Raw genomic sequence first — 576,716 nt, forward strand, 5'->3', positions numbered from 1 at the left:
CCCTTAAAACAAACGTGGTAAAGTTTCCAAGCTACAGATCTTTACTCCTGCTAACTGACACCAAGCAGAGAGGCAGGAGGGATTTGATTCTTGTCATCTTTGTTGTGACTCTCTCAGTTGTTTCTTTATCTCCTTGCAAATTTTGGCTCATAGTTAATCCACAATTATGAATTTCAACATGTTGAATGGATATTCTTTGTGTCTCCTTATGGAGGCTGCAGGAAAATCTAGAAGGTGTGCTGGAAAGACAAATTCTTAGTTAATGAAACTCTTCCTCCCTTTCCACTGCATTCATAGATTATCCCTCCTAATTTTCTCCTTCTATTGTGGAAAGTAACCAGAAATGATGATATCACATGATATGCCTGAACCTAAACAAGTTTTCTTAGGCTAATTATTATGGATTATAAGCCTGTTTGCATCTTCATGGGCCATTAAACAATATTAGAGAGTCGTCATTCAAAAGGAATCAGACTGAGCTTGAATTGTGGCTGTTAGATTTTTCTTTATGGCTACAGCAATAATAAAGATTTCACATATAAACATGCCACTAATATTTTGAGATCTGTGATTTTTTTCACAGTATTTTCTCAATAACAAAAAACAAACAAAAAAAAAACAGATAAATATATTTTGATTGCATTTGTTCTATTTATCATATTCCATGTGTGTTCTTCATGAAAACAGCAACTGCTAGGGGCAGTCTGAAAGAACAATCATAGACTGAGTTGCATTTACATTTTTAGCAATCACCAAAAGAAATGTTAAAGAAGCCTACTCATAATATGATGACAATAATTGATTCCCACCTACAGAAATATATTTTTCAATTGTCTGTTTTATAAAGGAACCCTTCTGGAACTGAAACTTTTGTAATCTCTTTCTTTTCCTTACACCAAAATCATATTTTTCAGGGCATTTTTTTCTTCCCCATCTTTGCTTTAAATAATCAGTCCTGAAACTCAAACTGTAAAGCTTAATTCTATTGTTTCTCACTAATATATGAACTCTAACTGTACATACCTCATAGTAATGCAGAAAGCACTTAGCATAGAACAAAGGGAATTCTTAGTGCAAGTTTTACCAAAAGAAAAGAAGGTAGATTAAAGTAGAACTTTCAACATTTTTGTGTAAAAGGTTTTAAAATTGAGTTCTCCTACATACTCCTGAAAATTACATTAAAGCTTTAGAGCATTTTATTAAGGCAAATAAAGAAGAGGCATGAGAGGTTTTTTAGATCTAGTAAGCATATTTTAAGCATCTCTTTACCATTATAGATGCTGATAGACAGAAGAATAAACTCAAAACACTATTGATAATGTAAAAAAACATATATTTCAAAACTTTTTGGAAGAACTAGCAGTTGTACTATGAAGAATGATGCCTGGATCAAACTTCTCGCTTCCAAGCATAACCCAGTTAGATGCAGCTGGCTTTAACAAATTCTGATAAATGTTTTAATTTCAGTAAGAAAATGAATGCAGTAATGTGCAAAGTGAGTATATGAGTATCTATAAGACTTTTACATACTAAGGGTTGTTTTTTTATTTATTTATTTTTTCCTGAAGTGTGTCAAACACAACAGGCAAGAGCCTGTTGGGGAGTACATAAGTTAGGCGCAATTGGGCCAGAGACAAAGTCAGGTACTAGAGTAGACTGTGAGAAGGAAGAAGGTGGGATAAATGTTGACTTGAAAACAACAAGGCATCTTTATGTATGTTTGCTTCTGGAAATGGTAGCTTCATCTTGGACTAGTTGATGAGAGGCAATGATGTTAATAGGCTTGTGGAAGGACTTGAGTGGGGAAAATTGCTGTTGGACTGAAGTAGTTTGAAATACAGTCCTAGAGACCTTGCTGATGTGGCCTGGGCTATTCTGGGAGAAATGGCAAGATTTAGGTCTGATATGGATGGATGAGTCCAGAGATTATTCATAGATCCTGTTTAAAATAGAATCGAAATGTGCACTCTAGTTTTTTCTGTAACATATCACAAAGTGTGAAGGTAATATGCATTTGCAGAGCAACTAGAGCCAAAATCCTACTTGATTTCCCTCTTGGTTATGCAGATTATGTTGAATATTGAATCATTTTTGTATTTAATGTTATTTCACTTGGTTCATTGTGGTTAAGTACACAACTTTTTTTTTTTTTAAATAATTAGTATAATAATTGTAGTTAAAAAACACACACACACACATTTCTAATGCTTTTGTTTTACTTATAAAGAACTAGATCTTCATGCAGGTAATCCTTTTCACATGGATTCAGATTTGTATTCTATTTTTTAATGGTTTATGCAACACATTTTAGAGTGGAGTAAAATAAAGTTATTAAGGTTGGAAAAGACCTCCAGGATCATCCAGTCCAAACATCCCCCTACCACCGATGTCACACACTAATCTGTGTCCCAGAGCACCATGTTCAACCTTTCCTAAAACACCCCAAAGACAGTGATGCCACCACCTCCCTTGGCAACCCATTCCAGTGCTTGACAACTTTTTCTGAGAAGAAATGTCTCCTAATTTCTAACTTAAACCTCAACCTGGCACAACTTCAGGCCATTCCCTCTAGTCCTATTGCTAGTTATCTGTGAGAAGAGGCCAACCCCCAGCTTTCCACACCTTCCTTTCAGGGATCTGTAGAGAGCAACAAGGTCTCCCGTGAGCCTCCTCTTCTCCCTCAGCTGCTCCTCATGTGACTTACTTCTTTTCCAGACCCTTCACCAGCTTCGTAGTCCTTTTCTGGACAAGCTCCAGGGCCTCAATGTCTTTATTGTACTGAGGGGCCCAAAACTGAACAAAGTACTCAAGGTGTGGCCTCACTAGAGCAGAGTACAGGGGGCAATCACTTCCTTGATGGAAACGCTATTCCTGATACAAGCCAGGATGCTTGTACACAGGCCTTTGTATTTTGACATAGACATGATTAATTCTTTGTAATGTCTTGTAAGAAAATTCACATTCTAAATTACCTGGAGCCTCTCATCTTACACATAAAATAGGAAGTGATTAAATTAGAGGACAGTTTTATGGAATCTGAATACAATACACAATCTCCAACCCCCTTCTGAGGGCTCAAGCTACAGATCAATAGACCTTTTGTTAAATTTTAAGTGTTTTTAGACAATTTTTCTATTAATCTTCACAATATATATTCAGTTAAATACATATATATATTTGTTTAATACGTGGAATAGTCTGTAAAGTATGCAAATGAGACACACATTCATTTACCGTGATCTTTACTTAAATGTTCCTCTCCTAAGATAACTACTAAAATAGGTCACAGTATAAAAATAGTATAGAGGCATCCTAAGGACTAGATTCTGTTTGCAAACTGGGTGGTATAAATCTCACATAACTCCATTGATTTCAGTGTTTTAACTTAGATTAGACTGTGCTATTACTGATGAACATGCATGTACTGCAGATGAGATATTAATTCCTCTGAAATCCTAACACCAAGGAGTAGGCTTTAACTGGAGGGGGGGGGAAGTAGAAGAATACGTCTACCTTCTTGTATTCCATCTGCAAATTCCAGCCTGAATTCTTTACTGTAGGAGTGACTGACTGTTGAGGCCAATGGATGCCAAGTCTCATAAGAAGGTAGACAAGAGACGTACTTCAGGCTTCCTCTGCCAGTTAACAAAAAGTATGACCCTCTTACAGCCAGAGCCCTCACTATCCCATGACTGATATACAGCCTCCATGTTCTGTTTCAGCACACGTACTCTCAGCTATATGAGGGCATGGGCACTTACGACATCATGGGGAGGCCCACACTTACATGTAATACTGTATGACATAGAAGTCTGCACATGTGGCAGGGAGAGGGGTTGATGAGCCCTTGGGAAATTAGTGCATGCTAGAACAGTTTAAATTACTTACACCTTTTTGATAATGCCTCAGGAGTTGCTTGAATGTGGCAAGGACTAGGCCGTGTAATATATGAAATAACTGTGCAAAATGGATCAAATTTATGATCCACGGTAGAAGGTAAAAAATCTCCAGTCTAAAAAGAGACTGGTACTCCGTGTCCACACTAGGCGGCTGTGTTCTCAGGCATAACCCTTCAGAAACTCTTATTTGTTAATGAAAATCTACTTCTTACTTAGTAGGTCAGTATTACAGTGAAAAACAAAACAAACAACAACAACAATAGCAACACATGGCTTTTACTGTCATTTTATGTGCAGCTAATACCTTCTTCCAGGTTCAGTGCAAGTTTGATTACTTCTTAAACCATTTATTAACACAAGGAGCAAAAACTAAGCCAAAGATTTTGGGTCTAGTGGTATTTGACAGCTGGAGCAGTGCCAAAGCTAGCAACTGCCAAGCAGAGGTAGTTTGGAGTAGAAGTTTAAAACAAAAAATTGATTTTTGTCAGAAGAATCTTTCATAATTCATTTAGTTTGGGGCAGCTGAAGCAAAATATTTTTCTCCCATCAGCTTTGCCAAAGTATTATCTATCTTATCTTTTCTATCTTAGAAATATTTTCTCCTTAGAAAATCCAGATATTCAAGACTTTTTACATTTAGTTTGCCTTGGAAGTAGGAAAACAAGTCCTCTGTCTAATTGATCTAATTTCCTCAAAAATCTGCCTGGCTACAGAACCTTATGAGACACGTTGGAGACAGCATTTGTTTTGCTTCCAGCAAAGATGCATACTGTCTGCTGCAGAGCGCAGTTACCCAGTTTGTCAAGGTATTCATAATGATACAGTTTTCAATCTTAGTTTTATGCAACATCACAGAATTTGATGCAGCTGTATTAATACACTGCAGTTAAGAGTCAAATCCATCACACATCTCTCTCACTGTAAAATAAGTATTGCTGAGGAATCGCTGTTGGCAGTAGCATTAATGCAAGTGGGTGACTTTGAATGAATGACCAAACCTACCTGCTGCTAATTCCAGAGTTCATGAGGAGGTGGTTAAAGCAGATAAGGATTCATGTCAGACTTCTGGATATGCCTAAGCAGAAAAGCAAAATAATAATTACACAAGAAATACTCAGATGAGAGATTTTTATGATGGGGAGGAATAAGGAAGAATGTGATTCTTCAGATAAGCTTCTTTTTTTTTCTTTTTTTTTCTTTTTTTTCTTATAAAAAGAACCTCCCTGGTGTCTGCCTTCATTTATTCCTTTATTCTCTTAGTGCATGTTTTTAATGGTCTCTTTGTTGCTGCAACGCTGCTTGATTGAAATTCTCAATTTGTAGGCCTTCTTGAACATGTTTATTCAGGGGATGGGACTTGCACAAAACAATACACTTGTATGAGGCAATCCCATCACATCAGCTTTCATTATCATTTTTGGATCGTATAACTGGGATACATGTCAGTGATTGCTGTAGTTCCTCCACTCTGACAAAAGGGCTTGATTGTTGTGCACTGATCTTTGATACTGCATTGGCCTTAGCTTTACCATGATGTCTGAATTAGATGAGCATCTGAAGTACTGCAATGGAAATTTTTCTCTACTAATAAAAAGGGGTATTCTGAGTGCAGGAGCTGAGATCTTTCTTCATATGAGTATGAGATAAAACTGTTCATATCTTTTCCCCAAATTTATTAAAAAAAAAAAAAGTTAAAAAGAATTACCATTTTGATTTTCCACTTCAAGTTTCTAACTTAATGCATGTGACACAGCTTACTCTACTAGTCTCCAAAGGAGGTTGCAGTGTCCAATTTAGAGTTACCTATTTTCAACAGCTGGATTATGTGTGATGTGTCTATCTATTCTTCTCTGTGGCACATTGTGTGTCTTTAAATCTATCCTGAGTAATTTTTCTAATGCGGAAATTAATTAGCATCTTGGAAACAGATTGCCTGCATTGTCTTGATATTTTCTGAAGTAACCAGATGCTGTAATTACTGCGTATATTGTTCTTTTTTTTTTTTGCCTCTAGGTTGTAACATAGTACACCTACCCCCCACACCCATCACTTTAATTAACAGTGTAAAGTTCATTTAAATAGTAAAAGATGAGACAAATTTGTTTAAGAGTCTTTGAATGTAATAGGAAGAAGGATCTACCCTGAGGGTAAACACAACAACAAAAAAAATTAATTCAAATAATTAGTGCTAGAATACCTATTCATTTCCTTTTCAGTGTTATCACTTTATTAGAAGTTCTCCTATCTTTCCTTTTGTTTAATTTTTATTATGTTCATACTATTACTCTGTGTTGGTTTACTGCAAAATTGGTCTAGATCTTCAATAATTAAATTCCCAATGAATCCTGTATTTATTGGTCCTTGCTCTCTATACCACTATCTACTTTGATTAGATTGTTACTGGTGACTCATTTCTTCTGATTTTTCCCAAGAAGCTGAACAAAGTGGATTGCTGTTAAGAAAGAAATAAGATAGCTTATTGTTAATTGCTTTTTAGGTGACAAGAGGTAATAAACGTTCTTTCAGATCGACTTTAAAAAGATCACTATAGAGAAATGAAGGGGAAAAGGGTCAAAGCATCAAAACTTGAAGCCATTTACAAGGAATCAATTAAATCACTAGGCTGTTCTCCTAGCTAATGCTGGTCATTTTTTCAGAGGTAGACTTACTTGTGAATAGTGTCAGTCTGGCGGTATTTTGATTGGTACTGTAATCTGCGTCCTCTGTAGTGCAACACCTGTTGGACAAGAGAGACTTGTTAAATGAGACTTTTATCAAAGGTTTTCTGAAATCCATACTCATTGTGTCATAGAATCATCTGTGTTGGAAAAGGCCTTCAAGACCATCATGTTTTAATCATCAGTGTTGGTTATAGCGTGTTCCAAACAGCTAAGGGCAGATTTTCTCACGGGAGTAATTAAAGAAAGATAAGTAAGAGAGAATTCAATGGAACGTGTCATCAGTTAAAATGTAGACACATGCACATCAAGCATATCAGTGCTTAATTTGAAGATGGCACTCATTTCAAATCCAAAAATAAGATTGCAGTCTTATTATCTCATGTAAATTCAATGTTTAATTTGTAATGTTTGGTTACATTCCTCCCCCCCCCCTCCCCCCCCCGCCCCCATTATAATCTGTTACTCTTCAAAATACCTTTTTCCTGTACCCATTTAAGTTCTATTCAATCATACAATAATAGTAAGCTTCTATCTGAACTTTCAGCTCAGTATGCGGTACATTATACAGCCATGACAGAAGTTATAAAATGACAAAAAACTATTATCTCTTCAAAATGTCTCAATTTTTTTTCTCTACTCTTTTACTACTCATGGTAGATCAGTGATAAATAACAACAATATCAGTGACCTTTGAAGTCTAAGTGAAATATCCATTAGTGTCAAGGGAACATCGTGAAACGGATGTTTACAATAGAAAATCCTTTTTTACATCCTCCCTCCAAAATTGGAAAGAAGTGTAACATTATTGTAACACAGAAAACAGAAAAAAGAGACAGATTAGCAAGCAGAGTCAGTCTTGGGAGTCATTAGCCGTCCAGTTGGGATTAACAAGACTGTGCCAGCCAAAGAAAAGACGATCTTATGTCTTGTTTTGTGTCCTTCTTTTTTTTTTTTTTTCTGTGTTTCAGAAACCTGCTAAATGCTGGAGCTAAAAACATATTTGTTCCCCTCATATATTCTCCTTTTATAGATTGTTTTGTTTTTTTTTTCAGGAGAGTAACGTCAATCCCCATGATGCACTGGCATTGTTAAAGGAACAAAGGGCTATGGGAAGGCAGTTCCAGGAGCAGCCTCTAACTTGATCAGCTAACTAAAGATGGTTAAAGGAATGTGTCACTTTTTCTTTTGATTGTTGATGAACTTTGTTCACACCATAAGTTCCCAAACTGGGGTTGCCAGACCATATTAGGGACATTCGTGGTCTGTGAGTTAAACAGCAATACTACTTGATGCTTGGAGTGTCAGTTGCTATGTTAGATAAGATGCTAATGTGAAGTTTGAGATATATTAATAGCTGGCAGTGGGCAAAACAAACTTCATATTGCTATATGTAGGGAAAAAAAGCTGGGCAGGGCAATAATGTATCAGAAAATCATAGTCAAGGACAGAACAGCCCAAGGAAGCAGCTGGAATGAAGAAGCAACTGGGAAATGTGGAAGAGCACCAGGAAGCAGGGCTCAAAGCTGGGGAGGCAGAAACAATCCAGAATAGGTGCAGGTGTTTTTGGCAAAGGAAGAAATCCAGTAAACACAGGAATGATGAGAGAAGCCAGAGGCAAAGATCATCAATGGTTTGAGTGGGCTGTGTTGCCAAGATGCTGGTTGTCAGGTCTCAGTACAGTTGTACAAAGTGGGAATTAGAAAGAAAAGGACTTTCATCCCAGCTACAGTCTCATCTATTGCTTATTCATGCTGAGTCATCACTCTGCTTATTTTACCTCCTGAACTAGCATAGGCTTAACAGTAACTAGAAGGCTGGATGGGTTTAATTTTATAGTATCTTGTGATACCAGTAAGCAGAAACACAACTCTCTCTAAAGAGCATTTTTATGAGCTTTAGTTTCGTTAAAATTTTGCTTTTTTTCCACAAAAGAGGCAGCTGCTTTGGCTGCAGGACATGCCACCTGGAAAGTTGCCAGCTGGAGGCCCTGAGTTTCCCCAAATCCAAGGCACTCTGACCTGCTGCTAAAGAACTGGACAGGCAAGATGAGGGCAAAGAGAAGGTGTTTGAAATTTGCCTTGGCTCTGAGTGGGTTTAATAGGAATCCTTCTGTCTTTGTAAAGTTGACAAAATTTTGTTGAGTTGTCAGCCTCCAAACAATAAACAGTGCCCTACCCCCTCAAACCACACACCAAATTTAAAAGCAATTCTACATCTGTGCAGTTTCTACTGGGCTGAAGCTGGTATCAGTCAAAATGCTGCCACACTTCAATTAATTAGTGCCACTGCTGGCAGCCGGTACTGACTGAAGTGAAAACCCAAACTACTGTAATGCATTGCTGGAGTGTGTTCTGAGGATGATGAGATTATTTATCTTCAGCTAACCTCTGACAATTTAGTTGAGTGCAATTTGATCAATTTGGATGGTGCCTCACTCACCATCAAAAAACAGCCCTTTTTATAAAACACAGTGCTCTGGGTGATGACTGCCTGGTGTCTTATTCACAGTAGTGTATGTAATTCAGAGGTTGAAATGACTGTTTTGGACCAACAGAATAAAAATGCTCTTATCTAATATTTGTAATATGAAGGGCAGATGAATGTCAATCTTGGATCACAGCTTACTTCTCTGTTGGTAAAGCTGACTAATGTGGAAAATCTTGTATTGCATTGTTTTTTCCCATATTGTTCTCTTGGGTTGCAGTCTTCTCTTTTATGGTCAGTGAGGTTCAGTAATAACTTCAATTAAATGATTATATATATGTGCATAACTGTGTGTGTGCACATAAGTATATATGCATTCATAAAGAGTGACATGTCTTGGTAGAAATGATGGCTGAATTACAAAGAAATGTTTTATAAAGTAATTAATCTTTCTGATGGTTTAGAAATTGAAAACTGAAAAGGGATTAAGGAAAGCAGATAGAACATATTTCTGTACTTCTTAGAATTATAATTCTCAGAAGGTAGTAGCTAGAAATACTAATTTGCTGGATTTTTTGCATTTTAAGTAGAGGTAAAAGATATATATATACATTTTTAATTTCCTGAATGTGTGAAGAAAACTGCTGTGATGTGCACACAGTCACAAGAATTTATTGATCCAAATGGCACCAGAAGAAGCAAGGTTACCCAATGTGCTTTTTCCCCCAAATGATTTTGCTCTGTTCTCCAAGTGTGCCACAGCTAATAGTCACATAGATATACACATAGATTCCCATTATGTTTTCAACGGGTTTTGGAAAAAGCCTACAAACTGTTGGAACAGGAATGTACACTTTGAAATTCCTGACCTGCATCGGTTTGGTATTACCTCAGTAACAACTGATGGTGAATTTCCCTCTGCATTTCCACTGAACATAATATATATTCCTCTTTTTCTTGGTCTGAAATTGTCACTTTTGCTAGACAGTTGTAAACAACTGCTTTGGTACTTGAATGGTGGGTAAAAGGTTTGCTATATAAAAAAAGTTTCATTCCGGTGATGTTGAAGAACCTCAGTGTTTGTTGAATTAAGGTCTGAAATCTCAAAAATGACAAGAAATTGTCTGTATTGATTTCAATATTGTTGTATTTCAATATTTCAATACTGCTGTATTGAAATAGTGCAGACCTCCAGGTGATAAACTGCCACTGACTCAGTGGTCTTCAGTGGGCTTTAGGACTGGATTTCAGGTTGCCAGCTGTTATGTAGTCTAAAACAGTGACCTTTTAACCTGTGGACCTCCACCACCCGTCTCTACTCTGTGCTGTGCATGTTCTGTGTTTTAAAATGGACAGTGGAAAAGTTAATGTACCTGTCGTCTTACCCCCAGTGAGATTTGTGTCTAGTCTTTCAACATTCTCTTCAGTAATGCAGCTCACATTTAATGGTTTTGATTCCCTCATCTTGTAGATTTATTTATTTTTTTTCTTTAGATTTTCCCTCGAGCCAAAACAGAAGGAACAGGAAATCTTTGCTGTAAAAGTCTTATATTTATGAGGCTTATGATGACAGGGAGGGGGAAGATCCTTTAAAAAAAAAAAAAAAAATAGCTCCAGTTGTTTTTAAGCCTTTGTTCATGTTTTAAAATGATATGTGGAACGTGGTTTTGCATCTATAAAACAAATAAAAAAAATCTTGTGATCTTATTAATAAAGCAAGTGGCTCATCTTTCAAAATCCCATTTTAGCAAGGCAGTGATTTTCAATGAAACCTGACATGTTCATTTTTGCCAGACTTAGCAGCCCCCAAGGCCTGTTGAAAGTCATCTGAAAAAAGCCTTCTTAATAGATAAGTTTTCTTTGCTGAAGCTGTAGCATCTCCTGTATTTATAAAGATTTGGTTCTTTTACGTCTGTATTAGTCAAGCAGTAAGCTAACTCCAGTGACATATGTTAACAAAGTAGGCTAGTTATACAACATTGAAGAACCATATATCCTGGAAAACATTTGGTGAGCACCTTTATATAGTGACAACTAAATTTTCATTTTCCAATTTATTGTGGAGAATTAATCCTCAGGAATCTATTGACATAATTGATGTCAGCTGGGGAATTGGAGCCAGCCTTGCAAATATGTTAATTATCAGTGCAAACGATAGGACGCACTGGGACAAATCCAGTTCTAGTTTGAATCCATTGACTTCTCTAAGCTCATGGAGGATTTTGCATGTTAATCACATGAATTTTGTTCAAAAATGCCTCCCAGCATCTTGTTTCACATTTTATTAAAAAAGCCAGTCTGCTAGCTGCTCATAAAGATACTCTGCATAACAGAACGGATGAGCAGTCATACTTTTTGAACAAGTGGGGCTATTTACTTGTAATTTTGTGAGCAGAATAACAATGACTTAAGAAATTCTGATCAGAGACATTGCTTTTGAGATCGTTTCCAGCACAGACTGAGAAAAGGAAAGGCTTTGGTTGAGCCCAGATGTGGTTTTTATACTCAGAAATATGGATGGATCTCTCCTTGCTCTTACTTGTCCTAATCTCATTTTAGCAAGTTTAACTTTTTAAGAACTATATACTAACTCATGGTATACCCATCTCACCCCTGACTTCTGTGAAACTCAGTGACATCAGGCTTTACCCAGCAAACAAACTGGAACTTGCATCTTTTCTGTACGTGCTGCTCAAACAGATGTTATGTGGGTTGAACACAGCACTGGTGTCAGCTGGTGGGCCTTGAACTTTTCCCCTGCATCATTTCAGGTTTGGGGGTTAGAAGCATGGTTTGTAGGGCAAAGAAGAGAGGCAGGATGCACGTCCTTAGCTCTGTACAGCATGACAGCTCCAGCTCTCATGTTAGATGTGGTGCATGGGGTTCTCAAAACCTTGCTACTCCCAAAGTGAGCTTTTTTATGTATCATAGGTAGTGAGTGGGAGATGGAAATTTGCTGAAGCTCTCCCAGTCAACCTGTTACTTGTAGGAGATGCTTACCAAGCCACAGGATGAATATTGATTGATCTTGTCAATAGCTTCCTCAGTAAGAATTGGTCTCAATAAAAGCTAGTCAGGTGTTTGAAATTTCATATATTTTCCACAGAGAGAAAATAATGTTCCTTTTTCAGCTGTAAAATCAATGTCTGAGCTTTGCATAGCGGGAGAAGACTGAGATAAATTCCTGAGGGATCAAGTAAAGGACTTTCCACTTACATGACTCATGCTACTTCATCAAGAATAGATCCAGAAAATTGCAAAGGTGCCTATTATCTGAATTTAAACATCCCTAAATAGATCAAACAGCACTGAAGTAGCTGTTATCTTCAGGTGTATGAGATAAGGAGAGAATGCAACATGAGGAACTAGAAAAAGTCTGGTTAACTATATTCTGAAGGAGAAATGAGACTTTGTGTGACATCCTGCTTGAATTTACAAGTCACTTGTGTATCCAATATAGAAAAAAATCTTCAAAGTGGCACTCTTTCTGCATCTGGCGTTCCTCATTTCATATCTAAAACTGGGCAGACAGTGCATTGTGCTTTGAAAATTTTCTTGCATGTTTGTTAGAAGAATCATAATCAGTTCAGTAACTCCCTCTTAAAAAATTTATCGTGACTATTATTCTTTCCTGACTTTAACAGGAAATTAAAAGTTAATTTGAGATGAATTCTTTTTGGTATGTTTGCATTGTGTGACAGGGTCCATCTAAGGATGCGTTGTCACACAACTCATGATTTGGGGAATTTTGCCACAAACAGATAATAAATGATGAAGCTAATGTGCTAAGGTTGAGGATGGAACTACTTTTTTGTAAGATGGCAGTATAATACAAAATAATTTGCTCTTGTGTAAACAGACATTCTCCAATATATGAATAAGAAGATATCCATAAATCCTATTACTAATTACTATCCATATCGTAAAAATATGGAAAATAATATGGGAGTGAGCCAAAATGTGCACATACATAATGATTATTACTGGAAAAACTTCACTGTGAGGGTGACAGAGTTGGAACTGGCTGCTCAGAGAGGTGGTGGAGTCTCCTTCTCTGGATATATTAAAAATCTGCCTGGACGAGATCCTGTGTACGAGATCCTGTGTAACATGTTCTAGGTGGCCCTGGTTGAGCAGGGGCATTGGACTGGATGATCTCCAGAGGTCTATTCCTAACCTCAACCGTTCTGTAACGGTGAGTCTGTGAAATTAAGACAAAGATATCTCGATATGGTCCTGGGCAAGGTGGATTTAGGTGGCCCTACTTGAGAAAGGGGATTGGACCAGATGACTTCCAGGGGTCCCTTCCAACCTCAACCATTCTGTGGTTTTGTGATTTCAAGTTAAGAAATTACTGACTTCATGATGTTGGATTGTGGGATGAATATGCTTTATATTTCTATCCAAAGTCCTGAGCAGATGCTGATTTGCATTTGCTTAAGTGCAGTTCAGTCAGCTGGACCTGACACAACAGCTTTTGGGTGTGTCTTTTGAGAAAAGAATTAGCATTCACAACCTGACTAGCAAGCAATCACAATGCTTGTCCTAGAGTACAGGAAAAAGAATACTTTCTTCCACTTCTCTAGTGTCTGCCTCTTTTGTAACCGGTGCCTACCTGTGTATTTGTTAGTAAGGTTGGGTGGGTAGCCTCATGCTTTGACCTTTCCAAGTCACGGGGCTTGATCAGTAATACCTATCTGTGATAGAGGGTTTTAGTAGGTCAGGCATCTGCTATGAAATTACTTCAGGTTATAGATGTCTTAATTCAGTCCTCAAATATAGATATCTGCCTTTAATTGATATAATTGACAATGTCCCCGTCTTCCAGCTTCTTCTCCGAGGAGTGTGGGCTATCATTAGCCTTGGGTTATCTTTGCCATTACTGTTCAGATGTCTTTGATATCAGAAGACGTCTCAAGTGGCGTTAGATGCTTATGTGCAGGCAACTCAATAGATGCAAAAATCTCTTGTTTGGACATGCAGCCACACTGATCATCTAGTGAGTTTAACATCACTGGAACCTTATAGGCTTTTAGCTTTTCTGCTACCCTCCATTCCTCCATTTTCTCAGGGTATGTATATCTTTCTGATACAAAATTGTTGTGTTTTGAGGAGCTTTCTTTATATTATTGATGATCAGTCCAAGAGGATATTTTCTTTTGCTGTTCTTCATGCAAATTAGTGTAGAGCATAATAAAGACAAAGGATTCTTGGAGGTAGATGTGGATTTACTGGAAGGTGAAGAGGCTACAACCTTCCATCTCCTTAGGTGGCATTTGATACAGCACATCTTGCCCTTTATATGGAGTTTCTCTGCAGCCTTCACAACCAAACTTCAGTTTAATCGACATCTTTACTTACATTTACCTATCTTAGACCTTCTGATCCCCAGAGTGCTGTCAGGCACCTACGGCTTGCTATTTCTTTATTTATTTTGTTTTACACTAATTGCGCAAGCAAATGCAGTTCTCATGTTGGGTCCTTAGCTGATTACAAGTCCTGTTTACTCACAGAAAGGTAATTTACTGCCTGCAGGGCACAATACCCAGGCTTCCTGGGTAGCTAAATGGATCATTCCATTCCAGTGCTCATTCACTTACTGGCCTCTCTCAGACTGCTTGCAAAAGCACTTATCCTGCAAATGCTTACTCATGTAAGTAATAATACTCTAATTAGAAAGTAAGTGGAGTTTGGAGACATTAGTATTTTTTAAGTGAGTAAGCACTTGCAGGGCAAAACCCAAGGGCACCAGAAAAGATGATAATTTTCTGCATAGTACATTTTCTATTTTTATCTTGAAGTCTGGATCTTTACATAACTTTCTATTAAACTGTTTGAGATCTTCCCTTCCTAGACCAGCCAGGAAGCCCATTGGGCAGACATTCTTATGCTTCAAAGCATTTTCTAATGACTCCCTTTTAAAATGAAATGAAACATTAGCCTGAATTATAGCTGTGATCTGCTTCTTAGTTCCTTTTTAAGCACTAAATTATATCCTTCTTGTGACTGTGTCCTTTCTTCTGTCTCTCTGAATCTTAGTTCAAGATTATCAAATAACTACTTTAACAGAACTTGGGATTCAGGTTAATTACTTGTCCTTTTAAAATTAGATTGTTTACAAATTTCTTCCCAATACCTAACAAGTCACGTGAAAGCATGTTTTTTTCATCTGAAAAGATGAAGTAGGGAATGGAGATGTGCCTATGCAGGGGCAGCTTTGCCACAAAGACTGATAAATAGCCATTAAAGCAAAACATTCAGTAACTGTGAGTGGATGACTGTGAGCTACTCAGGCAGGCATTAACTGGTATGCATATGCTTGAATTGCTGCTGCTTCTGTTACCACTCTTTTTATTAGTACTCTGACTGCCTTTAAAAACACATCCCTTGTAAGAATGCTTTCATATCTCTAACTGTTCTTGTGATTTTAATCTTCAATGATATTCTTCCTTCAACAGTTTATAAAGACTGCTTAACTCAAACTCCAGAAACACTAAAGGGAAGGATGATGTTTTGCCAAGCCATATGTTCTTAAATGGTGTATTTTATGCAGCTGATAATGAATACTTTAATGCACAGTGGCTAAAAAAAAAAAAAAAAAAAAAAAGCAGGCACACTTCCAGTGATTTCAGCACTTAGATTAGAGGTGAATTCAACTGTCTGTTTGCACTCAGGATTGCGCATAGTGTCCTAGTGTCCAAATTTTGTAGGTGACGTTGACATTAGGCCATTGGGTGACACTGGGCTAATATCTGGATTAAAATTGATTTTGTTTAATCTACTTATATTCAGAATCACTTCACTCTATCTCCAGCTTTATTGCTTTCCAGAAGTATTAAAACACTGATATAAAATGTTTACTAAGGTGTAAATGTCTTGCCTGATATTTGATGATTTTCCTGTAAAAACAGCTTTCTAAAGACATAATTCACCCACACGTATTTTAGTCTTCTGAATAAAGAAATGTAAACCTCTACTACACGCACTATTCTCCATAAAAATACTAATGGTAGGCCATAAAATGTCTGTCCCATTAAATCATAATGCGTAATGCAAGAGTTAATCTACAAGTGGGCAAAGCTTTTAGTCCTGCCTACTTAGTATGCTAGGGAAACGTGATTTATGGATTACCTCAAATAGTAAAAGCAGCAATGTTTCCATTATATTTGTAGAAATACACTGCACAGGAGTTGCTTATCTAAGGCTTGGTGAGAAGAGAAGAGAGAGCTTGGAGTTCTAGGCTGGCGGCTGGGCTTACTGTGCTGACACTTGCTTTTCCTCCTTCTAGAAAGGCTCATCTTCCGTGGGATCCTTCTGCTTTCTCTTTTCTTATATGTGAAACCACTATGATTTTAGTATTGATAGAGTCTACGTTTTTCAAAACAATCTTTTGTTCTTATTCCTTTATTGCATTTCCTTTATCTAATACCCAGATTCTATTCTGCCTTGTGCTCTGTTGCTTCAAATAGACATCAGAGGTGGTAATGTGGGGGCATGAGCATCCTTGCCTAAATAAACACTGGTTTCACATTATTTGAAAGTTATTAAATCAGAACTACAATAAAAATATATTTTAAAAGTGTGGAAACTATAATCTCACCATAGCACTCAAAACTGAGAGGGTATCATGGCACCTTTCTGACTTTGCTTTTGTCTTCACATAACCAACCATGTATTTCTAGTCAAATTGTAATATTTCTGAAAATGTTCTACAATTTTGTAATTCCTGTTCTTCCTACATAAGTGTCAATGTGAAACAAGGAAACTGTAAGGAAATGGCTATTACTGTCATTTTGTTCTTTAAAATAATGCTGTGTTAAAAGGAGTAATGTGTTAAAATGTTGTAAGCAGACAAACCTAACTCATTCATCAAAGGACATATGTAATGAATGGAGAATAACTTACAGCATATCTGTCATTTCAACAGCATAAGAGAAGTTAAGGGAACACAAAATCTTTAAGTGATTTCTTAAAAAAATAAAACAACAACAACAACAAAAAAGCTCCAGATTTCTCCAGATTCTTAAAAAAAGAGAGATGAACATGCAACAAAACTACTAATGAATCATCACACATTAGGCACTGATCATCCTCCCTTATCTATATAATGTCTTGGTTTCTTGTCTTGCAGAATTTACTTCTAGATGTTAGTCTATGTCAAGTTGATTTTGTGATAACAGGGATTTTAATAGTGGAATTATGATAGGTTTTTGTAGAAGCAGAGATTGGCCTCAATATTACAGCTGTATTTTTGTTCTTCTCTACCACCTATATCCTTAGAAACAGTTTTGGTCTTGCTTTGCCATTGATGGAGAAATGAACAAGATATTAAGGAAATAACCTTCTGATATCTGCAGACAGAAAGCACTTCCAGAGAAGCTAAAAAATATGAATATTGCTTTTAACAGTAGCTAACTATTACTTCCTTACTATTCAAAGGCATTGGTGAATTTTCATAACATTGTGAGGTATTTAAACATTATCATAATTTGGTTAATTGAAAAATGAAATACAGAGAATTTTTCCTGAAGTCATTCAGTTTCTTAAAGTTCTTCAGTTTTTACCTGTGTTCCCTGTGTGCCTCCAGAATCACACTGCTTGGAGCCTGAGGCTGAGAAGATAAGTTGTGCTTGAAAAGGGACAAGAAGTCATTTAGAAAGAAAAATAAACACTTGATATCTAAGTAAAAATGAGTTGCAATAACACTCGTAAATAGCAAAATTTTTAAGAGTAAGAAAAAAAATCTAAAACATGTTGGTTGCAATCAGTGCCAGCAATATCAGACCAGTAGGAAAGAGAGATAGTAATTACTTAGCTTTAGTTTGGCAGACTTAAGAAATAAAATCTTCGTCCTTGTTTGATGAGTCGCAGAAATGCTATTGATGATGATAGGGGCATCATTAAATGTTTTTCTGATGCAACTCTGATATAAAAAACAACCAAATCACATTGTACCCAGTAGGAGTTTTACCACTGACTTCACTGGCAACAATGCTGGACCTTTTGCCTTTGGGCAATGAGATTGAAATCAATGAGATTTCTGCTTTAAATTAGGTCATGTATTCTGAACTCAGTCCTGCAGCGGATTTGCTGTTTTATACTTTTTTGTTGTTGTTGTTTTTCTTTTATGACTATAACAGGGCCAGATCCATAACCTGACACAGAAGTAGAACAATCAGCTTGCAGTGTGCACATTAAGGTGTGCATAGATATTATGTTGTATTACAGATTCGATCAGTCTGAGCTCAGTTTGGCTGTGACGTAATTCACTTAGGTCTCAGAGAAACACAAGTAGAAATAAACCTGGCCCATTTTTTACTACATCAGAGCTAAAGTAAGATTTGGTAAGTTACAAAAACAAAACAAAACAAAACAAAAAAGATATTTGCTTGATGCTGCTTTTCAAATTTTCTTTGAAAGTTTTTAACTAATGTAGATTACTAATCTGTAGCCAAAATTGGTGTTAATAAAATTGAATATCTTGTTTGCTGTCTAAAATACTGAAATAAAAATGCTAGATGCTAGTGACCATCTTTTAACAGACACACAGTTTATCTGAGCATATCAGTCTTGTTGTTAAGTGAAAACTTGGATTTAATTGAACTTTTTTTTTCAAATTAATATATAGCTTAAAGGGTATGCATCACACTTCTTTTCAAAAGCTGAAGGAGAAATTCTCTTTGAGATCCTTACAAATTATTATTATTATTATTATTGTTGTTGTTGTGGTTGTTATTATTAGAATGCATCAGTGGAAAAGTATGTAAAGGTTGGCATGTATGGAAATTGCTAGCATTTCTAATTGCTATTCTGTGCATATATGTATGTATATGTGGACATATAGATTCCATGATATTCAACAGCTTATTTTCATATGATGATATAATGTAAATTTTATGTATATTTGTTTGTGTAATTTTAAGTTTAGCATTCTTTATCAAAGTAGGTAGTATTTTAGTATTTCTGCATTACTCTAATGTACTAATTATCATTGCCATGTTATTTGAAGATACATGGTATAAATTATCAAGTACTTAAGTGGTGTACTCTGACATTGTACGTGAAAAAGGTAACATGTTATTCTAAGATGGCAATTTATAAAAAAAAAAAAAAAAGAAACCATTGAATAGCAAATATCTAAGTTGAAGGACCCACATTGAAAGATAGATATAGATAGATATGGATTTTCACATCAAACTTTAAAAAAAATTGCTTATCAAATGTATTTAGTTTGATTAAGCTGTTTATTTATTTTGATTAATCAATCAGTGCTTGTAGACTGTTCTCCATTAGCAGGTGTAATTTCCATTTTTCTCTGCCTTCTCATCTCATTTTGCTCTAGTCCTATGTTTTGTACTGTTTGCTTAGGACCACTTTTTCTTGTATGTTACAAGCAGTGGGAGAGCAAGTCAAATTGTCTCTGTGTTCTCTTAGGATATGTTAGCTCTGAACAGTGGAGCCCGGTGCAGATCTTCTTAAGTCAATGTGAATTTTAATGGGTACAGATGTATACTGCAGAATTTTACCAGTATACTTATTGGCCCAAAAACCATTTGCACAGCCCTTCTGTATGCTCCCAGCCTTGATCCAGCTCGTGTGCTGCTAGACTAGTTTTTGTGTTCCTTACTGCTGCTAGTTAGTGTGTGTCAAGCCAGCTCAGCTTAGCTGTAGCTTGTCTGCCTACACAGGATATTTGTAAAAAGTAGGAAACTATCAAAACCATGTAAAATCTCGTTTTCTGTTGAAAGAAGCCATCTCCAATATATACCTTTCGTATTCTACAGCAAAATTGTTCTTTGTGGAAGAGTACTGGTACTGACTTCGCTAGTATAGTATATTTAAAAGCACATTCATGACAAATAGGCCTTACATAAGCCTATAAACACTTTACATTAGTAAGATTGCACTAAATTGATTCACAGAAGGATTCTTTACTCTGCTGAAGAGCAGGCTTTTCTTTGCTGAAAAATATCCCTTAGCTTAAAAAGAATAACAAAGTTAGCTGAGTCAAGTCTAATCAGAACTGCCTTTTCAACAGAAAAATTAACGTATTGGCTTATTTAGGCCAAGGTTGGTTACACATTTTAGGAATGTTACAAAAGAGCTGAGCTGCTGTTCAGGTGGAGGTGACTATACGCATTGCTCAGCTACACAAATATTTTTCATATGGTATCCACCAAGGAGTTTGGATGGCAATGTCACAACTTACTGAGGGCTTCTTGAATGCCTGAGATGGAAGAGACCTGTCCTGGGATCTTGCACAAAAGTTACGTGGGTGATTAACTCTGTGAAATTAGCCTCAATTCCACTTGAATATACTCTTCAGTGGAACAAAAGGATACAGGATTTCTGAAAATTAGAAATAGTAGAGGGGAATTTATAAATTATAATTTTTTTCTAGATACTTTCATGAGCTACCTGGAAATGCTACTGCAGAAATTGCAAGTGATGTGGCAGGCAAAGTAAATACAGGCTTTGGGGACTGAAAGTGCTACTAAAAGTCCACAGTCATGAGCTGCTATGACTATATAGCAAAGCTTCAGAAGCAACCCTACCTTGCTAGCTGATATTTAAATGTGCGCTCCTGGGTGTCTTTGCATGACCTATGCAAATGTATAAGGTGCAAGGACATTATATAGGTTTTGACCATGCATGGACATGGCAGAATGCAGTAGCAGACTGTATTTGTACCACACAGCTGAAACGATGAAGCAATCATGTATTTGATTAAGATTAGGGCTTTTTTCTTCAAAGTCATGTGTGAAAGGATATTAATTTCTGCAATGACATTAGGACATGTCAATGGACAGTAGACAATGAAGGGAAACTTTCTTTATCTAAGAGGAAGCTGTGGGCATTGCTATTTCCCTGGCTGGAAAGTGTACAGTTAATGACAGATTGGGTCGAAGACAGCAAATGCAGTAAAAAATGCCTCATGTGCCCAAAGGAAATTTATAGGGAAATGTGTTAATGTACTAATGAGATTCATCTGTAGTTGACATATCAAAGATAAATGTCAACTTATCTATTTGTTAATGGATCTATTAAAAGCTATGTTTGTACATTGTCTTTTTTTTATTATTATTATTTTTCTAGAGCACTTACACACAGATGGATTGTGCAAACAAATACTTCATTAAATGTAGGACTGGGAGCCAAGTGAACACTTTGAGTCCAAAATCATGTCAATTAACACAGCTTAATTGCTTTCTTGATCCACTTTTATTTTATTTTATTTTATTTTATTTTATTTTATTTTATTTTATTTTATTTTATTTTATTTTATTTTATTTTTATTTTTTAACATTCCTTTTTAGGTTTTTGGATGAGACTGAAGGGGCAATAAGTAATTTTATATGACTGAATGGCTTTACGGATCCTATTTTCTTAACAAAAATACAAGATATGATCACAAAATAGCTCAGTATTATGGAACGTACAAACAACACAAACACCAAAATGTAAAAGGGCTAGTTAGAATGAGTCACTGAGGCAAAATTGGCAGGAAGAGCCTAAGGTTTCCAAACTCAAGTGAGCTGCTGAAGGGAGAAATATTTCAAAAAATCTTATTTATTACTTTTTTGTTTTGTTCTGTTTAAAGATCCCTGAAGTATTTTTCCTACTTCTAAACAACTATGCTTTCATTATTAATAGTATGAAGACACTTGGCTTTTCATGAACTAATGATTCATTATATGTCTAGTTGCAATATATATACACCTGGTATAGCCATTTGAACACAGAAAATTTTTTGATTGGAGAGGATTCTAAAGTAGATAAGCTAAGTTTTATCTAAAGCTAGCTCTGTAACACAGCAAGGATTATTTTGTAATTAAATATAACATACGCAGTACAAATTATCAGCTTGTTTTTTGGGGAAACAGAATTTTATTTCATTTGACCAAATGAAATAAATCTTCATTTTTAATGAATAAATAATAAATATAATAATACCAAATACATAATAATAATAAATAAATGAATAAACATTCATTTAACATTAACGTTAAAAAAATAATCTTCTGAAACCTGACACCATCCACACTTAGGTAAATAGGTAAATTAGGTAATTAGGTAAATAAGTTACCTAATTTCAGCATGAATCTATGAAAATTTTAGTACCACAAATATTTTTGTCTATCCTCTCAGTTCAGGTTCTCCCAAATAACAAAGAGGATTTTAGCTGCCAAAAATGGAATGCAAAGTTGTTTATATGTCAACACATAGATATGTTGTGTTTTTTTTTTTTTTTTAATTCAACTTCATCAGACCTTCAGCAGTTTCCTATAAAACCATGTCATTTGAGCAATTCCAGTATCTGTGAAGATACAGATTTTTTCATAAAGCAAATAGAAACCTCCTCTGCTGAAAAAAAAAAAAAAAAGTGATTTAACACACTATCTTAAATGTGTCTCCCTAAAGAAACATTTAATTGTTCAGTGTTTCTGAACTATCTTAAAATAACAGCTTAAAGAAACAAACCCTCATTTGGTTTTCTCATGCTCACTGAAGTTAATGGGACTACATGCATGCTTAAGCATATACTCTAGAGCTTTCTTTATAGGTTGTAGGTCAGAATGGCAGGGGGATAATATTTAATAAAGGAAGTGAGTTTTATTTCAAACTTCCACTGCACTGTTATGTCTAATAGTGAAGGAAATTATTTAAAAACTGCTGGCACTGTCTGTATTCAGCATGACTTCAAAACCACAGAATGGTCTATTAATTTTTTCTGGCATGTTAAACTTGGAACATTAAAACTTAAGGGACTATTCCCACAAATCCCTTGGTTGCAAGAATAAGTATTTACAGGGCTGAACTGAAAATCCTGAAGTTCTTCCTGAGTTTTCACTGGAAGCCAGGCAAAATAAAGGACTTAGAGTGCAGGCACCCAGCTTGGCACCTGGCTCATACCTAAACTCAGGCCAGATCCAGATCCAGTTAGTATCTCTGCTTAAAAACCCCTATTACAAAACAATTTAGCAGGAACACTTAGGAGGATGCCTAATGAGCTGTAAAGAAGTGGCTGCCTCACAAATGTAGCTTGGGTCACTATTTTAAGTTTAATTTCAAATTAAAATTTGGCTGAGAAGGTAAATCGCCATTTTAGATGATTGCCTAGTGGTTAGAGTACTTGTTTAGAAAGTGACAAAATCTAATTCAAATCCCTTTTCTGCTGTTTCAGAATTAAATCTACATTTCTTTCAGGAGTGGCCATTAGCCATTGCCCCTGTAGACTCCTCTGAGGAAGGAGTGTGTTTTCAGTGTTTCAGCTGGTTGTGGATCATAAGTATTGTAAGATACATAATTGACATAATTATGTCATAGAAGGAACAAGAGACAGCATCACTTCTTTAAAAAGACCTCTGCAAATTTTTACTTCTGCTCCTTGCAGTATTTCTGTATTTGACTTTTGTTAGTCTCTTCATAGCTTTGTGGACTGCCAGTTTACTAATTCTCTATAGAGTTCTCTTTGAATTCACCTCTGAGACTGGTCTTCCCATAGACACATAATATCACATTACTGGTTCTCTTCCAGGAATGAAATATTTATAATTTAGACATTTTATTTCCTAGTTTTAGGTGATTGTGCTGTTAGATATATGCAGTGTATTAGATTTCATCCTTTGTCTTTACTGAGGTAAGTTTCTTATTGACAGACACAGGAATGGAAATCAAATAAGGTAAGGTGAGCTTTGATCCAAACTAAGTTTCTCTGTCTTCCTTTGATGTTTGGGTATAGAAAATAATAACCCACTACAAAGCATCAGAACAATACCTAATATTTCACGTGCTTTGGGTTTAGCATATTCTTACAAGGCTTTTTATAGTACCTAAATTTTCAACCAGGTGTGATTTAGAAAATATAATTATAGTTTAAATGATAGGAAAGTTCTATTATCTGAAACATAATGGTAGTCATCATTAAATTTAATTCTAGTGTTTCTAGATCAGTTTGGTGAGCTTCCATCTTACCCGAACAAATAATACTTCTAGCTATGCATTAATCAGCACGTGCATATTCTCAATCCTGCAGTTCACACAAGAGCATTTATTACAATCAGTATCAACATATCAGATGTAAAGTTTACAGAATCAGACCAGTATTTTTGAGACTTTTATCTAATGTTGACCTAACCTTAATACTGTATGTCTAATAGAATACAATATGTATGATTGTGAAAATTCTGGATCCCAGAAGTCCCAAACCTGTTGAAGTCCATTGACTTTATCAGCTGCAGAAGCTCACATATCTTCTAAACTATTTTCCATTGCAAATGAGGTAATTGTAGAGTAAAATAAGAAGATAATTTTTATAAAATGCTTCTTTTGTGTGAATAAATACTTAACAGTGCTGGTTAAGTATGAGTGGAAGGCTTGACTGTAGCACCAGATGCACCTGAGTCTGACAAGGTTGTTGCATTGTTCTATTGAACTGCTGCAGTTTTTAATATTCAAGCCTTTTGTCTCTGTCTCCTACAGCAGCACTGTACAGAGTGCTTTGAGAAGTGAAGAGGGACTCTAGGTATGTAGACTTGAATATCAATATTTATTTCCCTTTTATTGTGCAGCTGTGCCTAAAAATGTATTAAATTTGAGTTCAGAAAACAAATGTATAGCCTTTGTATTCAGAAATAAAATCTACTGTGTGTGCTTTACATCTTTGGATTGGGCATTTTTTTACCAAAATCATTACCTAGCTTTTTATTCCTCTGTTGTATTTTGAAGTCTGGAGTAAACTACCATTATCTTTTCTGCCACTAAATCAGACTAATGTCCCAGGTATCCTGTGGGATAGCACCACAGCAAGAACAACTGTCTTACAAGTTTTAATTCCCTGATTATTGATGGGAATCAATGCTTATTTTATATTAGCATGAGCCAATGAATGATTGAAAGGGAGAAGAAATACCAACTTTTTTAAAAATAAATGAGTTACACATGATATATATAACTTTTACCCATGCAGAGAATGCTTCTGAGAGGTATAAAATCCTGAAAAATCCAATATATTCATGTTGAAAAACAAGAGGTGGAAATAGAAATATCAGAGGTAGATTTGGAGCAGCCATAGGTGTACATTGCTTTTTAGTTTTACTGTAGCTAGGGCAGAAAAAAATAGAAAGGTGTGCATCATTATTAACAACTCTGCGTTTTGTCAGGTTTTAGAAGTTGTAGTTCCAGGGTGTGTGTCTCATACACTGCATGCATTTCCACATCCCCTAGACCTGTGAGTACTAAAACTCAGCTTGAAAAAATGTATTGGGAGCTCAAGAGGTGTCAAACATTAAACTGTATTTTTATCTCTAGTCTATAGAAAAGGCAGAGTCTGGTTCTGACAGTCTGAAGCAACCCTGGAGACGCGTGCTGCTTCCCTATGGTCAGCACATTGGCTTCTGGGAGCGGTGTGTTACGTAACTCAGCTGTGTATCGGGCAGAAGGGAAGCTGCTGCTTGTCTTCTATCCTTGTTTCCCTCACAGGACACAGCCCCTCTTTTCTTTTTCCCTATTCCTGCAGTACTGTGGAAATGCTTGTTTTGACCAAGTCTGGAAGATCACATGTATAAGGCCAAATTATGTAATTTTGAGACATATAATTAAAAATTACAAATCTGTCTTACTCCATGTGGCTTCACACTAGTGTGTTCTTTACCAAAAACATTTTAAGCAATAGTTCTTGACTAAAAGCCAGGGAAGAGCTACATAATGCAGTCATAGTGGATTTAATGGGTGATTAGACCTCTGTAAATGTATGAGTTTACCTACATTACTCTGCTTCTCAGTAAGGATGTGCATTGTCTGCGTCTGATATGCTTTTAGTGGCTACAGTTAGGGCCCAATCCTATGTGCCACCTTCAAGCATAACTCCAGTGAAATAAAGAGGTAAACCCTGAATTATGGTTACAGAAATAAAAGGCAAACAAAACATTCACAGTCACTAGTACCATAAATTCTACATGAGGTTTTCAGCAAGCTGCTGCAACCCACCTTATGCCAGAGGGACACTACAGATGTAGCAGCTGTTGGCAGGGAAATGCACAGCCAGGGGAAGTAATGGTTCATTCACAACACTTCTCTTGCAGCCCCTAGCAATACGTTTTCTGCAGCTTCCTACAGAGCTGCAAATAGAAACTAAGGCTGTGCCTGACTTGCTGAACCCTGAAGAAGGTGACAGGTGAAAAAAAGCTCACTTTTTTTTTTTTTTAATTTTTTTCCAGGGTGAGTTCCCTCTGCAGCATGTTATTCTAGTTAGGATATGAAATTTACATTTCCGTTTATATCTTTAATAACTGAATTCTTGGTCTAGACCATGTACTATGTACTGTGTACACACTTGTACTATATTAAATTGATAATGATTACTACTTTTTTATAAATAATTTATTAATGATTTATATTACTTTTTTTTTTTTTTTCTTTCTTCTAAATCCCAGCAAATGCATCTCTGACACATTTACAGGGAAACATATTTATAAGAGACCAACTTGAACACTGAGAAAGACTGATACCCAACACAGAAAATAATTGGTTAGGTTTGCAGATCATACAAAACGTGGGTCAAAAAGGAAGAACTGGGAGTTTTCTCTCACATTGCTAAATTTATTTGCTAAGACATTCAGAAATCTCAGGGAAAATCTATTTAATTTTTGAAAGAAGTCAAAAAGAAGATCTGTTTAAGCCTTCTTATCACGGTTATTTTTTCCTTATATCCTGTGGCTGGGGTAATTACAAGCTGAATTTAGCTGAATTTTTATAGCTGACCTTGTGATTATTTTCTCAGAAACTCCTGGGCATGCATTTGCTCTATATTTATCTAAACTCCCATTCCTCAGAGGTATCCAAAGCAGAAGTACTAGTAAATACCCAAGAGCAGTGTGCCCTCTTGGGATCCTCTCTCTTGCACTTCCTAAAGACTGTATCTTCTGATCCAGCTCTTGAGAAACATTTCCATTTCATCAGGAACTATGAGGCACCCCTGTAATAACTTTAGAGCTTTGAAACCAGAAATTTCTTTGAAAACAGAAATTTCATTCACATTAATTTTGTATTTCAGTCATGAAAACTTACCTGACCTGAAAGAATAGTAAATACTCTTTATACCATTTTTTTCTTTCAGAAGACTCCCAGTTTATCTCTGAGCTGCTAAATGGTGGTATGTGAAAATACAAGCTTCTCTCTTTCTAAATGCTCACCAGGTTAGTGATGCACTTGCACTTACAGTTCCCCCAGCCTGCTCTAAGTTATGTAGTGAAATATTGAAGTGTCTTAAACATCAATACTGGGATAAATGAACCTGAGATTTCAAATCTTGTAGTTGTTCATTATATTGGATGGAAAGACAGAAACATGCAGCCGCCTTTGACCCACAGTAATATCTTAGGACCAGGACTGTGATTCAAGTAACTCCCTCTGGTCAGATTTTGAGTAGAAGTTTGAGTAAAATGGACTTTTGGCTGGACATTCAACCTGCAATACATGTAGGATCATTTCAAATATGAGCTTCCAGAACAGTAACTGAAATGCTCTAAGGTCAAGGCTGTCTCCTGTGGACTTTCAAAATCTCCATATTTGAAGTATCAATTCTGCCTAACTGCGCATCCAACCAGCACCCCAGATTCTTGGGGCAGACCATCAATCACTTTTCAAACTCTGTGTGGTATGAAAAGAGTAGGCACAACTTATAAATAGTATCTTCTGTCCTATCCATTGGGAATGCATCTCTTCACTTCCGCTTGCTGGAAAACAAGTTTTCTGCTCTTGGGCATAATAACTGAAGGAACAGAGGTGTATTGAAAGAAACATAGACAAAGGCATTGAGAACAGAAATATTTCTTTCCAGTGCATCATTATTTCCCAGCTACATTCTCTTTCCCCTAGTTTCTAGGAGTAGGACAAAAGACATTGCATCTAAAAGAAGGATTCTGGGAGCCAATGATATGTTGAATTTTGGGAATACATTTCTGCTTTTTTGAAAATTAGAATTATAGAGGCTGTCTTTTTAGTCAGACTTCAGTACTAAGTCCTGACTTCATTGGACATTCCTCTTTAATGATGTGTATCTAGTGCTCTAAACCCGTTCTCAGCTCCATGAAACAGGTATGAGCACAGGAAGCACAGGATATGACTTGGTTCAGGTTGGGCTTGAAGCTGTCCTCAGCCTCAGCCACCAATGGCTCTCACACTTTTGAGCTGGTGAGGATCATGGCTGCCCACCGTGCAGGCACTGTACGTCCACTGGACTTGGTGCTAGCATGTGCACAACTGCTCTCGGTGCATGCAAGAAGATTCAGAAGGATTATACTGAGGATCACAAAGCTGTGGTGGGGGTGCACACTGATGTCCTCGAGGCAACCTAACCCCTGCTCTGCATCTTTCCTTGCGGCTGGTACCATTTCTTTTCTGATTCCTCTAGCACAAGACAGAAGAAGAGGAGTGCACACAGGCTGACCCAAAGCACGGCATGAATGCAAGTGCATTCTTTGCAGTGAAGGAGCAAACTTTGTCTCAGGTGTTTTCTCACAGCACTGGTACAAAGCAGAGGAGGGCAGCTGCAGGCACGTAGGCTAGCCCAGAAAAATGTTGCCTGTGGTTATTCTGCTTTTTGTCTGGTTTGTACAAAATCACGAGTGTATTCATATTCACAGTGCATTATAACCTGGAGGCATCTCCTGGAAGTGCACAGATTCCCCAGTGGAACATGAAGTGGTGCTTTGCAAGGAATTGGTATCATTTTGTGAATTGCTTTTCTACTCCATCTAGCTTTTCTGTTTGTCTGGGTTAGAAGAACATACATATATCTTCAGTACCAAAAGGCAGCGAGAGGAAATTCTTGTCAATGGTAAATTACAAGCACATTGCCAGCAAGTTGTGGACTGGAAGATGAGCAGGGGCAGAGCTGCCTTGGGGCTTCCATATTAGAGCTGGATTGCTAATGTGGACTGAGCTGAATTTGACTGCTTACAAATCTGAGATGTCATCCTCAGGTGGACTGTGAATGCAAAAGCTACTCTGTATTCTTCTCTGCAAAGGAAACAAGAACAATCCTATCAGAAACTCTTCCATATTATTCTTAGGTAAAACAACAGATGCCTAAGCAGAAATGCTTATGTTAATGCTCCTGTCTGTGAAGGTCTGTATAAGTCAGTTCAGTGTAAGCAAAATTTAGAACATGTATTCAAATCACCAGTCTGTTTAATGCATCTATGCAAATATTATATTTAACAGAGGGATATGACATCCAAATACTCCTTCACCAGTGGAAAAACAGCCCCAAGTTAATACAAGAAAATGGTTGTACATCTTCATCATTAGATGAGCAGGAAACATAAACAAGGATAAACAAAAATTAGCTTGCAACTTATGATGCTACACTAAGGGAATGAAATTATGAGCCATAGTGGTATCATACAACATTTCAGTATTATCATTTTATGATATCTGTACCTTTCCTTTTCAACAGAGGCTGCTCATATTCTCCATTACACCTTTTGTTGCATACGATGAATAAGCAAGGTGGTCCTTTAAATCACAGGTATTACACTCTACAATGATATTTAAGAATGCTCTTGTGTCTTCATTCCTTTGTAAAAACAAAAATGAAAGTCATTAAATGTTGATCATAGAAAAATCAATCTTTCAGGAAGGGGTTGTGAATACTTTTTTTTTTTTTTTTTTTTTTTTTTCCCAGCTCTGGAAGTTTCTGCAAAAATACCTCTTTGCACAAAAAAACAAAAATTGGGTGATCTTTAAGGTCCCTTTCAACACAAATCATTATATGATTCTAAATTTAAGAGGTAAGTTTTTTTCTTTTTTCCTATTTATTAAACCTGTTCTGGAATATTAATTCTGCGTATAACTACTACAGACTTTTCCTTCTCCACACTAATTCTTTGTTTTATATAAAACAAATTCTTTGCTATATATTTTTATATCACTTAAAAATACTGTTCTATACAAAACATTTTTATACCCTATTCTTAATTTGCATTCCAACTAATTGCTGTAGAAGTTTCATATTCTTTGTGTTTGGAGAGTGGGCTCTTCTACAGCTATATTTTCTTTTGTTTTTCTCTCCCCCTCCTCCCCTGTGTAAATGTAATTATAAAAGTACATTTAACAAAAGACTATTCACTATAAAAAACATCCTAATGTGGAGCAGCAGTGAGATGATACACCACACATCCACATGTGTAGTCATTATCAACAATAACAGAAACAGGATCAAGTGATAGAAATATATTTGATTTAAATCAATCATTTGGGGAGTGTATTTATTCGAGAGCCTTCAAGCAGTGATGAATAGCAGGTTTCTAAATGTGCTATGAGGGTAAGCAAATGAGTCATTATTTGTGTTACAATGCAATAGAATTGGGCAAGAACAGCCCTACAAGAGGGGATATGCAGTCATATCTAACTGTTTATTCTATTACATTCATCACCACAGGGTGTATCTGTACGTGTCAGGTCAAGGTCAGTAATCCTGGTTCGCATGAATCATTCTCAGCGCTAATGAAAACCACCCCAGCTTCAGCAGGCAGCAGCAACGGGCTGCCAGCACTAGGGGCTCAGGGGCTTAGGACAACCAGGGTGTGGGCACAGGAGGGAGGCCTGATCATCAGAGCCTGGGGTATGAGATGACCACATAAGAGAGGCAGATAAATTCTGTGGAGGACAAAGCTTTGCTCTTCCATCACAGATTACGGCTTCTTTACACCTTGTCTGTTGGAGCTACAAACCCAAGAGGAGCTCTCCCTCTCTCCCTGCCTCTCTCTTTTAAATTAGGTACTCAGTCCAATCGAGTCTTCAGTGAATAAGTTTTAAAGTTATGACAACGAAGAACCCTACTTATTTTTCTCCATAAGCTTCTTGAAGTCAGGGTAGCAGAGGTGGGATACAGGGATATGGATATGGGACATAGGGAGAGGCTTTCTTTTCCTTTTCTTTCAATGGGAGAATCAATGCAAGTTCTGCATACAGTTTCTCTGCGTTTCAAAGTGTGCAGATAGAAAGAATGATATGCTCGGTGGAGGTGCCGGTGGCATATAGATATATATGTGCATGAAAAATTAAAAAGCAACTGTGGAATACCTTTCCAGAGCTGCTGCAGTGACCGCTGTAATTTGACATACAAGTGGAGTCATTACCACGGTTACAAACAAAAGTTACACACACCATTTGTACTTATGCAACACCCCGCTCCGCCAAATCTTCGGGACTACAGCGGCATTTTAAACTATTGTTTGTTGTTGTTGTTGTTTGGTCTCGCCTGAAAATTTGCTAATATTCATCCCCGAGCCTGTAACTTTTTAAGTATTAGGTCCGGTGTTAAGCTGACCGCACGTTTCAGAGGACGGGGTGCTTCTTGCATGGCAGGCACCCCTTGGTGGGACCGCCGGGCGATCGAGGGCACTTCCCGAGTCCCGGGGGCACGGAGAGGGGCTGCAGCTGCCTCCCCGCACAGGGGCTCTCGGTAAGCAGCACCCCCCGGCCGAGTGACACCGCGATGGAGGCAGGAGTGCGCGGCACCGGCGCTGGGGATGGCAGGAGGTAACCTACACATGGCTCCCGGCGAAGCTCCGTGGGAGGAGGGCTCCCGGCGGGGATGGGGACGGGGTCTCGCTGCGCCCCCCCTCCTTGTCCCCGGGAGCCCGCCGCCCCCCAAACCCCCTCCCAGCTCCCAGGAGCGGGGCGGGGGGCGCGGCGCTGCCTGACGCCGGCTTGGTCGGGGGCGGGACCGCCGGGACCGCGCTGCTCCCTCCCGCCCGCCCCCGTCCCCATCGCCGTCCCCGTCCCCGCCGCCGGGTCCCGGGCCCCATCTCCGCCCCCGCGCTGTCCCCGCCGGGCCCGGCGCTGCGGGGGCCGCCCCGGCCGCGGCATGGCCGGCGCGCTGGGCAGGGGGGCGGCGGGCTGGCGGCTGCGGAGCGCGGCGGGCGGCAGGAAGGAGAAGCCGCCGGGCGGCAAGCCCCAGCCGCCACCGCACGGTAAGGGGCCGGGCGGGACGGGGGCTCGGGCTGTGTGTGGGGGGGTGTCCGCTGGGGTCGCTCCGGGCGGGGGCTGATGGTGTTCCTCTCCCGCCCGTGGGTGCGAGGGGAGGGGGGTCCCCGCGCCCCAACTCCGCCGGAGCTGCGCCTCTCGCCTGCTGGCTGCCGGGCGCCGGGGACAGGAGCATCTCGCTGCGATCGCGGCGTCCTTAATCGTGGCGGAAAGCGATTGCAGCCGGTGAACCCGGGGACAGTCCTCGGAGTCTTTTTTGGCTTGCCTGCGGCTGCCCTCAGTGCTGGGGAAGCACCGCTACCAACCCCCGCCGGGGCTCCCCCGGCTCCCGACGCCCCTCCCGAGGTGTTTGCGAGGTCCCAGCCCGAGCCCGGGGGGGCCGAGCCGGGTGCGGGCTCCGCTCCGTGCTTGCTGAGGGGCTCGGCAGCACCAGGGGGAACTTCGTGTTGCGGGGCGGCTGTCACCGCTGTCACCCGCCTGCCGCCCGCTCGCCGCCGCCGGGCAGCCTCCCTGCCGCCTTTGCCAGTGGGCGAGGAGGAAGCGGACCCAAAGTCCGAGCAAAGCCTTAGTGGGTATCAAAAAACTCCGAGAGAAATGACCACGCAAGGGAGGAATGCTGGCCAGTTAGAGAATACAAATGGCTGGCTGGAGCTGCAAGTACTTAGGCTCCCCTCTCTGACTGTGATGCTAGCAGTGGGGTTAACTCGCAAGGAGAGCGCGCAGCCAAGCCGGGGGGGTTCACCCCTGCCCCCGTTAGAGCCGGTGTTTGCACACAGACCGGCTGGTGCGAGGGGTTAGGCCGGGCTGAAAGCCTTCTTTGACCGCCAGAAAGTTTGCCGTAATTGTGTAGTTGCGATGCTGCAGTATGCTGCCAAGATTAAGATGTTATCAGTGTCTCTATACTGTAAATTAGTTACTATGGGGAGATATTTTATAACTTGGCTCTACTTAAGGGTAGCAGAAAGGTGTGGTGTGCTTCAGTCTGTCTGTTGCTTCTTAGAAGTGTTTTGTAAAGTATCATGCGATGCTAAGTTCTGGTTTAAGTAATTACTGTATCAACACGGAACACTAAATTACACTGCAGCACAGATATTTCGCATCCCAGTTAATTTTCAATTGTGCTTTAAGGGTAATCACTCTTTCTATGGTACTGTCTTTGCAAGGTGCACTGGGCTTATTTACAATGTCATTTACTAGCCATTAACAGCAACAAATGTAATGAAAAACAAAATTAGAGCTAATTTCTCTGTCCCTACTGCTGACTGTATGCTACAGTGAGCTTTTTTTTTTTTTAATTTTATTTTTTTATTTTAAATATATATGTATATTTATTTATTGTATTTTTTTTTTTTTTATGTGGGAAGGGAAAATGCAGTATGACTTCAATATGCTTCTCAAAATTTCAAAGTTTTAGAAACACTTTGTTTTCCAAGAATGGACTTAAGTAATATAATACTGACCACCTTGCATTGGAGAGGAAAACGTACTTAAAATATTCAGGCTAAAGAGTTTTAGGAATTATCACGATTTTACTTTTTGGTGTGTCTTACTTATAAGTGAGCTGTCAGCAGTTTTTAACAAGGTCGACTCATTCATACATGCATGCATGCAATCATCAAAATGAAATAAGAACTATTCATTTTTTACAACAAAACTGGGAGGTGGAAGGAACAGGAAAGAATTTAAATTTTAGCAAATAATGCTGTTCTTTCCTACTCTACTTGCTGCAAAAACTGTTCCAGTTGGCCACCTACCTGTGTCGGCAAAAAAAATGGCACAGCTCCATGTATCTCAGTGGCACTGTTATGATTGACACCAGCTGAAGACCACGCATGACATTTGTGTGTGTGTTTGGATTAAGATACATTTACCCAATCATCACTTAAGGCTGGCTGGGTGCTGCAGGCACACTGAGCTGTGAACATGTGAGCAAGCCTGCCTTTTGACTGCATCAACTTACAAGTATTTGCCAGCTTTGATGTTCTTCTTGCCTTTTGTGTGAGTAAATATAGCTGTCAATTTATTTTGACATGGAGCTATTTGATATGATTCTATATCAAGTATGCTTATTCAGTACTTTATTAATCAACAACTTTATGTTATCAATTGCAAGTAAAAAAAAATGCTTTTTCATGATTGAACTGTGCACTTAGGGCATCGTGACCTCAGATTTTTCTGTGTTTTTCAAATGCTTCAAAACACAAATACAAACATGACATTTTCTGTAATCTCGTGGACAGAAGTTTATGTTCTGCATGGAATGAAACTTTGAAAAATGCAAAGTGATGAAAAGTAGGACTAACATTTCCACCTGCTGTGGTCTAGACAGTAAACAAAGTGTTTGTCAAGACAAGAAGTTCAAGATCCTGATAAGGTGATAAATATTAATGATCTTATAAAAAGCTTGTTTTTATAGCACTTTACCTGTAAAATCTCTCAAGAGCTTGAAAACCAGATGGATAGCTACAGCCAGAATTCTTCTACAGGCTTTCTAAGCAGATGTTAAGGAGTAGCATAATGGAAACCACAATGTAAATCAAGTAGTGTTTTGCTGTACTACTTAACAAAACTTTGAGATGCCTGTATGCATTGAAGAAACCTCCTCCCTTGGGGAGTAGGTATAGAAAGTTTGTGACTAGAAGCTATGAGAGATAAAAATGTTTACATTATCTGATGCTGAGGAGAAAGCAATATTTTTATATACATTTTTAAAGGTATATAAAACTTTTGTAGTAAACTAGTAGTTCTGCATCATTAGTATTAAAACTGCAGAGAGAAAAATGTAACTAAATAGTGTTGGATGTATGTGTAGGAGTGTGTACACACCAGTGATGTATTAGAACATGATTACTTCAAATATTTATTTTTTAATTTCTCACAAAAATGTGCCAAGTTTAGGCTAGGAAATGTAAGTCTTCTGTGCTTCAGCCAGCACAATGAAATCAGTCAGTATCATGCCAATATGTTGGATCACACCCAGGCAGGCTGAATAAATAAGTGTGAGCTAAAGCAACACAGATTTTTTTTTTTTTTTCCACCTGGGCCAGCTGACTAGTTTTAGTCTTAGCCTATCTAGAGTTGTCACAAAACAGGACAAAATCTGTTGTCTCCCCTTCATTAGGTAAGGATAGAAGTCAGCATGTTGTAGATCCAGAGAACTGGAATTCTCTATGTTGAACTAGGGAAAGGATGGGATGGAGGAAAAAACCTACAAGCCTGACCATGGTTTTCCTGGTGCACATGCTTTGATGTATGTACACATGCTAACAACTTCTGGTTGCGACTGGATTGGACTAATTCTACAGTTGATAGTAGAAAAATGAAGAGTCCTACAAACTTTCCAATTTCAGATGGTATAATCTTCACACATTTCTTTCTGAAATATTCACAATGTGTTTCAGTATTTTCTGTCAGCTTCTTCCTTTTTTCTTTCTCTCTCTCCTGGGAAATAATGTTCTTGGTTGTATTCAGGCAGTCATAACCAAATCTTCTGTTGTGCTGGAGGCGTAGTTCTCTACACCTCACTTTTTACCTGTGGCTTATTGTGGTATTTGTAAAAGTGAATGTCTGAAATTCATGTAGGCGTTATATATGTCTGCTTAATATAACAGAATATAAGTTCTCAAAGCAAGTAAGCCTTTCTCAGCTTACTTGCATTAGTTGGGGAGACATCTCAGCTGGAATAATCTGCAGGTAAACTTTGAAACTTAAAACACTTTCTAGCCTATGTGTTCATCAAGTATGAACATTGATGTTGTTTCTCTTTGGATCTACTAACACTTAGATGCCTCAGCTGCTCCTGTGGTCTTGTTACATCAGCCAGGGAGCATGTTTGCCATGTGTAATGCAGACCTTGCTGTGAAGACATGGCATTCAAAGGAAATGGATGGATAAAGGATTTGACATGAAGAGCAAGAAGGATTGGTTTACTAAGTGAGTTTTAACTCTCTTAGCCTTTCCATTGATGTGAACACAAGCTGATACCACTTAATTGTACTACTATATGTATACTAGGTACAACTTCTTAGAGAACTTGTGTGACTCAAGAGTCAAGTTCTGTTGTGGTTTTTATTTTTATTGATTTTTATTTTTATTTTTATTTTTATTTTTATTTTTATTTTTATTTTTATTTTTATTTTTATTTTTATTTTTATTTTTTTTCCTATTCTACAGTGAGGCTTGGGGTTCTCAGTAACTCAAAGCCATGGTAGCAGTCATTGGTAGTCTCTGATTTTATTATTATTATTATTATTATCATTATTATTATTATTATTATTATTAAAATTTGTAAAATGTTTTCCTTCTGTAGTATTTTTCAAATAAGTTCACATTGGTGTTACTGGGGTGAGTGAGGAAAACCATACTCTTCTTGGCCAGAAATGCATATGATAAAATTAGCAAATACCTGTAACATGGTTGTATATGACATTTTCCCCCTAGTTCATGGAAGAGTTTATTTATGACAATAATAAAACCTTAACATTACAACTTGTACAATTATAAATAAGTAACCAGAGCTACAAAGCCATAGATTATTCTAAATCTGAGTTTACAATGGAATGACAAACACAGCATCTAGAATTTAGAGGCTGACTGCAAATACAGTTTTATGATGTTCATTTAAATTCAATTTCTGCAGAGAAATATAGATTAGAAACCAAAGACGACTTCTCCAACCCATATCCAGACTTTTTTTTTTTTTTTCTTTTTAAAGAAGATTTGGAGAGTTTTAATCAGACAGAGGTCACAAATCACTTTGCTGGGAAATGCAAGGTGTGCTTTAAAAGGGGAAAAAATTACTTTGATAATTTGGCTCTTGCAGTTTAAATTGCGAAGCTAGGTGAAGTAGTTACTCTGACAGAAGTATAGAAACTATCTCATTTTAGTACATTCTGAAGTATTTTATATTTCTGAATAACCCTGGCTCAGGGGCATTTTATACTCACATCTGGAAGTTTCCAGTCTCAGCGCTCAGTCTAGTGTCTCTGCCTTTGTCTTTCCATTTAGTCTTGCCATGTTATAACAATGAATCATCTTGTCCATTAACTAAAGTTGGAATGTCTGTTTATGCACTGAATTTGTTTCATCACATTGCCATAATGATTGGAACTGTGGCAACTCCCGACTGCTTTCCCATATGTATTTGGGCTGGACTTGACCCAGTGCTGTTCTAAGCAGCAGCAGGATAAGCCATCACAAAACCTGGAATATCTTTATCCTCCTAGGATTCGATTTCTTTCTCATGAAACTCCAGGGTAGCATTTTTGTATTCTGCCTCCATGTATATGAAATCGGGTGGAGGCTGTAGGATTTCTAATCATACAAATCACAGCACAGCCGTAATACACATACATGTACAACAGTTAAACCAGGAATGTTGTTACTGTAGGTTCTCTTTGATATGCTCTGATTTTGTTGATCATTTTTAAATTTGTGCTAATTAAAATATTGAAGAATTAAATAGAAAATTAAAAAAAAAAACAATAGTGGGCTTCTTTGATATTTAGTAATTCTACTACAACAGGCAAGTGGCATGGTGTAAACAAAGGTGCCAAGTGGCAGGGAGCCTGTGCCAGCAGGTGCAAATTCACACCTCTTGCCGTGTGAATGCAGATAGCCATGGGCCTGCAGATGGTGTTCTGGTTGCTACTTTAGCAGAGTATTTTGCAATTCAGTGTCCTTTTATTAAAAAGGTATTAAACGGGCTGTACCTTGACTCATTTAATGGCACATAGCCTTAAGACTGTGGTGATGTTATTGAAATTATTCTCATTATTTCCATGAAAAATAATAATAATAATTGTTGTGTTTAGAAGGATTAGTAAATGCTGAAGGATCTGTTTTGCAAACAAAAGCTACATGTTTTGTAAAATATATGGATTTTTTTGTTGTTGTTGTGGTGGTTTTGTGATCTTGTCTTGCGTGCTATGATGTCTAAGAATATTTTTGTGTGCTCTCTATGGCCAATTTTCATAAAGAGTTGTTGATGCTGTACTCCTATATAAAGTATTTAAAAGCATAAAAGAGGAGTAGGAATTAGTGGGGAGAACCTTCTCCTGGGGGTGGATTAAAGTAGAGCTGTTAGTTTGTGATAACAAAACCAAGAGCCTGTTGAAAGAAGTGAGAAAAAGGACTTGTTATTGTCAATGACTGCATTGAGCTTTGCTATATAAACCATTCCAGTATTTAGCTCAATACTTACTACTCTGAAACTCTGAAACTAGAGCTGTCTAAACTGCTGGCATTTATAGTGAGGGGGTGGAATGGGAAGTTGAGAAGTGATTCTTTTTTCTCCAGAAGCTGGGTTGAGGAAATTCACATATAGTATAACCAGGTGTCCCCACCAGTTTCTTCTTTTTGGCTGATAGTCACTGTTGTTTCATGTGGGAGGTCATGGTTGTTGCTAGACAAGAAATGGGTGTACAAATCATTTTTATTTTTTAGAGGTAAGTGAGAGGAGGTTCTATAATCAGAAGCTATATGTGGAAAGATCAAGGCACCCTTGTGATGCATTCACATCAGCCAGGATCACAGAACAGATGAGTTGCTGTGCTGGGCAGAATGTTTCCAGACTTCTGCATCATTTCTAAACATAAGGCATCCTTATATTCTAAACTTGACTTGATTAATGTATAGCTTACAGTGTTCTAGCATGAGTTAGAGGGAGTGAGGGAATGGGAATGCAATCTTTTTTCATAACTTTTTTTTTTTTCTTCTTAAGCTAGAGCTAAATTTTTGGCCTTCTATCTATTTGTGATTTTAAGAGATACTTTCAACTGTCTTTAAAATGGATTTTCCAAGTGATCTTTAGAACATAAGAAATGCTTTAGGGAAACATGGTCTTTCCCTTTTCCAGTATGGATCATGTTGGACTTTGTTGGCTCTCTCTGGCTGGCTGCTCTGAGTCCACGCATTGATTTCAGTTAACATGAAGTAGCCTGAGGGGTTGGTCACTTGTTTATGTTGATGGTGCAGCCGCGGTTGCTCCAAACCTTTGGCTTACCGAAGTAATTTCTAACAAAGCAAAGAAGAATTTATCAATGTTTTTATTCATTGTGTAACAGGAGAAAGTCTGGTTATTCTTCACTGAGGGCTGGTAATAGTCTGATTGTAAAAGGAACATGTTTTGTGTTTTCTTTTGTGCAGAATTTTTTTCCTAATCTCTAGGCTGAGAAACCAGTCCAAATCAATTTCTTTGCTTCTTGGGAGGGTGCTATATTACAATTGTAAAGGCACGTAAAGGATCACTCTGTAGAAACTGTAGTGACTGGGATGAGATTCTGATCTTTGAAAGATTTGAGCTTGTGGGACGTAGCCACTTGCTTTATGCACAATAGCAGTTGGTGAGCTTATTTTCTAGGCTTTTTGAGTTTGTTTGTTTTGCAGCTTGTTCTGGGGGCTGACACAGACAGATGATCATACAGAAGTAGTGATTAAGTGACACCTGAGGGACTTGCAGAGTTCTTAATAACTTCCAGCAATTCTTCTGTTGCACGAAGGGATCAATCTGAAGATGCGCCCTGGATTGTGGCCAGCTTTTTGCTGTATTTTATTCCTGTAGCACCATAATGCCATTTTGATGTTAGACATACAAACTTAAGACAATGTTGTTTAAAAGACGAAGGTTGCAAAATTCTCTATCAGTATGGTGTCACAAAGCTGTATGGCTCTTTTTAAAATCAAGTTAAAATATTTCCATCCATCATACTCTGTTTGGTACATCTGGAGGAAACTGAGGATAATTCAGGTCAGAAGGAGCCTAAGGAAGTCTCTAGTTCAATCTCCTGCTCAGGGTCAGCTGTGACATCAGAACACATTGCACAGGTTTTTCTCAGGTCCACTGCTGAAAATATCCAAGGAAGGAGAAAGCACAAAATGTGACAAACATTTTTATTTTTTCCCAAGTCCAAATTCAAAATCAAGCCTAAAAACTCCGTGGAAGTGGGAGTTCTACCTGATGGCCATGTCTGTGTAGAAATTGGGCCAAGAGGAAGTGGTGCTGAAATGGTTCCTCAGATGATCTGAAGTATCATTAGTAAAACATAACACAAATTGCCTTGTTCCAGAAAAAAATACCACATAAGACTAAGAACTTGCTTGTATGTATGACTTTCTGAATAAGAGTAAAAGCAGCCATTCTTAAGCTTGCAATCCCACATAACAGTGCACTGAGAAACATGGTAACTTTTTGAGAAATACAGTGTGCCAGGTATGTAGCCTTGAGGCTGTCCGCTGCATAAATAAGAAGTGCAGGCAAGATTTTGTGGTAAGAAGAGTCTTGACAACTTGAGTAATTGGAATATCCCAATGTAATTATAGAACAGAGGTCCCTGGTCATTATGGAAAGAGCCTGAAAGGTTCAACAGCTCTGCTGTTTTTGTTTGTTTGTTTGTTTGTTTGTTTTTGATAGGGGTGAGGGCTTCAGTCTCTAGACTGCTCTATTTTGCTTCATTTCTTCCTTAAATTTGTTGAAGTTTGCTCCTGAATGTATCTGCCTTGCTTTAGAGGTCCAGCCTCAATGTTCATTTTAACCTTTTATTCTCTTCTAGAGTAAGATCATCGATCTCTGGTACATGCACCTTTATTCAGCAATGTTAACGGAAGAGAACTAGTGTAGGATCTATTTAAGTGTTATCTACCTGGATTTCCACACCATGCTCTGTAATCAAGGCCATTTCCTGTGAATCATCAACTCCTCTGGTTCAAATCAGATTAGAAATGAATAAATATAAATAAATAAATAAATTGTCTGTGAACCAAACATCCCACATTTCAGTGAAATCTAACTTCACTTCTTGAGCTTTGCAACCAAGAGCAAAGAAGCCATGGCCTTATAGCAGCAGACATGGAGCTACAGGCCCAGTACTCACTGAACGCCTCTGTGAACATCAGGAGCCTTTCACAGATTTTTCTGGGATCTGTCTCTGGTTTCTTTTGTTAGGAGTCAGGAAACTTGATAGTCCTATTTGATCTAGGTTGCTAGTGCTCTCTGGGTCCCAGCTTTGGGGATGCCGGCCGGCACTGAGGCTCTACATGCCACCCCACCAGCAGTATGAGGTGGGTTTCTCTGGGTGTGCCTTGTGTCTGGCTCAATGAACCCGCTGAAAATGTTGCAGCTCTGTTTCATCTGTATGTCCTGATATCTTCTTTCACCTGCCAGTGAATTTCAGTGCTTCCCAATGGCACTTCCAGTTAGGAGACTGTTGGGCAATACAATCTGTGTGCAGTAGTGAGACCTTGCTGGTAATATGTTTTCTAGGAATATAAGAGTATTGTTTTTCTTTCCAAGGAAGCACTTAATATTTTTTGGTGTTAGCAGCCATTGTCTTGCTTATCTAAATAGCTGTATTTAGAAGGCTAATATAATTAATTTGTTAACACTCCTGCAATTGTGTATAGGATATTTTGGGCCACAGGCACAACTGCCTCATAAGGCACTTGTGTTGAAAGATTGTTTAGAGAATCACTTTCAATGCTTAATAATATTTTAATGTGATATGATTGAGTTCTGTCACCATTAACATTTCTCTGTTTTTTTTTTTTTTTTTTTTTTTTTTTCTCCCTCTTACTTTCATTATCCTCAACTGTTTATCTGGTATCTCTTTTTGCCTTTGTCTCACTGCTCTTTGCAGATTTTTGTTTTTAACAAGTACATGAGTAAACATTTCTATCAGTACAGCTCTGATTCAGAAATTGTCATGGTTTTCCTCGGACCTTGGCATCCAATCTAACTTGGAACCACTTCTTGTCTTGTGTAAAACTGTATGCCATGAAAAAAATTACCAAACATAAAGGGTATATGTGGCTTTCTGGTTTCTCTAATTTGTCATCTACTCTAATGTTCTTCACAAGGGGATATTGAAAGTACAAAGATTTATAACCTGTGCACTCCTGGTAATACTTCAGGTGTCAATGTTAGGGGCAACACCTGGTTTGGAAACTAATTTGTTTAATTTAACTAATTTATATTTTTCCTGATGCAGGGAAAAATTAAGGACTCTTTCTGCCACCAAGGGTGTGAAAATTTGGCATTGGCTGACTCTGTGATGCAAATGGCAAGGCAGATTTCTCCCATTTGTAATATTTAACATATTTCTTGGGAATTAGCACCTGCCCTTGAACGGTTGTATTTTTAAATGTGTGTATGTGTGAGAAGGTGTGTGTGAAACTAATCCTTGTAGCAGAAGGAATTAGAGTGAACTAATAGTTTTTTCAGGAATCTGTGTTCTCTGGTCATAACTCATTCTGAGTCTGGAATCTGGTGTAGAGAAATGTGCTGTATGAAGGGTGACATTAAGTACTTTCATTGTCAGAGCAGCACTGCATAGTGCATATCTGTGTTACCACAATTTGTTGTCTGTATGTTTCTGCTACAGAAGAAGATAGCAGTCACAGCAGGCACTACTGAAGAGCGTGGTTAGGACTCTGCTGCCATCTGTGTTAGCACTGTCTGCTCATGTTATTTGCTTGTTTCCATATGTGTAGTTTAGCACTTAGCCTCTACAGCCATTATAGCAACGTATCTGAAAACAGTTGTGATAATGAAAGCTGATCGGAAACAGTCATTAAAAAGTTAATTTGCTTGTTTTCAATGTACACGGTCTGCTTTTTTTTAGTATCTGCTACTACTTTAGGCAAGTTTAGCAAGATACCGCTGCACATTCCAAGTTTGAACTCATCGTTTTTGGCTTTGTACATCATAATCACCTCCACAGCAACCACTGTGATGCCATAAACAGAAGGTTTGACTTCAGGTGAAGAATTTAGGCCATAAAAGTAGAAATATTCCTAAAGGAAAATGTGGGAGGATAAGGAGGATGTGGAAAGTGCTTACTTATTCTGACTTTCTGTGTAGTGTTTTTTTTTTTTTTTTTCCAAAACTTTTCTTTCAGCTATCGCTAAAGATTTAAAAAAAAAAAAAAAAAGAACTTTCAAAATGTCAAAGTGAATCATCTATTTTAGATAGTATAATTGAAAAAAAAAAAGTATGAGCAGCAGAGTTTTATTCTGCATTGGATTTCTTTCTGTCTCTTCTCCATTCATTAAAAAAATAAAACAATTTTAGTAAATCCACAGTGGGAGGATAGTTTTTCTTCTGTACTTTTCCCAGGGTGCGGCAGGAGAAATTGCATTTGCAGTTCATGGAGAATGAAATTAAATTTACTCTGTCCGCTACTCCTACACTCAACACATTTGTGGGAGAGACGCTTGTGTGCTATAGGAAGCAGTGCCCTGAATGCACTTGCATCTGCTCTTGTGCTTGAAGGAACAGGCACAGATTTGGGCCCACGTTAACTCCCAAATTAGCATTAGGTACTGTATGGAGTGCTTGTGTGTGTCTGCCTCTTCTCTAAGGTGTTGCTCTTGGAAGGGGAGACTTAGAATGTGTCACTTTGTTTGCTTCTAGTGGCTGAGATGACTTTCTGTTCTGTGGTACATTTGTATATCAGAAAGGTCATGGTTTTACACCGTATCAGAAAATTGAAGGATACCCATTTTTAACTTGCATCATTTCATGCTCAAAACATACGAGGGTGATAAGCTGTAAAGTCAGTAAAAAAGTATTTGGTAAATGTAAATTACATTGTGGCAACTGAAAAAGAGCAGAATGCCATTTATTTGTTTAGTGGTTGTGGGAAAGGCAACTTTGAGGAGAGAGAAAAAAAAAGGCAAACAAAAAAACAAACACATACCACTTTCTTCTTAAGTAGTGAGATCTATCTCTTTAACTCTTTGATCATCCTTCTGATAGGGATAATGTATACAAACATCTATTTCTAGGGCTTGCTGCCCTTAGAGCTGGCCTGGCTACTTCCTTTTGGGCTGTGGCTTCTCTAAAGCAGGTAGATAAGTACTCAAATGACTTTTTTTTGATGCAGCACCTGAAGTACATAACAGCAGATGCAGCAATAAGTACTTCCTTTTCTTCCAGCATAGAAATTGAATGCATATAATACACATGAAGAAAAATTCTCCAATAACAGAAAAAAAAAAGGAAAAAGAAAAAAGAAAAAGAAAAGGATCAGCAAGGATATCTGTTTAATATAATGCTGATCCTGTGTTCCATAAAACTTGTTAACAGGAGAAGACTCTCACTATTTATAAAAAGGTTAGCACTTGCTGTTCTACAACTCCAGCAGTTTTCATTTGCATTTCAAAGCCAGAGAGAGAATAAGAAAGCTCATATTTTTAATTCCAATAGTATGTCACTCCGGCTGACTGTGTCTGTAAAACTGGCGCACTATGGGCAATTCTCATCAATTTCATTTGTTGCATCTACTCAGATGAGCTTTTAATCTCCTGCCTGCTGATCCCTGGTTTATAATCAGATTTGACAGAGATAGGATGGCTGTAAATATCTTGATGTGAAAGTCATGTGAAAGATAGAACTGTCATTTCTCTCCTTTCTCCTCTGGTGAGGTAAAATTTTATTTGCAAAGAGTGAATAACTAAAACTTAAAACTGCCTAGTTTCATACTGTTTCAGGTGCATCTGTTCACAACTAAGCCTTTTTTTCTAGAAAAGGCAGGAACCTTCCTTGCTTATTTATTGACTTGCTTCTAAATTTTTTGGAAATAAATTTTATGTCAACTTGAATAATTATTCCCAGAACTTGATAACATACTGATTTCAGTTAAGACCTGAAATAATAGATATTTGTGGTGTAGATACTCATTTTGATTCCTGAATAAAGCCATTCAGGAATGGTTTTAATGCTGTCAATAAAAACCTCACAGTTAAATGAATGAAAATGTGTAATAGCTATGTTTACGGAAAGTCTGTTCATACTTTTTTTTTTCTACTGTTTTGTATACGTGATGTTAGCTGTGTAACTTCTGCATCTCTTTTGCTTCCCATCAAAATGGAAAAATACCTCTTCGCTTTTTTAAGACTCAAATTTTGCCACAAATATATCAAGATATATCAAGAATATATCAAATATATCAAGAATATTCAAAATACAGAAAGTTAGGAACATGCACAAATTTAAGTGTATATCCTGATTTCATTAAGTGTAATCTGAGCACATAGAATTAAAACAATTATGTTCAATTAAAATAATTGTGATAATATATTATCAGTCCTTTTCCATTCAATAAAGATTTGTTTGTGATGCTTGAATATTTTTAGCTTGTCATGTCTCCTCATTCATTTTTGTAGTCTTATTTAGTATTCTGATATTATCCCACTGTAACCTCTCTGCCACAAATCCTTCTGTTACCAGTCATGGGAGGAAAAAGACTCTAAATATACTACTGTTTTTTTTTTCCCTCTTACTCATCTTTTCATGATATACTCATTTCCATGTCTTTTCTGTTCCAAAAGTTCTTCAGCTTTTGTTTAGTCCCCATGATCTCAGTTAAATCCAAGATTTACTGTCAAAGGCAAGAATTTCAGTGTGGTGCCCCCTCCTGCATAACCTCTTGCTTCTTTCTAGGATGTGATGTTCCTGTCAGTTGCCTACTCAAATTTTATCTGGTACACTAACAACTCCTCTACTTATATAAATTATCTTCTGTTTAAATATAGTCCTAAATTTGATTTTCATAAAGATATTAATGTTTTGTCTTGTGTGTGAACATTGCATACATGCAATTGTAATAGGAGTCCATACTGTCAGCTTGGTGAACCACAAAATCCATAGCTCCACAGGTTTATCTACATCACAACACCATAAACTTTATATTTTTTACTTGCTTTCTGCTGAGTTTATGCCAATAGCTCCAGGAAGATAACTCCTATTGATTTTACAAACACTGTAAACATTATTGGTATAATTACAGATAGAATAGAAAAATAATTCTGAGTAATCCACCTCCCCAGCTTTGCAAATCAAAACCAAACTCAATTCACACAACATGAAGACAAGTGCTAGTAATGACTGTAGTCTTTTGAAGCTGCTGTTTTCCCTGATGTGCCAGTGGGTAGATGTCTTTTTTTATTAAGTACATGTGACTTAGAGAACTCTATGGAAATCACTGATAGAAAGGGAGAATCTGATGTGTGAGGTGACTGCAGACTGTCTATGGGCAGTGACAGACCGCGTGTCACTGATCACTTCTAGCATGGGAAGTTGGTGCTGGTGAACCAGTAGTTGTGGCAGGAACTCAACCCTTGGAATTCTTGTCCTGAGTGAGAAGATGATGCAGCCCCAATATTGGGCTTCATATACTAGCAGAAAAAATCATTTTGTGCTGGGTCAGTGTCCCTGACTATTGCTACCTCCTTTCCTTTGGGTTATCACCAGATATGTTACTTAAATTCAGAAAGATAATGAAAAGTTCCCTGCCGTAAATAAGCATTGTAATGTCATTATTAATACTACATTTCCCTTTGGCAAGCTTTTCAACTTGAAAGCATATTTCTTCTCCTGCACTTATAATTACTTTTATATGCCTTGACAGCCAAGTTGCATGAAGTAGGAGGAGAACAATACAGATGGCACTGATTGAAGGTGCATATTTGGACTGAGCTGGTCCTACCAGTGTACAGTCATGTCCAACTGACAATGAGCCAAAAGAGAACCTTCCAGTAGGAGGCATCTGCAATGTATCTGGCCAGAAGACAAAGCTGAAATGGATTTCAACAAATGGGAATGAGCTGTGAATAATTCAACTTAGGCAAAAGCGATAAGCATCATTCGGTGTGTGTTGGCCCTTAATTGGCTTTGAATTAGAAATTTTGCAACTTCAGGTGAAAGATGGCAAAGACTGTTTCAACTAAATTGAATTGCTTGAGATTTTTGGAGGGAAAACAAAACAATTCCTGTCAAAATATGAAAAGCACTTATATATATAAATGTATTATATGATATGTATAAATGTCATATATCAATAGATAAAAATAGAGTGCCTGGTGTGGAAGAGAATATGCAGAACTCTGTTAGAGGACACAGCACTGCCTAACTCTTTCAAACAGTCATAGGTGGCTTCCTGTGAGTGAGTCAGAAGTTGGATTTTATGGCTTGAACATACGGAAATGTATAGCTAATTTCTGCATAGGGGCTATTTGCATTTTGGAAAATGGATCTGTTACCAAGAAATTTACTAAGGCAAATTTGTAGGTTTTTGAGGGTAGAGAGCTATGTGTATTTTGGGGAAAGGTAGCATTTGGCCAAGTATGCACGCATAAAGCTTGAGTATTATTGTCACTTTACGAAATTGCTTATCAGTAGTTTCTTGAGTAAACAATCTAATTTTATGAATGTGGAATATTTTTTGAAATGCAAAAAGCAAAATATTGTAGCTCATCGAAGGAGGGCAATAGCAAAGAATGTGACTGAGAGGGAGACAAAACAGTAGAAGAAGGTTTTTGATTCAGATGAAGGGCATTCTACAGCTGAGTCTGTATGAAGGTGAGCACAGTGAATTTAAAAGACGTGGAGAAGATAAAGTATTTAAGTATTGAAAGAAAGCAGTGGAGGCGTATGATTTGTGGTGGTCAACAATAATGATCAGTCCAGTTCAAGAGCTGAAAACATTATTTGACAGATGTGCTAATCACACAGTAAAACAGTAAAGAGATACTGTTTTAATTTATCTAATTTATATTTGGAGGAAAACAGTGAGGACGTTTCCCAGGTAAAGATCAAATCATTAGATGAGCTATTAAAATAAGCTACCTGCTTTAGTAGGATCTATTAGGGGACAAAAAATTTGTAAAAGATCTGCAGATTTCAATAAACTGGTTATCACAGATCTAATAGTGAGTGGACAGCAAGTCCCTTCTCTTATCAAAGATAAGAATATAATGATATAGCAATTGATCAGCCCAGGCTGTGAATCCAAGAATATGATTTCAGCACACAGATAGTTGAGTGGAGCTGAGAACTTTTTGTTATTCCTTAGAAGATATCAGTAAATAAGAATGACTTTGGAGTTAGCCTGGCTTTTGGGATGTTTCAGAGGAAATTGAAACAGGCACTAAGGGAGCTCTTAGATGTTGAATTGTTGCTGGTAATGTTCTTGTTACAAGGAAAAGGAATCTCAGGGAAGAGGCAGTAAAGCTCTGTGCAATCAGACAGTATTAACTCTTTGGGGAATGCCAGGCAGTGTGTGTGTGTGTCTACATTAAAGATAGAAAGGGAAGGTAGCATTTGTGGAAGTGAAACGACAGCGAAGCACAGGGATGTCTGGGAAACTGAATAGAGCTCAAAGAGAATCCTTAGGGAGTCAGGGGTTCTAAAACTTTGTGGAAACTAAGCCATATTAGCTGCACTGTGCACTCCTGCACTTCAGGAGACTCCCCAAAACAAGCACTGGTGTGAAGACTGCACACTGTGATGTTTGCTAGCAGAGTCTTCAGAGATGCAGGCAAAATTGGTTGCAGAGCTACTTGAGACCAATGGCCAGTGCTAAAATATCAGATCCCTAGCTGACAGTGTGACTACTCGCATTGCTTGAAAGCTGTGTATTAGTACAGTACAGGGAAAAGCAGTGGATTAGAGGAACTGAATCCTTTACTGCCCACATTCACCTTTTGCAGCCCATGCCACTACTATACAACTGGCAACACATGGAAGTGATTAAGGGGAGTTAAGATAAACAGCTGCTTGAAACAGGGACTTGTAGGCAGTCCTCACACAAAAGTGAGCAGATCTGGCTGATCAACTAGTACGTAGCCACGCGGTTTCACTGAGGACAGCTTCTGCATTTGTACAATGTAGATCTAGATCTGGGAAAGCAGTGAGGAGAGAAGAGGTGGCATACAGCAGGCAGGAGAAGGATATGGTAATAAGCCTTCCAGTTTCTCCATGTGCATGACCCTTCTAGAAACATGTCTGTAACCTGTTTCTCATTTAATTTTGGCTCCTGTCTGCCTACTTAACCCAAATTCTTGAGCCTTTTCTTGATCATGTTAATCTCAGTCACTCCTCTGTCTATAGTGTATGTGATATGCCTTTCTTAACCATGCTAACTTTAGCTGTTCATTTAAAACAAAGAACAAACAAAAAACTCTGACTCCTCATTCCAGTTTTTTAATGCCTACATCCTAGCCCTTAGTTCTGCTTTTCCTGGTTCCAAATCTGAATTTCCTTCTCAGGCAGACTCCTCAAAACTTTACTTTTCAGTTGCCCACTGTATTTTCTTATCCCTCTCTGTCTGCTGAGCCATTCACATCCAGTAATTTTTTCTATATTCATTGGCAAACAATATATTTCCCTAGCATAATTGTCCTAAAGGGCTTTTGCCTTGTTTCAAGATTATTATTATTATTATTATTATTAATCTGAGACAGATATTGAACCTTATAAAGTGACATTGCAATTAAAGTTTGGCAAAGTTCTGAACAAATGAGAATTTTCTGAAAATGAGGTCTTCCTGATAGCAAATGGCAGCAATGGTTATGTACAGTGCTGTCAGTTCTCCCTATAATTGCAACTTTTCACGCATATATTGACTGAACAAATTGCCTAGAGTTTGAAGGAACAAATTATGCCTAGCACTCACACCTCAGGAAAAATAATAGTAGGCATTTGAAAGAAAGGGACTTAAAGTGATAGAGGGAAATTAAAAATGCACTTGTGTCTGACACTATTGCCTAATGCTCTTAGATGCATCAGTCAATGATACTATGACTAAAAGAAGAAATGCATTATTTTTGTCTCTAATGTGCTGTGTGTTTGATAGGCCTTTGGGATCTTCTACAGTACTTCTTTTTAAAAACCGAATTACCACATTGTGTAATTTAGAAAAAGAATGCAGACTCAACACATAATCATGCATTAAATTGCCTTTTTGACCCTAAGTAAATTTAATTGCAGAGAAATTCAGCAGTGAATTGAAGAAGGCATATTTTATTGGCTTATCTGGACCTCTGTCTTTAATTGAATAGGCTAAACTTTCTTATGACTTTCTTTACGCAACAGGGTTTTCTCTGAATAACTTTGTTTAATGGACAAGCTATTCCAAGTCTAGATACAATATTTGCATGTGTATATATATATATATATATATATATATATAAACAATCACATATAACTTTCAATAGATTTATTACATTTGCTCTTTTATTTCAAGCTAGTCCACCCTGAGAGTGAAATAACTGTCTTCTGGAAACAGTTTCTACTTTCAGTTGAAGGTTTGCATCCAGGACAACTCTCCCATTTCAGGCAGTCTTCTTGCTCTTCTCCCACTCTGAGATAACTTAATGCCTGATATAATCTGTCTGTGTGCCCTTTATTTTTCCTGATGTCATTTCACCATTTCAGTGCTGGTACACAGCCAGTTTTGCCCCTGTGTTCTTATAATTGTTTGTTGTTAATACAGCCAGAACCACACAATTATTGAAGCACCATACTTTGTTACTTCTGTGTTAACCATGTTGGCACCTATCATAGTCCAGGTTCCTGGACTCCTTTCAGAGTGGGGAAATGTATCCAGGCAATGTGAATGCTGAAATGCAAAATTCTGGGCATATCTGGCAGCATGAATGCAGAAACACAAATAAAGGACCAAGGCTGCTTCAAAACAGACAAGTGAACAAGGAAGTGAGCAAAGAAAAAAGGCTTGGGAGGGCTATAGGACTACAAGAATCGAGGAGGAGACTTCTGCTGATGCTGTCCCAGCTGCCTCAGGGACCATGCCTGTGTTGTTTGAACAAGGGCTAGGAGCAGGCTGATGTGATGAATGTGTCATGCCCCCATATTGTCTTGAAACATCTGTGTCTCAGATGCAGTGAGTTAATTGTGTTCTGAAGGGAGGTTTGGGTTAAGTGTCTTCTTTTCCCATTGTCTGGTGCTGGATGTGGAAGGAGCTTAAATGTAACAGCAATGTATTGTCTCTGACACTGTTGCAAGGCATTCCAGTGAAGGTAATGGGGGGAGTGGGCATCACTAGGCCACAGGCATAGAGGAGTGCAAACTGAGAATTTGTTCATTGTTCTATGCTGGAGTTTATCTAAGGTTCAGACTGAAGAGTAGGCTTGCTTGGAAAGCATTTGGGGGCTATGTGATTTTGATGGGCTCAGGTTCACTATACAGTTTTGATGTACTCGCATTCACAAAGTGTAGCAACGTTTTCTAAGGATGACTAAAACAATAGGCTGGGCTGGGATTATTCGCAAAGCTTGGAGCAAGTGGAAGTAAAACTGAAAATGCTCAAGGTGAGCCTGGCCAGCATTGTAACTGTGCTGGTATTAGATATTTCTCAGAGGGGCTGAGTGGACAATTGCTGAAATTGCAGATGAAGGCACTCTTAGGAAGTAAAATGTCCCGTTTTTCTGCTAGTCTGGCAGGGTGTGTGTGTTGGAGAGGGGATGGGAATGAGTGGCTGAGAAGAAAATGCAAGCCTGGCAGCCAGCAGTTCGGCTCATTTGGGCTGCTTCAGATATACATGTACAGCATTGGGTGACAAATGACTCTTCTGTAGCTGCAAACAGGGCAACAGCACTAGGCAGTGGTTATGTCTTGTTTTCCTTTCCCAGTCTTTTTTTGCAGTCCTTTGCAATTTAAGCCTCTTGAAGGCACGCCTCAGGGTACTCTACCTCTGTGGAGCTGTGCATTGTGTTACTAACTCCATTACCTAGTTCCACTATCTAGAACGTCAGTTATTGTACAAGGGCTCTAAGAAAAGGCTTTATGATCATCCATGTGCTAGTAAGTTGAGATATGAATGTCATTCAGGTACCAAAAAAGAGAAGGAAAACCTTCACAATTTATTGATGTTTGCATGGAGACTTGTATTGAAAAAATAGTTTTGTATACGGTGCCTTTAAAAAGTTCAGGATGGTAAGGCCATAATGGAGAAAAGTCTTAAATAGCTGCAGGGGACCTGTGACACCTCTAAAAGGAAGGAAAGAGGGCATAGAAGATGTGGATTTGGTCTCTACAGTAAATGGCAAAGAAAGAAGTTTAGTTAGAGGCAGGTACCTGGAAAAAGCAAGATCATGAAGGAGGGACTACTGGACAAACACAAAAATAAATATATCTTTAGGATATTGTTCTGTTGATAATTTCCCTAGAAAAGCAAACAACGTGCTTTGTGATGAGGGCAGGGGGACAATTAGAGACCACTGAACTCTCAAAGCTGTCCTGCAGCATTTTATCACCTGGGAAATGGGGAATGTTTTCTGTCCTTTAACTCAATGATTTATTAATGTATTGATACTAGCATATGAGAAGTCACAACGTCATCTCTGTTGTGGCTTTAAGTTTTGTTGTTTATATTCGATTAATAAACATTTTTACTGTGCTAAAATCATCTCTCTGAAATTCCTCTTAATAACATCAGTTCCTAGTAACTTCCTCATGCAATGAATTCATTTCCTTACTTAGAGTAAGAAATAATTTTTCCTGCCGTCTACCCTCCAGCTTCCAACTGGGAACATATGATGCAACACTGACCCAGATTCACCTGCCATATGGACCACCTTTTAGAAACATCCTTTTTGGTTGTTTGTAGCATCCATAAAAGCTATTCAGCTTTCCCCCCTCTCCATTAAAGGGGTTCTCAGGTGTAACTGCACAGACAATGAGCAGAACACAGCAGGCGTGAATGACAGAAACAGCTATTGTTCACAGCATCTGGCATTGTCATCTCCGGTTTACTTTTAGTCTCACGAATAACTAGTTACTTCAGTCTTGCAAGTAACTATTCTCCAGCAAGTAACTAGAGTAAGTGAAACTGAAGTTTTCAGTGACTGGCCTAGATGACCACAGTGCTCTCTCTTCCTTTGTGTTAGTGGTATTTAGCCAGGCTGTGAAGTGGTGAAGACCAACTTGTCCTCAGAAGCTTACAGAGCAGGCTCATGAATGCTGTTAGTGTTCAAATAAAATTGCAAAACTTAGTCAGGTGCCTATTGCCTCTGAGAGATCAGCTCTAGGAAGTGATGTTTTCAGAACAATTCCATTTAGCAGTATATCAATAGGAATCGAAGCAGTGAATTTCCAAATGGCAATGACCACTCTTAGAACAAAGTTAAGAAACAGCTCTCATGTTGATGGACTGGCACTGAAAATCATTTTGAATGAAGGCGTTTTCCCCAGGAGGTTTTTTTTTTTTAAGGTTTGCTACCACTAATGGTCACAAGTTTAGAATGTTAATTTAGTGAATTTAGTAAATTAGTGAACCCCTTCCTCAAAGCCTTAAAGTATTGATGACTGATGAAGTTGGTCTAGGAAACTTTTGGCAAATAAACTTTTTGATTCTTAACTCCAATGGAGTTCATCTCCTTGTTGTTCTTATAAATGTTACCTAGCTCATAAAACAATAAAATTGTTTAACAGTGAAGAACACAAACTATTTGACTGCAATAATGATGGTTAACATTGGGATGCACATTAGAATGACACTGCTTTGCAAGAAATTGATATTACTAGTTGAGTGCCATGCTAAAGTCTTCAGATTCATCTCAAGTCTTAACATTTGAGCACCACAGTGCTTGGTGGAAAAGCTTTCTCATTGCTGTGGGCTGTCTTAAAAGTTGTTGTATATTAATCTGTATTTGAAGAAGTCTGTGTTGTAAGCACCCTTCCCTCCCTCCCCCCTCATTTTTGTGTGTGTGTGTGTATTTGTGTATGGCCTGTGTTCCTGGCTGTCTAATACAAATTATGACAAATTATTTTATGCTATTTTTGCATTTTTTTTTGCCCTGCACCTGACATACATATGTATGTACATAACTTTTCAAGTAGAATTATCCTTCTAATTTCATATGAATACGTGGTAATCATCTGTTTGCTTCTTAGAACTGCTAGTATGTAGATATACTGTTACAAATTGTCAGAAAATGATCACGTTTTCATAAAAATTAGAGAACATCTAAAAAAAAATGTCAAAACAGTAACCTCAAATTTGTGCATTACAGCTGGTTTTGCTAGTTACAATCCTTCAGTTAATGAATTAATGTATTTCATGTGTCTGATTAAGACCAACATGGCTGGGGTTTTGAATTCAAGAAAAAATTTTTTCTCTAAAGAGACCATAATGCAAGAATTGTTGGCTTTTTTTATTATGTTTGTTTATTTTTTTTGCTATCCTTCAAAATAGCAAACAAAAAAACATAGTACATCTCCTACTAGGAAAACTTAAAAATATAAAAAAGCTATATGCATTAAACTATTTCAGATTTTTTTTTTTTGCCCTATTTAGGAAATTAAGAACTACAACCTTATGGACTTAGTTTTGTCAGTATTTTTCAGCTACCAAGGAGTGTGCCAATTATTGCTGATAAATATCTATGAGTTAGAAGGAGGTCATTGAACAGAAAGAGAGGAGTTACAGATACAGTTCACTGCTGCCTGAAATTTGATTTTATTTTTAAAGTATATATTCCACCCTTAGCAATTGTCAGGGGTTTTTAGGCTCATAATGTAGGAATCACTGTTATTTGCTTTCTTGTTTTAAATGGTGTGATTCATGGATTTATCACACAATCTAACTGAGAGGAAAACACAGTTAATATTGGAGAGCATCTGAAATGAAGTAACAATGATGTGAGTTATGCCAGGTGAGTGCCTGAAGTAATTACAATGCCCATGCTTCCTGAGTAGGGCAGCAATACAGACCTAATTCTGGTCAGTATGGAGAAATGTATTTTGATGAACTTTCTGTCAGTGCTACTTAGCTCAGACATACATTGAAAGATAACCTAAGTGGATGTTACTGCAATCTGTTTGTATTTCCCTAGGCTATTGAATACACTACTGCCATAGTTACACCAGTGGTGTTTTGTATAAGTACTGAGACAAAAAGTCTGAAGCCTATTATTTTTCTGCTTAGTATGAAGTTTTAAGGAACAATCTAAGTCACCTTGGTACTGCATCATGTTGTAGGCAAAACAGCCTGGACTTGAGAATCTTAGCTGAATTTAACTTTTTACAAAATCACAGGCACTTCTGTGTCAGCACCGTCTGGAACTGGCTATGACTGGCTGCAGGCTACTTCCCGCGCCAGGCGGGACTGCAGCCCCATGCTACCAAAAACCTGCCATTTGTGCCTTTATGCAGCTATAGCTTTATGCAGCTATTTTAAAAATTTTCCTTTGCTAAACCTGTGCACAGACAGGCTTGAATTTGCAGTACTGAATTTGTAAGGTTTGCCTCTCTTGTGCATATGTGTACAGCTCTGGTGCTTGACAATAATTTCACAGTGGCTGCAATGTGGGATTTCAGCAAGGGTGCACATCCAGTTTGCAGATATGCAGCTCTTCTGAGTTTTGCCCCTAAATCTTGACAGGCATTGCAGTAAAGAGGTTGGGCCTGAGCTAGCTAATGCCAGTAGCTGTAGTGTTTCAGTGTGAGCTCAGTTATGCCAAGTACGTTTGCCTCCAAGTTCAGATGTGGAAAGCTGTGTTGGTTAACACCTCATGCATGTTTGAAAAGCTTTCGTAGCTGGGTTTGTAAGTGGTCATATTCTATAATTTATTTTCACTGTAAAGAGGAAGACTCACATTTTCTGGGATTTGGATGTCTGTTTAGATCCCATGTATTCAGTTGATGATGACAGGTCTCCTGATAGACATACCACATTGATCTGAATGGAGCCCTCTATTATCGAAATTGTCCAAGGCCTATTTTATTCAAAATGGTCTATCTTTCTGGCTTTACATAAGCTCAAGAAAATATCTTTTTGCAAAGCTTACTGAAAATCAGTAGACCGAATTGTATAAAAAGAGTTTTGTATTTCAATTTAAAATTATATTGAGGATGGAGGAGAAAAGGAGAGGCCCTTTCAGGCTGAAAGTTATGATTAGGACAAAAATAATTCTGGCACAATGGTCTCCCTTTGAAAAATGGTGTTTCATTAAAATCAGCATTCAGCTGAGTCTACCAGAGCTGTCAATCACAAGAATAGACCATTAGGCATGAAACTCTGAGGAAAGATTGTAGTTGCATGCCTGTATGTTTATAACTTCCATTCAATAAACACCACACTTTTTGATTTGAGAATAGAAAAATATTTTATTTAGTTTGACATACTGAAGCAAGGAATTTCTGAGTTAAAATTATTGTGAAGGGGGGTTATAACTTTATTCTACATTCTGTGAAGAAGGGGAGTTGTATCTTTATTCTACATTCTGTGAAGAGCCTGGATCTTCTATTTTTTTTTGTTTTGTATCTCATCTGTAGTGTTGTTTAGTTGTTTTCAGGAATGATGTACACATGTTACATTGAACTTTGCATATTATGTAATGTGTTGTGGAGAATCTGTGACTTGGCATATTTGCTCCAATGAGGTTGAGGTTAGCTGTATGTTTTTACTGCAAGAGTTTCTCAACAATAAACATTACGGTCACCACTGTGAAAATAAGTATAAATAACTGCCAACACATCTGTATCTGGTATTAAAGTAGTAAAGTGTATATTTTAGGGTGATATTTTAAGAAAGAGAAGCATCTGTCATATCAGTATTATTTTCTGTATTAATTAAATAGAAGAACCTTCTACCACTAAAGGATGCCTGAAATCTAAATGAGTAATGTACAAAAATTCTTTTTATTGTTTTACTATTTTTTTTAATTGCTGGTTATAATCATATTTCTCTGAATGAAGGTTATTGAAATTCTAATTCATATAGAGAGGGGGAAAAATATAAACTCAGAATATTTTTGTTGTTTGTGATGGACGTTTTATATCTAGCGTTTCTGATGTATAAAAAATATATGGCAATTACCACTTATCCACATAATTTTATGTGCTATGCTACGCAACTTGTTTTATCTGCACGTAGTATAATTTAGATGTAATGTAACAATACATTTTGGATTTAGCTTTGAGAGGTTTTTAGCAGTTGCATTTTTTTTTTTGGTCTTATTTTATTGCATATTCTCAGGCCAGTAGAAAACAAAGGCTTTCAAATTCATCTGAATGTGATCTGATAAGACATAACATCTACATCATGAGTCCAAGGGTGACCCTCATGAAACAAAGGCTGAGTCTTCAAAAGAATAACCTGACCAGTATATATGTTGTGGTGGCAAGAAAGAAACTATTGGGCATGTTGTTGTTTTTTGTTTGTATGGTGTTGCATGCTGTTTACACACATGATGGCTACTCGATCTTCTCCTGAAACAGATTATTCCTTCAAAGAAGTTTCTCAGCTTCCTTTCCTTACTTTTATTGATGAAAATATCTTAAGACTGATGAAAGTCTTAAGTCAGTGTCCTATTCCCTAACTTCTACAAACTCATCCTAAGATGAAAACTTTTTCGGACTAACAGTGGTAAAATGTTTCTGCACCTGCAGTCATATTTGTACTCTTACAATAGACTCATTGTTTATTGACAATTATATACATGCAGATGTCAGCAGATGGTATGCTTTATCCAGTGCATTGAGTGCTATTGGTGTGGGAGAAATCAAATAGAGTTAGTAGTATATACCAGAATAAACTTGACAGGCAATTAATAATGGACAAAATAACTGAGAAAGGGAATGTTTTGTTTAAACAAACAAACAAAAAACTTCCTGATTTCATAGTCTTGATCTTCAGGAGAAACTGCAAAAATACTTTAAAACATGAATGTAGGAGCCAAAAGTAAAATCCTGTTAGATACTAAGTGCTATGGAGACATTGGTGTTACAGGAGATTATCATTTTTCCTGAGTAACATGTCCTCACAACTCGCAACTCCTCTAGGTGCTAAATATTTATTTCTCTTGCTTGAGAAATATATTATGATTTCCTGATTCTTGTCCCTCCAAAGGCTTCTCTGTCTCTAAAGATAGTTAGCTCCCCTTTTCTTAAGATAGTCTAATTATTCTGGAACCAAGGTAATTATATTCACCGATTGTTTTCAGATTCTTACTTAGCTAGATGTTTGCTCTATTTTTTCAAGTCTGATAGAGGCTCTTAGTGTCAAATAGTTTTAGTTTCCCTCAGTATCTCTCTATCTGCTGACTTCAGAAAAGATAGTATCTCCGCAAGTGCTACTTCAGCTGTTCTTAGCGTACTCTTATTGCTTGTCCTTGTCTCACCTGTTCAGTAGTTGGAGGTTGTAAAGGTTTCTGAAGGTTATAATGACATAAGTTAGGGAGAAGTAAGTTTCATGCACCCTTCTTGCAGTTAAAAAGTTCAGCATATGGGTCAAACCATTCCTTTGTAGGGTAGGGAAGTAGGCAAGAGGTAAAGGTTCTTACCTTTTCTTACCCTATTGTGTTCTTACCCTATTGTAGGAAAACAGGAAGAAAATGGGTAAAGAAAAAACAAGCTTTAACCCTGTCAAAATTCATCTAATTTATTTTTCTGCTTTCCCCCCTGAAAATGACTGATTCTGGAACAGTGTTTATTCCTCTGGGATGCAGTCAGGGCCTGAGGGCTTACCAAAAACAAAGTTGGGAAAGGTCCCCTCATTTCTGTGATACAGTTCAGGTGAGTAAATTTAAGTATAAGAAGGAGGTGGCTAGACAGCTAGTTATTTTCAGGGATTCAGGACTGGGACACTTCTATTTGACAACATGTATGCAGAACAAAATGGCATTAGAAATAAGCGGTTTTACTGTCTGAATTAGTCGCACTTTGTATCTGACTTTAATATCCTATTATGGTGGACTTCACATTAACAATATTGTTTGCTTTATGTGGTTGACGTATAATTTGGAGTGAAAAACAGTGCACTTAACCTCCTGTTATTAATCTTTTGAAACTTTTGTATGCTTTCCAAAACGGAATTACATTTTAATTTCTGTAGTGGAGTCTTTTAACTAACCTCTTCTTGGTCTGACATTTAAATGTGACATCTCTCATTTTTCCTTCTATTTTATGAACTTTTGATAGTAACATTAAAATGAAGTTCAAAGAACTTTTATGCAGCTTGGAATATAGACAGATTTTTATGCAACTGGGAAGACAAATTTTTTTTTTGTCAGTTGTAACACTCTAGGGTACCTCTAATTTCTGGACTCACTTAAGTGTACTACAGCTCTGTTTTGATAGGTTTCAAAGAGAGACCTGTTCAGTTCTTTTTGTGTATGATGTTTTTACCTGGAGCCTCACAAAGACACATGTAGGGATCAAAATTAGGATACATTAATTTTCAAAGGGAAAGAAATAATATATTAAAATATATCAGATGTATTAAGTTTTACTAATGTTTGCTGTATTTTCTGTACTGTGAGATGCTGTGTATTTAAGCGGTGAGTTTTTTTGAAAAAAGTGTGCTTGTTTTCCTGGTTATGTTTAGAATGCATGTTCATGTCATACCAAACCTAAAACTAAAGATGTGGTAGGCTATCACAGGAAAAGAGAAAGACAAGTAACAAATCAAGCTAAATATGCTATTGTACCATATTAAGATCTTTAAATACTGGAGAAGCAAGTAGAAAAATTACTGTAGAGGTCTTTTTGAAGTTTTTGATTAATAAAGGTGGTCTGGCAGTTTTTGTTTGTTTGTTAGTTTTACATATAGACGCTTAAAAAGACTAAAATGTCTAAATGTCTGAATAGGTTTTATATCAAATGTATATGTTGTAAACTATAGTTTCAGTCCTGTTTAAATAGAGCTGTAAAATAGCTTTTTTTTTTTTTTTTTTTTTTAGTGAGATCAGATTATATATACCAACATAAATGGGTGCTAACAAACCTTTAATGCCATGAAGTTGTATGTACTTTGTGTTGTGTATGTTCCAGATAAAAAAGCTTTTTGGAAATGCTGTTAGAGATTCAATATATGTTAGTAATAAATCATTCTATTGTAGGCTTGCAACCCTAAAGATGCAAGTTCATCCATAAAGTCACCGAAATCAGAGGCAGAAGAAATCATAAGTATTTAAAGTAAATTACCATTAGAAATTCTAAGAGTGACATATTAAAGATATTACATATATTTTGAAAAAAATATATCTGAATATATACTTACAAAATTGTTTTGAATATCTAAAGATATTCAAGATATAAAGAGTATAAAGATATCCTCTTTTCAAGTATAGAAATTAAAATGTGTTGGTCTCCAAACATACCTAGTATAGACCTGAGAACTCTTTCAGGTTGATCTGAAAATTTAATCCCAAATAGAAACCTGTGTAATTTAAAGAAATTCCATTTATTTATTTATTTATGTATTTTTTATCCTTGGTAAGGGATGTGAAATATTTAACTGATAAGTTTGTCTATATGCTTTTAACTGGTAACTTTTCAGAAACTTCTGAGATTTTAATCTGCTAGAGCTAGTGTTCTTAAAGTTGATGGAAAAGAGATAAAAAAATGTATTTCCTACAAGTGATATTCTAGAAATTGTAGAAAATTCTATATTCTACAATTTACTATTGAGTCGTTAAAACTGTGTTCAGCACTTTTTTTTCTAATTTACAGTGATGCATTGTTATGTACTTACATATTTGCTTTGCAAACTTCTTGTTTTGTTTCATATCTGATTTGGGAGATGGAAAATCTTGTCACAAAAATCTCTGTTTATCCAGTTTACTTATATACCATTTTAATAGGTTATAGTTTGAATTACTGTTATTTTGTAAAAATTATTGAGAGTGAGGAGTTTTAAAATCTTAAGGTCTCATTCACTCTTTCATAGAGATAAAAAGTAAATGGTTTAGATAGTCTATTATTAGTCATAACATGTAGCTTGACTGAACTTGAAAATAATCATGTTTGAGAAAGAGTGTCCAGAGACAGCATAGGATGTGAATCTTTAAAACTATCCTTCCATTTGTGTTTTTTATTTATTCACCTCTCCTAGGAAGGTCAAGCAAGATGAGCTTATATCTTGGTCAGTAAACAATAGTGGAATGGTGTTAGTTCACTGACAGTCTCCCTATGCAACATAGCTGACTTTAAATCTATTAATATACCACAATGCTTAAAAACATTTCATGTTAACTGGAGAATTGACCATACATTTGTTTGGAAATGTAATTGTGCAGTTACTAAGGATACACTCAAAGATCTGCAGCTAAAATTTTGTATGCATGTTCCTTGGCAATTGGTTATCAGAATGAAGATAACTTAGTCCACTGGGACAACCTCAATGCCCATGAAACTCACTGTTAAATCCAAAGTTCTTTGTGAGCAAGGGTTTTGTTCATTACATTTGTAGTTTTGTCTCCCTCAGTCCTCTAAAAAAAAAATTGCAAGTAGCTGTATAATGATAGGGTACTAATAAATGATTAGAGAAGTGATGTTTTGATTGATTGATTGCAGAAAATTAATCAAAGATAATTTGTTGGCACTCAGAAGTTAAGTGACCTCTGTAGCCTTTTGACTGTGTGTGAATGAGTAGGGGAAAGTAACCAGATCACTAACTCAGAAGGAAAATTCCCTCAGTGTAATGGGCTTTGGATGAGCACTAACGAGTATTTGCTCAGCTTTCCCAAAAATATTTCAAGTCAGTCAGCTGGGCAACTTGTACTGCCCCATGCTTCCAGTTGCATGTGATGTTCTGTTGTGCTCTTCTTTCTGTTTGCATTCTATCAGCATTTGTGTAAGACATAACAATGGAAACATGATTTAGATAAGCACTCAAATCTATTGTCACAGTTTAGATTAATTATGGTTAGTTATATAATGTGACCTTGAGTTAATAGCCAGGCTTTATTTAGTTTATTAAATCAGTGGTTTCTTACAAAACACTTGAAAGTTTTAGAAGTGTTTTAAATGACATGCAAGCTGGATGACTAATTAAGGTTACTAATGTCCCTGTGGCAATAATATGGACTGGAGAAGAAGACCAGGGAAGAGGAGAGAGAGAGATTTGCCTTTCATGTCCATGCAAAGAGAAAATTGAGTGTACACCAATTTTCAGTTCTAGGTCATTGTTGACCAAATATTTCTTGTTTCTACTCTGCTTGCACCTCTCCCCTGGCCCCCAGTGCACACAGTGTTGCCTCTGTGTGGCACATACCCCACTGGGAATGTGTGATGTGAGCATCTCGCTGCTTATTTTCTCTTGGCAAAGCACTGCTGTAATCTCACCACATGCAACCCATGATATTTCAGAGGCCTGAAGAGGTTTGCCTGGTGCTGTTGCATATCTAACAGATCATTTAATTTCTTCATTTTTCTTTGGGAACAGTGAACATTTTTTCCCAATTTTATCTCTATATTTATCCTTTACAAGGATTTCCAAGCACGTTCTCCTTTATCTTCTGTATTTTGTTATTGTCTCCCATCTCAGACTGGTTTTACTGACAGTCTGCTGCTGGATAGTGAGTTTGCACTATGAGTTTCCAGCTGATTCTAGCTGAAATCATTGTAAAGTTTCAGCTTTCAGTGGCTGTCACATGGCTATTTGTGCTGCTTCGTCCTGTAGGTTTTTGCTTCTGGATGAGATCCCTATGCACGTTGCTGCCAGAGGGCACATTCTCTGCTACTCAGTGTTAGTGTGTGAGAGCTTACTTTACCAGAAGGTTTTGGCAGTACCATTGCTAGTCAGATTGTGAACCCTTTGGGCACGACAGTTACTTACGGAAAAAGAAACTAATAATATATTTCCTTCTCAAATGCTCTTTTTAATTTGTTATCTTGAAAACAACCAAACAAAGTTGATTAATGTAGTGAGGCAGGTAAACAATGAAACCTAACCATCTTCTTGGGTAATGCAAGTTGAGCCCTGTGATCTTCATTTCAAGCTCAAGATCTGTGTACAAGGCTACACTTGTAATCACAGCCAGATGACCTAGGAATCTAATTTGCCTAAGAACTGCAGATTTCAGTGTTCTTGAGACAACAGTTAAAGGAAAAGTAGGTTTTAAATAAATATTAAATATTGCATAACTTGTGTTGGAGTTAGGTAGGAATTTCATAATTCTCAGGAGATTTTTTCCTCTAGATGTACAGAATGATGTTAATGGTATCTTTGAGTGCAGTGTTCTTTGTTGTTGTTGTTTTGTTTTACTGTGTTTTTTGTTTGTTTATTTGTTTTTAGTTTGAATTAACTGTATACATTCAATGCATTGAATACATTCAGTGTAATTCTTTATGATTTATTTTTAGACAGATTTTACTAATTTTGAGCCCCATTTGCTGGGGCTCTTAGCATTGTTAAAGTGCATTGGTTTACTGTCAAGTTTAAACCTGAAATAAAGCTGGTAGCTGAACAGGGGATAGCTGGAGTTGATTTTCCCACTGAAGCCACCTGAGCCTTTCTTCTTCCTTACTGACTATTCTTTCATCCTGTCGGGCTCTGGCATAAATGATCACTTCACTGAGCAACAGTCAGGGGCTAATCACATGAAAAGAACACTTGAGCTTTCTCTGTCTGTCTTGAGCATTGTGCTTTCAAGCTGAGTGTCACTTAAGACACAGTCTGAAGTTCTTTCAGTGCCAGAAAGTGGTGGGTATATACATTTATAATTATTGTGATAAGCAAGGCTGTATGGGCATGGAGAAACACTGCTGTAAATTCTCTTGGGAGGCGTAGGAAACAGAAGTATATAGTCTTAGACAGATTTTATAGTATGAGAAAATGCTGATAAAACCTTAAGTAGGTGTGGAGTCAGCTGTTACTCCCATAAACACACAAATAAAGCCACATTTCCATTCTGTAGTGTCACTCTGATGATAACATATGGCCTCCAAGATTTTAAGATTTTTTTTCTGGAAACATTTATGCATCATTAATACTTAGCCCTTCTGGTAGGGAATAAAATAACATTGAGAAGCATTCCCTTATCTGTTGCCTTTGGTAGCAGTCTCAGCAAATAGACATATTGCTGGTCCAAGCAGCATGAAAAGCAAGCCAGAACTATTTAAAACACCAGTTCCAAATACTGTGCATCCATTCTATTATGCATTTTTCCTAATACAAAATGTCACTTGCAATCAGAGGATTGTATGATATGCTGATACACAGTAAATATCCAGAAGATTGCAAATTACCCAGACTTTTCCCAGTGCAGTAATCTTGATGTATCAGTATGGTTCTTTAGTAGGGTCTGCATTTTGAAATCCTGATGCATCTAAACACGTGTGTCTGTACATACCTAAATGAAAAGGTATATCACAGTTGCAAAGTGCTAGTATTTGTATGTGACTACTTGTATATCTTACACTTGCACGTAATAATACTTTAGAAAAAATACATTTGTTAGAAATTCTTTGCTTGCACGGGTAATTAAAGGGAAAAAAAAAGTTACACTTTCTACATCTTATTTTTAGTCTAAACAAGTTTCTTTTCTATTTGATTTTATGACTTCAGAGGTTGGGAAAGAATTTACCTATCTTCTCAGATATTTTTCTGCACTTGAGAGCCTTATTTGCTAGGCTTACTTCATCCTGAGAAAGGGATGTGTGTTGGGGGGTGGGTGGAGGGAGTAAGTGAAGATACCAGCTGAGGCTGTTCATGCCATTTGCTGCCCATATGGTTACCCCTGGGGTCAGCCACACCAAAGCAGAAAATGACAAATCTGTTTGCAACCTTTCAATCAATGGGGACTCCAGTTAGATTTTTTCTTCAATCCAGCTATTAATTTTCTTATCATTTTATAATAAAAACACAACATAGACTTGATTTTTATCCTTTGATACTTCAGTGCTTTTGGTGTAGCTGAAATCTCTTGAAGGTGAACAATCTGGATCAAGGTTATGTGGCAAAATTTGGTTGTGCAGCTGGTTCTTTGGCAGAGTGAAAATTCTATTGCAGCAGCTTTATTTATTTATGTTAGTTGTATACTTTTAATTAAGTAAGGGAAAATGAGAATAAAACCAGACATTAATGCTGTTACCTATTCTTATACTGAAGTCTATTTTATGCTCCCTATTCATTCAGGCTTTCACTTATTGAAGGGTTTTCTATTAACAGTACCTAAGTGTATCATAGGCACTGACAGGAATAAACCTGGAGCTTTTGAAAGAAAACAGTTGGGGCTTCTGGCACCTAGGGAGTTTTGGAAACACTTAGGGAGTGTTGGAATAAGCTTATTAGCTAGATGTTACTGCAGAAATGATAGGCAGTTAAAGTTAACTGTGCTGACATTTACATTGTTATCTCTAGATTTTTGACTTCCTAAGATACTGAAAAAACTGAAGCAATTCATAGGGTGTTTATAGCAGGCTGAGTGCCTAGAAGACTGCATTGCACTGGTTTAGTTCTAAACATGGGAGCTGTCAGCCTGCCTCTATTTTTCTTGAAATGAATGAATGAATAAAAAGGCAGCAGTGCAATGAGGACTGGGTAGCGATACAAATTCCAGGTCTCAAGGAATAGTAGAGAATGGTTATGGGAATAATGCCCACTTGTGTTTCTCTTAATGAAATGAATTTCCAAGGTCAGATTGTGCAAAGAATTAATGATGCTTTAATCAACTTTTTTTTTTCTTCCCTTCATGTCACCTGCATCTCTAGGATGATGAGATGAGGTTATGTTGGCCCATCAGTAGTCTTCCTTGGGTCTTGTAGGGATGATTTCAGTAAGCTCCAGCAAGTATCTGGACTGGCTAGCTGCTACAAGTTTCCTGTTTGAAAATCTAAAATCTTGTTTATTAGAGGAGAAAAATGAAAAAATAGGAGGCAACTTTTTCTCCCCAAAGGTATGTCACTCTCTGTATTGGGAATGGGGGGAAAATGAATTTTACTCAAAAAATACAGTGTTCAAAATTAAAAAATAAAAAAATAAAAAAAAATTAAAAAACAACTCTGTAAAGTTCAAATTGCTGTCAGGAGGCATTCTAATTGTCTTCTCTTTTCTTACTGAAATGTTCTTACAGTAGCTTGAAATAACGTAAACCAATGCTCTTGTAATATTTTAAAATGTGTAGTAGTAATTGTTTTTTACTTTTTTTTTTTTTTTTTCTCGAGTTCAGCAAAAACCTGCTTGCTTTTTATATCACAGCTGGATACCAAGACTTTGCTCTTATAAGTCTGTTCTGGTCTGTTTCCACCTGGAGTTGAGGTACATGCACAGCTGTGAAATAATTTTGAGGTGTATTTATTTAAAACCTTCTCTAAGGAGTAGCCTCCTGAAGTGGAAGACTTGTTTTCCTGAGAGTCCCAGTGGGATGCCAGTCAACCAGTGTTCCTAGTGCATCCTTCATCTCAACACGGTGCAGACTATATAATACCCTGAAGTCTATTCAACAGCAAAACCAAAAAAAAAAAAGACCAAATTTTCAATGGGAACCACATATGGGCTACTTTACACAGCAGGAGCAGCTGGTTTAAGGATGCAGAAGTTCACAGTTTTAACAGGACATCTGGGAGGCATTTCATCAAAGCCAGGCCAAATACATTAAATGTTTGGGGGAAGTATCAGTAAGTGCATAACCTGCTGTGGACCCTCTTAGAGAGTGCAACATGTTCACTGCTCTGTGGCACTAAGTGGAGATGCCCTTGTGTTTTATGAGTGCAGATACGGAAATTCCATTTGACTGTTGTGTAATAGAAGAAGATAGTGGAGAAATCTTGCATTTGCTTCTCCCCACGAGCTTTTTTATGCCTCCAGTCAATTTGAATTGCAGTATCTCACCAACTGTTCCAGTTTGCTTCAGAATTCCTATGTGCAGCACACCCACAGCACTTTGCTTTAGGAATAAATTTTGCAGATTTCAGAAAGCAAAATGCAAAAGTTGTTACCATATATTATGTTACCATAAGAATATTTCCAGTATGTATGTGAAAATAACTATATTTTAAGAGTTCCATATTTGTATCTTTATATAATTAGTGTATTTTCTATGATAAATACATGAATGGCAAGCATGCGTTCTTTTTCATCACCAGTGGATGATGTGCTATTTTTTTCTGTCCTAGCAGTAAGGACTTCTGTATTTTGGTACTGAAAATTGCAGAGTCTATCCTTGAGTCACTGCACAGGCTGTATAGCTACAGAGTTTGATACTGCACATGTAACATATTTAAAAAGTGGTAGACACCATTTGGATGTCCCTGTATTTATTTTTTATTTTTCCCCAACAGGCTTTCAAACATCTGTTATTTTGTTTGTTTGTCTGTTTGTTTTCAAAAGGAAAAAGTAAAAATTTGGTACCTAGAGAAATACCCAAACACCTAAAGACTATGTAGAAGTTTTCTATTCTGATAATTTTTCAGTGATTTTGACTAAAATTTTTCACATTTTTCGCATATAAAATTTTGTGTTAAGTCCTCAAGACTATTGCTTTGTCCCCAAGAGTATTATTTAGAAGTCAACAGATTTGTGTTGAATTGTTTATATTTTTGTCAAAGTTGAATACAAATGCAGTTATTTCTGTTACCGTGTTCCTAGTGAATCCTCTGTTTTTATCATCTAAAACAGAAAGCTTCTACTGCCCCAAGTTAAGAGCCTACTCAAGAAATATTTTATAAAGATTCTCACAGTAATACTTTGAACCATACAGAAACAAACATACAAATATGCATATGCCAGTATTCCAGAAAAGTAATGGGTGTTCACATGTTAATGTGTTAAGGTTTTCCTAGCATAAAGGGGAATGAAAGAACAGAGAGCAATTGGAGAAGAAAATAGTGCAATGGTGCAGGTTTCAATCTTGATGATAACTACAGGACAAGTTTGAGGAGCAACGTTTGTTTTCTTGGATAGTTCAGCTAATTAAGTGGGATCTAAACGGATTCCTTTGTATGTCTTTGGCAGGAGAGATACAGCAGTTGGGCAATGGCTAATATGTTTTATCCAGTAGCTGATGCAGGAAATTGTAAAAATGGTTAAAATACATTGGCTGGATGTAGACAAAGAAGAATTTCATTTTTTAATTCTCATCTGAGTATGAATTTATAGCATGGTACCATTTGTGCCAAATTAAGTATAATTTTCTTTGAAAAAAATCATATGAAAAACAAGAAACAATTACAGTATTCTTACTTGGAAGCACTCAAAAAAATTTAAAAACAAAATCCTTTGCTTATAGTCTTTATAACACTGATAGAATAAAAATATTGTAGAAAAAAAAAGATTTAAAAGTAGGCAGATACTGGCTTGTCAAATTTAAATGAAAACAACAACAAAAACTAAACTACAGAATTAAGTTTACACAATCTAGACCTGCATTGGGATCACTCTGAGTAGAATGTATTTTAAATTCGTTACTGATGAATCTAACTTGTAAAACAGCTTGAAGTAATTCCCATCACTGTGACGACTCTTTAATTATGAGGGCACAGCTAATCAGCTGAAAGCTGTCCTCTTGCTGAGTTCTGCCAAGAATTTGTCTTGACTTGAGCAAATACTTTTTTTTTTTTTTTTTTTCCCTTTTCTTTTTAAAATATTTTTAAGTCACTGAAAACCTTTTGAACCATCTTCTTCAGTCTATGGAACGAACCCAGAGCTGGTAAGATAGCACAAGTGAGTTGATGATGCCAAAATCAGCAAGGCAGTTGGCAGCTGTTGGAATAGAATTTTGCAGTAGTAGATCATCTTACGGAATAAGATACTAGCTGGCTGGAGGAGTGGTGAGGAAGCAGTCTATTGAGCACAAATATATTAGGCCTGCTTTGTTAAATACAGCATACATGTTTGAAGATTTATTGTATAATTACCTTGATTAGATGAGAAAAAAAGTGCCTGGAACTAATCAAAGAGCTCCAGTTCATTGGTTTCAATAATCATTATTTTTCCCCTTGTGAAATGCAGGTGCTTAGTTTGAGTGTGAGAATGGTGGTGCTTATCTTCTTACAAGCTTTGATTAATATCTAATTCTTTGCATCATGGAAGGAGCTAATCAGATATTCAATTTGCTAATCAGCTTCTCAATTTGATTAGTAATATACTAATCACTTAAGAAAATCAAATGTGACTTATATTTAAGATTTTTCAGTTGAAGCTGTAACCTATTTGAGGGTGGGGAGGTAGGAGGATCTGCTTACTACTAGCAGTTTGATGCAGCATTAAGTATGAGGGTGCTGCAGCCTCTTCAAGAGTACCAGAGGAGAGAAAATGTTGAGAAGCAGATGTTACAGGCTGCAGTTAAACTTGTATCCCTGGTCTCCAATGAATTCCTTTACCTAATCAGGAGTGAAGGAGAGAAGGCAACGTCCCTACTGCTCATCTGATTACTTCTGTTCTCACTCTTGGTATTTTAGTGAGATTTCCCTTTTGTGAAGTCTTGTCAATGGTGGCATAGGACTTTTTCTTTGCATTGTTGGTTGACTTTGCTACATGAGCCAAGGGGGCTTTTCGCCTTATGCTCACAAAGAACACTTTGCTGGCTGTCTTACGTTTCATCTTTCTGTTGATTTTGAAATGTTTTCTCCTAATCAAGTTGTCAAAACATTCCTTTTTTTTTTTTTTTTTTTCTTTTCCCTCTTTAGTATTTTTGCCTGGTGATAGCTGGACAGTGCTTTGTCACTGCTTTCATTGTACGTAAATTTCAGTTACGCTTGTTCATTTGCTGAATGAAGCTCAAGGCCTGGTCTCTATTAAAATGAATGGCAAGAGGAGATGTACTTCAGTGCTTTTATACATATTAAGAATTAGTGAGGTTTTAGTGCTTATATGCAGCTTTATTCATTAGCAATGCTTGCTGCATGTCACAAATCTGTAGGGATATCTCTGCTAGGCCTCAATGGTTCTGTTTAAATACAGGCAGGGAAAAAAGCTATGCTGTCTACATACTTTCTTTTGATAATGTTCTGTGCATTAATGAAATGAAAGTCAGATGAGCCATCTACTCAGGACATAAGGGACCAAACTATGCCTTTGTCACAGAACTTGGTAAATTAGATAATAGAATAAACTTAATTACATTAATTGTTTTTGGCTTAACTTAAACAAACAAACAAACAAAAAAACTTAAAATAGTATTTTGATTATTGTTTGATCAATATTTAATTTCCACTTAAACAATTCAGTGAATTCAGCTCTTATATGGCTCCTTCTCTTTATTTGTCCATTGCCTGGCGATGTTTTCAGTGGTGAGTGGCTGAATGCTGGTCCAAATAGGAATAGGGAATTTGTAGTTGGAGGCATAATCAGGATGGCAATGTGTTTCCTTTGTTTACCTTTACACAATGATTAGGGGAATAGATGTATTCCCATCTGCTTCAAGTACATTCAATAGCAGCAGTAGCAAAAATGTGCATTTGATGAAAACCCAACAAATGCTGTGTACTTACCAAAACTGTAAAAAGTCTGGTAGCTGAATGCTAAATATTGAGACTTTTGACTTTCTTCTAGCAGCCAGTATGATTCTGGCTTGGGGATGTCAGTGAAAAAAAAAAACAAAACAAACAACACAAAAACAAACCAAAACAAACCAAAACATCATTTGAAACAAAGAAACTTAAATTCTGAAGTAGTGGTAGTTAGGCCCTTGCCTCTGACTGAAGTAGTCTGTGACATATGCTACTATTCACAGGGCTTTTCTAGGGAAAGGGCATGCAGAAAACAAGCATGCATTGTAATATTTTATTAGCTTTGAATGGCCTTCTCACGCTCTATCTTTTTTTTTTTTTTTTTTTTTTTTTTTGCCATTTTTTGATACTATATCACCGTAGACAGAAGAGTGACCCTAACTTTTATTTTGAACTGAGTTTCGCAATGTCTGGGAGCGTGTGTATTTCACCGTCTAGTTGAGAGTCAAGTGATCTGAGTAAGCTGAATAGGATGAATAAACTTCATGACTTTCCAGAAGAAACCTGTTCTTTTTCTGCTCAGTAGCTGATGAAGCTTTTAGCTGAGGTCATATTTGGATTCATGAACTTTGATCATTTTTCGTCTCAATGTCCATAAAGGGTTACATTCTTACATTAGGGCAAAGTTTGGCTGTTTTAGTTTTATGGCAGAATTAAGCCAAAGAGGATCAGCCTGAGTAAAGGTAAACCTAGGGAAAATGGGGATGGAGATTGCAGCCTAAACCAAGGCTGCATCAAGGACTGTCCAAGAAGTGTTTTGCTTGTGGAAGTATACTGGCAGGCACTGAAAGCAAACCTCCCTTTGCTATGTATCTACAAGAGGATATTCCTCAGGGAGTATTTGTTTGACTTCATGAATATTTGGATTGCAATGTGTTTTGAATGAATTGTTAAACTATTTCCATCTTAAATACTGCCTTTAAGAGAGATGGAAAAAGGAGGATATCATCAGTAAGTATGTCTTTATAGATACTCAATTAGCCTTGGAAACTACTAATTTAGAGCCAGATTGTGGTGCTAATACTTACAGATGGAATAGGATATTGTGGAAAGATTCTGCCAAAAAGGCTGAGGCTGCGGGCCCTCTCTCCTTGGAAGGAAACACACGACAAGGATATTCCCAGTATGATTCGGTAGTGCCCACAGTGTGGCAAGTTCTGTACATTTTAACTTCAGTGTCACTAACCGTGAAAAGCAAACAATCCTGTGGTTCAGTCCTCATATTTCTTCAGCGTCTTCTGCCTGTTAGCAAAAGTGTGTAGGGTGCTGACACTTCTGGTATCAGTCCAAAGAGTGTAACAGCTGGGATTCAGACTTCTCTGGCTCTTGTTTCATTAGCATTTGTGAAAAAAAAAAAAAAAAAGAGAATTAAAGAAAAACAAAACAACATAACCCCAAATCTGGGCATGTGTCACATGGCTCTTTGGCAAGCACTCAAAAGAGCATTCTGCTTCCTCATGTACTTTTTGCAGTAAATATCCATTGGTACTCAAATGTATGCAATAATGAATTTTCCCATAGAAAGGGGGATGTCATTATCAGACCCCTTAGTAAGGGGTTCAATATTCTAGATAACCTGTAGCATATTAGCATTATACAACATATTAACTATTTTGTCACGCCCAAGGAAATGTGAGACTTTCATCAGGTTGTAAATAAATTCTTCCAAAGAAAAAGGTCCAGCTATAAGCTTCCTGCAAAGACTGTGGCAGTCAAAATGATGCTGACATAAGTCACCACTGAATGGTGGTTCTTGCCACCACTGAAAGAGAAAATAGTTACTATTTAATTCCAATGCAGCAAGATAGTGTGGAGCTAGATAAAACTTTTTATTATTATTATTATATTTTTTGGTAATTATTTACCAAAATCCCAAACTACAAAATAAATTTAGATTTACTTTTCTCTTGTAGAATGCCTTTCTTAGCAGGTATATGGGGACACAGGAAGGAAAATGACTGCAAGAAGATGGTCTGTTTGCATTGTTCAAACTGTTAGCAGTATCAGAAGACTTTAAATAAAAATGACATATAAATAAGTTACAGGTTTTAAACATTAAGAAGTCCTGCATGTAGTATTTAACAATATTCCAGCAGAGATATTACCCTTTTATGTGAAAAAGAATGTATGAATATGAAAATATTTCTCTCAGTCCTTAGAGTTTTATTTTTTTTTTTGGTTCACTGTCTGTATACGTTCAATTGTTTGAACATATGTAAAAAGAACTTGGCCAGAAATACAGTGGATGAAACTAGTTTTGGTGTAACTTCATCAGTTTCAGTTTGAATGTCTGTGATTAAACAGAACTGTTGCTGGTGATGATTTCGTCTCCTTCTCTTTCACTCAGTAAATTAAGGGAAAAAAAAGTCTATCAGTTAGAAACCTTTGTGGATTGATCTTACATAGTTTTAAAATGCAGCCTTGGTTGTGTTGATGCAAAGGTAAGATACTCTGGAGGCTCATAGGTGGTGATGTGATCTGCGTCGTTTGTGCTGAACTATGGTTGGAAATGGTGTCTTCTGGATGAGTGGGACACCACTGGGAGGGTTCTAGACTGCTGTCAGGCACCTGCTCCTGGTCGGTCACCCTCCTTCCTTGTGTGTCCGTTGGTAGGTTGATGGAAGTGTTCTAGCCACTTTATGGCCAAATGGCAACAAAATGAAGAGCTGAATGCAGTATGGCACCGGCAAATCCTGAAAATGATTGTACTGGCAAGCAAAGAGTAGTATCTGTAGAATCTGGAGAAGCTGTTCAGGTTAAATCTCAAGTCAGGTTTGCTACATATCTTAAAACATGGGAGTGGAACACAGTGTTTCTTTCATATAATTTTATCTTAAACCAAACTCCCTCAGTGGAAATGGCTCTTTTTGTTTTAGTATATTGCTGTTTTTTACTTTATTCTTACAACTCTCTAGCTTGGTTCCTCCAAGCCAGCACTGTGTTATGACATCTACTGGTCATGTCGGAGTTACGATACTGCTTCTGTCCCAGCATACCCATCCTATGTTGTCAAACCTTTGATCCCACAGTATATATTAAACAGACTAGAACAAGGTTGCTTTCTTCAGGCATCCTTCTCTGACATGGACTTTTTCACTGTCTGATAAGCAACTCCCCAACCTGATGTGTTTTTTCCTTACAGTAATTTTGTGCTTTTGCTTGTAGTGATTTTTCATTTGCATTTGGCTTTCAGGCAAATAAGAAAAAAGCAGCATTAAAACAAACATAGCAGGGTTTGTTTAAACAGATGGATTGAGAGAGAAGGGAAGTACAGTCCTCTGGGTTAGCTGGAGCTGTAGATCTTAGTCCTCTGCTAAATCCACTACTCCCAAATCAGCTTATGGCCTTGTTTGTCTGACCTAAGAATACCCTGCTGTCATTTGTTGGTACTGGAGAGTCTGCACAAGAAGGCAAAGTGGGAATATGTAATGCCTTGACTGGTATCGAGAGATGTTGAAACCACCGTGGATGCTTACAGCCCTTCCTCAGCACATGCTGGGCTGCCTTCACATGCGTCCACTGCCTTACCCATCCACAATAAGAGTCAGCCCAGAGACTGTTCCCGTGTTCCAAGGGCCAGCTGTGAAGCAGCTTCGGGTGACTTTTGCTGTCTATTGGCATGCTGCTGAGGTATACACCTACTGTTTCAGCAGTAGGATTTGCCTTTCTGGTGCAGACTAGTGATCTCCAGGTACAGGGCAGTGCTCTCATCTCAGCAGGCTCGAGGGAGGGCGGTTGTCTTATTGCAGCTCTTTCACTCAGCGGCAAGTGGAGAAGGGTCTCTCATTCCCACTGGCTTTCATTGTCTCCACAGAGAGCTGAGAGAACCCATTAGAATGACTGTAGATAAATGGGGGGCTCATTGTGTTTTTGTGGAGAAGGAAAAGGTGAAAAGCCTGAGACAGTTCATCATCAGAGAATGAGATATATGGAAAAATCTGCTGAAAATGCCCATTTCTTTCTGATAATTCAGATTTTAGTGATTACTGGTGTTCACAGGCTGGTGTAGAAGAAGCAGGATGCGATGAGCTCAAATAGGTCCTCTTAGACTAATAGGTAGGTAGCTGGGGCATCTATTGATTTGTAAAGTGCATCTTGACAGAGCTACTTGAAACTCCGGGAGTTTATTACACAGCCCAGCCTAAAGCTGCAGGGATTTGTGCCTGAAGCAGCTGCCTGTGATAATTTTGCTCCAAATCAAGTCCCTTCTGTTTAAACAGAAATTAGATTGATAGCGGCTTTTCTGAGACAAATGACAGTGGTTTTTATGGCAGCGCTCTGTAGGCTACTCTCTATTCATTCAGAGTGCATGCTCTAGATCCTACCACCTCTGTCCTCATCTGCTGTCAGGCTGCCTGTTGTGGCTGAGCAGATGGTTCTTGAATTTGAAGCAAGGTCTACGTGAATGTTTTGTATGCTGCTTAGTTCTGGTGTAAATTAAGCTTTCTAAGAGACTTTTTTTTTTCTTTTTTGTTCTTGGGTGCCTTAATATTGGCTGCTCTGTTCTCCTTTGGAAGAGGTGTTGACAATGCTTTTATTTACAACCTACTGTAAAACAGATAAGGACAAGAATGACAGCCATTACAAACACTTCCCTTTATAACCACAGTTTTTATTGGTAATGCTTAAAATTTACATATGTGAAATTATGTTTTAGTGATTTTGGTGTTTAAAACTTTTAAAGTTAAGTTTCATTCTCAGGAGTTTTATATTTGGGGGAACAGCTTTTATTGTGCATTTTCTAATTTTTAACAAAGTGAAGAGCAGCATTAAAATATTCTGTTTACAGTGACAGATGAGTGCAAACAAAGTGCTAAAGGTTGCCAAGCTGAATGTTTTGTTTTTAAATATTAATTTGGAGTGTGTATGAGGGAGATGGTAGATTCAGCCACAAATTGAATGTAGCCCTGAACTGTGAATTAATGTAATTAGAATACTAACATTTACTAATAAAATAGTTATCATTGTATTCAACTGCACTGAGGCTTGAGATGGCCCATTAGCAAGCAGGCAGACCTCAGAAAGCTCTTGGGGGGGTTCTGAAAAGAGATGACATTTTATTGTAACACAGAGGAAAGTGGAAGCACAGCACAGTTCAGGCACCTATATCATTGTGGTAATAAAGGAATTTTTTTAATTGTCTAGCCTAGGATTGACTTGCCTTTTCAAGAGGGTCCTAGATGAGGAGTAAGGGAGCTTGACCGTCCTCAGACTGTGACCCTCAGCATAGACGGAGCTGTTCTCCACTTCATGGCAGCCACATGGCAGCCCAGGGAAATACTGGGAGAGCCTGAAGTTTGACTGACTGATGAAGCAATGATGACACACAATAATACTTGCTAGGTGTGGGGCAAAGGAATTATTATTTTTTTTTCATTAGAAACACCAGACATTTTGCCCAGAAACACCAGACAAATTTTCCCACCAAATAAAGATGAGAAACAATTCACTCAAGTTTTGTCCTCTGTAGTGAGGCTGCATGCTGTCACTGACTTGGAAATGTGGACTTGCTGATTCTGTGCAATCACAAGATAAAAATATTTTGGTCATTGATCTGATCATTACTAAAAACCAGGAAGATTTGAAAAATGCCTGCTCCTTATCTAAATTACGCTAAATTATACATTGATAAAGGCTTCCTTGCATGGAATATGTGGAATTTATTGATTTATATGTTTTGATTGATTCTTGAATCATTTAATATCCTGAATCAGTGTTGTATTTATTTATTTATTTTTTCCCCTGAGTGACGTGTTACTGAGTTACCATCTAAGGAATACTTCTAAACTACATTAGGGAGAAGTGTAGTTTTTCTAATCAATTCTGTGCCTTTTAGCATGCTATAATGACTTCATAATTAAAGCAAATAAATTGCATCAGATTTCAACATGTAACAAATAATAGTGCTATAACATTAAGGTTAACTTTGTACAAAAGCGTTAAATTCCTCTAAGGTAGTAGAACGAAGAGCTAAATTACAGAGATCTTGAGTGAGTTATAGTAACTTGAAAAACAGAACTCTCGAAATAGACCTGAGTGGCAGACAACTGTGGGTTTTATGTTACTCAGCTATAAGCCAAGGGCCCACCAAAAAAACAGTTGGCTTCTTCATACTGGGCTTCTTCCAAGCTTTTCCTTTGAAAAAAACAAACAAACAAAAAAAAAACAAACACACAAAAAAAAAAAAAAAAAAAAACAAAAACCTAACCAAAGCCTTTGGGTTACCTTTTTGCACTTAGGCTGAATGGAGACTAGCTGAATGTAAGCGCTCAGAAGTCAATACATGCCACTGGAGGTATAGAAAGATGATATCACTTATGACAGGCTGTACTTAATCTGTTAGGCTGCTCAGTGAAAATTAAGCTCACTTGTATTGATGCTCCTTGTTTTTTGATGAAAATATAGGTTTTCATTCATCACCTCTTGATTTTGTACCTTAAATAGAGTTGTGAGGTTTTGCTATTCTCTGTTTCTGCACTGTCATTTTTTTTTTGAAGCCTAGTGCTAAAATGTAAGGCAATGAAATTATTTCTTAGGCTTTTTCTTAAACTCCTCTCCATCCCTCAATCCCCAGATCTACATAATGTTTCAGCTATGGGTGTTGTAAGAATTCAAACAAAACCAGGTCAAGTCTGCATTTTAACGTGCATCTCTTATCCCTCTGCAGAAGAAAGATATGAATCCTTCAAACTTAAGTCTAGAGCTTAGTTTCAGATGCAGGGCTTCCTCAGCCTGTGTCAGAGTGGGTGGTTTTCCCTTTCATCGGATGTAAGGGCATGGAAATCCTGTAACAGAGCTGTCTAGTTATGTCCATGTGGTGGGGTTTGAATGCTTCTCATTGGCTGGGCACTGCTGCATCCCCTCTGTCTGACCTGGGCTTTGGCATCATGTATTGACGTGAGAAGAGGCAGAGGGAGCTGTTTGCCTGCTGAAGGCTTGCTTCAAGCTGCTCCTGACTTCCATGGCCATTTACCTAGCAGTTCTTGCATCTACCGTCAGCTTGCAGTGCTGCCAAGCAGGACTTTATTTCAAGAGATAAATTTAAGAGATCTGTTGGAAACTGGAGACTGAGAATGAGAGCTGACAGACAGTGTCTTCCATAGTCACCTCTCTGCTCATTACTTTGGAGAAGGGAGGGTGTTGCTCAAATAACTTATCTCCTCTTGTCTGCTCAAGGAATGCCTAAAATGGAAAGTTTGCAAATGTTCTTGAGCTATGTCTTGAATCATGATTGTTGTGGTAAAGATTTACTCTTTAAATATTTGAGCTGTTTCGTGCTACAACACCAGCTCTAGGCAATTGATATTTCAGTCATTTTTAAATATATTTCATCAAAATGCCTTTGGGATGCCTCCTGAGATTTACTGGCAATTTCATTAAATAACTCTGCTGTTAGTTATCCCCAAATTTCATTTTGATTAACTTTATGAAATGGCCATTGCCTTTTTTGATATTTGAGATGGAAAATCTTCACTGGTATTTGTAAATCTTCATTATTAATATTTTTAAGTTTGTAGTTGAGTTTATTGTATAGACTTACAGTTGTTCCTGTGCTATGTGAGTACATATGTGCCTGGAATGTCTATCAACATTTTTCTTCTTACCTCCATAATTCTCAATTTTGTGCTGGAAATTCTTCGAGAGTTTTATCAAACATCTAGAATACTGCTGTTGGTTCATTTGGTAAAATTGATGGAATTGTTCTTAAAGTGTGGGTATGGGTTTGCATAACCAGCTCTCTGGAAGGTGTCTAATTTTCATGAGTAGTACCTTATACAACTTCACTTTCAATTCTGATTTGGGGCTTTTAGACAAACAATTTAAACCTCAGATTGACAGTTCTTGATTGTGAAAGCTAAGGATTCTTAATTGTGAAAGCTAAGGAAGTATAAATGTTGTGCCTGATAACAAACCTGAAGTTTTTGAATTCCATGTTCTCAGTAAATCCAAAAATTAATGAGCAGTTTTGGTGAAAGTGACAAGCTATTTCTAATTAAATTACAAAAAAAAAAAAGTCTGTGTGCTTCAGGTAAGCTGATTATGTGGGCTATTTTAATGGCTGTTTGACAGTGGGTCCACGCTTTTTTTTTTTCCCTGCCAAAAGATTTCACTTAATGTAGCTTCAAGGGTCTTTGTCTTTCAAAAATAAAAAGAAGCGAGGTAAGTATGTCTTTTTTTTTTTCTTCTTTTTTTTTTTTTTTATAAAAAATTGAGAGATTCTAGAAAGAAAAAAAATACAAAAATGAGGTAGTGATTAATAAAATATTGTAAATACTGGCAGAGTGTATTGTGAAAGGAAACTGGAGGAAGGAAGGTATGTTGGAGAGAGACGGTGACTTTTTTCCCTCAATGCTAGATGGAATACTATCATACTATCATAATACTATGCTATCATAATACTAGCATACTATCATAATAAGATGGAAAATGCATATGGGGGAAATAAGGAACAAACTGCAAGTCATTGTTGTATTATTGAAAGCACCTGGCTACAGTAAGATCTGATTCTGGGAAAATTCAGAGAAACTGAGAACCATATCATAATCAGAGTTAATGTGATGTGAAGAATAGTGGACTGCATCTAGTTTAATAAAATGAGAGGAGAGAGGGAAATTCTTTTGTTCTTGTTGCATAAATGAGTTTGGGACAATCTCAATGCTTACAGAGTGTTATACAAAAGACTTGATGGGAAAACAATAAAAATGGTATTCTGTGGAATGATTTTTTTTTTTTTAATAAAGTATAGATTTATATTTATATATTTTGACTACCTTCTGACCATTGACTCATTCTGGACAATATAACTCCCAAAACACTGAAGAAGACTGATATTTAACATTACATCCCAGGAAAATGTGAGTTTGTCTTGAAAATTTTCCATTTTGTTATTATAATTTGTTATGGTTATTTTATTGGAAAATTCAAAATATTCCTCTGTTCTTTAAAAGCAAACTCTTGCAAAAGTCCATACAGAATTATTTAGGTCTTCCAGAGGGGAAATACTCATATTTTTTTTTAAAAAAAAAAAAACAACTCATGTCTATTCATGTCATGTCTTCCTTTTTTTTGTTTTAAACTCATGTCATGTCATGTAATTTAGTTTCCGAACTGTTCTGATCCCTGGATCCCTGGATCTGTAGAATAGTAGTTTACAAGGACAGACCCTCTTCAAAGACTTGGCCTATGTACACAAACAGCGGGGTCATGTGAGAACAATTCCAGACCTTTCTTATCTTTCTGTATTTATATTTTATATTATTTTATATGTAGGATAGAATTTTATCTGTAGGATGTAGTATAGGATATATGTAGGTATATCCTGCATATATCTTATACTACATATAAAATACACACAAACTGTGTATATATCCTACATATACAATCTCTGAAATTATATATGTACTCAGTTGTTGTTATATATATAAATATAAGACTTCTATACTTAGAAAACAAGGTAAACTTTTAATTATTTTGACAGAATATCAAGTAGTGGGGGAAATGTTTTTTGAAATGAATCTAATGGTTACCACCCAAGTCTTTTCATCTTGAGACATATATCTTGTTTGGTCAACAAGCAAAAATTATTTTTTTCTCTCTTCTCTTAGCTATGACAATATGACCTGCTTTCCTCAGAACTGATCCTATTCTGTATTTTATTTTAATTCTATATACAGGGAAAATACTAAATATTAAATCAGGTGTGAGGTGAGTCAGTACTTTTGTCGTTTTGTATTCATTAAATATAAATATTTTAATTCCATGAATAAAAGCTAGAGTTGAGAAAAATGCAAAAAATGTAGAGAAGAAAGGATAGCAATGATGAGAAAAACACCCTATAGGCTAGAAATAAAATTAGATTTAGGAAACAGGTTTGACTGTCCAAAACATATAGCTGAACCTCTATGGATTATAGGAGTCTCAGTTGGAACTGGACATTTTGAGGTTCCTGAATGACCTGATGCCATACTGGTGACCCTCACTTGTCTACGCATTGTTTTGAAGTGCTGTCATTGTGTTCAAAACCCTGGTCTGCTTACCCCATTTTTCTATTCTTCACCCTTCTGCTGAAAGCTTCTCGCTTTACATTACTAATTTAAGCGTTGAGAATACAGGTAGAGTAACTTACAGTGCTATTAGTATTTAGTATTTCAATAGTATATTACCTAGACATCAGTATCATAAGTAGTGTAGGAAACTTCCTTCTTGATGGCTACACAACAGCATCCACTTTATTCTTACACTTGTACTGCCAAGATAGTACATGTTCAGGTGGAGTTATTAGGTGTTAAATTGGAGAGAGGTTATGTTGCAATACATTGTCCCTGTGTATTTAAGCTTCACATGTTTCTTTATTTCCTGCATATGCCCCCATTACCTATTTTTTGGGGGGGGATGGAAATTCAGTAGCTGTTAAACACCTGTTAGACTTTTCAAGAAGGTGTCTGGGTTATTCTTGTATTGTCTTCACAAAATGTCTCCTCTAAACTGTATGTTAATGGGTTTTACTGCATTATTATGTGAAATTCAGCAAATAAAAAGAAATTCTACATATCTTGTTTGCAAGACATTGCATCATAAAATTAATCAAGATAATTCATATGAATTAGAAAAGGGAATATTTAACGTGTGACCTACACAAGATGGTGACAGAGAGTCAGCTGTCAAATTTTTAGTATCTTCCTCCAGAACCATGAAGGTACGTTCTTCTGATGTTCTTTACAGCTTCAGTAGTAGTATCTCATCCTTTTGGAGGTGAATGCTCAATGTTGTTTTCAAACTTCCTCCCCCTCCCCCTCTCACCTCCATCCCCAAGCCAGTGCAGCATCAGAAATTAGTAAGAAAGAGCTAGAACACAACAGAATATCATCATGACATGAATGATTCCCCTGCGTGCCTGCTTGTTCAGGATTCAAACCAATTTTGGTGTCCATCTCTCTACTACATAGTAGACATGGAGTAAGTTTGAAAAAGGGCAACACGTATTATTAACGGTGTGCAATGATGACTTCTGTGCAAAGAAGATCTAAATTGGTTACAATTTTGTAGCCCTCCCCCCCCCCCCCCCCCCCCCCCCCCGTGTATTCTAGGTACTTTGTTTCAAAACTCTTCCATACCTCCAATCAGCTGTTTTTCTTGTAGACTTTCTAGATGGACTTGCATTGTTTCTCATATCTTGTAGTCTACCAGCACAACAGTAGATAAAACGTATTGAATAAAATAACTTTTATTTTAAAATACTACTTCATTTGTGAAGTGTTTGTGTTTATAGGTATTTAAGATGTCTAAAAATATGTCCATCGCAGCCAGTAAAAATTCAGTGTGGTTGAATTTAAAGTAGTTAGCCAGGATAGAAAGCTAGTTTGCCATATTATGCCCTCATAGCAGTGGAAAAAAACCCTGCTACTCATGTGAAGAAATAAGTTTGGGGTTTTATGACTTTTGTGTTTTAAAGATGTATGGTTTAATTTTATATTTTTAGTGTCAAAACCATACATTTGATGATAAATAAGAAAAGCATTTCAAAGAATATGTTTTTTGGGGGGGAACACAGGTGGTTCCATCTCTTCCATTTCTACAACCTCTGCTTTTAAGTAATACTTGGTGGAAGAGTGTAATTGTTTGTTTGTTTGTTTGTTTTTTCTCTCCCCTGCCATGCTCTGCCCATGCAGTTATATTGCTGCTGGGATTAAGAAAGCCTCGTTCTTTAGTTTCCCCTCACAAAGTTATACAAGCATGTTGGAAGGAAAGCCTAAAGATCTCATGGATGCCTTCCTAAGGGAGATGCTTAGAAATCCATTCTGACTGCTGCAAATGTGGAGGTATGAGCAACACAGTGCCTGGGGCTGTTGACACTGACCTCTTTGCAGAGATCCAGAGCAAGGACTATTTATCAGGCAGGCAGCCCAGCAGATTGTGCAAAAGACACAGTCACCCAGACACATTCTAACGATAATAAAAAGACATAAAGGCATCGAGGACTTTGCCTGAGAAGCATTAACATCCCGTATGATTTATTGAAACAGTTTTATCTAAGTAATCATTTATTTATTTAAAAAGAACAGTATTTCCTTTCATTTTAAAGATGAAAATTTGTCAATGACTCCTGCTTTTGCTTTTTGGTTATTTATAGATTTCCACTGAGTGTCTTGAGCTATACACAGAGAAATCATCTTTGCTATAAAGAGAACCAACCAATTCCTTCCCAAAAGACTTGTGATTGGTACAAAGCAAAAAATGTTTTAGTGTATAGTGCACATCTGTGATATTGTGCAACTTAAATCTTTCCTGCTGTTTGACATTTACTTACCCAGAGTGTCTCTCAGAGAATGGTTTGTCATTGTGTTGACATTTTTTGTAAATACGAGTGTGTTAAATGCAGAGAACTACATTAATGTGACATTGTTGCTGAAATTTACACACATAAAAGTCACAAAAATCAGAATAATGATTCCCACAACTATCGTAACTTGCCCCCTTTCTTCTGTGAGGTGTGCTATTTTCTGTTACCCTGTATAAGTGGTTGTCTTATTAGACATTGAATGTTTTCTCTGGACCACAGACCACTGCTTGTCTCATATAGAGCTTTGAATTTTGCAAAGCTTATAATTGTGTTATAATTTTCCCAGCAGTAGTTAAATGTAATGTCAGTAAAATAAATATGGTGAGGGACAAACACCCTTTAGTCAGAAATCCTTCTCCTTTCTCAAATAATGCTTTAACCAGAAGGGAAAAATTGTCAGCGACTTAAATTTTACAGGAATTCTGGCTCAGGGAGGACCAATCATCAAGTTTTCAATGCAAACCAGGCAGAATGAAGCTTTTTTTTTTTTTTTTCTTTTTTTTTTTTTGTTTTCTTTTCCCCAGGGCATATTTTCTTTTGTTATGTTCACCTGTGTATAATTATAAAATATCCATTACAGGTATTCTGCAGCTCCACTGAGGGGGTAGTGTTTTTCATGTTTATGTAGTGGCATTATTTTCTTAGGTGAGAATAAATAAGAGAACACACACAAATGCCTTATAGTTAATTTAATTGAATCTAAATCAGTAGTTATGCCTGATTATCTATGTTGGCAGGAACATATGAATCTTTTCCCTGGAAAATCTACGTTGAAAATATGTTCAGCCAGTATTACTGCAAAAAACATGGAAATACAGTTTGAGTCTATTCTTGGCTTCCCTGAGAGAATACTGCAGTTCAGGAAGATGGGTATCTGCAAATCCAAAACTTTTCTCAGAATAATGTAAATTATAACACAAATTCCTTGGACATGCAATATAATGAGCACCAGGTGAGGGACTGCAGGAACGACAGCTTCTTTTGTTCATGTTTAATTGTCATCTGTGTTTTCACTTAGTCAGGCAAAGTAGAACAAATACATTAAATGCAAGAAACATGGTGTGTTTGCACGCTCAGAGGCTTTGTTTGTTTTATTTAATAAATAAACATCCTGTTAATAGGCAAAGGACACACTATGGCTTCAGAACACAAATGTCCTTCTAAGGACAGACTGTGTATACAAAAAGTCCTTTAGTGCTATTATTAACAAGTCTTGGAGCCAGCACCAGAAGGAAGGACTGCCAGGCAGTTGGTAAGGGTCCACAGATGAATTGTTGTTACAAGGGATACTCATAAACCTGGCATGAATTGTTTAGTTTAGTGCTGTATCCTGCAGTATTTAGGTTGGTCTTCCCCTTCAAGATGGTATCTCCACAGGCTTCTCTGCAGGCCAGCTGGCAAGGAAATACTTTTATTTCTTACTTGAAATTAGGCATTTTTCATTATTCTGTTTGCTGCATTTTTTGGAACTTGTATGTATAGACACTGTAGGTTAACGTGTATGCAGTTGAAGTCAAAGTTTGTTCAATTGACCTCTGTTTTGTAAGTCCACCTGATATTTAGTCTGGTTGTGACTTAGCCAAAACTGATATCTTTGTTTCACAGCGTATGTTTAGAGTTACTAATGTACAGAAGTTTGTAAAAGTATATGGTGACTACTGTAATGCATTTCACATACATTGAAACCAAACAAAAATGGGCTTTATCAAACATCCTCCAAGTAAATTCATTCTGGAGCTAAGACACTTTATCCTAAGGGTAATTTCTTTTAATAATTTACAGAAGTGACTCATTTGGAAGTTCTTTCACCTTAATGACTTCAGCTGGTGGCACAAAGCTCTATTGTCATCAGCATTCTGTGCATAAAGCTGCTGTGTGCTGAGGAGCTGCCAGGTACATTAACTCTTGTCAACTTAAGGGAGATTTGTTATAAGTGAAGCTGACTCCTTCGTAAGAAGTTCAGGCCGAGCCTTGACACTTAATCTAAATACTGAAGCTGAGGAGATTTTACTGGAGGTAATTTTGAGTGATTATTAGTTGATTAAAGTCATTCTCTGTGTCAGTTTCAATCATGAATTGGCCTTATATGTGTCAGAGTCAGAGTTTATCATTCTGATTGATACTGGTGTACAACTGAATGTTTTCCATGTAAATTAGAATAGTTTGGTAATCCCCTTTTACAAGCTCTAAAAAAATCCTCGAGAAGAGATCTGCAAACATGTCCATCTAATGCAGTAGCATGAAGCAGCTAAAAGTTAAATATGTTTTCTACCTTCTGTTTTCATAAGCTAGACTCTCAAGTCTAGTGTGTGCTATGTGCTACACAAGCTCATCTGAATATAAATAGGCATTCTCTGATAGTGAAATTTTAAGTGACAAAAATGTAATATGACTGAGTTGGATATTCATCTGTTGACTGTAAACGGAGCTGATTATAGCAAATACCAAGTTGATATAAATTTGCAGCACTGAAATTAGAAATATGTTTCATTTTTAAAGCTATAATCACATCTGTAATGAGTTCCTGTTTCACGCTGGAAGTACGTTGTGCTTAATTTTGTAGGAGAAGACAGGTCTGATGGTGGCTTTCTGCTTGCTTTGTCTATACTTGCTGTAATGGTGGCTTTCTGCTTGCTTTGTCTATACTTGCTGTAAGCTCTTCCTCTAGATCATCTCTATGATTTGACCTGAAAGGTCAGGGTTCAACCTCGTGCTAAATTTAAGTCTCTTAACTGTTTTTTTTCTGAAAAGGTAATTTATTTTCTTGGGGTCAAAGTAGGTATTTTTGCAATTTTAATACAAAAACAGAAAAGATGTTACTCGTTTGAGTGTAGAAAAGTGCATGTAGTTCAGCAGTAAATAAAAATGAGGTTTTGGTCCTCATATACTTTCATAAAACTAAGAATATCATGATGAAGGAACTGTTTTAAATGAAAGAAGAATCTGATTTGCCAATCATTTATGAAAATGGTTTTTAAATTGGAGAACTTGGCCCAAAATTGGAGAAGAGGAGTCTCAGGGGCGACCTTATTGCTCTCTACAGATACCTTATAGGAGGCTGTAGTGAGGCGGGGGTTGGCCTGTTCTCCCACGTGACTGGTGACAGGACGAGGGGGAATGGGCTTAAGTTGCGCCAGGGGAGTTTTAGGTTAGATGTTAGGAAGAACTTCTTTACTGAAAGGGTTGTTAGACACTGGAACAGGCTGCCCAGGGAGGTGGTGGAGTCACCATCCCTGGAAGTCTTTAAAAGATGTTTAGATGTAGAGCTTAGGGATATGGTTTAGTGGGGACTGTTAGTGTTAGGTCAGAGGTTGGACTCGATGATCTTGAGGTCTCTTCCAACCTAGAAATTCTGTGATTCTGTGAACTTAACTAGAAATTATAATTCCTATTTTATGCTGTTACTCTCTTATTTTGTGAGCAGTTGATTCATAATCCAAAAAAATGATGGTGTAGTAATTTCTATCCACATTAACTTTGTCAGCACAGTTATCTGCCAGTTCTTGTATGGATCTGTTGAGAAATTCGTATAGTATGGTGTGGTTTAGCTTACGTAATTTGGATCACTTGCAGACTTGCCTGCTTTTAATGTTGAAATGCTGGTAAGCTGAAGGGCATCGCTGGAAAGCTCCAGGCAGTTACATACTGAAGAAAACTATGATTCACTTAATTCTGACACTGTATTTGTTTTGTTATAACTTCTTGTCAATTTATTTTGAAAATTATTGAATATAACTTATTGAATATATTTTGGAAGTTACTGATGATTGATCAGTAGCTTTTGAACGTCTTCATACCAGGAATCCCCACGTGAAGGAGGAGAAGAGTTGGCTTGTAGGACCAACTGTCTGACATGTTGACTTGAGCTCCAGTGTGCTTCCCATCCCAAGGTGCAAAGATGATAATTTCTGGAAAACCATAGTTGGCTACTGCCTCTTCTGGGAATTTCCTGTTTGTGTGTAAGTTCTGATGTGCAGCTTGTAGAATCAGGAAAGGTGTTCATCCATGCTATGAAGTCCGTGCTATGCATGGTTTTCTTGTTTTTAGCTTTCTCTAAAGTCCAGTTTACCACTGTTTCTCAAGGCTTCTGTAAATTCCAGGTAACTGTTTTCATAACTCCAGACATAAACTATTAAGATTCTACTTATATAATAAGAATGGAAAATAAAATTATTCAGTTCTTCCACTTGATTAAGGAGGTATTGGGGAGGCATTGGGGAGGCAAGGACAATCCCCAGACATGGACTGTATATCTCGAAACAAGACACTGAAACTCATGATAAGGAAGCGGCAGACGGACAGAGAAACAAATGTAAGGACTATAAATCTCAAAATTGGACATTGGAATTCATTATAAAGATACAACAAACGGAAGAATTGGCAACAACCAGCTCTCGCAATTAAGAAACGTGCCAATTCAGCAGATTCCTGACCAAAGGTGAAAAGTACACTGTGAGGAAGACTCGGGGTCTTCCTCCCAAAGACCCCTGCCCACGTCCCAAAGACCCCTGCCCACAATTCTTGGGAGGCTCTACGCAGGCGCAAGGTGCCAAAAGGCTAATTAGCATGAGAAGCGAGGGAAGGCGGGGATAGGTAATGCATATGTATAGGCGCTTGTAGAATATTGATAGATTGATTGTATAAATTCAAGACTGCTTTCCGCTTTGGGTATGCACGATAGGTGGAGAGATCCCCCGTGCATCCAGCGCTGCAATAAAGAATATACCACTTAAAGGAATTTCGGCTTCGATCTTTGAATCAATCTGGCACCCCAGATGGGACTACCTCTCTGCCGGTCCGCAGGACCCGCTGGGGACAGGACTCCCTAGGGTACCCCCGGGATTTCCCGGAGGGACTCCTCGACTCACCGGATCACTGCGGAGGCAGACAAGGACCCCATCATTGTAAGTGAGTATATTCTTTATTCTGGTTTGGTTTTCTGGTAGACCGGTCGTCTGGGACTGTCCAGTAAGTCGGAAGGTGACTTCTGCAGGACAGTGTTTGGTATATACTTTGTGGTTAGTACCACAAGTATATTTGGGGACCTTGAGGTCCATCTGTATCTGGAACTGTCTGTAAGTCAGAAGGTGATCTTCTGCGAGGCAGTGTTTGGTATATACTTTGTGGTAAGCACCATAAGTATATTTGGGGACCTTAAGGAAAGAGCTCGCTTTAAGGTCCATCTGGAATTGTGTTGTTTATTTCGGTTTTCTGACTCATGGAGTATGGTATTTAACTCTGGTTATTGTTACTGTGATTTTGGCTATTTTTCTGGTGGTAATAGTAGGTTCGTGGCATTGTTATAAGAAAGATATCGTTACGGTGTTACACAGTTCGGTTTTCTGACTTATCGCATGTGGAATTTGACTCTGACTATTGTTATTGTGATTTTAGCAATATTGCTGGTAATAGTAGCTTTGTGACATCGCTACTGAAAGATATTGCGTGCCTGTAATTTTGTGAGTGATACGTTTTTGTGATACGCTTTTGTAAGTAACACGTGTATTCTGAAAGTGTAAACTGGAAAATGGGGGGGCGAGTAAGCAGTGAAATTCCTAAGAAAAGTGCGTTAGGATGTGTTTTGAGTCACTGGAAGGATATTGGAGGATCTGCCGGTGGAAGTGTGAACAGGAAAATATTGATAAAATATTGTAAACAATGGTGGCCGCTTTATAAGCTGGAATGTGGAGAAAAGTGGCCCCTAAATGGAACTTTAAACTCTAATGTTTTGCTACAGTTAATGTTGGTTTTGAGAAGGAAAACAGGATGAAATGTTGTGTACTGATGTTGTTTCAGCATCTTGGTGGGAAAAGGTACCCCTGACTGAGCCTTTGATGTTGGCATTAGAGAAGTACAGGCTGGAGAAAGATAAAGGAAGTGTTAAAAGGGTTGTTGAAAGTGTTAAAGGTGTTTGAAGTTGAATGAGCAGGGAAAGAGGATGTAGGAATGTTAATAGTTCTGCCTCTGCTCTAGGCAGAGATCTTAAAATCATGGGTGTTAGCCCTTTGGGGCAAATGGATCATGATGGGTCCGAGAGAGAGTTGTTATGGAAACAGAAAAACAGTTAACTCTTAAAACAACCTGAGTTCATGTGCGAGCTCAGATTACCGATGGGACCGCTCAGGGAACTGTGGACAACTGCATTCCCCTGACCGACCCCACTGAGACCCTAATCATCCCGAAAATTATGAACGGCTAAGTAAATACTAAAATCTGGATGAATTGGGAATTGAGAATATGCTTCCAACAAGGTCTAAAAGAAACCCCTATGGAATTTTTGGACCAACTCTGAAATGTAATGAAAATAAATAAATAAATAAAACAAAACGGTTTGGACCTGGCTTCGGAGGACAAATTGACTAGCCTTTTTCTAGGGTAATCATTGGTCCCTGATTTCAACAGGAATAACGGGGACCTGGGGAATCTACCCTAGTGGATCCTCCACTGATTATAATGAAGCTAGGGGAGGAATGGAAGTGAAATTTCTTATTGATATGGGGCAACGTATTCAGTTCTAAATCAAGCATTAATGCCTTCACAGAATTATTATGTTAGGGTAAAAGGTGTGTTGTGGTTTAACCCGGCTGGCAGCTAAACACCACGCAGCCGTTCGCTCACCCTCCCCCTCCCTCTCTGAGACGGGGGAGAGAAATGGAAAGTGAAGCCCGTGAGTTGAGATAAAGACAGTTTAATAAGACATAATAATAATACCAGCTACTAGGAAGAAAATTAACTCTATTCTAACTGAAACCAGGACAAGGTGTAACCGAAAAGGCTTATTTTTGTGAACCTTTGAAGTACAAGTTAGGGAAACAATGGGGCATACACAGACTTTTATATACGCCTAACTCCTCATGGGCACTCTTAGGTAGAGATTTATTAGAGCAATTAGGAGCAGAAATTGTCATTGAAAAAGGGAAAATGAAATTAAGAATAGGAGGAGAACAACTAATAAATGTGTTAAGCTTGGCACTAATACAAACTGACCCTAAAAGTGAAATACCTTTAGAGATCACAGATCAATATGTCCAGGAGTTTGGGCTACCGAAGTCCCTGGAAGAGCAAAAATGTGACCTTAATAATTATTAAATTAAAGCCAGGAGAGAAACCCGTTAAGGTTAAGTAATATCCTTTGAGGATAGAAGATAGGAAAGGAATTAAAGAGATAATTGATAGATTTATACAGTATGGATTATTGATTGAATGCGAATCAGAATACAATACACCCATATTGCCAATTAAAAAGGCAGATGGGAAAAGATATAGGCTAGTTCAGGATCTGAGGGCCATAAATAAGATCACTGAGGATATACATCCAGTAGTGGCAAACCCTTATACTTTGCCGACTAAATTAAAGAATAGTCAAGTCTGGTTTACCGTACTGGATTTAAAAGACGCCTTCTGCCTAGGCTTAGCCACAGAAAGCCAAAACCTATTTGCCTTTGAATGGGAAAATCCCAATTCAGGCAGAAAAGACGCAGCTTACGTGGACATTACTACCTCAAGGATTTCAAGAATAGCCCCACTATTTTTGGAAACCAATTAGCAAGGGAACTCGAAACATGGATGCCTCCGGACACTGAAGGTGCTTTGTTACAATATGTAGATGATCTCTTAATAGCTACCGAGACTAAAGGGAGCTGTATTCAATGGACTATAAGTTTTCTTAATTTTCTGGGTTTAAAATGGATATCAAGTCTCTTGACAGAAAGTCCAGCTGGCTCAACAAAGTGTGACCTATCTGGGATTTGAAATTTCGGGAGGACAACGAGAACTAGGAACTGAACATAAGGAAGTCATTTGCCGGACTCCAGAACCTCAAACGGTAAAGGAGCTACAAACCTTTTTAGGAATGACAGGTTGGTGTCGCCTTTGGATTTATAATTATGGACGATTGGTAAAGCCTCTATGTGAATTGATAAAGATTAACCAGTCAAAGTTAGTCTGGACTGGAGAAGCACAAAAAGTCTTTAAACAAGAATTGATGATTTTAAAATATCAAGCAATATTAGTAGAACTAGATGATGTGGAAATTGTGGTCACTAACGTCGTAAATCCAGCTTCTTTCCTTAGCGGAACTCTGGATGAACCTATAACTCATGATTGTATAGAAACAATAGAGACTGTGTATTCTAGTCGACCCAATCTTAAGGAAGAACCTTTAGAAGATGCTGACGAATCTTGGTATACTGATGGGAGCAGCTTTGTAAAACAAGGACAACGTAAGGCAGGATATGCTGTTACAACTGCTCAACAGGTAATCGAGTCTAAACCATTACCCCCTGGGACATCCGCCCAGAAAGCAGAGATAATTGCTCTTACACGAGCACTGGAACTAGCAGCAGGAAGGAAAATAAGTATTTGGACAGACTCTAAATATGCATTCGGCGTGGTACATGCTCATGGAGCGATATGGAAAGAACGTGGATTGCTGACTGCTCAGGGAAAACAAAAAGAAAACATGCTGAAGAAATTTTAAAATTGTTACAGGCTGTAAAACAATCAGAAAAGGTAGCTATGATGCATTGCCAAGGACACCAAAAGGGAAACTCTGATTTTGAAATTGGAAATCGATTGGCAGATCAGGAGGCTAAACAGGCAGCTGAAATAACTGAGGTGAAGGCATTGTCTTTAATACCAGACGGTAAAATCCAAACTATATATATGAACCAAAAAGCCAAATTATACAAAAGAAGACTTAAAATTAATTGAAGATTTGAAAGGTAAAATGAAACCAGATAGATGAGTATATTTAAAAGATAACTGTGTAATAATACCCTCTAATTTGATATGGCCCATAGTTCTTACAGAACACAATAAAACACATCGGGGAGCTGACACATTGCATAAGAGCCTGAGTCAGACATTAGTGGAACAAAATTTATATACAACAATAAAACAAGTAACTCAACAATGTAGCATTTGCTTACACAATAACCCCAATACCAAGAATAGAATAAAATTTGGAATAATCAGTAAAGGAAATTATTTGGGGCAACTGTGGCAAATTGATTTTTCAGAACTCCCTAGAAAAGGGGGGTATTGTTATTTACTGGTTCTGACTGACATGATTTCAGGAAGGCCTGAAGCCTTTCCCTGTTGAACAAACAAAGCAAGAAGAAGTGGTTAAAGTCTTGTTAAATGAAATAATACCATGCTTTGGGATTCTAGTAGCAATGTCTTCTGATAGAGTTTCACATTTTTGTGTGCAAGTGGTACAACAGATAAGTAAGATTCTAAAGATATTCTAAAGACAACTGCATACTCTTTATAGACCGCAGGCAAGTGGACAGGTAGAAAAAAATGAAACATTTAATTAAACAACAAATAGCTAAAATCGGACAAGAATCTAATTTGTCATGACCTCAATCCCTCCCTTTAGCATTACTTAGAATTTGAGTTAAACCTAGAATAAAAGGGAATTTGAGTCCCTTTGAAATCTTATATGGAAGGCCGTATCCATTTCTATTTAGTGCAGAGGATCGAACGCAGTTAGGATTAGAATATTTATATGCATATATAACTGAACTTCAGAAATAATTAAATAAAGTACATAAATTAGTTCTCAGGACCTGGGCTAGACGGTTGGATCAACCAATCCACCCTTTTAAGCTCAGGGATTATATATATAAAGACTTTTTCAGGACAACCCCTAGAGGAAAAACGGAAGGAAAGTGGACGGGACCATACCAGGTATTACTGACAACACACACCGCCATTAAGATTAAGGAGCAAGCAGCTTGGATCCACGATTCGAGGGTGAAGAAGGCCCTGGCGAGGATATGGACCACCACTCCAATTGGACCAACAAAATTATGGTTTTCCAGATCCTAATGATTGCAGGGGTGTGGTTCTCATATTCGGGGTGGGCAGTTTGGGATGAGAACTTACACCTGTCCCTGATACAAACAATTTCTCAAGTAATTAATAAGACGAACTGTTGGGTATGCACCCATCTGCCACAGCATGGGAATAAGGGTGTATCGTTAATCAGGATTCCCTTGCCTGCAAACTTACCTTGGACTAATTTGTGGGAAAACACATCTTGGGGTCAAAAATATGAAGAAGTTTTGGAACTAGAAGTTAGTAGCTTCGTGCCATTGGAATCTTACTATGTATGTGTACAAAGGTGTAACCCGCCTAAGGGTATGGGAAAACAGGATTGTATAAATACGGGTACTACTTATGTGGGAAATCAGACATCTTGTAATCAAACAATTGATATTAGTGGAACTTGCACTCTTGGAGCAGTAGTCCCCAGTATGACAGTACATGATGTAGTGCCTCGAGGTTACTTGAGAAATCATATCTGGAGAATTAGACGAAAAATTAACAATCCATTGATAGAGAGACACACCGCTTTTCATAGTTTTGTTCGATGGTTTATCCCATGGTTAGGAGTGAGTGAATTGGAAAAGGCGATAGTTAATATTTCTGCAATTATAGAGAAGTTAGAAAACAAAACTCTGGATGCTATAAAGGCTCAACAAGAAGAGATATCTAGTTTATCACAGGTAGTATTACAAAATCGGATGGCCCTAGACTTGTTACTGGCCGCTCAAGGGGGAGTCTGTACAGTAATAAATACAAGTTGCTGTATATATGTAGATCAGAGTGGAAGGATCTCTACCGACCTGGAAGAAATATGGAAGCAGACAAGGGTCCTACATGAGATCAGTAAAGATGATCTTTCATGGAGTTTTAGTGAAATATGGAATAAGTTAACCTCCTGGTTGCCCAATTTCCAATGTTTGAAACAAGTGTTCATTGCTCTATAACATTAGTAGTGTTAGGAATATTTGTGTACATGTTGTTTAGATGCCTGCTTTGTTTTGTTACTGTAAATAATGAAAGTATCTGATGCAAAAGAATTTGCATGGGAAAAGAAAAGGGGGGATTGATTAAGGAGGTATTGGGGAGGCATTGGGGAGGCAAGGACAATCCCCAGACATGGACTGTATATCTCGAAACAAGACACTGAAACTCATGATAAGGAAGCGGCAGACGGACAGAGAAACAAATGTAAGGACTATAAATCTCAAAATTGGACATTGGAATTCATTATAAAGATACAACAAACGGAAGAATTGGCAACAACCAGCTCTCGCAATTAAGAAACGTGCCAATTCAGCAGATTCCTGACCAAAGGTGAAAAGTACACTGTGAGGAAGACTCGGGGTCTTCCTCCCAAAGACCCCTGCCCACGTCCCAAAGACCCCTGCCCACAATTCTTGGGAGGCTCTACGCAGGCGCAAGGTGCCAAAAGGCTAATTAGCATGAGAAGCGAGGGAAGGCGGGGATAGGTAATGCATATGTATAGGCGCTTGTAGAATATTGATAGATTGATTGTATAAATTCAAGACTGCTTTCCGCTTTGGGTATGCACGATAGGTGGAGAGATCCCCCGTGCATCCAGCGCTGCAATAAAGAATATACCACTTAAAGGAATTTCGGCTTCGATCTTTGAATCACACTGTACTTACAGAGTAATGCATAATTCTGTATTTCTGTATTGTATTAAAGATCACACTGATTCTTTTCCCCCACCACCACTCTTCTGTATACATTTTGTCATTTGTAATGCCTTTAGCTCTTACAAATCATTTATCCTGACGTTTCTGTGGGAGTGAGTGGCAGGTAGGCTATTCAGGTTTTTACACTAGAATCATCTAAGTATTGGATATTCAGTAAAATTTGCTTTTCCATTTCTGTATTTTACATTTTATTTGTTTACACATGAATGATCTTCCCCAATTTTGATAGAGGGGGAAGGGAAGGCTTCTCTGCTGAGTTTCAGAAGTAACACTCTTGATTTTGTTTACATTTACATAAGAGATTTAAAGATTTAAAGCTCTTTATGAGCTATTATCATGAAGCAATACATAAGAATTTGACAGTGGAGAAAGGAAGATTCTAAGGAAGGTATAGCGACTTTAATCTGACACATATTTGACATAATTTGGTACATTGCTTAAGAACTGACAAAGCAGATTCATGGCACTACACATGGTTCTCTGTAGTTTGTGTTTCCTCCAGCTTGTATTTTAGAGCTGAATACTCTACTAATTAAAATTTTTAATAACTGTATCTTTTTCAGTGAATATTGGGGAAAAATGAGATTTCAGGGTGCATAGATTTCTAGATATCCACACAATGAATCTCCAAAGATTAATTTCCTTTAAAGGAGAGTTAAATATTCAGTCCTCTCATGTAGCAATACCACCTACACTAGATTTTTTTCTTCTTCTCTGTGTAATGGACGATACATAGCTTAGACAAAGGAAGAAACTGTAAGGCACAGAGACATGTTTACATACATTATATTATGTATTCTAACCTGTATATAATAAAATAAAATAATTTAAACTTATTTTTTTTCATGTATACCCACTTATTTTCCTCTCTTTCACCTACTATCCTTTGCACAATCTCTGCAGTAAGAGAAGGAAGTGCTGTGGAGTAATACTGTTTCTTCTGTTTTTGCTCGTATGTTTATTTTATGAATAGTGTTAATATATGAAAAATATGCTATATATTCTTCTGAAAGTGTTGGCTGCCTTTATTGGAAAATTTTGATGCAGAAAAATGAGGTTCTTTTGAAGGACCTGTACTTTATATCTGTGCTGGTTCCACGGTATGCCACGGTATACCACTGAAGAATGATATTATCATTCTAAATTTTTGAAATTATGATTATTTGAAATAGGATTAGGAAGAGGAAGAGAAGTGCCAAATTAGAAATCACATCAATTTCTGTAGCTAGGTTCTTAAAATAAGAAAATGAATTCACATTGTATAAGGGAGTAATATTTATCTCTTTCAACTCTTCTTTTCTGGTGAGGTTGATTTTGCCTCAGAGCAGTAATTTGTGGCTGTTGCATGACTGAACTTGGCAGCTTCTTGTTGAGAAGAGAACTGGATAAAACATTCTGCTTGGGCATAAAGGGCATTTTAAAACTGGATTGAAAATTCAACCAAATTGAATATGTTACTGTGTTGCTTAGACAGGTAGTGTAGCTGCTTTAATAAATTGGCTCTATTTTATTTTCTGCTTCCCTTATCTCCCCAGTGTGTTTTGGGATAAACAGCTTGTTCAGTCAATATGGCAGTAGGCTACTTTGAGATGTACGTTACCAAGGTGCATCACACAAGTTGTGTGTAAGTGAAGGGGGATAAAATGCTTTTAGGAAGGATGCACTTTCAAATACAGATATATATTTTTGTAATTAATAAATGGAAAAGGAAATTAGTTTTATTTCCTATTTTAGCATTCTCTTTGGCATAGTAAGCTTACTTTTCGGTATGCTTTATTTCTGAGTTTGCAGGTTTTATTTTTATTATTTTTTTTCAGAAAAAAATGTATTGGGAAGATAATCAATCTAGAGGACCATTAGAAAATAATTTCAATAATGTTCAATAATTTATCCTAGAATTAAATTTTAATGATTTTTCACCAAGGTGTGATGTGATTCAGTTTTTATTTACTAGACCTAAATTTAGATCTTCCGATTTTTTGCATACTAAAAGTATGGTAGCTTACCCCAAAGTTCTGTTTTGGTGTTCTCAATGCAAGGTAATCCTTCCAGTTGTTCTCCTGTACATAGTCTGAAAATGTTTGCATATAGAATATTGATATTTTGTGGGTTAGAAAGTTTGAGCTGTTGGACAAAAAAAAGGGAAAAAGATTCATAGTCTGCCTTACATACGGTATTCTTGGAAGCTGTTGCAGCCACCTTGCTGTACTCCTCCCCCACCTTCCCCAAACCCTTAAGAGAAGTGCAGAAACAATTAGAGTGAGTCTTGAAAAATTGTGTCTGATTCTTGGATATATTCATTGTTAGAATTTAATTAGTTTGGTTTTGTGTGAACATAATACTAGAGCAGTGTACCATGAGCGTATTAATGGACAAATCTCTTGCAGAGTGTCAATGACTTTTGTCTACCAAATTGACAGGATTTGCTTAATAATTTATCTTGAAAAGGGGAAGGGGGGAAAAAACAAAATCCAAATACATAGACTTCTTGTCTGTTTTCACATAATACTTTTACCGATGGATCTCAGGGAATTCATAAATAATTTGTCTTTTTCAAAACTTTTTTCAACTGAAAATACACAAAATGGGATGATAACTTGTCTTTAATGTAAATCTCTGAGGATGAAGTAACAGTTGCTTCCAGGCTCTTTTGCAATTCTGATTATTGTGATGTTATCCAAAACCAATTATTTGCTTCTTTCCCTAATGCTAGAGGGGTGTGACCAACGTTGGCTCTTTTAATGTTGTATTCAGTGCTTTATATAAAATAAAGATACTTGGAACAGTTTTTGATGCTTATCTCCTGTAAGAAATCCTTTAGGTCAACTGTTCAGACTGAATATGTTGTTCAGTAAGTAGAGATGAATATTCTATGCAGAAATAGGAAATAACATACTAGTGAACATTTGGAGAGTTTCCATTTACTTATCTTGCAGGTACTTTATTATTATTATCATTTTGCCTCTAAGATAATATGGGAAATTTTAGAAATAGGTCGTGGTTTAACCCAGCCGGCAGCTAAACACCACGCAGCCATTTACTCACCCTCCCCCCTCCCTCTCTGGGACGGGGGAGAGAAGTGGAAAGTGAAGCCTGTGAATTGAGATAAAGACAGTTTAATAAGACAGGAAAATAATAATAACAATAATAATAATAATAATACAATGGAGATAATAGTACTACTACTACTAATATGTACAAACAAGTGATGCACAATGCAATTGCTCACCACCTGCTGACCGATGCCCAGCCTAACCCCGAGCAGTCCGGCCCCCTCCCCCCGGCTAGCCACCCCTATCTATTGTTTAGCATGATGTCAGAGGGTATGGAATACCCCTTTGGCTAGTTTGGGTCACCTGTCCTGGGTCTGTCCCCTCCCAGCTCTTACTGCACCCCCAGCCTGCCGTTGGCAGGACAGAGCAAGAAGCTGAGATGTCCTTGGCTTAGTATAAGCACTGCTCTGCAACAATTAAAGCATCGGGGTGTTATCAGCACTCTTCTCATCCTAAGCCAAAACATAGCATTCTACCAGCTACTAGGAAGAAAATTAACTCTGTTCTAACTGAAACCAGGACAAATATATTGCATATAACAATTCTTTTGTAATCAATGAAGAAAAAAGATATATATATATATATATATATATATATATATATGTATTCTGTATACAATATATATATACATACAATATATATATAATACAATACAATATATATATATATTCTGTATTGGTCTGTTTTGTTGTACTTGTGAGTGGAAGTAGCAGATCCAAACAATGAATTTGGGCACTTTGGCTGCCTCTGGTAGTCAGCAAATGACTAATGATGTTAATAATGACTACTGATTTCTAATCAAAACATGACAGAAAGAAACCTAAAGTAGGATTAGTATTATTTTTGAAAATGGACAGAAATATCAAGAAGTTGTGTGTTTTGAAGAATTAGGAGTTATGGGAAGAACAGCTTTGTATATTTGGATAAAAAACATTTAACTTCTGGACCTATATTTATGCAATCTGTAAGAGTTAGTTTGTGTAGAGATCTTAGTAAGAACAAAATTACTGGTTCTTCTTCTTTTTCCTGATCTTGGCTTTGTACATTTCTGAGGAAATGATGGTCAGACACCAGATACTTCAGTGTATGAACAACAATGAGAAAGTAAAAAGCAGATTTTCAAAATATAAATGGACTTTTAAATTAAGCTAGTTAAGGATTATGAAAGCTTCTATTCAACTATATAGTTGTTAACTAGTAACTAACTTTTTTGCAGTCACCGCCCAAGCAAAGCCAGGAAACTGTTAAAAACACCGAGTTAGCTTGGTGATAGTCAGTTGGGTGGTTGTGTTGGAGAGCTCGTTTTCTTCTATTCCATTTATTCAGCTACTTCTGTTCATGATTTGTTGTGCTCAAACTTTTTCTTCTTCTTCTTCTTCTTTATTTATTTATTTATTTATTTATTTATTTATTTTAAAGTGCCCCTTTAGGAGTTGGGAAAAGAAAGGCATAGATATGTTTGAAGATCAATTTCACCAGATCTTGAAGGTCATAGAACTGATTACCTTTAGCCATCAAATCTATTTTTACTTAATGCTAAATAAGCCTGTTTTGTTTGTCTATTGCATTTAAAGTTATTGAATAAAGTTAATTATTTTCTATATTTTGCCATTAAATTTACTTACCATAGAAATGGTGGGTGACAGCAGTCATATTATTCCTCTAATGAGAAAATTGCAATATTCAGTATTTTGTAATATAATACTTTCAAACCGAGAATCTAACTGGGTATAGAATATTATATTATTTCTGAGGAAAAAGGATAGATATATTGCATGCTCATAACAAAAAAGAAATTCTAGATTTAATATAATAGCTTTATTTAGCTGCAAGCCAATATTTTGGTCAATACAAACCAATCAATATTAGCTTTTATTTAAGAAAACAAATATAAAGCGCAAATGTAAAATAAGGCCAAATTAAATATTTTCAGTTAACACTTTTGTTTGAGTAATCTGATGAGGATTAATACTTCAAGCGTTTTAATTTAAACTGATCTAGCTGGTCAGAGAAACATTTTGACAGGAATTGCACTCCACAGTTGTTTGTCATTCACATTGAAAAATATCTGTCTACCTAAAACTTACTCAACTTTCCAACAAAAATGTCATTGCAAGTGGATTCTTTTTAATGGCCAGGATACTTAGAATTACTGTATCTATCTGTAAAATAAGCACTTTTTGTATTCCATAGGTCTTCTGCAAAGTAATGTGATTTATTAAAATGTACCAGTGTCTAAAAGCAGGTTTGAAAGTACATTTTGTTCCAGCTCCAAAATAGCTTACTTCTTATTTTTTTTGAATTTCTTAGTTTTGAAGTTTGAAGGTCTGCATAGAGTCCTTTCTCTGTGCAGACCCTTCATAAAAAGAGTGGGAGAGAAACACATTGATTTGAAACACCATACACATTTCAGTTTCATTGATTTGAGTCCTGATAATCATAATCACACTTGCAAAATGGTCTGCAACTCACATAATCATGGGAAGCCTAAGTTCAAAAGGGCTTCTCCCCTTTCACCCATTTATACACGTTGATTAGCTCTCCCTGAGCTTTCTCTTCTAGGTTTGCTTTGTGCTCCCCTATTTATTCACCTGTTTCCACTTACCTTGCTCTTACATTTCACTTCTATTTATTTTATTTATTTATTTATTTATTTTCCTCAGCTTTGCTGTGCCTTGCAGTGGAAATAAGTTTTTTTTTTTTTTTTTTTTTTTTCTTGTAAGATGCCTGCCCCTCTTGATACACCATTCATAAACTTGGTTCCCACTATACTTTGTAGCTCTGTCTCAGGTTATTTTGCTAGATTGTCGGTTAACCAACTGACTTCTACTTTGTTTTTTGTTTCAAAGTGTTTTGTGTGTGTGTTGGAACAGCATTGTTTAACAGTATTATTAAGAATTTATTGAAAAATGTGCAAACTTTCTGCATTATTACAGTTATGCATAAAGAAGCCTAGATTAAAGAAGTGTAGAAAAATGCTTGACATCACAAATTATAACGTTTGTACATATTTTGATACCTTACAGTGTATTGTGAAGATCTCAAGGGATATTTGACAAAATTTCTTATGGGATGTATCATATAAATCTAAATCTGGAATTGACAGGTAACAAGAAAATCAGATTTTGTTAAGCATAGATCAATGAATAGTGATGACATGTGGGTAAAAAGGCCGAAATTGTTCTAAGAAGAATAAAATTTGAAGGAGCTGTCTAGCTGTCAGAGGTTGAGCTTTAATCCTTTAAGTCATTTTGGGAACACTGTGTTTCTGTTGTATTTATATGAATGATGCTGAATGAGCTGTATGATGGGCTCCCTTTAAATTACCAGATCAATGATAGCTCTGTCCACTTCCCATAGAGAATGATCTAATGGACCTCAAAGTGAGCTAAAAAGATTGAAGCAAAAAGTATGATCAATGTGCAAGAGAGATAGTTCTTACCAATTATTTTTGAGATAATCAAAAGCAATTCAGGTTTGTACTACCTCTTCATCAGAAGCCTATTCTTCCAGACTTAGTACTGTTCCATACAGGAAGCAAAAGCAGTAACAAAGTGGGCTTTTTTTTCTTACATGCAAAAGTTGCATATCTGCCTCCATTACCAGGAGTAGTTTCAAGGTATCATCTTTCAAATTATGGACAAATGTTGGAGAGTAAGAAGGTAAAAAGAAAGGGTGTGGTATGACAGTCATTAAAAAAGGAATAACAAAAAGCTGATGGGTGTCAACTCTGTAGTACCCCAGAGTTGTTATTCTTGCTTCTGCTTTGGATCCATTGGAGCTTCATTGGGACAGACTTTAACTTTTAAATACAGCACTCAAACATGATTAAATTCAAGCATATTCACATGCTCACACTTTCATGTCCTTTTGTATAATTCAAACCTGGTGCTTCTCACCTGAATAGTGTGGTACCACTTATTCTTTAGGTCAACATACAGCAGATAAAAGGAATCGTCTATGGCTGATACACAGCAGCCCACAGTACATATCACTCTCACATTTTGCATTTTTTTTTCTTCCCCTACTGCTTTTTATCCCATCCTGCTGCTGGATTTGGAAAGTGTGAAGCCTCAGCATGAAAATATCTTTATCAGTGCTGACTGTCTGTGTATAATTTTTATACCCAGCTGTGGAGAAAGCATAGGCTATTAAGATACAGAATGATGGTGAGGCTTTCTTGCTGGGGCAAACCCTTGAAAAAAAAAAAGAATAATTTAAGAAATACCTCTTCTGCAGTTATCAGCAATATCCTATGGTTTTGTTGTAGCATTTTAAATATATAAATAAAACCATCAGTGTCAGATTTATTTAGGAATTTATTTCATTCTTACACTTTTAAGTTGAATACGAGAGATAAGAGATTTTGCTTTCATGCACTCTGTAAATGCATAATGTTTTTCCAGATTCTGTTTTTGGTGCAATGGTAGGTGTACTGCTTACAAAAATGTAATTTTTGTAAATTACTTATAAAAAAGAAGGATATTTTGATTGAAAATATACATCTGTTGAGTGACTGAACACCAAGATAAAAGGGAGATAAATTTGTGAGGCAGTTCAAGAGAATGAAAGCACTGTTCTAATAGTATGGCTGGAAGTATTTGTAAGTGCCTGTGCATTCAGGATATAGATATAGATACAATCTAGTTCTAGTTATATTTGACAGAAATATGAAGAAAGGAGACCTAAGTAACCCTCAGCTGGAACAGAAATAGAAGGAAAATATCATCCTGGAGATATATTCACTGACCAGAGAAGGGGAAAACACTCTTTTGTAACAAGCAAAAAATAAAAAATAAAAAATACAAACCTTACTTGACTATAGTTTAGTCTGTCATCTTAGAATGATCATCTTTCAGACAATACCATTCATTTATTGTGCTAGTTATGTGTTTATTTTGTGATCTATTCTAGCGTTCATGTCCTTTACTCTAAAACTGCAGTCTCACCTGTTTTTCCCATTTTGTATTTGTGTAGGTGATTATTTCTATTCCTGTCTTATGGGATCTTCTTAACAAGGCTTTTCTCCACCTTGACAATTTAATTTTGAATTTAATCTTGGCCTCTGATGTGCTTTCTATCTCTTCCTGCTTGATATCATCTGCCAGTTTAATATGTATTTACTACATTCTATCATCTAGTTCTTAATGAAACTCATGAATATTATTGGGCAGAGAACACATCCCAACAGGGCCTGCCAAAACATCTTTGGTAAAATCATTGGAAGTTACAACTTAGTTACTGTATTCTCATAATCTGAACATTTATTTCATAGATATTTCATTGAAATTCCTTTTTTTATTTTATTTTTTTTTTCCTACAAACTTCCCTGGGGAAAATAAAGGAAAACAGTGTCAAAAAACTTCTTGAACTCAAGAGTTAGAGTCTGTAAGGCATTTTACACTGCCAAAAGAGGAATTAAGGTTGTTTTGACATGATGTTTTTTGACACTTTAATGTTGGCTATTTCTCAATTCCCTTAGGTGCAAAGTTTAATTTCTTGCTCCAGTATTTTTATGCAAATTGAAATTAAACTAGCTCATTTGTAGCTCTTTAGTTTTTCTTCTCTTTCAGCCTTCTAGATTTTATAAGCAGGCTGTATTTGCCTTTTTCTAGGTTTCTGACATGTTTGTTTTTATTTTTTACTGCTCTAGAACTTCATTACAAACAGACAATTGTCTTTAATACTACTACCCTAATATTATATATTATTTGACTGAATATATGTCATGAATATATATCATGAATCAAAATATTTTTTCTCCAGTGTTAGTGGATGTAATAGAAGAGAAATTAAATGGAATCACAGTTTATTTCCTTGTATTTTTATTTTAATTGTTAAAGGAACTGGTATTGGTGATAGAGTTAATTTAGATTTTTATTGTAAGAGCTCAGCCTTTAAAAATGCTTTTGTAATCAATGAGTGAAGAAACATTTTTTGTGCTCTTGTTAACAAGGAGTTCTCAAATCAAGACACAGACACTAGACTGTTGTAGTGTTATGAGCTTTACTAATTTTGTTTTCACTGTATAAGTACAGACTGAGGCTGATTTAAACTTAATTGTGCCTCCTATGTGATAGCAATGCTTATCACTATGGATAACTACCCACAGGTCTATTTATTCCCTTTCTCTTCCTTGTTTGTTGGTGCAGGGATGTGGCCAAGGTCCTCCATGGAAAAATGGTAGCTTGGCTCATCTCCACATCTGAACACTGAATCTACTAGGAATTGTATTAAGTGATAGAAGTGCTATAAACAGTCTAGTATCAGTATGTAAGCTGGTCTGGGCACTTCTGCACTGCGTACCTGCAAATTTTTTTTGCTATGTTTGGACTGGCTGCTTTAGGCAGCTAGAAGTGATTGCATGCTTCAGACCTGTTTTACAAAGCCCTGTCCCATCATAGATTTCATAGTCTGCTGACAAAATGGTCTTCGGCCAAGCTCTGTTCACAAAGTCTGTCTTCAGAATATCATGCTGTAGGAAGGGCATTTGAAATTCCTCTTGCAAAGCATGTTAGGTTATTCCCAGGTTTCCCCCTGTTGTTCTTCCATGCAAATTAGGTCAATTATTGAAAAGTGGCATGTGTGAGAGTGAGTATATGAACAATATCTGTTTTATGTAAAGAAGTGGACATAACTTTTTTCCTTTTTGCATCTTAAACCCTGCAAAGATTAAAAAAGGCTTGAGATATTCCATTTTTTTGGAAGTTCTTATTTGTTTGGGGATTTAGAATTTTAAAAGGGCCTGTAAGTCACAATTAGTAGTTTTCTTTACTTCATTGCTATTTGGAATCAGTATGAAATTCAATGTATAAACTGCTTTGATTATAACATATATTGAAGTGTAGAAAGCTATTCTCAGTATTTTTAATACAGGCAACCACTTTTTGCTCACATTGTCCTCTTGCAGTTTTGATTTAGAGACTCTCCATTTTTCTTATCTATATGTGTAAGTTCTTGTCTTTCTTTTTCACATCTTAATGGATGTGAACATTTCTCAGTGAGCTGCATTGGAACTATGATGGGACTGCACTCTGGTCATTAAGAAATCCTTCTGTACAAATTGAAATGAATGAAACTAGGAAATTGTAATAAATTATAATCACTTTACAATTAAGAATAGGGATGAAAAGGAAGTTTCTTTTTCTGATAGAGGATCAAATAACTACCCCTTAGAAAGACCAAGTTATTAACATGATAATGACTTTTTTTTATTATTCTGACCAAGTTGTAGCCAGCAAAAAATTGCCAATAGTTGGCATTCAAAAGAGTTTTTGAATTACTAAGTGGAAAATTGAAGACAAATTGCTGTTTTACAGTAGAGTGGGTCTTTCATTGAATGTTATATACAATCACTGATTTTTCCAAAAAGGTATGTAGTGCAATATACTGCAGAAAATATTGTGCTAATATAAACATTATACCCCTTATTTGAATGTGTTTTATGGCAGGATGACTAATATTGTACTCTATGGGTCATTTTAATATCACTTCAAATCCACACAAAAAGAGGAAGAGCAGTAAGAAGGATGAACAAAGCAACCCAGACCTCTGTCTCAGCTGACCCTTATTTTCTACTGAAAGAATAAAAAGGAATCTGAGGAATGGGAGCAACCAACCAAACTCTTGGTTGCAAGGCAACAGGGAAACTCATATCACATTTATGTTTCCAAGATTGGTAACATACGGTTGAATTATTAGTGGTAAACGTCCTCTTAGAGTTTGCAATATTTAGATCTGTAATGCCAAGGCAGAGGATTAAATGTCTGTCATTGGAACTTCCTGTTAGAACACTCTTTGTTCAGTAAGATGCATAGGAGTGTTGTGATTGCTAAGTGATGATGTTGAAGAACGGTTGTTTACTTGGATATATTGGTTGTCTATAAAATTTGAATAATATGACTTAAATTTCTTTTGATCCTTTTTTTTGAGCCTCTTATAGAGTTAATACATTTTAATGAAATTTCTTGATTCATTCAGAGCAAAATCATTTAAGACTTCTGTAATGAAATGGTAAAGCAAGACAGTTGTTTCAATATGAAACAAGTACATCCAAAGTTCACTAAGGTTTGTGAACCTGAACTAATATTCTTATGCGTTCCCTGTTGTCTTTTTTGTTTGTTTGATTGATTCTTTGTTTGTTTTTTAATTTGGAAAGAATTTATAAATCAAATCAAAACTTTGAAGATATGAACCCATAGAAATTAAAGCTAGATGTATACTGGAGCCACGTAAATCCAACTCTCCTGAGTTTGAACTTCTGAAGATGGTTGGTGTTCTGATGTTTTCCCCAAAATTTGGAGACATTCACATATCCAGTAAAATTTGATTGCTGAATTCTAGATGAAGAACTAAAAAAACTTGGAGAGAGGGTGAGCTTTTCGAAGAGCACCCTGCATCTCAGTCCTTGTTTCTGACCTGTATTTCTGTTTAAAAATAAGTAAATAAATCTGATACATCAGCTTCCTAGTCAGTGTTGATATAAATCCATCTTTCTCTGTCTTTTTCCCTCTCCTCTCACCCTTCCCCAAGAGATTTTGACTTCATGCCAGTTCTGGGAAACCAGCTCCCTATCCTCTACTGTAAAGTAACCGTGTTTGAAACAGTATCTCTAGAAGCAAAAATTTCTATTTCTGTAGAAGATGGTGCTAAGCATAATGGTGGTGTTGATTTATGAATAGTTCAGACAACACATGCTGGAAATGCTGCATACCAATACAATTAAGATAAGCCTAATTAAAATTCTTCATTATAGAAGAAACAATAAGCAATCATTTATAAAAATAACTTTATATTGACTGCCAAAATTAAATGAACATGTTAGGGGAAACTCCTGATTGTGTAGTTATTACTAGGAAGAGGGGTTGTACATTGGGGATGGTGTTGGCTTGTTTTCTGGAAAACGATAGTGACAAAATTTTAAGCTGACTTTAGTGTAGCATGGAAATGATTGAGAGGAGGTAAGGGAATATTAATCTTCAAATCCATTTGCTCTTAGCTGTGTGCCCTGGGGTGGAACGGTGCATGGCGGGTAAGTGCATGGGCATAACACATTGCTAGTCCTTTTACATGGCTAGCCACCTCTTTGTTCCGGTAGCACTTTCAGTTTTTTGATGGTAGGAGCACGACCTTCTTTGTTAGCATTACCTGAGCCAATGAAATCCTGATCTTAGCTCTGGTGCCTGTGAAATTCTTCATATATATATATTTTTTTTTTTTCTGCAATTGCACAGGAAAGGGACAGTAGTCCCTCAGCTCGATTCAGAGGCAGGTGGTAAGAATTCAGAATAGGGTCAAGTGCATTCAAAACAGAAGATACAATACTTTCCTGTGTTTATTCACTGTAACAAAAAAAAAACGGAAAGGTGGTGTAAAAGCAATAAACAGATGAGTAAAGAATAACTATATAACTTTTGTCCATATTTCTCATGGAAAAATATTTCCTCTGAAATAACTATACTCTCTCTGTTGTTCATCTACAAATAGTCTCTCAGTTGTGTGAAGCATCTTTTGAGGCATTTAAAAAATATCTACCTGCAGGCTACAACAGTCTGTCCCACACTATTCTGGTAACAGTACTCATCTGTTCTGGAGAATGTTACATGTTCAAAGAATGAGTATTAGCTAATACATCAATAAAATTAAAGAATAAAATACTATTCCAGCAATACTTAGCACATGGTAGAGTATCAATAAATGTATTCCAAGTCTCTTTAACATATTTAGAAGAGATGCTGTATTGTTATCTGGTGAATATATTTGAATAAGTGTCTTAATCTAATAATTTCACATTTATGATGCCTCAAAATTTTACACCACAAAATGGCCAAATACAATGTAATATTTCAAAAAGTCCATATAACATAAGGGAAACATGCAAATGTAAAATGTTTTTATGATTTTTTTTATTTATATAGTGAATGCTTTTTAAGAAATTAAGAGTAATACCCATGCAAGTTAGACTAAAACAATAAAAGAGAACTTACAAATTGCAGTCTCTGTTTGTGTTTTTAGACTCAATTTAGGCAACATTTTGAAAATCTTATCCCTTTAGAAACAAATAGTACAAAAACTACAACTATTCTGTCAAAACTTAAATAATGGCCTCAAGAATCCATTTCAGCATATATACACACCATGCTAAATAATGCTAGTCATAGCAATTATCCAGCAGTTTCTTGGGGATGACTACTGAAACTGAAGGGTAAGTCATCTTTTCAGACAGAAGAATTTTCTGCTGTTGCTTAGTCAGTTACTAAAATACGTTATATAAAATTAAGACCCTATCTAAACATATATCTTTTGTGTTTGGGGACATTTCTAGGATGTGTTGCCCTTCGTGGATACAAAACACTTGCCGTAATGATGGGTTTACTTGTCATTTGTCTGGTATACTCATGGCATCTTTTACTTATGAATTCCCAAGTGATGGAAAATACTTAATACATACCCTTTAAATAGCAAACAAAAAGGGAACAGAAAGCTATGAAATATACCGTTGAGCTTCTTTTCTTGCTAGGCATAGTATCATGATAACAAAAATACTCTGTCATTCAAATGAAAAAAAAAGTTATTTGTCTTTTTTTCTTAAAAATACAGTAATCTCTGAAAAATAAAGTTGGGTAGAAGGAAGAGAAGCACAGCTGAAGGTGGCTGGAAGGGAAGGAGAGAAATTGTCTGTTAGTCTTGGGAGCTGTGCAAAGTTAGGTGCCTAGAAAGCATGAATTCAAGTTCAACCTCCTACTGCACTTGACAATTGCATGATTAACTAAAGTGTTTTTGTCCAGATGCAGACAGGAACTGTACAAGATTTGTAGATAAAGTAAAAGGATTTTGCCAAGATCACCCCTGACAGCACTGAGGATTGTTTTGTAAGGTATTTTCCTCCAGGTACAAGTAATCAAGCAAATATAATAATATACGTATTTATCTTTCTCAACTTCGCTGTCATCTCCAGTGCTAAAATACTTTGATTATTTATAATATGTTACACATCTAAACTTATATTATAAAAATGAATTTAATTTGAAGAGACTCCTGCCATATTTGTGGGTTCAGAAAGGTTTTGTTTATGTTGTGTCTCTGTAGGTGCTCTCTCCAGCTCTCTCTCTGAGGTACATTTCCTTCAGTATACTCTGGGAAAAAAGCTTTTTGTAATGGCAATGAGAGATCTTCAGGCTTCATGATAATATAATTCTAGATTCAATGTTCTTTTTTTGTTTCTAAACTTTGCCTTTTATGCTGATACAATATTTAACAAGTTATGAATATTTCTCAATAAGATTATTCCTCTTTAAAGAAAATATTTGTTCTGTGGGATGATTCAACTCTGCACAGGGGGGTTGTATCTTACTGCATGGAAGCAGTTTGGGCTGTTGGAGTAATTTGGGAGCACAAGGGGACGGAACCAATCTGAATCTTAATGTAAGTGGTCAGCTCCACATGTGTCTGTTTGATACAAGAAACTAAGAGGAGAGGTCTTTTCAGATGGAATATAAGTGCTCCAGGAATTAAGCTATCTTTGTGATATTTTGAGGAAGTTTATACAAGTGATTAGCAACACTGTGTTAGAACAAACAAATCAGTTCAGTGGAAACTAATATAAAAGTAGATTGTAAAAAAAAAAAAAACAAAAACAAAAACAAAAAAAAAAAAAACAAACGGAAAGCGAATGTGGAAAGAGACATGAGAAACTAGTGAGCTTTGGTGTGCTGCATAGCCAAAGATGTTATGCTTGTAATGTATGTTCTGGCTGAGTTTAATGCAGAGTCACTCATAAAGAAGAACTTTGAGATAAACTGAGTATCTGTAGGGAGAAAGCCCATAAGTCTGAAAAGAAAACAAGGTTTGACTTAAAGAGTTCCCTAAAAGTCAGTTTTATCATGCTCTTCTTTCCATTTTTCATTGCTGTAATCCTGAAGTGTAGTTAGTTCTAGGATGTGAATATCCCACAATTTAAAGTTATTATAATTAAAATGTACACTTAACCTTATCAAGCTAACATCTGTAATAGCAAGAGGGGTTTTCTCAATTTGCTGTTATTTTTTTCTTTGCATTGATGAAACATTTGTAGAGTGGGTTCTTGTTGCATGTGGTCAAGACTGAAAGGCCTTGTCTGCTGGCTTAGAAAGAAATGTGAGTAGTTATGGAGGTAGGTAATATTATTAAGTGGCTGCCTCCAAGATCCTCTACTTCTTTCCTTACTTCTGCAAATTAGCTGAGGCTAAATGTTCAGATTTGAAGGAGCAACTCTACAAAGTCATTGTAAGATGAAGGCTCACAGATAGAGTAGCTTGGTTTTGTGCTGTTGTCTTCTGCATCATGTATGATCATTAATTTTGTCAAGGTTGCTGAGTTATTGATGTGTATTATTACTATTATTATTATTTTTAATTTCTTGTGTGAGGGAAAGACACCTGCAGGTAGGACAAAATGATCTTGGGTCATCACTTCTCATTACTAATGCATGTCTTGACAAAATGCTCTATCGGGGAAGAAATACCTATTAATGGGTGTGACAATACTGTAGCACTGTGAAACTTCTATCTAGGCTTCCGGTTGCTTTCCTTTGCTTCATACATTGCCAGTGGGAGGGTGGGAGCGGTACTCATGCTTCTGGTAGGTTTATTGTCAGAAAATCCACCAGCCTTCTGATGTCTCTTTTGATGGCTGGAAGGGTGATGTGGCAGTGGGAATGAGTTGTAGCTGCTTTGTCTTAAACCCGTGACAATGTTGAACTTAAACTGTTGTTAGGTAATTGTGATATTGTTGTATATGTGCTAGCTGTACTTATGAGCTGTAATGTGAACACATTCTTGTACGGTATAAAATTTGAAAAGTGACTTAGTGTTGCTTGTGCTAGAGGACACAGAGGTCTTCACTCTTCTTATTAAATTTCAATTGGGGTGAGAAAAGCTGAAAACATATTGCTGCTTTGCTTGTGAAAAATGTCATTTTTTGCTTTGCAGGAAAATTTCCAGTGTTTTTAACGCAAAATGATATGTCTCAAATGACCCTATTGATAACTCATTTAAGAAAGCTAAAATATATTTACATATTTGTATGTATATATTGTTTATATATACATAAATACATATATTGAATTGAACTTTCCTGTCATTTTTGAAATTTATCATATGCAAGGGTTGAAGTTAGTTGGAAGGATGGAACCAAGTGTCTTTTTCTGTAGACGGCATTACAAAGAAAGTCCTTGTATTTTTGCTAGTGGTTGGTAGTCAATTTTTTTCCTAAAGAAAACAATTGCCTTCTCAATGGTTAGTTATTTATGTTTCATAGATCTTTGAATTCTTCAGGTCTGAAAAAAAGTGCCCATTTTAAAATAGCAGAGATAGAAGTCATACTGCAGTACAAGGAGAAAAACAACCCTCCTTGTTACCTGTTCCTGGGTAAAGAGTTTGAAACTAGAATACATGTAGGCCGACGATTTTGTTGTTGATGTTGTTATTTTTCTTTAATAAATGCAGATCACTTCAAAAAGTTCAATATAGCAAGAAATAACCAGTCTAAAGGATCACTGCCTTGGTTTATGTGTGAATTCTCATTGCAATAGAAGGCTGAGAATTTGCTGAAGCAGCAGGAGAGCAGTACTGTGAAATGAGGTTCAGTCAATGAAGAGCGATAAGTGTAGTGATCAATAAACAAGTGATTTGTGAACAGCAGCTGATGACTGTGAGTGTGCATTGGTTCCAGATGTGTACTGTAGGAGCAAGGCATGCTGAAGTGGATGATACTGTTATACTGCAAGGTAAGCCATTTACATTTGCCTCCTGACAGTGAGTGTTGATTGCAAATGACATTATTGGGCCTGATTTAAATAATGACAAGTAAAAGAATGATGATTTTGTCTCAACTAGGGAAATGAGAGGTAGGATGGAGTAGTCTCTTATGTGCAGTGGCTTAGGGGAAGGTCACTTGTTCAGTTGATGCTTTGCTTACGTGCAGTGTTTACTTTTCACATGCTTCTGTGACAAACAAAATGAAAATGTGTCAGATTTCAAATTAGAATGAGATGCAAGTAAATCCATATGTATTCAGAAGTATATATTTTTTGTCCTGGTTGCCCATAGCTTGGCAATTTTCCTTATATTAAAGATTTTTCAGGGAAAAACCAAACTCGACAATATCAAAATTCACAATAGTAGACAATAGTAGTAGTAACTTAGCATGGTTTCTTTTGTTTTGTTTTGTTTCTATACAGAGTTTCCCAGGAAAGTAAAACCAAACCGATTGGTCAGATATTCATTAAAGTACTAGTAAATATATTGCAGCCTTGTGAATCATACAGTCAACACTGAAGTTTTAACTGTTGTAGTCTACACAGTTTTTAATTATTTATTGTTTCCCTTTTCTGATTAGAACCCAGTCCTTCAAAGTATCTGTCATATAAGAAGTTCTTACTAATACAGGTAATTCCAGGAAAATTCCCTGAGACTACTAGTTTGAAAAGTAGTGTAGGTCTAAATTAATAATGGAGACTCATTTCTATTCTTCTAGAGTAAAGCTATATCAAACATTGAAAGGTGCTTTAAGTGTTCTTTAACCCAAGCTGTAAAAGATACCATAAATATAAAAAGTGACAGTTTCTATAATGCATAGCAAGAACAGCAGAAATTATGGTGACTGCCGAGATGCTGAAGTCACTGTATGAATTCCTAGGTAGGAGGAAAGTGGTGATCTGATTCTGCTTGCAGCATTTTTATGCCAATGTAATGCCGCTGCCTTCAGAGGTTGTCATCCCGACCTGCACTTGTGTAGGAGTGTGTTTATCCTGCTGTTTTTTAATGGAAGAATCACCATATTGCAAAGTTCTATTAGCTAAAGGTCACTACTACCTTTATATTTACCACTTCTCTACTTCTCTTAAAGAGCTCATTTAAACTGAAATCTAGTGCATGTCCAGGGAGATGTAATTTATTAGATTATGAAGTTAATTAGAGAGAACAATTCTGAAATAAAAAGTATTAAAAATTGAGACAAATATTTTGCAAAGTGTCTAACCTTTTTTCATAAAATAATGCTTCAAAATAAGGTAATTCTGGAAATTTCACATTTCAGTAGTCTTAAATGACCTCCAAAGTAAAATAATATTTTATTGAAAACTTGAACTACTATTTGAAAAAAAAATAAAGTTGAACAAGTCCCAGGGATTTTATAAACTTGTACTGATGTTTAATTGAGTTTATAAGCTTCTTCATTTGAATCAGTGTGGCTGAAGGAAGAAACTTCTTTTTAAGTCTTATAGAGCTTTAAATTCTGCCATGCATGACTTCTCAGAGGTTTCCAGCAGCCTCAGCCTACCCAGACAGGTCAAGAGAGATTGCAGATGGCCAGCAGAGCCAGAGGAGACAGAAATAATTTACGGACTCAGCAGCAGTAGCTTTTGCAGATCACAGTGGCTGAGCAAAGTGCTCAGGCTTCCCAAGCTCAGCGGTTCTGGATCTGCTATGAGCATCTGCTGCAGAGTGCAAGAGGAGAAATATTGCTGTGAAGGTCTCCCAGAGAAGGCTGGAAAACACCAAGTAGCCTGCTTTCTTGCTTTCTGACTGTGTGTGGTTATGCCCATGCTTATCATGATTCTTTCTCAAAATCACGTTTTAGAATAAAAAATAAAAATTAATCCAATTTGGTGGGGGTGTTATAGAGGTACTTAATTATGCTTTTTAATTAGCAACCCATAACATGTGAGAAAAAAAAAAAAACGAATCCTGACAGTTTTGCACATGAAGTACTTATAAGCATATATATATTTTCTGAAACTGAAAAATATTTCATATTTTTGACTTTTGTTTCCTATTTTAGCAACAATAAGGCACTATCACTAATTAATGTGTTCAGTGAGCTTGTGGACCTCTCTGGTAATTTTCTGCGTTTTGAAAGACATTGCTGAATATCTTGTAAAATCAGCAATTTTATACTGGGGATGATTTTTGCAAACAAAGTGAAACAACTGTCCCTACACTTCAGGGGAGGTGTTGGCTTTAAGTTTCTAGTTTGTCCATGTTTTCCTGTACTTTCATATTTTTATTATCGAGCTGTATGTGTCTAAATTGTAAATAGGTAACATATTTCCGAGATCTTGGATCAATAAAAACTTACAGAAATTTCAAACCTTCCTCTTATATTTGCCTTAAAATGTATTTTTAGGTATGTAACTCATAAAATATATATAAACAAATCCTCCCTATAGTATCCTACTCTCATTTTCTACACATGATTCAACAAAGGAGGGAATTATAATCATAGGAGAGTAATACAAGGAAAAAGCAGCATTTCCTTGCTCAGTAGGTCCTGGTGTTTTATGATACATGTTCCTGGACATGCGACATCTATCCAACCTGTGGAATTATATCAGTCATACCTTGAAAACGCATTTTTATTCACTAATAGCGAGTCATCTAAACTTATCCTTCCCCTGCCCCCCCCCCCCCCAAAAAAAAAAAAAAAAAAATAATCCACATCTCTCTTTTCCGTAATTAGATTCCTTTTCCAGGTTTTTATTTCTGATGCATAAGCATTTCTATAAATGCATTACATCTGGGTACTGTGATTAAAAGTTCATTAGAAATGTGACACAGACAGATAGGCTTTGTGTAAAAATAATTCCCCAGCTGCGTGTGTGATGCCCTATGTTGGCCTTGTGTGGCTATAACCTTAGCTGCTTCTGTAGGGCACTCCGTATCATCTTATGGAAATGTAAAAAGGTCCAGATCTCCCAGTTTGTCTTCAGATATTTTCCCAATACACATACATCAAGGTTAGTCTAGTTTCCTAGATGTTTACCTCTGTCCCTAATATTGATGAAGATCTTAAGGTAAATGTGTAGCTCACATGAAAGAACTTTATATCAGCTAATACTTTACAGATGATATTGGCTTTCAAGACACTACAAAGAGAATATACTTTTAAAGACAGAAACTCTACTTCTACACTTCTCAGATAAATAGCACAAAAATCTACCTCAAAAAATGCATCCTGTAAATGAGCAGAGTTTCTGTCCCTGTTGCCATGAATACTGTACTATAGGCATGTACTAAATGCAATGAATAAAATAAAAATACTGCAAAAGCATCAGCTAATCTTTCCAAACAAAGCAGATGTTCACCTTGATCTGTTTGCATTGCTTGGAAAATGATCTGCTCTCCATTAAATTCAACATTAAATGGCCCAGTGGGTGTAATGAAGCAATAAAAATAAATAAATAAATAAAGTACCTACACTTGAAAATGCTGCCAGAGCTACCTGAATGCTTTATAACATACAGATAATCTGGAAAAGCAATTACTTTTGTGAAAATATAAATGATAATCTTCAAATATAAGCCTGAATCCTTAGCCTTTATTAACACTGATGTTTTTAAAAGTGCATTTACAGAGAGACAAATTGTATATATAATATTTTGTTTAATCTAGAGTTCTCTTCCGAAGTGTGACTGACTGAAGTACTAAAATTTCTCTTGCTCTTTGATTTTCTTTGATGCCCTTTAATTCTTTTGGTTTAAAGGCCTCTAATTTAAAAAATACCCACACAACAGCTCCCTAAAACAAAAGTATAACAAAAAGGTAGATATGTTTCTCACTTTTGCCTGTTCTTATATGGGGTAAGCATTCAGATTTCCGAAGGGTCTTCGAGTTGAAACCAAAGAACTCTGGCAATCTTAAGAAGTTATTTTGCAAACAAAAAGGATTTTTGAAGTTACTTGTGTGTGTGTGTGTGTGTGTCTATATATATATATATATATATCTGTACAAAACACAAACCTCTGACATTACTCTTAACTTAAAAAACTAAAAAAAAAAAAAAACAAAAACCACAAAACATTCTCAATTTAAAAAATCTTTTGCTTGTGACCTTTAATTTCCTGTTTCCCAACATGACTAAATTTATTACCAGTTTATTCATTGTCTGACAGCTGCATCTTATATGCATAAGGAGGATTGTAGGGAATGAAATGTTTCTATTAAGATGATCATTCTTTATTTGGAAATGTGTTGGGGGAGCTGTTTTTTTATTTTTATAGCAAAATATCTGGAGCTAATTCATGTCTGATTTGCATTTTATTTAGTTAGTTTTATTTTTAAAGATGCACTTTTATCAGTACATCGTTGACATATTTAGAAAAGAAAAACAAAATATTTCTAAAGGGTTGTTTCTATCAACAAAATAAAAACAAACACTAACTGAAACTTAAGGATGTTTTCAAAATTACCTACTTGTTTACAAAGATAGTTAGCGTCTGTAATGTGTTCTTGAGAATAGAATTTACTTATATTCAAAAGTGAGTTGCTCATTATGCTAAAACATATGTGCATATTCTCTCTTTCTGCTGAGGTATAAATATTTGACTGGACGTTTAGGTACTAGAAAAATTTAAGATCTTTGAAGTAGAATCTAGCGCTTACAGTATTATGTCATTCATGTGTCCAGTATGATTTCACATCAGAGAAATCATCCTGAGAGACTGAAAGAGGTAATCTTATCTATTAAATTAAAAAACAATCCCAATACCTACAAAATTTCTGTAGTTCTGTAGACAGAGGTTCATTGTCTTCTTTTCCTTTTGCACATATTTTATTTTTCACAACTGTCTCTGTACTCTGCCAAATTGTCTAATTTATGTGTTGTTCAGAGTTAATAACCTGAAAAATCTGCATTTCCCCCCACAAACTTTAAAATCTATTCTGAATATGTATCCTGTCAGAAATAATGCGAAAATTAATGTTTTGTCCAGCAGAGGTTTGAGTTGCAGATCATTCCAGTTTAAGCTGCAGTCAGACTTTTCTCTCCTTTCTTTTTGATCCCATCCAACTCAGAGTGCTGTTGACACGAGTTTTGCAGCTGGAAGTTGAATTCAAAAATGTGGAAAACAGGAATATGGGGAAAAAAAAAAGAGAGAGAGAGAGAAAAAAAAAAAAGTGCACCCTACTCTCCAGGATACATTAGCAATAAAAGATTATTTGGTAGGCAGAACCTTTGTAGCTTTACTAGATATGCCTTTGAGCATTTTAACTACTACCTTTCACACAGAGCCCACATGTGAGATGATGCTGCTGGAGAGGGAGGTGAGGCAGCACAAACAGCTTACTTTACCTGCATGGGAAGAGACTCCCTGCAGTGCCTGGGTTCCAGATGCATCGCTGAACCTGGGTCTTCATTTGTCCCTATTTTAGGCAGAAGTCTTTGTCTTCACAAGGATCGTCTCTGAAAAAAAAAGATTGAATATAAAACAAATGAGGGAATTTCATGGCTTGGCTCTGGCTGTAGAGATGTAAGTCACCACAGTAGCACTTCTCAGCTTTTTAGAAGCTGATGTTTGCAAATTAATTACTTGGCCTTTAAATAGTTCCAAACCACCCAAAGTGCTCCATTATGTTAGCACAGGCTTGAGAAATAGATATGTATTACTAGCTAATTGAATAACATATGGTGTTGATTAGTGCTTAGCTCTTTTTATAGAACTCAATTAAAAAAATGACTGCAGTATATTTTGAGACTATGAGATGTCTGTTGGTTGCTTCTGGCATGAGGGAACTGCTGAACCAAAAAATGATGAACTTTTTCTGTTTAGTTCATCTATAAGTTCCTCTTGGAACTCGTAGTGCACATGGCTATGACTGGAGATAGGCTGCAGTCTGTTAATTTGCTGCAGTATTGAAATGCAGCCTTTCCTGAAAGATTTAAGTGCTCTCCCGGCAAAACAAAACAAAAGCCTAGGCTTTTATTTTTTGCGCTATTGCTCCAGATATTTCAGATGGATAAAAATCTACTCTTCCAGGGTTCAGTTTTCAGAGATGCATTCCTTGGGAGGAGTCCCAGGACATAGACATTAAGGTATAAAGCCCTTCAAGCCCCAAATAACCTCTGTCTCCTTCCACCTCATCTTCCTCCCTGCCACAAGCAATAAATGTACAGTGGAAAAACCTGCCTTTATCTCTTTCACTTGATGCAGCTTTTGCCCAAGAGATTCTTTTCCTCTTAAACTTTGCAAAAATCACCTGAGATGATGATGATTATGAATTTGTTATTACTCACAGAGATAATTGAAGTGGTATAACAGCTAGCAACAGTAATCAGGTTGGGAGGAGCAGGATGGTTAAGGAGAAATAGCAAATGAGAAAACAAGGTGTTTCTGTCCCTGATGCATTTTTTTATTCTCTTAAACTACCTACACTACTTTATTTTGTGTGAAATTTTTAAAGAGAAAATTTGGTAAATTGAGAATTCAAATGTGATGAGAACAATATTAGACAGGGAGCAATGACAAATACTGATTTCTATCCCCAGGTTTATCACCAACTGGTAATTTAGGTCTTGGGTGACAAACTTGGATGACCTGACAAACTCCTCCTCCTTTTTTAAAAGGTGGTGATGGTTGTTTTTGTAGTCTTAAAACTTAGTAGAAAAGTCTACCAACAGTGTCAAATTACTTAATTCATGTTTTCCATATTTTCATATCATCTTTTAATGTATCGTATTCTATTTTATATTTAATTTTCATCTGGAAGACAACAAAATCTGAAAAACTCAGAACAAAGGAAGTCCTGAAAAATCAATTATTTTAGAGAAGTCTTTCCAATCCCAGTAAATTCCCATTCCCCAGTAACTCCTCCACTGAGATTATTCATCCATCCAGAGAAAACAGATGAGTTCTGCAGCATATTATGAAGGTTACTTGGGTCATCTGGGAGGGAGCTGTGTTTTAGATGGGCTGTGCTTTCACCGTGAGTGCCCTTTCACCATTTTCCCATTGCTCATCCTTCTCATTATATGTTTGTAACTGCCACAGCAGCGATGTGTAGAATAGACTGTTCATGTCCTAAATCACGCTGGGCCCACAACCAGGAGCAGGTGCGGCCTTGATCTGAATCAGAAGATTGTAATGTCAGGACCACATCCTTCAGTGATAATGAGGATGCAAGAAACAAAAGCTACTTTATGTTCCTGTTCCTGTGCCTTCCCCCAGCCCGTATACCTTTGTATAGAATAGGTGACAATATGTTAATTCTTAACTTCTCCCAAGAACAAGTCTCTAGAGCAAATTTTAGCATTTTGTTCAATGAGCTTGACCTAGAGGTTGCAAAGGCATTAGCTTCTTGATGAAGGGCTCTTGGTCACCAGACGCAACAGTCATTTTTGAATAACTGGTAAATAGGAAGACTATGGCTCGAGTTTTGGGAAGGGTCACAGAATGTATATTGACTCCTAGTGTGGAAGACCTTCTTAAAATCTAAGAATTAAACTTAAAATGACAGTATCTGACACAAAGGTCACCCTGCTACCGTGGCTGTCATCAGACAGTAACATCCTGTCCTCTAAAAGATCTAGCATCAAATGTATGATGTTTGAAAAGATGTGGAGACTGTAGATATTACCGGGGGGAAGGGAGAGGAGGTGTTCTGTAGTGTGCTGGTAACATTCCCCCAGAACTTGAAAACTGACAAAGTGATAGTTAGAAAGAGGATCTTGATGAGCAATCTCCTTCCCCCTCTCTCTCCCCAACAGGTTCTTTAAAAGCTGTTATTCTTTGTTGTTAATCTTTGGCAGAGGACTTACTGTTTCTCAAAAAGTAAAGAGAAATCAGGATGACCTGTAAATGGTATAAGGGTTAAAAACATATATCTTTTGGTTTATCCATGAATTCAACAAATACCACTAACATGCATTTCAGTAGAGAAAGCTTCTTATAGGCTGTTTTCCTGAGAATCAGTAGTACAGCCAAAGAAGTAGATCTGTTTTCAAAGAAGCAGCTCCCATTGGTAATTTGGCTTAATTACCCAGGGTTTCTTATTACCTGCAGAAGTCCAGTCCTTTTAAAGTCTTGAAGAGGCTATTATGGCAGCTGTTGGGAAGAAGCCAAGGAGAGATTCTTTAGGATATGTCGTGTTGTTAATCAGTGGCAAGTGGTCAGCACTGAGGTAACTGCCTTACCTGCACAGCAGTCTTCTAATAACATTTTTGCCCTGGGATCCATATACTCCATTGACCTCTTAAATGAACCCAATGTATTTGACTATTATGTACATAGTCTGTCATAGTGATTTTGATAATTCTACACTGACAAGGCAGTCCAGAAATGAAACAATCATTTATAATACAAGTGGAAAAGTTTCCTTTCCATATCCTTGAATAGAAAGTGTTTTCGTATTGCAGTTAAGAAGGTAAGGATAGTTTAATGGGAAAGACATGATTTCTAATCCCTTACATCCAAGCACATTTCAGAAATCTCCAGGCAGTAGCTATGTTAGCTAAACCAGCAATCACCACAAATTGTAGTTGTGTTGGTTTTCCACAAGGGACAGTTTTCTACTTCACAAAGCTATAATGTCATGCAAAGTTCATTTTACTGGTAAGCATCATTGAGCCAAAATTGAGTTCAGAGCTCCAGGGAAAATAAATGTAAGCATTTATCTGCAGTGCTATTTAAATTGGTTTGAAATTTTGAGTTCTTGGTTACCTTGCTCATTCATTCTAGTTCACTGCTCTCCCCTGTAGGGCTCCTAAAGGTTGAGAAGTTAGCTTTATGTTAGGAGTGGTAGAAGGGCCAGAAGTTATCTGCAAAACTTAGGACTGGTTATATATTATGCAACCAGTACAGTCAAGATAAACTCTATACTGTAATGGCAGGGAAAGAGGGTTTTAACTTAACCCCTATCAATTTCTATGTAAGATCAGCATTCAAACCAATAAGAGATGGATAGCAATTAAAAACAGTTTTGTACAGTTAAGATTTTAATGTTTTCTTCTAACTATAGTCCATATAACTTCTCAACACAATAACTAAGCATCCTTTTCCTCACTCTTCCAATCAAAATTTATCCCTAAACATTTCATTCCATGAAATAAAGTATATAATGATAAACATGCAGGCATGAAGCGAAAGTCTATGTGCTGCTTTGCAAGAATTGGTCTGCATTTATGGAAATTCTGGTGAATCAACTTTTTTTTTTTTTTTTTTCCCAAATATTGGTTTGAGTGTCAAGTTGTATTTTAAAAGTATATCAGCAAATTATACTCAGTTTCTATCTTGTTCTCTATCCTTTTCTATCTGTATTTCAGGAGTCCTTTCAGGAATACGGCATAAGAAGGAATCAGAATATTTTAATTTTAAACTGCTTACGGTTTGTTTGTTTGTTTGTTTTCCAGATTTTCTAGTCTTCATGTGTTTGGAAATGTTTTGCTCAAACCATTGTGTCCAATCAACGTCCCAAATACTGCTATGTTGTGCTGGCTTACACCATCAGCTCGAGTCATTTGCACACGTATAATATTTCTCCTTAGTTCTTTAGTAGTGCTATTACCTATGCAGCAACCACTGTATTAATGAAATAGTGGTAAAATGTAGCATAATGCGTATTCCTGAAACTCTTGTTTCCTAATTGTCATCTTCTAGTCTGTGGTTATAAATCTTTCCCTTCCTCCAGATTTAAGAGGGAGATGGCAGTGTGAAAACATATTACAGCTGTAGTGCCATCATGGGTTTTTAATGAAAGCACAAATCAAATGGTAGATGTTTGAATCGTTTATTTCAAAGGTGTATTTTCCCTTGTTATTTAGTTGTGCCTTAATCTAGTGTGCGTTTTATAATTTCTTGTTCTGGAATGAGATTATATTGTTAGGCAGAAGTATTCTATATTTTAAAAATAAGGCTCTCATAGATTAACCTGTGTTGATTGGAATATTAAAGTGAAGTTATAACATGCTAATACGATTTACTAGGCTGCCTGCTAACTTATGTTAGTGTTTTAAAAGGAGTTAGATATATGTACAAATAGCGTACAATGTTTGTTTAATGTGCTACATTATATTTATTTAGAGTTTTACGTTTTGGTTAGAAGATCTGTTTTATCGTAGTAATCTCATACTTATATGACAAACACCGTAAGACTAGAGATATATTGTAATTTTAAATTCACACTGCTCTCTAGTGGGGGATGCTTTCAATGCAAAAAGATGATGTATATTAATGTACAGCATGTATATAAACTGGGATTTCTGGAAAGTTATTTAGAACAATTCTTTAAAATTAGTGCTCTCACGTCAGTATTTTAATCCTCGTGACACTTTGAAAAAAATAATGAGTTTCTTAATTTAAAAATATTTTAAAGGGGTAAATTCTTCACTCTTCTTGGACTGAAGAATATCTCCAGAAGGGTGAAAGGTTGATGGATTATTGCTGCTTCCTCAGGAGAAATCTCCTCCTTCCATTAGGAGAAATATGTTGTAGATGCTGTAGGAAAATCTCAGGTTTTCTCCTAAGCTTTCATAGCCTCATAAATTCTTAAGTGATGGTTGTGGTTTGTCTATGACAGTTAATATCATCACTGTTGATATAATAGGCTTGATTTAATAAATTAGTACTACTTTGCTGTTTTTCACTTTAATTTTTCTTTGGAATTTATTGTTTAGCCTGCTTTTTCATCTCTTGTTTTAGGCAGCTAAAATTCCAGATAACAGAGCCAGTTATGCACAAAAGCAGAAATAATAATACTGACTGAGCTGTTTTTAAATTACAGCAGATGCAGAGCTCTTCTCAGAACTTGGTCAATATTATTTATAACCCTATCGTCTTGTTAAATGAAATTGAGTTTAGTTAGCAAAAAAAAAAAAAAAAAAAAAAAAAAAAAAAACACAAAAAACCATACTAATTAAATTTTAATAAAATCTGAAAAATCAGATTTAAACTGTTTTTGATATTACTAGCTTTTAGTCATGTATCTTTAGATAGGTTTGTATCTGTGATTTGATGCCAGTGCAGTAAGTGTGTTTTAATCTTTCAGAGGACCAACAAAATGTTTAACTGGTTGCTAATCACATGAAATTTTCAATACTTGAAGTTCTCTCAAGAATGGCTTGCAGCATTATGGTGCAATCAGACAGATTCAAAGATTTTTTTAGGCTTATTTTTTAGATGCTGAACTTTATCTTGATCTGGTTTTAAAGGCATCTGTCTGTAGACCGTTTTCTTGTGTTGCTGCAATGAAGTTTTTTGATCTCTAGGTTGACTAATTTGTCAGTTAAAGACCAAATAGTAGTGTATTTAGGACTGCAGTAATTTTGTCATTCAAAATACAGATTAGATTATTTGGCTAGATCTTCATTTATTCATTGAGTCTGGGAGAACAAAGCAGTTTAAAGATTTATGTGCTGTATAAAGGTCTCATCAAGATGCTAAGTTGGTATAGCATTTTGTACTCCTTTAATAGTAAATAAGGTTTGCAGTGCACAGAGCACTTCTTTACATGTATAATTTCTGCTCACCTTTAATCATAGAAGTTCATGTTTATGTTGGCTTCACTTTAAGTTCTGCAGGTGAGATTTTCTTCTCATTTCTGTAGTTACAGTTTGGGATTAGCTGAATCTAAATTCTCCAGTTAATCCTTAATTTGTAATGCTAGAAAGTTAATAATCACGCTGTATTACTTTCTTATTTGCCTTTAAATTCTTTTTGAAGCAGACAAGTCAAAATGTTATAAGAGCTTGGCTTGAAAACATCACAGGGAGTGGAGAAGGAATGACTAGGGCTTGCTAAATACCTAAGCTAATTAATAAATTCAAGGACAAGGTATGTGCAATTATTTAACCAAAATGTAGGGCTTTTATTTTTTTATTCTATTAATTATGACATTATTAATATATATATATATATGGGGACCCTTCCATTACTCTCACAGGCAAAATAAACTTGACTTGGTGAAAATTAGATTAATTTATTACTGATTTAAGTTGAATAGGATGGTGAGAAATTAAGACAAAAAAATAAAACACCTTCTCCTCTTCCCCTCTTTTCCCACTGCTTCAATCCTCCATTCCCACCTCTTCTACTTCCTCCCCACTGCCCCCTGGCACTGAGCAGCACAAGGGGCTAGGAAATGGGGGTTGTGGTCATTTAGATACTAACGCTTTCCCTCTGGTGCTACTTGTTCCTTTCACTCTTTTACCTCTCTAGTCTGGGGTCTCTCCCATGGGGTACAGTCCTTCATGAACTGATCCAACATGGGTCCTTCTCATGAGCTGCAGATCTTCAAGAACTGCTCCAGCATGGGCCTATGCCATGTGTTTTATCCTTCAGGGGCAGACTGCTCAAGCATGGGTCCCTCATTGATCTGCAGCTGCAGATCACCAAATCACCTGCTCCTGTGAGGGCTCTTCTCCACAGGCCACCTTTCCTATAGGAGCCTTCTCCTTAATGGGTTCTCCACAGGTTGCAGCTTCCTTCAGATCACATACACATGCTGTGATTTGGGGTCCTCCATGGGCTGCAGTGTGGAGATCTGCTCTGACTTAGCAGCAGGGGGACACTTTGTTTCATGATGGTTTTCTCCACAGGCAAATCTCTGCTCCAGTGCTTGAAACACCTCTTCCCTCTTCTTCTTCACTGACCTTGGTGTCTGCAAGACCATTTAATACATTTTTCTTACTGTTCTCTCTTACAGGTGCTGAATAGTGTATTTGCCCTGTCTTAAATATGTTTTCCCAGAGGTATCACACCTTTTGACTGGTGGGATGAGCTTTGGCCAGCATTGGGTCTGTTTTGGAGCCCATCAGAACTGGCTCAGTGTGACATGGGGAAGCCCTCATTCTCTGCACAGAGGCCATCCCTGCAGTGCCCACTACCAAAACCCTGCAGTGTAAAACCAATGCAATTTCCCACCAAAGATGACAGCTAAGATGTGAGCTTCACCTAGACTTTGCTGGGGAAATTTCTAACAATCTATATTAGGTCAACTTTTCATAAGATAATTCTCAATTCAACAAACTATTTTAGGGTTAAGATAAAAATAACTAAAAACCTCTGGGAGAGTTTGATTCCAGTGGCTGATGTAATAGTACCCCTAAATGTCTAAAGACATTCATCTGAATAGCTGTGAAGTTACTCAAGTTACATAGCAGAACTAAAAAACATCTACAAAAAACAAAATATGTGAATGGTAATTTAGTAGTAAAATAAGAAAATACGAAGAATAATTTTCAGCATTTTACTAGTCTACAGATGTAGAATTCCTGTGTATATTACTTTGCATTACTCATCAATTTTCTCTGTTCTGTTCTTTCTACCCAGAAAATATGAAGAAGCCCTGGAGCCCTGACTTACCAGCTGATAACCACTTGTATAATTCAGATTTCACATCCATCCCAGGCAGAGAAAGTGAGAAAGAATTAGCACCTGATGGCACTGAAGAAAAGAAGGAGAGAGAAAAGAAACAGACCAATTTCACTTTGTGCAATGTTTGTAACATTCAGCTGAACTCTGCTGCTCAGGCACAAATCCACTACAATGGCAAATCCCATCAGAAGAGGTTAAAACAGCTCAGCAATGGAAATCTCAAAAGTGATAATGGTGAGCATTAATGCATATTTGTGTAACTTTTGCCTTGTGTAAGCTGTATGGCTTTGACTATTTAGTACATATGGAACTGTATGTGGACAGTTAAATATGCTTTTTGCAAGATTAACTTTGTACTTACAAATACCAAATTTAAATATCCATGATCTCATTATTCTTCAGTTTTATATATTCTTCTATTGCATTCTTGGGGCAGGAAGAATTAGATTAGATGCAAGAAAGAATCAGGTATGCAGTCCTAAGTTTTAAATATTAAATTTTTAGTGGATTGAATACATCTCTTAATAAACTTTCATAGATTTATTTTTATTTTTCTTTAAACAGGTCTCAATCAAAACTTTAAGGACTACTTTTAGCAAAATGGCTTTAGTTATGCCCTTGTGATCTTGTACTACAGAGAACCTTGGCTCATTGTGTATAGAATTGTCAGTAAACACTGCTATTGGTGTTGAGCTGAGAAATGCAGCAATGTGCATAATGTCAATATATAAGAGCAAACATTTATTTTGTTCAGCCAAATCCTTTGATGTTAATGCAGAGACTCTCTGTGGCTTCAGAGTACTTGGTGTCATCCCTAACATGAATGCCTGGCAAATAGCTAAAGGGTATACTGTCTGTGTTGTTTCAAGTGTTTTGATTTTATATTTTGTTTACGTGATGGTGTTGGTTCAGATTCTTTGTCATTCCATTTACATTTTGATGGTTTTCAGCATAATCCATGATATTTCACATTTCACAGTCTGTTAGAAAGGTTGCACTTGATAGGGGTGTTTTTGCTTTTAATTGATTTAAGGCAGTTACAAAATAAATTGGAAAAAATACATTACACAAAACAAATACATTCTCTAAGGCATTTCACTTTAGTTTTGTCATTCAGGTTTCAACCTATAGTTAGCATAAATCTGTTCAACCCATGTCTAGCATAAATCTGTTTAAAGATCAGAGTTGAAGCCCAAAGGAGGTGGAACAAAGATTGGTTTTGTTTTAATCTGTTTCATTGATGGCTTTGTGAAAAATATGTTGTGGTAGGTGGCATGTTTTCCTATCATCGGAGTGAGTTGCGTGCCTCAAAAAAAAAAAAAAAATCATGCCTGGGGCTTTATGTACAGAAATAGATCAGATTACGTGGTCCCTGACAAGAAAAAACAGATTACTATGTTATAATTTTGGTTCTCAATTTCATAACTTGTAATGCTTAACTTTGCTGTAGTAGGGGTAGATTTAAACTGTTTTGGTCTGTTTCTACGTACCATGTCATAGAAATGAGGGCTTTAATAGGAGGCACTTAGACCTTTTCTTCAGACCTACAGAAGCATTCTTTAATATCGTGTTCCATGAATTACTTCCTGCCCATTTGTAGAAGCATATGCTTAGCACTAATCCTCAATAGGGTTTAAGAGGTATTTTAATATTGTCTCTGCTTTGTCCTGGTTTTAGGAGTATGAGAGCTTGCTGGGAATAATATATGGATATGTTCATGAAGTATACTGGATGTGGGTGCTTTGCTGTGAGGATAAGTTCATTTCATTAAAACAAACCAATAAAAAAACAAACAAACAAACAAAAACATCACACTGAATAACACAAATAATTTTACCTTTAAGTGGCAGAGTACAACTTTTAGCACTGTTCATAGTTCAGGCTTAGAAAGAATACCACTAACATTAATAGGAGCTGTGTGAGTGCTTAAAGATTGGTTTCCTAGATGATTAAAAGCAGAATGTGGTTATCCACAAATGCATTCTTTCTAAAAACAAATAAATACATCCTAATGCTATTACTGTCTTCAGTTAAGGTAAAATTGTGTTGGCTTTGTTATTAGAACAACAATTTTGGTAGTGACAAAGTGTTGTTTTTCTGCAGTTCATTTTTCTGCTTTATTCCATGGCAACAAAATCATTAGTAATTAAGCTATACTGAAATTAGTGTCAAAGTGTTTCAGTCATGCATCAACATTTATATTCTAGGGAGTATCAAAGCAGTAGCATATCAGTATGTTTCTTACTTCCTCCTTAAAATGTATCTTTATCTCATGCTTCCATTTGTAATCAGAACATAACTAACTGTCTAGCTCTTTGTTTCAAAATGAAGTAATTTCTGGAGGGTTGCTGAAAAGATGACTCTCCAAATCTGGCAGATCTTTGAGTATCACCAAAAGTAGCACTGCACTGGGAGAAGAACATAGTGAAGAGCATAAGGAAGCGATTTTCCCATATCACCACACTTTGACATTTCATATTCTTCAAACTGAAAATTACAAGTGAAATAGAGACCAATATTGTATATTTCTTTCTAAAACTGAGTGTATGAACTGAAAAATTAGAACTGAATATTTGACCTGAACAGCATGTAATTTTAACAGAGATGCACTGCTTGAGATCCCTTTTCTAAATCAAGTAGAAATCAGGACCTGACAGGCCGTCTGCAATAACAGCCTTTGTCAAAACTGGTATACTTAAAATATGAGCAATATTTTTCAGATGAATTATTGTTTTGTTGATGAGACCCCAGCAAGCTCGAGTGACACAACCGTGGCTGAAAAAAATATTACTTGACCCTTTCAGTTTATCATGTGTACACAAATGAAGATTTTTGAAGGTCACTGATGTAACTAAAGTAACTGTTAAAAGATGCACAATAATACTGTTTATTCAATATGTGTCAATAGGTTGCTTTATTTATGAGAATGGTGTTTCTCGTGCAGAAATGTTATTGTCACAGAAGACAGCTGTTATGCTCAGTGTTCAGGTTGCTGGTCTAATCAATTGAGACTAAATTCTGGTGTAAATTGAAACTTTTGCTTCATGAGATTGTTGTCTAAAACTTCATCAGCAATGATTTCTCAGTGTATATATACTGTGATTAGCTCTGGGGCCCCCAGCACAATAAGGACACGGTTGTATCCCAGAGGAGGGCCACGGGGATGATCAAAGGGCTGGAGTACCTCTCTGAAGACAGGCTGAGGGAGCTGGGATTGTTCAGCCTGAAGGATCCGGGGAGACCTTATAGCATCCTTCCAGTACTTCTTTATATGAAAAGGCTAGAAAAAAGTGTTGAAATGTGATTGTTCCATGTTTTTTTTTCATCTCTAAATTATTCCCTGAAAGATGGGTTTACATGTTTTTATATCATGAGGGGTAATAGAAATGGAGGATTAATTTATATGAAGCAACAGCCCATGTATTGTTCCTGAACACTTTGCAATGGACTGAAAGAAGGTAGGATTCAACTGTATAAGTGTTTGACTGTAATTAAAGCTATCATGCTATAATCATCATCTTCAAACTGTGAGGAGTAGCTTTTATCTGTTGGACATAAATGACAGAACATGTTAACAATGCACTTGAATATCTCTGTGTAATTTCATAAGGTAAATTGCTTAAGCAAAAGTCTATTAACCTCTGCAAATATACAATTAATAAATAATGTGCATCATGGGGATAAAAGCAGCATCACTTTGCTGCTATACTAGTATTGGTACTGAATTTGAAAAACTCACCAGATATACTCTAAAAACTTTGCTAGTGGTTTATTTGTCAGCTTGGCACATTTGCTATATGAGACCCACTTATTGTCTTCCTGCAGCAATGCAGCCTCAGAACGGCACATTGTGAAGTCACAAAAATGATGTGGTGTAGTTGTGGAGACACAATGTTTCTTGTGCCATTACCTGGTACAGTGATCTGAGATGGCTTAAACGGGTATGGTGAGATCTCAGCACTTCTGTTCCTTAACTCTGCGTATTTGGGAGTAATACTTTGGGAGTAAATTTTGTGTGTTCCTTCCTCTTAATAATTGCCTTTCATGTCACTTAAAAATACTTCTCACACTTTCTTCATTACACTCTGTAATATATTCCTTTTTCCTGATTTTTTTTTTTTTTGCCTGTCAGTTCTTGTGCATGCAGTGACAAGGTGGCAAGCAATTTGGTGGAAATTTTGAGTAAATTTTGGGATTAAAAAGGGGTAAAATGATTTTCCAGCCCGGTCCACTGAAATTGCATCACTTCTTACAAAGCCAGCCTTGACATTGTGGAAGAAGGTGAGCTTTTTGTGAAATAGTTTATCCTCACCAGGAGTAAGAATCAGGGTCCTGCTGATAGGATGGAAAATTAACTGTTGATGCAAGTGTATAGCAGTACCAATGAGAAAGATGATATTAGCAATAAATAAATAAATAATGTAAACTGTAATTTTCTCTGTGCTTTCTGTACTGTAAATTGCTGAATCATAATGAGTGAATGGGGCATGGTTAGGACAAAAACTGAAACTCCTCTACAATACTTTACTTTAAATAACAAATGGAAAAATAATGAAAAAGATGAGAAATGCTACAAAATTCATAGAACTCCCTTCACTTTTAAAATTGATTTCTGAAACATTATTCTTTTGAAATACAGTCATTTAGTAAAGTGGGATATTTGGTGGTAGTTTCTTTACCTATCTCTGTGGTTATTTACTCTCTGAATTCATAACCTGGACACGTGACTATCCAGTTTAGCAAGTTTTATTTAATTTTTCTTAAACTAAAGCTGCCTTCACCTTTTATTTCAGTGAAATTTCATCTTAGCAGAATTTCCTTTTACTGTGAGCAAGAACAGTGAGTGCATGAAAGAAATGGAAAAGTTCAGATTAAATAAAAAATAAATATTTTTTATCTTTTACTTTACATGTACATGTATGCTATATTTTACTTTACAAAAATCAAATATCTTAATTCAGCACTAAATATTACTTAGGAACGAATAACAATTTGATTGTTATAGTTGTGCTATTATATACCCTGAGAGTAAAATATTTTTCTCATACTTTTTTTTTTCAACCACATTCAGTATAGTTTTAATGTAGTTTCAACAGAGCAGCTTCTGAGATGATAATTCCATAATATCTACTCAGTAAATATTTACATAATGGTTAAAGAAAATTACTAATATTTTTTTTTCCTTTGTCCAAATCCTGAGATTTTACAGTCCTGAGGTAGGAAATCCAGAAGATTCATCTGAACCACTTGCAGATCTATTCTCTAACATTTCTCTATTTCTTTGTTAGATCTTTTCTCGGTCTCTGTTGCTGCTACCCTTTTCATCTTTTCTGTCACTTTTTTGATCATGAAAACTGGCAAGTTCAGGGAAGACATAATCTTACTTTATTTAAGATGTTAAGCTACCAAGCTACAGCTTTCAGGCAAATGATGTTGCCTCTGCTTTTCATTGCCTTTGTCTTCCATTCAGAGAATAGGGTTGGGTAGAGCAGTAGTGAGGAATGGAGGAAATAATCAGATAAATTGTATTGTCCTTCAGAGGAGGCAACTTTCTGCTAACTTCCTGGGAAACAAGTATTGTCAGATGAATTTGGGATGTCACTGGAAATCATGTCTCTAGCGATGACAAGTTCTTAAGGTAAAGCAAGAAGCTGTACCATAACCAACTATTTTAGTGTTCTGTGTATTTTACTGTTGTTTTGTTTTGTTTTGTTTTTTACTGTTACAAACTATTTCTTTATATTATGTTCTGATGCAGGGTCTCATGGCCAGTTATCCAATATGAGTTGACCTCTAGTTTTTAGCCTCTAGTCTGTGGGTCACAGATGCCAGTATTCTGTAAAGAAGCACAGGAAGCTCGTCCTGGGTATTATTTAACACCTCCCAGTTGTCAAAGCTAGAAATCTCTGGACAAGTAGGACTAGTTGAGGGCAGTGCAAAGTAACACCCACTGCTCCCAGATGCAAATCTTTCTACTTATGCTGATGCACTTCTCTGCTTTCATCATATTTATGTTCCAGTTAATGAAATATTAATATAGTCTTCTTCTTTAAAAGTACTTTTGCAAATAAGATATGCTTTTATAGCACTACCTGTGTTTGCAGATTTTTTTGTTTGTTTTTTTAATTCTGAAATGCAATATCTCACCAGGTATGACATCATAGTTCATTACAACAGTTACCATGTGATAAAATGTTGTATCGTTGAACAAATTCAGTTTAAGGAAGAGTCAGCTCACACCCACCACAAGTGCGATGTTTGTTTTTCCCTTGATAAGCAGAGAAGGATTCACTTGGCTTTGTGAGTATCCAGAAAATGGTGGATGGCAATTATAGAAAAACTGCTTGTGTATGTGCAAATAGCCATAGGTAGCAGTCAGCTGTTTCCATTAAATACAGAGAGATATTACTAAATTGTAATATAGACTGATCATAAGTAGACTCTAGCATTGTCTCGAGTTGTGGGCAGACTGTGGAGAGTTTCATCACTGCACTTGGAATTGCTTCAGTAATGTCAAATGCAAATTTTAGCAATCCCTCAAACATTTTTTTTGGACTGTGGAGGAGAAATTCTTGGCAATTAAAGAATTCCTCATTTACATGGCTAGTGCATCTGGTAATTGTTCCACTGAATATCACGACAAAATACAATATCTATATTTCATATATATATAAAGGAGACCTCAAAACAACAAAACTGACATTATTAACGATGAGTAACTATGCTTACCTAAAAATTCTTCAGAGAAGTAGAAATTTATTGCTAAATGTTTAAAGTATTTCTGAGGTTTCTTGTTCTTCAAGTACACTGAAGAATGTGTTTATGTCCTTTGTTGAAGTATGATCTCAACTGATAAATTCCTTTCTTTTCTACCATCCAAGGTTACAACTGAATAAAACCTGCTGTGACAGTTTGTTATGAATCAATCCATTTAAGGTATACAAAGATTCTCAACTGATGAGAATGTCTGCCCATGGTCTAAACAATTTCATAACTACAGATTTGAAAAAGTTACAAACTGGGGTTGTTTCTGGTTTTCTGTGTGGATATAAGACTGCACAGGATCTCTTTTAATATCTCCACATGTATAGCATGCCCTGTTCTTGGGTAACATCTCCAAAGCAAGATGCTTAGCAAGTTGTCTCTGTCCATAGGACTGTTTATTGGATTGTCCAATTGTCAGACAGCTGACACAAGTCCTTTTGTAGCCCCTTACTTTTCTGGCTGCTAGCAGTCAGAAACCCTATCCAGATTTGCTATGATAAAACACTGAGAGTTGAAGTACTTTAAAATTGTTTTCAACAGCACAAAAAGATTGCTGCTATATGAAGGTTATGGGATGAAAATCATGGAAACCATTCTTCATCGCTTGTGCATCTACTTGCTACATTCTACCATACTGTGTTCTAACTCTGTATGTTTCCAACATTGTTCTCTCACTGTTGGTTCATTCTTTTTAGACATTCACAACCCCACATTCTCAGGACTTTATGTTACTCATAGCTGTACAACACCTTTTCTTCTATGTTGTAAAATAACTGCCATTTTAGTTCTAAAATCTGTGCTTAAAATTTGTTTGCCAAAAGCTGGAAAGCAACTGTCATCTTGTTTTCTTTGCACAGACACGTAAGGTCAACATAGCCTCTTTTAAATCTTTTTTCTTCAATTTATTTATTTATTTTGCTATATAGTTTCATGCTAGACCCTGCCATACACATTTTTTGTTTGAACTGCTTTGTCTGTCCTTTTTAAAGTCAGTGCTGTTTTAGGTAAGTGTTGTATTAATTTGTTTTGTGCTGTAGCAGGAATACCAATAAACAATAATCAGCTGTAAAAGGCTCAGTTCATCCAGGAACAATCTTTCTAGTCCATTTGTGCTGTTTCTCAACTGTGCTGAGACACTGGTCTGCCATTCTTTAGTTCTTCCTGAGTGTGGCACCAGTCTCACTTCTGAGAATACTGGCATTTGATCTCCACTTGCTTGAACAGCTAACAAACTGTTAAAACCTGTTTTGCAGGATCTCCATTTAGTTCTGCTTATATCACTAGGTCCAATATAGATTATGATGACCATGGCTTTCTTCCAGACCTTCTCAGTAACTTGTCTTCTTTTAATATGATTTTTTTTTTTCCTGCAATGGCATCTGGTAGGCAACAAATCTTCTATGAGTCATGACAACACACTAAACTTATCAACGTTTCCCAGTATTAGAACTCAGAACTAGCTTTTCCCATATTCATTTTTCTCTATACAAATGTAAGTATATATTCATCACTGAGACTGTAGAAGTATAATTTTGTACTTCTCATGTGTCCCTCATTTTGTAAATTTTTTAGGCTATAGCATAGTTTAAGCAGTATTTTGGAGCTTTCTTTGGAGCATTTCACCAATGTTGACTTTTTCTTATTTATGACCTTTCATTCCTCTAATTCAAAATACACTGTCTTCTTGATAGTCAGTCGTGTCCTTTTTTTTTTTTTTTAATCCTCTGACATGCTTCACAGTAGAAGAAAATACATCTCAAGATCAGAATTTTAAAGCCAGTTCCAAGTACAACAATTAAAAACTCCCGTTAAGTTCAAGAGAATGAAGCCAGTTCCTCACTGTGTTGAGGAACTTAGTGTTAGCACATATTTATGGCATTTCAGTTTACGTCATGAAGAAAACACTAATTCTAATCTACAGTTCACCCTGCTACTGTGGGAGTTAATCTGTATAATGTGAGAAACATAGAAAAGATAATGCTTATAAGTAAGCCTGGCTGGAGTGCCAATATTGCAGATATATAAACATTGTCAAGATTTTTCCTTCCTTTTTTTCATACATGAAATCAGAGAGCTGGGAAGATAAACTTCTTGTAAACAACAGAAAATAGCAGAAAACTTCATAAATTAATTCTTTGTTCTGTAATCAAAATTAAAATTCATACAGTTCTTCTCTAGGTAGTTTGTTTCAGAGTAGGATGCCTTTAAATGGAAGTCTTGCTAATAGGGATAGTATATGATTTGTTGTATGGAATATAATGTGCGAGTGTTTTGTTTTTTTTTGTAGAGTGTTGTTTTTTGCATGCTTTAGCAGCATAATTTTTATTAGACTAGAAGCTAAAATAAGACAGTCTCCCTTTGCACTGGATAAGATGGTGTTGTAGAAGGAAAAAGAACAACAGTAATTTTGTGATCAAACATTCTGCAAGCTTCAAATAATTTCATTGGACAGGTAAAGCTAGGTAACAGGAAAGTAAATTTGGAAATGTCAAAATCACTCACCTGCCATTTCTGAGTGCAGCTGGTTAACAATTTTGTCAAAGATTATTCAGAAATGGAATACTATTCATTTTCTTTTGTTAAGCCCATTCCACGTGTAATTATTCTCAGGAATGATTAACAACTCATCTGTCCTTTTTGCCAGAAGTCCTATCCCCAAACCCTAGATATTCTCATCCTGTCCCAATAGAAATACCAATATCAAAAAAAGGAGAAGAAAATTCTACCTTATACTTCTGTTCCTGTCCTCAAATTAAAGACAGGCTTGAACCTTGGGAGCTCACATCATATTTAGAAGTCTTTTCTACTGGACAAAGGTAATAGAATAGTGGAATTTTGTCTACTTGTTCCTTAGTTTTATTTATTTTGCTAAAATTTCCTCTTTTTTTTTTTTTTTTTTTTTTTGCTAGATTTTTATTTGTTTGTTTGTTGTGTTTTTATGCTTATTACAGTTTACAATTTGATCATCAAACTAAAGAAAACCAATGATTATATGGTATGGTCTGATGGTCCTTAACTCTAGTCTCCTTGCTTTTGATTCAGTGATGTTACTACTCATAAAGCTTTTGTATAGTAGTTCATGGATGGATGCATATGCATAGCTGATGATTTTTAGTAAACTTCCAATTTGAATGCTGTGATTTTTTTCCTCTTGCCATTAAAAAAAAAATAATAAAAAATAATAGTATCTTTACTGTTTCATTTTTTTTTTTTCCCTAGGGGGAAACAAACAAACAAGCAAAAACTTATATGATAAAATGACAGCATTCTTTTTACCAATGGTAGATTAGACAAGGACCATAGACAAATGTAGTCAAGTTCAAATAGAAATATTACCAGAAATATCCCCCAGCTCAGTAATGATATCTGATACTCTGAAGTAACTTTGCTATGTGTTGTATTAAAAATTAGAAGTTTTAAAAAGAAACAGTTCAACTTTTTGGAGTAGTCTCTGACTTCACACCCATTGGGCAATATGGTCAAGCCTTCAGGACAGTTGTATGTTGGGAAAGCTTCAGTGCCAAGCTGAGTAGTACATTTTGAAGGGATTGATATGGAAGAACTATAAAACAGTGATGCCTGGAAAGAAGCTAATTGTGCTCCCATCTTCATAAAAGGTAAGAATCAGAAGCTGGTCAGTCAGTTATCAGTTGCTAGGAAGTTTATGGAGCAAGTCTTTGAGAAAGCTATTTATACGAACATGGAGGTGGTTGGAAACAGCCATCATGTAGACTTTTTTCACAGAACTAGTCATTTCATCATAGAAGGTAATTAGGCTGGTCTTAGAAGGAGATATCACTTTACTTGACTTTAGAAAGGTTTTCAACATTGTCTGCCTTCCATAGGAGACTGCTTATTGTAGCTAAATTGGTGAGCTCTCCACTCTGGATGGGTGGAGTACAAAGTAGATTAGAAACTGATCAAACCATCAGGGTCCAAGGGCAATTATCAACCTTTCACATTCTAGTAGGCAGGTGATTAGTTTTGGCATGCCCCAAGGATTGGTAGTGTTGACAATGCTGTTTAGCATCCTCATCAGCTTTTGTGACGATAGGAAGGGACGTATTTCCTTACTAACCCTGCAGATGACACTGTACATAGCAAAATCTTTGGTCTGATGAAATACAACTCTGCTATTGAGAGGAACCTCAGCAAGCTGGAGATGTGGTCCAGCAGGAACCTAATGAAGCTGAACAAATGCAAAAATGTTAAATACATCACCTGGAATAGGACAACCTCATGCACCATTCCAGCTGAATGGCTAGAAAGCAACCTTGCAAAAAATGACCTGGGGTCTTGGTAGGCAACAAGTTGAACATGAGTCATCTGTGTGCTTTTGTAGAGGTGAATGCACACCGAGCTGCGTTTGCAAAAAGATGAGCAATATGTTGAGCCAGGTGGCAAAAAGATAAGCAATATGTTAAGGGAGGTGATGACTATCTGTCCCGCACTTTTGAGATTGTATTTGGAGTAGCATGTCCAGTTTGGGTCCCACAGTAAAAGAGAGACATCAAAACAGAGTGAGTCATGAGGAGCATCATCACTAAGATGGCCAGAGTGCTGGAGCACATGACTCATAAAGAAAAGGGCTAATGGGGTATCCTGATGTGGTCTTCAACTTCTTAGAGGGACAGAATGGATATGTACACCAAAAAAGGTAAGAGGTAAAAGTCACAAGTTGCAGCAAGGGAAATTTTGATTATATTTATGGAAAAAAAGCATTTGAACTTCATAATAAAAATGAGTAAGCACTAGAATAAGTTGCCCAGAGTGGTTGTGGAAATTACTGTCTGAACACCTTAAAAATTCAGCCTGATCTGAGGTTGTAGTAGGTTCTGTTTTGAGTAGGAGGCTAGAGAAAATTAGAGAGATTCCTTTCCTTCTGTATTGTTTGAAGACTCTTTAGAAAATACACCAGGAAAGCTTCACTTTTAAAGACTGAGGGACTACTTACTTAATTTACATCAGAAGGAAGGTCTATACAGCCAGTCTTGGATGTTTCTACATAAAAGTGTGTTTAAAAAGAAAAAATGCCAAGAAAATTTGTCTCTGAATGTCAAGTCACTGATACTATTTGACAGAAGCATAACAAATAAGGTAAAATCTGGATCCTTAGAAAGGCTTTGAGATGTAAAACAAACTGTTGAAGCCTTTTCTAGTATTTTTATTTTTCATCAGATTTCCTCTCACATAGTCAGAACTGCTGTTGACTCATGTTATAGTCTATCTAGTTTAAAAATATCTAAATAAAATTCTTGTCTGTTTCAAGATGAAAACTAGGAACAAAGCTGCTAGTTATAGAGATCTTGTTTTTTAAAACATTCTTCTGCCTTTTGTGGTAATACAGCAAAGAACAGGTGCTGCAAGGTGCAGCAAATAACAACAGATACCACATTGATATAGGAAGAAAGACTTGGTCTTTGTGACAAGCCCACTTTTATTAGCCATTCAAACTTATTTCTCTTATACAACTTTTAATGCAAATCACTGAAGATAGGAACAATAGACTCTGATATGTGATCACTGGAGTGATCAAAAAGCTCATTTAAAAATAATTTAAAAAGGATTTATTTTATTTATTTATTAATTTATTCTCACAAGTAGCATCTCAACATGAAATGATGATAAGTTTTGTATGTTTAGGAAAGTACATAGTTCTCTATTTAGAATTGTCATTGTAATCTAGTGAAAAAAGTACCAAACATCAGTAACAGTGTATTCCCAATATCTCAATGTTTTGAAATGTTAAGAGAAAAAAAAACACATTTACTGCATTTATTTGATTTTTATCCCTGACTCTTGATGTCAGTGATCCGTGTCGTAAACAGATGAAATATGATTGAGAAAGGCAAAGAAAAGATCCTGGAACTGCTAAGCTTTGAAAAATATACATCATTCAGGCTTACAGCATTGGCATTTAAGGTCCTGCTACTCTGAAATAAATTGTTTCAAAAACAGTGGCAATTGAAATTGTTTTAGAAACATTGCTAATTAAAGATTTGTGTACTTTTACCTTGGAAAAAGCAGCAATGCTATGGGTTGAACAAAGAAAAGTGTATTTTTATCTGGCATAGTAGTTTCGGTACTATTCAACAAGAATATATTTTAGTTTTATTAACACTATTTATTGCAATCCGGAAGAGTTTATTTCAATAAAATTTGCTCAATTATATCTCTGAGAGATTGGTTGTATGCATAAATAGCTATAATCCTTTAATATAGGTTGGACTAATACTGGTTTGGACTATAGGATAATCAAAGTTTTACTCTGATGTGTAGTTGTAAATCTTTTTTGGTGGAAATTGTTGTGATTTCTCTTATACAGCATGGAAACCATCTACAAAATACACTGACCATGCTAATAAAGTACTAAAGGGCTCAGAAACACACATTCAGTTATAACCTGAAAACTACAGTTCCATAGTCATACACATATATATGCACATGTTTATATCAGTCTGTGCAGAAATATCAGGCTAGTTTGAAAGAAAAATCCAATGCACTTGTGCACCATATTCATATTTGCTTAAAGATGGTCCTGGATGTTAGCAATGGGTAATTAGTTTCTACTCTTTAAAAACTGCAGTAGGTTTTTTTTTTTTTTTTTTTTTTTTTTTTTTTTTTTCTGAAGAGCTCCCATAGTTTAGTTTTGAAATTAAGTTTTCCAAACTGCATGTGTTTGTTTTCTGAAACCCGAAGTCATATTGATGATGTTTTCAAGTGAACATCAATAGCAATATGGCTTCCCAGTACTTAATGACTCTGGAAAGCTGAGTTGTATTTCTTCTAATACGGTTTTATTTACTGATGCTGCAAATTTCATAATCCAGAGAACCTGCTTTTACACAATGCAGTGTAAATTTGTTTCCTTTATGTCTTTAAATCTTTCTATTTGATACACTCAAGAAATCTTCTTGCAATTCAGTATTCATATTACATTACGACTGATATAAACCTATAATTGAGAAGTGGTATTACTTTTAACAGTTCTCTATGAGTATTTTGGTTGTTGACAGGATTAGTAAAACAAGGTAGCCATATGCAAGAATATTTTTTAAGTGTGAATATGGTGTAGTGCTATTATATTGGTTAGTGCTATTAGAATATTTCTAGTGTATTTTAGTAAAAACATCTTCCACTCCCTCCCTCTTCCCCCCCCCCCCCCCCTCCCCTTTTAAAATTACTTTGGAGAACAATCTACATACCATTGTTCCCCACACATACTTCTCCCTCTTCCCTTCCCCCCCCCCCAAAAAAAAAAAAAAAAGTGGGCATTTTGTTTAGATTCATCATAGAGATCTTGAGGAATCATAGAGATTGAGGAATCCAGCTTAGCTGCCCCCCAAAGTTCCCCATAAAGAGAATTGTCACCATGACTTACTATTTCTGGATACACAAAAGATTTCTATTTAATTTGTTCTGACAGAGCATTCCGTGCTCTGTAGTTCGCCTGCGATAGATGAGATGCCATTAAAACACTGTGGCTGAGGCAGCATCTGCAAACATATAAGGGCAAGAGTGGTAAGCTTATAATGCAGTTTCTGAAAACAAGAAAAAAAAAAATCTGCTTCATAAAATATTTTACAACGTTCTCAAGACTAAAGCAGATGGGAATATATGCATAAAGTACGGGATAGGTCTTGAAATGTGCTCAATTTGTTTATTTTGTGTACAAAGTGCGGTGCCTAAGGCTCCTTCTCCCTTGACATTGTGCAAGGTCAAAAGCCACCCACTGTGACCCAAAGAAACCCTAAGGGAAATCCAGGATATTACCCATACTGAGGGCAGTAATCAGGCCAACAGCAGCTTCCTACAAGACTATTTTACAGTAACAGTATGTGAGGTTATACTCATACTGTTTAATCTCATGGAAAACTTCAGAAGGCCTTGGTTCCCACGGAGAAGCTCTCTCTTTGGTAGTAAAATGCCCTTCACAACCCCCTGCGAACAGTGGCATGAACCCCTGAACAAGTTTTCTTTTATGCAGGATAAAAGGGGATCAATGCAGAGGCAAGAGGAGACTAACAAGGCAGTAGTAGGATTGAGATAGGCCTAGTTTGGTGCTTTTCCCTGTTTTGCTGGGAAAAATCAGGCATGAAAATTAATTTCTTTATATGATAGGATTAACTAGCAGAGGTAAACAGAAATGTAGGAAATGATTAGAATGAGTAAGTGAACAACTATGAGGAAGGTTACAGGAGATGTGAGGGAATTGTTGGTATTTTATGTCAAAGTAATCAAAAACCTGGAAGAATATAAAATATTTTTTTTTTTGATTCTTGATCATCTTGAAGTTATTAGACAAATTACCATACATTTTCATAGAATTAATATTTTGCATTTACTTGAATGCCTGGTTGCATATATTTCTTACTCGGAGAGTGGGCTCCTGTCAGGAGTCACCAGGCTGGTGTAAACTACACAGCAAAATTTAGAATTTTCTTTTGATTCAAGGTAACAAAGTAAAAGTGTAACACTTCTATACCACCCTCTCATTTCTCTTCCTCCTTCTCAAAGGAAACACAGGAAAATAACTTGAAGGAAATCTGGTGAGATGCTTATCTGAGAACTGCTTAATTTTGTGGAGGGAAAAGACTTCAGAGTTATACTGTGGCACTTCTCAATGTTTTGAATCTACGTCTTGTTGTTTATTTTTAATTCAAAGTTTAAAAATAATGTTTCCACGCTACACAACTTAAAAACAAAAATAAAGCAAGCTCTTAATATCTAGAAGTACGTTTCAAGAAACTCTACTTCATTAAAACTTTTAATCCAAATGGAAGGTGTCATATGGAGAGTTTTAAAAAATAATAATAATGGGGGGGGTGTGGTAATGGTGGAGGAGGGTGTGGTGGAGTGCAGGGAGACAAGGTAAATAATAATTATTTTTGTAGAAGTTAATACTTCATTGGAATGACTGTGGCTTTCTCTCCCTCCTTGTTTTTGAACACTGCTGTGTTGAATTTCTTCTGCTGTTACTATCTTTACCATGGAGCTTTACCATGGAAGTGCCTGTACTTTAACAGTGCTGTGCATGTCTTTGGCATTAGTAAAAACTGGGCAGGTGCCTGGTGTCTGTTTTGTCTTCCAAAACCATTAACTGAACTGTGAGGTACACTTATAACTTTTGGGGGATTTTAACCAACATCTCTAATATATCTTACTGTTTTAAGCCCAAATATTAAATAGTTGCCCTGGAATGAAGAAAGTATATCAAACAGTTTCCTTTTTTTTTTTTTTTTTTTTTTTTTTTCTGGTATGCAACAGTTGCTTCAAGTGAAAGTGTTTAAGCTCTAACTCTGTGCTTCTATAAATATATAACAATACTAGTAACTTCAGTGTGTGCCAAAACAATGTTATAAGGGAATAAAAAATGCTTGCTGTGTGTGGTATGCAGCCATTTTTTTTTTTCTCCTTCCTTTTCTTTATTGGTGATCCTTGCCATGGAGACATTATTTTCTAAAGAATTGAATTGAAAAGAAATAATTTTCTCAGAAGCTCCCTTTCAGCTACATTTCTAACCACCCTATTAATACTGAAAGTGTTTGCAGCCACCTTTTCATGTTTAAAGAATTACTGAGAAGTTTATTGCTTCTTTAAAAGGTTTTTTTGTTTGCTTGTTTTTTAATTGTTCAATAGCTGTTAATGCATACAACCTCATATTCCTACATGCATATTAGATTCTAAAATCATTGTCTTTTTATAACTGGGAAAAAAAAAAAAAAGGTTAAAAGGTGGATCTTTCCAGTTGCCACTTCCATGGCTACTGATTGGTGTATGAAGCTGTTACTGCCAAACTCAGGAAGAGTTTTTCCTAAGTAAATGCTTTGGGACTTGATCTGTGATTTTTGAAATGCCTTTGAGTGGTGAGATCAGATGTGTAAGAATGTAATTGTGTTTATTTTTTTACATGAACCCCACTGGTAGAATCCTTAGGGATTTGCTGTAACAAAGATATTTATGAGAATATTGCCCTTGGCTACAGTTTGAAAGAGAGCAATGTGACACAAGGACAGATGAAGGGTAGGCAAAGTGGTGACTCTTGTAGGAGAGAATGGCAAGAGTCTCATAGTTCTGGATAACCTTTCTGATCTGTAGCACTCAAGCAAGTTAGATAACGGAAAGGTGCAAAAATCAGTCAGATTTCTACTTCGAAGGTCTGCTTGTGGAGTAGATCTTAAATGATCACAATGATCATGATTAGTTCATTCAATGGGTGAACCCGGTATATGCTGTTGTCTGTATGCAGAATGGGTTTATTTGGAGAACAGGATTATTGTGCACATGACTATTATATTTGGCCTTTGGTATGAGGCAGATATTGGTACACAAAAATACTTCTGTGTTCTTTCAAACTTCTTGCCTTAAAGGGATGAACTGGGCAAGAAGATGGTAAGTAGAATCTAGTGGGTTTGTCATAGAAGTTCCTTAACATGTCTAGGTTTACATTTCCCACATGTCATACGTAGTTAAAATGACAGAGCAAACAGGAAACGAGGAGAGTTACAAAATCAAGTTGTATATGAAGTCTCCTTTACTGATGATGTATAGTTCTAGCAAAAAGTGGGAGCTCTTTACCCTAAGTTCAGTAAAAGATCTGAAACAATACAGAGAACTAGCAAAAGATCCTTTTCAAAGGAATGCATCTTAAGTTTCTTTTCATTTAGATGAAGAAATTAAATAGCTGCATAATCTATTAAGAATACATACCTGATGATTTATAAATATATATATATATATATACACACATGAGCACATACAGAAGTCTTTTAATTAATTGCTGAGGTAATGTATAAACTTCTGCCCCTTTAAATTTGCTGATTGAAAAATGAAGAATTCCTGCCCTTTAAATGTTCAGCTTTCACAGAGGTTACAGTAAATCTCTTAATCTCCCAAGCACTTATTCTCCTCTAGGTTTTTCACAGGCATTTATCCACAGGACATTCATTTCCAATCTGTATTTAAATCCAGGAATAACTATGTGGGCTTTGAGCTATCTGCTTTCATGCACTCCTAATGGGCTCTACCACAGGAACTCTGGATGAGCTAGAAAAAAATAGATTCAAGCCCAGTCATATTTGGCTTCCATTTCAGCTTGAGCTGAGTCTATTTATTCTTGTTGAAGAGAGCATTAAGGAAAGTAATTATTTGGGGGCGAGGAAAAGGCAGGAAGGATCTACAATAAAGGATTTATTCTGACTTTATAGAGAACACCAACATGTATCAGATTTTTCAAGCTTATAACGGGTCATGGTGGAATATATCTATGGCATGGAGGGGGATGGAAGCTGAGGATTTGAAATATATCCTGGATTTTTTTTCAAGTGCTCACAGCACTTTTTTTTCTGTTCCTTACAGAGCTTGTAGACCAGATTCTTAGATGTAAACGGTAATAGCTTCCCATTGTCCTGTAAATACACAATAAGACAAAGTAGCATGTTTCCACATTGCTTAGATGCTGTGCAGTTAATATGCTAAATGCTTTGATTTCATTTTTTATTTTATTTATTTTATTTTATTTTATTTATTTATTTGTAAGAGAAATATAATGTTAAATTAATAACATGATGTGAAAAAGCACACACACAGTATTCTTTTAAGTGGTCACAATGAAGCTGCATCTTGACCTTCTGGCATTTTTCTCCCCTGTTCATCTTGGAATGAGTTTCAGTTTCCTTAAGAGAGTGAGGGAGATTAAAAGAAACTGTGGTGAGGAGACTTTTAGTTTTGTATTCCATTCTATGTAAAACAACCTGAATTTGAAAATTGTGTTAAATTTCATTCAATAAAATATGTGGTATTACCAATAGACCTGAACCCTTTAAATAATAATTTATTAATCTTCTCCAGATCTTTCTTTGCTGATTTGAACTCTTTTGGTCTTGTAAACATACTAGATCAAACATCAAAGATAACTCAATAGCCTTCTGTCAGTAATGCCAAGATTCGAATCTTCTTTTCCATATTAGGTATGCTTTAAATATTAATAGAATAAAAATTTAGAACAATGGTCTTTTTTTTTTGTTTTTTGTTTTTTGTTTTTTTTTTTTTTTTTCTGGTAGAATGTGCTTAACTTTAGATATTACCTTTGAAAATACTCTTAAGAGTGGGCACACAGACCAATGATGAAGTGTTCAGTAGAAGAATTTTTAATTGCACATCTTTGTCAAGTGGAATGTACTGTCGCGTTAAAGGGGTGTAGCTGATTAACCGTTACGGGCCCTGTTGGATTCAGAGTACTGAACCAGTCGGACATTCACCAAAACTGGGGGTCCGTTCGGACATTCACCAAAAACGTAATAACCACCTGGGGGTCCGCTCAGACATTCACCAAAAACGTATTAACCACCTGGGGGTCCGTTCAGACATTCACCAACAATGCATTAACCGTCTGGGGGTCTGGTTAGATTCAGAACACTGAACTATCACGGATAACCACCCTCACCCTAGTTGCATTAATGAGAGCTATCACAATGCAATCAAGTATGGTTTATTACAGCAACAGATAATCAGGTTCTTTTGGATTGCCGGTGATAGTGACTATCTGCAAAAGCAAGCTAGTATGCATGAAATACACAGGTGTTACAGGTGTTCTAGGTGTGGGTTCTAGGTGTGGGTTCTAGGTGTGTGTTCTAGGTGTGTGTTCTAGGTGTGGGTTCTAGGTATGGGTTCTAGGTGTGGGTTCTAGGTGTGGGTTCTAGGTGTGGGTTCTAGGTGTGGGTTCTAGGTGTGGGTTCTAGGTGTGGGTTCTAGGTGTGGGTTCTAGGTGTGGGTTCTAGGTGTTATAGGTGTTATAGGTGTTATAGGTGCGCAGCCTAGAAATAAACGCGTTAAAAGGATCAAAGACTCTATAGAGATTTATAAGCAAATATTCAGATCTCACCCAAAGGCGTCCCAATGGGGGGGGAAGAGAGGCTCAGCCCGTCGACTGATCCCAGGAGTCAGGAGGTCCTAAGGATGTTGTATGTCCTTGGGATGGTATCTCCCCTGACGATGGTATCTTCCCTAATATCCCCTCTCTCTTGGGCCAATTTATATTATTTTCTATCTTTTAGGTGGAGCTTGAGTGGCTCTAGTCAAGCATATCTTAGTTATGATTGGTGTAAAGTTTTCCCGTTTCCGTTTAAAGTAATAGGCTCCGAGAAATTCAGAGCGCATGCTCAGTGAGGGGTGGTCGCACCTTGGAGGCGGGTAGCTTTTGGGATGGAGGTGTGTTTTGGTATTATAATGATATTATAATGAGCAAAAAGTACACTAGGGTACAGCATTTGTCAAAACATGACAGGTCTTTGGCTTAGGGTGGCAAAAAGTGCAGCTTTGTGCACAAGAACAATCGAGGCCCCACCTGATTACAGAGCCTAGCCGTGGTGTCTCCACTCCACTCTACGCTCCGTGGTGTTCCTTAGAGCTAGCACACCAAGTTTCCCCAGCGCGATAGCATCTAAGGTTGGGAGCCTAGGGAATGCTCAGATAATGCAGTTATGCCCTACCCTGAAAGCCTCTTCAATGCTGTACCTTTTCCTTAAAAGTGTGAATGTTAGTTTTATTTTCCTAGTTACTTCAGGCATTTTACACATAATCCACCCCGTGACTATAGTCACTCAAGCTTCACGACAGTTGGAATATGTCGGGGATATCACAAAAATCCTCAGAATGAGGTTTATCGAGTGTATGTACATTGTGTAGTGATGCTAAACGTTTCATCATAAACCAGAGTTTAACATACAAACTAATTGTCAGTATAAAACATAACACAGTATTAGCAGAACAATAACAGGGTGAAGCATCTTGTTGAAGATTCCCTTGGCAGCTGGCGATCATCCAAACAAAGTGTCCCACCAACGGTGTCTCTCATCTCTCTTCACTCTTTCCATCACTCGATGTATTTCTTGTCCATCATGGTGGACAGTAATCAGAGTCTTTTGTCCATTTTCTCGGACTTGTGTCATCAGCTGCTTCAGGTCCTCATGTACCAGCAATTTCTTCACCAAGGTGAGGTTCATTCCCAATAGGAGTAGGCAGCAGTTCATGAAGCAGAATATAATTAGATGCAATAAGTTGACAAGAAGTGACAGGAACTGAGTATTTAAAATCACATCCTAGAATTTTGGTAAAATTGCAAACACAAACATTAGAGTGATTACTGGTATCTACCACTGTATCATCTACGACTATAGAATCACAATGAGTTCTCATACAAACACAACCTTTCCCAATATATACAAGTACAGTTTCAAGGGTTTCATTAGGATGTATCTCAAAGTGGCAAATATTTTGCTCAGTGTCAAGACAAATGTCTTGAGATTCCAGTGTGTTACTTTCACAGATGAAACCTTTTTGTTCACGCACAATGCATGCATTTACATCAATTGTTTGCCACTTTCCTCCCTTCTGATGGGCCCATACTTTATGCTCTTTAGGATAAAGTATAGTTCCATTATGATTGAGTCCTAATGCAATGATTGGATATACATTGTATATGGTGGCATTACTTATAGTAAGTATAAAGGCAACAATTTTATCATTTTCTGCATAATGGGTAAAGTTGACTAATTGCCACCAAGCTTGAAATTCTTTTTTCAAATTCTGAAGCATTATCCCAAATCAATTTTCGAATTTCAGTGGGCAAAGTTTTTCCTTCTCCCTCTCTAATAATAGCTGCTGCTACAGATTGTATCCATAACTGCGCTTGGATACAGCTCAAGGCAAGGGAGGTATTGCCTTGGGCTTTTCCAAGGGCATTTACAATTAATTGTTGATCATTTTCCTCAATTTGTTCCCAATGGGGTAAAATATCTGATAGAAGCCATTGATTTGCTCCTAAAGCCAATAAAGATGATTTTATTGGTTGTTCCAGTTTCCTTAGGTCATCTGTAGTAGCAGTTATTCTACTCATTAAGACCTCAGCATCAATGCTATTTAATATACCTAATCCTGTCCCTAATAACCCAGTTGCATCCCGTGGCACGCGCTGAGATTGTTTTAGAATGTGCAGCGCTAGCTCTACCCTTTTTAGGGACCAACTAGGGCTAAAGAGAATTTGTTGTTGTCCCACATTTTTAATTATGTAAGGACCTGTGTTGAAGATGGAAGGAGTTAGACCAATGGGAGGCTGAGTCGGTTCGTTTTCAAATATCTGCAGGGGCAGAGGCTTCATATCCTTTGACCATGAATTCCAATAGTAATTCTGTGCCTCTGTAGCCCCAAAGACAGTACACAATTATAGGTTTGGTGAAAGTAAAATTGTACCAGCAATCAAAATTTGGTTCAGTTATTTTAGTTATTTGGCAACCAATTTGTATTGTTTGTCCAGACATGGCTTAAAGTTCAGCCATTCTTAGAGAATCATTCCAACTCCATTCATCTTTTGAAAATATTTTGTTTCCATGTAGAACTAAAGTAGAGAGATTTAGGTCCTTTCTGTTTTGAGATGTTCCAGTGACTGTGCAATACTGTGACAATACATGGTTAAATGCCATGGTGAAACACCTCAGCTCCATGCACAGCCACAGTAGCTAAGTTTCCTTTAAGGTCTGCAATTGCATCAAGGTCAGGGTAAAGCATAGCATCATTAATCCAAACTGTTGATTCGTCATCTTCCAGCTGTCCATATACAGTTCGCTCAGGGTTCCTGTGAACACAAAAGAAAATAAAATATGCTCGGTTGTATTCAACCGGCAGGGTTAGAAAGAGGGTGAAATAGCAATCTTTGATTTCCCATGCATAGACTATTGTTAGATACACAGAGGGCTTTCACTATCTCTGCCATGTTTGGAACTGTGGCAGTCAAAGGTGTAGTGTTAGCATTCAGCTGTCTGTATTCCACTGTAAAATGCCATTGCCTGGTTGGTTTCTTTACTGGCCACACTGGTGAATTGTAAGGTGAATGGGTCCTTTTAATAATGTCTCTTTTTTCCAATTCTGTTACCACCCCGTCAATCCCCATAAGTGCTGCTGCTGACAACAGATATTGCCGATCATTAATGATTTTAGCAGGGGATGAGGGTATGGATGTTTGTAACAGACTCAGTCTCATGGTGCCTGAAACCCTTTGATGTGTCGCGAAACTCCACACAGTTCCATCAGGGAGTTTTCACATACAACCATGCAGTATGTCAAATCCTAAAATATTAGTATATGCAGCACCAACTAATACTTCTATCCTGGTTAATTTTTGTTAATTTCACTCTGGCAACCAGAGTGAAATTTTTGCAGTGGGGCATTGTTTTTCCACACCATTGATTCCCGTGAATTTAACCCTGTGTTGACCAGGTGTTATGCTCAGGGTTTGTGCTGTCTCATGTGTAATTACTGATATTTGGGTCCCAGTGTCAATAAGACCAATATTTTTGGAGGTTCAACAAGAATGGCAATGATAGGGTCAGAGTGTTCATTAGAGAGCCATTGAATTGTTAATACCTGCTGAGCAGGGTGGCTCATTGCCCTCCCCGGGGATAAGAGTTTTTTTGCTGACACAACTCGCCTCATTCCCTATTAGGTTTCAATCTCTCTTTGAATTTGGGATATCTGGGATTTTTAGTGTCGATTTGGCGGACTCGCCGAGAGTGGTCTTGGGATTTAATACTGGATGAATTAATCCAGCCCATTCGGTGTCCGTACTTATCTATGTCTTGTACCAATTCACTCCAGGTGGGAATAGGGGAGTTAGGATTTTGCCTACAACCACTATCATCATCCCTACAAGCAGCTAGTATATGATCTTGGGTGTTTGCTACAAACATCTTAAGACAATCAGGGAGTCCACGGATGAGAGGGGTTAACCGAATTGGATCAATAGGAGCTAACATCGGGGATTTCCTAAATTCATCTCTTTCATATATCGCCTGAATGCAGGCTGCTTTCTGTACTGCTACAGCCAGGTCAGCTCCTGGTGTGGTGGTTAAAAATACTCCAGGTCTCCAAAAGCCTCCTACTTCTTCCTCACTCAACATCATTCGATCTCCTTCTTTAAGAGAAACTCGACACACATACTCAACTTCTGATTCCCCTGATCGCCTTGAGAACTTCTCCTGTATTTTAACCAACTCTGCTGGTGGCAACGGAATCGTTCGCACAGTAGTGCGAATTTCATCATTATCATCAACAGTAGTCTCAGTCTTAACCAAAGGTCTCAAGGAAATGGATTGGGGTTCAGAATCAGAAATCTCTTCAACGCCATCATCACTGTCAGACCAGAAATCACTGTCCCAGCTTTCAGGTTCTGCACTATGCAGCACTCCACGAATCTGCTTGACCGGAGCGCAAGGCTGTACTTTATTTAACAGATGACTAACCCTCTCCAGCATTTGTTTAAGATGATTATTCTCACTCACAAGTTTATCATTTTCAGTCACAAGTTTGTCATTCTCAATGGAAAGTTTATTATTTTCATCCAAAAGTTTATCCACTCTGATTCCTAATGTTTTTCCCGTCTCCCTTTCAAAGGCCAATGATGACTTCAATATTTCATTCTCTGATTTCAAAGCTGTATGTTCCGCATCAGAGATTGGGAGCAGGAGTTTCCTTAGCTTTTTGCCGAGCACAAGACAAACAAGCTCCTAACACAGCACAAATCGCACCTTTACCCTTTCTTTGACCAATCTTTTGTGAAGCCTGACACTGCTCAATGTACTCTACTACTTTCTCCTCATCTTTCCAAAACTTTTGGGAAAACTCCTTCCCTGCTTGGGAAGGGGCACATTTATATTTTTGCAGTAGTTTATCCATAGCAATCCTGCCGACTACGCCAATTGTACTGTCGCGTTAAAGGGGTGTAGCTGATTAACCGTTACGGGCCCTGTTGGATTCAGAGTACTGAACCAGTCGGACATTCACCAAAACTGGGGGTCCGTTCGGACATTCACCAAAAACGTAATAACCACCTGGGGGTCCGCTCAGACATTCACCAAAAACGTATTAACCACCTGGGGGTCCGTTCAGACATTCACCAACAATGCATTAACCGTCTGGGGGTCTGGTTAGATTCAGAACACTGAACTATCACGGATAACCACCCTCACCCTAGTTGCATTAATGAGAGCTATCACAATGCAATCAAGTATGGTTTATTACAGCAACAGATAATCAGGTTCTTTTGGATTGCCGGTGATAGTGACTATCTGCAAAAGCAAGCTAGTATGCATGAAATACACAGGTGTTACAGGTGTTCTAGGTGTGGGTTCTAGGTGTGGGTTCTAGGTGTGGGTTCTAGGTGTGTGTTCTAGGTGTGTGTTCTAGGTGTGGGTTCTAGGTATGGGTTCTAGGTGTGGGTTCTAGGTGTGGGTTCTAGGTGTGGGTTCTAGGTGTGGGTTCTAGGTGTGGGTTCTAGGTGTGGGTTCTAGGTGTTACAGGTGTTATAGGTGTTACAGGTGTTATAGGTGCGCAGCCTAGAAATAAACGCGTTAAAAGGATCAAAGACTCTATAGAGATTTATAAGCAAATATTCAGATCTCACCCAAAGGCGTCCCAATGGGGGGGGAAGAGAGGCTCAGCCCGTCGACTGATCCCAGGAGTCAGGAGGTCCTAAGGATGTTGTATGTCCTTGGGATGGTATCTCCCCTGACGATGGTATCTTCCCTAATATCCCCTCTCTCTTGGGCCAATTTATATTATTTTCTATCTTTTAGGTGGAGCTTGAGTGGCTCTAGTCAAGCATATCTTAGTTATGATTGGTGTAAAGTTTTCCCGTTTCCGTTTAAAGTAATAGGCTCCGAGAAATTCAGAGCGCATGCTCAGTGAGGGGTGGTCGCACCTTGGAGGCGGGTAGCTTTTGGGATGGAGGTGTGTTTTGGTATTATAATGATATTATAATGAGCAAAAAGTACACTAGGGTACAGCATTTGTCAAAACATGACAGGTCTTTGGCTTAGGGTGGCAAAAAGTGCAGCTTTGTGCACAAGAACAATCGAGGCCCCACCTGATTACAGAGCCTAGCCGTGGTGTCTCCACTCCACTCTACGCTCCGTGGTGTTCCTTAGAGCTAGCACACCAAGTTTCCCCAGCGCGATAGCATCTAAGGTTGGGAGCCTAGGGAATGCTCAGATAATGCAGTTATGCCCTACCCTGAAAGCCTCTTCAATGCTGTACCTTTTCCTTAAAAGTGTGAATGTTAGTTTTATTTTCCTAGTTACTTCAGGCATTTACACCACATGGAATTATAAGTAAAAACAAATAAATAAATAAAATGGTGCTTATTAAACTCTTGGCACGTTCTGTTAGACTTTTCCAGCATCAGGAAAGAGGATCTAACTCAGATCATTATTCATACCATGAATAATCTTCTGGGTAGATGAAGAATAGGAAGAAAATTCAGGTCCAATCTTGTGAGATGATGCTTGCTTCTTTCATTTTAGATTAATGAGCTTATGCCGCAGAGTAAATACTGTGGTCTCAGACCAGTATCTTGGCCTCTTGCAGTAGCACAAAGAAAAAAATTGAAGAGTTGCTGATTTGTAGCAGCTTAAGGTTTTACTCTTTAGTTTGCTCATATGCATAAACTAAAGAACAGATCATTTAGTGTTATCCAGATACTTATTAAATTGCCTGAACAAGTTGGCATTAAACCCTCCTCTATTAGGAGCAGAATAGTGATGAGCCTTATAACTTTTTTTAAAAATTAATTAATTAATTAATTGATTTTTATTAATATATATATGCTTACTCCTTAAAGGTTCTAAGCTCTGGCTTCTTAATGATTTGAATCAATAAATTTACATATCATGGGGTGTCTAACTCAGTTTTCTGACAAAGTTAAATAAACATTTATAAGGATGCACAATGTTTCTGTAACCAGGAAAGTATTATTTCAGATCATTACATTTATTATGTTCTTTAAACCAGAAACCCTTGTATTGACCTGTGTGTACCATTACACTTTGGAATCCTAACTAAAGTTAAAAAATAAATAAAATATAAGAATAAATAATCAGAAAAATAATAAGAGAGAAAAAAAACAAACAAAAAAACAAGGAAAAATAGGGCAATAATCTGAATAATAATAGTAATAATAAAGAATATGTTTGAGTGGGAGTTTACCAAAGATAGAAAACTTCTTTAATAAATTAACATTTAATGATAGCTCTTCAAAAACCAGTGAGTTGTTTGGTTATGCCAAGTTCTTCTTTGCTATGGATTGCTGCAAATTGCCTTGACATGCTTAGCAATAGCATTTCTTAGTTGTTGACTGTAGCAATAAGGAGAATTGGTGTGTGGAAAACCATTGTTCAAACAGCATTTAACTTGCAAGTCATTCATAAAGGCTTATGCTGAGTGATAGTATCCTTTCTGATGGAATGTTTTTATGATCATGATAATGTGTACCAGAGTCTAGAGGATTCTTCTCCCCAACTTATTGCTTTTTTTTTTTTTTTTTTTTTTTTAACTTAGGAACTGTGGTGTTACAGTTTTTTGTTTATTTCCTTTATTTATTCCTATCTGAAAATAAATTTTAGGTATACTCTTCAGGATTTGAAAGCTTCAGAAAAACTGAATTCTGTCTCTCAATAAAAAGCTTACACAAGGTTCTGTTTGTCACTTGCATGTTTAAGTGTTAATATTTCACATTTGAGCTTAATTAATTTTCCCTACATTTAATAACTGCATTTAAATGAGGCCTGTTTTAATGGTTAATTACTGGAAATTTATAGCTGTCTTGATATTTTTAATACACCAATAATTAGAATGAAAGTGCTTACAAAACTATGTACACCTTTAAGTTGTTTGCTTGTGGAATGTTTATTCATCCCCTTTTTGGAAAATCACTGTAACAGTAGTGATTAGAGGTACTCAGTACACTGTACTGCAAATTAGTTTGTATCAACTTCTCAACTGGTGTATTACCTGATAGTCCAGCAGGCATTTTCACCTTGATCGATGGGAATGAAGTAATGAAGGGGAAATTCAGTAGCTGAATAAAACTTATGAACCAGTCCAAGTGGAGGTGTTGAATATGAGATGTGGATGTTTCTTGACTTGCCCCAAATCATGTGATAAATTGCTAGACCTAGAACGAAGGACTTCATGTGCTGTTTTTTGTGGCTTGCCTTTCTTCTGGCATTTAAAGCACAAACTTATGGGTAATTCCCTTATCACTCTCCATATCTCCATTATTAGCTTACCTCTTCAGTAACAAACACACACTACCATAATAGGTATAGGTGGCAATAACTGTCAATAGTTGATAGAAAAACTGATCACCATATGAGGGAATATATCACCATAGAAGGAATAACTTCCAACTCTAACCACAGAGGGAATATACATATTCACACTTCCATTTCTATTTTCCAGCATCAATCCACCAAATGCCATTGGTATTTTGCTTATTTTATTATCTTAGTTGGTTATACAGAGAAGTACATTTTATTATTTTAGCTTGCTATTGGTGTCCCTTGAATATTTTGGTTCTACAAAATTAGATAAAGCAACTGTCAGTTTAAGCAAGTATTTTTCCCATCTCTTTTACTTCAATGTGTTCTCATGGCATGTGGGGGAAATAAAATACATTGTTGAATATAGTGAATTTGTATAATTGCATTAAAATAATAAAAATAGCATCATTTGAAATATTTTACTGTTATTATCATTTATGGAATCATCAAAGAATTGAAGTCCTCCTTGGAGAAAATGTGGTAGGTCTTTCTTCATCCACAGATCACTGACCAAAATCAACTATATATTTGATCTCATCATTTTAAAAGTAATATTGCAAAGTTTAATTTGGTTGGAGGGGTTTTATCCTTTAATATTCACTCTGATTATAGTATTTATTTCTTTATCTTGTAATATAATTTATCTAAAATTTTGCCATCTTAGTATAAATGCTGCCATCAAATTCTGGAGAACTGTGCTTACATTGATGTATTTCAAAGATAGCAAATGGAATATTAAACCACATTTCTTTCATCAAATCTTGATGGATGACTTGCCTGTCTGCAGAAGTTTTTTTGTTTGTTTGTTTGTTTTTCCCCTCTCTCTCTAAATTTTGGTTTTAGTTTGCTTTGGTTTTCTTTTTCATTCATTTTAATTACAAACAGAAAGAATAAACCCCACTCCACTGACAGTTTCAGGACATTATTTTAGCTGGAGAAGATTAATCATTTAAGTTCTCATAGGACAGTAGAATAACCTAAGCATAAATGTTTTGTTATGCTATGTATATTGTTTAGGGATAATAACATAAACCAACAAGTAGGTCCACAGAGATCAAGGATGGAAATTTGCAGCTGCACCATTTCTCAATGCTTAATTTATAAGATGTAAAGATAGGGTTATGAACTGGAAATTCAAGTTTGCAGTACCAGCCAAAATCATAAATTATTTTACTCATCTGAAATAGAGCTGAACTCATTAGACACTGTAACATACATGCCAAGAAATTGTGGTCAAATGCTCAGGCTCGCGTCAATAAGCTGTGCAGTTCCACTCACTTCTGTCAGCCACACTGAGCTTTGCTCTCTGAGAATTTTTTGATGTTGCACGTAAGCCTCCGTGACTATCAGTGTCTTTCAGTTTTGTTCATATTGTCACTTTTATCTAACCCATTTAACTGTAATGGATGGACGGACTTAAAAACCATCTGCAGCTACTATTAATATCATTCTTCAGTGGATGTATTTCCACAAGCATTTGATAACAGCTGTTTGAGCATAACACTTTCACTTCCTTTGTATCTATTTTTACAGTATCATTTTTTTTTAAAGTAATAAATATTTGTCTACCAAAAAATGTCATTCATAAAATTTTAAGAATGTCCTTTCCAAAAGTCCTTTGAAGTATTTGAATTTACAAGTAAAATACATTCTATGTCAGTGTTTTAAAAAAACAAACACAGTTTGCTTTAGTGGTATTTCTGGCAATAACTTATCCTAAGTTTGTGTTAATATAAATCTCCCTTTATTTTAATTATATGTAAGTGTGATCTTCTGGCAAATGAAAGAGATTATTTACTGTAAATATTGCATTTATCAAAAGGTTTAGAAATAAACTTGCATATTAATGGTTTTTGCTTTGATGGTGTATAATATGTTCACTCCTTGTCTACTGCTTGATGTGCTATATACCTAGTTAGTAGAAAAGCTTTCTAACCAAATAAAAGGTTATACAGAAATAAAACATACATATATTTTAATGATTAGAGATTATTGCTACAGGTTATACATCCATGAAGAGTGAAAATAAATTCTTTGCCCAATGTGAATTCCTCTTCTGTTGTGCAGGTAGTGTTAAAATATGGGTATGGGTTTTGGAGAGCTGGAAAAATCAATGACTTCTTTAGAAACAGTTAACTAAAAATAATGATGTTGCTAGTATATTGCTTTTGGAGCAAGAGAATATATTTGGACTAGAATGACTTTCTGTAATTTTCTTCCAAATCACTGATTGGTCAGGTATTACAGTGGCCTCAGTGAGCTTTCAATCTGAGGCAGAAGTCCACAAGAAGAAAAACAGATTTCATTGTAGTGCTCAGAACTGCAGGAAACAAGGAAGGAAAAGACTGCGAATAAAAAATAAAATCTCAGCAACTATTTTGTTTCCTCAAGCATTGTCCCTGTTTACTGTAGCTGAAACAGGGATTGCATACACTGGTAAACATAGCAGCTCTTGGACAGTATTTTAAGCAAGTAACAAAGATAGTTTTTATTCTCTTTTACGTTCTATTCTTAGATAGTTTAGTTGATGTATTTTCTATTTATACTCAAGAAATGAATGATACAGAAGTTTTAATTAAAAACTTTTTTCAGTTGTTGATGATTATGCATGTTGCATTAGATCTTGATGTTTCAAATAGTTGATGACGAATGAAGCGTTTAGTAATAGGAAATAAAATGAATCCCATCTTTACTCAGCCCTGTAAGTAGGTTTGGAAAGTCTGCCAAATGGGTTATTGATCCTTCTCCCTCTGCCTCTCATCAGTTGGCTGGACTATTATTTACAGATTATCTGATATTTGTAGTATTTTTCTTTTGGCATTCAAGAATTTATAAGTAATTCACTGCTTTGAAAAGTCTTGGTCTGGAAAGGCAAAAAAAAAGAAAAAAAAAGGAAAAGTGACAAGATCACTTTCTGAGTAGGATTTAAACACGTATCTTTAGGGCAAGAGCAACTTCTTGCCTGCAGACTGTTAAACCACATATTTGGAGATAAACTCTCTTTTTAGTATTAGATACCCTTAATGGAGATTCTGTTTTGAGTACAGAATATAACACCAAGTGTGTATTCTCTGAAAAATCTATGTGATGATGGAATTGCAGGGATTTATTTTCCATTATAAGCTTCTATATAATCTTGACAGCTGCATTGTTGTTCTGCTACCTTCAGCATGCTTACTAGGTTAGATTAATTCTAAGTCAATCTTAGCGATGTGGATGTACAAACCCATAAAAATCCAAACAAATAGGACTTCTTGTGATAGGTCAGTGATTTCCAAAATGGGCACTCTGGGCTGTATGTTCTGATAAGTAACTGGCTTAAATAGCAGCACTGCAAACAGAGTTCTGGATGGAAGAGAAAGCTATGTTTTACAGCCATTACTGTAGAATGCAGTTACGACTGTGGTTGGCATTGTACTGCTTTGGCTGAGAAAACTGCCTCTGCTATTATTCTATTGCCTTTGCTATAAAGCTTCTAGATTTAGTACTTAATTTTACTTATTTATTTATTTTGAATGCTTGCCAAGATAGAAAAGAATGCTTCTTTCTCTGAAACCATATTGTCTGTTTTCACTAGGAGAATATGTATCTAACAAAACCAAACAGCTATTGTAGCTGGATACCTTGTTGAATGTGCCATCAGATATTCTTGCTTTTCTTACCATAATCATAGTTACAGATAGTGAATAAAAACTCTGAAGCAGGACTTGATTGGTTTTCTAAATGTGACTTTATAGCATTGCTTGTATTAGATGCTAACTTGTAGTGCTGCTTCTAGCATGAGCTGAGTTTCCTGTGGATTTACAGATGTATTATATTAAGGTACCAGCCAGGCTATATTAAAATGAAATACAAATCTAGCATTTTTTGACAGCTCAAGTTCTTAACAGTTCTGTTTTCTAGTCCTATGATTTGAAAGGATCAAAAGAAGCTTGATAGTCTGAAATTTAGCACTACGTTGCTTTGAGGATAAAGTCATCCGTTTTTGTGTTGTCTAAAACCAACAGATCTGTGACAAAAAAAAAAAAAAAGTCCAGATTTTATTATTTATTTATTTTCAGAACATAACAAAGAAGTGAAGAAGGAATGTTGAATTGTTATTACTTGAATTTAAATGTGCTTAAAGTAATTGATACCAATATAAACACACTCTTCCCTTCCCTTCCCCCCCCCCCCCAAAAAAAAAATAAAAAATAAAGGCAACAAAAAAACCCACAACCCTAGCAGATTTAATTTCCTCCACTAATTGCAGCAGCAGTCTAATTGCAGAATAGTAGATGCATTTCCAGAGTAAAAGGTAACAGCTTGAAAGTGCTGTTTTGGCTCAGCTTTAGCTTTACAGAGCTAAAATGCTAAGCCCCAAGAAAGAGAATCTTTGATGACCCATATGCTAATAACTCCTGGCCAATATTACTCCTGATTACAAAGGAATTTGATAATCTTCTCTACTAAAGATTGCTGTTGTCTTGTGCCACCAGAGATTTCTTATCAGCAGTTCTGAGCGAGTGGGTTCATAGGAGTCTATGTATTTTTGCCCTGTTCCTCAAAGGTTTTCCCCGGGTTATTTCATTCTGAATATGTTTTTGTGAATATGATGTTATTTCTTGCCCCACCAAATTTCAAGGATGACATAAGACCACACGTGGCAGTTGAAGTGTTTTATTTTGTTTACTAGCAATCACTTTTGTGTAACAGCTGCTATAAGGGTAGTAGAAATTTGATACATAGACAAATACACGAATTTCTTATTCTGCAGGCATTTTAATCTTCAGGCAGGGTTCATTTCAGGCTCATAGTTTGTTGTTCCTGTTGCATGTCTATTACCTCCTATTAATACTCTTGTATCATCATTATTTTAAGGAAAGGCTTTTATGAAATGTAGGCTACATTTCTGTTTTTGCTATGCTATGATATCTCTCTTAATACATCTAGCATCTAACTTCTCAGAAGTATGCACTCAAGAACTGCTTTTCTTGTGTTGCTAACAGAAATTGTGTAAAAATTCCTAGAGGCAGAGTGTAGTTTAAAAATAAAGCAACTAAAGCTCCTTATTTGGGGATTTAAGCTAGTTATCTGCAAATATTTCCCGAATGTTTCTTAATCTACCACAGCAATTCAAATAAGACAAACTATAGAAAAAGGAACAGGCATTAAACTGAGTCTGATTTTGAAAGGTAAGAGGAACTCGCTGCTGAACTGACTTTCCTGGTTTGTTTTTCACATTTTTGATATGAATGATATGTGAGGGCTAGGTCATGGTTTACAAGAAGTCACTTGATACTTTCTTTCCATGGAACACTTCAGAGTTTTGCCAAGGTATCGCTTGCTTAAAGATGTTTTCAAAGGTTTTTTTTTTTTTTTTTTTTTTTTTTTTTTTTTTTTTGGTAGAAAACATTTACCTTGAGTGCTACTTAGATGGTAAATACATTGTTTTTTTTTCCCCCATGAAATTCAGTTTTGAAGGGACACGAAGGAGGCAATAAAGGAATTGGTATTAAAAAATTGGTATTAAATCTGGAGAATTGTACTAATCACTAGTAATTTCCTAATAAGCTTGCTGTATATGATATTTTGTGGCCTAGAATTGGAGTTCATTTGTTTCTCAACTAAATTCAGCACTTAGTACAGATGACCAGCAGTTTATATAAATACTACTCCTCCTTTTATCTTCATCTCCAAATTTAATTAAATGCAGGTGCAAGACCAAATAATAACTGTGACACTCTGTTCCCACACAATAAACCCACATGTCAATTATGAGACATTTGATGTCTTATATGGTTTCCTGTCTGTTTGTGGGAAATGTTTTCATTAGGAATTAATGTCTTATGGAGAACCAGCTGAACTCCAGTATCTGCAGCAGGTTGCAATCTGTTGCCCTGTGCTAGAAATTTGATCTCCAACATTAAAGGACAAAAGAATGGTCTGTAAGTACTGCTTCTGAGAAAATTCTTTGAAGCAGAGCCTTAAAAAGCAGGATTCATACCTTCTTGGGCTATTATGTTCTTTACTCTTTCCCTTTACTTTTCCAGCTGTCCTCGCCATCAACCTGCAGAATAAATAGACTAAAATTCCTCATGTAATTTATCAGGACCTCCTTGAGTTATTTTTGAAGAACAAATTAAATATGCTCATATGAAATGAATAAAAGCTCAGCAATATATAGTTTTTATGTATATAGAAATACATTTTGTCATATGTGAACTTTCAGACACATATTTGTCATATGTGATCAGATAACTTCACCAATTTATCTGATTCTGTTTCCAAGAATGGTTGGTTTTCATGCAAGGTAGAAAGAGGGTTTGTAATTGAGTTTGGTTTTGTCTTTTGGATACAGAATTAAATACAAGTGTTCATTTTAACTTTTTCACTACCTTTTGCTTTATATTTAACTGCCTGCTGCAACCTTTTTCTGTTTGAGTTTAGAAAAAAAAACAACACGTAGAAATACTTCAAAAAATAGCCATGCCTTGACATTTAGTTGTATTTTCCCCATTTCAAGTTTGAGACAAGAAATTCTTTACTATCATTAACGTTATTTTCCTTAGTATACTAATGCTTCAAATTGTTATGCTGGCAAATTGACAACGACAAGTTGAATATGAGCCAGCAGTGTGCCTTGGCAGCCAAAAGGGCCAACTGTACTCTGGGGTGCATCAGGCACAGCATTGCTGGCTGGTTAGGAGAGGAGATTGTCCCGCTCTGCTCTGTGGTGGTGCGGCCTCACCTTGAGTGCTGCGTGCAGTTTTGTGCACCGCAGTATGGGAAGGACATAAAACTGTTAGAGAGCCTCCAAAGGAGGCCTATGAAGATGGTGAAGGGTCCAAAGGGCAATACATCTGAGCAGCAGCTGAGCTCGCTTGGTTTGTTCAGCCCAGAGCCGAACAGGCTGATGGGAGGCCTCATGCCAGCCTTCAGCTTCCTCAGGAGGAGAGTGGAGGGGCGGGCGCTGAGCTCTGCTCTTTGGGAACTGACAGGACGTGAAGGAACAGCATGGAGCTGGGACAGGTGAGGGTCAGGCTGGGTATTAGGGAAAGGTTCTTTACCAAGGAGGTGGTTAGGCATTAGAACAGGCTCCCCAGGGCAGTGGTGAAAGCACTGAGCTGCTGGAGCTCAAGAAACATTTGGACAATGCTCTCAGACACATAGCCTGATTTTTGGGTGGTCCTTTGTAGGACCACCCAAATATTCTATTTGGTAAGAACTCATAACATTAGAAGTCATAGGCAGTTCATTTTCACTATCTCTGATAAACTTGCAGAATATTTCTCAAAAGCAAACAGCAGCAAAAGCTTCTTGTCTGTGAGACTGTGAGAAAACAGGTGTAGAGCTGTTTTTTTTTTTTTTTTTTTTTTTTTTTCCTCCTGATTTTAGCTGATTCTGGGAATGAAGACAATTGACTTTTTGGTCTATTCTGTCATTTTTAGTGTTTAAAGTGAATATTGTATTCAATATTGAATCAGTTTTGAATTTGTATTTTTACAAATTTTGTGAAATGTTGTAGTATTTCACACTGTATACATGCAGACACACACACAAATGAGATATATCTGTATGTGTGTGTTGTTTTAACTGTATAGCATGCCAAAACAGAACATGGAAATTAGCACAATGAATTACTGTACACAAATTTGCAGGTGTTACTTGCTGACAGTGGTTTAAATTGTGACCAAAATATCCTGTACCTTTCCAGCTGTTTGTCATTTCACAGCCTACCCAAAGGGCATAAAATTAGTCCAATCCCATATGTTCTCTCCTTAAACAGTGGAGTAATTAGATCTGTTATCGTGTTAGAAACTTTTTCTAGAAACCTTTTCCAGAACAACAAAACAGATTTTTGAAAATACTTCCAATTCTGTATGTGATGAGAGTTGCTTAAGTATGCAGCATAGACAATATTATCCAAATAATAATTGTAATTACTGTAGTAATTGATTTGGAATTGAAAACCTTCACTTTTTCTTTTTTTTTCTACCTTCAGTACCACCCAATTTGTCATGGTTTTATAATAACACAAATTATTGGAATAGTTTCAGATTATAGGAAAACACTTTATCATCTGCATATCTATATATGGTTTATTATTTTGATCAAATCTGTAGTAGTTGGTTTATAGAGCACTTTGATTTTCAGTGTTTTGTGATGATTGTCAGAGCTTTCCATTTGTTTTGTTAAACGTCTCAGTATTTTGAAACACTTTCCTACTAAATTTAGTTCAATAGAAACTGAGTACTTCCAAATTCCTGTGCTTTTTGTCTTCTAACAAATCTACTATTGCATTACAGCCAAAAAATGCATTTAAACACTTTTATTTGATGTTTCTAAAAAGTGATCCCGTTCTGTAGATATTTGGGTGGTCAATGATGGGTACAGTGTATGCAGTCTAGGAAGGGGGCCAAACCAGTGTTTTTCTTACTCCAAGTTTGTACAAGTATAGCTTTGTTTTGTTCTAGAATTATTAAGTCTTTAATTTAATTTAAAGGCATTAGTGCTTTACATGAATGCTTTGGCTGTGTTTAGTCGTTTGTAGATTGTTGCTATTTTTTCTCATACAGGGTTCTAAGAAATTCTACTTATAGTTATTCTTCTCTGGATAAAATAATAATTAGTATTTAAGCATTTGGATGCATTGTTTGTCCATCACAACTGTTTGCACAGTTTTGATAAATATAATCTGTTTTCCTATTTTTTTTTTCCATTTGTTTGTTTTATTCCTTACAGTACTTTCAGAAACTGAGTTTTCAAAAGACAAATTTATTGATTTGTCCAAAGTAACTGTAGCTATATAACTTGTTGCTGGAAGTTGTTTGTTGCTGGGAGTGTCTCCCAGAAACAAACATAAGCTTCATCTGTTCTGTTACTCTGCCCATGAGTGTGAAATAAAAGAGTCTGTGGAATAGGTGGTACTATATTTGAAGACAGTCTGAGCAGAGGGTAGAAAGGCTTGAGAGGCTTATGGTGATGAATTTGGTTGTTTGGTCCATTTTGGTCACTTTCAAACACTTCCTTTACCTAAATTTTTTTTTTAGAAACACACAATTGTTGTGTGTTTTCACAGAATTTTTCTGAAAATTTCACAGAATTTTTTACCTAAAATTCTGTGATCACAGTAATGAATGTGAATACAAAGCAGAATGCTTTGGGTAATTAATGATTTCAGTTAGCAGTCAGTTATTTTCTGAAATATTCCCTTGTTATATCTTTAATTTTAATTAACCCATTAGGAATCTGATTAAATGATGTCATAACAGGTTTGGTAGTTACTCTTTCTCTTGTTAAGTGTTTTGTATCCATGAGAGGGCACTATAGCATGTATTACAGATGTTGAGATGAGTTGCATAGAAAGGCTAAGAAAAGATGCATATCTTTAGAGGTGTAGCTTCAAAATAAAGATGCAAAATATCTTATGCTTATTTCATTCCAAAACTGAGGCAAGCTACTTTTACTTCTTTAACAAACAACTATGAACAAGTGCAACTATGCAGAGACTTCACAGCAATTTAATATTAATACAGACTATGAGAAAAATAATAAAAAGTGCACTTTTGAAATATTTTCTGGTTTGTGTTGTTGGACACTGAAATTATTGAAGCATGTATAGTAGCGTGTCAGGATCAGGAGGGAAACATTTACATTTATCGGAAAGAAAGTGGTGGAAAGAATGCATCAATTATAATAATTATTATTATTATTATCATCATCATCATCATCATCATCATCATCTTGGCTCAATGATACATGAGATAAAATAGCAATTTTTGTTTTGCCTAGTTGTTTCTGAATCTAGGCAGTCAATGTTAAAATGGAAAAGTTAAGTCTGCCACAGTAAGTTTAAATTATAGTAGCAACTGCAGAAGTTGCTACTATATGGGGAAATTAAAACCTAATAACATGCTCCCAATCCCTGAGTGGTTGCTGTAAGAGAACCATGCACAAGAAATTTCCATAGTATGGGCCTTGAAAGAGTTCTGCTGAGGAACAATTGAAGCTAGTGCTGTTTGTTTGTTTGTTTGTTTGTTTTTCTGGTGATTTTCTATATTGGGTCTCCAGAGAGTATGTTAAAGTGCTGAAGCTTAAAGGCTTCCATGTTTCTTAGAGCTGGGAGGCTATCTACCATCAGTGTTATTTGTGCACCAGCCCAACTGTTTCAATTACCAATTTATCACCGGGGAGCAGTAATGGATTTTTAAAGTTTGAAGATAGATTTGAGCTCTGATTATCTACAACAAAATTCACAGTCCCATTGGGAAGATAGTGTAGATGCTGAATTGTTACAGGATTTAACCCTTTTGTTTTGGGAAACACCTATTAGTATGTTTTTATAAATACTATTAGAGTTGTGATTTTACCTATTCTGCTCTCCACTGTATTATGAAACTGAAATCTGTTTAAATATACTGGAAGTTGTTTTATTACTCCTATAAGTTGAATGGACTAAAATAACCTTACCTATAGTATCAGACTTTCAGTCCTTTTGCAGACCCAGTAAACTATGTTGTGAAAGCACAAGAAACACATTATCATCTCTCAAGAGATGAAAAACAATATCTGCTTTTGTAGTGCAGAATGTCACTCTTGTTCATTTCCAGAAAGCACCTAGCCTAGATAGCTAGTTAATTTTCTGAATGTGCTCATATTAATTTGGGCAGAGCAGGAAGTCTTTAAGGTAATTGTCTGAAAAATCTGAAGTATGCTACTGCATATCAGTGTAATGGATTATTATTTCAGTATTTGTTTTTGTAAAAGAACTAATTTGTATTAACTGCTAGGAAGAAATGTGTTTTTCTAGAACTGTTTTTATGACCTTGAGTTCTGCAAATTCGCAGCCTGTTTGGTAGCCATCTAAAATATGCCATTCAGAGGCGGTTAGCACGTTGCTTTGAAACTGGAATTTTATAAACCCATATGGAGAGATCAAGGTGAGGGCTGGGTTTACACCTGGTGCAGTGCTTGTCTCACAGCTGGGGACCATCAGGCAGGGGGTGCCCGGGTTCCTGGTGGGCAAAGGGCTGGGAGGCTGCTGCTGGGTCTGCCCAGTAAGGGTGGCTGGGGACTGCTGAGGGAGATGCCCAGCATATGTCATGCCTGCCTTGCAGCATAGGTATCCTCAGGGGTTTGTGGAGTTACCTTCTTGTAGGTTTAAACTTCTTTTTCTTTCTTCTTTCCCAATTTGAGGTATAATTTAATGAGGGTTACCAAGGTGGGCTTTTGTTTATTTTGTGGAGTATGCTTGCTTGCTTGCTTGTTTTCCCTCCAAATAGAGTCTACATATCAGAAATCACATTGATTTCTGTGGACTGTTATTACATTGGGAATATGGAGGAACAGCTGACCATGACTGGCTTACTGTAAGAACTGCATTTCTGAATTGCCTGCCATACATCTCTGTTAAGGCGGGATACCCAAGAGGTATTTTGTTAGTGCTACTGCAGAGCTTTTTGAACTATAGGAGAATATTGGCAGGACTGCTGATAAATTTCCGTGACAACTTCAGCAAATCAGATGTGTCAGTGAGAACTTCAGCGAATCAGACAAGACATTTTCAGCTGTCCTTTTAAATTTGATGTCTTACTCTTTATGGGGTTTGGACATACAAAGGAATATTTTAAAGGGAAAGTTGATACAACTGCAGGTCCACAATTTGCAACATTACAAAAAAATAAAAATAAAAATAAAAATATTGAAGGCCTTCAATCTCTACTTAATACAATTTAAGAAGGTAGATTAGAATGGATTACAAAGCTGTCGATTCCAGTATGTCGGTAATTAGTTGCAGGGAAGCAGGATCAATTGTTCAATATGTCTGTAATACTCATAGTGGATCGCTATGTCCGTAATACTCACTGTGGATCACTATGTCCAGTGTGTCATCCAGAACTGAACAATATGAAGAAACTGTAGTTAACATATTGTGCAAAGAGCCATGTGGTTTAGCAATATTTGCCAGAGAGGAACAAAAAAGGTGGAGGATTTTTTGTGTATTTTTTGTTTTTCTTTTAAGCATGAACAGATATAAAGTTGTAACTGCTTTATTCTGGTTAAAAGAAAATGGAGTGAGTGCCCCTAATGGGACACTGGGAATTTATGGTATGGTGTTGAAACCAAGATCGTGACTAACAGCACTTCACACCATGTCTGTGGAAGCAGTTATGTTTTCAGAAAGGATGTTATGCAGAAGGTCACATCTTTGCCTTCTGTCAAGATTCTTGTACAATGCAGAAAGTCATATATACTTTTAAAATTAGTATAAACTGTTGACTCTACTTACAGTGTAGTGTCTGCTTTAAAAATTATTACTTTGGTTCCTATTTTAGAAACGATTTTTCCCATAGTTGCAGAGTGCCTGAATTGTCCCAGTTAAATGGCTTCCTAAGGGTTTTGAAGAAAGAAAACAAACAAACAAAAACAGCAACTAGGGATGAAGTCCTGTCTCTGTTCAACAAAATTTCTGTTTAATCAATTTTGAATTCCTGCACTCATGTCTGGACTGAATAAGCATGTACTTTTTGAGATACCTGTTAAAACCCTTTGTTCTGATTGGATTCGGGGGAGACTTAAATTCTTTGCATTTTAGAAATAAAGCTGGACTATTTTTTTAAGACCTTAAATGTTGACACCAAATTCTGGCCAGTTCAGAGTGTCTGGCAGGCAGGCTTTGATACAGTGGATACATTTCTTGCAGTCAGAAGACTGCGGAGAGTTTTTATTCCCAATTCGGGAGATGCTTTGCAGCTGTAAGAGTATAGACCTGCTTACTTATACCACAGATGAAGGATAAGTAATGGGTTCACTATTACTGCGGAATGAAATGTTACCACATTTTAAGGGTAATGGGATAGTTCTTCTATCCACATTCTTCACCCTTTCCGGTCCTATATGATCCTTCTGTTTTCTACTTCAGTATATTCCAATATATTGATGTGTGGTAACAGCTGTATTTCTGTGATATAGATTATGTATTTAGAGAAGTCTCTCAGGATGCCTACTGCACAACTAAAAATTACATGTAGTAAAACAGCTTTACTGAGATAACCATTTAATTAAGCTTAGGGATTTCTTGGTACAACTGACAAATACAAACACCTTTTCCCTTGTTTCATATTTGATCAAAATAATTGAGAAGATAATAATAATAAAATCAACACAAAAATGTTATAGAATAATTTAGTATGGATTTTTTCATCTTTCCCATGCTAAATTACTTGATTTATTCAGTGTGAGGAATAATTACATTTCTCCCTTATGCTGAGTATCAAAAGCTCTTTTAAGGAAGTGAAATAAATTTCTTCCAGCAAGTGGAAGGAAATGAAGTTGACAGTGGCTGTTGTGCAATCTGACTTGATCTGTGGCTGTGCTGTGATTTATGTGGTTAAGATGTTGATTCAGCATGATTATAGAGTACTGTAGGTCTTTCTTAAATTTGACTATTCCTCTATATGCCAAGACAGGTTCTTTTTTTCTTTGTTTGATTTGGTTATGGGCTACTGGATATTTTAAGATCTCTAGTTCAGTATTCTGTTAATTGTAACTATAGTCTGTTTTTTTTTTTTTTGGTTTTTTTTTTTTGCTCTGTCATCTGATTTTATTCTACCTCCACTGCAATGGCACTCTGGTTCCTCTGTGATGTATGATGTGCTGGGGTACTTATGTGAGAACACTGATATCCATTAACTTTAATACAAACACCATTATTTTATTTAAAAAATAAAGAAAGAAGGAAAGAAAGAAAACAACTATTGAAATGAGGTGAAATAGATTATTAATTCAATAGAAATCTTCCACTTCTGTCAACATTTTTTGAGGATGTTTTCCCTAACTGATCTTATACTCTGCATTAGTGCAGCACAGTCCCACAGAGCCCTGGGATTTAACAGCAACAGCAGATTGAAACTTTGTTAAGCACTCACAGAAGCGAAACTATCAGACTGCCAGAGAAGTGTGATGTGCTGCAAGTTCAGCTGTCCAGCCATCATCTGATGGTGATTCCAACAGCTAAAATCATGGGCAGCTGAACTGACTGAGGTATGTTCCCTGGTAGTGCACTCTGTAAAGAAGGTTCCCTGGAGTGAACACAGTAAATCAAAAACCTCAGGCAAACCTGCATAAAGGAGAAGACTTCTCTGTTTTTACTCCATGCTATTTGTTTGTTTGTTTGTTTGTTTTGTTGTTGTTTTAAGGATATAATTACTGATGTATATCTACATATACACATATGGTTCTTTGTGATTTATTTCATGGTCTTTGCACTAAGCACCATATAACTAGGAGGGACTTTTGTAACCAAATATCAGCATAAATAAGAATCATTTAAAGCTGAGCAAAATCCTTAATTCTTATTTCTAGGCAAAAAATATTAATCCCCATTAATCCCTCGATAAATGAATCTATTCAAGAATGGGAAGGCTGATACCCTAAGAGAGGGTAATTCTCTTGTTAGTTTGTTAAAAAGGTACAGAATTAATATAATGAAATGTTGAATTCAAATATCTTTGTAATCTTCTCCATCATTATTGCCTCTTTAATGATTATAGTGACAGGTATCTGTGCCCTGGATGATCTTGTGTCAGGAAAATTATAGGTCCATCTGTTTTTAAATTGCTCTGTGGTTTTCCATTTTGTTATAGGCATGGTGGTTATGACCACTGACTATTTTATGAAGCCCATCTGTACAGTACTCAAAGATTGTCTGGTAGGTGGAGTAAGCAACAAGTGTGCATAATTATTTTGTCAATTTTCAGTAAATTTAGGATATTATTCATTTACAAAGCTTAAATAATAAAGGTTAAGTAAAGGATTAGGAATGCTTTCAAGTAAAATATTAGGCCTTTTTTTTTTTTTAACTTTCTTTGACCAATGATATTCATGACATGTCTAGAAGATAAGGAACACTCTATATTTTTTCTCATTTAATAGCTATATATAAGATTCTTAGTTTGAAGCCTGCTTTTACTGCTTATAATGACATGCCAGAGTATAATAAGCCCTTCGCTTAACTGTAATACCATAAATAATGATCAGCTTAGGTCAGACATAAATTCTCTGAAGTCTAATTTTACATTTGGTTCTAGTATTTCTTTTTAACTCAATGTATGCCTGCTCATAAATGGTAATTAAAGCTTGCTAGCAATGTAAAAACATGAAGACACAGTTAATAAACACAGGAAGTTAATCAATATAAACCATAATAGCTGATATATATACATCTCTAAAGATACTACTTATACATGACTTTGCATGATTCATTTTTGTTGTTTTTTTCTTCTGGGCTAGTAAAGCATAGAAAAGAGTGCTTACAACAGGTGCTGCTGCCTTTTGCAAGGAGTCTCAGTATAAAAAAGGTACAGGTACATAGATCTAGTCAAAAGGACCAAATATGAGCATATGTTGTAGGGCCAGGAAGCAAGCAGATATAAGCATTCTCCAGAGTCGCCCTGTCATTGCAAGAAGAATTACTTGGCATTATTTAAAGCTCTGTCTGTTTTTAGAGCTTTGACGTGCTGAAAAATAATAGATTTGAAATATTTATGAACTCCAAGATCAACCCTAAAAGTTCATAAAGGCCAGCTGCTGACAACTAGTACCTTGCATTTATGCCTTGTGGCACACATCATACAACACCACTGCTTAATTTCATGAGCCCATGTTTAGTTTTGTCTTCAAAACACAGGGCCTTTTGCTTGTTCAGTGCATTAGGAGAAACGGTTATCAGATCTTAAAAGGAACTAAAAGCTCTTACTATTTTTGTCCTTTTACATCCCGATATTTTAAAATGAATATGCATAGCAGTGTAGATAAGACGTTCTAAGTCCATGTTTAATGACAATAGCAAAATCAAAACACATCTAATTTTTACATTTAACTGACCCAACATGCATTATAATATGTATATATATATATATATTTGCATCTGGGAGCATACAGTAAAGATGAAGAAATTATGAATTATGGGCTCAGTTCATTGCCTTGGCTTCTGAAAGACAAATTGCATTTTCCTGTGTTTAATTTGCAGTGTAAAAATATTAATTGGATCGTTGATGTGGTGATTTTTCAGCTATTATAACAACAAAACTACTCCAGTGTTAAATCAGAAACAGATCCAGCTTAGAAATTAAAGATTTCACAGGGAAGGTGTAATGAACTTGACTGGACACCAGATAGCCTTCTGTTGATTTCCATAACCTTTGGCACAATTTGTGTTGGCAGTTGATAAGGCAAGAGGTGATTTATGGCTGAATTTCCTTGAGGAAAATGGAAGGCACTAGGAATAATCGTCTGATTTTAACAGAGAATGTTTACATATGTACCTTACAGCACCTTGCACTTCATTTCTGTGTGGCTGTAGAGATGGTAAAAAGACCTGGAGGCCTCAACTGCTTCTTCCTCCCCATACACATAGAGCTGGGGACAGCTGAGGATGTTCCAAGCATGTCTGTGTGTCTTACTGGCCTCTGCTGAATTCTTTTAGTTTGGATGTTACTTTTGGTTTACCCTCTCTTATTGACCGGCTTCAATCTCCCATGTCATTAACAGGACACATTTCTCTAATAATAAACTACAACATTCTTAATTAAGAGGTGGCAAAGATTAGGGGAGACATGTAGCATCTTCTGGAGTTGCAGAAATAAGGAAGACAGACAGGAAGGGGCTCAAAAATGTTAAAGTCCAATGCAAAAATGTTAAAGTCCAATGCAAAATAGTTGGTGGCTATTCAAAAATAAATATGAAGAATTTTGCAAGAAAATTAATGTTTATATTATTTCCCATGGGTTATATTTTCCACTTGGTAAGGGGCATGAAAAATAAATGTAATTTGTAGAATTAGACCAGCAGGAAAACAGTATAATAGGCTATATTTCAGGCCTGATTCTTCACATGTCCATAAGGTTATTCTCATTTGGAGCTTCAGGGTTAAAATTCTGGTTTCATAACTAGCTATCTGATAGCAGCATAGTGTGTGAATGACAGGAGCCAAAAATCTGGATGATTGACTTAGTACTGGATCATGTTGTATTTGTTACAACTTTCCTAAAAAATAAATTTAATGCTGGCAAGAGGTGCCAGATTGACAGCTCTCAAATCTTATTTATCTACTGAAAGAGAACAATTCTGACAGTAGAATTACTCTCTTACAGCCCCAAAACTAGGTTTAGTGGGATTTGCTGCAGAATATAAGGGAGCAATTTTGTCCTCAAACCATTGAACATTTAGTTTCTCTGCAGAGGTTAGCAGAGGTTCTCTGCAAAGGCCAGGCACAGCCTCATGAAAGGGGTTGAAGCCATGTCATGAAAGAATCCTGGGTTATTGCTGGGAACCTGGTAGCTGGACTGTGAAACAGAGTAAGAGACTGGCCAGGAAAACACTGTGTTTCCCAGCCCATGCAGAAACAGACCTTTCAGCTTTTTTCCAGAAAGATTCCCCATGGACTGTCATCAGGCTTCGGGAGGGGAGAATGAATAGGGGGCAGAAGAAAGGGCTGGAGTTGCCTGTGTTTTTCCTTTGCAAGCTGACACCTGTGCTTTCATAGCGAGTAGAGGAGGGCAAAGTCCTCCTGCAGACTGCTCACTGCAGCTTTTGCAGTGCTTGCCTTGGTTTTAGAATAAATGTTTGTATTCTTAAATGTTGGTGTTAGAACACGTGTGTAACCTTTTTCTTATGGTATTGTATTTTTAGCATCGAATTTTCTTTAATGATAGAAAAGTGTTATTAATTTTGGTCAAGAATCTTTGGCTTTTGTTATTGTTGTTATGCTTTATTTCAGGATTGCATTTTAACTCCATCTCTTGAATATCAGTTTTGCATACATCTTTTGATTGATTTTCATTCTGAATAGCATGATGGCCTCTGACTCTGGTGTACCGTGTAAATGTGAATTTCAGAGGTGCTGTCTCTGATATAGTTGGCTCCTGAGCCATCACTATTATTGTAAATGAAGACTGCTTTCAAAGAGTACTGAGAGATTGTCTTGACTTAGCAGTGTCTGTGGAACACCTGGGAGTTACGCTTTGTACCTGTGTGTAGCCTGCTACTGTATTTCTGGAGCTGAGCAGTGGCTTCAAGTTTTCTATCATTTCCAAGCAGGATAATACAGAAAACTAAAGGAAGGTGGTAATATTTCCAATGGTGATTCTATCTGAGCAGCCTAAATTTGAAAGAAGTTCAGAAGAGCCTTTAAGACTATAATTCTAACCATGAATGACTGAGATGTGCAGATAATGTGGACTTAGATAAAGCTTAGATGTACTGAAAGATATGTAGGTGTTTTTGATAGTAGTAGAGGAAACTGATGGAAAATACTGTTTAGAACAAGATTAGATAGCACTCTGGAAAATATCTTAAAGCACTCATATTAAATCAGCAGATTTGCCACCTCTGATAAGCCGTTTATTAGATCTGTGTGTCTAGCATGGAAAATAAATATAAAACTTATTTTTGCATGTTTTTAGATTGATTTTAAATGAATGCTAGTTCCTACTGGATTAGGGCCAGAGAAGTGCTCCAGGCCCTTCACCAGCTTTGTAGCCCAAGTCCTATGAGGAGCAGCTGAGCGAAGTGGGATTGTTTAGTCTGGGGAAAAGGAGGCTCAGGGCCTCCTGTAGAGGCTTATTGCTCTCTACAACTCCCTGAAAGAGAGCTGGAGAGCTGGGGGTCAGCCTCTGCTCACAGGTAACTAGTGATAGGACTAGAGGGAATGGCCTCAAGTTGTGCCAAGGGAGGTTTAGGTTGGAAATGAGGAATTTCTTCTCAGAAAGCAGTCAGGGACAGGTTGGGACAGGTTGCCCAGGCAGGTGGTGGAGTCACCGTCCCTGGGGGTGTTCAAGGAAAGGCTGGACGTGGTGCTCAGGGACATGGTTTAGTGGGTGACAGTGGTGGTAGGGGGATGGTTAGACCAAATGACCTTGGAGGTCTTTTCCAACCCTGAAGATTCTTTGATTGCACAGCCCAGCATCCTTAGGATTTTAACTTTAGCTTTACTAGAACTGTGGAAGTGCCCACTGTTTGTATATATTAAAAACCTGGTGTTTAGGGAAAATAGAGAAGGACCAGCAGGTTTAAATCAGCAATTAGTTTTCTAATTTTGCTTCAATAAAAGAAAAAATATGTATATATATTTTTTTCCTGAATACTGGCTTTTCAGTAGAGACCGTCTGTTTCTCCCAGAGCTATAGCAACTTCAAAGGGTCTCTCAGCACTAGCACAGCTTGGTTAGAAACAGCCAACAAGATGCTGAATATTTGTAGAGCCTTTCTAATTCCACAAGGGACTAAACACATTTGCTGTTTTATATGCAAATAAAAGAGATGGTGATATAAAAAGAAAATAAAGAGTAACACAAAATGCATTCTTCATGTATTTTGCACTGAATATGTCAAAACATTGCTACTCATAATTGAATGTAAGTGCAAGAGTGAATATGAGATTATTAGTTAAGTTCAAAGTTGAATGAAAGCCAATCAGACTTTTTCAAATTTGTTGTTGTTAGTTTTACATCATAATGCAGCATGCTGTATTGTTATAATGCAATACAGAAATGGATAAAATTGTTTGCAATTTATTTGAACTATGCACATATATCAATAAAATCCAGGCTGAGATTTCTCTTGCTATCTGCCTGAGGATGAATTTGTGAGCAATTTGGGTATCACATTGGAAAAGAATAATGGTTGAGACTTTAATGGCTATGTGGTAGGAGAGTATCTGTGCGTAAAAAACAAACAAACAAACAAAAAAAAAAACAAACAAAAAACAGAGAAAGTATCCTTGCTGAGGAGAAGCCATCTGAAGTGGTTCATGAATACTTTTTTTTCCCCCCCCATATTACACTGTTAAAGTGTTACCACTCACTTTTACTGAGTTGCCACTCTCAGTATAGCACTATCTCTTGCACTTTCACTTCGCTTTTATGTGAGTTCTACAACTATTTGTGGAATTTAGGGTGGTGGGAACGCAAGAGGAAGCATAATGACAGAGATTACCTTACTCATTATTCCAGGTAAAGGAAATCAAAATCATAAATATCGGTAGCTACTCTTGCTGTTTACACTGGAGAAACCCAAACATTACTGTTTTGCTTAGGGAAGGCTTAACTCCATGCAAACTGGAACAAGTTTAAGCAAAATGGATTTCAGTAAGCTGTGTAATTTTTCCCTCCTCCTTTCAGAAATAGGAGAGGAAAATTTGGCATATTTAGCTCGAGGTCAAGAGTAAGTTCTCTTAGTATCTGAACCAAAAAAGCAGCGTAGCAATTACTTAAATGGGTTTTTGAAAGGGAGAATACCATAGCAAGAGGCTGTGATTTTTTTTTTTTTTCCAGACTGAATTATGCTAAAGATCATTAATAACTGGCATTTTTTTTTCTCAAAATTATGAAGAGAATAAAAGTGATTAACCTTTCCAAAGCAAAAAGGGAAAGTGACTGCCTTGTTTTCCAGCTATTTACATAGGGATGCCTTGATCATGAAAAAAATCTGTCCTTGGCACCAAGTAAACATTTGAGCTCTAAGTCCTTTCATTTCTGCCCAGTTAAATATTGTTTAGTTATACATAAGAGTGTATAAAGATAAATTACAAAAAAAAAAAAAAAAAAGATTTTTCTATTTGTTGAGTATTTTTGTATGTGTATAAGAGGTGAGAGATCTGATTCAGCATATAAACTTCTTTGTTGGGAGCTTATCTGAGGTACTGCATCTAAACTTGCATCCTTACAGTGCACAAATATTCATACTTGCAGCATGCTAGTGAGGAAGGGTAGTAGTATCTCCCCCTTTCTACATGTATGGGAGTAAAGCATCACAGAGCAAATGAGAACTAGCTCTTCAAAGCTATCCCGCTACCCAAATCCCACTGATTTCACAGGGAGGTAGGCACTTAATTATCTTTCTGGAACTGCTCATAAGTAGCTTACTGAGGAACTTCAAGAGGTCTATGATAGACTGCTGTTACAAATCTCAGTCTTCCAAATCTTGACTTATTTCCATGACTGCTGCCTTGTCTTTCTTCTAGGGAAGTTAAAAAGTTTTTCTTCTCTCATCTTTCTCGGAGATGAAAGGGAAGCTTTAGCAGTACCACTAGCACAGGTAATTTCAGGGAGGGGAAAGGACGCGGAGAGTGGGGAGAAAGAAGCTCTTTTATATTCCAACCTCCATTTTTTAAGTAGAATTTGATTTTCACACAGTAACCAAAATGATAGCTTTCTGCTGAAGTGTTTGTCTGAATATTGCAGGCCCATCTTTGACAGTTCATTTGACCTAAAGCGTCAGGACATGCTTTGCCAGTGGTTAATATACTTAGTATTTCCGTGACCATGAAGCAACCTTCTATAAATATGTTACAGCAGTTGTACATGGCTGTCTGAAGGAGTCTGTCTATAAAGATTTATGTGCAAATGTCCTTTTACCCTTTTTTTAACAAGCAGCTTTCAAAGACTGTTTGCGTTTTTGGCAGAGCTGTGAGCTTTCTCTCAGGGCTACTCACATTTCAGAGAACAGGTGACTTGCATACTGCTTTGTTTATAAATTACATGTAAACTACATTGTCAGTCCAATATATTTTTAGAGCAATCATAGCTGGGTATATTACTAACAATTTCCAATTCCTTTTTTACATGCTTATAATTTCTGTTTTCTTTTTGTTTGTTTGCTTTTGTTTTTAGTTACAGACCTCAGGAGTAATCTTGGTGTGTTGAAAAGGTTGTTTTCAAAAAAAAACAAACTTTTGTCTTTTTGTACTTCTTCATTGTATTTTGTATGTATTCTTTGAAGGGGTTGATTCTCCTGTATTTGAAGTGATGATGACTAATTTTTCACTGTTAGCAAAGGAGAATGTTCAAAGATTACATGCAGGATTCAAGATACATGCAGGAACACACAAGAAATCAAAAGCATCTTATCAGTCTAAGAAAATTACCTCCTCGTCTCCTGGTTAACTGAACAGAAGGACCACTGCAGAACTGATAATTTATATTTTTTTGCTCTTTGTTTTAAACTCCGAATTACTTGGATAGTAACTTTTGTGAAGCATCGTAATGATCTGCACTGTTTTGTTTCTCAGTCATGGAAAGAACTTGGCACATGGTACCCATAGCTTTATTCTCTGTTGGAATCATCTGCTTGACTTTGCTGAAATTATGCCAGTAGATAATTTGGCCTCTGGTATTCTAGGAAACAGGAAAATGGATGCTGAAACCTGCTTGTATCTCTAAACTGTAACCAAATATCCCTTACTATGGGGGAAAGGGACAATTAAATTTTTTAAGGAATGATGTCTCTAACTCCAATGTCTGGCAAACTGTCTTTATTTTCATGTACCAGTCAAAATTTATTTCATTAAAAAAATGAGGTTATTTGAGCACTGTGTAATTTCTACAGCTGAGTATTAGAAATCAGAAAACTAAACCAACATGATTAAATAGAAATAAAAGAGAAAGTGCCTACACTAAAAGAAAATAGCACTTCACATAATCACCTGAGAAATTAGATACTTGATGTAGGCTTGTTCAACTCCAGAATTTATTGCTTTCTCCCTTAGTTGTCCAGTAGCACATCGGTTTTCTTCTTTGCTCAGCTGCTGACCTCTTTCACGTGGTGTTGGCTCTTCTCCATACTGTGATTAATGGCACTGCTTTTGATCTGATCTGACAAGTCACGTTCTACCCAGGCAATGTGACAAGGTCTGTGGGGAAAATCCTGCCTCTTTGCATGGCAGGGATGTCCCTCACGGCAGGAGAAAGCACTCCATCATCCCTTCCTATGTCCAGGAAGAGAACTGGGCCTGGCATGGTGGAATTCCTCATCTCCTTTACCTTTTATTGTGGCAGTAGCAGCAAAAGCCAAAATAGGCAGGAGCAGCCCAGTAGTCCTGGCAGTTTCTTCTCTGGATGGCAGTGATCCTGCTCGGCAGATGCCTCTGCCTGAGAGGTTCCAGTCAACTCTCAGACCTGTTTTATAGCTCTTCTCCCTTTCTACGATTTCAGGGGATGGGAGGCAGTGGGAACACAAATTGCGTCTGCAAGTGTCACAAGGGCAGAGGGTGCTCAGGCCACATAGCAACATTCAGGAATGTAATCTTAAAACAGAAACACGTATTGGTTCTGTGTACACTAATAGTAGCTGCACTATGAGGCATCAGTGTTTCAGAGATCCCCAGACTCTCAGGTTGTTCAAAATTGCTTTTGTTTACTGTTTGGACCAAGATTGCCTTCTGCCATGAACATAATAATTGTTATCCCACTATTTATCCCAGAGCTGAGATAAAAATGTCCAATAGAAAACAGGTAGCTTACTAGCTAACTTAGATTCTAAGATGGCCATAATGTATGCTATTGAAACCTTCAGAAATTTGGAAGAAAAATAAATATTTCAATTGAGAAAATTTTACTTTTGTGGACTATTAAAATACTCAAAATAGCCTTATAATTTTCACTATTCAAGTTTAGACTGTGTAACAAATGTATCTATGAGTGTATCTTAGATAGACATAAAAAGTCCTTGAGTAGCCACCAATAATGTATGTTATAATGATTTGGGGATTTTAGAATTACATCTATCAATAACACAAATGCATATGGCATAAAGGAAGAGTGTTCAAAGGCTTTGTGCAAAGAAACATGAATAGTCTGTGTTTGTGTGTGTGAATAGTATATGGTCTGAAAAGATAAGCCAAAACGATGGAAAAAGTAATTTTCAAATGTCTTCAGATGCTGTCTTCAGTAAATAAGTAAATGCATCAAACTGATGATCAGGCAACAAATCCTAATGCTTGTAATCACATCTAGGTGTCACCAAAGTCCATTTAGAACTTTGTTTTTACACAAGTGGGTTGGACAGTTACTCAGAGATAACTGCATGAGCAGGTTTAGTGCAACTCAATCAAGACTGATTTTATCCGATCTCTCAGGCACATACGTGATCAGCTCCTTCTGTGTTTATCCTTGGAAAATCCTGAAGTGTGTTTGTGATTGCTTTTGTATCATGGAAATTGCATCCAATACTTGATTGTTGAGGAAGTGCAACTTTCCATAAGCAAATCTTGCCCTTCTTGTATCCATGTTTCCTCACAGGATTATAAGACTACTCATATTACCTTGGGTCTGTAACCCATCTTTTATTTCTTTTCCTGCTATCTGATTTTCACCTGTCAGATAGGTCAGTCATTTAGACTGTCAGTTCCTTGAAGCATGCACCACCATATTTTGTTGTGTGTGTAGGTATTGTTAGTGCAAAGGCACCTTGACCCAGCTGTGTTCTGTAGTCTAGGTAGCTATTATGCAAATTTTAGCATTTAATATCCTTGAAGAATTGCTTTTCAGTAATATTGATTGACAGCAGTTATCCGCGACATAGTGGGAAATGAAGGAGAGTAACATTTGAGACGTATCCTTGAAAGCAACCTTTTGATTTGTAGAATACATACAAACAGCAAATCCAGCAGACCACAGAAATGCAGCAATAAATGTAGGCAGCATTTTTGGACTCCTTGTCATCCCTGCCATGCTGTTTGCTTGGCTAGGGCTGGAGTTCTGAAGTACCCTGGAATTTATGGGGTTATTGTTACAGGCTTTATTTTAGCCTGTAGTATAGTTACATCAAAAATGGAAGTAAAATGTTAATGTTTTGGCAAAGAAACCTCAAAATCTGGAGGGAAGAATCTAAATTTAACTAAAGCCTAAATATCTCTTGATTTATGCAGTGCACGTCAAATCCTATAAAAGTATGTTTTCCTCTTATACCTTCTAGGGTCATCTTGCCCTAGCCTGTGCTGAGCTTTGTTACACCACTGAGCAACTTCCTAGCTCAATGTATTTTTCAAAACTGACATGCTGTACAACTAAGCTGTTGAAAAGAACAAAAGCTTTCTGAAAATGTTCATGGAGGTGAATCCAGACTGTGCTACTTTCCAGTTACTGCTTAGTTCATCACCATGTTTTACTTAGCCTCCAAGGATTCCCCTGAGCCTCAAATCAGCATCAAACTGAAAAGCAGCGTGGTCAAGGTAGTGCACAGTTTCCCACAGCTTCTGAATGCTTATTTTCTTTTCAACTTATTCTCCAAGCAATTGAGTTCCTAAATTGGCATCACACTAGGTGACATGCTTAGGAGGGTACATCACTAATAGCATGAAATTGCTCATTTCTCTTAAAGAAATACAAAATAAAAAGTCACCAAACAAAAACACAGAAGTTTTATGCCGTTAATGGAGCCTGTGGATGAGAGGTATGGAAATAACTACTTCAGCAATCATTATCAGCTTGGCTTGCTTTCTGCTACCACACTCTTCATTTCTTTTATTTATTTATTTATTTATTTATTTATTTATTTAGAAAGTGGTTAAGGCTTGCTGTTTCTTGAGAAATTGTTTATATTTTGTGTAAGCAAAAGGATAGAAATGGAGTGCTTGGTAGTGATGCAATGCAGAACCCCCAAACAACACCATGAGATTCAGTTTCAGGCAGTGTCATGGCTGTGTAGGAACCTTAGTCCAGCAGCTAAGTCCAAGGAGGGTAGAGACATGGTCTCCTTTCAGAATAGTTACATGCAGGGAGCATCCTGGTCCATACCCCAGGGACACGCTTTCATTTTCTTTTATAGATGTGTCTAATAGTTTAAGATTATGTTGTGATAGTTTCTTTTGGTTTAACCTCAAACTCATATGTTTACTTTAATTTTGCCCACAGGGTCTTATTTTCTAGTTCTCCTTGCTGCTCTTCTCTTCCCATAAGAAACAGATTTAAGATTGATTTTAGTGGCACTTCAGGTATAACAAGGATAATTTGGCACTTAAAGCTGAGATGAGGAACCTTCTTCTTCATTGTCTTTGCGATCAGAATGTTAGATGAGGAATTGTTCCCACTGAATTTAGGTTAAACTTGCTTTCAGAAACTGAGCTTTGAAAATAAAACTGTTCTGAATGATGAAATACAAGAAAATATAAATAACTTAGAAAGAATGCTGATTTAATCATGATAGAAATTAAAACTTTTGTTTATTTATTTTTAGTTTTAGTGGGCTTTGGAAAAGCATCCATACAAACTAGTGCCTCAGATATTCTGGGTTTTCCTACATAATTCATCCTCATACATGTGAATCTCAGTTCTTAATTATATTCCTGCAAAAACACTTACAACAGGTACTTACGGTCATTTGGCACCTCTGTATCATTTTTGTCACCTTTTGGATACTTGCCAACATCTTCTTGAGAATCACAGAACTACAGGCTAATCTTTTCAGCCTCACAGTGTGCCCTTCCATTAGGCATAGACATTTTTCAGTACAAAAAATATTTGTCTTTTATTTTGTTATTTTTCAAATATGATAATTCCCCTAGTCAAAACCTGCTTGCACCACTTTTGGAAAATGGAACAGTCCCTTAACTGTTCAAACGCAAGTAACATTCTGCGGCAGTTGCATAGGGACACCCCTCCCCTCAAAAAAACAAACAACAACAACAAAAAACAACAATGCAAAAATCTAAAAGAATTCCATCTGACCTGTGCAACTCTTAAATCTATTACTTTTGTGCTCATATATGTGTAGCTGAATCATCATTGAAATCAAACTGAAACTGTCAATGATCCAAGTTATGTTTTAGCATTTTCTCCTTCATTTTAGTTTCTTTTCAGCAACATCTTTCATACTTTTGAAAACTGGTTGTACAAAGGGGTGCATTGGTATAAATTGATAAAATTCTGCAGCATTTTCCTAATATTCCTCTTTTTCCCTAATACTCCTCCTTTTGATAATTACTTTGCTTATTTGTGTGCTGTCATACTGAAGGTACTCTACTTGTTATATTTTGAAACAGACCAGAAGATGCCCTGTGTGCAGACAGCTGTTTGTACTTTTGTAAACTCCATTTCAGTCCTTTCACACTGTTTTTTCCTGCTGTGTCCATTGCTGGCAATGAATTCAGTGCTGAGATAATCCAACTTCAATTGCCAAAGTGCTTAATTTTATCTGGTATCCTAATTTTTAGTGTGTTTATTGCAGGCATGCCAAGAAATGGATGTGACAGCACTTGGATTTATCCAAATAATAAAATGAGTGCATAAACGTTTCCATTTGACATATAGAAATAAGAATTTAAAATGAGAAGATGGCTTTTGCTGAGTGAAAAAGATTCTTGATATATGTTAGATATTTTATAGGAATATAGGAATTGTTTTAGTGCATGAGACTGAAGCATTCTTTGTGTGAGTGACAACAAATGCATAGGAAAAGATAGGAAGAATATATACTTTTCCAATCTCTAATGTTGCAGCTCAGTGACTGTCAGAGCCAGAGGTGGTTTCTAGGTTTTTATTGCCCTTCAGAGGATTTTTTTTTTCTTCCTTCTTGGTCTGTTCAGTCTCTCTTTAAACTCATGTCATCTTTAAGCATGCAGAACAGTTCTTGGCCAGAATTTTCACTGTTTAGTTATATATTGTATGAAGATTCATTTTCTTTCATTTAATCTTGCTTCTTTCTAGCTTTGAAACCACCTATTTCTTGTGCTGGAAGAAGCAGTGGACAGTCAGACTTCTATCACAGTATTTTAGGAAGGAAAAGCCTTTGTCTATCATAAATTGCATCCTGGATGCTCAGGGTGGCAAAAGAGCTAAATATCCTAATCCTTTATAATTATAGATCTCTTCATGGTATCTGTATGAGTAGTTGCTATTTAGTAGAAGCACAGAGAGGCTGTCTGATATTTTAAGACACCTAGACATACAGGTAATCATGTAGTATGATTTTCAAAATCACCCAATTATCTAATGAATCATTCTTTGTCTTGGATGTAAAAAAAGGTTTTCATTGACTTCTGTAGGAACAACATGGATCCAATTTCAGCTGGAAATTCCAGTCCTTCATTTGTAGCCCTCAGGACTGCTTTCTTGGGGTACCTCCTGCATGCCTAAAACAACATGGGTACCTCATAATGGAAAAAGAAGTATTCACACAGAATATGTATTGTACTTCGTACTCTTCCTAATCTGAACCATGACTTACTATGCAGTCCAATGTAAGAAGTCCTGCTGGCCACCATGAGCATGAAATAGTAAGAGGGGGAGCTGGAAGTACCCAGGCATTTTTGGCTGGGGAGGGAGGAGCACACAGTGTGTGCTGGAGAAAGCACATTTGTGTTACTGTAGGGCCAGGGCACTGCCTCGTGGCTGTGGCAACAAACCACTTATTTCTTACTAGCTGTTCAGTGCACTGCCATTAGGTAGGGAGCAGTAATATTCAACTGTACATCAACTACGCAACAGTACTCCTGAGATAGCCGTCCTTTTCGAACATTAGAACCCACAAATTGCACTGCAGAGAGTGGCTGTGCATACATAATTTTCTTTCTGTCCCTGATAGGTGAGGAAGCTAATGTTGCTGTAGTTTGATGCATCCAATTATTATAAGTTCCTGTAATAAAAAGGCTATTTCCTGGTGTAAGCCATTGGCAACAATTAACACCAGGGTGAATCAGATCTAAGCTGTTGCAATCAAATGAAAAATTCTGTACTATAGTTTAAATAAGATTCAATCTGGTATATATTTTGCACTCTCTGTGAATTTATTTTATAATGAAAATTCTGTCAGTCCTTTCAAGAGCCTTTGTAAGAATCTAATTCTTATAAAATAAATGGTAACATTTATTGATTTGAATGCAAACCAGAAATTCTAATTTCATATTACACTGGAGATATAGATACTCTCTTCCTAATGCATAAAATGCTACTATATAATTTACATTATTTTAATCTGAACTGTGTTCTAGTAATAGTTCATTTCTTCCACCAGTTGTATAGGGAAATCTAAGTTTTCAAAATACTTAAAAAAAAAAAAATAAAAAAAAAATGTCCAGGTATCTGTCCTTTTTCTTAGACATTCTAATCATTAAACATAATTATATGCTTGTAGACCTTTTTTCATAAGTTCACAATGACTTAGGCTACCAAGTTGCTTATGTGGCATGGAAAATGTAAAAATTATGAATTCAGATCTCCTTATTCAAAATCGTGCTTTAGTGGAAGCAACAGTAACAAATGTATTTTAAATTGTATGATAATTTTAGTTGTTTTACAGCTTTTTATATCTGCCTATACTTGTTCCAGTGTGAATAATTCTGAATTTTTGTTTGTGAAGAAAATATATTAAATACAAGTGGCTCATTTGCTATCTATTTTAGGCAGAGAAGCAATAAATAGTCTGTTTTTAAAAGCTTGCACTTTAATACTAGTCTTAACACAAATCATTATATTTTGTACATATTTTGATGTTATTGTGACATCAAATAGCACTTATTTGAGAGGTTGTATTTGAGTTGTCTTGCCTTGGATATTGACTACTGTGTAAATGTTTTGAAAATTATTTTATGTTAGAGAAGTCTCACATACAAGAGACACAAAAACCATGTTTGTATTTGTATAGGTAAATCACTCCTTAGAAGAAAAGCTGCAAAATACAATTTCAATTTCAGTCTGTTGTAAAGAGACAGTCAGTATAGTACACAGTACAGTACACTGGAAGCTGAAGCCTAAAGGAAGGGAATTTCAGTATTTATCTCCCAAAGGCTGACACTACAGTTTTGAGGATTGGTGGAGTGTGAATTTTCTGAGATTAGAAAAGACATATCTAACTGAGAGATTAAAAGAAGAATATAGAAACCAGCCCTGTAGCTACGATTCACAGCAATTTAAATTTGCAGAACAAGCACTTCTTCATGCATGCAAGGACACTCTTGGCATAGAAATGAAGAGGTACACTAAGAATTACAGAGAAGAGAATAATTTGGAAATGGTCTGAATTAATTTTTCTTAGTCTATCTTTGTGAAGAGTACAAGATAGCTGCAGTTTCTAGTAAATGCTAAGCCGTTGAGAGAGGCAGTATTTAACTGGATTTGAACTGTTTTAATTCTTTGTTTGTGTGAGTAACATTAGGTATTTGATCGTGCCCTTGGTCTTCAGCAGTCTAAAGCCATAAAAATCAAGAGGTATTTTTCTCTGACAACTATACCATGAACACTTTTCCTCTCTCCCTCAAGGCATTTCAGTCTCTGTGACTGGTCTTTCAAACTCAGTTTCTGTAATTCATCAGTGTGCTGCTGAAAGAAAATGTCAGCCACGTTCTCTGTAGAGGTTCTTGACTGTCATATAATATTAACTTTTCAGTAGTGTATAAGGACATTACAGTTGAATTTCAGTAATGATCATGTCTATATAACATCCTTCTGCCATAGTCAACAAATTTAACGTGGAAAGTCTTGGACTAAGGAATAAGAAATGACTTACTTTGGTGGGCCAGCACATTAAATGCTGTAGAGGTGTGACGCACTATGTTGTGTTCTAAAAGCAATTTTTGTTTTTGATCTATGTATGTTATTTTAAAATTCATATTTACAGGGCATTCCATATTAGTGTTTTTTTTTTTTGTTTTGTTTTGTTTTTTGCTATTCTGAAATACTGTAGAGAAACTTGTCATCAATTCAAACCAGCATCTTAAATGTCTTTCAGACAGTCAACCCAAACCCATTTAATGTGTTGCTTAAATAATTTTCTGCACAGCACCTATTTCAATTTAACTTATTGGGCCCTCACTTCATCACATAGTGGATTTCTTCTCTTGAAGAACATGGTGATTTTACCCAGCTGGGCAGCTGAGCCCCACAAAAACTGCTCTCTCACTCTTCCTTCTCAAAGGGGAAGGTGGAGAAAATACAATGAAAAGGGCTCAAGGTTTGAGATAAAGAAGGGGCAATCACGTAACAATTATCATCACAGGCAAAACAGAGTGAGCATAGGGAGATTAATATAATTTATTACCTATTACTAGAGCAGTAAGAAACTAAAAGCAAGCATAAACACCTTCCCCCCATCCACCCTCTTCCACCTTCTCCCCCCAAGCAGCACAGGGGAATGTGGGCTGCAGTCAGTCCCCAACACTTCATCCCCACCACCCCTTCATTGTCACTCTCTGCCCCCGCTTCACATGGGGTCCCTCCCACGGGATGCTGTCCATCCCGAAATGATCCTGCGGGGGCTTCCCACAGGAAGCATTTCTTCAAGAACTGCTCCAATGTGGGTCTGTAACACAGGGTTCCTTCATCAGGAGCAAACTGCCCCAGCACGGTCCCCCACGGGTGGGCAGCAGCTCCCCCCAGACCCCTGCTCCTGCGTGGGCTCCTCTCCACGGGCTGCAGCTCTGGCCCAGGGCTTGCTCTTGCGGGGGCTCTCCATGGGCCGCAGCCTCCTCCAGGCCACATCCACCTGCTCCTTCATGGGCTGCAGCGTGGAGATCTGCTCCATGTGGGACCCATGGGCTGCAGGAGAACAGCCTGCTCCACCAGGGGCCTCTCCACAGGCCACAGGGGAACTGCTGCTGCCTGCCTGGAGCACCTCCTGCCATCCTGCTGCACTGACCTTGGGGTCTGCATGGCTGCTTCTCACTCCTCTCCCCCAGCTGCTGTTGCACAGCAGTTATTCCCCTTTCTTAAATTTGCTCATAGAGAAGCACAAACAGCATCGCTTATTGGCTTGTCTATGGTTGGCTGCGGGTCCCTTTGGAGCTGGCTGGAGCTGACTCTGATCTCACATGTGGCATCTTCTGGGCTCTTCTCACGGAAGCCACCCCTGCAGAACCCTGCTACCAAAACCTTGCCCCATAAACTCAATACAAAGGACGTCAGGATTCAATGGCATATTTTCATTGTTTGTCCTAAACTGGAATCTCTTTGTAGAAAATTACCTTCACAGTAAGATTTCAAGTTATCTAATACTCCCTTCTTCTGAAACTGTTTTGTTTTGTTTTGTTTTATTTTATTTTATTTTATTTTATTTTATTTTATTTTATTTTATTTTATTTTATTATTTTTTTGCTTTTAAACACTCCTTAATATTTCACTTGTTCAGAGAATAAATTAGAAAAATTCTGTTACCTGGTGGTGAGCTCATGCCCAGACTCCAGTCGCTACATTTTTTAACCATTTTAACAAGATTGTTTCAATGAGCTGGGCTGAGAGGAGTACCTCTTTCATGGCAGACTGTAGTTCAGTGGTCATAGAACTCTGTTGTCAATCTTGATTAACTACCCAACTAGTAGTTGAGTAGAGTACTACTACTACTAGTGGTGGTGGTAGTAGTACTACTAGTACTAGCACTAGCAATCTACTACGAGTGATAGTGGTAGTACTACTACTAGTAGTAGACTAGATTAACTAGTCCAAACTTCAGGATTTGTTTGGACTAAAGTTTCTGACATCTTTGAACAGTGCAATGTGTTTTCAGAGATGTATCTGAGCACCAGATATCAGGTATGGGCATTATTTATCTTACCATTTTTTTATGGTGATTGGCAGTGAAGTCTCCTTGTAAAGCGAATGTCAGAACACTGGACGTTGTGCTTTGGATAAAATGAAATGAATACTTTACACTTCAGTTACTATTTTTTACCTTTGTATTCATTTGTACTATTTAACAAATACTACTCTGATGTGTGAATTGTTCATTAAAGGAAAATGTTCAGCTGTAAAGGTGCCACAACTTTCAGCCACAACTTTCCAAAAACAATTTTCTTTCTAACTGATGTATGCTGGGCACATAGCAACTCAGTATGCCCAAATGACTGATGGTTCTTAAGAATTTTATTTTTTATGCTTGATATATCTTGGAATTCTCCCTAATATTGACATATGCACTAATAGGTCTGCAACTTGCAGAAATATGTGACACGTTGCTTGGGATTAGTTGGTTCAGACTAAACCTTTGCTCATTCCTTTAACAAAATGTGAATGAGATCTTTCAGTAGGTGTGCTTCATTTGAAGTCTATTCTCTTTTAACAATCAGAACATTTCCAGACTGGACAACAGACCATGACACAATATTGGCTCTTCAGGGCAAATCTTTCAGCTGAAGCCTGTAACACAGTGCTTCAAACTTCAAATCCTCTAGCAAACATCAGATTGGGCCTAAAACATGATTATTGTTCTGTATGAGAGGTAACAGAAAAATTCAAGCAAATTGTGATATTCACTGGGCAGCTCATCAGTCTGTCAAAACTAACAGTTTGAAGTATATCTTACCGTGCCCATGTAATAAATCCTGCTATGTGCTTGTGTACTCTATGTGTGATTCTTAGTTATACGAAGATACTTCTGCTGACAAGCATGTTAGACACCCATCATTTCACTGTCTTTGCTCCTATGCCCTCTGGGTGTGGGATATTCACAATTCAGGCAAGGTTAATTGGAGATAATTGAGCTTTGTGCTTTTTCACATTTTCCTTCGCATAGAACTAAGATGCATTGTTATACAGACAGTCTTTAAAGTCCTTTGAAAAGCCAAAATACATACTTATTTTTAATTTAAGTTCAGTTTCCTAAACCTGTAAGTCTTGATGGAGCTTCATGTATACATATAAGGAGAATGAAAAGACAGTTTGGTCTTGGAAAGTATTGAAGAAGATATGGAAACCAACTTCAGTAGTGCTACAAATTCTAAAACTATGACTAAGGAGACAGAGAACGGTATTAGCTGTCCCGTACTATTGCTCAGCAGAGCTAAAATAAACTGTCATATTATGTGACCTATAAGTGGTATTAAGTATTATTACCTTCTTGCTATCCACTTGAGCTCTAGACCTTTACTAAAGATTGCTTACAGAAGTTATTGAATGCCACTGGTTTTATTTTAAAGCATTGACAGAATGGCATTAATGTCCCTTAACGTCCCTTAATGTAAAAGGAAGGAATGAGATAAATTTTAAAATGATGATCTGAGTGCAAGAGGAAGTACGATAAATATAATGCAAACTTGTACGTTCTTCCTTGACAAGAGCCTCTTTATATGCCAACATGTCTGCCTTTACTTTAACAGCTTCTCCCAGAGTAACTTGGAAAGAACACTAAAAGAGTAACTCACTGAACAAAACCGCATCTTTAGAGTCATATTAGGCATAGCCTCTGAATATGATCTTTCCTTTCGTAATGTATTTACTGATTTGATGGATGTTAAAGTTATATGGGTGCTAAATGGGGATGGAACATTTTTGATTATGGGCATCATCAATCTTTATGAAATACTGTAGGTATGACTTGGGTTTAGTGATGCAGCCCATGTTTTTGATTTCCTTGTATTGATGGCTCCATTGTCTTCTAGGCTTCTGCTTTGTTCCTCACTCTGCAGTTAATATGAATGTGGTGACTTCCCATGAGCTACTTCACTCCCTTAAAACCTTTTATAGAGTTCAAAATTTATAAGTATGTGTAAATGAGAAACAGCCTTAAAAAGCATGAAAGGTTAGAAGCATAGAAGTCTAATTAATTTTTAATTGACATTGAGAATACGTGCAGGTTGAAAAAACACTTGTGTCCATGACATTTATGTAATTTTGGAACCCACAATACTTCTTTTAGTCAGATAAAATGAAACTAAGGTGTATATCCTGGCTACTGACTATTTATGGCCTCAATTAATTTGAGATCACCCATTTAGCAATATCTAGCAATAGGCAGGTCAGTTCATAACACTATTCTTCACTGGTCAATAACAGTAAATATTGTTCTTAGTACAATTTCTAATAGGAGAGTTGGGTCTAAAAGTTCACCAACCACATTTCAAATAGTCCCAAGTAAATAAAAGCTACATGTGATTAACAATACATACTCTCTCACCTCAGATAAATTATTGACTATAATGAGTGATACAAGAATATTTTTGAAACATAAATTCTCCAAAGATTACCTTTAACAACAGATTTTAGTCTGTTGATAAATAGCTTTTTTGTTGTTTTGTTTAATAACAGCTTCTGAAAATGTGCTTCCTCAAAATTTAGTTTACTAGGTCAATATTCTCATCCAAACCATGATAAATTAGGCCATTTTTGTGTGCCTTGGTGAAGACTCTTTTAGTCTGTCTGTTGTACAGCTCCTATGAAAATACTTGATTAATCAAAAGATTGCTATGCCCTTGGGTACAATATGTCATGAATTGTGTTTCATTACTAATGTACGCAGTTTCTAAGGCTGGAACATCTGCTACTTATTTGGAAAGGTGTAAAAAAAAATTCACTATACAGTAATTGGATGATAAAGCTACTGAGCTTGAGATAATTGCTTGTGCTAAAATCTAAACTTCTGCTGAAGGCCAAATCCTCATTCAAATCTTTGACCCATCTTTCTAATGAATTAAAAATTAAGTCTATCAGATTTTTACTGGTAGTATACTGCATTTAGGTAACTGCTGCTTGTTTATAATTTGTTGATAGCTGATGGTTTGTGTTGGCCCTATTAGTTGGTATAGTTTGCTATTAAAATGTAAATCAAACTATGCATGAGCTTACTGCAAATAGCCAGTACTTGTGCCCTTGTGTGCAAAATAGGCGTTTGGTCTTCAGGTGTTTCCATTCATGAATTTCGCACACAGAGATGCTGATACTCTAAAATGATATTCATTGTTAAAAAAAAAGTTCAGTAAATTTTTTGGATGAATAGTATTAGATTAGGTTGTACTAGCAAGCTGTTTTCTTTCCCTTTACTTGAGTCTAAAATTATTTTATTGGCTTTGTGGCAACCCCCCAAAAAATAATTAAATAACACGTTATTTAGATTCCGTGATAAAATTAGTAGTTGTTAATTAATTAATGTTTTGGATTTCCCAAATATTTTAAGGAATACCAAGTAACATTATGGCTGATTGTGACTGAAGAATTTGCTGTAGATCAAATTCAAGTCAACAGGTTGATTGTGGAGGAGGGTTTATTTGTTTTTCACTAAATGGTCTGCTCTGACAATGAATATTGTATTAATAGGAAGTCTGCAAGACCAGAGTTTGTTTTAAGAAGACCTCAGTATTGATTCCTGCAGTGCTTCTGAGAAAAGGAGAATGTGAGAACAGAGCAATTCTGTGGGGAAGAATAAATGTTCTTTAGGAAAAAGAAGTAAGCGTTGTTAGAAAAGAACTCCTTGTAGCCCACAGCAACATTACTCTTGACTTCGTTCACTGGAATATTGAATTGTAATAAGTTTTTTTCGTCTCTGATTCTTCCCTGGGGTATCTAACTGACTTTTTCTGTTTTCAGAAGGATTGTCCATCCCTCTATGTTGAAACACTTTCTTTTGCTGATGGTGACTCACTGACCCTGCCACAGATTTCCCTATTATATCTGCCAAGGCTGATAATTATTTTAGTAATAAGTGCTAGCTCAATAATATTTAGTGACTCAGGCCTCCTCCCTCATTATTTTTCACCCCTGGGGGTAACTGATCTGAAAACTATCTTTGTTCTCACCTGGGGTTTAGATATGAAAATTCATTCAGATCACAGTTGCCATTCCTGCTCTCTTCCATGATTAATAGTATGGTGAGCTGAACTGAGGTTTGCAAGAGCAGTTGGTATAAATTGCTTGCCCACTCGCAGTCTGCTTTGAATCTGGCTCGTTATCCTAGTTGCGCAAGGCAAACAGAAAAGTTGAGTGGGATTTTAATTATACATTTACACTTCAATATCATGTTCCAAATATTATTAGTACATTACTTGCTTATCATACTCTAAGGAAATTGGTGCCAGGACTGCTTGCTTGCTTTTTTTGTGTTTGTTTTGTCTTTTCCTCAGCTCTCAGCAGGAAGCTTCCAAGCTGAGCCCTGGAGCCCTGGTGTTTAGAGGATATTCTAGGTTGGCGATTATTACTGCCATGGCCGCTAGGCAGCTATGGACTATGTTAGTCTTTGCCTTAAGAGTTTTATGGAGTAGTGGTTACCTTAGAGAAGCTTGTTATTTAAGTGAAAGCTCAAAAGGTGGGGAAAATACCAAACTTCTGAAGTCCTACACTGTTAGTTCCTGGTAAACTAAATGGGCTGTTGTTTTACTATCAGAGTTAAGTAATCCGATCAGTTAAGCGTTACAGACACCCACAATAACATAGCTGATTTCAGTGGCTTAGAAAAGGGACATTTTCTTACATCATTTTATTACTTAGAGTTGCTATATTTGAGTGGACAAACAGAATTTCCAAATGCAGCCCTTCAATCCACTATTCTCTGCTGTATGTTACAGTGGTAGCTGATCTCTCCTAAGGTATTAATGGTGGTAGCAGCACTATTGATACTGGATTTACATTGCCATTGTAACTAAGAGTAGTAAATGCCACAAATAATTTATTGGACAGAAAGGAGGAAGTTGTTGTGCCTGTCTGGCCTTGTAACGACAATTGAGGAAAATGGGCATTTGTGAAAAAATATCTAAAAGTGTACTTCAGAGCGAACCATTTAAACCTGTGCTTACTAAGGAGTGGCTCACTGCTAGAAACTGTTGTGTCAGGTACATGTGATGGTGTTCTGACTAGAAATGCAATGAAGAAGTCCTTGAGCTCTGTTCTCCTTTAGATCAGTGCAGTCAGCAAATTCAAAGGCATCATTCACCTCTTTCAAAACTGTCTCAAAAACGAATCAGATTAATAAGCTATGTAGGTCATCCATTGACAATGGAAGGAACCAATTGTGACAGTTGTGTATTTATATATTTTAGATGTCTAAAGTAGCGAAACACATGCAAATCTAATAGGGAGAGAAAACTGTATTCTTCATTGACGTTAAATAGGACAACAAAATCAGGGAAGAAGTAGAAAGTTGAAAAAATTGCCTCTTTTGCTTCAGACGTCCATTTTTTTGTGGTGCCATCAGTATAAACTCTTTTACGTGACTTAGTAGTTTCTTAGGAGAAAAAAAGGCCTCTGTTGTCAGAGGAAATGAGTGGCAGAAAAGCTGCCTGTCACCAGTTGCCTGTGGCAGTTGAGTCATCCTCTGTTTTAGCTTAGCTGGGCCTCCTGTAAGTAAAGACATGAAACTTCATTCAAGGGGGTCGAAAATAACAAAACTGCTTCCTTTTTACACACATAGTAACATGAAGTTTTTGTGGGTGCCGCTTCCATATGAAACACTGAACTCCCATATGAACTTCCATATGAAACATATGAACTCCCTAGGTTTGGCTACGGTTTTGTAAGAGGTGACGGAGTTTTCCCTGGAAATACCTGTTTTATGCTTATATTTATGCTTTATATTACCGAAAGTGGCTGCTTGGATGTCCGTACATAATATTGCAATTAAAATATTTTCTTCATGAACAAAATTAAACTTTGTAGAGCTTAGGGATATGGTTTAGTGGGGACTGTTAGCGTTAGGTCAGAGGTTGGACTCGATGATCTTGAGGTCTCTTCCAATCTGTGATTCTGTTATTCTTTTACCACTGTAAAGAACCTTCATTTCCCCAATTTTCTTTTGCTACTATTCTCAGTCCTGCTGTAATCTACCTCTGCCCTATTGTTACGTCTTTCTCAGGGTTTGCTGTTGTCATCCTTTCTCTGCAATTTCTTAGCAGAAATCCAGATGAGCTTTTATGTCTTTTGCAAAATGTTAGGAATTGTTTCGGCTTATGTAATTCTCCACAGCATGAGCAACTTCATCAATTACTTTTCACGTGGATCGCAACTTCAAGTTTGAGGTGATCTTTTTTTTGCCCACCTCCCTTTTCTAGAAGTATGTTGGCATTTATCTGCCCTTCTCACTTCTGTACCACTGTCTACTTTCTGGTACTGGATATTTACTTTGGGCTATCTGATCTTTCTTTTTTGAGCTTGAATGACTAATTCTGGGTCTTTCAATCACCTTTCTCTGATGTTTTATCCCTATCAGTCACCATTTAGTATGTAATTAGGATCTCGTGTGTAAAAATTGTAAAATTGGATTTTCCATCATGGGTCAGACAAATACTATTCTTTTTCACTGGGTCTTGTGATTTCCACTTCAAAATATATCTTTTCATCACGTGTTTCATTTTTATGGAATTTTAGTGTTTCTACATTCAAAGTACATTATTCCATTATAGTTCATGGTTAGGTTCTTTTGGCTGAGTTAATGGAAAACAATTTAAAACCTCAAGTTTCAAAACTAGCTGTTCAAAAACAAGGCTACATCTGGCTGTTTCCCAATGTTTGCCAATGCCGAGTAAATTTTGTTTCAAGTTTCTTTACTTGTCCTCCTTTTTTTTTTTGACCTGAAGCTATGATAGAAATTTTGACAGTTTATATATATGCTCTGAACTGTGTGTTTAGAAGAAATAATAAGAAAATATTAAGAATATTAAGAATATTTAATATATAAGAAATAATAAGAAATAATGAAGAAAATATTTAAAATTCACAGTCCTTTCTTCATTTTAGATCTTTTATAGCACATTAGAGCAGATAAAAATAAAAAATAATATAAATAAAATAAAAAATAAAATAAAATATATTACAAAATAGATCAAGACTGTTAGATGAAAATCAGCTGTTTTCAGCCTTCAATTTCAAGCTTCATGGCCAGAGAAAGAGGTCATCTCAGTGCAAGGCAGCTGGGTTTGGAGAGTACCTCCAGGATCTTCTTAACAACAAAGTACTCTACAGGAACCAAAGGGAATTGAAACATTGGAATATAATGCAGAATACTCCTCATAAGAGAAATTTAAGGAAGTGCAATAATGACCAGTTTGCAGCTCAGAGGGCTATATCCTCTCTATGATCTATTATTTTCCTATTTTAGATATTATAGCAGGGTTCAACTAGGAATTTGAATGGTCAGTATATTACGTCTGAGAAAGGTGACAATGAGAGAAGTGAGATAGCAGTAGATGAAGGAAATAGGCATCACTGTCTGATCAGGAACAGGATTTTGTCCTGCAGGATTAAATAAGTAATGTTAAATTAGAAGGATCCATAAAGGTTAAAAAAAATAATAATAAAAATCACATTTAATGTGATAGAAGAAAGGGACAAAAGAAAAGGACAAAATGGTTCTCAGATAATCAGAAAACAAACTAAGAACTAATCTTTATGATGGTAAGAGGCAACAGCAAGGCTGCTGGAGAAAATTACTATAATAATCAACAGTAAAAATGCCTGTTTACTTTTTTTTTTTTTTTTTTTTTTTTTTTTTAATTAGATGCTGAAGCTCTGGGCCAATTTTCAGCCCTAAATTACATGACCACATAAAAAGATTAAGCAGGAAATATTTGAAGGATTCAAGACCAAAAATTACTGTTTTAGCAAAGTTTATCTTGAATTGATGGCTACTCCTCTCTGTAACAGGATCTGGAGAAAGGCTGACATTTTGCTTTTGGGCAAGTAAGAAGTACAGAAACAGATCTATGCTTTATCCATACCAAAGTTGTTGAGTGGCTTATTATTATAAACTGCTAAGAGAGAAGATTCTGTGAGACTGGTGACACAGATCTGTATTCAGGATATAGGGATATGTATTCAAGGGAAAGATCAAGAAGCCTCACTTAAAAGACACTGAAATGAATGATCTGGAGAAGTAGAAGGAAGACCAGGTATTGAAGAAATTAAGATCAGTACAATTTCAGGGAAACTGGTATGTTTGAATATGTTCAATTCAACTGGCTGGTGAAAGAGGATTAAGCTGGGGTATTTATTGGCTGTATGAAGTGTATTACAATAGATAGACTGAGTACCTGGGTTGAACATAATCCCAGTGTTGTCCAGAAACTCACAGAAAACAATAAGAATTATTTCTGTCTCTCTGAAAACATGTTTATTGTCTTCCCAGATCTAGACCTTGAATTCTCATCGTTTCCCTGTAACACATTTAGGTTTGATGTATCCCATGTCCCATTTAGGCATTGCTAGACCTGTGTTTGTTTTTTTTTGCATAAATGCGTACATATGCTTTTTCTTCTGTCAACCATGTAATGAGCATGTTACTTTCTAGGTCTGTTATAATACATTATCAAATACTATTTTTGTTGCTAACAGATTGCTGCTAAGTCGGAACAGGATCAACAGTAAATTAAAACTACTAAACTAATTTGACTTCTGTTTGAAGTCTCAAGTGTAAATTTCAGAGGTGTTTATGAGAAGCTAAGATTTAATAGTAGAAACATTAATTACTGAATATCAGCCAGTTAAAATGCACAAATTCATGATTCAGATACCTCCACCTAAATCGAGAGGTTGCATAGCCTTGTTGTGCACAGATCCTGTCTTTCAGGAGTTAAGGAATAGTTTTATGGCATGAAGTATTGAGTTCTTGTGCATTGGGTATGAGCAGACAAGCTAAATTTAGTGTGGTTTGAGCTGTTTTCAATTGAATTCTAACCAGGAACATGCCTATTTCAATCAGACTTTGGGTTGAACTTGACAGACATTAGAAAGAGGGGAAAAAAATGATCTTAATTTCTCTATAGGGGTGGCAGGGTTTTTACATGGGGAGATGACTGGCCAAGACGTAAGCTTTAGAATCTAAATTCAGATCTGAACTGTCTATAAGAATAGATATATATGTATGTATTTATCTTTATATACTTTTTTTTCCCTTTCTATTTCATTTTTAAATGCAATAAGAAGCCCAGAGGCACAATTCTTATACCAGCTATCTCTAGAAGTACATATCTTCAGGACTGAAATAAATGATTGTCTAGATTTAGGTTTCTTGGCTGAAACATGTGCTAGACGTCAAGTCATAAGTTCTTTTATTGACTTTACCATCAGGGAAATAAGTCAGCAAAGTTTTATAGTATTTGCAATGATGTACTTGAATGGCTTTCTCCAAAAGAAAATAGCAGGCAGATTGTAGAAGGCTTAAGATAACCTGAAATGTTTTGATTGGACTGTTCGTAGTGTAATACCGTTGGGATTTCAACAGTCTACTCAACAATGCAGAAAACATGTTGGTTTTACTTTGGACATAGTTGGATCAGAGACAAGCAACTAAGCAAATGTTTTCTTAGTATACAAATTACTTGTAAGTGTCCTATGCATACTGTGTACACAGTTGTTTCACTGTGGATTTTATATAAGACTATATTAAAGGTGCATGTAACATGGTGAGAACACACTCATAGTAGAGCCCTGAGGAAGCTAACTGTTCTGATGTACTCTGCTCCATGATGTGCTCATACAGTACTCATATCTTTTTGTGATTATGACAATACATTGCTTTATTTTATAAAACACTTGAAGCTTTAAATATTGGGAAAGGTGAGTAAAATAATTTTTCATTTTGTCAGCTCTTTGGAAATATGGTTGCTAGAGTGCATTGATTTTATTTCAGTCTTCCTTGATTATTGAATATAATGTCTTTGAAAGTATAATCTGTGCAGTGCTTTTGCATTATGGCTTGTGCCATCTTTGGCATGCAGTTTGTCAGTGACTTGATAGAAAAATGATTAAAAGTTGGCTCATATACGTATACATATAATTACTTGAAATGCTGTTTCTTAACAAGTTTTTATTAATCGTTTTAAGTAAAAATGAACTGAGATAAGTGACCCATTGTTATTCTTCTCCAAGCTAGCAACCAATGAAAAAATACTGGCAAAAGGCTACACAAAGTTTTCAAAGTATCTGACACAAATCCTCTGACCCACTTAAAAATGGATACGTTTTTGTCATGGTATGAGAAAAAGCTACCTAAAATAAAAGTGCATGGCCCCCTCACAGCTCTACATTGAGGAATGGTAAAATGTATTATACAATGGTTTCTTTTTCTTCTGTTGCTCTAGAGACCACGCTTTGATCGAGGCAGAGCAGCCTTAATTGGAGAAATTGAGAGCAACCTGCCTTGTATCTTTTCTTAGAGGGAGAGGAGATGATCTGTCTTTCTTCTAGCAGTAATATGAATTTATTCATCTATTTTCTTTCCTCTTACTACAGGTGTCTAGTGTGAAATATTACATTTCAAGTCAAATAAGCAATCTTATCTGAAACAGTTTTTTAACACCAAAATGGAAGTAAGCAAGACTTGTATCTTAGGTTGACATGAACAGAAAGTTTTTGTTTGTTTATTTGTTTTTCTGTCAGATAACTTAAAAACATGTATTCTTGTAAACTCTTTACATACCAACAAACAGAATAGAGGTGTTTTTGTTTGTTTGTTTTGTTTTTCCTTTATTTTTTTCTCCTCATTTAGGTTAATTAAATGACTGTAACATAGTATTATAATGTTACTGAATCAGTGCTTGGCAGTGCATTTGATTATACCTAGACAGTGCTTCCTATTGTGTTCCAGTATGTTCTCCTCCATGGATCATCATATACATTTTGCAGTTTAATAGATAGATGTTTTCCCTGGTACTTTGCTTTTTTATTTTTATATGGTTATTAGCGTTGTGCTTGATTTAGTAGGCTTGTTATGCTATAGGCTTCTGTCAGAAGATAGAAAGAAAACAAAAAGACTGGTAAGAGAAATCACTCTAAGCTATCCAGCCATGATATTGTTCAGTCTGAGTTTAGATGTATTGTCATAAGATTAATTTTTTTTCCCTGAAGTGTTTACTCTAAATGAATTCTTTCAAATAAAAGGGTTAGAATGGATCTCACAAAAGTTTTCTTATCAAAACTAGGTTTTGTTGATTTCTATAGTAGAACTTCTGAAGTATTCTAGATATTTTTTTCTGCTTAGGACTTCTTAAGATACTCCTTTAAAATTCTTACTAGTAAGTCAATTGCTTACAAGTAATTACTTAAACATTACCTAAGTTATTGCAAAGGCAGAGGAGAAAGCTGACTTGAAAATTTTGTGAGATTAGAATTCTAAAAGCAAAATTAAAAAAAAAAATCAAGACAAAATTCTTGCTTATAATGAAACAGATTATGATAATTTAAATAAATGTCAAGAAATTTGAAAGACAGAAGTAGATGCCTGAGTCTGTCTTACCCTGACAACACTGTCAATGATCAACTGGTGAAGTACCAAAAGAGAATAAATTCTTATAATTACAATGAAATAAATGGAAATACAAAATGTAACTTGTCATCTAAATGCACTTCTGAAAAATGCTTCTTTAGATTTTAATGATTTATTATCAGAGTTAAAATCTTTGTTGACAGGGTATTTTCTGATGACAAAAGAACACATGAGGAAAGAATGACATATTCCATACAGTCTAGCTGTTTGCTTGCAGTGGGGTCTCTAATACCAGGCTTCAACAACACTAATTGACCATACAGTGCTAGTTATAGTCCATCAGGTGCTCAGCAATGTATGCATCAAGATGAATGGTTAAATATTAGAAATCTTTTTCCTCTCTGTTCTTTTATGTATGAAACATTTTAAACTATTATTTCTTCTTTGGTAAGAAAGATACTCTGTGCATATACAAAGCAGCTGTCTATATTTAATATGTATGAATATCTGTCTATATACATATATTTATTTATTTATATACATATATGTAGAAATAAGGGCCATCTCTTTTTTACAGGAAGTTGGAAAATATTATCTAATTTTTGTCTGTTTTTCTAAATATGAACCCCATGCAATGAAATTGCTGTTCTTGTAATGTTTTTCTTCTTATGGACATGGACATAGTTTTATGAGTCTTTTTCTGCAGACTGTCATAAAAGCTGATTTTAAAAAACAGTCTCTCTTTTCTAAATTCCTATTTTCCACATCAGTTAGCCAAGTGAATATTATTTTTCAGAAATCTTTTTAGATTTCTTGCAGTGAAGTTGGGGAAAGAAGCTTTTTTTTTTTTTTTGAATCTTCGTTTTTGAATCAGAGCTGGTATCAACTGATGCCATCAAAATGCATCAGAAGAGCTGGCATACAAGTTAGGGGTTCTGCTCTAGCATTTGTCCTCTCAGAAATCAAGAGCCATTTTCTTTCTTTGAAGCTTAAAAAAAAAAAAAAAAAAAAAGTGAACTTGTAGGACTAACTTGAAAGTGGGCTACCACCCACATCTGTGGGATGTCACTGATCCACAGGACACAAAGAAAAACAAACAACAACAGTGTTCACACCACTGAAAATAGAGAAATAGAGTAGGTTATCTCCCTCCGGCCTAATGAAATCTGACTACTTTTACAAGAGAAATAATTTTAAGAAGGCAGAAAGAGACTGAAGGTTCCAAAATGTTTGGAACATTAAATCAGAGACTTGTATCCCAGATGATTTCCATTTTCTGATTGCCTTTTTTCTCTCTTGTCTGTCTTCTGAGATCATGGTTCCATTCAGGTGCAGGACAGAAGGAAATGCCAAAGCCTGAGCATAACTTTTCTGGATTTCTTGTTTTCTGGGTGGCTGAGAAGAGTAGTTTTTAACTAGGGGAAAAAAAAAAAAAAAGTGTGAAATATTGTTTTTTTCATCTATTAACATTCCTTTCTATACTACTTGTGCTCAGGGCACTTTGTCTCCTTCTCCCCCGCCCTTTTGGCATGGGAGAAGCAGACAGTTTAGTATTGGACATTGTGCTAACTTTATATTTGGATGAGTAGCTTTTTCCTTTGTTGTCAAGTCAGCTTGTGCAGCTGATTTTGTTCTCACCTTTTCTCTGCAGCCTAGGGACCTGGTGGTGAGATTAAATTCCATTGCTAATTTTCTTACATCTTCTAGTGCTCGTTTCAAAATCTCATTCAAGTGGTCATTCAATGACCTAATAAAGAGTTGAATGTGAACTGGGAGATGGCATTTCCCAGAGGGTATCAGGAATGGAGTTGCTGTACTAAAATCTTTCTCCTGTCCTTTGGCCTTCTGCTATGAGTTTCTAGTTCATCCTTTATTTGCAGATAGTGGTTTGAATGTATGTTGCAATAAATATTACTGTATTTCAAGATCGTTTCTAAACCAGACTTCGAAATTTCTCTTTTTTTTAAGTATTCCTCAAGATATTTTATACATACATATGTTATAATGTTTAGGAAAAAAAAAAAAAAAAGGAAATACATTTCTGCATATATTAATTGAATTGTAACAATATTTTAGTATATTATGGATTGACATTGAGGCTCTATAATACTACCCTGTAGAAAATCTGACATTGATGAAAATACATATTTTTTAATTAGTATACATCCTTCAGAAATGTGGCTGTGAAGTATAATGTATGAGTTTACCATCTGTTTGGATGCTAGCAAACCCTGGCTTTTCTCGCTTGAGTTGTGTCAGAAATGAGAAAATTGAATTATCTCCATAGTGCAGACCTACAAGATCTCAGCAAGGAGCCTTCTCTTTTAAAGCTGGAGACAACCTCAGCCCTGTAACTTGCAATTCCTCTGCAATGCACACTTAAGTCTTCATCTTTTTTTTAAAGAAAAAATCTCATATAAAAGCAAGCATCTTAAAAATGGTGGGTCCTTTAAAGGTTATAATACTCCCATTGTCTTTCTTGCACTGCCATTACAGTTTTCTGGCTTATCTTTTACTGTTTCAGTGTTCCAGTCTTCTGCTTTTGGCAAATTCCACTACCATAAATGCTGATCACCATCTTCATGGGTACCTTATAATAATTAATCACAAACATGTCTCACCAGTAGAATTTTTCAGCTGTTATAATTATCCAGCTGCGTTGGTCATTATATCATATGGAATGTCCAAAACAGGCCACTTTTTTTTGTTTGTTTGTGTGTTTGTTTTTACTGCGTTATTTTTACTAGTGCCTCATTTGACACAATCTGTGCTTTTGAGTTGAAGAAATTTTCAGGGTGGATGTCACTAGAACATATGACAGACAAAATGAAGGAATTGAATAATAACAGTAATATTTACATCTCTACATCTCTCTTTTTCATATTATAATATTATTTGATGTATTTCTTTACATTTTTAAACCATTATAAAATAACCACATTTACAGAATCTCTTTCCCGCTGTGATGCTCTGTCATGTTAGATGTTTTCTGCTTACATGTGCTTGTTTTATAAGCATGGAAAGACAAAATGGAATCTATCATAAATTATAGCTGTTACTAGTGAGAATAAATCAAATCTTGAAAAATAATTTAGTGTGCTCCTGGGAACAATTTGAATGTGATTCACTGCTGAAACCTGTGGAAAACAAAGTGATATGGCTGAAATGGTGATGAAATCTTTCTCATTATGAGCTGAGAAGAGCAATATTCTATTTAACATACTTCCATGTTGTGTTTTTTACTTTTTATAGTGTCATGTCCACCCCAACCCCCACAGACGTATATTTTCCTCTTAAAAAAAAAAAAAAAAGTAGAAATAGATGCCATACTTTAAAAAACAACGTCTATGTTGTTTGTATTGCATTCAGGGAACACGTTTTTAACTTGCTTTCTTTCATCTTGTGCATGGCTGTTTTTCTCCTTGGGACTCTAAAGTCTTAAAGTCTTAATATAGCTTGTAACCTTCAAAGATAAAAGGTCAGATATTGGCTAGTACATATGAATTACTTTTCTTGGAACCAGGGGCATTAAGACAAAGACCAATACTAATGCACTCAAAGACTAGGTAATGGATGAATTAAATAGCTTTGAGGCTGTTAGAACAACATTTGAATTCTTGCTGTAAGTTAAGGGATGTGCTTCAAACTCCTCCCAGTTTGATGCCAGTGTCATCAGTAGATGCCCAGAGCCTGGAGAAGGGTCACAGGTCAGTAGGAGAGCACCTGAAGAGCAGCACAAAGGAATTTCAGATACTTCAGCCAGTAAGTAATCTTCTTCAGGTGCTCAATTTAAATATCTCTATGCTAATGCATAAAGCATGGTGAATAAACAAGAAGAGTTAGAGAAGAATGCATGCCTGCAGAACTATGCAGTGATGTAGTGGGATGGCTGCCATGACTGGAGTGTTGGAAGCTCTTTAGGAAAGACAGGCAAGGAAGGCGAGGAGGAGGCATTGCCTTTATGTCAATGAGTGCATGAAGCCCTGCATGGGGATGTCTGAAGAGCTGACAGAGACCTTACTGGTCTAGATTACAGGGATGGCAGGGACAGGAAACATTACACTGGGTGGTCTGCTACAGGCCATCTGATCAGAAAGACCAAGCAAATGAGGCCCTCTGCTTGGGCCTCAGGCAGGTAGAAGCAGCCTCACATTCACTGACAAGAGCTCTAGCTGCATAGCCCAAGTCCCAGAAGGCAAAGGTAGGGACTGGGAAAACGATGAATTGCTCATTGAAAAAGAGCAGGTTTAAGACCATGTAAGGAACCTAAAGGTTCACAAGTTCATGGGACCTGATGAGATGCATCTGCAGGTCCTGAGGGAACTGTCAGATGATGCTGCTAAGCCACTGTCCATCGTATTGAGAAGCTGTGACAGTCTGGTCCGCTGCCTGGAAGAGGGGAAACATAACCCCCATTTTTAAAAAGGGAAAAAAGGAAGACCCAGGGAACTACGAAACAGTCAGTCTCACATCTGTGCCCAGCACTGGTGATTCCAGTACCTAAAAGATGCCTTCTGAAAAGCCAGGGAGCAACTCTTTGTCAGGGGTGCAGTGATAGGACAAGGAGTAATGGATTTAAACTAAAAGAGGGTAAATTTAGATTAGATATCAGAAAGAAATTCTTTACTGTGAGGGTGGTGAGCCACTGGAACAAGTTTCTTGGAGAGGTTGTGAATGCCCCATCCCTGGAATTGTTTAAGGCCAGGTTGGATAGGACTTTAAGCAACCTGGTCTAGTGGGAGGTGTCCCTGCCCATGGCAGAGGGGTTGGAATGAGGTGATTTTAAGGTCCTTTCCAACCTAAGCCATGGTTATGGTTATTCTGTGCATTTTAAAATATAAAAGGAAGAAAATTAATTATCGTTAAATAATGGTGAAAATTATTACTTCTGAAGGTCAACTAGTTTAGAAAATAATTGAACAAATCACCAAGTTGTTATAAAATCTTCTCATCTTCAAAGTCATTCACTAGCCACAAGCAAAACTCTATCTTCCTGGTACAACCCTGACAGCTCAGCCGGATCAGATTTCAGAAGGTATGATATTGCAGCCACCTTAAAGACAGAGACAGGCTACAGCCAAATTTTAGCAACATGCTAATGCTCAGGTCTTTCCTCATTGTGAAAAAATACAGTCCTTACCTTCTGTGAGAACTTATTTTTTATCACTTCTCAATGTGTTCCAACCCATGCCAGCTTCAAATGTCAGTTTATTGATTCCTCCTGGCAATGTCATCTTAATGTCTTTTATATCAGGTTGATTGGTGGAATATGAATTATAAAAAAGCCTAGCAGTGACCTCTGCATCCACAGAGCAAATTATTTTCCCAAGATTTGGGATTATATTCTTCTGTAACTTTAGTATAGACAAATTGTAAAACAGTTTGATTAATACAAATTATCCTGAATCTTTGAGTTAATCATTCAACTCCACCCACTGCTCTGTCTTTAGGGAACAGTCCTAGCATTTCACATTTTTCAAAGGTTATGAAAAACCTTCAAAAGGTGTCTTGCAGCCAACTCCAGCAATGCACTGACTTCCAGAACAGGGTTCAGTCTTTGCTTAAACATGGATCAGCCATGGTTTTCAGGGTTCACATTCAGGTATTGACAATCCTCCATTCTTTTCAAGATCTGGACTGAAAACTAAGAAAAAGCTCAGTTAAATTGTAGGAAAATGCATTGCTCAGTCCAGTCACATTCTTCTACCCCCCTTTCTCCAACAGACCACATGGTACCCCAAAGCATCATGCTGCTGTGGTGCTTATTTGGCTTCACCAAATACCTATTTGAGCTTGTTTTCTTATGAACCTGCCTGACTTCTTGCCAGTAAAATTCCATGTTATGCTTATCAAAAGCTCTCATACTTCCTTCAAGTCAAATGAATATAATTTTGACATGCCATTATATTTCAAACATATAATTGTTTAAAACAACTCTCTTTTTTTATTTTTTTTTTATTTTTTTAAACTTTAATCATATACTACACTTTCATTTTTCTGGAGAACTGCTATGTCCTTTTCTAAGGTAGTATAGGCATTTTTAAGAGGTTGCCATAGTAACCAGTGCATATAGTTTTCTTGTTTGGTTTGGTTTGGTTTTAAACTTGAAAAGTCAATCACAGTAGTCCTTATTACATGTTATAGGAACAAGGTTTCAAGTTTTTCATTATAAAACACAGAAATTGAAAAAGGTATCACATATACATATATGCAGAAAGATAAATGCATAAACCAAAAAATGTAGTATGTTACACATCAAATATATATATATATATAATTTTAAATAAATTATTTACAACCACATTTATACCACGTGTATTATGGACCACCAGCACATTAAATGAACGTAGCAAATATACACAATTACGTACAGCAGTTCTTATTACAACATCTAAAATGTATGTAGAACTATGATCCAGAGAAACACAGGATGCTCTTTAGAAAGATCTACTCTTTCAACATTATGTCTATTCAAATCAGACATCTACAATCACATACCTAACTTTAAAATCATCTCTGAGGTAGTACCAGGAAAACAGGAAAGTAAATTTACAGAATGTAGTACAACTTCTAAAATATTAACATTTCTAGCTCAGGAATATTTGTTTAATTTTTACTTTAGACACCTCATATTGAAAATCATGAAAACAGTACTGGGAAAAAAAATGAAATAAGTCTATGAATAATTTAGTATAAGGTCTGATCAAGGTAGTTATAATATTTTAAATATGAATCCCAAAGTACCAACATAAACATTAATTAATGATATTAAAGTATCTTGGTATGTCTCTTTCCTATCCTGTTTTACCCATAAGAAGTACCCACAGAGGCATATCACTGTATTCCTTTTGCCTAAGCAAACCTGCTCCAATAAAAGTATTGCCTGCTTAACACAATGAATGTGTGTATGTACCTTTCTGAATTGCAGCTAACAATGTTTTCCACGTCTAGCTCAAAAACAGGAATAAAAAGCTCACAACTCAAAAGGTTTCCTTTTTAGGACCATAGTTCATAAAATCATTTTTTCTGGACTTGCTCTAACAGATCCATAAGATTACTGTCATTCTAAATCACACTGGATAAAAGATATTTTCTAATTATAAAATTACCATACAATTACTGTAACTCTGTACTAACTAGGGGAATATGCTTTTTAAGTTGTTTAAAATAAAATAAATTTAAAAACAAACAAACAAAACCCACAAAATTCTTACTTATATGATGGAAAGGGAGAGTTGAGCTGAGAAACTAAATAAAGACAGCAAAGATGTGGGGGATCTACAGAAGACTGCACCAAACAAAAGACGTTTAAGTCTATTTAGTTACATGGGTGAATGTTTTACTCATGAATCCTGACAGTTTCGGAACTTGTGTCAGTACAGTATGATGATCATGTCAACAATTACATTGTGCAATAAAATACATTGTGAAGTTAAAAAAAAAAAAAGTATTTCCACTGAAATTATTACAGCCATTTTCACTGTCATTTTGTGGTGGGTGGAAAATAATATTTATTGTAACTAGAATGACAGATTTAATTATCCATAAAAATCAATAGCTAATGTATGCAGCAGTTTACATCTTTCAAAGGGAGGGAAATAATTTTGTTCAAAAATAGGCTTGATATACAATGTTCTTTGAAATATATATATATTTTTTAAATTATATTGATGTTGAAGCCCTGTACAGCCTCAAATCATACAGTCCATTTGAGTAATGGAAGGCAAAGGAGGTCCCCTTATGTGATCATAAAAAGAAATGCATGGTGCTGTTCCTTAAAAAAAAAAAAAAAAAAAAAAAAAAAGCTACAAAGCAGCTGACAATTTAAAGCCTTAAAAAGCCCATACTCAGAAATAAAATAGAGTATCTGTCACTTGAAAGGAAAGAATAGGATATTTTATTTTTTATTTTTGTCAAATAAGCTCTATATAAATGCAAAAAGAAAAGTGAAAATTTATGATGCTGTATTTTCCCAGAAGAACATCCTTATTTTTCCTGTTTAAACTGTCTGCTATCTTCAGTGCCTGGTATGGTTTACATTAATTCTTCCCTTTTTGTACATTCACGTATATATTTATATATATTGTCTGTATATGTATTTTTTTTATATTTAATATTTATTTATGTTTAATGTACTTGTACACATGTCTATCTTTGCTTGCTGACAGCAAGCTAATTTGGAAGAAAACAAGGAAATCTAGCACAGTCATTCCTTATATTCTTATATTTTTTATCTTGCCAGAAAGATCTATACTTTATTCTATTGTACATCTTAATATGAATGGTTTTGATTTCAAGAAGGACTACAAACTATTTTTCTGCCAGAAAATGGAGTTATATTTAATGACACTTAACAGACATTGAAAAATGAAGATTTCTACATTTTTTTCAATGATGTTCCAGGTTGCAAAAATTCTAACTGAAGGATTTTCACACTTAAACATTTTCACTTATATTGAAACTTATTTATTTATTTTTTTTCATATAAAACCTTTTTGGTACTATCAAAAGCAGAAGATGCTTTGTTTTGTTATTGCAAAGAAATTACTCTGTCTTACCAACTGTGCCATAGAAGTAGCTCTAAGTATTTTTTTTTTTGTTCCAATACTTTTTAAATAACTTAAATGTTAGCTATCAACTATTGCAGTTCTATGTGTTCTATGTGTTCTCTGAACTTTTCTGTTTATTCTGCTGTTGACTACCTTGAATGAATGAGGAGGCACTGCAAAATGGCCCGTTAGTTTGATACTATTTATAGTACAGTAATTGAGAATCTATGTATAAACATTCTTTTGCAAATAATTGAGTCATCCTTACAGCTGCAAGTAAGTACAAGTTTGCCAAAAAAACACTCAACTTCAAGAATGGCATTTTGAGAATTTAGCCTCTCTTTTAAATAGTTTATGCAAAGGCTGATAATTCAAACTATCAAGGAGGCAGCTGACATCTATATACTAATATAAGTTCTTAAAATAGTCCTAGGTTAGAGACATTAATATCTTCATCCAACATAATTGGCACTTGAGGATTAATTGTAACCACAATGGTGAAAATTAGGGATGGTTAAGTCTGTCTTGTGTAATGAACCACATGGAGTAATTTATAGTTGTATTTACTGTGCTTTCGATATAATTAGTTTGATTTGCTGAAGTCTTTTCGAAAAGTCAGTGCTGTCACTTACAGAAAGCTGGAACCCTACATCCTACAATGTTTTATGAGTTTTTTCCAACTATATAAACTCTCATAAACAGTACACTCTCTATATATAGAAACTTTGCTTTGCCTAATAAGTTTATATGGAAAGATCTATATCTGCCATAGACACTTAACCAGAAGGCATTGGAGAAGAAAATCTTAGTGTAACACAGGATGTACTTAGATTTTCATAATTGATCTTTTTGTTTACCCTGTATTACCCTTTAATTGAAAATTGTAATAATATAACGTTATTGTTTTTCTGACATCTGCATCATAACATCAACTCTTTCTCAGTCTACCTGTTTGCCTGGATTGAGTAATTAATATACTAAATTCCATCCACCAAATGGAACTATTTGCTAGATGATTTAATGATATTGGATGTGACATACTGTTTAGAAAGAGAGTCTGAGGGGCTTATCTTGTATTTCTGTGTGTAAGGGGTTTATTTTTCCTTGATGAAAGTTGATAAATATCATCTGGCTTCATTAGTTTATGTCATGAATGTTTGTTAAATATAAACATGCACCATACATGCAGAGATGTAAATTAATAGTAAGAACAAATAGTGTTGCAGTGAGAGAGAGACACTAATTGGTCTAAAAGTTACAAAGTTCCCATTGAAAGCAAAAATTGCAATGACCATCAGAATGCTTGGAATTTTATTTTATTTTTTTTCCAATATGATAGTGTCCCAAGTGGTCTAGCTCTGTATGATGCAAAAAGGTGTTCACCTCATTACAAAGACTTTACATATCAAAACTAGCATTTCCAAAAGGGGTGAGAGGTGCAGAAGTTAAAGACTAAATCATAAGCCCTGTAGGCTCTATGGTCCAAAGCTATTATTGTCTCCTGAGACACTGCAATAGCGATCCATTAAGTGCAGAAAAGGTAGTGGGGTTTGAAATGAGCTGGGAGGAAAGTTCAAAGGTATCATGTGGGAAATAAGAACCCTGTTCCAAATTCATTGCTTCCTAACTGTTGTTTAGGATCTGCTGCATTTCATGCAGAAGTTAAATATGAGAAATTGACTGAGTCCATAAATTCATGAAAACTACATTGAAGTTGTCCTTTTATGCTTCTTTACACTAACTGGAGCCTAAATCATCTCTCCAATAGAACTGCATAGTGAGAACCTACATGTTGCTTGGAAACCTGTGTTTCCTCCCTTCAAATTCACTATGCCTACTTGCTTGTTTAGTATGCATTCTTTGGAGCTGCTCATCTATATGGTTTCCAACTTTAAAGCTTCTAACTCCTGGACTCTTTTTCTGTGCTCACATGTGTTCCTTACTATCTTCTTATTTAGTATTGCAACCCTTGCATGTCCTGTTACAAGTATTCACACCCCTTCCTTAAACCTATGTATGCCATTCTAATCATGAATCTGCTTTACCTGCTCTTGGATGCCTGCGTTCTTTTTAGACTTATGTTTGTATGTTATTTAGCTTGAGCTGTCATCTCTAGAGTTGTGCTGTAGGACAGTTGCTCTGTGTGCCCCATCTCTCTCTTCTACACCTTCTGGAACTCTGAAAGAAGCCAACTGCCAGTGGAATGACTAACATGATTGGCCTATTGGAGATAGGCAGGCTTGTTTGTAATATATTTATTTATTTATTTTTAAGAAGAACAGATGATTGTTCCAATAGTTGTAAGCTATCAATATGAGCATATATGTATCTTGCTATGCTATCTCGTCACAGTTAGTCCACTTTTTTTCCATTCCCATGCTATTACCCTGTTGCTGATGCTGCATCTCAAATTATAGTATACATTATTCAGGACAGAGGCTGTCTTTATTTACAGATCCACTCACCAGGGACCCACAAACTTGATTAAAGATATTGAATGGCAGAGAACTGTAGATAATAATTGCAGTTAATGCTAAGGTCCTAACCCAGCTTCTTAGAGGGAAGAATTTACTGCATTGACAAGTTTTTTGTACTTTTTCTCTCTGCCACATTACAGATTCAATACTGCAAGAGAAGAGCTTTCTGCAGCCTATTGGACTCTTTACTGCACTTTGCAAAACTCCTTGCCACAACAAAGGAGAGTGGAGTCTTGTTTTTATTTTTCTTTTCAGATAAACTTGTAAGGTCTGCAAATCTAGTAGACCTGCCATGTTGAAATAGGAGAGATTTTTGCATTATAGGTATTAGAATCTTCATAGCAGTGACAATGAGGAATAATGATGATCTTAAAAAACACTCTTATGAATGCTCCAAGAGAGTAATTTTTAGATGGCATAATTGTAGACAGTGCAGATTGACAGTGCATCTTTTTAATGCTTCAGTACTTAACCTCTGTGAATCATTTTGAATCAGACCTGAAAATTGAAAGATAAAAATCTGAAAATATTTTCATCAGATACTGGAAAGGTCATTTGTGATGTTCTAACTAAACAAGGAAGCATTTTTCTTGGTATCAGTGGCAGCAGAAGGAAACACAAGTTCCTGTTTAATAGCTTGACAGATTTTATCAGAAGAAATGACAAGAGTAGAAGCAGAAAAGGGAGAGGTGCTCATTGTTATTTAAATAAGAACAAACAGTGAGGGTAATGTAGCATAGCTGAAAGAAGGAAAGCACTTTAATTTACAATAAATTTGAAACACTGACTTTGTGTTATGTTTTTTGCTGTCTTGGCAGAGAATATTAGATTCTTTTTTGGAAGTAAAAATCCTAATACTGTTGTTACTTAAATGCTCTTCAGGATAGAATAGTTCTGAAATCTAGTAATGCTTTTTTGACATTCAGTTGAAAGATTCCCATTTTTTTCTAAATAGGACTTGAATAATCATAACAATATAAAAAGATAGAAAATATGAAACTATACCTTTTATAAATAAGCACATCTGGTTGAGGAGTTCAAAATGATGGCTTAATGTTTTCATTTGCTTACGATGTGCCAGAAGACTGTGATAGTGCTGCGGACAAAAGTTCTAGTTTATGTTTACAATTTAAGTCCTACAGAGTACCTGCTTTCCTGAATACATATACATTTCCATTTACATTAAAAGCATAAAAATAATTTTACACACTGTGTCAAGTTTAGATTGAATCTTGCTGGAGGATGCAATGAGATGAATTAAAAAGCCTGCCATTAACTTTGGTAGACCGGATGAGGTTATGAAACAGTGCAATGATTTCAGATTATGTAATTGAAAGGACCTCTAGTGTAATTCTATGTATTTTCTTTACCATAACAGGAAGTCAACTTATAACATCTCTATGGCCTTCTTGCTCCTCCTTTAAAAGGAATGAAGTTGACTTCAACCATCTACAAGGGAAAAGAGTTTTCCATGTTCTTTTTAACTTCATTTGCATAAGGCCTAAATGTTATTTATATTCTTGTTATATGTATTATCATATATTCTGTCTTGTAAGTCAGGAGCCTTCCCACCTGCAGGGATTGAAAGGGAGACTTCTTCATACACTGATATACATAAATAAAAATATTACTCACCTCTGACTAATTACTCATCATATACTGTGTAGTTAGGGCATGCATTACAAAGAGCTTTACATTTGTTGGTAAGTGCTACAGAATGCAATTTTTCATAAATATCAGAAAAGGCCACAACTGATCTTTTTATTTTTTTTTCTTCTTTATGTGCAGTGTATGCACTACAGTATGATTCATATGTCAGTGCTGAATTACTTTCTGTCCTTTTATGTAGATGTAACAGCAAATAGGAGGATTTTGCCCTGAGAGATTTCTTAAGTATGACATTTTCTCACTTCTTCCTTAAAAGTGTTGATAACAATCATCTTGCCAAACAGAATTTGTCTTCTCCAAGGGTTTTTAACTATACTAGTGTGGCTCTTTAATATTTGAAACTATTTTAACTGTGATATTACTCAGCTTCTGACCCTGTATGCCAAATGAAGTTTAGCCAAGCATAAAATTCTTTTTCAAAGTAGTAAAGCTCAAAATTATTGCTGAGACATTATTCCTTATATGACATGTAGTATATCTAGTGAAAACTGGTTTGAGAGACTAGAAACAAATTTTCTTCTGTTTCTGCTGTCAGACAGTCTTTGGTAAATCATATTTTCACTGAAAAACTGGACAGTGCTTAAGACAAAGTTGCAAAAAGTATGTTTCTTTAGCCTTGCAAGTTAGTGTGGGTTGCTGCACTGCCAGAATTTGAACAATTAGAACCTTGGAGCAATGTTGCTACTAACTTAGGTGTCTTATTTCATTTCAGAGGTGCCCTTGGTTAGCTGAGATATCACTGCAGGGCTACCAGATGTGGTACTGGAGCTACAGGAGACCTGCATACCTGTGTCAGATGTGTCAGCTGAATGGTACCACGAGGAAAAAAAAAAAGTATTATTTGAAAATGCCTGTGTTTTCATATAAAATATTTTATTGTGATTGCAGGAAGAGACTTCAGAATAAGACTCACTTCAGTCTTATCTTACTCTTCACATATTTGTAAGAAGGTTTTCTACCTCTTTTCATCTTCCTTCCCTCCCAAACCCCATCTGTAGTTGTTGTACCTTCTGCATACATTAGAAACCTTTTTTGTCTGAAACTATTTCACACTGAGATATATGATTTTTATACCAGGACATTGGTGGTGCCAGCAAAGTGACCAAGTGCTTAAAAGCCATGATGTATCTCGTAGAAGCTCTCCCAAAGTGCTGTTTTAAGCATATATGGCAGGGATGGTATATAGTTCCTTTTTTGAGAATCATTTTGTTACAGAGAAACTTAAAACATTAACAAATTATAACTGCAGTTGGTATATAATGAAGCTGATAAAGAGATTTCATGAAAAACAAATAAAAATAAAAACAAACAAAAAAAATAAAAATAACTTTGTGTCTTTTAAACCTAAGTAAATACTTAATTTTTTCAGGAGCTTAAAAATGTAAGTACTTAAATGACATGACTGCCAGTTTAATGTTACTTTCAGAGGTATCACTCTTTCATAATGAATAGTGTTGTTCTGGACAGTCCCCAAGACAGACAAAACCATATGAGAGCTGGAAGAAGAATACAAATTGTTTCATAGAATAATTCATAATGTAAATATTTTATTCCAAAATAGAATGAAATTAGAGGCTAGAATAAATTCCGTAGAAAATAAATGAACATTCTGTCTCTCCTGTAGTCATGAGTTTAAGTAATGCTTTAGTTAGAGAAGAGATGCTTATGAAATAAATACAGGTAACTTTTGGATGTAATGTCTTTTGATGATTTCAGTCTGCATATAGGTCAGAACCTTCTGCCATCAGTTTCAGTGGAAGGTAGGGTATGAGATGGTTATTAAATGCTATTAATAGTCACATACTGACCTACCATACTGTGCTCCTGGGCCCCTCTCTACTCTCCCAAGACAACGTATGTTCAGAATAAGGCTGATGTATAAGTTGCAGCTGTCTGTTCATATTCAGAAAGCTTTGCATTCAAGCTCAACCCTTTTCTCATGAACTTAGACAAAGCATAGGGTTCTTGTTTGTATTTCACCTGGGCTTACTGCTCAGCATGACTCTAAGCAGATATATTTTTTGCTGTTAGAATGGAAGTTTCTATGTGTTTTGACACTAAGCTCAGACACTCTTGCAAACTTGTCTGTCACTAATCATGGCTCTGGAGGATAATAGATTGTGCTTGTTCTTAGCTTTGATATCAGAATGTCTCATACAACTGGGAATATGCTTTTCATTAATTTTATCTTAAAAGTAGTGTTATTTATATCGCACATCCATTTTGGAAGTTCTCCCTTTTCAGTAACTTGGTCACCATGTGTTTGGAAAATGACTGCAGTTCTCAAGGTTGCTGTGGCTTTTCCCTATATGCAGCACTCCAAATGTTTATGGATTGATAAAAAATGCTCACACTTGCACATTTTCAACCGTATATGCTGGGAACTCGGGAGCTGTAAAATTCCCAAGAGGTCTGGAGTTGTTAATCTGGGTGCCTTATCAGCTTGTTTTCTGGGGATATCAGCACTGGCATTAATATTCAGGGTTTCACATCTATTTCTTCCACAACTATCTCAAACAATCTAACTAAAAGTACATGTACATTTAGGGTAATGCAAAACTAAGCACATTATATATATGTATGGTGTTATTTATGCTTAAATTAATTATTTGCATCCAGGATAATTAGAAGTTTTGTCAAATTCATGTAGTCACACCAAAATAACATTGTTTTTAACTACTTCCAGTCAGTGTCCATGCTCATGATAATTACTTACAACAACTGACTGAACAGTGTTAAAAATATTCTATTAGGTAGAAACAACAAGCAAATTGGTACTACACTCTTAAACATTCTGTTAAATATAGTAAGTTAACATAATTTGACAGTTGCTCTGGGACAGTTAGGTAGCTGACTTGAAGATAGTAAGGCAGGTGAAAGAAAGGATATAATCCTCTTGCCATTGAACTCATTGGCAAAGCACTATGTACATTTGGGACATGAAGATGTTTTTAAAGTAAGTTTCTCCATAAAAAGAGATTTTAGAATGGCATTTTCTTATTTATTCATTAGACATGTTCCATTTGAATGTTAAGGATTCTACTTTCTTTTGGTAGCACACATCGATTTGATATTTTTGTTGTTGCTGTTAAGAAGAGTCAGCATTAGGAAAGGGTAAGCTCCATCCTGTTCTTTCATGTGCTCCAGTGGCTATTGTGCAGGCATTGTGGTTGTTAGTTATCCTTGTAACCAACAGCCTGATCTGGTCCAGAGAACCTTCTAACATTTTAGCATGGATGTCCTCTACCTTATGTTATGTTACGTTACGTTACATTACGTTACATTACGTTATGTTATGTTATGTTTATTTGTTCTTTTTTGTTTGTTTGCTTTTCTTTCTTTTCATCTTTGCTATCCCATCTTCCTTGTTCTAGAACTTTTACATTTTTAAAGAATATGAGACTTTGGATGGCATCATGGATAACAACTTTAAAATTATGAGCAAAAAATCCAATCAGATCCTTAGGAATATGTTTGTGAAATTTGAATAGTTGAGGAAAATTGCATATTCACAGAGCAGTTACTGAAAAATACCCTAGAGTGATTATGCAGATCCTTACTCTTTGACTGGCTAATGATAGGTTTCAGGCAATCACAGTAAAGGGAATGGCACATTATGCGGTTATTTCAAAATTAACTTGTACGAATCAGACATCTACAGTCAATCAGAATGCAAGGAAGTAGGTAAGTTTTGAGGAAAGAAATAGTAGGATTATTTCAGTAATGTAACAACCCTTGTGATCTGAATTGATTGAAGCGTCTTTTCTGAAACAAAAAAAAAAACATCTTGCAAGACTGAGAAAGAATGGAAAAGATCTTTGTAAATATTGGGCCAAGCTATACACAAGAGGTTTGGCAATTAAGAAAGAGACATAGCATTTTTTCCAGCTCCACCTGCCTGGCTTTTTTAATGGCTGCTCTAGATCAAGGTTGCTAAAACCCAGGAGGTTTGCTTATCTGGTTTATTACTAGAAGACAGGCTGTTTTTCTTAAGAATCTTACTAATGAAAAATGTTTAGTTGTTGAATGCACTGCAAAAAAGATATAGCAAACATACAATTTGAGTTTAATACCATCGTAGGGGTTGACTAGCAACTCTTTTTAATTTGGTGTTGATCACCTGGATTTAGAATTGCAAACAGGTGCCATTCACTATTTCCTTGAAATCTTTACTGGACAACCAAGGTTGTTTTATCCTCAAACCTTGCTCTCTAATTTTCTTGCTCATATTCTTTATTTTTTGTTAAAAAAATAATGAAGATGAAAATACTGACTGTTCTATGCATACAGAAGGATTTATTTAACTAATCGCCTGTAAGGTTCATTTTAGAAAACGCTACTAAATCTTAAAGTGGCCGTTAAATCATTTACATTTTTAAAGCAGGAGGGTTTTCCAGATTGACTTCCTGTTTAGTAGTGCTGGCTGTGAAAGTCTTTGTGTCACTTTGGATAAACAGGTTCTAAGAGGCTAGCAGATTTGCTGATTTTGATACTCTCCACTTGTTTGATTCAACTGAACATTTGACCCTCTTTGGTTTTCTGTTTGATGGTTTTGTTCAATATATGTTTTTCAAATATATAGGTCTACTAGAAAATTCAGTAATAACATGAATATATAATAAGTAATGAGCAAATAATGAAGGCCTACTGGTATGTGGAGCAAGGACAGTGTATCTGACAACATTAATAAAGGCATTATTCTAAATATGGTTTGTACAGTGCCAGATGTAGCTGATGAAAATTATATCCTTCAAGGGTCTTGCATGGGACAACACTACTTCAATATTTACACTCCAGAAATATGATTCAAACTGTAACTGTAATTCTAAACTAAGTTGTTCTCATCCTTAGTGTTTCAGACAGTCCAGTCTATGCTGTAATTAGCTGAAAGGTCAAAGATCTGGAAGGTAAATCTATGCATGTGATATAATCTGTTGACTAGAATCATGAATTTCCCGTAAATATAGTTAAGTGAAATAAATCCTGCACGTTTATAATAAATTCTGCACATTTATAATAAAATATGCTAATAAAAATACTAGGAAATCAAGCATTGCCTTCGTCATGCTACAGACATTTTGCAAAATAAGAATTCTAGATGTATTGAGAATTCAGCACCAAATTTGTTGGCACAATAATTGGCACTTCAACAGAATTATCACATACCAAATACAGAAAGCCAGAGTCCCTTTTGTATGGCTTTTCACTGTCTCATGGTTTTATTGTGTCTTGCAAAGTGTGCCATCTTAGCTGAGCTACAGGTACTGAACTCTGGATTTCTAGTTGTGTTTTGTTAGTTTTTATTATTATTTTGTTTAAGTCCTGGCAAAACATCCTTTTATTTCTGGGAAAAGTCCAGAGGAGAGAACCCAAAAGACTTTTGCATCTTTTTCTTTCAAGCACTCTTCCATCAAGTAGAAGAGACTCAAATGACTCAGATCCTATGGATATATTCCATACTGCTGTGGGTTACATCAAAACAAGAACAAGGTCTACAGCTTCCTTCATTTACAAATACAAACTGCATCCAGACTAAGTCCTGCACAGTTGCATAAAATACCAACAGAATATGTATTTTTAAATATTTCTCTGTATATTAGATTAGTATTTTATTCACATAAAGCTATGTAGAGTACAATACACTGTAGATTTAATTACGTTTAGTATATCAGGCTAGCTTGATTGACTTTTTTTCTATATTCCCTTCAACCTTTTTATTAGCAGATGCCTCCAGTGAATATGCATTCTGTAGATTCTGTAGTTCGCTATGAGAACTGCAGAAAGTAACACAAAGGGCAAATTGTGTTACTGTAGCTCCATGGAAATATGGTTGTAAATGACTTTCTTGGAAGAGCTTGAGTGAATGGGATAGCTTAAAATAAATTGCTATTTTAACAGTGAGAAGGTGCTAAAATCTGCTCCCTTGTGCATTATGCTGTAGTACAGCTTAGTTCAACTTCCTTTGCAACAAGCTTTGCCACTCAACCTCTGTTATGAAGACATTAAACAAAGACTGAAACTTAATTACTATTCAACTGTCACTCGAATGGCTCTGATTTATGATGGAAAGTTTTCCCATTTGCAATCCTGTGGTTGTCATCAGAAAGTATTCTTGAACTAGATGGTATTATGACCAACATTTGGGTAAGTATTCAGACTGTAGTTCCCCCACTTCACCTTGGCTAGCAGCTAGGTAAAGCGATTGCCCTTGCAAATTGGAGAGACTGTCATTCCTCTTTGCTTCTGAGTTTTGCCATATGTAACATAATTGACTAAAATTCAGGAATGACATCAAAATTTTACAAGAGGATACTTATTGTAAAGAACTCCATGGAGAGATCAGTGATAAATTAGAAAAAATACTTTCCTTGCCTGACCCAATTACTGCTCCTGCTCCTTTTCTAAAAAATTATAAAGCCATGGTAAGCCAGTGTGGCAGATAAAGGCAGAGGCCTGTTATGTAGAAATGGTGAAGAATTAATAGAAATGGAAGATTGTGAATAGTATCATGAATATTTACACAAGGAAAGTCATACAGTATCAGCAGAAAGGCATGTCAGTGTCACAGTAATAGCTTAGAGTTCTATAGAAAGAGAAGGGAGCATGAGTAGGAAGGAACAGTGTCTAGAGTAAACGTAGAAAATTTTTAGTACATCTTGGTGTAAACCAAAAAACACACACACAGAAAAAGAAAAAAAAAAAGAAAAAAACACCTGGACTATCCTTGAGAACGTATCTTTTGTCCAGATCACTTCATGTTAGCTAGATTTTCATATGCTCTGATAATCTTGCCAGTAAAAAATTGTTTGGACTAGCAAGGTTAGAACTCTTTATTGGTAATGGGTTCAGAAGTAGGAATACAATGAAGTACCTTTGAAAAGAAAAGATTGCAGTTAGTGGGGAGAATGATATTAACTTTACTAACAAGATGAAACTATATACTTAGAATATACTTTCATGCATTTGGACAGTTACTTATTTACGTTGTTTTTTGAATACGGAGCCTTTATTTTGATGGATAGCAAGTAAAATCCTCTTAATAAAGGAAATCCTCATGCATTGTAGCTGATGTTTAATTTTTTTAACAGCTGTTATTGCTTTAGGAATGCAATTTGTAAGGACATAAAAAGCTCAATACTACTGTATACAAAAATGCCAAAGACAAAACAATGACAAAAGACAATTCCTTTTTTTTTTTTTTTTTTTTTGATCAGCTATCTACAGAGAACACAAGGTTATGGAAACAATACAGACTTACCACCATTCTTTCTACTTACTTCCTAAAGCAGCCGTTAAAATTGAATGTTTCATAGTTATTGTCAGGCTCTCCCCCTACTGTTTGTGGAAGCTTTAGAAGAATACCCTCTATATTTTATCATTTTAGACCTCCTTTATATGTAAGTATAGCTATAACAGAGGCAATATGCAATATTAGATGCCAGTTGTATCTCATAATAAAAAAAAAAAAAAAAGGGAAATACACATTTTTCCACATGGTTTTCTAGATGCTAAACATGCATTTTCCTGTGAAAGGGAAGAGCGAAGAGTTCTCCTGTTCTTAAGCGACACTAAACCCAGGAGCTCCAATACACTGCAGCTGAACGCTTCTTAGATCGCAATGTGAAAAGCTGCAGATTAACTGTGTTTAGATGCATGGATTTGATGTAACATCAGCTTGCTTGAATTAATGTCCTGTGACAAGCCTTCCCTTACTTTAGAAGCAAAATGTTCCTTTGTCTACATTTTTAAGCTTGGCTACAGCCTCTGGTAGATTCTGCATTGTTTCTCACATACTGTTTTTTGGACAAAGTCGAACCATCATCTATGAAGGACTAACTACCCAAAGGGTATAAACCCAATTGCTAGTGGTTTATTCAGCTTTGACACTTCTCAGTGTGATCCTAACTGCCTTTTGTAAAACAAGCAGGCAAGGGAAAGGCTCCAGAGACTTTCTTCTATTCATTTCTGTAATAGTTTTCTTGCCACGGGAGGCTTAAGAAGATTTGTACTGCCTGCTTTCTTTTCATTAGCAGTGAGTGCAATGCTGTTGGGTAAGTTTATGTGTGAGACTATAAAAAGAAAAGCACAGGAATTTGAAAAAAGAAAAAAAATGTAGTTTCTCATTAATCCATTTTAATGTTATTTTTCTGATTTATTCTGTGTAGAGTACAGAGAAAAATAATGTGTAACAGTTGTGATATTTTCTGTTGTTCTCAGCCGGACACAGAATTAGAATCTAGCTTTTGTCTGTTTGTTGAATGCAATACTATGCTTCACTGCATTTTGGCAGGAGCATGTTAAAATTCTTGTTATTAGACTGACAAAGAAACCTGATTGAATTTTCAACACAACCATACTTCCTGTCATGAAATGTAATAATATTTAATGATTTCTTTGTATTTCTGTATACTTCAAAATGCATCAGTCTTGGAGCCTTACTTTGACCTCTATGTCACGCTAACCTTCTCTGCTTATATTGCCATTAAATGAATTTACTTTGTCTTTTTTTTTTTCTGTTTACTTGAATGAAAACTGAGCACAATTTTTGAGAAAACTCCAAATTTTTGTAAGTGGCTTTATACTTTCCATCGTACAATAATTGCATCAGATTTAAAATTGACTTCATTAGTCAGTTTTGTGTGTTGTGGCAATCAATGTGTAAATTTATGCAATGTACACACATCCCCCCCCCTTTCCATTAATACTGTACTATTATTATTATTATCATTTTCCCCAAATCTCTGGGCATATAAAAATTGCTATGGATAATGAATATAAATTAAAGAATAATCCTTTTAGAGGGTCATACAGCTTAAAATTTGGATTGATGGATGATACTCACACAGGACATATATACATTATGTAGAATGAACCTGATGATAAATGTTAGTAGTCATTAAAGGATTACTGGATGCTATATCTCTGAACTTTTTAATCAAGCTGCTCATCAGTAGCAAATGTAATCTTTAATATTTTTGTTGCTTGGTGTATTATGCATGCTTTTTTTCCTCCCTTTTGTCTGCCAGCACACACTTAACCTTCTCTAGTGGGATATAAGGAATACAGTAATGATTTAGGAAAAATGCTGGTAATTCAGCATCTACAATTTGGTAGGAAATGACCTTTTAAAGGGGGTAAGCAGAACTGTTTGTCTGGTAGACCAGTAGTTCAAGATGTATGAAGCAATTCTTAGTAAAATATTAGTATATATAGTTAAATGTTTTATAATATTAAAAAAAAAAAAAAAGTGTGTGGTGGTTTTGTTTGTTTGTTTGTTTTCTGGACAGTTACTAGTATACTCTTGGACATTTTGAAATATTCAAGCGCAAATAACTGTTGATAGATGTAACTCAGCACTATTTCATATTTATAGAAATCACATTACCTCCAGTCACACTTGTCAGCAGCTCTGCTCATTTGATTCCCAGTTGCCCAAGAGCTGTAGCTTAAAGCATTGGCAGTATGTGATCTCATTAATCAAGGAACAAATTATACTCTGTATTATTTTTATTTGCATGCACATGACTAGAAATTACCAGTCACAGTTATTCAGCTCTATAAAGCTCTAGAAGACTATAATAGCTGCATGGTGGTTTACTTTCTATTTGTGTCATTTTAATAGACATGATTCACTGGAAGCTGGCCTAGATCATAGCCTAAAAATGGCCCTTACTCCTAAGAAACTGTACAGGCAAGTTAGCTCGTTACTTAGGGGAAGGCTTTGGGTCTCAGATGGAATTTATTGTAACTTTATAAGGTGCAGTTCTTTTCTTATTTTTTTTTTGTCCAAAAATTATGCCTTTTCCCATACTTGACCTTGTATTTTCATCTTTGTTAGCTACCGTAGATCAGCAAAGATTAGGAAAAGAGTAGCTTAGTTAATCTGAAAGTCCATTCAGTCCTGGTGCAGGGGCAGTCGCAGCCATTAGTTATCTGACTAAATTCAGATAACTCCAAGATTTGGTTTCCTGGCAGAAAAAATATAACATATCTGCATAGCATGTATGAACAAACATGAGCACATTTTTGGAATTTTGATATGATTAATCTCTTGCCCTCCCTTCTGAAAAGTGCATTAGGGCTGTCATGAGTATTTATTTATTTATTTATTTCCACTTTCTTGTATGGTTTGTATTGATCCAATTTCATTAAAAGTTTTATCCAATGGTAAGCATGGGCTAAAGTTCTTACATCACTGACATAAATATATGTTTTTTTTTGCACCTGAATAGAGTAAATTTATCCCTGTACAGTGGTCAAAGCTTGCAGTTTTGGAGCCATACCATGTAGAGTGAGCAATGGGTGCATATACTCAGAAAGAATTCAGTGTTCTTATGGTTCACTCAACCTTCCTCTACCTTTCCAATATTTTGGAAAGCATTCAACTTAAAATTGCAATGTACTATCTTGAAAATGGCTTTTTAAATTAATAAATATGATGGATGCATTTCTGCTGCTACAAGCAATTATGGGGGCTTTTTTTTTCTTCCCTTTTACAGGTCTTGCTACATACATTTGTTTATAAGACATTTTATAGTTATAGGAAAATAGGAAAAAAAAACCACTTTCACTTAGCAGAGCATAACCTGTTATATATATTTTAGAGACTATTTTTAACAGTCTCCAAGGACCCTGATCAGTATTCTTTATTCATTCAAACTCTCATTGAATTCAATAGGCATTTTCATGATTAAAAGAACAAGTAAGGAATGCTGAATAGAATTAGCTTATTCAAATGCAAGCAAATCTTTTAGGCTATATTTTCATAGGGGAATTAAGAGTCTAGTTGTTACACACAGAAGCCAAAGCTGTCCTGCAGTATTTTGGTGCCAAAAAGATGGCATCTACTATTTCGGAGCTGTTTGTTTTTTTGACAGTATAGCTCCAGGCTACATTGCACTGGATAAACCTTTAATTTTACATAACAAATAATGAAATATTACTGCTTCATTGCCTCTATTCAAACGATTAAAAGAGATTAACTTTGATTAACATCACTCTAAATTAATTTCTGATGCTATAGCTTCTATTGAATCCTACTGTCAATTTTTGAAATACGTTTATGGAATTTTTCTTCTCTCTGTAACGTGGTCCTCATTATAGTACTGTGAACTGAATCATCTTGTGATATGACACCCATTGAGGGAAAGATGATCAAGACATTGGCAAATAGCATGTTTCTAATATTTCTTGTGCTAATTAAGTGGGAGTCAGAAGAGGATAGAGAGCCAAGAAACTCCCAGTAAACCTCTGTGAACCACAGTATATCTCAAGAGAGAAGGTTGAAGAGTTTTGAATGAGGACAGAGAAGTATGGGAGACTGAAGGAGACTTAGCAAGGTAGGAAGCTTGCCTGAACTCTGTCACAGACATTGAATAATAGTTTTGGAGTCCCTTAATAAAATGGAAAAAATGTGCCAGATCAAAAGGAGGAGATGACATACATGTATGTAAGAGTCTTTTCAGAGAGATGAAATATGTCTCTCAGAGGTAAGACCTAGCTCAAAAGGAAATGGAGTGGAGCTAGGAATCATATTACATTGAAAGGGAAAGAGTTTAGGTCCACTTTTTAAAGATCTGTTACACTACAGCCCAAGAAGATATTTAGTGCTGTGATTTGAAAGTTCCTTGGGAAGCTATAGCAACATCTGAAAGCATAGAAAACATCTGCAGGACCATCTATGCTATTTAGAGGACATTACAGGGTGAAAGGATGCAGATGGATTCCAGCTCTTTCTGCTCTACAGGCTAAGCAAAAGTGAAACATCTTTAGTCTGAAAGTGATGTGCCTATGTTAGTGTGTCATTACCAACTAACTTTTTCATGTCTCACCATGGTAAATTTAATACATAGATTGTGAACTGGAGCTTTTTGGACACCAGCCAGCTTGGGGAAAAGCATAAGATTTTTGCGTTTTCCTACATTACCCATGACATGCTAGAGCACACACTTGTGCAGTATGATGTTTCTTTGAAACATGTGCAAACAAAGCTGTCTAGATTGCTAGACTATGCAAGAGAAGTACAGTATATTTAAGTGCTTTCAGAGGAAGTTAGGCAAGCCTATATATATATATATTATATATATAGGTATATATATAGGTTTCTGGGTAAGTTCCCTTTGGATAGAGAAAATATTTTCAGCCAAAACTGGGATTTATGATTTTGTATCAACACTCGTCTATTCTAGTACGGAATTTTATTTATCTTCTATTAAAGTAAGTGGCTCACAAATAAATCAGACTTCAGATTTTCAGCTTGCAACATGAGCATGCTGAGATTTCAAACTTATGTTTGTCAAGAGCTGTCTAACAAGCTTGTTGGATACTCTGGTGAGAGCTGCTTTCTTGACTTGTGTAATTCAATTAGGGAATTGTCTTGTAAGGAAGAGATGGTAAAAGGTGATCAGATGGTTTTTCAGTCAGTAAGGAGACAATGTGTGTTGTTGAAAGAGCAATGTTGTGCAGAAATGGTAGTTAAGGGAACAGTTTAATTACATTATTCAAAACCATAAAATTTACCAAGTTAGTAGAACTTGAAAACAAATTTTTATGAAGTGATGGGTTTTGTTTTCCATTGTCTTTGGAGGTGTTAAATATATGAATGGAACTTGGCGTATAAATAAATGTTTAAGCAGAGAGTATATTTTTCACAAGAGAGGAGAGAAATGTACTGGAAACCTCTATAATTAACAGTGTTATATCCATGATGCTTGATGAATACAGTATTGTATTGAGAAGAGTTCTTTTCAGATGTATTAATTTGCTTTGAGGGCCTTATTGTGATGGGAAGAGAAAGCTGGAAAAAGCAAAATTCCTCCAGCGTATTATTGGGATGTTAACTCCATTGTTAGAAATACGAAAATTATTTCGACATTTCTTATTTATGTAACTTCATCTCTTCTCAATAATGGCATAATCAGCTTTTGATCTGCACTGATGCTCCTATTGTGGAGCTCCTCCTAGCCCACTTCTACCAGTAGATGAAGATGAAGAATATTTATTGCTGTTACCAACAAGACTATTCTTTCCAGGATTTATTTTGAAATCTGGCTGGAGACTGCTCTTGCTGTATGTATTCTTCTTATCTCTTTCTGTTTCTTTGTTCTTTCTTGGTACTTCCTCAAATATTTATCCTCCAACCAGTTGTAACCTGCCATCTTTTCCTTACTTGAGAACTACTTTTAAGAACAGTTGCTGTTGCACGTTCTCCTCCTTTACTGTCACGTGGAATAGCATGAATAGTTTAAAGACAACTTACACTGAACATTTGTCATCAGGTCCTTCTCATAATTGCTCAGCCATGTGACTGAAGCAGCACAAATAAAAGTGGGAACGTAAAAGGATTGATATGGCAAAAAAGGAAATGTTTTCTAGCATGAAATGAAAGCTGGAAGCCATCACCCTTGTTAAACTGAGTCCTTGACAATGTGATGTTATGTATGTGTGTATCTACCTGTTTCATGTGAAGGACGTGTATCTCATGTGTACTACATATTAACCAAGAAACAATTGCTGGCTAAGAGTAACTGTTTTCACATAGCTGAAGTTCCACAGGGAACTTTTCTTTGTAGAAAAATACAGTTAGGTTTGACAGGTCTTGTTAGTTGGTTTCATGGGAACCGTTGAGAACTTTAATTCAAAGCAATATTATGTTGAGCTGCATTACAGCACTAGCTGTATTCCCAGATCAACAGACGCTTCTCTCACAGGCTTACTTGAAAGATTTTAGCAAGGTGTTTATCTGTGATAAGTCTTTATTGCTCCTGATATGGGAGGTCCTTTGTGACCAGCCAGAGAATCTGTATCTAAGTCATTTGTTCTATTCAAGAGTCTTTCACAAGTGCTCTGTTGAACTCAGCAGATTTATATTGCTTAGGCTTGATAAGTGGTTCATTGATCAATTTTCATTCTATGAAGACAGAATGCAGTAGAACAATATAATCTATGCTACTTTTACTTCTGCTGACCAAATAGTAATGCAACATAATGTACTTTTTTTTTTTCTTTTTTTTTTTTTTCTTTTTTGTGAAGTTTCCCCAGGCTAATACCCTAAAGGGGTGAATTTTATGGACCATTTTATGGACCAGTCTGTATATCTGTTCATACTAGAACTGATCTCCTTTTTATCAAAGTCCATCTTTTACATCATTATGTAGAGTTTTATTTTATGATTCTTATAAAGCATGGAACTGGAATAATATTCATTAACACAAAAGTCACTTCAGTCTCATTGCCATTAGACTGACTTTGTTCAGTGCCTCTAAGATGAAACACCTGTATAAATGCCTAACCTCTGCAAAAGTACCCTTTATATCAATAAGAGTAAATGAAAAAGGATTAATGTACTGGAATCACTTGTGTATGCTTCTGTTTATGAGGTTGGCAAGTGTCTGTGACCATTCAAGTGGTTAACAAACATCTGTGGCAATTCATGTCTTTAATATACATTTTGTTGGTTTTAACTAGTCTCATTTCACTGACTTTTCAACACACATACACACACACAAAGTTTCACCTGTGCCATGAGGTAGCAGAAATTTCTTATATTATGGTTGGTTGGCTTTTTAAATCCAGGTAGCTGCACCTGATCTGAAAGGGTATGTAAAGTGCAGGCAGATGATTAAAATCACTAGCATTCCTATGGCTTGCTGATTTACTGCCTATTGGCACAGCTTTAGTGATGTGCATGTTCTAACCCAAAGGGTACACTAAAATTTAGCATCTTAAATAACATTCATGAATTTGGACGAGGGTGAAAGGGGATTTTTTGTGTATACCATCTTCAGCATCCGTCTTTCCATAATCGGTATTTAATCTAGGTTGAAGGTATGACATATGTCGATATGTTGAAGGCAAGGCTGTCACCTTCTCACAGTGCTGAGATAGATAAAGCTCAGAAATACCTTGCAGCTTTAGCAAAAGACATCACAAGAATTTGTTTGCATGTTCTAATATTTCTTCTAAGTTTTACTTTGAAGAATAAAACCATGCCCTGAAAAAAATATCTGAGAATTTTCTTGACTGGGAAGACAGGGGTGTAATCTTTTTATACCAATGATTGGTAGCTCACTGGGGGTAGGATTGTTAGCTGGAGAATCTGCTCTGAAGAAAACTAGAACACCAGCTTGCTTGCTGTCAAGCCAGGTTTCTGGCAGTTACCAATCTTGAATAAATGTTTTATTTATTTATTTATTTATTAGCTGTTAGGTATACTGGTTAGCATTAATGCGTTCTTTAATTAACCATTTTCTTTTTGAAATATCAGAAGTACATTTGCTAGATAGACATCTTGTTGCTAGTCTCCTAGCAACAGAAACTTTTCATAAGCTGACATTTACTGTCTCAAGAGGTCTGTGCCCAAATTACTTTGAATAGCCTTAATTTTCCATACAGTTTCTAAAATTTAATCAATCTCATCTTTTGTTAGTTTGATTTTCTGACAAAGGCATCTGATTAAGTTACTTCCTGAGCCTTGGTTTCAGTGTCATACCAAGTGTGAGTATTTCAGATCATAAAACACACACACACAAAAAAAAAACACATTTCAACCCATTCTGCCTACATCCTAAATGGGATACATTGCTAAGGTAGATTGTTTCTCAAGCATCCTCAAAAATTGGTGATTCTGCAATTATTCTTTTAACTGACACAGAGCTCCTCTGTAATTATTGATTGTCAAAGCATTGTTAACTAAATTTGTACCAGATGGTCTCACAGTATAACATTTGGAAGTGTCAATGGAGGAAAAGTTGAAATGTCTGTTTGCAAACTTCTGAATATTTTCTGTGGTCATAAGGGTGCTCTGCTTTCCTAACTGTGGAGAATGGTGACGGTTACTTACCAGCTAATAAATAGGGAGAATTCTGGATACATCCCACCAGATGATCCACTGAATACTCTGCAGCTTAATACCAGCTTTAATGTTCTGAGAAGGGCTCCTGTATACCTGTCTGGATTTAGAGGCAGACCTGAAACTATAGACATCATCATTAATGTGTATGCAGCAAATGCATAAATAATACATGCAAGAGTTGTGCTATACCTTAAGGTCCTAGACATATATACTGTGGTCATTTCCAGGACTTACTGTCATGCAGCAGCCATACTGTAGCATCAGTTTATCAGAGCTGCCTTAAGTTGGAAATTTTGGACAAAAGTATATCTTCAAAACATTCCAGGATCAGTATTCCAGGAACTGAAGAGCTTGTGTATAGGAAAATTTATCTGTAAACTAACCCTGGGATAGAACATCCTCATTTTGATTTAATTTACCTCATTTAATTGTTATCAATACATCCATTGAATGGCTGACCTGGTAATTATATTTCTTGTTTCTGTCTAGCAACTAATGCTCTTTATGCAGCTGTGAACTCTTCAACTGTTTCTACAAGATTTCTGTTGTGCTTACCTCTCTGTGTTATAGGTGTGCAATGAGTATGTAAACTCAAAATGCAGATCCATTAGCACTTATCTATCACTTTATATTCATATATAAACAATAATTTAATGTTGTATTGGACATGGAGGGTGTTGTAAATCCACAAGTGTTCTGGGGGTATTCCTATTTTCATTACCATGGTGTAGGCAGGAGTGATTTCTGTCCCCTTCTCTTGTTAAATTTCTAGATCCCCAATAAAAAACAAATGATTCAATTCCTAGTTCTTGACAATTTTTAGCAGGAAGCAGTAGCTGCCAGTAAATAATATATTTCCTTCTCATGGGTTTGTACAGACTTCTACAGGTGTTTTCAAAAAAGTGTTTGGTTGTGATGCAAGGATTAATATGACAGTATAGCTTTTTTTATAGATGTTCTATATGTGATGTTGTCCTTATTTGTTGCAAATGCCGTACAGTCTACTTCTTCTTTTGCATTCTAACAATGCTTTAGGACTGCCTAGTCCTGTTCATAATCCATGCAGAGCAGTTTATTGTATTTTAAAATATACTGTACCCACAGTAACAGTATGTTTCTTAGTTATATATGTTGCATAAAAAAAAAACTTTTTTGTATGTGAAAATTAATAGTGTTCTGTATGTAACAAGTTGTGGTAATAATTTGCGGCTTTTTGAAAAAAAAATATTTTGAAGTAAATTGTGATTGAGGTATCTGTGTGGATGGGACTTGGAAACTAACTGGTTACGGGAGACCAAACAGTTTGACAGTTACTAGCTTAGGTAAACTCCTCATAAACCCAGCAGTGGGTCACTAAGAAAGCATGAAAGGGAATAAATAAATCTGTAGTAAGCCAGATGGATTTCCAATTCTGTAGACAGTTTTGATGTTTTCTTGTGGAACAATTTCATTTTCACAAATTGGAATTTCAATGTGAGGCCTTATCTGGTGTATTTCTATTTTGACTTGGCTACTCATTGCATTGAAAGTTCACCTTTTCTGCTAGACTTCAAAAATAAAAAAATAAAGTGGAAAACTGGAACAGGTTTTTAGGAAACATGAAGCTTTATTTTATAGTTTTGGCTTTACGTTGTTTGAATGTAACTTTTGTGTCTGCCTTTGTGTAAGGGCTGGTACTCTTTGCTAGTGTCTGGAATAGGGTTAGAATCCCATAAAGAATCCCATAAGTGCATTTATTGATATTTGGGAAAGCCTGCAGTTTATGTGTGCTTCTTCAAACCTGCATTTCATAGCCTTGGAAGAAAAGGAGTAGAAATGGGTTGCTGCAGACCATATTTCTCCATGGGAGAAAGTGTCAAGAAGGAAAGGTGAAGTTCACACTCCTGTAGAGATCAGAAGCTGCAAGTTCTTGGCACGTTCTTCTGTAGTTCATAAATTCTGTGGTGCTTAAATCAGAAAGCTTGGCTTAATAAATAAGTCTTTAGTAAGGGGATAGCTACTTATGGAGGAGTGAATGAAATGTTACAGCAGATTAACCTGTGAACCAGTTCCTTCAGGCTTGCTCTTTACTCACAACTTTTCATTTCTCATGATTGCCTGCAGCACTTCAACTCAAAAAAGTTTCTTTCTGTCTGACCTAATGACTAATTAACTACTATTTCCTTCTGAGTTAATAAGATTAGCTTCCATCTCCATACTTCTCTAGGTCCCATCAGGGCAAACTGGATCCCTAATAACTTTCAAATGTGGATGGGATGCTGACAGATATGGCTAGAGAACTCCTTGCTTTTGAGGCCAAATTATTTACATGTCCTGACTGTTGGTGCCTTTATGTTGTTAAATCATGTAGCCATGACGTGCTGTCATCCTCACACCTCCACATTATGCACACCTCTTCAAAAACTTGTTGATGTAAGCAGGACACTCAGTACTCATATGGTTGGCCTGTGACAATACTAGACTCTTCACTGGGAAAGGACAACATTTGCTGCCACAGCTGGATCCAGCATCTTCCCTGTTTTGAGAGTGATGAAGAGAGAGCCCCACCACTGATTGTACCAATAGGCTATAGCACCAGAGTCTTGTGGATATTTAATTTTCAGAGGCCCCATAATACAGCCTCTAGAACTCCTTCTCTGACTTTATTGGCCGAAACCACATCTGCTTAACAAAGATTAACATTTTCCAGTCACCATGCCTTACTTTTACTTGCATTACATATCTACAAAAGCCCTTGGCCTGTATTATAAAAACAAAACAAAACCAACCAACCAAACAAAACCTCTCCATAACACTCCTTCTAGCAAATAAAGGCAAATTTTAAACTTGTCTTTTCTGAGCAGGCATAAGTTTAGCCCAAAGCCAGTTGTCATGAATAGCCCTTAGCAGAAGAAAGCCAAAGTGTACTTATGATGACTTGAAATCTTTCTATTTTTTGGCACAGACATTGCTTACTGAATCAGGTCTCAGGAATGATCTGACAGACTGGTGGGAACTATGTGCAATGAGGATGTCTGTAGAGCCTATCCTATCATCCTCCAGGACAGAGTATTTTGGTGTTTTGTTATTAAGAAAAGAGATTTTTTTTTAAGACATTATTACTTTATTCTGTGTGTGCTCTACAACAGCGTGAAAACATACTTAAATCTCTGTTTAATAAACAAATAAACACATCCTTAGCATAAACAGGTTAGGTACAATGAGTAGGTTTCCTCTTAGTCTGCTTTCAGGCAAAAGAGACTCCAATTCGTTTTCAAAGTTGAAGCTTTTTCTAAGTCCTCAGACAGCACTTGTGTGGCTGTTTTGTGTGAGTGTAACTTGATTAAAAAGATCAAAAGATGAAATATAATGTAAACAACACTTCAACAGTGATAGATCTGCCATTGATCTGCTGTCAATGACTTCAATCATCTTTTTCCTAGTAGATTAGGTCTGGGAATTACGGGCTACTCCAGTTTTAAAAAAAGAAAATAATAAAAATTTGAAAAAAAGGGTCCCAGCTTCCTCCTAGCACAAACAGCTCTTTAGTATTATGTTAAATATATCCATAGCTGAACTCAGTTGCAGTGGCACAAGGGATCAAACAAATAACTGTGATACTGTCTTTTGAATGTCAAATAGCACCAAAATGTAGAATATTAAGAACAGATGACAGAACAGGAGACTGAGAGTGAAGATGCTCTGCATCATAGATACTTGTATCTAGATATTTCTGAAGTCTTTCATTCCAATTTGTCATCATTAATATGCATATTACATTGTATTTTGAGTACCAATTCTTCAGTTTAAAGTCATCTGAAACATACCAGTGCCATAGACTATAAAATAAGGTGAAAAAAATTTGAAGGTCCCAGAAAAGATTTTAGTTACCTTTCTTTAAGTTCTGTCTCTGTTTTTTCTTTTGCAGGACACATGAATCTTCTGCTATGCACAGGTTTCAACATATGGCTTTCCTCAGTAATTCTGCAGATGCTCCTAAGGTTTAGAATTTATTATATCTTCATCTCTGGAGTTGATAGCTTTCTTCTTCATTTTTTTAATTTTTGTTTTTAATTGATTACAGAGAATCCAGCAATCCTAATTTGATCATTTTTCACATGGAAAAATGCTCTTGTTTTATAAAACTTGTAAGTCTATGCCTATAGAAATATGAGAAAAGACACAAACAGAGCTTTGATAAATTCAGGACAAAATTTACCTACATAGTAAGACTTGTACTTAAATGCTTACATATAAAAATACCTAAATAAGGTATTGGTTTGTGAGCCAAATGTGGTTCTTTGTTGTTCTTTTTGAAGGTACACTGTGTATCTACAATTATCCCAGGACTAGGAATTCACAAAGGGTTCTCACCTTTCTGAGGAATATTAACATAGTTATCATCTATATGAGGAGAACTGTCATTATATATGCCCTCACAGAGATTAATAATTAACTTACTGAAAGAGATTAAAATTGCATAGTACAATTTCTGGATGAAAACCCCTGTCAGTTACTGGAATGTATAGGTATGTTCTTTCTTTGTGCCTGGTTTCTGTTTCTGTTGTATAACTTATTTCCTTCTTAAGCTATAGAAAGAACACACACACACACACACCTCCTTTGTAGGGAAAATACATTTTAGCTGTTTAGGTGATGTTTTGGCTACTAGTATCTTCCTGTTGTGCTTTATATACCTGATCTGTTATTTTCATCAGAAACTAGTTTTCAGGCACTACTGTCAATCTGAAGTTGCCTTTAGAAGTCATGGGATTCAGTCAAATATCCTTGATTAGCAACTGACTTTCTTTATAAATACTCACCTTAATTACTATTTACAATTGAAATAGATTGCAGATATCAGTGAATGCTGAGATCATTATTTGAATTATTGTTGATTATTGTTTGTAATGATGATGGACCACACAATAGTGATTTATGGCTGGGCAGATTAATACTACAACTAGAATTGTCATTTCAGACAATTTTAAAAAAGGCTTAACAATTGCAGGAGCTATTTGTGATGTTGCTTTTTATATTAAAGTTGGTTATAATCATTTTTATGTGAAGCATTTAGAAGTACTACTTTAAACTGCAGTTTAAAAAAAAATAGCTCTAGGTTGAAGAAAAAATCAGAATTCCCTCATCTATTATTAAAAGAAATAAATAATGCTCTTATCCAGCAAAGCTATAAATTGATCAGTAACTACCGCTTTTGTTAATAATTCCACTGATTTCAACAGGTTGTCTCTTAGAAATAAGCATATATACTGTAATAAGCCTGTACATACAACCTGCATCCCTATGTGGCATATGGAGTAAAGTATAACTTGAACCATTCCCACTGAAAACTCTCTTAAAATTAATCATTAAATATTATTTGGAGTTCTTGAAAGTTGCAGTGGTGTTGTACCTGTACACAAAGCATTTCCAAAAATGGCATCACTATTTTTTCTCTGAATGATGCAGGAGCTCACATGCAAAAATCTTAATTTTGATTGAGTGTAACTTGTTTGTTTAGTCTGTTAGAAGATTTTTACTTTGAATTTTGGGGGGAGGGAGGAGTAGTTAATAAGTTCAGTAAGTCTGAAAGTGGTTTATACTCTTAGTAGTGTGCTTGAAGAGCATATTTTTATTCCTGAAAAAAAAGTAAATTTTGACCCAAACAGCAAACAGTGTGACTGTTTTTGATGGAATCAGGTTTGGCACCATGATGGAAGTGGTATAATGTCTTGTGAAATACACCTGCCTCATCACAGAGCTGTTGACTACATTTTGTAGTGCAAACTAAAACTAGAAAGCAGTTGGCATACTTCATTCATTTATATGGCATTATCAGATGCTGTTGATGAAATGTAACAGCCTAAATATCCTTCTTTTCACAATAATTGAATACTATAATTGATTATCCATTTGTCAAAAAGTGGGTAAGGCTGATGTGAATAAATAAAATTCCACTACCTTTTGAATAACATATTTTAAAATTGACCCCCCTGCCTGTGTGTGGCTCCAATAAGCCACAAACCCAGACCTGGAACAACTTTATTTATTTATTTATTTATTGGATGTGAGTCACTGATTGTGCCACTTTTTGAGTTGATCTGCTTATGTAGCTCTTCATATTAAGATCATTCCATTCAGCTTGTAGAGATTATCCCATTATTATAGTCAACTGAAAGGTAAGAAGCTAGAAAGCTTAAAAATACCAAGGAATACACACAATTAAAATTGTGGAAGCTTAGAAAAATCCTCCCAAGAAACATGAACATTCTTTGTGCTTTTTTCTTCTCTTTAAGAATCCTTTTAAATCTGTAGTTTCTTGGCCTAAGACAGTTTTGTTCCAGCTTAATATGAAGAATGCCATTAAATCTTCAGTTCCTGTGAAACTTGACGTGAAATGTGGACATTACCCTGTATCTTTTTTTTCTGAATGCATGTTAAGTCAATTGCTTTGACACTTCTTTTAAAATAAAAATATCACAGTAATTCATAATGAAAGCCATATTTGTAGAACTGTGATATTGCTATGTTCATACAGTTCTTGCACCTCTGAATTTAAACCTTTTTTTTTTTTTTTTTTTAAGCATTACTTTAAAACTTCACATTGACTTTATGAAATTGATCTACATTTATGGAAGAAAAAGTGTTTATAATTCAGCATTGTTTTTGTTATTCTTACAGTCAAACTTTATTTTATTTTGTAAAATACTATTTTGCTATGGTTCATTTGTCTTAGCACTCCTACTACTTTTGTCTGTAGAAAACATTCATTGTGACAGTATCACAAAAAAAAAAAAATCCAATTTATATACTAGAAAATTGTCTGTGTTTTCATTAAAAAAATGCCCTATACTTTTATATTTTTATGTCATATTTGAAATGTGTTTAATATTTCGTTTGTTGTTGTTGTTGTTGTTAATGGTAGGTATATACTGTACTAATGAAATAAAAGTGTTCCTTTTACTCTTTTAATAACATCAAAATTTTAAATAGCTTTTCAAATTTGAAGGCATATGATTTGCTTTAATTTGGTGCCCTGAATTTTGCATTCTACTGGTTAAGCAGCAGACCTACAATTATCTGATAGAGGCTGCCTTCTTGACATTTTCCGGCTTATTTTTTATCCTCAAGTAGAGCTCTGTATTTTGCATAAGCTTTAGGTAATCATGTAAACTAGTTGCATCATTGAAATATTTTTATTTCAAAGTCAAATACATACTGCACATATGATCTTAAAATAATTTTTGTAAATCTTCTCATCTGTCTCTTTATGTGATTTAAATTGTTCTTGGATCTATTTTCCTCATCTACTCTATTGAACCATAAACTATTTAAATTCAAATATTTAAAAGTACTGTGAGCCACTTTGTATATATCTGCCCAACCCTAAGTATTGACAGTGTATGATATTTAATCCATACGTTTTTTTTTTCTTCCCTTTGTGGTATGCACTGCAGTTTCACTCCCATGTTATTTTCAGCATTAGGTGGAAATTTTGTGAACAATTCTACAACAGCAGAGCAACGGGACTCTTCCATACAATCGGTTGATTATTTGTATGTGTTGGAAAGTTTGGTGTTCTCAGTGGTGAGAGTTTCTGGAACAGTTTTCTCTGCAAATGCCAAGTGCACTCAAAAATGACTTATCGTCTTTCTTAAGGGTTAATGTTAACCACTAGTGAATAACTGTTTTTCTTCAGATCCTGGTGAATAGCAAAGCTGCTGTTGGATTTCTTATAGGACCAAAATGCAGATCTACTAAACTGTCAGGTACAATAAATGCTAGCTGTAGATCATACTTTATTCAGCTTAGGCCAATGCATTTGATGTATAATATAGTACCATAGGTTGTGCATGCACAGAACATTTTACAGATGAGTATTTGTCTCTCTTCTTTAGCTGTCAGCATAGATACATCATTATTTATCATTATCACTTAGAAATAACACTGGAACATCTCAAGCAGTGGTATACTTACTGTGCACATATAAATACATGTTTTTTTACTTCCCTATGGAATGTTCCAAAGACATAGACACCTTGTTTGAAGATTAAAATATCTTCCTTGCTTCTTACATCACAGATAAGCCAAATTTTTGTTGATGCTTGACTTTTTCAACCCATGTACTCTCCTTGCTGTGAGGGAGGAGTACAAAGGTGTCCTTTTACTGTACTGCAAGCTGAAAGTACCCTTTACGTATACATATGCTTTAGAAAAAAAACTATGTGCTAAATTAACAGCAGGGAGAATATCTACCCAAGGAATTTAAATTTTCACATTAGGTGAATTTCATATCTCACAAGCTGAGGAGAAGGAAAGACATTGTCTAAATTGCATACTTTCTAATTTTCTGAAAGAGTATCAGGCATTGAAAAACAGGTTTTAGAAGGTTTCTGATGCCCAAAAATACAAATAGCTGCCAGCAGGTTTTGAAGGGCACCTAGCTGCTTCAACAGTTACAAAATAAAAAGATACTTTTCAGTTTAGGTAGGTATCTATCTTTGCTGCTTTTGTTAATTATGCAAAGCATTTATCTGCATTTTTGAGCACCTATTGAAATTTAAAAGCACGTTAAGTGTTTTACTTTCAATCTCCCAGTATGAAACACCTGTCTGACTTGCTAATGTGTCTGAAAATCTGGTCCTCACTATAGTTACTGAACTGTTGGGAAAATTGTATTCTGTTTGCTGCAGACTACAAGTGTACTCCAACATACTCCAAATGTCATGTTTTCTGCACTCGAACTGTCTTTGTGCATGTAGAGGTTTTAATGAATTTCCAGATATTGAAATGATCAGTGTTAATTATTGATACTGCAGGAGGAAGCTTTGTAGAGCAGAAAAAGCTGTCGCTAGAGGTGTGAACTTTTTAGTCTTTATCTCCTGATAGTCCCCAGTTACTACCAGCTGCAGAGGGCTGTTTGATTTGAGATAACATGCATGTAATGGATACTAAATTTCAGTGGATACCAAATTATTATTAAATCAAGGTAACTTCATATGAAGTAAGGAGCAGTAGTTACACAGTAAAGACTTTGGAATAGTAATAATAGTATTATCTAACAGATAGCAAGAATAATTTTAATTGCTAACAAATTTATATGTAAAAATTAATCCTACAACAGGCACATTTGTTAGTTGTAGCTCTTCTAATATTGATAAGCAAGGGCTTTAATCTTAACTTCTATTTTTTTCAAGTGGAAGCATTCCTTTTCATGACTGAATAAAGCTTAAAGCTGAGAACCTGCAAATATTTTAGAAACCAGAAACTCTATAGTAAGGTCTTTTTTTCCTTTTCTCTCTCTCTCTTTTTTTTTTTTTTTTTTTTTTTTCTTTTTCCCCTATAACAGCCATTCTTACCCATAGATGATTTTTTAAGGACTGCAAGATCACTTGAGCAAGAGGGAATAAGAGAGAAGCGCACTGTATTGGTCTAAAAATGTATTTACTTAGGTCTTTTCTTGGTCTTTTCTTTGTCTGTGTATTTGTTCAAAGAATAAAGATTGGAACAAGTAAATTAGCTTTGTAAATGTAGTTGGAAATGGAAGAAAGAAAATAAAGAATAAACATTTTACTTTCAAGCTAGCATAGGAATTAGATATATTTTATATGCTTATATGTATTTATAGTAACGTTAAAAGTAAATTAATATAAGTGCAATTTCTTGGGGATTTTATAAAACCTTTCACTGACCTTCTGAAAACCCAGAAGGATGAAAGAAGATCATCCCAGAAGGATGATTTTTTCCCTACCATAACCAAATAAAGGTGGATTTTTACACCTCCATTGAATAATGCAAAGTTAATGCAAAATTCTTCAAGTTTAGGCACTAGAAGAATTAAGTCAGTTATTTCAGTTGCACGTCTTAAAATTCAATTTTCTGGTGCTGTAGTGCTCAGATTGACAAACTGATATAAATCCTGTTCTCTGTCTGTTGGTATTCTTAGGGAACTGTATGCCACATCCTTCCAAATAAAGTGGGGAAGGGGAGGAACAACTTTATATAACTAAATTAAGTGAAAAGCAGCAAAACATATCTTAGCATAATAAAATGAAGATTGCAGTATTCAGCTTTCTTTGACTATTGAAAATTCATCAAAGTTCCTTAAAGACAGAGTAGTACTTCAAAATATAAGGGAAAACAATCTAATAAAGCCTTGAAACAGAATCAGTAAAAATGATCAAAGAAAATGCTGAAACAAGGTTTTAACAGTAACATTTATTTGTTAGGTTCTCGTCCCATACAATTACTTCAAATCCAATGAAGATGGGAAAGAAAATAAACAAAAGGTTTTTTTTAAAAGGGAGGTGAAAAATTCCATGTTTTAATTGAAATAGTTTAAAAGCCAAAATCTGTAAAGAGAAAGATGGGATTGTAAACCAGGTGTCATATCAAGTTGTCATTAGTAACTGATGTATTTACAAGGTGGAGGCAGTTAATCAGCTATTACGTTGATATTTCTGCCGTTAGCTTGCTATTGAGTAAAAATTATTGACTGAAATAATTTTATTAGAAATAATTTTTATGATAAATCTGATTCTGAATCAGCTAACCTTTTTTGTAGAAGATAATATCCTTGGAAGAGGGGTATATTTTCCAGATTGTTTAATAGATGTAGAGGCCAGGGATTAAAGCTCAACTGAATTATGTCCTTTTTTTCCACTTTTTTAAATGCTGTTCAACTTTTTGCATTGATATTATAGACTCCTATTTTAATTTTTTTGAATTGTTTAGAAAAGGGGCTAAACCTAAGATTAAATATTTTAAGTGGTTGAAGTAATGATCATGTTGGTCTACTTTGAGAGTACTTTTGGTGGTTTTACTTCATTTGATCTTTGCTTGAATAAATGCAGCAGAGTAGATTTGTAAATAACAAACTAGTACTCGTACAGACAACATCCAGCTGATCTCAGAATGCCATGTAATACTGCAAAGCAGCTGTACTACAAATTGCAAGGAAAAGAATTAAGAATAGGATGGGAAGGTTTCTTTTCTGTGCGAGTTCTTGCTTATGAGCTGAATACCTTACTTTAATGTTACTTTGCCACAGACACCCTGTATTTCACTGAATCTAATGTTTAGAGATGGAAAGTGTACTCTTTTTAAGCTGTAAGAATTTCAGGACAGATGGATGAAAATCGAACATCACTGACTTGCATTCTTAGAATACCATCTGGTTAGCAAATACTAGTAGGACAGAACGAACATATGGTGCTTAGTTGGACCTGTGTCTTGCCAGGAAACACATTAGACTGGCATGGTCCAGGGATAGATCCAATGTCTCAGGAGCAGTGATGATCTTCATAGCTGTGAGAAATTATCACTAATAGTGGAGGCAGGTAGAGGAAGGATTTCAAGAAATCCAGCTGAAATTCCAGACAACTTCTGATCTTTGAAGCTGACATATACAGGACATACAGAATATGCATTCTGAATTCATTATGCCAACACTGAGTGCAACCAGACTCTTATTTAGCTACCTCAAGGTCAATTATTTTTTTTGGACCTGGATTTGAAGTAGGAAGAAGGCTTTGCCTTCTTTTGTAGGAGAAAAAACACGGGCTAGACTGTAAGGCAAGCTTTGTTCTAGCCTACTACTGCCCTTCACATCAGGGAGTCTGATTCCCTGACAAACTGGAACTGAAGACAAACAGACAAGTATCTCTCTGCAGGGAGGTGAGGGATGAGGCTAATGCTTGTAGTTTATTTCCTGCTTTTCTCCATCCTCTTAAACCTTTTTCCAAGGGTCAAATCCATGCAGATTCATTGTAGCCCTTTTGCATTTGGGTGCCAGTGGATACCCAGCCTTGTGCCACGGCACAGGAGTGACTCACTGACCTATGCTAATGACACAAAGGTGTTAAAATTGTATTCTCTCTTTCAGTGCTAAATTCATGCCGTGAGGCAAACAAGTCTTAGCGGTACATAGACTGGGTTGGTGAGAGACTAATATCAGCCTTCACTACACACATTAGATTACAGTGGAAAGATATGTGGGGTCAGTTCAAGCAGGCTATTTCATAAGACTGTGATTTGATTAAGGCCAGGCTATATGGCATGACTAGATGGGGCAAGAGATGGTCTGGACAGTTTTGCCATTAATTTAAGCAGGAGCAAAATCTTCCATTGGCTGGTAATCTTTATCAGTTACAGTTTGTGATTTTATTATTAAGTGAGTTGTTCGTTGAAATTCAGAGGCAGATTTTCTATTGATTATTATATAGCTAGTACTTTGTCTTGGCCTGTTGTTTAAATATAAGCTTGTTTATTGTCTGTCAAACTGCCTTGCACTCAAATATATGAAAAGCATTAGGAAAAATGTATTTAATTTTTAAAAATATAAATTCATTCCCTATGTGAAAGTAAACTTGCTTCAAGATTCAGCAAGATTAAGCTATTTTTTTTTTTTTTTTTCTTTTTCCTCTGTCAGGATTTCAGGGTTTCACTTTACTACCTGTTTAACAGCAAGATAAAGTATCCATTTCTGCTGCAAGTACAATCATAATGAAATAGCACAATATAAATAGATGACTTTCATCATAATGCTCTGTTTTTAGAAATGCTCATAATTTAAACAATTATGTTCCTTGACTTCTCGCCAATTAAGTTTAGTCATCTAGGGACTGTGAATTTTAATGAGAAAGCTGAATGGTCTTTAGCAGATATGATCTGTTGGCAGGGACGCAATCAAACAAGGATAGGTTTAATCTTCTCTTCTCCCCTTATTTCTTTAAGTATCATAAAAAAGATAAGAGAAGAAAAATAAGTGGCAGAAGAAACAAAACCACTGTACAGAAAACGTTTTCTGGCTTTATGTAGAACGAATACATTGAAAAAAAAAAAAAATCTTTGCTAACTAACCCTTGAAATCAGCATGATAGGCTTAAAAGATGAGATGTTAAATGTACCCATGAGGAAACTAAATTTAGAAGCAAACAGTAGCCAATAGCTGTTATACTCTGATTATTTGTTCTGTTCTAATGAACCTTTTCAAAGAAATTCTGGATTGAGAACCATAAATTTAAAAACAAAAAAGGAATGACATAAAATACTTTAGATGGTAAACTGTGGTCCACCTTTCAATGGACAAAACAGAACCCCTCCCTGGGGATTAGAATTAGATTAGCTAAATGCCTAACAGCTGTCTCACAGGCATGAGACTAGATAAAGCAACCAAGCTGTAAATCTGTGCAAACTGCATGAAAGGCTACATAATGCAAATTGATTAGTTTAGGACTTGCATTAATGTGGATGTGAATAAAAATAACCCACCAACAAATCCTCTCCTAATTTTAAGAGCTACTGAGGAGAAAATCTTAACAGATGGATCATTACGAGGTACGAGTCTACAATGAATTTACATTGTGATCAAAGAAAAAACCTGAATTACTAATCCCCATGAAGTAAGAGTTCTAATCTCTGTGCAGAAAACCAAATATTTGAGGTTTTAACTTGGATTGATGAGCAGCCTTCATAGAATACCAATGTTCTTTTTTTTTTTTTTAAATGAGAAATACTAGTATGTACTCATTCAAAGAGGGAGCATGTGATGTAGTACATATCTCATTAGATATACTACAGTAGCTATTAGGAATGATTAGTTTTTTTTTTTTCTCTCTCTTCAATTTCAAGATTATAATTTAATATTAAGAATGATAGGAGTATTAGTGTAATTGAGTTCCTTAAACCTACAGTTCCTAACACTAAATCTGTTTCAGAATATTTTTTGTGTATTCAAAAATGTATGTCTTAGAAAAGAAAACCACATAAAAGTAAACATCTTTTAATAAGTGATCATATAATTTATTTATAATACATTTGTGATCTGTAAAATTTTATGTTATAACCAGTGAAGAGATAATAATCATGAGATGATAAAAGCACAGTAAGATTACTGACCTATATTCTTTCTTTAAATGCTATCTCTATATATTATCTTACTCTTTAAGTATATTAAAATTAATGAAGATTTGTTCTGTGTCATATACTGAAAGAAAATCAGGCTCATGGCTGCAGTGAGACTAAAAACAACTTCTTTGTAGGAAGCACTGAGTTCTCATACCTTTGGGTGCTGAGTAGTATGCCACCGCAAAGTTTTTTAATGCAGATAGAAATTTGTTCTGGCTATTTTAAGATGCAGCTAGAAATCACGTAGAAATAGGTTGTGTAGCAGTAAAGCCCAATATAATATGTGAGATGTACTGAATCAGGTTATAATACAGCCACATAGGTTCTAGCTAGGTAGAGCACAGATAAACTCATATATGTGATATCTCTACACTAAGTGCTGACAGGCACACAGAACAAGTAGATGCCTACATCACCTACGTGCACTGAGAATTCACCACCTGAGTTTCTCTGTTACCCCTGTGATGCCTGATATGTTTCATGTGTTTTCAGAAATGCATGTTCTGGCTGGGCTTCTGAAAAACGTGGTTCTTTAAATGACTTGCTAACCTTGAAGTTAGATCGTTCAACAAAGTCAATAAATGTTATCTTAAAATTCTTATTCTCTTTATAGGAACTTGAATCTAGAAGAGTATCATAATCCTTAAATACAGGGTACTGTTGCAGTAGAGCACCTGTAATCCCAATTCCAAAGGCAATCCATGATAAATATGACACTTAAATGCTCATTTGACTTGAATCAGATTTCCCTCAGTGGGAATGCTGTCTCTCTAATCTAGCAGGCACTGAAATAATTCAATATATCAGTTGTTTAATATGAAGGAAGAAGTACAAAATTGTTTTTGAACTTTCAAAATTTTACTCATACAACCAAAAATAAATATAGTTTCAAATACTTTTGATTTCTGCCAGGGCTTCTGTGACATAGAAGTTGTTAATTTTGATTTGTAACTGATGAATACAAAGCTACAAACTCAGTAATCCTTATTAAGAATGACAGTTAGCATTACACCAAATCATCTCCTAACTTGTTGGGATGTATGTTTTCGGTTACTTGTTTGTGTGTACTTTATTCCTGTTGAGGAGGAAATCTAGACTTTGTTGTCTTTGAGCTATCAGTATGGTAGGTGATGGATGGATATCTTGGTTCCTTTTCACCGTGTTTTGGGGAGTAACTGAAGCAATTAAAGAATTCAATTTAAAATTATAAAGATATTTCATATAGGTAAAACTGAATTTTGGTACTGAGTTTGGTACTGAGGCAAAAGAACAACCCCCATATCCTGCCAAGAATACAAAAAAAAAAAAAATAAAATACACAATTGGTGCAAATGAAATCATTTATTTTGTTCTGAAACATAGATTATGCCTTTATTATGCTATTTCATTATATACACAATGAATAATGTTAGAGGCCATAAAATGCTTTAGCCTTTTAGAATTTTACGCTACTTGACTCAGCGATTTTCTGTAGCAACAAATTAAAACATGAATATATCTCATGTACTATTTTTCCTTGCCTTTCCCCTGAATCAGTGACTTTTTTTTTTTTTTTTAATATTTTATTTTATATTATCTTTATGGTCATAAGAATTCAGTGTCTGCTACATCTGTATATCATCATTACTTTCTTCCTGGTTAAGCTTTCTGAACAAACTCCAGGAAAGTAATAGAAAATTACAGGAAACATAGTCCTATTGCAGCACTCCATGTTCTGAGCCTATTGAGCACTAAACAGTAAGGCCATGTTACAAAGAAATTGAAAGCGGACTTAGAAGAAGTTATTTCCTGAGTACAAGTCCCTTGTACACTGGTCCTTCTTTCAAGGGCATGCTAATGGAGTCCCCGCAATGGATTGTGGTTCTAAGTGATGGATGGTATCTCACCCTTAGCAAAGGAATCTAAGGAAACAAGAAAAAGTCTGATTTTATCACTGAATACTTCACAAGTAAATTAACACATTTGTGCACATACTAAATCTTTTTGTGCTGAAGTTTTCTCTGGCTAAACTTATTGGGGAATCAATCAACTCATCATGTGGGGAAGCTGAATTAAAATTCACACATGCATGTTTTTTAAAGTTCTAATTTACTTAACCCAATTCTATAGCAAAAGTAATACTTAATGACCACAGAGCTACAGTGGAAGTGTGATGAGTGGCAAGTGAAAAAGCAGAGTATGTTCCCTGCTGAAGGTGAAGGAAGACATGTACTGATAAATCAAGAATGGTGTTTTTACTGCAGGAGATAAGGTTGTAGCAATTCCTCCCTTTCTTTTCTTCCTTTGTTCCTATTCTTGTACAGTCTGTGACTTTATTATAACTTCTTGTTATTTTCACAATGTGTGGCATATATTACATATGTCATATATGAATTCTTTGTTCTCTTTGTTCTGTCCTAAAACCAGTTCTAGTCAGCTGCCAAGGTTGCATTCTTTTAGTGATCCATAATGGACCATTTGTGATTTATAGTTTCAGGGTCTCCTGTATAATCCTATGCCAGAGTTTTGCTGCTGTCTTGTGCTTGCTCTATTAAGGGCCATTGCAACGCTTTAATCTCCCGTGCCTTTTCCATGATATGCAGAAAGTATTATCTTCTGTGGATAATACCAGTGTGTGTGGGTTTTTTGTTGTTTGAGTGTGTGTGTGTTTTGTGTCCCCCCCCCAGCCAGTAGCTTGTCTTGCTGAAATTGCTCAAGTTTCTGAGGACCTTCATCTTTCTTCTTTATTGTGTATCACAGAGCTGGTAACATAGAGAATTCTGTTAAAAACATTTTCAGATCTGATCTTATAGAGGAAGGGATTATTCAGTCATTATATTTGCTGCTGTCAGCATCTGAGGTAATCTCTGCTTTTATGACAAAGTTTGAGAGGATGGTCCAATAAATGCCAGCCCTTGTATCTGGCTCCTTTCTCAGGCTCAGTCTGACTCTTGTTAGAATGGTATTCTAGCATTGACTTCAAAGGGTGATGGGTTGGTTGCTGGATATACCCTGATGGGCAAGGGCCAAGGAAAAATCCTAGTGAAAGAAGAGGGCATAAAAAAGGTTTGCTAGTTGCTTAATACATTCATTCAATGCATGTGGATAGCTTAAAACAGCTGTTTCTGTGTCTCAAATGCCTGTTTAGCAAACTGCTAACACTCCCAAGTCACACATACCAATTTAAGGTCAATGAAATGGTGGTTATGGGGCCTCTGAAATCCCTCCCATACATGCCTGATTTTGTGTTCTCTGTTAGGATGACCGTGAATTAATCTCTGTGAGTCATTTTCCATATCTGGGAATTAAAGAAGAAAAGCATTTGGTCTATGATGTGGAAATGTTGCTGAAAGTTTGAAAGTATGATCTATTGGTTATTTCACAAGGAAATGAGAGTTGTGAAAAAATTAGAGGTTTTGTTCTACAACAACTCATGTATCATATGTTGATAAATGAATTAAGGTACTAAGTTGTATTGAAATACGATAGCACTTAAATTCTTTCTTTGTGCATAGTTATTTATAAAATCAGGGCAACTGCACAGATAGAACATGCACTTTTTTTTTTTTTTTCATAGCAGTGAATGCCAGTTTGTCTTTCCCTTTAGAAAATAGCTTAACTGTTTCAAATAATCCAATAAAATAATTCACAATCAAGGTGATATTATCCCCCACGGAATGCTGGAATGGCTGAACTTAAGATTCCTGAGATTTCAGCCAGATAAGCTCTACTTATGTCTTGCTTTTCATGCCTGTATTTAGTTTTATTCTCTTCTCACTAATCTCTTCTACAGCTACTGCACCATGCCAACATGCCCTCTACCCCCCCCCCCTCCTTTTTTTTTCCAAGCTGGTGATCTGATGGGGAGACAGGAAACTGATGTTTTTTATTATTTTTGTGGAAGAGTAATTTAAAATATGTTACTGGTAGATTGTACAGTAAAAAACTGTAATTAAATGTGATTACTTCTTCCACTGGATCACTTCAGATCCCTTCATCTGGAATGCCAATACCTGAATCAACAATTTTCTCCACAGTACCCACAGTATAGTCTATAGACTTAAAGAAATATGTATGTTCAATCCGCCTTTTTCCATATATAAAAAGTGAAATGACCATATGAGGTCCCCTCTAAGGATAGAATTCCCTGGAAAGCCAGCAAAATCATGACAGACTTGCATTACTTTTTATGACTTGTTTCACTAACATAAGTCTTACCATGAATTTTAATTATTTGATCCAGTCCTTTATATAAAAAGGATTAAAATTGAGTAGCTCTTCTAAGTAGATGTTATCTTCAAGCAAAAAGATCCACAAAACAAACAAACAATGACAACAAAAATAAGCATTTAAAATTAATTATATTCCTAAGTTTTATTTGCTAGTTTGTGGCTTAACCACTTGGTGGTTTTGAGAGGTCATATGTTCACCAAGATGGCTTATCTTGGTCATTCTTTTTCATTATTTGCAACATTGTGCAGTACAGACAGATCAATAAATAGTGCAGAATAAAGTGGAAAGTAAAATACAGCCATGCTGCTGTTGAGCTTGTAAATATAAAGATTTTGTAGTGAGCCCATCAGGAAGTGAAAGTACCCATGCCAAAGCTGGCAGCTTTCTTGTAAGCTGCATTGTCTCTGTTGTTAGACAAAGCCAAGAATATACATGTAAATTGATGATAATACCTTGAATCCATATGACTGTAATAATTAGATAGTATCTTCCATTCTGGGATGGGCAGAAACAGAGCAAAGGTGGGCCAAAGTTGGCAGATGTCTTTGTCGTAGGGCGACGAGGATGGTGATGGCCTAGAGGGGAAGATACCTGAGGAGTGGCTGAGGTCACTGGGCCTATTCAGCCTGGAGAAGTGGGGGCTGAGGGGAGACCTCATTGCAGTCTACAGCTTCCTCGTGAGGGGGAGGGGAGAGGCAGGCGCTGACCTATTTTCTAAAATCACCAGTGATAGGACCTACGGGGACGGTGTTAAGCTGAGGCAGGGGAAGTTCAGGCTGGACATCAGGAAGAGGTTCTTCACCGAGAGGGTGGTCGCGCACTGGAACAGGCTCCCCAGGGAGCTAGTCACTGCACCAAGCCTATGGGAGTTTGAGAAGCAATTGGACTGTGCACTTAGTCACATGGTCTAAACTTTTGGGTAGACAGACCTGTGTGGTGCCAGGAGTTGGACTTGATAACCCTTATGGGTCCCTTCCAACTCAGGATATTCTATGATTCCTCTTCCCAAAATAATGAATTCTATCAATTTGTAATGGACCCTTCTGAGGTGCCAGCAATAAAAAAATAAAATAAACTACTCTGTAGGATTTGACACTGCATAGTTTTTTGTTTGTTTTTAATGCATTATGTGAAATGAAGGGTGCATAAACTTCACGAAGTATATATTTTCTCCTTACAAAGATCTAGCTTGACTTCAAGAGTTAAGGTCATTGGAAGTTATAGTTTGTTTTGAAACTTAACATGGTGAAATATTTCATTCAGGGCCAGTAAATTTTGTATGTCATTTAATGAAGTGAAGAAAAAAGCTGTCTGTATGTCATATAGTTTAAAAATAAATAAATAAATAAAAGTAAAAATTATAAATGAAATTCCCTTCCCAAAAGGGATTTGAACTCCCAACCTTTGAAGTGTTAGGTTGTTATTTTGATGATTAGGCTATACAATCAAGCACATAAACAAATGTGAAAATTTTTGAATGTTAATTGTGCCACTGGAGGGAGCCCATATTCCATGAATACCATAGGAAAAATAAAAAAAGTAATTTTAAAAGAAAAAAAAATCATGAATTCATTTTTCATGGTGGTGACTTTGCATGTATGCAGAATTTCTGAGATACTTACTTTACAGTTCATATTTGTTCTTTCCACATAATGTGGAAATGAAAGGTCAGAAGCCAGGAAACCAGAGTTGCTTGCATATGGATATGACTCTTTCCAAAAAGAGACACTTTGTCAAAAATTATTACCTTAGTGTAAATGCTGGAGTAAATAGGTCCACTAGACCACTAGATGAGTATAGTTCCAGATTTTGACCTTTAATCTTTTTTTTTTTTCAGCCTTGACTATCATTGTTTCACATTTATTTATTTATTTTCATAACTGTAATGATAATCTTATTATCTGGATGTAGTTGCTAGTATGTTTTTTCCATCTTTTGAGACCTCTGACTTTTAGATAAGATCTCAAGGTAATCTGGCATAGTTCAAATGTCTAGAAAAGTTACCAGTGTGACGCTGTTTGCCATCATCTTGTAATAACCAGTCGACAGGCAAGAAGCGATTAAAGCTTTCTTCTCCCTTGTGGGTTATTTGATTTGTCATTCTCCATTTTTGCAGCCTGTGTACTCAAACCAATTTGTGATAACATGGCCAGAAAGCTAAATTCAGTAAAGAGTTCAGGATGACATCGTTATTCCACATAAGGGGCCCAGTAGGGATAGATAATGCTATAATTCAGATAACATGATGATATGAGAACTTGTATGACAAAGACTTTGGTGGATAAAGAAACATAAACATCTCCTCTTTTTATATAAATTAGAAGAAGATGTGGGGTCATACTGAAGTTGCATCTGCTATTTTAATTTACCGTTTCTAACAGAGAGTTCAACTGAACTGAGGCTCAGGGTGGCAGTTGAATTACAAGATTCAGCCAACACACATTTTAAGAATTTAGCTTGACTTTGGCAGGTAGTTTTGATTTCAAATATTTGAAGTAGGTCGGAAGAAAACCATGCAATAAGCTGTATTTATCACAGTGGATATTTTAAAATAAGATTTCATAAGCCTGAGAGAGTTTTAAGTTTCCATAATTAATCAATTAACCTGAAATTGCTTTCCTAATTATTTCTTAAGATTTTTTTAATTTTTTTTTTTTTTGAGGGGGGGAGAAGATGGGATACTCTAGAATTATTCTTACTATTAGGACTGAGAATGTAGACACGGACAGAAACTTTATAGTGTGAAAGTGCTATTCCTACCTAATTTTTCAGCATTTTTGTTCAAGTATTTTGTATTTTCAATTAATTATTTGCTGTTTCTAATCTTGGTAATTGAAATGGTATGTTTCCTCTATGTTTGATCTTATTTTTTAGTATATAGGATATAGCCTTGCTGGAATTGGGGTTTGTGTTTTTCCACATGTATTGCATATCAACAACTAAATTCGGCTTGCCTGTTGTATATCTGTGAATGTGTTTGAAGAAAATCTGCATTTATACAAAAGATAATGTAGCAAAGAAAAATCAATGAAAATGAAGATAGAATTCAGCGTATTTAAGAGGTAAAAGAGGAACAAATAATCCTGTAATAGTTATTTTGACCTGAGGTCAGAGAGAAGTATATTTTGGAAATTATTGTTCTGTACTCTTAAACCTGAGGATCTTGTTCTTGAAAAGTTTGTTCTGACAAGTCATGCCAAATCATTTTGTACATTCTTGCTAGTTCGTTCTGAAAAGCATGTACTGAGATGAACTACCTGCAGCCTTTGTAATAAAGATTTTATGACAAAAAATATCAAAGTAGTAGATAAAGGCAAATAAGCTATAAACATATTGAATACAAATGAATGTAGTATGAATATTGACATGGAGAGTTTCTGAATGTTTCATTGGTTTCATGATAAACACTGATTTCCGAGTGTTTGTGTGTGTGTGTGTGTGCGCGCATATGCATGTGTGTGTGCTGCTAGAAGCTTTACTTCCTGGAGTGAGCTATTAACCATGAAGGAATTCAGTTTTCAAACAGTGTTATGACCTCTTCTAACTTCCAGGTGCACTTGTGCTCAGAATGGCTCTTCAATGACATTTAAAATTAAGTAAATACAATATCTGGCTTTTATAGGGTTCTTTTGATGCAGATACCTCAAAAAGTTGAACCAAATAGTTCCTTTTGATTAGGACCAAGTAGAGAAAATGAGTTATAAAACTGAAGAAAGCCCATATAAAAAGTAGCATTCCCACGCAGCTTAATTCATTACCTGGCATATGTTTGCCATTTTTGCATCTCCATCTACTGTGGAAAATCACATGTTAAATCTGCTTAATGCTACTTGCACTTTATCTCTGAATCACAGAATGGTTGGAAGGGACTTCTGAAGATCATCTAGTCTAACCTCACACCTGCTGAGTAGGATCACCTAGAGTACGTTACCCTACAGATTTACTCCACAATCTCAAGAGCATTTAGCTCTTCCTTCCTTAGTGTATGTATGGAACATCAATATTGGCAATATTTTTGATGCTGTTTATATCTTACTTCACAACTGTTTTATCAAAAGATCAGTTCCCAATCTAAATAAATAAATAAAAATGGAGAATATCTGGAAAACCAGCTAGTATGGCTAGAAACTTCATTTCTGCAGCTAATTTGAGAAGAAATTTTTGTTTCATCATTAGCTGACAAGAGCAGAGCTTGAGAAACATATAAGAAATGTCATTTTTCAGGCAGCAGATGTGGGGAATGGCCTGTGACCTCAAGCCCAAACTAAGTGTTTCAGGGGATTTTCGTGGCTGAGCTAATGACTATCTCTCGTTCCAGAAAGTTGCTATAAAATTCTCTCTTTTTTTCTGGAATAACTTTTGAGGCAGAGCAAGGGAAAGAATTGTCCAAGACATTTAAAAAGAAAGATCATATGTAATGCCTAATTCTAATGCATGAGGAAAAAAAAGGGGGTTGGGGGGTAAGAAAAAAGGAAGAAAATCAAATTTAATTGAAGGAACTTTCCCTTGCCAATGAACAGGTGAGCTGTTAATGGGAATTGTGTATCCCAAGTTCCATGGAACCCCAGTAGAAACCTGCTAACAATTAAATCACTTGAACAGGAGTGTCCAAATTCCCGTCTTATTCAAAAAGAACCAATTCACTTCCACATTTGTCTGTAGAGTTGATAAATCCTAGAGAAATTGTGATCTCTTATGTTTGCAAAAGACAAATGAGTTTTCTTCAACGGCTTTTTTCTACTATTACTGCTTTCTTTTAGGCCCAGTTTTATTTTTTTTATTTTTTTTTATTTTTGCTAGTCCCAAACATTCTTTGAAGATAAAGGTGTAAACCAGAAAGGTGTACATACCCTGTAGTCAAGATAGTTCTGTGTTTCACTTTTGTTTCTGGTGTCTCTACTTTGTAAGTATATTTACAATGTTTTAAAACAAAACAAAACAAAACAAAAAAACAACAACAAGGTGCTGAACACGTGGAAAACTTATTTGTAGCTCAAACTGTTGTTAACTAGACTAGATTAAAAATGCAAAGCCACATAAGTTTGCATATTATTACTAATAATTTATTCATTATTAGTAATAACATATATTACTAATAGGAAAATATAAATTACATTAATATCATTAATGTAATAAACATTAATTTGCACTTGGGCATGGATTAAGCAAGGTTGAGTTTGGGGAAAAAGGGAAGAATGTGTTTTTCAAAATTCACCCCTATTTGTAATGTGGTGACTTTATAAGCCCCAGTCAGTTGTCAGTTCTAATTATCTCTACTTAGGTCAGAAACCTTTTTTTTTGTTTGTTTGTTTTTTGTTTTTTAATACAATGTCATGCCTGACCAAATTGCACATGAAAGCTATTGTTTCATTGTGAATTTCAATGCTTCCTATGTGGCATAACAACCAGACATAAGCCTAGTTTGTTTTGGAGGCTTTTTTTGAAAGACTTTTGAGGGCTAGTTACAGAAAATCTTGTTATGATATGAACATATGATTTATTAAAAATAAACAAAAAAAACACTCTGTAATAGGTGATGTGCTGTGGTAAAAAAGATCTTGAAGGGAAATTTGCAAAAGAAGTGAATGCAGTGGTTTGTTTGGGATGACATCTAAATGGCCTGAGTTTATTGCATAACTATGTAAGTGACAGGAAACTTTCTTGGTCGTGCTGAAAAGATTTTGCTGTTTTGTTGCTGACTGTACTGGGGACTCATAACCAGGCAGGTTATAAATCCTTTCTGTCTTGACTTTTGTAAAATTTTTATAAATACCCATCTAATTAATTAAACTAAATTATTTGTAAATGTATTGAAGTATTTTCAGTAAACTATTTCTAAAAATATAAAGCATTAATACACTGATGTGAAAATGTAGCTATTTAAAATGTTATCAAGAACGTGTTGATCTGTTTTAAATTGCAAGGGGGAAAAGTAAACAAATTAAAGGTTATGTAACAAAAGAACAAAATAGAAATCCAAATTATGCAGCCATCTGCAGGACATATTTTAATGACTATCACTGAACTATTTTTATAGACTTTGAATCCTTTAGAAAGCCAACTGTTATTTACAAGTGGACCTTATTAAGTAGAAAGGAATGACTGTGGCTTTGGTATCTAGATAATTAAACAAAACGGGCAATGTTGATTAGAGCTTTAGGAAGTTATATGAGCTGTTCTTCGTGACAATGAAGTAAGCATTGTATAAAGTAAATGAATAGAGTTTTCTACTTTAAATAAGGAAAGCAAACAAATTAAAGAGTGAAATTAAGGTGTTACATATTAAATGTCATAGAAATAAAACTATTTCAAAATAACAGTAAAATAGAAACATTTAAGCATATGGATCTTTAAGAGGACAGTGGTTTGAATGACAGCTATAAGGTTTGGTTATTAGCAGACTAATAGAGCCTTTTCTTTTTGTAACAGATTATGTGTATTAATTTCTTTGCCACTCTAATGCAGACTCTTTTTAATAATAATAATAATAAAAATTAAAAAAAAAAAAAAAACAACTTTGTAAAAAGTACCAAAAAATAAACACCAAAGCAAATAAATTTTTACTTACCATTGAAATCCTCAGCCCTGCTTCTTAGTGACTGAGGGCACCATGTCATCCTTCCACCTGCCCAGGGGAGTTCTGGCAGTTTGCTATAATCTGTGCCCTGCATAAGTAATACAGAAGCATGGAGTCTGAAGAAAATCATGGCCTTTTGTCCACAGACTCCCTCAAAGTGTAAGTTTCTTCTTGAAAATGCTTTGATAGGTGGTAGGAATATATCATTAGAGAGTGGGAAGATGTTATGTGGCTTATGTTTCTTGATACAGTGTAAAGTAACAACTACTTAGGATCTCAGCTAGTAAGTGGAGATATTGTTAATTGAGTGCATAACATAATTATGTGGCTACCATAAAGCATTTTTCATACCATGTAAGGATAACAAGGATTTGGTTTTATGACATTTTTAGAATGTCTGCTCAGTTTGGAAGCTTCATTTATATTGTAGCACCTGCTGATCTGGGTTCCACTAGACAGGGTCTACGAAGTGTGGCAAATAGCATAAAAACAATTCTGCGTTGGCCAGAAATAGTCCTACCTTCATTTTGCTTATTTATTTCTACTAGCTACTGTATACTAACATCAGTTTTTGTGCATTCCTGTGGTGAGCTAGACCAGGGAACTGATTGGGTAGAAAATTAACAGGTTTTTTTTGTTTGTTTGTTTCCAGTTTTATGAATTCACTAATCCATCTTGGCAATAAATGTGATGAATGTTTGCACCAGAACAAGGGAGACAGTAGAAATTAGTACTGAGTAGGGAGGTTAGGAAACGGGGGTATTAGATTGCGTCTTTGTACAGAAATGCTGGCTTTTGTTAGATTAATGTGACTATTTTGCCCAGAACCAGAGCAGAGTGAGTAAGTACAGGAAGCAGAAAAAGTATACAGACTTTCTATGTGGAACAACTATTTTCCCCCTCTAGCATTTATTTAAAAGAAGTAAAGTAATTGTAAAGTGCGTTTACTCTCATTGTAATAAAAGTTCATTTGTAGAAAAGCTACAAAATTGAAAAAGTTCCAACAGAACTGAAACAATATTAAAGCACAAGCATTTGAGCTTTTCTCATGCTAAACAATTCAAACTGCCCTGCTGTTAAGAACCACGTGGTTTATTCTGCTGGAAGGAGCAATATCACTTTCTCTGGTTTCTCTATATTTAAGTTTTCACACAATTAAACTTTGGTGGCTTTGCTTTGAGTACAGCAAGGGCTCTTTCTTGAAAATGTCTATTACTCTTTCAAATTTTCTCTATTAAAAAAGGACAATATTCTTAATTAACAAAAATAATAAATGAAACAAACAAAAAAACACAATAGGAAACGAAGTTGCAGCCAGCAGTACTGTGACTATGTGGTCCTTTGTCATATACTTGTACAGGCAGGATGTCAGGACCTAGGCTCCAATTGCCGGTGAGGCAGTGTTAATACTGGGGTAGTTATCCAACAGCAGCAACAAGAAGAAACCTATTGAAAAAAGTCTTACTGTGTCACAAACAGCCAGTGACTCTTTTGGGATGCTGGGTGAATACATTTGCTGATGCATTTGTTCTACCTCAGTAGCAACAGAATGAAGACATATTACAAATGTAAGAAGGAAGAACAAAACCACAAAATATTTCATTTTTTAAATGCTAAAAGTGTGTCTTTATTAAGAAGCATCAGAGGATTTTAAAGTAATTTAATATCTTTTCCCATAGCCCAGTCTTTGCAGTGCCATGCCATTAAACAATAAATAATGGCTTTTTTTTTCAGGAAAGACATTTTATACTTTTGAATCAGTGACATAAATCTAACCAACATGGATTAGGAAGTCATCCTTATCTACTTACAGTCTAATCTGATGATGATACATAGTGTGTTCTGTTGTCATTTCTTTAGTATAGGAGGAGATGGAGAGCTGATCAGTCATTTTCAATAAGTTATCACAATGTTCTTTTAATGAGGATAATTTTTAACAGAAAATTGTGTACATGCTAACACAATTGATGAAAGTCCACTGAAGTAAACAACAACAACAAAAAGCAAAGGCAACTATTTTAACAAGAGCCTATTTGTTATCTGTTACTCCAGTCTCTTTTCCTATGTCTGGTCCTTAATATTTCTTCACATATTTGTGCAGATCAATGGAAGCATCTGAATAAAAAAATATCAATAATGGGTCAAAATATGAAATACAATCAAAAGCTCATATTAACACATCCGAAAAATATGACTGCTTAAATGACTTACAGGGGTGATGTCTTGGCAATAAAAGCTGATCATCTGTGAATAACTTTTGGTCTTATACATTTTCCTTTTTTATATTTTAAAATAGCATTAAATGGTGGTTAATGCATCACAAGTGTGATGCCACTTGTTGATTGATATCATAGTATTTTTTAATCAGGATTAAAGACTGATCATTGAAAGGAATGGTTTATTAGTTTTAGTATGGTTTAGCACTTGTGATTGTCAACAAATTTTACTTACATAAAACAAAACATGAAAAAATGTATAGGTCTTCCTTATCTAGATTTTTTTTTTAATGTAAGAAATGCTGAAGTGCTCCATGAGAGTAATAGGTGGTAAAGTTTGTTTGTTTGTTTGTTTGTTTCAGTTTAGAAGATTAAATTTGGGAGCTTTTTAGGTAGCTAATAAATCCTATATAATGGGTATATAGCATTAACTGGTTTAACTTGTTAACTCATTTATCTAACAATGTTGTGATTAACTAGTCAAGATTCTCAAGTATTATGTAAGAACAAAAAACAGCTCCCTCCCTTTCAACTTTCCTGTACTATGTTAATACACAGTTTTCAATGCAAAAACAACTATATTAACTGTGAAGACGGCAGCAGCTGCAAAGGTAGAGAGCCAGCAATATAATCACAAAGACAGCAATAAATGGATCCCTTGTGTTTTCTCATGAGTATGCATTCTGTCACTTAGATAATTCCACATTCAGTCAGGAATAATTTATGAAAATAAACTATTCAATGTCAAGAGGACTGTATTCATTGAAGTGATAGGGCTTGGCAGATAGCAACATTTATGTATATATATATATATTTGATGCTTGTGATGCTTTTTTAAAAATCTGGTAAGGAGGAAATTATCTCATCAGATGACTGTCTTGTTAGTGTCATTTTTGATGAGACAAATGTGAAGGTTTTGACATGTTTTAAAACTCTGATATATTTGTATATAAAAGGAAAGGGGGGAAAAATAGGAGAGGGAGAGGGGAGTTACTTCCCAGGCAGAATGAAAACCTGGCATCCAAATTTTCAGAGTATATTGATGGCATATGTAAATGTAATTGGATATGATAGTAGAAATGACTGTGTAGAAGCTAACCAGTGGGGTTTATCTACTTCTTTATGTAAGGGGAGACGGGCAAAATCTCATTTTTGATATTGTGAGATTGAATTTTATTCTGTGATTTGAAGTGTATGATTACCTTGTTATGTAAAATATGAAGTAGTTTACCATGTAATATTATGTTTTGTTTTGTTATGTTTTTTTTTTTTTTTTTTGTTTGCTTGTTTGTTTGTTTTTTTTTTTAAATGGGGGGGGGGTGTTGCTGATTGGAGATACTCAGACTTTGTCATAGATTAGTTCCTTCCTATTTTTGTGTTGCTTTGCAAGGAAAGAGGCTCACTCATACTTTTCTCAAGAATCTGCATCCTAGTCTTCAACTTCTCTCATTTGTGTCTTTTCTTCTGCTGTTTGTTTACATTCATGGACATAGCTAAGTGTTGGCATAGTATTAAAATATTGCTAAGAGTTAGTTTCATTATTTGTAATGAGCCTGTCTATAACTATTGTTGGCTGGCTATAAAACCTGTATGAGCTTTATGGAAACTACTTTCTGGTGTGTGTCTGATGTAACAGAAGAACCTCAGGGATTCAGTTAACCTCAGGCATGTGTTAGAAGTCTGTTTTCCAGGCTGGCCTGCAGGACTAAGAGGCCAGATTTGGAATGGTCATACAGATCATTTAGCTTAATTCCTTGTATTCAGGCTGAAGCAAGTATAGCTAGACTGTCATTCTCATTGTACTCTTCTTAAGAACCTAGAATTAAGTAAATTCCTGAGGGTTGCCATGTTTCAGTGTTTAATTACTGTAATCATTAGATTGATTTTCCTGGTCTTTGATCTTTTTCTTATAAACTAAAATGATTGTTATTATCTGGCTTCCATGCACAGGCATGATGTATGAGAAGATAGATGGTCATGTTTTTCCAAAATCATTTGTTTGCTCACAAGTCTTTCCCAGGAGATCTCGTTGTAGATCCTTTTTTTTTTTTTTTTTTTTTTTTCTGATGAAGGAGCCCATCAGCAACAAGATGAGATTTCACTCAAGTTTTCAGGAATTGTACTCCCATTATTAGATCCAAGAATTAGCTTTTGCCTTTTTTGAAGCAGTGTTGCATTACTGATTTTGATTCAGATATTGTTCATTGTGAAAGTAAAGGTTTTTCTTTTTTCCTGTTGTACCAAAAAATACTTTTTTTTCCCCCACTTTGTGCATTTGACTTCTCTATTTGACTGCACTCCTCAGTGAAACCTGTATGTATGGTTGATTTCAGGACATGTCTTTAATTTGCCAGAATTATCTAGAAAGTTGACCTTATTCTTCAGAATAAGCAAGAGAACTTGCGGTTTCGCCTGATTTGAAGTTGTCCACATTTTTAGTGTACACATTTCCTTATTCCTTTGGTCAAGCTCCCTACTGGGAGCCATTTCAGAAATCTCTTTTGTTTGACTGTCAGACACTGGTAATTAGCTTTTAAGTGCCATTTAATTTTTCAGATTTTGCCCTTTTGTCATGTATGTGGCCTGTAAACTTCATTTCCTTAGCTTGAGTAAGCTTCTGGTGTAGGGTACTGAAGTGTCTGATCAAATCCCACAGTATGGATTCATTTGTTAGAGAAGGCTGTTATCCCAAACTAGTGCTGATAAAAGCCTGTACCTGCGTCTCTGCCTTGCTTGTACATATCATATGTAATCTTTAGCACATCTTGTTGATGCAGTTGTTAGGTGTTCTGCTATCATGGCAGTGCTAAAAGGAAGTTTTACTGAATTAACATCTTGCAGATCAAAGCGTTAGTATTAGCAGAGGTTCTCCATAATGGGCTACAATCACTTTATACCATTAGTAGGACATCCTGAGCTCTCTCAGGATTTAACTTGCAGCTCTGGGTTATGAATCACATCTTCCTTTCAAATGACAGTTTTGCTTTGGTGGTCAGAGTGATTGCTGGCATGCTTATGTCCTCCAATTTGCTTTAGGCATTGGCATGATAATGTATTGCAAAAGAACTATTTTAAGGATTAATTTTAAACCTAGAGAAATTATTTTAATTGAGATCTACATACAGATTTTATTATTTTTGTTTTCCGAGAAAGAAGCAATGACCTTTACTTAACACTTTATGCAAAGCTGTTGACTTTAACCATTGCAATAGTTTCATCCTGTTGGCTCTGTAACATAGAAACTAAATCGCTGAAGTGGAACTAATATTTCATTTGCTAGCATGATAAAAGGACCAGACAGCTAATAAACATAGTTGCATATATTGGGTGGTCAAAAGAGTCAAAACACAGAAAAAAATAATGCTGACATTTGCCAAATTGCATTCATTAGCTTTTTGTTTTGTTTTATTTTTTTTTTTAATTAAACTGGTAGAAAGACAAAAAAAAAAAATCAAACACTGTGTTGGAAGACATATCAGGTGAGTTTTTGTAATCACAGTAAATGAGATTAGAATTTTCTTACCATATGCTCTGCAGGTTTCTTTGACAAAACAAGTGCAGTAAAAGATGTATTCACTCAATATTCAAATAAATATAGTTAGTGCTTTTGCTGAGACATAGTGTTTTAAATTCTACAGATTTTACAGCATTGAGTTACCCACAACATATATGGAGCAAATGTACAATCTAGATTTAATTTTTTTTTTCTTTTCATCTCCTTTTGGCTTGTAAATATTTTCTGCAGTATTTACTGGTTGAGGGAAAAGCCATACTGAAGTACTTTCTCATTGAAATTATGGGAAGGTGGTTTCAGCAGCTCTCTCCCTGATTCCCTGACAGATGGAGACAGGCGTCTGCCACTTCCCCACCCCTCCAGCTGCCTCTAGAGCTGTGCTGGATTTAGCAGAGGTGTACTACCATTGTTGAGAGAGGCAACCAGCAAAGATGGCTTTGCAAATGCCTTCTGTGGTCCTTTCCAAGACTAGCTTTTACACCTGGAAATTTTGTTACCAAAATGTGTTCATCCATTATATGTTTAGTCTTTGTTTAATCTTATGGTATGAATCTTATTAGAAAGTTGTATGCAATACTTGAGATGCAGGAGTGAGTGTAATATAAATTAACTGTAGGGATGGCTGTGCAGCAAACAAATGTGGCACTTTCAAAATGATCATTTTATGTACATGAGAAACCATTACAGCAAAAAAACATGAAAAACCATAACAGGGTCTACAGTTGGCAAGACTATTAGCCTTGTCTGATAATGACAAAATAATAAATAAGCTACCTGAGTGAAAGTGTTTCAAATTGAAAGGTGGAAACTGTTTAAGTTTTTACCTCTTTTACTGCCCCCCCCCCCTTTTTTTTTTTCTCCTATAGGCTATTCTGTGTAGTTTTGTCATTATCTTCATTGTTTCTCAGAGATATCTTTCTTGTTCCTTTGCTTTCCTGGCTGTGATGCATCAGCTGCACTCCCTGTGTTGCTTAGATTGCTATACTGCTTGTTGAATAGGTCTTATCCATGATTCTTCCAAAACTCTCTTTATCACTAGTATAGTCACTGTCTGAAAAAATCCAGTCTACTTTAGCTACCTTTGATTCCCCTGCATGTGTCTTCCTTCATCACCATCTTACATTCACAGTCCCTCATTCAGTTCATCTGTCCAATGTCTCCTGATAGAAACACTGAATTTGGAAATAAGCAACATCAGAAGTGAGAAGAAAAACTCTAATCAAGTAGAAAAATCTGGCTGCAGGAAAAGGGTGAATAGAGAACCAGTGATTGGAGGGGAAGCTTCTTTCCAGCTCTGCTCTTAGCAGCTTTCACCCCAGCATCTTTTTTTTTTTTTTTTTTTTTTTAATATTCCTTTGCTGGTTCATCCTGAAAAACAGCACTGAGATCTGGGTAAGCAGAGGACAGAAAAGCATCTAAGGTCAGAAAATCTAATGTAACAGGTTTGAAGTTAAGAAGACAGCATTAAATGATGGAAATAATTGGGTAGTTTCTCCAGGTTCTTTTTAGAAAATGAGGTACTTTATGATTAAAATTTGCAAGAGCCCTCTGCATGAAAATATTTGTCTGGTCTGAATTTGTAGACTGTCTGAATTTGTTCATTAGCTATTGAAATTGAGATAAACACCGACATTTTAATGACCATACTCTAAAAGGTATATTTACTTTGAATTTATTTCCCAAGCAAGAAAGGAAACAGATTAATAAACAACTATTACAGATGATTAATTTGTGTTCCAAATGCATTATGCTAAATATTAAAACAAAATTGTCTTCAAAGTTTGAAATAGAAATACATAAGCCTCAAAATGACTTTAAATATGACACTGCTATCAATGCCCCCCAAAATTTTTGGTGATAAATAACCAAAGGCAATAATATGTATCTGTAATCAGATATGGCAACAGAATCTGTGGAGTTTGATTTCTGCTTATGCAGAGGGCTCCATTCAATTCATCAATAAAGTGGATTTAAAAGCAGAATGGAGTCTGTTAAGGTAGAAGGCCTGGCAATGTTTGTTTCTTCATTAGCATAAAATCCAAACTTCTTTAGTTGTTGATAGATTTAAACTTTTTGCTAGATGTTTGTGATCCTACTGACTTTTTCAAGAGAGACACTGAAAGCCATCAACTGAATAGAAAAGGAAACTTTAAAAAAATATTTCGCTTTAAAGTGCCAGTGGTTGTGTATATGTTAGTTGTATGCCTCCAAATTGTTTAGATACTGGAACTGGCAAACACTTAATTTCATGTTGTTAATGAGGTTTTCAAGCTTATGAGTGTTGTGGAAGGGAAGAGCAGGAATCAGCAGAGGAAAACTTCGGAGCTGTCTCTGGCTCAGTTTGGAGAGAAACCTTGGAGAGGTGGTTTTAGCAAGAATGTTTTTACATTTGTCTGAGGAAGAAGCCTAGACAAGAAGCCTCCTATTATAAATAAATATAAATATTGAATGAATATGAATTAAACATAATATCTTATGGGATAAGAGCAAATGTGAGTTGCTGTTATATATAATTTGCTAGAGAGTGGGATGGTAGCAAAGGTGAATAAGGTAGGGCTGCTGAGATTTCTGCATGTCAGTTTGGCAGATCCACTGTGTGGGAACAGACAAAACTAGAAGGGTCAGCTCAAAATCTGAAAATATGCCTGTTTATAATCATATGATTCAACTTCTGTTGAAGTCAGTAAGGAAACAGTTTTTCTTCTGATGAGATCCTGATGATGATTAGATCTCGTCAATGTATATAAATATCTGAAGGGAGGGTGTCAAGAGTGTGGAGCTAGTCTCTTCAGTTGTGCCCAGTGACAGGACAAGAAGCAACTGGCACAATCTCAAACACAGCGTGTTCCATCTGAATATGAGAGGGCACTTCTTTACTATGAGGGTAACAGAGCACTGGAACAGGTTGCCCAGAGAGGTCATGGAACCTCCTTTTCAGTAGATATTCAAAACATCTCTGGATGCCATCCTGCTCTAGGTGATCCTGCTCAGCCGGGAAGTTGGACTAGATGATCAGAGGTCCCTTCCAACCTTGGCTGTTCTGTGATTCTGCCAAGAATCTGACAAGAATTATGGATCAGCTCCCCTAAAATGCTTTATGTCTCTCCTACACCAGAAGATCTCAGATCTACTGTACTTCTTCTCCCCTCTCTCTCTCTCTTTTTCTTTTTTATTTTTAAGGAGCTAAACTTTTATTACTGCATTGATTTTTAACAGGAACCTGATAATGGTTTGGGGTTTTTTTGGAAGGTTTTGAAAACATCTGTGAGAGATCCACATCGCTTCAGAAAGTTCGATTCAAATTTTCTTAATTGCATGCTGTAGAGGAAAAATATATTTTGAAACCTTTTCAAAAAAAGGAGCATCTCCTTTGTGTTCTTCCTAATATTATTAATGAATTTTAAATGTACAGTCTGGCGCAAATCATTATTTTCTTGTAGTTTTAACACTACCCATGATGTGTATTAATATAAACAAACCTGTATGGTTTATGAGCATTTTAAATGCTTCATTAAAAATGTAGTTATCTTCCTGTTCTGAAATGGCATCATGTTTGTTTTAACAATATTGATTAATTAGGTTTCAGTTTAATGATGCATATGCAAGATGCAGGACATCTTGCTGTGTGAGGATAAATTCATCAAAGTGAGGCTTGAGTTGAGTACAGCAGCTCCCTGTCCATACAGTTTGAAAATGTGTTTAAATCACTGTCTTACAGATAAAACACAAGATGGGAAAACGTTGTTGTTTTGCATATGGGGAAATGATAGAGATGTCTTTTTTACAGGCAGAAGTCATTACTGAGAAAAATAAAAACAGTAGAGAAATTAGTTGGAGTAGGTTTGTGAGATGGCTTTGAGCTTCATGTAGCTAATTCTATCTAATTAAAAGAATAAATTGCTTCACATCTAAACAAATCTAGCAAACTGAACCAGTCATCATGAACTATAAATGACTTGCTTCTTGAGAATGCATGCTTACCTATTATGTATACGTTAAAATAATTTAGGACTTTATGATAAGTGAAGGTATTTGTAAGAAGACCTCACAGATGAGAAACCATAGTATTCAAAATCTATTTTGTGGCTGACACATTTTAAAGTGTTGGAAATTATTTTAGAACAGGGCTGATAAAGGTTGTCTGAAGGTGTCTGTGCACATTACTTTTTTTTTTTTTTTTTGCAATGACCCTAGTACTTGTAGAAATACTTACCCACCAACAGTGGTAAGCCTTTAAATTAAATGGGATAATCTCTTTTTGTTGCCTTAATCTTGTCCTTATGAGTCTGTATAAATTTGCTTCTTTCATTGTTATGCATCACACAAAAGCTACTAAAAATAACTGTTTAATTTTTTTAGTGCATACTGAAAGAGATAGAAAGATAAAGTATATTTTGTTTTTATGTAACTCCTGCTGAGCTGATAGTACTCCTTTTTTATGTCATCTTATGTCAACATACCCAGAGAAAGCTGTAGGACCTTAAATACCATCCCCACAAATAGTCTGTGATTCCTGCAAGGAGTCATTTTCCTTAAGTATCTATCCAACAGATGGATCACATTTTCCTTCTACAGTAGAAACAGTTAAAGTAGGATGGAGCCACAGGAACATCATATTGCAATGTAGTTTCAATTCATTTTACTTGCTATATTTCGGTAACTTGCAAAGGATCTTGAGACTTTAATGATCTCTCTTTATTTGCCATGAAAATATTCACACTGTGTTTTTGTTTGAAAATTCTTGACTGGCTTGGAAATTTAATATGAAGGTCTTTGGTCTAACCAGCTATTCTTAAGTTCAGATAAGAATGGAAAAGCATTCTGTTGCTGTGTTGAATCATTCTTTTGGCAAACAGATCATGGAAAAACAGTCACACAAGTTTCAACTGCTAAATACATGCAAGATATTATGAGAATATAGCATGGAAAACTGAAGAAGAGACGAAGAGACTTTCTGCTCTTTCTAGGTAGAATTGCTAGGTACATGTGTGATATTATTCCATTTCTGTGGAACTTTATTGAGGAATATTTTTTTTTTTCCTTGGGGGTGGAGGGGGAGGGGGAGAGAAGGCAGCTGTTCGCTTGCATTATTTATTTATTTATTTATTTATTTTCTGTCATGACACCATATATGTAGGTTTCTTCAACTAGCTGCGTTCAATTCTCCATCTTCGAACTGCAAAGGCCTGGCAGTGGGAGTGGCTAGTACAGTCTTAAAGATCAGATAGATTTTTCATGGAAGATGGGAACAAAGCTGAGCTTTCAAGTGTTGCATAGTAAATGAGAAGAATGTCTTGCTTTGTAACTTGCCTCGTGTCTCTCTAATTCCTCTGTTTTCTTCTTTTCTTGTCAAAATTCATTGGCAAGTTTTCGGATTTTCAGTGCTTTATCTTTTTGATAAACAAATTTTTCCCAACTTTTTGATCATGATCACTGCCATTGATTGTTGATGGATTGGCAGTATAATAAATTCCTGTAGCAGCCTTGAGCTTTTATAATACGTTTCAAGATTGACAAAATAGAGACAGTACATTTTACTTTCTATTGAAATAACAGAAAAGTGGGTTTATGTGGCAAGGCTTGGTAGTGGGGGAGCTGCAGGGATGGCTTCTATGAGAAGAATCCAGATGCTGATAGATAAGTGGCCTACCCTTTGCCAGCCAGAGCCGAGCCAATAAGTGATGTTGTTTGTGCCTCTGTGAAAGCATATTTAATAAAGGAGTAGAAAAAAAAGAGCAAACAACAAAAAACACTGCTGCTTAATGGCAGCTGAGAGTGAGAAGCAGCCCTGCAGCTCCCAAGGTGAGTGCAGCAGGAAGGCAGGAGGTGCTCCAGGCACGCAGCAGCAGTTCCCCTGTGGCCCATGGAGAGGCCCCTGGTGGAGGAGACTGTTCCCCTGCAGCCCATAGGTCCCACATGAAGCAGATCTCTATACTGCAGCCCATGGAGGAGCCCCCCGTGGAGCAGGTGGATGTGGCCTGGAGGAGGCTGCAGCCCATGGAGAGCCCCCACAGGAGTGGGCCCCGGTCCGGAGCTGCAGCCCGTGGAGAGGAGCCCACGCAGGAGCAGGGGTCTGGGGGGAGCTGCCACCCACCCGTGGGGGACCCGTGCTGGAACAGTTTGCTCCTGGGGGATTGATGGACTCCATGGTACGGAGCAATGTTGCAGAAATTCCTGAAGAGCTGCTGTCTGTGAGAGACCCACTCGGGCTCAGTTCAGGAAGGATGGCATCCCATGGGAAGGGTCCCATATGGAGAAGGGGCAGGGACTGACTGTGAAGGAGCAGTGGAGACAAAGAGCAGTGGAGACTGACTGCAATCCCCATTCCCCTGTTCCCCTGCGCCGCTTGGGCGAGGAGGTGGAAGCAGATGAATAGAGGGGAAGTTTGATTTTTTTTTGTCCACCTTTGTTTCTCACTTCTCTAGCTCGTTAATAATATATTTAATATAATTGACAATATATTTTACTAATCTCCCTACTCTGAGTCTGTGTTGCCCATCATGATAATTGTTGAGTAATTTCCCCATATTTATCTCAACCCTTGAGCCCTTTTCACAATATTTTTCTTCCCGTTTTCCTTTGAGGAGGGGAAGTTAGAGAACAGTTGCAGTGAACCTCAGCTGCCCACCTGAGTAAAACCACCACAGTGCTGTAAGCTAATATTTACATACACGCTAGTTATAACAACAGATGTTTTACAATGACAGAAAAACTCTTTATAACTAAATAATTACCAGGGCCTGATACTTACATTACGCTCTCGTGTCCTGAGAGGTAGGTCCAAATTGAGATCTCATTCCAGTGAGATCCAGTGATGTTATTAGTAATGTTGTCTGGTGAAAATGAGAGGACATTTAAGCTCTTGATCTGTGATATGCAAGGGAGGACAAATGAAGTTTTTAAGCATGCCCACCCCTGGGAAGAAACAAAGGTTAGGAATTAAGGGCTGAATGCTGTGTTGCATGAGACCAGAGTTTGGGACTGGAGAAGAGGAAAAAATAGGAGCAGAGAAGAAAGTGATAAAGCTCTGGAACACAGCCATATGGCAAAAATGATGCAGGGAGAGACATCAGTGGAGAATGATCAAATGGTGGATTAAATATGACCCCATGTGACTATGTATAAATCAAATAGATGAATATCTGGAGCATGGGATACCAGAGGTTTACAAGGGCTGTGGACTCACTGCATGCTAATGAGAGATTAACTACTGCTCCACAGTCATCAAAGGGAGGGCAACACCACTGAGAGGTCATATTTCTATTCTATCATCTTAATATTTCAAGCAAGACTAGATTTTTTTTTCTTTCTTTCTCTTTTCTCATTTTTTTTCCCCAAAGCTTTTAAATTTGTGCAGGCATCTGGACCTTAGTCCAGTTGTTCTTTGTGTGGCTAGAGTGAATGATACCCATTTTCTACATAGTACTGATCATAATAGTTCTGTTGCCACAATCTCTTGATAATACTTGAGACAATATGTACACTCCATGAAACTTTTATAGATTTTTTTTAAATATCTTTTACCTGAAAATAAGTTTGTGGAAGTAACAAATGTGAAGAGATATGCCAAATACATGTTCAGTGATACAATATCCTATATGATATGATAATACGATATGACATCCTCACTTAACATTCCTTGAAGATTAGAGAATGAGATATAAAATCTCTGATTTCTAAACATTTTCTTATTGTTGGAACTGAGATATCCTAGAGGCCTTTTCTTAGTGACAAAACATTAATCCCGGTTTCTCTTTGCTCCTTGTGAAGCTACTTGCTGTCTAGAGCTGCTCTTGTGATCTTGGCTGGCTACCTGTGATGTTTATTATGTGCATTTAACATATTCTGTACTACCACACTCATTTTCTTTTATTGTTAGCTTCCTGATTTCCCTTGGGGCAAAAGAAGATGCAGACACATTGAAGGTACAGGTGCATTAACTATCATTTACAAATGTCTTTCTAGGAAAACTATGTTTGCTTTTCTGTTCTGCAACTCTATATGGAATAATTCTTCCATCTCACTGGCACATGAACTGTGCCTATGCAATTGCCCACTGTGGTAATCCATGCATAATGCATGAATTTTGCCTTAAAAAGTTATCTTGTTTTAGAAACAACACACAATTACACGTTTCTTCAAATCGTGTAACATGGGAATGAGGGCAAAGAAAAGAATCTATCTGGAATAACTTTGTTTCCTCAAATATTTTTTTACACTATGAATTTCCATAATTAACATAGAGATTAAAATATTTTGCTTATCTTCTTCTTCCAGCAGTAGGGTCAGCACCTATAGCTATGCTGAAGGAAGCCTGAAAAGCTTCTAGACACAAAGCTGAGAAGTGCAGTGCTCCAGTTGCAGTTTCAGCATGTGCTGTAAAACTCTATACATTACTGCTCTAATGGGAATGTGTTTGTTTTTCCATGACAGATCAGCAATGTGTTGTTTAGGTTTTTCCTCCTGAATGTAATTTTTTCCTTTTGGTATTATAGAATGTGAATGCCAATGCCTTTATGTAGCTTTTAATGTAATAGAAAGTGTTTCAGGTTACTTTTCTGTTATAAAGCTTGTTTACTTTCAGGAATCAGCTAAGCTGATTGTGAACTAAAATACCATTTTCTCTCTGTAGTAAATTCCATAGTAGCTTTGTTGTATGTGTTGGTGTTGCAACGTACTCCAAAACTATGAGCTTTCAAGTGTTCAAAACTGTTCAAAATGCAGTTGGGCTATTTTTATTGTTTACACAAACATAAATAAAAGCTGCAGGTAGATACAATTTTATTTTAAAAATGTTTCTCTTAAACCCAAGATTTTGAAAGCTTCGCAGTACATTGCATTTTTTTACTTATTCCAGTGCAGTAAAAGAGTATAGGATTCTTAGATTAACCTCTTTTATAGGTTATTGACAGGAAGAAAATAAAATCTAGTGGCTCTTACAGCAATGGAAAAAATCTTCTTATGAATGATTCTCCTAAAGTTTTGAATACACATAGAAAAGCAAACAAATGGTTTGAAAATAGGAAAGAGATGCTTCAGTATTAAATTTGCGCTACATAGTCTGGCATTATTCATATCGATTTAAACATAAGATCATGGCAGATTGACCATAAGTAGACCCCATCAGTTTTATTTGTATGACTAAACACTGAAGTGGCATCAAAACTGCTTGGAGGAATGCAAGAGGGAAATTACTAGAATAACATATTCCTTGAGAGGAAAACTTTAAAATTATTTGTGCTAAGACAGAAGGGTCTAAATGTAATGGTGTAGATGGGAAAGAATATGATTATGTTGGAAGCACCAACTTGTATGAGAAGGTTGGTTGAAAAGTTAAAATATAAACATAATATACTAAGTATGTAAAATTATGAATTTTTCAATATATTTAATAATTATTAGGGCACATAAATGTGAACCCCCAAACCCTATTTTCATACATGTTTTGTTAAAAAGAAAAATTGACATGTAAGATCCAGGTAGTATAGCAAAGAAATTGTATGCTTTTCCTTACTGTGTTGGAGTTGAACCATAGTGTTGGTTTCATATGTGCTGTTGCTCGACTTCACTTTGAGCATCCCAGTTTTCATTTATAAAATAACTTAATAAATAGGAGGGAGAGGAATGAAAGATTCTGAATCTGATGAGGGAATCATTCATCATAAACTATAGTGAAAGGAGAAAACTAAAGATTTGGTGAAAATACAGTAATTAAAAAAATAATAATAATTAAAAATATGGTAGATCCTCAAGCATTTAAAGAATTGAGACCCAATCTACTTATTCTCTCTCAGGTGAATGGATTTATTAGGTTTGTGATCAGCAAATATTTGTCTGAAAAACTATTTTTAACTGAATAGTCTTATGTAATTCTTTGAGCTACTGATACATGTGTAGACTTGTAAGATTTGTTGTTAGAATTTTTACTCTAATTAGGTAATGGTTCATCAAAAATACAGGTAAGCACACCTTTAGTCTAGATATCACTTCTGATATTCTGTATCTCCGTCAGTAAAAATATTTCCTAATAAGATTTACATTGTTCCTCCCTCCCATTTTATCCCTCACAACAGAAACCCCAAAATGGCACAGGCAATCATACTTGTAAGAAGCACAGTTTAATGTCTTCCAAATTTGTATTCTATTCTGTAGGATTGTGCTCTTTGTGGAGAGCACAAAGGTATCTCTATTTTAGGTATCTCTTCAGTATGTATAAATATGTTGATATATTTGTATATCTTAAAGAAGGGACAGAAAAGGGAAAGGTTTTTACAATATTAATGCAAAAAATTGCATTATATAATGCAGTTATAATGCAAAAAAATGTATGTTTATTTAAAGAGCTGTGACAGACCAAAATATGTGTATTTCTTGAATCTGGTAGACCAGGTCTTCATTCAATCACTTAAATGTGCAAAACTGACTGCTAACACATTTTAACAAAACCTTGGTTTTGTTACAGTATGGATTCTGACCTGTGCAGAAATAACTTATGCAAAAAAAAAAAAAAAAAAAAAAAAAATTATTCAGGGCAACTGACTCACTTTGATTTTCTTTAGCATTTCCAAGGGATTATCTTCACTTTGGTAATGCTATTTTCTCATGAGGAATGCTTTTATATCTTCCAAGCAGGTATTAACTGCAGCAGGTCATGTTTCATTTAGGAAACTGTTTGCTGTCAAGATCTGGCATGGCTTTTACTTGTGCCATAATTTAATTAATTCATAATAAGGTTGTGAAATAACAGAATTTTTGAGATTCTTACTGTCTTGGGTCAGAGAGGGGTTTGGCTGTACCCAGAACTAGGGGTTCTAAGACACCTTTTGTAGTTAGACCACACTAAACAAAATGTGGTTGCATAAAAAGCATTTCACATTGCTCCTTCCAAAAGTAAAACAGGTTAAATGTTGAGTTTTGGCTTTGATTTCTATTTTAAAATAAACCTAGGTTTTCCTTGTTTGCTTGAAGGTTTAAGGTGTATGTGGTTATTGTTATTTTAGGGAGATTTATTGTTGTTGTCCTCAGAATCAAATACATCATATAAAGATGACAATGTTGTAATGATAGAGGATTGATTTTTTTTTTTTTCCTTTCATTATAATTATAATACATTGTATGTACAAACTTACATAGGTTTATTGGAATACACTTTCTGGAAGATTAAAAAAAAAACACAAAACAAAACAAAAAAAAAACACCAAATAACTGTCAGCCTACTGAAGATGAGCAATTTTCAGGTCAACAGTTAAATCAGTGCATGATAATTAGTAGATGCAGTTGCCACTTGCACTCAGTAGGGATTTTAAGCATTGGAGTAATTTAAAAACACAGACTAATTAATCCTACCACACTGCTGTGAGGCAGATAACAAATTCAATCCTGTGCAACCATGTTTGAGATGATAAACTGAAGCACAAATCAGCTAAAGACGTAGTTAAACTGGTATTATCGCCCAGTAGACCTATATCCTTTCAGCTGTATGCTTTAACCACTAACACTCATCTGAACTAGAAGAACTGGCAGAGTTTGCATCTCAGAAAAGAAGAAAATTCTTCCTTACTGTTATCACAGATTTTCTTTTTTTTTCTTTTTCTTTTTTTTTTTCTGTTCAGTAACTTGATATGAGCATAATGTTCTGTGGGTTGTATCATTCACCTATTATTTTAATGCAGGTATATGCATTAAATGGAAGTTAAGCATAAAACTCTGATGTGGCACATGTAGCTTTGTTCATTTCATTTTATTACAACATAATGCCAAAACCACACAAACTTACATTTGCTTAGTAAGGACTCTTATCCATTAGGCACTGGGTATTCAAGCCAAAAGAACCATTTTTAAAATTAAAAAAAAAAAAGGAATAATAGTGCTAGTATGAGATACGCTGTATTTGGGGCTTTTATGTCTGAGTTCATGATACATCAGAACAATTATGCTTATTATTGTCCATTACAGAAGACGTACTATCTTTGTGTTAAGAGTATATCTGTCATGCACAGCTTAAATCTCTGCACATTTACTTTTCATCACAGACAGCTAATTTCTCTAGCAGTTAGAAACTTTTCCAGTCAAAGAGAACTAATACCTAGAAATAACTTTTCCCCCAGATTAACAAAGCAGTAGGTATGTAGCTGTTTTATTGTTCAGATCAGCATACTGGTTGTGTCTGAGTACCTTACTGGATTAGAGTTGGTTATATGCTATAGGAAAATGTTAAGAAGTATAAAATGAGATCAGAGGATATTTTATACACTTTGAGATTTTATTTATTTGTTACAGGATCATATCTTAACAGTCCATCCCTTTGGGTAGTTATTTGTTAAAACTTTCAAACTTTCCAGACTTCGAACAGTCAGTTCCATGTTTATTTCAGGATAACTACATAATATTTTCAAGTAAAACTACAACACTTTTTTTTTTTTTTTTTTTAAAAAAAAAAAGATCCTCCTTCCACGAGGGAAAATGACACTGAAATATGTGTTATGACTTGAAATAGTAGAGTTTATAATTTGTTATATATACTTAATATTGGAGAAATGTGCTGTAGACTGATGTGTTGAGAAGATAGTGAATTTAGTCCTGATTAGAAGTTTGATTTTTCCAAATCAAGGAAAAACATTTAGCTTTTATAGGACTACTTTATCTTCCTCTGAAATTCACCAACTGGACTGGCAATTTTCATAATAAACTTTTGAAGAGTTATGCACCCCCTAATGCAGTTCTTCTCCAAATGTAAATGGGGCTGAGAGTATTTCTGGTTTCATGTGAACTGTTTCTTCATTGTGAAATATGTTAAAGAATACGTATCTTGGATTAAACAAAACACAGTTCTAATGTTGTGAGCTCAAAATAAAACATACTTTGTAGTTATGGAACTTAAATGCCTCAGAAAAATGCCTCAGACTCAAACAAAATCTTAACTTTAGTTAGTTGTTCCTTCACTCTTTGCCTTTGGTATATCAATATATCAGAATTGGTATTCTAAATAATCTTCATTTTTTCCTATCTACAGCATTTTTAGTAGAATAAAAATAGTAACATTGCAGTTACTGACTTTCTTACATCTCACTCAAGTATTTTGAAAGTGTGGTGTATAGAAAACATCTATATTTGTACACCACCTCTGGCCTCCTCCCCCTTTTTTTAGTACTCAGCTTGGACTGCAATAACCTGGGATTTTTACTTAGGATTTTTTTCAATTTATGAACAAATCTTTAGGATTTTGTATACTAGAGTGAAAACACAATCTGATGCAAAACTTTGTGACTTTTTGGTGGTACAGTAAGAATTGAAGGCTTTTTATTTATGCAGAAATACATGCATACACATGCATGGATGCATACAGGTAATTCCGAGCAGTGATCAGGATGTCACAGAAAAATGTATTTTACCACTATCTAATAAAGTATACAGGTGTTATAGAATTAGAATGCTCTAACATAAATCACATAAACATGAGTATACTGTCAAATGAATCCAAAGATGTGAATACTTTAATATTATCCTTGTGTTAAGCTTGCAAGTGATTGTTTTAGTTAGGGATCATAGGAAAGTCAAGAAACTGTGTGTGAGATAACCCACAATACTTCTTGTCTGGAAAAATAATCATATTTCTCTCAGGCTAACCTCGGAGGAGGTCCTAATTCTACCTTTATGCAAAAGGGAAGGTAAAGAATTCATGCTGGGTGTAGAAATGACTTTATATTCCTATTCTAGCTACTTAAAACAGTAATTATGTGGAACACTATCTGGGAAGTACAAGCAACAGGAATACCTTTCCCTTACTCATGTCTACAGTCTTGTCAAGCCAACTCTTTCCCACTATTGTTGGCAAATTTAGTCAGGCTTTATTTACTCTTGAAACACAAATATTAAATTTCACATAGGGTTGCATGTCAATTCTATATATACATACATAAAATATGTATACATCTATGGGTGTTTAGGGATAGATGTATATAAATTATGAGCCACAAACTATGATATACTGTAATATGTTAAATGATATAGTAATTTCTGAACTTAAAAAAAACAAAACTTTTAGAAAGATAAGATGCTATGCTGAAAAAGGGAAATATGAGTTTAATGTTCCTTTTTACTTGTGTAATTAAGCTCATTTGCATACACTTGATGTTCTAGTTCTTGTTTACTTTTAAATACTTACTCCATGTCTTGCATAATAGAAGTCTCCTAGTTGGACTAGACAGGTCTTCATTTTGAAAGTTACAGGTTTGGACAATCTGCCATTTCCTTAGCAGTGAGATCCATTTTATTGTGGCAGGAAGAAGGCTGGGAGCTTCTGATTCTCTGTTTATTGCTTCTCTGTCTAGAGAGAGTGTATCTGGGAAGAGAGGAAAAGAAGTTCCAACAGTGGAATAAGACCTCACTTTACCACTGTTAGTAATATCCAGTGACATACACTGAATCTCTCCTTGTGCCATACGTTTTCCTGTGAAATCTTGGTAGCAGACCAGTGAATAAAATATCCCAAGCTGTGAAGAAACCCTAGCTTTACCACTGTGCATACAAGACTTTCTAATGAAGTTGGAGAGGAGCTGGAGAAACTACATCTTGATATTGTCAAGTTTGCTGTTCAAAGAAGAGACTTAAGCTGAAAATAAGCTCTTAGCTCTTCAATTTTCTTTAAAGTGTAATTAGTTTTTTTTTGTTTTGTTTTGTTTTTTTCCACACATGTACTTCATAATTAAGAAACAAAAGCAAAACAATAAGGTTCTTAGGTTTTTATTTGGACAAGGAAGGTGGTCTCTTAAAATGTTTTTTTTTTTTGTTTGTTTTTTTTTTGTTGTTGTTGTTTTTTTTCAAAAATAGTACATGTAAATGCGTTTGTATTTTTGGAAAGCGTTTTTCCTGTGTTCAGTATTGCGTGCTGCAATTCAATCAAAATGAAATTGTTTAAAAGATTCAATTTTCTGTACTGTCTTTTCCTTTTTCTTTGTTTTCTTGCATGCTTAATATGTTCTGTCAAAAAGACAAAATGACTTTGCTTTGGACACTTCTGTTTATGAACAAAATAGCTGATCTGGACCAGTTTTCTGCACAGTAAAGAAAAAACTAAAACTAGCATTAATTTCACAAATATTAACTATTCATAAATTTCACTATTTATGAAGCATGATATTCCTGGTTTTATTTGCTGTATTTTGTTAAATATGACCTTAAGAAATAAAAATAATAATAATAATAATGGAAAAAGCCTCTCCTAACATTTCATGCCCACCTGAATTGTCTTTTTTTTTTTTTTTTTTTTTTTGAAACTATACAAACTTGCTTGTGTCAGCAGACAGTCTAATGGGATTTTAACTTTTTTTTTAAAAAAATCTGTAATGCTAGATCAATCAGATTTATTAGTTGTTGAAGATATTTTATATTAAATTTACATTTGGTGCAGATCCTGACAAAGTTAATGTGCATATTTTTATTACTGGCTTAGAAGGAACACAGAGCTTCTTTGAAGCCTGAAAGCAGAAATCCTAGAATGACAGAAGTATCTTCAGAGGGGGGAGGTGGGTAGCAGAGGAAACGAAATAACTTCATAAAGTCTGAAAAGAGCATTCGTGTTCCCTGATAATAGATGCTGTAGCACAGCATTTGCCAGATTTTTGTTAAACTGATAACAGTGGAAACAAAAAAGTGGAAACAGAGAAACAAAACTCTGGAACTCAAATAAATACTGTCTGTTAATGATTTAACTAGCACATTTATAAATAAATAGTTTTACATGAGTGAGTGAAATTCAAATGAGAACAAATAGTGAATTTTGATGAAGTGGTATAATGGCAGATCAATATAACTCACCTTAAGGTAATTTAAACATTTGAATATGTAATGTTTTCTTCTCAGGTGGGCTGGTCGTTTAATCCATGACTGATTTCACGTGAGAGAGAGATCATAATACAAGTTTCTATCATTTTTCCTTAAAGAAACTATTGAAAATATACTTGGCTTTTGTACTTGGTAAATTATAAAGATCAATAGATGAAAGCTATATTTTTAGAGCTAGGACAAGAATCCACTTAGATTTCATGCTCTTCTAGATAACAAAAAAAATATATATAAATATGCTCAAATCTACATATGTATAGAAAATAACATCATGACATACAAACAATTAGATGTGATTACTTGTGCCTGGTGCATTAGTAATTGGCTAATCAAAAAGATTTCAAAACTTCCAGCTGTAAGGATTACCTGGATGATAATTACCATTTACTCTTTTCTTGCTATGTGCAATTTAGTTTTAAATCCCCAGAGGAAGGGAGGACGGGGGGGGAGGGGAGTAAAATTTCCAGTGCTTCTTAATTTAGCAAATATATATATGAATATCGTTAACAAGTCAGATTATAAGGGAAAGTAATTATTAAAAAATAATACTTTAAAATATAAAACTGAATGTACACGTCAGTACTGTGAAGATCATATTTAGAACAGAAGAGCTAAAGAATTCCTAGTTTTATTTAAAGCAGTTTTTAATCCCTTGCTAGGCCATTCATACCTAATATGGTGAAAGGACACAGATTCTATTTTTGGGGCTGCAATCACATCTTAAATTAATATTATTATTACCCTGTCTCATTTTCCACATTTCTAAAGAGGGATAATAAATTTTATCTGCCTTGCCAATACTTTAAGGACAGTATAATGCTACAAATTAATAATTATTAACACATGTACATGCACACCTAAGCAAAGGTGGCCACATCAGGAAGACACAGAAGTGTTTCCAACTGCTGGGTCCCACTGTGGGCATTAGCTATCTTCTGATTACTCATGGCTGTAACGTGGACACCCATTAGTGTCTCTTCTATGTATTCTGGTTCCCATGACAGGGAAATCCAAGTGCTTGCCCCAGAAAGATACTTCACACATGGGTCTGATCTCACTGATCCAGGAGCACAAGCAGTTTTGGTCATATGCTTGCCAGCAGTTAAGAAACAGCCCAGAAAATTATTGCTTGGGTTATAGTAATTTTCCACGTTAATAATAACGATGAGCATAACATCTAGCAAAAACAGTGTGTTGCTGTAATAGGATTATCAACAAAGGAACAAACAAGTACCATGTGAAGTAACACTGACAAAGTTTTAGATTTTTAATTATTTTTAATTTTTATTTATTTATTTTAGTAAATGTAGAAACTTACAGAAATAAGATAGAGGGATTACTTCTAAACGCATTCCCATAGTGGTTGGTAACTCAACCATTTATATGCCATGCAAACACATGAGAACTGGAAAATGAAAGGGAGCAAAGACGTTATTCGGCTTGCTAATATGTTTTCCTTATCAAGCTGAAAGAAATATTAAGAACAAGCAGGTAACAACATACATTATGAAAAAGAGATTAAGTGTCAGATGTCTCACAGACGTCTCTGTGAGGTAAACCTGCGCAGTCAGAGAGATTTTATTTTTTTCTTAATACAAAATATCTAATTCTATAAATAACGTAAGAAAATACTCTTGTGAGTATAATGACCTTATATATATTTCTGAGTCTAATGCATGTTTCCCAGGTGATGTTAGGCAAGTAGTTCAAATCTCCTGTACCATCAGTATGAGTATACCTGAGCAGTAACCTGTAATCACTTCCATTCTCATCCAGTTCATTACCAATATAAAAATATGCAGTATTTCATCTTCCTTTCATGTGTCATGTCATCTGCCCCCAAACAATTGCAGCTATTTTCTGTAAGCATATAAGCAGTTTTTAAAGTAGCCCTGAACCTGTGAGATGTAGTATGAGGAGCCTGGTTCTACATTTCATCTACCACCTAATCTTGTACAGTGTCTTTAGACATGGCTGTGACAGAAATAATGATAGCCATATTGTTGGCCTTTTCATTGTAATTCCTAACCTGACTGTTCTTTAAATCAATATAATGTTAACAGCTACTTAACTTTGTTTGACAGTTTTTGGAAATGATTTTGCATCTAGATGTCTTGAGCCTTAATTTGGAGGGCAGATAAGTCTCAGATCCCAGAACATGGTTCAGGCCCAATATAATAACATAGCTTGGATGTAACTAGTTACCTTTAATCATTTCCTTTATGCTTTGTGGTTTGCACAGATGTTCCGTATTACTGTGAGAGGAGAAACATTCCATTTCATGATGATTGGGAAGTAGTGAATGCTTGGCTAAAATTGAGGGGTTTGTGCCATGCATCATTAGGGGTTTAAATAATTAATGATTGTGCAATAGAATGACAGGTTCAATCCAGGTTTGATGTAGCTCTGTTCAGTCTATTTACATAAATTGACTTTCAGTAAATCTAAGCGACAATATCCCATAGGGCAACTGATGAAACACTGTTGTTTCTGTTGTGACTTCATGCCACATCGTGGGATAAATCTGATTTAGATCATATGTAGGTATTACTTGCTTCATTTGCATTTTGCAGCATATCATTTGGAAAGAAGCCATCTGTGAATACGGGCTTTCTGTTATGATACTGTTACTGAATTTGGTTTCATATGTTGAGTCTTCTGGTTAACTTCTGGGATATTGTTATTGACTGTGCAAACTGATCTCCTTGGGCCAGAAAATTCATCTTTATACAGCAATGCTTGAGTAGATCTCAAGAGAAGGACTGTTGCAGAAGGAAGTGAATTAAAACAAACTTCATACTGACAAGCTCAACATACAAAGTGCGGGTATAGAACTGGAGAATTTATGAGAATGTCTTTTTTTTTTTTTTCCCCCTCATTTATGTATTTTAGAAATGATCGAAGATTGTATTTACAGTTTCTGTTTTGCTAGTTATGATCATCCTTGCAAAGAGATGGTTCTACAGGAGGCTTGTAGCTTCCATGGACTGAGACCATTCTAATTGATTAAGATAGACAGTTTGTCTTACTGGATGCTCATCTAACCTGTAGTATATGTATGTTGTGTCTTTTGTAGCTGAGAAACATATGCGTTAAAGGGATGTTATATTTAAAAGAAAAAAAAATAGTTTGATATTGAGTGCCCATGTAATATTCAGTTCCATCAAAAATTAATGAATTTATAGGGAATATATAGTAAATACCTCAAACTGGACTGAGTAAATTTGATGCAACACTTACCTTTCCTAGGAGTCCATTAATTTCTTTCAAAAAAATGTATACATGAATACAGTAGAGAACTGAACATAAACAGACAAATAATTGCCACTCTGTTGGAAACTATAATTGTATTAATAATTGTTTTTAACCTGCATAATCATTGTAATTTTAGTGCAATTACATTATATGTGAATGCAAAGCTGTAGGAGAATTTGCTAGTCACATATGTCGATGCAAAAACAGAGACACTACTTATTTTACACTATGAAATAACCTGTGCTAGTTTATTAGCAACTGCAAACACAATGATAATTTCAAGCTCTTTGGAGATGTGAGTGTCCTTGAGCCAAATGTTTAAACTGCCCAAAGCATCAGACATGCTTATATAAGCACCCTCCTATTTCATTAAAACCCTGAGGTAAGAATTTCAAATTGTTTGCAATCTGCACTAATTTCAAGGTGATAACTTCAGAAGAGCTGGTGAAATAATAGAATTCATTACTGAACAGTGTAATGGAAATCAAAATATTTAATTAATTTTATTCTTAATTATGTCCTATATCTACGAGGAACAGTTGGCGAGGATGCAGGGGAGGAACAGGTTCAAAGTACTCATTTTTCCTATCTTGATCCCTCATATAGTTCAGAGCATACTCAGAACTGCCTTAAACTGCTGCATTGACTGGCTATGGGTCCTTGTTGCTTGGCATCTACTGTGCAGAAGAAATGTGTGAGTGAGTCATCATCTGCTGGGTGCTATTGCAGGGTGGTGGTGGTGGTGGGAGAAGGAGATCTGTCATGCTTTCATGCCTGAGGAGTTTTCAGTTTGCTGCTGCCAAGGCTATTGATGTTGCAGTCATGCCTTCGGCTAGAACAAAGTAACCACAGGTGTGGGGGAGAACTTGGTCCCATGTCCACAGCAAACAATTAGTTATAATCTCCATTCTTGAGTGCAAGCCAGGAGATGGTGAAGGCATGCAAGAAAAGAGTCTCAGAGCTTATCCCAAGTAAGCACATGGCAGTAAGCTTCCAGGCTACCTCTGATATTAACAGCTGAGTTATAAAAATGACTTTCAGTTTAAATCCAGGTTCCCCTATTGATTTCCAGCTTGATTTTTATGTGAACGTTAGATCTCTCTCTTATCAGCTTCATACAGCTCTAGCTGGTTTGGCACTTTGTGATGTTCTTGACATTGTTCAGAAAGATGTTGAGTTAAAGCTGAACAGCTTCCTTGACCTGAAATTTAAGCAAGAATATAACAGTCCTGGAATTTTATTTAAGACTCAGAAATGTGCCTTTAAAACTACCTGGGAACTGCTTTTTAAGAACCCTTTCAGACAAACCCACTGGTAACAGTAACTATTAAATAATTTGTGAGCAAACATTAACTTCTCAGAATTCTGATAGATTTTGTTCAACTAACAAGCAAGGATGACTTGGGAAGGAGACTGTGATGCTACTCTGAGGTCCTTAGGTACCCCTTCTCACCTCTCACAGAAATACCTAAGTTGATGTGGGTGCCTTTTTCACACTGGCATGAATAAACCTGTAGGCTTCACAGTCATTCTGCCTAGGTTAGCATCAACTGTGTATTTCTGCAGTTGTTCAAAAGAGTCACTGAGTGATGAATGGATGGTATGGTCTTGTTAAATAAAACTCCGCTAAGACAGGAACAGACCCCAAAAAATTCTGTACAGAGAGGTTTATGTGGGGACTGGCAGTGGTTCCAGATGTCACAGAGAACAGAGAATGAACTTGCTATCTTCTGTCTTAATTAAAGTGCCTTTTAAGTAGTTCCTATCCTAAGGCTGCAGTAACTATTATATTTTTTTCCATCTTTTTGAAAAGGGGTTATTGCTTGTTGTCAGCCTGACAGCTAAAGTTGGTCAGGAACTGAAAGCTAAGAATAGAAAAATATATCACGAAAAAGAACACACAAAACTTTTTAAGACCTTTGAAGTGGCAGCACTGGGGAGTTTTCTGAGGAGTGGGCTGGAAAAAATGACTGCAAATTAAAAAGAACTAGCTTGTGCTGTAGTTGATTTGTTTACTCCATTTTTTCTGCATTTGCTGTTTTGAGGTGGCATTTGAACACCCCACAGACTTCTTTCCGGTCCTTTGCTTCATAGTAGCCTTGCTATTTACTACTTTACAGAACTTTCATAAATCTACATTTTGGTCTTGTAAATTACTGTTTTGTGATCATATTTCTTACAGATTATGAAAGGACACTTGTATTCATGTTTGGAAGGTTTCAAATCTGATGAAGGTGTATTTTTTTTCATTGATTGTACACAATGCTTTACAAACGTGCAAAGATACAAAAGTACTTCTTATCTAAATGGTTATGAACAATATTTGATGATTTTTTTTTTTTGAGTATTTCTCTTGGAAATGTAAAATTAAATTGCCAGCACGTGCAAAGAGGAGTCAGGCATTATACACCTGAACTAAATACATGGAGAATCAGGGAAAAAATTATCTTGCTTTGATGAGTTAATTACTCTTAATTGGCTTGCAGGGAGCTTCTGGGGGAGGGGTGTAAGAGATGGATAAATGTGATATAGAGATTTCACAATTGATTACTGCAAGATGTGAAATTGCTGTAATCAGACTGACTGATACTAAGAAGTTTTATGCCCTGTTACAATATTGCATAATTTCCAAGAAAGTCTGTGAAATAGCTATTTGCAAATTAAGTAAGTTTAATGTATGGCATAAAAACAACCAAATTATTGGTTTGGAAGGTAAAAGAATACAACGGGATGTAAACTAAAAATGGTAAACTTTATCTTTGTTTTTAACATTATTTGACTTTGATGTGATTTTTGTGTATGTAGCTGATCTCATCAACATATGGCTGTGTGTCAGTGCTTCCTCTAGTGCTGATTCTGTTGCTTCCTAATATAAAATGTTGTATTTCTTTCCATGCTGTAGCTGAAGTAGTACATGATTTTCACGTTTTGCATAAGTTTAACTTCTGTTTGCATTCTGATTTATAGATGTGTGTCGTTTGCGTATATGTAAAGTACTTAGTGAAATTTAATTCAAATAATACTGGTTTTAGGTGGCAGTGAATTGTTAAGTAGCTTATGTTTTCTAACTCCTGTGGTAGTTACAGTCTCCAGGGACTCATTGCACAAGTAAGCAGACTGGAGTCTTAAATCAGTAGAGAGCAAGTGCAGCAAGAGAAGCACTCAGATGATCCCTGATGTTCATTGTATCCCTGTTGCTAAGCAGACAGGCTTTTTTACCAGTTGGAACACTTTCAGGCTCTGTGGCTGCATTCCTAAATGAGTTGCAATAATTAAATCTGAAAGTCATGATTGCTAGTATTGCTTGCCAATTCCAGCTTTATGAAAAGAGGCAAAACCACCTGATCAGTCCTAGACAGAAAGAGAAATTTGTTTGACCTGCCAATATGTGCTAAGCTAATAGCTGTATAAGTTTAAAGAAATTAAACCAAAACAAACATAAAAAGTTTTATAATCGATGGGTTGTTTTACTGTTACAAGAGGATATATTCTTTGCTGATAGGGAATAGCCTGGAGGAGAAAATTCCCTTTAAATGATTATCTTTCTACTAGTAACTACTTTATCTTTTTAAGTGTATATCTATCTATCTGTAAATACACCTTATGTATACACCTATTTCAAGACTCTCTGAACTTCTGATTTTTTTAAGTGCTGAGTAAATTCTTTTTATGTAATGAATAAGGCCAGGTATTGTCTGTAATCTGCCACTTTTCTGGTTCATGTTATCTTATTAGTTTTTTTCTACAACCTCTTCTAGGGCTGAATAGCAAGAAAAGAACTTTGTGCTGCTTCTCAGTTGACAGCTGCAGGGGTGAAGTGGCAATAAGAAACTTCTGGGTTTCATGAGAGTGAAAGAGACTAGGCAGTCATTTTCTATCCATTTGAATGGACTCTTAGAGACAACACAGTTGTTGTTTCTTGTTGCTTTAGAAAGCTCTGGTTATGTGAGTATAGGTACCACTCATGAACTAAAACTTTGTTAAAACTGTTAAGGTTTTGTTTGTTTGATTCATTTTGCAAATTTGTCAAATAAGGACAAATATGTTTCTCCCACATAAGAAGGTTAAGGGAAAAAAAGGCTTTTTTTTTTTTTTTTTCCCTCACTAAGTTTATATTAGAATTTTTAATTATTTCTGTATTTTTAAGTTTTCTTGCCTTCGTAGTTCCTGTGTTATTTCTCTGATCTTCTGACCGGCACATAGTCTTGCTTTTCATGCAGTAGAAAACCAAGTGGGGAAAAAAAAAAAAAAAAAAGAGTTGGGATTGTCTGCTTCTTTATTAACTCCTGCTTCAGTTAGAGTTCCTCCTCACTAACTTGCCTTGTAGAGGAGCAGCAACTCTTTTTTCTTTTTTTCTTTTTTTTCTTTTTTTTTTTTTTTGAAGTCTTTACATTTCATACAGTGACAAGAGTCTCCCATCTGGGAGGGAATGAGTTGTAACTTAAGCTACTTCCATCATGAAATTACAATTGTACTTCAGAAAATGATGGTTTTACAGAAATGGCTTCCCTGCCCACTGGAAAATAACTTTGAAATTTTCTAGACAGATTTTGTGAACATGAAAGTGTTTTCCTTTTCTATTTGTAGGACAAAACCCATCAGAGTTCAAGACATAATTCAATACTGAGGCAGGAGGCTTGCTTTGAAAAATCAAGGTTTCTTAGTACAGAAACAATGTTTTTGCTCTGTGCTTCAAGAAGCTATATGATTGTAATTTGTGAGGTTCCTAATATCCAGTAATCATTTTTCTTTCTAAAGGTCAGATTATTGTACTTTGCAGGGTGAATACAAATTACCTTCAGAAATAAGTCCGAAGCTGTTCATTTTATTTTTAGTTTTACTATTTCCATAGTTAACATCTTAAGGCTCTGTCAGTTTTTCAGTCTGATTCATGTAAAAATTAAAGAACTTCTACTGAATGGGGTAGTCAGGAAGCAGGTATTGAAACAGAAGTAGTTGCTTTAATGAATAGTATAGGAAAATGCGCTACTTGCTCCTCCTTTGTTTCCAAAGAGAACTTCAGTAGCTACTTTGAATTTACCAGTTGTGCTAAGTTATTTATTTGCAATAGCTAGTTAATTTTTCACCTGATTGATTTTTCTTTGAATCATTACCCTTCGCTGATAGCTGTCATTGCCACACTTTTTTTTTTCTCTTTTTTTTTTTTCTCATTTCTAATTTCTCATTATAGCTTATATCAAGATTTACATTTTAGTCTAAGTTTAGGCTGAAAATCATGTTTTATCATGTAAATAAAACAATTAAAAATGCATGCAGGAGAATAGCTCTGAATAATGTACCTGTATAAATGACTTACATAAGACAGAATCATATATAATGCTTATAGTACAAATGTGTTGTCACCCATTTTGGTGCTGTCATATTGCTTCACTGTAGATGAAATGTGTAATGCTTAATTAATTATTTATTTTTCATGTGTCACTGGGCTGAAATTTTATTGTGCACTATCTCCTCTTTCTTCATAAAAGCTTTTAATTTTTTCTCCTGGGTGAGTTGATGCGAAATTCCTTTAGCATTTCAGCTGACATATAATTATATAACTATTAAACCAAACTACATGAAGAATCAGAACAGATTTAACAGGTGTCAAGGAATGCAAAACAATTGGATGAAAGAACTGAGAGTATAGCTATGAACGTATCCAAAATGCTGTGCGGTTGATGGTTCCTTAAAGGAGTATGCCTGATCATTTACATTATATCCATTGAACCTGTACCCAAGACTTTCCTACCCCAAATTAGACCCCCTATGAATAGCAACATCACTAGTTTTTTATGGAGAAAATTTTCAAATATTCACACCCTGTTAGGGCCTGGACCAATGACTCACTTTGTTGAGCTTCCTGACTTGTTTTCAAGGATGACCCAGTAAATCAATGCTCTTGTGCCTGAACTGGAAGGAGCTACATCTTGGCTCTATTTGTTTAAACACCTACTCTTTTATCCGTGCTTAAGACCTGGCTGAGTTGGCTTTGCAGTGCAGCAAGGTGTGTGCATTCTTGGGTATGCCGAGAGGTTCCTTACCTTGGATGCTGCAGGGAGATAGGCTTCACTTGGGAGGCTGCACCTATTGTGACGTTTCGCTCTCAGGGTCTCATGGCAGAGTCAGAAAGAGTTGGGGAATTGAGTGCCTGGGTAGCTTAGGTATTATTAGAGCATTGTGAAAATTCAGGGGCATACTCTGAAGATGCTTGCCCAGTACAGCCTGCTCTAAAAGCGGGCAGAGATTAAGTTGCAAATAGGCATTGTGTGTGTGTGGAGAGAGCGTTAGTAAAAGAGTTATACACAGCAGAGTGGTGCTGAAGGGAACAACAGTATTTTGCCATAGCTCCTCTATGCAGACAGGTCCTGCCACTGCTGTAATGAGAAGTGAAATACAAACAAGTCTTGTCTAAATTATTTCACAATTGTAGTAGGTGGGAAAACTTTGAAACTCACGTTGGCAAACAAATATTTGTGAATAGTTACTTCATAAATTTAGTGATGATGAATATTCATCTACTATACAGAAGAGTTTGACTAGGATCTGACTTGTATGCATGTACTAGGACACCTTTGCTACCACAGGCAATTACAATAATTTAAAACAAGACTTGATGAGAATAAAGAGTAGAAAGAGTAGTTGTAGCAGCCTTAATGATTCTGTTTCATTGAAAAATGGTTCATTTCACTTCTAAGAACATCTGCCTTATTCATTTTTAAATATTTTCTGATTTCAAGATAAATAATATAGAAGGCGGTGATATTGATTTTGAGGAAAAATCTATATCTTCTATACATTTTTAAGGATCATAGCATAATTTAGGTAGGAAGGTCTCAAGATATCTGTAGTTCAACCTCTGTCTGAAAGCAGTCAGCTGTCAAATCAGTCTAGGTTGCTCAGGGCTTTATCCAGTCCTTCAAAACCTCCAAGGATGGAACCTGTACATACTTTATTATGTGTATTAGTTTTTCTCTGCTATGGAAGGCATTCCTTCTTGTGTTGAAACTGGATGAGATATTGACGTTAACGTGGGATAAAACTGAATGAGTTAACAGAATCACAGAATAGTTGAGTTTCGAAAGGACAGCTGGAGGTCATCTGACCCAACTGCTCTGCTCACGTATGCTTACCTGGAGCAGGTTGCCCACATCCAGAGTTTTCAGCAGTGAGGTAGTGACATTGAGCATGTGGTCTCACCTTGACAAAAGTGGGTAGCAGCCTAAATCCCAATGAGAAAAGGGAGCACTCCCTTGCTGCAAAAATGTGAATTGTCACCTGTCATCAAAAAGTAATTTACATTGAATATAGTCTTCTTTGTTATAGCTTTGTTGGATTTTCATATTGCTTCTCACTGAAATCAATGTCCTGTCAATGACATCAATGGGAGTTAAGAAGTTGAAACATATTTCAAGTGTTCTTCTCAATTCAAACCTAAGTGAATTTTGCTCCTTTCAGTACTCCCACATAGAGAGACAGTGAAGGTAAAGGATTTCTATGCAGAATTGTGGTGGTTTCTGTTGAGATCTCCTTGTATGGCAATATGCCTTTGACTTGATCTGTCTGACCAGCTTGGTAAAGGTTATTTAGAATAGATAGCTACTTAGGCCAGAAGCACACTGAAGCTTCACAGGAAATAGATTTGGATAGGTTAGTCTTCATGTCCTTTTTCCATCCCAGCTGCACTTACAGAGGAGTAACTAATTACCTCCTTCAACTATATTATGAACATCAGAATAGTGAAAACAATTTTTTTCTTTAGGAAAGTTATGGCATAGGTTTTGCATTAATTCTTACTACTCTCACTTAACACTGTCAGGACTACAATATCCTTCCGAGAAGCAGTGCCCTGGTGGTGTGAAGTGGCTGTTCTGATCATTTGTGAGCAGCCCTGATGAGAAGGGTCTGGGGGCTTTGCTTGATGAGAAGATTGAACGTGAGCTGGCAATGTGTGCTTTCAGCCCAGAAAGCCAACTGCTTCAGCAAAGGAAGCGTGGCCAGCAGGCTGAGGAAGGGGATTCTCCCCCTCCGGTCCATTCTTGTGAGACCCCACCTGGAGCACTGTGTTCAGCTCTGGGGCCCCAGCACACTAAGGACATGGACCTATAGGATTGAGTTCAGAGGAGGGCCATGAGGAAGTTCAAAGGGCTGGAGCAGCTCTCCAATGAAGGTCTGAGGGAGTTGGGGTTGTTCAGCCTGGAGAAGAGAAGGCTCCAAGGAGACCTTATTGCAGCTTTTCAGTACCTAAAGGAGGCCTACAGAAAAGCTGGGGAAGAGTCTCTTTCTCAGGGGTGTAGTGATAGGACAAAGAGTAATGGCTTTAAACTAAAAAACGGTAGATTTAGATGAGATATTAAGAAGAAATTCTTTACTCTGAGGATGATGAGGCACTAGAACAGGTTGCTCAGAGAAGCTGTGAATGCCCCATCCCTGGAAGTGTTCAAGGTCAGGCTGGATGGGGCTTTGAGCAACCTGGTCTAGTGGAAGGTGTCCCTGGCTCTGGCAGGGTGGTTGGAGTTAGATAGTCTTTCAGGTCCCTTCCAGCCCAAACCATTCTATGATCATCTGATGTTACATTCATGCCACAGTCACTGTTAGACACTGGGAAAGCTACTACAGTAGGCAATGCACTTGCTCTCCCTCTGCTTACATTTCTATATAGGCATGTTCCTCCCTCATTTAATTAAATGATGGAGGAACTCTGATCCCTTACATCTAGAGGGACAAATCTCAGAAATGTAGGAAGAAAACATGACTATAGGAAAATGGATTGTTATTCCTTGTCATTTTTGAATCACAGAGGAAGACATCTAAATTTAAAAGCTTTATTCTGCACGCATAACTTTTGTTAGCTCAACCAAATTTATGTATTGTCTAGAGAATATGGGAAGTTATGCCTCCCTGTCAATTAGCAGCATGCTATATCACCTTTTACTGTGCATATATATTTTTTATCTTGAGTAATTTGCATGCTACTTACAGTTGTGGTCTGTCACACCATTGTTGCTTTGCTAGTCAATACTTATTTTTGGTTTTATTTTTACTTATGCATTTCAGTCATTTAGGTTAAAAAAGGACAAAGCATATTGCATGTAATTGGGTACAAATTAATGTGACATGAACTTGAATTGACCACAGGCAAAATACATTTGTGTTCTGATGCTGTTTTTTTACTCATCATTTTTGAATGATTAAAATGTAATACTCCTTATTTTAGGTTATCATGTACAACAGCTTGAGTCACTAATGCTACATGCATTATTGAAGGCACAAATGTGTGTGAAGTAGCTGTTTTTTTAAATAGTAGTTAAAATACAAGTAGTTTAAAAATAGTATTTGCAGGCAACAAGATAAGAGTGGAGTTTCCATACAGATTGTACTATCTGCCTCTCTGGCAAGAAGCACGTGAAGTACTATGCAAACACAGTCTGCTGTGTTTTCTCAAAAGTGACTAAACCTCTCCTGGCAATCATTGTGATACCTCAAAGCAGCTTCAACAACAGTTTTATAATAAAAGTATTGTTTATACTAGGCTTTGGTTCAATTTAGAGAGATCTTGTGATTTAGCTTAGAGAGCAATCTTAAAAGAGGCAGTGATATCACCTTAGCTAATCATTGATATAAGCTTAACTAATTCAAAACTAACTTCATTTTGCATTCATTGTCAAATGAGGTATAGGGCATAACTACCAAAGTGATAAATATTGCAAAAATATGTTTATTTCCATAAAAATAACTTTCATGGGGTATGACTGTAATGTTTTGTTTGCTTTATGTGCAGTATACTGCATATGAAGTCTAATATATTCTCTGAGACAAGCCAGGATATATAAACAGCAAGTTCTCTCTGCCAGCTACACTGGTAGCTTCTAGTGGTTTGCATTATTTATTTGAAAGTGTCTGTTGCTTAAACATTGACTTTGTATGCTTTTTAAGTGACAGGAAGCCTACCAGTTTGGATCCATTTAGAGAAAAGCCAAAGCTGTTTCTCATAAATTTTGAGCCACAACAATAGGAAACAGTGTCAGAAATGGTAGTGAATCAAGTTCTGTATAGAATTGGTAATTGAATCTTCAAAACAAATGGTTGCATTGCTGTCTGTGCTTCAAGTTTCATTTCTCACCACTGCCATTTATACAGTGAGCATGTAACGATTACACCATCCTTGGTAGTTTAGGTGATCTAAAAAACTCCTAGAAGAAGAATTCACAGCTAATACTCAATATTTAAAAAGCTTATTCGCTATTCTAGATAACATAATCTTGAATTTCTAGTATAGATTATTCCTTGTTATTTAGTGAGGGGCTCCAGAATATCAACTGAGATTCAGATTTCAAATGTCTTAAAGATCCTATGAGTTTACTTTTGGTAGGATTTATACTTGATATTAGATTTCCTAAGGAACCATTCCAGAATGGTGAGAACTGTGGAAACAGGAGGAGCCTTCAGGCTGTGCCTCCCTGTCTCCTGCATTCAGTTCCTCTAATAGTAAGTAGAATTTCTAGTGGTTTCTGATTCTGCCAATCCTGCAGTGTGGATCTCTGCTTAAGCTCTGCATTTGTTGGAGAAGAGTTGACAAAATCACCACCGTAAAGCAGAAAATGTGAAATATTTCCAGCAGAGGTTAAATGTCTCTTCTCTAAAAATTGGCAGACTGGGTTTTACTTAGATTTTGTAGCATTTCATACTTTTACAAGCATGGATAATAAGCATACTTTTCCTCGTAATGACTCATTTTAATAACCTAATCCTTATTTTTTAAATCCTCATTTTAATAATAGTATCAAAAATGTACTGGTTCTATTTCAGAACAAAAGCCCCAGTCCTCAGTCATAAAAACTATGGACCTAAGAAACTACAACAAAACTGGTGCATATTGTTTCTTTTATGTTTTTGTTTTTTTTTTTTTTATTTGATTCAATAAAACTGAAAATTGTGATAGGCTTAAAAAGTTAACTTAGAAAAATTGTCTTAAAAATGCTTGGAAAACCTTTCTACTTGTTTCTTAACAGAAAAGGCTAAATATTTTGTTAGAAAGTGTCATATTTGTTTTTTAAGTCAAAAGAATAGAAATTTATTTTGATGTCAAAGCTATTTTCTGTGTTGATACAAATTTGTAAATTTTCTTGTCATTCTTAAATGGTTTCTGTCATTCAGAAGTAATATGTTCTAGGAAATAAACTCTTAATCCTAACAACGAAATAAATCATTATGCTCTAGAAATAAAGTGATTTATTCTGAAGAACAATATTAGAAAGGGATAAGATTTTAAAATTATACAAGTCTTTAGCTTTTTACAGTTATTTTAAGAGAGTCTATGGCATAAATATGGCTCTTCAAGGAAATGTTCTATAGTATTTTATGTCAAAAGTACTTATAAATGTGGGATTATTATTATTAGTTTTAAACAAGATACCTATTTCAGAGCATGGCTTTATCACAGACCTGAATCACTTCTAAATAAATAAATATAGTAAAACTAAGAGCTTCTAACAATGTCAAGTTGATCGCTATATGGTGGTGGATGGGAAGATGTAGGAGAAAACAGTAATATGCCACTTCATTTTAGGAGTAAATAATTTTTGAGTGCAGTGTTAGTGGAAGTATTGGATTTACTGCTATCCTAGGAGTAGGAGATGAGAGTGCCTGAGAATGGATGAGTATGCATATCTGAGCAGGATTATAAGTTTAGAAACTATTTGCTGTTTAATGTTGCCCATTTGTTTTAAATGTTATGTCAACCAAAGAAATCCTTATTGCAGGATTTGTAATGGAAATCTTGGGTATTTACAAGTGATGACCTTAGATTTCTTGCAGGGTTTCCATTAAGACACGGTTTAAGTAGTTTTTAGTAGTTATACTAGCTGTATTTCAAATATTATTGTATCTGGAACTTGAAAATAGGATAGTGAAGGTACTTTTTGTTCTAGATTCCTGGTTTAGCATAATTCAAGTCCAGTGAGCTCTTCAAGTTCTTTGTGCAAGTGTAATGTGGTTACCAAATGTAGGTGGAAAAAGATGTCATTGGGCTGGGTTACTGTTGGGAGTAGAGACTTTATTTGGCTGCATTTTGAGATACAAGTTCATCTACTTTTGCGTTAATAACCTTAGCTTGGTTTCTTATTTTCAGCATGTGATATTTAATACTATTTAAAAACATATATTATGTATATTTTATTACAGAAACAGAAGACTTCATGTTGTTTCAGTATAACTAACATTGAATTAGAATCTTCCCTGGGGTCCTGTCCTATTCCCATTTAGACTGGTGGGTGTCTTCCTGTTTTTCTCAGTTAAAATAGGCTCAGGGACAGAGTGTACATGTGAGAGTATTAAAGTATTTTTCATTCTCTTTAAATTGACTTCCATTGCCCTTTAAAATGTCCTTGATATTTTAGTGGTCCTTTGGTATAGATGCTGCTGCTACTAATAGCTGATAATATGATAAAGAAAAGCAAGTTACAGTTTGCTTATAACATGCCAAATATAGGTAGATCTTTTTTTTTTTTTTTTTTTTTTCTATTTTTAACGTTAGCAAAAATTGCATAGATGTGTAAAGGCAGGAGACAAGGGAAGAGGAACAATCAAATGGAAAGCTGTAGGCATCCTTTGGTACCTAATTAACTGTCCTTGTCCCAGACCAAGTACCCTGACGGGTATTGTATGGCCTAAATTCAAAATAATAATAAAATTCTTTTTACTGGTTAGTATAAGCAGTAGTTTATATAATACTTTCTATTATATCATGTAATCATAGAATGGTTTGGATTGTAAGGGACCTTAAAGATGACCCCATTCCAATGCCCTGCCATGGGCAGGGACACCTCCCACCACAGCAGGTTGCCCAAAGCCCCATCCAGCCTGGCCTTGAACACTTCCGAGGATGAGGCACCCACAGCTTCTCTGGGCAGCCTGTTCCAGTGCGTCACCAGAAAGTAAGAATTAGTGTTAAGTAAGAACTCACAAGGAAGTAAAGAATTTATTCCTTTGATATCTGCTTGTTGACTTCTTATTTCTTCCTTCCTTCAATCTACTTAGTGGTAGCTTAAGCCATAGGGATGCTTTGAGTATTCTGTGGAAATACTATCTCAAGATAATATTAGAAAATGTATGTTTAAAACTCTACATTCCTAAGATTAATCTAAATGAATCTCAAAGCAGGTGGTTGTCATGTTAGTTGACTGAATATGTCAAACAGAAAAACGTGCTCATGCAAACAGGATTAGCAGACCTGCAAATACTGAGTAGTAACAGGCCTTAAATGTACTTTGTCGTTTTGTGAAGATGGGAATTAAATAAATAAGAACTTGATGTATTGAATGTTAACTTTTACCTGAGCTTCTCAGAGTTATTTTCTAGACCTAGCAGTTGCTTCTCTGTGAAGTGACCAGCTGCAAACCTGAAAATGTGGGGGAAAGTCAAGTCCCTTTCATCATGCCTAGAATCCTGGTAGTTTCTTTCAGCAGTAATCAAAGCTAGAGGTAGAGTCAAAGCACAGCATGTCCAGAACATTATCTTGAACATAGAGTTTGTCATCTGAACAACATTCATTTTTCATGCTAAACAGGTTTTATAGGTTAAAAAAAAAAAAAATACTATGGGTTCAAGCAAAGTGGAGGTTTACATTTTGAAAAAAAAAAAAAAAGTAAAACAATCAGTGTAGCCTTTGACTTTATCAGAGCTAAAATAATGTCCTTTTTGATGCTTCAGATTGTTGAGGCAAATCATGGCTGCAAACCAAAGTGGGTGATTTGGCTGGTAGACTCCCTTTTGCTGGGTGCTAGATTTCACAATGGGAGACTGAAACTAGTTGTGTGAGAGAGGTGCTCGCCTTGTTCCAGGCTGGTCCAAGCAGCAGTCCTGGTGAGAAATCTTTCTCCTTTTGTCTAGGATGGGAATCTGCCTGCTCTCACCTTTTGGCACTTGTAAGCTGTCTAATGCTGTGGTTGGGAGATGCAAAGCTCTTTCCTTTTCCTGACTTCTCTCAGATTATTATTGCAACTCATTAGCCCATTCCTCTGGTTTCCCCTTCTTAGTTTTCCAGAACTGCTGTCAGTCTTCTGAAATCAATAAGAGTATTGGTTGTACAACAGCTCTCTTAATTTTACGGTCTCTACAGTGTCCATAGCGTTTCATAGAGATCATGAAGCATATGAATATTCTAGGCATCAAACTTGCCATTAACTATGAGTTTCATCTCCATAACTTTCCTTAATTTTAGGGTTTCCTTCCATTGTATGCATATACATTCATATGAAACACTGCTGAATGCTGTTTCTAAGATAAGAGGACATTTCTGATGCTATTAACCACAGAATCACACACACACACACACACAGAATCACACACAGAATCTCTAGGTTGGAAGAGACCTCAAGATCATCGAGTCCAACCTCTGACCTAACACTAACAGTCCCCACTAAACCACCTTGCTTAATGTCTTTTAATTGTGAGAGCTAACATGCAGGAAGTTTGTTAACAGGGTTCAAATCTGAGTGTCATGGCAGAACTTAGTTGGGGAAAAAATAGTCTACTTACAGACAAAAATAAACATAAAAATCACTGACTTCCAGTTTTCATACATGATAATATCTAAACAAATAAACAAACAAAAAAACCCTCCTTGATGTTTGGAATGAAGCAGTTTCAAAGGCAACTCAGGCAATCACAGCAACAACTTTCCGGATATGTTGTCTGACAAACAAAATATCCAAATACCTATTTTTCTTCAAGCTGAATCTTTCATATATCTAGACTCCTTTAGCAATTCTTTTACATTATGTCTCTTCTCATTGTTCATATCTGCAATGTCTTCTGTAGTGGAGGATAAAGTGCTATCTGTGTGTTTTAGAGGCTTCTTTCTGACTCTGCCAGCAAATTTTTAGATAGATTGGATAGTGTATTTTTACCTGATTTGATGAGGGCGTTAAAATAGGGTATTAAAAAGTCTGTATTTCTTGAAGAGCTCTTTTTTTATTATTTTCTCTGTGCTTTATTCTCTGTTTCATGGAGGTGTATTAAACCCATTTCCCATACCACTGAGGTATTGTTTTCTTGAGCCTATTGCTAAATACCAGGTAGCTTGGAAAGGTAGAAGATGAAATTTGTCCATACAGTGGAAATCATAATATTTATTTATTGTATTCCATGAATATTTGGTCAATGAGCTATGTGGATAAGGAAAACCTCTTCATTTCTTTAAAAATAAAAATAATAAAAACAACAACAACAACAAAAAACTTGGTTTAAACTTTCCTTATTGTAGATTCATACACAGCAGTACGTGGAGTTAAATTTATATTTTTATAGTTTTTCTTAGCTTTAATTTTAAAAATATAACTAAGTAAATAAAACTTCATCTGAAAAAAAAAAAAGACAAATGAGACTATTTTCTGATAATGAAAGTCAGCAAAGCATAGCCTGATTGCTTGTGATAGGGATAAATATATTTGCACTAATGTGCTTAAAAGGCAACTATTAGTTTTTAATGAATGTAGGAGATTTACTTTTTTAGCAGAGCTACTAAAATAATAATCATACATAAAGAAGTACTTCACACAAGCTCAGGAAATTATATTCAGAGATTTAGCTAGGGAATTTGGTTCTGGTTTGAAAGATAACATTCATTTATATATACAAAAATTTGTTTAGTTCATTAGCATACTTTTATTCTGCAGACACTGAAAAGCTTTAATGCCCCCCAAATTACTTAGATGTAACTTAGTTTTATGAGTTATCCAGCACTGAAGATATAAATAGCCTTATTATTCTGTCACAGCTAGTGCAGTACTGTTCCAGAACACTGCTATTGCACAATAGGAAGCATTTTAAAGGTGTTTTTTCCTTTTTTTTTTTTTTTTTTTTTTCTCTCTCACATTAGTGTACCAGTTTAGTTTGATTCTTAGATAATATACTTACTGAAAGTGAGTGTATGAGTTTAAGGCATCTGGCAAAAGTACAGACTTTCACAGTGAAGCCTTAAAATGTGTCTAATGGACAGACACTGTTTTTTGAAGTGAGACTTCTGATTCATATTCTAATGCACCACCTGTGGGAGGTTACTGAAGTTACTTCAATGGATAACAAAAGTAGTCAGCCCACAATGTTACCTTCATGATAGAGACAATTTTCACTTGTTCACGTCTATGTATATCTGTGTATATATATATATACGTGTGTAAAAGTGTAATGGTGTTGGAGATGAAAACCAATAGTGTAAGATTTTTTTTAATAAAAAAAAAAAAAGAAGAAAACACAAACTGTCATAAAGAAACAGAGGCTTACCTTAGTTTGTCAGAATTCACCTAGGTCTCACCAACAGGTATCAGCCATAGGCGTCATCTAGCAGATGCTCTGCACTTTAATTTAAACTCATGTGAAATAGTAATCTCTCTATTCTCCAAAGAAACTCATCATATACCATATAGAAATTAATATTTTTATTAACATCATCGGCAACTTTATTAGTGACTTCACAAGGAAATGCTTGAACTTAGCCAAGTTACACATTAAGAAATCCACTATTTAACTTTGTTACAGATCTACATGTTTTTTTTGCTTAAAATTTTATATTAATCACTGTGAGTGTATCAGATAGGAAACAGCAACTGGAGTAAATGTTGAAAATAATTTTCATTCTCTAAAAAATTGATCCAAGAGAGTTTAGTAGCAATTTTATAGTTTAGAAATTTGGAATACGAGTTATACTTTTTGTCTTGTAATGATTGAAAAATAAAATAAAATGTGGTACTAAAAAAAAAAAAAACCTCTGAAGAGCTGATAGCTGTTAATATCAAAATTGTTCTATGAGATAATATTCTTATGCCAGACTGATAAGCACATGTACAAATACATTTCCAGCTAAATTAGTCAGGTAATACTGATAAGTCTGTTGTGAGGTCTATAATGCCTGCTAGGGGCAAAAAATGTATTCTGTAAAACTTTCCTGCAATCTATATTTTCAGTCTATGCATGTCAATCTTTTTTTTTTTTTTTTTTTTTTTTTTCAGCAATGGCTTTAGCTTCCCATAGATAGAGCAAATGGCTCAGAAAATCTTTAAATCCAAATGTAACTGTCATCAAGGTAAAAGATGATGAAAAGATGATTAGGGCTTTAAATGTGGTTGGGGCTTTCATGGTGGCTCAAGGTGGGAAGTGAAGTTCAAAAAGTGTGTTTCATCTAATCCTTTTTCTAGACCATTTTGACCATTTCCCTCTAAAGAAAGAGCATGTTTAAAACTAACGATGGTTGCATATAAGCAGCGGCAGAGCAGTTGCCAGAAATGGCTGTGGCTTATAATACAGCAACAACTTTATATTAAATTATTTAATCACATGGTTAAAAAATGCATTTCTAAAGCTGCTATAAAATGTCTTCTTAAAGTCTGGTTCAGCATCATCATGCAGGAATACAAAGGTGATTCTTAAAGATTGGTTACAGGTGGCTTAGAGAGTTATACCAAAACTGTTTATATTCAGTTCTTGTATATTTTTATGAATTAGAAGTAAGAGTAAAAGCTAATGAACTCACAATGTGCAGTCATGTAGGCAAAATTCAAGTGATTATACACTCCAAATTCCAGAATAGGGAAAAATTTCTTTAGATAGCTAAATATGTTTTTCCTCAGTAGCTTGTTCCATCTGAAGAATATATATTAAATCTTATTTGAGGTATCTTATGTGTATGAAGCATCAAATGAATCTAAAAGCTGAATTTGGACAAGGAATGGCAACCAGTGGTTTGGCAAATCTCTACAGGCAGACTTCTTTGCAATCAATACTGTATTAATCACTTAGTCTCTGCCAATTTAAAATCAATATGCTTTCAGGGAGTGCATCCAGCACCATGAAATGGGATGTGTAACATCAGCATTACTGTTGCACTAGGACTGGGAAGTCAAAACAGGAAATCTTACGTTTCCTGTTTTGCCTCCTAGAATAAGTGTGACTTTTGTCTACCTAGGTGTAACTTATGTATGGTAAGTTTAACGTAGAAATATTTTGTGAAAAACTTCCCCTAGGAGACATCTTCCATCAGGCAGAAGGATAAAGGCCAAAAAAAAAATCATCCCCAATAGGAGTGAATGATCAGTGCAGTTCTGACTGCATCCTACCACATAACTTGCAATAGGAAGTATGTATAACAGAAAGAGGCTGTTCATTTTTCCTTTATGACTTGCTTGGCCTTTGGGGTTAATTTTCCCCCCCCCCCCCATATCAACACAAAACAAAAGAATCATATAAATGAAATATTTAAAGGAAGAATAGTTATTGATGTGAAAAGGGGGGAAATAGGAATGCACTTTTGAAGTATAATTCATGTTAACAGAGCATAATTTGAGAACTGAAGTCCATTGCTTTACAATATATCATAAGAGAAATTATTTTATCATAGAAATGGAGGAAAGCCTTTAGGATGACAAATGTTTTCTTGTTCATGACCTTCTCCTATAAAGTATGGAGAAGTGTTTCAAGGTGTAAAAGGCAAGAAGGTGCCAGTAGAGGTAGTAATTATTATAAATCTGTTTTCTGGAGGCTTTCTCATGTGCTTGCATTTAATAAATTGTCTTCTCTGACTCTTCCAAAGCAATATTAAAGTGTTATGTGCGGTGTTGTTTGTTTTTTCTTTGTCTGAATCCTGTTGCAAGGCAGGTCTGTGGATTGCTCAGTTGGCTCCCCATGTTCTGCACAAATGCAGAAGAAAGGTAAATGTTAATCTCACTCAGAGGTCACGTCTAAACAGACATGCCTTGTAATTAGTGATTTCACTGCTCACTTTCAAGTACACTGCATTTGGACTTGTATTACATGGATTATCGCTGTAAACTTTTCTATACTTTTCCCGCAAGTGACTTTCTAGTGTTAACAGCAATTTTGTTGTGATTTGATATATGTACTATATCAAGCTCAATTTAATCAACTGTTTGTAGAGAATTAAGATAAAAGCCATCAAAATGAGCTTTACTGAATTCTTTGAGCAGTTACTTCTGATAACTGTAGTTTTTTGTTTTTTGTGTTTTTTTTCTGTTCTTTTTTTTTTTTCATGTATCTTAAATATTTTTTAATACTGTGTTCTTGGAGAGAAGTTCTGACACAGAAAACATGAAATGGCTTTTCTAGGCATTCTCTAGGCAACTTAAAAGGACAGCAGGTTCATTATTTCTTTCTTCACCACTGAAAGCGTTCTAAAAATGAGCAGCTCATTGTACATTTTTATAGAACTTCTAGATATACTGACAGGGAGAAGACTTCAGAAATGGATGATCTTTGCATTTTTGTTTCCCTTTAGGTGGAGAATAGATAGCAAAAGTATTTGTTTAACAGAGATAGCTAGAGAGGGTAGACAAAAGAAATCCACTGGCATTTGGGGTAACTTTTGTATTTGAGCAAGTTTAAGTGAAGTATTTGTTCATGTAAGTTTGGCCTCAAGGATGATTTTCATGCAACAGTCCAATATTCACAGGAGGATTGAGATGGTTTGTAAAGAATCTTGGGCTTCTACTTTTCAGAAGCATACTCTTTTAATTGTTTAGTCTTTCTTTAGTGTGGGAGGAAACAAAATCAAGCTTGTTACTTCCAAGGAATGTTTTAGAGTCTACTCTAGGTTGAAATACCTGTTGTCTCTATTGGCTATAAGGGAAGTCTAGAGGGTTAGCTCAGATGCAGATGTTGTCAGTTATCAGAACACAAATGCCTTAGGCATTTGTGTTCTGATGTATCTTCTGGGTCCATATTACATGGATTCATGAACCTGCAGGTATAGCCTTTCCAGTGTTCACATGCAAGGTATGCTTAAGATAAATAAAACTACTACACTGCTTTGTAAGAAAGCCACATACACTGTCAACCACAGTATCTATCTGTTTAAGGACTGTTTTTTTTTTTTTTTTTTTTTTTTTTTTTTTTAATTGGTGACATTGAATAATAGAACAAAATCCTCATACAGTAATACTGAAGTCTGACAACTCCTTCCTCCTCCTCTGGAGGATTTCCTGTTAGATCAAAGAAGTTTGTCAGACACTTATCTTCTCATATCCTCGTCTGAGCTAATGCAGTCCATGTGTCAGCCAGAGTCGCCACTGTGACAGTGAGTTTGTAGTACCTGAAGTGAGATGATTCAACAGAGGCAGCAGGTATTCTTCTGAGGGTTTTGTGTCTGATCCAAATTTATACAGAATATTTTACTGAAGTTATACAAACCACACGTACAGGAAGTCTGGTCATAGCTGAAAATCTAACTTGGTGCTGTGACTAGTCTCCAAAAATGTTAAGTATTCAAGAGAAACACATAACTAATGTTGCATGTTATGTTTGTTATCAGCCTCCCTCTCTGTACAGTTAGAAATAAGAATCAGGCCCAATCCTGCTTAAGAACTTTGCAGATATTTAGATGGCATCTATCTAGGTAGAAAAAGAGTTGCCCAGCTGTTTGGAAATTTTTTTGTCACTATTAACAAAATTAAGTGATCAAGCTTCTAAAGAAAGTGGAGCTAGAATCTTTCATGTCTTCATGTGCACTTACATGTTGTGTAGTCTCAAAACGATATACTTCTGCTTTTTGTTGGGAAAAATAATAATTAAAAAAAAGCCAAACTTTTTTTTTTTTTTTTTTTTGAGAGATTGTTTTGCATGATTTATCTTTATGACCTGGAAAGCAAAGGCAGAGGTAACAATCAATTTAAAGGAAAAATTGATCTGAAACATGTAGAAATGGGATGTTTTTTCCTTAAATTATCAAGCACTTAATGAAAGAACTAAATTCCCAAGTACATACAGAATATTGAATGTCAATATTTGCAAAAAGGTCTATTTATAAACATACAGATATGCGTTTGCTCATCTGTATGCTCCACGTCTGAGAAACCTTCCAAAACTGTCTGGCCTGTACTTCAACCGCTGGAAATATAGCAGAATCAAAAACTGTGTAAAAAAGTGCCCTTTTTGGCCAAACCCATATCCCTTTTTGGACACCCTTGTTCCAGAGCAGATGTGGTATGCAGCTGAACACTATTCATGGGAACATCTAGCTGATCAGAATTTCCACAGTGTTGTTGCAATAATCCTTCATGTCTGTTGTTTATCTGAGATCCACCCTTCCAGTGGGCCTAATAGGAAGATCTAGCTTAGGTATTGAAGATTTATTATCTTTAGAAAAATAGCTAAGATATTAGCAGTATGCTATTACTTGCAATAATACACTTTTGAGATAAATCTCGACAGTAGTTGTATTATTAAAAAAGACTTCTCATGGCAATGTTTTTGCTTAGACTCTATGGGTGTTTACAGAAGGGTTGGCCATGGATACTGGATAGATGCTGGAAAAATTGTCTAACTCATTTGCTAATATCAAGCTATGATGTGAGAGTTTCCACATACTGATCTAGTTTCCTAGAGCATATAAATTAGAAACAGTGAAAATCTGCATGCTTTTGTTAGACATATATATTTTTCATTAGGTAGATGATGAAAATTTATGTAATGTTTCCTTATGATACTCCTAATTAAAACTGGTCTTTCATGCATTTCAAGAGCTTCATTCAAGTGCAGGTGGAAGGCAGGCTTGGCTTGATTGACTATAAAATGCTTCCACATTTACATTTGTCCTGTGAAATAAATATGAAAAAAAAATAATCCTTTGATTGTGTCTGAATCAGAATGTGGTTATTAGTGCCATGAGTGTGAGAGGAGGGAGAATGAGGGGGATGTAGTGGGGGTTCAGTGGAAGATTTGGAAGAACAGAGAGAAATCATGGGATGAGGGACAAAGGAAAAAGGGCTCCAGAAAATATATTTCAAATACATATACACACACTGAGTGTGTCAAATGAAGTAGTAAAAGAATCAATCATAATGCAGAATGAGGAGGAAAAAAAAACACACATACACAGATAACATACTATATAACTAATTCAGTTTTAAAAATTGTAACTAATGTTGTTATATGTTGTTATATTCCAGGAGTGTATGGTAAAGTACTGTGTCTGGGGGGGGGGGGGGGAAGGATCATAGGAATGCATTTTCCTGTGCTGTATTGTTATAAAACAAAGTATTGATGCTCTTGAAAACCTGCTAGTTTATTTTTTTCTTAAATGCTGTGTAAGAATATGCTCCAGTCAAGGGCTGAGGCAAAACAAATATGATACACTGTATTGAAAATGGATTCTTGAGAAAGATCAATAAATTCTGTATGCAACAGAATGAAGTTATCAAAACGCAAATATTTTAAACAAAACAGAATTTAACAATTGCCAAGATAAGATATTCTCTCAAAGCATATTGAAGACATTTTCTGGTTTACATAATGTAATTAAATTCAAGCCTGAAGAATTCAAATTTGTCCCAAAGACATTATTGGCAATGTGATTTAATGTGGTGATAAGGATGAAAATGTAGCATGTTTGGAAGCCATAAGAGTATTATAAAATTATGTTTTGAGAGCTGACAACAATTGTTTGCAAGCGTTCTTTTGAAAACTACTCAATAATGACATAATGAACAGAAGATCTATTCTATTATTCTCCTTCTCCCATTCCTTCATATCTCCCCTTGTACCCTCCCCAAAATTTGGGTAAAGGTCACCCAAATGTAACTTTTGTTGTCTCACTGGAGCTCATTGCCAGTAGACAATTACTGTTCTGTGTCTTACGGGGAAAAAAAAAAAAAAGTGAACACAGGATAAGGAAAGTGTGAATCAATGATTAATTAGAACATAGTCAACCATTTTGCTTATATTCTTTCAGGAATATGAGAGATGAGTACATGTTTTATATAAACTGCTTTACCGTGGTTGTTTTCATTGTTCTTAAGATGGAGAACAGTGCAATCTGAAGGCTACACTAGAGTCAAGAGTTCATGAGGCTCAGCCTGTTTTCTGTTTTAAAATACATTTATAAAGATTTAAACTCATCTTCAATCCCCCAAACAGGGCAATACTATCTCATATCTTGTAAGATCAGCTAGTTGAATATACTAAATATATACTATATAAATATATACAGTATATTAAAACTATATCATAAATGTTAATGTCGTTTGATCATTCTGGATTATTTTTGCAAATTAGAACTTCATCAGTCAGGATACAGAAAGCTTAATTCTTTGAAGCACTTCTTGGCACTGGTGGGGGGCATTCAAAAAGGTGTCAATGTTTTGCTGTGCATGAGGGAGGGTAATTTAGCTTGCTCAATTGACAGGATCTTTGACTAGGGTTAAAAAGGTAAAGAACTATTTGGATAGTGACGCTTGCTATGCGAGAAGCTTTAAAGTCAAACTTATCCTCTTAAAAGGATTTATTTTCTCTTTAACAACTTCATGGCATGACCCCTGATTGACAATGAAGTGGTATTTATAGTGTTTAGCCAGTCATCAGAAGTGACTAATTATGCCTCCCTCAGAGTGTACATGCTTTGATGACTCATGTAATATGCTCTCATTATCTCACAATTTGGTATCTCTGATACATTTAAAAATATGTATGTGTAGTTGGGGGTACTTAACATTAGTTTTTCTCAAAATTCCATAAATTAAATATTTTGTAATTTTTAAGTAAAGAAATGTTGAATCTCCTGTAGTATCCCCTCTCAAAATAGTAGATGTTCCATGTTCAGTAAGTCTCTTTGTGCTTGCCGTTTTAGAAAATCTGCTAGCAGCTTGAATGCATGTAAGCCAAGGAAAAAAATCCAAAGGCTAATCCATTAGTAGCCTCTCAGATCTGACCTTCCCTTAGAAAATATTCTACGGAAAGACTAAAACTGCTCTTTACAAAAGGGCAAAAGACTGCAGCAGAAAAATTTATGAAATCAGTAACACATGCAATACCAGGACCAAAATGCTGGTTCATCTGCTTCTGAACTGGAAAATCAGATTTAGTAATCACATAATATATAAGCAACAGTGCTTCTTTAAGTTTGCTGTTTGTGTTTTGCTAAGATGTGTTTATATATATATATATACACGTGTGTGTGTGTGTGTATATATATATATATAAATTACAAGCTAACTCCAATTAAAAGTTAATAAATAAATAAAGTCACATTGTGTTTTGCCTCCCTTCACTGTCCCCAGCCTGGCACCTAAGAATAACACGTGCATCCCATTTACTTTTTTTTATTATTATTTTTGAAATGTCTACCAACAGAAACTTTCTACCTATTTTATAGTTAAATTTTTCAGTCAGAAACTTTATTTTAACAGTATGATTGCATTTTCATCCCAGGAAAAAAAAATGTAGCCTAGTAAGTAGGTTATTTTGGGATGTTACCAGGACAGTTTTAATTCCTTGTTTGTCTTGATTCCCATCAAGGCATTTCCCTTCAGTCTTCCTTGTCCCTGATGCCCTCTGCCACCAGATAGCTATCCAGAATTTTGTTATCTTTTCATTTGTCCTAGATAGATTAGTTTATTTGTCCTTATAGACAGACATTCATAACATCAGATAGAGGTTAATAATATCACAAGATTATTAAAGCATTCATCAGTTGTCTAGGAGATGGTAGTCCAAATTTGTGTACTGAAAGGATAAGGACAGATGATGGTAGTTGGAAGATGTACTGTGGACCAGTAGAGTTTAATTGTTGTTTAAGGGGGGCAAGCCATGGGTAGCCTTCAAGATCGGTGGCTAACCTCCAGCTGGGACTGATCTGCTCACATTTCAGATGACTCTAATGGACTTCTGCCTAGTGATTGCAGTGGAAGACCATCTTCAAGAACCTTGACTGAAACCATTTATTCTTATTCATCACCTCTGCATTGGTTGTGTTATTCAGCAAATACAGTGAAAATAGAGGTTTCTAAATTTGACTAGAATAGTTACAAGACCCAGATGACAGAGATGTAACCAGCCATGACACATTATGTCCAATGGCAATGAGCGGGAACCCAATAGGATGTTACTAAGGACAATTCCAAGCAATAATCATACTGTAACCTGATAAAATTTTGACTGTTATAACTTAACTCCCTCCTCATCCTAATCAATTATCTCTTGTATGCTGAGTAGAAAGTAAAGTATGATAAGCATAAAGCATAAAAAGGAGATTGCAAATTTTGCAGTTCCTAGTTGTAAAATTTATTAACCTCATATCCAATGACCAATATATCAAGTAAATAAATCAACATTGAGCAGTAGTGAGAAAGAAAGAAGAAGAAATGGAAATCCTAGTGTGGCTATTTACCTGTGCAGCAAGTTGATTATACCTCTGCGAAAGCATCTAGAACGGTCGTGTGGCATTGCTTGTGTGTGCATGTGGCTTAATATAGGCATGTGTTTATATGCACGTGTACATGCTTTAATCGTTTAATTTCTCATGCACATTACTGCCTGAATATCTTTAAATCTTTGGTTTTAAGGGATGTAAATGAGGATGAAACATAGATCTGAATAATTACATGATGTAATGCTCTGGTGGACAGTGATCAAGGAAGGAAGTAGTAGATAAGTAATGAAAAAGTGCTCCAGTACAAAAAGTATCAATAGTTTACAGACAATGATCAATAATCTTTAGGAAGATAAAACAGGCACTGCAGAATTCTGCGTTAAATGCTTTTCTTAAGACTTCTATTTCTTACACTATTTCCCATGAAATCTTTTCTGTCAGTGCTGTGGTTTTCTGTTGCACAAAGCTAAGCTGCCAAATCACTGTAAACCCACAGATGAGCTAGAATTCACTTTTACATTGCAGTCAACTTTGTGAGCAGTCAGAATATGTTCAATAAATGCTCATGAAAAGACTTTTATTTATTTATTTATTTACAAGAAGAGAAAGCAGAGGCTCTGCAGATGACGTGGGTGTAGCAATCCAGCATACCATCATGCTTCTTAGTGAAAAACTCACCTTCTGTTCTGCTATCTGCAGGCTGTTGTTCTTCAATGCCAGACAGAGATACAAACCCCAACAGTTCTACAGCCTTCTCCAACACACACAAGCTAAGGTGGTGTTGGGACAACACTATTCTTTATTAAGGATGAATTCATAGTCAGTATGCTTAATCTGCGGGTTAATGCAAAATCTGTGGTTTTTTTTTTTGTTTGTTTGTTTTGTTTTCATATCTACAAAGTCTAGAAAGATAGGACTGGGGCTTTCAAACCTATGGGAAATTATTTTGATTGTTAATATATATTCAGTTGTTAATCAGTATAGGAACATGAAGTAAAGCTATAACATACACCTTTATCTGTGGCACACCATTAATCTATATAAAACAAGAAAATATTCTGTAAGGACAATCCTGTGATTTCTGTCTCCCCACCCATCTTTGGGCACCTGGACTAAGTAGGCTTATTTTCAGAGATACTGAATGGCAAAATGACTAAAAATCAAGTTGCTGAATTATCTAAAAATAGAAGCAGTACTATAATCATGTTTCGAAATTATTTACTTCCTAATTATTTTGGCATGAATAAGGTTGAAAAGTATTTGGATTGAAATCTCTGAAAAGTGTGCATTGAAGAGAGAGAGAGAAATTGGCTTTGGTATACAATCTTTTCATTCAGCTGTGGGAAATGGACAGAATTAGTTATAGGCTTCTGTGATAGCAGGATGTTTTCAAACCTGGTAATTAAATTCAGAAGTATAGCAGATCAAAAGGAAACCATACAGAAAAAGATGTAACAAAGTCAAGAACAGATACAGACAGGAGTTTTTTGCTGTAAATGCTGTTCTGAATTAGAATGGCAGGAGTCTCTGTCAATAAGATCAAAAGGTAGGAACAGAGATGAAAACTCTCCTTTTAGTGTTAATTATTATAAACCAGGTAGGAATGTATTTGAACATCATTGGCAGAGTGCTAGAAAGCAGTAACTTTTTTTCTCCTTTCTTTTTTTGGGGGGAGAATAGTGCTGGACCATTCCAAATTTAAAAGAAATTGACTGTTTCTGTGTGATTTTTAAATCTTTTTTTTCCTTTTTTTTTTTTTTTTTTCTTTTTTCCCCTCTTCACTGTTGATGCTAAATGGCTATATAATCTAATAGCTATTTTGCGAAATGCTCCCATTCTCTCTACCTTTTTGAAGGTAAGCATGAACGGCATAAATTAATCCACAGGAATTTCAGTGGAACGTACTTGTAGGACTTGTCAGCCAGGTCATTCATTTTTGATCTTTGGTTTTACATTGGGCAAAATATTGAAGTACAGTATGATCATTTGGGAAAAATATTGAGATACAGTATGATCATTTAAGATCCCAGGAAATTTTCTCAGGTGTTGGGGAAACTACTGTTACAGTTAATTCTGAACTGTTACAAGAAAATTCAATTGCTCTTGTATAATTTTCATGCTGGTTTCACTTGCAGGTGTTCTTCATGTTCTGTTCTAAATTGGTGTTTAGTGTTATTGAGCACAGTTAGTAGTTGCTGCAACAATCTCATACAGAGCCAAATTTCAATGGGTGTGAGTGATCTGCAGGGATCCCAGTTCTCTTAAGAGGTTTGGAAGCTTTGGCTAGGTTTCAGCTCACATATCAGAGCATGTGAAGTTAGGTGATTGTGTATAGGAGTCTAGAAGTGAATTAGGTGTCTAAAGCTCCTCTTTTGATCAGTGAAACTCTAGTCAATATAGTTAATGGAGCTTAGATTGATATTTAGCCATCCAAATGTCGGTGTGTACTTCTGAATGAGGTAAATAACTCTTCAGCCTTGGTTTACTACATCAATTTGATCTCCACTGACTGTGGCATCCAGCTCACAGGTGGGCACCAGCATGTAGACACAATAACCTTAGTATCAGTCTCTGAGGCAAATCCTACCTATGCAGAGGTCTACTACAGAAAAAAAAAAAATAATATCACTGATAATTTTATTGCTTAACAAGTTGTTTCTTACGAGGAGCGGCTGAGGGAGCTGGGATTGTTCAGTCTGTGGAGGAGGCTCAGAGCCGACCTTATTGCACTCTATAGATATCTTAAAGGAGATTGTAGTGAGGTGGGGGGTTGGTCTATTTTCCTACGTGCCTGGTGACAGGATGAGGGGGAATGGGCTAAAATAGCACCAGGGGAGATTTAGGTTGGATATCAGGAAGAACTTCTTTACTGAAGGGGTTGTTAGGCATTGGAATAGGCTGCCCAGGGAAGTGGTTGAGTCACCATCCCTGGAGGTCTTTTAAAGGCATTATAGATTTAGAGCTTAGTGATACGGTTTAGTGGAGGACTTGTTAGTGTTAGGTCAGAGGTTGGACTAGGTGGTCTTGGAGGTATCTTGCAACCTAGATGATTCTGTGATTTTGTGATTCTTACACTTTAGCATGAAACTTGTGTGCATAGAATAACAAAATGCTTGCACTTGGATATGTGAATCAAATTGTAGGCTGATGTGAATAAAAACAGTATAAATTTGCCAAACTTATCTCACAAAAAGTTGAACGCTGTATCTCGAGTCAAATACTGTATCTTTCATCTTTTTTCACCCTCAAATTATTTCCTTTTCTGGTGCCAAATTCTCCTCAGTTTTTGCATGTTAATTTCTGATATATTGCAGATTTCTCACCTTTAATTAGCATTTCCTTTGATAACAATATGTTGGCCAAAATAATTTTTCCTTGGAAATTAAAGATGAAATTGAAACATGTCATATATGTTTTTCTATGAGTTTAGTGACTATTAGACTATTTAATAGCTACTGAAGATGAAATTTATCTTGCCTAACTGTAGCTGGCTAAAAGTTTTACACTTCCTGTCTTCCTCTGACATAACAATTTGCCATGGGATGAGTTGCTCTGTGAGGCATCTGCAGCACTCCACTGCTAAAAGCACTGGCTAGTTTAGGTTAAGATGCTTCATTTTTTTGGTAGTTAAAGCTGAATTTACCTTAATCTCCTTCCTGTTTCCTGACCTTTCCCTGTGCTGTGCTGTTCCCTGTGGTGGCACCTTGCAGATGCTTCAGGTGCTGGTGCAAAGTGTCTCAGTTCTCCAGTGTAGGACAGAAATTGCCGCATTTTGCAGCTGCCTCAGTGTTTGTGTCCCTTCCTCGACATAGGTCTACACCCTTGCTCCTATTACGTGTAAAGAAAGAGCTGCTCCGCTCCCATTCATATTGGGACTTCATTTGCCTTCAAATTTCCTATTGCAACTGTATATGGAAATCACACTACAGCGCCTTCATAATCACTGGCAAACCTAAAATCATATTGCGTCATTACTTGCATCATTACTTTTTTTTTTTTTTTTTTTCCATTTTTTAGTAGCTCTATACAGCATCGAGAAACGAAGAAGTATTGTTTTGAAGTGTTTTGCATCTCAGGACTTTAGGCTGTGGAAACCGATGATTATATTTTATAGGAGCAAACAAAATACAGATTAGAAATTTACAGCTTTCTTAAAGGAAAAATAGGAGCAGGACTATTTGGAAAGAAATTAATAAACAGTGGCTTGGGAGGAAAAGTGATACTTCTTAAAATTAATAAAGGCTATTAGATGACTTAACAAAAAATAAATCATTTCACGTTCAGAAAATTGAAAACTTTGGCTAAAAGCCTGTTCTGGTTCATCTACAAAATAAGGGCAGCAGCTTTCTAGCTAAAAAACAACTTGTATCCATTTTCTCTTTTATCATTTTGTTCCTAATCGATATAAATTAGAAGTAAGAAGTACAGAAAATTTATAGGGGAAGCCAAAAACAGGAAAAAAAAATTCTGTGGTTGGCAAGGCTAATGAAGTTTTCGGTGTATTAAGAACAAAAATCCTAATAGTATAAGCCACTAGATGGAGATAGTAAGATTGTTAAGAGTGATTTGAAAGAATCATAAAAGTTAAATAAATATTTTTATTCTGTATTTTGAAAAATGCTTGATACTGTCCACATGTTATGAGTATACTGAGGTACTTTCCAAAATGCCTGGAAAAAAGGAGTATGTCAAGCAGCAGCTCAGCAGCTGCTTGGACTAAAGACTATTTAAAATCAATTGGTCTGGGTAACTTTTGCATAGGATTCCTAAACTATTTGGCTAAGGAGATCCCAGTTTCACTTATATGCCTTATAAAAAGAAAAAAAAAACAACACACAACATAAGTAAAAATAGTAATAAAATAAAATGAGACACATGAAAAAACAGGGGACTACAGATGTGATAATGATGTGCTGGTATTCAGAAATGTAGCTGATATCTATACAATACTCAAATTGCCATGGTTTTTGAGCAAAGGAAATAAACTGTAAATAAATGCAATAAATGTTTTTTTTTTTTTAATTTAACTGAATATGAACAAACAAAACAGGCAGTATAAACAGACTATTTTACTATGTAATGTCTGGTTTTGTTACATGAAATTTGTCATTTGATTGGTAAAGATAATTTTAGAAGCAATAAACATGTATATTTTTGGCCACTGTTTTCTTTTAAACAAATGCACTCTATACAGCATAAAACATGTACACATCTGACAAAGAAGTGGTTAATTGATTAATCAGCTACATACCAAATTTAACTAATTCAAGATGGCACCACCTGGAATGCAAAGTGTAGGTCAGAGCTTTTGAAAGCATTGTGTCCTGTAAATCAGGGGCCTAAAAAGAATCAAGAGTAATATAAATCAAGAGTAATATAAAAAAGAGTGCAAAAGCTGTATATAATTTCTCAGTGCAACATCTGGATTTATAAATTTAAATTTATGTATTATAAATGTGTAAGTGGTGAAAATAGAATGCCTAGTTCTAGTGATGAATCTTAAAAAGTATGTAGCAAAACAGTGGAGAGTGTTGGAAACAGACAAAAAGTGACAGAATTAGGCAGACAGACAATTAGACAGAATTAGGCAGAATTGCACACCTGACCAAGGGTAGTGATGGATTGTTTTTGATATATTCAAAAACACATTAGACAAACTTTACTGAATGAAGTACAGAAGAAAAAAAAAAAAAAAAGGAAAGAATTGAAATTAAAATAATGAGAAAAGAGAGACAATACATTTTGGAGCTTATATTGTTACTGAACCGAACGGTTTTTCAAAGACAGAAATAAATGTAGGTGGTTGGTTTGGAGTTGTTTGTGTTTTTGTTAGTTTGTTTTTGTTATTGAAAAAACATCTTCAGGCAGGCTTCTTGGACTTGTTTGCTTTTAAGAAAAGCTTTTTCTTTAAAATTATTATCAATATACTAGTCAAAGAAGCTTTTGTATCAATTGTATATTTATTCACATTCATCATCTTAAATCTTGTCATGCTTAGGAGCAAAAGATGACAGGAATGGACATTTAATAAAGCAACAAGCAGAGATAGAATCTAGAATATGTATTTGTTTTTAAATTGGTAGTTTTTTGCTTGTTTATTACATATATATATATGTATAAATGTAATTACTATTCATATTAGTGGAGAGGAAATTCAGAAAAATATGACCTTACATTTGACACATTATCTGTGTTTGAACTACAACATGCTATAAGTAGTAGGTTTAAGATTACAAAAATACCTATTTACATTTTCTTAGCTTTGTATGTAAAAAATCCCTGTTGCTTAAAAAGAACAGTGCTGAAAGTATCAGCTATTGAACTGAAAAGTCTGCATGACAAAAATTTTTAAAGGCTTTCAGGCTCAGAATCAAAAGTGAATCTTTGTTTACCTCTTGAAAATGCTTTTGTAAGAGGTTCTGGTTAGCCATTTCCAATAGAGAATGGAGCAGTTGATCAGATAGCAGCTAAACTAATGAAAAGCATCATGGAAGTGACAGGAAGATTAATTAAGTTCCTCCAGTTGTATTCACGTGTGGCGGTACAGAGTTCCTTTGGGTACTGCTGCAGTTAAATGGTATTCATGGTGACAAATATTGCAGATTTCCAGAAGTGACACTTTTGAGTCAAGGGTAAAAAACACATTTGGTAGTTTTATCCTCTAGAGAAACAGCAAAACTAGTGATGAGCCTCTATGGCTAGTTTAAAATATATAATTATAACTTGCTCCTTCCTTTCTTATCCTGTAGTGTAACCTCAAGAGATTAGTAATGAATCACAAAATCTTTGTTATTGTGTAGGATGTCTTAAACTACTCCAGATGGCTTCAAAATAAAAACAAACCAAATTTCTAGTGGAGGTACTTAGTATATTTGACTTCAGGCACAAAACTATGCACACTTGGAAATACTTCCAATTACTTTTGGAGCCTTACAAAACTAGCTTGTTTGCTGCTTTTTTTTTTTTTTTTTCTGAACTGTGGTCACTGTAGCACTAATAGCAATGAAATATCTTCATAGATTAAATTTCTACATTGTTCAAAAGTTGCAGCCCTACTTATCCCCACAAATCCTTTACATACGGGGTGCTTTTGGTAAATGAGTGGGTCACGTGTGATTTGGATTGCTTCTTCCACTTTATTTTCTAAGCAAATATTTGCACAAAACATTTTTTTATTTTAACAGCAGTCTATGTACAGTCGATAAAACTTATTTCGGGAAAATCTGGGAAGATTTTCCAGTGTATGGAATCTTTTAACCTACTGTAGAAGATGCATAAACTTAAAATGTTGTGTCAGTAGTGTATTTCATTGCCTACTATAACATTTTTGCAAGCAAAGAGTCCCTGGATATGCTTCTGCATTTGCAAGAAAAAGTTTGTGGTCAGCATTGCTAATTGAAATTCATCAAAGCCAACTGGGTAAGAATCTGGGTATAAATCTAATATTAGTTGCCCCCTGGGAGAGTTCGAGACTGGAAGAGAGTTTTCCAGGAATCCTAGGGAATTAACTGGGTGCATTAATATTAAATATTAATTGGTCTCTACGAGTGGTTTTAGTACTTGCTATGGAGGATTGTGTAAATCAGTAGATAGATAAAAATCATTAGAAAGCATAGATAGTGTAGAGAGTTCTCAAAGATTGGCATTTTGACTCTAGACCAAGTCATGTGTGGTGGTAACCTGCAGGTTTACCATCTTCGAAGAAATGCAGGATGCACACTGCCCTTGTGTGTGTATAGTGGCATGTGCTCTCCACTTGCTTTTTGTTTATTCGGAGGTAGTGTCTTGTGGGGTACTATGAATTGCTGAAAATTTGCCCTCTTGTGGCAAACCCTTTACTAAAGTGGGGTTGCCAAGGTTTAAAAAAAAAAAAAAAAAAGGCAGCAGGTTGCTGGAGAAGAGGGTAGGATTTCAGGGAGTAGAAGCAGCCTATTAGAAATAAGGGTACGGAGTAGCTGTTTTAGCAGAAGGTACTTTTTTTTATTTTTATTTTTATTTATTTTTTTTCATGTTAGGTCTATCTTATTGCTGAATCACAGGCTTTTGGGGGGTTTGTTGTTTGGAAGTGAATCATGCATGAAAATATGGTAACTTTACACTTGACCTGTGCCTGTAGCAAAGCTAAATGCTGGTTAGCCTGTGCTGACTTGTTGGCGATTGAGAGTTTACACCATGTGCTGACATCATGAGCTGATTTGCTCATTCATTCTGTATAACGCTGCCTGCCCAGCCTGTGTGTATTTGCATCTCCAGACTCACACAAGTGTTTGTTGTTCCTCACTGTGCAGCAGGGCCCTTAGTGCTTGAGTTAAAACACCAGCCATTGTGGATTGTAAATTCTGAATTAATACTTGCTTTTGCTGACAATGACAATATCCCACTCTGGGAATAAAATTTATTTAGTTGTCCCATGCTTGGACCTCTACTTCTTTTTGCAATCTATTAGTGTTGTATGTATGTAAATGAAAGCAGAATTGGTGTACAGTACATGAACTAGGCAGTTAAGGCTTTCTAGGGAGAGACCATCAGTGACTTTTCTTGCTCCACTGCATTTGTTCTATAGCTGAAGTGCAAATAAATTAAACTTTTTTTAGTTTTTATTTGACTACTTAGGTTATATGCTCATTGTAATAAGATGCAATAAGGGAAAGTGGGAGATGGTCCTTTTTCTGGTTTAAAAGGACAAAAAAAAAGAAGTGTAGGTAATATTCAGAACCAAGTACCAAAGAACATGTTGGTCTATGTGGTCCTCTGCTGTATACACTGAGGAGCTGGCCTACTATCAGGCTTCACTGAATTGGTATAGATACTGTAACAGAACAACCAGTTCATGAAGGGGCATTTAAAGGCAGTATAGTTGCTGCCTAGGTAATAACGGTATGTCTACACAGCCATGAGTTGTCTGCACCCAGCCTTTCAGCTGGCAGCACAAACCAGCAACATGTACCAGCTTGAAGGAACACCAGGGCTAGAGGTAGCCTGCATCTCAGCGTGTCTGTCTCCTGACCAAATGAGCCTGAGCCTTTCGGCAACACAGCAAACAGGCTGGTGGGCAAACACTATGCCTGCTTGCCAGGGTGCAGAATGTCCTTAAGGATATCATAGAATGCTCTGCAAGAGCACTTCAGAACTAGCAGAAGAATTGAAGGATTTGCGATCAGTGAATAGATTCTCTGAGCTTTTATACTTGAGAGAGAGAGTAGAGGAATGCTTATACTGCAGAAGGCTCCTAATCATAGTTTATACCCACTGCCTAGAAGAGTGTCTCAGCTGAGGTATTTTAAACTGGACCTGGAGGGTGGTATTTTCTCCCATATTGATGTGTCCTTCCTTGTATGGTAGAAGTGGATGAGCATTATAATGATGAAATGGCAGAAAGGAAGGTACCCTGAATACCCTCTGTTACCCACTGCTCCGACCGCTCAAGTTAAAATAGAGGCCATGGTTTCTAGATAGTATTTCTTCACTGTGATTAAGGATTTAGTCAATTTACGTTGCCACTGGTCAGTCTAAACCATGCAAAAAATCTCGGTCTTTCTGCCACATGTACTGCAACTTCAGAGTACACTCCTGCACTGTGTGCTTTTTAGTTGTGAAGCAAAATTGATTTTGAGTTTATTTGTGAAATGTAGTGCTCTCATTTCAAGCATGCCTCTTCTTATGGGCAGTTGGAATAAGAAAGAGCTCCAAGAAAGGCTGGATATCAGAAATGGAGAACTGTGGAAGTACCAGTGAGGGATGTGACTTAAATTCATGCCCCAGTTCACCTCATTGTTGCTTAATCTTGGTGACTTTTGAACAGGTAGCATGAAACCTAGTGAAGGCAATGATGTGGAGGCCTCTTGCTGAGAGAAGCATAGCGGCGATGTACACCAGGGCTGTTGACTCTTCTGCTGTAACTGGAGCATTCCTTGGCTGCTGTGCTCTTGGAATAATTTTGCCCTAAGTGATTGGACCTCATGAAATTGTAGTTACTGTGTGGAGCTTTTACAAATAAGAAGTGGAGCTTTAAATGAATTATACCTGTCATCCTCTTTCCTGTAGAATGAAAACATTCATCCCATTAGATCCTATTATAATGAAATAAACACTTCAGCACACTGTCCATTATTTTTTACCTTTATTTAGTTTAAGTGTATTATCAGTGATACATGAAAGACTGTCAACAGGAAACCAATGTCCTTTATCGATTCACAGAAGATATATAATACGTGCATAAACACAGAACACATAGGCTTTGCCATGCTGCCACACCACCGAACATCAGATCCATCCCAAGGTACTGTGTGTAAATGCTGGAGAGCATTTCGGTACCCAGGTCTGGTCTTTCTTTCTCCGGAGCTGCTGGCAAATATATTAGTTTTTAAAGCAGCAGGGACTGTGTGGGGACCTATTTACAATGAACTTAGGACCGCTCTGTATGTCACAGAACAATAAAATAGCTACCAGCTGCTAATGACTTACCAACCTGGGCTGGAGAGGAACCGGAGACCCAGAGGGTGAAAGGTTGTAAACTCCATTACAAATCTTTGCTGTCATATATCTCCAGTCCTCCCACTTTGTTATTCATGGGAAGAAATCATAGTTTTAAAAATCAGTTCAGCTCCATTGAAATCAAACAATGTATTTATGAGTTGCTTTTAAAAATAGAAACAGCCTGGGTTTCGTCCAGCACTCTGGTTAAAATCATTTATAGAAATGGAACTATTGATTTTTAAAAAAATAAAATAAAATAAAATAAGCAGTCTTGGGGGACATGATCTTGCTAAGTGCCAAGCACCTTTATCTTGCACTGAAGTTGGAAAATTAGGGCACTCGGGGCTTCTCCTGGAGCCTGCCCTTCAGAGAAAAATAAGTTGACAATATACACTTTGTCTTTTCCATCTCTTATGTAATTGAGCACGTTATGTCACTGAACGCAATTGCTGCCAAAAAAAAAAAAAAAAAAAAAAAAGCAGCGTATACAATTTTAGAATGGATTTTTTCCCCCCCCCCCTTTCAAGCCAGGGTTAGGTTAAGCAGGATATTAGAACACTTCATTGCGAGCCTGCTAAAGAAAAGATCTGTTTGTAGTACTCCTAGTCCTGATGTCACAGGCACAGCAAGGACATCAGAAGGAGGAGTCAGATTACAGTAAGAATGGGCAGTGCAGCATGCAGCCAGAGTAAATGCTAAATCAGACAGGGATTGTATCAGGGATAAGACTGCCTGCAAAGCGCTCATCCTGAGGAGGCACACTGCTCGCTCACGCTTCTTATGCTGGGAAATTTCCACATAATGTAGAATGAAAGAGCTCTGTTTTACATGTCAGCCCTGTGCGGGAGCTAATGCTGAATACACAGCGGTGGGATCCTGACTGCGTGATTAATGAGAAACATAATGTATTTTGGTAAGTGTTAACTGTGATGTAATTCTGCTTCTGCTCACATTATCAATAGGAGTGATTATTATAAATTTCAGATTCAAGAACATTTCGTGCTGGCACGCACCTAAAACTGACAACTAGAAAATCATATCGGCTGTGCAGTTTGAAAGGATTCCATTGTCTGGGAAATTTTCTGTTTGAATGGGTTACCGCTTAGTCTTAGCAGCTTGAAAAATAAGCTAAATAAGATGAACTCATCCTCAGTTTGTTTTAAATGAACTTGTGTTTCATTTACTGAGAGGGAATGAGAAATTGTTGGGAGGCATGGGAAGTTTTAGACAAACTTAATGAAATGGGTGAGCTACTACCGCACTGTTTATGATTTGGAGGCACAGTAAGTGTTAGGATCTCATTCAGTTTTTAGTTTGAAGAATTGAAAGATACAAAGGAGAAACAATGCTTTATTTGCAGTGGTGTGTTTGCCGAGTACTCTGCATTATGCAGATCACCGGTGTGGGGTTGGTTCCTAGCACACCACGAAATGCATATTATTTTAAGCCTTTAGAGGTCTCAGAGCTGTTAAATATTTGTGCAGAGTTTAGTTTTGTAGCATGATGGAAATCTTCCTTAGCCTTACAGCTGGGCTGGCTGCATACCCTAAAAACATGCTGGAGCGTATAGCTATGCCTAAGCAATGTAGTGCTGCAGCACTGGGCTGGGATGTACAATTGCAATATAGTGCTGCAAGTTCGTGCTGCTCAAAAGCAGAAAATTGATTTTTATTTTATTTTTTTTTTAAATTGCATTCTGGAAAAAAAATATTGGTTATATGACATGTTATCTAGCCTCTGTTAATTTATCACTGCATAATATTTAGAATGAATGTACAGGAGAGAGTTAGAGAATTTCTGGGACGTTCAGCAGCTTTCTCAGTTTCATTAAATATTGACTCAGGAGTTCATTTCAAGCTACAAGAGAAGTATTTTTGTTATATTCAGAGCCCTATCATATGAGTGCTCTGCTCTATAAAATGCTAAGCATTATTTTCTTATTTTTATAAAACTAAAATACTAGGGGTGAGGGGTAGGGATGTCTTCAACAGCGAAATCCATCAATTATGAAAGCAGATTGATTTATTTATTTTTTAATATAAACCACTGTAACAGAAAACATAGCAATTGGATGAGTTCTCAGAACTGCTCAGAGTTCCTTCTGAAGATGAATTTGCAATGCTTTAGCTTTACTACATTTTCCAAAGATTGAGGAATAGCCAAGCATTATAGTTTTAGGCTTGAGTAATTTGGGTTAAGTCTCTTCAGCATTAAAACCAAGTGATATTAGATTAATTTTTTGGTTATTTCTGTTTGTTTGTTTGTTTGCTGCCTTTTAATATGATTGCAAGTGCTAAATGGGGTGTGTGTGTATATATATATATATATATATTTTTTTTTTTCCAGTCAGTTTCACAATTACCTGTATGACTAGGATTAGAGGTTACAATTCAATTAATTTATTTTTTTCTGTTTATCTATAATTTTCAGAAACACATAATATTGATCAAACTTATTTCGCTGTTATTTCTTTGGAAAAATACAAACTCCTGTTTCACATGCTCATTTGTTTTCTGGTGCAACACAAGTTTTTAATTGGAACAAACTGGGTTGTGCTTTCTCCCTGCTTTTAGGAAATCTCACTTTTGAGAGAGTTAAAAGTTTCAGTTAGGCAGGTTTTCAGTATGCTGTGTTCATACTGAAACTTCCTTTAATATTAAGTTTTAAATGGATGTTCTCCTTTCTGTCTTTTGAATAACAAAGCATGATCTAATGGGGATAATGTTTACCTGTGGCTGTTCTTGGTGTTTTCCTGGTCTGTCTGTGAGAAGCCAGAATGTCTGTAATCTCACCTGTTTTCTGTTGTAACAGTGACTGCACAAAGCAGTATTGCACAAATCCAAATGAAAGCTAGACCGCGTGTACATCATGCACCCGCTTTGACTTGAAATTACTATAACCATCATGTACGCAATGTTAGAATTTTATATTTGCTGAAAAAAAAAATCTTTATTAGTAAAGAATTCTAGGATATTTCTTTCCTTATGCATTGGTGTTGTGGGACCACCTAAAGAATAGGGAGGGAAGAAAAATAAAACATTCATGTATGTTTGTATACATCTTATTTGTTTTTCTGGGTCTCCTTGACTAATTGGTGCTGATGTAAGATAGCATTGTGACTTAACACACATACAGCTTTAAGGCTGAAATAAATACTGAAATGGAAAGTAAGACCTAGTCCTCTGAAAATGTTTTTCTTATGTAGCAAGTACTAGTGGGTGAAATGAGTTTCTTAAGCATCAAAGAGAAAAGTTACTAAATTCCAAAATCAGTCATAGTGTTTCTTGCTTTCTTTAAACTTGTAGCCTGCAAGATTTGGGGCTAAAATAATGTATATTGTACTGTTAGAGTCGAGCCTTCAAATAATTAAACTAATGGTGATGGTTCTAATTACATACGCTTTTCTTTTATGTTGCACCAGAATTTTGATGGTGTGGTTTCAATAATTGCTAATTTTCACTCCCTATGCTGTGCTTCGGAGCCTGTTGTTTGGTCACCGTGGATACATTTGTTACTTATTCTACTGGTTTTGTGTTTGTCATTTTAAGTTGAACAGAAATGTGGGATTGTAATAATAGTAAAAAAAAAAAAAACCTACAAAATGATGTAACATGTTTATAGGGTAAGCCAAAAGCCAATGAAAATAATAAATATGTGTTAAGTGCTTTAATAGGTATATGCTTTACACTCTAAAACATACACACAACCCCCGGGGCAACTTTTGCTTTCATTTATCCTTGAGGTAATAATTTAGCATAAGGTAAAAGTCACTTGCAACTGTTCTCTGCCGACAGGAGAGGAGAAATGGTGGGTAGTTGTCAGTGCAAAGCGGTAATCAGGGACGTCCTCTGGTTCTGCTCCATGCAAAGGCTCTGCTGTGGCCACCGGGTGTACATAGCTGGTCGCTGCCATCTCTACCGAAAAAGGTCCCGCCGGCCGCTGCTGAATTGGCTTGGCCACCTCACCGGCACATCGTGTTGCTCCAGCATCTGGATGGAGCTGACTTGCTCATGAGTATTGTGGTGGCCCATACGGCAGCCCCTCTGCTGGGGCAAGGCCGTGCAGACGGGGTGGAAAGTGTCCTCGCTCTTCACAATTCAAATGGTGAAGGGGGAGGGAGAGCTTTTGGAGCGTGTTGTGCACCACCACGGTACGTGAGGGTTGCCCGCTGGAGGAGATACTGCAGTGATATTGTAGTTATGGGACAGCGAGCACTGTTCTTGAGAGCTCTAATGGAACTGGGAGGAAAGCCAATCCTCCAACCCACAGCCCCCTCCCCAATACCTTGTCCTTACTGAAGAAGCACAAACGAAAAAGGAACTGAAATTAAAATTTACCACCAAAAAAAAAAAGAGAGAGGAGAAAATGGAACCTCGAACAGTGACAGTGAGCTCCACAAACCTGTTTTTTCTGTGTATTCCCCCTTACCCCCCCCAGCTCCCCTTCCCTCTGTGGACCAATTACTGATTTAAGAAATGTCTGTGTTCAGTGTTTCCATTCACATTATACAGGAAATATAATATATTGGGGTCGAAATGAATATCCTATGGGATATTCATATTCAAAATAATAGAGCTCATAATGGGGAAAAAGACAAACAAATATTGCCTGAAAATGCCATCACATTTCTGTTTGCATGTTGGCTGTTTTTATTTTCAGTGTTTTTTTCTCCAGCCAATGTTGTAGAGTGTAGTAATTCATCTGCATACATGCTACTATTCTGAGTATCACTTTTTATTTCTGGAACACTTTCTTGTAGAAGAGATTCATGCTGGATGAGTCATGGAAGAAAAAATACCCCCTACACCCCAAATCTCACCACCTCCTTAAAGCAAACACTATACAAACCAAACAACCAAAAAAAACCACACCCCACATGTTTCTGCAGTTTCAGTGAAAATATTTAGTTGTCACCGGTTTGTTTTTAAGAGGTTATATTTCCTTCTAGGTTAGACACTGCAGAGGCCTTTCATTGCATTTCTGTTTGTCTTCATTTAAGGCAGGATGAATCAGTGATGATAAGACTATGCTTTTAAAATGTTTTGAGAAATGCAGATACTGGATTATGAAGTGTACTCTACTTTATCACCAGCCATCTGCAATAAGAAAGTGTAGCTAATATATAATGGATGCTGAAAGTGACAGAAGAATTCAGCTGAGCAAGCCAATGTATAGGAGCTAGAGATCTGCAGGAACCTTATGTTTATACTTGGATCTTTACAGCCTCCTGGGCAGTGAAGTTCATATCTTGAAGCACTGAATAATGATTAATGCATGTATACATAATAATAACACAAAAAAAAAAAAAAAAAAAAAAAAGAAAATACTGCTGAAAATTACAGGAACTGCTCTGTGTTAGATTATACCATTTTAGATTCTATTGCAGAAACTGTTCATTTAATATATCTCTAAGTATATCCAGTATGTTACCATAAATACGGGGGTGATTTCACCATTTCAACCCATTTCAGAAAAAAAAAAAGTCCCAGTGTTACCCTTTTTGTGGTTGTCATAACTGCTCCAAAATCAAAATTTGAATTAGTGGTTTCTGTCTTCATTAGTGAAGAAGAGATCACAGTTGCTTCAGTTGAAGGTCTTTAACAAAAAAGTGTATGTGCGTGCACGAATGTGAACGTGTGTCTGTCCATATGTGTTTTAAGTGGAGTGGCAATGGAATCTCATATTCCACCCTCTCTTAACTAATGTCTTATTTCTGTAAAGACATGAAATATAAAGTCAGAACTGTCAAAGCTATATTTTTAAAATTTTCATTGTGGTGTCATGCTTCCATCCTTTTTCAACTTTTTTTCCTGAATGACAGTTCATATACTTATTTTTATAAAATATTTTAAACCAAAGAGATTGAGTTCAGAATTATCTCTGAGCCCAGTGGTTTCTACCTCTTGGTGCCTGTATGCAAATATCCTTCCATATTATTTGGATTCTCTTTTATGGCTTGATGGTAGTTTTAGAAATGCTTGCAATTACAAAAATGCTAATCATGTTACAGGAATACTTTTTAAGCTTTTGACCCTTGTTACACTAAAGAAAATGATGACTCTTAAAAAAAAATAAAATAAAATAGATATGTACTTGATAAAGGAAACATTTCAATTTAGTATTAGATCATGAAAAGTTCTTGAAATTCAGTAAACGTCATGAGTTTCGGTTTTAAAAAGGAGTTGTTACATGTAATATATGGCAAAGATTACTTTTGCAGCTGAAATTGCATAGATGATTAGTAACATTCAGAGAACATAAATCAAAAGATGTTGGCTAGAAATACAGTCTGAAGTGTGTGAGATTGTAGTTGAATCAAATTGCTGGGGTTGAAAGTGGGAAGAAGCTTTGCTCTGTCCTAGTGTTAAGTCATTACATTGCCCAGCCATAGTCTGTAGGGTAGCATATTTTCTCACTGCTTTATCAGTATGTTTCTGCAAAGTCCACTAAGGGGTGAAAAATCTGTTCTATAAAGCTGCATTATTGGCATGTTCCTATGTATGTAGACCTTCTTGCACATTTTATTAGCCACTTCTTTCAGTTCATTCGTCCAGTGCTCATAAACATGTTCCCCTCAAACAACTTATTTTTATTTTTTTTGGCTTTGCACATATGCACAGTGATCACTGATCATACATGTTGTATGACAACTTAACGAAGTTGGCAAGGGCCTATATCAAACATTAAACAAGAAAATGCAATTTAATTCAATTGTAACTTGAAATTGGAATTGCAGGAGAGGCTTTTATGAATGTTCAATTGTTATACATTCTTGCCTCATGTTAACATCTCTGACAATACAGCCCTGTCTCTTTTAATGCTTTGAAATTATATCCATTTAATACTTTGGCCTGAAAAAAAAAAAAAAAAAAAAAAGGTAAGACATTTTGAGCCCTTATCTAGAGCATTTAAACAAATGTGTTCTCTCTCTCTCTTTCCCTCCCTCTCTCCTATGCCTGCTTTGGCAAAGGCCAAAACTATTTTAAAAAGTTGGGGTGAGATAGCTTTTTATTATTATCGTTATTATTTTTAATAACACAACTAGCTGGCTGAACCAGTTGTTTGGAAATCATGAAAAAATCTTTCATCACTATGGGATCAGGTCCTGTCTCTGTTACCCAGCCAACTAATTTACTCTGTTTTATAGTCACTGTTGATGTCAGAATTTAAAACCATAATGTACCACTTGCTTTTCAAGTAAAGCTTGAAACACTCCTGAGATTTGGTAACATACAGTATCTTCATCTCTGAAGCAATTACAGGAGATACAAAAATGAGATTAACTTGGCATGTCTACAAACTTTGAGTACAGCCATTTGAAATTTTAGCATATGCTTAGGATTTCAAAGGGCTTTGGCTCATATTAGTAATTTTTATGCTGTGTATTGTTAATGTGTTCTGTTTATTATGATGAAAACTGGCAGTTTCTTCCCCAGGCCTCTCCATCAGAAAACAAGTTAGAGTCTAAAAAATGGTTTTATGTTAGAAACTGCTTTCTGAAGAACAAAGGAAGAAAGCTAGGCTTCATTTCCTCTTTGATTATTACTTCACATGGGTTCTTATGTTTTTTACCTTAGTATTGTAATTGAGAAAAGTAGGTGGACAGTCCACTTCATTCAGAACAAAAGCCATGAAAATTTTCCTAGCTTCTTTTGTTCTTGTTGACCTTGTTTACTCAGTTTGTTTACTATGGAGTGTAGTAAGTTATGAAGATGGAGGGAGATAATGGCTATGTTTTCCAATACTGTTACCCATCACTGGGTTAGGGATCAATATTGAATGGGGGGGGAGGCAAAAACATGCAGAACCTTGGCAAGGTCTGCAATTGTAAATGCACAAGGAAGGAGGAGGTGGGGAGGAAGCCAGTCTTGGCACTGCAAGCAATATCAATGCTCTTCTTGCAGTGCCAAGTCATTTTTCAGTAGTGACCTGGGGCTCCACTGTCTCTATAGTGCAATGTTTAGCAAATTAGTTTTTGTTTGCTGGTATTTACCTGTGAAAACCAATCCACTCACCTCCTGTCAAAACCAGCCATATATCATGGCCATTTAGTTTGCCAGATATGTGACTATTGCGTAACAAGCACACTGCTCTTTTTTTTTTTGTTGTTTTTTTGTTTTTTTGTTATTACTGGTAAGCAATGATGCTGTAAGCAGCAATTTTTTCAACAGTGGAACTTACATGAGCTTGTCTGCTTCTAGGTAGCATGGAAAAAAAAAAGATAGCTTTGCTTCAACCCTTCACATAGCATCTGTTATTTTTGGTAGCCATTTTTATTTCTTTAAGAAGGAAAAACAAACAGGCGAACCTGAAGGCTTACCTAACTTATTTAACTTTGCTGTGTTTATAAATGATAAATTCTAAGAAGTCAAACAGGCTATAAAATGTGTGTGCATGCGTGAACGTATATTTAAATCCTCTCCCTTTTTGTCTCTCCCTCTGTCTGAAGTCATGGCAGCCAAAATGATATTAGTGCTGTAAAGCATTGTAGTGTTTTATTTCTTGTATTCTTACATGCTTTTAGCACTCAAGACATGATGTAATCATTTACAAACATTTGACTCACCAATCCTGACCACAGTCTGTCTACCTCATAAAACCAGTTTAGTCCTCTACTCCACGTGCAGTGCTAGGACACATACGCTAACTTCCTAATAGCACATCTAATTTCTGTTGGCTGAATTCTTCGTAGCACTGAGTACTTGGAAATTGCATTGGTCCACGCAGTATGATTGTTCCCTTTCTTCCTTTATGAAGAAATATTCTGAATTAAATCTTTTTTCTTTTCAGTTGAATTGATGTAACAATTTTCAATACATTTATAGATGGTCAGTGGTTTTTCTTTTTCTTTTTTTCTTTTTTTTTCTTTTTCTTTTTTTCTTTTTTTTTCTTTTTCTTTTTTTCTTTTTCTTTTTTTCTTTTTCTTTTTTTCTTTTTCTTTTTTTTTTTCTTTTTCTTTTTCTTTGCTTTCTTATTTATACCTTGCAATATTTTTATAGAACATCAAAGATTCCCTCTTGCATAGGTACAGCTGATAAACCTACTCAATGGTAATAATCAGCCCACCATTTGGGTTCCCAGAGTTCAGTAGCAGCTGGATATCTGCATCTATTTGGATGTAATGTGTAGAAAGAACACTGCCTTGCAGAAATGTTTGCCTATATTCAAGTCAATGTATATGAGGCAAGTACCCTTCATATTAGCATTTTTACATTTAGCTCTACGCTCTCTAAGAGTGCATGCAACACTGCCTTCACAATGTAAGCAGGTATTTCAAGGTAAAAAGAATCAGTGGCGTCAAAGAAGGACGCTGCTCCACAAGAAATAACCCCTGCAGATATGTAGATTCACATAAATGCATTGAATGTGGCAAAGCAGTAAAAGACTAAAAACAAAACAAAATCAAAGCAACATTTGAAATCTCTTTAACAGTATATAGATACAACTGAAAGGTGATTGCTGAAAGCCTTAAAGATTGTGAAACATATATAAACTCTGCTGCCAGAGGAAGGCAGACAGGCAGCTGGTAAAACCCCTGTGGTGTGCTGGTGCTGCAGCAGAATGGCATTGGCAGCACTGCTCTGCTTGAGCACCCTGAGATGACTGAGCAAAACTGCTCCATTTTGACCTTAATAACTAACTTAAAGGAAAGTTGTCATCACGTGGCAATATCAGCATATAGACAAGAAAAATTATGTAAATAGTCTGAAATTAACCTTGTGAAGGCAATGAACGATGACACTAGATATTGCTGTGGACACTCAAACAACTCTATAGAATTTAGAAACATAATAGAGGTGTAGAGCATAATTTTTATTGCTTATTGCCCTATGTCCTAATTTTAGTTATTCTAAGTCAAATATATCAAAACCAGTCCACCTAGTGACAAAAGCAGCACAGAATCATCTCAGGTAGGCAGGTAATATTTAGCATTGAAAGAACAATAACAATTAATGCTCCTAAAATATTCCTCAGTTTGTTCTATGTTCATGTGATTTGTGTAAGCTTTTTGTGCTCTTCCAGTGGGAAGACTTCTTCATGGGAATAATCACAAAAGAAGAACAATTACATGATGCTGTACTTTAATTTATTAAAGGAGTATTTATGTTAAAAGCTATGCCAGCATATTTTCAGCAATAAAAAGCTCAATTTAGATTCCTCCAGCCTGGAAACAGAAATAGTGCCATCTGACCTCACAATACAGTCAAACAAATTATGAATATTTTATATCAAATATCTGTTTGAGAGACCCTGGCTGAGCTAATACCTGCAAAATCACAAAGATAAAAAGAAATAATGTTCATCCTAAATTATTAGCCCCCTTTAGGAAGCTCTCAGTAATAAATTACTAATGTTGTTAGAGAATATTTACAATAGTAGATAAGTTAATCTTTTAAGAAATCTTTCCAAGTTGCCTCTGACAGGCAGAGCTCCAGTTTTGCAGGTTCTTCCATCTGTGTAGCCAACTTCTGTTCTAGTAAATAACGTATGGAGCTTGAGGTAATATTTCTGGTTTGTCTGAAAAAATATTGGGCAGTTTTTGAAATTTGTTGATATGTACATATCAAGAATCTTTCAGAAATAATTGAGCTTTCCTCACTGATATTTTTACTGAGACAGATCTTTTCTTCACAGTGAAGGAAGAAGTATTCAGAAAGTAATTATTATTTGTAATGAACTGTGGAAAGTGTTGGACTGTGTTAATAGATTTGCTTGAACTCAATTTCAGTTACTGGACCTAACATGCTGAGAGACTTCCATGGCTCCCAGTAAAGTAAGAGTTTCAACTGTGCTGGAAATATTAAATCAGACCTAGCCTAATTAAGGTAACTGTCAAATAACTTGTAACAGTTCTGTTTTTTTTTCTATAACTTCAAATATGAATTAAATGCTCTTTAAAAGTCTTAAATTGATCATAGTCTTAAATTGAGCATAGTCTGACTTTGGCAACTGCTTGGGCAGCAGATCTGGGATAGAGGACATTGGCATGCCCAGCAGCAATAAGTTGTAAGTTTCTTCCTTATCCACCACCCAGCTGGAAGTACAGGAGGGAGGAGGCTTTATCTGTTTCGGTAATGTTTCTTGCTGAAACAGTTGTTCTCTGTCTCTTTGTGAGATGAGACACTTTAAGAGACGGAAACACAAGTTGAGACAAGTCAGACAACTTGAATTGCCCTAGTCTTGCATGGGGAGCCACACTTATGGGAAGATGCACCAGCAGGAAGGAATGCACTGCTGCAAGTCTCCCTGTGCTAAAGGAGTTCTGCAGACTTGTGCTGGAAACCTCCATCAATTCTCTTGCTCATCTGAGCTTTGGTTTCTGTAGAAATGCTCAGGGATTAACAGGCAGTGAAAGCTATACTGACTTTCTTCTTTTTCAAGAAGTGATTTAAAACCACCAGCCTTTTTCCAGAAGACAGCAAACAGCTCTCAGCTGCAAACAAAATAGTCATTATTACTCTTCTTAATTTATGTTACAAAGTCATCAGGACCAATAACGACACTATGAAACTCTTCTCAAGTCAGATGAATAGTTTATCTCTATGCTTCCTTAAATCCATATTAATTTCTACTGTTATTAATATATATGTATATTAAAGTACATGATTGTGCTTTTTAGATTTATATTTGCAAGCAATTTGTGTATGTATATAGGATGGGGGCTTGGAAACTTTTCTGATACTACGTAAAGTATATCTTAATTCACAATAGTCCTATTTCAATTCTATTGAGTTTTAAGTGGGCAACCTACCCAGTGATTTGTTGGACTGGGAGACCTTTTTGACATACTACTGGCAATAATACTAAAGAGATCAGGACAATTCAATGTCTAGTTAGTAGTTCATGGTGATTTTTCTCCAGTTGACAGGCAACTGGAGTTGCCTGCACTAGTTAAATGCAACTGCAGCAGTAAGGAAAAGCTGTAGGGGGCTTATAAAAAAGATGTAGAACAACTCTTTGCTCAATCAGATAATGATAGGACAAGGGAAATGGTTTTAAATTAAAAGAGGGGATATTTAGATTAGAGGTTAGGAGGAAATTTTTCACTGAGAGGGTGGTGAGGCACTAGAACAGGTTGCCCAGAGAGGCTATGGATGTCCCATTCCTGGAGGTGTTCAAGACCAGGTTGGATGAGGCCCTGAGCAACCTGATTTAGTGGGTGGCATAGGCAACCTCTATGGCAGAGGGGTTGGAACTAGATTATCTTAAAAGTCCCTTCCAACCCAAACCATTCTATAATTCTATGATTCATTCTGTAAGGTCCCCCTTGTTCTTCCTGACATATGCAGAGGAGGCTTAACATTTTACTGTTAGTATCACCTCATACAGCTCCGTTCAAGTCTATGACCACAAATCATACCAAATGATCATTTCTGTGGGTTTGAAGCTTTGCCAGAAAAAAGCTGAATTTGGATGAAGAATATTTCCAATCCCTAAGATCTTAACATTCCCAGTTGTGTGCCTGAAACTGCTCAATGGATGCTTATTAAAATCATATATGTGTAAGAAATTCTAGTGACAAGGAAACTTTAATTTGTAATCAGAAAATTGGTTTGACTTTTGAATGTGTCACTCTGGAATGGCCACATTAAGCTGCTATAAAAATAGGGGATTTGAGATTTATAGTGAATTTTAGGCAGAAAGTGATAAAATTCTGTACTGAATCATGCTTGGTAAGAGGTCGTTGTCTATGCATTAACTTAAAAAGCAGTAACTTAAGAAAAGAGTTTTAAAAATAGGTTTTAATGGAAAACAATTGAAATATGTTGCCTTACATGTTGTTTCAGCGTGACATAGCCCTCTAAGAAAAATCTCATGCCAACCTCTGCCTGGCTCTCAGTGAGAAGGAATCCTGAAATCCTGTCCATTGACAAAGTTATCACCAGTCATGTCAGAAATCTTTTGGGCTTTTTTTTTTTTTAATTATAAAAATAAAAATGAGGGTCTTGAAGGCTCTTTGTGCTTGCCCTGCCCTCTTAGTTTCCCAGATATTGTAAGTTTTTCATTTGTTTGTTTTCGTTTGTTTCTTTTTTTGTCTCAGTCTCCAATACAGGTATGGATTGTAGTTCTGGAGAAAAATAATGGCACAAAATTTATGAACCAACTTATCTTTGTTTCTTCTGTAAGGCTAGAGACTAATTTACATCCCATTTGGAATTTGGCTTATCCTTCTAATAATGGCATTTGGCAAAACAATAAATAAGATGGCAGTATTTAAATATAAGCATTTGCATCAGATACTAGCAGAAGAGAATTAAGGGATGCAGCTGTAGAATCTTTGTTTCATAATCCTTTGAAGAGAGGTTTGATTATTTGGATTTTTACGTCAGAGTATTTCTGTGTTGGTACTGTAGGTGTATAATATACATATTCACATATTATATATACATTATATACAATTAGACATAAGTATGTGTGTATGTTAGTATATTAAAAGAATTTACAATCTCTGATTCCTTGTCCCTCAACTTCAATGATAATAATAATAAATAAATAAATAAATAAAAGTGGCTAAGGTGACAGGAACAGATTTTAGTTCTGAGTGTTTTGCAAATGGAAGTGCCTTCCACATACTCAAACCAGGGCTGACAATTTCCAGAAGCAGATGGGAATATTTCTAGTAGGTTAATATGAGACAGATTTCTGGAGTATTCTGCTTTATCCTTTTTATGCTCCAGATTCTCATCTTGCCCTGTATAGGGAGCTTTTGTTCTGTATTTTGTAATTTGGAGTTGGGCACCTAAAAGCTATGCATTGCAGCATCCAGTTTGTACTTATACCCTCTGTAAGTCTTTGCATAAATCAGTTTTGGCTCAACCTCCTAGAGAATGAGGGAGCTATGCTGGAGTAGGAGAGCTATCAAGACTTAACTGTTTCTGCTGAGGAAGTTATAGGGAAACACTGAAAAGTCTTACTGATGCAAGAAAGAAACATTCTGGTGAGAATCAAATTCTCAGCTTAAAATTGTAAAAGCAAGTGGTCTGTTCACTTCAAACATTGAAAACTGAATTACAATTATGACTATTGACTTGCTCAGTCTCTTTTTGCTATTCTGGTATCTCCACCAGCCTTGGTATTGCAAGTCTACAGACTTAGTACAGTGATCAGACTTAGCCTTGGAAATGCTCCACAAAAATTGGTGTCAAACAATGCACGGTGGACTAACCTAAATGTGAACTCTACATTGCTTTGTTTTGTATACCCCATGCAGTATTATTTTACATGTAACTTTAAGCACTTCATAACATTTCTGTTAATACTGTTGATGGTTGACCTTGGACACAGACGTACGTTTTACTTGTACCACTTTTGCAATTACATATACTAAAGTGGCTGAACACATGACTGCTTTTTGTGAGCTTAAATGGTAGTTTAAGTAAGAAATAAAATGCAGAATTTTATTTTTTCATACGTGTGATAGCAACAGAATCTACATAGCAACACCAAATAACTGTACGCATTCTAGGTCTTCTTAACCCATTTTAAGTATAATTTAGCTGTCTGAAGAATATAATAAGGAAATCCTGGCACTCCCTATTTAAATTCTATCTTTATCCAGACAAGATTACCCCATATTCTCCCCCAAGTACATGTGAAACAAAATAGCCAGAAATACAGGTTTGTAGAATTTTTCTTTAGATGCTAAATGAAGTTTTTCTGTATTGCGTAGATGAAGGCAACTCCACTGTGAAGTTACAGATATATGGTATTTGAGGTGAGAGAGTAGAAAGTGGAAGGTCCCAGCCTAACACAGATGCATTGACAAAATAGCTCTGCCAATATTGGTAGTTTGGTGCTGAAGATGGGTGTGAAAATCTTAACTTAAATTTTGTCATTACTTGGCCCACACTTATTAAAATTTTCATAAGAATTTCAGGTTAACACACCCAAAACATTCCATTGTGAATCAGTTGATTTATGTTTGGTTTTGACTCAAGATCTGCAAAACTGGTGTGAGCATAGGCGTTGGAATGCAACCCGTATACAGGCAAGCTGTGTTTGGTTTCAGGTTTCTTAGAGGCTTATATGCAAAATTGCCTCATTGCTTAAATGGATACCTCTATTCAGTGCACTGCAATAGCTGTTCTTTAGTATTACAGCTCAGACTAATCCCCAGTGTAACTCTCCTTAAGTCAGTGGAGTTAAACTAGGGCAGAGATAGGCCTCTTTTTCCCAACGCTGTCTTTTTCAGTAAGTTTATGCTTTTTTTAATGCCATGTCTTGATCCAAGAAGTATATTTTTGTCTCTGGAATAATCCCATTCTTTTTTAAAGATGTGACATCAGAAAGAAAATATGGAAGTCTCAGTACATGGTGATACTCTTAGAGTAACTTCATTTTCAGCCTGAGGCTTTGAGTCGTCCTTCAAATCAAGCAACCTCTGTTAAATTTTATTTTTTTAGTAGAATAGCATTTGTTTTTGTTGAAAACTCATTGTTATGGAACCTTTTGAATATTTAGTCAGATGGAGTCATGCAAATAAGAGAGAGACACTACTTCTACATTCATGAGTTAAAAAAGAATCAACTTTTCTGATGTCTTTCCATTGATGGGAGAGATTGGGATAGTAAAATATATGCAGAAGTATTTGAAGGATTGAGATATCTCTGTGGCTTAGCAAATACTAGCATTGTTATTGCAACCTGACAATTGGTTGGCTCACTTCACTGATTTAATATAATTTCATTTTCTTGGAAATGTACTGTAAGATTACTTTTTATGGAAAGCAAAGATGATTAGAGTATGTTAGGTTCCCTCCACTCTGTAGCAGTAGAGTGGGAGGATGGGGAAGGGATCTAGCTTGTCAACATACAACTCCCTGAAGGCTCTTTGTGCTTGCCCTGCCCTCTTACCTTTTCAGATATTTTAAGGTTCTTTTGATCAGATTAATACATGTATACCAAATTTATTAAAATTCAAAAGTGCAAGGGTTTGGAGAGGGGAGACTTGCTCATCTCTCATAATGAAACATATTGAGTAATCGCTTGAGGTATTTGATATACAATTCAATTAAATAGATATCTGTTGCCTAAATTGAGTGGATTACTTTTCTATTTTAATTTGAAAAAGTAACAAAAGTATTAGGAACATGTAACATAATGTGATGCAAAGAAGTCAAACGATGATTCTAACTTCATTCCAAATCACCAAAGAAAAGCAGTACAATAAATTAAAAGGATCAGAGCAAATACTTCCTTACATAACATACTGAGTAACATCTGGAATTATAATACCTAGAGTTAACATTATGTAGCTGCATGATTCTGATCCTTGTAATCTACATGGATTATCAGAAAATTCTGCACAGGAATTTTTCTCTTCTTGGAACTGTATTCAATTGCATCGTGGTTTCAAGGTCTGGTAGCAATGCCTTCCAAAAATGCAATTGCTTTAGTGAATCTCATATAACTGTGCTACTTAGCATAACCAACATTAGTCTTCTATTTTGTTCTCTCTTTCTAGCAGAGAGGGACTTAAAGCTAAACATGTTAACTGAGACCTATTATTTTGCTGTGGAGTGATGGTCTGTTATGCCCAAGGCTTTATTTTTTATTTTATTTCTTTGAGCACCTTAGGAAGGAGGTAGATGAAAGGTAGTCTTTGAATTGAATGAACTGACATGTTTGAGGGGGCTTGTTTTTATATTAGTCCTGTTTCAAAATATATTTTTAGGTTGTTCAAGAAATGCTGAATTCTAGACTGAATAACCGAAGGAGAAAATGGTGAATGTCTAACCTGAGTTTGAAATATACACAAAGTGAGTTTTTAATAGCTATATAGGGCTATAAGTAAATATTTTGAACAGTGTGATTGCATGAGCAAAAAGGGGACTACCTAAAAAAGTTATTTAAATGTGTTATATTCTTATACTATGTTTAGTTCCTAGGACAAAGACTATATTGTTGTAAGGTGCCTTGATATAAGACCAGAATGTACCTAGGCTGACGGAAGAGCAGGCCAGGAAAGGTATTATTACTTGAGATCTTATAATATTTTTCTTTCTTCAGAGGTTTTAGGCTGTTCCTGGCCTATATAAAGATGCAGATGAATGGTATCTGCTCCTTCCACTATACTTTGCCATCTGTAGTCAGCAGTGATATTTGCACATCAGTATGTTAAATGTGGAGGGCAGACCATTCCTTTCAACCTTTTATAGCAAGCACTGCCATTTTTTTTTTGTTGTTGTTACTTATGTTTTTATTTTTACTTATTATTTATTAGTTTTAGAAGTTCTCCCCTATAAAATGGTAATCAAAGATATAGATGATACTGTCCTGTAGCTTTTTCTTTACAGATAGCACCTGTGTAGTCAACGCAGAAAACCTTATGGCAAAATCTGTGTCAGAATCTATAAAAATTACTTTGCTTTTTGAGTGAGGAAAAAGCTCTGAATGGCATGAATAACAACATGTGAATTTATCATGAAACAACTTTATGTCACAGGATAGAAAAGCACTCAAGGAAAATGTGGATGAGATACAGAAAAGCAAAAAAAAATCATAAATAAGTCATATAACTTAACCCAATAATGTGTTCATATTTCTTTATGTCTAGCTTTTGGTGAATAGTTTATGCTACTTTATTGAAAACTCGTGTGTGTAATTGTAACTGGAATGTAATCAATAGAATTACCCACCAATGAGCACAATTTATATTAGCCAGGGGCAGGGATTCCCATTCATTAAATCTGTGGAGGACATGCCTTTATCTATTTTTGTGGATGCACCCTGGAGCATCCAACATGTTATGGCTTAAATAAATTAGGCCTGACATGCCTGCATTTCTGGAAAATAGGGCAAACATTTCTTTTGTCCTTTGTGTCTTGTCTGCAAAAGCAGTGGTGTTTTCTTCCCACCTACAGAGTATGACAGGAGATAGTTTTCCTTGCTTAATAAACTTTTTTGAAATTACAGGCGTATTTTACACAAAAATACAAAACCAGGATCTCCAGTATTTCCACAGATATCAGAAGATGGACAGTCCAACTACCAGCTACCACTTATTCCAGTTCTCAAAGCGTCTGACTAAAACAGCTCTGACAGATGTAAGCTTGCCAAAACTGAAGTTTCCATAGCCTTTATTTATAAATAGCCAGTTTGTTAGAGCTTCTCTACTGAAAAAGAATGTATTCACTTTCCCAGAAAGATGCTAGCCCTGTGGTCAAGGGATTTTTGTTGGGTCCTGGAAACCCAAGCGAAATTCCTTCGTGAAGTGAATACACATTTACACAAATTTAAACCACTATAAAAAGAGATTATGGAACAAGTATCCCAGTTAGTCAACAGCCCAAACACTGGGACTTTTTTTCTGAGGCACTGGGGACCTGTAGAGCAGACTTATATAGGACTTTCATTAAAATACATACATCCTCGATTTCTTCAAGTTTTTAAAAATTTTAAAAAGGTTTGCTTCCATAGTAACTACGCACAAGAGTGTGGCTTAAATATAGATGTGCATAAAAGACAAATTCTGAAGAACTTTGCAATTCAGAAAAAAAGTTAAACACAACAAGCATTTTCCCTCCCTCTCCTATTCACAATCAATGGCATCCTGAAGAAAAAGATCAGTCAACATGCTGTGGAAGAATAGTTATGATTATTAATCTGTAACTTTGTGCTTGCAGGGGCATGTGGAAACACCAAAGCCTGATTGACATTCTTATTTCTTCCAGGCTTTCAAATTTTTCAAACTTTTTTTTTTTTTCCATGTTTTCGAATTGGTCCCCTATAATAGAAAAAGAAGAGACAGCTTTATAAAAGTGAATTCAGGGTAGCTTGATCTGTCACATTTTTCTGTTTTGCAGAAAGGTCGTGTCTGGGATCTGCTAGTGAGAATGCAGGTAACCTGTTTATGCAGTGGAGCATGTAGGTGTTCAGGGAGTTAGTCAAATTATGATATTTCAAGACCCTGTGCCTTTGGTTAGTAATTTTTTTTTTTTTTTTTTTTCCTCATAAATGATTTCAATGGCCCTGAGCTCTGGTGCTCAAGACTACTGTTGTAGACAGCAGGAGGAAGTTAATCATGCCATAAAATATTTGCAGGAAGACTTCTCACTGGCATCTTTAACAGTCATCACTGGTCTATTTTTGGACCTCACTCCATCAGCATATATGGACCAACACTTTTACAGAACACTGTATAATATGATCATATGATCTTTGTCATAAACAGGAAAATCAATGTTATCTTCACTGATCCTAATAAAACTTTCTTATACATTTTTATCTATTATACTGCATCATGGTGGCTATTTTTGCTTATGCTTTTTAAAATACAGAAACTTTATGGAGTTTGGAGAGCAGCTATCTTCTTGATTATAACTGCATCTATGAAGGTATAATATGTTTTTTTTTTATTTTTTTAGAAAAAGTAAACATTTACTTATCGAGACACACTATGAATTAAAACCTAGATGCTTTCCAGCATGTCACATGGCACATATGTATCCCTGTATCAAAAAAATAATAATAAATTACATTGCGCAAAAGCAGTGACTGATTGCAATAGATTATTTTGGCAACGATGCTCATATTTTCATGATACAATACAGTTACATAACTAATATTTATTTAATTATTTAAGCATGTTATAACATGCCTTAATCTTTACAAAAACTAGATCTGCATGTCTGGACATAGACTCTCCATAAAATATCCATTTACTTGACTCTAGCCAATATTTCTCCCATTTATTTCCAACTTCCTATTCTTTTATTTCCATTCTTCCTCTGTCTGCTGCCTTACTTCCCCTTAGCTTCCCTTTGCTTCCTTTCCATTCATCCCCTCTCTAAAATATCCTAACTCCTTGCCCTTAACATCATTTTGAGGGCTTTATGCTTTATCCGCACCTGCTCTCCTTTCATGGTTGCCCCCTTGCTGAACTCATCACTCAGGACTGCAATCCAGAACTACTGTTCATTTGCAGGCCCAGTTTTTATCCAACAAATGAAGAGTGGCTGGTGTGCTGATGAGCACAGCAAAGCAAAGATTCTAAGAAAGTTGGTGATAATTTCCAATTTGTGGTGAATTGAATGACTCGTCTTTTCCTGTTGGAGGGCTGCTGTCCTGCTAGTGTGCATGTTTAAGGTTGAACTAGATGATCTTACAGATCTCTTCCAACCTGAATGATTCTATGATTCTAACAAATTTTTGTTTTATATATATATTTTTTGTTTTACATGCGTGCCCAACTTGTTATATTGCAGTAACTGTAGTTAATCTTCAATTTTGGACATTGGGCAACAAAACAACATCTGATTTCTCATCTCCTTAAGACAGCATGATGTAAGATGAGGTCAACTGCTTAACGCTGAAGGGAATGACTCTAATCAAATCTTCAGATATTCAGGTGGTACCAAGCAGGAAGTAGGAGGATAAAGAGGATATTTCTCTCCCTAGAGTGCAATTGGACATGTTTATTAGCCATTGCTGGACACAGTGCATGTATTTTGAGAGGACGTAAAATTCTGTTCTAGTAAGTCTCAACCTTAACAGTTAACTACATTTTATCCCTCTTTTTCCCCATCTCTGTGGGAGGAACAAACTGCCAAGAACTGTCTGTTTTTCCTTTCTCTACACAAAGCACAGGTTGCCTGCTAGGATAACTTCAATTTTTCATCATCTTCTTTTTCCAGAAAGTCTTGGCCATGGACAGAACCTCAGGCTCCCCGCCCCCCCCCCCCCCCCCCCCCCCAAACAGCTCTATCTCCTGAGGGCTGAACTGGTTTAGTGTCATTAAAGTGTAGTGGAGGTTTTATGAAAAGTAATGGTTTGGGGGTTAGAGACAATCAGACCATGTGATCTACTTGTTTTTTTGTTTGTTTGTTTGTTTGTTTGTTTTCTGTTCTTTCTAATCCATAGAAAGAATAGTATGAAAAATATTCATGTTTGCTGGTTTGGTTTACTATTCTTTTAGAATTTCAGGTACTTCATTCAGAGTGGGAATCTTATTGGTGTGAAAAGTTCCTGAGTCAAATAACTTGAAGTATTTTTAATTTAGGAATGCATGTAGGAAAAATAATGAAATTACATATAATTTATCTTAGCAAGTATCTTTCAAGCCACCATGAACTGAATAGTGCTTTATGTTCAAGAGACTATCCTTTAAAATGCACATCTGTCTAATGTGTCTGTTGCTGTATTTCATTATCTGTTTGTAAATCCTGTACTTTGGTCCTCTCTATTTTTTCTCCCTGTTAATGTTGAGCAAGAAATGGTACCACTTACTCTTTTGTCTATTTGTGAAAGACCATAACCAAAATAATTTTTAACATGTATATGGGCTGGTTTTGTGAATCAAAATTCTGAAAATGGCACATACCTCAGAAACATGTTGGTTTCTGAAATATAAGAATTAATGTCTTTATGCGTGGGAAAGAATAATGAAAAAATTGTCTCTATTTCAGTAAGTATTTATTTTTGTTATGTACATATTTTGTTATGTACATAGGCTGGCCTACGTATAAAAGAACTATAAAGTAATTCAATAATTTTTCACCAGTCCATGCAGATCCACAGGGCTACAAAAGGTCATGTCCCTTGTTGCGTATTACCTCTAATAACAACAGCCAAGTGGATGTACATAACCATAGAGTTTCCATCACTCCATCACTCTTCTCTCTGCACCTCTCTCACTGCTTCCCTCCCTCTCTCACCCTGAAACCAGCTTTGACATCGCTCCTTTGAATTCAAGTTTGCCATCCTTTTAATGTGGTTGCTTCCCAAGTCTACCTACCTGTTTTTATTTTTGTTTTGTGTTTTTTTTTTTTTTTTCAATAAAACAACAGTGGTTTGACAACTAGCAGAGGAAATTGACATTCAGTTTCAATTATGCTTGCACTATGCGGTTAAAATATATAAAAACTATTTCTAGTCAATTTTTAATAAGAATTGGTGACACTGGGTTTTTCCAGTGCTAAATGAAAGAGGCATTGCTGCATAGCACTATCTGCTTAGTCAGAGTTTGCTAGTGGAGTGTGTCCATTTCATGATATTAGTTATATATTTGTCTCAGTTGTATGCTTGTTTCATTTAAAGTAAAGATATCAGAAGTTAATCGTTATTTCTTTCCCAAGCATGCTTTTGAAAAATAGCATTTCAAAAATTACTAATATATTCATCATAAAAATGAAAAACTCTTTGAAAATCTGTTTGCAATACAGTTTTCTTCTGATTAATAACCCTTGGAAATCTGTGCTCATTATACCATAAACATGACCTTTATGAAAACATCAGAAAAATCCAACTGCAGAATATGCCAGGTCAAAGATTTTTAAATGTCAGAAAGTGTAAAGTTTAAAAAATAATACCATTTTATAATAGTTGGCTGATGATTGTGTTTTTTCTTTATTTATTTATGGTGAATTTTTTAAGTTGTGGTTTAGTATCTATTAAAACCATGATCCCAGGGGAACACACTTCAGGATAATTCTTAATGTCCCTCAGCAGCTTCTTCCCTGTGGTTAAATACTCAATTTAAATTGGATATTTTTGCTAGGCCTGTATCTGGTCAGTTCTCTAGCAGAGCCTGCCAACCTCATGTTCGGACCAGCTGGTTAGGAGACATCCACAGAAACAGTGTCAATAACAGTGCAGTCAGTCTAACAGTCAGAAAAGTTCATCAGCAGAAGTATCTGACCAGTGTACATGCAAATTTGTGGAAAATGCATGTTTGCAATGTTGTGTCTTTCCTCGGACTTCGTCAGATGTTAGTGCTACTCTGAAAAAAAAAGAATACTTCCTACACAACTGAAGATCCACTTAACTTGAATCTAAATGTAAACATCCCTAATGTGGGCTGGAAATCACACTGTGGATAGCTGCTTTATGTGGGAATAGTGAGCCAAAATCACTGAATCATCTATGTTGGATGAGACCTCCAAGATCACCTAGTCCAACCTCAGACGTAACACTAACAAGTCCTCCACTAAACTGTATTACTAAGCCCTATATCTAAATTTCTTTTAAAGACCTTTAGGGATGGTGACTCAACCACTTCCCTGGGCAGCCCATTCCAATGCATAACAACCCTTCTGGTAAAGAAGATTTTCCTAATATCCAACCTAAACCTACCCTGGTGGAACTTAAGTCCATTCCCCCTCATCCTGTCACCAGGCACATGGGAGAATAGCACAACCCCCACCTCACTACAGCCTCCTTTAAGGTACCTGTAGAGTGCGATAAGGTTGCCCCTGAACCTCCTCTTTTCCAGACTGAACAATCCCAGCTCCCTCAGCTGCTCTTCATACGACTTGTTCTCCAGACCCCTCACCAGCTTTGTTGCCCTCCTCTGAACACTCTCAAGCACCTCGATGTCCTTCTTATAAGGACAAAAAAAATGAAGAAAATGAAGGCCTTATAATAAGGAGAAGAAAAAAGAAAGCTGTTTTTTATTTGAAATTCAGACAAACTTTTCTGGCCTTGTATTAGTGTGTGGTATTAAGAATATTAGGATAATACCATGTATTTCTAGCTCACTCATGGCACGACAGGCTTTTCACTTTCTTGGATTTGCCTTCTTACTAAAGAAAACATAAAGTTGTATAAAACATGAGCAGCAGAAGAAACTTCAGAATGGTACTAGGAATACATATTTTACCAGAAAGAAAGAGGATTATTAGTTCAGATGTGGATTTACTAATCCACCAATCTTCCATCTAGTATTATGGCTAGGAAGGATGAAAAGGTTTTGATGTTGTCTTTGCTATCATGAAATTGCTTGAATCTGAGTGAAAGTGTGTTCATTTCACTATTAGACTAAAATTAGGGAAGGATGCCGAAGTGGTCATAGTACTAAATTTAGGGGCCCAGGGTTCAGTTCCTTGATCTGCCAAGTGAATGGGTGACTTATGCTTTGTGCACTGGAGTTGATGTCTTGCTAAATGGCAGTGTCCTGAGAATTAATTCCTGATAATTAATACCAGAGCTGCATGGAGAAAATGGAGGCTGCTTCATATGTTATGGGGTATTTGGCTTGGTTCTGTAAGGCAACTGGAAATCAAAAGCTTCTGCATCCTCCAGAGGGAGGAGGGGTACTGTTCATGGATGTTTTGCTTGTTGGCCTTCTCTGAAGTCATAACACTGGCAGTCTCGGACTGTCCGATTCCCTAGTAGTTGACATGTCTGGTACTTGGTATGGGTAGCTGATAATAAACAAGGTGTTCAAACTGGCCAATTTCTGCTTGTTGCCTTCTACTTGGAAATGGACAGAACTTCACAAAAATTAGAACGCTCATTTTGGATCATTAATTTTCAGTGATCCAACAGCTTCCAATAGGGAAAAGAAATAATCCAAATTTGTTTTACCAACTGGAATAAAGCCTCAAAGGATTCTGAAGAGCTCAATTAGGTAGGTCATGTCCCTATTGCTAAAATAAAAAGCTTCACTTCTGCCCTTGCACAATTTATAATCCATAGAAGATGATGTTGCCTAAAGCAACTTAATGGAATTCATTGTTAGATGCTGTTAATTATTGAAGTTCAGATCATGTTTTTTTCTGGTAGATTTTATTTAATAAAAAAAATATTTAAATTGGTTAAGTGTTTTTTTTTGGGCCATAGCATAATCTAGGTATGAGATGAGAGGGTGATACCTAGGGGAGGCTTTGACATGAGCTTTCTTGTAGCGTAGAGAGGGTATGGTCTGCACTTTGATCCCGTTCAGACAGGCTGGGTCCAGGTAAGCCAGATATACCTTTCTATTAATGCAAATGGATAAAGGCAGGGAAGCAAGAGGGAATAAGGCAGCAAAGAGGGAGTGGGGACCTGAGCTTTTTTACCAAAAGTAAGGACAATAATTAAAGGAATTAACAGATACCAGGGTATGTATGAAAATTTGTCTCTGGATTTTCCCAGTCCTGCACCATGATAACAGTTTTTTAGGATTCTACAAAACTGAAAGAAAAATCTACTCCCTTAGGTGTACGTTTTTCAGTCAAAAACCTTGTGACAGGATATACAATTTTACATTAAAAATATATATATTTTAAGTAGAAAGAGAAGACTTTAAAAACCTTTGTGTGTATAACTTTGTAAGACTTTAAAAACCTTTGAATATGACGCATAGCCAGAGGCTGCTAAAACTAATAATAGAGAATTCTTTTTCTAAACTAGCTCACTTTGCAAGAATCACAGAATAAATATTGTCTCTAGACAAAATTATGCTTTGAATAGCAGCAAGTGGCCAGAGCTGAATCAAATTTTCCAGGTGAATACTGTATGTGTGGAAAAATGCACTCTATAAATAAATAGTGGGTACTGATTTGTGCCAAACTGGAAGAATTTTACTTAAAAAAAAAAAAAAAAATACAAAAAAAAAAAAAGGAAAAAAAAAAAAGGAGGGAGGGAGGAAAACGGAGGAAGAGATGAGGACCCAAGAAAACATTTTAGTAATAAGTAGTTTTGAATTGTTTGGTTTTGGATGACTGAAATTTGCCAAAATGTAACTAATAAAAAGGGTTAAGTATCTAAGTACGAAATAAGGAATTTCATTTGGGGTGCAAGAAATGTTTCAGCTGACACAGTGGTTTGGTTTCTTTCTCTCCTCTAATTGTTTGTGTTTTTTTTTTTCTTTTTGGTTTGGCCAGTGAACTGAAAAATCAATTACTCCCAGATCTCTGCAGCTGAGACAGTGTTGCATTCATCCTCTTCAAAGTGACTAGTAACTGTTAACATTACTAACAGCAAAACCTATGAAAAAGGCTTACATTGCCACACAGTGTAGTTGATCCTCAAGTTGTCTCCAGAGAGTCAGCTGGTGTGGCTGAAATCCTGTTCTGATATTTATTTGTATATTTAATACAAATATTTTATCAGTTCATTTTTTTTCTTCCCCTTCTGAAAATAAGAGGAAATTACATGAAACAATATTGTGTTTAAAGGCGGATATCCTCACTTTAAAAATATATATGAGATTATTATATGGTGAAAGGAGTCTCCAAAAAAGTCTGTGAATGATGCAGGAGTTGAAAACACTTTGTCTTAAGATCCTCATTTTCCCTTCTGGATGGGGGGAAAGCATTAAAAAAAATCAAAAGAAACTGAGTTCTGAAACTACAAGTGGTCAGAACATAGCTTTCCTGAGCAGTAAATTCTCAACAGGCATCACGTTATTTGGTTGTATGTTATATTTCTGTCCATGAAGAATAACATGGGAATAAATATAGGCCATTAGAATCAAATATTCAAGATTAAAAAGTGCGTATAAAATTCACAAGTTGCATGTTAACTAATTTTCTGTATCTGGAGTTCATATTTTAATCATTTGAGTATAAGAACTACTAACAAGTAGTGAAACCTACCTTCTTGGATTAGATAGTACTGTTTATGGAACTGATCTTATCTGTAAAGTGGCAGTCTAGCAATTCTTAAGAAAAGTAGCTGTTCCAAAATTGTAAACCACTCTACAGAGATGAAAGGGAATACCCTACTGACTACAGGTCATGACAAATTACATTAAGCTAGAATATTCCTAAAAGCCAGATCTGCAATTCGTATCACATTGCCTGTGCTACATTCTGAAGAAAGTTATTCTTTTGTCTTTGGATATCTTTAAATTTCCTGTTTTCTCTGAAGAGACTCTCTGAAGACCTAAATATGGTATCGACTATTTTTGATAATGAAATTTAATTATCCTTCATGACTAGCCTACTATTCTTTATTGCTTATGTCTTTATTTTGTTCATGAAGAAAATCTGTTCATGTCCACCCTGCCTATTCTTTGACCCACTGGCAAACTAAATTTGTAATGATTTTAAAGTTCTAGCTGGAGTCAAGTTACACAAATGTAAGTTTCTTAGCTTTTGTAAGATAGAATATGAGCTCCCCCACCATCATACCCTTCCTCTCCCCCCCCCCCCCCCCCCCTTTTTTTTTTTTTTAATATTCTTAACAAGGAAAAAATAAATCCTCTTCTGGCTCAGGCTCTCTAGAATATTAGAATGTATTTCAATCCTCACTGGGTGTGAAATGACAGACATTTGGATCCTGCAAAGAGAAAGAAAAAAAAAAAAAAAGAAGAAAGGAAGGAAGAAAGGAAGAAAAAGATCATGATACTTTTCTGAATTTACAGTTATAAGTTACCTGAAAGTTAACTTTTAAGCTGGAAACCTGTGCATTCCCAGGCACTGAATGAAAGGTTCTCTGAGATTCTATCAAGGCAGAATGTACTTGTTTTGACCTTCAATAAGCTATCCTTTGGAGAGGTGGGAGATGGGGTGGAAACCTTGGGAATATCTGTACGTGGGAGAAAAAAAATTACATCACTGAAAAAAAAAAAAAAAAAAAAAAAACAGACTCCAGGATGGAAGGGAAATTGAACGTTAGTTTTGGGTGTCTCTGGTGTATTGAAAATGACCATACATGTGGCCAGGGGGAAATAAATGTAAAGTAATGAAGGAATGAAAACAGAATTCTGCAGAGATTTGCTTTTTTCACTTGGTGTTTATGATGGTAATAGTTAGTGATGGAAGAACTGCAAAAAATTTGGATTAATGGGGTATTAATTTAGAGCTTCTACATAGTTTACAAAATACCTCCAAGTTCCAAATGCATTGTAAAAATTATCTAGACTATTTGTGCCTACAGAATTTGGGCTGAACATTTCCTTTGAAACATAGCCATTTGACAGGCTATTTGTTAAGAGACCTGATTATTCTTTTTCTGGAAACTAAACTTGCAGTTGAGTTGAAGAGATTTGGAAATTGAAGTGTACATGAGGAGAGGCTATGCAGGGAAAGATGCAGTATATCTTTTCTATAGCCAAGTCACAAAATATAGCAGTTTGTGGTTGCCAAATTGTTCAGCTGTGTGCTAGGAGACCTGAGAGACAGGATGTCCTTCTCCAGAAACTTTATGAAAATATGTTATTTATTATTCTGCACATAGAGAGAAAAAAAAAAAAAAAAAAAAAAAAGCCTTAATATGTTTGTTACTCTAAGACTTTTCTTTTGTTTCCTTTGTGTATATTTAGTCTGTGCTTTTCTTAATCTGGATGTTTAAGGCCAACACTCACAGGTATCTATACTCTTTACCTAGCACTAATCTGAGGGATTTTCCAGGTGAACTAGGCAGAAGAATTTGCGTGGGAGACTTTCTTATCAGAAAATACTGTTTTCATTCAACCTTTTGATTTTTTATTTTTAATATCAATGATAATTGTGAGTGAAATGTCCTTAAGATAGCACCAAAACATACCATTTTTAAATAAAAACTTTTTCTTCATTTTGTAATGACTTATCATAGAAAAATCTATTTTCAAAGTCAAACAATGTTTAAAGTCAAAACTGTGTGTGTGTGTAAAGAACGGTATTTATTTACATTCTGGTTGAGAAAAATCAAATGTAAGAATTGCTTACAGAATGGACAGTTTGAGGCTGAATCTGCAGGAATCATGTCTTCATCTGAGTGTTTCTGTCTTCCCTTGGCTCAGGGTACAGGGAAAAAGGTCTTGTAATGATGAAGCTCATATAGCAACTGGTTTCAGTAGAACCTCTTGAATATGATCACAGAGTGTATGAACCTCAATGCTGCATGTGTGGCTTTGCACCATTTAAGCTGTCTGTGCTCACAATACAATGCTGTATTGGCCACTGGACTACACTTACAGGTATGGCAAAACAGTGCTAGAGTAAAATGTCCAGTCCTAACTGGAGATGGAGTGCATCCATGTGTAAAAATACTTTTTTTTTTTTTTTTTTTTTTTCTAAAGACTGAGGGTGTTATTTGAACTTCTCAGAATCTCAGAAAATTGTCACAATGAGACATAGAAAGTGACACGGTTTTGTGGTAATATTTTCTTCAAACTTTTTTGCTCACATTTACCTTGAATGTACTGCCATTCCATCTGGCCAGGAGATTATTTTGTCAGTTTTACAAATTGTCTGAAAATTGAAGAAACAAATTATTACTTCCAATTTGGTTAAAATGTTGAGCTAATTAAGCTTCAAAGTTGTATTACTCTTGTGCTTCTTACAAAGAAAATTAAGTTGAAAACATTGTCATGAATTTCCCAAACATCTTGAATATTCATCTTTAATTTAGGATCTGAATGGACTGGAAAGACTTGTTCTATAGATTATAATATCACTTACTTGTAAGACTGGAATTAGTAAATATATTCTATCTTCCTATTTTGAAGAATTGTAGTATGCTATCCATCAAATGTAACTTTAGGCCTGTACTACCTTAGATTTTTGGGAAATTACTATGTTTTCTCTGGTCATGTCCTGTGTACATGCCACTTTTGGCAGTGATGTCTTGGTACATTTCAGGGCATCAAACATAGCCTATGGACAAAATCTATCTGTGGTCTGGGGTGTTATCAGCACTTTTGTGGTCAAAGTGGAACTTCCATCCTTGCTGACAGGAAGTTTGTGAAGTGGTTGGCATTGAGCTGTCTCTTGGTGTGATGATCAGAAGTGTTGCAGCTGCACAGGGAAAGCAGTGGATGTCTTTATGTAAAAGCTTATCATACAGAACATCAAAACAGCCATAAGCAACCTTTACAGTTCCTTACCTTTTCTCAGTGTTTAGTAACACTACATAACTAAAGAAGACCTAAGCCTTGCTGTGAAGTTATTTTCTAAGTGTGCTCTTGTCCCACGTGGCACCACTTCTTTACAAAGTGAACTCTGCTTTATGAGTTTTACTGCACCCCTACTTCTTTCTCTTCAGTTTCCTGGGTCTCTTGTTTCTCTTCTGTTGACATTTCTGCCCTTGATATTTCCTTCTTTACAATAAGAATTTATCTACATATTGTCTCCAAGAACTCGTCCCAGCGGGCTTCTACCCCTCTGCTAATGGATTAGAAAGGAAGTAGTAACATTGGCATTCACAAATGTTGTGCAAACATTTTTCAGTGAATCTCAGTCACAAAAGTTGTTGCCATTGCTTCAGGTTTTGTTATTCTTGTTGTTGCTACTGATTCTAGAGTACAACTCTGTGCATGTTAAGTGGAAAGAGAATCTAATTTTTGCTGCCCTAAAAATTAGAGAATTTTTTTAAAGTGTAAGCTCAAATTTCATGATACCTATCACATGCTCCATCATTAAAGGACATGTCTGACACTATTGAAAAAACAGAGAGCAGCTGTTCTCCTGAACATATTCATTTTCTGTGCTGTTGTAGCCAGAACTGGGGTAGATTTTAAACTCTGTTCCAGAGGCTCTGAGTCCCAGCCAAGGTCTTGCAAAGCTGGCTGATTTTTTCCTTTTAAAGCGCGTTCTCGTCCCCAGATGACTTTGTTCAGCACTGGCTGGCAGCGGCAGGTGGGTGAATGCCTAGTCATGCGACAGAGAAGAATCACAGAAAGAACTGCTTCATCCTTCATGGCATGGTATCCAAGAGTATGGGATAGCAGTGCTGTTGCTCTAGGTAACCTGAACCTGCAGGACTGTAACACTCCCCTTTGTAGCACTGAGATAACACACCCGAGGAGCTGTTTTCCTGAGCGTGGGCAATATTTTTCAGTTTTGCATTTGTGTCTGTGAATTGGAGGATATTTAACCAATATCCTCCAATATCCTCGTAGCTATTGCCAGGCAAATGCTCACCTTAGCATTTCTGTGTGGTTGGGTACAATCTCAGGTACAACCAAGAGACTTCTTCATAAGGTTTTTATCAATTGAAGTGGCAGCTTCATTTTGTGATATGTAAACACTTTGAATGAGGAAAAAATATGTTTGTCCAACATCTAAAACATATCTTTATGGGCCTTTCCTATAAAGAGGGGGTAAGACTGGCCTGTTTGACATTACCTTATCATCCTTCTGACCTGTTTAATTTGTTTTTACACTGTTTTTATAATAATTACATGGGAATTTAGAAATTGCCAAACCTATGGCAGTCATTAAATACTTGATGTGTCTCTGCTAGTGAGCTATGGAAAGCAGAGCTGTTTGCTTTACTCTTTTCTGTTGCCTACATCCTTTAGCAGCTACACTCAAAGAATCTGACTTTGTACGCTCTTATGTTGAGGTAAATATTCAAATGACTCCAGAAGTGACAGTTACTTTAAGGAAAAAAATAGCATGCAATTGGAGTGAGTCCTAATCTAATACCTTTGTTTTGCTTGTGGATGATGTTTTTCTTTCTTTAATCTGTAGTGAAATACTTCACAGAATGCTGACAAAACAAACAAATAAACAAAAAACACTGTCTTTTAAACTTTGGTTCCAGATGATTTTATACCTAAAAGCAGAACTCTGGATGATCTGCTACAACTGGTTCATTAAATCCTGTGCTGTTAGCCCTCAATTAGAAGCATGAAATTGCAACACTTCTTAGCAGATTTGCTGACCAAATATGGAGAGATTCCATATATCGTTCTGAGTATTTTATATTTGGGCTCTTAAAGAATGTATGCAGTTCATCTAATGAAGCATCTGTATGTATGAGAAAAAATAGATTTCTGATCTCTCCCTCTGTTGGTCTATCTGCCTGTGTCTCTATTGAATGAGTGGGGTAAAACTCCCTTTACATTTTTTAAAATGTTTCTTGGACTCTTACCAGCAGGTTTTTACAGTCTGTTGCCTGCCTCTCAGATTAGAAGAACACTGGCATATTTTAACAGTTTCCTAGGATCCAAATAGTCTTTAATTAAAAGGGAATTGATGTTTTGGAGTGCAACCAAAACATGGGAGACACTGGAAGCAGAGAACAGACTTGAATTCTTCCAGCTTTTAGTGGTCTGTGACAAGGGGCAAACAAATAAGTAAAACACAGTCCACAGCAAACAGGTAGTGGTTTATTGGTATGCAGGGGCATTTCTTCATTTGCGTAATGTTCCCACAGAACTGGTGATTGGTAACATTAGCAGGGAGGAGCTTTCTGCTGTACAGAGTCTGAACCTACTCCACGAGCAGAATATGTTTGTCAGTATCTTTCCAAAACACAAATTTTGATGGCTACTGAAATTGTTTATAATTTAGACTTGTTTTTATCAACTGTTGAGGCAGCTAGGTGTGTTGTGTTTGCTAAGTGTAGGCTGACTCAGAAGATGCAAGTTTGGTTAATTAAAGAAATTAAATACCTGCAAATTACATGACTTTCACAGAGCAGAACAGCTAGTTGTTCTTTTTCTTTGGGAACAGTTTTCTTGAAGACTGTTGAGTAGTAGGGCTGGGGTAAAGCACTGAAATTGTAAGTGAATGAGACTAGCTGAAGTTCTGAAGGGAAGTCAGATGTGCACTGAACTATTGTTTTAGTTAATCGAGAAATGGTTTATTAGATAATTTGAAATAATGAAAGATTGATACCTGAAGCAGTTATTAGTAAAGACCTATAACCAACAGTCAGTCGGTTGCACCCTTTTACAATAATGTAGTAATTTTGTGGATTAAATAAATCTGTATGTTTAACCCAATATTGATATTTATTGTTGCTTTTTTTTTTCTTTTTTTTTTTTTTCTCCATGTTTATGTTACTTGCTGAATGCCTTATATCTCTTTCTGCACATAGGTGGTACATGCCAGAGCCCTGCTCTTCCAGCCTTAGTGCGTCCTCCTGCTCCACCCTTGCAGCCGTCGCTGGATATTAAACCATTTCTTCCGTTTCCTCTGGATACTGCAGCAGCAGTCAATCTGTTCCCCAACTTCAATGCAGTAAGTATACTCATAACAGTTACTGTCCACTTCAATGAGCCACAGTTTCCACAGAAGGCTCAAGAGGGCACAAAGTAGAATTTTATGTACTCAATTAAACCTGGAATATTCTCTCCCATATTGAGGGCCAAATAGCTCTTTCAGACACACTGGTAGGCCATAAATTAAAGCCTGGATGAGTGCTAGCCAGAAATAATGCAGAAGGAAAAAAGGGATATGATCCCAAGTGACATGCAATAAAGTTGCAGGACATATCCAGTTCCAGGCCTTGTGAGTTCCCTGCTCTAGCTTAAGATGTGCAGTTTTCATAACATAGCGTTTGCTGCAAACATGAAAACCAAGCGATCCTACATCTCATCTCCAACATCCTTCTTGAGAAATATCTAAAATTTGCAAATTAGAGGGGCAAAGTTTATCTTTGTAAATGGTAAAATAAATAAATAAATAAATAAAAATAGGGCAATTAAAGCAAGAATGGAAAAAACATGAGCTATTCACTGGCAAACAATCCTTTTTCTTTTCTTTTTCTTTCTTTTTTTTTTAAAAAAAAAAAAAAAGATTAGGATACCTTATATCTCACCCTTTAAATTAAAAGCAAGGTTAGATTTCTGTTTAATAATTTCTTAACTTATTCATACTATCTAAAGATTTAGAAATCTACTAACTACTTCTTAGGTATTTTCATTACTTTACTGACCTAAATAGTGAGTGTTTCATTCAATTTGCCCCTTTCTTGCTGAGGTATTTAATGTTGTAAAAGAAAGAAAAAAATTAAATTGATTTTATTTTTATTTTAACTTTATAGAATCATGTCACTTTTTAACTCTAGGATTTTCTTTTCTTCATTTACCAGTGCTACATATAGGAAAAGAGAAAGTTAGGAGTGTGCTTGGTTACTTACTCTGAGAGACATAGAGAGAGGTGGAAATTGTTATGTCATAACATTAGTAATTAAAATATAAAATCTTAATTAAAGAGCATACCCATTCTAGAAGTGATTTGTAGTAATCGATAGCAAATTTCAATAATTAAATGTTTGTTTACCTTTCAAGTGTGTTTTGCTTTAAAGCAATTGAACTAATTATGAGAAATATTTATGCAGTCTTAAATGCAAGCAATTGTATAATGCGAGCATTAATAGAGATAAGAGCAGCTATAACATGAATGTCTTAAAATACTCAGAAAAGTCAAAAAATCATTACAAAGAAACTCAAATTTTAAAATGTATATACATATGCAGTAAAGTTTTAAAAAGGGCTGGTGTTAACCAAGTTAAAACCTGAATAACACATTATGATATGTATTAATTACATTTAAGTTTAGTGTACTCTAAAACTCTTACCAGTTTTGTGATCACTACTTATATTTAATGCAGGAGGCCAGCTGAATTATTATAAACATTTTATCATTTTATTAGAATTTCTTCTTTTTTTTTTTTTTTTTTTCAGGTTTTTCCGTACTTTGGGATTTTCAGATATTTTTGTTAACAGACTGTTAATTGTTAGTAGACTGATTGTATACTATTCATATCTTGGGGGAGTGGACAGATGTAATGTGTGCTGATATTAATTTAGAAATAAAAAGGTAAAAACAGACTCCTAGCAAAACCCTGTTATTCCTGAACATCATCTTAGAAGTATATCTTTATGTGTAAGCACTGTAGTTGAAATTTAGAGACTCCTTATCTCAAATTCTTCAGTAATCTGAGCCTAGGTTTCAAGGATAAGACCAGCAGCTCTTTTTAACAACACACTGAAATGCATTCCCATGCAAAGGGCTGCTTCCTCTGATGCATGGCCATCTGCCAAATCTACCTTTCCTGAGTGTGTCAGTCCTGAGTGTGAGAATGCTGTCATCTGAGCTGCCGTCATTTGCTTATAGACTGTTCCTTGCAACGTGACCTTTGCCTTCTCATCATGTGTGCTGACATGCAGCATCATCCTCAGTGTTCCCATTTTCCTTCTGAACAGTACATTATTGAACGCTGCTATGTTTAGCTCATATGCCAGAGCTGGTTAATGGCATCCTCCAAACATGAAGGCTAGCTGAGTAGTTATGCATATTTCCAGAAATTCTTTCCAGGCTGACGAATCTTTGGGGACGCATCAACTGCTGCTGAGCATTATCAGTGTAAAGAGAAGGTAACCCACAAGCCATATTAGACTTTAAACAGAACATCTGACAAGTTCTTTAATTATGTGAGTGTGCGACAGGAAAGCGTTTCACCAAAAACCTGCCTAAATATGCATGCCTATGGGTTGTTGATAATGTTTTATATTTATTGACCTCACAATCCTGCACAGTGTAAGTGGAGAAGCATTTGTACTTTGTGACAGAACCAAGGTTAAGCAGGTGGTCAGTAAAAGACCTAAAACTCCAAAAACCTGAACTGGATGTTCTCTCTCATGTTGCAGATAAATTAGATTTTGCCTTGATTTGAGACATCAAAGTTGTAGATAGGGTCTTAGGAAATAGATTTCCTCTTTACCTTTCCATAATTCTACAGAAACTAATCTGTTTGGCATCATGTCTGGGCTACTTCCCAAGAGTCTAGAAGGAATTCCAGAGTATTGGCTATTTACAGGCCAAACACACTTTTCAACAGCTTGCTCTTGAGAAGAGCAATGATCAAGGAGGTACTCAAGTAAAGATGTGTCATGTTCCAGAGAAAGGAAGCAGTCTCTAGTTATGGCAATCCTAACTTAGCTTGTGAGTTTGGTTATAATAAGCATAAATATCTGGGCTAATCAGTCTAAGTTTCTTTTAAAAAAGATAACAGAAAAACAGACAATTTCTTCATTTGTTCAAGTGGAGAAAAATGCACAAAAGTAGCTTGTAATGCAGACATCCTATGTATCTATGTTGGGATGCGGTGAAGTGAACCCTGAAAGTTTCACATTCATCTCTGATGACTATAATGAGGGACTGGCTCAGCTGCATCTACGTTTGGTGAGATGAATCCCACATTAAGGGACAGGTCATAAGCTATTCACGGCTGATATCTTAAATTCCACTTAGAAATCAGATGACAGAAGTGCTGACATTGTATTGTATGTCTACAGAGACATGCTTCTACTTATTAAGCAGTTATGCTAGCTTCTAATTATATCTAAAGACAACTTTAAAGGAATTTGAGTATTCAGGCTAACTGGATGTAGGTATTAGGGGAGGTGAAAGCAAAGTAATTTGCTTGCTTGATCTTTCATACCAGTGGAGATTCTCTCAGGCATATACTCAAGATCTAACAAAAATAAATGCTGATCTTAAGTACACCATAATAATAACAATAATAGTGAGGTGTATTTTATAACATTTTTCACTCTAATTCAGTTTATTTTCTTTGTTACTAATGATTTTTGGTCTAAAGCTATCTCAGTTTTTTGATGACTGCCTCTGAGGAAAACGTTCAGCACTGATTTCTGTGAAGTCAAAAGCTTGTATCCAGGCAGAGAATAGAGGAGTTAAAAGTTCTGTGCAAACCTTTCTCAATAATGTCTCTGGGCACTGTGGAAAGGGGAAAGTAAAAAACAAGTAACAACAGAAATGCAGGGATGGTAACCTATGAACCTTTATACCATTCATTTTCATGAGGGACATTTTCTATTTGTACAAGAAAGCTTAAAGCAAACATAACAATTAACAATCTGGTTAGCTGAACATTTGTAGGTGCTATACTCATAATTGTGAAGTGAATGGGTACCCTCAAGTCCTATGTAGAAAGGCATTGTAAAAACACAGATGTTAAAATTGAAAACAGTACACTGTTGTGCAGACCCTGAAGAATCACAAGTTCATTGCAAGTTTATCTGTTAGAAAACGATGAGTTAAGTGTACGGGATGTACATGGATACATTTTATGAATGAAAGAATCTGACAACATACAATACTTATGTAGCTTTCTAAGATGTGTTTTGAAGAATGTCAGAAAAAACCTGTCTATTCTGAAAAACGTTTGAGATCATTTAGCAAACATTTTGTATAGTTCCGTGTTTTCAATCTTGAAATATTATTTATGCCTCATAGACTGTGGTATGAGAAAGATCTGTAGTGGAAGAGGTCCTCAATGTAGAAGATCCGTGTAAATGCTTGTAAGCAGAAATAGAGATACTTCTTGAAAAGATCCATCCTAACTCCAAAATAAGGCCTGATTTTCCCATGTTGTCGGTGGAAGATTTCCCCAAAAAACATCCTTTGGACAGAAATATGATTACATTTTAGTCTTTCAACTTATAACTTGGAAGAGCGGTAGTAATGTCAGAACTACTAAATTTGGATTGAAAAGTCCTTGTTACTCTACAGACTTCTTTTTTTCATGATCTATCTGTAGTAATCCTTGTCCAGTCTCCTGATTTTTCTTGTTTGTTTGTTCTCATGTACTTTCATGTACAATACTTAAGGCTTCATGTGTCACCTTCCCCTGGTAGAGTTTTCCTATTTGGGAGGGAACAGTGGATGTTGCCCATAGTTTGGAGCTTCTAAGGCAGTGCTTCAACAGTAGCTTGTGTCAGAGTGCTAAGGTAGTTCTTGCTTCCTGAAACTTTCACAGTATGGTAACTATGAAACATCCTAGCAGCTCTGAGGACAACATAAATGCTATGCTCTCTGTTTACAGAGGTGATGCTTGTATTTGTGTGTATCAGTAGGGAGTAATTATGGCTGCCTTTCAATAGGAGCCATTTTTCTCCATGCTCTGGTCTTGCTGCCAGACTCTACCTGGCCTGCAACCACCAAGTTAGCTCACGTGAAGCAGAGCTGCCTGGTTGTTGGGAAATGCAGTCTTGTCCTGTTGTGCCAGGCACTGGATAGAAATAGACAATATAGGAAACCTGCCTACTAATAGTTATTTCTGGGAAAGGTTATGCCAGAAAAACTAGATAAAACCTGTCTAAAAGCTGCCAGAAGACAGTTTTGAAATATTTTCCTAATACTCTTGTCCTGGGTATTTTTTTTTTATCTTGAAGAGAGATATGTGCTACAAAGCTGACATGCCAGTTTTCTGGATGTTATGAATAAGATGTAGCTTTTGATATGGAGGAGCGGAGAAGAATTTTGAAACATATATATATATATTATTATTTTTTAATATTAGCAGCCTGAAATTCTGAAATTTACACAATACATTGCCCCCTCCCCCTCTCCCCGTCCCCTTTTTTTTTCTTTGTTTCATGATTTCTGACATAACTGAGCAGGAAAGCTTTATGAGACTTTTTTTTTTTTTTTTTCCCATATTCTTATCATTTGCAATGGTGCTTTTTTCAGCACGTAAAGTCCTTTGAAATTAAATAGTGATGGCTTGCTGTCAGAATTCTTTGTTTCCATAAAGGCATAGTTGGGGGACAATGCAATAGCCTCAGTTTCATGAGAATCAAAAAATGGAATATTGGCTATGTGGAAGAACTTGGCAGTAAAAATACAGTCTGTGCTGCTAGTGATTTTTAATGTTATTTTTGTGAAAAGGACCCTTATCAGGTGGAGAACTGTACTGCATCAAATTGGTAGTTTGTCAGACAAACAGAGGGGATTATTGCTTCTGGGGATATTTTTTGCATGGCTGCTCATTTACAGGTGTCTACAAACAGGGGTTTTGGCTTGTTGTTTCCCTTTCCATAGCACTGTAATTGAGCTGTAAGATAGGTATAGTGTTCTTTATAGTTGATATCTCTATTGCTGTTTAGCTTAATATTTTTCAAAAAAAAAAAAAGCTAAAAAAGTATTAGGATGATTGCAAAAAATAATGGTTGGGTTTAGGAAGTCTTTATTCATATAACACTTTCATCACTGGCCAGGCCATTTAATTAAGAAGTCTGCAGGGCAAGAAGAGGGATCAGGGAGTGAGCAAACACAAGAAATCTTGGCAATTCAGATGTTTTTATTTGGTGCTTGCAAATCAGGAATGAGTCAACATCAGTATGAAATATTCAATTATTCGAACTGGCTAGATTTATTTGCCTTGTATTTAAATCCTTAATCTATGCCCTGGGCTGTGTCTGAAATAACAGTATTGCTCTGATTCTGTGATGTAGAAGAAGTGTTCACAGCTTGGGAAACATGGTAAAATTAAGTTCTTTGTCTTCCAGTTATGAGTTAGTTTAAGGTGGTTCTGGATCTCCAGAAATACCTGATCTGTCTGTTTTTCTATACAGCCTATGCTCTGTGTCATGGACAGGGAACAGAACTCATATTCTGGCTTTGTATGAGTGTTCCTTCAGCTCTGGTAACGTTCCTCTGGTTGCTTGTGATTGCATGGCAGTTGTTTTCCATCACACTCCAGTGTGGCTGAGAAGTAGTATCTCAGCTCCCTAGAAATTGTCTCCAGTGTGTTTTCTTGTATTTTCTTTGGACTTGGTGCATGGGTAAGGATCATCCTACTAAATCTAACCTTAAACTAAAACTAACTTTAATCCTTTTGCAGCCTTCTCAAAAATGTGTAGCCTCTGCTTGCAACTACTGTCTGGGACTCCTGTAAGTTTCAATATAGGCATCAGCAAAGTTTTTTGTTTTGTTTTGTTTGAATTGGTTTGGTTTGGTTTTGTTTATCTTCCTCTTAGCGTTACTTTATGTTTTAGTAGCACTACTGGCCCCAGTATTGGAATTACTTGCATTTCCTCACATCTTATTTGAACAGCTTTAGGATTATGCTCCAGTTAGGGAATTAGCAGCTTCCTATGCTTATGATGAACAGCTGTCACCTGTTATGACAAAGATGACAGCAGTGTTGAGAGTGTAGAGGAGTTTGCTAATGGGTGAAAATGAGTAAATACCATAAAAAATCAATTTAAAAGTTTTATTTTCATTTAAATTAAATTTGTGCCATGTATACTACAACCTTCTCTGATTGCTTTCAGTCAAAATTCAGGTTTCTAGGATGCATATTCTCCTGGGCAAGCAAATTTTATGATTACCTTAAAATAGTCTAAGTTTTGTGTCATATCACGTTGCTGAGCAATAATAGGCCTATGCTGGAATTCATCTTTGTAACTGTAATGCGGATGCAAATCATCCAACCATAGCTGTTTCCTGGTTGCTGTCCAGTTTTTGGAGAGTAATGTGTACCTTTGGTAAATCTGTTTTCATTTATCCAGATGACTTATTTCCAGCATGCATGTAATAGTATCACCTGTGTTTGGCCTTTTCCAGCTATTGTCTCAGATGGTATTTAGCTCTGCGGCCTCATTCAAGGCCTGATGTCTCGCTGCTGGTGGTCATTTTAATGCCTGTAACCTGCAGATTGTATTTGTTTTCATCTTTACTTTAGGGATATTGGTAAGGTGATGTTCCAGTGGTCTGTTCACTAGCTGAGTGCAGCACGTGCACTTCCACCATGTGTTTGATAGGTCATGATTTCTTCAGGATTTTGTTGGCAGTGTATTACTTCCCAGTTACTAAGCACCTTGTAGCTGAAGAGCAGATGTCTGTGCTGCTCCTTTTTGCCATTAGAGAATGGAGGACATTTAACTCATCTCCACCAATTCCAAAGTCCATAATAGACTTAGAAGGTCTGAGGCAGAAGCACCATTTGTATAAGCTGCTGACTGCACTGTCTTCATACAGTGTAATCTGTACAGTAGGTTATGGAGTATCAGCTTAAAGGTGTTTTCATTAGCAATGTTGTAGGCTAGAAATAATCTCTGGACAAAGGACTGTATCTTTTACTATCTTTTACTTTTACTTTACTATCATTTCCTAGAAATGTCTTACAGAAAGCTATGTTTTCTGTGTTTTTCTCTCTTTCTCTCTATTTTTGATGTATGGAAGCGGTTTCTTTTAATTGTTGAAACAATCAAGAGGATCTAAATATCTCACATGCTTGCTTGTTTAATTGATGATAAATAATACTGAAGGAATAGACTTTCTGAGTTATCTCATCTTGCTAGAGGGCACTGCACAGTGGGCTGACAGATAAGTTGCTGTCAGAAAGTCATAGTATCCACAGCAAAGGCAATAGCACAGCCTTTACTGGGGACTAAGGGTCCCTCAGGCATTTGCTTTCATGCAAAACAATCTCGTAAAGGAAATTAAATGAAGTGCTCTTCAAATTTGTCAAGTCTTGATGAGTGGAATTACTTAAAACTAAATTTTATAAAGCATTTTATAAAGCATTTTAAATAATGTTTTAATCAGTTGATGTTTACACCCTTTGTCTTAATAGCACTCAGATGAAAAAGATCAATGATTATTTTATTCTGCAAAGACTATAAAACTTTAATGGGTTGCATAATAAGTGTAACTCATAAAATCTACGGTTTAAATATGGATGATTATTAACCTGTTTTTAAAAGCTGCAATTAAAGTGAAAAGGAATTACTTAAAGAAATGATTTGATTACTGCAGTCTAAAGAGGGAAAAGAGTGATAACACTCTAAAATCACTATTATTTCTGTTGATGAGACAGACATTTACAAAGATTTAAAACACAAATCTTTCCTGCCTTAGGCATGTTTGTGTTGCTAACCTATCAACTTAGCTGAATAACTACTTACCGATTTTCACTTTTTTCTTGTTTGCACAACCTGAAGTTTGTTCATCTTAGGACTTTCAAAGTTATCTGTTGAAAAAAGTATGAGCTTGCACAACAGGTAATTTTACACTAAGTAAACACATTCCTAAGCACAATTATCTCATTAATTGCATATTCATAACATGCAATAACATTTCTGCTGTTATTCAAGAATTTGTCCTAGAACTCCCCTACTTTTATCTTTTATGATAATTAAAATGCTTAAGGCTCTTTCTCACTATTCTTAGTCACAGTAGTTTAGGCTAGTAAATGACACATGCTGAAGTCATCAGTCTGGAGTCATCTTATGATGCAAAATCTCTGATGGAATATTTCTGTAATGTTCTTTTCCTGACTAATTTATTTTACCCCAACATATATTTATTTATTTATTTAATAAGGGAAGAAAATCCCAAAAGGTTTCATGTTAGATTTGTACAGTAGAATTGGAATATAGAACTCCAAATTCTCATGCAACTACTGTTTTTCCTGGCATCTCCTTTGGCTGTTCTGAATACTTAGAGTTATACTGCTTAAATATCAACACACATTAAATTAGTAATCAAAAAAAAATTATCGTAAATAATAGTTCAAAAGCCTGTATCTCAGGAAAATGTTGTTGGGTTTTATTTTTGTTTTGTTTTTTAAGTATGTACTTTTCTATAACATATATAAGTATCAAAGTCTTATTATTGAAAAGAATACAAATGAATGAATTTCTATCATATTTTGTCCAGTGTCAAATGTTGTGTGATGTAAAAAGTGTAAAAGATGTTGTGTGAGTAAAAAGTTTTAAATGACATATTACACATATAATTTATGATCAGAAAGAATCAGAACTTTTAAATAAATTCTTTAACTTTATAATTCTTAAGATTCTAAGACAATCGGAATAGAGTGGACTGTAAAAACTGTCACAATGACTCACAACAGAAAGTTGTCTACAGCTGCATGAAAATTGCAGATTAAAAAAAAAATATATATATATATATATATATATAAATTACAACTGAAGGTGGTGTTATACCTCCTGAAAAGCAGACCAAGAAGCAGTTTATTTCAGTAATTTGCTATGGAAACTGTTATGGAAATTCTAGGATGTCTGAATGGCAACAACGGAGATCCTAACAAATAGAAGTCATGGCAGGAGTTCCTAAAGTTGTATAAAATAACTCTGCAAAGGAAATATTTGAAAAAAAAATATAAAGGCTCAGATGCAGACCCAGTTATTCCTGAGACATTTGTCAAAAAGCCAGAAAAGGCATAAATTTGCAGCCTTAATTTTCTCTAATCCTGTACAGTTATCACTGGGCCTATCTGTAGTCCATCATGTCTATATTGTATCAAAACATAGTTCTGGAGAACTATGTCCACCATACTAAGATATCAGCTTGTGATCATAAAAATAATATAGGCTGATTATCAGACGATTTTTAGTTCTTGAGTTAATCATCTCTCCAGAAAAGTCAAATGGCTGATCGCATGCATGCACAAACCTTTAATTTCAATGGGGAGGGTTGATATATATTGATATCTGGGGATAATGAAATGAGACTGTAGCAAAGTAACAAGCTTTATCTGTTCCTATATCTTCTCTCTGACAATTTAAGGAAGAACAGAAGAGTAGATAACCAACAGTAAATATACCAACACTTTCCAGACTCCACCTCCAGTGAAGTGTATTTTAGGAAGTTCTTGAGCTAAATGTGTTGACTCGGCATGTGATAGCCCTCCATGAAGTAACATGCTGACCAAACTGAATCAGCAGGAAAGTTTGTTGATTGTAATTACTAATGAGGTAACTTGAGTTTCCTCTTTCACCTCTCCAGATGGTGCCTAATGTACTCAGGCAGGGAGAGGTATAGGAAAATTTCCTTGGGCAACCTGAGTAAGAGATAGGAATACATGAACTATGACTTGTTATAACCAGTAGAAGTCTAAGAATGATTTTTGATGGAAGTAGATGAAAGCTACTCATGGAAGCTGGAAGTAGATGAAAAAATATCCATCACTTTACTCTTTTTTTTTTTTTTTTTTTTTTGAAATGTACCGATTTGTTAATGGATCCAACTCATTACATTATTGGTGTTGCTAGGACTCAGATGACAAAGATTAATCATGGGGGTGATGCCAGAGTTAATTATAGCAGTGCCCTCCCAAACAGCACTTCAGCTCTGGGAGGCAGTAAAAGCTATTGTTGGAGTTAAGAAGTAACATGAGAGAGGAGCAGCAGTGCAGAGATGACTGTCGGTGAAAGGATTGGAAAATAAAGGATATATGGCATTGGGCATGGAAGAGAAGTGGGAGGAAGAGCAGAAGGCTTCCAAGAAGAGAAACTTAGAAACTATCTCAGAACAGGTATTTGGAAGATGCACTTGCCACACACACACTCATTCACTCACTAATATTGGAAACATTGCACAGCAAGTTAAAGTATCCAGTTTTGACTTATAGTGCTTACATCTTTGTTCCTGGCAGGAATGGTTCCTTTCCTTTTTAGTTACCTACTTTATGCAGGAAATTAGTATCTCCTGATACCGTCTGAAGCAGGTTTGTTCTCTCAAAATCTATTGTATTTATTGTTAATTTACTGAGCTATACCTTTTTGAAACCTAATTTTGATTTTCTCTCTAAATTTGAAAGAAGAGAGAGAAATTACCTTGGTACTACTGAAAATATCTCAAAATGAACTAACACAGCACAAAATTAAAATGTCTGTGCCTCTGAAATCAAATAAAATCCTTCTGTAAGAACAAGTCCTCAGATACTTAAAAAGTCATAGATTTGCAGTTGTTCGCTACCTGTTCCTCAGTAAGGATTGATGAAGGGGAATTGTTCTTAAATTTTTCTGCACAGACGATAGCACACATTTTGGTAAGTGCCTTTCATTTCTTTTAAGCAAAGCAATAGATCAAATCTACTTCATCAAATACAGTGTATGCATGAATCCTCTGTAGTGTCTCCTCTCTTCAAACAGGCTCTTTCTAGAATATGAAGTAGTGTCTGTTTCAAATGACACCAAATTGCACAGAAAGTAGGGATCTGAAGACTAGCTTTTATTTTATTTGCTAGGACTCCAACATTCAGTTGATTGGGAAAAAGCTGTATTTCATTTAGAATTATTCCCTTTAGCTTTCTTCACAAACTACTGCAACTTTTTCAGGAGTCCTCCAATTTCTTTTTTAGAGACTGCTTTAATATGGCAACAGATCTGGCATACAAATTGATGCTGACCCTGAGGGTAAATAATTCTCTCTGTGAGTTGCTAAGTTTAGTGTCCCTTGAGCAGCTCAGGTGAAAGTACAAACAAACAAATTTATGTGGTTAATGGCACTTGTACTAATACAACGATAGGATCAACTTTGAATGTAAAAAAAAAAAAAAAGTAAGAGAAATAAGTGTTAATTTTGAAAAAAGTGAGGCTTTTTTTTTTCTAGTTTAATGAGAAATTGACAGAACCTAACCAACTCTGAACTCAAAAATTAAAAAGCACACTATGTATGAAATATGTTAGGATTCCTGTCCTTGCTTATTCAGTTCTGTGATTTGATTAGCATATTTGCCTCATCCTATTTGGACCCAGAGTAGCGTACAGTTAAATTTTATCTACGTTTCTTAAAACAGCGTTTCAGTGGACTAGAAAGTGGCATGAAAAGTTGTGAAGAACAACCTCAAGTTCTGTAATTAAACATCTCAAAAATTTGTTAGGCTTTTCAGTAAGATACAAGATTAATCAGTAACACAAAAAAAAGCTACTTAATACCACAATAAATGTTGTTTAGTGTGCAACTTCTCTTAAATATGAGGAGGATTAGCAATCATCTGCTTTGGTCTTTAACTATCATTAAAAACATTTACATCTTCAACCTACTCAGTGATTTAAGATGATTATATAACCAGAAGATTTTTTAGATAGCTACTGCTGGCGAGAAGTACATGTATGCATTATACCAGATTTCTTAGCTATGCTAGGGAATGATTATCTTTGTAGGCTTTTATTATATAATAGTATCAAAAATTGATTTCAGTTAGTTTTTCCTGACTGTTCATAATGCAGAATGAGAGAGAAACTGCAAATTTTAAAAAATTGAGCTGAGGGACACATCATTTTTGCTGATTGAGATTATTCTTAAAGGCCTTGGCATTTTTATTGGATAAAAATTACTTATCTTATGTGTAACAACATTCAGGTAGTTTCTGAACTTAAGAAAATTCTGTATGGCAACAGGAGCTTGTGAGACACGTTGGAACCTTAGGAATTTAATTTGGATTCTGCTTTATAGTGAGCCTAAAACTCCAGTTTATAAACTAGCCATGCATTGTTTTCTTTTTCTCTTTTCTCCTCATATTGTCTGTGTCTGTAGTAGACTTTTTGATACATTTCTCCCTCAAGCCAGTAATACCAGAGCACATCGAACAAAAGAAAATCTATTCAAGTTAGTCTAATGAGTTTGAACCTCAAAGGTTCTGGTTGAAATAAGTCTTTTCAAACACATCCTTAGACCTTAGTTTATTTCATCTGTCTATCTATCATTAATTTTACATATGAGTTGTCAATTCTGAGTAACTTTACTTTTGCGTTAACATCCATCTATTTTGTTACAACAAAATCTATACAAGCCCTTCTTTCATATCTGATGAAGCATCATTTCAAATCTCCATAAAGGATTTTTTAAGTAAATACTGCTAAAATATCACTATGTTACCTTGCATTTGAATAGTTATGTGGCAACATGTGTGTGCTTAAACTGTGGTTGTGATCCAGTAACCTCTTAAATTGTAATTGCAAACATTATTTATAAAGTCAGTTACTATTGGTCATTTGTTTGGTTTACAATTGAGTCCTTTGTTTGGACTAAGTGCAATGTCCTTATGTACCCTTTGGCATGCACAACCTAAGCAGGTTGGCAGAAATCAGTAATTTCAGCAAAATGAGTCTCAACTAGTTCTGCAGATTGTTCCTCCCCATCAGCTAATGACAATTCTCAGGGCCTAGTCAAGCTTCTTCTGACTTTGGGAAAGCAATTTCTCCCCTTTAATGCTCTGTTCTACTAGTCATTTCTGTAACAGGGAGTGATAGTGCATTCATGCCCTCTAGGCTGTGTTTCCACGCTCTGGTTTTGAAAACTGGCTAACATTCACAGAAAGCTTGGAAAATGCAATGTGCCTGGAGAGTCCTACAAGTGTTAAAGGATTACATCTGCACTATCAAAATATTTTATGCCTCAATAATAGTTATTTTTGAGTTACAAACACCCTTGCCTGTTTCCCCAAAACTTTACAAAATAGTTGGCAGTGATGGACTTATCAGTGATGACTGCTTGATGCCATCACGTAATTTCTGGTTTTATGTGAATATCTATCATAACTATGCTTCAGGCAAAATTATGCCTTAATCTCTAAGGGCATTTGTTTCTTTTATCCATTGCTTCATCCAGGCCAGAAAAAAAAAAAAAAAAAAGTAAAATATGTGATTAAAGGTAAGTCTTACTGTTATTGCTTAAACTTAATCTGTTTGGGGGACTGCCTCATAGGTCCATCTCCAGATAAACACTTGAAAATATTAGATCAAAGCAAATAAACAAAACCAAACCAAACAAACAAACAAAAGGCTTATCTGGAATGATTTATTGAAACAATCTCCTGTTCATTCTAATACCTCCCATTTTCCTGTAGTTTTTAACTTTACAGTGTCTCCCTGTGAATCATATGGCTCTAACTCTTGAGCATTTCTTAACTTAGTTACTATTCATGTATGATTTTCATTGCCATCACTTGCTGCTGGCTCTTCCTTAGGTGATTAATTAAAGGAATTATTTTAAATATATTCAGATTTTGCCTTCTAATCAGTCTTAAGGAAGTGATTTAAACAAAGAATGCAAATGAGTATATTTCATCTGTGAAGACAAATGGTCTAATCCAATTGTGTATTAGACCTCAAATTGTCATTTATGTAATGATTTAAAAGTCAAGGTAGTAGACATCCCTGAATGCAGTGGCAGAAAGACCTGTAGAAAGTAGACTGCAATAGACTTCCCTGGCTTTTTGGTTAGAAAAAATAGAGAAAGAATTTTGGTGCAAAGTGGGGAAAATTAACATTGAAACAAATTATCAGCATTTTCTTTACTTGAAGGTAGAAACTCACAGTCATTAAATAGGTTTATTCACTATAACGATAATGCTAGTTGAAAGATCAGTGTTGAAAATTAGGATATTTAAATACGTTACTATGATCTGAGATACACAATTTGAGGACATTCCAATATTTAAAAGAAAAATCTGGCTTTTATTTCCCTCACCTCCATGTGCTGAACAATTCAACCATGTATCAAAATAAGCTGCTAAATGCCCACTGTATGAGGATATAACCAAGTCATATTATTAATTTTCATGCAGAAATCTAAGTTAAAATGGATGAGGTGTCTGACCTAAACTGATTTATAAAAGCAAAAGGTACAATATGAACCAACTGTTTAGCACCTTCCAGAGTCAATGCAGAAAGATGTGTAGTTACAGAAAGCAACTATTCCATCTGAGGCACTTACCTGGAATGGCACTAACCATCTACAGGAGGTACTTATCTCCTCTAACTATAGTACAAACCTGGATTATTACCTTAGACATCTATATTATAGATTACTATAAATCCTATACTTAACGATGCTGTCTTACAATGTTGTTTCTGAGGTAGCCAATTTATGCAGGGGATTCCAAACAGATACTAGGAAGAATTTGTTTTCCATAGTGAATATTGTTGAACACCAGACTAGTTTACCCAGGAAAGGTGCAGAATCCCTATCCAAGAAGATAATCAGAACTTCACTGGGCAAAACTGCAAGGGCCTGGGTACAAGAGCCTGGGCAAGGCTGCCAGTTGGTGTGGCACTGGGGAGGTTCAGCAGATGGCATCCACAAGCATGTTTCAAGCTACATTACTGTGTGCATTCTAAAGGCCTACAGTAAAGCAGAGATACTAAGACTATTGTGTTTAGAGGAGATAAAAACCTATGAAAGGGAGCTGGTGAAGAAGCAAAGCGGGAAGGATTCTGTCCAACCTGCAAGGAAAGACTGTTAGGGAAAAGTGATATGTTGTGTTGTACGAGCAAGCTACATGTCACCTACACAACTACTTTTCTTTTCCTAGAGATCTAGACTAGAATCTAGACAGAATCTAGACTAGATTCTGTTCAGATCATTAGCTTGGATGTATATGGGGGTTTTAGTGTTAGAGCCTGTACAAAATATTTTATTATCTGTTTATGTAGTAATAGAACAAAAGAGGTATGGCATACAGATGGAAAGTGGCATTTTTAATTAAGCTGTGATATCGTTCGTTCTGTACTGGATATTTACAAATTGTCATTTCATCAAGAGGAGGCCACTTTTTAATACAATGTAGTTTTGTTTTAGTATCAATTAAGGAATAATCATTTCTAAGTGTTTGATGTCTTGAAAGTAAAAGACATTAATACTGCTTATAAACAGTATTTTAAACTTCATGCAGTTGCTTGAGCAGAACAGATGCTGACTGAATGCTTCAATTAGACAGTGAGATGTTCAATTTGGAAAATTCAAACTGTGAGGGAGAAACTCACAATTAGAGCTTAGGTTTGGCCTGCAGTCTGCTTGCCAAAACATCTGCTGTAAGGCAGTGTGTTCTTTTGATGTATCATGAAACAAAACACCTTTGTTTAATTTTTACCTGCAATTTAATGACATAACTGTTGAAATTCAGAATATATATATTTGGGTGTACATTCTTACAATTTTTTTTCATGATGTGGTGATATGACCAGTCATATAGACTATTCTAGTCTGACAGTGTTACTTATTGTAAAGGGCTGACAAGTTTTTATTGTGCCAACTCTACCTGTTGTCTTAGTATCCAGTACTGTGTTGTTTAAAGGCTAATGCATGGGGGCAGGACGTAGAAGCCACTGCAATGGGCATTGCATAGATCCTTCTTTTTTAGTTATCCGCATATATAGAAGATTTAAATTTATTATGGTGTGAGTTTGGCATGAAGTAGAAATTCAAGCAGTAAACCGTGTTCATTACTTTGATCAATTTGCAGTCAATACATTTACTCTTCTTTTTTTTTTTTTTTTTTTCCAAAGTAAAATGGCAGCTAGAAATATATCAAGGACTCCAGAAAAATCACATCATTTTAATATTATCTTCTACAAAGAGAAAGGGATAGAATTCTCCATGCTGGTCTGCAAAACCAACTTGTTGTAAGCAAGAGTAGGTCCAACTGGTAACTGATATCTTGATAACTAATATTCTGATTCCTGTCAACTCAGAATGTTGATTTTGTTCCTCAGTGTCCTGTGCACCTCATTTTCTTTTTGATGGGTTAATGGAGTTGCAAAGACATTGGTATTCAATTCAGGTACAACAGATCAGTGGACAAGCAAAAGATTGTCTTGAATCCTTCTAAATGGTGTAGTATCATCTTACTGCAGATTCAGTTTCAACAGCAGGATGAGGTAGCTACCATTTTTTCATGAGTAGTCTTGTGGCATGAGGGACACTAAAGGAGGATGATAAAGTATTTCACTGCACATATTTGCTTTAATCTGAATTTGGTTATAACATAGAATTTTACCTATATGTCAATTAGAGCTTCTTAGTATTGCTGTTGCCTCAAAGAGAAGATGTATGTCTTTTCTAAAACAAGGCTTTGTTAAATGTTGTTAAAGGTTATGTCAAGCAAGCATAGAGTTAATGGAAACAGTCAAATTGTTTATCAATCCATTTGTTCTTTCAGAGACAGCTAATAAATTCTGTAAGAACTACTTCACCTCTCCCACTCCAAAATATTCCTGGAGTTTAGGTTTTGTGTATCATCAATTAGGTAGTCATTTCAGCTCAGTCTCAGACAAAATCCTTTTAATAAAATTCACGTATTACTATATTTTTTCATTATTAGTTAAATATATATGTATATATATAAACTTTGTTCTGCTCTGAATTGGAACCTTCAGCAAAGAATTTTGCCTTTGAACTACCATTATGCATCCGATTTAGCATGCTAATCCTTGAGACATGTATGACACCATGTGACATGCAATGGCCAAATACATTGACTGTTCTTAGGGAACATTAATAATAAATAAACCCATCATAGCCCAAAAGTATGGTAGCTTCTGTTATTAGCTCAGAATGGTTGTTCAACACCTCATAGAGAATTCATTCTAATCTAAGATTTATATGGCTTGATTTATTTTATATCAAATTTGGTTTTATTTTTAAAAATACCTCAACTCCTTTTGTATAGATATAAATACAGGCATTGCTGGATGATAGAACAACATGCAGATTCAGTGACCTGATGAGGAAGGGGAAACCTCAGTAGTAACAGTAGTTAGTGAGAAAAGCAGGAGTAAAGTGTATGTTTTAAATTTTATGTTAGGAGTAAACTAGACTAGATGATTATGTTGAAAGCCTCTTTGAAAGAGGAATGTTTTTGCAAGAAACTGTAGAGAACAGCAGACTGAAGAGTGAAGGAAATGTCAGTACTCACCCTAAGGCAGTCAGTCACTCCACTTCCTCTGAGAATTTAAAAAGTAAAATCTTAAGTGTTTTTCTTTCAACCTATGCATTTTTTAGAGTGTATATAAGGTACTGTGCCTCTGAGCTAGTGATTTCCCATGTATTCACATGTTAGTTTATAAGCTGTACCCTATGTCTTCCTGTTAATCTCGTAGCAGAATGACAATTGTCCTTCTTAAGTTTATCCACCTGTCATCTTATGTCATCATTCTGTCCCACCTGGGTCATTTTCGAGATTCCTCATGACCAGTGTCAATGAGGTGACAATGACACTGTCCTGCTCTCTCTGTAATTAAAGTTTATCTAGTAGGGACAAGTTCAAGATGTGTAAAGCTCTCTGAATTCTGCCTGATTTTGGTACCCTAATTGACAAACAGGAGAAAGAAAGATGAATCCTATGAGTGAAGTTCAAGTTATTGCAGGAGGGGAGTCAGAAGGAATAGGGAGAACTGTATGTATCTCTAAACTGTGTTGTTTGTATTGACATACCCTAGATCTCTCCAGGAATATTTTTCTCATAAATCAATGGTCTAAAGCATTACCTGCTGCTGAAGAGTAGTAGCGCTTACTTTGGTTTTTGTAGCAGTGATTGGTTCCCTATGGTAGCAAAACTGGGCCTCTGTCAGCAGTGACAGAGAAGACACTGACGGAGACACTGAAGAGCAAAAAAGAGCAAGTGCCAGCAAGAGTTGTGATTGTTCAAACCAGATTTTAGATGCAGTGCAGTGTTTAGTATTGCCACTTCTTGCAAAGTAACCCTTCGCTGATACAGTAGCATTGCCAAATTAAGTTTGATCTGTTATTTAAACATAGCTGCTTAGCAACTATTCTCTGTTAATTTACGGAAAAAAAAAAAAGTTTTTGAAAAAAAAAAAAAAAGAAAGGGGAGAGAGAAACAGAACAGGCAACACCAGAAATCTCACAAATGCTTTGGAACAAGTATTTTTATATGTGGCTGTGGAGTGGAGAAGTTGTATTATTTTGTATCAGTATTTTATATTATATATGCATAAGATTACCTGCTTGGTATTATTCTGGCTCAATAAAGAAATTAAATGAGGCTTTAAGGGAGGAATAGGTATTACAAAAAGCAAAGAAGGATATACACCTTATCTCTGGAAAGAATATTGAAGCTTCTTACAGAAAAAAATGATGAGCTGGTCACCAAAAAATATTGATGTTTTGTACACCAGAGTCTAAGCGAAAAAGATTATTTAAGCTGTTAAAAATTCCTGCCTAGAGAGAAAAAGAGAATGAATGGAGAGCAAATTCTTAGATGGACACATCAGCTGCAAAAGTGCAGGAGGAAATGTGTAGGAGGAAAGACCTTCTCTCAACTTGGGTTTAGGTGTTGTTTCCAAACAGATAAATTACTTTTGTGAGAAGTACTAAGATAATACTAAGAGCAGTTCTTCAGACCTTGTGTAGGCTTAACCCTTTTCTTTACCTGGTGTATCTGGATTTAGTTAAAAGGGGGCCCCTCTACCTGTAATGAACTGTTGGAGTTCCTTTCATCAGCTTCTATAAATGGACACCTTAACACAGGCATGCTGGGGAAATCTTTTGTGGTTTTTTTAGGGTGCTTTTTGAAGAAGCAAAGTTATAGCAGAAGCTTCACTACACGTAAATCTTTTGTTGTCCTTCTATATGGCAGTTTCTATCCTGCTTTGGTAATTGGAATAGCCAGGGCAAAGATGGTTAAATGGATAAGCAGTAGGTCCAGGACTAAACCTCTTTTATGTCATCTGAGGAACTGTTTGCTTTACAGGACTTTGTCTGGACCCGTTCACCACAGGGAGTCCTTTTATCTATCTGTTGCAGTACTTAGCTTAAACAACCCTGGATTATTTGTCTAAAACAATACAGTTATTTTATTGGTCTAAAACAATACAGTAATTTTTTTATCAGATTCATAACAGAATCACAAAATCAGAATTAGTGTAATCTAGCAACTTCTGCCATTGCATCTATGTTTGTATCATCATATAATAACATTTTTTTTTTTAGTTTTACAAATGTATTTGAGCTGTAAAATGGCAGTCTATTTCTGTATACTACAGAAATAGATAATGCTTTATTTAAGATGAATATGTTTAAAAATTAGGCATTTATGACAAAATTTCTAGGACTGTGAAACCTTTGAAAGTGTCATATTCATGCCACATTAGTTCAAAGTTATAAGAGAGAGCACTCAGATGAAACACCAAAGGATAGGACGTTATAATACTGCGAATCCAGTATGGACTTTAGGCCCTAATTCTTCAAAGCATTTAAGCATGCATTTGCACATCAAAGGCATGCAGACCTTCTACCCAGCAACTTCTGGTGAATTACATTTTGGTGAAGCATATTACATTTTAGATGCCTAAAAGACAAAACCTGGTTATGCAGAATGGTCATTTCAGCTCTTGCTGACAGGACCTTCATTATTAAGTAACCAAAGAGATTTTGGTTAGATTTTGTATTGTCTTGTAATTGCCTTAGTTATCTTCATTTTGCATTAAAACAATATTTGTCTTTAAGATGGTGTTTGAAGATACCTTTACATGGTATCTTCATTTGCTCTAGATTTGCTTTTGGTTTTAGGTAAATATATACCCAAGAAAGAACTATAGAGTTTGGAGCAAAAGCATATTCTCTGTGGTTACAAATTCCTGAAAAGAGAGTACAATGGGAAAGCCTGCAAAAACCTTCAGTATAGCAGCTGAACTAGGCCCTGCAATAACATATCTCATGCACTAACACAGAACCAGTTTTCCCTGGGAGATGTTTTTGTTTGTTATTGAATATGCTTTGTAATTAGAAACACTAAAACTAATAATTAAAAAATTTTGACTAAAACCTGCATGATATTTCAAATTAGATTGGAAATGTACAATAATATACAATGGAAATGTTCTGCACCTCCTTCAGCACTTACTGCATTGCAGTCAGATCCATCCTAACAGGGTTTATCTGTTATCTCATTCAATTCTCTCAGAAAAATGAAATTATCTATTTCTCATTGTGCTCTCGAAGCAGCAAATTCACTAGGTCTGTAGAATATTTTTTTTTTGTATTGGGTTTATAGTCTTTTCCTTCTTTTCTGTGCAAGCTTATCAACATTTATAAATCAGTATTTATTTCTAAAATACTTCTCTTGCCCTACTGCTTAAAATTATACAATCCAGACAAGTAATGCTGTATGTGACTATTTTCTTTTGGGAGGTCATGATGGAGTGACAAAGAGAGGAAATGATATTCACAGTACAGCATATTAGAATACTTGCTTATTCCTATCACACTGGAATGGAATTCTTACCAATTTACAACATATTTTCATAGCAGTATAATTAATTTTATGAGGGGGGTCAGGGGCTTTTTTCCCTATGTGGTAAATTATGCTAACTCTTTGTGAGTTAATTAAAAATCTTATCTGTTAATTATCTCCAGTGTGTGCAAAATAGCTGTTCATGTAAGTTAGGATTTTTTTAATCATTGGCATCTTACTCTCTAAGTCTGAAAAATGTGCTACTATACAAAATTTTGATTTACAACTTTAATTGAAAGGCAATAAATGGTGATTAGTATCAATTGTCATGTCTCTATTACAAACAAAATTAATTGTGAGTGATGTAAGTATGAAATGTAAGGAAAGCCATTATTATTTAATGAATCTCACTTATATAAACACCAGTAATAGCATTATCACCATTTTTGTTAGTAATATAGCATTTTGTAGTTATATACCATTTTTGGGCATAGTCTGGGAAGACTAAAATCATCCTAAATTCTGTGTTTACTTGGGATAATAGTGTTATCAGTGATGCAAAGGTTTTAACTCTAAACTGATTTTTTTTAGGCATAACTTAAGAATGATTAACATTTTTATTTCTCATACTACAAGTAAACCTAAATGTCTCAATATTGTTTTAAAACCACTAGCTAGAATTGCCTGTATTAAGGGAAATATTTTTCAGATGCAACAGTCACTGTTTGATTTTTATTCATGCCACAGCTCACGTATGCATGTGTCTGTTTCTTCTTGTTCCCCCTCCTCCAAAAGAAGTGAGGCATATAATGTGTCCAGAAAAGGGCAGCTCTGAAGTTCATTATCAGATTTATTCTCTAGTGTTAGCTCTGGTTTGTGAAGCGATTGTGCATAGGTTCACAGGCAATAAGATGATTTTTAAAAAGGCCCCTAAAGAATATTGCATCTCTTTTCATGTCATAAAGTCAAAAACAAAAGACAGACAAATTAAGAATGTGGTAAAAGCTTGGCAGGGACACTTTTAAAACTGATGCAAGTACTGAATGCATAAAATCAGTAATCAAGTTGGGAGTCATATGTTAGAAGCAGCAAATGTGCTACATTATCTACAAAGATAACACACTGTGTTCATTTTTCTTAGTAGCTAATTTAACTACCAGGTTTTTATTGCTTCTTCTGCTCGGTCCTTCCATTATTAGCTGAAGTCGACATTTCCCACAAAAGTTCATCCTTGGTAGTAATAATTTGCTGCCATATAAAATAAATGACTTAACATAAAAGATTTTACTGATTGCAGTGCCAGTTGGCACTTTCTTGTTCTCTGTTGAAATGAGCACAACACATTGTCTATAACAGCTGCACGACTACCCTGTGACCGCAGTGTGTGCTGCAAGTTTTAACGTTATTGCTTCTGTATGTATTTTTCTCCCATAAATTATTCTTTACAGAAGAATGTTAATTAGTAACTGATAGATATAAAGATTGCCAGGGACAGCCCATTAATTCCATTTACCTTAATGGCACTTAGATCTTAGCTTGCAGTACAGCTGTATTCAGACTGCATTATAAATGTAATTTTTTGCATCATTAACTACCCTGATTAATTTTAGACAGCAAAAGCATAATTTTAGAAACACAGGACTCACAAAGTGCCACTTTAAAGTTGTAGCTTTGCTCTTTTATATTCATCTCATTGTAAACAACATAGGTTTTGAAAATTTTGTCAGGGAAATAGCTTTTCTCCCTTTCTTATTAATTAACTCATACCTTGAACTAGTCATTTCTCATTTCTTCATTTACTTATTTTTGTTGGTGGTGGTTGGTTTTGGTTTTTCTATTTTTTTTAAGTGCTTTTTTGTAACATGTTTTGCTTTTGACTTGTGCAATTAATGGATATTAGCATAGCAATTGACCACTGTTAGCAAAGTGTTCATTATGCTTGAGAATTACTAAGGAAAGAACAAGAATTCCATGTCTGATTTCTGTGGAGGCTCCAGAGAGGAAATGTTGCCAGAAGGTTTCATTATGATTTTCATGTTTGGACATCATGAATGCTCTGGTTAGAAGCAATTCATTGTGTTGGACCAAACAAGAACACAAATTCAAATACCAGTCTCAGACAGGAGCAGGTTTGATGAAGTGGTGGTCTTCCAGAGAGCAGCCAGGAAATGGCATTTTCTACTTGAATTCATGCTTAGGAAACGTGACCTGCCTGATATCTTAAAAGGTTTTGCCAGGTGGTGTTTTCTGGCTTGTTCTTCTTTGATTTTGATCAGGGAAATACAATGTAACCCTTCATTGTTTGTGTGCCTTAGGTGCAGTATTGTCTCATCAGTGTAAAACTGATGTGACAAATCCCCACCCTGCTATGTGCATAATGCTATTTAAGGTGTTAAAATTCAAGTTGCAGTTGATAATGAAAAAGACAAGAAGTGACAGAAAGGAAGAGAAAACTTGTGCTGGTAATAATCATGAATCTGAAAGAAAAACAACAACAAAAATCAACAGTTAATCAAAAGATGATACTTCAGAAATGCCCTTTCTAAGCAGTGAACGGCTAAGGTGCTGAAAGACTGTTCTCAAGAACATACAGAACAGTTCCTAATTTTTCTTTAGAATCAGCCAAAACTTGAATTGGTGAGTTAGTATGCTCATGTAAAGTGTGAATGGAACATCTTTTTGAAGGGGAGAAGAAGGAGAAAAGGTTTTTAGTGATTAATTGAAACTGGTGATTGCATAGATGCCTTTTTTCTTTTCAATGATTTCTCATATGTGGAAGGATCTGATTAGATACAAATCCACTTTATTGTAACAAACAACACATTTGTCTTTAATTTTGTATTTCAGTCTCTGGGCTTCCTTGTCTTTCAGGCTGTAGGCAGAACATTGCAGAAGCAATCTGCTACAAAAATTGCAAGTCAATTACCATAAGTATCATTCTTTCAGTAGAACCTGAAGAGGCTGCAGCACAGCCATGGCTGGGACAGAGTTAATTTTCTTTGTAGAGGCTCACACAATGCTCTAGTTTTGATTTTGATGAAAATAGTGGTGATAATACACCAGTGTTTTAGTTGTCATAGAGCAATGCTTACATAGAGCCAAGGATTTTTCTGCTTCTCGTGCTGCCTGGCCAGAGAGGAGGCTGGAGGTGCCCAAGGAGCTGGTAGAGGATACAGCTAGGACAGCTGTCCCAGACTGGCCAAAAGGATTTCTCACACCATGTGGTGTCATTCTCAGCAATAACAGCTGGGGAAAAGAAGGAAGAAGGGGAGGACATTAGGAATGATTCCCAAGAAACCATTATGTGTGAAGAGCCCTGACCTTCTGGGAGTGGCTGAACACCTGCCTGCTGATGGGAAGTAGCAAATGAATTCCTTGTTTTGCTTTGCTTGCGTTTGGGGCTTTTGCTTTACCTTGTCTTTATTTTAATCTCATGAGTTCTGATGCTTTTGCCTCTTCGGTTTTCTCCCCTATCCCACTTGGGGACAGTGAGTGGGTAAGTGGCTGTGTGGTGCCCAGCTGTCTGCTGGGGCTAAACCAAAACAAGCACTTTTTAAAAGTCATATGAAAAGTTGAAGGGTAGAGGTTTGGAACACTGAACTTTGCAGCTTCTCCTGAACAAAACATGGTTTGTTTGTGTGTGTATTTGTTTTGTAGTTGTCCTATCCCACAACAGAAGTGCTTGTGCTTGCAGCTTCTCTTGAGAACTGCCAGGCAAATGCTTCCATCTCACTAGGTGAGATTGCGATTCGAAAAGAACCCCAAGACCCTCATGAGGCATAGTGAGGAGTTGGCTAAAAGTGCTACTTTGAGCTGGGAAGAAGGGGTGGATAGGGAAGATTTTGGTTAGAAATTAGGATACATTTTTTCTCAGAAAGAGCAGTCAGGCATTGGAACAAGTTGCCCAGTGAGGTGGTGGAATCACTGTCCCTGGGGTTGTTCAAGGAAAGGTTGGACCTTGTGCGTAGGGACGTGGTTCAGTCAGTGACATTGGTAGTAGGGTGATTGTTGGAATGGATGGATGATCTTGAAGGTCTCTTCCAGCCTTTATGATTCTGTGATACAATGGGTTCAGCTTTGCATTCAGGCATAGACCTATTCAGTGACCCTGAACCACTGCTTGCTCTCAGTTCCTATCTGTAAGATGAGGATATTTCCTGGCCTTTTAACTATGTCACAAAGATCTTGGTCATTAATGATTAATCCTGGCACGTGAATGTGTACAGTTATGTAAGTATTAAAATCTGTACATAATTGTCAAAGCTGAGATCCAAGGTCAGGTCTTGATTTGAATTCATTTCATCAGTGTTGAGTTAAACAAGAAGAAGTGCTTACGGATAAGGTTCATCTCTAATATTATTTCAGTATAAAGCTGAAAGTACTTTACAGTAGCAGGAGGAAATATAATGTTTTTGTTGGTGATGGTATTTTTATAATCACAGGTAATTCAATAGATAGAAAATAAAAACAATCTCAGTGTTGAGAGCCCTGCGGGTATCTAAGACAGGAGCAAAGCCTTTTCTATTTGTACTGCATATTTTTTTTTCTTCCTTCAAGAGTGTGTTAGTTACTGCTGTCTTATTAGGTCCTTCTTACCTATTCTGTGTTGTATATATCTATGGTGCAGGGGTTTTCAAGCAAGACAAGTCATCTGTATGGTTTCCATAGGCATCACGTTATACATAAAAAATTGATCCTTCACATAACCAGAGCTGCATCATTTCTATATTGTGGAGTTTCTTTTCTGAAAAGATTTGCTAGCGGTGCAGATGCATTTTAATTACTTGACTTTCAGGCAACGACGAGACAGTACACAGGAAATAAAATTGTCCTCACATCAGTAGGTACTTGTGTGAGGTACTCCGGACATAGATGATTTTGAATGAATTATGCCTCTGCTGTATAGTGCTAAGGCACAAGTGGGTTTGCCAAAAGTTCTAGTGCATCTCAGTTTTCATATGTTAATTACCTGCCTGTTAAGTGGTCTTTGTAAAGTACTGTGAGATATTCAGATGAGACTCCCTATTGTGTTTAAGTTCATAATATACATGAAATCTTTTTCACTCTGATTAATTAACAATACTCGATGGCACCCTCGCTTCACTGAATGCTCTGGATAGGGAGGAGTGATACTGCTGTTCCGGCCTGGGGTAGACTGATGAAATGGAAGAACTCTAGAGGCTACTTGCCTGCAGTATCTTGGTGTACAGCTGTTTCATCTCTTCCCTTTTGATCAAATTCTGTTTCCCATCTGCATGTGTTTGCTCATTTGGGCTTCCACGCTAGAGGAATACAGAGAATCCCTTTTCATGCACTAGTCTATAGCTTGTGACACAGTCATCAGCTATGACTACCTTGTGTGTTTCAGGATGCATACATGACCAGTATATCTGGACTTGATTTGGGATAAGAGCATCCAGTTTGCTTGACTTAAAATCACTGAGAGACTGAAATCAACATGTGGTAACTTTTAAACAGAGAATTCAAGGAGAAAAAAAAAAAAAAAAAGAGAGAACTAGGTCAAAGCCAAATCACTAGTACAGAAATAGATTGTGTTGTGAAGTGTAATGATGATGAACAAGTGAATGAATTTCACACTCTTACATTGTCCTTTTACAGTAGGGGAAGAAAAAAAATTCAAAAAAAAAAACCCAACACTGAAGTACCTCCAGAAACTGAAGGCCTCTACTATCTCTACATGTTAATGTTTGGACTTGATGATCTTGAGGGTCTTTTCCAGTTCAAATGATTCAATGATTCATTACTCTGTAGATATATTCATGTTGATTTGTGGAAGGAGGTGCTGTATAAAGAGGTATCTTGAACATTTGGTCTAATACTTCCCAATGCACAGAAGGAACAACAGTTTTTCCTTCCTTTATTTTGTTTAGTTCTGGTTTGACCGTGACACCTTAGCTTTTTGTAGATAAGAATGGTACTGCCCTGGCAATAATTTTATCTATGTTTTAGTTTTGACATATCATTCAGATAAAGCTAAGGCGAAATTGCATGGAGATGTACACTGCTAATATGTCGTCTTTTCCCAAATGATGTAAAAACATGCTGAGAATTATTTAATGTATCACATTTCAGAGATGGGTACAAAGGGATTAAAGCACTTCAAATAATGAATGAGCTATAACTATATTCTCCACAGCTGTTCAGGGTGCTCTGGATCACACTAATGATTCAGTCACTAAGACTGACAGGAGACAAAATGAACCTCAGTGGCAATCTGTAGAGAATTACTGAAAAAGTAGAGTGACAATGTGGGTACCCAATACAGGAATAAGTTTTTTCTGTTCATCAAAAGGAAGCATAATTTTTGGTTTTGTTCCATCGTTTATTTGGAGAAAATGTGAATTTTCAACTGTTGGGGAGGAGGGTCAATAACGTTATAATCACTATTTGTTTTAAATTCTTTCCTTTCTGTCTTTGGCTACTTTCTTTCTCCTTCGGAGACTGAAACAAAAATCAGATTGGTCTTGATTTTGTAGTTACCAATACCTTATTAAAATGCAAGCAAGCAAACAATCAGACCTTCTGACCACCTATTTTCTTGTGTTCCTGTGAGCCCATTTAGCTAGTACTGAAGTCTAATGTTATTTACACATACATACTTTACTTACATACCTACATAGTTACTAAGCACAGAAAGGTTTATTTTCATTGGTATATAAGCTCTCAAATATATCAAGAGAATTTACTCTTTGTTTTAATTTTCCTATTTCTTTCCATCTTAGTTGAAGTGAATTCCCTGAGCTTCCTCATCCTGGTTCAAAAATTCAGGCAGGATATAGAACTAATGATATTATGGAGCAAGTAAGCATGTTGGAGACCTCTCTTATGGACCATAATCTATGAGCTGAGTAAAGTCAAAATATTTTTCTATGTAAGGAAGTATAATGTTCTTAGTAATCTGTATGAGGGCTGTGAATATGTGTGAGGGTGTGTATGTGAATCTGTATGAGGGCTGTGCACACTGTTTACTCTTATACAGAACCACTACCTTATATACCGCTTATATACCACTTATATACCACTGCATATAAGGGTATATGCAGTTACATATGCCAACTATAGTACTTTCATACTCTATTATATTCTATACTATATTACTATACTATACACTTTCACAACTATAGTAGTTCCAATGTGACTTTGGAGACAAGTATTTTTCTTGATTGAGTGCTGGTGATTAAATTAATTCAAATAAAATTGTCTTGAGTCTTAAGTTTTATATCTTTGAATTTCCTGAAGAAAGAGAGCAGAACATTTCTTCTGAGAGAAAAGATTGGATTGGAGATTATGTTTTATGTACTTTTTTTTCAGTGTTGACCTAAAAGTGTTAAAAAAAAAAAAAAAAAAAAATGGCCTGTGGTCAAATAATTACACCAGCAAATGTCTACACTTGCACCTGAAGTGAAATGTACCTATCAGATTTTGAGGGAAGACTGACATCCATTTAAGAACCAGGAGAGAAATTCAATAACTTTTTCCTTACTCTGTAGTAAAGTGTTGTCAGAGACTTAGTACCTAAATAAGCAGAACAGCTTTGTTAAGTGTTTCAACTGAAATGTTGAAGTGGTTTCTCTGAAATGGTTATAAAAAGAGAGTCTGGGAAAAAAAAAATCCCTCTCCAAGATTCAACTACAGAATTTTAGCCTTTGCTTCATGAAAACATTTGCTCTCTCTTCCTGAAATGCAACATAAAATGATTCTGTCCCCACAACATTTTTTCCTCATATTGTGCAAGGTATGGATTAAATGGTGCTTTGGGGTCCCTTTTAGTCTCATAATCTATGGATCTACAAGTATGGCTTAGAAGCTATAATTTCTTACCTCAGTATTAAATCTTACCTCAGTTACCTGGATTTGACAGAGTATTTTTATGATCTTAGAAGATCTTGGCTTGTTTTTTTTCAGGTAAGTATGTATGTTTTTAAACATTCTAATTACACCCTACAGTGTAGTTCTTTATGGTTTCCTTGGAGTCATTGGTATAAACATGATTTAAAAAAAAAAAAAAAGGGAAAAAAGAAAAATAGGTATTTTAAAAACAGGCTAAAAAAGTATAGCAGTATAATTGGGCAGGCTGTATTGCAAAATTATTTTTCCACCCCTTAAACATGTCTTTACACAGACATTTCTTTGAAATATATGTAGTTGTTTGTAGTGGCTTCTTTGGACGCTCATCAATTTGTGAGGAATTCCTTCTTTCAGAGTTCAATTTTGTAGAAGTGAAGAATTAAGTGCCTCTCTGCCAGTTCTCTTTCTGGCACACATTCTGCTTTTGTTTTTGTTGTGATTAGAAAGACCCACTATTATTAAATACCAATTATAACGTTTGGTCCATTTTTCCAAAATTCATTCACTTATGAATGATCTGATTGGGAATTTGTTGTGTAACCCTCATTATGCCTGCCAACCTTTTGTTCCGAGCTCTTTTCTTAAGCACGAAACGTAAAAATGCTCTTTGCTTCTTTTTAATTTTTTCTCTTTTCATGCACTTGTTTTTGCTTTGTTCCTGGTTGAAGCTAGGAAAATAAATGGCATTTGTGAACCTTAGGTTTTCATCTTTATTTGTATCTTTAGAAAGAGTAAAATATTTCTGTCTTCATGTATCAAGAAACTGTTTTGGTTTTAATCATATTTTTACTATCTGCCAGTGCTTATGTTAGTGAGAAATTGGAAAGAAACAAGCCACTCCTTTTTTTTCTTACTGTTTTTGTAATGTCTACTAGACATTGAGTGAATTATTCTCTCACATTCAAGGTGGTCTGTTTCATGTTAGTCTGCTCTTTTGCTGCAATTGTATTGAACATTGTTCACCGAATAATTGAGCAATATGACAAACATGCCACATTTGTCACCCTTTCATCTTTCCTCCTTTGGGAGAATTTTTTTTAGGCTTGTTAGAAATTTGTGTGTTGTTTAAATCAGCACGGGGGAATAAACATGGTTTTGTAATTCAGAAGATTATTATCCATAGTGTTCTTTTTCTGTTTGTTAAAGAAACTGGAGAGCATGTTTTGAATGACATGGAATTGAAGAAAAAGGAAGGCCACCCCTTGCCAAAAAAACAGTTGAATACCACCCTGGAGAGCCATGAGTCCAACTTGCATTTGGAAGGCTGCATTTAGAGCTGTGTTGCACCTTCATAGATGAGTCCGAAGTCAGGAACTGTGTAGTGACAATATGAAAGGCAATATAATAAGGTGTATTAAATTGGGCAACTGGAATTAATGCCCTCCTTTGTCCACCATTTCTAGGGAATACCATCTTTTATCTAGTTAAAGTTTTGAAAATAAGTTACTTACACTTGTGAAGTATTCACATTCTGTGTCAATGAAGACTGTAGGAGAGCCAATGAATAGGCAAAAAGGTGCGTTTGTTGTTGAGAAACTCAACATGAGCTGGCATAACGCACTTGCAGTCCAGAAAGCCAACCGTATCCTGGGACACATCAAAAGATGTGTGGCCAGCAGGGTGAGGGAGGTGACTGTCCATCTCTGCTCTGCTCTTGTGAGACTCCTGCTGGAGCACTGTGTTCAGGTCTGGGGCAACCAGCAGATGAAGGATATGGTCCCATCAGAACAGGTCCCAAGAAGGGCCATGAGGATTATCAAAGGGCTGGAGCACCTCTCCTTTGAAGACAGGCTGAGGAAGTTGGGGTTGTTCAGCCTGAAGAAGAGAACGTTCCATGGAGACTTTATAGCAGTCTTCCAGTACACAAAGGGGGCCTACAGGAAAGCTGAGGAAGGACTCTTTGTCAGGGGGTAAAGTGATAGGACAAGGGGGAATGTCTTTAAACTAAAAAGGGTAGATTGATGAGATATTAGGAAGAAATTCTTTACTCTGAGAGTGGTGAGGTACTAGAACAGGCTGCCTAGAGAAGCTGTGGATGACACACATGTATGATGTGGTGTCCCTGACACCATAGGGAGGTTGGAACTTTAAGATCCTGATCTTTAAGGCCCTTTCCAACTCAACCCATTCTGTGATTTTATGATAATTCCCAATAAGAGCAGAACTTGTGCTTTATGCAGTAAATGAGGTCTAGGGCCATTCATTGAACCACTTGAAGAAAACAAAACATTGAACAGTTGCTTGTTAAGTGAACATTATCCGTCTTGTGGACAGAACAAAGGATCTTTCAGGAAAAATATGTGAACATATCTTAAAAATATATATTCATAAAGATATTAAATTAAGGCATTTCCTGTTTTTAAGGGCTTGATTTGCAAATTCACTCTTTTTTTTTAGCAGTGTTTCTGTATTTAGCACACATACACGTACATACAGAGATTTGTTCCAGTTTGACAGTCTTTCACATGTTGTTTAGTGTTTGATTAGCATAATCACTGTGTGATTATTTCTCACTAGCCTTAGCATATGCAAATTCTTGTCTTTTGACTGACAACCATTATTAGACAATCAGAGTATATGGATTTGCATAATCTCTGTGTGGTTACAGTATTTCTACACAATGCCACTGTGAATGCAAATCCTTTTGCTCTGATGGTTTCTCTATATTAAAGCGGTTTGCCAGAAATGCTGCTGCCACCTCAGCACTGCATTGCCAAGTGGGGAAAGTCCACAAGATTTCAACAAGCGAATAAAAAGAGGACTTTGCAAATTCATCCTGAAGTCCTATTCAAATTACATAAACAAGTTACATTATGAAGTGACTCAGGTTTCTTATTTTGTTTGTTTGTTTGCTTGATTTGTTGTTGTTTTTGTTTTTGTTTTTTTTTACAAAAGTAATTCTTCAGAAACTATTGTACATTATTAAAATTGTTGCACTATAATTATTAAAATTATTTTACATTTAGGTTGAGTATTAATTCTGGTTTATGTACATGAAAAGCGCCAGGTTAGTGTTAACCTGTTTCATTGGCAACAGCAGAAATGGTAGACACTAAAAGATGTGTAATGCTGATTTCAATTCTATGCGTAATTATTCACCATAATTACTTGGAAGATACTAAATAAATTTGATGTAAATGGATAAACCATGCATGGTAACACATCTAGAACGTGTATTTTAGCCATTTGATGCTGTATTGCTCTACTTTCACATGAAACCTAAATATTGTTGAACATTCATTTTTTGTATTTATTTGTACTTGCTAAACCAGTCTCATCATTCCTTTTGAATTGTTATGTTTGGTTTATAAGATTCTTATTCACAGATTAATGTGATGTTGGGGGAAAGAAAAAAAAAAAAGGACTACTAGCACTAACAATAGGATGTATTTCTTATGGAAATACAAAATATTAAATATATGTAGCATCAAATCATTGATGCTATTCAAATCATTGAGCTATTGTTGAACTGTTCTTTTTCTGATTTGGACGCCAGTTTATTAAGAAAGTATAAGGTAGATTGTAAGTTACACATCTGACAAATCTGGAAGATATCAGATACACTTAACGTGAGCTGCACAGATTTTTTTTATTTTATTTTTTTTTAATGAACAGTAAATAAATACTTTCAAGAGGTCTGAGATGGATATGCACGGGCAGAAATCAACAGTGATGTATGACTCCAAGTGGGTCCTATGCTTCCTGGAAATTTGATCTGTGGCATATGCTTTGTCTCCCTTGTATTTGTGGCTGTCATAAAATGTAGTATATCTCCTTGAGAAGATGGTACTACTGCTCAGCTGAACTGTGCCCAAAATATAGAAGTTCAGCAATATAAGGCAGAATTCCTGGCAGCTCAAAACATCAGTTTCTACATAAATAAAAATATAAGAGCATAACATAATATAATAATATGGCATTGGTATAATTGATCAGCATGATTGTAAGGAAAATTATTTGAATTTTTGATGCTGCTGAGATCAGAAAGAAGAAAGAACTACTCAATTCTCAATTGAAAATGGTCAAATTATGCCCAGAAAGCATTTTCATATCAAATAATCCTCTAACTATAAATGACAGTGACTTAACATGACTGAGGAGTTGCCTATAGCTTTAGAAGAAAGACAGAAGAGCATTTAGTAATAAGTCGCAGCTATAATTCAGGAGGCAGTTTTATGTTTGCACTCATTGGTATTAAAACTGCATCAATTATACAGTTTTAAGAATTGGTTAAGTTCAACAGTAAGAGATGGAGGATATGTTAGTGCTGTGTTCTATTTTACTTAGTAAGGCATTGTATATAATGTTGTTATAAGATTTATACTGTTTCCAATGCTCTCACTAGTTTCACCATTTCTTGGGACATGAGAATGAATGAAAGGAGCTCCCACAGAGTTACATTGATTTCTTATGAATTTTACAATTAAGGTCTTCACAGAAGACTCAACTCTCATGTGGAGATATTAAAACCTTGCCTGCAAGTGCAATAACATTAGTGCAGTAGTTTAACCTAATTTTGGGGCTTATAATTAAATGTGTTTGCAGAAATGCAGACCTACAGTAGGAAACTATTCTCAGAATATCATTCCTTTATTTTTATTGTAACATAATATTCTATTAACATCTGGATTTTAAGAAGTTTGAAAAGATGGTGATAGCTCTGTCACTGAATTCATTTACCTATTTGAGTAATGGAGGTCATTCTTTTGGTGGGTAATTATTTTTTTCACCATGAAATTTTAAATTACCACTAGAATGATCTACAGCAGTTTTTTATTGAGAGCTTCAAAAACCTGACTTGTTTTTCTGCTCACTTAGTGTAGGATCATAGTGATTTGAGTCAGTCTTTTGCAGATAATTTCTTTGGCTATGAGGTAAAATGTTTTCTTACTTATTTGATTTATACCTACCATGTGTTCTGAACAGGCTTTGGGCATCCGCATTATCTTCCTCTTTTGACCTGGATGCTCTTGTTTATAGATGTCAGTGCAACTCAATTAGTTCACTGCTAAATTCAAGCATTTGAAGTGTATGTGTCATGCCCCTTGTCTTTTAATACACAATTAAAACAACAACAAACCCCTCCCTTTTTTAATGACATTTTGGGATTTGAGCTTTTATGGCTCAAATTTGTATTCTTTCTTTTGCAGTTGTTGTATCTTAGGCATGTTTCTGGAATAAAAAGTCATATAACAAAGACTAATAATCATATAACAAAGACTAATAAAGTAACATATATTTAAAAAAAAAAAAAAGGTTGAAATTCAGTATGATCTATGCTTGAATTCTGGTTTCAACTTAAAAAAAAAAAAAAATCATTATTTATGGAACTGATATAAAATTTATATTTCCAAAGGGTCAAATGTCTCCGTAGGTAAAATTTACTATCCCGAGTTCTACCTTCTGCAGATATTTAATAAAATTTAATGAAAGGGAGACTTGACTACAGAAGACCTTCAAGGATAGCTGAATCTGGAAAAGGTGCACAGGCAAGAAGGATAACATGGTATCTCCTGAATCAAGTTCTTGGTGATTTTGTGGTAGATGTTTCATCCAGAAAGCTTTGTACAACAAAGCTTTTATCTGCAGCCTGCAATATGAAGAACCCATTTTTTTTGCTCTATGGTAAACACAAGAACAAAGAACGGTGTTTAGGTCATTGGGCTTAAAGGTTGAATTTGAAACAAGCAAGCTAAACCAAATGGGGGTAGTAAGGTCAAAGCTAAGAAAATGGAACAAGAGGACAAGTTCTTCTATGCCCCCTAGTATAAGACCAGATTTTTCTGAAATATGGTAGGCTTAACCTGAAGATCTCAGGAAGGGATTACAGTATTTGATCAATGGAAGTAAACATTATCATGTTGCTACAAATTTCAGCTTGAATAATTAAAAAAAAAAAAAAAAAAAAAAAAAAAGACTACTACTGCTGTATATTTTATACAATGAAAATAAAAATCAGCTGAATGAAGTACAAAACCTTCATTAGAATCACAGTCTAATCTCAAGCTAACAGTTACTTTGTGGTTTGCAGTGAACCTTGAACAATGTGTTCTCCCTGGACTGACACCAACCATCAACAAAAGAAAAGTTTGACACAGCTTGTGCTATGTAGTAAGAGATACCTAGTACAAAGCTAAGCACAGTGAACACATCAAACACAGAACATCACATCTTGTGTGTGGTAAATTGCAATGCAAATAAGTTGGCGAGAGAAAGTAAAGGGACATCTTGCAAACCTTGTTCTTCTGCACAGCTTTGTCAGCTGAATCATAATCTTTTATGTGAATTGTAAGCCTCTCTCTCCTTCACTATCAATGGGCGTGAAGTAAATCAATTACATCTAAGAAATACAAATGCAGCAATAGAGCACTAGTAACAAGTAAAAAGCAGATTTTATCAAAGTTTATCATTATAACTTTTATTTTGAAAACAAATACCATTTACTTAAGTTGAAATACAGTCTACACGTGTACTTAACAACATTCAGTGAACATGGAAGTACTTGGAGATTCTCTTAAGTATCTCAGCACTCAATGATTATCTCAGCTACATAATGTTATTTCCCTGCAATCCCTGCTTTCTATTTTCTTTGCAATCAGCTCCTTCTCTTTGTTCCTCTGACTCTCAGCAGGACTCCCCTCTGTCTTCCAAAGTCTTTGAGATCTTAGTGCTTATCATGCTGCACCTCGGTATCACATTACCTCTCTCAAATTCCCTACATAAAACTTTTGGAAGATTATCTGGTGCTTTTGGATGGTTATTTGAAATTTATGGATTGGGAGTATTATACAGATGAAATCTCTATGAAAAAAATAACAAAGTCAAATACCACTCCAATATTCAGCCACAACTTTATTAGAATCTGTTCTGTTTTGAAGTTTAATTCTGCTTTACAGTATCAAAGAGCAGTTGTCAGAGAAAGGATTCTTACTTTGAAGCAGCTTTTCTTAATCAACTTGAAGGCTGTCCAGAACACTTCTTCATATAGAGCCACAAACATAAATCATCCAAGTTCACAATAAGGCCATGTAGCTGTATATCTACAAGTCTGCATCTTTAGAAAGAGAAAAGGAAATGTGCAGACAGATTTCTGTATCAGCAGATAAACAGGAAAAAAATCTCTGGAGCAATTAAGAAAGAAACTTCACATTTTTCCATAGAATTAGATACAAGACACATCAACTACCCCACCCATTCTTTTTTTTTTTTTTCTTTTTTTCTTTTTTTTCTTCCAATTGTGAGAGTTATTTGACTTATTCTAAATATGTGAGAATTGGTTCCACCAGAAGTCCAATCCCTTTTGGAACTAGAATTCTTACTGTGAACTAATAAATCCAACTAAAAATGTATTTGTTCCAGCTTATGAGACATGGTAATGCCTTTCATATAACACTTAAGGCACTGTTCTGTAGGCACTTTGATTTGAAATGACAAAATGACATTTCTGTAGCTTGCTAACAACCCTGGCATGTTGACATAAGCCATTAAATAGACACAAGGGCTGTAGTAGATAGTTCTTTAATATCTGTGGTGGATATCACTCTTTTCTCTCATACAGAACCAAAGTACTGATGCATCAAAGGAAGAATAACAGGAAAGAACCAGTTCTGAAAAAGGAAGGAAGATGTAGAAAGATGAGTAATTAAAACCTGCTTCTCAAGAAAACCTATGTCAAGAAAAAAATAGGGGCCTATTATAGTCAAAGCCCTAATTATCTATTACCAAAACATGATAAAAAATTAGTGATAAAAAAGGATCAACAATCTAAAAGGGTACTGTAGTACCTGTCACCACATGAGGTGTAAAAGGCTACAGTCAGAAGCCACATTTGAGAATAGCTGAATTATACAGGATAGATGCATGCTACAACAGTGTAAGGTCAACTCTTAGTATATCATCTGTTAGGTAATCTGAACCTATGTGTTGTCTTGGAGCTGATCAGTTCAGCAGAAAGTTAGGAAGTTAATGTCTACTTTAGTTATCTGGGCCTCAGTGTAACATCCAAAGCACTCAGGAGAAATAATGAGATTATAGGTCAGATGTTTAAACTTTCGTACTTTATGGCACTTGAGGGAGAATGTGTCAGAGTTTATTTAACATGCTTACACTGAAGTCTAAACTAATAGCATCTCAAAACTGTGGTTAAGAACGTGAGTCTCTGGTTCAGATGTTACACTCAATCAAAGGACGCACGATGTATTGCTACCGTGTGTTGACTTATTCATATATTTAGGCTTGAGGTTTCCATAAGTATTTTAGACCTGCAATGGTGAGAGGAACAGTATGTAAATTTCTTAAAAATTTAGGCTAAATTTCCTAAAAGTTCAGCAGCTGTAAAATAGTGTTGGTTAAGGCCAGGTTATGCTTTAGTGCTGAAAGTGTACAGCAAGGTAAAGGTAGGCTGGTTCTACTGGCATAGAAAGTCACGTGTTGAGGAATGGAGCAGTTGAAATAAGAACTGCTGTTACTGTTTGTTTACCTGCCTGTGTAGTTTTCTTCTTTCTGGTCTGTGCAATATTATCTTTGGATGTTGGTATTTTTACAAATTAGGTTACAGAGTAAAATGAGTGTCTAAAGCACAAGGTTGGATCACAGCTAAAGTCTTCATATTATCTTACACAGTACGCTGCAGTATCAAGAATCAACCTGAAATACAGTCTATACGTGTACTTAACAACATTCAGTGAACATGGAAGTACTTGGTCAAATATTCTCTGACTTTAGTGATCAATGCATTTTTTTCGGTTATGTTACAGTGACATCCCTAGTTCTAGGGACTAATGCTCATTTGTGATGGTGGTTTTACAAATGGGTGAGATATTTCACTTTTGCATTGAATTGAAGAGGATTTTCAAACTGAACATTTCTTCTAAACCTTTCTATAACATCACAGAGTTTCCCTATTCCTCCCTCCCTCTCTCCTCTCCTTCTTCCCTTCTCTCCTGATCTGAATTTCTTTTGAACAAGAATTAGTTTAAGCCCATGACCTATTTCATACCTTACACTGAACAGATATCAGATGATGCAACAATTCTGTAGTGAACTGTTTTGGATTCACTGCAATAGAGGCCATGGCTGTCTACCATTACGGCTTCCATGAATCATTGATTACTTTGAGAAAAAGCTGTTATTCTTTATTATAAAATAAACCTTTGCTAACTGACTCAAGAAAGTAAATCGCGAGGACATGAACATAGAAAAGGTGTTTGGGTCTCAAAGCACATGTAAAGTATCCTGTCTGAATACTGCTTATTGTCAGTTAGAAAATTAGATGTATTTGCTTCATCAAATTATGTGAATTTTTAGTAATAAAATTCAAAGATAAAATCTATGTTTGATTTGCTTAAAGTTGGCATACCAACTTGCTTTAAAGCTGTTACTAGATTTTAGGAATATCTGTCAGATGCTTCTTGTAAAAATAACGTATAAATCATTTCAACCAATAGATTTGGGGAAGCTGATTCAAATTTTCTGCCAAAATTCCTCTCTCCACCCCTTTTTTTTTTTAACAGCATACTGCTAGATCAACTTTCTGGTAGAGTTTTTTTCAGAATAATGCTTTTCATCAAAGTAAAAATTCATCCTTAAGTAGGGTTTATTGAAAAATAAATTGTTTTTTCTAAATGCCTGTGAAAATAATCTTTGGAGGATTTGTTTTTTTCATTGGTTGTGTGGAAGGTGTTTTATTGAAAAAGATCATTTATTGGTTCCTCAAAAATTATTATTTTTTCACAATATTGAGCTATTGTGTTATTTGGGAATTATTTTTATATAATAATCCTTCACATTTTCATTGATTGCTTATTTAGTAATTTTACATAAAATACTATTGTTTTACTTAGTGTACTAGCTTATCTTTGTTATAAAAAACATAAATTAATAAGTAAGCTTAATTAGCGTTTACAGCTTTTAACTTTTGTCAGTAAAGGGATATTGGTACATATAGAATACTACTAAGGATACGTGTTTCAAGATAGCTAACAACACTTTTCTTTGTTCCTCGCTGTGTTACCTTTTTGTAAAACTGCATGAAGTAGAAATATTATTTTTCAAAGAAAAATAATAGTTTTCTGTAGTATGGAGTATGGTTTGGAATAATTATTATCTGTTTTGCAACTATACAAAACATAAAATACAGTGAAACAGCAAAAGCTTTTATATTTCTTTTTCTTCTCTCTTTACAGATGGACCCAATTCAAAAAGCTGTAATAAATCATACATTTGGGGTTCCTCTTCCTCATCGAAGAAAGCAAATCATATCATGCAACATTTGCCAGCTGAGATTTAATTCTGATGTAAGTTGATCATTTTGTATCAGACTAGAAATATGTATTTATCTTTTAGGATGTGCCATGATTTGCATAAATTGAACCTAAATGAAACGTTGTGATTTCAGTTTGTGATTCAGCAGATGAAAAGGCTGTAGGGTGCTTCAAATAAACACAATTATCTGATAGTGTTTATACACCAGGCCAAATTTTCCCTGCGGATATATCTCTGCAAGCTCATCAACTTCAGTTGTGCTGCACAGAGTGAAAATAGGAAAATGGATTGATCCATTACTGCTAATAGGGCTGAAATATTTGCTGGGTCCTAATTCTTCTATCAGTCCCAGACACAGTTGCCTTTCTTTTCTTCCTGTAAATATTAGATGTTATTCAGATGTGTTTATCATCCTTGTGGATTTACCTTCCATTTTCTACCCTTACAAAAACACACCTTTTTGGTTAGAATTGTATTTTATTACTCCTATCTTGAGAGTACAATCTTAGTAGTAATACTATTAATAGAAGCTGGTAATTTTTGTCTATTGGCTCCTACCCTGCATCCTCTCATTCCTTCAACAATTAAATAGAACAATCTGATCTGGAAATGTTCTCTAACATACTGAGGAGACTCGTCCCTTGTAATTACCCGAGGAAACTGCACTGTGGTACTCCTTGCCAAGGAATACTTCTGTCACAGAAAAGCCTCTCAGAATTCAACTCCTTTATTTCTTTCTCCAGCAACTTTGTGTGTGAAGACAAAATCTGACATAGTAGTACATATTGTCTTCTGCTATTCTAATCTTCCCAGGGAGTTTCATGATGTGGGCATTGCTGATGGCAGCTTGTCTTCCTGTTTCAAATGTTTTTCAGTTATTACCTGTTTGCTGATTTACATATGGGAGTTATTTATATAGATACAAAAATGTTTGAATTTATATTGAAGTTCAGCCCAAAAACATCCACAAGGTTCCTTCCTCATGCTAGTCATATGAAGAAGTGAAAGAACTCTTGTGTGCAGCTGTTTCTTTGTAGGCAGCTATTTATGAACATTTAATTAACCTATTTTTAGCTTATCAATCATGTATCAGAGCCATAAACTTGTCAAACACTTAAATTGAGCCTTGAAGTCTTCTGTAATGGATTGTCCACGTAGGTATTAAAATAATGCAGCTTTCTTCATTCCCCTCTGCTTTTTATTGTTTAGCAAGAATTTCAACAAAATCCGAGTCATGATTTTCTCACTAGTGACTATCACATACTTAAGGTTCACTGAGGACTCTGGGTTTTCTAGTTCATGGACTGAATGCACACTCTTATAGCATTGACATCATTCTCAAACAGTGATGCAAATCATAATAAAATATCTGGAACAGTCATGATCCTCACAGATAAAAAATAAGAGAATCAAAATAGGATTTTCTGTTTAGAAGCTAGATGTCAGAATTGTGACTGTGAATACTGAGCCATTCGCAGTGGGACTCTGATGAACAGAATTTTTAGGGGACAGCGGAGACTTCTGGGCCACAGCAGATCCCTGTGACTGAGCAGCCTGGCTCATTGCACGTAATTTTCAGCTTCATCTGAAGAAAGAGTATGTCATGCTGAATCATGCTGAAACATAGCTAGAGGAGACGTCAAACACCACAGTGTTACATATCAAAGTGAAGCATCTCCTTTACAAAGAGGGAATGCCATTTGTTAGTCTGCAAAAAGATCCAGGCAAAAGTGAGACTGAATATGTTATTAAGCTAACTTAATGACATATTCATATGACATTAGCATGTATGCAACTCAGATTCATACATGCGGCAGAAAATTTTCCAGCTGACAGAAGCTAGGTATTTTCCTGAAGAAAGTGTTTGAAATAAAATAAATAAATAAATCTAAACTGAAGGAAACAAGATATTAGTGGACACTGATACTTCTGACTCAGAGGACTGGTATGCCCCCATTCTGTTCCTCTTCTGCTGCTCTTAGAAAGGATTCCAAAGAAGAGAGGGGGAAGAGGCAGCAGCCATTTTCAGAGTTATCTGCGAACAAAAACAATGGTTTCAGTGGAAATCTATTAATATAAGCTGTTCACAGGAAACTCTTGGAAGAAAAGCTGTGCAGAATACATTGAATTGCCCTTTCACACCTGCAGGTGCAAGAGTCTTGAATTCCAATTCACAAACTCTGTTCAGAGGAAGTTTGTTCTAATGGTCCTCTCTCTGAAAGTAGATCAATGCTGTTACATTTATGCAATGGGAAGATCTTACTGAGTATCTTTTGCTTTCTGCTTTTAATATTCACCTAAATTTTAAAGCATTCTCAGTGTTTCTGCTATATAGAGATTAGGATTCCAAATGTTGTCCTATGATTAACTTGGGAAGGCATCTCTTCCCATTTTCTCTAAAACCAAAAAGAGATTTGTGGATGTCTTTATGATACTCTCTTCTCATTCAGTGTGTATAGTTATTACTGATGAAATTCACAAAGTGCTCTGTTGAGGCTTTTCAAGAAATAACAAGTAGAGTTCTGCTGTAGTTTTAGAAATGCTTTTCTGCAATGTGAGTGGAATGAACAGAGCTAAGTTAAACCACAACACTTGGTTGCTTGGGTAATTCTGAATGTCCACTGTTGGTTTTTTTTCTAGCAAAAAAGTGCAGATTTAATTTTGAGGCTTAAAGAAAAGGTTGCTTTAAAAAAAAAAAATCAACTTTTGGTAATCCAACTATTTAAATACGAACACACACTGTAATTTTTTTTCCTATTATTATGGAAAGGTTTTCATTTACTGAATATACCTACTTTTCATTTTCATCATATTTTGTTGAACATGATTTAAAACCGTAAGAACAATAAATAGCTTTCCTCTTCAGAAACCTAGGGCTTTGTGGCAGTACTACTGATGTATCTATTTTTAGATGCTGGAGATAGGTTTTATCAGAGAATAATGAATAGAAATTCCCATTTACTTAGTGCACGACAGTATTATGAAAATGTTTACAATAAAACTGGTCTTTGAGATTTTTCATTTTTGTAGAGAATACAGAATTTTATCCTCTCTGATACAGACTTCTTTCAGTGCAGAAGAGCTTTTTTTTTCTGGCTACATGGTATCAAAATTACATTTCAAAGAAAAATGAGAAAAGGCACTACAATAGTCTCAAATCATTTAGCTTCTTTCTGAAGGAGTTATCTATAAATCTTCATGACAACTGTGTGTTCAGTATTTCTTTTTAAAATAAATCTTCTCATACAAGGGAAGGGAGGAATGAACAAGTAAGCAAAGCCTGTCCATGCTGAGAAAAACAAACAAACAAACAAAAACATTAGAATAACAGAGGTAGGTTCATAGAATCTGTTTCAAGCAGTGCACTTTTTTTTTTTTTTTTTTTTTTTTTTGCATTGAGGGAAATCTGTTTATATTTGCATTTACATTGTGCACCCAATATAGGGCAAAAGCATGTGAGTTGCCCTTTAGGTTTTGCCAGCTGCTGGATGTTATTGAACCAATTTAGAAGATCTGTTAAATACAAGCTTTATAGTAAACATTAAACTTCTGCTAGAAGCACCCTGCAAAATAAATTCCAGCTAACCTGAGCAGGACAACTTATGTGCCTACCCTACAGGTAGATGTTGGAGAAAACACTCTGCTAACACGAGAACTTACTAAATGACAAAGAAACCTTATGACTTCAAGGAGACAAAAAAAAAAGTTTACCAAATTTTCCTCATTTTTTGATCACCTGTCTTGATTATTTGGTCTTGTCTTGCCTGCGTTTCTAATTTCATCATTTGATCTAAGGTGTAACAGTGTCTGCTAACCAGGTTGATTCTTGCAAAAGAAAGGGCTCTCTTACTTTTCTGTCGTGTTAAACAGACACTTGACTTCAACTTGCCTTTAGAGAAAGGTTGTTTTGATGTTTTGATGTACTCACAGGATGTGAATTCCATTACGATATACTGTAAATGTATTTCCAAATATGCCAGCCATAAATAATTGCTTGTCTAAGACAGAAACATTGGTAATGTTCTCCTGAAAATCATGAGCTGAATGCTCATCCTGGAGTCCTTATTTATTGTGTTTTTTGCCTTGTTTTTCTCCAGCCCTCTAAAGCAAAGGTACTTATGAAGTGATAAGCAGTTCAGCTATATGAAGTTGTCAGGATTCAAAAGGTTCTGTTTCAGTATAAAACAAACAAACAAACAGAATGCTTTGGAGAATGAAGATGCAGTATAGATCCATAGTATTTTACGACGGTTCTCACTTTCATGGAGAAGCAGAACTAGAGGTCTTGTATCCTGTTTAGGTTATGCCTAGTTGCTTGGTATCTAAAACAAATGATTAACGTATCAGTTTGTATCTAGGGTATAATAAGGTGATAAGAAACTGACAACATGAATTTGTTAAGCACAAATCCCGTCAAACCAATCTAATTTTTTCCTATGACAGGGTAATTGATCTAAAGGATAATGGGGAATAAGTAGATGTGATATCTTCTGGCTTTAATAAGCATTGATAAAGTTCTATGTGACAGCTTTATAAAGTAAGTAGGGAAGTATGGTCCAGGTAAAATTGTAAAATTCTGTTTACAACACATTGAAAAACAATACTGAGAATAGCTGTTGGTAGTTTTCTGTCAAAACAGAAGAATGGTACAAGTCAGGATCTGCATGATCCACACCTGCTGCTACTCTAAATTTTCATTAGTGATGCATCTGAAAGAACGGAGAGTATGAATACTAGGTTTCTGAATGACACCAAGATGGAGGGTGACAGGTACTTGATAGAAGGTGGCAAGTTCAGGATTGTAGTACAAAATGTATATCCTGATTCGGAGAAAATAATTTAGAATTCCAATGAATGCAGTAAATACAAGCACAAAGTATTTTATTTAAGCTGGAAAAAGTAAATGAGCAAGCAATAAAATGAGAAATGTCTGGCTTAATGAGTAAAAAAGACTTACTGAGTGTATGTTGTCAAGGACTAACTGGGAAAAAAAATTACATATATCTGTAGACAGGTAAACATTCCACAGTATTTAAAATTGGCAATGCCTCAGATGAGAATCATTTACAACAGTGGTCATCACACTTCAACAAAAGCATAATTAATCGCAAAATACATCAGAATACATCAGAATACACCAACAAGTATGACAAGATGTGAAAAAAATATCACTTGGCTGGGGAAAGTAGAAAGGATTGTATAGATATAAAGTGAAGAAGACAATGAAAATATAGCAGGTTTGGAATATATGAAAGCAGATTATTAAAAGCACAGAGACCAACTGACCTTTGTGCTCCTTGGATTTAGTAGAAGAATATTCAGCTTAATTTTTTTCTTCGATTGTTTGTTTTAATCAGAATATTTAGTGAAATAATTCCAGTTACAGTGTTTGTGAATTTCTGGAATGAAGATCATAGGTTTGTGTATGGCCTCCCTGTCAGTTAACAGTCTTAAAAAGTTTGACACCCAGTTCTGAGGATGGCCAGGAGTGCTCAATGCTATCCCAGAGCCAAGAGAGAGATTAGATGGCCTTGCAAAACTGTTTCTGTGGTTTGAATGAGTTAACAGAGATTTCATTTCTTGTCTGTGCCAAGCAGTAGTCACACCTGTTCTGGGCTTCTCCAAGGACAGAGAAACTTTCAAAGTTTGTTCTTTGAGAACCAGGAAAGGCTGAAACAGCTAACTAAAAGTTATTTAGCATTTCACCTTCCTGGTTTCAAAACTTACTCTCAGGTTTTAATTGCACCTCTGATTTTGAATTAGATTAAAATTTAGAATATAAATTAACCCATAGATTTAAAGCCCTCCTTTGGTATAAAATTTAGTATAAAAACAACAATTTCTGCTTGAATTGTAAGACACGGCTTTCTTAAAGTTGCTTCTTGCCATTATCATTTATTACCAGCTTTCAAACGCATTTATGTATTTTCTTGGGGCAATTTTATTTCTGGTTGTTCCAAACCAATATACCTCCCTTCTGTGAAGTTACCAGCCCAGTTCTTTAAGATTTTCGTGCACAAACTCAGATACTCAGCATCTGCTTCAAGTTAGTGTTACTCTATGAGGGTATAGCATTTATTGCAGCACTTGTACCTCACTGAGAACAAATATTCCAGAATTAACTCAACTCCTTATATGGCTAACTCCATAACTTTTATATATGTGTGTGTATTAAAAAACAAAACAAACAAAGAAAAAAAAAAAACCCTACACACTCATCCCCTTATGCGTGTGCATCTGTGTGTATATATATTTGTTTGTGTGCATGCACATGTGCATGTGTGTGTGTGCTATGTCTTTCTAATAATGTACAATCTTTTCTGTACTGTGAAGTTCAGTGTTAGGAGGAACAAATACTGATTTCAGTTGTGGAATTGCACATGCCGTTCATTTGAGATCAGAATGTGAGTCAGAGTGGAAATATACTCATAGGTCGACACTTTTCCAGTGATGCTGGTTTATATTATTCACTGGAAAAAGTAGCAAGTAATTCAGAGATTTCTGAATATCTGGAATTTATGTCAATACACTATGGAAATCCAAAAGATTGCTAAAAATATTCAAGATATTTTTGGCGTTCAAAAAAATAATAAAAAAAAATAGAATATTTTTCTTTTACGCTGCATACATTACAAATTTGTGAACAACACAATGTTATTTTGCTCATTGTATATTCAGAGGATTCTGTTTTTATAGGCCTATGCTGCACATTTTAGAAGCATTACTTTCTTTTTCCTAGACCACAGTTTTAAAGCTCAGGAAGCAATATGAATTGCAGTCAGGTCCTATGCAAGACTAGTCTTTCCCATGCTAGAGAATTAGAACTTTTTTTTTTTTGTCTATATGGAGTATTTTGAAATAAAATAATATATGTTTATTTTTTAAATTTAAATTCTATCTTCTCTTAGATGTTTTGTTCTAGGTAAACTTTTGTTGTTTTTTTTTTTTTTCATGTAAGAACTAAGTAACAATTTACGAAGTAAGAAACCCAGAAAAGTCTGCTGAAAAATATGTATGAATTATGAATTATTATTAATATTATGAAAACCTATAGTTTCTTGAAACAATTCTAAAACGCTTAATAAAATATAAATAAATTATTTTTGCTGTATATATTATTTTTTCCATATTTTTTACCTTCTATACAGTACTACGATGCACATGTATAACTTAGAAGCAGAAATTATAAATGTATAATGCAGCACCTTCCTGTTTAGCTTATGAGTACTTTTGGAGGTGTTGAACTGAGTCCTGTGACTGATATCCTAAGGATATATATAATTACCTTGATTGACAAGTCACGCATACAAACCAAACATTTTGGTTGATGCTCAGTAACCAACTCTTCACTATTCCTGGTACCTATCTCCTCTTTTGTAATGAAAGCAATCTGTTCCGTGTAAGAAATCTCTGTACTGCTACAGAACATGGACCAGCCCAGTGGTATCAGGTTCACAGAAGCATTGGCAGGGGCAAGAAGATATTGGAGAAATAAAGTTTTAAGTTACTGATCTTTTAAAAATCCTGCTCTGAATGTAAGCTGATTGCTAAGTCTGTTGTTGATAAGGACAGATGGAGTCACTTTGTGTCCACAGCATTCATACTGCAAGATATGCTTTCCATCCAAAATTCACTCTTAAACCACATTTAGCAGTAGTTGTTGAAAAGGGAATCTCTAAATTCAGGAGAAAGCAATGTCTAATGCTTACAGCTCCCTTCACAAGCACAGGCTGTGGAGAATGTTCAATATCTATGCCAACTGAACGTCAGTCATTGTAGAAAGGTGATCCTGGAGAGATTAAAACTGTCAGTTGATCAGCAGATGTTCCTGTGTTAGGACTTAAAGATGCTACAAAAGAATTGCTTTATACTATTTTTTTTATTATTTTTTTTGTCAACTCTGCTCATCCTACTTGGTTATTTCATTTCCAAAGCACTCACTTTTTTTGATAAAAGAAATCAGTTGTGCAGAAGGTTTGACATCTCTTGAAAATTACTTGAGTTTGCTAGAAATTATCTGTGAATAGGTAACGGCTCTCTTTTATAGTCCTGTTAATAATTTGCAGAAGATTAATGACCAGTGTTCTGCCTGTGGAACATGGAGACAAATTGGTTTAAAAGGTTTCTGCTTCTGGCACCAAAGTGAATGGTTGCAATATTTGCCCATTGGAGCCAACTTTTAACTTACGCTTGGGTTTAGATGATCTTAGAACTACAAAGAGCAGCAGAAAGAAGAGAGAAAGGCAGAGGTGAGAGTACTTAACAAGAGAGAAAGTCTAAAATGCTTGTTACTGTCAGAAAGTTTTCCTTCTCTCAGAAATTATTAAATTGAAATATAAGAATGTATCAGGAAACATGAAACTGAGGAGGAAAAAGAAAAAAAAAAAAAAAAAAAAAGGTGGTATAAATGAAATGATGGGTCCTAGATTTTCCAAAGTCTGACTTTAATGTTAGGAGTGCTATATAGATTCTCTGTCAGTTAGTAAGATGACTTGCACACAAATTTCATATATGTATCTCCAGTGGTTTTAATGAATTGGGTCCTGTATCTACATTCTTTGGGCTATACTAGTGTCAGAAAGATTTTGTACCTGGTGAAGGGTGGGGGGAACATCATGGGAGTTAGATGCAAATACTAACATTGGGAAGGTAGTGGGCAGCTGTTGTTTCTTAGGTGTCTTTGGCAGAAACTGTGGAAACAAAGATAATGCTTAGTATTATTCAAATGCACATTGAAAAACACCATTACTTACCTGATGGAATTAGGAAGGAATTAGTACAGACAGACAAACATATAAAAGGGGCAAGTGTTCTTCATGTTCTGATTCTCTCACATGATTCATTCATAGAAAAGGCTGCTGCTCCAACTGCAAGGAGAGAAACCTCTGCTTTATCACTTATTCCCATACACTTACTTATATTTGAGGTATTTTTTCCTGTCACCTTCCTCAGCCCAAATGTGAAATAAATCAGTCAAATATAATACACAACTGAAATTTATGAACAACTGTGATGGGAACTCTTGCAGAAACCACTTTCGGTAAGCAAGTCATCACCAAGAAAGAAACATAAATTACAAACTCTTTTCTGTGTCATCCTCACCCACCTTTGTTTGGCCTTTTCTAACTTTTTGCTTATAGATTTATAAAAATAATAATAATAATATATATATATATATACATCTGAGCATCTGAGATTCTGGATTATTAATAATAGGTGCAGATAAATTTAAAAATAAAAATGACAAAATATTGTCCGTTCTCTGTCACCTATCAGTGATTCCTTTTCATTAGACTGTACTTACTTTCTTAGGTATTGGTAAGGATATGAGAAAAAAGGAACAGACAAGACTGTATGCAAAAGTCTGGTCTACAGAAAGAGCGCATACGGAGAAAATGTGCAGTTTTGTTTGATGTGGATAGATCTTTATTAAAATGAGTTAACTGATGTAATTACTAATTCTTTCTGAAAATGCTTTAAATATAGTGTGCTTTTTTTTATTATTATTTTTTTCCTTGGCTTTTGCTGGTTATACTCTCTTCTAACAGCTGTAAAACCTTTTCAAATAATCTTACACTAACTCTGGAGACTTTTTTTTTTTTCTTTTTGGTCAGTAGAATTGCACGCCCTGGGATACCTGTGATATAGTCTTCTTTATGTATCTGTGCAGGCAGCTCTTGTAGCAAAAATAATATTTCATTTTGTGAGAATTACTATTAAATGTAACTGTCCCTGATGTAAACAAATTCCACTTCAGAACCTCCAGGCCTGACTTTTTCAGCTCCTTGTTTCTTTTATCACTCTTTGCATGTCTTTTACAGTCTCTGGGGATATTGTTATTCCATGTACTCAGTCACATCACAGCTAACAGCTGGGAGTCTGATCCTCTGAATGAGTGGAAGTGCAACCCGGTATCTGCTTTAAAAAGCTTTGTATTGGAATATATATATATTTAAAAACAGCACATATTGGAACTATACCTTTGAGGGTATATTTCCCTCACTTATGCATTTTTTTGATCTCAAATGAAAAAGAAACCTTTAAAGGTTTAAAATGGCCAAAGGGGACTGACTTCTTTTCAGGAAAGAATTCAATATGGCACTTACACTGAACTTCCCCATGGCCTTTAAAAGGCTGATTATGAATTCAAAACATGTATTCAAACTGAGGCAATGCTTTACTGGTAGAGCATACAGTTGCTTCACTATATGTAGTTGTCTGATCAGTTGATTTAAAACTATTTTAAAAATAAAAGGATTTACTCTCTTTGGGGTTTATATATGTCTCACTGTCTCATGGTAGGACAACTATAGGTACAGATAGGTACTATAGGTACAGGCAAATTTGCTAAATTCATGTATTAGCTCCTTTTGTATGGGCTTAAATGTTTCTTTTTCTTCTTTATAAAGGGTATTTTAGAAGGTAGGCCCTAAACAGGTTTTATCCTTTCCCCAGCATAGCCTATTTTCTCTGCATCAGTGGACTTGTCATGATAATCAACTTTTTTTGTCCCAACCATCAATCACTCCTGATTACAGCTGGGAAGAAGTTCTGTTCTGTTGATCAGCCCATCAGTGCACATAATGTTACACCTGGAGACAAGTGAAAATCATCCCTCGATGGGAGAATCACTTGCCTTCAAGCCTTTTGTCTGAAGTATTTCAATTTACATTTAGAATCTTGTTGCAATTGTCAGTGCTTGCTTTGATTTTACTATTTCTTGACAAAAATAGTAAGTTCAGTTGATCTTTCCCTACATCATTTTAAGAAGAATGCTTTTCTGTTCCAAATAACATCTTATGTTGTAACTTTTCACTTCATTGGACAAATATTACTATAATTATCACTATATAAATTAAAATCTAAACAATTATGGGGTACTTCATTAGGAGGAACATAGTGTATGTTAGCCCAGAATTTTTGCAAAAGCTATTTTGTTGGCTTTTAATCTAATACGTAGCTAAGGTAATATTTATCTTTAGAATTCAATTTATTTGAATTGTTTGTGTAACAGATTTCATAGCAATGGAATCATTAAAAATTAAAAATCTTTCATTTATTTGAAGGAAATATGTCTTGTATTGTTCTGATTGTAACTGAATAAAGCACTTCTGTCAATAAGTGCATTCTATGTATCTAAAGCCAAACATATTTTCTTCCTTATAATAAAAGTGTAACTGAGTTGTCACAAGTATGATAAAAGTTCATCTTGAGTAAATACTTTGTTTTGTTAATAACTTAAATATAACTTTTAGTTAGCTATTAGAATAACCAGATGTAGTTTAATTGCACCATTCATTTTCCTCCCACAGTCCCTTTTTAATTTTTAGCATCTTTTTAAAAAGAACCTGTATATTTATAAGAAACCTGTAAGCCTGATACTTCAGGGGCTACAGGATGAAGTGTAAATGAAAAAGAAAGTAGAGCATGAGAGTATGGAGTAATACAGATTTGATTAGCAATCATGTTTTTACATAAAAGGTTTAATTAGCAGCAGCTCATTTTCCTATTCCTTCTGGCCATTTTCTGGACAGTGATATATTGCTTTTTTGCAGTGAACCATGCCAACAAATAGAAGGTGTTATGTTTTCATTAGGTGCAGATGCTTCAGCATTATTATCTCTCACCTCGATCTACACAGTGATACAAAACATGTCCAAATGTCATAATTTAATAGGCCAAGGATGTATACAGTAATTTAAAAGAAAAAAAAAAAAAAAAGAAACAACTATGGCATACTTGTTCAGATGCTTTATTATTTTGTTCTTAAACTGATGATAAAAGTACTAAATTGCAAATCAAATGATCTCTCAAACAGGCTCATTCCTTATGCTCTGTCTGTTTGAATACCCTATTTGCCAAATACAGAATTTCATCACTAGTATTTGGAAGTTATTCTTCCAAAGTGACATCCTGTTTATTTCATGTTTTAGTAATTAATATGAGTATATTGCAACATTTTTATTTTACAGGGTACATCAATCTGCATTACCTTTCCAAAGACTCTCAGCACTTATGACTGTTATGACATAACACAAAATTTTCTTTTGTTATTAAAATAGAGGCATTTGGTGGTTCTTCATTAATACAATTCTAGTCAAAGAGCCTGCCACAAGGTACTTGTCACTGCTTGTCAATTTCTTCTCTAACATGATTTTCATACCATAATCTTACTCAGTTATAAACAGTTAAAATAAACCCAGTTTCTAGGATAAACGTGTTCTGAGAAGCAGCAATAAGTGAGCAACAAAGTCTGGAGATGCTGGAAAACCTGGAGTATATGGAAATAATTAGCACTTTAGGCACTGGAGGAATGAAGATTTTTACAGTATTATATTGCATATAAATCCCAGTGCCTAGGATTATTTTTTTTTTCTCCTGAAATTACTTTACATGACTAATTTGTATCTCTCTAGTGCTTGAAAAGTCTGTAAGAATGAAACTTTCTTCACAGAAAAGCTGTGGAAGTATACATTACAAGATGCGTGAATTTTCAACAAAATACATTAGAAATGGCACAATGCCATTTTGGCTATTTTTCTAGAGCTTAATTAGTGAAACAGGCCTTATTATCAAGGCAAGCCTTGCAGGTCATGAGATGCAGTGAAAAGCCTTCAGTCTTTGTAGGCTTGTCCCAGTGCTTTTGGAGTTAGTGCTGCCAAAACAACTGGTAAGAAGTAAGGAGGGAACAGGCATTTTGGAGAAGGAGCAGATGCAGGGGCATTCAGCAGCAGAGATATCAAAGAATGGAGACTGCACTGAGAAAGAGAAGCTCCTGGTACTGTCTCTTGGCTAAAATAGGTTTGATCGCACTTACTCATTTCTATCTTATAGGGGTGATTGTATTTGCACAAGTACAGACTCATTTAGTCCAAGCCACAAGGTCGGTCATCTTTCCAAGATGGATCTAACTCTTTATTATGCATGTTGTGCATAATGAGTGAACTATATGTTGTGCAATATGAGTAACTATAAAGGAAGACGACTTTCTGTGGAGTGGAAGACGTGCATTTCATTCTTGACAGACCTCTGCTACAACATGGTATGGTCTGAATTATTCCGCAGTAGTGATCTTAAAAATTGTAGCATTATTATTTAATCAGTAATCTACTTAAAATCCAGAGTATGCTCTGTCTCTTTTACACATGGAGCCTACAGCTATGTATCTGTGCAGCAAACTCTGTTCTCTGCTTTACAGGTGTGTAAGATGAGATCTTTTCCCTAGAGAGCTTATTTTCTAATAAATCAGAAATGAAACAAGAATATAAGGTAGGTAGAGTCTGTATAGTCTGTCAATTAGATCTTTTATGGTATTTGTGCTGAGGAGTAATAACAGAAACAATTCTACAATAGTTTAAATGGATAACTGTTATAAAACAACACAGATTACATTTTTTTGTTTGTTTGTTTTTCTCTCAGAAAATGTACTTATATGAAGAAATATACTGGTTTTGATATTCCTTGAATAGGAAAATGAAGGTCAAAAATATTTATTTACTTTCCTACTCAATGTGCTGTTCTCCTTTCCTCCCTCCCCCCACACGTCCATATGAAACAATGTTGGTAATTCACTATGGCTGCTCCTGACGTGAAACAGTACTAAGAGTGACTCATGGTGAGCAGTATAGCCACTTAGAGTAATTGGATTATGAATTTTTATCTATGTCTTCAAAGTGTTTGTTGTTACAGTCACAAGAATCTGTGTTTTGCAGGCATGACTCCTTTTTTCTCCTATAGAAATAAGTCCCACCAGTCATTATCATGCATTTTAAATTGAGGGCTTATATCCACTGCACAGAGATGGGTTTGGACTATAGCTTACAAGTCAGGATTTTGTTTAGCTGAGGTGCTAACGGAGGCTTACCTCATTTCAGAATGAGTTTACAGAAACAAGAATTGCGTGTTGAACAAGGCAGAGGCCTTTAACATTTCACTGCAAACTGTTCTGGTGTGTGCAAAATAACATTTTAAAAATTATGAGTGATGGGATGGTCCTTGAGGCCTTTTGGCTGGGGATCAGCAAAGTATATACTCATAATTCTCTTTTATCAGCTTAAATAAGATAAATCAACAGGATAGTGATCTTATCATTAACATCAAATCTTGAATAATTTTCTGAAATTCCTGCTCTGGAAATAACCACGTTTTCAGGCCTACTTACTCAATTAAAGCTGTCAATTTGGTGGCTGGTGCAGGCTTATTGTATGATAAGGTCATTCTTCATTTCTGTTGGTTTAATGAACAGAGGTGGACTCCACCCATTTTAGAGATGTGACTGGTTTAAATGGGGAGTAGGAAAGAGGACTGTGTCATCTGACACTGGAGTACACCCATGGTGAGTAGTGCTTCAGGACAGAAGCACTGTGAAAAAAATATACAGCTAACTTTTTTGAAGGTGGAGTCTCTCTATGTAATTACTCTAGTGTCCAAATTCCTGACTAGTTTATCTTGTGGGCTCCAGCCCTTAAGACTTTATTAGGAGTTTGTGTTCAGCTGAAACAAAGATTCCCATAGGTAATAAATTCTGTTGCTGGCTTCTACACTGATAAGCTGTAAAATCAAAACGCTACTGGGGCCAATGATGTTGACTGTCTGATAGAGTGGTTCTCAAATAAAACACCAGGAAGGGTTGGACCCAGATTCCTGAACCTGCTGAAGTCCTAGACTTATACTGACTGACTGAAAAATGTTTATGCTCAACTGAATAAATGGTTTGGCTGTAAATTTAATGTGTTTTTAGCATACAACTTCTCATCATGCTACCATATACGGAATAGTAAATCCTTTGTTTTAGCTGAAAACCTCTCCACCTGGCCAGTTGTCTGCCTGAAGAAACTTTAGAAAAAAAATAGATTTATGATGTATCAACATGAAGGTGCTAATATATTGTAAAACTGTGAGCTGGAAGTATCTGGTTTGTATTTGGAATGCAATTCAGTTTATTTTTTAGGAGATTGAAGAGCAAAAACATTGAGGCTGAAATTATATCTGCAAAGTGAAATTGAAGAAGCACTGAATTAAAGATTAAAACCTTAGCCCTCTATAAAGAGAAAGTCTTGGAAAGAATCAGAAAATTAATCATGTCTGGACTTAGTAGGACCATTGGTGCTAAATCCAGATGTCCTAAACTTGGCCTGTATGTCCTCTTCCTCTATAAATGGCTCTGCAACAGTCTTGCAAGGTCTCAGATATAATACACTGCACATAACATTTGTGCATCTGTCCCATCTGCCTTTGGGATCTTGTTTGGAGAGTGTGACTTCTCAAACGGTCCCCATTAAAAGACCTTGGATGATACCTGAGATTGTATCCTCACCTCTTCTTTTGGGGTACAGCCACAGTGCTGTATGGTTCAAAATTCTTATTACTCAGTAAATCTGTGTATCTTTAAGCGGTGATCATTTCTCAGGCTTATGCTTTGACTGTCAGAGTGCACACAAGAGCACTTCAGTCAGAGCTGGAAGTGGGGGCTTCGTGAATCTTGGAGAAAAATGGCACAGGTGCCCAGGTGCAGCATAACCATATATACTAGACTACCAGTATTACCTGGAACTCTGAAAGCCAGGAAAATGCCCTAGGAAAGTTAATATTTTTTCTCTCGTATAAGGAAGCCTTACGTGACCAATTGCTAAAATATATCATGACCCAATACATCATAGCAAATAGTTACTTTCACAATCACAGCATTTGCTGTCTGCTGTTGCTCTTCCATATACATTGTTTAGACTTGCAACCTTAATGTTCTTTTAAGGTACTGTCTTTGGTTGTTTTATTTATTTATTTCTTGTGTATGTGTGCTCTGTCTAAAGTTCTTTCATGTCGGAGTAGGTGTCAGTCTTAAAATGATTTATAGTTGCACTGTGTTTGAGAGATAATTTTATTTTATGTATTTATTTATTTTTTGATTATGGGAAAGACTTGGATAGATTTTGGCTCCAGGATCAAAAGTAGGAAATTACTCTAAAATAGAAAGATAGTCACACAGATTCAGTCCAGACTGAGTTCCAAGGGTTATCTGCCTTCTCCTGGTGTTTTATTCCCTAGATACTGTTATGTAGTGATTCTGATGTATTCTGTGGCTTTATATCTGGGTGTAAGCTGCTGCACAGATTAGTTGAAACCCAGTTAAAAAAAAAAAAAAAAAAAAAAAAAAAGCAGGACAATGGATTATATCTATTTGACAAAAAAAAAAAAAAACCTCTTAGTTTTATAGCTGGATGTCTGCAGGATATATTTATATATATCTCAAGTGTGCTCAACACTGGAAGCCTTCTAATATAATGCTTCTGGTGAGATGGCAGGTGGCTTGTGGTGTGTGTACAGCCATTTTTATATACATATAACTTTCATAGCTGTGTTTGATTTAATATAAAAGAAAGAGAAACTGTACAGATCTCTCAAATGGTGCAGTTGTGTTCAGCAGTGTAAGTAGGAACTGTCAGAGGAAGTACAGAGAAACAAAACAAGTTATCTTCATTTGAGTTAAATTGCTCTGGATGTTCTCAATTCTCATTTTGTCACTATACTGTAGACAGTACGTATGTGTGACAAACCAGTAAGAGTAGGGTATCAGTACGTAGCATCAACCAAGAAAATATGGAGCTGCCCAGACAAATGCTATAGTGTAGATGGTAAAGTTATATATGCAAAGTTGAATATAAGTTTTTGTGGTGAAAACATGGCTTTTTTGCTCAACTGATACATTTCTGTGGTGCTATACATTTTATTTTCTTTGCTTAGTCAAACTCTGTCCATCCACGTTAAAATTCTTTTCACTAAAATAAAATGGTCCAGGTGGAGCATCACACTTTCTTTCAGTCATCAGTCCAGGATGAAATAAATGTCAACTGCTGACTTAAGTGGAGCCAGGATTTCACTCACAAAATCTAAACTAAGCATGCTTGCTATCTTTTTATTTTTCTCTCAGCAAGAAGGTCCTTCCAGTTTCCAAAGGGCAATAAACAGCATGGTTCATTGGTTCATGGTTCATTGTAGATTTTGGTGTTTAATGAGTTCATAGGAGCGAATATTGAAACTGTTGTAAAGATTCTGTAAAGATTTATCAAAATATTCTTTATGAGAAAAGGAATGAGGTATATTAGCTACACTCAAAAAATAACTTCCAAATCTATATTCAAGAAGTTGATCAATAATATTCATATGGAGAAAGTAACAGAGTATGTTCTGCATTTGAATGAATGTACTAAATAAAGTTCTTCTTTTGCAACAGGGTTTCTAGAGTAATTTGCTAACTTTCTATCATGGTTGATTTCAACATAGATTTCAATGGAGCTTGGACTATGGAAGCAAATAGCTCATTCTTGAAGATCTTTTGTTGTTTTTAACACATTGAATTAGCTCATTACTGCTGAATATGTAGTGGAAAATAGCATCTGTTTACACTGCAATAATATAAAAATTACTTACCAGTAACAGAATAAGGAGCAATCTGCAAAAGCTAATCATATTTGTGCACTTGTCTGCAAAAAGTAAATTGTTAATACATACCCAAGGGAGAAAGCACTTACAGTTTTATGCAATTTAATAGTAGTGTTAAGCATAGTGTATTAAATATTTTTTTTTTTTACGATTCAGTTTTGAAAGTCATAAGGATATGATGTAAAAAGCATAACTATCTCATCTTGCTGCTTCATCTGTACTTGGTGATGGCTGAACTCTAGAAAGCATCCTGAAACTTGGTTTGCCCAAATCAGTGTCAAACTGTCTGTCCATACACACCAAAATGTGCAAATCCAGCTTAGAAAACTACAAGATTAGTGAGAGTTCTGTATCCATGTACTTTATTACTTCAGAAATGGGCCAACATTTGGTGGTCATGCATTGTAAACTGTTAAATGTTACTGACCTAATTATACTAATTTAAATATATCACTAATTCTTAAATGAGTATTTTTTATTATTATTATTTATTTTCATTTGGGTTTCAGTTACTGTAAATTAAGAACTAGTACTGAGATATAAAAAAGGACAGCATAAAGACAATAATGTGTAGTAAATAAGTATTAATATGTTAGTAAATATAGTGAGTATGTGTGAATCAGTTTGTCTGCTCCAAAAACTTTGGAATGCCAGCATTATGTTTCAATGCTGTTTGGAAATTTCACTCTTTTGATAATATCTGCCCAAACAAATATAAAATATGAATGATATCTTATGTTTTAAAATCAGAAAGGGCTCTTATACCTGTCTTGTTTGACCTTTTTTATATTACACATCATACAATTTTGTATAGCTATTCCAGGTTTGAGCCTGATAACCTGTGCTTGACTAAAGGAGATAAGAAATATCAAAGTCAATGTGATTGAACATGAAATATGGAGCATCTCTTAGGTACTGGTCCTATGACATTTCAACATATAAAATGTCCTATTGATTTCAGAGGGGATACTCTTATCCAGTAATGTCCTTAGAACTGCAAATATACCTTAAGTATTTATTCTTGGTCGATAGAAAAAATAAAAAATCTTCAGATTTCAACATAACACAAAGTAGAAGAATCAAAATATAACTGCAGTGTAAATAGTAAGTAATGTCAGAACATTCTCATAGGTTTGGTGTACTGCCTTGAATTTCTGGCTTCTTATGCAGAACAGAATTTCTATTAATATGAATTGCTTGTATAAGACTTAATTTACTATTTTCTCTTTCTCTCTCGCTCTCCCTCTCTCCCTCCTTCCATCTCTCCTTCTGTCTTTCTTTCTATAGTGGGAAATGACATTTATTCATTTTACTTTGCTTTCTCTCTCTCTCTCTCTTTTTTTTTTTTTTTAATGTAACATATATTTCTTCTCAAAGAAATATTCATTTCTTTTCCTGTGCAGAAGTCTACAGTAGGATTTTTTTTCAGCAAATCACTGGCACAGGTCACTCTTGGAGTTACAAAATTGGTTTAAATGAGCCAGGAACTGTTGAGTTAAGAGTTCTTTTACTCCAAGAAAACATATTGCCTCTCCTTGGAGGTTCTTGTACTTGAAAAGCTTGGATTCTCCTTGGAATATGAGGAGAAGAAAAGAATCTGTGAACTATTCAGTCTTAGTTCTAGCCTTAAATTATCAATCTTCCTGTAGCTGTGAAGACTTTTCTGTGAAGATTTTATCTGTGAAGATAATGGACAATTCATATGTTTTATATGCAATTATGACCTTCTAAAAGAAGGATGGAGATTTGACCTGGAGACCACTTTACCACAGCCAAGTGCATACAAAACAGTGCTGAAATTAGGAAATTTGATCACTTACAGTTCTAGTCTGTGGGTTTTGAGTTTCTTCTTACGGGTAAGAGCTGATCTAAAGGATGCAGGGTAAATTGATATTGAAATAACCATTGAAGTGGAAATTCAAATTATATTTGAGTAAAAGATTCAGAAAGTTGAATCGGCATTTTTCTGAAAACAAACTTGAAATTTGAATAGCTTCTATGTAATACAACATTAAAAACAGTAATTCCAGTAACAATATGAAGACTGTACATAAGAATACAATGCAAATATCTCCATATACTCTTTTTTTGTTTTGTACATACAAGCTCAAAAAGTCTGTCATTTCATATACAAAATTCAGAAGGTGCTAAATAGGAATTTAAAGATACATTTTAAAAAATTTTCCTGTCCTCTTTAAAATTGCTTGTGATATTTTTGTCTTGCTTACCACTATTCTTTGATGGTTTAATTCAGTCAAAATAAATAAATAAATAAAAATCTGAAACTCAGAATTTAATGAGATTGCTATTCTGAATGTAAACAGACAAAAGTATTTTGCTTGTTAACAGAAACCAGGTGAAAACACTCAAAGGAGCTATGCTAAACATACCACTCAGCTTTCTTTAGTTAACAGTCAACCAGCTAAATGCAGAGGGAAATCATGTTTTATTTCCAGTAAATGTACAATTCCTAAATAAACTGAGGCTCTGGGAAGGTAAGTGTATCTGTATATCCTTGAATCTCTTTAGTTGTTGTCAACTGTGACAAACTGAAACTCAGAATGGTGTTGGCTACATACCCACCATTGTTATTCCTTTTTAGACAACACCAGAAAAGTCTGAACTTTTCAATACTATTCAGAAAATTACTGTAAAGCAGTTATTTTAAATTCAACATCTTTTGTTTTTAGGCAAACTGTGTATAAACTGAATACTGAATTACATTTACATTATTTAACTCATAATTGAGTAAATCACAGGAATATTGTATAATGGTGAGCTTATTTTTTTGTTGTTGTTTCTTTGTTGCTAGATGCATTCTACATCAGCTTCCACTTTTAGGATTTCCATTACTGACACATCATTCAAAAAGTATTAATTAACACAGTGAGTAAAATATGGACGGGTGTCTACTGATACAGAAGAGAAGCTGGGGTACATTTGTAAAAAACAACAGCAACAACAACAAAACATTTGCTCAATATCTTTTCAGTTCCAGATCTATTTTCAAGATCTATTTCAGTTCCAGATTCAAATCTAGAAACATACATATTATATTTACTAAGCTGAATAAATACATCATTTATTTTATCATGAGCCACACAAAGTGGTGTATACATAGATATAGATTAACCTTCCTCTATTTTATTCTAAAATTAATCTGAGATTAACCAGCTGGTTAATCTGAACAAAAGATCAAACAAGCTCAATATTCTCTTGAAATTCTAACTACAACAAGATTTTTCATGTGGAAAGTAAATGATGATTGAAAGTCTGCCAATTAATACAACAAAGATCAGATTAAATGTTAAAGTTAATTTCATTGATTAATGTTTCACTAATACCTGTTTTCTAAAGAATGTTTCATCTCTCCATCAAAATTGTTCCCCCAAAAGAAACTATTATGAAAGTCATTATGTAAAATCTTCCATAGAACAGAACTCGAAAACTCTGTTACTGAATTTAAACTTCATCTTCCTTAGCAATAACAAGGTTATAATAGATGATAAAATAAATAATCAGTTTATTAAACTTTGGCATGCAGTGAACTTCTGTTGTGCTGCATGAATAAGTACCAGTTTCCTTAAAAGAAAATGCCACATGTGGGAAGAGATTTATTACTTGAGCTGTATTCCCTTCAGCATATATATTATGATGTCTTCTGTGTCTGCTGGGAATGAAGCGCGAAGTGTTCTATACCTAGGTAGATTTTTGTACTTTGCCTAGATAGTTTAAGGTAATGTCACACTCAGTAGCAGCCTACAGTAAAAGTAGGTGCATGGTCTACTAGAGTGCTACAGGACAACAGATATTACACGGGGGATTTTTACCTTCTTTATCTGAGCAAGATAAAATAGATTTTCCTCTCCAGAATGACAATTTCTGATTTTACTATAGAATGGATGATTTTACCATAAGAATGGGGTCAATGCCAATCTCTCACAATGTGATGCAGACTCTTGCCAGGAGCAGTCTCTCACCATTATATAAATGGATCTGGAAGGAGCCCAAGCACAGGGGATGGGATGAAGCAGCTTTGTTAATATGAAGGAAATAGTGAGCTCAGAAATCTCCCATCCTTTCTGTCATCCTTGAGTCTCAAAGTACCTTCAAGAATGTGTTGAATTAATGCTCTAAGAAGGAGAAAAGGGAACAGAAATGATTTCTTTCCATTGAAAGAGAAAATTAAATGTCTGGGAATTAGCATTTATGTTATTCTGCCATGGTAATGGAGAATTGTTTTATTTTCTACATAAATGTCCTTTTTGGTGCTTGCTCTGTTTTTGTATGCTAAGCTCTAGGGAATGGGGGGAAACTGATCAGTAATAAAACTATCACTTTTGATGGGGTAAAAGCCTTCTCTCAGAAAAAATCTGAAAGATGTCACATTACACACACATCCTTGGCATTTCATACCATGGTTACATTTGAGCCTGTAACGTAATTAACTTTCTGGCTCTGTATTACAGACTGATGTTTATGATAGAGTGCAAAAAAAATTGAAATGACACAATTCAGAAGATAAAGGTAAGCCTAGCAGAAGGAAGAAATGACGACAGGCAACATTTATCTACAATATAATTGACTGCAGATTGAGTTTGTATATATCAGGCAGAAATCAGGGTGCTCTTCTTGTTCAATATAAAACTTGTCATTGTGTTGACATCACCTTTAAAAATTACATTTACGTCTTCTCTTAATCTCTTATTCTTCAAAGGCTTGCACAGGGTCTTAGTTCATTTGTTTCTTGTACTGTGACTTTGTTAAGCTCTGAAGTCCATGGAGTTCCTCCATGTTTTAGAAAGTGAGTATAGGCTGTTAAAGTAATCCTGAATTTCCTGCCTGTACTCACTGGACAAACAAAATAGTATGTGTTGCAAGACATATTATTTTGCAAATTTTAAAATACCCTCAAATAAAGACTTATGTACTAGAGCAAATAAATCTCAGTGCAAAAGACTGCACAACACTCTTCTTATTTTATCAGGTATGACTCACAGTAAAAGCCCTGTCATAGGCAGTACCAACTGTTGGGAGACTCAAGGCTGCTAGACTTCCTGTAAACTTCTACAGTTAACTTATTCTTCCATAGAGATCAGCTCTGGTTATGAATGTAGCACATACTTGGTAGTATACAAATGTCTCAGCTGCTTACTGCAGTTTTCTCTGAGCTCAATGATGTCATCACTGACTGGCAAGACTGGCAGTCAACCTGGCAATTTTGGAGTCACTAGAAAAAAACTTTGTCAGCATGATGCCTTTTCAAAAAAAAATAAAAAATAATATTAATAATAATAATAATAATTTGATTTTGATCAATTTCTTGTGTGCTTAGAGCACCTGTAAAATTACGTTTGAAGTACTTGTTGACAGCCCAACTTCAGGAAGATAATCTGTACACAGTGATTAAGATAACATGTAGCACAGGCATCTCATAAACAATTTCTCTCACTACATCAAAGAATAGAAGCGCTTTTGCCTTATGCAGCTCTGTGTTACTGCCTAACCTAGAGTGGCCAGCTTAGTGACAATATTAGCTTGAACCAGAAAACTCATTTTTTGTTTGTAAAGCTATTTTATATACTTTTTACTCTGGGAGATCCTCATGTCAATTACTGATATATTAGTCAAAGTTGTTACTATTTTACTGGGAGTGACAACAGAAGTGATAACAGCATCCAGCAACTGGTAAAAACGAAGACATGATGTGAGCTACTGAAATCTCAGACAGACAAAAAGGGGTTTTCATCTCTCTCAACCCTTGTTTGGGACTTTCTGAGGGAACAGGCAGACTGCAGCATGGCAGTGATTGGTTGGATGACAAAATGGAGCACAGCACTCTTCCCATTGGACAGCTTTCAAAATATATTGTGAAATGAGAAAGATATAATGCATGATAATTTAATTGATTTTTTGTGAGGAAGAATCACTGGAACATACTGACTATACTTTTTAAAAAATTCTTTTCTTTGAGTTGGCTTTTATTAGGAAGGTATTGCCTAGAAGGAATGAAAGAGGCAGGAAATCAATCTGTAAGTAGACTGGTAATATGAGATGAACCAGGAGGGATATAGAAAGGATAGAAGATGTGGTGCTGCTAAGCTGAAAATTCTCTGAGAATAGGAGACCTTTTTGTGTTTCAGTGCACAAAATTAAGCACAATGTTTTTGTTGAACCAATGCCTAAAGAACATAAGTGAGAAGACATGATTCACTGGAGTATATTAGTCAGACTGACAAATGTATTTTGAAGACTTCTGTATAGATATGATGACTGTAATTGTACAAGAATACTGTCTGGATTGTTTGAAATATTTCATATCTTTCTCATCATATTTTACACATTGCAATTTTCTTGGTAATGTGATGTCCTTATGGTAATTGTGGTACAATATTGCACTTAAGCAAAGAAAATACAGCTGGGTTTTGACACTATGGCTGTTATTTCTAACTGCTCTCAGGTGTAACTATACAAAATGCATATAGAATTGTTATTATTTTATGGTATGTACATGTGTATTTATAATAAATATATATATGTATATATACTTTATTTTTTACACAGAAAAATATGTTTTTATATTCTAACAATTTGGCAAGTTTAGAAAATCTGTGAATTAGAAAGGTCAATAATTATTCATCATAGATATGCAGAACCAGAGGAAATTATTTGTTTTGCAAAAGAGATTCTTGAACTGATCTATATTGCTGAAACAGGCAGGACTTTAAAAATAGCCTTGAAAAGTGAATTGCCATTTAGACATCTTGCCATTTCTTTGGTTTTTATGTAACTTACATAGAATAAATTTTATCCACGTGTGATTTTCAGGATCAGAGCTCTCAAAATTTAGTTAAGGATCCGTGGGTTTTCAAATTCAGATACAAAGTAATATAATATACCTTTTACTTTCTTGTTTGACATCTCTTTGAAGAATGGATATAGTTCCTTAAAGTGCACTGTAATGTTAAAGCAGCAATATTTGGCATATTTTTCATGTTCCATCATGAGACTAAGACTGGGTAACATGTCAGCTGACACTTGTATTCACAGTGCTAGGGATAATTCAGTATATCAAACATGGAATCAGAGGATCACAGAATTATAGAATGGATTGGGTTATAAGAGACCTTAAAGGTCATATAGTTTTAACACCCCTGCCATAGGCAGGGATGCCACCCACTAGATCCAGATGGCCAAGGCCCCATCCAGCCTGGCCTTGAACACCTCCAGGGGTAGGGCATCCACAGCTTCTCTGGACAAGCTGTTCCAGTGCCTCACTAACTTTACAGTGAAGAATTTCTTCCTAATGTCTAATCTAAATATATTCACTTTTAATTTTAGACTATTCCCCCTTGTCCTATCATTATTCACCCGAATAAAGAGTCCCTCTCAATCTATTTTATAAAACCCCTTTAAGCATTGAGAAGCCACAATGAGGTCTCCCCGGAGCCTTCTCTTATCCAGGCTGAACATACCTGGCTCTCTCAGCCTTTCTTCATAGGAGAGGTGCTCCAGCCCTCCGATCATCTTTGTGATCCTCCTCTGAGCTTGCTCTAACAAGTACACACCTTCCTTGTGCTCGGGGCCCCAAACCTCAATGCAGTACTGCAGGTGGGGTCTCATGAGGGCAAAGTAGAGGGTCACAATCACCTCCCCTGCTCTGCTGGTCACGCCTCTTTTAATGCAGCCCAGGAAGGAGTTTGCCTTCTGGGCTGCAACTGCATGCTGCTGGCTTATGTCAAGACTTTCTTCCACCATAACCCTCACATGGCTGCTCTCAATGAGTTCTCCCATTCTGTACTCCTATCTGGGATTGCCCTGACCCTGGTACAGCACCTTGTACTTGGACTTGTTGAGCCTTATTCGGTTTACGTGGGCCCACTTCTTTAGCCTGTCCAGGTCCTTTTGAATGGTATCTCTTCCTTTGGTATCAACTGCACCACCCAGCTTGGTGTCGTCTACAAACTTGCTGAAGGTGATGTGAGAAAAAAAAACACTGTGTTGGAAACTGTGATGAAAGAAGAAAGTAAGGTCTGTCTTAAGGTATTATTCTGATGATGTTATAATCATAAAAAGAAAAAGAAAATAATATTGGATGACTTTTAGGAGAGATGTTTGGAGAACACACTTGGTGTTCTCTAATAATATGAGAGTTTTCATTTTAGGATTGTCCTGAATCTCTGTTGCTTGAGAGAACATCTGTTTTTTTAGACTAAACAGCTGTTTCTCAAAGGAGGTTGGCTTTCAGCAAGATGAACAATTATAAAATTCACTACTCCTTTATAAGAAACGTAAAGGGAAATCTTCCCTTGATTCCCACTAAGTTCAGTAGATTCTTGGTTTTACATATCCTCTGCTTATAACTTGTCTGAGCACAACTTGTTGCACAAGTTGTTAAGACATATATACACATAAGATAATATTAAGATAAAATATTAAGATAGGGAAAATTGTAATTTATGATAATTTTTTATTTATTATTATTTAGGCTGACAGCAAATACTATTTTAAGTAATGAGTTTTATAAGCTACAAGTAAATGTCATTTAAGTAGTGAGGATTATTTTAGTTCTCTTATGGCTGCAAGGAATGATAGTACCATATTTTATGTTGTCATGTTGAAAAGATATTTATGGATATTTTTCCATTTCCCCCACCCCACTCTTGCAACTAAGAATCTCTAGAGGTTAGGTAAACTGTCAGTGATCTGTGGGAAGTGAGCAATGGAGAACTTTTCGTAACAGCCACTGTACCTGTAAGTTTAAGCAACATTTTTCTACTTTGGAATGTTTTCATTAATGTATTTCAGAATACTGAAAAGGTCACCACTTTCTACATATGGCCTTATTTTATATTCCTTGTACATCCAACACTCTGCTTAGGTTGAGTTTTGTGGAGCTGTAGCTGTGAGAATTTGGAGTGAAAAGTGGATGCAGGAGGCATAAACCTGGTTGTGTTCTACCAGTAATTCTGTGAAGAAACTTGAGCTGCATATCAAACTAAAATTGGCGTTCATCATCTAGTATTAAGGATCATGTTCTGACTACTTTTCTGATATTTGAAGAATGACACTATTAGTTAGGGAAAACAAGTGCACTCAGAAACTGAAGCTGACTGGTAACTCATTTTGACTAGAAACTGTAAAAACAGTTGACAGGATAGTATCATAAAGATGTACTTTATAATGTCATTTTTAATGCATCGTCATAACCTGACACTGGTCTTTCAGTTTTACAGTAATTAACATCTCTTGATTGTTTGTATCTGGCTTACAATATGTCTTGATGTTACGTGTTGGGAATTGTAAAAGGTGCATGATTGTGCTGTTTCTGTCCAAGTTGTTTCTAATTAATAACTTCACTGTCCAGTGTTCTTTCAATAAGGGTACCTACTATAATGTTTACATTATTTTAGATACAAAGAAACTGGCTTTTCAACCAAACTGAATGATGCATCTTGATACACAAGAGCATGTGTGTGTATGTATTTCTATGTGTACATACACATACATTTATGTGTGTTTATTAGTTTAGATAAGGTCTCTCTCTTCTTCTCACCTTGAGTTTCTCAAATCTCAGGCATCTGGAAGGAAACATAACTTTTCATGAATACTGAAAACCATAAATCTCGAGATTAATTAATTAAAACTCTTATTGTCATATTCACTAGAACTTCCTCACATCCTAGAATTCAGCACAGGGCAGCATTAAGTAAAGGTATAATGACTAACAGGTACCAGATAATGCAGGCATCTTGCACCTGTACAAGTGACTTAGTGAATTGATGACTGTGTCATTTTATCCCTCTGATTCTTTTAGTTTGTAGCTCCTAATTGACATACATGTTTATTTGTTGTGATTCCACAATAGAAAGTGTTTACCTTATATGTTCTCTCTAAGCATCTGCAGTTGTTTCATGTCAGAAATAAAATACTGACTTTAATGTATCCTTGGGCTGACCCAGCATAGTTGCTTTTATTTTATTCATTTCTGTGGTAGTTAAATTTTGATTATTTTCCTAGGGTCTCAATAATGTCCTTCAACTAGGAAAGGAATTGTTTTCAGTTAAGTTTGAATTTCGGCAATAAAAAATATACAGATTTTATCAAATTATTATTTTATTAGTTGGAGGAGTATATTTCTAAGAATTTAAATATTAGAGGGAAAAAAAAAAAACCCTCTGATTATTCATATTAATTCCAATGTCTTTTTTAGTAAGGTTTAATCCTATACTTAAATACTATTCTTAAAATATACATACAACATAAATTAAAAGAAGAAATGTTGCTATTAACTCTTACAATAAGAGTTCTTTCAGCATAATCCTTTTCAGTGTAATACATAAATCTCAATAGCAATGCATGTACAAATCTATTTTAGCTTAATATCATGTAGCCAAGACATATTTGTGAGGTTTCTGCTTAAAAAGGATGTTCCTGGCTTTGAATTTCAAACACTGGAACTTATGTATTTATTTATTAAGAAAGCCAGATAACTGCAGGTAAATCTTTGGTAATGGGCTTTGACGAGTGTGGTTTATATTTCGTTTTTTTTTGTTTGTTTGTTTGGTTGGTTGGTTGGTTTTTTTTGTTTGTTTGTTTTTTTGTTTGGCTTTGGGTAGCTTGGTCTTTGCTTTTCATTAGAGAAGTTCCTGATACCACTGTTAAATGTAAACTGTTCTTTGAAGGAGCCTTTAGCAAAATCTCTAGATTCTAAGAGGAATTGGAAAAGTGAAAAGCTACTGGGAGGATAGTGTTTTCTTCCCCATTGCCTGAGAATTATTAATTTTTTAATGCAAAAAAAACCAAACATCTTGATAGAAAAGCTGATAAAGATACATGTTTTAAGCATAGTATACTAAAACAATCTTATTTTGGTCTGTAAGTAAAATTGTTATACAGTAATATACTGTATTCATTGGATTGCAGATGTTTTAGTATTTTTTTCCATTGTTTTCCAAGCATCATTCTAAATATAGTTTTCTGTTTGGTCAGTACTTGGATGTTAGTGGTACCCATTATTGAAAGGTAGTCTGTATTTGTACTAATACAGAGAATACCAGTTTAGAAATGAGCCTGATTGCATGGTTCATTTTGTTCTCCTTTGTAGAGCCAGGCTGCGGCCCACTACAAAGGCACTAAACATGCCAAGAAGCTCAAAGCACTGGAAGCCATGAAAAATAAGCAGAAATCTGTTACTACCAAGGACAGCGCAAAGACTACCTTCACTTCCATCACTACCAATACCATCAATACCAGCTCTGACAAAACAGGTTAAGCGACAATCTTTGTTGGTCTTTTTTTGTTGTTGTTGTTTTTTCGTTGTTTAATTCCATGTCTGTTTGGTTATGTGCTTGCTACATTGATTCATGCTTGATCCATCTTTCTGTGTGATACTGATTTCTTTTAGTCCTTTCAGTCTGCTGGTGAGAGTATGACAGTCCAATTTCTCTCTATGAAAAGAGGCTTGTTATTCTTTAGGATAGAATGCAATACTTATGATTTGATTAATTTTTATAGCAACTGAACTATTACATATCAACTGGTCTAAACCTCATAGTCTATGCACAGCACCACTCTATGTATTATTGCTTATGGATGGTTTATTTTAACCACAAATAATGCAGCAAATTACACTGTGTTCAGAAGCCTCTTGGAAAGTAGTTAGTATAAACCTAGTTTCCATAAATTTCAAACATTGCATTTTTTTTTTTTTAATGGCTATTGCATGGTTTTGAGCTGGAAAATAGATGTATAATCTTTATGCCACATGATCAGGTAAGTGATGTTGATGATAATTATTTTGTTTAAATGAGTCTTCAGACTGAAATCATATCCTTTAAATTATTGGATGGGTATTCCTTTGCAAAATAAATAAATAAATAAATAAAGTTCATTTGAAAAGTATTTGAAAGTATTTGGTGAAGTCAACAGAATTTGATTAAGCTCACATTTTAAATATTTTGTTACTCTACTGGAAATTTCAAAGGAAGGTTGTAAATTCATTGAAGTGTAGTCTAGTATCACACAAGGTGTGACTGCTTTTGTTTTTCTCTGTATGAAGGTTTACAGTTTGCATATTTAGTCATACCCAGCCCCTCCCCCCCCCCCCCCCTTCACCAAACAAGTCAAACACTGCAACAGCAAAAAAGCCAAAGCTGTGAAAAAGCAGAGACTACTGATGCTGAAAGCTGTTCACTTGGAACCACTTCTCCTGATTCAGTAAGTTTAGCACTGTAAATAGGCGTGTACTAGCCAACTATAGTAAAAACAAAATAAAACAAAAAAGTACCTTGCAGATGTGCAATATTTTTTTTTAGATTACATTTTTGCTGTATTTGTTATAGGCAGATACCTTCCCAAGTATCTGTCTCTCTCTATTTGGTATAGACCTTTGTTATACACAGCATATATTTTAATGGGGATTTATATCCTAACAATAATAGCATTGCTTTAAAAAATAGTTATTACAATATTGTTGTGTTTGCTTCAAATAAATAAATAAATATGGAAAATATTCCAAGTATTTTTGTTTCTATGATGAAAGATATGAAGCATAGGGACAAAGGGCGGAACTGTAAAAGTTATTTAAATATATGTGTTTCTAAATATACAAATACCTGTAAAAGTTCATCCTCTTTACTGTGACCAGAACAGTAAGAGAGATGATGTTTCTATTAGGAAAGAAATGAAGTATGGGAGAATGGAACAAAGACGGGAAATGTCAAAAGTTATTATTATTTTTTTTTTAATATATATTTCTAAGCATACAAATATCTTTACAAGTTTCTTCTGCCGCTATCTGCTACCATGGTCAGAAAAGTAAGAGGGAAAGAGTGAATTATTGTTTACAAAATATGATCTAGTGTTTAGAGGAAAAGAAGAAAAAAGTGAGAGAATTTGAAGCTTTTTTTTTTTTTTTTTATGACTCAAATCTGGTTTTATTGTTGTTTTTGTTTTTAGTTACTTTCTTTCTTATTCAGTGTAAATTTGGAGGATTATCCGAAGTGCCTTAAAACAAGTCTGACTCCATCAGGCTTTGAATTAGACCCTTGACAAGACATATGAACTGTCTTGTATCCAAAGTCAGTAGTACAAATCAATATTAATATCAGCATAAATAACATCACAAAACTAGTTAACCACAAGAGCAATGGTCTGTGCTAGAGTTTTCTCAGCTTTACAAAGCTTGTGACTTCCTAGATTAATTTTGTAAATGTGTGTGTACGTATGTAGCCTCCATTGGAAATGGAGGTCAGTACCTCCATAGCGTTCTACAAGAAAAAAATTAATATTAGTTGACAAACAGCCTAAAATCTGAGTGTTTCACAAAACACTGAGCACTGTTCAACTTGTGGCAAAAGACCTATTCAACTACTGTTATTCAAAGAAAGGCAGCATGTTCTATCAAAAGGCAAATATGGTTATTACAGGTCTGCATTGATATGACTGGCAGTAGAATGGCATATCCTTGGTGTAAGTTATCCTTTGTAGAATCAAGTATGTAAACACACTATCAGAAAAAAAAAAAAAAAAAAAAACATTTTGAGTAGATAAAAGGATGAAATTGTCTGCCTTGTAAGTTAAAAAAAAAAAAAAAAGCTCGTATTTTTTTTATTTACTTGATAGAAATTTCAAGAGCAAAATGTTTTCTGAAAGCCAGAATAAAACATCAGAACATGCTGCACTGCATTTGCTATTTATAAATGATCACTCTAAAAGTCAAATATTCTGATAGTAATGTGCAGTTCTGAGATTATAGTTACAATAATGAATATATTTTATGAATTCATAATTCATAACTAGAAATAAATTCTGTTACCTGTACTTGTGATCATTTGTAACCAAAACTTTTCCTAAGTAAAAAATAAATAAATAAATAAAATGCTCAGTGCTGAAGATTAATACTTGATCCTAAATACACTAAGGATAGGGTCATGTTCATATCACCTCCAATCCATCATGCACAGCAGTGGTTAAACGGTGAATTACACATCAGTCACAGCACATTGGTCAGGATTTCAGTTCACTGGTTCTTTGCACACTTAGCAACTCCAGCAATGAAACACCATCAGGAAATCGGCAGTGCTATGCAATGAAGATTATGAAAAAAGACTACACTGTTTACAAACTTGTATTTTGTTAGACATGGTGCCAACATGTGTTATTGCAATAAATAATGGAGACTGTGCAATCCACCAAGCAGACTCCTTAATAACTTTCATAAATGTTTCCTTATAGTGAAAGTATAAGTACTAAGGAAAAAACATGGGGTCATTTTGCTTATTCTGTAAATGTCAGGTTTTTTTGGTTTATTTATTTATTTATTTATTACTATTTTAAGTACTATTTAGAAGCATTAGAAGGCTAGAACTTGAGGAATTTGGGGGGAATAAAATATCATGAAGAGTTATGCTGCCGGTCACAATGGATGATGATATTCTAAGCATGTGGGAACTTTATCCATTCTATTATTTAATATCCTCCTTTCATCTCTACTTATCATTTTATATGTGATACCTGTAGTTACTTAGCACAGAAAAACTGAAAGTATGACCATTCCAAAGACAAGCTCACTTTGTGATAATGTACAAGCCAATTCAAGGGGTGATAACAAAAATTAATATTTTCAGCATATATTATGATACATTTATATATATTCCCTGCTACAGAGTCATTAAAGGTCTGTGATAGCTTTAAAATTTCCTCCTGTTTTCTATCAATGTATGTTTTCCTTATAAAATGTTTCACACCTTCACATTGGCTGTAAGGATTGATACTTTAGGAAAACCATTCAGAATATATTTAGACTGTTTTCTGTCAACATAAATATATGTCCTGTCCAGTAAAGTCATTTTCCTGAACATGGATTTTTTGGATCTAGAGTGAATGTTCAAGTTTATATCCATGTAAAACAATATCTCTCTATCATTGTATAAGTCTGAGTATTGATCATTTCAGAAGCTATTTGAAGTTAGGAAGGACTCTCTGTAAGCACATTATTATGGATTAAATTCTGAAGATTTGGGCCTTTATTTTTATTTTTTTTAATTCAGCAGAGAATTCAGCCATCATTTCTTGTCAATGGAGAAGGATAAATAGACCTTTCCAAAAAGGAAAAAAACATTATTGGAAGCTGTCATTATAGCAGTCTTTGATGTCTCTCTCTCTCTCTTTTTTTTTTTTTTTTTTTATCCATATATTGAATATAAGTGTGGTAATAACATAGGAGAAAGCATAATGTTTTCTTTTACCGACCCATTTGAAAATTGTTCTTTGTGGGAAAATTTTAAGTGAGCCATGCCTTCACAAAACACTTTTTTCTTTTATCTAAGAAATGGTAGGTTATTGATGGTCAGCAGATTCAACTCACCTTTGAAAAAAATATTTCAGTCGAGCTGGATTAACTCTGAAATAGTTAAAGGTGGAGTAGGTTGGTGACTGATAGAGAAGCTGTTTGCCAAGGCCTTGGATAGAAAAAAGAGGAAGACAGGGAGGAGAAAGAAATCAGAAATGTTGTAGTAAGTCAAGGTGGTAGGAAGGAAGATGGCATGAAAAAGAAGATATGTTGGAGTTTGGAAGGTACTAATGCCACAGAATGACAAAAATTTTGAATTCTCTGCAGTGAAGAGACCTTAGAAGGGACATTTGGATATCAGCTATTTCACCTTCCAGCTTGGAGCTGTCAGCTAGAGTAGGCTGATCATTACCGTGTTCAGTCAGGTTTTGGATATCTTCACAACCTTGCTGGGCAACCTGTTAGAGTGTTTGACCACCCACACAGTAAAAAGGATTTTATGGGGTACTGAGTCTAATCTCTTGTATTTCTTTTTGTGCCCATTGTGTCTTGCCCTGTCACTGGGCACCACTGAAAAGGGTCTCTTGCTCTGTCTCCTTTACCCCCCCACCCCCGACCTCATAAAGTATTTATATACGTGGATAGCAGTTCCCTTAGCTGTTCTTCTCCAGGCTTAACAGTCCCAGATCTCATCTTCTCCTCATACAACAGATGCTCTAAGCCCTTAATCAACTTTGCAGCTGTTTGTTGGACTTGATCCAATGTGTTCATGTCTTTTGTGTATAGAGTAGCCCGGAACTGGACCAAGCACTGCAGGTGTTTCTCACCAGGGCTGACTAGACGGGAAGGATCACATTCCTCAATGTACTGTCAACATTCTTCCTAATGCAATTCAGGATGCCATTGACCTTCTTTTTGGCAAAGGCATGCTGCTGGATTTTGTCTAGCCTGGTGTTCACCAGGACCCTGAGTTCTTCTCCACAAAGATGCTTTCCAGGAAGTCAGCCCCCAACCCAGGCTAGTGCATGGCATTATTCCTGCTCAGTTTCATGACTGCATTGTCCTTTTGTCCTTTGTTGAGCTTCAAGAGACTCTTGTTATCCTATTTCTTCAGACTATCCAGGTCCCTCTAAATAGCAGCACATCCATCTGGTGTATCAGACACTCATCCCAGTTTTGTATCATCTGCAAACTTGCTGAGGATGCACTCTATCTCAGTGTCTGGGTCATTAATGAAGACAGTATTGGCACTAATAATCCCTGGGAGCCACTAGTGACTGTCCTCCAGCTGGCCTTTGTGCTGCTGACCACAACCCATTGGGGCTGCCAGCTCATACATTTTTTCTATTATCTTTTGTGTGTCGTTTTGTTATTGTTTTGTGTTTTGGTAAAAATGTAAACTAAGAAACTGTAAAAAACAGAAACAAAACAAACAAACAAAAAAAATGTAAAGAACATCAAGCAGAATAAGAGGATTAACATGGAAATGCATAAGATTTATGCAGATCTCTAAATTCTGCTAATGCATGGCTTTAATAGGTTTGCACTAGTTTCCCATTAGGCAAACCACATTGATTCTATGTAAAATATATTACTATTATAAAATGTATTTTACATGCAATTAAAATAAAAGATCATTGATGGGACCTCGTTGAATGCATCTTTTTACATCTACTTTGTGCTCTGTTATATACTATATTGTCTTTGTGTATTGTAACTTTTCTAATAATTCCATAGTGTGTTTTATCACCTGTCTGCAACCTTTAACTATGCTTCTGGGGGATGACAGACATTCTGGGGTCTACAGACATTGGGAATAAAAACTAAAGCAGACCTGTTGCCTTATATCATCTTACACCAGAGATGAAATTGGTCTGTAGATATGTAGGTAGTGGCCGTAACATTGCACAGTATCCAGTATATCTTCTGCCAATATTGAGATGGAGAAGTCAAGCTTCAAATGCAGCATTTTCATGGAATATAACCACTGAACTGCATAGACTATATATCTGTCCTTTTGGTTTTATTGATAACATAAAGGAGAGAAAGACAATGATTTTTTAAACACAATATTTACTGAGAACCTATGTGAAATTTCTTTGACCATCTATAGATATATACATCGACAGTTGCATATGACATATTGACAATTGCACTGGATTCTCCTTAGTGTGAGAGGAAATCTTGTCAATGGAGTCTAGGGCACGGTTCATGTCATTCTAAAATACATATCTAAAATAAACCAGATGAATGAAGAATTCATAAGAGTCATTCTCTTCATTTGAGTGCATGTATTTATTAAAAACAAAGAAACAAACTGTAGTGACTAGGTCAGAAGTTAAAGGCTAAACTTAGCTTAGACAAATTCCAGCCTCCGTGAGCAAATTGCCCATTCCTTCAAGATGTCCATTTTTTTTCTCACAAATTTTGTTTATTTTTAACTGAATTGTGAATTTATCTGTAAGAATTTTGTACTTAATGTTCACAATCTGAGTTGTATCAGTTAATTTTAAATGGTTATTTATCAGGTGACATTATTACTGTCTGTCAAGTGAAAATTTTAATAAGTTTCTGAATAGATTTTGGATTTCTGACTGATGAAAAGAGAATTTATTGATTTTTTTTAAATCGTGAATCTTTTTCTGATCTCATTTTTTAGGCTTTGGAGAAAAACTATTGCCTGTTAAAGGTAGGCAGCTGGAGTATGTATTGTTTACTATTACTATGTTTACTAACTTAATTTTTATGTTATTACGTTCAGCCAGTGGTGTCCTAGGCAACGTGTCCTAGCAGAGCACTGTTTGTATCTCTTTCAGATTTCTAGCAATGACTGAAAGGATTCTTTTTTTTTTTTTTTTTTTTTTTTTTTCTGATGCTTTATTTAATATTCAAAACTTTTGCTCTGAGTTGTAGGAAAAAGTTTTCAGAAGTAGTGCTCAAATGAAACTTGGTTGTATGAATAGAATAGAAAATAGAATGAAAGCACATAATTGGCCAGTAATGCAGCAGTTTCATTTAAAAATAAGAAAAAAATGGTTTTTTGAATATGATTACTTGAATGTTTATATGCATGCATATTTGCAATAGTAGTCCTTCTTTTCAGGTTCAAGGCAGATGACTGACTGTTGTTTCCTTAAATATAGTGGATTAACACACCTTTCTTTCTTTCTTTTTCTTATGTAGTCAAATCCACGTGTACACTAGCTCTATACATAGATATATTTTTGTAGTTCCTGGTCCTGCTCCAGAAACTGTAATGAAAAGGAGCTTCCATTTGAAAATGAAAATCAGTCTCCTTTCATCTCTGCTTTTCATTTTGTTTCCACTTTCATTTTATCTCTCTTACGTTTAGCTTTTGAGCTTTTTTTTTTATTATTATTAATATTATAAACATCTGTTTCAGTAATACCTAATCTTTGTGGTTTATGAGGGCTTCCATATATTAAGAATTATTGGATTATTTCCAGTGTTGCTTGGTTTAGTCACCCTACCTTATCATTTGAGTGACTTGTTTAATCCTTTCTTCTTAATGGCAAACTGCACTAACTTTTTCTTTCTTAAGGAAAGATGATGAAATCATGCTGTTTGCATATATATATGTATGCCATTAAGATATATTTAATTAAAGTGTCACTGCCTATCTATTAGCATTTTTATATATAGCTGTTGTTAGGTACAAAAGATTTTTGTTAATCTTTTGTAGCTGAAAGAAATTCTAATTCTAATAATGACTCAAACGCCAACTATATTTAAAATTCAGAATAATAGTTAATACTAATAAAAATCTGCTAGAGGATGCAGAACCAATTTATTGTATGATCCCAGTGTGCAATTTGCTAGTACAGCTTAGGCTTTGGATACCCTTTTAAATTTAATTGTTACATTGAGGATATTTAATCTAAGAAGACACTTCAGTGCAGTCTGCTTGTATAATTTAGTTGTTGTTTTGTTTCTTTATGCTTTATTATATTATAAAGTATACTCTTGTTTGGACAAGTAATTTCTTCAGATCGTTTCAGCATCGCTTAGGGCACAGCAGAAATAGCAGGCTAATTCTGGGTTTAGGATCATGAGATCCTAGATCTAAATCGATTTTCTTTACAAGTCAATGTTTTAGTGCATGCCAAAACATAGCAATGACCTTGAAGCTTTGTAAGGATTATTACTTCATGCTATCTCATATCTTGAGATATTTCGGGTGGTGCATTCCAAAGTTGCAAGCATGAAATAATAAATGAGGAGTAATTGCTTGGTGCTTAGCACAACACTGAAGCATTCCAAAGCCAGCTAGAGGGCTTCATTGCCTGCTTCCCAATCACCCAATTCAAAATTTGACCCTTTTCAAATTTTATTTGAATGAAAACTCTTAAGGAAAAATTTTAGTGTGCAAAAAGTGTTCTTATTTCCTGATGCTCTTGGTTTTTGCTCATTTGCTTGGAAATAAGAGATTACTGATTCATAGTCATCAATTCTCTTAATCACATGCTCATAAAATTCAATACGAAGCAGTCACATTTAACTGTGTTACAATGTCTTTCACTTTAAATCACCTATGCTTTGACTTTTCCACACTTCATACAATCTGTAGCTAACTGCAGCACAAAATGTTATCAGCATTCCACAGACTGTTGTACCAATTTTGCATTAGAGCTCAATGGTAATTTGGAAGACAATAGCCTCTCTTTTGATCTTTATGTAGAACTAGGGCTTTTTCTTTCTTTCTGAGTGTAGCTAACTGGCAATATAAAAATTACAGTAATTTATGTGCGCCTCAATTGATCATTAATGCACAATAAAATCCTTCTTTGCTTCCATCTATGTACACGGAGAGCTTTGTCATATGAACACCATGTGTTTTCTGTGGACTCAGCTGCTTTTGATTGGGATTGCCTTGACAACAATTTTATGCTTGAATAATCCTTTAGATAGAAACCACTGTCAGTCACAACATCTGTATCAGTATGAAAGTCCAGTACTAACAATGCTGTTATTCATAGGTATGAAAAACATTTTCCATTGAAATATTAAATAGGATCTTTCACAGTATCTCAAGGAAATGTCAGCTTGTTTGCTGCATGCCCATAGCTGCAACTGCTAGAAATCTTGAGAATAATCTCCAGTTTGTTAGATTCTGTTTTTTCAGATATTCATGAGCATTACACTAAAAACTGTATCAAGTACTGTAACATGCATCTGCTTAATGACACAGTCTTCATGATGTGTTTTGTTTTGTTATGAGTGGAATTGACACAAGCTAGTAGGATAGGTCTGAACGCTCCACAGTTCTAGTCTTTGGGATTTCAGAAAAGTCATGGTATTTCAGATATTGATCCTCTTTTAAGTTTTTATTATAAAACTTCGGATTCAGAAGCCTGTTACTATTATGTAATTGTTTATTTTGTTAGCTTATGGATTGATTTTGAATGGAGTTGAACTTCCTGATCCCGAATCAGGAAGTTTTTGCAAGTCTGAAATTCTTTCAGGGACCTCTGCTTTGAGGGCAACAGAAGAGTAGATATGTCTTCATTTAATTTATTCATTTTCTTCATGCTGACATCATAATGTCTGGACAAAGTAGAAACAGAAAGTGGTTGTTCTTTGAATATTTTTGTTTGTTTATTTGTTTTTATTTGACATTTCTAAGTCAAAAGCAGTCTCTTGTCCTAAGAAGTTTAAGAGTTTGTCTGGTCTTTAATTTTTCATGTTTTTTTTTTTTTTTTTTTTTTTTTCCCTTTTCTTTCATTTTATCTATTTTATTTATTTTATTTTATTTTATTTTGGTTCTTGTCATATTCTTATCATGCCTAAAACAAATAAAGGAGAAGAGTGTGTTTGAAAGCATGAGTAAATGTACTGTGCTAAACATTTAGTGCCATTGTGTTTAGTCCACATGCTTGGACTTTCCAAGTCCATATAATAAATAGCTTGCTTATAGGTAGGTCAGGCAAACCATAGCTATAACTTCAGGATAGGTATATTAAGATTCTCTTATTCTCAAAATTCTTATAGGGTTTCAAACATCTTGAAGAATGATTGTGTATTTCTCATTTCATCTTTGCACATACTGTACTCTGGTACATCAAATAGCAGTCTGCCACATTAAAGCTCTTGTTTTATGGCATATTAACAGCCAAATTAATATCAAAGTAACTAATCAAAGGAACTAAAACAGATTATATAAGTAAGACAGTAAGAATTACAGAATATCATTATAGAAAATATGCAAAAATAAACATAGGCTCGGGGGTGGGGAGTTGGGGGGAAAGCACTCTTTAGAGTTGCAAGAACTAGGGAACAGGGAACTGGGAACTAACTGGGAACTAATACATTTGATTTGAAAAGAGAAAAAAACAGTTTACTTATGTCAATTTGATGATAATCTAGATGTTTGTTTTCCATGCTAATGGCAACATTAAGTATATTAACACAATTACTAAATTAGACAAAAGACCAGGAAAAGTAACATCTGAAAGTTTAAAGAGAACCAGATAAAAAGCTGTCTGCATAAACTGTTACAGTTTTCTGTGTACTGTAGACACTGGAAAACCCAGGAGTAGAAGAAAGTAAATGTTGTGTCAGTATTCAGAAAAGGTAAACAGAATGATTCAAGTGATTATAAATCTATCACCATGACATCAGTCTTGGGATGGAAATTGAGTAGTGAAGTAAATGAGATCAATTAATTAATGGTAATGATTGGAAATTAATAGAAAATCAGTCTTTCCTACCAAAAATTGTTTTCATGAGTTTGCATATTTGATTGATAATTGTTAAGCATGCTGATGTTTTGTGTTTGCAGTGTTCTAGAACATGCAAAGGTAAAAGTTATCTAAGATACTGGAATGATGCAGCATGAATATTGAACATATTAAGTGGATTTAAGCCTAATCCACCAACTGAGCAAGTGGGGCACAAGTGTGTTGGGGAGCAAGCTCTCTGGGCTGATTACCAGGGCTTTAAACTAGGTTTGATGGGGGAAGGGAGGGGAGCTAAAGGTGAAATAGAAGGGCTGGGGGAATTCATCACTACTGTCACTGTTGAAGACAGGGAAACACTTCTGAGCTCTCCCATAGGATTGTCTGAGGGTTCCTCGGAGAAGGTAGTGTTCCTCATCCGCCATCCAGTATCTCTTCTTGCATTCCCCCAGGGGTAACTGCACCTGCTGCTTCCCTAAAGTGCCTGTACACCAGTGCACAGAGCATGGGAAATAAACAGGATGAGCTTGAGATCTGTGTTCAGTCACAGGGCCACGATCTCGTTGCGATCACTGAGACATGGTGGGACAGCTCGCATGACTGGAACGCTGTCATTGAGGGCTACATCCTTTTTAGGAAAGACAGGCTGGGGAAGCGAGGGGGTGGGGTTTCACTTTGTGTGAGGGAGCAAGCTTGTGGGTAATAATTAAAGGGTGGGCTGGTATGGGAGACATGGTTGTGGGGGTCTACTACAGGTCTCCAGATCAGGAGGAAGAAGTCGATGAGGCCTTCTATGAGCAGCTGCTAGTAGCCTCATGATCATGAGTGCTGGTCCTCATGGGGGACTTCAGTTACCCAGACATCTGCTGGGTAAGCAACTAGGCCAGGCACGAGCAGTCCAAAAGGTTCCTACAATGTGTTGAGAACAATTTTCTGACACAGGGGGTGGAGGAGCCGATGAGGCAGGGGGTGTTCCTGGACCTCGTTCTTACCAACAGGGATGGCCTTGTTAGGGATGTGAAGGTTGGGGGCAGCTTGGGATGCAGCGACCATGAGATGGTGGAGTTCCAGATGGAACTAGGCAAAGGAAGTAAGGCTAAAAGCAGGATTGCTACCCTGGACTTTCAAAGAGCCAGCTTCTACCTCTTCTGGGACCTGCTTGGGAGTACCCCATGGGATAGGTTGCTAGAAGGCAAGGGTGCTTGTGAGAGCTGGGCTACATTTAAGCAGCACTTATTCCATGCTCAGGGTCAGTGCATCCCAAAGAATAGGAAATCGGGGAAGGGGGGCAGGAAATCCATGTGGATGAGCAAGGAGCTCATCAATAAGATCGAAAGGAAGAGGAAGGTCTATGAAATGTGGAAAAAGGTCCTGTCCTATTGGGAGGAGTATAGATGTGTTGTCAGGTCCTGCAGGGACGTGACAAAGAAGGGTAAAGCCCACCTAGAGATGAGGCTTGCAAAAGAGATAAAGGATAGTAAGAGGGGTTTTATCAAGAATGTAAACAGCAAGAGGAATACTAGGGATAATGTGGGTCCCTTGCTGAATGGGTGTCCTGGTCATGGGAGGCGCTGAGAAGGCAGAGATACTGAATGCTTTCTTTGCTTCAGTCTTTGCTTCAAGGGCACTCCTGCGGGACTCCTCACCCCTGGCAATAGGACAAAGGGTCTGAGAAATGGAGGGCTCCCCCCTGGTGAATGTGAGGGTAGTTTGGGAGTATCTGAGTGGGCTCAACGCACACACATACATGGGTCCCGATGGGATGCATCCACGTGCGCTAAGGGAGCTGGCAGATGTGATTGCTGAACCACTCTCTATCATCTTTGAAAGGTCCTGGAGAACAGGTGAGGTGCATGAAGACTGGAGGAAAGCCAGTGTCACTCCAGTCTTCAAGAAGTGCAGGAAGGAGGATCCGGGAAACTACAGTACAGTCAGTCTCACCTCTGTCCCTGGGAAGGTATCAGAGCAGCTTGTTCTGGATGCCATCTCCAAGCAATTGGAAGAGAAGAAGGTTATGAGGAGTAGTCAGCATGGATTCACCAAGGGAAAGTTGTGCTCGACCAACCTCGTTGCCTTTTATGATGGCATCACCAGCTGGGTAGATGGATGGATACAGTGGATGTCTTGACTTTACCTTGACTTTAGCAAGGCTTTTGATACTGTCTCCCATGACATCCTACTAGCAAAGCTGAGAAAGTGTGGGATAGATGAGTGGACAGCAATGTGGGTTGAGAACTGGCTGACTGGCCGAGCTCAGAGGGTGGTGATCGGAGGAGCAGAGTCTGGCTGGAGGCCTGTGACTAGCGGTGTTCCCCAGGGGTCGGTGCTGGGTCCGGTCTTGTTCAACATCTTCATTGACGATCTTGATGAGAGAATAGTGTCTGCCCTCAGCAAGTACGCTGATGACACAAAGCTGGGAGGAGTGGCTGACATGCCAGAAGGCTGTGCTGCCATTCAGCGAGACCTGAACCGGCTGGAGAGATGGGCAGGAAGAAACCAAATGAGATTTAATAAGAGCAAGTGTAGAGTCCTGCACCTGGGAAGGAACAACCCGAAGTATCAGTACAGGCTGGGGGACAACCTGCTGGAGAGGAGCTCTGAGGAGAAGGACCTGGGGGTCCTGGTGGACGACAGGTTGACCATGAGCCAGCACTGTGCCCTTGTGGCCAAGAGGGCTAATGGGATCCTGGCGTGCGTTAAAAGGAAAGTGGCCAGCAGGTCAAGGGAGGTGATCCTCCCCCTCTACTCTGCCCTGGTCAGGCCTCACCTGGAGTACTGTGTCCAGTTCTGGGCTCCCCGGTACAAGAAAGACAGGGATCTCCTGGAAAGAGTCCAGCAGAGGGCCACAAAGATGATACGGGGCCTGGAGCATCTTCCCTATGAAGAAAGGCTGAGAGACCTGGGTCTGTTCAGCCTGGAGAAGAGAAGACTGAGAGTGGATCTCCTCAATGTATATAAATATCTGAGGGGTGGGGGACAGAAGGATGTAGCCAACCTCTTCTCAGTGGTTTGTGGGGATAGGACAAGGGGCAATGGCTGCAAGTTAGAGCACAGGAAGTTGCGCGCTGACATGCGAAAGAACTTCTTCACGGTGAGGGTGACGGAGCATTGGAACAGGCTTCCTAGGGAGGTTGTGGAATCTCCTTCTCTGGAGATATTCAAGGCCTGTCTGGACGCCTACCTGGGCAGCCTGCTCTGAGGAACCTGCTTTGGCAGGGGGGTTGGACCTGATGATCTTTCGAGGTCCCTTCCAACCCCTACAGTTCTGTGATTCTGTGTGATTCTACTTATAGACCTTGCATTGCAATCACAAGGCACTAGTTTTTGTAGACATATTCTAGTTAAATTCTTTTGGAATTATTTTACAAAATTGACTCTAGATAAGTAAAGATATTTTATTTCTTTGGAAGACTAATTTCTTTGTATTCTTACACCTGCTTTAGTATTTTCTTTTTCTGTCATTACTAAAATTTACATTAAATGACACAATTTAAATTCATGTCTTAATTCCCAAATTGCTTTCTTTTAAGCATTCTTTCTTCTTTCAATCAGAATTTATGACTGTTTTCTTTTTCTTTTTCCACCTATGGTCAGCTTTAAGTCATGTAATAAGCATTTTAGGAGATTCAGAACTATCTTCTAATTTAATTCAGTAGATCTACACTTATCCAAAAGTAGACATTAATATAAATTCCAGTAGCCTGTATTTCTATCTAAGTATTACAGAGAATTCAAGGTTTTTTGTTTGTTTGTTTGTTTGTTTTTAAAAAAAGACTTTTGTCACACTTTTCAAATTATTTTATTTCTCCTTGCAAATAGCCATTTTCTATCATTAGAGACTTCAAATGAGCTTTTCATTCCATTCACCTTATCATGGGAGTCCTGAGACAGCTGCTATGCTGTTTTAATCCCTTCCTTTGCTACATTTTACTTTTTACTGTTTCTGGTTCATTTTCTGCTCTGCTGGTTTAATAGCTGCAAGTTTCTAACATCATCTTAGCAGATCCATCTGCAAGTTGTATCAACATATTACCTACTTCAGCCATCCAATGGATTTCACTAGCAGTAGTTGTCCTTAATAATTGGATATTTCCAATATGGAAATACTTTTTTCCTGTTTATAATTATAAGGAAATAGCAGCAGCCATTGATGGTGCTTGAAATAAATGGCAAATCTTGTCACATTTATCCTTCATGTGATTCCTAGTTTTTTGTTAGGTCACCGGGGCAGGGGAATGCTCTAGAGGGGGGGTTAGTGTATTGTCTCTGCCGCAGAATATGAATAATGTAAGTGAGCTTCAGCTGTGTAATTTGATTTATGACTAGTGGGGACACCTCAAGTTCTTGCACAGAAGTGACAGTGCTCTCAGCAGCTGGTAACATGCTACCTGGGGAAGACCAGTAGCATGAATGGCAGTATCTTGTGACATGAAACAGCTTTTATACTTCAAGCTTATAAGATTTTGGAATTTTTAACCCAATAAAAATCGCCTTTGTGGCAATAAACTTAAAAATGACAAAAATAAACTTAAGAATGACACCTCCAAAATGAAAATCCACACTTGCTAATCCATCTATTTTTTTTTCTTTATTTCCCTTTTTTTTTTCCTCTGAAAGCACAAAGGATAGGTAGTTTTTTTGTTGTTTTGTTTTGTTTAAATTTAGATAAATTCATGCACAGTACCTGGATAGTCAGGCGCTGATTACCAAGACAAAGGGGGAAACTAAGAGGGCTTTCATTTCACCTGCTGTTTTCTCACTGTAGTTTACCAGCCTGAGGCATATACTCTGTCATAGATCCTTCAGATCCCCTGCTCCAGATATCAACAACGAGCATGGCAACTGCACCACCAATTGGAGAAAGTGAATTATACCCCTTATGAGTGGAAGTCCAACATGGAAACTAATGGAGTAGTTGTACAGTTCATATTGACAAAAACCCTGAACCAGGGGCCTTGCCATATTTGGGGGTCCAACCACCACTGGAACAGGGACTGCATCTTCTTTTCATGATTTTGAGAGATATCCAAATGCCTTATTGAGTTGAAGTCAGGGTACACATTTAAGGCTCAAAAAATTGTTTGAAAGGCAAGAAGTGATTCTTGGTACAAAATTGCACTTAACTAGTGTGTTTGGATAAATTTAAAGGAAAATTACCCAGCCTGCTACTGCAAATTTTAACCTTTAAACTCCACTTTTGTTACTGTTGTAGATGATGTTTCAAATGTGCTCTGACTGTACAGATATTTGAGATTCTCCTCTATAGTTCCATTTTTCCTAGGTCAGAGTATCCTTCAAGCTATCTACTGTGATAGCTGTTCGTAAATGCTGAATTGTCACTAGGCTGCCTATTAATTATCCAGTAGTTTTTCTAGGTCCAAATCAAGGTCCCTGGTTGCCTTCTTGAAAAACTGTGAACCCTGCTTCATCACTACCTTCCCAGTGTCATTTTATTTTAAGCATTAACAATTCTTAGCTTTAAACAAAGGAATAAAATAAATAATTTTTTTAATTAACCCACTCCTACTTCCTAATTAACAGTGTTGTTGTAAACACATATTTTGTGTTATGTATTGGTTGATCAGTAATAGTCTAGAAGAACCATCTGTGACTAGAAATCTCTGTCTCATTCTTTCCTTAGTCTTTCTAGTACGTTGCAGGACACTTCAGAGTCAGTCTCTGAAATGAGAATACCGAGGGGAAAAACAGTGGTACAAAGGAAAAAAAATATACAAGTGTTGTGGATACTGTGCTGGTTCATCCAGAACAGGCCATTATATTTTGTATTACCTTGCAACTCTGTCTCTATTATTTTTATTCAGTTCGTTACCTGCTGCTGTTTTTGCAAGAAAAAATACTAAAAGAAAGTTAGAAAACAGCAGTTTCTTTTCTGAACTCTAGTGGATCTACTCTAAACTTATTGGTTTTGCCTTCCTCAGATACTATGGACACTATCTAATCAAGATGGCTGTCATTATGGAACTCATGAGATATACTGCTGACATTTCCAGACTTAAATATTCAGGAGTACATTTATCTTCTTTTGGTAGTGTGTCATCATTCTCTGAGCAACAGCTACTGTGTGCCTGCTTGCTTTATGTTTGACAGGGAGTGCTTTCCAGTGACTGAGCCCACCCTCCTATCTATTGAGTCTTTTACTACCAGTTTGAAGAATATACTTATTTTTGTCAATGTTATTACTACACATTTGGGCAGTCTCTGAATTGAGAAACAAGATCTGATATTTTATCAAGGAAAGGAGACTGTGGTACTTTTGATCTTGTTTTCTATTTACTTATTTATTTTTAAATTTACCTCTGATTATGTGAACTGAGTAAAAACATATTTATTTTCAATATTAATAGTTAACCTAATATGCTACTAATTTTTTCAAGTCCTGGTTTGAAGAATTCATTATTATTTATTTTATTTTAAGGTGTTTTTTGTTGTTGTTCTTGTTCATATATTGACCAGAAAGAGGCCTTAGGAGACTTAAATATTTGATTATTTCACAGACAGTTTAAGACATTTCTTTATTTAATGTAACTTCAGGTGTGCTCATCACCGAAGAGACCATTCTTCCAGAAACTGAAATTGGTAGAAAGTTGTACAGAGTAGTTGTGGAAAGATGCATCTCCATGGTGCTAAATGGTACTGATATCAGAATAATGAAACTGGTACCCCAAATCATTCTTTCATATATGAACAAACATCCTCTTGTAAAAGAGCTGTACTTTGGCAACTGATAGTATTTTCTTCAAAAGGAACTTTCAAATAACATTTATTATTTCAAATGTTTCTTTAACCTACCTTGGCTACAAGCTAGGGAAGCATCAGTGCAGCATATACAAGATTTGTCTTTTGTGTCGCTAAGGAAATGAATGGTTCTGATTGAGAAGCATGCGATTTTATTAGCGGTACAGTCATGTGCAGCTTCTTTTATTATTTTTCCCCTTTAATTGTTGCAAAAACTTGTCTGTTTTCCAGATAAGACATACTTATGGATATCAGACATACAGTTTCCAGCTGTAAAAGAAGTGATAAAACTCAACATATTGTAGTAGTGTGATTTATAAACTATTTGTGAAGTTTTGTAAAGAGCATGCACCCTGAATAAGAATCTTCGAAGACTTAATAGTGAAATTAATTTATCTGGAGATTTTGAACTGCTAATATGTGTTTTGGTTTATGTAAAGGTCTGGATTATTATCGTAATTTGTGAAGAAATTCATGTTTACCATGTATTACTGGTTAATTTAGTGGTATATGGCATTCAGAGGAGTACCAGGTTCAAAAGGCAGTTGTCCAATTTCAGTTCAAGTGAGTCAATCATGTTACTGTTATATTGACTGCCACAGGAATTATTGACGGAGAAAAAAAAAAAAAAAAGAAACAAAACAAAACAAACAAACAAACAAACACAAAGCTGGGACAGTTTTACAGAATAACGGGGCTAAAGCTCAGTGGAAGTGAGAGAGGTATTCTCCAAGCTTCAGCTATGTATTGGATAGATGCTAGATAGGTCCACGATAGATACAACATTGACTATTTGGTGGTAGCTGTGAGCCCCAGAAGCCATTACACAGCAATGGCTGTGTAATGTGTAATTACATAGCAATGAAGAAATTATCTTACGAAAAACCTTATCAATGAAGGTATGGCTCAAGTACTGTAGCTACCTGTCTGCCTGGAATTTTTTATTTCTCTGTGTTGCATATGCCCAATGAATTTTAGCCCAAGATGGATCTGGATCACTTGTTTCAAATAATAACCTCTGGCAAGTTATGTGCATCTCACTCCATAGATGAAGAGACTCTTGCCTCTCTTTGTAGGAGAGCTGGTGTACCAGCCTTCCCAGATCACAACATTAGAAACTTCTATACAAAACAAACAAAACAAAATAAACAAAAAAGTGACACAACACAATTTAGCAAAATTAATTATCTGCTTTAAAATAACTTTAACAAAACATGCTTGTTCCCTGTTCTCAGTCTATAAATGTAAGTTTGAATGATGCTACACACATGCTTCCCTGTGAAATGAGAACATATTATTCCTACATTAGTACATTATGCATGTCAAACATGGGTCTATAGATAGTTAAACAGAATTATTTTTTGAGTTAAATACCTGTTTGCCATCAATATCAGGAATAAGAAGTGCTTTCCCTGAGTTTTGTTGCCAAGATGATTTGAGGACTGACTTTGAAGAAAGTAGAATCTAGACTATGCCTTTTTAGGTGTGCACATGACATGCATTTTCTGGAAAACTTTGACATCTCATTTAGACTATTAACGTAAATCATACTGATGTCATAGAAAACACAAGGAAAGGAGACGGTTGATTATAGTGTGCCCGGTGTTAATTTTTTGGTAATTCTTTGCCTGAGGCAAATAGACTCTACTTATTATAGCAAAAACAGTGATAACACATATTTTACAGCAACTTGTTTTTCAGTGTTTTGTTCCAAGTGAATTAACTAACATATTTATGAATCTGAGCTATGATTGTGATATACTTGATGACAGATGCTGAGTGATGGATTCTACCATGTAGGCATCAGAATTCTGCTAGTATTTTTATAGTAGCTCCTGGTCCATGGCATTCTGCCCTATGGCAGTACAAAACCATTTTATTGTTGTAAAATTTGAACATAATTTGTAGAAGTACATTTGAAACATTTCTCCGTGGAAGCCTTACTACAGCTCTGTAGAGCTCTAGTAAACCCGACAGACAGGTTTCTTCTGCTTTATGCTTATAAAAATTCTGACTGTGATCTCAGGTTACATATGGATAAGTAATATTCATGAACAAGTCATCTTCTAAAGAGGAAGAATTTGTTTACTATAAAATAAGATAGAGATCACAGTTAAGGAAAGTGATTTACTTCTACTAAAAACATATCTCCCCAAACCAAAACATCATAGCAATATTTGTTTCTTCAAATTTCTATAAGCACTGAATCAATTTAGTTTTTCATGTGATCTCAGAAATGATTCAGACTGGTGTATAGATGTTATCAAAACTTTTATTAGCGAAGGGATTGAAGAAGAGAGGAAAGGGTAAATTCAAATAAAAAGGAAAATCTTAATATTTAAGTAACAGCAATTATCAGAGGTTCTGCTTGTATTAATATTGTCTGAGCACATTAGAAAGCATTTTTCATAGCTAATGCATTCCTGTCAAATCAAGCAATATTAGAAGAGGACTTTTATAATGAATATTAATATAAAAGACAGCTGTAAGTGAAGTAAATTATAGAGGCATGTAAATGTAGTATTAACTGCTACAGCAAAGTAGTCTTCCACTGTAAATCAATTTCTTCCTATAATGTTACTGAAAAATTAGGCCACTTGGTAGTTGTCTGCAAGCTGCTGTGCATTGATATGAGTTTTGAAGTACTTTGCTCATGTGTCTAGCCTTAAATTAAAAGCCATATTCACAAAAGTGAGTTTACAGTCTGTGCACTCAACTTTTGACTGTGCTGTATTTTCTGCACAGTTTTCAAATTCTTGTTCACACATCAGAGCATATCTTCCATTCAGCCACCTATGACAATTTTGGCAAGTTCAGGTATACGTACAAGAATTATAGCACTACATCAAAAATAAAATGCATGAATTCAAATTTTATCTGTCTGCTGTGATCCAGCTCCTGAACATGGCGGTTTTGTTTGTTGTTATTGTTTAATTCAAGTTTCTTTGGTTTTGCTTTTCATTGTACAAATACACATCTGGATTTTTAGGGGGGGGGCTTGTGCATTGATTTCAATTTTGATGTGTGCTATTTTGGATTAGAAACTGAAGGCAGGACTTTGGCATGCAAAGGATTTTGTTCATGAACATAGGCGCTGTAATTTTACTGATACATTTTGAATTCATTTTATATTAAGATTCAGAAGCTAGTAACATCCAAGCCATATTTTAACAGATAATTATTTTGCAGTGAAGTTGTGATTATTACGTGTGGTTATTGTTTGGAACTTCTTTCTCTATTGTCAAAACCCTTGACTCAGAATCTTAATAAGTACACGATCACTAGAAAAACTGTTTCAAGAAAGGTGTAAAGCAGCTAAAATCTCATTCCTTATTTGTAGTGTTTTAAATTGGAAAACAAAGGTATTTTTTGTATTCATTCTTGATAAGTAATCAGATCAACATTTTTGCACTCTTGGGGCTTTGAAGACAATTGCCACAGTATTGTTTGTGGTGTTGTTGTCATTATTACACTTTGATAGCTAATGGTGCACTATCTATAATAAATAGGAAAACTGGCAGATCTCTATTTCAGGTAAATATAATTATTTTGAAATAGTAGTGTTATTTTAATTCTGTATAGTGATATGTCCAAGGAGTAGTGAGGAGAAATAAATCTGTAAATTCTTTTCCAACTGAGTAAGTATGGTGCAAAGGTACTGCGGAATTTGGTCATGTAATGAATTTCTGTCTAGTGCTAGGTCTTAGACATTTGAAGTGTGGAATTTAAGCAGACTAGTCCAGACCATTATAACCATTTATAAAGCCCTTGCTCATCTGTTATCTACATTTCAGAGACGTTTCAGTTTTCAGTTCAACATGTAAATCTTGGCATATCTGCAATCAACCTTCCTCTTTCTGTTGTTTCAGAGAATTAAGCAATTAAGGATTCGTTAGATCAAAAAATAACTATTTAAACAATTAAGTCATTTGAATTTGATGGGGGTAAGGACAGATAATCAAACAACAGTCTCAGAACTGAGGACTGTTGACTCATTTTATATAAAACTGTTACTGACAAAATGAATGAGAGGGCTCAAATCAGTTTCTGGATTTGTTTTTCAACAAAACGAAGGATTTTAGCCAATGAAAGTGCATGGCCTCTGCATTCAAAAGTGACATTTTCATATGTCTAGTTCAGGTGGAATGGCATTTAGGTTTTCTTTTCATTAGTCCCACTCACAGGATCTCTGAGTGCCTAAAACGCAAGACTCAACATTATAAAAATCAGAAATCTTACAATTAACATTGAAATATAATTCATGTTGCATCAGCAATATAGCTTACATAATGATCAATGTGTAATGGTCAAGTTACCTGCTTGGGAATAAGTCAACAACAACTTATGACTGTGCAACTATTTCACTCTATCCACATATGAGAATCCTTATAAAGATTTTTATGTCACTCATTCAAGATTACTTTCATCCATACATCTTTGCCTTTCAAAGGTGAATATATGTTCAAAAGTAGAGCAAACCTGAAAAACAGATAATTTTGACAACAGGCTACTTGCATCATTCAATCTTTCATTAACATTTAGTTCTTCTTTGTAACCAGGGGCATGAAGAGGAGAACTCTTAATGAAATAGCTGTAAGTGAGGTAAAGGGGTGATGAGTATGTTACATGTTTTACATAGAGAAAGTTATGTTCCATATGCCAACAGCTATAAGCCACGTTATATATCAAAACAATATGTTTATGTCATGATTTCCATAATATGTAAACTGAAAAAAATCAGAAAAAATATTTTTATTCCTGTAGAAATTCTTAATGATTTCAATGAAGTCAGGAGTTCATGTTTTTTACTGTTTTCATCAGCTTTTTAGATATTTTCAGTTTTAAAGGGAAGCTAATAGAAGGATGAGAATTCTGTCTTACAGGTATGTTGGATATGCTGTGTTTTTTGTTTTTAATGTTTTTCAAAGGTTTTATAGCACAGATGTAAAAGAGGGAAAATAGATGTCAAGATTTTAAAAGCATATGTGAGTCTGCTGTTTTTCTTGTTGCTCTGGGGAATGCTGAGCAAAAATTTGAGAAAACATATTTCAGAATTTCCTAGGTGAGATTTCATTCTATCTCATCTTTTAAATATCTAATTCTATTTCAGAGGAAGCATAACTCTTATTAAGAGCAAATCAATGAATTTCACCAGTAACAGAAGAGCATTTTGACATCCTTGAGGTGTTTTTGGACCACAGAGCATTGCATGGAAAATATATGTTCTGTGAATTAAATCATTTCTGTTAAGCTGCTCTTTGCCCAACATGTCTTCAAGTAGTCAGTCAATTTTCACTGAAAGTGAGTTTAATAGTCCTTTGAATCAAAAAATTGATAATGTTGTTTGTGTCTCAACAGAGAAGTTGAAGAGGAGATACATTTATAAGGTTCCTACATTGTAAATATATTGTCTTTTATAGCTGGAAGTGGGAGTAGGAGTGAAGGGCAAACAAGGATCAAATGACCATTTGATATCCTAGTCAGGTAAAGTCCATCTAAGTTCAAACTTAAATGTTTAATGCTCCCCTAACTCCTGTGCAGTGATTCAATTATCTACTTTTCAGAAACAAATGAAGGAGGAGATAAAAATCAAATACACAAATAAACTGAGTCTCGTACTTGGTCTTGAATTTATATCACCAAGGATTAGGTAATTTGAGCTTCTTTTATGGAAATATATCTTTTATAGTCAATAGTATGAAGTCAGCTCTTTTAGGGAGCATTTGATCTCTCTCTCACACAGTTATCTAAAAAAGATCACGTTGGTCTCCTATCTTTTTCCAGAGCTTAGGGTGAATTGTTCAGGTGTAGACAATTGAAGTTGGAGTAGATGTATCTGCCAATTAATTGATTAATTAATTTAACTTCAAGGATCATTCACAATATTGAAAAACTCTTCTCTATTTTAGTTTAAATTCTACTCTATGCTGTTACTGAATTTAGTACACATGTTCCTTTGGGCTGAGGTACCAGTGAGAAACAAACTTGAGTTTCTATTTTTATTATTCCCACCACTTTCTTATTCCTGAAATACATCATTCATTTCATACATTTACACTTTCTAGCCTTTGTGAAAAGAAAAAATTTCTGTGAAGAAAAGTGCCAGTCAAGATACAAGGTTTTGGCTCTGCTATGCTTTTTATGCTTCACAGCTGTAATAGGCTATTTCCAACTCGCTATATAAGTACATTACTGTAGGATGCTTTCTAAACATGTTTTATTAACAAAGGATCTGTTAATGTTTGCCCTAAATGAATCTCCAAACAAGGTAGTCTTTAACAGGTCTCTGTTTCCTTCAGACTAGAGATAGTAAAAGTAATATAATGGCCATGTTTTAATAGCATATTCCCCCATCTGCACTCTCAGTGCTTCACCGAGGCCAATTTAAAGCATCTGTTTCCTTCCCAAGCTACTCGTATACATATGCAGCATTTTCATCTATTATCTTTAGCTTGACATAAGAAGCACAGGGAGCACTCAGCTAAGCCAAAAGCAACAGTTTTTCTTGCAGATTACTCTGTAGAAGAGTAATCTCTGAATAGCTGCAGGAACTTTCATACCTGCTAATCCTATACCTGCTATTCATGTTTAGCATTTGGTGGCTTGAAAGTTAGAAGTAGAAAGCAGCAATTTTTTTCATCTTAGCTAGGAGCTTTGAGGAATATGTTCAGGGCCAACAAGTTGTTTCTGATACATGTTTATGTGAGGAAAAACAAAAAGAAACAAACAAAACCAGGAGAATTAGAGAGAATATGTAGGAATGATCATTGTTATGAGTCTCTGTATCCCATGTCTGTATTTGAGTGTTAACATACGCAAGTGGAGGTGGCAGTTCCCCAAGAAATGATATTAACTTAATTATTGCACTGAAAATTTATCTGTGTATTAGTTGGATTTAGCTATATGTTATTTACAAGGAAAATGATCATGGTTGCTGTCACTCCTCACAGCACAATTTTGTAGATTCCATAAAAAAAGATGTTGCTTTAATACATTGTTCAACAACTGAAAGTCCTTTTATAATTTTTCTTTTCTCCTCTTGGAGTGGTTCCATGGGTTCTATGATTAAAACTTCTGTATTAAAGATATTCCCAGTTCTTGGTCAGTTTTATATACAATTATTTCTTATTGTGGAGTTAATTTTCCTGGCTATGAGTATCCTTAACTTCTTTTAAAAATAAATGTTATATTCTTATGTTTCTTGACTACTTTTGATTGCATATTTTGAGGGGAAAAAAAAAAAGAAAAGAATGAAAATGATTCATCTAACAAACAGAACTTGTCCCTTCCTCCTTCCCTTCCTTCCTCCCTTCCTGTCTTCCTGTTTGGGACTCTTGCTGTTACAAATATATTCACCAGTGCTGTCCTAGTTACTGCATAGAATGCTGAAATCTCCTTAACTATATCACTTTACTACAGTTTCTGAGTATTAGCAGTGTATTGCCAGTAAGCAGATATACCTATTTTCCCACATATAAATTTTTATGATCAGAAGCTTTTCCATGTTTCACCAAAATAATTCCAGAAAGCCAGGTGATCCATTTAGATATTGCTTGCTTCTGTAAGCAGCAACAAAACTATTGTTCAGCAACAAAACTATTTTAGAAAATACCAAAGAAATAAAAAAAAAAAAAGCAAATTATGAAAGTTCCCTGAAAATTAAGATGTTGATGCAGTGTTTAGTTTTCACTAAAATAAATCAAAACTGTTTTCCATGGGTTAGTAGTTAAGATTTCATACTTATGTTTTATTCTAAAAGAAGAGGGTGACCAGTTTCTCTCACACTCCTGCATATCAGCTTTCATCAGATATTGACTTTTCTAAAGGTCAGTGCTGGAAGTGATCAAAGTTTTATTTAAGATACTCAACAGGCTTAAGTTGTGCAGGCTAAGGAGAACAAAATATTTTTTGTTAACATATACATGAAAATAACATTGCTTATTGCCACATTTCTCCCTAGGTTGTTCCATTTGCAGAGGAGTGTTTTGGCTGTGATTTCATAGCTAAAAAAACATCTGAGTAATTACTCTTCACTTAAATTCAGAAATCATCCTGTATGTGTGCTCAAATCTGTGGAGGCTTCCATAAATATTCATTTAGATGTATAATTTATGTACATAGTCAATGTAAAGGAATGAAGAAAAATAAAAAAGATTGAAATATGAAATTATCCATTTCAGATAGTACCTTTCTAAAGACATACAGCAATATTGACATCTAAATAGATACATTTCTTACTCCAGTACTCTTGTTCCTTTAAGTGAAAGACAAATATCTACCATTGACCTGCAGCTTTTTTTTTGGTTTGCTTTTCTTCTCAATATGTATTAATATATCTTTTCTATTCCATTTGGAATTTATTTCACATAGCTGTGCATATTGGCTGTAATATTCTAAACTGTTAGTGCTCATTCAGAGAGCAGTACAATTCAAAATGTCATCATTAATGGATACTTATGACATTCATAATGATTCTTTCCTAAAATGGACCAAAACTGACTTGACAACATGAATGCATTCTCTCTGTGCATTTGCATTTGGTAAATAAAGCATTTAGAATATGGTCAAATAATGATTCAGCTTTGATCTTCTAGCCAAGGGGAAAAGAGCATTCCTAGCAAGTACTAATTGAGCATTCTTCTGTCTCTGTGATTTTTGTGCTGAAAGTTTTCTGACAGGTCATGTAAATATTGCCAAGAATAAGTTATTTCACTAGCTCAACCAATGTTAGGAGTCTGAGGGGAAAATTAGCCATGTAGACTTAAGGCCACAGGAGGAAAATTCTTCTAATGGTATTTAAAGCCCTTGATGTTTATAGTTGTATGGTGGAAAAAAAAAATAGTTAACAGTAGTTCTTGGGAGTTCTCTAGTCATTTAGAACATTATGCATTAAAGATAAATGTAAATTACACAAATGCAGTTATTTTGTATAGCAGTTATTCAGGAAAGTTCTAAAGATGAAACTGGAAAGAGAGACAAAAAATCAAATAAATCCAAAGCAGGTGTGATAAGATGAAAACATCATCTTTTGACTTTTTACATATTAAAGCATTAATGTAAGAAAGTAAAAATAGATATTTAACTTCCAGTTGTAATTTGTTGTTTTACATATTTTAAGGATGTCACTTGTAAACGCTCTTCTTGATGTGAGAATGAGATTCTTTTACCAAAAGTCCATTTTATTTTCACAAAAGGATTTACAAAGGGGATCTATACTTTTTGATGTTCTCATAAGAACTACAGATAAATAAATCACTGCATTCTGAAGTTGAATCTGCACACACACACACACACACACGAAATCTTAAACAGAGATGCAAGTAGCAAAAAAAATTCTAGTCTTCGTCTCTACTGTAAAAATAAATGTTTACCATAGATGTCGGAAATGTGGACCATATTTTACATAGTATTTGTTAATGCTATGTTCACTACTAATGTAGCTGGTTTTAAACTGAGTATTTATTTCATGGAGACATGAGGGTATCAGACCTGTTTTTTTGTTGTTGATGATGATGTTTTTTATTTTGTTTTTATTTTAATGAAAGCTGCAGATTTAGATGTCATTAACAGTATAATATCTCAAACTTCTGGCAAGGCACTGGAGATCAAAGGTCCTAGAGAATAAAGTATGTTGTCCTTTGTATTTCTCAATAAAGTAATCTGAATAGAATAGAACAGAACAGAATAGATATACATTACCGTGGATACATCCCACGCACGGTGTAGAGCCTATAGAGCAAGTCAACAATTTAAAAGAGCTAATGTGGATTCCTTCAATTTAGCAACAGCTGAAGGAAAGTAATCTATCCACAAAAGAGAAAAATTATTTCAGGACCATATCTCAGCTTCTTTTCTGATCAGCAATGGGTCTGCAATGCAGTTAGGGCTCAAACAGTGCTTAAACATTCCTTCTCTTCCACTTTCTCTTCTCTCTTTTATCTTGACATGCGGTATTCCTTATGGTCTCATTTACATCATGGTAACTTCATTATCTATCACTGGATAATCCTTTTTGGAGAAGGATGTTGATGATAGGTGACTGGAACCATTGCTTTCAGCTATCACGCTTATCAAAGGGCAGGGAACCCTGCTTCTACTACTTTTAATGGTGTTTCTGGACTAGAGAAGAAAGAAAGGCTAAAAATATATATTTCTATCAGTTCTATGTTCTTCTGTTTTCTCACCTACCTATGTCATGCTTTATCTCTCTTTTGTATTCTTTGCTGCAGCTCTATGGTTTTGCACTGCTACTATCCCCTAGTTTTCTTGTCCTCAATCTGTCAGCCAGAGACAGATCTCTTTGGACTGCAACACACTATAAACTGTGCATAGTTGCAAATAAAAATTTAAAATTGTACAAGATATGAACACTTCCTTATTCTTTTAAGACATAAGTTGAAATCCACAGCTGTCTTCCATAAGCCTCTAGAAACCTGTATCTAGATAGTTTATGAAATGATATAACTGTAATTTTGCTGTGTTTTATGTATTTTATGCGTATTACTAGATTTGTCTTCTTCTAGTTTCAAAGAAAGTCAAAATAAGAATTAAATTCTCTGCATTTCTAGTTTTCAGGTAGGAATTATTTATTACCCTAGCAAGATGAATGTATTACTTGATATATATGCTTTTCAATTAATAATTGTTATGGTTCTGATTTACTTGAGAGATAAAAAAAACAGGTACACTTTTCAGCCTGACATGAGGCAATAATTATCATTCCTAATTTTTTCAACTCTTGTATTTAAACTAAACACATCATTTAGATGAAGCTTTGCATCATAGAATGCATTTATTCAAACGAGTATCACTAATGCATTGCACAATAGCTTTTTAACTACCAGAATTTTCATTCCTCAATTTAAATAGGCCAATTTAGGTCCTCAATGTCATTGTCACCAAAATTAAACCCCATAACAGCTTCAAAAACTAATCTCCAGTCATTGCCATGACCCTCCTTTGCCATTTTAAGTGCAAAAATTACACAATTAGTTATATCTGGAGGGAAAAAATAGTATTTGAGCATTTATTGTATGGATTGATTGAGTTAATTGCATCTGTGTTTATTAAAATACTAAATGTAGCCTAAAATATTTAGGCTATTTTTAGCAATATGATAGAATAAATTTTTTACCTGGTCTAGGAAAGAAAATTAGTTGTGCACCAAAATGATAACTCTTTGATTTGCACTAACACTTAGCATGCAAATGAAACAAACCCTGCTGTTATATGGACAACCATATGACATCAAAGAATGGCCTCCTTTAATTTAAAAAGAATTTATATCAGCCCTTTAATATAAAAGAAATACATTTGATTTTGAAGACTCATTTGATTATGAAACTGTAGTGGACAAATGTAATATGTGTCTTCAAGCAGGCACATGCTGTGAAACAGTGAATGAGCAGATTTAGAACAGACAGAATATACATTGCAGGCATATCATGTCAAGCATAGATGAGGAGTAATATCTGCATGTGACAGTAGACAATCAATGAATTAAACTCAGTATTATGCATAAGTGAAGATAAAAAAGTAAACAGGGGACTGATAGTGTTTTAAGAGGAGGATAGAGTGCAATGCAGAGCAAATTATTTTAATGCTCCAAGGGGCTTTTAAGATTGTGTTTGGACAGCTGTGTGCAATTTTGAGCACATGTATAATCTAATGTGTTAGGCAGAGATTTAAAAGGTTCACAATAAGAATGAGTCATGTTCAGAGGACTCGCACATGCAGAAAGCCGAACAAAACGAGACAAGCAAAACTAAGAAAGCTCTTTAGATAAACCTATTTTTGAGGTTTCCAAGGCTATAGATTGTAAGGACTAAAGCATGTTAAATCTTCTGGTGCCACTAAGGTAAAAGGGTTAAAGACCACATGATGAAAGTTAAAATGTAATGCCTGGTCAACTTGTATCATCAGAATGCTATAGATAGTGGTAAATATGTTTTGACTTGGTTTCCAAGTTACTTCATGTAGAATATTTCTGCCATAATTCACCATGAATTATTTTCCTTTTAGTTTTGGGTGAGAAAAATGGTATGAAAATGTAAAAAAATATATACATTGCATCAGAAATTATGCTTTTTGTTGTTGTTGTTGTTATTTATCTGGACATACATATGAATATCTTATTATCTATGTTTTTTATAAAAAGCTGAAGAAAGCTGACTGAGGTGATCATAATTATTCAGTGACTTAAGCACTGGGTCCACAGTCAGATCTACGTATCCAAGTCACCATCATCACCATCACAAAAAGATTATAGTAAATACCAGTGCATTGAAATTTTACAGCAGTAAATTTGACAGATACATAGGTGAACCAATGCTGAGATGCTGTAGTTAATTTTATTCAGGAAACACATATTGGGACTAAGGTTCTATGCTGGTATCCCCAAAGGGACATTGAGGTGGTAGCCTCTCATACTAGCTGGGATTTTGAGAGGAAGTGACCATTTTCAGCTAAGCTGTTGGTATGTGTGAGGCCTGCTCTGAGCATATCTCTCCAACAGACTCTCAAAATGAGTATTTAGAGATGGAAATGCCGAATTATGGATTCCAAAAGGCTGTAAGACTCCCCACATTAGCAGACAACACTGCTTGGCATGTGCGATGCATGAATTTTCTACTACTAAATAGCTTTAGCAATTAAATTTAAGTCTATTTGGAAAAGTTTTGTTTTTGTTGTTTTCTTGCTGTGGTCCCCAAATTACAGCTGAACTGTTCAGTGCTCAGACCCTATCGGTGTGTGATTCTTTGGTCAGCAGTTTTACCATTCATCTGGATCCTCAAATGCAAAATTAGGACATGCAAAACAGAGCTAGGAGCCTATCTGTTCTGAGATTAGAAGAGATGGACATCCAGTGACACTGTTCAGTCCTCACAGCCCAAAACTTTCTAGTTAGTTGATGGTAGATACCCTGACATTATGATGTAATAAAACATAAAAGCAATAGTTAAAATAGGATATAAGAGAATAAGCATTACATGTCAGGAAAGATTATTTGATCTTTTGGTTAATATTTTGATGTTGAGAGAGATTTTTCTAATCCAGACAGGTCATTCTTGTTTCTGTTTCTTACTCATCCCGCCTTATGAATTCTCCATCCCTCCCTATGCATTCTGAAATGATAGCATTCCGCCTGCTTCTCATTCTTCATAGCTGTCAGGCTTTAAAAACAAAAACAAAAACAAAAACATGCTTCTTCTGGAGGCTGCCCTGTTTAATGGTCTTTTCTTGTCTTGCTAATGATGTCAGATAGGATTACTTACTCCATTTTCCGTCTGTGGTCCTAAATGGAGATTGTATGTAAAGACTGTAAAACAGTTTCTGTCCTGCTCTGCCTAGTTTGAGGCTACAGATTTGAGTTTGTTTCTTTTTTCATTTGAACAATATTTTAACATATTTATGTAGACAAATCTTTTTCTTTATAGATCTGTCTGTACCTCAGGGAACCAGGGAAAGAAAGTAATGGTGATGTTAGTCATAAACCTTGTTTGAAAGAGCTTTAAAAATTAAAATTTTGATCTTTTAAAACCTGTTTGTCTAAGAATTTTTCTAATTTTGAAACAGAAGTTGTGTCTCTTTTGCACAGCTTTGGGCATAACTCACCTTCTAGACACAATACTGTGATTTTCGCTAGGGAGAGTCCCTACTGAAAGGGTGGTGTTACTGTGTTGTTTTTGCTTGGTTGTTTTTAATTTGTTTTTCCTTTCAAACTGATAGTGTCAGCTACTGTTGGAGACAGAATATTGAACTAGATGGACCATGGATTATTTTCAAGTGGTGTAAAATTCCTTTTTATATCACAACACAGTGTTACAAGGATCTTAAATGCATTATTGCTTGTCTGTCTTACATTGTAGACTGGTTATTTTTGAGGAGAAATTTCATCATTCCACATTTGTTAGAATGGAAGTAGATATCTCTAGCTGTGGTTCTTTGGGGATATTTTTTTTTTTGGCAAACCATTACTCTTTGAAGATCTGCATTCACTGCTTGAATGGTATACACAGATCTGGGTGAGAGAGATAAGCAGACAGAGAAAGGGATGAGATGATCAAAAATGCATGATAAATGTCTGGATTTGAAATTTATCATGTGCACCCCAAACATGCAACGGCCTTTATCCTGCCTGGAAGACTGGCATAATGCTAAAATTACAGAACTATCTTTCCCCTGCTAACTTCACTGCAATAAGCTTAAATGTTTTCTTATAAACCAAATAAGAAATGTTTTCTTATAAACCACTTCCTTTTTATTTCAGAGCATATTTATCTCTTTATATAAGGTTGGGAGCAGAAGGAAAAAGGAGTTGTGGTATTTTTAATTTCAGTTGAGAATGTTTTTGAGAATTTCAATTTTAATTTCAATTGAGAAGGTATGGAACAGCCAAGTTCCTCAGTTTCTGAATTCAGGAAAGATATTTGGAAACTCAGATATATTTGGAAATATATCTAGGAAAGATATTTGAAAACACTACAATTCAAAATATTTAAAAAAATTCTCATTTTCTTTTTCTTTGTCATTTTCTTTTCCTTTCTTATTAACAGTTGTTACTTTTTTTCATCTGCTTCATATTCCTGCACATTTACAGACTTGAATACACATGATGCAAATGTAACTCAATATTTTCTGTTATTTTATATAGATATTCTCTGTGATTTTTAAGGTATTTTAAACGAATACCCACTTTTTCCACATATAAACAAACAAGCAAACAAACAAAAACTTTCTGTTTCTGATACACGGTGTATCAGAATTTTTAATATGAGTATTGTAGAGCTCTGCTGTATGAATCCCCAATATCTTTTAAGGGACATTTTCTATCATTTAACAAAAAGGTTTTGCAGTTGCAAAGAAAATTGCGGTTGCATGACAGGGCTGCTACTTGCTGTATTCATGTGTATTGTTTATGGACAGCAATCCAAAAAGGATCAACTTGTAAGTTAATTACCAAAGAGTTTACACTGACAGAGACTAATTTGTCATAGCAAGATGACTGCCAACTAGTTCAGCCAGTCAGACACCACACAAATGGAAATTTTGGAAGGGTTTATCAGGAAAAGGTTTATGGGCTGACCATTTTGTCTCCTTCTCTACTTGCTCTCCATCAATATTGACCTTATCTTTCACTCACAAAGTTTAGGTGGAGAGTAAATTTCATGTACAGCACTCAGTAAATCTTTAGCAAAATGCAATGTGAAGCAACTGTGTATATCTCTGTTGTTTTAATGTTGTACATTATATTGCTGTTTGCTAACATAACTGTAGAATGTGCATGCAGCAACTTAGAATTAATAAAAACATGTATCCCCCAGAGATATCTGATGGATATCTGAACCTAGAGCTGTTTTTTCAGTTGTGGGAAAAAAAGAATCTGGTAGATGTGATTTTGACAGAATGATAGCTGCCTGCACAGTAAAAAGTTCATGGGAATTAATGCCAAATCTTCTATAAAATGACGTAGTTACCCAAATGAGGTGAAACATTCTGTTCATTGTGATTCTTTTATTATTTTGGACTCTGATACTTCTGAAACATGATTTAATTATCCATATATAGAGAATTACACAGAGAATTATTTTTATTATATTTCAAAACTGGTTCCATTTTCATTTAAATATGCACATGTAGTGTGCTCAGTGTAATCTTTCTTTGCAGCAAAATAAAATAAATATTAATTTTACTTGCATTAAAAATTTATGCTCTTTAACTTTCTTTTTAATTATTTATATTATCTCCTGTTGCTCACCTCAGACCTCAAACATACAAGTAGCTCCAAAAAAAAAAAAAAGCCATAGAGTTTAAGTTTCATGCTGATCCATGTGCCACTGGGAACATGAGATAACCAATATCTGAATTGTGCAATTCTTTCAAGTACCCCAAGTTACCTCAGAAGGTTTAAGGATTAGTTTGTTGCACAAGTTACCTCAGAATGTTTAAGGGCTTTTTTTTTTTTTTTAATACGATAATATATATATATGTGCATATTGAGGCTGCCCCATTTTAGTCTAGGACAGATATTACAATCTCTTTTATATTGAAGAGACAGGGCTTTGTTTTCAAATGAATAGAAACATATCCACTATATCAAAAGCTTCAGCACAGCAAGCCATATTTTAACACAGAGTGCAAGATGTTCAATGCAGTTTTGATATTTAAATTGGTCCAATTTCATTTTAGAGCCACTGGCAGTTCTTGTAGTTCAGTGTAATATCTGACCACTATTTCTCTCAAAAGTGCAAAGACTTAATTTATGTCCTTACCTCTCCATGAGTGAATGAAATACAAATGTGTGGGTAATGTAGGCCAAGTAACATCACACACAATTTTGAGATTAGATGAGAGCGGGTTTTAATCTTGGAGTTAGCTTGGTCACTTCAGGCAATCAGTAATCTAGATAGGTATAATTGAAATTATACCAAAATGCTGTCAATTCCTTCTGAAGTTAAAATCTTTTTTCTATGGGATGAGAATAACTGATAAATCCTTCTGATATAAGAGAAGAAATACTATCCTTGTCAACTCCAATAGCCTCCAGTAAAAGCATGTGCTCCAAGTATGTATTAGTCACATTCTTTATTGAAGGATGTTCTAAGTCTCCTTGAACATTGATTAGTTTATGTTCTCTTGTCCAGATGCTTGTAATACCATAACGAACCTCTATGCATGATTTAGGTAAATGGTATTAAATTGAAATGGCTACTGTTCATAGGTTTTTGGAATATATTCAATAAGAAGTGAGTCAGCATTTGTGAGTCGTTATTTAGTGTTCTCATCTGATCTATGAAATCTCTACACTGGGTCTGGAGGAGCACAGTCCCTCCCTTAAGAGTTGCACTTACAGAGAAGAGCTGACATCTGTTATTCATTAAGTTGAAAATGGAGAGGGCATCTGTGGATGTATACATGACAGAAGGTAAGAACAACCCTGTCACCAAAAGGTACTGGAATATCTGCCTTAAAGGGGATGGAGTTTTGAGGATGTTGTATTATTTGCCTATCCTTATGAAGAAGGATTTAAGCTACCAAGGTAAAAATGAACAAAGTTATTAATTTTCCTGTTGTGAGGCACAAAGATCTTTTCACAGGTAAAAGCAGAAAAAAGAGGAAAAACACAACAAAACAACAAAACCCAACCACATTTTGGTTAATACATTTGCTTACAAACTGTGCATTTTTTCTTGCTTTCTATTAACTTTTTAAAATTTTAATAATATCTACCTCACAAGTGTGACAAAAGTCATACCGTGAAGCACAACCAAGAAAAAATATCAGTTAGGAAAATCTTTTGCAATATACAGTTAAAATTTTGGCAATATAAAGTAGAATTTGGGGTATTAGGTTTCTAATTGCCCAAGAATAAATCTTAATCTTTTCTTTCCCAAGATAAACATAACATATTTGTTAAATTAAATGACCCGCTGAACTGTCTTATCAGAAGATACACTAAGTGTTGCTCAAAATATGTCCTTTTTATCTTACTGAAGTATTATCATTGCATTTTGATAGTCTTTTGTTAGGAAATTTCCATACTCCTAGTGTTACACTAGATATGATTTTCACTTAATTTCAAAATTGAGTAGCCTAAAAAAAAAGGATTGCCCATTTCTCTGGATTGCCACATTTTATTTGTCTGACTAAATTACCAAAATTTGTCAGCAGTTTTCACTTCTTAAAGAAGTATTTATGAATATGAATAAATTCATGTTATTTGAAATTAAATACACTTTATATATATATTTAATATTTTGAATCTCATTTTCTTTTTGGCTACTCAGGGCGTAAAAGTTTCTGTTTCAGTGCATTAAATCTGCATCACATTCTGTCCATTAGGTTGCTTCTTGGTTAACAAAGGATTAAGTTTTCCCCTATTTTAGAACCGTGACAAATCAGTGCTTGAGATGAGAACTGGTAATTAAGCCAAATTTGCTGTCTAGATAGAATAATTGATGTATTCAGTGAGGAAGAAATGTAATCTCAAATTGTTTCAGGCAGTTGCTGCCATCAAAGAACTTCTGTTTTTTAATGATCCATTAATGAATGTTTTTTATTCTGACTTGAAGCACCTGAGAAATATATTTATAGACTATATACTCCCTTTCCTTCGTTGTTGTTGTTGCTGTTGTTGTGTTTTTTTGCCTTTTTTTTTTTTTTTGGGGGGGGGGGGGGTGGGGGAGGGGAGAGGTTTTTTGGTACTGATACTGGACAGAAGTTTCTAAACCTGTGGTAGAGTAATTCCAAATACACTTTACAACGTTTGTTACTTATCTTGCAGAAAATGTTGAGCTTAATTACTGTTTGAAATACCTGCTATTTTGTCTTAATAAATCACTGAAATCATCTGAGAGCTGAATTTAAAAAGGTAAAGTAGGTATACCAAAATGGTGGTCACATTGCAGTGAGAATTTGCAAAGAAACCTGTGCCTGATCTTTGTATTGAAGAAAAAATTATCATGCTGTAGCTGATGCTCAGTAGTACATACTTGTCAACTTTTTTCTGTGAAAATATCTGGATGTAGAAATGTCTGTATTATTCATGGGTGAAGATCATTAGTAATATTGATATCTTTTCAGTCAGGGAAATCATTCTGGTGCCACATGAAGTACATGTTGATACAGAATTATCCAGGAATATAGTCAATGCAACACGAGACTTTCTTAAATTAATGACAATATAAATGTTTTTTGTAATGGAGTTCTTACATTTATTCTTTACATTTATCAGTGAAGGTTAACACATGATGGAAAAATTGTGTGTCATACAAATGTATGATTTTTGTTTGTTTTTTTTTGTTTTGTTTTTAAAGCCTGTGATCAAAATTTTTCCATCAAAAAATGGAAAATCATTCTTTAGTCTTTGTTTTCTTACCTCTCAAAGACCTGAGCTTCTTAGCAGATTGCTTTCTAGGATATTCCTTTTGTCTCTTTCCATGCCGTTTTAGTGTCTATTTTTTTCTTTCACTTCTATTCTTGGAACATCTGTCTCTTCATATGTGCTAGTTAACCCCTGTATCCCTTGCTTCTTAAAATCTATCCATAAAGCCTGTTTCTCTTATATAGTCTTCCAGATTTTTCCACTATACCCCCACAGCACACCTACTTCCCAATTTTCTTAATATTCATGATAAATTAAGGGCTAAATATGTTTCTTTTTCCATGATGCTGCAGACACATATAGCTATGCAATGTATTTTAATCAGTCTGATTGTACTATGTTATGTACTATGCTTAGAATGTATATGAGTAAAAACAAAACAAAACAGACCAACCAACCAAACAAACAAAAACTTTTCCTAGTTTTAGAAGTGTTTAGTCAGTCTTCACACTATTTTGGCGTAGGTGCAGTAGTTAGATTTTGTACTTCAGAGTTCAGTGAGTGTGTCCCTTATAATAAGGAAGGAAATCCCTGCATACTGAAGAGGCTCACTTTTATGAAGCTCTTGGAAAAAAGTTCAAACTACGTCTTCATAATAATCTGGGTGAATGAGAGGATAGTAGGTACTGCTGCTTTTTCCATGCAGCACCTCTTGTTCAACAGCAGATACAAAAAGATACTGATGTTCCAAACCAGTACCATACATCTGCGCAATTTTTCTTGAAAAGAGTGGTTTGCAGTATTATAGTCAATGCTTCAATTTGAAAAAAAAAATAAAAAATCAGGAAGTAAATATTGTAGGTGTTGCTACTACTGCTATTTCAGATGTTTGAAACTTTGTCCTAAACTTGGTTAAATGATCAGAGGTATTCAAGTATAGAAGGGTTAACATGCATAGTACTGCATGTGGACAAGAGCACTCAAAGTAAAATAATGATTTAAGGAGGAAAACAGACAAGCTGTTGCATTAAACTAAGAAAACAAAAAGCATTCATTTAAAGCAAAAACAAATGGTATCTTCTTCATGCAGATTGACAATTTAATATTTAACATAGTGAACTCTGAGGTGTATCCTTCACAGACTGATTCACAAATGGAACCACTGAATACTACTTGATATCATGTTTTTCTACAAAGGGTTTAGCATCAGTACAATACATGTTGCATATGCTAGAAGTATACCCTAACAGGAGATGGAAATCACTATCAGTGAGGGAAATCTGCCATTCTTGCACAACAAACTGTATTGGGCAGGCAGCAAAGATGCTTATGTAATATTAAAAACATCATGTTTTGTGTGTACATATATATGTATAAAATAATGCAGCATCCTAAACTGTGCAGCTGGAGTAGGCATTCTCATGACAAGTGTCTTGATACTGTGAACTTATAGAGCTCTTAGTGATCGGGATTTACTACAGTAAAATTATAGGTAATGATTTTTATTTTTTTTTCTGAGAATTTTCTGAGAATTTTCAAATTTGTGTTTGAAACTTCTATTAGTAATTGCAGACCAAACTGGAGATTTTTCACCTTTAATTTCTTTCAGTTGATTTTATCTGGCAGATCTACTTTCAGTCTAATAATTTGGGGAGGGGAACGGGGGGAAAAAGGGGAAAGGGGCAGTTGGGGTAAGAGGAGGGAGAGAGAAAGAGCTGAAGAAATGCTACAGGGTTTTCAGTCTTCTGCTTGTGCCATGGCATCCAAAAGGAACATTCTTGGTTATGTAACGTAGGAGTGATTATGCAATTCCCCCTTCCTACCAGCTGAATATAAAAAGGTCTGATCTGAAGCATTCCTTCCTTCTCTATGTTTCCATTACTGTGGTGGTCTGCTCTGAAATCTCTTCCAGAAGCTTCATCATATCTGGTGAGAATATTTGTTCTCCAAAGATCTCATTGACTCTCTTTTTGGTCTGGAGTAGAAAACGTTGTATAAAGGACCATCATATTTGGTGAAATTCTGTAAGCGTATAATTTGCAAGATTTTGGTATCATCATTTGATCTACACTTATGAATGAGTTTTCATAGAAATTGGCACATTGCACATACAAGCCAATTTATGTTCCACATATGCAAAGTGATTATTTCCAGAACAGAAAAATATATTACAGAATAATTAATGAATTTGTAATGCATCTGCATAGTAGGTTGGACAGCTAGCTTTCCAGTTAGATATTTCAAAAGAAAAGCTGTCTACTATGTACATGAATCAATGGCTCATGCAACCCAGTACATAAAACACCAACATGCATTTGAATTTTGCTCTGTTTTCCATTTCCTAGTGGAGAGACAGTTGGTATTAAAAGATCATCTGTGCATGAAGATCAAACTACTCGGCCATTGGTCCCAACAGAACCCTTTTATAAACAACGTGAACAGAAACATGGACAGAAAAAGTTCAAGTCTGACAATCAGGGTAAATTGAGTGAGAATTTTTCAAATTTGACAGGTGATTTAACAGCAGCTGCTGATACTGGTGATACAACCCAGTACAGTGCAAGGATTTGGTTATTAAAGCAGCAGCCTATGAATTGCTGAGCTGCTATGGAAAAAAAAGGAGAACCTGAAAGAATAAAGCCTTAAAAGCCATAAAGTTCAAAGGCGAAAAGACAGCATACGTATACAAGATAAATGGAATGTTTTTAAAGGCTGAGTAGATAAACTTTTGAGCTAAATATATATTTCCAGTTTTTAAGAACATTGCTAAGATATTTTTCATAATTTCCAAACTCATTTAATTTACTGTTACTGATGCCAACATTACCTGTTGGAAGCTTGAAACAACAACAACAAAAAATATTTACCATTTGTTCCCCTCCATCGTGCATGCAGATTGGTTTGTTATTGTATGGATGCTGGCATTATTTATTTTCTTTTTTTAGAAAAAACATCATTGAAGCATTTGTTTTGGAAAAAAACACATATAAAGAACTACATGGACTTTGCTAACAGGTATGAGAAATTATATTTCAGAAAAGGTAGGTCACAATTTAGGCCTAAAGGTGTTGTCATACTCCCTTAAATTCAATTGGTTAGTTCCAATAAGTATAATCTTATATACAAGAAGCTATGGAAAGATAAAAGCACACTACTTTTTTTGGAAGAGATCTATTGCAAAATCTGATTTTTTAGACATTTTCATAGACTTTGTTGCTGCAAGAACAATTTACTTCGTTCCATTTTCACTTCTACATATCGAAAAATTCTAATCTGGGGTCTTCAATCTGTGTTTGAATGAACAAGCAGAGTAGGAATCTGGTACCAGAAGTTCAACCTGTAGTGACTGGAGCGTGCAATCACAGCTATTAGCTGACTCAAGGAGGTCTTGAATTTGTTATGTTTTAGACCAGTATTACCAGTGGCAAACTTAGCAGAAAGTTTACCCACCATACTAAATGAGCAAAAGTGAGATTGTACAAAGTTCTACAGTAGCTTTGATGATTACTGTTGGTAAGAATTAATGTATGTTTTGAGTCATGAAATGCATTCCAGTGATGTAGTCAGCTTGCAATAGACTTTCGTCTATGTTTAATGGAATGAGAAGCCTATTTATTTGTTTATAGCCTGTATCTTTGAGGGAAATATGCTAAATGCATATGTTCTAGCCACATTAGTTTCAAAGACACTTTTGAAAAACACTGATTATCCTGATATTTTACTAAATATCACTAAAACTTGCTTTTTCTCAAATCTTAAATGTTAAATGGCATCTTTTCAGTATCCTGGTAGAGCAAAGAAGAGATGTTTATCAGACTCATCTCTTTTGGCTCTGTGGCAGCTTTAAAATGATTAATAACTTTAAATAAAAGAATTGATAATCAGCAATACATCTGCATATTTCTTGACATTAGGCACAGATAGGTTATATCTACAATTCCCTTGTCCATATTGTCTATCTTTTTAAATTCTGCCCTATCTACTGACATTTGAAACAGCTGTTACAGCCTGAAGTCACAGTAAGAAAAATGTTACTACATGTGAATGCTTTCCAGTCCAATCCTATTTATTTTTGTAGAATTGGCTAAAAACTTATGTCTGTGTTGAGATCCACTGGTCAGTTGACTAAAATGTGATTAAGGTGTTAGGAAAGCTTGCTTGTTAGCTTTCAAGTTTCTGTGCTGAATGATTAAAAGCTATGACTGAGGGAAAAGATATATTCACTAGCTTACGTGGTTGCAGCAAACCAAGAAATTTCAACTGTGATGAAAACAATGCAATACAAGAAGTTGGAAGTTTGAAATCAGTATACACAGTTTTTCCAAAGCTGGGCAAATTCTCTGAGATTCTGCCTAAGACAAATATGTTAGAAAAATCATTTGTGAAGTCTTACCTAATATGGGTCTGGAATGTCAGTTACTGTAGACTATGTCTTTAGATTCAAAAGAGCAAAGAGTTTAATCCAGATCATCTTTCCTGGCACAGTTAAGTCCTGTTGTCAGTAAAGTATAAGAGGTTACAGTCTGACGATTACATATTGAAATGGACAGTAAGCTAATTTTAAGTCATTGTTTAGTTTTTATATAGGTGTTTTATTGTTTTATCTCCTATAAGTAGAAAAGTAGAGAGGAAAAGACCTAAAAGAGCACAGAAAAATATATAACAAAGGAAAAAATAATGTGAAATTTTGCTAGTTGCTTGTTTTCAGGAGTTCCACTTTGAATTTCCTACACCAGCTTGGTTTTGAGCTTCCTTTCTAAGTTCTATTTATGGTTAGCAAACTAATATTTAAAACATAACCCTAAAAGGGTACAGGCTTACAAAGCATTTATATCCTTAAGGACTGGTTATATTAAAACAACACCCTATGCTTCACTGTTATAGCTAATGCTAAGTCCAGTGTGCCCCAAGGAATCTTTAACCAATATAAAATTGGGAAGTGTGTTCTTTGTACTCTAAGAATTCCTTTATCATCTCAAAGTTTAATCTTCCAGTGCTTATTGTAATATTTGAAAGGCTGGAATATAATCTCTACTATACTAACAAGTATAAACAGAGGGTAGAAGGAGCAAATTTTGTTTTGTTTTATGTTAGTAGTGTTTAGTTTGAGCTTATTACACTGTTTACCTGCTGGAACTTTCCCTTAATTTCTTACTAAAAGTGCCTGAAAGCATAATAAGAAGTTGTTTTAGAAAACATAGTCTTGGAACACTGTTTGACATCTCTGAGTTGTGATGGTTATGATTGACATACGGACTCTCCATTCCTGCAGAATTTTACCAGCACACTTTCTTGACGGAACCAGTTCAGTCATGTCTGCTCTCATCTTCAGATAACTCTTGTCACTACAATTCATTTTATGAGAAGGTGGTATTCAAGTATTTAACCAGTGTAGATTTCTGACATGGAAATGAAAGATGGAGCTGTATTCTATTCTTTGTATGTGTGAACAATGCGCAGCCATTAGAGATCCTGCCTTCACTATTAAAAGGACATGAATGAGATAGTATATCAGTGTGCTGTATGTATAGTAAATAGACTTGAGAAAGTATATGTATAGTAAATAGACTGTGAAATCTGTGAAAATTGGTGGATGGCTTATTTTGAAGCCCTTTTTGAAATTACTGGTAAAATATTTGTTTTAATGTGGTGCAGTATAAATCCAATATATTTGGGTTGCACTAGTATAATTATTTTCATGCTAATTTAACATTTCTTAATTTGTGAGGGAGGGGATATATGTATAATGTGTAGTCCTTTGAAGAGGAGAGAGGCAGCAGTTTTTACTAATGGTTTCACAGTAGCTGAAGCCTACATTTATTGCTTCAGGCATTTTTCCAACTTTCTTGTTTTCCATTTCACAAAAAAATCTTACAGTATTAGTATTACAAATATATACATTTTTCTTATGGTCATGGATAGAGATTTCTGATATCTATTGATTTATTTAATCTATAGTTCAGAGGCTTTGGAAGGGATGAACCAGTATTCTCTTTTCTGGTCAGTTTACTGTCTCTCTCTCCCACTCCAAAGAAAAATATAATGATAATGATAATAATAATAATAATAATAGTATTTTTATTTGAGATATATATAATAAATATGTATAATATTTAATATTATAATTAAATATCATATAATATTTTAATATTATGTATACTAAATATAATTATATATTTATTATATATATTGTATTTATTATAAATATATTATAAATATAATATGTATATTGCACATAAACATGCACATATATATTATATACATATATTTATATATACATACATATATATATGTATGTATATATCCTAAGACTATAGCTACAGCACCACTACAATCAATTATCTTACAAGATCATGACTGATACAGTTTTTCTGAAGGAGGGCTAAGCAAGCTCTCGACCTGCGTACAAACCGTTAATGCACCTAGTATGTAAGCAAACCATTTGTGCAAGTGTTGGCCAAAGTCTTTACGTTTTGCATGAATTGCATATGCTTTCAGAAATGAACATACTGAAAGGCCCAAACCTGTATTTCATAGCATACATGGCAATTTCAAGGACTGTCATATGGAAATATTTGTTTCAGAAGAACTGTGCTGTCATCTTTAATGTTTTGTTTTGACTTTTCTAAAATGCTGTGAAGTAAAGTGATCCTTGCTTATGCCCATTTGTAATTATTTTTTTTTATATAGTAAGGGTTTTATATAAGGGTTTATATAGTACCTTATGATTCTGAGAACATGTCTAATGTGGTATTTCAATGTTAAAGAGATGCTTCTTGTATTGGATGCTGCTGAAGCTTCTTGTATTGGATGCTGCTGAAGCTGAAGGGTATTCCAAAGTATGTTTTTGCAGCGGTTATTATTCTACTAATTCAGTCACACTACAACTGCTTTCTAAAATTTTGTAAAGCTAATACAAATAATTAAGTTATTAATTCCATATTTTTCATGCAAATAACTTTTACCTTACTTTACAGTACAGCAGATTTTCCCTGAACAATTTGAAAAACTTAATCATATGTTTTTGACTATCTGCTAGATACTAAGAAGGCTTAAGCCAGAAGAGGTAAAATATGCTTTCCATCAAAAAATAAATAAAACCAAAACTAAACAGATAAACAAAACAAAACAAACAAACAAACAACAACAACAAAAAACAGCAATCCCCCAGACTTTATAAAAAATTGTTCTGGATTATTATTTTTAACTGGTTGCTCCAATTACTACTATTCTCTCACATTCTCTGTGTATTCTGCTCCTCATTATGTCTTTGAATTGGATTTGTTGAGATAAGATTAACAAATGAGACCAACAGGCTGATGGAAGTGTTAAAAATATTACTTTTATGATTTTAAATAAATTACTGATGCTAAGCTGAGTGAAGGTGTGCCTGTGGAGTAGTGATCTGATTGTTGTAAATCCATGATACTTCAGACTTGCATGTTGATTAAGAACTACTTTTATGGCTGAAAGGCTCTTGAGTCAGTCTATTCTTCTAGACACTGCGTAAACATGAATGTGAAAAATACATTCAGTTATTCATTAAAAACCTGCAATTCCATGCTCCTAAAATAAGGGGAACTTTCAAGCATCTGGTCTTGTATTTGTGCTTTTTTTGGACTCTTATTCATATATTTGTCTCTGCTATAGTGCACATGGGAGAGACATATGACAGAATGAAAACTGAGCAGTATAGTATATTAAGCTCCTAAAGAGAACTTTTATTGTTTCTCTTTCTCTTTTCTAAGAGCTAACGCTGGGTCTGAATAATGTCAGATTTAGTGATCTCTGCATAACTGTTATGTGCAACAAAATAAAAAAAAAAGTTAACAGAGGGAGCTAGGGTATGATCTTGTAAGTGGTGTAGTATTTGCAGACACATTTAGAAGAGAAGCTGAAACCACTTTTGTTGCTACTGTGTTTTGTTGTTAGGAAAAGAACAGCATATAAAGGAAAATGTAGCACATGCAGAGAATGCCAGTTTGGGTCTATCAAAGAAATTAATAAAAAACTGTAATTATGATCATTAATATGCTCCCCTACTGGAAAACAAAATGTGAAAAGACCAGCCATTACATAGCTAGCACAGTTTGCAATTATTAGTAGCCCTTCTCCTGTTCCATAGCGCTGTCTTCTTCAAATGCCCACCATCACCAAGTCACCACCAATCACCAAGTCATACCAAGGGGTCATACCATTCACAACATAGCTACTTTTACTCAGCACATCAGAACCTTTGTCTTGTGGAAGCATTGGGCAAAACTGTCCAACAGAATTAACTGTCTCACTATGTATATTAATGTATGTCAGTTTTAGTTTTCCAAATAAAACCTTTGATATGAACGTTACAAGAGAATGCATAAGGGAAGGCCAAGGAACAGCAACAATTAAATGCATCCTCTGAGATCCTGCAAATATTTGCTAAAACTAGTCTTGAGCTGCCATTTTAATGCCAAATTTCATGAGTACATAGCTGCTCTCTTCCTCCGTCATTGCAAAGAGTAGCCATTTCCTTATTAAGGTCTATTCTGCTAGCTTTGTGCCCTGAAATAGAAATCCAGAGTCATTTTATCTGTATTGGTTAAATCAAATAATATATATATATATATATATATTTTTTTTTTTTTTATTATTATTTTTTTTCTTCAATGAGCTTTGAAATTAGGAATGACATCAAATTGTGCCATTTGAAAATATATTTGTAATTTTCACTGTTTCCTTTATTTGCAAAAGTATTTATATAATTCACCAGATGAACACCTTTGTGCTAGGAAAGCCCTCTTCTTCCATTTTGCTTCAGTGAAGAGCTTGACTCTGTGATACCAACTAGCTAAACATCCCAAACTGCAAAGCACCAATAACCTCCCTGCTGGGTATTTGTGGATAAAGCCAGGGAGTGAAACTGGAAGAAAGGATGTTGTTTCTGATTCTTCTGACACAGAGAAAATTTGATGAAAAGGAACTCGATAAATTATTGAATGAGGCAGGTTTCTCTCACTCTTTGCCTAGTCCCAGGACCAGGCATCCAACCCCACTGTGGTTTACTTAAGATATTGCTTCTGCCAACTAATTTAATTAAACTAATAGCTCAGTTAGTAGCAGACTTCCTGCAGGTAAAGACTGACATGATAGCCAATGGAGGCTGCTAGTGTTGCACAAAATAATTTTATCTTTTATTTTAAAAACAAGCCAAACAAACAAACAAACAATGCACAGAAAACATTTTTCAATAAGACAAAGCAAAACAAAACCTGTCAATCATGCCAGGAACTATAGTGACAACAACTTGTTTTGAAATGGCTGGCCTGGATTGTTTGTGCAACTCTGTAAATATTATTCAATGTCTTTTAACCGTAATGATGATACAGTGTTTTTAATAAGCCCTTCATTTCAGTCCTAGCCCAGACACAGCCTGCAGTGGGTTGGAGAGGGGAAGGAGTAGAAGGGATGGAGGCAATAGAAGGAATATCTATTTTAGGTGATGGAACCTGCTGGAGATGAAAGTTAAATAGATGGTCATAGAAGTTGCAGGTGTCCATAGTAAAAGACTCTCTGGAAATTGAGAGAGATTTCCTTTCTCAGGCACTCACTTTAGTACTAGACTTGAGATGCGGCTGTCAATTTATGAAACGTGTTACCAACAGTATGCAGTCAGCCAAAGGAACGTTCCTTGTAAAAGCGTCAAGCTGGAGAGGACTAGAAAAAATCCAAATAGGATAACAAAAAAGTTGTAACACTTATTTGCTGTAAAGACTAAGGATAATAACAGTAGCATGTCCTGTTCTATTCTCTCATTAATTTATTGTGAAATTTGTTGCTCTAAAACTTAAGCATTTGGTATCTCAAATATGTACAGAAGAGCATGTGGTTGTAAGAAAGCTATTGCTGAGCAATCCACAGAACAGATCTGCTACAGGATTTACTTACAGTGAACTTTGAGACAGATGTCTTCTCACTGCTCTCCCTGCCTTCACTCTACCGAAAAAAATTGTTGCAACAGATGCTTGTATAGCTTCTGACAATTCCTGTATTAGATACAACATTAGTTTATTGCCAAAACCAGATTTACTAGCTCAGTGCTCTCCAGTAAAGGAAGTAAGTTGCTATAAAGGGAATAGCTTTAATTATTCCTGGATTCAAGACAGGAGAATACCATGAGGTATTACACTTATGAGGGCAGTCAGAAGTCAGAGTTCTCAGAAATTCCAGTTTGGATACCAGTTATTTTAATTTACTTTGAGGTTCTAGGAATATGTTCTAGGAAATCTGTTTTTAAACTTAGAGTTTAGATGGACATTTAGAAGAGACCATTCAACCCGAGACCAACAAAACAAAACAAAACAAAACAAAAAAAACAACAAGAAACACAATCACCGCTTAAAATGGAGAGCAATCCTATGCAATTTGTGGTGCAGTTCACTCATTCTTTCCTTGTTCCATTTGATTAATGACAGCAATATATTTTCTCTCCTTCTGCTGGTGATTAATATTTCCCTGTACTTCTTTGCTTTTGGTGACAGATTGTTGAGGGGAGAGATTCCATAGTAAATTGTTTCTGATATCAAGTTTTAAATAGGCTTTGCCAGCCCGCTGTTTTATGAAAAATACTTCTCCATCTCCAGTAGTCTATAATCTGGACTGTGTTTGCTTTATGTCTCTGTTGAAGAAAAGGAGAGCTTAGAAAACGCCCCTTTCAAAGGTCACTTCCATCACTACAGTTCGTGATGCAAAGTGAAAGACAACATCTCAGTTGCTTCTTCCTTGTCCAGGTCTGCAGTGTAGATGTGGGGGCAGCAGGAGTAGTAGGCATGAATCTGAATCATGATTACATATTGGCCTTTATAATCACAGTGTTCTTCCAGGTACATAGCTTGAGGTAAAGCCCTAATGGGTTTGTTGCTCTAAAAGCAGGGCAGGGAGATAATAGCCATTGGAAGTTAGTGATGCAGATTAAAGTTACCCCCTGCATTCCCCTTGGGGAAGTACTGCCTCCAATACTGACTAGGTATAATCCATACATATATCACTGTGTGTAATGACTTGGAGCTTGATTGTGAGACAGGGTCTATTTTAAAAAGTACTTTGGACTACTGGCTACACTACTGATTCTCATGGTGCCAGGGATGTTCCTGGACACAGGAACACAATCATCCATTAATTCCCACTGCTATAGCTGTCTCTAGATGACTTCTGACCAAAGTTAAATCCCCCAAATATCCCTGGGCACAGTCTAGAGTTCAGTATGAGCCAAGGAACAACAAGCAGTTCACGTGCAGCCACCCTGTTTCGGAGGATAAGAGTGTTTAATAATATGGATGGGGACTGCTGTGCACAAGTTGGCCTCCATGCTGCAGAAAAAGGTACATTCAAGGCAAATTAATCTGACTGTAGTACTTCTTACAGAATCTTTTTATTTAGTGGGCTTTTAGCTTTTAAGGAATGGCTTTCAAGTTCTTGTTTCCTACTGATGGTAAACTCAACCAATGCACAGATTTTGCTCGTGTATTAAGATTAATTCTAAATATACTTTTGATTGTGTTTGCTTTTACTTAAAAGTTGCAAAATACATACAGAAGCATGTGCAGATGTAAAATTGGTATCATTTTTCCAGTGTTGTTTCTGATGTTGCCGAGCATGGAAGAACAATGCATAGGAGAATGCAGCTTTCCTTCTATATGTGATCAAACCACCAATTGCCTGCTTTATTTGTTATCTTCAAAGAAATGTTTTACATTGCACCCTCCAAAATAAAGTTGTAACTATTGAAATGAAAGCTGACACTCTACCTTATGTATAACCTTCAAGTTGGACTCTAAACAGAAAGTGTATTATTTTAGCAAGGCTGCTGAGCCCCAGTCTGCAAAATCCTCTTTGCACTTCACTGTAAGCTCCACCCTTTAAGCAAACACTTTGTCCGGATTTTAAATTGAAATTTTCACTACATGAGTCTCATTAATTAAATGGCAACGATAGCTTCAGTGAACATGATTTTTCCCCTAAAGTTCCTTGTGAGAGGGCCTTTTCACTCATAGTTGGTGAAGGACTTTATTCTGCCTCACTGAGGGGGAAATCTGTGTGATAGGCCCAAAAGAATGGCTTAGATCTCAAATCCAGTCATAACCAAGACTTACTTAAAGTAGCTTGAAAATAAATAGTTTCTCCTCATTGTCTCCATTCCTTCCAGACACGTTTTTGTCAGCTACATTTACTCAAAAGTCCCAATCCCAGGCACAGCATGATGTTTCCCTACCTTCCTCTTTCCCTTTCCATAGGCCTTTTACCCCCAGCTGTTGCTGCTGCTGCCAGCTCTGTGCAATTAACCTTAACAGGAATGCAGTTGTCCCTCTGTGGTTAATCCTGTTCAGGATTAATGAACTGTGCTTTAAAACGAGGGAGCTGCTAGGAAAAATGAGGTATAATTTTGTTAGAAAATTGTGTACTGCTAATTAATGAAGAAGGGTCATTTTAGGATTCAGCAGACTCAAGCTTAGCTGGAGAAAAAAAAATCCGAAGAGCAGTTATGTCACAGTTGTGAAGTTTGTTACTTTCTCTTGACTCTTGCTCTCTTTACAGTCATCTTTTGTCACCAAACATACTGTTTTCTGTTTTGCTCCCACCAGGTCAGCACCAAGGCATGTCACTGGGAAGCAGGGAATAGAGACCACAGTAAAATGAAGCCACTTTTCATAGGGCCACTTGTTTCTTCATCCTTTTTTTCTGAGCCATGAGTACTGTGTATAATGTGATTTGTTTAAGTGTTAAAAAACAGGGTCTAGTCAAAACAGTGAGGTCATTGCTTCTCCAGTTACAAACCAAGAAAACTCCCAGTATTTGGCTTTAATACTAATCCTGGGAGAATTTTGCAGTCCTTCTCTTTCTCGGTAGTGCTTGTTCTGTATGTTTTAGGAAATGCTTGGGCAATACATTAGAAACACTGAGCCTCTTACTTTCTAGATATCAAAAGCAGTAATGATGGACACCTAGACAAAGCAAAATAACAAGGAATATGAGCAAGACAGTGACTAACAATCCAGGGCAGTGAAAAGGATAGAAAATGAAAGCAGGTGGTTATCTGGTGTTTAAAAAACAAGGTTGGAAGAGGCACCTCATCAAAAATTTCCAAATTGTATGAAAATTGTGTAACCTGTTTGGTCTTACACAGGTTTGTTTGTTATTTCAGAGTCCTCAACTTGTCCATTATGGCACATTGATTAACATCTGTCCTGTAAAAGATCAGTCAAATATCATGACTTCTGATACTTAGCGTTGTTTCATTGAAGGAGATCTTGAGGCATTGAAGTACAAAACTGTCATTCATATTTCAGATAGTTAGATCTTTTATTTAAAAAAGAAAAAAAAGAAAAAATAAAAAAGTAAGCCTTGTGATGTAGGGTATTTAAGTCTCTAAGCTGTGCATTTGTAATTTTTTATTTTTTTATTTTTTTTTTTCTTACAGAGAAGTTATGTGAATCCTTCTAAGTTCTAAAAATATACATCTGACTCTCTAAGTGAAAGATATCCATGTTGGGTGGGACAGATCTATAAAACTATATTGAATCCAGGTTTTGAATGTAAAATTAAATATAATGAACGGAATTTTCATAATATGATACTCAAAAAAAAAAATAAATCTGTACAATATATTGTAATGGGACAAATATCAATCCAAACCACAAAATATGCACGGTTGTATTATCCACATATAAAGGAGGAGGAGCTGATACATTCAAGTCAAAGTTCCCCAAAGTGTTTTATTTAAGTTCCAGATGCAACCAATGTGCTAGCACACATGCTTATGTTTAAGCATAAGAGTACAGAAAGTCAGCCAAGTACAAAATAAAGTTGATCACAGTTATTTTTGAGATGGTACTTTGTTTATAATACATTCCACTGTTATATTTAAAGATTCTAAAGAAATGTTATCTTATCTTCTAATGTAATTACCAGAGAGGACACAGAGCACAGGATTTTAAACACAGACAGATGAAACCAGGGATCCAGTTCCTAGAAGGCAGCAAACTAGTATGTTGAGACTGTTTTGAATGTGCCACCCATACTGGAGCAGTCTGTTACCTGATGCAGGTTTGCTACAGCAAACCAGCTGACAAAGTTTCTGCAATAGTGAGAGCTTTTATAGTATAGTGAAATACTTCATATCAAATTCTGTGTGGCATAAGAAATAACATACTTTTTTTAAAATTAATTTTGTTTTCCTTCCTGGACAGCATTATGGGCCAAATGCTCAATCCTCTTATGTCAAAGACAAAGCTGAATTTAAATGAGACCAGAATGCATGAGTATGCACTAAATCAGGCATATTTTTAAATGCATGCCACTTGAGATTGTGGAAGAAAAAATAAGCTCATAAATAGTTGGGATTTGTTTGAAGTCAGAGCACTTTTCTCTCTGTAAGTCTATTTATAGTTTTAGGATAAGAAATTCTTATGCTTAGAAGTAGGAACTGATGAGTGAGACTTTCTCATACTCAGAAGAAAAACATGAGTTGACTGCAATTTTCTGTTTCTTCAGTCTAAAGAAAATTCATGAGTCTTGTAGCAGGGATATAAAATTAATCCTTCTTACATAGAAGGACCTTAATCACACACTTGCAGTTCTGCACTTGAACTATGGTATCTGTACTATCCAAAGGAGTCAATTCTCACTGAATGCTTTTATTCTGGTTTTGCCTTCTTGTTAAAATAAATATTTGATTTTGCCAGTGAGCAAGATTAGTTTTTAATGATATTATTATTATTATTATTATTATTATTATTATTATTATTATTATTAGTTATTCCATTGCTATATTAGAACCAGGAACATAAATGGATTTGTTTTGAATCCTGAAGCGTTCCCATTTTTTGCTGCTGGAGTCCAGTTCCATACAATATTAGCAATCTGCTTCTATGCCAAAGCCAAGTAGTGACAGTTGCAATAATGAATATTTGCTGCAGGCCACTGGTATGAAAATAGCACAGTGCTGCAAGCCTGCGTCACCAGAAACAAATATTCCATTTGACTGTGACTGAATTTCCAGCTCAATTTTAGATCATTTATTATTGAAATAGTTCTTAAAGCACTGTCATAATATAATGCTAAGAAATGCTGATTCAGTCTTCAAGGCATCTGTTCAAATGTCTTCCTACTGCCTTTTTTTTTTTTTTTCCCTTAATCCCTTATACCTTTAATGCTGTATGTTGTATTTAGGACACCTAACTGTGTACAGGCAGCAACACTGTAATACATTCAAAGATGCACATGCTGGTTATGTTAGAAGTTCTGGTAAGAAAAGGTTTTAATTCCTTCTTTGCAAGCCTTCATGAAAGCTTTTAGAATGTTTCCCCCCTAATTCCTGCAGATAATTGTAAAGATTATATGAAGAAGAGCAGCTTTGCATCTTTAAATGTGTCATGGCTTTCACATGGTGAACTTGGATGATTTTCTTATATGTGTTTTGATATCATTAATGTGTTTGCATTAATGAAATATATGATGTATTAAATAGGTGATGTTTTGGAAGGTGTATGAGCAGGATATATGCTCTGAATATTGGTATTTTGGAATGATATTTACCATTTTTAGTTTAATTTTTGTATACAATGCTGCTTCCACACATACATATCAAAATACCTTCAAAAGGACTATGATAATTGATTATATTTTCTTTTCACTTTAAGATAACTAGATGGTTAAATAAAAGGTCAAAATACTTATTGAGGTTCACATATTTTAAGCAGAATAAAATCTGCAGTTATTTAAGCTTTTTAATGTATACATATTTTTATTTTATATTTTGTCCATTGCCTTAGGTTTTCCTATGTAATATAAAGAAATAATTGTCCATACTTTGCATAAAGCATACTGACCCTTGCACCACAAAGCTGATAATGGTGATTGATGTACATATCTAATTTCCTGCAAAATTAAGATGAGCACCAACTTTGACACCAATTCTTAGTTAATATTAATGCCTTCTTTCTCTCTTCCTTTTCTCTCCCTCCTGCTGTCTGTCCTCTGCCTTCCTTTTCACCAGGACAGTACATTAGCTGTTAGTAGCTACTGTGTCCCAGGAGAAACTGAAGTTTTAAAAGCAGTGTTACGTACTACTGGGTGTGGGCTTTTGGTATACTTGCAGCACCTTTCAGCTCAAGAAAAGCCAATGCCAACACAGATTTTCTGGAATGGTGAAGAAGTGACTAGTTAAATGAGTAATTTTGTGGACAGACCTACTCATCATTTTTCCAACAAAAGACATAATTTTTCAAAATATTGTTTTTCTTTTGCAACATTGTTGTTAATCAGTTAAAAAAAAAAAAAATAAGAGCAGAATGTTCAGCAAGAAAACACCATTTCTTCTACAACAGTATTTTATATCCTCAGTATATTCAGAATATTATCACTTCCAGACTCCAACTCAGGAAAAAAAAGTACTTTTATTAAACTTTGAGTTGGACCTTTTACTATATGTTTTAATGCCAGCAGTATGTAGACTATTCATATCACAAACTCATCTTTTTTAGTTTTATAAATAATAATTCATCAAACCCTTTGAGAGAATATATAGAAACATTACAAAATATAGAAATTGACAAGGCTAGAAAGTTCCTCAGAGGTAAGCTGCTAGCTGAAAGGGGGTCAGACCTGGGTTGTTCCTACAGTTATTTCTTCAACCAGTACTAAGTCCTTCAATAGGCAATATTTCAGGATCTCTATAGGTAGGTTATTCTAAGGCTTTAGAGCTTTAATATTAGAAAGAATTTCCTGATGTCTAATCTAAGTCTCTCTTGCTGTAATCCAATAGTCCTTGTCCTATTAGCAGGGATCAGGGAGAAGAGTATATTCTCCTATTTTTAGCTACCTTCTGCAGATCTGAAAAATATTGTCACTGTTTACCCTTCATTTTTCAGATTCATAGGTCATGTTTTCTAAACTTCTAATTTGTTTTGGCTTCCTCCCTCACAACCTCTCTCCTGTTAGTTTGCATTTGTATTGCTGCTGAATTAACAACAAAGCATATCATTGTTTATGTGGTGTTTACTGTCCCCAGACTGGATACAGGGCCGCCAGTGCTGATTAGAGGAGAAAAAAATACTTCATAAATCTTTCACTTCACACTTTCAATATGGCAGGAACCTTTTTCATAACATCGTGGTATAAGTGATCTGTGTTCATCTTGTTATCCACTACTGAAAGTTTTTACTGAGAGAGAAAAAAAGGAAAAAAAAACAAAAAACAACACACTAGTACTGGGGCTAATGTTCTTCATCCTGTTTTAAAAGGTTACACATCCTGTTTTAATAGGTTACATTAATCCTACCAAGTGTGGATTCCTGCAATTGTCTTTACTGGAAAGCATCTCATTTTCTAGACTGTTTCTCCAATGCATTAAAATTGATTTGAATCACATCTCCCAGTGTGTTTGCCCTTCCTCCAAGTTTGTTACTGTCTGCTAAATTAATATGTGTGTTCTTCATTAATGAAATTGTTGAACAGTATTAACATACTTCTGTGTTAAAGTGTCCCTCCTGCATCACAATACATACTGAGATCTATAATCCAAAGAATAGTTGTTTTGCCTATTCTAATAGCTATTTTGCCTAATACTGCCATGCCTTTTCTTTTCTCTCCTTTTATGACATGGAAATGCATGAGGATCAGTAGAGGGGACTGAATGGGGATATTCCCTTTTTCAGAGGGAGAGGTCTGAGTCGAGGGCACTCAGGCTCCAAAATGGGATGGCAAGATGTCTGTGAGAACTCTGTAGGAGTTCTCAGGAGGCTGTCAGCTCCTTAGTGCATTCAAGACTTGGATCCTTGGCAGGGATGTAGGCCCTCAGTACTTATTTGTTGGAAATCAGACTCATCTGGAAGCTGGGTTAACTAACAATATTGAACATGGATATTTAGGACTTATACAAAATGTAATTTATATGTTATTCAAATAATATTATCACTGTGTGTTTTCTCTTTTCTGAATTTGAAAACTACAGAAAAAGCACGTGTTCTTAGATGTAAGCATTAGATTTCCAAAAAGATTCAAATGTGTAACATGCTGACAGTTTTTCCAAGCATACTACTGACAAAATGAAAGTCTTTTTAGTGCTTGTGTAGGTATCAGAATGTTGTAGTTTTAATTGCTGTTATTAGTATACATTACTAGTATGTAATATTGGATAGTAATAATACATAGATAAATGGTGATAGAAAAATTATTTTTTTATTTTATCAGATAACACTAATACAATTATTTTGATTCTATTTTTTTTTAGTACAGAATGTTCAAACTTTAGCTCAGCTACTCAATCAGTGTAAGTATTATGTGGCACTGTGACAGTTTATGTATCTAAAGTGCTGCATATAAATTTTAACTACCTATTGTTCTGGTAATTTATGCAACCATTTTAATGGATTATCCTTCATTCGTACAGTACAGTCTTAATGACCTGTCTTTTCAGTTTGTGAATTTTGTATTTACTGGGTGTTAGCAGAATGGAGGAGACAGTACATGGCATTTTGATACATGGGAGTAACCATACAAAATGCAAAGAATAAGGTCAGATTTAGTTCGTTAGTCAAAGCATTAACAGCATGGTCTGGCTCTCTGTACAGTTACAGTGTTAGCAAGCAAACACTGAAGGTCACAACCTTCTATTTTGTTTCCTTCCATCTCATCCCTTTGTCCACAGACGTTACCACAGGGACACCAGCAATATCAACGACGACAACCGTGGAAATCCGGAAGAGCAGTGTTATGACAACTGAGATCACCTCTAAAGTGGAGAAAATCCCCACAACAGCCACTAGCAGCACCACATGTCCTTCCGTTGAGACTGAGGAAGAAAAAGCAAAAAGACTGCTGTACTGTTCACTATGCAAAGTCGCTGTCAACTCTGCCTCGCAGCTGGAGGCGCACAACAGTGGTGAGATGGAGCAATACTTGCTTTCTTCCTTTTTTTTTTTTTTTTTTTTTTTTTTTTCCTTCTGTCTCAAGAGCTCTGCAATTATCTTCTCCTGAATAGATTAGATCTCTTGCAGCAGGGGACAAAGAGGTGGCAGAAAGCTGGCAATTACATGGAATTCATTAACTATTAAAGAATAAAAATGACAGGCAAAGAGGCTTTCAAAAAGGGGGAAGAAAGGAAATTTATTGCACGCAAGTTACCCATTTTCTTACATTTTAGCTTTTGCAGCTTCCAAACCTTATAGAGCTAAATGACAGCTCATGCTTCATTACCTTTGGTGTTCAGAGTTTGCATACTTTTGTTTGTGCCAGCTAGCAAACTGAGAATGAATATCATTAGTTTTGTTTGAAATCTAACAAATTAAGGCTGAAAGAGTGAGTGTCAGTCAGAGTTCAATGATGAGTTAAAATTTTTAGGCCCATATTGTCTGTTAATAACTTGGTAAAATTTATGGTTTTCCATTGTTTTCATCAAATGATAGCGACTGGTGCATGAGAGGTGAATGGGTAATTGCTTACCACTGTCTTTCTTAATTTTAAACCTTTTTTTTTGTTATTAGAGCTAGTAACATCAGTAAGTTCAGGAAGTAGACAACCATTATCCACAGTCACTATTTTAAATGTCTTATTGATTGGCTTTGCGGTAAGCAGCGTTAAAATATCTTGGAATTTAATATGGAGGCAGTGACCACCTATAGCAGTCCTGTAGAAAAACTCCTGATTTTGGATGTCAGTGGTTACCTGACAGCAGGGTAACCAGAGTTAAGAGGTTGAAAGAGACCCTCAGGACTGAAAGATAGAGACAATGCTAGTATACCTGAAGTAAAATGATAAATGGCTTAAAAAAAAAAAAAAAAAAAAAAAGTTTGACAAGCCTATAGAATCTGTTTAAATTAAAAAGGAAATAAAAATTTATTGGTATTCATGAGAAACAAAGCTTAGTTTCGACTACTGTGTTTACTGTATGCCAGATCTTCAACGGGTGACAATTCAAGTTCATAAAGCTGTATATATTTAAACTATTTAATTACCTATGAAGCTTAGACTCTAAACATTTTTATGATCTAGATATGAGCCAAAACATTACTGTGAATATTTAGATACAAACCTCCAAGTTTCTGCTTCCTATGCTGATAAACTGTGTGTGTAGCTGTACACATGAATGATTAGAAAAGTGTATAACGGGATGCATATAGTAATTATCACTGTAATACTAAATCTGTACATGGCAGTAGTCCATTATATTCACAGACTACTTGCCTGGAAGGCAACAGTGTAAGAAACTGGTCTGAATAAAGGTACAGCAATAGACACAATTGCTTTCTATCCAACCTTTATTTTAATTACCAATGCAAGTATGTTTTTCTGACACGCATGTTTCTCACATGTTTTGGTTTCTGTCCAGGTTGCTGCTAGCAACATCTGCCCCTTTGTGGTTTGAGAACTAATTAGTTAATTACAGATTTAAGTGTAAGCTACCTAATGAATACTGTTTATCAATCCATTCAGAAGGGCTACAAATCAAAGGCAACTACACCTTTAATAGCTAAATTACTCTTCCTTTGCAACTACAATTCAGGTCTTATTAGCAGCAGGAGTTAATGAGAAAAGTCACACTCATTTAACTTCACATCAGGATACCTGATTGTGCCACTACTTATTGGTGTGGCTGCTTTGTTCTAGTGTTCTACATACAGAACTGTAATTTAATAATTAAATATCAGATGTGAAATACCATTAATTAGTATTAATATGATACAGACAAACACAGACATATTCCAAGGATAGCACATAGCACCAAGCTGAGGTGCTATCATATGATTTTCTTTTAGAAAGAAAATAAAACAGTGAATGCAACCAAATTATGAAAGTTCTTTCTGTTTCCCATTTCTAATGTCTCCAGGGACTAAGCACAAAACTATGCTGGAAGCTCGGAATGGAAGTGGAACCATAAAAGCCTTTCCCCGGGCAGGCGTAAAAGGCAAAGGACCTGTGAATAAAGGAAACACAGGCCTTCAGAACAAAACATTTCACTGTGAAATATGTGATGTGCACGTAAACTCTGAGACACAACTGAAACAGGTACTCAGCTAGCTTGCAGAGTGTGATCCTTGGTTATTCGTTGTTTTTATGGGGATAAAGTACCAACGCAATCAGTATGTGTCAATCTAATAGTTCACATCAAAATGGAGCTTATAGATTTTGTCCATTGTATTTGTCTTTTATGCAATATGTTTAGTTATTGTTATGATTTTCTCCTGTACATAATGTTTTCTCAAAAGCTTGTTTATATATATATATTAATATATACATATTAATATATATATATATGTTTTTCTTTAAAGCGTTATAGAAGCTATAAGCTGCAATGTTTTACAACTGTCTTTAGACTACGACAGTTGTCATGAGCTAATAAACCCTGACATTTAGTGTACTGCATGATATTTGCCTTGACAAAGATGTGGAGGTGGTTGTAGCCAGTATTTTCACAGAACATTGAACAACCTGCTTAAAAATATGGGATGGAGAGGATTTGATTATTTCTTTTTATCGGTGTTACTCTGTAACTGAGAAGCATGACCTCTACATTGCAATTGCACTAAGTTATGTTCGGTCATTCATCAGATGAACAAAGCCTTTGCACTGAAAAACACTTAGTTTAATACCATATGCCTTTTGGAATTAAATGCTTGTTAAGGAACTTTACAAGAATGAAGATAAATTCTGTAATGGACAATAGAAATACTTGTCTTCTGCTTTCAGGAAAAAGTCCAATTCTTTTTCTCTTTTGTAAGAACTCTCTCAAGAATGAAAATCAAAGTAAAAATACAGTTCTAAAAAAGGTCCCTTACATCTAATACTGCAATAAAGTCTGTGTAGAAGGATTCGTGTAAAATCTAATAGATTTTATAAAGAAGATAATGGGCTTTGTGATTTTACTTCACTGTCATTTAGTTTGATATGTAGCCATCTTTCAGCTGAAATCTTAAAAGGATCTGTAGGCTTCTTAGGGATTTAAACCCTTTTGTGACCTTTTTTTTTTTTTTTTTTTTTTCTTTTTTTGAATAGTGAGTGCTGTACTATCTAATATTCTTCCAAAACTTTCTATCAGCAGTGGATTGCATTTGATGGGTGCTTTATAAAGACAGGGAGGGGAAATTTTCAAAGGATTCTAGCTTTGTCCTAATTCAGGTCTTGTTGAAGTTAACAAAGGTGAGAAATTCATTGACTACAGTGGAAGCAAAGTTGAACTGAGCAGTGCTGAAAATCACAGTCCCAGTGTGTGGTGCACAAAGGAATCACTCAAACTGGAATAGGCCCTATTCTCATTCATTATTGAATTAGTCAAATAACGCTGTTGTGGAGAGCAGCAGCCTTCAGTATTAGAGCACACATGGAAAGCAGAACTTGAAATTAAGGAAATATCATTTTTTCTTTTCTTTTTTTTTTTTTTTTCTTTTGTTCCAATGTATTTTAACAGCACATAAGCAGTAGAAGGCACAAAGACAGAGCTGCTGGGAAGCCGCCTAAACCTAAATACAGCCCATACAACAAACTCCAGAAGGGAACGCATCCTCTAGGGGTAAGCCAATCACCATTTGATTCACAGAATAATGCTGAGTAGGGTATTTAGAAAATGAGAATGGAAGAATATTTAAAATAAGAGGATAGTGTAAGCAATGGGAGTATGCGAGTGCCTAAATAAAGTCATGGAAGCCCATAGGAGACTTTTTATATCCTTTGAAGGGTGTGGACCCATGAGTCCTTGTTTTCGTGGCTCCTCTAAATAACCTTAGGAAAGAAGCTAGTTTCAAAGGTCATTAGAGAGCAAGAGAGGAGAGAAACATGCAAACATTAAACAGGATTTTTCCAGTTTTCACTGAAGACAATAGTGGTGAAATAACTAAATAAAGCTCTATAAAACATAAAACCTTTATTCATTCCTCATTTAGAAAATTATTCAAATAACAATTGAAACAATAACAATAAAAAAATCCATCTCTCATTTCATTCTGCTCAGTTTCAGGATGACTCTGGTCACATTTTCAACTGACAGGACAAACTTTGTGGAGTTCTTGCTAGTTTCAAAAGATGAAAAACATGTTTACTCTTTAATAAAAAATAAAAAAAAAAAAAAACAACACCAGGATCTTGCCATTAGTCAAGAAACAGTTTATACTGTGGGTGGGATAGTGAAGCATCTGACAATTATCTACATCAGATAAACTGTGTGATTGTTTTATGTGACATGGTGTTTTGTAATGGTTTATAGATGGTTTTGGCAGGCTGAGGGTGTTGATTCATTGGCCTCATACAGATTAGGCCCTTATTCATTGTCCATTTTCTCTAATGCAGACAGAATTTAGAGCTTTCTTCTGTGAGATCCCAGTTCTCTGCTAGTTGAACTTAAACTCTTTTCTTGACCAATATAGAATTTGTCCTCATTGGGGCAGCCCTTTTTTTTTGTAGTACATTCATGCGTTATTCAGTTGTGTAGGACTTTCCTAGATATTGCAACATAATGCACTGCACTATTCTGGTAGATCCACTAGTACAGAAATAGCCCCATAGGGTTGATCAGCAATCCACCTGGGAGACCAAGGTCTCCACTACATATAAGATACACTGAAAAGAATAGAAAATGTACAATTAGGAAAGTAGTATATAGCTTCTCTGTCAAGATTATTATTCCTTGAGGAAATGCATTGTTTCCTAGGGGGTAAAAATAACTATTATGTTACTGTTGTTGTACACAGTTGTCTATTTAACAATTTATGTAGTGGTGATTTCTAAGAACTCCAGCCAAGAATCAAGGCCCTTCAATTAGTGCATAGACAGATAAAGTCAATAAGTCCTTTTCTTTCTGCCTCACTCCCAGGTGCTCACCATACACAAGTCAGAACAGAGGTGAGTCAGAGGGAATTTAAAGCAGAGAGAATGACTTAGCAATAAACCAACAGATAGCTATAGTAGAACAGAGGCTGCATTTAGTCTTTTTGTTTGTTTCTTTTGAATAGAAAAAAAAATGCTGTCACTTGAAATGCAGAATGGCATAGCAACAAGCCAAGGATGTGCTAATGTTTATGATGAGCTCTAGACTTTAACTTTCTTTACTCCCTAATAATTTTTCAAGTCATTCACAGTCCCTTAGTTTATTTCACTGTAAATGAAATGCATAATGCCTACTGAACTCTTAATGTTGACCTGTGTGTTAATTAGCACTTGCAGAGAGATTTGAAAATGAATGTGCATCGTACTCTATATAAAAAAATGTTACTGTTATTGCAGCTATCTTGAAATCACAACGATGTTGATAAATTAGCTGAAAGTCTAACTTCATTAGAAGTTCCTGATTCCTCTAAGAATGACCTAGCCTTTTAATATTGTTACCTAAGATCTTTGGTCTTCATGATAACAAATACATGAGCATCATCTTTCCTCCCCTCCCCCCCCCCCCCTGGAAGTTATGAAAAGGACATATTACATTCTCATATGTTTTCTAGACCAAAAGCTCTCCAATGCCGTATTTTCAATATAATTTATAATGCTTCAGAGAAAGAAGCTTTATGAATTCCCAGAGTACTCTTTTACACTTGAAGAAATCTAGTTTTGAGACTTAGTTGAAAATGCTACACCAGAAAGAAAGAAGTTATTGGGCATTTCATAGCCCAAACTCTCTGCAATGAGATAGCTTTTATGAAAAACATGTTCTGTTGTTTTGGGTTGGTTTTATTTGTACTTTGTACTCATTCATTTATTTATTTAGTTTGAAAGTATTTTTCTTGACTGTTCTAAATAAGGCTGAAAAAATATTTACTAAATAAATAGTAAGGGAGGAAGAAAAAGTCAAATGTTCAGCAAGGGAAGAAGACAATTCAGATCAGTGGATGTAACACTAATCAGGGAGATGATAAGATCATCTTTATCTGATCATAGTGTCTATTGCCCATTTTATCCTCTATTAAGAGAATTACAGAATGTGGTCCCCTCTGAGTATCCCTTCCAGAGCTTTAAAGGACATTGAGACCACCACAGTTGGCAATGGATATTAGGAAAAGTCAAAATCCTGTATCCATCTGGCTAGTAAAGAGCATATGTATTTATTTATTTTTAAGGAATACAGTGATAACTTTACGAATGATGAAATTCACTTTTGTATCATGCCAGAGGATTTCTTTCTGACTATTCACTCACGACAGTACTATTGAGTGGAAAGGATCAGAGTGATATAAAGCATGTGAATTATTTGAAAATCCCTTTCAATTCAAGAATGAGAAATTGTGTTTCATTATGTGTCTTTCAGAAGTGTCTGTAGTTAGACTGAGATGTACCAGAGCATGGTACGTATATTAATATATTCATATTCTGTATATTCAATACCATATATTCAGGTATACATGCTATGCAAAGGACCTCAGGTCATTCCAGGACACAAACCCATCCAGAGTCAATCATAGCTGATGGGAAGTTTTCTTTGTTGGTGGATGAAGTCTCTACCCTTACCTCAGAGTTGTAAAAACAGAACAATTAAGGTATTCAGGCTCCTGGCTTCTCATTAAAACCTTAAAATCCCATCAAAACCTCCAGAAATCTATATAGACTAGACTACTCTGATGTTCACTTTATAATACTATAATATAATATAAATTAATAAAATAATTATTATTATAATTAATATAATTATATTATATTAATAATATAATATAAATTTATATAATATAAAACTTTAAATAATAGTGAAGGTCTGTTGAGTATTTTCAATTAGTCTCAACAAAGCTTGAGCTTATTTATTTTCTTTTTGCAAACTCTAAATGTAGAGTTTTCTAAACTGTATTTCTTATTGTGCAAGACTTGTGATTTAAAACTATTTAAACCAAAAGCCCCACCAACAGTAACAAAAATATCATCTTTTGGCACCACGCTAAGTGATACATGAAAGAGTTTTTCATGACTATATATATATATATATATATATATATAATATATATATGTATTAATCTACGCTTTTTTCACAGTCGTTATAATAATGAACAGTATTATAGTGAAAAAGGTCTCCCAACATTTTCTTCAGAAGACAGTCTTCTGAAGACAAGGCAAGATGATGTATGACATAGGGAATACACCCATAGAATTAATCACCTATGTTGTCACATGAAACACATTTAGGAGATTTTCATAACTGGTGAAAGATAAACTTTGTTTATGTATTTGTTATCAGTAGCTGCAGTTAATAAAGAGGAGATAGCTGTGGATCTTGTTTTTAAGTAGAACTTGCATCCTAATGATGAAAACTAAAGTACATTCTTAGTCACACCAGTGAATAAGATGTTTTCATTCTGATCTGGTCTCTATCATAAAGCTGTCTAGATGGAGATCTCTTAATTAATTCTTTCTTATTTAATTCTTACAGTGTACATGTAGGTTTATGTAGGTGCAGATTGCCCAGCCCCCTTACGTTTGCTTTGATTTCTCATCTCATATTAAATTATAAGTCTTGGTGATAAGGAGGTGAGCCCACAACCAAGAGAACATTGAAACTTTGTTTTCTACCAAATCCTACTCACTCTTGTTTAATATGTGAGATCAAGTCTCCTGTCACAACCCTGCAGCTTGCAGAGTCCATAACCAGTACAAGGCCTCTCTTAGTTGATTTTCCACTTATAATCTTATGTCAAGCTTCCTGTCATGTAGCTAACATGAACAAATTATGTTTCTCTGTTTGTTTGTTTTCTCTTTTCCCCACAGGTAAAATTAGTATTTTCAAAGGAACCTTCAAAGCCGATAGCTCCACGAATCTTACCAAATCCGCTAGCAGCTGCAGCAGCAGCTGCTGCTGTGGCTGTGAATTCCCCCTTCAGTCTTCGAACAGCCCCAGCAGCTACCCTTTTCCAGACTTCAGCACTTCCTCCAGCACTCCTACGACCAGCTCCAGGGCCTATACGGACCACCCATACTCCCGTGCTGTTTGCTCCTTACTGAACTCCAAACAGGAATTAACTGCAATAATTTTTCAAATCAAAACAGACAAAAACGAAAATCAAGAACATTGAACTATGCAGTGTTTATTTATAGTTTAAAGTATATATGAAGAGCCAGGACTTTTGATAGAGAACTGAACAAATTCTAAAAGGGGGAATGGGCAGTATTTTCTCCAGATGAGAGCATTCCTCTTTTGAGCATTGATCGTTTTAGAAATGATCTCCAGCATTGACTTGTAGTGACATATAAAACTTATGAAGCCTTTTGACTGTGCTTTTTGGCACATATTTCCCTGCAATGTCTTTCCTGCTTTATGAAACAACTTACAAATTTGTCTAAAGGGCATTAACTGGTTCCAATGTACATAAAATACTTTATTCTGTAGATTAAAGAAGAAGGAAAAAAAAAAAAAAAGAAACACTGTGAATAGTAGTACCCTTACCAATCCTCCTGCCAAATCAGCAGTTACTGGGTATTTATCTGAAAAAAGTAGATACAATAGATGTCTTGTAAAACAGTAGTATTGTGTCTCTATCTATGCCACTAGGTTTCTAACTGAGTTGCAAAAGATAAAATGAACAAATTATGTCACTTGGTAAGTAGTCAAAAATTATGACAATAATGTGGAGCTGTTCCTGGTGAGCAAAATTGTTTTCCTCACCCATGGAAGAATGGGCATGAAGGTTATCTATGGTTAAGATAAGGTAAAAGATAAAGAACATTTAGTGAAAAAAAAAAAAAAAAATCCAAATGCTGTACACAGAATAGGTCAAACTTTTATTTAACTAAAAGTGAATGTGTACAGTGTGCATAGATTCAAAATGTGTAAGACAGGATTGATCAATGTTTAAGGAATGCCAATGGACAGAAAAAAATGCACTCTAGTTATGAAACAGGCCTGACACTTTAGTGTTGAGCAGAGGGAAGACACAAATGGGTTATGCATAGTCATAACTAAGAAATGAAAACCAAGAGAGAAATCCTGGCCTCATTTAAGTCAGTATAAAGTTCCTCCTGACTGCAGTGTAGCCAGAATTTCATCCCCAAAATGGCACATATTCTTTTTATATCATACCAGTGGGAGTGTCTGTAGATACAGGTAACATTTTTTGCAATAGGCTTAGTTTTAGAAACTGATTTATTCTCTTGTTTTATTTCCTACTGATGTGATATAAAATGTTTTAATATACCTATAAAATGTAAACAGCAACATGAGATACATATTATGAGATAACTGCACATTGTGGGTTTGGAACAAATACAACCTTTAGGATCTGAAGGGACCCTTGAATTCTGTAGCTGACCTTTATGTATGGGCAGCTTAAAGCCTTATATATTTACTGTGAGGCTTAAAGGGGTTGACTGTGTCCCTTTAAAATAAGATTTATCAGGGGTATATATAGATATATTGTATATATGTTAGAGTAAGAAAAATAACTTATAAACAGAAAATCTACTATATAAAATAATTATATAACCATTGAGTTTCACATGTGGGTCATTAAGTGGTAAGTAACAAACAGCAGAGAAAAAAATAGACGTCTTGAATCCGATTCTTGCTGCCTGCTTTTTCCCATAGGGAGCTGAAAAGTATCTATTAATATTATGGAGTGCGCTGCTGAGTCACATGCGACCACTCTGATGTGTAGCTAAGTGAAATGCCTACCATACATTTAGGAGGAATAAAAATTAAAAACATAATTTAAGTTTTGATGGGGAAATGATTTAAAATATTTTATTAAAAGGGTGTAATGCAAAATATTGACCATGTGGTTGCTATATAATACTGCCTGTGGTTAATATGGACAGGTGGAAGATATAGAGGATGGGAATATACAGCACTTTTGACTTGCAGTTCATCAGTGAGCCTTCCACATACATTGGTATTTGCCATTTTTTAAACCTCTCTGCATATAGATTTTATAAATATATATATATATAAAGAGAGAAAGAAGAGGTTCCATGGATGTCTGTGTCCAAAGAATTCCAAAGAGATGCATTTATTTATCTAGAAGTATTAAAATAAGTTCTATATTATGTATATGTATTTCATCCAGTTTATTTGCCAACGTTTGTGCCTTGAAATGAAATGGGCTTTTGGTTATATTTAATTCACTCCAATGTAGCCATGAATTAGAAGTGATACTGATTTCAGGGCTGGTTACTAGCTGGATTGCTTTGCTCGAGTTTCCAGAAAGAGAAGAGTACGTGTAAATTCTTGAAGTTTAGACAACTATATAACTAGGGGCTGACATTTAAAAGGGCTCCCTACTCTACAGCTCCCAGTAAAGAGGCAGTAATCACATCAGCTTTCAAAACCTGTGTCTACCACTCAGAAGTTAGAAAATGTTTCCAATTATTTGGGTACTTAAACATAGTGTAGTAAGGTTAAACTTGTCTTTGCAAAATCTTGGCCTTGGTCTTTTAAGTCTATTTGCAGCCTTCCTTCTTTTTGCAGAAGTTGTAGTGCCATTGCCAGCTGCGTGCAGATTCCTTCTCAAATAGGCCACTGGTTTTCCAGCTGTGCTCCATGAACCACCATTTATCTCCAGAGCCTTTTATAATAGGTGTGTAATTAACATTTGCTAAACAAATAGAGGAGGGATGGCATTCTGGGGAGGGAGGAGGCCTGGGCAGACAGTATTTTCCCCATGAAATAATAATGCAGACTAGAGGAGACTCACAATATCCTGTAGGCTCTTACACATGGCCTTCTGATGCGTGGGCACATGCTGTACATCCTGCCATGTTGTCATGATGCCATCAAAATCAAAAGGCAGCTTCTTGAGAGAATATGGCCTGTGGCATGCATGGAGGCACAGTACTAAGCACAGAGTTAATACAAGTTTTGCCAGAAATAAAAAGAGTGTCATTCCAATGACTTACATCAGCTAATTCACAATGACACCTTCAGTTTTCTTGGACCTCTTTTGTCACAGTGCTCTATGGAACACGTTTTTGTTCACACAAGTCTCTTTTAAATTTCAGCTGTAAACAAACTCAATTCTTTTTATGTCTCTTACTCACTACCTAATAAAGGATAAAGCCTAAATGTTAGAATGTATAGTGCATTTTCTGTGCCTTGCTGTTCCACTCCCATTTGGTCAGTAACAAATCAATGCACCGGGGACGTTAGCACAACAGTTTTATATTATATATATATATGTCAAGGAAAATACTGGCACAGCAATCTGATTGGGCATGGGGAGCTTCCAGTCAAGGGTATATCCACAACACCTGAAAAAAGAGCTGGCAAATGGAAGACACTTTACACTTACCTGTCAATACATCCAATATGGAGAGCACTATAAAAAATAATAGTAATAATAAAATGTGTCATCATATTCACATTCCAGGGCCAGGAGGAAGACTAAAGCACAAGGAAACAGATAATTTCATTGAAGACACAGTCATTCACTGGAACAACAGTGTGAAATCAGCCTGCAGGGAAATGGCTGGGTATGATCTCAGAAAAACAACTAGGTTCAGGGATATTTTCTTAAATTCTGCGCTAAGTGTTAAAGAATGACTCTTCTGTTCTGACCCAAAGAGATGGTACTTTTGTGGGAGGGATATGTATTTATATTTTTATGCTATCTGCATTTTTCCAACTATCACTGGCTTTAAACCTTTGTTCTGAAAGTTCATCATTGCTCTGAACCATGAAATCAGTTACCTTCATGCAAGCTGCTGTAAAAGCTGATGTGAGAGGTCAGTAAGCAAATGGTATAAATATGATGATCTAAAATGAACTGGAAGAAAAAAAAATGAACTGGCCATGTCAAGGAATACTGTATTTGAGAAATACACATCTTTATTTTAAAATAAAAAAATATATATAATTAAAAATAGCTAAATAAAGTTAATATAACTAGAAAAATTACATTTGTCATTTTAGTAATGGGATATCACAATTGGCACTGTATTTTAAAAGATAAAAGACTCTTTAGCTGTTGACAAGGATAACATGTGTAAACAGCTGTTTAGCTGTTGGCAAGGATACCATGTGTAAATTTAATGTCTCACACTTACTATCTTCTAGTTATGCCAGGAATACCATAACTGAATTAACTTGCCTATAGTCACTTCTACTCCAGGTCTCAAAGATACAGTAGAGTACTGGCCCATTGTTCCCTGGAAGCTGAAGTCCTGTTTCTTAGTAGCCTCTGCTTCTGCCTTCTGCTCTCCCAAAATTCAAAGCTTCTAGATTCTCTTTGAAGTGTCTTGGAGACTTTCTATCTTAATAGCTCTCATTTTTGCAAAAGTGTCATTTCATGAACATAAGACGAACACTGAAGAGCAAGACCTGAAAAAGTTTCTACATGATTACAACTTTCCTATGGGTAAATATAAAACACAGCTACCCACATTGTTTGGATGCATAAATCTCTTTGACAACAGGTGAATTTGAAAACCTAAAACACTTTTTATAGGATCTGTGATATTTATTTACATAGATGGCTAAATTGTCACATTTAAAAATGAGTCCAGTACAGTTTAAGCTTCAAAGATCTAAGCACCTAAAGCACACAGAAAACTAATCATGTTAACCTAGATGTCTTTGAAAATGTTAGCCTATGCTATGTAAAATACTTTTTTTTTTTTTTTTTTTTTTTTTTTTTACATCACATCTTCCCCTGTTCTGTTTGTTTATCTGTAAGCACCATTACTTCAGTGCTAGTGGATCACACAAAGGCTTCTGCACTGGGATGCAGTGCATGACTGAAAGAAATAGCAATACTGATAAATCCCATCTTAAACTGGTTGAATTCTCAAACACACAGTTAAAGGTTTAACCAGTGCTGAGGGCTTTATGCCCTCCCACACCTACACGTTTATTAAAATTCAGGACCATTTAGGAGTAAACGTGACTATCTGGAGGATGGTTATTACACAGACTGATCTGAAATGTCAGAGGCTGAGTCTGTGTTCCAGACTGAAATTAAGGATAGTACAAAAACCATAATGCTCTTAACCCTGGGACTCCTGAAAGCAGTTGCAAAGCTTTTTGACTGCAGCAGAGGCAATTTTTTTTCTTCAGTGCCTGAGGCCTTTTGCAGTCATGCTGTGTACTGCATTAGGTGTCATTCAACTCTGATTCAGTATTGATATATTGATAAAGAAACTTGTATGAGCCTGAAACATGACTTAGTGGCTGTCTAGTTTCTGTGATCAGCTTCATGCTGGGCTGGTGGCTAAGTAAAGAGAGTCAAAAGAGTCAATGCAATGAAAATGGTAAAATAATTTGGTTCCTTTTACTTGTGGAATGTGAGGCAATAACAAGCTAGGACACTCGAGAAAGCCTGGATAAAAGAGGCATCTTGAAGGTCATGAGATTATAACTTTGAAAACAACTTGCTGATGAGAAAGATCACAGAAGACTTTCTTTGGTTTAAATAGTTCAGTTGCTTTTTAATAACGGGCTTCACACTATTTACACTGTTAGCACACTGACATTTGTTCTGTTCACAACAGAGATTGAATATTTGACACCCATAATGAGAAGAAAGTACATATTAGTATTCATTACATAAATATTGGATACTCATTTACAGGAGACAAGACTTTTTCTGTGAAATCCATGTATTCATGTCTGGTTATACAAGCCAAGATATCACCGCATCTCATCAACACCTTGGTCTTCCAGAGATGATAGCCATATTTTGTTTGCTTTCATTACCAGTTGATTTTTCTTCTATTTTACTTTATTCATATATTCATCTCTCATGGGAATGAACAGAATCCTTACATATTCCCTTAAGAGCTAGTATTCATCAAGCTTACTGATGGATCACTCAATCAGAGTCAATAAACTGAATACAAAATTTAAAGCAGTAGTGCCATAGTAATATATTATGAATAGAGAGGATACACATACTACAGTACTCTTTATCTAAGCTAGTCAGAGTTGTATGACACAGTTCTTTAGTCTTTCAGTTTCCTGAAATTTTCATCTTTTGAGATTCTTCAAAGCTTTGAATAAATGTAATGTTATTTCTTATGTTCAGTATAAACAAGTAGGCTATTTCTGAGTACAAATGCAATAGAAAAAAGGATAAAAATTATAAACCATTTTCTCACTACAAATACCTCCAACATTTGTTAACAACTCCAGCCTTTTGGTTGATGGCTGGCATTTGCCATGGGAACAGTTCTCATTGACACACGTATCAGGTGCAAATTGCTTGATACACAGCAGACAAGTGCAGATGTTCTTTTGGGGCACATCAAAGTTGGAGGTGATAGCATGTGGGCAAAAACTATTCTTTTATAGCAACCTGTTATAACACCTTTAAAACTGCTTGGTGGCTTGATGGAGAGAGGCAGCATCCACCCAGCAACCTTGCAGGTTGCATTCTGCTACTTCCTGACACGTTCTGATGTGGTCATTTTCATTTATTTATATTACCAATTAAAAAAAAAAATAAAATAAAAAATCCAGATTTGAGGAATTCACTTGCATTCCAGTGTAAGTGGTTTAGTTTGAAGGACAATCCTTTCCACTCCCCCTGCTCCCACAGTGTAAATTTTTAGTTTCAAACCTATTTTCAATCTTATCCTTTCCATGACAGTGCCAGTCAAACCATTGGCTGCATCTGTTTTGTTCATCAGAGTAAAACCATGAATATAAGTTTTGGAGCACCTGAGAAGAAAAGACTAAAACAAATCAAAAAAAAAAAAAAAAAGTAATTAAAAATGGCTCGCTTTTTAATTATTGCAGTTGCCTAAGTCCTATCAGCTTGCTGAAATTTAGGTTTTTGTCCAAGAGAGAAGGTTTATTTCTTTCTAATACTGTTTTTTGTAGTTTTGGAAAGGAGATGGAAACAGCTATCACTCCTTTTCCACTTTTTCAAACACTAAAATCTCCACATAGGCAATCAGACAAATATCTTTGCACTTGCTTCCTTCTTTGTATGTACACTGTATTTATTTCTCTCTCATCCCTCTCCTATATCACCCCCCAGCAGGATGAAACACTACAAGGAGTATTAATAAATAAATAAAAAAACACCACCTATGTGTGTATAATACAGGTATATAATATCATAGACCTTTATTATTTCAGTGGTATAATTTAACCAAGCACATGGCTGAGTTTTTATGCTGCCAAGTCCTGCACTCAGCTCCTTGCTTTAAACGGTGGTCACTGAAACCAATCTTGTTGGCTGTGCTGCAGTTAAGCCTTCTCCCTATCTCTGTGAGATTCTCTGTTCTCCTCTGGGATATATTGCATGGCAAGTGAAGCCTTGGAAGAAAAGCTGGAACTATTTTCATCTCCTTTGCCAAGCTATGAAAAGCAGTAGGAAAAACAGAGACTGGCCTTTCGTATGTTATTGATATCTGCATTCCAGCTAACTGTCAGGAACTTCACAGCTGCAGTAAATATTTTAGAAGCTTTTCTGTTCTGCTTCTTAAGACAGGATGCAGTGGATCACTATTCCATACAACAGACATTTAATCCAGAGTAGTGTGCAAATCATCTACACTATGCTACCAACATACTTAAAACCTAAACTTCAGTTAAGAAAGCCTTGAAGCCTCAAAACCTACCAGGACCATCTGAAAGTACTGCTGATGAAGAACACATGTTACACAATGTGGTGCAAACGAACCGGTAGGTGGACATCCAGGTGAGTCCAACAGTTGCATTGCATTAGTTCAAGAAAAGGTAATGATTCCTGGCAATTCAGTGTGGGGAATTTCCTTCTGAACTATGTGGGAATGATTCCAACTCCAGTGAGTGCATTGTAGAAATTGGGAAATTGAGAAGTTTGTCAGCATCATTGAACCTTATGTCCCTAGCCAACATTGCAGTAGAAGACCTCAAACCTGAAGCCAAGTTATTCACCAGGACAGCAAAAAAAAAATAAAAATCTTCCTAGGCCTTACAGTTAATCAGCACAAGTCCTTCATTAAGTGATAGAATGGATATTTAAATTAATGGGTACTAAGAGTACTGCAGGCATCACCAAAAATTGACCCTGATCCAATCACACTTCAAAAACATTGTAAATTTCAATGATGTTTTTATAAGTTTGTAGTAGTAATTTTGACTGATAAATAGTCAATATTATGTCTCTAATTAAAAAAGGGTGGAGTAAAGTGACTGGGGCAATTATATTTTGCTATTTAACCCCCTGATACTCCAATGAATTCTGTGTAAAGGTCAAAGTTATCAATCATGTAGAAAAGGAAGTAGGCTAGGAAACAACTGTATTTTCTCAGAGGTAGGTTGGGTGAAACAAAATTATCAGTATTAGGGTAAGCCCCTTTATTAGTTAAGTTCTTTATTGTTTATTAATTACTGCAGGTTAAATTAAGTATTTGAGATAGTGCTTTGTAATAAATAAATGGGTACTATGAAGATTCAGACAACAATTTTAGAAGACTGACTGAAGCAAAAGCTTTGTGGACTGTAGAATAAAGAAGTGTTATTAGGGGGAGGAGGGAGGGCAGAAGGCTGTTCCCCAGGTGCAATTTTAGTTGGTGCCTGGTTTCACAGGTTTATACAGAGGGAAAAGTGTGTGCTCTTGAAATTTTATGATAATGCACATTAGGGACTATCATCAATATAGAGAAGAATGTGATCTTTTCCAGAAAGAATAGAATGACCCTGAGATCTGGTATAACAGAAAGGAGATGAAATGCAGTAAGAAAGAGAGGAACAAATGTATATTTAGAAACTAATAACAACTAGTTCTAAGAATTCAGTAGGTAAAACAGAAAAAAATAGAACAACCGTGGTGTATTGTCACTCATGGCAATGAGCTACAAATTTGATTCAGTTGTTTTTAAAAATGCAAATACCTCAACTGAGGTATTTTCAAAATTTGCACTATGCCACCATGGAATACAGACATATTTTGATAACTTCAGTTAGTCATAATCAAGAGCAATTAAGTCTTTTTAGAAAAGAGTTGAGGGAAAGCAGAGAACCTGATAGATATGAAAAAAAAATATATATATAATAAGATTTATATGGTTAGAATAAGGAAAGGAAGGCTGAGACAGAAAGGGAATCAATTGATCCCTATGCATCCTGGGGTGAAGATGGTGATACCCATCAGGAAGAGAAGAAAGCTATTCAAGGTAAGAAGTTGTTCAAGTATAAACATATGAATAATGGCATATAAACTTGCCAGTGAATATCGGTTGGAAATTAGAAAATGTTTGTAAATGTTAAAACACAGAAGAAGTCAAAAAATTCTCAACTGGCAAAAATTTAGATGCTCCTCAGATGGACACTGTCCAATTTATGGATGGAGTTGTGGGCTGCATTTTCTGACAACACAATATTCTCTCCATATGTATACTTAGCATCCCTCCAAATGGTATCAGTGAATACTTCATGATTTGATGAGTCAGGGAGGGAAATATGAGAGGGGCTTGCATTGAACAGGGAAAAGACTTCTGAATCTCACCCAGGGCCTATTTCACCAATCTATTCTCAGTCACTTTAAAATAACAAAAAAACTAACGATATTCAGGTGGAAAATTAAGTGTTCCAAATTTGATTCTAGGTAGATGCACATGGCAGTGGCTTTTTAGACATCGTGTGTCAGCTGGAAGAGTCTGTCTTATTCTTGCTGAAATAAGATTCAGTATAGTTTTCCTAGACAATCTAATGTCAAAATATATCGATCATGCTCAATTGTTAAGCATAGCTCATGGTTTTAAAAATGCAGACAGATGAGAGAAAATATTTAACAGTGCTGAAAGGAAAAAAAAAAAAAGTTCTCTAGTTCACTGAATTTATGAACACAAGCAGAGTTCAGCAACCACGCTTTAACACAGCTAAGCCTCTTCAGTGTTGCTTCTTTTGTCTTGGGTGAGGACCCTCTCATTTCAGACTCCTCAATGAGTTTGCTGAATCCTGTGGATTGTGTTCTTCAGTGTATGAGTTCCTATAAGTTGTATGATGGTACCAAGTGGTTTAGGACACAATCAGATAAACTGTGGAGTTCCCAAAGATAAGCAATAAAATATTGCAGTTTCATGTTACATGAAGTTACTGGTTACATGATATCTGAGTCTTAGCACTTAGCATTCAATTCAGGCTTTAGGTAATAATTAAGTAAATTGCCACTTGACATCTGCATGTCTTTATTCTTAAAATGTTTATCACTCCAAAAGTCACGTATTTATCCTATTCAGACTGTATATAGACTTCATGCTTTGGCACATTACGGCTACTCTTCTACTTTACATTCAGTCCAATATTTTGCTATCAACCAAAAGTGGGTGTGTGGGGGGAACAAAGGAATTTTCAAAAAAATAAGAAAAATAAAATCCCAAACCAGAGTTAAAGCTCAGCAGGAAGGTTCAGTACATTATTAGCTGATTTGGAATAGTTTTTCATACAAAGCATGTTCCAAAACATTTTACAGAATTAAAAGCTTTGTGTGACTACAGCACAAAAACATAATCCAAAATGTTTTGGCTAAAAAAAGAAGCCTTCTGTTTTCCTTATAACTGAGGCCAAAGCAATTTTAATTTCTGGCTTCTTAATTAATGTTAAATACACTGAGTTTCTCATCAAACAAATATTGCAACATTTGTAGATTTGCAGTTATTTTGTTCATTGTCTTATCTTTAATTTGAGTATCCTGAGTATGAGGGAGCAGTTAAATTTAAAAGTCTTCATAGATTATGCCATCTGTTAATGGAAATCTGTATTTCAGAGCTATGCAGGGTATAGTTGATAATTCTGTCATTTTGCTATAGCTTGGCCTCTTCTTACTCTATTTATTTGTGCTGTATTCATGCCTAAAGGTTCTAACTGTGATCATAAAGTAAGAATTTAATTTTATGATAAAATAGAGAAGTCTTGAAAGTTGCTTTCATTACACCCCAGCATAGACTGAAAAGCTTTTGCAATTTTTCATGAGAGAAGAAAGAGGTTGGCGGTCTGATACATGGGACTCAAGTTCATCTAATTTTTTTGTCTGGAAACCTGATCTTGTGTTAGGACCTAGGTAAGACTCCAAGGCACTAAAGTAGTTCCCCCCACCCCTTGCTTTGTTATATGTTATTCTTTGTATCACTAAGCACTTTTTATGTTAGGTCAGTAGGTGCTTTAACTCCTTTATCCACGGTACTGTAAATATCAACACCTCAGCCAGTGACCTCACACTAAATGTAGATTTTGGGACTTGATGTAGCTGGCCTCTTTTAGAAGTCTACAGAAGGACTTCTAGAAGTGCTTATCCTCTCCACAGACTGGAAAGGAAGCACTGGATGTCAGGTGAGAGGTAGTTACCTGTCCTATTTATGTTTACAATTGAAGAAATTTTAAGAAAACACGAGATGTCAGAAACAGATCCAGTCTAAGCAAGTGACTTGATAGTTCAGGATGTTGGACAGCCATGGTGAAGTCCAGCACACTTATGAAACCAAGTCTTCTGTATGTAAAAGGAGCGTAAGAAATCCTTGTTACTAATTTTGATTTTAGTCTTAAAGTGTAATTTATCTTTTGTTACAGTGAAGGTTTTACTACTGGGAGCCAAGATTGGCAGGAGGGCCAGCTGGGCAGGGTCCTTACCAAGAAAGAATTTGATCCTACGGTGTGGTTGGCAGAGATGTTCTGGTGACAGTAACCATCTAAGGTGACAGTCTAGACATTTCCAACCGAGTCTGCAGTGATGAAGCAGGAATGAGGCCAGGGTCAGCAAGACAGACTCAGGATGAGCACAGTGCAGTGCCAGGTACAAGCAGACCTACAGCATAGACTGGGCATCCTCCAAGGGAAGAGTTTAAATGTAGCTCCCAAGACAAGAAACAGAGGCCCCAGACAAAAGCATCTCGCAGCTCCTTCTTTCACCTTAGCTGTTCCCTGGCCAGTTACATAGCTGTGCTGTGTCAGAACTGCCACAAAGTTCAGGCAGCCAGTCCCCTGGGAAGGGAAGGAAGAGGCTACAGAACTTATGAGCATGCAGAGGTTACTTGTAATGTCACCATCCCTTTGTAAAGGGTAAAAAAGAAAGTAGAGGAAACGTAGGCACTGAGTTTTACATATGATCATGAAGATGGATGGAGCAGAAGTGATTGAGCCCTACTCCTCTTGAACAAGCATCTCAGTGAAATATCAGCATTCACAACATGGGATCATGGTGCTAAATCAAAGCTGAATTCTACAGCAAATGCGGATGTTCACTGGGGACAGGAGAAATATATCTTAAGAGTAAATACTATCTGGCTATAAAAGTTTTCTTAGTACTATGTTTTGCTTACTTCCAATACCATTCAATCCACCTGAGGAAATCTAGTTCACACAATTAGTTAGCCTCTTCAGAAGTTCCTGATTTATCTTCACTGCACAGCAATACTCATCAGATGAAAATCTAAAGGTTTCATTTTATAAGGGGGTGAATGGAGATGAGGGAAGGGATTCTTTTACAAATGCTGAGGATGTTTGATTTTAAAGTTCAGAGCCAGCTCCTTAGCTGGTCTAAATCAGGATAGTTTCATTGTTTATCTAGGTCTGTAACAATCGGTGTCTGAGATCTGTCATGTAGTTTGGAACACAAGTGTTATTGTCAAACCATAAACAGGGAGATGATCCCTTTTAAAATGGTTATATTACTGTAAATATCTGCTGTCTTACCAGAGAGACCACAGCTGTGAAAATATTCCATGAGAACTGCTCTTTCCACTTGTTCTCTTCTTTAATATCGAGCTACTACAGATGAAATAGTTCAGTCATTGAGAGAAAAAACAAATAAATTTCAAAAAATACAACACTTTATTTCCCAAACAATGTAGCTGTTAATAATCTCATGTTTTTCTGACAAACTATAAATAGTTTATCACTATTTTATAGAATCAGTATGTATTTCATGTTTTTTCTGAGTATTTCATGTTTTTACTGAGGTATGGTAGATGGAAGCTTCCCCATCCAGAGCCTCCTGGACATTTACAGCCTAAATATTTTCACAAGACTGAAGTCCAAACTTGTGTGTCCCATGACTGCTGTGCAAGAAACTGTTCTGGTAGCATAAACGTCTTTTTGTTGCTATCAAAGAGCTGAAGTGCTCTCTGTGTGCTCCTGCCTTCACCTTCTGTTACTTTACATATTAAAAAAAAAAAAAGTTGTGGAAGAAAAAGGAAGGGTATGTTATTGTTTTACAAAACTAATATAATTCAGTGGAAAAATTAGTGGAGACAGAGCAGAAATTGGAGAAATAGGCTTCTTTCAAAAGTTCTCTTTGCAGCCTGGGGAAAGCAGCTGGGAGTTTGTTTTGTATGTTGACCATTCCTGATGCTGGGCAATAATTCAGGCAAGGCATCTGCTACTAAGTGTGTATTCCGAGGAAGTGCTGTGTTTGGTATTAGGCAAATAAGACCTTGTCTAAGATCCTATCTAGTGACCGAGCTATCATGAAACTGCTGAGTAACCACTAGTTACTGGGCTTAAGTAATACTGACTAGCAGGCTCAGCCCAGTATAAATGGTAGTATTGCCCAAATACTATTTCCATAAAATTACATGAGAAGAAAGTATAATTGTAAAATGTAAAGAAAGATTCATAATCAAATATTCCCCTTTCCACTGAAGAAATTATCTGAGTCTCTGACTGCTACTAAAACTCCCAACCAGTTTAGTATGCCAGTTTTCCCTGACTTGCTCTATCCACTTTCAAAATTAGAGAGGTAAATATATCCTAAATATCTCCCTATATATACATATCTATGTTGATGACACTACTTGGGATGAATTTCTTTGCTGGTATTGTCCTTGGTCTGGGGAAAGATGTAAGTTAGTCAGGCGAAAAATTTATTTACAGGATATACTATGTGTAATTAAGAGCCTGCATAGAGAGAATTGGCTGAAAATGCAGTATCTGTTCCCAGAAATAAAATATCACCTGGTTCCTGGATACTTACTGGTTCCCAAGCCAGACACTAAACTCTAAAATTTAGACGCTATGTATTAACACCCATGTGGTAGATGTGTGGCCTGGGATGAAGGCCAATTCCCCGTGCAAAATACTTTTCTCCTCGTCCAATTGACAGGTGCATCAGTAGTTCATCATGTTGCAGAGCAGGAAGCATCTTGCTGGAAGCATGGTGAGTGTTAGGAGGTGCCTTGGATGCTGGTTTATAAAGCTTATGAATGCAGCTTCTACCTGCTTTGAGTCAGGCATTTTATACTATATTAAGACTACATTCTTTCAAACTGGCATTTTGAAATCTGGAAAAGCATTAGGCACAGACTACCATTAGGATTAGGTGTCAACACCCTTGTTACCAGGCATGATGCTTTACAGGAGGGAAATGCAGGCACTTGTATGATTCAAGCAATTCTTGAACTAGAGAGGATTTTTCTGGATTAAAGTGTTCAGTTAAGGGTTGCCAAAATTCTGCTCAAACCTCATGACAAATATTTAGCTCCTTTTTTTTTTTTTTGTATCCCACTGTTGTGTCCCTTAGCTGCTAAGATCTCCAGAGACTTGGACAGTGGTAGACACAGTGCTCTTCATGAACTATTAAAGAGGAAGGGGGGGAGGTGGTGACCATAGTGTAAGAGATCACAAATCTCCTTCCCATGGGGGTTCATAAATGAGCCTAGAGGGGCTGGCATGCATGAATTCATCTCTGCCACTGTAAGTGTGTGCAGGGGCAGGGGGAAGACTAGAGAATTCTTGCTTTAATCCCAGTTGGCTCACAAATCACTTTAATTCAACTAATAAAACCGTTAACAACATGCAGATTTCAAACAAAGATAAACAAGACAGCAAATGATTTAATACAGAAACAAACTCAAGGAAATGTATGTGTAGTAGCCAAGGAAAGTTAGCCTTGCTATTTCCCCATTTATTCAAGAGAATGTGTTTCTGCCCAGTGCTGATCTGTGTTAACCACATCAGATATTGGTGGCAGTCTCCCTGGAAATAATACATTTCCTTAGTTTCCTTTCCTTGTGATTTATTTTTCGCTGTTCATTCCATGTTCCCCAGTTTAACTGCATTGTGGGAAACTTGCCTAGTTCCACTTGTTTGTGCAAAACAGAGTGGTTCCATTGCTTAAAAACAGATCTGTGCTATCTTGCTTAGATTAGGGAAATCCTGTGGAAGAGAAAGGTGCTTGAATTTTTGGTCAGGTATTTGGTCTGTAGAACAGTCATGTTTTCCTTCTTTCATAGAGTGATGTGTCATTGGTAAGTTTTAAGGGTGCTTTTGAGATTAAGGGGCAGTAACTAATTACCTAGACAGATCAGAGCATGCTATGGCCTTCATGGTTATAGTTACAGGCACATCAGTCTAATGCAGTTCTTTTCACAGCAGACTTATGAGGCAGCACAACTGCTGCTCTTCTGGATTCAAGAATGGGAACAGCTCCAAACTGGGACTTCTAGCAGAACATAATTATAATTTATTTCCCCATAAGTATAATCATCGCAGTCTCAAATCCCTCTAAAGATGCCAAAGGCCTATGTATGCTCCATCTTCTGGTATTCAATCGTCAAATTGTAGAATAATTTAGGTTGGACCACTGGAGGTCATCAAGTCCAAACTCAGAGCAGGGCTATCTTCCAAGTTTGGTCGGGTTGTTCAGGGTTTTTTCAACTGTGTTTAAAAAACAAATAAACAAACAAAAAAAACCTCCAAAGTTGGAAAGTCCACAGCATCTCTAGGTAGCATGGTTCAGAGCTTAACCATTGTAAGATTTATTTTTTTTTTAACCTTATGTCTGTTTGAAATCTCCAACTACAAGAAGCTATGGCTTTTGCATTTGGTTTTGCTGAACTTCATGATGTAACTTACAATCTATTTCTCCCATCTATGAAAGTCCTTTGGAGAGACTACTTTACCCTCCAGCATATTAGTCATCACCTCTTCTTTCAGCTTGCAAACTTCATGAAATTACTTTAAGTGCAATTAACCCAGTCACCAACGAAGCTGGTAACCTGTATTTGTCTCAGAATCAGCTTCTTAGGAATACAACTTCTAACAGGCTGTTGATGAGATTTTTGAAACCTTGACTTAGGACATGGCACCACACCCAACTTTTAACCTTGTAGTCCACCTATCCAAACTATATATGTCCAGTTTGAGTAAAACATCTTATTTAAAAGTGTGTATAAAGCCTCCTTAAATCACAGTAAATTAGCTTACCTCGTTCAGAGGCAGTCATTTAATGATGAAAGATATCCAGGTTGATCAAGTAAAATTTGTCCCAATTTGTTCACTGTCACCTTATTCTTGGGGCTGGGAAGTAGCTTCCATAAGGTTCATTCCATAATTTTGTTTGGGGGTTTAGATGAGGTGGTCTGTGGTATGTAATTTATTTGAGACTTCTTTTTTTCTTTCTGTGAAGATGGATGTAACACTCAATTTTGTTTTTCTGATATCAGCCAGGTACCTCACATGCATCCTGTCCTATGGATTGCATGGGCCCAATTTACTTAACTTGTCCCTAGTTCTGTCGTTTTCCTCTGTCAGTGAAGCACCTCTCTCTGAACAAACTACTACTAGGGTAGGAGATCTGCAAGGCCTGAAGGTAGATCTTACAAAGCTGTCATAGATTGATGTGAAGTTTCTTTATTTCCTTTGTTACTGGATTTACCTGTTTCTTTCACCAATGGACCAATATATTCCCTGGTCTTTTATTCTTTTTCTGATATAACTGTAAAAAACGTATATGTTGCCCTTTACATCTTGTGATGATTTTACTCAGCTGGGCAGCTGAGCTCCACCACAACTGCTCTCTCATTCCCCCTCCTCAAAGGGAAAGGGGGAGAAAGCATTATGTAAAGGGTTCAAGGGTTGAGATAAGGACAGGGGGATCACTCGACAATTATCATCACAGGCAAAACAGACTCAGCATAGGGAGATTAATAAAATTTACTACCTATTACTAACAGGCTAGAGCAGTAAGAAACAAAACCAACCAAACAAACAAACTAAAAACACGTTTTCCCCCATCCATCCTCATCTACCTTCTCTCCCCAAATGGCACAGAGGAACAGGGAAGGGGGGCTGTGGTCAGTCCATAATGCTTTGTCTCCACCACTCCTTCACAGTCACTCTCTGCCCCAGCTCCACGTGGGGTCCATCCCACAGGATGCCGTCCTTCCTGAACTGAGCCTGCAGGGCCACGGGAAGCAGCTCTTCAAGAACTGCTTCAACATGCGTCTGTACCACGGGGTTCATCCCCCAGGAGCAAACTGCTCTAGCACAGGTACCCCATGGGTGGGTGGCAGCTTCCCCCAAATCCCCTGCTCCTGCGTGGGCTCCTCTCCGTGGGCTGCAGATCCAGCCCAGGGGTAGCTTCTGCAGGGGCTCTCCATGGGCTGCGGCCTCCTCCAGGCCACATCCACCTGCTCCTCCATGGGCTGCAGCGTGGAGATCTGCTCCATGTGGGACCCATGGGCTGCAGGGGGACAACCTGCTCCACCAGGGGCCTCTCCACAGGCCACAGGGGATCTGCTGCTGCGAGCACCTCCTGCCCTCCTGCTGCACTGACCTTGGGGGCTGCAGGGTTGCTTCTCACTCCTTGCTCTCCCAGCAGTTCTTGCACAGCACTTTTTTTTTTTTTTTTTAAATACATTCTCACAGAGGCATGAACATCGCTTCTTGGCAGAAGCAGGTCCCTCTTGGCAATAGCTGAATGGCTGGAGCTGGTTCTGATCTGACATGGGGAAGTTTCTAGACTTTTTTCACACAGGCCGCACCTGCAGCCCTCCATTACCAAAACCTTGTCACATAAACTGAATACACATCTCTGCCATTTCAACTCCACCTTTGGCCTTCCCAGTTTCACTGTTTCACTCCCTCATGCTTGGTCAATAGTTTTGTAATCTAGGGAGGTGCAGCTCCTTCGCAGATATGCTATTTTATTCTTTTTGTAGATCCTTAGCTGCTGAATATCAGGTACTGTACATCATGCAGATAGATGGTGGAATTCTGTTTTCAGACTCAGGAAATCACTGACTAGTATCTCCTTGCAAGCGGAGATAGCACTTCCATGTGTCCTTTTTATTTCTGGCTTAGAAACTTTGGCTTGATTTTGTTCTGACACACACAAGACCCTCCCCACCTACCTCATCCCCTCACTCCCTCTCACCTCCCCATTTTACTTTCTTGAAAATAAACTGTGTCAGAAAAATGTAGAGACTCTAATGAACTAATTTGGAAATACATCTATGTCAGCATATAAAGATTTTTTTCTGTGACAGAATGCACACAAGTGAATCGGAAGTTACTCATTGAGGCAGAATATGATTTGTCTAACTGGTAGCATCTATTTAGGAAAAGCTGCCACCATTTAATTGTGAGATTTTATTAGTATGTAAAATGACTGCTTTTAAATGTTTAGTCTGGAGTTAATTTCACAGTGAGTGCTGGAAGGTGCTTCACATATGACTGCATGTCACAACCATGCTATGAAATAAATGTACGCAATGGTGAGCAGCAAGAATCTGAGACTACAGTTAGTATGTCACTAATGTGGCCATTAAGTTTTCATGTTAAGATTTATTATGCTGTCATTATAGCACTTTTCTTTTTGATGTATCAAACCACTACTACAGTGCATATTTGTTGACATCTCATCTGTTTTAGGAAGGCAAATGATTACAAGTTACCAAGGAAACTAATAAGCAGTATGCAAGGAATGGGCTGCACAATTCGTTTTGTTAGATAGCAAGTCACTGCTGTTTTAATTTCAATTAAATTACACCTACTTCTCACGTCGATAACATAAAAACAAACCATGTACCATTTCAAGAAGAATTCAGATAGCTATATTCATTTAGTAAATGGAAACTAACATTGTTTTGTAGCCTGTGCAGTCAGAGGGTTGTAATTTCTTGATGGTTTTGTGTGCTTTACATATGAAGTGCTGTATTTTATGAGTTTGTAGAAAACCTTCTGTTTCACTGTGTAAGTCCACAAGACTACTCAACCACAGACCTTAGCATCTGAAGGAGTTTTAAAAACTGGATAAATTAAATTTGTTTTCCAACTGCAAGCCTGCCATTTGATACAAAAACTCTTATTAGGAAATAAGAGCTCCATGGAAAGAGAAGTTTTAGGTAAAGCAAATCAGAGGGGGTTGAAACTAATTTAAGCTAGAGGTTTGGATAAAACATGTCACCCTTCCCTAATTACTGAGTCGGTTACACTGATGATCTACACAAAGTGGTGAGTGAAAATCAAATTTTTTGGAAGCAAGAGGAGATCTTCAGGGGTTTGAGTTTTTTAGAGCTCTAATATCTGTTTTTGAGAATTGTTGGTGAAAAATTAGGCATCATCTGTCACTATGAAGAGCATCAGGGTGGTGAACTTTGGACAAAGGGCTATTAATTTTTAAAGCAATGTTGAAAAATCTTTATTATTATTCTTTGCTCTATTCTGAGCCTGTTGTCTTCTGGATGTTTTGCTTTGAGTTGTACCACTTCCCCCACCTTTACTGTAAGCTTCCACTTTCTGTAAGTCTAAAACATCTGCAAGGCAGCTGGAGAATACAGCAAATGCTGCTGCTACTCACGCACACTGAGGATGATCAGCAGACATGGCAGGCTAGGAGGGCATGCTTTGAGTCCCTGGGGAGACAGGGAGCCAAGCAGGACATGCCTACAGCTGACAGCATGGAGAATAGGGGAAAAGGACAGGGATTTGAAGAGAGAATATTGTGGAGCATTGCTACCATGATGATTTCTGTGGTGGAAGTTTTTTCTCACTTGTTGGGTTTACTCCCAGTAACAGTCGGACTGCTTTCACTATACCGTTTGCTCATTGCAGTTTATGCAGAACAGACACATGTGTGCTATAACTAAGACCAGACCATTCCACATTATTTTCCTTGTGTATGCCATAAAAGGCCTATTCTTAACTATTCGTATCAGTAAGGCCAAAACGAATGCAAAGTATGAGTGTTATTTGATACCAATAAGCTTCCAAAATGCTGTGTTAACTAGATAGCATATCTAGTGCAGGCCAGGCAAGATGGTTTAAGATTCCTTTTTGCTTTAGAATCTCTGGAGATGTGAGGGGATCTGCTGTAAGCCTTTCATAGCTTCTTTCTATTTTTGGGCAACATTTCTCCAAAACAATTTTTGGCAGCAGGATTGGGGAATGGGTTGACCAGTTTTATAATGAAGACTAATAACTGCCTGTGGCAAAATTAGATTGACAAGCTCTATAAACTGTTGGTGGAAGCTATGAGTTATCCAGTTCTTATCAGCAACTATTGCATGTTTTTTTTTGTGTAATAATTGCTGATAGAAATACACCATGGTAATTCAGACTACTGTTTTCAGTTAATATTTTTTTTTTTCCCTATCTTTCTGGTTGTCTGCTTAAATTAACTCCTGGTGATCATACTGCAAGCAGCACAATAACAAATGCACACACAAGTGCATCCCATGGTTGTGTGTCCAGGCAAATAATCAAAAAACATAGCTCAATAAACCAAAGCAGTAATTGAAACAGAGTAACACTGAAATGTTACCTTTGGAATATGAATGTTTGGGGTGAAATATGTGTGTATATATATATATATATATACATACACATGAGAATATGAAAATCTGCTATGATACAGCAAGTCTCATGTGCTAGAATGGGTGTGGCAATGTGCATGACTATCAGTGGATACCTGGATAAGCAGTGACTAAAGCAGATAAGAACAGATAAGTGGAAAAGGTGGGAATGGCATGCAGAAAACTGTACTGATGCAATTCTTTCATGATTTTCTGAACTTCAGTTCTACCTGGCCAAGTCATGTGATTTAAATAATGCTTTAAGTTATCCTGTCTAGAGTCCTCTTCTGCAAGTTTGTCCTGAACACGTGTCTTGCACCAGTCCTCAAAGCTGCATGGGAAATAGCAGAGGAGAAAGCGTCATGGGTACTATTTCTAACATACTTCCCTCAGGAGTTGTAAATGTGCTAAAAATTGGTTGCAGAGAAAAATGAGGAAATCCCTTTTTCAAGTGGGTATCCAATACAACAATAATTATTTTATGGGTGTATACAGAATACAACCATATATACAGAATACAACCATATACAACCATGAAACCTTTATTTCACTGTACCATGTTTGTGAAGGTTGAAAATGTAAATATGTGCGGAATTGTTCAACAATATTTCACGTTTGGATTACAAGATTACAACCACGTTTGGTGTATTAGTTAGTATAGTGTACAGATGGACTAGTAATGTAGTCCTGAGCTGAAGAAAAGAATGAGACAGCTAACTTTGAGTTAGCAAAACCAAAGGAGATAAGGGATGAAATGATTAATGAGGAAAGCAGCTGAAAAAAGATTTAAGACTGACCCATGCTAACCTTTTTCTCATTAAAAGTGATTAGCATAATAAAAAAAAATACCCATCAAAATGGAAATGTGTAGAAACTCAGGATTTGGTGTCCTCACCACCCCTCACTGTTCCACTGTAACACACTTGCTCAACAGAAAATAAGTTTGGTGAGCCAGAACACCCAATTAGAAGTAGCTAGAGAGATAGTTTCACAAGTTGACCATGTGTAAATAACAGTACTCCAAGTCAGAGACATGCTTGCTTTGCAAAAGATGTCCAAGCACCTGATTCTGCATAGAATTAACTAGAAGGCCTTTTTGTGGATTCTGACTGTGTGATTATTGGCTAGGCACACTGGGCAGGAGCCTAGGGATGTGAAACAGAAATGTGGCAGTACATACTGCATGATTCACAAACATTTGCATAAATGTGAAAATCAGAAAAGTATTTTCTGCTGAGGAAAATACATCATCATAAAAGAAAAGTTGTTGCAACAAATACAATTGTTGGGTGTTTAAAGAATTACAGATGAAGTTAAAGTAGATGAGACTACAAACAAAAAAATCATTCTGTAGCATCTTGTTTAAAAAAAAAAAGATTAAAATCATCATAGTATATTCAGAATACATATGAAAAAAAAATGGAAATACATTCTCTAAAAGTATTAAGCAAAGACAATAGTTACAGGATGACTTTAAGCCAGTCAATCAAACTTTAGACAAAGGAAGAGAGTAGCATTAAGTTTAGATTCAAATTAAAGAGTTCAATTATATAGTAACTCAGGCAACTATTTCTGGGTTTGTATAAGTAGAAGCCAGTCCATAATTTTCCCCTGTGGAATAAAGATGAGAATTTCAAAGGATTTCTCCCAGCTAAATGCATTTTACATAAATGCATAATGCAAAAGTATAAGCTGCAGGGAGAAACATTCCGGTTATATACAAAGTTAAATTATGTGACATTTAAAGTATAGCTCAGAATATGCATATATGGAACTAAGTGTTTATTTCTTGGACTCGGATCAACAACAAATTTCTTCTGTGGCAGCTGCTTCACAGAAGTGCCTTAAAAGTCAAGGAGGTGAGGGGTACAGCTTGGTAGATATGAACTATTCTCTGTCTGTCAAAACAACACACCAGTCAATTAGGGAGGAAAAAAAAATACAGGGGCAACTAAATGGAAACGGAAATTGTGATCAGAGGCATGAGACTCTTCAGTATGCAAGGAGAATGGGAATGGGTCATTAAGACCTTGTATTATGTTGGCTGGATTGGACAGTACGTGGAGTAGAACTGGCGATCTGCTCCACATGAGTTTCTACTGTACTTCCAGAAAAGTGATAAGGGCATGCTGAGGAGAATAAATGAAATATTCATGTTTTCCTAATGAGCATCAAGGGGTCCCTCTATTTTCTGTTTGATATTATTCTGTCCAGGCTACTTGAAATTGAATCACAGGTGTGAAAGCCATGGGGAATAACGCAACGGTGAAGATAAGGTAGTATCACAGACTGGCAGGAGCCTGTGAGAAACAGCAGGGAAGCTAGGGACTGGCAGGCTAGCTACCAATGGCAGACCATGTTATTAATGTTCACTCATGCCAGTCTAGAGCACAGGATCAAAAGAGATACCAAAATTAGAAACCTAGTCTAGGGGTAGGACTGAAGGGTTTTTAGCAGTTGGTGGTTATGGTGGTAGAAAATGATACAATCAGAGACGCTAAAGGATGAGGTAGAAAAGACAGCAAAGTCAGTTTGCTTCTCATCCTTGAAGCTGAGGAAACTGCTTCTCAAGGCTCAAAGAAAATATAAACTTTCAGGAAAAATGAATAAATATGTCATTAGACACTTAGAGCTAATCCTTTAAAAAATGCAGCTACGCTGAACTGAAAAGTCCCTGGTGGCCTGACAGAGACTACTCTTTGTAAACAGAACTTCAGGTGAACTACTCCGGACTCCTAAAGCAACACCATCCTGCACATGGTTTCCCATCTTCCTGGGATGGGCAAGAGCAAAGGCCCTCTAAACCAAAGAAATAAAGCCCTCTTTCTGCTGTTGTAGGTACAACATTGTTGCCTGTAGGTGCTGTTTTTGCTCTGAATGTCCATGTGCAGAGACTTGGGAAAATGCTTGGTATACCAGAATACTAAAGCTAAGGCTATTTATTTAGGCAAAGTAGGGGAGGATAGTCTGCTCTGTGACTCTGCATGAGACGTGCGCTGAGGCAGCTGTTACACTGTAATTTGCTAGATATGGTGTACCTAGAGTCAGAGCTGTTTTCTTGATGTTCTGCTCTGCAGTCACTAACTCATGCATTCATATGAACTGGTTCTGTGGCTTTAGCCCTTAGAAGAAGCTTTGCTGACCTCCTTTCAGCTTTGGTAGCTGTAATAAGGAATCACAAAGAAGTCTTCATTAGCCGTTTTGCATTAGCTCTTAAGGGAAGGAACATAGAGAAAGTCTTCAAGTTTGGTTATTGAAAAATGGTATGGGAAGTGGAATTTTGAAGTCTAATCTGGGAATGTCAGGATCCAATTTTCTGCAGAGTTTAAGATTTATATATATTTTTTTTTTGAGTTAAGAAAGATTTAACAGGCTCAGTAGTACAAATGCATGTTGCCGTTAAATGAACAAAATAAGGAGCAGAGGGCAGAAAACTTTGATTCCTGTACCATCAAATAAACTAAGAATAAACCCAAAGCTACTTTCTGGAAATGCTGTGAAATAGCTGTTATCTTTTACTCTGACTTGGAAGAAAAGTGTAGACTGAAACTTGGGTGGGCTCCTTAGGGATAGATGCAACCAAATTTTAGTAGTCATTCCACATGTCCTGCTATTCATATCCAACAGTGAACACTTGCAGAATTAAAAACTTGTATTTCAACAGCAATCCAACCAAGCATCAACTGCAGCAAATACAAATGACTAGAACAAAATCCCTTTATTATCCTTTATTTCCTTTAAACACTGTTAGTTTTACATTGTTGTTTTATGGAATTAAGACTTCCAGCCAAATTAATTGGCATGTATTTGTGTGGCAAACTATTCTTAAATGATGAAAAACTGGAGATAAATCACAATTTTTAGTGCAGAAGGTGAACTTTGGTATGGGACCAAGCACTTGATCCACACACAGTACAAAATTAATAATCTCTCGGAGTTTTCTATACTTGGCTTCATTAATCTAGACAAGGTCTAGATACCACAGTGGCAGAATGAATAATTTGAAATCAAATACCTGAAAAAGAAGGAAAAGGATCAGTGCACAAGCTGGCTCTCATTCACCCTTGAAAAAATATATTCAGTTAAAAATACACTTTGGTTTGAATTTCAATGCTTGTAAAAGGTTGAGATATACAGATTGAGACACTGACCTTTCCTTTTCCTCCTTAGGTGAAATAGAACACAAGCAATGTCCGTGCAATCACCCAGAGACATGAAAAAAAGGTGAAGCATACAAGTGTTTCAGTGATGTAAGGATAAAAGTCAGTCTTGCAATTTTCTGAAAAGAGAAGAGGTCATGTTTGGGACTTTGGTCAAACCACCCTGAGAGTTCTCTAAAAGACCCTGAATTACTCTTTTTGACAAAGTAATTAAAATATGAAAAGCAGAGGAAGTCACCCAGTACATACTGAAATTTATAGAGAATAGAAGGCACTTTGACCCTGTCAATATGATTGAGAACTGAACAAAATCCTCCCAAAAGGACCTGCAGCAGAAAGGATAAAAGAGTTCAAAATAACATTTAATGAGGAGCTTCCAATACAGTACAGCACTAGTCCAGTACTGAGACTTCAAGTTGCTACTGCAGTTCTGGCAGCAAGAATAAAACCCCAGGTCATCCCTACAGCTTGCTGCTCTGCCCACAGTGATGCCTTTCTCTGTCCAAGTTAATCTTTCACCAGGGGAGCAAGGAAGGCCTCTGGCCTGTTGACTTAAGTATTTAAGTGACAGGTTTGCACCTCATTAGCCCATAGGATCTGCCTTCTCTCTCCTAGCTAGTGCTCCAAGGGTAAGCTATTATAAAGAGCTGAGTGGTAAGAAATCATAACCCAGATGTGTTTTACCAGGTTATAGATAAGAGTGTCATTACTGGGATTATGTTTGGTTATGCCAGCTTGCGTTATGTGTCATCTGCAAATGTTTGCTGGACTAAGCCCCTGGGCACTAAGCAGGAGAACATCCAGGTTCTGGATCATGATTAATCCTGTGGGGGTGAATAGCTACACGCTGTTTGGAGAGAAATGCCTCCCATAACCAGAAACTGAGCTGTGGCTCTGGAGACCTTCTGGAGCCATGTCGAGATGCCTCTGCAGAAAAAACACAGCTGAATCAGGACTGCTTAGGGATCGCAATACACTCGTTAGACTGTACACGTAAGTATGTTAGCCAAACTGAGCTTCAGCACAACTGAATAGCTGATGTACATAACTGAATAGCTTTATAATGGATCAAGGCATGTGAGCTGAATTATGACCTTCTTGGTCATAATCAGTTATGACCAGGTAGGCAGTTCCTGCTTGTTCACACAGTGCCTTTAACACCAGAGAACCCAGACCACCTGGTCGCATGGCTGGGAAGAAACCCATGTAAAATGTTTGCAACACTGCTTAGGCAGGGACTGAGAGTAAGAGTCTCCACTTAAAGTGTCCCCCAAGAAAGGTATGTGAGGGGACATCCTTTGCTGGGGTTGCCTCTAACATTCCTTGTTACAGCTTTCTTTAAGGCCTCTGGTTATGCAGTTTGGATGCTGGCCCCAAGCCCAGGCAGCTGAAGCCTAGAGGCATGGGGTTATGGGGGCATGGTGGTGTCCTGCTCATCTCCCCACTACAGCAGGGCCAGACACAGCTTTGTAACTGAGAAGCATAATTTGGTGTCTGTGTGTGTGTATATGTGTATGTCCTAATGCATGTGTGTGTGGCATGTAGAGTGAAAAATATGCCTCCTTTGCTGCTGCTGAGCACAACTGATGCTTCAGAAAGGAACAAAATCTTAGGCAGTCTAACTGCACACAGATTACATGGCTGGAAAATTATATAGCAAATAATTGTGGCTTAGAATTCAACAAACTATTAATTAGGACACTTCAGGACAGGTTAGACCAGGATCAGCCAACTTCAGAGCTCTTAAAAGGCCTGTGGAGGCCTTTTTAAATGGCCACACACACACAGTTATGCAGGAGCACTGGCAGCTGCATGGACTCCACAAACTTTTCCAGTCCCCAGTGAGGTGCAAGCATGGCTCAGCCATGCTGTGGAGGAGCCAGCAGGTGTTTGTGGATGGGGAGGAGGCAGTCTCAGTGGCAAGGTCCTTCATGGCCACCTTTTGGGTTTCGTTGGGCTCAGTGCAATGAGATGCACATGTTTCTCATTAAATTAATAACACACAGAGGTGCCTCAATTGATTTTCAAACTCTTCATGAGTAAGAGCTGTATAAATTTAATCAGTGACCACAATATGGAATCTGATATTAATCTGATATTAGCTGAAGTCACTCAGTATCAGTAAACCTGATATCTCAAATGCAAATTTGATACTTAAAAAAAAAAAAAAGTGTTTCATAAAAACATAGATAAATGAGCCAAACTGCCTTTGATCAAGAGAATTGGATCCATCTTTGTCGTAACAGACTACTCAGAGAGAGATTTGCTGTCTTCTTGACAACCAGCAGAAGAATGTAGGTTTAGTTTTGAGTCTGTCCTGACAAGGGGGTTCCTGACAAATGATTCTCTTGCGAGACTTATGACATGTAATTTAGACCATCCCTACAGCACTGCACTCTGATGTACTGTATCCTGGTAAGTGGGTTTGGAGGAAAAAAACAGCTGCTGGAAGAGAAGTAGGTGTCATTCCCACAGCTGGAATAAAAGGTGATTGAAAGAGTAATCTGACTGATGAGGTATAACAGCTTACATACTTTCATTACAGAAGAAGGACAGGAGAATTTTGCTTAAATCAGTCACAGGGAAGTACTTTCCCCCAAAAGAGAAAAAGCTCTTTAAGCTATAGCTTAGGCTGAAAGTGTTCAGTATGAAGCAAGAAGGACTTTTATGGGGTTTGAAACAAATCTTGATTACCGAATAAAGTATGACAATCACTTAATTGGGAGAGGAATGCTCTGAGGATCTAAATGTGGTCCTGAGTACTGTTGATTACGATGCCTGGGTGTTGCTATGCACTATACTAGAGGAATTAGACTGATTGTCTAACTTGGAGTGTTAGAGAAGCATATGAAGCTCTTGTTTGTATCAGTTAGGCCCAGTCTGTACTGAGCACAGTACAGTTAGGCCCAGTCTGTACTTTATTCAAAGTTAGAAGTCAGATAAAACAGACACTGAAGCAGACCTCTGTCAGATGGTCTGAGTGATTCTGAATAACACAGGAGCTGCCAAAGGAGTGTATACAAATCTTCTTTTTCTTCTGCAGATCACTCCCTCAATAATGCCACTATCACAGGAATCCTTTCCTCAGTATTCTCCCCTAAACTAAAAAGCTTAACAGTTGCTCTCTCCTAAAAAGCTACAGAAGTAAAACAACAAGGGGAGGAGAAAGGGATTTATTTATCTCATATGTTCCAAGTAGTTCCCAGTGTGGCTTGAATAAGTTTTGTACAACAGGAAGGCCTTTCACTTACTATATATGCATTAAAGTGATGAACTGTGTTAATCCAGGGCAGGTCGTAGTGCCTTACTTCCAAAAACATTAAACACAAGGTGAGATGTCCTGAAAATAACCTAACTTATACACCAATAATGGTAAACAAACACCAGGGACTAAACTAGTCACATCACGCATGCCTTTTCCTTCTTTCTGAATATACTCTATCTGTTTGCAAGAGCTTTCTACACAGAGTCCTGCCCAAGGGCTTTGTTCTGGGCTTTACATATCAATTCCTGTATTGATACAGTTAGGCTACAAGCAAATGGCTTCAAGACTTTTGTAAAAAATAAAATAATATTAATAATAAATCCTAGCAAGCCTGCGCATCCTCTATCTGTGCTCATCAAGTGTTCTTTAGGCATATTAATAGGAGTTGCTGGCCTTTGTATATTTTGGTCTAAAATACTGTTTATCATCTATTTGTTTTCTGGTGAACTTTGCAAGCATGCTAAAACTCAGGCATTTCTCTGTTCATTAAAAAAAAGAAGTCATTAAGAAATACTTGGCCAAAGATATAACAGGCCTGACCCTACAGATGTTCCCCTAATATTTTTTTCCTTTTACATTTCCTGCTGTTTCATAAGTGGAAATTAAGCATAAACATTTTAAAAATAATCTTCCATGGTGTTTTCTTTTTGTATAATGCCAGATGTTTGGATGTTCAGAATCTAAGATTTTGTTGGTGGTGGTTGCTTGCTTACTTATTTCTGGGTTCAGTTGGTATGTAGTTACCTATTAGAGCAGTTGTAGAAAAGGTGGGGATCTGAGCAGTGAGCACAAACTGGAGCCAGAAATTGAGGAGAACATAGGGCAAAGACTTGCCAAATTTTCTGCTTCCCCACTGGGAAAAGCTGTACTTCCCAGGACTCTGGCATACAGAAGAGAGTTTTCTGCCTCTTTAGAGCATATATAAAGATGAATAATAGGATGCTTATTTTCCCTTCCATTTCTCCTCCATCTAAAATGGAAATGAAATCAGATTGTACCTTTCTCTGAAGCTGCAGTACTGTATTAAAAGAGAAGACAATGTTTGTAGAATTTAATGGAAACTTATGCTAAAGAAAACAGCAGTGACTGTAAAGCCACAACCCAACAAAACAAAACTCCAGCTGCATCCTGCAGTTCTGAGCATCTTTTCACACACACACACATATATATATAAAAAAAAGGGGGGGGGGTTAAGTGCCTCAGAGCTCTGTTGTATTGTCTCATGCATTATCTAGTTTACTTTTAACTCCAGATAAGTACCAGAGTAATTTAAAATTCATTCCTTTCCAAAATTTCATTTCTTTGCAAGCATTTGGTATCTCCTCTCAGATAAACAGATCTCTCTTAAGTTGATAGTATGGGAGAAGTTATCCTGCTTCACTTTTCTTTTGCGTTTCACTGAACTCCATTAATAACAAATGTCAAACACTACTCATATTAGTTGCATTTGAGAGAAGAATTCAAGGAAAGCTGGTGAAAAATTGTGCATATGATCAGACGTTTGAGAATCTCTGAAGATTGAATTATGAAGAGTTGCAGTGGAATCTGTCATCTGAGTAAGGGATAATGGAAAATCATCCATCCCTTTGAGCATGTCATGGGAAGGACCTTGGGGAGCATTGTAGAGCAATGTCTAATCCATGTTTTCTGTCTGTTTGTTTGTTTTTCTTATGGATTCTTAGGGAATCTTTTTCATGGAAATTGACTTTGGTGTACGTATCATATGCACACACTGAATAACATAATCATGGTCACAGAAATTAATCTGAGTTATATATTTGAATTTATGTAATGGGAAATGAATCTGAGTTCATGCTGTTCTTCTCAGATTGAGCTGAGCTGATGAGAGCAGTGTTTTTGAATATTATCTTAAGAGGCCCATTAGTTTTACTTATCTTGTATAGAACTTCAGTTCTGTGAAGCCTAAACAAGAGCAAGCCTAAGCAAGTGTTAGTCAATCTCCTTACACCCCCTTTCTCTTCCGCCAACCCCCAATTATCCAGGGGGTTTATATAATTATTGTTAACTGGATCAATGGTGTTGTAAGAAGGAACTAAAGAATCTTATAGTGCTAACTAAAATATAGGGAAAATATGCTCTTTTGATGTCAGGAAGTTCTTTTCTCTATGTGTCACCATAAGATTTGGAACAGAGGAAATACATGGTGTAAAAGTCTGGAGAGCAAAAAAGCTGACTTTCCAGAATAGATCCATGCTGAAAAGGGGCAAAACCAGTGATTCCAAAGAGAGTGTGTCCTGGGGATGAAGTCCAGAAGAAATTCTTGTGTATGAAATAAATAAACAAATAAATACATTTACACCATTTAGCTTTTTTTTTTTTTTTTTTTTTTTTTTTGGGGAGGGGGGGGTGGAGAGGGGGGAAAGGAGGGAAAACAAAGTTGTGCCCTACTCTGCAGCAAACAGATTATGTGGGACATGTGACAATTTGTGGTACACGAGCTATTTTCACATTGACTTTATTCTCACAGATGCTCACTGGCAAAAGGATGAAAGAGGTAGTATCCCTGAAGGAATCTTTGTTAATGTCTCATCTCACAAATCATTACAAAGCAAAGCTGGCTGGATGGAAAATGCCAGATTATTTCAGTAAAAGCTGACAGAATATTAATAGCTTTCTCAAGGAGGAATCATGGTAAAGCATACTGTCACTGGTGACTGGAATTTGGGAACTGCAGGTATGTTAGTAGGGAAACTTAGGCAAACCAGAAAGTCATTAAGAAAATTACACTGACAGTTGGTGGATTTTATTAATTGCATTTAGTGAAGATGTTAAAAATGGAAGCGAAGGAAGCAGTAACAGTGATATCAGCAAATCTTTTGACCCACCCACAGAGCACAGAGAAGAGAAAAACAGATTAAAAGCAATGCTGGCATAATGGCCGGATGATGAAACAGATGTTCTCACAAGTAAAAGCAGCAGCTTTTGTTTGGAAGACTGAAACCCAGGGAAAAGATTTGCAATGCATCCCAATGTTGATTATAGGCAGGAGTAGTAGAAGCAGCATCTTCAAATTTGTTGATATGCTGGATATTTTGTATTCATACTCAGATGATTGATTCACCTGCTACAGAGGTGAGAACTAATAGAATTCTTCTTACTTCTAATGTTGCGCTATCATTCAGCTTGAAAAAAACTTTTTTTGATAACAGTTTACCAAGCTTATATTGGCCTTTTGAGGATTTCTGTAAACTAGAAAAGATAGAGCTCTGCAGAGATCACCAGCTTTCTTCAGGATTAAGATCTAGTCACAGTAGATTTAGGGGACAGAGATTCAATTTAGATATGTGGTTGATAAATTTTTATACCTTAATCTATATTGAATTGGAATTTTAAATGACACATTAGATTCTCTAGCATTCTGAAGGAAATATAATAATACTGATGTTGTGAATAGCCTGCTTGTTACCAAAAGCAAATCATGATTATTACAGATATCTATTATTAGTGGGTAGTAAATGCTGAGGAGAAAAACTCTTCCTCTCTTGTGAAAGTGTCTGTATAATATAAATATAAAATAAAACCAAAGGAAAAAAAAAAAAGTATTGTGCAGCAGACCTTAGGCAGGGAACACTTGCCTTGAACTGATGAGAAATAACATAAGCTTGAGTCCAAAATGACCCCATTCATACTTTCAGCCAATTTTAGACATGAAAAGAGATCAGAATCTGTAAGGACAAGAAAAGCTATTACCACCTCAGATTGAGTTAGGTTTGGACCTGCCTTCTGTCTGAATGCTGGCCATATGCTTCATGGGCTTGGGCCTTCTCCCCCAAACTAGATACTGTAGAAAAGGTTTCATGTTATTGAAGGATAGATTTTACTGTTGTTCACTAGTTCTAACCTTCATCAGTGAGTCCCATAATCCACCTCTATTCTTAAATTACTTATTTAGGGTTATTTTGTCTCCAGAAATCATCTTTAAAGTCTAGCATAAAAAGATATTTTTAAAAGCTATCAGACCTGAACAAATTTAGCCCCAAACCATGGAAAAAGAAATCTGTAGTAAAATCTCTATAAACATACTTAAAACAAAGTCACTGCTGCTGTAAATATATTGTCTAAGGACCAGCTGGAGAAAACTGGAGGTACACACAGTAAAAGGGAACCAGAGAATCAGTGTTTGCTTGATGTAATAGGTGGTGTTCTCAGACTATTAATTGCTAGGTTTAGCATTCACCAATACTTGTGTAAATGTTGTAAGGAGAGACATTTTTAAGGACTGAAAGGTGAAATTTTCTGAAGTGTGTACAGGTAGTTCCTCCTGCACTTTAGGAAAAGCCTAGGAGTAGCTCAAAGCTGTTAGTGTAAAAACTTGGTAAGCAAACAAGACAGACTTGTGGAGGAATAGAAGCATAGGTTGATCTTTGATAGTGAAAGGTTCAGGTTGGAAATTAAGAGAAATTTCTTCTCAGAAAGAGTAGTCAGGCATTAGAATTGGTTGCTCAGGGACGTGGTGGAGTCACTGTCCCTGGTGGTGTTTAAGGAAAGGTTGTTTGTACTTAGGGACATGGTTTAGTGGGTTATAATGGTGGTAGGGGGACTGGTAGACCAGATGATCTTGAAGGTTTTTTCCAACCTTAATGAGTCTATGGGATACAATAAACATGAAGACTGGTGGAATGGAGGAGAGGCATGAAGAAAAACTCAAAGGGAGTAAGTCACAATCAAATCTCAGAATTTGTGCACATCCAAAATTACCTCGTGTCATTCATCCAAAATATATGTGGAGCATGCATTTAGACTTTGGATGTCCTGGATCCTACAGTACTGTCATAGTTAGTGAGATCCTTCTAAGTAAAAATATCCTCTGTGATCAGAACGGCAGACGGCTAGTTTGAAGGCCTGTGAGAGAAGGAAAATGATTTTGATGCACTGTTTTGAACAGGTATGGGCAGAGTGAGGTTTAAGAGAAACATGTTTCTAATACGAGATAAGATCCTAGATATAGAGAGATCAAAAGACCCAGTGTCTTAGAGATGTATGGAAGAAAGATACCTTTCTGGATTTAAAGACCTAGGAAAAGATATGAATTGAAGATGATGTTCAGGCTGTAAACCTGAAGGAACGAGGAAGAAGGTGAAGTCATTGGCACCAAACAGTGGGGAAAAGAAAAAGGAGGGGGTGGGGAGGGAGTGGAGGGGTGGAAGAGAAGAGGCAGAAAAAGAAAAACTGAGTATATAGCTGGTAAGAAAAAAATTATAAAGAAAACCTCATGAAAACGTGACAACTGATTGTCCCACAAGGACCAGGCTTTGGAGAACTCTCTCTAGAACCCAGCCAGCACTTTAACACTTCCTAGCAAGCTCTAAGCAATAAATGTTTCTGTTTTCTGATAGTTTGCCCTCCTAATTTCAGTGTGGTTGGCCTCTGAACAAGGCACTGTTCATGATGTGTAATATTTGGATTTGGAAATATTTTATCTATCTGTTCCATTTATTTTTTTTTCCAGACATGTTTGAAGTAGATTTTGTAACACAAGAAGCAAGAAATTATGAACAAAGGAACATACTATTCCAATTGTGTGGGAGGATGTAAGAATAGGCAGGCGATTAGGTAAATATAAATGTTTATAAAACACTCTTCAGCAATATTAGATGGCAGGATTTCTTTGAATAGGAAAGCAAGACCAAATATAAAGTTCAGCTTTAAATATTTCCACTGATATATTTTCAGTTGTCTTTTTTTTTTTTCTTTTTTTTTTTTTTTCCATAGTACCTTTTACTGCTTTTAATTAAGACCTCAAGGGAAGGAAGCATAGGAAGCATATTATAATTTATGGTAATGACTTTCAGTCCCTGGCTTCGTTTCCTCTCTTCTGGTGTCACAGTAGCAAGAGCTATTTTACTGGGTTAGGAAGAACAGGAAAACTCCTACTAAAACTGCTGTGACAGGTAGAAACAACAACAACAACAAAAAGAAACACATTTTTTGCAAGTGGTGAAATGTCTGATGAGATAGTCAGTGGTTTCCCTATGCCTGAGACCTTTTTAAGGTCGATGTCTATTAGAGGAACCAGAACTCTTCAAATAATCTGAAAGTTTTGATTTGAAAACAAGGTGGAATGCCCTGCAATGTGACCCCTAGTCCTGCACTGCCACAGAGCTAGATGTGGAGGGACAGCATGTGTCTAGATCCCATTGTAGTGAATGCGCACACACGCGCACACAGATTCTGGGAAGTTCTGGTTCCAATGGGAATCCTTCCAGCTGGAAAACCTCAGGAATCATGTCTCTATCCTTGAATATTGCAGACATGGGTTCAAGGCAAGTGCAGAGGTCAGTCTTGTCCCCTTGTCATAAAATGAACTGGAGGAAGTGTCAGGATATCTTTTTTAAATGAGAAATGTTAATGAGTATTTTTTAACAAAGGTATTACCCAAATAGACTCAATTCAAGGGGCAAAGGGGCAGTTAGAATTGATGGAATGTTGTTTGTGAGTAGGAATGAAAAAATTATTACTTGAAAAAAGCTTTTATTTCCCTTAATACTTGTGGAATTAAGGGTACATTTATGTAGATTTTTTTTCTTCTTCTTACTGCTGAAATGAATTAGTCTAATTTCTTATGATCTATATTCAATAGTGGTTTTCAAACTGCAGCTCGTAAACCTGGAGTGTCCATTGACTACTTCTGAGTGTGCTGTGAAAGTTAAATGAAGTACAACAAAAAAAAATCTTAGAATTACAGTAATTTTCTATTTAGTATATAAATTCTGCCCCATCCTAGAATTATTCAGTCTGTTCATTAAAAAATTAAAATTAAAATTAAAAAATGTTGAAAATTTCATCTCTCTAGTGAAAAACAAGAGTAGATGTCAGTTTGTATTTGTTAGCTTTTAATTTTTCGTGCTTTACAACTTGAGCATCAAGAAGAGAATAATTTATTGCTAGACAGTAAGGTATCATAATACTTCAAGGTTAAAACTTTCCAACGTATAAAACAATAATCTGCATACTGTTACAGGCATTACAAACTGATGCTGCAGTCTTAGGACAAAAGCTATATCAAGAATGAGGAAAAGGATTATGCTGATTTTTCCTTTATGTAGTAAATATTAGGAAAAAAGTTTTTTTTGTTTGTTTGTTTGTTTGATTTTTTTTTTGTATGTGGTTTTTATAAAATATTATTTTACCTCTCCTCTGACACTCTCTTGAAAACCATTTTGAGCTTTCTACACATCAAACAAGTATGTCAATAACAGAATACCATGACTTTCATGGTAAAATAAAAAATAAATTTTGTGTTAACACTCAGAATTCTAGTTAGGATTCAGTTCTGGAAATAAACTCAAGGCATGTGCAAACAGTTACAAAGGTATAGAATTTATCTACTAAAATATTCATTGCTGAAACTTACTTCTTTTGTGTTACATTTAAGCCTGAGTTCATGGTCAGTATTATAAATACAATTTTAAAAGTCTGTTTGTGACTTCAAACATGTTTAATTCAGTTGTCTAATATGGCCAAGTCAGAAGATTATTCACTTTGATGATTAAGAGGAAATGTGTTTCTACCTTTTTAAACCTGTATTTATCAAATTTGTAACAGTTTCCTCTGCCCAGTGCCACTTACAAACATGTAGTCTTGATCTGATTTGTGCCTTTTGTTATGGTGCTTTTTGTTCTCATATTCTAGAGCCATACATTTCATTTTAATATTTAATTAAAAAACCTGCTACGTCAACTGATAAGTAGATACATTTGTACTAGTAAAAGTATTGAATATGCTATACCATTGATCTCCTATAATTATGTCTTCTTTTATCAAACCAAAGCAGTGAAGATGAGTTACTTACTTCATATCTGGCTATGGTGGATGAAAATTACTTAGCTACAAGCCAGTTCAGATAAAACATATTATGGTTTCTTCTTCACAAATATATATATATATTATTATTGTTATGATTATTTTACTTTTTGTGAAGAAGAATATAATGAACAGTGGTATGTACCTGATGTGTTACCTTGTGTTCACCACTGTTCACAAAATAGACTCAGATTTGAATCTTTGCCTGGTTTTAAATAAATACACGTGAACATTTCTAATATCACACAAGGCTATTTTTATAAATATTTAGTATACATCTCTCTCTTGCAACTTGCTTTGCTTCTAGCTATTGACTCCATGACCTTTGTGACTCTCACTTCTGTCATTTTCAGGCAGTAGTATTTGAGCACTCTGCAGGGAACAAAACATGAAAGCCAGGGTCTGTAGAGGCATTTCCTGTCCTCTTGCAATGTGCACCAGCTCTGTGGCATGCACTGCTAGTTGTACTACTTCCCAAGGAAGTCTAAGGTTTGATGTTAGCTCTGTGAAGCCCTACATGTTCTCAGTCCTCAGCAGTTACAATCAGTCCTCTGGGAAGAACAGAATGCCCAGGGAGAATTTTTTTTTTTTTTTTTTTTTTTTTTTTTTTACAGAATTTGTCTGGCAGTTTCTGACAGAGCTATTTAGTTGACTTGATGGTCTATGGTTAATGTGGGTCTCACAAAATCTTCATGAGGTACTGGGCAGGTGCTTATTGAAAATGTGCTTGAAACTGTGAAATTGAATTTCCATACATATTACCAGGGTACGATCAAAGCTACATTGGCTGAAATAATTTGAGTTAGTTTAAGACTAGAAGGTAAAATCTTTCTGGATTGGATGCTTAGAAGCAGAGGGATTTGCTAATTAGATTTAATTGTGTCAGCATGTGGTGCCTGATAAAATTCAAATCAAATACTTTGTTGGCATGATAAGCTACGTAAAGCAGTGCCAAACTTAAATAAATAAATAAATAAATAAATAAAAATTTAAAAAAGAAACAGATCTTCAGACACTCTACTTCTAGCTAGAGGTACTGCCTGCCCAGTGTTAAGTCCACCTTTTGGGTAGGGACTTTATTCTCTGTCTCCATTTATCTCTATTGTTACATCCTCATTTTACTCCAAGTAGCTTCACAGCAGACTGCTACTGCCCCTTTGTGTGCCTGCCTCAAAGAAGATGACTGTTCCTGCAAGGAACAATGTTCCTGGCTCTACGTGGTTGGAATCAGCTGAACGAAAGCTGGCGAGAGATGATGACAAGAGAAATGTGCCTGAAGCAGGCATGTATTTGAGCTGAAGAGAGGACAGATACTAAGGACTGTTAGGAACATAGGTGATTTTTTTTTTTTTTTTGTGGTTAAAAAAATAGGTTGATCATTTAAATTGCCTCAAGCTGAGAAAATAGTTTTCATTAGAAAGGCAGAATAAAGGCTGATGACAAGAAAATGACAGCATGGAGTGATAAAGTGAACTCTTGATGCAAAGGAAGGTATTGTGCATAATGTGTACCCCTTCCAAAATATCAGCATTGCCGGTGATTGCTGTAACACCGCTGGAGATCAGCCTGTTGCAGGGAGGTGAGGTAATGTGAGGAGTCCAATCAAATTACGTACCTGACAAAGAATATGAGTGTAGTGCTCATGACTATTCTAGTGTATTACCAAAGCAGGTGCTAAACTGTTTATGCCTGAGAAGGACAATGAATCCTCTGTTTCCCTGACATGATTTCCTGCCTAGGAAATGATGCTGGCCTCTGTGCTGTAACACACACCTATTAATTATGAGCTTCTTCTTCACATGAGCTCTGTCTGTAAGTAGTCCTGAGCCAGGATACTGGGGAGCTGGGATGTTCCTCTGACTGTGCTGTAAACATAGAGCTTGGCTTTGGGCACTTTACTAGCCTGCACTTATTCCTTCATCAGCCTCTTCTGAAAATACCCCAGGGCGCAGGTGATCCTCTCATGTTTCTAGGGAGATTGGCACAATGTGTGTGGACTTGGCTGGGGCTTTGAAGCTCTACTATATTCAGCATATGTTATGTTTTTATTTTTTTGCTGGGTTTTGGTTGAGAAGTCATGGGATTTGGGACTAAAGCATACATTTGATGTGCTTATCTCATCCCTCTACGGACAGAATCAAGAGTCGAGTATATGCCTTTCAGAGTATATCTAGGAGAAGAGAAAGGTACAAAGGAGACCTGGAGTTGGATGGGTATGACATTCTGAGATCATGTGACTTTGCCAGATATTTTGTGTTGTTGTGGCTGTATCTGTGTGTGTCCTTGTCTACCAGGGACAGGCAGCTGGGCAAAACTTTTTAGCTTCAAGCCTCTTCCAGCATGGCAACGCAGTTGTGCATCTTAGCCACTTGCTGTTTTTCAATTATAGCTTTTTTTTTTTTTTTTTTTTTTTCTCCTCTTTTAGAAGAAAACAAAACAAAATATCCCAGGATTTCCTGCTGGCATGCATATTCTATAAATGAAACACCCTTTCCACTGGCCTGCTTGGTACTGGAATTACTCTCAGCAAAAACATTTAGTATTTATGTGTTGGCAATCTGTGTTAAGGAGAGATGAGAAAAGGATCATCAAGATAAGAAAAGAGGGCAAATCTGAGGAGGTAAGGAGAATATGCTGTGAGAGACAGAATGAGAAGTGAGACTGCTGAAAGAAAGATCTGGAAAAAAAATCTTGTTAGGAAAGAGGATGAGGAAATAGAGATCTTAGAGAAAGGAAACTACTGAGAGTGAGAGAGGCTGAGAGGCTGTAGTACTTGGTAGAGAACAGAGACAAAGGCTGAAGAATGGAAAACAAAATTGCCCATGTGTTGTGGTATGGATAAAAATGATTTTCGCCCAGATTTTCCAATAGCAGAAGATAGGAATGTGAAAAGCACAATGCAGGTTATTATCAGCAGAAGGGACTCCAATTCCAAGGTCTGATGCTTGTAACAGATTGCCTATAATTTTCAGAAGAGCATAAGGGATCACTCTAGTCTCCTGTACTAATAATTATGTAGTTATGGCACAAAACATTTCTGGGCTTCTTTGCAAAACCTGCACTCTATATTGCTGCAGCTAGATAGCTATTAATGCCTGAGCTGGCGAATGGAAAGCTGCCTTACTATTGTGAGAGCAAGGTAGACACAGTCTTTCATGGAATTTATGATATGTCAACTTTTTTTTTTTTTTTTCAAGAAAATGAATGTAAACTTCTAAGTAATTTAAGTGCCTTGAAAAACCTACTCTTTATCTCAGTGCTCTGAAACTATTAGTGGGAAGATGCTTATGAGGTTATATTGGGTAAAGCCTTTGGCACTGTTCACTACAGCAGTAAAAATTCAATAAGGAAGTGTTGAAATTGTGTCAGAGGAAATTGTTCCAGCAGGGAACTTGAGGCTATAAAAATAAATATATATTGCTGCCTTGTGAAATGTTAATAGACAATTTGAAAAAAAGACCTTGGGCCTTGTAGTCCAGATGTTAATATATATATAAATAAATAAATTGTGAATGTCATTTGAAGTTTTCCTTGTGATAAACTCAAGGTTGGGGCAAAAAAGTTGGGATCCATTCAGTCTCACTAAGTTTAAAATGACTGGATTCAGTCTCTTTGTAGAGGGATAGAGTTCACTTTTGAAGCCCCTTGTTTCAATTTAATACACATATAAGACATTAAAATATGGAAGAGAGACCATATGAAAGTCCTACACTTAGCATCACTCACAAAAGCAGTGCTAAAAGGAGCTCAACATATATATTATTTTTAAATATATGTGATAAAACAGAGGACTCTCTATAGAGTCTAGTGGTAAATTCACTCAAACTCATTTTCCAGACCTTGAAAAAATGAGTCATTTTTACACAACAGAGTTGTTCCAGGAACCAGTTATATTTTTTTCTCAAACAGTGAGTCAGAAGTGTGCTGCAAAATCAGAAAAGGTGAAGCATAGTCTACTACAAATGTTTCCTTTCACTTGCTTCATTTTGATGGTAATTGTGTAGACCTGCAGCTCTCTTTGGGTGAAATTTCTCTCTCTGCAGAGCAGAAACACTTAAGTTACAATTAAAACACGATTTTCAATGCTCAAGTGGGACTTCCATGGTGCAGGGACCCTATGTTGCAGTAATTTTCATGTTATTGCTTTTTCAGTACTTTCTGTCTGCAGTAGGTTGTACTATGTTCTCAGCAAGTATTTACGTGTGGAACATGGCTTAAGGCAGCATATAATTTTCAAAGACAGAGGTACAAGAAAAGGATACTGAGATTTTCATGTGATTGTTGTGACTGTTCAAACTTGCTATCTAGTTCACTGACAAGGCATTGCACAAACACATTCTACTAATGAAAAACATATTTGTATTTACTTTTTTTTTTCTTTTTTTTTTTTTTTCAGTCTGACCTTCTTTCAAATAAGAACAAGGGCAGTGTAGTGAGTTTTTGTGCATCAAAAGGGTTAATCTGGAATTGTTTCTTCTGGATAATCTTTTGTGTTGCCTGCTGTTTTCTTTAAATACTTCCAGCTGCCTAACTACTGTAATAGCTATCCTAATTTTCAGCCAATGGCCAAGACAACATGAAACTTCACTCCAGGCCAGTTTGATTCTTACTTTTGCATTTGACTTCAGTGGAAGCAAAAGCACACATTTAAAATTCTAGTAGAACACATAGCTTTCTGATAAACCGAACTAATATTAATGTATAATCCCTATTGTATATTTTCTGTGTTTTTCTGTTAAGTCCCACCTGTGAACATACCATTTCTTAAAAATCATTTTAATTTTCACATGTATGACAAGAAAGAAAGGGAAAAAGTCTTTTGAAATGATATTATGATTTGGTGTGAAAAATCACATCACAGTTGCTGACAAGCTAAACATCACATATCTGGTTCAAGGAGTGCATCCATGTTGAAATTAAATTTATATTCTTAGTCAGTATGGGAGAGGATGAAAAGGAAACCAACTCATTCTTTCTTAGTGAGGGTGATATAATGGGTATACCACAACCAATTGCACTGAGAGTAATGGAGTGAGGCTGCCCACATCATTACTCTGCAAATGTTCCTTTTGCCTGCTCCTCCTGCTGCTTACAGGATCTGATTTTGGTGGTTCATTCCTTCAGTCACTTCTCTGGAAAGATGACTTTGCAAAAATACAGTTTCTTTCCAGGCATGCTGTAGCAAAGTTTCCTTTCAACATGTTGGAGGGTACTACTGAAAAACAGCAGCTCATAAACAAACAAACAAACAAACAAACAAACAAATAAATAAATAAATAAATATATTTTTTTCATTTCCTGGGAGCTAAAATTATGCTTACAGCAGTGTTCAATGGCCTAGGAACTAGGTGTCCCAAGCTCTGCTCTTATCTTTAACATGGCTCTTCTGCTTTTTTTTTTTTTCTACTTTTTGGCTGCTGTGTTTATTTGGACTCAAAGTCCAAATAAAGTGCACTAAGTGTTTGTGCAATGCATGGTGTGTACAGTGCAAAGAGGCCATCAACTTTTCTGGTGCTTGGAAGCCCTAAGGTTGAAGGATGTTATTGTGATGACCTGCATGGGCAGAATTCTGCATCTCATCATGCTACACCTAGTTTAATAGTTTAATAGCTATGGATTTTACCAAAAGCTATATGTTCAGTCTTTCATTGCTTACAGTCTTAGGTGCAAAAGGAGATGAAGGAAATGACTAGCATTAAGTGATGATGAAGGTACAGGCTTAGCTTCCCTACTGGGGGTCCTGCTAAGCGCCTACTTACAGTGGCATGGCTCTCTCCAGAACACGTCGTCTGCCTTTACACTGTCCTATTCAGGCTGCAAAGTGTTCCCCTGAGATGCTCTTCCATGTGGAGCTAGGACTGTGGAAAGTCTGCAAGTACTGTCTGCCTTGGCACACACTATGAGTTTTATGGTACAGGTAAGGGTTTGTAACTGTGCCTACACCTTGATAGTCCATAGTCTGAAGGTTGACTATATTTGTACTGTTAAGTGCCTTGGGGACAGCAGCCCAATTTTGGTACCTTATCATAAGAGGAGAGAGAGAACATGTTTTTTAGAAAACTCCAGAAAAGGCACAAAGAAGTATTTGGCACAAATGAATGTCAAAGGCCATCTCCAGCTAGTGCAATGCAGCCAGCGTGGGTATTCCAAAGTGGCTAGTTTATCTCAAAATACCCACACTGGTTGCATGGGATTTATTCAATTCACTACTTTTTGGCTTTTTTTTTTTTTTTTTCCTTTCACTAAAGTATTGATCTAATTAACTATTACTAAAGGTGACTGTAAATCCAAAATTATGTATTTGGTAAAGTGACTTAAACATGGTCAGGGAGTCATGCTTTATAATTGAGGCTCAATTAGAAACAGAACAAGATGTCATAAGTGTAAAAATGTTAATGCATGGTTACTGTCAGAAGCCTTTAAAGATGTAAAAAAAGGGAATTCAATTATTTTAAGTTCTAATAGTCACTCAAGGAAAAATATGTCTTTTACCAGGCAGAAGTATTTAGGTTCCAAAGAGGCTGATAGTTAAATTGTCTTTTTTGGTTTCTGTTACTTTTAGTGTGTGGATTCAAGACCATGTATTTTAAATTGTTAATTAATACAGATGGGTAAGAAGGAGAGGATGGCTTCTTCCTGTGTACATAGCTCTGTCATAGGCCTTATATGTTTTTAGTTTCTATTTAATTCCCTCACAAAATACATGATGCAGTCCAAGAAGTCAGAAACAACCAGGAGCAGCCCAACAGGACACCATTAAAGACCCAAAAAGTCTTCTCACAGGATGAACAAAAAACAACTAAAATAAATAATTAGTCATATTGAACTTTGTATTATAAAACTTCATATGCCATAGTCAGCCAGTGGTCATCTATGGGAAGAAATGACGAAATCGAAGCCTTTATATTTCTGTAGTTCTTCAGCAGTTAAGTGGTGAAGAACAAATTCATTGCATACAGGACATCATGAACGTAAGCTGATGAACTCTCTGCATTTGTTCTGGCTTCATGAGGGAAGTTGAAAAGACTAATAGTCGTAGACTAATGTTCCAGTTTTCTCAGTGCTTAATCCAATAATACTGGGTACAACTGGTCTAGACTGTGGAAAACCTTGAGCATAATTTTGCCTTCCTCCTCTTTTACCACAGCTCGCACCCACTAGAACTGTACATTTAAAGTAAGTGAGATATTGGGTTCTGACTGCAGTCTTGTGAGCAGATGATATGGTCACTATGAACTGTTTCAGATGGAGATCACCTCAAATCATGTTGCTGACCCTGGGGGTCTGAGACAGAATCATTCCTGGAGTCAGATATTTTTAGCACCATTGTTATACATGTAGGACCCAAAATCTTGGCTGTGTGTGATCTAAATTTCAAGATAAAGACTGACAGTGAATTTAAATTGCCTATAAGTAAAGAAGTCTATGTGTTCACAAGACTGTCTTCTAACACCCTGTACTAAGAGGCTGGTATTCTGTTCACAGGCTATGGGTAGGCTCAGATTCTATTCTATTCTAAAACAAAAACAATCCATATTAAAGAAGTCAGTAAAGTCTTTCTATGTTTTTGTCAGCAGCATGTTGTTTTGGAGATTTCTGGCTTCTGTGCCTTCAATCACTGAAGAAACACAAACTCTAGTCTGCTTCTGGACCTTTCCTTGAACTACCTATAAGGGGGGCTTTGGGAGTAGAAGGAGAGCAATTCTTAACAGAAGAACAGAAAATGGAGCAATAAGGAGAGCTAAGCCACTTTCTTTGTTGGATTTCTTTTGTGAAACGAGACGAAAGAGACAGAAAAAGATATTGAGCAATCTGGACTGAGAGAGTGAATAGTCTGACATACTTCACATTTTCAATTCATTCTGGTGGAAAGAGGTTTTTTGCTGCTACCATTTTTTCTGCTTTATAAAATATACGTTTGCTCTTTGTCATCAGTTTGGGATGCTCTCATGTTCACCACATTTGACTAAAATGAAGCAGGCTAAAGAAATATATGAAAATGTGCGTTCTATGAATTGAGTAACTTCTGCCTCTTCACTTGCTGCTGGCAGCTCTGTTGCTTTATTTCCCTTCATCTTCAGATTTTCAGAATTGACTAAGTTTCTTCTTTCTTTGACAGCTCTTACAGTACATAGAGTACACAGCACAGAATAATATTCACTAGATAGATACACTATATAGAAATAAGAAAAGAGAGTATTCCAGAAAGAGTCAAGCTTATGGACTTGTGTTTGGTTCTGTTTTATCAGAGACTTCAGGGACCACATAAATCTATCTTAACTGTTTCTGGATTTTATGAAAGTAGGGATGACGGTACTTCCCCACTTTCCAGAGATCTTATGAGGCTAAACAAGTGTATGTTGTGTTCAACACTTTGAGAACAGGAGTTATATAAGTACTTTGGATAATCATATTCATCTCATGGCTCTGATTGCTTTTCTTGAATAACCTATGTCACCACTTCTCTGATATCAAACAGCTTTTAACATCTATCATAGTAAATACAAAGCCCAAGCAATACGGAAATGTTTTCTTTGAGACATTTTTGAAAAACATAACTTCCATATGCCAAGTTTAGGGTAAATCAAAATGTAGTATTTTATCATAAACAAAAATTGGATGGACCCAAAATAGGAATATACGGTCTTGATATTGCAACAAAAAAAATTAACATTCTACAGTTTATAGATCAGCATTCTATAGCCTACAGATCAAAATGTGGCAAAATGACAGTCCTCTCTGTTCTAATCCGGCAGATGGATAGAAATGTATTACTGGGCTTCATGGACTACCATGGCTATAAATTACTATTGATTGTGCCCAGTTATTGTGGGCTGCAGTCCATAGCAAGGGTGTCAAGAAGATTAGGTCCAAGCAAGGCAGGGCTGAGAACAATTTCTTATGCTTAATATAGAAAGGTCAACAAAACATGTCATCTGCCTTCGGAAAGCACCCTGTCTTACTCTAGTCTAGCAGTTTGCCTGCTCAGCTTATCATTATTTTCTAAGACTTTCCGTTATCAGGCGGGCTTAGCACTATATTTTCAATTTACTGACTGCTGCACTAACAAACAGCTTTGTTTACCCTTTAAAAATGGTCTTGTAATTTCTTTTCATTTGCATCCTATTGTACACAAGCACAGATGTAATGTACACAATGCACTTTAATTAACAGAGAAAAGTCTGAGGAAGGCTGATCACATTCTTATTACTTAAATCCATTCTGACTGCCTGTAAAGGGAAATGTGGGCAGTGGTATGCCCTATGGGAAAAACTTTTCTTTGATTAGCCTTATTGGTCACTCAAGGTCATTTTTTCTTCTAATGAAAAACAGCTGCAGGTGCCTTTTTATCTCTATACAAATAAGGAGTTTGTGAATACTGAAAACTCCTGAGGGACTGGTTAGTTCAGTGCTTCTCTTTGATACCTGAAGCAATAGTAAATAATTCCTTACATACTGTGTGCAGGAATAGGACAGAATGTCTGAACTCACTGAATGTATCTGACATAAATTTCCATGCTGAAAATGTTTCTTTGCATAGATTTCTTTAACATGGGCTAGTTCCATTCATGATCGAAACTTTGCACTTTTTTTTTTTTGTGTAATATAAGTCCCAATAGTATTTTTTTTTCTAGATTTTTTTTTTTTTCATGAAAATCAGGGGTGCTCTATTTTGAACTGCTGACTAAATATTATAAAGTGTTTCTGGAGGCTTCAGATTCAACAATTGGAAATAACCACTTTTCCTATTTTTATGCCTTTTATCTCCAACAAAACTAAGTTGATTCACTTGAAACTTTACATGCTGTTTTTTATTGTTGTTGTGGTGAATTTCTTTGGTTTATTTTTCTGAAGAGTTTCAGAAAAAGTATATAAGGTGTTCGTGGACAGGATGAATTTAACTCCTTTCTCCATTGGAAAAAACTAGTGTTCTTTGGGCTCTTATTTCCACAGTGGATCTCTTTTTAACAGAAATAACTTGGTATTCCAGTAAATCAAACTTTACTGCTTAATTACTAAACACAATTGATTCATAACTTTTCTTTGAGATAAAAGAGAAATTTGGAGTGAGCATATTTAGTATGAACACACAAAATCAGGTAATGCTGTATTCCTTCCTTAAAATACAATATAGTATTTTCAGTCAGGTATGGATAGACTCCTTATGGTAGGGGGACATTCAATACAATTTCTTATAATCTTCCAAATTAACCAGATCATCTGAATCACTGTACACCATACCAGACAGACCCACTTGTCCACTCAACTGGCCCCATCCAAAAAGGCAGCTATTATATGTCTAATTGTAAATGTGACTTGATCTTTGTCTATTTCAATGACAGTTAAATATAGGTCTGACATTCAGCTTGTCCACAGCTTTCCTGAACTAAGTTAATGTCCTTATGTTATGTTATGTTATGTTATGTTATGTTATGTTATGTTATGTTATGAAATAGACTGTGCATGAGGAAACCCGTGGGAAAAAGAAAAAAAAAAAAAAAAAGTTTTCTTTGCCCTGAGTCTTCTGATTTAGTCTCTTTTAAGTCAGCCAGAACTAATAAAGATGCCACTTCAAAACCAGCCATATCTTTACACCTAAGAAGGCAATTGAAAATGTCTTGGACAAGTTGAACTTCATCAGCAACAAACACTGTCGCCTTTAACGTGAGTCTACTTTGAGAAATGGCTGTTTAAATGGCACTTTCAAGTGAACAACTCTGTTCCTGTGTACTTTCAAGTCATAAGGGACAAAGATAAATCAACAGCTGTTTATTCCAGTTAGTGTTGCAGAGCTGATGCAGCCAAGAGTAGTGAGAGCTGATCCATTTTTCTTCCCACACATAGTGAAAAGAACTTTTTACATTGCTGTGGATAGATGCAAAGACATGACCCTTTACCCTTTTGGGTGCCAGGGACAGCCTAAAGGTTTAATTTAGGCTGCAGAGTATTTCTTAGGTGCAAGGAGAAGAGAAATTACATTACAGCTTTAAAAATATTATGTTGGGGGTAATTCTCCATAATAACAAAAGGAAGGCAACAATTTACTGTAATCCAATAAGGAATTTATAGTGTCAGTTAAAATGCCTGCGTTTTGGTAGTGTGTGTGAACATTTGATATAAAAGGCTTCAGATTGAAAGCTCAAATGTGTTAGTGTAACAATAACCAGTGCATAAAACAGGAAGTTGAATGAAGTGAGATTATTTTGTCATTTGCTAGAATATTCACAAAACTAAGAAACCAAGTGTAAAAAGTTGCATTTCTATCCCTTACTTACGAAGTAGAATATGAAACAATTGATTCATATACTTTCTGCCCGTATGTGTGATGGTCAAGGGCATTTTTACTAGGTTTCCATAAAATTTGTGCACAGCTGTATTTGGAGATGACTGAATTTGACAGGTTTAGTTTTATTCAAAAGTTAGTTAATTCCAATTTTGTGATTAAATAAAACCAAAAAGAGATTAATTTTGTGATTAATAGTTGGAATATTACCAGGCAAGAAGGAAGATATGATTGACATTCAGGCTAGAAAGACTTCTGTCTTTGAAATGCAAACTCTGGCAAGAGGCAGTCACAACAGCGGGATTAGCAGTAGGATTAATGTTTTAGCCACCTTTTGTTCATTTGATCCTATTGTATTCTGATTACAAGAGATGATGGGAAGGGCCAGTTCTTTGTGTGTAGGTCCATAACTAAATTAAGAAGACATGAGAGAATTTTCTTCTATTTGATTAAGAAAGTTCCTGGTAATTTCCTCAAGAAGAAAACAAATGAAGTTGTGTATCTTGAGAAACACTAGAGTGGACAGAATGCTCCATGCTGGATTTCAGCATGTTTAGGGTCCAGATAGTCTCAGGACAAGGAAAGCTACTCTGTGAAGGACTGAAACTGAAGCAAAACCTGGAAGAATACAGAACTTCTGTGTGCTGACATTTTCAAGGGTTCTAGCAGTTGCCACCCTTCCTAGGTGGAAGCTTCATTGAGTATTTTTAACCCAACCCGTTAAAATGCTAAACTAAGCCATAGCAGGTCTAAATAAGAATTCCCATTCATTCTTTTTGCCCAGTTCTAAAAAAATACAGGACTGTACAGTGATCCAATGTGTTTTAAAGTTAACTAATAAGAGTCTAAATAAGATTCTAAATTAGGCTGTAGATGCTTTCAGATAAGGCTGGTTCTCTTTTGCCTGGCCTGAAATCTGTGAGATCTTGGTATTTGATGTTTTTTTTTTTTTTTTTTTTTTTTTTTTTTTTTTTTTTTTTGAAGCTCTGGTGCTTCTTAAATGAATGATAATTAAGATTCAATCAGGTATCACTTTTCCCATACTTCTGCCATTTTGCAAAAGGCATACTAAGCTATGATTTCAATTTTTGTTTAAGAACCTTTATGATACTGCATTTAGCAAGGCCCAAATTCAAGAAAGTTCTTTATAAAGTTAAAGAAAATAACTGAATAATTATGGAACTGAGTTGCTAAGAGTCATATATGTGATTTAATCATGCTTCGTGTAAAGACAGTGTGGGCTGGTACTACCTAGGAAACCTTATTTTATTTCTAGAAAAGGCAGAGTGCAGCACTAAATGTTTTGGTATTCAACAGCTTTTAAATGTAGAACATAATTCTCATGCTAATCTAAGAAAAGCCTTTCAAGAAACATACTTTTCCTTTTTGTATAGCTCCTAAGTTTTGGTTAGATGTTATTAATTTCAAGAAGAGAAGACCTGAAGATTTCATCTATTTCATCCTTCTATTCCAAGGCAGCATCAGCTATATCTACTCTTTACTTGATAGATGTTCACCAAACCCATTCTTAGTGTCCTAAAATAATGAAGTCACCACACTTCTCCGAGGCAGTGTCTTTTAGGATTTCACTGTCCCTTACCATTTAGAAAGTCTTTGATAATGACTAACCTGGTCTTTCCTCAGTGCAATTTAAGTCCATTACTTCTTTTTTATCCATAAAGAACAGATTATTACCAGCTCCATGCAGGAGCTTTTAAATCATTTGAAGTCTGCTCACTGAGTCTTCTCTTTTCTAAACTAAACACTCTCAATTAAGGAGGCTGAAATGGAATAGCACTAAAATCAACTGTCAAAAATAATAATCCACTAAGAACCTAAAAAACTATTTATAAAACTGCCTCATGTCATAAAAAGAACTGATTACAGGCTATTTAAAAAAAATAATAATAATAAAAATCTTTTGATGTTTTGGCTGGCATGAGAGCCAGTCAGGAATAATTGAATTAAATGTCTTTTTTATTCTTCACTTAAAACTTTTATTCCAAAATGTATCTAGTTTGGTAATTTTTGAAAAGGAGTTACAGCCTCAGTGAGAAAATATCATTTATCTCTGGAGTGAACAGTATAATTCTGAACTATCAACGTGGGTATTATTCAACTGAGGTCAAGACCTTTTCTGTGAATGGTTTAGGATGTGAACTTTAGCACCTCGTGCTACAGGTGAGTTTGACAGAGATTGAATTGGATACTATCTCAGGTGTTTCTTTTCTTTTTTTTTATTTTTTTTTATTTTCCAAAAAATTACTATTGTGAAAACTGCCCTTTGAAAGAAGTAACCAAAGAATTGTTCCATATAGCCACAGAACATCACTGTTGTCATCACCATCCTTCTCATTTTGTTTGCAGGGGTGTAATGTGTGACTGTATGCTAAATCCATAGGTAATAGTATTCATATCTGAATACCACTTCAAGGGCAGCTGATATGACATAATTCAAGAATTTTCCACACAGAACAGACTATCACTTTCTGGTTAACAAGTGGTATAATGAGGACTCTTGAAAGGTAATACAGCTGTGATTCAGATTAGCTGACAGTCCACAGTATGAGAGAGTGTACAAGAATTTCTGCTTCAATTCTTGAAGGTGAACAGACACTTCACAGCCAGCCATATTCACGGGCAATTTGTAAGAAGAAAAATTCTGAGTCTCTGCTGAAAACACACTTTTTGAAAGGACAAGATTTTTGAGTCATCTTTTAGAGCTGTCAATTGTTTAGCTGCCTTGCCTAAGACTGTCTTCTTTTCTTCCCTTCATAATAATGAATTTCTGGTGCAATCCAAGCAGTTTTTTGTTTGTTTGCTTGTTTGTTTCTTTCAGTAAAAGTGAACCACAACAAGTAGTGGAGAAGGAAGCCATACATGTATATCAATACGTTTGTCTCTCTTCTGAGTCCTAAATAAAATTAATCTTTGTAATTTCAAGGCAGAAAAAAATCTGTTTTTCACTTACAAAAATATAACATATTCCTCATTTTTGTACTTCATTTATGGTGCTACATATAGTATGTGTGTATACATATATAGAGATATAGATATAAAAATTCTTGTCATTAAGTCAATTATCATCTGCATTATAAATAATGCCTTTGTAAATATAGTACCACAACAATACAATAACCTTATTTCTATGTCAGATTCAATATATAAAAAAAAAAAAAAAAAAAAAAAAAGGAGAAGATTCAAGATTCACCTGCCATTTTCCATGATAGAAAAAAAGGATCATGTGTTTTTCACAAGGTGTTATACAAGGTAGACTGTCTGCTAAAAAAAAAAATGCCTCTTTAGCAAAAGCAAAATTTTGTCATTCCAAATCACTACACTAAGCCACCTGGTCTGGTATTATACTGTGCCTCCAGCAATGACCTGTGTTAGAGTGGAAAAATAAACAAGAAACCTTGTCAGTTCTGTGGCTTACTACACAAGATTCCATAAGGATTATTTTTTGTTTGTTTGTTTCCTGCAAGAATCAGCTGATGCACTGTTGCTGATACTCGATTGCAGTTTTTGGTCTTCCAGTCTGTGTTCAAGACAAAACCCCATTCTACCCATTCTCCTGTGCAAATCCTTATGAGAACCTAACCAAACTATTTTATGGGTTGTTTTTATGTGTAATATAACACTTAGTTTGTCTCATGGAAGTGTTGTCATCTACTATAAGAAAATAATATATTTAGTGCATGGGTGCTTCACTGCTAGAACTAATTGTCTTATTTTTTAACCTTTTCAGTTGTTTTATGGAAATGAGGGACAAATAGAAGAAAGATTACAGCTGAAAACTGACAAGAGTCTGATGCAAAAGTGATCCAAATAAAATAACATGGTTCACAGTTACTGTGATGGAATTTGACTCTGCCATATTTTTAGGGTAGTTTCTATACGTGTTTCCACACACTTTTAAAGCTATATATGTTTGTCCCTGAGAATTTGTCCTTGAATGCTACCTTAACTGTACTATTCAATGTCATTGCAAAGAATTTGATAAGAAAAAGAATATAGCAGCTAAAATATCACCTGGAACTCCTTTTTACCACATGCGCTTGCTGTTAGTTGTAAGTGGAAGACATCAGAAATACAAACAGCAGTTTTCTGTTCTTCCTGTAAGGGCACTTCTTCTTAACTGGTGGAAAAAAGTAAGATGAGTCCCAGCAACTCTGTTGAAAACCTAGTCTAAGCAAAAAAAAAAAAGAAAAAAAAAAAAAAGTCCTATAATAGAGGCAGAGTTTTCTTTCTTACATTGGTTTAAATCTAGTGTAAAGCCCGAACCTCTATAGATCTTCCTGCATTTGAAGACAGGGTCATTGAGTCCAGTTCTGTACTTGACATTGGCACAGTACTAATAATACCCAGTAGAAGAGCAGACCAGCCATCAGCTGCTGATGATTTTATTTCTCTTTCTCAGAACTTTTATCATGAGCTACATGATTTGCCTTTAAAGTTTTTTTTTTTTTTTTCCCAGTGAAACCCTATTTCTCTGAAGTGTACAAGACACTTTTTGTAAGTATATTAATAAGTTTCCAACTATATAAGAGATCACTTGGAAATGAAGATCAGAGAGCAAAAAGAATAAAGGTTACACATTTCTCTTCATGTTCAATTTACTATAAGGTCCCCATTGAAATTTCTTGTTCCTGTTATACTTTTTTTTTTTTTTTTCCCCCAACATAAAATATTAGTATAATAACTGAAAACATTGCAAATTAATTTTGGTTATACAACTTCCTTGATTTATGGAAAAGACAGGGTTCTATGCCAATAGTCTAATGTGCATCAGGACTTATTTTTTGTTGAGTTTTACCCTCTATACATGTATTCTTATCCTTACTGAATATAGAAACAAGTATTTGGCAAAGAAAAATAAATAGTCATATTAAAACAAAATCCTTTAGTGATTTATGGTTCTTGGCTCTGACTTAGAGCTGTCATCACTACAAGTACTTTTGTTAGAAAGACAAGATACAAACTGCTGGGTCTGATCAAAGACTTTAAAACTAATAAACAGGTTTCTAGGTAGATTTCCAAACCTCTGGAAATAACTTCCATTAGATCTTTCAGGGGAAAAGAATGGAAAAGAGGTGATACAATGATAGTGACTGATGTGTTTGCAGAGATATGGTAGGGATGAAACACAAAGAGAAGGAGACTTCCTGTATTTTCATGTGTTGATTCTCTAAAGATCTCTGAGTATAAGCCATAGAGAACACAGCTCTTCTCTACCGAAGCCTCTACTTCAGGCTTCCTATCCATAGAACGTAAGTATCATTGTGTTGTACAGACCTACTATCAAAAATAAAACTTCCCCTAAATAGGGGAAGCTTGAGTAATTTCTTGAAGAGATGTGGTTTTACTTTAGATGGAATGTTTACATTTACTCTGTCTCAAGACCACATAAAGTTTTCTGGTATTCTCTTTCCCTTCACTTCCTCTGGAATAAAGTATAAAAGCTCTCAAAAAAAGTATTGCGATATTACTACATTTTGTGTAAAATCATCTGAATAAGCAACACACTTTTGCACAAATTGTTGAAGGACTGATTCTTGCAGAGCTCTCAATTATTTTCAGAAGTCTTCATTTTCATTTCTGTTCAATAGAAAAAAATGCACTCTTACTAAGTGTAATGGTTATGCAGAAACCTGTCAAAAATTGCTAAAAATGTCTGGCAGTGTTTGCAAAGACTCTGAAATGGTGAGTCTGGGTGCAAACTATTGCAATGGTTCCAAGATACCAGTGATACTGTTTTAAATATTTACACTATTGTGACAAATTTGAAGCTGCCTGTAAATATTTTATGAATGCTGTGGCTTAACAGGATTGTTGTGGTGTTTACTGCATGAATATACAGAACATGTTTGTCAGGAAATTGGCTCTGAAAACAGTGTACACTATAATCCTGATATTAGCTTCTTAGAAACATTTCAGAATATTGCAGCTCCATCAGTCTTGAAGTGAACTTGTGACATTCTTGCAAGCTGACTCAGTTGGTTTAAGCAGGAACAGAAAACAGAGTAGAGAACAGAAAACTTGGATTAAAATAAAAGGAGAAGCTTTCAATGACAGAGGCTAAAGGGCAAGTTTGGGGATATAGAATGGAATCCAGACTACAAAGATAAGCTAGAACTGTAACTTTGGGACTTATTTAATGCAATGTAGACATTTACAGTGATGGTATCTGTAGGTAAAAGAGTCACACTTGACTACTTTTCTTCCAATATAATCAATCAAGAGTTAAAAGGCAGTTTTAGTATGCAATACATAATGACCTATGCTAGACTTCTGTTTTGATTTGAAACTGTGTTCTAAACTTCTTGAAATAATAAAAATATCCTGGATAGATTATCTCCGATGTAAACAATGTGGGCATTCATAGGTCTTTAACTGAATCTCACGCATACACATTGTTACAGTTCACCAAAACTATGTTTTTGCTCTGCCTTCTTCCTACCGTTAAAATTAAGCAATATTTTGCTTCAAAGATACTTTTTGGATCCTGAATTTACCATTACTCACAACTCCCAAAAGGAAGATCTTCAGGTACTAATTATGGTCAGACCTGCTGCGTGATTAAGGCTTGTAATCAGGCACTTGGAATAAGATTAAGCAAATTACAACTTTCTGGCTGAGAGAGGTGAAGACATCAGAAGTAACACATTGTGATCCAGAAGACCAGATAGGAAAGTCTTCAAAGAAACAACATGCTTTGCAGCCTTGACAATCATTTAACTATTTTATTTCTCACTAACCCCCTGCAGGTGCCTGTATTAATTCACAGAATCACAGAATAATTCAGGTGGGAGTGGACCATCCCCTTCTCAGAACCATGTCATCTTGGCACAGGGTCTTGTCCAGTTTGATCTTGAATATTCCCAGATAAAGTAATTTTGCATGCTTTCTGGTCAACATTTAAAATAGTTTATTATCTTTGTGGTGGAAAGATAAATTGTTACACTAATCAGAACTTACCTTTTTGTAGCTGTATTGTTGCCTTTTATCCCAACACAGTGACAATCTCAGGTAGTCTGACTGCTAACTCTCACATTATGTGGAGAGAGCAATAAGATTACACCATAACATTCTGCTCTTGAGGCTGAAGACAGTACGTCCTCTTAGCCTCTTCTCATATGACATATCTGGCTGAATATGAGAGGGCACTTCTATACTGTGAGGGTGACAGAGCACTGGAACAGATTGCCCAGAGAGGCTGTGGAGTCTCCTTCTCTGGAGAGAGGCAAAAGCCGTCTGGATATCATCCTGCACAATGTGCTCTAGGTGATCCTGCTCAGCAGGAGGTTTGGACTAGATGATCTTCATAGGTCCCTTCCAACCTTGGACATTCTGTGATTCTGTGGTATGCTGTAGTCCCCAGATCATACAGGTACCTGCAGCTAACTTCTAGTATTTCAATGTCTTTATTTTTTTGAGGGGTTGAAAAGTAGACCCAGTACCCCAGATGTGGTCCGACATATAGATGCTTTGTGATATATAAAGGGGAAGAATTACTTCCCAGGACCTTATGGAAACATTCTTACTGATGCAGCCTAGGATGTAATCAGCCTTCACTCCTACAGGGGCACATTGCTGTGCCATGTTCAGCTTGGTGTCCGTCAGAACCACCAAGGACATTTTCTGCAAAGCTGCTTACCAGCTGGTCATCCCATACCACTGCAGTGAGGTTTTCCATCCCAAGTGGAGGACATGGCTTTTTTTTTTTGCTGAGCTTCACGAGATTCCTGTCAGCCTGTATCTCCAGTTTGTAAAGTCCCTCAGTGGCCCTGTACTCCAGGAGATCAACCTTTCCAATTCATTTGGTATTGACCACAAATTTGCTGAGTTCACTCTGTCCTGCCATGCAGGTCACTAATGAAGACATCAAATATTATTGGTGCCAGTATTGACCCTTGATGAGCGCCATGAGGAACCAGGTCCCAGATGAGCTTCGTAGAGCCGTTGTATTGCCACATATCCATCTAATGTATATTCCACTTATCCAAACCATATCTTTTCAGTTTGGCTTGACAATGTTGAAAGGTTTTACAAAATCCAGGTAGCTATAGCAGGAGCCTGTTAAGATGTCATTTGTCACCTCTGATCCTTGTCCATAAGTTCTTGACTGGCACATCACCAGTTTCCAAGCAATTTTCCATGCATTTAAGTAGTTTTTTGTTTGTTTGTTGTTTGTTTGTTGTGTTTTGTTGTTGTTGTTGTTGTTGTTTGTTTGCTTACAACAATTCTGGTGCACAAGCAGTCCCACCACATCTGTGAAGCTGCTTTCACAGGACAACTGTGAGGACCTCCACCATAATGCTATCTATCATGCACCTCCTCACTTCAACCCATGCGTCACTTCTTACCAGTCTGTGGTTACCATCCCCATCTTAACCTCATCACTAGATTAACAAATGTTAGTAGAGATGCTCTTGCACCACTTTGTTAGGTGATCCTGCCTCTTACCATCTGACCTTACCTTAATTAGAGGGGCATAAATTATGAAGATGCTCACTGGATTTTCTGAAGTAACAGGTGACAAAACTTAGTTTATAATGGAGGGAACTGGAAACATATGACTAGGTGAATACTTATTAAGACATGACTAGATCTTATTTTCCTGAAATGACAGTTATTTATAATTTAGGAGATGCTTGCCTAAGATAAGTTAGTACAAGGAACTAATATTCTCAGAAATCTTGAAGAGCTGCATTCCATGCCATTCTGTTTCCCATCTTCTGCCACTTTTCATGGTTGACTTTTCTCTATCTCTTCCTCAAATAAATGTAGCAGACAAACTATATCTAAGCCTAATAGGATTTGAAAACTGTCCAATATGTGTACTTCTGATTCAAAATGAGATCACTACAGGAACCGAGAGTGTTTTGTGGATAAGTGCTATGCTGAAATAAATCAATATACAAGCTTCCTTCCTGTCTTATCAAATACCCAACTATCTGGTGACATAGATTAGTTCTGTGAAAAGAAGATTTTTATCCTCCATTCTGTTAGTCTAGAGCATAGCTGTCCAGAATGGCTTTTTTTTTTTTTTCCTATTAGAAGTGTTTTGTATATCAAATGAAACTACCAAATGTAAATGTCTTCACCAAACTAGGGAAAATTGAGAGATCTGTGCCTGGATCTCTCTCCTTCTGCAGAAAACAACATTCTGTGGAAATTGTGCTCATCTCCACCAATTAGACTGGGAGGGTAGACATCTTTTTCACAGGAACTGCTGTTTCTTCTCTTTCTGTTGACTTTTGGGATGAATCATCAGCAAATGCTGGAATTTGGGCAGAATGACTGCAACATTTTATAAAGTCTGACACATATTTGGTATTACAGAGACTGGATGATTATTACACAACTTCAGGCAACCAAGGGTTTGTATATGTATATCTGTCTCATGAGACAGTTGTTTTCCTGTTCACTTCTTAGAAACAGGATGATAAAAGTGCCAGACCAGTAATGAAAAGACAACCATGTGAGTAAGTAGACCAGTCCCACTCAGCTTTGCTTTTTCTCAGCTTTTCTCTCCAAGGTAAGGTAATATCTCTCTGTTTTGCTGCCATTGAGCAGTTGCCAAATAATTCCAGCTGTGAGCACAGTATACAGGAAATAAGTAGAAATGAAGATGAAGAAGCAGTTAAACAACCTTCTTTGCTATATTCTATTGTCCTAAAACCATCTAGTATACCCAGCATCTAAGACAGAAGAGAGCAGAACAGCCATCATGCCATGAAAGGCTGGTAAAGCATGTTGCTTAGAACACATGATGCTGATTTGCTCTTAAAACAGTGGTAAATAAAAATTGTGTATGGGAAGAAAGTCTCATTGACCAAGTCCTAGTTAGAATTCATGAGCTGTTTTAAAGATAATAAAATAAAAATAAAACAAGTGTCCCGGCATTTTACTGAAATATATCTCTCTAGCATTTTTCACAAAAATCCTATCCCAGATTACATGGCTTAGTATTGAATTATATTTAACTGGAAGATTGTTCCTAGAAGTTTACTTGTAGTCCCTCAAAATAAATGAGATAATAGGAAATGATGTACTTATATTTCCCTCTGTTATGGTAAATCAAACTCTGTCCAGCTTGATAGTATATGAAGAAAGCAATTGAGCAGTCCCAAACTCTAAAACTGTTTTGATATTTGTTGTTCTGTATCAAAAAGGATCATGTTGTCATTATTTTTTTTCTCTCTCTTATTTTGTCCAGAATAGATGGATCTAGATACACAGAAACCAGAGGAAATCAATGGGGAGTTGAAGAGCAATTTGATTGGTGAGACCAGAGTGAATACAGCTTAAGACTGATCTCCAAAAATATTTTAGGAGGAGTTGGCTAGTAGAAGTATTATTTCTGAGTGTTTCTGTCACTCTCATCATCTGTTATGAATCTGTTGCATACTGTGAGGACCTTAAGGTGGGGATCTTACTTTTTATGTCGGGCATAACAGAGCTGGTATTTGACTGTGTCCTTCAGATGCTAGAACAAGAAAAGATGTTGTCCTACTTCTTCATGGTTGTTTGAGTTTAGAAAACAATGATATAAGGGGAAATGAAAAAAGCTTTTCTGAATTTTCTCCAAGAAAGTACACCTAACTACAGAGGGATCTTGATACAGTCTGGTTTCTGATATGACCTATTCTAGGCTTTTTTGCTTGTACAAATTAAAAATGTAATGGCTAGAAGAATGCATTGTTTTTTTGCCTTTTTTTTTTTTTCTGTTGTTTTTCAGATGTCTGCCTAATTGAGCACAGCTGTGCAGTGGCGCAAAACTAACCAGGAAATGAGCATTTTGATAATTTCACATTTCTAAAGCACCTCTTAAACATTTCATGTGAAAATAGCGGTTGCAATACCTTTAGAGATCAACAACATTGAACCAGATTTATCATACTGAGCTGTCTCCTGCAGGCATTTAGAAAAATCCACTTTCAAGACAAATCAGTAAAGGTTCCCTCAACTGTAACTGTCTTGTAACATAAACAAAATGTGTGTGGAATAGAGACAAACTTTTCCAAGCTGCTCCAAGAATGAATTCTTGTCTTTTCACTAGTCTACTGCCAATGAAGACTTCATATTTTTTTATTTTATGACAATCATCTCTACATCAGTTTTCCATTTGGGACTATAGCCAGTGGAAAAGTGTATAGACTTATGAAATACTCTGAAGTAATTCATAATGTGTTGCTTTTTGTGAACATCCTGTTTGTGATTTCAGTCTTCATCTTTACAAGTTAAAAAGCTGATTCCTCATTGAGCCATATTCTCAGAGGACATAAAATACTCTAAGTACACTGATACAAGTCTGTTGAGTCACCCTTTTCTAAAAAAAGGATTAATTTCGAGATTGCTTTTTTGATTCCGATTCAAAACTAGAATGGAGGTCATGAATTCCTGAATGTGAGTTTTAAGCAGGGTCAGAAATCTGACCAGAATAGCTCATGTGTGCCCAAACTTTGACATTCTTGATTCTTGGCTGAACTTAATCCTAAACTGAACCCCAGATATCTAGTACAGAAACACAGTTCTTTTGAATTTAATCGTGATATGAACAGATCTACTCCAAAAGTCTTGATTCCTTCTATACTAATTCTGTAGTTAAGTAGTGTTTCTCACACACCACTAATCTTCTGTTCCAGAAAGTGAACAATAGAGCAAAAAGAGAGATCTTCATGTTTTCATCTGTGGTCAAATATCTTTTTCTGAAGTCTGCTTTTCTTTCTTTCTGTGAGTATAGTCAAGTATCATTAAAAGGAACTTTATATATAGTCAGGTTTTCATAACCGGAGCTTGTAGACTTCTGTGGAGATCTAAGTCATGATATACATGTACATTTCACTAGTTTGTTATGTTTTTGTATATCCTGTTTACTTTGTGTGCATTTTTGGTAATAAAAATGTAGTCATATAGGCATTCGGAACTGATTCTGAGATATAAAAATAAATCAGACCAAGAGTTCCTTGAGCTATCCCCTGACACAAGTTCTGGGTAGGCCACTAAATGCACTTTTACCTTTTTAATCTGTGTATTCTGAAATGAATACAACTCTCAAATTTGATTGTACATTTTCATGTACAACATGCAAGAAACAATAATGTCACTGGTGAGATAAGAAACAGTGTGATCAGCAGGGCTAGGGAGGTGATCGTCCCCCTGTACTCGGCTCTGGTGAGGCCACACCTCAAGTACTGTGTTCAGTTTTGGGCCCCTCGCTACAAGAAGGACATCGAGGTGCTTGAGTGGGTCCAGAGAAGGACGACGAAACTGGTGAGGGGCCTGGAGAACAAGTCCTACGAGGAGCGGCTGAGGGAGCTGGGCTTGTTCAGCCTGGAGAAAAGGAGGCTCAGGGGCGACCTTAATTGCTCTCTACAGGTACCTTAAAGGAGGCTGTAGCGAGGTGGGGGTTGGTCTGTTCTCCCACGTGCCTGGTGACAGGATGAGGGGGAATGGGCTTAAGTTGCACCAGGGGAGTTTTAGGTTGGATGTTAGGAAGAACTTCTTTACCTAAAGGGTTGTTAGACATTGGAACAGGCTGCCCAGGGAAGTGGTGGAGTCACCATCCCTGGAAGTCTTTAAAAGACGTTTAGATGTAGAGCTTAGGGATATGGTTTAGTGGGGACTGTTAGTGTTAAGTCAGAGGTTGGACTCGATGATCTTGAGGTCTCTTCCAACCTACAAATTCTGTGTGTGATTCTGTGTACTTTCAATACAATCTTTTATCCTCTATGCCGCACTACAATTGCTGTGTTTTGAATAGTCTTTGTGTTCCGTTTTGTTTGTTTTGTCTTGTTTTGTTTTGATTAAGAAAAATATGATACAATTATAGGAGACTAGATTTTCAAAGCCTTTCAGTTATTCAAACTTCACGGGAATGGCTTGGTCTGTAACATTTTAAACTAATATTAAGGGTCTGGAGATGCCTACACATATCAATTTCTTGGGGTGGGTATGGGATACACTCATTTCTTCGTTTAACAAAAAGTAGAAAGGCTAGGCAGAAGATAACCTGTGAATGTAAAGTAAACATTTACAACTGTTTTCCCCAGGTATGACAAGAATTTTATCTCATGACCTTGTATCCCAATAACTCTTAGGAGGTTTGTGACAGTCATATAGAAAATGTTGTTAATCTTTTCCCTTCTTTCAGTTTATTTTTCTTTTTTTCTCTGTCTAATTTCTAAGAACCAAAACAAAATCACAGTTCATAAATAAATAGATAGGATCATGTAAGAATTTCAAAATAAAAAAAAAAAAAAAAGCCATTACCAAAGTGGATGTTTCTCAAGGAAAACATATTTTCTCGTTCTTTCGTTCTTTCTTTCTTGTTCTTTCTCTCTCTCTTTCTCTCTTTCTCTCTCTCTCTCTCTCTCTCTGTCTTTCTCTCTCTCTCTCTTTCTCTCACTCTTTCTCTCTTTCTCTCTTTCTTTTAATAAACCGTATTTTCTTATGATAAAATTTCAGTTACATATAGTGGCAACTAAAAATTACAGTATTATAACTTTTACTTCTTTTACAAACTCAAAATGAAGGCTTAATTTTTTCAGTAGGAAAAAATGAATAAGATTCTCAGTAAGTACATCTATATTTTAAGCACTGCATCCCTCCTAACTCACTGAGACTATTAGGCTTTTCATTATGACCATCCTTAGGCTCATTTTAGATTGAATTGGGAAATAACTTTCACTGTTGCATGACCTTGTTAGCAGCATTTACTGCCTGATCAGGAACTAACAGAATCTTCCTCTGGATATTTCAAGACTCATAAGATGTTCCAACTTTAATTAACAAATTTAATTAATATATGGCAGTTTGATTTTTTTTTCTGTTTCCTGTAATCTTGTGCATGAGCTATCTTAAAACTTGTTGCATAGACCTGATAGAGCTCCCCTGCAGAGTACTATAGGGCCAACTGAACAAATTATGGTCATGGCAGGTTCTCAAGGCCAAATTAAAATTAATTATGATCTTTTAATACAGTTTCTTTTCTGCTGTGAATATTTTATAATACTTTATAATACATTCAGTCATGTTGCATGATACCTATACAGTCCAGGGATTGGAAAACATACTTACTTTCTCCCTCTCTCTCTCTCTTTCTTTCTTTTTCATGTAGATTTTTTTATTAATCTAAATATTATTAGTCTTTTTATTTGTAGCTAAACCAGCACATGCCATCTTGCCATCTTCATTTTTTTTTGTCAGTTTTAAACAACACTTCTTACCTCAGAACTGCCCCCTCCTTCTGCTACAGCATATTGATATGTTACAATAAAGATTTCTCATGTTTTTAACTTTGTGCCTGTTATATATTGCATTGACCGCCAAACAGAAATATATATATATATATATATATATATATATATATATATATATATATATATATATTTCTGTTTGGCGGTCAATGCAATATATAACATATATATATATATATAACATATATATATATATATATATATATATATATATATATATATATATATATATATATATATATATATATATATATATATATATATATATATATATATATATATATATATATATATATATATATATATATATATAACATATATATATATATATATATATATATATATATAGTAGGGTAATAAAATGAAATTTTAAAGTTTTGGTTTGGTTTGTTTTTTTTTTTTTTTTGAGCATAGTATAAGGAGTTGTGGGATTACAAGATATTAGAGCAGGAAAGTCAGATTATGAAATTATTTTGAATTATTAAAGAGTTTGTGATTATGGCTGTGAAATAATTAAGCAAGTCAGAGGACGGGTAGCAGTTGGATTGTTGCTTAACATCAGTATAGAACTTCAAAGCTCTTTAAAAAAATATATTAATTGAGTTCACTGTGTAACTCCCATTTCCTCAGCATGTGCAGTCTTTCCTTTCTGTTCTCAGACCATCCATAAGCAACGTTTATTTCTTTTAATGCATTTATTGCTCATACTCTCATGATAAGTCTTGTACCTGTAGTGTTAAAATTTAATTATCTATCAAATGCCCTGGAACAGACATTAAGTGGTGTTATAATGCGGTAGTGTCTCTATTCTACAACTGATAGATGCAGGTAAACTTTGAAGAAATTGTTTCAGTGTTGAATCTGAGAGGAAGAAATAACACATAAGTAGGACTAAATTTTTGTAAAACCAGGAGGTTTTATTTCTGGTTTCTGTGGTTCCCCTCATTGTCCTATTCCTCTTCTTTCCCATATGATGAATTTTCACAGTCATTAGTTCTGATTTGTGTGTTGCTTGATGATCAGGAGGTATGTTTATTTTGATCAAATCACACTTAGGCTTTTGATGCCATTTTGAATAGAAGGTAGAAAATTAATGCATGACTGTTAATTTGCAGTGGGCATGCTGCCTGGATTCCCAGGCTGTCCTGTGCCCAGCCCTCTGCTCTTTTTTTCCCAGCACAACCTGAGATACCAGCCACATGACTTTGCAGACATGACTGTTGTGCTGCTCTGATATATTTTTGTTGTTGTTGTTGTTAATAATGTATTTGTTTTTTTAAGTCATCTACTACCTCAGCTAACAGCCTATGTGTTTGTGCCTCTCCCCCAGGTCATCCTTCCATTAGGGCTGAAAGAGCAGTAGGTAATCATTGTCTCCTTAGGGCAGCTGTAGTGATATAGCAGGATGCACAAGTGCCCACATTAAGACTTCTGGAACCCGGAGGGAATTTGTAGATACAACACAAACAACACAAGGTCAGAAGCAGAATGAGGGAGAGGAAGGTGTAAAAAAAGCTGTCCGCATTGCTAGCAAATCTAGGTGATGAGTGAGTCCTCACAGTAATTCTTACAGGTCGTAGCACCATAGAATGGCTTGGTTTGGAATGGACCTTAAAGATCATCTAACTTCAACCCCCCTGCCATGCACAGGGATGCCACCCACTATATCAGGTTGGCCAAGGTCCCATCCAGCCTGGCCTTGAACACCTGCAGGGATGGGGTATCCACAACTTCTCTGGGTAGCCTGTTCCAATGCCTCACTACACTTACAATGCAGAATTTCTTCCTAATATCTAGTCTATATCTATCCTCTTTTAGTTTAAGACCATTCTGCCTTGTCCTATCATTATCTACCCAAGTAAAGAGTCCTTCTCCATCTTTTTTTATACGAATCATTTAAGTACTAAAAGGTCACAATGAGGTCTCTCCAGAGCCTTCTCTTCCCCAGGTCAAATATCCCCAGCTCTTACAGCCTTTCCTAATATCTAAGTGAGCAGTCTCTCTGCTGTTGCAAATATGACAGGATCACCGACAAACAGAAATTCATCTAGGGGATATAATGTTTATAGAGATATGTATTAAGAAGTGAACTCAATAGGTGATTCTTTTGGGCTTACATGTCTTTAACTCATGCTAGTTTCAGTTTGCTTTCTTAATGCAAAGAAGACTAGAAATGTCACCTTGGTGTCTGATGAAAGACACCAAGAAACCTGAGGTTTTCTTAGCTTGCAGCACTTACAGAAGAGCAGGATCAGGCCAAAGAAAAGAAAGGGATATCAAAGTATCATTCATAACTGGTTGCTGCAATATGGAGCACAAATTGTTGGCAACAGACATAAAGCCAAGTGCCACGAAGGCTGCTCTGTGCGGAGACAGAGTGATACTTGGTCATGTTTGGAGCAGGGGAAATGAAAGCCTCTTTGAATCATTCCTAACAGTTATCCTTCGGGCTGTTTCATCACTGCTGTGCTGGGTCAGAGTATTCCTGTTTGAATGATCAGCCCAAGGTCATACAAAGTGTCAAAAGCAAACACTTTAATGGAAACAGCGGAGGTCTTCATTCTGTTGCACAGGTTAAAAAATCTGGTTTGTTGGTACAGCTGCTAAACTACTCCTTGTACTGCTCTCCTTTAAACAGTCCTAGTGCTAGGAGGGGAGCAGAGTTAGCAGTTCATGATATATAGAGTTTCAAAACACTAGTTGTGGAAGTGACTGTGACAACCCTTAGATGTGGCACAAAAGTCTCAGCCCTGGCAACAGAGTTCTGTGATGGAGCATCAGAAGGTTTCATATAGAAAAATTCAAAATAATGGGGTGTGGGGATAGTGATGGAATCTGTGGAAAATATCAGGTTTTATTTATCTTAAGGGTAGATGTATCTGTTAACCATTTAAGGTGTTGTGTAAATTCCTACCCTACCATATTTTTTATATATAAGGCTAAGACTGAAAATTCACTGAATATCTTTCAATAAAACATACCTCTCCTTTTAGTTTGTATGCTGTAATGATGAATTATTTACAGGGCTGGGGCCTCTTAATTTGTCCCGTACCCACAGTTGCAAGGACTCTGTTACCATCATGTGCCTATGCTCTACACGACATTATTATTATGGGGTCACAGATAGTCCTTTGTGCACTGAATAACTACTGTTTTTTACTGAATATTACTTACAAAAATATATCAGAATTATCATAGCAATAGACATTGCAGCACACAATCATACAAAACTAAACAAAATCTAAAGAAATTGGTAGTAGTTACCTAGTAACTAGAAAATTGCTCTTAGCTAAACAAACTAGAACAAAGATCCAGCAAGACAAATCAGGACTGACAAATCCTACTTCTGAGAATTTGCAGCATAAATACACAGCTTGTGGCCTGTCAGTGGTGATGACAATAACATGTTACTTGGATCATGAGGCTACAACACACAAACACGTGTATAAATATGCAGATACAAACACACCCACATACATTTATGCCTCAAATAAGTGAAGTCATGAAGTCTTATAGTTCCTGTTGCCGGAGAACTGAAATCAGTAAATAAAGCACAAGAATTTTCTTCCAGTCAGAATATTCTGCTGGAAAAATTTACACTCACTTCTTTTGTTTGTATATGTTCAGATTGTAATGAAAAAAATGCCTGTAGGTTTATGGATCACAGTCTCCTGTGTCCAACAGGTATTGTGCTGTAGTATAATAACCCTTCTTAAATCAGATGCAACTCAAGTTAAACTCAAAATATTTTCACATAAAAAGGATTTTTTTAATCATTTTTAACACACATGTCTAAGTGGTTATTTTCTGGTGCACCTAAAACCAAATCACAAGCCTGATACTAAGGAGCTTGAATAGATACACAATTATATATTTAAGAGGAAGAATTAAACCTCATCTTAATTTTTTAATGTCTGTGGATTACATTACATATAGAAAAAAATGACCATAATGTGGGTTTATCATAAAACAAATGTTTTTGTATCTAAACAGGGAATATTTCTCTATGAAAGTGGAAAATCTTCTGGTTTTGAATATGGAATGATGATATGTAGGGTAAAGACTCTTGATTACATATGAAGATTAAATTTTGTAATAAAAATATAATAAAAATAATAAGTAATTCAGAAAATTGTCAGAAATGGTGAATAATCAAATTAGCTTAACTCCAAAATACGCTGGAGAGATGAATGTTTTGGGGCCGTAAGAAAGGTAACATAAGGATTCTTCTATAAATCTACATAAATTTTGGATTTATGATCACTTAAGTCATATCGAGACAGAGTGAAGTAGCAAGTTTTTTTTGTTGTTGTTGTTGTTTTGTTTTGTGTTTTTTTTTTTTTTTTTTTTTATTTATTTATATGTTGGTATGACCCTTGCTGGAGTCATCTTGATCAGCAGAATAATAAGAAACGGGAGATAATTCAGAAAAGAACTAGACTGACATGAGTATTAAGAATACCATAAAATGTAGATAAACCAATACAAAGTTTAAGCTAGCTAGTATGACTAAAATAAACTAGTTTTAAATAGACCAAGATAGAAACAAAGGTTCTTATTTTCAGTGTCTTTTCTCAAGTCAGAGTACTGACTAATAGATAAATAGGAGAGGCTGTGATGCTACTAAGAGTAATGAATTGTAAAAATTTTCAGGTGCCAGATTCTTTCCTCTTTTTGCATCCTTTACATCATCAACTCAATATTTTTACAAACAATAATAGAATTTTGAAAGTGATCTAACCAGAAGCTCAAAGCCACAAAATCTTCTAAATCAAATGTTTGTCCTTACCATTTCACAAACTTAATACATTTGTTAAGTTTCCATTACTTACTAGTCCTGACACGTTTTCCTCCAGAGCAGTATACTGAAATATTAACAGAGAAGAGTTGGTCCAAACAATAGATGTGATATTTCTGTATGCTTTGCATATACTGCCTTTATATATTTTCTACTGAAATGTCTCCAAAATATGTATACAATCATTTGTACCCTATTGCTTTGGTTCCATTGGCTCTGATGTAATCCCAGAAATATCTGTAACTTCACATTAATTTCAGGCTAAATTTCTGGAAGTTTTCTATGGACATATGCCAGACAGGACTAATTGGAGTGATAGAGAGCAGCTTTCAGAGGAAATTTATTTATAGTAAGAAATAATGTCTGGATCAAGGTCAGGAAATCTAGATCTCCACAGGAATAGCTGTGTGCAGACAGCTGAGGAAATACTTATATCTGAATAGAAAAAAGAAAAAAAAAAAAGTCAGTAATTATTTAAATTCTTTAGCCCTAGAGAATTATTAAAAGCCCAGATAATGCTGAAAGCTCATTCAAGGCCTAAAGGATTTCAGTCCCATTTGAATTTCTGTTTGAAAATAACAGTGGTGTTGTAACAAATATGCGCTGGGGTTCACCATTCTTTAAAACTAGATCCAGAAATGTTATAACTCTGTGGGCAAAAAGGTAAAAAATGTCAGTAACACAGATAGGAATAAGGAGACCAACTTTCAGAGGTTTCCTAGGAAGCTGAAGGAGACCGTGGAGTGGTAACATATGGTTTTAGTAGGTGTGGAACACAGAAATAGTTCCATTTATGGATGAACACATACATGTACACACACACACACACACACACACAAAGCATTTACTACCAGGCTTGCTAAGGAGAGAAGGGCTTTGCAGGAGGCCCAGCACCTTCAAGAGCAAGTCTCCTGTCACTGCCTCCACAATTGCAAATCAACCAACAAAATCTCAAAACAAACCCTAGGAGGATTTGAGCTGGAAACTTTTTCTGAGCCCTAAAATAAAGAAATTGACATGTCGCCAGTAAAAGTACAACTCTAATCTGTAAAGGAAACAACCAGTACAAATGAAGATAAAAAGAAATACCATCAAAAAGCAGGCAAGCATGAAAAAAATGAAAATTCCTGAAATATCTTCAACAGTTTGGGTCTCATGCTATTTTACTTATTAGAGACAATTAAAGAGTTATGTGTGTTGCCATGAGCCCCTAAATTAGATTAGAAAATGAAAAAATCTTAATGTGTTGACCATTTCCTGTCTTTCCTGTCTTTTTTTTTTTTTTTTTTTTTTGGGGGGGGGGGGGGAAAGTAGGACTGTTAATGATGAGTACAATCGTGCAATCTCCAAAAAGTTTTATATTAGCTGTTTACTCTCTGTCTCCTCCCCCTACTTTACCTTTCTCTTTTCTCCACTATGCTTGCATCTGTACCTGTACAATTTCATCTGATAAACTGACAATAACTCTATGAAAAATCATGAATTCTCATGAGATTTTCATTGTTTTCTGCCAATATTCAGTAACAGGAGGAATAAGTACGTAGTTTGAAAAGGAAGTAGAAATGAGGCCCTTTTAACAGCCACTAAATCATATTGACCATCCTAGTTGTTAGGGATCACATCACTAAGTGCTCTCTAAGGTTATAATCTGCAATGATAAAGACGGAAAGAAGACTTCTGGCTTGATGAATTGAAGTGGCCTCAACTTTTGTCAATATTTTCTTGTCAATGTGTTAAATTAAAAATATGCATCAAAGATATATGCAGCTGTCCTGCATTTGTGTCACAAAGCAAAATTTCCTGCAGGGATCTTCAGTGAAGAGACTAAGGTTTTGTGAACACCCAGGTATTAACATTTGCAGAAAATGTTGCCTAAAGAACAAGCTACCAGTTGTCGGTTATCATTTATGTCAGAAGCTGATGCCAGGATTCTGCAACTCAGGGAAAGGAGAGATTTATGGAAAAGGAGGGTCCAAGAATTGTCATATCTGTGAAATTAAATGAAAGGTCTTCCTAATGTAACAAGAACACCTTGAAGCTAATATGAGTTCAGATTAACAACCAGCAGTGTAACAGAGCCAGGTCTGGAGTTATGAGCTGTAGCTATTCAATGCCAGCAGAGATCAGGCAGGGGAATTTTGCATCAGCTGTTAATTGTGCATACAGAGTTATTAGTGAGAAATGAATCTCTGCAGTAGTTTAGCCAGAACAAAGCAAGGCATAGGGAGGACCTCTGTATCAGCGGAATTGTGATGTTCTTTTACAATGTTACTAAATTAAAGCACAGAAAAGAAGAAGATAAAGAAGTAACTATGATGTATTAGAACAACCCTGAATCTTAAGAATAATGAAGTCTTGTCTACTCCCACTCCACATCCTACTGTGAGGATTATCTGGAAAGCCATTTATTGCTTAATTGTACTATATTATCTTAGTACAGCAATGGTCACCAAGGCTGCTGGTCTCACTGCTGTGATAACATCACCAAAAGAGTTTAGCATTTCAGATGTTGTCTGAGCAGCAGGGAGTTGTCCTTCTGACCCCATCCCACCCCTCAGTAGTGCGTGGCAGAGCTTGGCTGGACTTTGGCCCTTGGCAGGTTTTCTCTTTAGGCTCCAGAGATCAGTAAGGCATTGGGCTTGGCTGAATTAAATCACCTGCAGCAGGAGAGAAATTTCTGTGTATTTACCCCAGATATTCTCAACATAGCCTGGGTTGTATAGGAAAATAGAAAAAAAAAATAGAAAAAAAAAAAGAATAAAAGAAAAGAAAAAAAGACTTTTAACTGTTTTGTACTTAGATACTGCTAATATAGGTTCAGCCTTGGCTGGTTGTCTCTCAGCTTCCAAAAGCACAAATTCCATCCAGTTACTGTACAAAAGTTTTCACAGATAGCAGAGAGTGGCATCAGTATGTTGGTCTTTAAAAAGCTCTGCTAGAGCAGGATTTCAGTAAAGCAATCAGAAATAGCTTTACATTCTCTGTATTCATGCCAGAAGCTACAGAATTGACTTTTTCTCCTTTGAAAACATGTAGTACTTTTGTTCAGATACCTATAACAAAAAACAGATTTTCCTTTTCTATCTTTTTTTTTTTTTTTTTTTTAATAGACACATCAAAATAAACATCATTCCTTGATGTTCTCTAAAGCACATACTCAAGATGAAACTATCTATTGTTTGGGATTTTGCACTTCAGGTTTACTCTTGGTCTGCCTGGGTCCACTCTGTCGGTCAGGTTTTTTGAGAGCTGAAACTGACTCATGCATCTCTTATGGCTTCCAATTTGAAATATGAATAAAATGTTGAGAAACTTTTCTTTCATTAGATATCAACATGTTCATAGGAGGGAGAGATAAAATATACAGTCGGAGAAAAACTAAATTGATATTTTCAGCTGAAGGACTGTGTCACAGCTCCTATCTTGTCTGTTATGCCCTTGTCTGTTGGCACAAAACAACAGAAGAAATAGCAGAAGATCTAGTTGCCAAGGATATCCTCAATTATAACCTTCAGATGCATTAAGCAGGAGCATGTCATACACATTTTCTCAGCCCTCCTCTAGTCCCAGGCTTTGGCAGGTGGGGTACAATAACTTCAGCTGCTCCTGCTCTCTGGAGAACTCTTGACAGCTAGCATCACCTTTAAGTGTCATTTCAAATTGAACAAAGCTTTATGTATGTGACAATTTACACCTTAGTTGCCAACATGTAAGGAAAGTTAAAAGATGGTGACAATCTCACAGAATTAGGCCTCCAATTGCATATGGAGTTTTAATTCCCTCTGCTATTACTGTGCATTTCTGATTCTTTGTGAAGTTGCAAAGGAGATTATTCCAATGCACATTTCAACCCTCTTACAGAAACAGTTTTAGCAACAGGAATACTGTATAGGAAAAACATGTACCAAGAAACACCATATCTAAACAAAAATAGATGAAAATTCTGTTTTAGCTTCCATGGACTTGACAGTGTGTATTGGACAGCTGTGCATACTTCCGTACATAATGGCCAACTGAATCTAATCTAATACAGCAATAAGTCTAGTTATAGAACAAATCCTGCTGTCCTAATAACATACAGAGATACTAATAGAGTTTCCACTTGTGAAATTGCTTTCTCAAAAAGCATATGGTTCAATTTGGCTCTACAGCTTTTATTTCTTTAAGTGTCAGCAATTTGCTGAAAATATTATTATTAGTTATAATTTATTTATTACCTACCTCAAAAATTCCTAACAATATCTTTTGAACTCTGCCATTACATTTAGAAACATTATTGAGCCCAGCAATTGACAAAACTGTGTCATAATAAGGTGGATGTATGTTGCCTGTGGTTTTAACATAACAGCAATATCATTATTTTGTCTTACAACTTTAAGGGAAAATTGGCCTCTTTGCTAAGTAACAAAGCATATATAGTTGTGCAGAGAATTCATTTTGTGCAATAATAAATATAGAAATTATATTATTAAAGTGTCCAATTTTCAGTGTCAAGTTGGCAAATGTTAGGAACTGCCAGAATTAAGCTCTCCAAATGAAGCAATGTTTTGGCACAGAAGGTTCCTGTCTCCAGATCTAGTCTGATGCTTACACACCTGAAAGAAAATGATCATTTCTTTTCTTGTAGCTTTCTGCTCTGCTTCCTCTGCACCCTGGCTACTATTTATGGTCACATTGTTAAAGACTGAATAATAATTCAAAATTCAGGGAAATAATATTTCTCATAATAACAGTTTTTAATCTAGCATTTCCAAACTTTTGTGTTACTTGCCAAAACTGAGTCATTTTCTTTTTAGGTAAAAGAGCTTCCTGTGCTAAAATTCTTAGACCCACACAGATGTAGTAACCCACTGAATGGAAAGACTAGTTAATAATAGTAGGGGCTGACTACTTTCAGTGTGTGAGTCTCTGTGGACTGGTACAGAGTCCTGAGTACTTCCGTTGAGTCTGCAGGCTGACCAAAAGCCAGCTTGCTTTCCTCCAGCAACGCTACAGTTGTGTGGGAGTACTGCTAAGCCCCCTTTTGCTTGGCTGTCCAGACCAGTTCAAAAGCCTCCAGGACACACCAGTGCAACATTGTGCCTCCTGGGTAGTTTCTGACCTTTGTGAAGGAGGTTACCTGTGTGTCTGGGCAGTGAGGTACACCGCCACAACAGAGCCAGATGATGAATTTGGGGAATTAGGCATTTTGTGTTCAAGTTTTAGCTTTGAGGGAAGCAATTTGAGAATTTCACTGGCAGCCAAATCATGCATGTTTCTCTGGCATAAAGTGTAATTATGGTCTAGCCCCACTTATGGAAATAGTGGAATTGTTAATGGTGAAGCAGAAAAGTCATGAGTCTCTCATATCTGTGTTTTGTATATCATCTGCATTTGGAAGAAAGCAGGCTGATGTATTTGAACTATAGCAAATTCCTGAAGCTAGAGTTCTTGGTCCCTCCCAGCACCCAGATATCCCAGTACTTTAAAAAGACTGCAGCAAAAGGGGAATCTAACCTTGTCAGCCACGGAGAAGATTGAGGAGGCGGAAGGCAGCTAGTCCTCACTGGAAAAGTACCAAAATACTCCTTTCCCTCACCAACTAAAAGCTCTCGTTAAAAAAAAAAGGTAGAGTTTTACATCTTTTGCAAATCAATCATAATTATAGTGTGTGAAGAAAACAGAGCTGCTATACGCTGAATCTGATCTCAGTGTGACTTGAGGCTGGGAAAGAGCCCACTGCAGCTGTTCCACTGCATTAGAACCATCAGCTTCACCTCATTAGGAGAAGCATTCACCTTCCTATGAGATCCCTGCTGCATAACCTCCTGCCCCACCACTGAGACAGACATGGTGGAGCAGTGTCACTTAACCCCTTACATTCCCAGCTGCACTCACATGCAGGGAGCAGAAAGCCATAGGAACAGCTCTTGCCAGTACTGGCGTCTGGATACAAGAAAAATATAACATTAGATACAAAAATATTTGTAATGCCACCGTGACCTTCTCTGTCTGACAGACCAGCATCTGCTGGAGCACCATGTGGTGCACCAGCAAACACTGAACAGTCACCCTGGTGGAGACAATGTATTAGGAAAAGAAAGAACAAAATTAACTATTTAGTCACCTTAGAGCAATCTGCTGTAGCTAAATGTTCTGGTCAGACAGACATTCACTTTTGCAGGGGAAGAGAAGGTATCATACCTCTTTACACTGATTTATATACTTTTTAGTCGGTCATATTTAATTTTCTTTATTTTACAGAGTTTTTGTTTGTTAGCAATTTTCCTTTCCAAAATAAGCATACAAACACAGTATGAGTATAGTGTCAACATAAGGAATATGAACTGCTCTAAACTTAAAAAATAAAAAATAGAAAAAAAAAAATAGAAATAGAAATAGAAAAAAAATAGAAATAGAAAAAAAAAAAAAAGTATTCATATATGTCTGGCGGTTATACAAAAAGAGTTTACAATTAAGGTAAAAGCTTATTTTATGGGCTTAAATCTGTTTTTCCTTTCTTCCTTTTTTTTTTTTTTTTTCTTTTTCTTTTATTATTTTTTAAGCAATATTTGGCCTCTTTTAAAAACTTTACTAGGCTAGTGTTTATAGACTGATGTAACTGCCTTTACTCTCAAATACTTTATTATTTTTTAGAATTTTTGTGAAAACGAGTAATATGACCAGGAGTTGACTCTCCTTTCACATTATACAAGCTCTGCTGGGAAACAACCCCCCTGACTCCAAAGTCATTCTGTTAAGGAAATGAGACTCTTCAAAAGGTTCTGAGCTTCCCTGGTGTTCAGTTCATACACTGCCTTTGAACATGATCATGTTCCAACACAGCAAACATATGTTTTGGTATCTCTTCTTCACAAAAGGGCAACAGAAGGAATGTTTTGGAAGAAATTTGTTGATCGGCTTCTCCAGGCTCTTTTTATCTCTGAACATGTGCCACCCACATTAGGTCTGAAAGGAACATGGGTAAAGCCATGCCCTCATTCTCCACAGCACATTGCTGGAACTTTGATCCCTTGCCCATAGCTAGCTGGAATTGGGATCTGTACTTCACCAAAGCTCTTTGAGTCATAATGATAGTGGGAAATCTTTCCTATTGTCAAGACTTCCCCACTTAAGGAAAGAGTGAGCTATTGGAAAGGGGATGGTTGCAGGTTGCAGAGTGGGTATTTTGCGCAGTTGCTGGGAGGCAATGGGTCCAAATGGAGACTCAACACAGGACTGGATTTGCCCAGGTGCGTCATTTGTAAAAGTTCTTTTATAAACTGCATATAAACATCTAATAGTGGTACGTGTGTATGTCTTGTGGAACAGTGGAAAACAAGGTGTTCCACTGTCCATGATTTAGAAATAAAAGCTAAAGGAAAAGATGGGACTGTGAGAAAAAGAAGCAGTTTCAAGAAGTCTTATCAAAAGGAAAAATCACATTATATATGGTTTGATCTGAGATCCCAATATTTAGGTGTTTGTTTTTGTTGTTTTTGGTTTTTGTTTATTTCCTGCCAGTTATTAATTTTCCATATATCCTTTGTTCTGTGCTACCAGAAAGGAACATTCTTCCTTCTCACCTCTCATGAGAATGGACTCACAAAGGGATGCATGGTGGCTGCTTGCTCAGATCTCACAGAAGAAATCCTGGATGAATTAACCACAGCTCTCTCTAAGCTCTGGCAGCAGTGAGACTGGTCCCATTGCCAGTAATCAGTCAGAGAATATCAGCAGCACAACCCAACCCAAATGTGGGACTGCTTTATAGGATTACTTGAACTCTCCAAATGCTTTCTATTCCTTTCATTTAATGATGTTATAAAAATCAGACAGTATCCAAAAGGCAGTTTCCATAGTGAAGCAGTGTCTGGTAAGATGGAATGAAACACAAAATGCAAGAGGGCTAGTCAAGTGTGAACTTAGGTAACAAAGACATTTTCATTCATGTTTTGATCTGGAGCAGCAGCATGCAAATCCTCCATGTTAGCTCCCTTTGCAGTCCAGCTTTTGTACATACTAGGTGGGTTTTTCTAAATTAACCCAAGCTAAATGCTTTGTTCTGTGTCAAATGCTTACAAACTTTTAACATGTTAATTAATGTCCAAATTAAAGGACCTTCAGACAGCTTCAATGACACAAGCAATGGGATGTTTTTTTGCTCTACTCCAAAATAAAAACCCAGAATTACAATGACCACAAATACAGAGACTACAGCACCAACTGATTCATCTTTTTGGGGGCCAAATTGCTTGCTAATGTGGACACAGTGTGAGTAAGCCACCAGCAGCTTTCTCTCATGCAGATCTCATAAGGAGAATCTGATGCTATTAATGTTTATAACCCCGTTCTTACACATATTTCTGTATGGTGATGGCTAATGAAGTAGACTGGTCTTGACAGCAAGAATGCATGTGAACATGTTGGAAAACAGTGTATGCACTTTATGCTTCACAAGAGAATATAGAACAAGGTGACATTTTTGGAAACTGAATTTCAAAGGATGTGGGAATAACACAAACCATCTGTGTAGTCACTTTTTTGTTGTTGTTGTTGAAAACATGAAACGTACAAACAGGAAAAGTCATCTAGCCCAGCATGTCTGCTTTTTTTGGTTTACCTTAATCCCACTTCTCTGTCTTTTCATTCTATGACTTGACCCCTTTCATGCTCCAGAAGGAAATCTGAGGCTCTCTTGAACTCATTTACACATCTCAGGCTCAACCCTCCCTTCAGTTATTTATTCCATATGTTCAGAGCCCTTTCTATGAAGCAGTTCTTCCTGAGTTTTCTCAGTTTAGTTTATGTCACCACCAGCTTCTGATTTCATGTCTATGCAAATAATTTTGAAGATTAGAAATGTTTCTTTTAAAAATATAAAGCATTGTATATCAACCAATACAATGAAAATTTTTGTGTTACTGTAGATGGAGAAGTAGTAAGAGTGATAATGTAGAATCTGGACAATATACATATATTTGCAAAAGAAGACAGTGAAGAAATAGAAATACGAAGCTCCGTCACTTTTACAAATTCCTTTCATTTTAAATTACCAAATATTATAGTCTCCCTGAGTAAACTGAAATATCTAAAAATTAGATGTCTACATCTGGGCTAGTCACAGTGATCTCCTTTGGTTAGCGGAAAGAACAATTTATACCAACCATTGTAGATATTTTACTAGGAATTGAATTGCTCTATAGGTGCTTATGTGTTTCCATTACTTGCAAAAGAAACCTACAGTCTGATTCAAACTTAGATACCTAATTCTGGATGACTTAATTACAGCTGATGATTCCACACCATGTGTCCACAGCTCCACAATAAACACAAGGTAATTTGAAATAATAGGATTGAGACATGTAGGTTTTCATTGTGACTCCCCATTCATTACCTTATCCACTGGACCACTAAGCAGATAATGTAACTGCTGTAAAAGCAACAACTGAAGAAGCTTCAGTTGTAGTTTCATTAAATATTCCTGATGAAGTCAGGCGTGTGACTTTTCCCTGCTGGGTAACATGGTGTATCTAAATCTGAAAATGTACAGCCACTGACTGAGAAATGTGACTAAGAGGAAGAGCAAGAAGCTGTTAGCACATGAACAATTTGAGGCCACTGCAAAAAGATGTGAGTCCTCAGGAAATTCTGCTAGTGAAGGAAGGGTTCAGATGCTGAGCTCCATGTGGGTTGAAGGTTTTTGCTAGGAACCTCAGATACAGAGCAGGACATCGTTTTTTTTTAGAAAAGGATGTAGAAGACAGAAAAAGCAAGACAGACTGCCTTTCTCTGTATGCTGATGTAGCTCTGGAGCCCTGAAATTAAATTACAGTAAGCACCGTAGAAATATTACCATGGGTCACATAAGTATTGTCATTGCCCTTCCTCCTGGGTAGGGAGCCCCTAGATGCAGAAGGAGAGTAGGAGGAAAGTTTTTTGAAATCACAGCACATATTCATCACCTTTCAGGATCACAGTCAATACTTTGCTCCAAGTATTTCTACATTTGTCATTTTCTGTCCTCAACATTATTCTGTCGGTCCTACTGAGAATGCTCACTCAAGTCTGTATTTTGGTTAAAAAAAAAAAAAAAGATAAATAAAAAAAAAAAAACCTTACATGATATTTCCACTGAACCCAATAACTTTGGCTACATTAGTTGCTTTTGCAAAGGATGTATGAATGTAGTTGTTGTGACTCCACATGCACATGTCTGTGTGGACTATCATGTACATCTGCTGTCCCAGGAGAACAGTTGATTCATTTGTAATGAGTGGTGGGAGGCTGGAGGTAGACCAGCTGGCCAGATTGTTGCTGCGCTACCTCAGTCACATTGGCAAAACACCTCACTAGGGCAGGATGGAGCTTTGGCTCTGCCTAATTCTAGTCTTTCATTGCATTTTCCACAGTTGACTTATGAGAAGAGCTTTGTTGTCTCCTTATTCTCAAAACTGTAAATGAAAAGTCCTAGCAAACAGTATCATTCTCAGGAGCGGTCCAACTCTACTTTATGCCCTATACTGCCTTTTCAGTCCAGAATAGTCCAGTTAAACACTACTGAGGAAATATTTGCAGGAAAAAATAAAAATTTATCTAAGTAGTGTTCTGTAAAATATGTATTTTAATATTTGGTCTATTTACCACTTAAGCCAATAAATTTTCCAAAATAAAAAAAAAAGTTGGCTCACTTGAACACTTGGAGTTTGCCAAAACACAACCTTATTTTATGTTCAAAAGTATGAAGACCCTTGGGGAGCTAGGTAAAAGTGTGTAAATCAAAATGAGAGGCCATTATTGCAAAGAAAACAGTGGCGAGAAACACTGTGCATACAACTGGGACAGTTCTTGGCAGGTGTTATATTTAATAACAATGCTTTCAGTTGAGAAATGTATGTTTTAGGCTATTGGCCCTGCACACTACTTCAAAACATAAGTGATATATTATTAAACTGGATTTCTGTTTTATTGGACTGTAAAGTTTGTTCAGAAAACTGTTCAAACTGAGCATGCTTCCTTTCCTTTCTCATGATTAGCTTTAGGTTCATATGCCAGAACAGTCATGGGGGCCAATATTTAATGTGTTGTTTTGATACTTTTATAGAGAGAGGAAGCTGTATGTAATAGACATGAATTCTTAGTTTCTACTGCAAGCTATTGAAAAAAAAAATATCATGGCTCATGATATTATGATTATTGTTTATTTTTAGCAAGGCATATGTGCTATGGAGGAAAAAAAACTTAGCCTGAAAAAAGGCAGCATCTGAGTGGGTTTCATACTGCCTCAGAAGTAAACAGTTTTCACAATTAACCCCATTGCTCTGTTTATACATCAAATAAAATGTGGCAAATACACACAGTTGTTCTCATTAATTTTTGATAAGCAATAGCAACTTAAAAAAAATTACTCTGTATTTTATGCATTACCAGGTCTTGAATTCAATGAGAAACATATGCAGAAACAGACTTTCAGTCTTGCTTTATGACAAAAGAGGTAGGAAGCTGTCGAATAAATATGTTTAGATTTATCTTTTGTATTGGCGTTTCTGTCTCTCTGTCTTGGTGTTCCTTGACTATACAGACCCATAAAACAGATCATTCGTCTAAGCTGCCTCTCCTACTTGATACTAATCAGCATATATGCTGAGAAACCCAGCAGGAAAAAAAACATACCTAAAATATTCCACTGCTCCCTCATGGCTATAGAAATAAAAAAGCTCTCACAGCATATCTTGACATTCAATACACTGTTATAACTAAGGATTTGCAAACATTAAAAAAAATTCTAGGAAGTGCCTTGCTGGCAACTCCTTGACAAACATAAAGCCAAACATGGCTTTAGGTTGAATGTGAAGCAATGAACATATGTATTTAAATGATCCTTTACCAGGAACATAGTTATTTTTTGTTTTCATCTCAGGAGGAGAAAGAAACATATAATTTGACTACCCTGAGCAGGTGATTTCCAGGTATTGAAATTCATAGCTTTTGCTTTTTAAAATGACACTGATGTCATAGGGAGCTATGGGTAATAAAGTGACTTGTAGGTAATAAGCTGGAGCCTGGATCTGTAACATTGTACACTTAAAGACAGAAGCTCTTTACATCTTTATTTTATTTCTAAGTAAGTGAGATGATTTTCAAAAATAAGACCCTGATGTACTTTGTGATCATGAAAATCAGACCAGTCTTCAGGATATACAGAATGCTACACTGTAGAACGTCATCATTTGCCAAAAAGCTGCTATGTGCAGTATCCAAGAAACTATGCAGGTTTTTTTTTTACTTTCTTTCAGAATAGCTGAATAGAAACAATCAAGGAATGACAAGTATTGCTAAACATTTTTTTTTCCCAGTGAACATCTAATAAATGTCTAATAAATTATATTTCTTGATTATGCTCTCCCCATGCGTGTTAATATAGCCTGTGTTGTTCAGTGCAGATCAAGTGTGTGTGCAAACCTCCCATTGCATTGCCTTCCAAGGCAGTTGACAAGGCATCCCTTGACTCAGCACCTCTTGATGTGAGTGGCTGAAATGATTTAAGTTTAACCATTGAATGCTGTGAACAGGAGGACACATACGGGTAAAGACATGTATGATATGTACAGAGGTGATACTCTACACTTCTCTCTACACTACTCTATACTTCTCTCATCCCAAGCAATGCAGCCAAAGTTTCCAGCCAGGAGGGAGCTTCTCCTTTCAGAAGGCTTTAGTATGAGTCGGGTCAAACCACTTTGCACAGAGCTCATGCCAAGCAAAGCTGGAGTGAAGCTTCATTAGAAGACTGGGCTTTGAGTGATTACTGAACTAAATAAACATTGAGCAAACAATATTTTTGGTGCAAAGCTGACAGTTAAAAGCTGCACTGTGACTTAAATTCTCCAGAAGCAAAAATTAAAACTAAGGAAAAGACAACATTAGTTGTAATGATGAAGAAATTTTTCCAGCAAAGAAGAAAATGAAACAAATGTATTTCTCATGATAGCAGGTTCTTTCATTGTTTTCAGTTAAACTTAAGCAAGAGACACAAAGCAGCTGTTGCAGACCCTGGAAGAAAATTGAAGTACACACAGAAGAGAGACAGAAGCCCTATGTTTTAAACAGAGAATTCAGGAAGATGTGAATATGTAGAAGAACTGGAACAAAGGAAAACACTTTACTATTTAAGAAATTGAATCTCTGATCTAAGCAGGATCTGAAACCAAAACTCGCGTAAAGACTTAGCAGAGTAAAAGCTAGATTTTGATGAAGTAATTAACATTTTTTAATATGCATGTCAGTACATACTGACTTTAAAGAGGGTGGATAGCTCTGTGACACACTGCACAGTATGACAAAATCAAAATAACACAAAGAACAGAGGCAGAAAGATCTAATTTCAAAGATGCAATCCCAAAAATCACATCCAAACAGCAGCATGCACAAAACAAGACAATATCTGAATTTCGGAAAGTAAACAAAATGACACCACTTTGCTGGAAAAAGAGAGCAGCCTAATTGAGACAAAGGCATTGGGATTGGCATTGATACCTCAGAGGAGCTGCCCACAAAGTAAATATTGTTGCAACAATTGATGATTGAGCTTTCAACCTGGAAAAACTCATGTACCTGCAACTGTAGATCAAGTAAACTAGGATGATTCACAAAATGGGGCCCTAACACTGGAAGGGAAACAATGGAGAACATTGGAAAATGAAACTAATCTGCTCTAAAGAAATATTTATTCAGGCATAGAACATATTTGAAAAAATATATATATATATTTAATCTAAAGATGTAACATTTGAAAATAGACTTCTGGAAGAGATTTGCAGATATGAACTCTAGTGTATGGGCTGAAAGACAGAGTATCAATATCAGTCCAGAAAAATAATCTTGTTTGATCTTAGGTGAAATCTGGATAATAATTTCTAGAGGCAAAGTTGAATGACAGACACTACAGAAAACACCTGAAGTGGCTAGCCCAACATGTCAGGGACAGTGCATCACGAAAGCTTATTATCGCTTTAAGAGATTGTTCTCAGAACTAGGTGAGATTTTGTGTAGGAATATCTGAGGATTTAAGGGAAAATATTTGAACAAAATATTACGTAAAACTTAGATGGAGGTTAAAAAAAAAATGTAAGAGAAGGTGCAGAGATATTTTCAAGTGTCCTCAGAGGAACATTAGGGAAACTTCTCAATTCTTTCATATGCCAAACTGAAGTCGAGTCAAGAAAAAAGGCACATTTCCATAGTAAATTGGGAATAGACTAATTTATTTTGCTTGGGAAAAATTGTCCTGTACATTGATACTTATTTTTGTTACATGATCTTACTAAAAGATAATGTATCTTAACACTGCTTATGTGTATCATATTAACTTTTCCCAGGGTGATAAACTTTACACAGTATTGAAAATTATTCAGCAGGTACAAGCAGTTTGCAGTGAAATATATATCTAAATTATTTCAACCTTATAAAATGTCTAGTGGCAAAGGCTTTCAATCCAGAGTCTAATGCAACATGCATTTAAAGTACAAAATAGTTGTACTGCAGCCTGTATCTATGACATTTAATTTCAGCTAAAAATTAAAACAGGAACTCCTGAACTCATGGACACTGATGTTGTTATCATCAGGAATCTCTGACAGAAAATAATAATAAATAATTTTTAAAAAAGGAAAGAATATCAGTGTTTGATGTCTCAGGTGCTACTATCACTTACACAAAATGATGCAATGATACTATCTATGATAGTAAATGTGGTTTACAACAGCAGAGGTGTTGAAAAATGTGTCTCGTGCATATCTAGGGTCGACTATTCCAGCAGATACAGATTACAGAGTCATTTTCAAGTCTTAGATGAAAAGAATATAAAGGGCATCATGTGTATCTTTTGCCCAGAAATGTAGGAGATGGTCAAGAGTTTTGGCAAAGACAGATGGTCACCCGTCATGGTACAACTAGTATAACACATTCACCACTTTCAGATGCCACGGTGCCTGTATTTCAGTGGAGACATACTTGGGAAGCCCTGCTCCCTTCAGAGTTTAACTGAACAATTTTAGCTAACACATAATCTTAAATATTTGGAATATTGTATTGAATTAACAGTATTATCCCTTATAAATGGCACAGGGTGTTCACAGAATGGTATGCAATAAGAAAAAAAAAAAGAATTTTCTATGAAAACTTTTTACCAGCAGCTGCTGTTCTCACACAGGTACCTTGATGGCCTTGACTTCAGGCATTTGGATTTCACTCTCTATGATTTTTAATTTAAATAAAAACCAGTCATCTGCTGCCATCTTGTTTATAGTGAGACCATACTGTCTAGATAACAGCTTGGTAAGAGATTCTTATGTTAAATGTACTGTATATACACATGGGTAGGTCTCCTTCAAGCTTCACAATTTAATTTACTCCACACTACAGTAATTCAATCTGATCCCCTTTCAGTTACAGTGCTTGTCAGTGTACCATTGACAGCATTTCTACGTTTGTCAGAAGTCCTGCTAATTTACTCGCATAATGCCTCACAGATTTACTGATGATACCTTTTAAATATGACTTGATTGACTGTACCTATGGAAATACTTGAAAAATCTTCTAAACTCTTCACATTCTTCTCTTTAATTCAAACTGGATTTGTGAAGACTGTTCTCCCCTGATTATTTATTTATTTATTTTTAATTCCTAAGGTATTTGGAAAGCAAGGGTTTGTTTTAGGATCACACGTCTTTGTTATGGAGATGCCTTTACTCTAATGAAAACTGTAAAGAATCACTCAGGCAATCACTAGAATTGTTCATGCGTTTAGCTTTGATCTGTTATTCTATTGGTAAATATTGAGTTGTTTCTTGATGCTCATAAATCAGAACATTGTCCATAATTTCTGTTAAAAAATAAAATAGGACATAGAGGCACCACTAAACCATTAGCCTAATTTTTATACTCACTTCTCAGGGATTAGATGTGTCTTAGCTTGTCACTAAAGCAGCACGCATAGATCTTGGAAGTGGATTTGCTTTACCTGTTCTGCCACCTTGTCAGCCCTGTAAGCATATTTACAGCCAACAAAGCATTCTGTTGCAATATTTCTATGGTTATACGGTAATACGGTATATTAATGCAATCTGTTTTCTGCAACTTTGCATGTAATTATGAAGTTCAAAGGGTGTACTAACCTTACTAAAGAAAAATGTTCTTTAAAGCTGTGACTGTGACTTTCTTTTGGTACTTTTTTTATTATGTCAATAGATTTCACATAACATAGAAAACATACAGCTAGCTGTGCTTTTTCTGGAGGCACATATCACAGACAGAAAGAAAAAATGCCACTGTTAACACAACACATATTGTACATACAATTCTGGAGCAGTTGCATTAATCTTATACTTGAATCATATCAATATATGATGTACATTTATGGGTGGGAGGGGAACCAAATCAAGGTAAAACTCAACAACTGTGCCTCTGTCAACTCAGAACTGACTCAGGAAAAAATGGAAATATTATGATCTGGGAATGTCAGCACATATTGTAACCACATGGTTAAAGAACGTGAGCTGATGTCTTTTATCAAGGCTTGCTAGGCAGTTTTTTGGAAGAGTTTGTTCTCTTTTTCTAACCACTTTGTAGACAATTGTTTTAATGACTGAATGGAGGCATTGGTAGTCAAATTATGGGAAGCAGTTTTTCTATCCTGGGTGATTTTCTGAGATCTATACATTATTTGCAATGTCAATAAATAAATAAATAAATAAATAAATAAAATTCGAGCTAGGTCAATTTAAATGTTCTGTTACAATGAAGCATTGTGAAATGTATTATTTAGTTGTAAGTCTTCATTTTTACATTTTCAAATAATATCTATTTTGAAATAGCTACCCAAAATCGTTGGTATCAAATTACAGGACTTTTAAATCCAGAAATACCAAAACTGGCTTTAATTTGATGGCTTTTAAACATTAGCTTTTTTCTTTTTTTTTCAAATTGAATTTGGTTTTATCTCATCAGTACTCTTTCAGATGATAAGAAAAAAAAAGTTATAAATAAAAAAGCAACAAAGAAACAGATCATCTGAAGTACTGTAAAATTAACATAGCCCCCTACCTTGAAGAAATTAGTGAAGCAATTGAAATCATGAAGAATGTTAAAGCTCCTGGACCCAGCAGAAACATTTAAATTTGGAGACATGAATCATATTTAAATATGGAGTTAATTATACAAATTCTTTAGTGGCATATGGAAAACTGAATGGTAATTATAGTTCATTACTATCTACATCAGTAAAGGCAACAATTCAGATTTGGCAGCTACCTTGCACATCAGTGTGCATGGTGTCTGGCAGCCTAAGCAAACATAAGATTTTATCTCTGGCTGCACATCTCCATCAGATGTAAACTATCTATGTAGTTGTATGATCTGAGGCACAAATAAGGTACAGTTGATGTACACTTTGTAGTTACCAGTTACAGAATGAACTGCACTGGACTTCTAACACACATACATGAGTGAAAGCAATAAATGTCAGTAGAACTGGAGTCTGCTATTTACTACCTTTCCTGTAATCTCAATCCAATCCTTAGTCTAATCCCACCATAAAAGGCATTGATGTGACCAAATTTAGATCCATGCTGCGCAGAACCAGTCAACGGGAGGATAGAGTGCCGTATACTTAACCTGCTATAGACATCAGCTTAAAGATATGATGAATAACCTTTGACCTCGTTGTCTACTTTTACTTGGCAACCCTTGACCAGTAAAAGGACCTAAATTATACCTTTCCAATGTCTGTCTGATCATCATACACAGATTTTGTACATTTCTCCTGTCATGCATAATGTGAAAGAAAATTATGTGACAACTCATCAGCTATGCCCATTAATACAAGGAATCTCATCTCTGTCATGCAGATACACTTGTTGTTATCTGGAAATATGGTGGATTTAGCAAATTCAAGAGAAATCCATGAGGTGTGATGTCCTATGTTATGAGGAATACACTTTAGGAGCATATGGGGACAAAATGACATTTACTAAGGCAGCTTAACCGGGGAAGTAGATACACACAAAATCCTAATTACAAAAAAGCAAATCAAGGGTATATACAGGAAACAAGATGAATCAAGAAGTTTAATTGGCAGCATACTATTGCAAGCTATCAATTTATGTTATATCTTGACAGTGTACTTTTGAAAGATGCTTATTCATCAAGCAGTTGACAGCATTAGCAGAGCTTCAGTATGTTTTGGTCATGCCTCAGGAAGAGCTCAGAAGCAAAATAGACTCAAATTTCAGATCAGATTTAAACACTAAAAACTTTTTGCTGTTGAGGTGCATACAATAGATTTGCTATCAATAATGTATATAGCTCCCAGACAAATTTAATGTGTAGCTTTTGTAAAAATCTCAACAAAATAAATAAAGAAAATAAATAAGTTTAAAAAATGCGGTAAACTGTGTGCATGTGTTTTCCTGTGTTTACAGTACAGCAGAAACAAGAATATTAGAAATGAATCATTATTCAAATAGTACAGGATGAAGGGATTTAATGACTATATGTCAAAATATAGACAAAAGTGTTATTACCTTTAATGGTAAAAGATTTTGTAACTTTCCCTACTTCCCCTTTTTGTAAGCCTGAGCCACTGTATGCCCTTCTCTAAAAGGTTTAGGCTGACCAGTGAAATTCTCAGTTCAGGCTCCTCTGATGGTGTTCAGGTACACAAAAACTCTGAACAGTGTTTAGGGTGTTAGTCAAGGTGAATTATCTACTGAAGTATGTTAGATGTTATAAGAAGTTGTTTACATGTTATAGCAAACTTGTATGAGATTTGCAGTTGCATAAAGTATACAATTTTTGGTGCCTGCATGTTGTCATCAACAAAAAATAACAAAGCAAGATTTCAGCAAGGTTTGCAAAATTTTAGTGGGGTGAACACACAGTTCCACAGTTGCCAAGTATGAGCTACATTTTCTATCTACCTCTGCTATAAAAAACTAAAGTAGAGATCTTTGAAAAGGGTCTTCAGCAGCTTCAGAGTTTCTGGTGTCCTCCATATATATATATGTATAATAAAGAAAAGACTGCTTTTTATTAATTAGCTTGTTTTAGTCATATGCAAAAGCCACAGTAATACTACATCCCCACTGATTACAGCAAATTATTAAACAGCAAGTGTGGGTTCCAGTGAATCCTAATTTTTCCAGGAAGAGAGATAGATATTTGAAAAATTTCTAACCTATTCTGTTTGATCAAAGCTTTTGGGCTCATACAGTATCCGCTTTTTAAATGATTTTTTTTTTTTTCATTTCTGCATGTGAACATTGCGTTATGGATTGTTATTAATAACAGATCACTAATCTCCAGAGCTCAACAATTATCTCAACCCAGAATATCCACTTTGCCCTTCAAAATCCATCCTTTCTCTCAATAATAAACATCTAAAATAACAGCATAATTGAATGAAATGCAAAGGAATTATTTATGTAATGGAGACATCTTGTTCTCATTAATTATTGAATACAAAATAACTGACAACCTGTTGAATTTTCCTAGGGCTTCGCTAACTTTCTCTTTATCAAATTTATTTATGATTTATGACAGTAGAAGCATCAGGGTAATAATGATAATAGAACCCGGCTTGCATACTGAAAAAGAAACTTCAGTGAAACCAATATTTAGAAGTTTTAAATTAGATCAAGCTATTCTGAGTTTTATTGTTGCTGTTTTTGTTTTTTTTTAAGTTTTCAAATATAAAATTCCAGGTGATTTTTTCCCCAGTCATATATCAACTGTTCACTAGTGGGAGGGGGAGGCTAAGAGGCCTTTTCTGAAAAAAAAAGTCACCTTTTTTTCAATACTTTGGTAGTTCAATATACAAAGGGGCTATGTTGGGCCCCATGCTAATGTTCCCCTTTTACTCCTATTTCTCCCAAAGTTGCTGGCCAGAAATGCTGTCTGTAAGCTATCATTGAGCCTTTGAGCCTAAAACAATGATCTGCTATCAAGTTTCAGGCTAAGCAAAAACAAATGTACATCTCAGAATGCATTTGGAACTGTTCAAATAAAATCTATGCCACGACAGTATTAGGAGAGTGGTAAGACCTTTAAAATATGATATATTTAATATTCATAAACCCTCTTGCACTTCAGTTCTCAGAACACTATTTTATTGCATGTGGCAATATTATACCAATATCCTTTCATGTGCTTGCTTATTTGGTTTGTGAGGAAAATTACTGCACTAATGTATTACATAAAATATTGGTATTCATTAATTCATACAACATAAGCCAACAACCGTCATGATTTTAAAGTAAGTTCTAAAGGAATAAACAAATGCCCACAATTCTAGGAGAAACTCCAAATTTTTTGAGTGTTACTTTGTGATCTCAAGCTGGTTATTTTCTGCTGGCAAAAATAAGTCTGAGGTAAATGAGTGATATTGACTGGCCTTTTCAACAGTTATTTGTCCTTGTTGGACATCAATCTCAAATTCTGTGTTTCTATATATTACTGTAAGAGGAAAAGTATTTTTTAAAAACAACCAATATACAAAGCCAACTATTATCTGTTTTCAGGGTTGCATAGATGAGAAAACAGGAGAATAAGTAGCCTGTTGATCCATTTATAGTTGGAGTCAGGTAACAATAAGATGACTGAAGTTTAGTGTGGGGAAACCCAACAATAAGATGGTGGGCTGGAGGGAAAAAGGCAGATGAAGATGGATTTCTCGAAGGCTTTCTTACTTCTGAAAATATCAGTTATTAATTTCAAAGCTCACAGCCTAGCTTTGACTGTGAACAATAACTTGCTATTAGATAACAGTAGAATAGGAGAGGATTTTTCCCCATACAGGAATGTCCAGGAGGTTGCAGTTGTTTCTTTCAGCTGTGAACTTTGCCACTTACTGTGACACACTCTATCACCAGACTTCAAAAACCACTTAAGGCCCAAAGCAGGTGTAGGAAGCAGTTTATTATCCTGTACCTCTCAATCAGAGCACCTTGGAGAACACAGAAGGTTATGATGCAAAATGGCACTGTAGTGCTCAGTGGCCACTTTTGCACTTTTGCCTGCTGTGGATAGAAAGACAAGAATCCCTTGGACACCAGCCTGTATAAAAGGTGGCTTTTCTACTGGCACTGCAGCATTTAATAGAGCTGTTTCAACTGGAATCTTGTCATGTCGAAAACCAAGGATCTATGAGAAGGATGCTCTTGGCAGAAATTTTTGGACTCTTCAATTTTCTCTGCCTACAGGCCCAATGACCTCCTGAGAGTCACAAATGGTCTGAGGCTCCTTAAGGGGGGAAAACAGATATATTTCCAGTTGTTGGTAAAATGCCTTCTTTTGAATTATTATTTTGTTGTTGTTGTTATGTGCATTGGCTTGCTGAGCTTTTAGTGTTTCTGGATGGTCTGTCTGTAAGAAACAAATTGCCAAGGCATGATTTAGCACCATGTTTATGAATGACATTTTGGGTTAGCTTTTCTGTATAGAGAAATACAAATAAATAAAATAATTGCAGATGCTACTTGCAATCTCATATTGGATTTACCACTGAATAATTCCATGCAGGAATGACAGAGTAAATACTGGGACATTTCAAACTGAATGTATAATTACCCATGTTGTGCTCACAGTTGCCTGTACTGAACATAAAAATATATAGCTTGGATAAGAGGACTCCAAGACACTTAGGCTTTATTTAGTAATTATGGTATGTCGGTATGTCATAGTGTCATAGCTGTTGGAAGCCCCAGCAAAAAAAAAAAAAAAAAAAAAGTAAGGCTTTGAATGAATTAAAGCCCTACACGCAGTACAGCAAAAATGGGGAAAATGGAAATTAAATTCTTCTGTACTAGCAAAAGGAAGCCTTCACTTTCCCATGTACTGGATGTTACCCATGTTGCCATCCGTACAACACTCAGTAACACTATCCAGGTGTTTAGAATATTCCATGAGCTTTAGGGTTGAGTGGAACTTGATACTGAAAATTTACTATGTCGTGTGCAAAGAGCAGGAAAATTGAAATATATCTGATAGCTTTGCTGAATGAGAAACAATCCTGGCCTTGAGAAAATCTTCTTCAGCCTGAGACTGGCAAAGATCTGCAAAAGAAAGCAGGAGTGCTAGGCAGCAATCACAAGGCTCTTAACATAACTACTGCTGTAGATGAGGGTGAAAGGTGGCAGGACACTTAAAGTAGCCCAGCAAGCAGAGTCTAAAGGCAACCTAAGGCTGCTCTGGGCATTTGGAGAAGGGCAGGCAGCATCTACTGGGTGGCAATTTGGGGAATGTGGGGGCCAGAGGACCCCCATGGGGGCCAGACCTAGCTGACCTTCTTTACCAAGTGATCAAGAAAGCACAAAGAAGAATGTACATCTAATGGCAGCTTTTCATCTGTACTGAGGAGAACAAATAGAGAGGCAGCAAAACCCTACAGATGGCAACAGAAGAAGCCATGAAAAAATTAAGGCTGTGAGATCCATAATAGAAAGGAGAGAAAGATTATACACAAGGTAAAAAGAAAAAAGGAAGAGTAAAGAAAAAAAAAAAGTGAGAGAGAAAGAGGAAACTGATGGCTAGTGTGATTTTGATGGCAACAGTGCATTGATTTGAAAGAGCTGGAAAAGAAATGCTTTAAGATATATAAAGTGCTCTGAGCTCCTCTGAGGGCCTGAGCATGGTGAGTGTGATGTGTTTTGCTTCTGTCCTTCTGCCTACTGGTGGGAAGATAAACTATGAAGAGGCATGAGATAAAAGGAGCTACTTACTGTGCTAAAATGTGCAAAACCCGGCCCAGATCTCAAAGATTAAATGAAACAAATCAGCTTCTGTGGCTCAAACTGATTGCTGAACAGGAAGGAAATGGTGCCCTGAAGGGAAAAATGAAGCAGTTCAATAACTCACTATTTCAGTCTGAAAAGCTTATAGAAGGTAAACAACATCCTGACATTGAGGCCATGGTAGGGAACAAAAATGCTACAAGAAATGAAATTTGCTATAGCAAGACATGTTCAATCAGAGTCTAAACCAGAAAGGAGTACTGTGGGCTGTGGTTTGCAGCACAAGTCAAAACAACATCAGCATTTGGAAAACAGGATTCACTGTCTCACCTTGTAACAGTTTGCAATGCTCTTCAGCAAGCCTTGTCAAGGAACCTCTGTTGGAGAAGCCTCAGATGTAAGCAATTATTAAGTTTGGCATCCACTAATAGAGCAAGGTGGCCCTACAGGAAGTAACAGCACTCAGAGAGGCATTGGCCTCCTGGATTTACACACCCTGAATTGGAGGAAGAAATGAGAAATGAGCTGGGAAAGAAATGAGCTGCTGGATATGCCCATTGGTTTGGAGTTTCTGTGATTTAGAATAATAAGCAGAAGAAATAAGCAGTAGTTTTCCTAAAACAAATCATGCTCTTTACTTCAGTGAACTTCCTCACTTTCTTATATCTTTATCAACTCAGAATTCAATAAAACAATAATAATTATGGGGTAAAATAGCATATAGTCATAAATAGGGCTTTTCCTTGCTACAGTTATGAATGGAAATATCTGCAGAACATTTATGGCTGCTGGGCATAGCACAGCAGCAGCAGTCCCATGCTCTTGGGCTCTTCAATTAAATGTATTGAATTAAATTCAATAACAAATGTTAAATGATAGGTTAAAAAGATTCATTTATTTGGTGTCTTGTGTCATGGGCCTAATGGAAGAATACCTGTCAGTGCACTATTTCTTAACATTTGATATTCTGTATCTCTTGCCTTTCATAATTTAATTTTCTCCCATGAAAGAAATGAGAACATAGGAAGTGCCATAATATACATGCTTGTTTTATTAAACCTATATTTTCATTTGCACAGAAAATTCACATATTGGATTAAGTGATTGCTAAAAAGAGCACGTCATAAGATGTAATAAGTATATAAAAGATAAACCATAATTTTTTAGTATATTAACAATAAATGGCTAGTTGCACTCTTCTAATCCTTTATACTTGCATTGTTTAATTTACTTGTAAGTGAAAACTGGTAATAAAATATAGTAAGATACTGCATTGAAGTTATAGTATGTTGATTTTTAATTAATAATCTTATAAAATATAAATTAGCATGGTTAGCAACTCACTTGAAATCTAATTAACTTGCCTTGGCTATCTTGTTAAATGGCTGCAATACTAAAATATTTTTTACAAGGTTAACATATTAATAAGATTGTGGTTATGCATTTCTGCTCATTTAATTATATTCCAAAACTTAGCTTATCCTTAGATGAGCATTAAACATCAATTCAATAAGCTCTGCTTTAGCAAATCATTTGATCACTGACATAATCAGATTTATTAATTCCAAATTCATTATTAAGTACTTTTAGACTTAATGTTCATTTCATATTTTACTGTCACAGTGTATAAAGACTTTTAAATATCTTCTAGATGTGTTTCAAAAAAAGGAAGAAATGAGTTGGTTGAGGAAGAGGGGACGTTTGGTTACCTTTCCTTTCTTGGAGTAAAAATTAAGTAAGAAATTTACTGTCACATTTTGTGACAGCTGAATCTGAACCTACAGGTGAAGTGAATCTCTCATTATGAAGGAAAGTCTGGAAGTATTAGTTTCTTTAATGCCAAGAAAGCACAAACAATCATTATGAGTCTTACTCCCAGATTTTTTTTTTCCCTGTAAGAATCACTGAGCATAATTGTATTATGTTTACTGGGCAGATGAAATATTTTTTAAGACATTAAATAAATTCTGATGTGAACACCTGGGGTCTCCATTTGAGATATGTGAATATGAAATAGTGAAGAAGCATATGAGTGACCTTCACATTTTTAAAATGTTATCATCATTTTAAAGAGTTAAATTAAATGAGCGAGCATTGTACTAAGGTGATTATATTCTCTTCCTCCTCCCTTTGAGACTGATTACAAGGGGTCCTCTGCAGTCTCACTGAAACTTAACAGGTTTCACGTAGCTCCAAGACTAGAAATGTTAAACCTCATAAATCATAATTTAATCTTTCCTTGGAATTCAAATAGTAGAAGGTACTTCTCACGTTTCTGCAATTAATTGTTTCAGGGACATCCTGAACATTACTACAGATAAAGATATAGTCTAGAACATTTATTCCATAGTCCCTAACCACTTTCAGTGAACAAGAACAAAAGAAACGTACAAAAACTTATCTTTTTTAGTTAATGGAGCTGTGCTAAGTTTTCCTCAAGAGATGAGAGGATCTTTTTAGTGAGTACTACATGTATAACCATCTATTATTTTGTAACAGGTGAACCTGGCTTACATGGTTTCTTTCATCTCAGTACAGCTCTGCCAATGTGCTTCATGGATAATTAACTAATAATTTTTCAAATTTTTTACTTTGGATGATGGTTTTGTCTTCAATTACACACACAAAATGTACATGTAGAGATACTTGCTTAAAAATGTAACTCCATCAAATGTTAGCAAATGTGACTCTGTGCATGAACAAGAAATAAGTGAAAAAACAGGAAAACTATCCCATAAATTTAATTTTAAATGTCATTTTTAGTTCTGTACCAAGAAACCTTTTACAGCTTTATGAAGGATGATCCTCAAGCAACTGTTTAATAAAAATAACCATTTAAAGCTGAATGAATTTTCCATTAGAAATTATCTACTTTCTGAAATTCCTGAGGATGATTATTTTCTATTTTCAGAATCAATCTCAAACATTTCTGTATCTTTTAAGAAAACCAGACAAACACATAAAGAATAATGTTATTCTTAAATTTTACTTTCAGTTCTTGCATATAAGTAACTGTGACTTGTGAGGAACAAGATAAATGTAAGTTCATAAACAATAATTTTTTGATATTACTGCATAATAAAAATGCTATACATAATTCTTGTGCAGTTCATCTAGAAAACTTGATTAAAATATCCTAGAGAAGGAAAAGTATGATGCCTAAAATTCTATGGGATTACATGAGAATGCATTACCTAAATTCCTCTGTAGCACTGATTTCCATGAAGAAAGAAATGGGTATTGGTTGACTGTGCCATTGCCATAATTTTGTGCAGACAGGTCATGTGGCTGTATGATGGATGGATCTTTTATCCCGTAAAGACAAAGATGGTGAGCTCTAAGGGTTTATTCTCTGCATTTAATAACAATGGGAGCTGAAAGGACACATCCCTCAGTAAGTAGATCACAGACCATACCTCCTGATTCATATACATTGAGCATGAGTATCAATGTGTTCCTTCCACAGTGGTAAACAAATGTCATGCAGAAAATAACTAAGTAAATAAAAAGTGGAGATAGAGGTAGCCAACAATATGATAAATCTTGGACCAAAACGATCTTCATTCCATCCCAAAAGTGTGGGTTACTTCACATGGACAATATTGATGTGTTATATTTACAGAGATTTCTTTATTTCAATACTTTTTGCATCTGTAAAGGCCAGACATACCAAGCAGAGGAAGGCATGAAGTGGAGACAGCTCAGAATATGCAAGAAGTTGCAGTAGGGAATCAAGCTTGGGCACTGAAGACACTACCAGTCCTCAATGAGCCAAAAGGAAGCTTAGGTTTCTGTTCAGATCAGCAACATGTAATTTCCTCTGGCTTCATTTCATTTAGTGGTGTGTAGCCAGTTGATCTCTGACTTTGTACTGCAGGTGAACACAATTAACTCAATGTGTTACAATCTTAATGTGTGCTCTGAGCTCTATTAGTGTGTTTCATTATAACTCCTGAAAGATATGTCAATTAAATAAATTAGTACTGCAGAGGAACAGATATGTTTCAGAACCAAAAATAATGAACTAATGTAGGAATTTTAAGGCCAAAGAAATTTGGCCCTTGTTATGCTGAAAGAATGGACATGTACTTCATATTGAATAATTAGAGACTACACCCTGTGAGCATGAATTTGCTGGGATGAAAGACTATTTCAGTGATAACATAAAAAACACTTCATTGTATGTCACTTAAATTAGAGAACCAAATAGTTATAAATGATATGAAATTTAACTTTGCCCATCTGTTTTTAGTCAGCCTTTCACCATTTACATCTGTCTTATGGGACATGTCAAGTTTTTCATTCTTTACTCTTTTTTTTTTTTTCAAGTCCACAAACTAAAATAAACTTGTTTTGTTATTTTCTGGAGATTGTCACAGAATCACAGAATGTTAGGGATTGAAAAGGACCTTGAAAGATCATCTAGTCCAATTCCCCTGCTAGAGAAGGAACACCTAGATCAGGTCACACAGGAAGGCATCCAGGCAGGTTTTGAATGTCTCAAAGTAATCATGTAATCAAAGTACTTCAGGATGCAGCAAGTACTTACTTTTATCATAAAACAGATTTTCAGGATTAGTTTTAGAAAGGAAAAAGAATAAAATAATAATAATAATAATAATAAGGTGTGAGCTTTCCACCAATCGAAATCCCATCTGATTAATCATAGAAACATAAAATCATTAAGGTTAGAAAAGACTTCCAAGATTATCTAGTCCAACCATCCCCCTACCACCAATACTACCCACTACTTTCATGTCCCTAAGTACTACGTCCAACCTTTCCTTAAACACCAGTTTAAGGAAACACTTGTTTCCTTAAATACAGTGACTCCACCACCTTCCTGGGCAACCCATTCCATTGCCTAACTGCTCTTATTGAAAATAAATTTATCCTCATTTTTATCCTGAACCTCCCCTGGCACAACTTGAGGCCATTCCCTCTTGTCTTATCACTAGTTATCTGTGAGAAGAGGTCAACACCCAGCTCCCCACAACTTCCTTTGAGGGAGTTGTAGAAAGCAATAAGGTCTCCTCTGAACCTTTTCTCCAGACTAAACACCAGCTCCCTCAGCCACTACTCATAAGACTGTTCCAGACCCTTCATCAGCTTCGTATCCCTTCTCTAAACATGCTTGATGGCCTTGATGTGCCATTGATCATGCAGTGAGGGGTCCCAAACTAAACACAGTACAGGAGGTGTAGCTTCACCAGAGCTGCGTACAGGAAGAAAATCACCTCCCTGGTCCTGCTGGCTACACTATTCCTGATACAAGCCAGGATGCTGTTGGCCTTCTTAGCCACACGGGCACACTACTGGCTCATGTTCAGGCAAGTATCAACCAATACCCCCAGATTAAGGAAGAAAAGAAGCAGCTGCTTTTGTGAATAATCTTCATATGTTCACTTTTTCATCCAAAACATGTGCTGGTCATAAAATGTGTTTTCAAAATAAAATGTGTTAAAACAAAACAAAAAGGGCTGCCCTATATCTGGTCCACATAACCTTAGAGAAAATAAACGAGAGTAAATAGTTCTTTAGAGATTAAATACTCCAGAGTAAATAGTTCTTTAGAGATTAAATACTCCTCTACCTTTTCAAGAAATTTACTCTTTACATGTTTCTCTACCTAATCATAATGTATGTAGTAGACATACTATTTGGTATGAATGAAGGGATAAGTGTCTTATCCTAAAGATATCATGAGCTCACACATATTTTCAATCTCAGCTAGAATCTATCCTTCCCATGCTTCCCACTTCTGTAAGAAGCCCAATTAATTTAACTAGTCTGATGATGAAACTAACTATTGGGTACATGATAACATACATGACAATCTGAAAAGCAACTAGCCTGCCTGTTTCTTTAGAACTCATCTCCAAGGTTTAATTTTTGAACATTCTAAAATTTCTACCCTAGCAATTATAACTGTCAAAGATAATGAGTTAAAATGCCATGAATAATATGTATAGGTCCTTTAAGGTAAAAAATCATCTTTATAATTATTTATTAAATAATCACTGTGAAGAGAGCTCAATCTGAGAAAAGATTCAAGTCTAAAAGGAAAAAAAAATGCTGATACATAAAAAAGCATACAGATCACATAAACACAAAATATTACAGTGCAGAGGAAGACAGAAATGCAATGGGAGTTCAGATTGTTTCAGCTGTGAGTTCTTCACTGGCCACAGAACAAGGTGGAACCAAACAGTAGTAATTAGGTCACATTGTTAAGAGGATAATAAAAGAATAGTTCAAACTAGTAGAGACAAAATCAAAAAGGCCAAATTCCAAAATAGACGCATTTAGCAAGATAGGAGTAACAAGGACCACTGTAGAAATGCATTAATAGTAAGAAGCAAGAAGACCAAGGAAAGTGTTGGCCTACTTTCTCTGTGAAAAAAAGGAAGCTAATTGCAGGTGATATTGAGAAGAACAAAATGTCACAGTCTTTTCTGAGACAATCTTCACTGGAAAGGTCAATTTCTCACTAGATGATTACTGTAGCTGATAGGAGGGAAAAACAAGCAAGATCTTCAAGTAGAACAGGGAAGACAAAACGTAAAGAGTATTGGAATAGTCAGGGGGTTGTCAGATCTCTGAGAACAACCCCTTCCCCACAGGAAAAAGGACTTGGGGCTGTCCCCAGCCCAGTCTGTTCACCATTGTATTAAAAAAAAAATAAAATAAAATGAAAAAATGGAGGGGAGGGGAGAGACAGTTTCCTTTGGAGCAGAAAGCAGAGGAGCAAGGCGATTACAGATTAGTCAGATTTAAATCCATTTCCCAGAGCAAATTTGAAGCAAAGAACTGAGCTATTTGTAAGCCTGGCAAATAACAGACAAATAACAACCAGGATTGATTTGTTATGAAAAATCATGTCAAATAATGTAATTTGCTTTGTCAGATTAATAGATCCTGCTGATAGTAAAGGAGCAGGAGACTTCTTGGGGTTTGTTGCCAGCAGCAAGGCTTTGATGCTATCTCAACAAGATAGAAAAAAGCTTTAAAAAAAAGATTTAAAAAAGCTTTTGGAATTTGTGCAAAACAAGTTGGATAGCGATATGCAAGGAGTAGTTATCTACCAATTCTCTGTGAAAATGAAAAGAAGGTATCAGACGGGGCTCTGTAGAATCTACTGCATCTACTTCTATCCAATACTTTCACTAATGAAGTGCATGATGTAACAGAAAATAGGTTTGTTAAGTTCCAAGATGACATCAGACCGGGACAGTAAGTGTATTGGAAGACAAGATTAGAATACAAAAGGGCAATTCATGATAAATTCAAGAAATAAGCTTAAAATACAGGCTGAAAATCAATAATGAAGTGTGCAATGAAAATCAATTGAATAATAAAAGACATGGGAACAACCAGTTAAGGATCATTTCTGAAAATGATCTAGATTTAGAGAAGAGCACAAGCTGAATCAAGAAGCTATTGCTGCTATAAAATAAACAAATCTATGTATATATATATTAAATGTATATGTATATTAAAGAATTTATCTGCAAGAAACCTGGACAAAGCCTATCCTTTTATTTTGGTTTAGGAAAGCTTCAGCTACAGGGATATGCAATTTAGGGCATTCCATTTCCAAAAGATGTTCACCATTAAGGACAAGGAAACCAGAGAGCAGTAGAAATGTTCAGATATCAAAAAATATGATCTGTTGGGAAAATACTTGAGTAATGTATTTGAAAGATAGGAAGAAGTAATGACACAAATGATACTATAATTTCAAGCGTATAAAGAGCTACTAAAAAGAAGAAAGCAACATCTGTTTTCAACAACCCTTGTGAATAGAACACGAAATAATGGACTTAAATGGCAACATAAAAGACAAAGCCAAATAGTAGGAAACATCACTACAGTGAGGGTAGTGAGAGAGTTGAAATAGATTGCTGAAGGGCCTGGGGTGTTCCATTGCTGAAGTTCTTTGAGAACTGGGTAGACAAATTCCTGTAAGGAATGACCTATCTACCAGCATATGGACTGGTTGCTCTCTTGAGCTTCCTTCACTTTCCTCTGCAATTTCCCTGTAGGCAAATCATTATGAATATTCCATATTTTACATTGACTCTGTTGGAACAAGATATGAGGAAAACTGGAGCTTCTAAAGCCTCAGGTCTGGACTCAAAGCAGTGATAGGTATAAGCCAAAGACTTATATTTCCCAATGTTTCTCTAAAATGTCTATCTTAAGCAAAGTTTTCCTCAAGGAGGACAATGAAACCACCTAGGGCTTTGAACTTTGGTTGTTTAGGGCATTTAATCTCCTTTCACCCTACCCTTGCACCCAATGGGTATTGTCCATGTCTATATAGCCTATGTATACACAATAACATATGATCTCTCTCTCTCTTACTGTGTTGTGTGTATGCATCATATATATACCAAAATGTACATACGTACACTCAAGTTTGTCCAAAGCACAATTCAGAGTCATTAAATCATCTTTTTCTCCAGTGATTATAAAGCAAACATATATAACATCATTTATTAATTTAGATAGCTATATTTGACAGTGTAAGTACCTCCCCACCCCCAATATTTATTTAGCACTAAAATTGTCTGCAGGAGAAGTACATTTATGAGCACATGTGAGGTTACGAAATGTTTTCAATCCAAAATCTCACTTGTATATTATTTATTAATAGTAAAATAACCCTATTCAACATTCATGAATGTTTATGAGACAAATGTGGTAGGTCTTTCCTCTATACTAGGAAATGTGGTGGGAAATCACAGATCTCTGTGCCTCATGTGAATTAATCAAATTAAAATTCATAGGCAAACTGAGTCTGAAATCTGTCATAACAATTTCTAAGGACAATAGTTCTATGGCTTCTTCAAAAGAGAAATCATAGTTTAAAAATAAAATTATTATTTATCACAGGTTTTAAGTCCTTCTCTTTTTTTTTTTTTTTTTCTTCATTTTTAATACACAAAGCCAATCAGATTTTAGGAGGCTGGTGCATCTGTCTTTATCATCAGTACATCCATGTCTGTCCAGATCAATTTTCCATTGACTTGAATTTTTCTAAATTTTCTTTTCTGGTCATATAAATTCATGAAGGTTTGCTTACTGACCTTCCAGTCATTGAAGAATTTAGACGTAGCACACACTAAACTTAACTCCTCTGTTTTGTTATAAAACTAGGTTGTCCAAAATTTCCAGAAGTCAAATATACTAGAAAGAGACTGGTATGTTAATTGAGTATGTTGAAAAAACAACAGTGAAACAATGATTAGCTTGTGGACAAAGGAGGAATGTACATTCCTTCATGTGGTATAGCATTCCTCATTGTGTGCTTTATATAAAAACATATCCAAAAGTCAGTTGCAATTTATAATTTTCACCAAGAAAAATAATGATTGATGTAACATTTATTTTCCACATTGCTTAATTTCAAGAAGTCAGCTAAAGTCTGAGATGTCTTTCTGTCTTCATGTTTCCTAGGAAATGTAATTTTGTGTTACAGATATGACCATATCTTATCCTCTAGCCACCACAAACTCCTAAACCAGAAGGGAAAACACATTGTGACACAGACAATGTAGTCTAGGAGAAGCTGGCTGTAGAAAAAGGGTTTGATACAACATAGCAGTTTAAGAAGATAAATGTCAAATTCAAACTAACTCAAAATGAAATTTAATTTAACAAATACAATTTCAAAAAAATAAGATAGTATTAGTCTTAAGTTCTTTAGCAAAAATTCAATTGTACATTTATTAGCAAAGTTCACATGAAAAAAAAGAAACCATTTTAATTAGGCTATACTTCGAAGAGAAAAAAAAAAGATTTCAAACATTTCAGTAATTAAAAGGGGAAAATAATGACAGCAAGACCTGCATAGTATTATGTTGAGATTGTTTTATCAATAGAAAGATGGTGATGTGGCAAGATGAGGAATGAAAGTGACTTCTAAATATAGAATCTATGGTTAAAGATAGTGAGAATGTAATGCTAAGAGTTGTCCAGAGTGAAGGTCTTTTAAAATTATCAAAGAACTGAGATTCAGCTTGGACATTTTTCCAATGATAGAAAATAGTAAACCAGCTGAACTGAGAAGCAGAGACACTGATTGCAACAGAGACACTCCATATGGAGGCACTCCAATGGAGGCACTCCTTTCTCTTAGAAATGAGACAGAAAGGAGAACTCTTTTTTTCAAAAAAGGGTTGCTATGGAGGAATCATGAGAATTATGATCATGGGAATATAGAGGAATCATGAGAATTATTCCTGTACTTTGTTTAAATGCACTACTGAAGAATATTCATAAATTTCACTGAGCTTTGATAAGCCATCTGAGAACCCAGCTCTACAATAGGAAGCCGCCTCCTTGGCAATATCCATACTTGCATGCCCAGATAGATGCCCAGTGCAGGAAGCAAAGTTAACCCAAGATTTTTACTAGTACATAGATACACTGAGTCATGCTGACAACTCAGGTTTAATAAAACTGAGAAGAATGTTATTGCATTCATCTCTTATGTTTTCCCATTTTGCTTTATGAATATGAAAAGGCTATCTTCATTGAATGAAAAATATACCTACATCTTGACCTTTCCTAAGAAAGTAATTCTTGATTTCCATTCAAAAATTTGGAGGAAAGAAAAAATATTTCTTTCATGTATATTTTTTCACAGTGCAAGAAGATACAGATTGGTGTGTTGGGCAGCATTAGAGGGGAGAAATAACGTGTTTGTGAGTGTGTGTGTGTTCTTCTAAAGGCAAAAGAGGAAGTTTAAATGTTTAAGGATAGACAAACCATCTTGAAAAGGTACTTCTGCCATTTGCACATGGAGACCTACGTGAGCCCTAGCGGAAAACCAATTAAGACTCACTAGTGTTGAGTAAATTTTGGTCTCAAAAGCAGTTCAACATATTTACTAACATATTTACTGCACAGAATGACTTTTAATTTCCAACTCTGAAGCTGAATCGTCCTGTGTTAAAACCAAACTGTGATAAGATTACATAGTAATGTTGTTACACCATAATTAAGACTGTAAAGTGGAAAATAAATTTATGAATAGAAACTGGAGATTGTTAGAGCCAAAAATTAATGAGCTAAGTTGGAATTTGACTAGGACATGAGGATGTAAATGGTATGAATTATTTAATTACAGTAAACAGCTAAAATGCACTTCTCATTTAAGGGCTTCCATCTTTAGAGGGTCCCAAGAGCTTGACAGGGAATCTTTTTCTTATTCTACTAGAGAGTAAAGTGCTGTACACTGAATCAGCACATGTAAATCCTGAAAGAGAGCTCCGTCACTAGGCTGAACCTGCCTCAACCCAGTTACCTTTGGAAACAAGTAGAAAGGTCTCCTTTCACAAGGGGACACATTCCTATCTTGTATTTCATTTCTGAATCTTTTATTTTTTGGCTGCATATGGGGTTACTTAGGTGCCTCTTCTAAGCAAGGAAGCTATGGATCAAATGTCTGAATTCTTAACTTTAATTTTGAAGGGAAATACCTATAATCTTCTGAGAATGGACCTTTTCATCTTTTGAAAACTTAGGTACGGTGTGGAAATAAACAGAGAATTTGAAATTGTTCTACTCTACTGCACTACTCCTATTTATAAAAGGGTTATGTTGTGCCATTCTTTAAGTTATTATACTGCAAAGGTAAGAACATGCTGCTAGCAATTGATTTTTGATATAGGTCAAGGCTAACTGTACTGTTCCTAAAATCCTTCAAGCCCTAGTAAGGCAATTGTCTTCACATTTTGTGATAACTACCAGAAAGGTGGAAAGAACTAGGCTAGAATAGTGCAAGACATGGTGGGCATGAGATCACAGAATCATAGAATGGTTCAGGTTGGAAGGAGCCTTAAAGACCATATAATTCCAACCCCCCTGCCATAGGCAGGGACAACTTCCAGTAGACCAGGTTGCTCAAAGCCCTATCCAACCTGGCTTTAAACACTTCCAGGCATGGGGCATCCACAGCTTTTCCACAGGAGCAAAGATGTGGTAAAACAAATCAATAAATACTGATGCACTTTGATCTATGAGACATTCATAGGTTTCTAATTTCATGCTTTTAAGCTCTTCTCCAAGTGCTGAAGATTGAAATTTACTCATCTTTTATAGAACCGCAGAACAGTTAAGGTTTGCTGGGACCTCTGGAGATTGCTTAGTCAGCCCCACTCTTCTCAAAGCTAAATCAGCTAACTGATTTTTGCCTCTACCAATGTCCAGGTTTCAGAGCTAACTAGGTGTAGACAAAAATTGAGTTTTGTTATATGAGCACAGGCTTGAACAAAGACTCTTGAAGAATACAAGTGAAAAGAGATCTCATAGAAAACACCAGAAACCCAAATTTACTGCTCAGGTGGCCACTGCCAGAGGAATGGGAATGTTTTGTGGTAGCTAGCTTTGATGGAGCCTGTTCCTATACCCCTCTGGTAATTATGGTCTACACAGTGTCCCTGTCAATGCTAGAGGTGGAGCTGCAGCCAGTGAGACTAACCAAAGTTTTGGCACAGTCAAAAGTCAATGAAAACAAGGTTATTTGGCTGTTCTGGATAGTCTGCTGCCCTGAGCAACTCTTTTACAGCCAGTACCAGCTACAAACAGGGACAGTTAAGTAACTGTGAAAACAAAGTAAGTGTGGGTGTGGGGGATCATTTAAATGCTTACAGCACACAACCTGGAAAACTGGATGTTGTTAGTGCTTATTGATGCCTACAAACCACATGAGTGAGCCCCTGTTCTTTGCTGCAGTGAGGAATCTCACATTGATCATAAAACTGCAAAAGGGAGAAAGCAAAAAACTGGGATTCACATTGCCTTTAAAGGAGATGAATCATTCACCCACCTGGGTGGGAAGAGTTTCTTTCTCCTAGAGAGGTACACTGCCAGTCTTACAGATGGTACAGACCCATGGCTTCACCCTTTCCTGCAAAGGCAAACAACCACATATTTAGTTATGTTCTCATATGCTTAATGCATGTATTTGGTAATATCTTTTATTATATAACCAGTAGAACCATTTCAAGTCTGAATTTATTTTGAAGCCTTAGATTTTCACATTGTAAACTGAAACCAAAGAAATTATATTTTCATTTTTTCATTTATCTGCAACTGGAAAGTGAAAAATTAGGAAGCAAATAAAATAAAATAAAATAAAATAAAAATTTAAATCAGTCACATCTCCAAAGAAGTAATTCAATTTATGTCTTTATTTCCCAAGCCGGTAGTTTGCTGCAAAAACTCAGTTCTTGATTAATATGCATCATTAATCATTTAAATAAAAGTGGACCCTTTAATTTCAATGAACAAACAATGCCATTTGACTGTTAATTCAACATTAGAAATTAGAAATCTTCAGACATGTTAGTTGACAGAATATGCTTAATAAAAATGAAAAAACCTTGCTCCAAGGGTCATCCAGTCATGAATATTGTTAAGTTAAGTTCTCCTTCTTTTTATCTTGCATACCTATATAAACTTTAAAAAAAAAAAAAAAAAAAGATAAAAGCAATCTTAAAATAAGAGAAGTGAATAATGGTTCCGATAATTAGAATCTGAAGAAAGTGAGACTTCAGAAAGGCAGCAAGATGACATGTCAGTGCATGTCTGACTCTTCTAGTCATCAATGAAAATTTTGCAATTACAATGTAACTTCTTAAAAATACAAGAAATATAAACATTCAAATATGTTTTGTCTTCTTGATAAAAATTACTTTCCATAAGAATTAATGCTAACTCTTAGAGTTCTGTACTACAGGAAAGATACCACACACTAATCAGGTATAATGATTGTAGAATTATTTTTTAGAAGTGGTAAATATAGAAAGGTTATAGACTAAGCCAGAACTCTTAGATTCAGGTCTGTATACAGATTTAGCACTACTTACATAAAAAGGATTACCTCATCTTTATATCAGCTCAGAAATAGACCAGAGAGTACTTTTTGAAGAGCAGTTTTAGGGAGTTAATTCAGCTTGTAATCAATGTTCTTCCAGTTTTGACTGCATCTGAAGAAAACAGCCCAGATGGTAAGACAAAGTACTCAAGGACTTTCTCTTTTTCACTGTCAGGAATACTGGTGATTCAGGTAATATATTGTCCTCGGCCAGGGTTCATGTAAACAGACAGTGTTGATGGGTCAAGCTGATAGTGGAACACTGCAGTCCTAAAGTCACCAAAGCTAGGTGATTGCTCTTTGTCACTGAAAATCCTCAGATGGACTGAAAATAAGAATCCTCTGGACTTTGATTCCATTCATAGTTGATGTAATTACATCAGCTAATTATGTTGGTGTAAATAATTCAATGGAATACAGGACTGTATATCTCTCAGCCTTTTTAAGTGTTAGGGATTTTCAGTCTCATTTTTGTGTATGTAATTGACCGTAATTTTCCATTCTACATATACACATGAGACCTGAAAGCTTACAGGTGATGATAAGAAGGCTGAAATGCTCTGTTTATTCTAGGATAGGTTACCAAATGATTCCAAGAATTTTATGAACGGGGGTGGGGGAGAATTACAACAAATCTTAATGGGTTTTTGATACTTTAGTGGCACGAACATGAAATGAAACCTTGTGTAGACAGAGAATGTAGTAAAAAGTCCAGAAAATAAACTATGGATAAAGATTACAGTCTAT

At 35.9% G+C, this 576,716-nt stretch overlaps 1 protein-coding gene and 2 long non-coding RNA genes across 6 annotated transcripts; 1 reads left to right on the forward strand and 2 right to left on the reverse strand.

The window, feature by feature from the left end:
- The first annotated feature begins 31,403 nt into the window (after window positions 1-31,403).
- On the forward strand, window positions 31,404-476,296 carry ZNF385D (zinc finger protein 385D). Of its 4 annotated transcripts, none has more exons than XM_072033483.1 (10): window positions 31,404-31,552; window positions 123,972-124,250; window positions 341,713-341,855; window positions 381,210-381,320; window positions 409,835-409,997; window positions 416,682-416,711; window positions 464,982-465,215; window positions 467,160-467,338; window positions 468,738-468,839; window positions 473,003-476,296. In XM_072033483.1, exons 1-10 carry the CDS (start codon window positions 31,543-31,545, stop codon window positions 473,234-473,236), a joined length of 1,485 nt encoding a protein of 494 aa, XP_071889584.1. In that variant the 5' UTR covers window positions 31,404-31,542; the 3' UTR covers window positions 473,237-476,296. The 4 variants fall into 4 exon arrangements, with proteins under 4 accessions (XP_071889584.1, XP_027306853.3, XP_038029999.2 ...); XM_038174071.2 differs by lacking the exon at window positions 31,404-31,552 and adding an exon at window positions 48,594-48,729; XM_013105977.5 differs by lacking the exon at window positions 31,404-31,552 and adding an exon at window positions 123,451-123,582.
- LOC110353959 (uncharacterized) lies at window positions 115,423-123,239 on the reverse strand. Its single transcript, XR_002405261.4, has 5 exons — window positions 122,851-123,239; window positions 122,171-122,303; window positions 118,704-118,751; window positions 116,003-116,113; window positions 115,423-115,750 (listed from the first exon to the last, which is right to left on the reverse strand). It is a non-coding gene; the product is annotated as an uncharacterized lncRNA (long non-coding RNA).
- An 84,683-nt stretch (window positions 476,297-560,979) lies between the features above and the next one.
- Window positions 560,980-562,571, reverse strand: LOC106020176 (uncharacterized). Its single transcript, XR_001195590.5, has 3 exons — window positions 562,412-562,571; window positions 562,070-562,171; window positions 560,980-561,403 (listed from the first exon to the last, which is right to left on the reverse strand). It is a non-coding gene; the product is annotated as an uncharacterized lncRNA (long non-coding RNA).
- Between the last annotated feature and the right edge of the window lie 14,145 nt (window positions 562,572-576,716).

This window comes from Anas platyrhynchos, chromosome 2 (assembly GCF_047663525.1).
Source record: "Anas platyrhynchos isolate ZD024472 breed Pekin duck chromosome 2, IASCAAS_PekinDuck_T2T, whole genome shotgun sequence".
Taxonomy (NCBI): domain Eukaryota; kingdom Metazoa; phylum Chordata; class Aves; order Anseriformes; family Anatidae; genus Anas; species Anas platyrhynchos.

Bases quoted from the DNA above. Each gene is read 5' to 3' on its own strand.
- ZNF385D (XM_027451052.3), top strand. From the start codon at position 31,881: ATGGCCGGCGCGCTGGGCAGGGGGGCGGCGGGCTGGCGGCTGCGGAGC. The intron at 465,216-467,159 runs GTGAGATGGAGC...TAATGTCTCCAG, and splicing joins GCTGGAGGCGCACAACAGTG to GGACTAAGCACAAAACTATG. The intron at 468,840-473,002 runs GTAAGCCAATCA...TTTTCCCCACAG, and splicing joins AGGGAACGCATCCTCTAGGG to GTAAAATTAGTATTTTCAAA.